This window comes from Copadichromis virginalis, linkage group LG15 (genome assembly GCF_057382275.1).
Source record: "Copadichromis virginalis isolate Kocher_CV1m ecotype Utaka linkage group LG15, C_Virginalis_male_GT1.1, whole genome shotgun sequence".
Classification (NCBI taxonomy): Eukaryota; Metazoa; Chordata; class Actinopteri; order Cichliformes; family Cichlidae; genus Copadichromis; species Copadichromis virginalis.
This window is the reverse complement of record NC_140632.1, coordinates 30,114,166-30,656,839: the sequence shown is the minus strand read 5'-3', so window position 1 is coordinate 30,656,839 and position 542,674 is coordinate 30,114,166. Positions and strand designations below refer to the sequence as shown.

The window sequence follows — 542,674 nt, the reverse complement described above, 5'->3', positions numbered from 1 at the left end:
ATGACAAGGAAGTATTGACCACTTGTCAGTTTCCTGTCTATTATAAATATTTTGCTCATAGTTCTGAGAAGTGGTTTTCCGGAATAGTGAATTGCGTATCCTTTTTGCTGGACAACAGCCTGCAGTTGTTTGTTGTAGTTTTCAACGAGTCATGCGCATGTCTCCTGAGCAATCCCATTCTTTGACAAATCTCTCAGGCTTCTCCATATTTGATGGTCTTCTGGCATGTACCTTGCTCTTTAGTTCAAAAATCCCTGAAAAGTTGATCCAAAATGCTGCAGCAAGAGTACTGACAGGGACTAGAAAGAGAGAGCATACTTCTCCTATATTGGCTTCACTTCATTAGCTCCCACTTAAAATTCTTCTCTTTACATGCAAGGTCTTAAATAATCAGGCCCCATCTTATCTTAATGATCTTATAGTACCATATCACCCCATTAGAGCACTTCGCTCTCAGACTGGGCTCACTTGTAGTTCCTAATATTTAAAAGTAGAATGGGAGGCAGAACCTTCTTATCAGGCCCCTCTTCTGTGGAACCAGCTTCCATTGTGGATTCACGAGGCAGACACCATCTCTACTTTTTAGATTAGGCTTTCTTCCTGTTAAAAGGGAGTTTTTCCTTCCCACTGTTGCCAAAGCACTTGGTCATAGGTGGTCATCTAATTTGGGGGGTTTTCTTTGTATTATTATAAGGTCTTTACCTTCCAGTATAAAGTATCTTGAGCCAACTGTTGTTGTGTTTTGGCGCTATATAAATAAAACTCAATTGAGATCACCTCAAAGATTTTCAAAGGGGTTTAAGTCAGGGGTTGGTGCAGGCTGGTCAGTAATGTGTGACTTGACCTTGACCCAATTTCCATCCAAATTAAATCAGTTCAAGCTGGTTTTTGATATCAACCATCACATAACATTTGAAGTGAAATATTAAAAACTGTGGAAGCTAGCCTGCTAACAAACAGACAAATGGAACCGAGTTGATAACCCCTCCCTTTGGAGGGAGGAAAATTGGTTTGCTACTACATATTTGACACATTCCTCAATTAATCTGAAATCTTGAATCAAGTGTGATGGCCTAGAGCATAGGTGTCAAACTCTGGCCCGCGGGCCAAATTTGGCCCACAGCCTAATTACATTTGGCCCGCGAAGCCATACCAAATTACTATTAGAGCAGGCCTACTGGTATTATACAGCTAATATATATATTGTTTAGTATTAAGCTTTGCTGTTCCATATTCAGTTTTTCAGCTAAACTTGTTTGAGTCCATAAGAAAAGATTCATTCTTATATCTGGAGGAAGATTATTTTTTCAATAAATATTAATGTTAGCCCGTGACTTTGTTCCATTTTGAATTTTGGCCCACTGTGTATTTGAGTTTGACACCCCTGGCCTAGAGAGTTATTTATTCCGTTGGATAGCCAATGGCACTAACAGATTTTTCCCCAAATTCAAAGAGTCAAAGAGATAAATCTTTTCAATATGAACTTTGCTTTGTGAAAATCTTAAAATAGAAATACACTCTTTCTTGAATTATTTTGCTATAATAAAGACGCTCCAATACCAGCGTTATATCATTGTTATTATTATTCCTTTTACAAATCCTGACTATGAAATCCTCGTGCCTTTCTTCAGCGTCACAAATATAGCCCCTAACAGAATCTTATAATCAGTGTTTAGCAGAGCGATTGGTATTAAATTGTCTAAAACTCTTTTATCTTTGGCAGATTTAGTAACTGTTTCAAGCCTAGCATCCATTCCTTTCTTCTCTGCATATTCTTATAAAGTGCCAGATAAGAGGGATCTTAGTTCCTTCCCAAAGATAAGGCCATAATCCTGTCTGTCTCTCGAGAACTGTTTAAAGCCATTTTCGTGTCTGCTGAGCTCAGTTCCTCAATTTCAAGCTCTGACTCACTCAGATGTTTAAAGGAATCCTCAATACACAGGATGATGTTCTGAATCTTATCAAACACAAACTGTTAATAAGAGAATCAGTAGTGTAATCACCTGCAGTCTGCTATATTACAAGTGGTGTGAACGTTCAGGATATTGCCAATGCAATGGTATTTAAGAGAATATTGAGTGAATGGATGTTTTATGGGCACACATTATGAAGTAATGAGAGGTTATGATGTGCTGTTTAGTGCAGCCACGTTGAACTAATTGTAGTCTAGAAAAAATGAATAGAAAAAGCACTCTCGCTTGATTTAAAGTGACTCATCGATACTTTTTCTGCCTGTGCTTTTAAGACAATATGCTAATTTGCAGGAATATCAGCAGGTGTTACATCATATTCCTTGGTAAAGTCATTGTTGTTGTTTGTCATTACATGTTTCCAGTAGTCTGGTGCCTCAAGGTTCATACTCTAGATTATTTGAACCAATCGTTCTCCGCGTTGCATTGTTTAATTCTGTGCTCGCCGTCATTCTCCCTTTCAGACTTTCTTTCATGCCACCTACCTCATCCCCATCTAAATCTCAGACAGCCCAGCCAGAGTGCTATTCAATACTGGACTAGTATTGAAAAGCCTTCAGTTAATCCAAAATGCTGCAGCTAGAATACTGACAGGGACTAGAAAGAGAGAGCATATTTGTCCTGTTTTGGCTTCCCTTCATTGGCTCCCTGTTAAATCCAGAATTGAATTCAAAACCCTGCTCCTCACATACAAGGTCTTAAATAATCAGGCCCCATCTTATCTTAATGACCTTGTAGTACCATATCACCCTATTAGAGCACTTTGCTCTCACACTGCAGGCTTACTTGTTGTTCCTAGAGTATTTAAAAGTAGAATGGGAGGGAGAGCCTTCAGTTTTCAGGCCCCTCTTCTATGGAACCAGCTTCCAGTTTGGATTCGGGAGACAGACACTATCTCTACTTTTAAGATTACGCTTAAAACTTTCCTTTTTGCTAAAGCATATAGTTAGGGCTGGACCAGGTGACCCTGAATTCTCCCTTAGTTATGCTGCAATAGGTGTAGGTTGCTGGGGGATTCCCATGATGCATTGAGTTTTCCCTTTCCAGTCACCTTTCTCACTCAGTATGTGTTAATAGACCTCTTTGCGTTGAATCATACTTGTTATTAACCTCTGTCTCTCTTCCACAGCATGTCTTCTACCCTGTCTTCCTTCTCTCACCCCAACCGGTCGCTGCAGATGGCCGCCTCTCCCTGAGCCTGGTTCTGCCGGAGGTTTCTTCCTGTTAAAATGGAGTTTTTCCTTCCCACTGTCGCCAAAGTGCTTGCTCATAGGGGGTCATATGATTGTTGGATTTTTCTCTGTATGTATTATTGTATACAATATAAAGCGCCTTCAGGCAACTGTTGTTGTGATTTGGCGCTATATAAATAAAATTGAATTGACTTACTAGCGGAGTATCCTTGTCTCTACAGGACCCATACCCTGACATAATCTTTAACAACAAAAAAAACAAGGGAAAGTTTCATGATGATGTCAGATATCTGTAGAGATGTTCTGTTTCAGAGAAATTTCAAACTCGATGTGTGTCTATATATGTTGATTGCTTTTAGTTAACAAGTTTAATTTAGGGTTAACTCCACATCTTATTAAATTTCTTTCCTCTGGACTTTTTTCTTTCAGCATTTATCAGTCATTACACAAACTGCCTTTTCAATCTCTTTTCTATTACTGTCCGATTTCTGCTGCTGCTGTGAGCTGATCAAAAACGGACCTGTCCATTTCACATCAAAGGCACCATCTGAAATTCTTCTTTGTATCTCTCAGTAGGTTCTCAGTTATCCAGGTCATGGTAACCTAAGGAGATTGGAAAAAAAGCCACTGGACTTCTTTTAAGTTTCCAGATAGGAGGCGAAACATCGTCAAGAAACTCAAAGAAGTCCAGTCATATTTTTCCCAAGCTCCTTAGTCCTCTTTGTGTCGTTCAAATAGATAGATATGACTGGTTGTTAGAAGTTTCAACTTTTGAGGAAGATTCATCGCCTACATGAACAGAACTATATTATATTGTGTACTATATACAAAAAAATATATGTGTATTGAAATGCATGTGTGCATATTCAGGTATGTGACCATGGCTGTAGCTCAGGTGGTAGAGCAGGTCAGTTACTAACCGGAAGGTTTGTGGTTCAATCCAAGGCTCCTCCAGTCTGCATGCCAAATATCCTTGGGCAAGATACTAACCCCATGTTGCTCTCCGATGTATGAATAAGCACTTAACAGCTTAGAAAAAGTGCTTGTGTGATTGGGTGAATGAATTAGTTGCTTCGAGTGCTCAGATAGAGTAGAAAAGCACTATATAAGAACCAGTCCATTTACCATTTGTGTGTATTTTGATCTAAATATGTGTACTGAGATCTGTGTGCGTATTCAGCTTAGGGAGTGTGTAAATAAATCTGTAGGCATGCACAGATATCAGTCACAGTTCTCCCAGCCTTACAAGTGGCAATTGTTTTTACACCTGACCTTTGTTATACAGCTGCTGTGGCAGATCCACAAATGCATGTAGTGATCTACAAATGCAGACAGTTATCTGTCAGTTAGGGTTTCATTTACCCTGAGCTCAGGCTCACACACTCAGGTTTCCAGCAATGCTTAGAACGTACCAACATATGTGGCGTATTAACAGCTATATGATTAAGCTCCAACCTTGTTGTGGTTTAGAGAGTTGTTATTTTGTCCAATGATGATAAGGCTAACCACGGTAGCATTCCCATTGAAAGAAAACTGGATTACTGAAAATTACATTTTGTGGATGTGGCCTGTGTCCTCAGTTCAAAGTACATAAGGTATAATAAATGTACTAATATCCATGGATTATATAACACTGCTGTAAAAATTTAATTTGACATTGAAGAATGTGGTTTATTCAAGATTTTGTATTCTAATTAAATCCACAGATGAAGGATCAGTTCAGCCAATAAAGCAAATACCAGTCTGGCAGGGTTTTTTTATTGTTGTATTTTATCAGTAAGTTTTGCATAAATATGTAAATAAAAGTTAAGTTAAGGAGACCTTTCCTTTCGCTTCATTCATGATCTAGTGATGTGTGATTAAGTAAAGGTTTAAATCTCATATAAATATACATTTAGTCCATCATTTGTAAATGATGATAACTGTTCTACTCTGTGTTTCATACAACATGTCTATTTCACACCTGTTCACATAGCCACTGTTCACATAACCATGTATGGAAGTTCAGAAGTCTTGTCGATTCTCTGTGGCTCTTCGTGGTGTTACGGCGGGGTGGCCAGGCTGAGTGAATGGACCCAAATGCAGATACAGACAGAGGCCCAGATTTGAAAGTGATAACCAAGCTTCATTTACAGAAAATGTTTCAGTGCTTAGAATACCACACATAAACTGTGACCTATGATGAACACAGGCTTCAGGGAATGGTGGACTAAAGTGAGAGATAAAGGGGGACTTGGTGGTTCAAATGGTGGTGCTCTGAGTCACTGTAAGAGAGGGATACAGCCACTGTCTTGTCAGAATAGAGAACTTCGTTAATTTTAGCATCTTACTGGTTAGCAGGTAGAGCACAGAACGGGAGAGGCGGTCAGAGAGGCCCAGGTGGGCATCCTGTTGGTGGTGAGTCCTGGCAGAATGATCCAGTGAATCCCGGAGCACGAGCTTGAATCGTGGCTGTGAAGTACCGAGAAGATCTGCATGTCTTCTATCCTCTCTTCCTTCTCTCCCCCAAACGGTCGCTGCAGATGGCTGCACCTTCTTGAATCTGGTTCTGCCGGAGGTTTCTTCCTGTTAAAAGGGAGTTTTTCCTTCCCACTGTCGCCAAAGTGCTTGCTCATAGAGGGTTATATGATTGTTGGGTTTTTCTCTGTATGTATTGTTGTAGGGTCTACCTTACAATATAAAGCGCCTTGAGGCGACTTCTGTTGTGATTTGGCGCTGTATAAATAAAATAAAATTGAATTGAAGATCAGCGTTGAGGTGAGCGTGAGTATTGTTGTGGAGAAACGAGGATCCGAGGGATCACTAAAACACGGGGACAGAAGCAAGGTAAGCGTGATGCGATCACTATGAACACACAAGATTACTTGCCGGGCTTTCACTAATGTAGGTTAGCAGAAGATCTGGAGAAGACTTAAATACTGGTAACCAAATCACCACCAGGTGCGGACAGCAGCCGGTCTGAAGAGACTCCGCCTGTTACCTCTCCCTTTGTTATGTGGTGTCTATGTTGTCTCTGCTTCTGTTCATTATTGTGTTGTCCCTCACATCTGCCTGTATCCCACTTTTGTATATCTGTGCTCTGAGACTGTTTCTCCTAGTGTTTTATTTCTGTTTGTACCTGTACTTTAGATTCATTGACATTAAATGCTCGTTTTCAGTTACTCCTACCCTTTGTGTTTCTCAAACTGGGTCCACAAATCCAGAGCCCACACAGCCAACACTCATTTGTTAGTCTATGTAATGCTGATGGAAATTTGCCCCCTTACATCATACAGAAAAAAAGTTCCTGCTTTGAAAAATGTAATATTGGAGCAAAAACTTCTGGCACAGTGACATATCGTACAAGGCCTCCACCAAGTGGTTTGAGATCTTAAAGGCCAAAAGCAGGTCAGATGAAACAGAAACATGTTACATGTACAATATGACACTGGAATGATGGTAAGCTTCACTTGTTCTGGGGTATAGTTAGGCAGATATCATAGGAAAAACAATGAATATAGTATTTATATGCACCTAAACACACCAAGTTTCAGCTTTTGTCTACAGAAATGGTTTTGCTGTTAGTGACCTAAAAGAAGCAACAGCAGCAAGATGACTTAAATTAATTGTGTTAATTCTTAATATTAAGTTCTAACCATTAAGCATACTTTCGTGTTGTGTACTCCAAATATAGATAATATCATCTTAATGTCCCAAGAAAAACTGACACTGATTAGATCAGGCAACATTTTTATAATCTTCTGGTGTCTAACTTTGATGAGCCCACACAAACCATCAGTTTTACATTCTGATACCTCGAATATCAAAGGAGATGCTCCCCTGCAAGACTTTGGTTGTAACAAGTTGATATTTAAGTTTCTGCTAGCTTTCTACCAGCTCAAAGCGCTCTGACCATTCCTCTGACTGCTGGCATCAACAAGGCATTTTAACCCAGAGTAACATAAGTGTTGCTATTTATGTAGTGCTAGTCCACAACACACATGCCATTTTCTATGTAAGGTAAAGACTCTATAATTAAGACATTCAATAAGCTTTAAAAAAAAAATCTAGATACTACCGCTGCTGCTATCCCAATTGCACATTGTCTATCTAGTAGGATGCAAGGCTGAGGTTAGAGGTCAGATGAAAAACCTGGGACCTGCAGATGGGAATTTGGGAATGATGAAAATGTGACTCTTCCAAGTACAGCACGGTACTGCAGCTGATAAAGAGCTCTAACTCATCCCCCTTTACTGCCTTTTGAATATGGACACCAGCTTATTGGGTTTTCTTTACAGAAAGAATATTTTGTACAAAATGAAATCTATAATACTGACACCGTTTCCTCATTTGTACAAAGTGACAGGAGTGCTCTTATACAGTGGGGCAAAAAAGTATTTAGTCAGCCACCGATTGTGCAAGTTCCCCCACCTAAAATGATGACAGAGGTCAGTAATTTGCACCAGAGGTACACTTCAACTGTGAGAGACAGAATGTGAAAAAAAAAGCCATGAATTCACATGGTAGGATTTGTAAAGAATTTATTCGTAAATCAGGGTGGAAAATAAGTATTTGGTCACCTCAAACAAGGAAGATCTCTGGCTCTCACAGACCTGTAACGTCTTCTGTAAGAAGCTTTTCTGTCCCCCACTCGTTACCTGTATGAATGGCACCTGTTTGAACTCATCATCTGTATAAAAGACACCTGTCCACAGCCTCAAACAGTCAGACTCCAAACTCCGCCATGGCCAAGACCAAAGAGCTTTCGAAGGACACCAGGAAAAGTATTGTAGACCTGCACCAGACTGGGAAGAGTGAATCTACAATAGGCAAGCAGCTTGGTGTGAAAAAATCAACTGTGGGAGCAATCATCAGAAAATGGAAGACATACAAGACCACTGATAATCTCCCTCTATCTGGGGCTCCACGCAAGATCTCATCCCGTGGGGTCAAAATGATCATGAGAACGGTGAGCAAAGATCCCAGAACCACACGGGGGGACCTGGTGAATGACCTGCAGAGAGCTGGGACCAAAGTAACAAAGGTCACCATCAGTAACACACTACAACGGCAGGGAATCAAATCCCGCAGTGCCAGACGTGTTCCGCTGCTGAAGCCAGTGCATGTCCAGGCCCGTCTGAAGTTTGCCAGAGAGCACATGGATGATACAGCAGAGGATTGGGAGAATGTCATGTGGTCAGATGAAACCAAAGTAGAACTTTTTGGTATAAACTCAACTCGTCGTGTTTGGAGGAAGAAGAATACTGAGTTGCATCCCAAGAACACCATACCTACTGTGAAGCATGGGGGTGGAAACATCATGCTATGGGGCTGTTTTTCTGCAAAGGGGACAGGACGACTGATCCGTGTTAAGGACAGAATGAATGGGGCCATGTATCGTGAGATTTTGATCCAAAACCTTCTTCCATCAGTGAGAACTTTGAAGATGAAACGAGGCTGGGTCTTCCAACATGACAATGATCCAAAACACACCGCCCGGGCAACAAAGGAGTGGCTCTGTAAGAAGCATTTGAAAGTCCTGGAGTGGCCTAGCCAGTCTCCAGACCTCAACCCCATAGAAAATCTGTGGCGGGAGTTGAAAGTCCGTGTTGCTCGGCGACAGCCCCAAAACATCACTGCTCTCGAGAAGATCTGCATGGAGGAATGGGCCAAAATACCAGCTACTGTGTGTGCAAACCTGGTAAAGACCTATAGTAAACGTTTGACCTCTGTTATTGCCAACAAAGGTTATGTTACAAAGTATTGAGTTGTATTTTTGTTATTGACCAAATACTTATTTTCCACCCTGATTTACGAATAAATTATTTACAAATCCTTCCATGTGGATTCATGGATTTTTTTTTTTCACATTCTGTCTCTCACAGTTGAAGTGTACCTCTGGTGCAAATTACTGACCTCTGTCATCATTTTAAGTGGGGGAACTTGCACAATCGGTGGCTGACTAAATACTTTTTTGCCCCACTGTAGTTAGTATATGTGGCACCTACACATGTATGATAACAACAACTGTCATTTCCTTTAAGAATTTCTTGGTGGGAAAACTCACCACGGTACTGCAGCTGCTTTTAGTTGGGTTCCTGGAAATGTAATTGTGTGTTTTTGCCACAAGAGGGAAGTGTGGACAAGTTGAAAGGAAAGTTGCTCTTCCTCAAACATGCAATGTAACAAGATGGCAGGCCTTACTGCATATATTTTATATTGTCTCAGATGTAGCTCTTTGACACATCGCTTCTGGTGCAACTGAAGGATATATTATTACTGCTGGGAAGCAGTTTATATATAATAAACTGTGAATCTAGCACTTATTTAGTATTTTTATACAGAGGAAACAAGGAAACCAAGTGAGTTTAAATTATGAACCTGATTTAATACTGTGGTTTTCTTACAAGATAAATGTGGAGAAACGAGGTGTAAGAATGTGCGACTGAACAGAAAAGAAAAATGGGAAATTATGTTTATTATTAAAGTGAATCCTGCAGACTGAGCTTGACTCAAGTCTCCATGCTCAAATGTCTGCATAACCAATGGTTTGTAATGTTAGGAAGACACAGTCGGTCTTTTTAGTGCCATTGTGTAATATGCAAACGCCTGCACAGCAAACTTGTACCACAGAAAATCTCTTCATCAAGAATGTGTTTGTAAATATGATGGTAATCTCAGATAACTGCATATTACTGAACACTGAGAACCATTCTTGTCTGGGCCGTCTCAGACAAGCTGCATGTGACAACAAGCTTAAAAATGTTAAACACAACCTGTTTCAATTAGTTAGTAAGATAACATATATATATTTATTGGGGTTTTTATATTTGGCGTGACTTTCATCTGAGCAACTACATACCATAGGGCTGATGTTTTAGATAGTAACATGAGCAATGTTAAACTTGACAACAATAACATCTAGTTTAAGATGTGACAAAGAACATCATAGAAGCTAAAAAGGATGAGCTTCTCATTCAGTTAGTTTAAATACGTTGCATCTGCTTTGTGTAAAACTTAAAGCTAAAGCAAGACTCGAGCAAATCCTCAAACATTAAAGCCTCCAGCTTTCTGTTGCTGCTGTAGTTTTTATTAGTGAGCTGTTGTGAATGATGTATAAAAAAGTGTACTTGAATATTTTACATCATAATAATCTTTTTTTCCCCAAAGACTTTTCAGCAGTGACTGTAGAAAGACCAGCTTTTTACTAACAGAGAAGAAGGTACACATTATATTTTTGCAGAATTTACAAGATTTTACTCAATAAAAAGCCATTCGAGTCTACACGTACACACCTTTACTTTTCCAATAATGCTCCACAGCGTAGTGCTTTTGACCTCAGTCACAGTGTCTCGCAGTTATCTAAGGCTCGTCTTTGATGCCAACCACTTCCTGTAATTGAAAGGCATATGCCTCTGCTGCTCCCCTAGGGTGTGCTGGGTCAGGCGTAACTCCCTCCAAATGCAGAACCTTCTGTAGTAAAGTTTTTAAAAATTCCCCTTCAGAGGATTTTTGCCAGTTCATCAAAATATCTCAGAAAATGATATTTTGAAGTGGAAAAAATGCATGAATATGGTAGCCAGGAGTGACCGGCGCTGGCCCCTGCTGACTGACAAAGCTGGGAAAGCAGTCTGTCAGTGTAAGGCTGGTGTGGACATGAGTGTTTCTGCAGAGTCTGCTGCCTTACATGTAGACCTTGAAGGACTGTCATACTTTTTCTAGTGATTTCAAAAACTCCGCCCTACTCACACACTGCACATTACCATCCACCTGCTTTATCCCTCTGGTTGAGGCTAGATCAAGTCTTTTATTATTGTTGCAATGAATAGTCTTAAAAAATCCCAGTTAAAGATGTATTATGGTGAACATATTTAATAGATTAAAAATATTCAATGTAATTAGATTTGAGTTTCAAAAAAATAATTCCCCAAAACTATGTAGATGGTGATAATCCTGGTACCAGAGGCAGTTTGACTGATCAACATGTCTAGGAGGAAACAGACATGCATACACTATGATCATTATATTCGGATTAGTGATAGTAGCAGTAGCATTATTATTATCATATTATAATGTAATTCAAATTCTGAATTGTTAGAACTTTATGGCATATAAATGTGATTTTATTACGCTGTGATAAATCAGCAGGTATGAAAACCCCACTCTCTGACCAATCAATTCTCTACAAATAGCGTCACCATTTGTTGGAGATCCCTTGGACCTCTGTGAGGAGAGTAGGAGGGTCTAAAGTTTTTCAGTTGCATCTGAACTCTCAGTGCATCATAGGAAGTCCCCCAGCACCCTAAGGCTATTGCAGGCATGGTTCAGAGTCCCTTGATGCAGCCCTATATGTTTTATCAAAGACTATTGTTTTAAGTGCTAAACATACAAATAGAAAGGGTCCCCCAATCCAAAACTGGCAGCTGCCTCCATAGCAGACGGGCCTGATAGCTGAAAGTTCTTCTCATTCTTCCTTTAGGAACCAAGTGCTCCGCTAGGATAATAAGGTACTATGAGGTCAAATGAGACGTAGAAAGCCATTGTTGCTAGTATCCCTGGGTGCCTCTTTCTTTGCTGTCTCGGCCTTAGCGCGGCAGCTTTTCCTGCCACCTGTACTTAAACTTTGTCTGTGTTGACTATTAGTGTTTCTGATAATCTCAAGAAATGCACAGCTTACATGCTTTTTGGTTCCATGGACATGTTCAGGTGAATAAGATGCCTCTTTGTCAAAACATCCCTGTGTAGGCCCCTCCCTCAAGCTAAAGAAGCAGAAACCATTGTAGTGAAAGCAATGGTTTCAGAATGCAATTCAAACTGATTATTTTGTTTTATAAAAGATGAAGTTATCAGTTATGCTTCAACCTCACAGCCAAACATATGAGGTGCACAGCTTCTTGACTTGATGACCTCAAATCACCCAAAAGCACATGGACCAATTCACAGACCCCTATTGAAGATAATATACTTAATAAAACAACTGAATTGTTAAGCACTGATTATTGTCGTTATTTGGTGAGACCAGCTTCATTCGTCAACACGGTCTGAAGTCTGTTTCTTTGAGTAATACCAGCAAATGCATTTATTTGGTATATGACATCAAATGATGAAGAACTAAGTGATTTCAAGACAATTTTTTTAAGTATTGGAATCAGCTGTCAAAATAAGATTTGGCTTACCTTGAGGTAGAGAACAAAATCTTTCTTTCAAAGAACAAATGATGACAGATGCGGCTGAAATTTTATTCACATTTATTGTTGCTTTTAGTGTGCTCACAGAAAATTAGAACACCTTAAGCAGAGGAGTTTAATAGCAATTGGTTTGTAAGCAAAGTTACATTCCATCTCTAGGTCAAATTGGTCAAAGCTTCTCCGTATTTACAAAAGGAAAAAGAGAGCGAAACAAGATGCTACACAAACATTTGCATCTGATAGATTCCTTAACTCGAGTCAAAGACCACTGGAAAAAAAACTGCCAGCTGGAATTGAAATCCCCCCCCCCCCCCCCCCAAAAAAAAAAAACCCATACAGTATATAAACAGTTTACCATTCCACTTATCACAGCTTGGTTTTTTAGTTCAAAATTCCTTAAGGACCTTTTGTGTGTTTGCATGTCTGTATGTGTGTGTTTGTGTTGGTATCATACAAAAACGAGCGGGTGGAAAAAAGAGCAAACATTATGTGCTTCTTGAGATCAAAATTTCATTTTGTACAATAATCACAGTTAAAAAGACCCCCGCCTATACATACTTACATTTTTATTAAGGTCATAAAACCAGCAATAAACAATAAAGCCTATACAACTTGTATTTCTACGGAATCACTGACAGCTAATGAGAAGCGAAACGCTCCTATGGTTTTATATGACTTCCTAAAAACCTAACTCTGGGACTTGTTGTCTTGTAAAAACGATTTTAGTGTTGTAAACCGTATGGTGGATATAGATTTCGGTCTTGACTGCTCTTGATTATTGCCTGTAGCACATTTCCCAGGACAGCCCCACCCACCCAGATGTCCTTCCTGAACCCTCCCCCCACCTCTTCATTTACAACTGTACCCTGGTCCCCTTCATACCATGGGCATGTCCATACTTTTTGTTTATATTTTGTATAAAAAACGTAATACTGATGTAAAAATATATGGCAGAGTGTGGATGTATTTAATCAGTTGTACATATTGAGGCCAACCCATCTCCACAGCCTGCTGGAATGCTAGTAACAAAGGGCCGAGATGGGTTTTGCGTAAGGGGAGAATGGAAACTAAAAATAAAGAAAAAGCTTTAAAATATCCCTGGTTAAAGAAAAGTTCTTCAAAGCCATGATGTGGCATCTCTCCAAGCAGGGAAATGTTCTTTGATTATCTTTTTTTTCCTCCTTAAAAAAAAAGAAAAAGAAAAGAAAAGAAACTTTCTTCCACTTTCAGCTTTTATTCAGCAGCCTCAGTGGGAGCAGCTGGAGCTTCTGCTGATTCTGCTTCTTGTGAAGCTGAAGGAGCCTCCTCTGTTTTGGGCGCCTCCTCGGCCACAGGTTCAGCCGACTTCTCCTCTGCCTTTGGCTCTTCTGTGGCTGGGGCCTCCTTGGCCTCCTCTGCAGGCTTTTCTGCTGCTGGTGCAGCCACCGCCGCTGCCTCCTCCTCTGGCTTGGCCACTACTTCCTCCTTGGGTTGCTCAGTGGCAGGTGCAGCCTCGCCTTCAGCAGGCTTGGTCTCCTCGTCAGCAGCGGCCGCTGTTGCCTCTGCGGCCTCGGCTTTGGGCTCCTCTGCAGGTGCCGCCGCTGCAGCTGCTTCCTCGTTCTCGGCCCCATCGCCCGTCTCCTTTTTGGACTTCTTGAAGGAAAAGCCACTTAGCTTGAAGGATTTTTTGAAGGAGAATTTCTTCTTCTTCTTCTTCGGGGTCTCGGTGCTGGTAGAAGCTGCGGCACCATCCTCAGCCTTGGCAGCTGCCTCTCCTTCAGCAGGAGACGCTGCCTCTACCTTCTCTGCATCTACAGCCTCCTTCTCAGTGGGGGCGGCCTCGGCTTTCTCTGTCTCCTCCTTGGGGGTGTCCTCGGCTGTTGCGCTACCATTGGCTTGCACCTCCTCTTTGCCGTTCTCGTTTTCGGCTGCAGCAGGAGAGGCATCTCCATTGGCTTTAACATGTCCGTTTTCCTAAAAGGAGAGACAGAAGCTGTTAATGTCATGCACAGAGCTGGTCCGCTGTAAGTACAGTGCCAGTGGTGAGCAGCAGGGGCAGCAGACACCATCCAACTTCAGCCCAGGCTCGGTTTCTCATTTTCACAGCAAAAACAGTGGAACACGTCTAATAACGGCCATCGAGCTATGTGGATACACCACACATAAATATGTTATGAGGTAGCAGCTTCCTGTATTTTTTTTCACCCAGAATTTCATTCACATCCTGAACACGAGAGAGCAAGGACCGCAAGGGGTCGCTAAGTGGCCGTTCCACAGCAAGCCAGCTGCTCATTAAAACAGCAGCTGCTCTTAGTCTCCCACATGACCGCGAGCAGAGTTCAGACACAATTTCTTTTTATATTTAGCAAATCTAAACGAATTTCTGAATTAAGGTCTCACCTAACCTGTGAAATCCATCTAAAAAGAAAAAAGAAAACGTAGGCTGCTTCCTCTCCGGGGCGCACCGCTGGCCCCCTCCCCAAGCCTCTGCCCCCCCCCCCTCCTGTGTGATAGCAGGCTGCCATCTCCACTTTCCAGCCGAGCATCTGTAACAAAAGGCGTGGTGCTCCGAGCGCACGGAGCCTTTGTTGGCCGTCGTGCATCTCGCCTTATTCAGCAACTTCCCAAATAACCTCATCCAAAGCTACAGCACCTCGTCATCGTCTTAAAATGAAGAATTAAAGTCAAAACCGGCGAGAAGAAATTGAACACGACTCCATTCTTGTCTTTTGATTGGCAAAAACCCGAGCAAATAATCTCAATCTATTAAACTGCTTTGTTTTGATTGATGACCTTAAAAGAAGAAATCCGCGCGCATTTCCCCTGATAAACTGCAGGAATCAAATTATCCGTTAAATGAGTTAAATCTTTTCTTTCTACATTTAATACCCGTTCAATTCATCCACAATTACGCGCGGATGGCGCCCCCAGTGCTCAGCTTCCCCCCTCCCTCCCTTTCCACAACAACCAAATTGTCCCCTGACGGATGTTAAAATATCATTTACCTGTCCGTTGGTCTTGGTGGGTGAAGCTGCCGCCTCTCCTGGCTTTTCAGCCGCGGTTTCAGCATTTCCAGCTGTCTTGGACAATTGCGCTCCCATGCTTTTCGCTCCAACAAAGAAACTCGACCGATCCAAAAAAGCGAACAAAGACCCACAAGCCTCTTTGTTGAAACGCAAAGCTCTTCACTGGTAGCCCCCTCTCGCTCTCCCACTGTGTGTGCGTGTGTGTGTGTATGTGTGCGCGCGCGCACAAAGAAAAAGTTCACAGGGAAAATGTAAAGCAAACTCCAGTCAGAGTGTGGAGGATTCTTCAGCAGAGCAGGAGAAAGCTGGCAGGTGAGATGAAGTAATAAAATCCCAGGCTGGTGGCCGTGTCGCTGTAGACAGGCTGCAAAATGGAGAAATTTCCCTTGTTGCTAATAAGACGTGGGGTCCAACGCCCAAGTGCAGGGATGAATGGGCGCTCCGAGCGATGACGGCACCGCTCTTCGGTTCGGCCAATTACAGCTTCCACTCAGGGCTTGGGCGGGGTTTAGGGAGGGAACAATAGACGGCAGCGCTGCACTCAAGGTACAGAGGAGTAACTGGAGTTAGCTACATTTATGTGACGTCTCACTTAACCAAGACATCACTTGTTTGCATTTAAATGGAAAATGTCTTTAAAATAAATATATAAAGTGTGCGTTTGGCAACTAAGATGTGAATATTGTGCCATGAAGGTGCCAAAATTTAGTTTAGCTCAAACAGGTGAAGCAAGTGTTGCTGTTTTACATTTGAGACACAAAAAGTCAGATCACCTAACCAAAACTTTTACTTGGATTGACCATCCAGGCATATTAGCAGCCACCCAAGGATGTGTTTTTTTTTTCTTGTTCTTTGTTTTTATCTGTTGATTGGACAACAGTATCCACCATTGATTTATTAGGTTTTGACCAAACAGAGGTTTTGAATGGATTTAAATCACATCTTGACATTATATATGGATGTAAACACCTACTACCTACAATCTACTAATGGTAGTTGAACTGCACAGAGCAGAGACCATTTCTGTCTGATAGAAAGTCAGAGGTGGAATATTACCAAAACAACACCATGAGACAAAGATGACAATCAGGTTTGGGTGGATTCAGGAACTTTCCCAACAAACAACAAACACCTACTGTACGTGTTTGTGTGTGTGTGTGTGTGTGTTGGGAGGGTGGTAACAAGTGCATGTATATAGAAAGTTGGGGGCTGGGAGAGTACCAGCTGCAGTCTTGTTGACGACCGTGCAGTGTGCCCCATGGGGGAGGTTGAGAGTGTTCAAACAGGTCCCTCAGCACACATTTGCAATGCAAATCCATTACAGAGGCAAAGGCAACTGTCCTCAGCTCACTGAGATAGAAGCAGAGCTGGCAAAGCTAGTTCTGTACAGTAACAGGTGGGCTTCCTGGAGCAGTTTCAGTTTCCCGGTTTTTAAAATGTTATCAAGTGCAATGCAAAGCAGTACTTTCCCCCCCCTTTGGCCAGAAATGCAAACCATAGAGTTAACTCAGGTTTTCAGAAGATCCGTGATCACAATGTTGAGCAGGTACCTAATATTATTCATAACAATATCAGTAATATATCATCATTTACATGTACTTTCAGTAATATTCATACTGATTTAGAAGTGCTCTTCCTGAGTTAACTTCAGTAATCACTTGCCCCAAGCTATCAGTGTGAATGTTAGACCCCATTCCTACAAGACTGCTAAAAGATGTACTACCATTAATTATAGTTATAATTTAATTATAACTTTCATCTTAAATATAAGTAACACTTTGAGGAATCTTGGAGTCAATTTTTGACCTGCAGTTGAAATTAAAATAATTCTTCTCACATGTTGAATAATGAAGTCCAGTGTTATCTTAAAGACCTCATAGTAACATATCACTCCAGTAGAGCACTTCACTCTCAGACAACAGGCTTAGTTGTGGTTACTAGGCTATTTAAAAGTAGACTTGAGAGTTTTTAGCTTTCATGCCCTTCTTCTACAGAACGAGCTCCAAGTTTCCCATCAAAATACCTTTTAATAAAAAAAACCCAAACAAACCCAAACCACTAAATAGCTAGTTGGCTGAAATTCCCAGGTTTCGTTGTTTCAGATAAGAATAGTTCTGTGTCTCATTCTCAGACATCTGACAAAGCATGTGATTAGAAAAAAATCCCCTTGGAATATTCAACATTTTTGTAGAGATCACATATATGATGAATCAGAAACTCTTCATTTACAATTCAATTTGTTGTGGGGAAATCTTTAAAAACCACACGAGGTCTAGTGGCTAAAACACTATCAAATCTTTCTTATGTGGGAACACTAACATTTGTATTTAACAGGGAAAACCCACAAACATTCACAGGTTTCCTTATAATTCCTCATTTCTCATTGAACATGAAAAAAGATTTACAGAAAGAAGAACTAATACTTGTGCAGTCTCAGAGCTGTTGCATTGTTTTTTATAATCCACATTTTAAATTCCCCTTTTGTCCATATAAACTTTTTCATTGCCATAACTGAGCAGCTAGACATGCCCAGTGGCGCCAACTGGTGCAAGCTTTTCCATTTCAAAGCCTCAGCTTCAGTCAGTGGTTGTACCAAGTTGGTGTTTCAGAGCCACAACCAATGTGGACAAGAGTATTAAGTGTTAAGTTAGCACTAGCAGTCTTGGTTAGCAGGTATGTCTATCCACTAAGGAAATGAACTGGTGAGGGTAGCGTATGATGTTATTAGACTAGTTGCTCTGAAGCACTTACAGGAGCTTAGTTGAAAAATTAGCGACAAGTGGCTATCTTATCTATCATGGCCTGTAAAAATAGGTCAGATAATGCTATTTGTTCTAAAGTGACGTCAGCATAGTGAAAGGAATGGAGAGGGCCACGCTGGTGCTTAGTTTTGAAGTATTTGACTATAGGCCATAGGATGCCATGTTCCATAACACTAGATCTATTAATCACATAAAGCTTAGCATCGCCGTCATTTTCAGTGTAACAAATGCAGTTCCAACAAAAATAGCTGAACTACATAAGAAGGTTGTTAATATGGTCAAAATCCATTAACCATTTAGTACAATGTTTTAATTGCACTTTTATGTTACGGTTGTTTACCAAGTTAAACTATTGAGAAAGCAGATCCTTACATTATCAGAGTAAAACAAAGATCCTACAAAAAACAAGGAAACCTCCCCTCCAAAAAAAGATTGGACTTGGACTTGGTTGGATGCCGGGAAGACCAGGCTCATCTTATAACCTTGCTAGCTACCTGAGCACTTTATGCACTCACTGTAGCTCCAAATATGGTGATTCAAACGTGAAAATAGTAAAGTTTATCAACTGCCAACTTTTTATATATATATTTTGGCATTTTTACAGCAAGGAATGACAGGAAAGCAGAGGGAGAGAGGAGAAGACATGCACCAAATGGCCATTGGTCAGATTTGAACCAGTCGACTGCTTTCAGCCATGGCTGAACCATGGCACCTGGTTCCCTGCTAAACCGAGTGAGCTAAACCGGCGCAGAGACATGATGTTATTATATATCCTTGTGGCACTTTAATTACAAATGTTTCATGCAGAATGTCTGTGTGGACCTTGACTTCAGACTGAGCACAATAACACCATTAGCCTGTCCCATTACACAAAGTCTACAGCAGTGGTTTGGATGATTTTTCCACTTACTATTACCTAATGGTGGAAGTATGTGTACGGTTGATGGCTTTCGTCAGAGTAATTCCACTCTCATTCTTCTCCATGTAACACAACTGTTGTGTTTCAGAGTTTCAGAGCAAGTCCAGCTTTTTTTAAAGCTGGACTTGCAGGTGTTGTGGTTTTCAAAAGAGGGGGATAGACAATTATTTATTGTTCTGCTAATTAGAGGATATAGAATTTCAGATAGAAAGGAGCTATGCTGCTGCTGAGCTGCTCAACAAGCTCAGTGATCTGAGACACCTAGATATCCCTGTGCAGTGATTTTCCTAGAATGGTTGGCACTGATCACTGATGCTCTCCAAAATGTACATTATGTGCATTTTCAAGAACTACACAGCAAAGAAACCCTGAAAGTTACTGAAGCAAAAACCTGGTATATGTGAAAAACTAATGTATATAAAAGCATATTTTGACAGAAACTTCCTTAGCTAACATAAGTCAGAAGAAAGAAAGCTTCAGATAAGATTATTTATCCTGGAAAAATATTGAAATAAGAAAAAAGAAAAATAAGAAATGCTGATATTAGCCAAACTGTTAATTTAATATTTATATAATATTTGATATTAGTATCAGCTGAGAAAATTCACAATGTTCTATATGTTCTATAAATAACAGAGTTATATTTATGTAATGATTTTTTACTGTCTCCCATTTTCACAGGAGGTGTATGATAGAAAATGGGCAGGATTCCATTTCACTGTCAGTTTTGAGATCCTAGTGTTGGTAAACTTACACCTGTTTTCTTTTTCCATAAAGGTCATTTTTGGTGTTAGTGCCTTTTACTTGCACTGGGCATCTGATAACCAACAGACAGTCTGTTGTGCAGTTGCATTCATGAGTCAAACAGCGTGTAATGAATTGTGAAGAAAGGTCCAGATGTTTCTCAGAGAAGCTCCATTGATGCAACAAAATCCCAGACTTAAATAAGCAGCCCTGCTGCAATCCCAGAACAGGAGCTGGCAAAGTTAACTCTGCTTACTGGACATTTAGGTTTTATGGCCATTGTTAACCCAAAATGATTAGCTGAACATTCTTGCTACTGACTACATTTAAAGTCCCTCCGAGGACTTTTAGTGATCACAGAGAAGGAACATATAAAACTTATTTGGCCTAGTTCTCTGACAGTAAACATTACTGTTGCCACCATGCAAATTATATACTGAACAAACAAGCCTTCATAACCCATACCCTTCATCCATAGGTGTCAAACACTACACTGATGCTGAGTCTGGATGCTGTTTCGTCATTCACCACCAAAAAAACCCAGTATGCTTGTAGTACAAACTAAAAACATTTAGGCTTTAGATTTTGTTCCCTGAGCCAAATCACCCTGCTGTTCTCTGCAATAACTGCTTTATACCTCTAATATTACACCTGCCATTTCAGTTGTAATTGTACACAAACAGCCTTAGGGTATATTTAAAGTTTGCTTAAATTTGGTCTCATCTACACTTTACAGTATGTAAAGAGGAGTAACATTGTTTAACACATAATAAAGATGACCATATTACCCAAATTCCAATAGATTTTTCAATCAATTCCACTTGCCCTGCCTCCTTTTTTCCTAAAGACCAGAAAGCTTCTCTCTAATTTTTTCTGGAACAATAGGAAGCCAAGACTCAGTCTTTCTCTCCTGTATTTGCCCTATGATAGGGGAGAACTACAATGCTTTGGTTTTCTAAGGAGGTTCTCTTGCCCTGTCCGTGAAAACTTTGACACTGAATAGTTATTTCTATTCAGCATCACTTAAGAATTTAAGGACAAAATACTACCAATCCCTTTGTAAAAAAAAAACTCTATTGTGGTTTGAGACATAGTTCAAAAAATGCTGGACGACCCCATTGGGTTGTCCTGTTTCTGCCTGATCTGGGGTAATGAGCTTTTTACCTCGGCGCACGGGTTTTAAAATAAGGTTGAATAAGGGCATAGTAAAAATACAAGATGTATATGAGGATCATAATCTAATGTCATTCAGTGAGTTGATGGCAAAGTTTGATTTACCACAGAAACACTTCTTCAAATATCTACAACTTAGAAGTTTTAACCTGGCTCAATCAAATAATTCAGTGCAACAGCCTTCATTTTCCATCCTAGAAACACATTACAAAAAACGTTACAAAAAATTGCTTCGGTAGAAGACTGGTCTCTCAGTTTTATAACATGTTGGTTGAGAAGCATAGAGTCACCTCAGACAATAAGTGACAGGAGTGGATACGGGGCAATGGGGACCCATTGAGTGGAGTAAAATATGTTTAAAGACACACATCTGACTGAGAATGATTCAATTTAACTGGATAATGCGAACATATGTCTTACCTGTAAAACTAAATTTGATCCTAATATACTGGACATATGTTATAAGTGTACCAATCACCAAGGTTCATTGTACCCCTGTTTGTGGAAGTGTGAAGAGATTCAAAAGTTTTGGTGCTCAGTGTTAAAATATATTTCTCGGATCACATCTTCCCTGTACCACGAAGTCCTACGGTCTGTATTTTAGGCATTTATTCAGATGACTGTAATTTATCTCATATTGAGAGAAAAATGGTTGACCTTTGCTTACTCCAGGCCAAACGTTGCTGGAAGAATGTTGGTGGCCCCTCTTTTGACCAATGTTTAAACAATGTAACATCAAGTTTAGTTCTTGAGAAACTGACCTATGTGGTTAGAAAAAGATCTTTGGAATTTTTTGACATTTGGAAGGTGTTTCTGGAACTATTAAAAATGGGGAAGTTGAGAGTGAGATAATGAAAAATATGTAACTAAATTTGGGAATGTACGTAGTAACCTGTGCAAAAGTTGTGTTTTTATGATGCATTATGTCTCCCACAATGCATTGTTTCTGATACTAATTAGTTTCGCAAGAATGTAATATTTAGAACAACGGTTGGTAAAGTTTGTGGCATGCTTTAAACACTGTTAACATTTGAGTTTGGGTTTTTCTTTTGTTTGTGTGATTTGCTAAGTACAGCCCAGAAGCTATGCTTGCAAACACCACTTAGGAATGCCAGAGGGCATCTGAACAGCAATGAAAACGAAGGAAAGTTTGAGGTAATGAGTGATGGAGCCCTGTCAATGGCATTGCACAAAACACCAGGGAGGAGCCCACTGACCTGTCTGAATGGGACAAGGGCACAGTGAGAAAGAGGCTCTTAATCGGACCAAGTAAAAACTGCTTTTCTCATACTATTACAAAAATGCTATTATCTATTGTACCTGACTCAACTTGGCTGCTAAGACTGGAGATTTGTCTATGTGCTTCCTATACAAAAGATATAGGAACCGTACACTCGGGCCCACACAAAAGATGCGGATATGTGATCTTTTCATATGGCTGAGTTTTGTGTGAGAGGGGAGAGGTAGCTGTTTCCCTTGGCTTGTATAATTGCAGGTCTCCCCCCCCTCCCCTCCCCACTGTGGATCTGGCGCTGGTTCCTGATCCTGTCGTTTTGTTTCTTCCTCTGTGCAGGTCCCCCGCCCTGGCTGGGAGAGTTCAGGGAATATCTCCTTCTGTTTTGGGTGTGCCTCTGTACTCTCACAGATGGCAATTCAGGCACCCTGCATGTAAAACACCAAGCTGATCTTATCACTAGAGGTGACTTCACTGGCAGTGACTGCTTGTTCCCCGTGGCAGGTTTTATCATTTGCATATATTATGTGTTTGAACAGGGCAGGGGCTGTTTGGTAGGTGGGGGAGATCAGATAATAAACACAAGTGTTCATCTTTTGACACGATCTCACTTCTGTGGCTGTTTACTCAGGATTAACCGGTTAACAAGCAGCTTCTGAATACTCACACAGAGGCATGTTGAAAAACCAAGGCTGCTCTAACCACATCTATCAATGTACACTGTAAAAACTCATGGACAGTTTCATTAAATGACCTCATTCTTAATATTTAACTAATAACAGTGATGTCAGATTGACTCTATTTTTTGTAAGGATTTTTTATGCATTTAATCAGGGGTGTCAAAGTAATTTTACATTGTGGGTGGGGGTATTGATAAGAATTTAGCAATTAATATCACTTACTGATTCTCATTGACTCCACTTTGAGACATGCTTGACATGCTTGTGCATGTTGGAGATATTTCCCCTCTTTGTTATGAACAGTGTTGGGGTCACTATTCAAAAACTAGCAACTACTGCACAGATTATTACACAGAACACTTTTCTTAAAAGTAATGCAGTACTTTACACTGGTTTAGTGTAATAAACAATAAGCATGGCTAAATGTATGCAGCTTAGCTCAGTTGCAGCTAGCTGGCTATCAGTAACTTACTTGCTTGCCAATAATTACTGGTAGCAAAAAAGGTGGAAATGCTTGTTGGTTAGCTTGCCAAAGTACTTAATTGGTTAATGTAATTTATGACATCATGCATAAAGATAGAGAGCTCTTATTTTAATTAAAAACAATTTAACCAACCCTCCAATTACACTGAGAAGGATAAGCGGGAGAGGATGGATGGATGGCATTCTAATACATGAGGGTGGTTAGTCAGTTTTACTATAGTAAAGTAATTTGGATTTTCTATTTTTGTCAAATTCAATCAGTGTTGTTGACATTTTACAGAAAAATCAGGACCAGCTCGTCCTTGATTTTTTTTTCACGGAGTCTTTTTTTTAATTTTTCACAAAAATGCAGTACGTTACACAACAAGTGCATTTTATGTCACTTTTTCATAATGTCTCAGTGTTTAATGGCCTTAACACTTTATACACTGAACTAATAGTTTATACACGAAATGTATTGAATACAGCACTGTATGTTTGGTTAAATCTGGCTAATAATCTAAAGTGCTTTGAATGGTCAGGAAAACTGCAAAATAAAGGGTGTAATAGAGTTTAATAAAGGACAAGCAGCTTCTGAACCTCAAAGAAAACACACTTTACACATGAGTGGGGACATGCAAATCTGGATGAGATGCTACAACCTTCTCTTCCAGAAAGATATTCTAAATCTGTGAAAGTGTCCATTATGGGCAGAAATCTGTGCCATCAGAAACTGAATTTGAATAAGTTAAATTTGAATTTGAATTGCTCAGACTGAATCTGAATTGTAACTTGAATAAATGCTTTTGAAAACCGAATTTGAATTAGTCTCATTTGAAATTGAATTTATGGTTTGAAAATGAATTGATTTGCTTTGAAACTGCATTTTATCCTTTAAAAATTCAGCTCTCGGATAATTTCAGTTTCACTTCTCACCATTCAGTTTCAGTTCTACAATTCAATTTCAGTTCCAAAATTCAGTTTTTTGGAACTTACATCCGGTTCCGGTTCAAGCGCAGATTAATAGAACTACGTTTTACTAGCGGACCGAAAGTGTTACTGACGGGAATCTACAGCGTCTTTAGCTGAATTAAGACTTCAGAAGTCATTCGTCATGTCGAATGACCAGCGGATGAACTCTCAGGTTGGTAATAAATGTATTACATGTATAAGAACAAGCGTCATGTTAACAAATGATAGCCGTACGGTAACTTTTATGCTTATTGTAGCTGCTAGCTAAAAACGCTAATTTAGCATAGTTTGCCCTGAATTCAGCTTTGACAAACAAATATGATCGACTGTTTCTAGTAGAATTCCAAAGTTGTCATCTTGGACCCTCTCAGAGTACCCCCTCTGTATGCTTGCAGAGACCCCTACAGTAGGGAAACATGCAAAACGGTGTCCAAACCTTTGTATTTTAGCTTTATTTATGTCTTACACAGCATCCCAACTCTTTAGCTAACTTAATAACTTTAGCTAAAGTGAATAGTTAGTCTAATTCATTAGTGCAGCATTACTGGGTCACCTCTGTTTGAAGTGATATAATGTGATATACAACTATCACTGTGTTTAACTACCATAATAATTCTACTTAATTAGATTTTTTATTTTTATTTTTAAACATACTGCTCCATTAATATGTTTGACAGGCTGAAGTTGTCGGGTCACCTCCTAAATCGACCATCTGTTACAGGTGTTTTGTGCCAGAAATGGAGTGTCCACTGAAGACTGAAGATACTGAATCTCTACGCCTTGCCATCCATCCCTCTTGTGCCTTCATCTAGACAAGAGACAAACTTAACCACTCTCATATGCTCTGTACCTACATCACCTTCCCTGACAGTCGTAGCTTGGCTCATCTGAGGGTGAAATTCTAAGAATGTGTTATTTTGCAAAGTGCTCTCTAGGGTTCCTAAATAAAATATGGCATTGAGGTCTTTTGAATTAATCCCTTCTTCTGAAATATAAGAACCTCTCCTGGTTTTAATGGCACTTTGGATTTCCTTACTTTCTGTTCCACTCCCAACCCCAAATAGATGCTGACAAGCTGCCACAGAAACATGGAAGAGGGAAAGAAGTTGGAAAGGACTACTACAAATAAACCTAATGCCTAACAATGTAAAATAAGAACAATAATAAAGATAGGATGAAGTAACAAGTTTTTAGTTTTTAGTTTATTCCAAATGATCATCCAGATGTCTGTGACATGTGATGACAAACACCATAATGGAAGGCCTTAGTCATCACATGCTTAAACTCATATATTTTTGCATATGCTGAACAGGCAGTCAGACATGCTGTAACTGTGGGGTAGAAAACAGCATAAACACCATACGGCAGGGGTCTCAAACTCCAGTCCTCGAGGGCATGGAAAAGTTGCATGACACTGGCCCTTGAGGACTGGAGTTTGAGACCCCTGTCATATGGAATATGACAGGTGTGGTTGAACTGCATGAAGACTCTGAAGCTTCTCTTCTCTTCTGGCAGGACAGGAATGTGGCCTTGTCCTGTGAGCCACTGTAAGGATGTACTTAGAGTAGAACTGGACTGTCACCGGCCTCAGGCTCTTCACCCTTTTCAAAGACAAAGCAGTCATTTAGATAAAATATTAGATATTGTTTACCTGTAAATGCACAAAGTAAATTTAGAAATGTAATTATTGTTAAGAGTGAATAAGCACTGATAGTGTAATCTACAGCTGTGGCCAAACGCTTAGAGAATGAGAAGTGTTGTTTGCTTATTTACAAAGTTTGCTGTTTCAGTGATAGTTGTATATCACATTATATCACTTCAAACAGAGGTGACCCAGCAATGCTGCACTAATGAATTAGACTAACTATTCACTTTAGCTAAAGTTATTAAGTTAGCTAAAGAGTTGGGATGCTGTGTAAGACATAAATAAAGCTAAAATACAAAGGTTTGGACACCGTTTTGCATGTTTCCCTACTGTAGGGGTCTCTGCAAGCATACAGAGGGGGTACTCTGAGAGGGTACAAGATGACAACTTTGGAATTCTACTAGAAACAGTCGATCATATTTGTTGTCAAAGCTGAATTCAGGGCAAACTACGCTAAATTAGCGTTTTTAGCTAGCAGCTACAATAAGCATAAAAGTTACCGTACGGCTATCATTTGTTAACATGACGCTTGTTCTTATACATGTAATACATTTATTACCAACCTGAGAGTTCATCCGCTGGTCATTCGACATGACGAATGACTTCTGAAGTCTTAATTCAGCTAAAGATGCTGTAGATTCCCGTCAGTAACACTTTCGGTCCGCTAGTAAAACGTAGTTCTATTAATCTGCGCTTGAACCGGAACCGGATGTAAGTTCCAAAAAACTGAATTTTGGAACTGAAATTGAATTGTAGAACTGAAACTGAATGGTGAGAAGTGAAACTGAAATTATTCGAGAGCTGAATTTTTAAAGGATAAAATGCAGTTTCAAAGCAAATCAATTCATTTTCAAAATATAAAATTCAATTTCAATTTAGTGATGATCATTTTCAAACCATAAATTCAATTTCAAATGAGACTAATTCAAATTCGGTTTTCAAAAGCATTTATTCAAGTTACAATTCAGATTCAGTCTGAGCAATTCAAATTCAAATTTAACTTATTCAAATTCAGTTTCTGATGGCACAGATTTCTGCCCATAGTCCATGTGCTTGAGTATCAGCTGGAAGCAATACTAGCCCACCACATTCCAGTACTGCTGTTGGTGTTTCTCATTAGTGAGAGGAAAAGGCCCTTTCATGTAAAGAGTGGGCATGGCTGCATTCTTTAAGCCTATCCTCAGGCAAAACACCTACAACATTTTTCATTTACATACCTTCCTCTTTCATTGTGATCACCTAAACAGCAGGTCACAGAGTGTGATTTCAATGTTCAATGTTTTCATTTAGTGATTTGAGGGCTTTGAAGCATTGGCAACATCTTTTTTGGGGGGTGCTCAAGCAACCCTAAATTAGGGATTAAGTGTCAGGAGTAATAGTAGTCATAATAAAATATTGTAATATCTGACATCATCTTATTATATTTAGTGAACTTGAGATGAATTAAATGTGTTCTTGACATCATGATGATACAGTACACTCAGAGCAGAGTGATTTGTCATTACAAAATGTTACAAAAGTGCAAATTATTCTGGTCTGCAGGGTCATTGCTCTGGTCTACTGATCAGTATGCTTGTGGCTCAGGGGGAAGAGCATGCTGTGTCCTAAATGGAATACCCTGGTGGTTCAACCCCTGGCTGCTTCAGTCTTCATGGTAAAGTATCTTTTGATAAGGTCCAGAACCCTGTGTTGCTCCTGATGCATTATCAGAGTGTGAATAACTGATGGAAAGAAGTGCTTGTCTGAATGAGATAAAAAAAAAAAAGTGCTTTGAATGCTATATAAGAACCAGGCCATTTGTATTTGTATTTGTATTATTATCTAAATAGCAAAGGCCAGACTGCTAGAGTATTTGTTCATTTTAGCTTCTGCACTCTGCTGCCAAATCACTAGTTGCCAGGCAAGGAAAAACACACTATATCACATTATTTTCTTAAAGTTTTTTTTTTATTTCTATTTCAGTCAAATTGGGCTGCATTGTTTTACAAGAGGAGAGGCAGAAAAAAGAAACAGGTAAGAGTGGACATGTAGTCCAAATTCATTGATGATAATTTCAACATTCTAAACAGAACACCCCCAACCAGTCATGGCAGATCACTGGCACTCCATGAGCCTGGTTCTGCTGGAGGTTTCTTTCTGTTTACAGGGAGTTTTTCCTTCCCACTGTCACCAAAGTGCTCGTTCTAAGGGGGTCCTCTGATTTTTGTTTTGTTTCTTTTTCTATTTTCTTTGTACTATTGTAGGGACTTTATATTATAATATAAAGCACATTGAGGCAACTGTTGTTGTGATTTGGCAGTATATAAATAAGATTTAATTTAATTTAAATGAACATATTGCTGAGCAATAGGTATTAATGACAGCATTTAACAGGATTCATATCACTCAAAACACAGCTCAAACAGGATGGCTGCCACTAGAAAGGACAGACTACATATCTATTCTCCAGTCTTGCATTTGCACCTGACATGCTGTGCTGAATAAAGGCAGGCTTTGTATGAATTGTATGAAAACCCCTCCTTTACCAGTTTGCTTTTGGTCCAGGTGTATGGAGTAACAGCGTGATGTCTACCAGAGATGGGCAGTAACGCGTTACTGTAATCCGATTACTTTTTTCAAGTAACGAGTAAAGTAAGGGATTACTATTGCAAAAACGGTAATTAGATTACTGTTACTTTCCCGTAGGAACGCTGCGTTACTAAAACCGTGATTTTTTTTGCAAGAATGTCTCATGACAGTGACGTAAGCACAGCGAAAAAAACCCCTAAACTTCCAAGCAAGCACCGAGTGCGCTACCACGTAATGGGAAATTCACAGAGAAACTTGCGGATTCTTCCACTGACTGCTGCGGCTCACCTGCACCAGGGCAAACCTCCGCCTACCCCACTCCTGCTTTACAGGTGAAAATAGAGCAACAGGACCGCTAGTCTTTGATTTTATTTATTTTCTGCTGTGTTTTACTTGCATCTATTTGAAAGAGTGAGTGTAAACACAAAAAAATATTTTATTTTATGTGCTGGAATGTGCAGAAAATAGGTTTAAATATTAAACAAATTTCTTCCAGTCAGAGAATGTTGCATATAATTAAAATTTTTAGAAGATTAAAACTAATAAAACAAGTTTTAAAAAGAGACTTTTCCATTTGATTACAGTTTGTATGATGGATTATACAGAAAAAGTAGAATTGGGCTGAAAAATCTATTGCCTTATCACCTATTCAGGTTGTAAATCGTGTTTTTAAAAAGTAACTAAGTAACTAAGTAATTAATTACTTTTGGAAATAAGTAATCAGTAAAGTAATGGGATTACTTTTTGGGGAAGTAATCAGTAATTAGTTACTGATTACTTTTTTCAAGTAACTTGACCAACACTGAAAAGACACCAAAAGAGACTGAAAACAACAGTGTGCATATTATTTGTCTTATCTGCTTTGCTACAGATTGTCTAGACAACACAACTGAGCCTTTGCCTTAGATTTGAGAACTGAACTGTCCACCCTAAAACAAGTGTATTACATTGAAAACTGATTATTCATTATTCATCATTCTTAGACTCTATAGCAGGTCATCCCAGTTAATGAGATTGTTTTTTGAAGCTAACACTGTAAGGTTTACCAAATTGAACTGATGTTTTCAAAGGCCAAAAGGACTGAACATGTTTGCAAACAGTATCTACCATTAACATCAGTTGTGATGCACTATATGCTTTACATTATGATTGGGGGCTGAGCCCCTCCTAAAGATTTGATCCCACAATCACCCCTTCTTTGAAGAAGTTATTTGAAGTGGATAAAGGAAATCCATGGATGTTCTAAAAGATGCTGAAGTCATCACATGCTGTGTTAAGTTTGTATGTTGATTCATCGTTCCCCTTTCTCTGAATTTGATTGAACACAGGTCTGTAGGCAGAAAAAGACTGTGCGTGTCTGTTCTCTGCAGTTTTTAGGGCAATGGGGAGGTCAGACTGTTGTTTGTGGTAGTTGATAAGACTTTTGTTGGCTAGATTGCTGTCTCAGCAGAGGCCGGCTGGAGCCACGTGGATGCCACTGGCTGACAGATTCAGCAGGAGCAGCATGTGTCTCGCAGAGTGGCTCTTTAGTCCCCCAGTGCACCACATGCCGAGCTTGTGCACTGTAAAAATAAACCAGTCTGCATTCCCAATGTTTACATCATCTATTTGCATATTTAGTTTAAGGCAATTAAAATTAGCCCGTTCTGCTTCTTTCAATTTGGCTTATTTTACTAAAAAAAATAATAATAATAAATAAATCACAAAAATAAAATAAAAAACCCACCCATTTTAATCATTATCTAGACAAGTTAATTTTCAGGAATGGTACCAGAGTAATCAATCAGGTTGGCTAATTGACTGGATGTGTTTTTTTTCAGTGACCCATTACATGGGATTACTCAGTATTAACTTTCGTTTACCCAGGAAGTGAAACTCTTGAGATTAAGAAAGTCTTTTTTTTAAATAAAAAAAAAAAGAAAAAAAAAAAAGAGAGATTAAGAAAGTCTTTTGCAAGAGTGTACTGGGCCCAGATTGGCAGCATTAACTATGTTTTTGGATGGAAGAAGAATCTGGAACTTCCCTCTGACCTATCATGCTCCCTAATGATTATATTTGTCAGTTTTTTCCATTGCTGACCAGTTTCTATGAGTTTCACAATTATAGTACAAGTATAAAAATACTTGTGTGTTACCCAGCAGAAACTAATGAAACTGATTAAAATTCAAAGTTTTCTTGACTTCCGAGATTTGATATCTTGCTGCCAGCCAGCAAAAATAGAAGTAAGATCAGTTTTTATTATTTCGTCTATTAGTTTACGTGGCATCTTTGTATCAAGTAGTCAAAGCCAGAGCTTATAAAGACAGACTAAAGTTGGGTATTTTATCTATTTTGACTCACGGTAACTATTCTTTAAAGGTAGTTAGTGTGCAGTACGTAGTGGCATAACCAATTTAGATATCTGTTTATAAGTATTTAATGGGGCTTCTGCCAGAAAAGTGTTAATACTTAGCAACTGGAAGAAGGAGGATTGTTCAGTATTTTAGTACTGAATTTAATTTTAATGATCTAGTGCTAATACAGTGATCTTGAGTTGCTTTGGTTAGGTGGGTGTAGGTAAAATGATATTAAGACATAACAGCTGCATGTTTCTTTAATCTTGAACTTCTTTTTTACATAGTTTAGTGTCTTTGTTAATGGGTAAAACTGGTTAACAAGAACAATAAGTCAATATTATGCATTAGTTGAATGAACTGTTTTACCAAAAGTCTTGAGGATCACAAGTGCAGGGTGCAAAGGACTGGAAACCCCATGTAGACTAACTTTAAGCAATGAAAACACAATAATATGCTGTTACAGGTAGTTATACACCCGAAAGAAATTTATTCTGTGTTCCATTTTTATTCAGAGGTCCCAAGTAAGTCTACACCATGATCTTTTTGTATCCCTGTTGGGTCTTTACCTTACAATATAAACCACCTTTTGGCAACTGTTGTTGTGATTTTGTGCTAAATAAAATTGAATTGATTCTTTTCAATCTTCAAAAAAAGATCCCAAAATTTGCTTTCATGAGATGGCACCTGACATGCTAAAAATCACATTTCTCAGTTTGAATTATCCATGGAGTATTGTCACCTCAGTTTGTGCTTGTCCTCAACTATGATCTTGATATTAAGCTGTTGATTTGATATGAAGTCCTTGAGTATCCAGTGTGCTATTCCAGGCTCATCATTTCTGTCTTCAAAGACTTGGCCAGTGTTTTAATATCTACAGGCATTTCTTTGATAAACCATACGGCCACTTGCTACCAATTAATGACAAATTGCATCGTGGGAATCTCTGATCTCTGGCTTCAGTGAACAGGACTGCTGCTGGGTGTGTTGCATCAGACTAACACCATTTAAAGCAAGTATTTAAGAGCCAATAGGATCTGTACCAACATCAAAACTGTGAAGCTACCATCAGTTAATTTCAACTACAATGTATTCCTACAGTAAAAGCTTTTATGAGATGACTTTAGGGCCTGTTGCCATTCAATCATTTGTTTGATTGATAATTAAATAGGCCTCACCCATTACTTATGTCCAGAAGTTAATAGGAACCACCTCCTGTGCTGACACACACACACACGCACACCCACACACACAGAGAGGAAGAGAGATATTTTTGCTGAATAACATTGTGGTATTAAATGGTAAATGGCCTGTATTTATATAGCGCTTTACTAGTCCCTAAGCACCCCAAAGTGCTTTACATATTCAGTCATCCACCCATTCACACACTGGTGATGGCAAGCTACATTGTAGCCACAGCCACCCTGGGGCGCACTGACAGAGGCGAGGCTGCCGGACACTGGCGCCACCGGGCCCTCTGACCACCAGTAGGCAACGGGTGAAGTGTCTTGCCCAAGGACACAACGACCGAGACTGTCGGAGCCGGGGCTCGAACCGGCAACCTTCCGATTACAAGGCGAACTCCCAACTCTTGAGCCACGATCGCCCCTATATCAATATCAATATCAATACCAACTAATACAATTAGTTGGTATTGATATTAGTATCAACTGATATTAAAATACTGTGTTAAATGCTGTAAAATATTGAACCTGATAATATGCCTTTTGCTCAGCTGTTGTGTTTCGGTTTCTGAAAACTTCTTCCTGTTTTACTGATGAGGTTTATTTACACAGGACACAAAGAATTCAGCAAATATCGTACAGGTGAAGCTGCAATGACCTTATCAGTGCTTTAGAGGAACAAAAATAATATTTGTACTTGAATATTTTAGAAATATCAAATATTTAGCTAGTGGCAGAGGCTTTGTTATTACACAGCTTGTTGTGGCTGGATCAGTGATTTGTTTCCGTGAGATTGCATTAGGTACTTCTCACAAAGGGCAGATCTGTGTTTGTCCATTTCCTATTAATGCCATTGTATAGAACATGATTCCAGTTCAGTTAGAGAAGACTATTGTGTGCAGAGATAGCTTTCAATGAATGAGAAATAATGGACTAAATGGCTACAGTAATTATTTATACATTAAACCACACTGAAACTTTAGGTTTTCTCATGGGGATCAGGTACCCTGCTGGGATAAAAACCTGGCCAAAGGAGGAGTTAGAAGCCACTGACATCAAAACCATGTATGGCGGGCTTCATCCCAAGTCCAGCACTGTGAGACTGTATGCTAAGCGGAAGGAAAGAGACTGGGGGCTAGTGAGCGTCAGTACCACAGTCCAGGATGAGACAACGAACATTCACGAGTAGGAAATTGCCTCCAACCGACTGCATGCTCAGTGAATACCTCAGGCAGCAGAAACCCAAGAAAGATGAGCAAGAGGAGGAATCATAATAAAGGGACATGGCCCTGCACTGTATGCACCACCTGCAGATAGAGGAGCTGACTGACATCCAGAAGTCCTACCAGTGGCTGGACAAAGCTGGACTTGAAAGACAGCACAGCAGCACTAATCATGGCAGCACAGGAGCAAGCTCTGAGCACAAGATCCATAGAGGCTGGGGTCTATCACACCAGGTAAGACCCCAGGTGCAGACTGTATAAAGTTGCCCCTGGGACAATCCTGCACATAACAGCAGGGTGCAAGATGCTAGCAGGGAGGGCATACATGGAACGCCATTAAACCAAGTGGCCAGCGTAGTATACAGAAACATCTGTGCTTTGTATGGCCTGGAAGTCCCGAGGTCAAAATGGGAGACGCCTCCTAGGATGGTAGAGAATGACCAAGCTAAGATCTTCCAGATACCGTTGGACCCCAGTGCAAAGTCCACAATTAAGTGGTTCACTGTCATATATTCACACATTTATTTACAGTCCTCTTTAAATTGTTGGCACAAACAAAACTTTCACCTGTTTAGGTGTTAACGTCGGGTGCATTACCTATCGCTACAGCTGGAGCAAGCAGTGGATCACCTACAAGCTGCAAATACAACTTTAATTATGTACAGAAAGAGTCTATTTCTTGTTGAAATTTGAAGCAGTGGTGCTTGGTTATGTAATTGGAGCTGAAAAACAGTTGTATTTTCCCTCATAGCAGAAAACAGCTAATGATAGTGGTATCACATGGAAGTTTTGATTGTGATGATGGGAAAAATGTTTCTATCAACAACAGTTGTGTAATTGTCATTTCGTCGACACAGCACTACCAAGAACAGAAAGCACATAAAAACTGGCCTCAGCTTTTCATTTCATCCAAAATGAAAATGTTCAATCATATTCATTTCATGTTCTCCAACGCCAAAAAAAAAAAGAAAAAAAAAAGATCTGTTTTTTTCCATTATTAGTGCTGTATGTAGGTGGAAATAAGGAAGTCAGAAGTATATTTAAGTATCCTAAATATAATTAGTACCTTACTTAATATGTTTAGTATCACTTCAAGTTTCTCTGTCAAACAGTCTTAATGCTGTGTTATGGGGACTGCCATTTCTGGAAACACAGACAACAGGGAAACTTTGGCCTTTGAATTATCTGAGACTGAAGAAGTCACTTGGATGAGTGATGAAACGTTTCTCCCACTGAAAACGCTACGTACAGATGAACAGAATCAACTTTTGGAGACCTTTGAATTACCAGTTCATTCTGATGATCAGTTTCATTTCAGTGGCTGTTCTGCAGAGTGACACAATGTCAGTTGCAGCTTTGATTGGCATACAAAATTTTTCATTGGCAATTCATTCAAGTTTTGTTTCATTACCTCTGCCAACACAGGTATATATATATAATTTTTTTTTTTTTTATCATTGTTTGAGTTTCTGTCTGTCTGTTAGCAGGACTGCACAAGAAACTAGCTGGCTGAGTAAATGAAACTAAATTTATTTAGATTTGGAGCTAATGAACAAAATCACTGGTTTGATGTCTATTAGGCTGAACTTGGTTCTCTGGTGGCTGTGCGTTGGCGGACTGTAGTACAACATACAAACAGGTACCGTCTACCTACAGAGAGCATCTATTGCCTGATAAAAGCAATCTCCAATATATGCAGTATAACCAGTCTCTGGACAGCTCTTGCTTGTGTTGCTGTTGGTCTGTCACCCAGACACAGAGAAAAGAAAAATGTTAACATATGAAAAAAAAAATCAGCAGATAACCTGCTCGACCTCCTGTGATACAGTCACCCCTGTCAGCACCTAATGGGTATATTGTCTATCTCCTTTATATCGTTAATTTTTGTATTCAAAGTGCTGGATAAAAGTACCAATAACATTTAAAAAAAAAGTTTAGCACAGCAAAAATGCAGACTGTGCTGCAAATGTTGGTTTATTATTAAAAGCAAAAGGAGCATATTTTTCCCTTCACTGGTACATTGTAGACTACAGTACTTTAAGTCAGCTATGTTTGGTTTTTGGAACTTTGTAATCACAAATCATTTTCCTCTGTAAAAAGCTCCAGGACCATGCTGTCCTGTTAGCTTCCACATCAAATTGATTTTTCTTTTCATTTTGTTTAATTAGCTACAAGCAAAGTATTTCTTTTTTTAATTTTTAAATAATTTTTATTATTATTTATTAGTATTTTGCAGTAAGAGCCAATTTTCAAGCCAACCAAAGGATTTATCATGTGCCTCCTCTGCCCTTGCCCTTCATTAGGCCAGCCTGTCTGTTAGAGTAGACAGCTGAGTGGGTTGATATGATCCAGGTGGGTCAGGGCAGTGGCTGTTAGAGCTCCAAGCAGGTCCTTGAACTCTACTTTTTTTTTTCACCAGTTGTTGATAATCATAGAGAGGCCAGCTTGGGGGATCTGAGAAGGAAGAGAGCACTCTGTGGCTGAAAGCCAGCTGGCAGTGTGCTAACCTTGGAGGGGTTGTTTTGGGTTTTGGAGGCACCAGTTCCTGCTGGGTATCTGCTCCGGGACACAGCAATGCCCTGCTGCATCTGGTATTTTTACACCAACAGTGAATGTGACAGTAATTTAGCTCATATAAAATAAAATAAAATAAAATAACCTCTTAAACTCCACCATTCCATTTATTTTGACATGGACATGACATTTGTTTTTGTTTAAGCTCATCTGTTTTTCGGTAAAAATGAAATGGACAAAAGGTATGAATTTATAAAAAGGGGTGGTTGATAACTTTACCCCAAACTACTACCCTTAACTCTTAGATCTGTGTATATATATGAGAGAAAGAAATATATTTTTCGTGCTCATGGTCTGAGTTGTTACCTATAGACAGTGAAAGACCAGGGCAAATCAGGAAAACTACTCTTTTTGTGTCATTTCCATCTGCTGTATTTCACACACGCCAGAACCAAAAAGATAAGATAACCTTTATTAGAAGTTTGTTAATGAAATTTGAAATGAACCAACAATCCATCTCACATGCCAGCCCATATTTCAAAGCAAATGTGTACACAAGAGAGATAGTGAAGTCAGGAAAGGTATTAAGAAAAAAAAGCCATTGACAAAAAAAGGTTTGGTGAGCCCAGGTGTATTTGTGTTCTAGCTTAGTCATATCCAGAAACAGAAGAACTGTGGGAAAAGGTTTGTTCCATGTGTTATTAATGCCTACAGCCATGGTTATCAAATCCATCAGATCAGATTGTACTTCATATTACGAGATATCTACAGGCCATGACATGTTGTGTTTGTGTGTGTGTGTGGGGGGGGGTAACGCAGTAGTTTCTGTCCTGGAAGAAGTTTGCCACCATTCTCTTGTTCTTTGATGTAATCAAAATATAAGTAATGTCCGTAGTTGTAGTCTGCTGCAGTTTTTTCTCCTTTTAAGTTCTGAAGTCAGATGATTCTGCAACAAGTACACACTGAAGTGAAGTGACTAGCAGCAACATGGTGACCAAAAAGTCACTGAATTTGGCTCTTTGACCAGACCTGTGGGCTGGTCAACTAGTTAAACTTTTATCAGTTTCAAGGCAAGTGATTAAAGAGAAATGAGCACAAAGGATACCACTGTTTGACAAAAGATGGGGTAGTAAATGCATTACAGGGTTACCCAGGCAACCAGAGGCTGCGATGTTTGCTAGTGACCAACTATCAGCTATGAAGAGACAAAAACAAGAAAATCTCTCCTTAGTTACTAGCTTTTGAAACCACAAGATTTTTGGGGTATGTTGTGTTATTCCAAAAGAGCCTCTTTCTCAGCTCTAAAATGGCAGATCTTCTGCTTCATTAAGGAACACCAACCTCCGCTGAATGGTTCAGGTAAATGCTTTTTGCCAGGAGCACTTGGTTGGTGCAGCATAGCCAACGTTTGTGTAATTAGACTGAAGGCATAGACATTGTCACCAATTCTGTTCATAATTTTTATAGACAGAATTTCTAGGTGTAGCCAAGTGGTGGAAGGCTTTCACTTGGGTGGTCTCAGAATTTCGTCTCTGCTTTTTGAGCATGATGTGGTTCTGTTGGCTTCATCGGGTTATGGCCCCCAGCTCGCATTGGAATGGTTCACAGCCGAGTGTGAAGAGGTGTGAATGAGAATCAGCACCTCCAAATCTGAGGCCATAATCCTCAGATGGAAAAGGGTGGATTGCCCATTCCGGGTCAGGGACGAGTTCCTGCCCCAGGAGTATCTTGGGGTCTTGTTCATGAGTGGGTTGGTGAATTCTCTGCTTAAGCTGCTGCCTCCAAGACCCAGTTCCAGATAAGAGGAAGAGGATGGATGGATGGCATCGACACTGATGTCATCTCATACAGTGCATGCTGCCAATTTTCATTGGTGATTCTCCATTTTATTGACACCAAAGCCCATCAAAATTCTTAATTATTTCTACAAATGTTGATTTAGATTTAGTGATGTTGTGAATTATATGTGTCCAGTGGAAACAGTCTCGTTGGACCACAACCATTACTTGTATGAAACCACTGTCTCCCTGTCTAATCCAGCTGTAACTGATCTTGAACTATACTTGAAATCAACATGTGTCAACTTGAGGTTGGTTCACAAAAAGGGTAAGTCCCAAATGGCTCCAGTGCTTAAATTAAAAAGGAGGTACAAAGAAAAATAGTAATGTGATAAAAGCACCAACCTTCCAGTTAGTATGACTCCTCTTCTTCCTCAGGTACAGCTAGCGATTATTAACACTGACTGCCAAGACTGTGGGCATCAATAAAAATTTATCATATTCTCATTCTAATCTTTTAGGGTTAAAGTAATCACAGATGGTGACTTAAACATCAAGAAGTTAACAGAGCATACAAAATATTAACCTTTTCAGTAATTGCCTAAAGCATTTAGGGAATACTTTGGTCATTCCCTATATGCTTTAGGGAACATATTTGTTTAAAATGCCTCTGTGGATTACCTGCTACTGGTATCTTTGCCTCAATCAACTGTTACCACCAACCAGGCGTCACTCTCAACCTGTAAATAGCTGCACCTCACTAAGACCGGTTCTGTCAGGATTTTTCCTGTTAAAAGGAATTTTTCCCTCCCACTTTGATTGTTGGATTTTTCTCCCTATGATTGTCAGTTCTTGTACTTGCAATATAAAGTGCATTGAGGTAACTGTTGTTGTGATTTGCCACTATATAAATGATTTCAAATTGAAATTGAATGAACCCTGCATATAGTAGCAGCCTAAACACTTCTTTGACATTCTTCTTACCAAACATACAAAGTGATGCTTTTGAGTACAATGAGCACACTATATCTCACTTGTAGTTCACGTTGACCAGTGCAGGGACATTCTTGATTATGTGGCACGCAGGCACTGCCTGGACTTAATCGTATCTGTGGCGCTTATGGGAAACAGGCTGAAAATGTGCCCTATGCACTGCACATCATTGCAACTCTTTCAGTTCAGCAGAGTTTAACAGTTAATCTCATTTGAGCTATTTCATCCTCTTCGACCTTCTTGTTCTGCACTCCATCAGTGGCTAATTGTGGGCCCTGTATGTCCGAGAATGTGAGCTCTCCCACTTCTCGCTCTGGGGCATATGTACATATTCTCTGTGGAATGCTGGTCATTTGTGTCATCTTTTCAAAGTTCTTCTGAGGTCTGTTGATGGTATGTTCCCAAGACCTCTACATGCACTTCTACACTAACTGCTGTAATTGAAGTTTTCAAGAAAAGAATGGGGAGGATATGGTCATATTGCCTCATATCAGCCTTGCCATCGGGACACTGACAGATTAAATGCCCCTTATTGTGGCCTTTCTTTGTCCAGTGTGCTATAAATCTTCAAAGATTTATGCTATATTATTTTAAATACTGGTATTGGTGTTCCATCCCTAATTAATATGGTTAAAATCTGGGAATATGGTTTAAATCAGTGTACTTCCTACTTGCCAGCAGGGGATGTTTACAAAGTCAATATAGAAAACAAAGTCAGTACAGAAATCTGTGTTCTTGGTTCTCGATGAGTTTACACTTGTTTCAACCATGACTCCATCAGAGTTAAAAGGATAAGAAAAAGAAAAACTAGCTACCACATGAGTGTTTTCTGTCAGCTCTGTCCCTTGTTGATTCCAAAAGACTAAGATGCTCAGCTCTAGGCTTCAGGATAAGCCTTCATGACCTAATGGGTGACATCAGCTATAATGAAAGAGGATCATGGTGATCTGTGCTGGCAGTCTGCCAGTTTCAGCCTTATTGTTAGTTATTGTTTAAATCTTCTGTGGTTTTAGCGAGCCTATTTCAAGTTCAGACATTCTGTACATTTTTCAATAACAGAGATGCAACAGCCAGATCCTTTTAACACTATGATACCATATTACGTATTTTCATGTATTCTGCAAGTCTTTATTATCCAAGCTCTAGGAGGCTTTCACCCTCAGAGTTTGGATGATACATCACAAAAACGAGTAGTTATCTAGAAAACAAGAAAAGGTCATTTTATTTCCAGGCCATGAGGTAGTCATCCTTTGTGAAGGATGAATAAATGTTTTATCTGAGCTAATTTTGTTTTGATGCTCTTCTCTTGTTTGTATTTAAAAAAAAATCCCTAGGTCTCCCAGTGATACAGCCTTCACTGGCTGCGCAGTCATTATCTGTAAATGGAGAACTCCGTCACAAGTGACAACAGTGTTGGCTGAAAGTCCCTGGTTATGAATCAGCACCATCTTTGAAAGAGACAAGGGAAAATAGCCTGTGGCTGTCACAAGCACTCATCTTTCCCCAGTTAAAAGGAGAACAGGTCCTACATCCTAATCTTGTATATACCGGTAGCTTCTGACTAATTTATGGCATTCAAGGCTGTTACCAGATCGTTTAATGCCATTTGGTTTAGTAGTGTTTGTTGTAACCATGACGACAGCAGTCAGCCTTTCTAAATTTACATAAGTCTGAAAAATTCAAATACTGAACCTCTTCACCTCTTGCTTCATACAACCGTATGCAAACCATTCTCCTGCACTGAGTGATGATATATCTGTGGATTTGCATGTTTAGTCTGTTCACTGCAAATCATATTAGTAATGATCAGTGTTGCTAAGGGTTTGTTAGTTATTTTCACAATCGGCCTAACCATTTCAGCTTCCACAAACAGCCTCTCCTGTTTATATTTAGTGCAGTCAGCTCCATTTAATGCACGATAGTGCAAGTGTGTCTTAATTTAGAAGCTCCTCTGCGTCTCATGTTTGTTTCTGAGTATTTTCATTATTTGCACCACTATTACAGACCGGTTCCTTTTTTATACAGACATGCAGTGATTGAAACATCCCCTTAATCTGAAATCAGTAAACTCATTTGGCCATAAATACAGACAGAGTGATGAAGTTCTTTTTTCATTGAAAACTGATTTGATTCATTGACAAATATTTAAATAAGTCTATTTAACATTAAGGGTTTCCTTTCATGTCTATCCTTTTAAAAAAAAAAAAAGTCTTTCAAGAGAAAAAAAGATTTGAAGCCTTTTGAAATTGAGAGCAGCGTCATTGCTGTCCCTCTCTTAAACTTGCTCACTGACTTAGTTTTACCCCCGCACCCAAGTAAAGGAATTTGTCAATAGTTTCTTCTGTCAAGGCTGTGATTCAATATGACAATAGCAAAACAATGCCAGTGCTACTAGTTCCCCATTTTCTTTCCAGTGGCTCATTAGCATTTTCTGTTAAAAGGGTGATACTCTAAAAGAAAGGATAGCAATCCATCTCTCGTTGGATACTTTTGTATTGTTTCTTTTAGAGTCAGAGATTTTCCATGGTTTTGAAGTGTGCCTTCCCACTGCAGGTGAAGAAGTTCTATGTTACTTCCAAGTAGCTGGGAAGACTTCCCCATTGAAACAGAAACAGAATAATGACCACAGACCTCACTTTACATAAATATTTAGATTTTTTTGGGCTTTGGTTGAAGTGGGAAATTTCCCCTCGTAGTGGATCACACATTTTATTACCTCTGGATGAACTCATGTACATGTAATACATAATGGTTACTAAATTCAGGTTTCTGAATTCAATATTTCTAACCGTGCATAAACGTATCCACCTCAAATATCTAATAATACTGCAGACAAAAGAGCCAGAGTAAAAAAGAAAAAGAAAATCACCACCCCAATAATAATAATAATAATAATAATAATAATCATCATCATCATCATCATCATCATCATCATCATAATAGGATTCTTGTCTTGTAGTAATGGAAATAGTAGGTGAAACTGAAAACTAAAATGATCTGCAAAAAGCTGTCAGTCTTAGACTGTATATCAAAGATGCACGTAGCCCCCCTAATGTCACTCACTGGTTTGTGAAGTCCTGTTGTAATGTTTTAGTTGTGTGCGTAGGCTCTAGGCCATCCAGGTCATTGTAGTCTTGAGAGCTTGAAAAAGAAGCAACTGGACTTCTTTGAGTTTGTGAAGACGTTTCATCTCAGTGAATCATACTGTATGATGGGTTAGGGCAAGGTCTCAGAGTGGTTTCACCTGACCAAAGTCCTTCCTCAAGCAAGTCTTGTCATGTCGCATAATCTAAATTACTTTTAATGTCAGCTGACGTAATGCCTTGCACTTTTTTAAAAAACTGGAAGTACTTCAATAACCATCTTTGATGCTGATTTCAGTTCATGTTTCTTTGTGTGAGAAGCCTCTATCTCAGATCTAAGATCTAACAGACATGCTGTGTTCATATGGAAGTAACTTAGGCCCTAAAGTATAGCTTGCTTTACCTTTTTTGCTCTTCATGGGAAATACCATTTTCAAAATGTGCATCTTGTTGTAATCATCATGTTAGCCATTGCCACATTTGGAGCTTGATTTTGGGGCCAGAAATGTTCATCATTTCACAAAAAAACGGACTGCTATTCTATCAGCTTATCCTACTAAACTTGGCTAACAAGCTGAATACGTACATGTGTACGTTGTTTAATACGCAAACAAATAAATCTGCTAATTAATGGTAATAAATTAGTAGAATTTCACTGGCTAAAACTGAAGCACAAAGCTCTTGAATAACTGGATTCAGTGAGTACAGAGGCAGGAGTTCCTGGAGAGCTAAATAGTAACTAGTGTGGCACAAATGCATGCGTAGCTTTTGGTGGTTATGTCATATTCATGCAACATTAAACCAACCCCAAAGTAAAAAGCTAATCTGACCCTTTCCAAATCCTCACTTCTTTCAAGTAACTGCAGTGGACTGGCTTTTCATTTCTTGCAGCTCTCCATTTAACGTAAGAGCCAGTGTTCCCAGCCCCTCCCTCCCTCCCCTCCGTTGCATTTGCCTCAGCCTGCATCTGCTCTAGAGAATCCTACTGACCTACATTCAGCTGCAGTTTACTGCCGGCTCCAGCCTGTGCTGCATGCAGTCCTCTGCCAAAACCAAATCCATGCTGTTCTTGCACATCAGTGCTCTGACCCACATCTCCATGGCAACAGCTCCATAATGCCACGGCAGTGTAGTGGCGGCTGGTTAGGGCTAGTGAAATAGGGTTCCCTGACCTACGCAGTAGGGAATGTTGGGGTTGCACTCGCCCTCCAAAAAACCACCACCCTTTCACTTTCACTCTGATGAGGGGATTAGCAAATACACGATAAAATACCTCCATGAATTTAGGGACTCCCCAACACTGAGCTGGCCTTTTTCTCATCTGTCATTGCCGTTTAATAATGATAAAATTTTTCTTGCCTCCTTTAAGCCATCCTGATGATTCCTGTTGCTCCTCTCATCCTGTGCCATATGTTCCCACAATTCCCTGCCAGATTTTTCACCTCACATGCTGCATCGCTCTGTCACTGTTCCTTCCTCTATGTTTTCCCGCTGTTACTGCTACTAACATAAATGTGAAATTCCAAAACGGGGCAAAGTGTTTTTGTGTGAGGATTTCAGTGGAATACGCTCATATATTTCTCCACAGGTAGGGACTGAAAGGGACTGAGCAGCAACAGAAAAGGGCTGCTAGCTACAGCAGATTCTCACTGCTCACTCAAAGAGGAAGAGGCAGTTTGGGTTCAGCTCTCATTAGAAAGTTGGCCCCTATCACCGTATCCCTGTCTCTGGCCGGCTGAGCCCCCTGGAATAGGACTGCCCCCTGTTTGATTATTATCACAATAATGCACTGTCACTTCACATTTACACTGGGTGAAACTTACCCCACCAACTGCCACCACTCGGTTCAGATAACACCAGTGACAATTGGCGCTCTGTCTCTCTGTCTTTGGGTACCTGCTGCAGCAGTTTATAACGTGGCTGCCAGACGGCCCCCCAGGACACGCAGATCCCACCCATAGATGTTCCATGTAAAGGTCTGCTGACAATACAAACTGTTAAGCTTACTGATAAAACAGTTTTCTCTGAAAACTACATACGTGCTACAAGAGAAACTCCAGCTATATACTTTAACTGGTCTCATTAGTTGCATCTCTTGCAGAGTAAGCAAGCACTCTATAATCACAAATAATCAGATTCATAGCAGACCTGTAACTAATGTTTGAAGTGGATTCAAATAATTATGTACCTATTTCACCAACAAAGGTGTGTTAGGTATTTAATTCAAGTATATGCTTGAAATAATGCATGCTTCTTTGAAAACAGACCTTTAAAAAATGAAAACAAAACAAAAAAAATAAATCATCTTCCAGCTTTTAAAATATTTTTTTCTTTTCTTTTTTAAACTCTTGTTCTTGTTCATTTATACTCTGTAAAGAAAGTCTTGAAATGATCATTTTCTACCTAGAATCACCTTCTGTGCTAATCTGAGTTTTATATTCAGTATCATTTCAGCTTGTGTTGTCCACTGGTATGAGCAGACTGAATGGTCTCTTCATTTCTTTGGAGGACACAAGTGCACTGCATGTGCAGCTGTTTGCTTTTGTCAGTGTGTGAAATTAGATTCTTCTCACTCTTGTAGTGCTTCGTTCCATCAGCCTTTTACCAGTTCAGACCTGTTTTCTTTTCTTTTTTTCCCATGTATATGCCAAAATGGGAAATCACAATGCGCCAATGTGAAGGTTTCCTTGGGGTTATTTGTCTGATATTCCATCTCTGCCATTTTTCTCTGGCCTAAACAAGCTTTTCCAGTCTGTCAGCTTTATTCTGTGGTAACCAGAGAAAACAAGGTCAGTTAAAGAAAGACACCAGACCACATCATGTGAGCTTGAGCTCAGTACAACTTCTGAAAGTGATATTATAAATGGATTTCAGCCCAAATATAGATTGTTTTCACAATTTTCACATTTTGGTTGTAGTTTCTATCATTGATAGAGGCAACCATGGTAGGTTATTAGCTGTTATTCTAGTCACCTTGTTTCTTCTCAATACAACTGGTTTTATGCAGTTTATATTTAAAAAATTATTTTTAATAAACATATTTAAAGGGGTAATTATTTAGTCATTTTCTGTGCCATAGAGGGACAGTAAATTAACTCTCGAGGAAGCTGGAAAATGTCTAAAACTAAAACTTGCTTTGCAGTGGCGTGCTGTCTGGAACCTGCTAGAGTTTCATGCACTGGTCCTTACAGCACTCAAAGCGCAAACAGCAGTGGCACAATGACATAAAGAACATGTTGGATTGAGTTCATTCAATAGTGGACATTGGTTCCACAGAGATGTTTTGCTTTGGCAGCAACTTAAACAATTGAGTTAAACTGGCACAAGTTATTCGTATTCAATAAACCTGTACATTTTGTGTTGACATTAAACTTGTATGTGGATATTTTTCCCTCCATTTTAATTGAATTAATGACAAAAATCACATAGTTGTCACTCCATCCGTCCGCTTGTCCTTTTCAGGGTTGCAACAGCTGGAACTTGGCAACAGTTGTTTGTTCACATGAACACAACAGAATGCATCATTGGTTATAGTGGAGGAAAAGCTGTGAGAAGGATGTGACTTTCAAATGGCTATAATGCCAAGCATGGACAGTCAATGCATGCCTACTTCCCTCATGCAATACTTTGTACTTTGGGACAACTTGGTGCATTAGTTGATTTTTCAATGCCCAGACAAGCACATAGTGACTTTCGTGCAGCCCCTGGTTCCCAGCACCTCTAAGCCTTATAATAAATCCAGCCTCAGCAGTTGTAGTCCAGCTGTTGCATATGAGTTGGGCTATAATCACAGATTGATGTGTGAGCTGATGTGAGCACAGGCTGGGGGCTTCACACAATGTACCACCCAGAATGTCTTGAATTGCCTAATCCTTTCCCACCATTGTGCACATATCTCTATGGCTACAAGTGACAGCTATCATTCTCATTTTTGTTACTTATGCCTTAGTTGAGAGTTTTGGTTCAGTTGCCCTGGTAATGCTGTTTGTGCCCTAGAAAATGCTGGCCTTCTTCAAACACCGCTTGTCTTTTTTTTTTTCTTCTTCAAACGGTTAGAGTGTTGTCTTAATGTGACTTACAAAAGCGTCTTTGATAGCAGTCCTCTCCTGCCAGACTCTGGTCACTTTTTAATGGGGTTTTGACTAACCTTACTGCCAGTGCTGTAGCAGTAGCTACACATCCAAACAAGCTAAAATGCAGCCTGTAGACTTATTAAACCTACTCAGTAACTCTGAGCTCCCTCAACTAAATCATGCTCTTTTAAAGGAAATGTAATTGATTTGTTGACATGTCACAGCTCAAATTAACCATTGAATGAGTGCATTTTATGGTTTGGTATTAGCGTCACTCATATCTTTTACCACATGGATGATGTCAACCAAACAGACACTTGTCATACTGGAGGACTGATTAGTCACTCCGGTTTTCTTTCTAAAACTGCATCCAAACAGAAAGCAATTCATACTATACTCGAAAGGACCTGGATTGGTGTCGTCATGTAACTATAATAAAAATCAGTGTTTACTTTTAGCATGCTTTTTTCATGCTACAGTTTCAGACAATAAGCTTAGCTTGTGTACAAGTAATCCTTCCATTCCACTAAAACGGCTTGTTTTATTGACAGTGTCTTCCCTGTTAGATAATATTCATTTGGAGTGGCATCTCTGTGCTATGTGGCAGCGATCAAATAAACATAGGCATTACATTTAATAAAGATATATGTAGACTGGAAGTTGGTAATAACCAATGAATTGCAGAGTATGGCAGAAAGCTGCTTTTCAAAGACATGTATTTCCTTGTTGACCTTCTTTGTGAAGTGGATGAATAGTAGCAAATGTTATTTATGAATGCACTTTTTCTTTGTCATAGCTGATGAATAGGTCACATTATATGACCCCCAAAAAGTTGGGATACGGTAAAATGTAAATAAAAAACTGAAAGACGATTTAAAAGTTCCATAAACCCATATTTTATTAACAGTCAAATAAAGAAAATATAGATCTTTAAACTGAGAATGAGTATAGTTCATTTTGAATTTATGGCAGCAACATTCCTAAAATAAGTGGGATGGGGCCGTGTTTACCCCATGTAGCATCTATAAATGTCTGAAAACTCAAAAATTATACTTAAGTACAATAACGAAGGATTTATACTTGTTGCTTCCCACCTGTGCAGTGGAGGTACCAACTTTCATTGCTCTCAGCTTCTTGACTGTTTGAGGCTGACTCATGTCTTGTAACTGCACTGGTCTTCTAATTAGGTCTGACAGAGAGCGATGGGAGCCATAATGTGAGAAAAAGAGCAAACAAGGCCATAGCAAACAGACTCACCTTGACCTACAACACAGCAGTTTGATTTTCCCACATACAGCGCGGCTTTATCAGGATTTACACGGAGCACAGTATAACCTTTAAATCCTCTTCCTGACTTTGTGAAAGCATGCAACTCGGGGAGATGGCCTTGCTAGCAAGGAGTTAATCATTCTAAGAAATGTCTAAGAAAGCGATGGTTCGTTTGAGTCATTAAACACAGCCAGTCACAGTGGTGGTCTGCCAGTATCTGCCAGAGCCTTTGCACATTGTGTTATGGGAGATTGGCATCCAGGGAAAACACAGATTACTGTAACCTAGCCATTAGCGCCTCTCATCTCACATATGTAATACACAACAGCTGTTCTGGTTAAGCAGCAATAGTGTGAACTGGATGAAGTCTCAATGTTGAATATTGTTAACTTTTCAGACCTTGTTTCCACAATTCAGGGCTCTTTTTTTCCTCTTGTTTTTTGTCAGTTTCAAGAAGCTTTTAGAGCTGTTCACATTTCATCATTATCGTGCATGTGAAGCTAAAGAGTAAAAGCAGCTCAATCACCTCCTTGTGAGCTCCTGGAGCAATGTGCCAGGTTAGGGGAGTGTGGTTAAAGTGTTTCTAATTAAGTGGTTATGTGTATATGTTATCATGTGTCGGATTGTGGTTTGATGTTTTGCTTGTGTGGATGATTATTTTTTCATTTGGTTTGCTAACCCCAGACTTGGGATATTCCAGATGTTCACCTGCATCAGGTAGAGTATAAAAGGAAGCCAGCTGCTTTTAGTTGGGTTCTTTGGTGTGTGTTGTGGTGGAAAAAGTCTTCCAGTCTCATGCCCTTTGATTTGAATCGACACATGTCTGCCGGTCAAACTAACACAAACTAATTGATCTCCTGTAAAATGTCTACATTTTTGAACTTGGACTTCAACCCATGAAGCAACAGATGTCCACGCTGCTAGAAAGGCAGCAGTACATGTAGGAGGAGATGTAGCACAAGTCACACATCCACTTTTATTAGCGGCACTTTAAGTTTCTCTCATCACAGAAGATGATCCTGCTCATCGTGCCATTGGAGGTCATTGGTGTTGTCACTGAAGCTGCTGCTGCTCTTTGAGCTGCGTTACCAGAACAACCTGCCCCAGACTAATAGAGCCTGTGTGTGTGTACACTGGCTGGCACACACAGGAGGTCACAATGGTGACGAGTTTTGGGTGTGCTAGCGTGGGATCTAGAGGGAACCAGAAAGTGTTCCTCCAGGGATACACATGCACACATGAGCCAAGGGAGGAGGAGTAGGAAAAACAAGGCCAGCACTACACTACATACAAAACTATTGGTCTGTGTTCTAAGCAGTATACTGTTAATCAGACAAATCCAAATATGACGTTTTCACACTGTTTTATCAGAAACCACTGCATCAGCGACAAATATCAGGCCTCTTGGAATAGTTAATGTTCTGGCCAATAAAAGCGACACAAACTTAATAAATACAAAATCCTAAATAAATACTGTAATAAAGACAAAGATTAAAGAAAATAAACAAGGAAAGCTTATGTATTAAGGGGTTAAAAACAGTCTGACATTAACAGAGCAGAAGTTGTGGGTGACTGAAACAGACGCCAGTTTCATGTAAACTGTGACGGTATCACTTTCACTTCTTCATGGGTCCATTGTTGCTTCACTCAGCAAACCATTTCTCTTTTGCTCGGTGGTTTAAATTTTTCCCTTCCTCATCCATGACAGCGAAGATGAAAGTATTTACACCATCAGTGATGCAGGACGTGCTACCAATGAGGGAAATTGTGTTTGTGCATAACAGCTCCCCGATGCCCCTGAAGCGCAGCAACGCAGCGATTTGACGAAGGAGGGATGTTGCAATCAGCTGACAAAACCATAACTGCTGGTGCTAAGTTGAGTTTATGCTGTATAGAGTTTCATGCTGTGTGTATGGAACTCTATATAGCAGATAAACTAAGTGATGGCATCTTTGGCTGGAGTACCAGGTTCAGCAAACAGTGCATGTCAGCACTGAGTGCTCATGCTCTGCTGCAGTGTTTGAACACAGTGTAGGAAATGTGCGCTGACTCCGAGTACGAAGTGTATACTAACAACAAAATACATTGATTAAAATACCTTAAAGCTGTATGACGTTTGAAGTTATATCTAGTTGTACAATTTGGCAACAAGTAGTACTTGAAATAAATCATTGTGTTTCTAAGTGTATTCAAAATAGTTTCCAAAAAGGGAATTGCTTACTTCAAAGCACCTTTGAGCAGACTTTTCCTTTCTCAGAAAACCAAAGAAAAGGAGAAGTGAGAAAAAGAAGTGAATTAAAGGATCCTGGAAATATATTAAGGGATGTGTGTATGGGTTAAAGATATATAATTGAGTCTTAGGGAGAATAAAGGTATAAATAAATATTAAGAAGAGATTTTAAAACAGTTATGTGGGTCCTACTGGATGGGGCTGGAGCCACTACAGGTGGGAATGACAGTAAGCTAATGTTACCGCCCATAATGTTACTCATAGACCAGTGAAGACCCATTCATGAATCCTCAAACTGATCATTTTTGAGTCTGTAGATTTTGATTTTGATCCCCAAAAAACAAAAAAACCCAAAACAAGACAGCAAGACTGAATACCCAACCACTCGTGCACATTCATACAGTGTTTTCTTAGCACGTTTATCTAACACACTGTAACACTAATCCAGAATGGAAAAATAGCACGTGCTTTTAATCATTGAAACTGTTCATATTTTAGCAGGAATTCCTAAACTGCATCAAATCTTGGTTAAACAGATGGTTGCCAAGGGGTATTAGGCAGGGTTTGTTCACTACGATAGAAAAGTATGGAATTTGCTAAATAACAATGAAACTCCAATCCAAGACTCCAACTCTGACAGAAGAGAAGTGACAAGGCACTTTATGTTAACTTGTCATGCAGAGTAATTTCTGCTCATTACACTGCACACAGCTGGAGAACAGCCTGGCCTGCCCCAGCAGTCTAATTGCTGTTCTTTATCCTACCAACCAGCTAAATGGGTTCGAATAGTCAGCTTGACGGAACAGAGTTTGAGTTGACCTTTTCCTTAGTGATGTGCAGAAAGCAGAAATGAGTGCTTGTGTTTGTCTGTTTGTATGTGACTATATATAGCCAAAAAGGAAGGAGAGCTGAGAGCTGACTAGTTATGTTATTGAAAGTTGTCCTTAGGAGACTGGACTGCTGGTTCGTTTGTACAAAAAAACAGAATTTAAATGCAGTGAAAGCACTTCCTTCACCCAGCGCTACACTTACTTTCAGAACAGATTATAAATGAATGTTACATGGTCACAAATGTAGAGCTACATCTGAATTAGTATGTTTTATCTACATTCGACGTTTAAACCTCTTCTAAAATGCTTGTGACCGAAATGTAACCCATTCCTAATTCTACCCTTAAGTGATTTGCTGGTGACCTGAGTCCACTTGTCCACTCACAGTAAAGAGTCGTTTAATTATCTAGAGGAATATAATAAGTAAGTATGAAAATTATCAGCTAGGATCCTTACGATTATCAGATCTCTCCAGTTTCAGAGACTTGTAGTATGCATGAATGGTACAGTGGAACTGTGCTGGGAGCAATTCAATTCAATTCAGTTTTATTTACATTTGCAGTAAGGAGCTTTATACTGTAATTTAAAGACCCTACAGTAAACCAGAGAAAACACAGCACAGCACAGGGTCCAACCTAACAGGCACTTGTTGTATCTTTTCTGCACCTGCACCACAAAACACAAAATTAGGACTCTTAAATTGCTCAGCTCACTAAGACTTCAATCACACAACCCCCATACTAGGGAAAAATGCTTATTCAACAACCAGCTGGAGACTGGTTGCTGGCTATCGCTAGCAGTGTAATAGTCCAGAATATGCTATTGATACAATGTCAAGTAAATACAGGGCCAGTAGCACTAATACTGCTACTTTATACTTTTAAAGGCAGCTTATGTAGGGGGAGCAGTGTGTCATGACTTATGATGCAGGTGCATCATCAGTATGCTTAATTTAAATACATTTTAATGAGCACTTCATGACTGTGACGTTTTCTTTCCACTCTTAATTAGTTAACACAACAAACACACCTTTTGAAGGTGCTTTGAAAATCCACCCATCCATCTTCTTCCGCTTATCCAGGGCTGGGTCGCTGGGGCAGCAGCATAAGCAGAGAAGCCCAGATCTCCCACTCCCCAGCCACCTCTTCCAGCTTGTCCAGAAGAACACCAAAGAGTTCTTTTGGGGTTTTTTTGAGGTTTTTTAAGGTTTTTCCCTTTAAAGGATCCTTCTGTTGTTTTCAATAACTTTTAAATAAACTGACTTTACTTTTAAAACAAAAAGGTTATTATATTCAGACAATTTCATGCTTCATGTTTGAATTATTTTCCCCCAAAATAATTTATTTAGCACATTTTGATGCCTGACTACATTTAAATGTCTGTATATAGGTAGCCAGTTTGCTAAAGTAACAACTGTGATGACCAATAAAACATTAGTTGATGTAAAAAAACAAACAGCATTTTTATATTAACTAATGCTGAAGAGGCAACTTGAATAATGACTAAAAGGCAATTTTCACCACTATACCTGGATATTCTTTGCCTAAATGCATCACTGTTTGCAATGGTTCCTCTTTGTCGCTCACTGTGTCGGCTCTGCACACCTGAAGCGGAATTTATGGTCCCGGAAATGTGTCCGTCTGCGTACGGAGAGAGGAATTTTCACCCGCTGCAGACATGTTTCCAAAATCCTGACTGCATCGAAGTGATGCATCTGACAAGTGTTGATTGGCTGACAAGTGGGCGTTGTCTGTAACATCTTTTAAAATTATTTCAGAGAAAGCATACGGTTTGATATCTTCAAGATAAAAATACATAAGAAGTAAAAACATTTAAATGAAATCTCTTTTTTGCACGTTAATCAAGAAAATATTTTGGACCTAAGCTTTATTTTTAATGTGTCACATGTCTCCTTTAAAAAACAGATTATCTTTGGAAAATGTACCCTGCACATGATGTTTCTAATTTAAAAAATCTTTTTTGATATTAGTTTAGTATTGGGTTGAGTGTGCTTTTGACAAATTGGCAGCCCTGGTCATGTTTTTCCCAGCATTTCTGTCAAAAGAGTAACAAGGGAGGGAGTACAACATATTACACAATATTTATTTCTCCATGTTTGAGAAAATATGGCCTTGCATATTTATTTGAATGTGTTCCAGATTACATTCACAGCCATATTGATTAATTGAGCTCTAACTGATGAGTTTTGCTTAAGGCTTGCACTCTAGTTGGTAGATAAATTACAATCCCTTACATGATATAATGCTTGAGATTGCAGAAATGGGACTCTCGCTATCCAAGCACACACCATTATTAACTATATGTGGATGTGCACCAGAGGAGGCTAAATTCTTTCATCGAATGGCCCCCCTTCACAAGAAGAGAGACATTTTCTGTGCTGTTTAAATTGTAATGCTTATTTTAAGGTGTCAGTTTGTGCACTTCTGTCTACTCCTCAGAATAAAACGCTTTGCTAATAGCTTTACTCCTTTTTATCTGCAAAAACCTAAATGCCTAATTCACATGCCTTGTGCCAAGTTTTTTCTTTCAGGCTGCCATATCAAGGTGCACTGAAACAAGTCTGCAAATGGGCCCAGTCAGCGAGCCAGCATGCAGCTGAGCTAACAGCTAACACATTTATCACTCTCGGGGCCTCGGCTTTCACAGGAGGTCACAGAGCAGCCAGGCGCCGATGTGCTCAGTGATGTGTTGGCTATAGACGCTCAGCCAGCCATTCTTAATGGCATCTCTCAGTGACAACGGCGCTGATTATGTGGTCCTTCTACCATCAGGCTGGGGAATGAGTGTTGACAGTCACATTGTGCCATGAATGCAGGTTGACCCTTGAGAGGTCATTGGGGACAGTGGGACTATGATGTCACAGGTCAGCACGTGTTGCACTCCCAACTGTGAGAGAAGGCTGGTCCACTGGCCAGAAGAGCAAAAGGAAAGTTTGCTTTTGGACTGAATGGCAATTAACAGCTCAGACTTTTAATTGTGAAGCTGATTACATGTGTAAACACTGGCTGGGATAGCAACACAAGGGATTTAGTTGGGTTTCTTTCAGTGAATAATTTGTCTGTACAGATAAAACTGTTGGCAGTTTCTACTAGCCCTGTGATCAGAATAATGATTGTGTAATTTATTGCTTTGGGACTTTCTTCTTAATTTTGCATCTCACTGGCCCACTAGGGAATTTAAGGTGTGAAAAGCCTACATTTGCATTTGCAATCCCCCCAACACACATACACACAAACACACACAACTCTCATTGAGCTCCATTAATTACACAGTAGCCTTGCCAGATGGACAAATATCTGGCGGCTATGAGGTTTGGCTGGCACTGCTTGAACTTCATCATTATGTTCGACCTTCTTTTGCAGCGGTTTAATGGTGCTCAACTGGAGAATTAGCCTGACCAGTGGTTTATTTATCATGACAAAATCAGCAGTTGGTGAATAATTAGCATTTAGTTTTACTTTGCATAAAGGCCACTAACAGTGTTTTTACTTCATTTGGCTTTTTTATTGTTACTTTTCTTAAGCTCAGGTGAGAAAATTGGGCTACATTTAAAGACTAACTAGGTTTATACAGTCACAATGGCTAACTGCTTATGCTAGCTCAAACAGGAAAATGCTGTTGCATGAATTGTCTTAGATTAATCGAGGTGTTTTAGAACACATGAATTAAAATGTTATTTTGAAAAGACAGAAAAGTATTTATTTTCAGATTATGCCGTATCTGTTTGCCTATATATTTTTACTTTGTTCTTACACTATTTATGTAAGAGCAAGGTAAAAGTACTTAGAAAAACACTATTCTAAATTGCAGTGCTGTGAGTTAAATACTATTTGTGTAGTATATTTGAAGACGCCAGTATAACAATAAAGGTAATATATGTTTTCTGTAACATTTAGATTTAACATTTAGATTTAATATTTAACATTTAAATTTAACATTTAAAATTGTGTTTTAAATATAAAAAGTTATAAGTAAATATTTTACCAAATTTTGTAAAAAAAAAAAAAAAGCGACTTGAAAAAATGTTTTTGTTTGGTTTTGAGCTAAATGTGGAAAAGTGTTGCTGTTAATTTCAGCATGTTTCAGTTTACAAAAGGTGTCGTATAGTAATAGTTTATATTTCTCACACATAACTGCTAGTTGCATTAGCATTAGGAAATCAGCGTAGCAAGTCAGAGAAGCCAGACCACAGAAAAACAAGAAAGTATTTTTGCAGTGGCAGTGCAAACAACATATTGTGTATTTGTAGTGTTATGTATTGACATAACACTATGATGGTGTGAAGTAACTTACTTACAGAGTTGCAAAATATTAAGAATTACAGTCGAACTAAGACATGTTACTGATTTTACATTCATACAAATAAGTACATGCGGGTAGAAACTGAATTAAGTACTAATCTAACATGCTAATATGACTTAGATCATGTATAATTTATTCATACTTCCAAATAAGAGCAGTTTCTGCAGATTAAAGTCAAACAATACTCTGGTAAATTCTATGGCTCTATGCCTCAAATGTCCCACAAGCATTTATTAGTTCCCTATTTCCCACAAAACATCATTACTGAAAGTTACAGGATGGAGTTCCTCGGGGCAAATGCAGTGAAACCCGCTTTAGTGGGAAGAACTGGCAACCAAGCATTTCCATGCTGACACACAGGGGCGGTGGAAAAAACAAAGTGTTGTGCTCCTCTGCTGTTCCCCCGTCCTTTACTCGGTAACCATAATTATGTCCCCACATCCTGATGTGAAGCAGATATTCACCGGGAGCGTTTAATAGGCTGCATGTGCAAAGAGCAGGAGCAACAGCAGTTCATCCAACGTGCTGAGTGTGCAGGAAATGTCTACCGCAGCTTCTCGTACACTTCACACTGCTGAGATGCCTCTCCTATGGCATGCTTCCTCTGGTAACAGAACTCAATATCAACACTTGGCCTTTGTGTTGGCATGATATGTTTTTTAATAATAGTATTTCTGACCCACTTTCTTTGTGCCATATCTTTTCAGCCTAGGAATCCAAAGGAATTTTCAATCATAGTCTAATTGTTTGATGACTTGTAAACTGTACGCCAACTGTGTATGTGGCACAAACACTAGCCAAACACAGTGGTTGGAAAAGAGGATATCATCCTGTGATTAGGCCTACTTTTTCTGTTTGTAGAGGAAAACTTCCTTGGTAATTACAGAGGTAATACAAGTTTCCTCCCACATGTTAGTATATGATTTAAGGCAACATGTGACTGAAATTTCTTCTGTTGAACTATGAATAGAAATCAATTAGACAATTAGATGGGATGATCTCAATTTTGGGGCTGTCAGTATGACCAGATTGGTAAAGCTCCATGTCACTGAACACAGGCCAGAGAGAAGAAGTCTGTTTGTCACTTTATCCGTTATGTTTTCTTGGTATTCACACAAAATGTTGAACACTGCTGATGTTGCCACTTGAAGACTTCCAGGGTAGTATGTGGCATAGGCAGACTAGCACATGTGACTCCTTACAAAACCACAAACAGGCAGATGTGGTTTCATTTTCCCAGGCTACGCAGTGGCCGAGTATACAGAACTTAGCAGCACTCTGACGCCAGTGTTTGACAGTGTTTCCTGTATTTTAACCTCCTGAGATTCAGCAGGTTGCTGGCAAACCACTCAGGGGTAGGGTCAGAGTTTAACCACATCTTAAATGAGTATAATTTAATTAAATGGAAGATGTTAAGTTTCAAATGAGGTCTGATATGCAATTTGACCTTAGAATTCTTCTCTTATGCAAGTTCCACCCAGGAATGCTCCATAAGTAAAGATAAGATAAAGGGGTAGGTGGAAATGTAGCCTTGACCCCAACAGATGAAACAGATGTGTCTTTCACGCCTATTTAAAGGGTAAAAAGACTGAATCTGCTTCAGTCGAAGTTCTTCCCTGTCCACCTACAAAATCTGAAAGATTGTGTCTTCTTCCCTAATTTCCATGCCAGGCATGTCCTCAATTCAGCTTGTGAATAAGGCACATTACTTTCCAGCTGAACAGAGGGTAGTGTTACCCCAAAGATTAGCTCTCTTTCTGTCCACCTCCTAGAAAGTGCTTTTTGACTTTAGTGCTGCTCTTCTGGCGTCCATGCATCCCCACAGGAAACTCTCTCTTCCTGTTGCAGTAGATGGACAAGCAACAAAAGCACAATAAAAACACACACAAGTCTTAAGACAAATCTAAAAACGTTTGATGAAAAAAAAATTGTTAATTAAGCAGCTGGTAAAATGCACTTTACAGTTTGTTTGTTTTTCACACAGTGGCTTGTCCCCAGTGCCTGTCCCCCTTCACTCCATCCACAAACCTTCTCTGTGTTCTTCCTCTGTTCCTTCTACCTGGCAACTCTATATTCAACATCGTTTTCCCCATATAATCACTCTCCCTCTTCTTCTTCCTCAGCCTTGCCTCTCAAACTGTTTAACCTGAGCTGTCCCTCTGATGTACTGATCTCTAATCTCGTCGATTCTGGTCACACCCAATGAAAATCTTAACACCTCCAGTTCGATCTCTCATCTTTTTTGCATAAAATGCAGACGGTATGATCTGTGTGCACCTTTCTCCATTCCTGTACATCACCTTGTCCCTCCCTCTTCTTAAAGTATGTGTTTATCCAAGCTATTTGCAACTTTTTAGCAGAATCCATTACTATCTTTCTGTGTGCATTTCTCTACTTATCACCATATCTACCCACCACGTCCTGAAAATTTCTGTAACCTTCACCTACAAGTCCATTGAAAATGCTTCAAACACTAATTTCTCCCCTCTGGAGCAGCTCTCTGGCACTTCATCTAACTTAAGCAGCTATCAGGGGAGAGTTTGCCTTGCATGGTAGCTCTGATGACCTCTGTGAGTGAGGCTTCTTAAAGACTCAACACTTCTGTGCGATAACATGAAGACAACACATATGAGTAGGGATGGGTATTGATAAAATTTTCACGATTCCGATTCCATTTTCGATTCTGTTTAACGATTCGATTCTTTATCGATTCTCTTATCGATTCTTTTTAAAAAGGAGAACACTAAGGTCGATTAGCTTAGAACTTTGTTTTATATCTTCTCTTTGAACAAGATAGAAATTTAGGAGTAACATGGCCTTACAAACCCAACAGTGAGAGCTTAAGAGATCCACAGCCTATGGCTCTTCAATGAGGTGTCAAAGGGTCCCCAGGAAAAAAAATTGTAAATGTAAAATAATAAAATAAATATTCTTCTGTAGCAATAACAAAGTATAACATAAATTATTCTGTAGCAATTACACAAGAATATCCAGTAATGTCCCTGCCTACAATTAAACACATTCACTTACCAAAAATCGGGGGCATCTGCTGTGGCAAATGGGTGCAAGCCTTTTACCACAAACTCAGTCACTGCTCGGTGACATTCGTCTATCCTGGCCTGAAAGGAGACGCTACCGGTAGACTGCATCGAGAACTGCCAGCATCTGAGCCAGCCAGACTCTGTCTGTCTCTCTCATCATGGTCACCTAAATGCACAGTAATGGCAGGTTTTGTAATAAGGCAGATCGCGCTAACATAATATGCACTGTTAGTTGATTATTTACCTGCGGCATTAACGGGAGAGGACGTACAAACGTTACCGCTGCTGCTGGGTTGAGATTCACGAGTCCGGAGCGGAATTAAAAACACGACATTCATTTAAGGTTATCGTGTGTTTTGTGAGCAAATGCTTTTGCATATTCGTAGTGTTTCCTCCCTTAAATGAAATATCCACTTTGCAAGTATTGCAAGTTGCCCTGTTGTCATCCGTTCTCGTAAAGTATAACCAAACTTTTGAGCGTTTGAGCCGCTTACGCGCTGTGTAAATGACGCTCCGCAATGTGGTGACATCCTTCAGGGCGACTGGAATCGATAAGGGAATCGTTAGCAAAAATGGCAAACAATTCCAAGGAATTGAAACAGTGGGAACCGGTTCTCAACAAGAACCGGTTTTCGATACCCATCTCTACATATGAGGACATTTCATGCTTCACAAACTTAAAGATTACCTTTAAATACTAGAAAGTGCCTACAATGCAGTATGTATTTCATCTGAAATATTTACGGATTAAACATCGACATGGTTTACTCACTGGACTGTCTCGCTGGTAGATAAAGAAGAGATAAAGAAGCCTTAGGACATTCTGCATGCAGAGGCATATCCTTTTCTTTTTTCTGTCCAGCCTTACTTCAGCTGCTAATGGATTTAGCACTTGCAGTCTGTCTGGGGATTTAAAAGCACCTGGAAATGCCATAAAGCAGCTTTTCAATATGGTTGTTCTTTACAGTTCACCAAAGACGTGTCTAAGAGTTCTATTAAGCTCTTCAACATCTAGTGTGTAATTTGACAGTTGTTATCCTGATGTGGGTATGTTATGAATAACCTGTTATTGGTTTCAAATATACACATAAAACATTTTTGACTTCATTTGAAAAACTTATGGACAAAATGCAAAATGTAATTTTATTTCTACAGCACATTCAAAAGCAACAAGGTTAACCAAAGCGCTTCAGGAGTTAGTTTAAGACAAACAGGATAAAATCATAGATCAATAAAATAAATGCAATCAAATTAAACATAAAAACAAATAAATACAATACATTTGAACAAAAACAACCTCAAACGAAAAGACCACAAAAAGCAAAAACGCTGATGGGACTCACGCTGTGTAGATAAAAGACTATATAGACTGCAGTACAATACAAAACAACCAGTTATTCCAATGTCTAGGCTGCAACTGTGAAAGCCTGATCCCCCTCTATGCTTGAAACCAACACTAAGAGCATCTGGCTGGATAATCTAAGTGCTCTTTTGCACTTATAAAAGTCGTGCAGTTTGCTAAAATAGCCACTTTTAAGTAAATTTAAAAAAAAGAGCCAGTGCAAACCTGCTAAAACCAGAGTGATGTGGTCATGCTGGCTAAAAGACATGCAGCGGCATTTTGGATTAACAAGTAATGAGGACATGAGTGTTCAAGACCCAAACACAGAGACCTGCAGTAGTATAATGAAGACATCAGTGAGGTTTTGGAGAAAGACATGACTTTGTTTTTGTAGTTTGATGTAACTAATGTAACTAGCACTTTATATAGCCTCTGTAGAAATTATCCACACCCTCACTTACCTTAACTGCACTACTGTATAGCCCTGTGTAAACAATCATTCTGTACATACGATAATTTTTAACCCTACAACTGTTTACAACTTGCATAGTTCCCATTTCTGTATAGCTGTATATCTCAGATTTCTGTAAAGTTATTTATTTCATATTCTGTATAGTTTTTCATATTTATATCCTGTCCATATCCTGTACATAGCTTGTACTCACTACAGCCTGTACATACTTATAGTTATAGAATATTCACAACATACTTCATACCGTGTACATTATAACATAATAGACCCATTTCTGTAATATAATTACATATCTATATTATTGCTAATATATATTGTAATATATCTATATCACTAAGCACTTCTGGATGGATGCAAACTGCATTTCGTTGCCCTGTACCTGTGCATGTGCAATGACAATAAAGTTGAATTCTATTCTATTCTATTCTATTCTATTCTATAAGCTGGTCAATTCAATTTTCAGTGCAGTTCAATTTATTAGATTATGAAAATTCTGTTTTTATTTCCATTATTTAGACAGTGTCTCAACTTCTATATATATCTGGGTGTCATTTTGTTCTTTTATTTAAATTTGACACTGAATCACTCTGAATATAAATACAGCCCATTGATACTCTTATCTGAGGATCTTGCAGCTAAGAGTATCGACTGAAAGCCTGATGTGAAATGAAATTAATAGGGGCTCTATATTAGTTCTGTATCTGCTTCCACTCATGAAGTGAAATATTAGGAAAGCTGTCAAGACTCGAGTCATTTTCACTGAAATCCTAATTACTGTGATGATAGAGTGGCCTCGTGGATGGCGGAGACACCCCTGTTTGATGGCATCTCTAACTCCTCGGAATGATTTCCCAGAGGAACACTCTGATTAAGTAAGATGTAGTAACAGCCCACCCGTTAAGCAGATGTCCATTCACATTAAGGTAATGATCTTGGTGGGCGAATGCTCGGGGTGTGCCGATGCTCCCCGTTTGACATGATGTCTCTGCTTCTACCTTTGAAAGTGATGCTTGCAATCTTATTGCTGTAAGATTGTTGTTGGCCTCCGTTCGGTGACCTTTTGCCATAAAAGAATCAAAATAAAGTCTAGATTGCACCTCTGATGCTGCAGGGCCTAATAGAGGCATTTAAAGGAGAGATTTTAGATGAGATGGTACTCCCTGTAGACAGCTTACTGTTACTTTTTGCTGACACTTGTGCTGGAGTATTACTTTGGCAAATTATTCTCCATCTTTGTCATTTTTATGATAATTGAAGTGGTTTTCATTGCTATCTGCCTCTATGTTACAAGGACACAAAGACACCATTTAAAATGATTGAATGATAACGTTATTCCTAAATCAGACTTTGCATTAGATTGTGCGAACCTGATACAAAAATATGATTTCAGAGATTGATTCTCCAATCAGTGGCTGCTTTGAAAGAGATTTTTAGTGGTGGTCTAGTGCCTGGGCTCCCAGAGTCTTTTAGGCCATAGATCAGAGTGAGGAGAAAGCTACCTTGCATTTCCCTCTTCAAGAACAAGCTTTCAACAGATTACCACAAAGCTCCTATTTCAGCCACTTAACCTCTAAACTCAAATTAAACTTGGCCTGTCCCGAGGTTAAGCCACTTATACCTCTGCTGGCAGGAGACTTTCTTTTTTAGTGTTACGTAAGAGCAGCGAGTATTAGTGAGCTTGCACACATCTGGAGGAAAATAACAGTATTTCCCTTTCTGGTACACTCATATTAATTGGTATTAGCAAACCTCTCAGTTGTTCTTGTCTAACATGCTGTATTTTTAGCAATTTTTAGTAATTGCCCAAGTGCCCATTAACGCAGAGCATTAGTCACCTCGTTAGAGGTCACTAGGATTGACTTGATTAATAAGGACATGAACATTAACAGAATGATTTGTTGGACTAAATAGATAGCACATAGTTTTAGGATTAAAATCAATTACTTGTCATGGTCCGGAGTCTGTGACTCCGTGTTTATGTTTAGTCTATTAGTATTCTGTGGTTTTGGTTACCTTGGGTGTTTGTATTCTTTTGTTCATGTTCCTATGTTCTGTGTCCCCCAGTCTGTGTTAAGTTGGTGTGTTATGTCATTGCGTGTATGTGTTTCCTGTTTTATTGTGAAGGTCTGCGTCTTATGTGAGTGTTTTCAGTTTGCCTCCCTAGTCTCGTCATGATAATCACTCCCAGCTGTGTTCCCCACCTGCGTGTAATCTCCCTGTGTTCTCTGGGTGTATTTAAGTTGTGTCTTCTGTCATGGTAGTTGCTGGTTCGTCTGCGTTATTTTCCTCGCCGCCATTCTGTGTTTATTCCTCCAGCTTCCTGGTCATTCTCCCTGCAAGGTACCCTCGTTAGTGTTCTGGTTTCGTGTTTAGTTTAGTTTTCCCAGTTTAGAGTTATTACCGTTCTGTTTCTCGCCACCCCTTTTGTTTTTCTTATCCGGTTGTAAATAAAGCTCATCCTCCACTTAAGCAGTCTGCATTTTGGGTCCTATTTCATATTCCACACGGCTTGCCCCGGCAAACCGTGACAGTACTAAAGCAACAAGGTTATCTGGAAATATGTATAAAATGTGCATTCAACATATTTTTAGTGACCAACAATATGGAACCAAGTGTGACACTGAAGCTTCGTTTGAACAAAACTTGTTGTTGGGGTAGATGGTATTTCAAGTAACATGAAACCTACAACGCACCTTTAATCTGTGTGTTTTAAATACTGAGCTGAGAAGTTTTTAGCTTGAAATTTCTTGCCTTCTTAAAGCTTTTATGCTAGCTTAGCACAAGCAACCAGGAGGGACAGCTAGCTCAGCTCCATCGAACATAAAAAGGAAAAAAATGCAATACCATCACATATGAGCATGTTGCTTTAGTTTAATCCTTTCTCAAACAAAACTATTAAATCACTGTTAGTGGTTTTAATAGGCGTTGTATGGTGAAATGTTTTAAACCTAGCTTAAATTTAGCATTAATGTTAATGTGCAAAGTCAAAATATAAAACATATAAGGAAACAAAAATATCTATATGATATGTTTAAAGTGGCATCATTCTCACTCCCAATTTGTCACATAGGGATGCTTGTTCAGGATATGTGTCACATACACCATAATATATTGTAATTGTCGCATTCAGTGTAACCATCATTTTTAGTTATGTCTTCTTCTTTTTTTATGGAAAACTTTTTCCAGTTCCAAAATCATTAAAACACTTTGATGCATAATTGAAACAACATGAATTACGCTATCCAACACCAGTGGAAAAAGGAAAGCATTTTGTTTTCCCGATTAAAATTTCCTCATCCTACCTTTTGTGAACTTGAAGCTGGATAGAAATGAGAACGTGAGAATGAATTTCCACAGGCACAAAGTAGAATGTAAATCAAACACTGTAAATCATGACGGGAGCAAGGAGAACAGTGTATAAAAGTGAGAGGAATGCCAAGATTCCTTCTATCCCTTAGGTCACTTTGGGTTTTTAGATTAGAACTCTTAGCTGTCTTGTATTTCACTGGACTACTGGCAAAAAAATTCCCAAAGCAAGCTCGAGCCACGAGCAATATTCTAGTTTGAAAACCAGAAAGCATGTCACTCAGCACATTATAATTTACAGACAAATGAAGTAACACATTCTCTGTAAGTAAACAGCTTGGATAACTTAAATATGGCTGAAGCGGCATAATATATTTTTGCATTTCCCACTGACTTTATAAAACATAGATGTAGCCACCATGAAAACACCCACTGACTTTTGGCTATTAATGTGTTCGTTTTCTGGAGCCAGAAGTGACGAGAATCTGTACCACATAGCAGGCCATACTATTTGTCAGCTAATTCCAAAACAACACAAACACAGCTGAGAGGTCCAATTCAGTGTGTCCAGTTAATTTCAGTTATAATCAGCTACTTCTCTCACCTACCAAAAGGCCATACTTGATCATTGAGTTTTGTATCTAACCACAACACCACTCTTACCCCTGAGCCTAAACGGGAATTTGGTAACCTCACGAATGTTGAGACTGTTTACAAAGCAGCCATTATTCCATGCCTCTTTAGCTTTTAATTTCTCTCTGCAGTGTTGTAGTTTAGGATTTAAGTCCTGCAATGAGAATTAATGGAGTCAGTTATGGGTGAAGCAGACCTGGTGTTAACTTTCCATTTAAGAAGCCTTAAAAGCATTTAGGGTTTTTCTTCATTATTGTGTTCCTTTGTCATATTTTTATCCCCACTATTGTACATTCTGCAGACTTTCCTCTGTTACTGTGTTTTTATGCTTGCACATTATTTGCTGGTAGATGCAGAGCCAGTTCTAAACACACCAGCACATTGTCTCATCTTATTTGTCCCTCAGCTGGGCTTTTGTTCCAAAATGGTTTTAGCTTTTCACTGTTTGTTACTGGAACCCTTCCTGAACAATTGCACACCTGCAGTCCAGATAAGCGAAGTAGCCATTAGTACAGGCGGTGCTGTCATCAGTGATAATGGTGACTATTTCCACAGACTCTCACAGCCGGAGTTGATGATGAACCAAGCCCATTATAGTGGTCATATGTGACTCTGATGACGCATTCATCCTTTTATTGAGTCTGACATTTATTAATTAGACATTTCAGATAAGTGATTCCTGAAGATTAATGACTGCCTTTAACATCCCAGTGTGAAGTTGTAAGATGGAGCCCTTCAAATAAATCACAGGCATTTAATTCAGTGTCACATTAGATGGATAGTAGCTTTGTGAAGCATGGCAGCCTAAAGACAACAGCCTCCCTAGGCTCAGCAGTGTGCAGACAGCAGGTCACAGGGCTGTGCTCCAACTGATTACCTGAACCACAGGCAGACGACATGATCCCATGCTACTTCTCTTCCCATCTCTCACTTTGACCATGTTTTCCTTCACTCTCTCTCAGAGTATAGATCTGGCTGTACACCCTAGGAGAAGAAGCCAATTAGTTGATAATGATTCTTTGCCTCACCAGCCTGTGAGATGAATAAGGCAAGTGGGCACGGAAAGTGAGTGTGCCCATCTGCCATGGCTTCATCATTCCTAATATGCCATGCGTCTCCCTGGGAGACCAGCAGGGGCTAGTGGAAAGTGAGGAAGCATTTACAACAGTAAACAGGCTGCTGGTTAACTTAAGCATATACTACTGCAGTGAAGCAATTAGATATAAACAAAAAGCACACTTTTACACTTGGCATTAAATACTTCCTGGCTTCTATACAGCAGAAACATACATTCTTGAGTCATTTTCTCCTGCAACAATGATCACCTTAATGATCATCATAAACATACTAAATCTGATTGGACTGCCCTAGCCTTTATTTAAAAATAAATAAATAAATAAAGTGAAAGTTAAGATCACACCTGGTCTTTTGTTTCAAAAACAGGGTGTTTGTCTATTTTTAATATTGCATTTGTTTCCTGGATCCTAAGGGTGCATGGTGGTGCAGTGGAAGGCAATGTCACCTAAAAGCTAGACTTTATGGACAGAAGTACGGTGCCACCCACATATTACATCTTTACTGTACAGGTACTGCTTCACCACAGAAACCCAAATCATGAAGCTCCCAACACCCAATTTTTATGCTGATGTTAATGCCAGGTGAGGTTTAGAATTCTGCAGTAACCGGGTCAGACATTTCACAAGCTGGCTTGTTGCAACACTGCCCTTCCATGAGTTTTTGAGAGTAACCCATTCTCTCTCCAATGTTTGTAAAGGCATATTGCATGCATTTAAATATATCAGTCAAGGTCTTAAATTTTTGTCACTTTTACACTTAACTTTATAAAGTGTTATCTTTTTTGTCTTCTAGACCTGGGCACAAACTTGCATGCTCTCAGCTTGATGCCTGTACAAATGGGATTTTACCAGTGCACAAGAGAGTTGTCTCCCTTTACCTTTGGTGACAGTTCAGAGTACCCAGCCTTCTCAGAGTCACTGGGTTTCACTAAAACCTGAAGGGACACCAATGGCAGGAACAGGCTGATCTTAACCTGACACTCTATGTTGCAGATTGATGATTGATTTTGTGAATGTATCATCTGGGCACAGGTGAAGAAATGATTTGCGCTGTCAACTGATCAGGTGAGAGGGAACAATGCTCGACAGGCCTGCTACACCTGAAAGTATAGCGAAGGTGCACTGAGAGTGCCTGGCACAGGCCCCAAACTCCCACCTCCAGCAGAACTTCAACAGCTTTCCCAGAGAGGCTGGAGATACTGAGTCTGAATGAACCATTTTCCATTCTTCCATTGTATGGTGCTTTCGAAGGCGGTAACCTCCAAACCAGATGAACGGGCCAATTGAAAAGAGCCAGTTGACGTGGTTTAGGCATCTGACAAGGATGCCTAAGGTATTCCAGGTATGTCCGAGGGTAGACCCAGAACATGCTGGAGAGATATCTCTTGGCTGTCAGTTCTAATTTTAATACACTGTAGGTGGCTTGGGCTTAGGCTACTCTGCAATGGACAATTCAAAGTAGAGGAGGATGTATGGATCTGGAAATAACCTTTATCTTCAGAGTGCCATGATATGCAGAAAGAAAGGAATCAAATGCAGGCACCAAAAAATAGACTGACGAAAACATAAAGTGAACCTTTAGTTTTGGTTGAAGGCACGATCCAGAACTCAAAAATCCAAATGAAAGAAACAGCAAATTAGAAGCTTTAATTAAAAGCAAATACAAGAATATGACACAACAACGACAAAGAAAGAGTCAATAAAATCACAAGGGCTGATGAGAGGAATGGGAACAAGTGAATAAATAATCAGGTTCAAACAATCAAGGGATGATGAGACAAAGGAAGTAAAACTTGGAAAAATAATGGGGGCAACTATACTAAGTAAACCGTGGCTAAATTCAAATGAAAATTAATTCAAACCAAGAGCTAAATACTCAAAATTCACTGTGACAATAAATAACCTAAGACTACAAAGAGACATCAAAGTCTAGTAAACTCAAAACTCTGCAGACCCAGGACCATGACACAGAGGTCTTATAGAGCTCTTGCTTTGGTTTATCACAGCCCTTCTGCCAAAATAATGATCAATAAATATTAAAGAGAAGAAATGATCAGATTCATTTTAGTGAACTTTCCCAGTCTGATAAATGCGAAAAGATTATTAAATGATGCTATCAAGATGCATTCATAAAGCAACCACTACAAGCACTTTGAGCTGAAAGAAGATATAATGCTTGTGAAATGTTGGATACCTTTAGGACCTTTGTAATGTGCCTTTATCTAAAACTATTGAGATTTCCTGGAAACCACTGAAGGTATGAAAAGCCTGAATGTAATATTATCTAACTGTAATGACCTCACTCCATCTCGCAGTCAGTTTTTCCTTCCACGCTGTCCCTTGGTCTCTTGTGTGGTTGGTGTGCAGTGTGCCCAGAGGGCCGGGCGGGAGTGATATCAAACCACTTTGGAAGTGTGAGTTTGCATGTGTGTGTGCACCTGGAGCTCCTCTCCCCACAGGGAGAGGGTTTATTTCCACCAGATTAATCTGGGGCAGACTTGGGGAACTGTGTGCTTAAACAGACATCTGGCTACAGTGTCTGGAGTATGTTCGATTTCAGATTACATTCAGTGCTCTTCTTAAAGAGAGCTTATGGTAATTGTGTGGGCATCCACACTATTGAGTTCCTGTTTCTCTCTAAACTTTATTCTTCGTGTTGCTCCGCGTTTTTCGGCACTTAACTACTCCCTCAGTTTTCAGCCGATTTTCTTCGTTCAAACTCTAAACTGTTCTGCTATTTCTCCTAATTCCAGCTATATCTTTTGGTGTTTATTACTATTATACGTTTTAAAATATTACATTTTTTTCCTTTTTTTTGTCCCATTGAAATGAATGGGAAACTTCCACAATTCTGCTAAAACTTGCTTGTTTTTCAAACTTAACTACTTCCTCATACTTTCACCTAGAAACTCCATTCAAACTTTAAAATGTTCTCAAATGATTGGGCTATTCCTGTATGATTCAGCTTTTTCAGATCTTCTACCGTTTTAATCTTATCCCTCTTTAAGTTTTCAGTTGCAAAATTGTGATTTTTCAGAAAATATATGCGTTGCTATGGTTGCTATGCAATTAACTCAGAGTGTGTGCTGGTCCTTTTTCAGTTTTCTCTTCATGTCTGAACAACTTCTTGCTACTCACTCAATTTTCACTCAACCTCCTCAAATTATACATCAAAACGTAGGTATTTCTGCTGGCTTTCAGAAAATGTCACTGTCACTGTTGTGGAAGTTACAGATTTTTATCAAATCGCCTCAGAGCAACACAAAGTTTTAAAACTCTCCATAGAAAGTCAATGGAGAGTTTGTTTAAAACCAGCGCTGGATTTCTATAATGAGAGGCATTTTCAAATCGTCATATCTCCGTAACAAAGCAAAGTTAAGACATGAGGCTTGTGCCAATACATCTTCAGACACTGCTGTATGTATTGGTTTTTACAGCAGTTTTTACAGTCATCTTACCGTTGAGCCATAAATTATGTTTGTTTGAGGGGTGGAAATCTGTCCTCCTCTCAGTTTTCAAACTCCAAAAATGAAGCCGTTTCTTCTCTTGTCATAACTCCGCGACGGAGGTACATAGCGCTATGAAAATCGCAGTGAAAGTTCACCAAAGTCTGCTGATTCACCCAGTGCAAGGATTATGCGTCTATGTCACCTAGTTTTTGAGTTACACGACGTTTTGTAACTCCAAAAAACGGCGTTTTTCGCCTCTTACCGCGATCTAATTCTGACTGCTCATCACCCTGTTTTCCAGGCACCCACTCTCTTTGCCAGTGGCGCAGTTGGTAATGACACGGGTCTGAAGCCCAAAGGTCGTGGGTTCAATTACACCTTGTCCATATGTTTTTTTCACTACAAATTAATACACTATCGCAGACATATTGATCATTTATTACAATTCTGCAAACTTTTATGATTTTACCAGCTTTTCTAATATGGACCTCAGATTCTTGTTAACAGTCCATGGCAGAAATACATACAAGTACACAGCCTGATGAAGCAGACAGAAGCAGTACCTCTGATTGGTGGACTGAAATTGAGCAGAACCAGGTTGTTCTGCCTCTTTTCACCAGAAAGTTCAGTGTTTTCTCAGCCTCTTCTGCTGTTTTTAATAAGACTTTTCAGCTTTTTCACCTTTTTCAGGTATATGAGAACCAGTTTGGCTCAGTGAGATGAGTATGAGATGAAATTCTGCTGATTTACCTCTTTTCTGCCAAATCTTCAACCATTTTACCTCTTATCAGCATAATTCTCAGCAGCTTCTGCTCTTTTCAGCAGAATTCTGCTCATTCACCTCTTTTCAGCAGAAATTCTGCTGATTGAACTCTTTTCAGCAGAAAGAACAGAATTTTCACCTCTTTTCAGCCCAAATTCTGCTTATTCATCTCTGCTGCAAAAATTTTCAGCCTTTTCACCTCTTATCAGCATAAATCTCAGCTGTTTTAAGAAAAAACCTCCTTTGAGCAGAAATTCTGCTGATTCATCTCTTTTCAGCGCAACTTTCTGCTTCTTTACCTCTTTTCAGCAGAAATTCTGCTGATTCACCTCTTCTGCAAAATTTTCAGCCTTTTCACCTCTTATCAGCACAATTCTCAGCAGCTTCTGCTCATTTCAGCAAAATTGTCAGATTCCCCACCAATTCTTTGTGCGAATGAGTTTGGTGCAGTAAGATGAGTAGCTGCCTTGAGACCTGAAAGGCCAGGTCAGGGGCAATGTTTTTTTCAACTTTATACTTTTTCAGCTTTTTTCAGCAGAAATCTTCAGCGTTAAGGCATCCACACAGCATTTTCGCAGGAAATGCAAATTTTTTCTAGTTATAGTACACGTTGTTTTATTGGTGGCCAGCCCTGGGTTGTTGTACTGAGATGAAGAAGGGACAGATGAATTGAAGGTAAAGTAGAAGATATTGTGGGTGAATGGAGGTGGCCAAAAATTTTACAAAATCTCTCCTACCTTTAAGAAGAAGATGTGGAGAGAGATACTCTTACAATTGCTCCAGTTATGCACCAATCAAAGTCACTCACATTCATACAAGTGATTAATGACCCTGAATTGGTTCATCCCTGTCTAAGCCTGGGACGGGCTGAGTCAGTGACGCGTAGTGAGTATTATTTTTCACCAGGATATATTAGCTGTGTTATTACAAGGGCATGCCTTTTTGACTTTCTCTGTTTGACCCGCAGGGGAAATAAGTGAAAAACAACAAATGGGGCAAAAGAAATCCGAACCACCACCACCCTGTTTCCTCCAGCAGCATTACTCCACCCTAAGCACATCCATGCATACTGATTTATCTCTTGTTAAAATGAAGAAGAATTACTTCACATACAGAATGCTGTCATGAGCAGTTAAGCAAATAATTTTTTTTTTTTTTTTTTGCTGTAACAGTAATCAGTAATAACGAGACAGGATTTTTGGCTTCCACCAGGCTGACAATACAATTTGTCAGCATGTTAATGAGGGTGCTGTCAGCGGAAGACAGAGCATGCAAGTCAAATGCAGTGGCAAGTGGCATACAGAGGAACTCTTTGTCTGCTGCATGTACAGTGCATGATACTGTATCAGCCACTGTGTGTTGTTCATTTGACCTCCTGGAATGTCCAGGAAAATCTCCATCTCCTCCATAGCTGCTGTGTTTCTTTCTGATGCATGTACAATCCTGTTCATCTCATATATGCTGTAGGCATGCAGAAATAGGGTTCAGTACAGGTGATACAGAATTCTCCAATGATGCATTTTTACTCTGTAAGATTTGCACATGTAAAAGAGGACTGAAGACATAGAAACAGACTTTCTATTAATTTGCCTTTTTCAGCATTGTTAATGTTTGTGACTCTTATTTGCATTTAACTTGGTACATGTAGTTTGTTAACCTCTTCACACTCACTGTGTCCCTATAGTGAACTAATTAGGGGCAGAAAATTTGGTTAGATTGCATTCAGTCCACACGAAAAAGAATACGTTTGTGAATCAAATCAAGCAATTTCTCTTACATCTATTTCAGACAAATTGTTACAAATTTTGGAAAAAATCAGTTTAATGGAGTATATCGGATTATTTTAGATGTATTTCTCTGTCTTAGAAAATCTAACATTGTCATGTTCACAATAAAGCAATGACTTGGACATTTTCTGACATTTCTTGGATTTATAAAATACCCCATAGTACTATGAAGCATTTTACTGTTACCTTGACTCGCCATCAGGAGTAGGCTGCTCTTTGCCTCACCTGCCTGCCCTTCTGCCATCCTGCAAACTTGGCCAGCCTCTGCTTCTATTCGTTGCAAGTAAGCTCCCACTAATTTTCTTTTCATCCCTGGTCCATCTTCTTCTCCGTTAACCTCTTTTCTTCTGTGTTGCTGACCCATTGCCTCTGTGACTCTCAGCACCAAACCCAGTGTAGCTCCTGATTGTTTTCAACTACAACCAGTTGCCAGTGTTTCCCCCGATTCTCCACGCAACTCCTATTATGCTCCTTGTGGTTGTCCAGGGTTTTCCACAAGACATTTACTATAACCAAACATATTCATTCATTCATTCCACTAGTCTGTCTTGGAATAAGACTTGAAAACACACCCTCTGAGGCATTAAAATGCCTTTCTTACAGATTGTGTAAATCAAGAGAAAAAGTTGTTTTCTGTTGCAACAGTAATTGAGTTCAAATGTTAAAATCATTTTTATGAGCACATTAAGATGTCAGAAAGCACACTTGATCCATTATTTAATGCCTAAATATTTATCTCAGCCCTAGTGTTTACATGTTTGAGTTCCCAGTAACATCACATAAAGTTTTAATCAATGAAATGTGCTTGAGAGAGTCTTAATTGCATCCATAAGCAACACAGGGTTTTGAAATTATTTAAAATGTGGTCACAACAAACATTTCTGGTTACACCCACGTGTAAAACCTTCACATCAGAGCATAAATCCTCAATGGCCACACATTTCTACACAGTCTGAGATCTTCTTGTTGCAGTTTTTCACTTCTGCAGTACAGAGGTGACGAACAGCTTTGTTGCTGTCTGTGCCTTTACAGTAGGTATTCAGGTGCTTCATATAAAAATGTAAATAATTTGAAGTCTGCTTGCAGTCTGAGTCCCATTGACCAATCATCTTTGAGCTTTGGGTAGGTTCCTCTTATTTTATTTCCTCACTTTAGGGATCACCTGCCCTCATCTCACTCTGTCGCTGTGCTGACACATCAACCCAGAGCAGAGACAGCAAGTTGTTTTAAAATGTTTATTAATTAAACTTAAAAGCGTGACAAGGACAAAGGGCAACAAAGCACAGAACTTGAAGTGGTGAGCCCTGGGTAACATGGCTAGGTGGAAGTGGATCTAAAAAAAAGGGGGAATTGGGCCAAAGTTGCAGACTGGAAGGGCCAGTTAAGCAGTCAGACAGAGGAGAGAACACAATGGAGAGGAGCTCTGAAGTTGGCAAGTATATTATATAACACTTCTTACTTGCAGGAGGAGAAAGGGAGCGATGAGAGGGGAGTAACACAAACCCAGAGTGAGCTGTGGAAAGGCTGACCTGAGATCCAGAGGTTCATGATGGTATGTGGCGGCAGGAGGGTAGGCAGGTGATGCACTGAGTGATTTCCAAGATGGAGGCTTGGTATCCTGAGTTCCAGAAAGAAGCTTAAGCTGGAGGTTTATGACAAGGTGAGTTCAGGAACTGTGGCATAAGAAAGCAATGTTAGCATGGCAGTGACAAACTGGCAGTGAATGAATGTCAGCGTGAGGCTTAAATCACTCTGGCTTAACTGCCCAGGGGCGGATACCAGCTAGACTCAGGAAGAACTGATGGAAAATTCCAGCCACACACCCCGGACCATGACAACTAGTGCAAGGCACACGAAGTTCTGGGCAAGAAAAAGGTTACCCTGATAGGTGAAGGTAATACTGAAAGCTACATCATTATAGAATAGCTTATGAATCTGTCATTTTCACTTGTGTGCACTAGACAAAGAAAGAAGGATGTAACCAGGGATTAAAGTGGACCCAGCATCCTTTCAGCACCTTCAGTTAACGAGCAGTTAAATCAGAAAGTTAAATTAATGCATATTACTTTTGAATTGGCACATTTCTTATGTGCTGTCACTTTCAGTGATGCGTGGAGATATTTGGTTTTTAATATGAAAATCACGATATTGCATAGTCTATTTATACTATTAACACATCCTTCTTTTAGGTTCTCCTAAAGAATTCCTGCTGGAGTCCTTTTAAAATATAATTTTGAAAGCCCTGGTAGAACATCCTACATTCTGAAATTCAGGGAATTCTGGGTTTAGCTACCCTGGAAAAAAAATAGCTTCATTTAGCTTCTAATAAGCTTTGATTCTCAATACTTGCAATGAATGAACAATCGCATGCTTATAGTGCATGTCATATCATATGCAGCATGGGAATTCTAAGAAAAAGCCCTTCATCAGTTCCTTCCTTATCAGTTATGAAGGGCTTTTCTTTTTTGTGCATGTACTTTGCCTCTGGGTTGAACGAGTCATTACAGAACTATTTGTATTTCTGAATGGAGGATGCAAAATTAATGTAATGCCTTTTTACCAACCAGTGTGCCTCTCTGTAGCCACAAGCAAAGAACAGTGACACTGTTATATCCTCTGGTTTTAAGATGGGAGACAGGGAGTGGTGTCTGTGAGAGTCAGAGGTTTTGAACTCAGTGAATGTACTTTTGTGACAGCTCTTCACAAAAGAGCCACACATCATGTCAAACAAGTCTGTGTACAATGAAAGAGCATTATGCTGTGATGTATAGAGTTGTACCATCTGGATTCCTGGCAAGTGACAGAAAGACGCTTTGGAAGCAGAGACTTGAGGCTTTGTTTGGATTTTCTGTCACTTGCATTAAGAATGAGGCCTGATTTATGTGGTCCGTACCCACTGGAGATAATGGCACATATGAAAATACAACGACTGCACACACAGTCACAGATATCTAGGCAGCGCCAGATACAGAGATGAATCATCTCCTTCAGTTTGCAGGTGTTGCATTGTGGAGCCAAAATAAAATCAGGTCAGCTTTTAACTTCCCGAACAAAGTAGGAGAGAAGTTTGAGGAAAGTGGCTCTATGGGAGGCAAAAAGTAAACTGCTGGACTGTTTGCAATGTACGACGGGCACGTGAAAAAATTAGCACAGCGCCTCCTAGCCTGATGATAGCTGGTATTTAAGTGCCATTCCACAGTAATGGCATAACAGGAAGACGTGACATCTTAATAGACTAAGCTTTACAGTAGATCCAGGCCGAGTATTGTTGTGGTTCTCATTAGGCTCATGTGTGACAGCTGACAGGTATTCAGAACGTCTTTGGAGCAACGCCAGACAGGAAGTTGGAATAATAGCAATGCCGCAGCTATATGCAACCACTCCAACCAGCAGTGGACTGTCCAAGACGCCCTAGGTCTGTGTGTGCGTCACAGTTGAGCTCTTGCCTGCCAAGTTGGCCAACAAAAGTACATCAATGGGAAGCTTTGTGTGTTAAATTGTTGCCAAGGGATAGAACATCAAACTGGGTGTGCTCCATTCACTTGATTTTATCACCCGTCATCCAAAAAACAAATCTTTCTAGAGCAGATAAGTGTGTTGCTGTTGAAGAAAAATCTGCATCAAATCATGCAGAAGCTTAGCCAAATGCAATCTCTATCTTATATACCACATTAGAGTACAGAGTCCTGTCTCTGTTCTTTCTACAGTCTCAAAGTTGCTGCATATTAAAATATTCTATTTCATTTTGACCATTGACCATTAAAAAAATAGAGGGATAATAGACTCAGACCAGTAAATCATTAGTATTGTGATGAGATAAATTGCTGGTTTACACATCACCTAAACCTAAACCAAGGTGCAAAATAACTGCCCATGAACTGAGAAAAGTCAAGCGTGCAGCTGCCAAGATGCCACTTGCCACCAGTTTGGCCATATTTCAGAGCTGCAACATCACTGGAGTGCCCAAAAGCACAAGGTGTGCAATACTCAGAGACATGGCCAAGGTAAGAAAGGCTGAAAGACGACCACCACTGAACAAGACACACAAGCTGAAATGTCAAGACTGGGCCAAGAAATATCTCAAGACTGATTTTTCTAAGGTTTTATAGACTGATGAAATGAGAGTGAGTCTTGATGGGCCAGATGGATGGGCCCGTGGCTGGATTGGTAAAGGGCAGAGAGCTCCAGTCCGACTCAGACGCCAGCAAGGTGGAGGTGGAGTACTGGTTTGGGCTGGTATCATCAAAGATGAGCTTGTGGGGCCTTTTCGGGTTGAGGATGGAGTCAAGCTCAACTCCCAGTCCTACTGCCAGTTTCTGGAAGACACCTTCTTCAAGCAGTGGTACAGGAAGAAGTCTGCATCCTTCAAGAAAAACATGACTTTCATGCAGGACAATGCTCCATCACACGCGTCCAAGTACTCCACAGCATGGCTGGCAAGAAAGGGTATAAAAGAAGAAAAACTAATGACATGGCCTCCTTGTTCACCTGATCTGAACCCCATTGAGAACCTGTGGTCCATCATCAAATGTGAGATGGTGAACAGATCAAAACACTGACAGAATCCATGGATGGCAGGCTTTTGAATGTCCTTGCAAAGAAAGGTGGCTATATTGGTCACTGATTTGTTTTTGTTTTGTTTTTGAATGTCAGAAATGTATATTTGTGAATGTGGAGATGTTATATTGGTTTCACTGGTAAAAATAAATAATTGAAATGGGTATATATTTGAGGTTTATAAAGAAAGAGAAGTAATATATTAAAATGCCCCCAGCATCGAACATCAGCATGGAAGAGAGGAAGGCACTCACATCACTTAGTAATGACAACACCTTTATCATCCTTCCAAGTGGTCGGGTCTGTCGTGCGTATTTTACAGTGGTGCCGAAACCCAGAATGGGGCACGGCCGACCCAGTACTGGGCAAGCCAGGGGAAGAGCTGGCCCAAATGGTGGTCGAGATGGCGGCCACCATTTAACCCATTGTGAATATTTGTTATGGTTAGGGTTGGGTTTAGTCAGAAGTCACCATCAAATTATAATATGGGTAGGACGATTTGTAGAACGGTTTCTCAGAACACCGGCCTCACCTCCACCAGAGGCTGGTGCGCTGTGTGGTCCTGCGCTCCGGCTGCCTGTCAAGCCACGTGTGAGTCTTGGCTAGGGATCCTCATCCTAAATCCTATCACTATGTCCAAGTTGTCTCTTTTTATTGAATCGATATTATATTGATCAGCTAGACATTATGACCATCCTCTTTAATGTTGGTCCTTTGCATCACCCAGCATGGTCTCTGTGAATAAATGAAAAAGATCCCGTGGTATCTGGTACCAATACGTTCTCAGCAAGTTATGGAAAGTGATTCAGACTTGTTCCACAACTTCTTTCCCTAGTCAGTCCTTGTACTGCTAATGATAGTTAATGGCCGCTGGTGACTTTAGCTTACAATCAGGAAATCAGAATTGGATTCAACTTCCTAAGACCCATTAATTAATTTTTGTCCACTGTTAGGGACAAGGGAGGTTAAGTGGTACGTTTCTGCAGCTATTTATGGTATTATTCTATTGCTGAAACAGTCTTTATCATTTCATTTTCAATCATACTGAAACTGAGTTGAATTTTTATTTATGTACAATGAAACATGAAAACAGCACATTTCTGCCCAGGCCACCAAACCAATGGTGGAGGGTACATTAGAATTTGTTTGATGATCAGAAACATTTAACTGTACCTGAGGTGACTGTGGTTGTGATTTGGTGCTATATAAATAAAATTGTGTGTGACAAATATCTGAAAAACTAAGAAATTGTGAAGGAGAGGTGAAAACTTTTTCATGGCACTGAATGTGTAGCCTCTTTGTTTTGTGGCAGTGAGCATCCTTCTCATGGCCAGTGAACCATGCCAGGGTGCCTGACCTATGACAAAGTCTGTCAGGGGTACTTCAAACAGGACATCCTGCTATTCAGAGCTGCTGTCACAGTTGGGAAGGTGGTACTGCTGCAAAGAACGTCCTGACCAGGGTTATATCTGGGAACAGGAAGAAGGTCATTTCTAACCCTGGACCAGAAATGCATCACACATGTTTTTGAGAAAAAGTAAGAGTTAGTTCCATAAATATCATAACAAGAGAATGTGGACAGCATCAGGTCATCTTTTTCTCTCTTGAAACTTTGACAGTCTGAAAATATTTTCTAAAACTTTTCTAAATAACCTTTTTATTGAGGGGGCCTTGTTTGGTGCATCAAATGTGTAAAAAAAAAATACTTATTTTTCTATTGAGGTTTTGCAAATGTGACCATGTGACTTCGACTTGTATCTCATTTTGGATATGTGACAATCACATTGAATAATTAGTCACACAGACCTAGAGACTGGTGCGTTGATAGTCTAATGTACCAGTCTATAGACCTGTGTGGCTAGTGAAGGAAAAATGAGTATTCTCAAAATAGCTGGGAGCGGTTCTTGGAAGTTGGTGGGAATCACTGAGAAAATGATTGCAAAAGTCCCAGTCTTCTAGGCCAAGAGAGTGGTCCATGACCCAGTGGCTATGATCTGTCACAAGGGCAAATTGTGTATTTTTGCACTAGTTAGATAGGATTTTGCTGCAGTGGTATTTGAATGGAAATGAAGGATTTGTCTATAAACACTTTCCAGCTACTCTAGGTAGTGCAACTGTGAAAAGTGCATTGCAAACCAGAAAAGAAGGTCTGCCATCATACTAAAAGCCGTGCCCTTTGAAACATTTTTGCAGTGGCATAAATTTACTTTGAAGGTGAATCCTCCTTTTATTTCTAGTTTTACTTCTGTTGAGGTGTAGTTAGTAGTATTTGCAGACAAACATTAAAACTAAAAGCTACCATGGCAATCTGCTAGCAACCAAAGCAATCACTAGAAGGCTTTTAGTGGAGCACCCTCTTTGCAGCCAGTCACATGCAGCTAGAACAAGTACCCTCAAGAAACCACAACCAGCCAGTGAGGAACCAGTGGTGGTCTATCATGTCCAATATAAACGTGACGTCACATCAAAAACCTCAGTAGCATCCTGTGGGAAAATGGCCATCTGTGTTCGAGGGTTGAGTCAGACATGGCTCCGTATATGGATCTGAACGTGGCTTAATGATGCAGTGCTCACAGTGCTCGCCGGCTGGTCCAGATGGGCGTAGACACGATTGAGCAGGTAGATGATGGGGCAGGGCTGGTAAGAAAACTGAAAGGGATCCTGATGTGGCCTGACTATAGGTTGGAGCTGGCACAGGATGAGTCTTTCCAGGGTCTTCATGACATAGGATGTCAGTGCCACTGGCCTCTAATCCTGGGGGCCACTGGGACGTAGCGTCTTTGGTGCAGGAACAAGGCATGACATCTTCCACAGCACTGGGACCCTCTGCAGACTCAGACGTATCAATAACAGTTTATGAAAGACTCCACAAAGCTGGGGGGCACAAGCCTTGAGGAAGCGGGGACTCACCCCATCTGGTCCAGCGGACTTGCCTAAGTGGAGTCTCCTCATTTGTCTCTGAACCTGGTCGTGAGTGAAAGCGATGGGTGGGGGAGGGGTGTCAGGACTTCTACAAGAGGCAACGGTGCGATGTGGTGCAAAAGCGCTGTGGCTGTGGGTTGCAGGCTAACTGCAGGTAAGGCTGTAGGGGGGGTGAGCATTCACTGCAGTGTTGAAACTGTTGAAAAACACACCCAACTTATTAGCTCTGTCCTCACCGCAGTTTTAAACTCCAGAACTGACAGACTAGGCAGGTGCACCAGCCAAGCCATCAGTTGAGACCAGTCAAGGAGACACCTTTAGGGAGGTAGGAGAGACAAACAGTTGTGATCTTTATCATTTGATTGAAAATATTCTCATTGTTAACAACCTATTTGAAAGAAAAGTAATCCCATGTACTAGAAGCTTCTGTTTTATTTTCATTATTACTACAGTGGTGTGTCCGTTACTGGTCACGACACAACCACATTGGACTGTGGTTATATTGACTACACATTTTAGGTCCAGACTGAATTCCACCCAAGTCTGCTTTTCTTGTAGGGTGAAATTTGATGGAGAAGGGTAAACAGCACATTATAATATGACTCCTTTGCTTCATATATTTGGTCAATAGATCCTGTACTCCATTGTCCCTGTGTGTGTTTACGTTAGTGTGCCTCCTGGGTAACTATGTGTACACGCTGACAAATGTATGTGTTTCCTTTTAAACCCACTTACTCTCTCTTTCTCTCAAGTAGCCTCTATTCTCATCAAACACCAAAAGGGCTGAACTCATGAGGGAAAATTACTTGTGGGTATCATCATTTTCATGACAACTTGATAGACTGGTGCTACATAATTAGAGGCTCCCATCATCTCATGTCTCTTTCTACACTGCCGGAAGAACTGAAATACCTGTAGGTAGTACATAGCAGCTGTGGCAGAGAGCTACATCATGTATATTTCATTCCTGTTAACACCACCTGTAAGTTAATTATTGCCATTTTTACAAACGGATCATTTTATTATGGTCATATTTTTATTGCCACAGAATTGAAATATATACATGTCATCTATGGTGTTTTGAGATGTTCATGTTCATTTAATGTTATTTATATTGTGTTATTTATATTGTGTAATTTGATAGTATAGCGAAACAATGAACATCAGCATAAAAACAAAAATAGAAGAAAAGCAGACAAAAGTTAATGACACTCCCATTTGCATCTCAGAGGGAAAAGGTAAAGGGAAAATGTAAGCTTTTTCAATATAAAGTTTTAAGTCTAACTTTTAAAGGATGGGGTCCACACAAGAGGAGCCTGATACCTGAAGTCTGTCTACAATTCTACTTTTGGAAACTGTAGGAACCACAAGTCAGCACAGTCTAAAATTCAAGTGCTTATGGTCATAAAATGATCGGTCTTTAAAATATGTTAGGGCCTGATCATCCATAACTTTCTATGTGAGGAGAAGGCTTTAAGTTTAAAACTGGATTTAACAGGGGAGGAGCTAATATAAGAGATATCTCTCTCTAGTCCCTGTTAACTCTGATCAAGGTAATTAGAACAGTACATGGCTTTTGTATTCTATTTTTCTATTCTTCCAGAGCACTCAGTACGACATGCCTTGTTCATCTGTTTACATAAGCACCTTTTTTCACCTATTAGCTTTTTTATCTAATATTCATATTCTGATAAACACATCAGAGACCAACTTGTCACATGTCACATTAATTTGGGAGTGTAGCTCAAGCTGACTGTGTGGTAGACTTCACCTCATATACTGTAAAATTTTCAAACTTTTTATGACCTGTTGAAATTGGCAGTGTTTAAAATAAACTAATAAAAAAATAATAATAATCGATTAACTGAATAAAAAATGACCACCTGTAGCTCAGAGCTTTTCATGTGATTTTCTCATTTGGTTAGGTTTAGGCTAATATTTGAAGATCACCTTATACCTCAAACCACTCTTGCATGATGGGCTGCTAACACTTGTGGTAGTAGATTTTCATGACTGTCTGATCATCTGCACTCTTCTCTCATGACATGCTAGCTTTACCTGGTGGTTTTGACCTGGAACTAATTTTTGTGGTTTTACACAAGACTTAGTTTGGCTTTGCTTTGGCTTTCTCCTACAGGGAGTGCAGAATTATTAGGCAAGTTGTATTTTTGAGGAATAATTTCATTGTTGAACAACAACCATGTTCTCAGTGAACCCAAAAAACTCATTAATATCAAAGCTGAATGTTTTTGGAAGTAGTTTTTAGTTTGTTTTTAGTTTTAGCTATTTTAGGGGGATATCTGTGTGTGCAGGTGACTATAACTGTGCATAATTATTAGGCAACTTAACAAAAAACAAATATATACCCATTTCAATTATTTATTTTTACCAGTGAAACAATATAACATCTCCACATTCACAAATATACATTTCTGACATTCAAAAACAAAACAAAAACAAATCAGCGACCAATATAGCCACCTTTCTTTGCAAGGACACTCAAAAGCCTGCCATCCATGGATTCTGTCAGTGTTTTGATCTGTTCACCATCAACATTGCGTGCAGCAGCAACCACAGCCTCCCAGACACTGTTCAGAGAGGTGTACTGTTTTCCCTCCTTGTAAATCTCACATTTGATGATGGACCACAGGTTCTCAATGGGGTTCAGATCAGGTGAACAAGGTGGCCATGTCATTAGTTTTTCTTCTTTTATACCCTTTCTTGCCAGCCACGCTGTGGAGTACTTGGACGCATGTGATGGAGCATTGTCCTGCATGAAAGTCATGTTTTTCTTGAAGGATGCAGACTTCTTCCTGTACCACTGCTTGAAGAAGGTGTCTTCCAGAAACTGGCAGTAGGACTGGGAGTTGAGCTTGACTCCATCCTCAACCCGAAAAGGCCCCACAAGCTCATCTTTGATGATACCAGCCCAAACCAGTACTCCACCTCCACCTTGCTGGCGTCTGAGTCGGACTGGAGCTCTCTGCCCTTTACCAATCCAGCCACGGGCCCATCCATCTGGCCCATCAAGACTCACTCTCATTTCATCAGTCCATAAAACCTTAGAAAAATCAGTCTTGAGATATTTCTTGGCCCAGTCTTGACGTTTCAGCTTGTGTGTCTTGTTCAGTGGTGGTCGTCTTTCAGCCTTTCTTACCTTGGCCATGTCTCTGAGTATTGCACACCTTGTGCTTTTGGGCACTCCAGTGATGTTGCAACTCTGAAATATGGCCAAACTGGTGGCAAGTGGCATCTTGGCAGCTGCACGCTTGACTTTTCTCAGTTCATGGGCAGTTATTTTGCGCCTTGGTTTTTCCACACGCTTCTTGCGACCCTGTTGACTATTTTGAATGAAACGCTTGATTGTTCGATGATCACGCTTCAGAAGCTTTGCAATTTTGAGACTGCTGCATCCCTCTGCAAGATATCTCACTATTTTTGACTTTTCTGAGCCTGTCAAGTCCTTCTTTTGACCCATTTTGCCAAAGGAAAGGACGTTGCCTAATAATTATGCACACCTGATATAGGGTGTTGATGTCATTAGACCACACCCCTTCTCATTACAGAGATGCACATCACCTAATATGCTTAATTGGTAGTAGGCTTTTGAGCCTATACAGCTTGGAGTAAGACAACATGCATGAAGAGGATGATGTGGACAAAATACTCATTTGCCTAATAATTCTGCACTCCCTGTATTATTATTATTATTATTATTATTATTATTATTACAATGAGGCATTTCTGCTAAGTAGCTGACAAATTCCCAAATGTCTTTCACAGCCCTGCTCAGTCTTTGAGAAACACTTATTGGAGGCTTTGGAAAGTCTCACACTACAAATACACTCCATAACATGGTTTTATGGAGTGTGAGTTGAGGTCTGTCACTGTGAAGGCCTCTGCCACCATGTGTCTCGGGTTGCTACAGGAAGTGTGCAGAACTCATTGGCTTGATTTTCCTGCGCACAAATCATCATCCTGTCTCAGAGGAGTTCTTTCCACTATGCCTATCAGCTCTGGAATAAAACTAGGCTCTTCTTTTCTCCCAGTTTCAGTCAGATTACATACTGATTAGTTTTGTACATGTAAGTTCACATACCATAGTTCTTTTTTTCTTTTAACATGTATGCCATCTACGTTAAATGACACGACTCTTTAGGGCTGGGAGGTGTGAGACAGTGCCCAGGATGACACAATGACTGCATCCCATCAGAATGTAAATGCCCTGGCCCAGCTGAGTCCAGCTTACTTCCTGTGGATCAGAGCTTTCTCTCATACACCTCTGAATGGGCCTGGTGTGACAGCACTGAATTGAGTTCCTGTTTTTGCTCTTCAATCGAAAGCGATCCTCTTGCCAAGGTTCTGCCCACTTTTCAACTTTCTATCTACTAAAACAAACCCAGGACCTCTCAAGAAATGAGAAATGAAAGTTGGCTTCTGGTTTAGAAAAAACCCTGAGCTTAGGGATTTTCCTTACTGAACAGAGAAGGTCTTTTTTTTCTTAACTAAGTCAAGTGTTCTTCTTTCAGTCTCACATTTGGTATTGGCAAAGACAGCTCATAGTTAACATTCTCTTTGCTGATTTGTCAGATTGTACTGAGGGTAACCACCTCCATTCAGATTAACAATTTAACACTAACCGCTTAGGCAAGTAATAAAAGGTGAAATAGTTTGACACCGAGATGTGGGATCTCAGAACGCCTACACTGGAGCAATTTATCATTGTACGTTTTTTTACCTTGTTCATAACTTCCATGTAATCCACATTTCTTTCAGAACACTGTCTGCTAAACATTTTGTGTTCTCAAAGCAATAGCAGATAAGAATTTTCCATTCTGTTAAAGTTTGATGGATATTTACAACACAGTGTTCAGACAGACCTGTATACTCGAAAGAAAATAGATATTTCCATCTGCTGTAATTCATATGTGGTAGTGTAACTCTGTTATGGGACTTTCCTGCCCCTCAATCTCCATACAATAAAAGCAGCAGAAGGGGAGAGCAGCAAAGTCCCTGCACCCATTAGAGCAGACATCAGTAATTACACATACAATCATTTTGAAGTCTGAAATAGAAAGAAACAGGAGCTGAGGTGAAAGTTTGGTTAGTAAGCATCTTTTATGTGAAGCAACTATCAATAGGCTACAGAACTGTAAAAAGCATGCTCTATGTGAACCACTGACATCAACTGACTTACCAGTATTGGAGCTCTAACTTGAGTTTACCTTTTCTTGAATGTGGCCTTTTATTTGATGTTTCATCAGCTAATTTCATTAAAAAACAAACGTATTTTAGTGATTGTCAGAGAGAAAATGTGTTTCAATAAACTGTAGATTCCCTTTTAACTTTTTACTTTTTCCCATATTTCTGCAAGCTCTTTTATCCCCCTATTTAAAACAAAAGGCTGTTGTTACAGTAGCAGTCCCTAAGATGCTCAAAATACACTTTGCCAAAATTGACTTACTCAATGTAAACTTTGCTTGAACTTTGCTTAAACAGAATAAGAATATTAGATGAACTCTTGCCACGACCACAAATCCTCAGGAATGCATGTCTTTAATTAATTGCACATTACAGTGGCTCTGACTCAGATTTTACAGTCAAGGATATAATGTGTTCCATGACATTGAAGAATGCACTGATTGGTTTCTTTCTGGCTAAGATGAGACGATGGTGGAAATATTTGACTACTAGCTTGGATTGCTTTAACATGCTCTCATTCTGCACTTTTACCTGGCTGTCCTTGTCACCAGTGCTGTATAGGAACAGCTGATGTAGTCTTTGGCAGGCCACACTGCTAAAGGAAATATTCAAAGTAACAGAGAAGTAAAAGCCGATTTGGAAAGCTGGTTTTGCCATAAAGCTATTGGAAGGAATTTTATCTCTGTACTTCCCAAGGAAAGACTTGAACTGATGCAGATTTTTATGTATTTTAGGCCCTGTAATGAACTTTTAGAAAACATTTCTCTTTTTTATTGGTTCTCATCTCTCTATATGATCTCAAATGTTAGCTGTAGAGGTATTTACATGTGCTCCTTTGTTGCATGGAATTTGGTCCTTCACTACTATATTTGGTTGGAAGAATGTGTAACAGTTTGTTTCTCCCCCAAGAAATCTCTATCTCACAAAACTATGCCAATGTTGACAGTGTTGCTGAGTAGAGTAGCAGTATCCCAGTAAGAAAACCTCATAGCAACTTATCAAACAGTGGGGTATATAAAGGAAAAAAGGTTTTCTGAGTCACATGATTGCCATGACAACTCCACGTAGAGCTTCTCTTTGATCTGGTAGAGTTCTCTCCATAATCATTTTTATTCTATGAACAAAACACTTAAAATTTGAAGAGTTAATGTCTCAGCATCACACAGCTGAGACATTATGTTATTTAGGCATCAGTCTACATCATCATCAGATATTGCTGTTTTGACATTCTTAATGCAGTACAATTTCAATATGGAGAAATCATTTTGAGAAACTGAGCATGATTCATTGAGATACAAAATTCAGATGAGCTTTTTGGTGATTAGACTCCAATGACCCATCATAAAACAGAATCCCAGCGGTGATATGAATTAACTAAGGCCCCCCTGAAGTCTAGATGCTGGTGGCGAAAATGAAAATGGAGGCTTGGATGGAGCTCTGAGTGACCTGGTTGAGCCGGAGCTAGGGAGGAGGTGGGATCACAAATGAGAGTCCAAAATAACAAAAGAACAGTGAATTCAGAACAGTCTAGTAGCCAAACAGCCAGGAAAGCAGGCCAAAGAAATGTCACACCATGAAACTCATCAAAACCTTCGTGTCTACACATATGCAAATACTTACAGTTTTACTTGGGAACAGCCCTTTAACAAATGAAACACCGGTGTTGTGTTTATACAGTGATGGACAGATCAGAACTTCCACGACTTGTGTTTAGCCTAGTGGCCATTTCTGTTGGAGACCAGAACTTGAGCTACATGTAACAGATATAATCCAAACTGCAAATTGCAAAACATGAAAATAAAAGGTTCAATGAATTACAGGCCTCTTGACAGGGTCTTATATGAATAGGGAGACAGTCATGTGCATAATCTATTCTCTGTCCTGTCATTAGTAACAACACTGAGACCTTGGTGACAGTTGAATGACTGGTGCCAAAGTGTGACTCATTCTCTGGCAGGCACTCTCTGTCCAGAACAGGACTGCTGATGACCAGCCATGATGGCTAAAGCATTGTGGAGAGAATATGTCTGATTGAGGCCTCTGAATTCTCCCAAAGCTCTAGCTCAGTTGCTATAATGACAACAATAATATAATATAGTTGGAATACATGCAACTGTTTTTACAAAAGCAGACATGTGATTGTCTTGGCAGAAGGGAATAGAGGCTGACATTTAAATAACAAAAAAAACCCAACATAAACTAAAAGCAAAATTAGAGTCAGAATGAGCTCAAAATCTTGATGTAAGCTCTTATTCATACATACATTCATGAATGTGTGTACTTATACCTGGCCAAACATTCAGTTTGAGTGTAAACAAAACTATTATCCTTTGCCATCGTCATCGCAGGACACCAACTCTTTATTGCATCTTCTGTTATTGATTCTGACACATGAATTGCTACATTTTATAGTGTTTTCTTTGCAAAAGCTAAATTGCTCCAAACCAATTTAATTTAATAAACTGCTGTTTCTATATCTTTCTCTATCAAGCACATTTAACCACTGTGAGTGCTATCATTGCCTCAACATACAACTGTCAAAAAAAAGTTATCTGAAAAATTCATTCAGAATGCTTAATAGCATTTCTTCTCCCTTTCTGTGGGACCTTCAGAGAGTCTACAAAGCTTAATAATGACTGCCAGAATAATCCCATAGGAACCAGGAATGTCAGTCCCCCAGTTAGATACATATCTAGAATCACAGTTCCAAGTTCTGTTTTCAAAATCTCTAGGAATCATTCCTCCCAAGGATGATCTCAGTGTCCTCAGATGACTTTACGCTTTTTAGTTAATTTAAAATGTCTTAGAACTGCTGTGGTTCAGCGCTCAGCTTGGCAACTATGATTCTCTGGTTTTCCAATTTGGCACGTTGCACGTAGACGTGGCTTCTGAAAACCATGACAGAGGCAGATTTTTATATTCCTGACACAAGAACCCTTCCAGGAGTCCCGTGTGAGGACTTTACACAGCACACAGAAGGCTTTAAAGGCACATTTTGCATGACGTTACTTTGGGCTTTAGTGGTAATGTGATTGACAAATGCGAATTCCACTTGATTCATTGATGTTTTCAGTCTTTTTTAAAGTATGATGCTGTCACAGTTTAACTCTGAGTCGGCTGAGTTACTTTTATACTACATAATCTTTGGGCATGACTGAGTAGAAACATCTGGAAAATGAAAACTGATTTGGGACTTTGTCCATATCCTTGAACTGTCACTAGTCTGTGTATTATATGGCTGGAGTTGGGAAAAGTCCATGTTTTACCTTAAATTAGTGGTCACAGCATTCCTTTTGTTGTTAATTAAACAATAAACACTTGTGACATCACAGATTAAAGGTTTGCTTACTGGCCAACAACGTAATTGACGAACTGGTCATTGCGAAATCAGCCAATTTTTAGACCATTGGAGGTCTGTGTCTATGTGCACACCCAGAAACTTGAAACTGGAGACCCTTTCCACGCACTCCCCGTTGATGCTGACAGGCTGCAGCTCGGACTTCCTCCTTCTGAAGTCAACTACCAGTTCTTTTGTCTTGGTGGTATTGAGGTCCAGGTTGTTATCTACACACCAATCTGACAGCCTCTGAACTTCAGCTCTGTACGCAGTCTCATCTCCCCCTGAGATGAGCCCCACCACGGTGGTATCATCTGCAAAATTGATGACTGTGTTGTCTGGGTGGGAACTAACACAGTCATGTGTGTACAGAGTGTACAGTAGGGGACTCAGTACACAGCCTTGTGGAGAGCCGGTGTTAAGGCTGAGGGCTGAGGAAAGATGATGTCATGGTCCTGGGTCGTGTGACCCAGTGTGTTATGCTTAACCTATTTTGATGTTTATTGTTTGCTTAGGTTCTTTAAGGTAGTCCAGTCCTTTTTGTAATTATGTTACCCTTGCATTACGTCTCCCTTACCCTTCGTGTGGTTATGTCTGTGTGTCTTGTACTGTCAAGTTCATGCTGTCAGTTATGTCACCTCCCCCTGTACTACGTCTCCCCGGTTCATGTCTCATGTTTCCTGTTTTACTTTGAAGGCCTGCATTCACTGTCTGTGTATTCAGCTCACTCCTCCTGTCCTGTCGTTAAGTTCATGTGTGTCAGCTGCGTTCCCATGTGTGGCCACTTCCCCTGATCATCCCTCATGTGTATTTAATCTCTGTGTTTTTTACAATCTGTGTCGCGTCGTCTGTGTTCCCACCCTCCATGTTTCCATGCCCGGTCTGTTGCATTCTAAGTCATAGCCTTACCTTAGTTCATTCCCAGTTTAGGTTTCTGTTTAGTTATTGCTTTCGTGCTGCCCTTATTCTTGTTTGTTTCTCTTGCGTTACCAGCCACAATAAAAGGCTCGCTTTTGTTTAAAGTTCACTCCCGTCTGCTCACTTGTGTTCGCACCTGGGTCCACCACTCACACCACCACACGGTCTGTCACAGCGGACCGCGACAGTACGACGCGACCATGCCGGACCCAGCGACACAAGAGCAGGAGATCATTCGGACAGTGGAGTCGCTATGCGGCAAGTGGCTGCAGTGTTCCGGGGAGGAGGAACGGGATGAGCTACCCGCCAAGTAGGGGTATGCGTGTCCGTATTCCCCTGGTTGTGGGAGGCGCTGCATCCCCTCATCATAGACTTTCTCGCCTCCACTCTCCAACTCCGCCCGCGACAGCAGCTGTCCTGTGTGCGTGAGCCGTCGCCAGAGCCATGCTGTACCTCTGTTTCCCCGCTGCCTCGTGAGCCAGAAGCGGTCAGAATCGGTACGGTGAGGCTCCCCGCCGACACACCCTCGGCTCACGCTCCATCGGCTTCCGCATCCTCGCCATCGCCTGACTGCACTACGCGGCTCAAGGAGATGCCAGCTGCTATTGACTTTGGTGAGGAGGAGCGGCAGCAGGTATTACGGGCGTATCGCGAGGACGAGCTCCGCTGGAAGCCCTGGCTCATCCCCGAGGAGGAGTTTTCGCCAACTGCCCCGCCTCGCACCTGCCGCCCGCCCTCGCCGCCTCGATCGGACTACTCGTCCCCTGCTGCCTTTCTAGCGCGGACGTGGTTGGAGGAGGAGGAGCCGGTCGCCATGGACAGTCAGGTTTTGTCCACAGCCGCTTCAAGGGGAAAGCGGCGTTCTCGCCGCCGTCGCGCAGTGCTTCGTCCTGTGTCGCCCACCCCGAAGCATCCCGCTGTTGGGGTCTTGGATGTCGATCTCAAGGAGCAGCAGCACGCCGCCGGCACACAGCTAGAGAAGGAGTTCGGGAGGGAGCCGTGGCTCGCTCCTGATCATGACGAGCGCTCTTTCCAGGGAACTCGACTGGCTCTTGGGGGTCCCCGGAGCTGCCAGGGACTTCCACCGCTCACCCCGCCCGCTTCCACGGATAGAAAGAAGCGGCACTCTCGCCGCCGGCGCTCTGAGCCTCAGCCCAAGGAGGTCCCTCAGTTATCGCCATCTGAGGCTTTGACTTCCATCAGCCATCCAGTCGTGAGTACCACTGCCTCAGTTTCTGACATTGTATCTAGCCCCATAGCCAAAGACCTCCAGTCAAAGGAGAGTGTTTCAGGGGCTGCTGTGAATAAAGACTTCTTGTCTGACTGTGACCTGGCTGATTCGGCAGGTTACAGCATTCATGAACCAGTTAACAATCCTAACTGCAATAAAGATGACTGTGTCCTCAGCGTCATGACTTCTGAACCTGAATGTTGTTTTGATGCAAACAATAACTGTATTGCTCTTGAGTTGTTTAACCCTGGTACAGAAAGCTTTGAGCAGACTATTCCTGAACCTGGTACTATGAGCAACAGTTCTAATGTTGCCGTTAATGAAAATGTGTCTGTGCCCGCCGGCACTATCCTAGCACCCAGCTCTACACGGGTTTTTAGCGCAGTACAGGACAGATTGTTTGTAAAGTTCAACGCTGTAATAACCAACCCCCCATTGTTTACAGCCACCAACCATTGTACTTCTGTGTTGTGTCTTCCTACCACGTCAAAGGGGTTTACTGAGTTAACCAGTGATGAGGACGTTAAGTCCCACACGGTGAACCTGCAGTCGGTGGATTTCTCTGGAATAACGTCGGATGCTGGGAGTAATGGTTCAGACCCAAAGTATTCTGTATCATGTGACTTTCGAATTAATGTGTTGAAACCATCAGCGAGCAGCCCTAGTTGTGTGGGTGATCGAGAAGTAACTTCTGTTACCTCTGACAATTTAACAAATGCTACGCCACCTCATGCCAGGTTTGAAACGTTGTGTGAACAAGTTACCGGGTCTGAAGAGAGACTGCCTAGCTTTCCTCAGGAAGCGACTAAAGACTGTTTGTACTGCGCTGAGGTCTCTGGAGAGGTGGGGGCAGCAGCTGTCCAGTCCGCACCCGTCCTAGTTCCGTCCCAGACTCCTCCTATAACGGAGGTGAGTGACTGTGCTTTTTCCTCTCATGAGCCTGTCATAGTGGAGTGTACTGGGTTACCCTTTTATGGGCCCCGCTACGAAGAAACTGGTGCCAAAGACCGCTCTACCATTAACCATGATTTCATAGACATCCATGCTGTGGCCGACCTAACTCTGGATAAGACTAAGGGCCAGTCAGAGTCGTGTTGTGATAATGAAAGGATTGTGTGTAACAGTTTTGATGAAGCGCACAATGAAATCACAAACCATGTTTTTGACTCTGTAGAATTCAGGGCTTCTTCTAGTGCTGCTCCCATAGCCGCACTACATGAAGCCCAGGTTCATGAGACAGCGAAAGGAGTTCACACGTCAGCTGTACAGGCTGCTTCTCAGCCTGCTAGGAATGGCGTGAGCTTTCTCTCCGCCTCAGACTGCCTTCTGCTTCAGCCGTCTCTTCCAGCCGGAGGGCCCGAGGAGCCTGTACAGCCTCACGCCATGTCAGCCGGAGGGCCCGAGGAGCCCGTCCAGCTTCACGCCATGTCAGCTGGAGGGCCCGAGGAGCCCGTCCAGCCTCACGCCACGTCAGCTGGAGGGCCCGAGGAGCCCATCCGGCCTCAAGCCACGTCAGCTGGAGGGCCCGAGGAGCCCATCCGGCCTAACGCCACGTCGGCTGGAGGGCCCGAGGAGCCCGTCCAGCAACCTTCCTTGTCAGCTGGGGGTTCAGGAGAACCGCACCAGCCTCATGCCTCGTCAGCTGGAGGGCCCGAGGAGCCCGTCCAGCCTCATGCCACGTCAGCTGGAGGGCCCGAGGAGCCCGTCCAGCACCATGCCACGTCTGCTGGGGGGCCCGAGCCGCCCGTCCAGCACTATGCCACGTCTGCTGGGGGGCCCGAGCCGCCCATCCAGCCATCTTCTGTTTTTGCTACGCCTGGTCCGGCCTCTGCTTCTGCCTGTGCTTCGCCTGGTCCTGCCTCGCCTGGTCCGGCCCCGCCATCGCCTGATCCGGCTTCGGCTTCTGCTTCGCCTGGTCCAGCTTCGGCTTCTGCTCCTGCTTCGCCGTCGCCTGGTCCAACCTCTGCATCAGCTCCTGCTTCGCCGTCGCCTGGTCCAGCCTCTGCCTCAGCTCCTGCTTCGCCGTCGCCTGGTCCGGCCCCCGCATCGCCACCGTCTGGTTCTGCCTCGTCTGGTCCTGCCTCGACAGGTCCTGTGCCCACCGGGCCTCGGCCAGTGCGCCTGACACTGGAGAGCCACCGCTGCCTTCCGCGCGGTCGGCCCCCTGAGCTGCTTCACCGTCCCCTTCGCTGCCGCCGTTGCCTTCCGCACGGCTGGCCTCCTGACCGGCTCTGTCGCCTGTGGCGCCTGCCTGGTCGGTCCCCCGACCGTGTGACCCTTGAACTCTTGTGCCCATGGGCTCCGGGTCGGCCTCCTGAACTGCACCGCCACTGCCTCCCGCATGGACGGCCTCCTGATGGGAGATGGCATGGCCTGTTGGGTTGCCAACCCCCGGGTCGGCTGCCTGAACTCATAAACTATGGGCTGGTGTGTTGCCGCCCTCCAGGCCGACCCCCTGAGCTATGTTTGGACTGTTGTCACGTGCTCCAGTGTTTTTTGTTGGCTGTTTTTTCTTTCTTGTTCTGGTCCCTCCGTCCTGGTCCCCCGCCACCCGCCCGGGCTCGGTGGTCTGTTTCTTTTGGTTTGGGGCTGTCTGGAGCCAGCCCTTGGTGGGGGGGTGGTGTCATGGTCCTGGGTCGTGTGACCCAGTGTGTTATGCTTAACCTATTTTGATGTTTATTGTTTGCTTAGGTTCTTTAAGGTAGTCCAGTCCTTTTTGTAATTATGTTACCCTTGCATTACGTCTCCCTTGCCCTTCGTGTGGTTATGTCTGTGTGTCTTGTACTGTCAAGTTCATGCTGTCAGTTATGTCACCTCCCCCTGTACTACGTCTCCCCGGTTCATGTCTCATGTTTCCTGTTTTACTTTGAAGGCCTGCATTCACTGTCTGTGTATTCAGCTCACTCCTCCTGTCCTGTCGTTAAGTTCATGTGTGTCAGCTGCGTTCCCATGTGTGGCCACTTCCCCTGATCATCCCTCATGTGTATTTAATCTCTGTGTTTTTTACAATCTGTGTCGCGTCGTCTGTGTTCCCACCCTCCATGTTTCCATGCTCGGTCTGTTGCATTCTAAGTCATAGCCTTACCTTAGTTCATTCCCAGTTTAGGTTTCTGTTTAGTTATTGCTTTCGTGCTGCCCTTATTCTTGTTTGTTTCTCTTGCGTTACCAGCCACAATAAAAGGCTCGCTTTTGTTTAAAGTTCACTCCCGTCTGCTCACTTGTGTTCGCACCTGGGTCCACCACTCACACCACCGCACGGTCTGTCACAGCGGACCGCGACAGATGAGGCCCCACTCTAACTCTCTGTACACGAGGAAGTCTCTGATTCAGCGGCAGGTGGTAGAAGGAAGTCCGATTTCCAGCAGTTTAACTATTAGTCTGTCCGGGAGTATCGTATTGAAAGCAGAGCTAAAGTCAACAAAGAGCAGCCTGGCGTAAAGGCCCTGCACTTCCAGGTGAGAGATGGTGGTGTGGAGCGTTGAAGCAATGGCATCTTCAGTTGATCTGTTAGCTCTGTATGCGAACTGGAGCGGGTCGAGTGTGGGTGGCAAGCAGGACATGATGTGACGTCGGACCAGTTTCTCGAAGCACTTCATTATAACAGGTGTTAGAGCAACTGGTCGGTACTCATTGAGGCTGCTAATGTTAGTACGCTTTGGCAATTGTGGCTGACTTTAGGCACGGCGGGATGCAGGACTGGTACAGTGAAGTGTTGAAGATCTTAGTGAAGACCCCAGCCAGCTGGTCTGCACACTCTTTTAGGACCTTTGCGGTTACCCCATCTGGTCCGGCGGCCTTCCTGGGGTCCACTGCCCTCAGTGTGCGCCTCACCTCATATTCCTGCACTATGAGGCTTGGGCTGCTGCTGCTGTCTGATGTTTTTGCTGCTGCTGCCTCCGGTCCCTTCACCTCAAAGCGTGCGAAGTGAAGTGTTGGCTTATTTTCTGTCTGAAACAAGATGTTTTAGCTCCTCACTCATGCGCCCCTTAAACCGACTTTCTTCTGAATGGCTGCTAATTTCTCAAATGTAAGATTTGGACACCGTGTGGGTGGGCCTTCTGTGGACAAAGTCAAACCTGTGTGCCTGAAATGACAACATTTGAAATTATGCAGAGCCAATAGTAGTAAAAGCTGCCTGGAACATGGTGGTTAGAGCGGTCTGAAGCATGAGCTTTTTAATCGCAGGTATTGCTCACATACACACTGTCCTAATTTTTTTTGTGAAACTTTGGCAATATTTATTAAGTACATCATATACTGTATATGACAGAAAATAAGAACAAATATATAACAGGTCCCCTTTAACATGTCTTTAGTGAGTATGGACCATTAAGAATTTCTCCATATGCACTGTTGTAATGACGTCTCACACTTTACTCTGGTACTACCGGATTTGTCAGCAAATTGCTGGGATTGCAGAGATCAAACCACTGACCTTATGATTAGAAGCTAACCATGGCTACATCCTAAGCCACAGCCAGCCCTTAGGCCTCTGTATCATGTTCCTAAAAAAGTCTTTGCTGACTGTGTACATCGAGACATTAAAGGGAAACATGAACATTATTCATTGGAAACTGTGTTTCTAGCATGTTCATGAATGTCCATACTCACAATTGCCTCTCCTGAGAAACCCTGTGGCTTTCTGTCTACTGCCCTTCTGGGTGGATGTGTGATACACTTCTGTTCACTGCACACAGCAGACTTGCAACTGAGTAAGTTGTACATAGTGACACTTATAAGAGCTTTTTCTCAGAAAACACCTGCAGTGGCTGAAAACATTGAGTACGCCATAATTTATATATTTTTTTGAGAAAGCTGACACTATTTTACTTAATGTTAGAAAATCAAATCATTATCAGTAATAATTTTATTATTGTAGGGTCTACCTTACAATATAAAGTGCCATATGTAATTTTAATTCTCTCTTTCTCTATATATATTTTTTTTTCAGTCATTTGAAAAAGATTCTATTCACTGGTCACAGTCATGTGAAAAGCTAAGTACAGTGGGGCAAAAAAGTATTTAGTCAGCCACCGATTGTGCAAGTTCCCCCACTTAAAATGATGCCAGAGGTCAGTAATTTGCACCAGAGGTACACTTCAACTGTGAGAGACAGAATGTGAAAAAAAAATCCATGAATTCACATGGTAGGATTTGTAAAGAATTTATTCGTAAATTAGGGTGGAAAATAAGTATTTGGTCACCTCAAACAAGGAAAATCTCTGGCTCTCACAGACCTGTAACGTCTTCTGTAAGACGCTTTTCTGTCCCCCACTCATTACCTGTATGAATGGCACCTGTTTGAACTCATCATCTGTATAAAAGACACCTGTCCACAGCCTCAAACAGTCAGACTCCAAACTCCGCCATGGCCAAGACCAAAGAGCTTTCGAAGGACACCAGGAAAAGTATTGTAGACCTGCACCAGACTGGGAAGAGTGAATCTACAATAGGCAAGCAGCTTGGTGTGAAAAAATCAACTGTGGGAGTAATCATCAGAAAATGGAAGACATACAAGACCACTGATAATCTCCCTCGATCTGGGGCTCCACGCAAGATCTCATCCCGTGGGGTCAAAATGATCATGAAAACGGTGAGCAAAGATCCCAGAACCACACGGGGGGACCTGGTGAATGACCTGCAGAGAGCTGGGACCAAAGTAACAAAGGTCACCATCAGTAACACACTACAACGGCAGGGAATCAAATCCCGCAGTGCCAGACGTGTTCCGCTGCTGAAGCCAGTGCATGTCCAGGCCCGTCTGAAGTTTGCCAGAGAGCACATGGATGATACAGCAGAGGATTGGGAGAATGTCATGTGGTCAGATGAAACCAAAGTAGAACTTTTTGGTATAAACTCAACTCGTCGTGTTTGGAGGAAGAAGAATACTGAGTTGCATCCCAAGAACACCATACCTACTGTGAAGCATGGGGGTGGAAACATCATGCTATGGGGCTGTTTTTCTGCCAAGGGGACAGGACGACTGATCCGTGTTAAGGACAGAATGAATGGGGCCATGTATCGTGAGATTTTGAGCCAAAACCTCCTTCCATCAGTGAGAACTTTGAAGATGAAACGAGGCTGGGTCTTCCAACATGACAATGATCCAAAACACACCGCCCGGGCAACAAAGGAGTGGCTCCGTAAGAAGCATTTGAAAGTCCTGGAGTGGCCTAGCCAGTCTCCAGACCTCAACCCCATAGAAAATCTGTGGCGGGAGTTGAAAGTCCGTGTTGCTCGGCGACAGCCCCAAAACATCACTGCTCTCGAGAAGATCTGCATGGAGGAATGGGCCAAAATATCAGCTACTGTGTGTGCAAACCTCCTCCCCTTTTGTGAGTGTGGACGCTTCATCTCTTTGCTCTTTAATGCTTTGCTTCTTTTATTGATTTTATTGATTTTTATGCTGATTTTTTCCCTTTTTTTCTTATGAGCTTACCTGCGATAGCTTCTGGACACTCATAGATCATTAGGACTAAAGTGTTCTTAACAGAAACAGCAACATTTTTATAGTTACCTTATCCTCAGCGCTCCATGTGTCACGGTGGTTAGAGAGTAGACTCAGGCGCGGAGCTCAGAAATAATGACAGTGCATTTATTTACAGTGCAGCAAGGTGACAACAGTTCAAATGTGCGACAGTGGTGATAGTGCGTCCCTCCTTCCGTGTAAGCCCGTGCGTAGTAATGAGTGCCCGTCTCTCCTCCAGGTGCTTCCCTTGTGTCCGTGAATCCTCCGTCAATCCCTGGGTGAACACACACACACGACAGCAGAATGAGTATGACGATCGGACAGCACTACAATAACGTTTAGCGACTCAACGACACTACCAGGCTTAATGCAATACTCCAGCGCTGTCTGTCGCTCAGCCACACCATTAAGTAGTCCTGCTGAAGATGGAAGTTGATTGGCAGCAGCTGGTGGCTTGACTGTAGGTGTGGCAGGTCCGGGCGACAGCACCTCCGGGTCGAAGGTAGCCCGTTGCTAGGCTACCCCCCAACACATCACAGCGGAGCCGGAGGGGAAGACAGAGCGACAGGAGAGACACATACACACGCACACAGATATACACATACACACACCGGCAGGTCGACCGGTCAGGGCACCGTCAGATCCTGACACCATGTGTCTGTGGCCTAGACACAGCTGAAGCCTGATTACAGCGTCTGGGCACCGAGCAGCCTCAATAGCCTGGAAAGGGGCTAACCGCTAGGCTAACTAGCAACAAGATGCCTTCCCTCTCCACAGATGAGTACCACAGCCTCCTGCAGAAGATTGCAGTACTGGAGACAAAAATTCATCGCTTAGAAGTAAACGTGGAGGTAAATGGACTGTGTGGAAATGAAACAACCTTGCCTTTGATTCAAAACAATGGCGATGAGCAAGCTAGTACACAGCTAAGGAGCACAGATAACATGACCAAGAAAGTAGACTCTGTGCATTATTATAAATCCTCAAGTGATAATCCCCCCTTGGACTGTCTTGGTGCAAAACCAAGACATAAATCATGTCTCCTGGAAGGGGGAGGACGTACCACAGGCAGGGCACAGCGAGCTGAAATCTCTGAAACCGACTGGCTTTCACTTCCTACGAGACAGAGAAGCTCTTCTACCCCTGTATACGGGAGGAAACAGGACTGGACAACCGTGAATAGGAAGAATAACAACAAACCTCCAAAACAACTGAATGTGAAACTGCAGAACAGATTTGCTCCACTATCAAAGGACCCTGGATCTATATCGGACAACCATCCATCTAAAAGCAGCGAAGTAAGGTCTGAAAATCTGTTGAATAGCAAAAGACCACAGGGAAAGCTAAAGGCTAGGCCTGAAACTCTGATTGTGGGTGACTCTGCCGTAAAGGATGTACAAAGGATGTGCGGTAAGAACACTAAAGTCCTCTGCTTTCCTAAGGATATGGTCAACAACCTGAAGGAGAGAATTCTTCAAATTGCAGATGAATATCCAACTGTGACAAACATTGTTCTGCATACAGGGTCAAACGATGTCTCCAAACAAAAGTCGGAGGTTCTGAAACGGGACTTTACTGGATTATTAAATACTGTAAACTCTCTGAATGCAGCTGTATTCATCAGTGGACCTGTACCGCCGGTCAGAGGAGGAGACGAGAGATTCAGCAGGTTGTTTACACTGAATAAATGGCTTATATCAGCATGTGCTGACCACTCAGTGCATTTTATCGACAACTTTAATATTTTTTGGGAACGCAGGCATCTGTTCAAAGCAAATGGATTTAATTTTAACAAGTCAGGGGTGAAACTGTTCACCTCCAACTTGTTTTATTCCATACGTCATCCATCTGTGCTTGGTGCCAAGGCTGAGATAAACGAGGAGTTATATCATAAAGAGGAACAAACAGTACTCCAAGAACAGACAAAGCCCAGCAGAAACCTTGAGGAGGAGCTCCATCTGCCCCCACCCGGGAAGAGCCTGTAACGTTGGGTTGTGTTGTGTGGTTGAGAAGAGGCGGCAAAACACACTGGTATCAGTAATCCACGGTGGTTCTTTAATACGCATTCTTCAGCAACCGTATAAAAGCCCGGCTGAACGGCTGCGGCTCAACAACAAAATGCCCAGCGTTCATACAACCCAAGCGTTGCAAACAAAACAAAAAAAAAGGGTCTGGAAAAGAAAACATAAGTCCGTCCCTCGTTAAGCACGAGCGTGAAGGCACGTGTCCTCATAATCCCAGAGTGAGAGAGCGAGAGAGCAGTGGCACACACTGATGACACCATCAACCCTCGACTTGGGTGTCTTAAAGGGACACCAAACCATAACGGCTGTTACATATTCCCCCCCGGTTAAACAAAGGCTGTCCCCAGCCGAACACAGCAAAGGTACAGTTCAAACTTAACCAGCCTCCATACATGGTCAGCAGGATAAGACGTCAAAACCAAAATAGGGGAATGTACAGTCCAAAATTGACAAACTGGCATACATGACAGTGTCCCACATGGTGAATGCCCATTCAAATAAATGTCAAAGAAAGAAAATAAGCTTAGGACAGCCAGGACAATGGCAGAATGAAATTCCCTCTTATTGTTACATTGCGTTTCCACCGTTTTCCCAAAAATTACAACAGTAAGCATGAACATATCACCACAACATGAAAACAGTGCCAACATGAATCGTAGAAAACTCAAACAACGGTCCTGTGACAACAGTAGACCACATGAAACACATCAGAAAGCAAACAAGGTCACTTTATGTTAAATCTGTCAGTATGAAAAGGGTTGGTCCACCTATTGACCGACCAGTCAGCGGTGACCCTAGGAACTCGTCTTGGTCTGAGGTCATAAGAACCTCTAACAGCACACCCATCGGCAGCAGGAGGTGAACTGTTAACCTCTGTCTCCAGAGCAACGTCAGCAGTCTCTTGGAAAGAGTTCTGGTCCACGACAAGCGGGGCAGCGTCAGCACAGTCAAAGCCAGTCTCAGCAGGGGCGTTGCTAAAGACTGCGGGACTTGCATCAACCGCGTCACAGTCAATGCGGCCCGGGACTGAAAGAGCAGGAGGCAAACTGCTGTCCGGGACACTGAGATCCAAAGCTGCTGTAGCATTTAGCTTCGCACACTGGCTAGACAAAGCTGAGTCCCAGGTATGGAATGGTTGCATGTTCGCAACATGAAAAACTCCCACTCTCTCCCCAGTGTCCACTGTGGTGAGAGAGTAAGATAAGATAAGATAAGATAAGATAAGATAGAACTTTATTAATCCCTCGGGTGGGTTCCTCTGGGAAATTCGACTTCCAAAAAGCACAGCAACGACCGAAGTTACAGTTACAGAATTGTTATATATATATATATATATATATACACACACACACACACATATATAAATACAGAGACAAATATAAATAAAATATACAAAGGGGATAAATAGAATAAATAGGAATAAAAAATAAAAATACAAGTGAATTGCACATTTCAAGTATTGAGGTCTATTGCACTGTTGACTATTTACAAAAAGTATTGCACAAGGTATTGTACAGTGAGGTGAAGAGGCACTACAGCTTAGTTGTTCCCCCCTCCTTTGTCCTCCTGTTTCCCCTCCCTCTCCCCTCCAGAGAGGAGTTAAACAGTTTGATGGCGTGTGGGACAAAGGAGTTTTTAAGTCTGTTAGTTCTTGTCTTGGGGAGAAGCAACCTGTCACTGAACAGACTCTTCTGATTGTTTATGGCCGTGTGCAGAGGATGCCCAGCATTGTTCATAATGTCCATCAGTTTCTTTAATGTCCTTTTCTCTGCCACTGTCACCAGAGTGTCCAGCTTCATGCCGACCACAGAGCTAGCCTTCCTGATCAGTTTCTCCAGCCTGGATGAGTCCCTCTTTGCTGTGCTGCTCCCCCAGCACACCACAGCATAGAAAAGTACTCCAGCAACCACCGACTGGTAAAACATCCTCAGGAGCTTCCTGCAGATGTTAAAAGACCTCAGCCTCCTGAGGAAGTACAGTCGGCTTTGGGCTTTTTTATACAGGTGCTCTGTGTTGCATGACCAGTCCAGTTTATTGTCCACCCACAGCCCGAGGTACTTGTACTTGTTGACCACCTCCACCTCCTCCCCCTCTATCTGAACCGGCAGTGGACCTTCTCTGGACCTCCCGAAGTCCACAACCAGTTCCTTAGTCTTTGAGGTGTTGAGTTGCAGGTGGTTTGTGTGACTCCATGCGACAAAGATTCTCATTTTGGCAGCAAAGAAGGCCATCACCAAAAACTGGCTTAAGACAGAAACACCAGACTTCTGTACTCCTCTTCCTGATCATCCCAGATACACCCCATGATGGCCGTGTCATCTGCAAACTTCTGAATATGGCATAATTCAGAGTTGTAGCAGAAGTCAGAGGTGTACAGGGTGAAGAGAAGAGGGGACAGCACATCCGACATCCTCTTGGAGATGCGGTAGGGACCCGTGTAAAGCGGGGCCAACTTAGCAGAAAAGTTGGACGATGCGTCTGATTTTGGGTGTGACTTTACCCTGACGAGGTCCCCAACTTCATAAGAAACCGTGCGACGTCTCAGATCATAGTAGCGCTTTTGCCTTTCATGACTCTCTCCGAGCACCAAGCGAGCATGTTCATGAGCATCCCGAAGCGAAGTTCTCAGGTTATCTGAGTGGGGCGTTTACCGGGTCGCTCAGTCCCTCCCAGGAGGGTTGAGTGACAAGGTCCAAGGGCGTGTCCAACTCTCGCCCATACAGCATCATGGACGGGCTCAAGCCTGTGCTCTCATGAGGCGCAGTGCGCAGTGCAAAACAGATCTGGGGAAGATACTTGTCCCAAGAGGTGTGTTTATCCCCAACATAGGCTCGAATGGCCATTTTCAAAGTGCGATTTACACGCTCAGTTGCATTCGTTTGAGGATGGTATGCAGTTGTTAGTCTGTGTTCAGTTCCAAGAGTCAACAAAACATGCTCAAAGAGTTCACTGACGAAAGGCGTTCCCCTATCAGAAATAAGGTGGGAGGGAGAACCATGTCGGGCAAAAATGTCAGTAATGAACTTGAGCAGTGGCTTCTCTCACAGCACTCACCTCGACCCATTTTGAGAAATAGTCCACAAAAACAAGGATATAAGCATTCCCCCTTTGTGTGCGGGGCAGTGGGCCAACATAGTCCACCCCTGCGTACTCCCATGGTCTTTGTGGCTGGATAGGGACCATAAGGCCTGCTGTTTTTCTTCGACTCGGCTTAGTGGTTTGACACGAACAACATGAGACCACATACTTTTTCACGTCAGAGTTCATGTGTGGCCAGAAGAATCTGAGACGCAAGCGTGCCAGCGTTTTTGCAATGCCCAGGTGTCCAGCTGTGGGATGATCGTGGTAATATTTGAGCAGATAACCACGGAGGGCAGTAGGAGCAAACAGTTTAAGCTGCTTGAGTGGGTGGAGACCACACTTTGTCTTTGGGTCGAGGAAATAGAGGAGACTGTCATGGACAACGTACTGTTCCAGATCTTGATTATTCTCCCCCGTTTGTTGGTCAGTTTCCAGTTGATTGAGCAACGGGCCTGTGACTGGGTCCTCAAGCTGCAGCTGACGAACATGCGGGCGGTCCGAAACAATCACAGAAGGTAGAGCACGAAGGTCCATGCTCCCAATCACGGCATAGGGAGGGAGAAGATCAATGGGGGCATCCACATCTGGTAGAGGATTACGGGAAAGGGCATCGGGCACCTTATTACGTTCTCCAGGTTTGTGGATGATGCTGAAGTCAAAGTCTTGAAGGCGCAGAGACCACCGAGCAAGCCTGCCAGAGGGATTCGGTCGAGAAATCAACCACTTGAGGCTGCTGTGGTCGGTGTAAATGGTTACGTGCAAGCCTTCGACATAGGGTCGGAAATGTTCCAAGGCCCAGATCACGGCCAGACACTCCTTCTCTGGAGTTGAGTAGGGCTTTTCCGATTTGTGCATAGCCCGGCTAGCAAACGCTACAGCAACGTCTTTGTCATCCTCATCTTTTTGCATTAATGCTGCCCCAAGACCAGCATCGCATGCATCAGTGTGAATGAAGAATGGACGCGAAAAATCTGGGAACCTGAGGACCGGCGCTGAGGTTATTGAATGTTTCAGAAAGTCCACAGCTGCCTGGCACTTGTCATCCCAGTGAAACTGCACGTCCTTTTTAGTGAGGGCGAAGAGTGGCTCTGCATGGCGGGCATAGTCCTGCACAAAGCGGCAATAGTAGCCAGTCAGGCCAAGGAACTGTCGCACCTGCTTTGTTGTGGTCGGCACTCTGAAGTCAGTCACAGCTCTCACCTTGTCAGGGTCAGGATGAATGCCAGCCGGCGTAACCCGATAACCAAGGAAGGTGAGTTCTGAAAGGCAGAATTGGCATTTGCTCAGCTTTAAAGAGAGGCCAGCAGACTGAAGCCTACCAAGGACCTCTTTTAAGTCAAGCAGGTGTTGCTCAAAGGTCGGTGATGCGACAACAATGTCATCTAGATACACCGCGCAGGACTTATAAATCAGGCCAGCTAGAACATTGTTCATAAGCCGCTGAAAAGTCGCAGGGGCGTTACACAGGCCGAAAGGAAGGACTCTGAACTGAAACAGGCCACAGTGCGTGATAAAAGCAGTCTTTGGTTTAGCTTCTTCAGCAATGGGGACCTGCCAGTAACCTCGAGCGAGGTCTAGTGTTGTGAGAAACTTCCCTCTCGACAGAAAGTCCAGTGATTCATCCACTCGCGGGAGTGGGTAAGAATCCTTCACGGTCAGCTGATTCAGACCACGGAAGTCAACACAGAACCGTGGTTCGCGGGGGGGTTTGTTCACAATGACCACGGGGGCTGCCCATGGTCCTGATGCAGGTTCGATGATGTTATCCTGTAGCATTTTTTTCACTTGCTCTTCTATGATTTGCTTTTTAGCTGGTGAGGTGCGGTATGGTGGCAAGTTAACAGGCTTTGCATCCCCAGTTACAATGACATGTTCTGCCAGAGAAGTGCGACCAAGGTGGCCATCAAACAGGTCATCAAAACTATTTAATAACTCCAACAGTTCTTCCCGTTCCTCAGAATCCAAGTTAGCTTCTCCAGCCTTATCATGGAGCTGCGGGGTGTTCTGCAGGGTCATAGTTCCACACTCAAGATCAGCTTCCACAAAGCCATTTTCACAGAGTTCATCAAGACATGGGGGATTATCATCCATAATTACAGTTCTTGTTGGGACATGTATTGTCAGTGAAGTGCGAGTCATGAAGTCCATCCCAAGAACAAAGGGGGATGACAGGTCCTGCACTATCACAAACCGCTGATAGACTCGCTTGCCCATAAATCCAATGGTCAGCCAGGTTACTCCTAATGGACTGCAGTTGGTGCCATTGGCCAGTCTTATTGGAGGAGAATCCCACGGATTCTCTAATGACTGGTTTCGGTGTCTCTCAGATAATAGGTCTGCATTTACTGCTGAAAGAGATGCCCCTGTATCTAGTGTGGCATCCAGAGCCGCCCCATTAAAGTTCACTTTAACTCTGAGAGGGGTGTTCCACGATGCTTGCGAAGTTCCATCTTCAACGTGATTGAGCACTGGTGGCACACTTTGATTTGACAAAGACGATGAGGGCTGAGTTATTGGTTGGGGGGAGGGTTGCCCCTGTGAAACACTCTCCCCCCCCTGAAGTTTCCCGGCCTCCTGCCCGTTGCTCTCGTCTCCCTGACCCCGCCAGTTTCATCTGGATCCGCAGGCTGAGTTACTGGATGTTGGTCAGGAGACAGCGTTTGGGGAAGCTCCGGAGCCATCCTGGGAGAGTGTGGAGCTCCCTGAAAATCAGTGGAACAGTTAGGGCACGTACGAGAGGTAACACCAGGCATGGCACATTTGAAACAGCGGGGTCCTCCCTCAGTTCTGTTTTTTGGCTGAGCTCGGGAGGGCCGTGAAAGGTTAGTGCCAAGAACAGAATGCAGCTCGTGGGCACGCAGCACTAGATCAATTACTGACTTTACAGGCGTTCCGTACAGTGCTACTCTGTACTTCTCCACTGCGTGGTTACAGATGAGCTCAATTTGCTCCAGTTCAGATGGTGGGTTCCTCAGTCTCCTAAATTCACTGAGCATGTGGGCAACAAACGTTGGCAGAGGTTCTTCGGGGTGCTGGAAACAGTCCAGGATGCCTCTCAAAATCTGCTCCTGGTTGTCAGCAGGCAAGAAGACGGTTCTGAAAAGTTCACAAAACTTAGCCCATGTAGATACGTGAGGAATGAGCACATTAGACCACTTTCTTGGTTCCTTAGCTAGGAAGTGTGGCAGCTCTCTGAGGATTTGGGCGTCTGTTAGGTCTAAGGAGGTTTTATAAGCAGCAACAGACTGCAGCCATTCTTCTGGGTGAAGGCTGCCATCATTAGCGAACACCTTGGGCTCCAATTTGGCTTGGTGCAATGCCGCAGCAAGGACTCTGGTTGTATTAATTAGCTCCAGTGAATCTGAGTGGGATTGGGACAAGGCTCTGGCGGGCTGCGTGGGGCCAGGTGTTGAGATAGATTGTTGCGTTTCCCTGGTTGGCAGGCCTGGCACATATGGGGTAGAGGAGGCCTGAGGAAAAGGGTGAGTAATCTGGGCAGCTGGCACTTTTGGGACTGGTCGTTTTTGTTGAGTCCACTGCTCCAGAATATTCCTCTGGAGGTCCAAAGAGTCATGAAGACACTGCTGAAGCATATCAACCTCTGCTTGCAGACTTTGCACTTTATGCCCAAGGTCAGCAGTACTATGTCTGGCAGTAAGTCGGTTGGGGTGTAACATAAAGTCTATATCATCACACATGTCATTCAAGTCAGGATGAGTAGCCATAATACACACTTATCAAAGACCCAAATCTATACAAGGTAGCAGTTAAGCAGAAATCAACTTCAGTTCTGGTCACACAAAAGTATATGAAACATGTGAATTCTGAAGTTTAGCTACACATGTCTTATCTGACTTTGAAACGTGGAGGTGGAAGGAGCAAACACCCTGGATCAAAAGCATTTAGGTGTAAAATAGATCCAAACTTACGAGTAACTGAGTATGAGCAACACCTTTTCAAGTCAGATGCACTTAAAACAGCATTTCAATAAGGACAGTTAAGCCAGTGAGAATCAATAGCAAATCAGTTTGAAATATAGACAGCGTTCTTTTTTTTTTCTTTTTTTTTTTTTAAAATACACTCACTACATCAGTTCGGCGATTTTCCAGAGGACACCAGACTTGTCCAGTCCTGACGCGGTATAGAGGTTTGTCCCGTGGAAAAGTTCCCACTTGCAGAGACCGTACGAACGAAGCAAAGTCTGCAGCGTGAGCTCAGCTGGCGAGGAAGAAAAAAAATCCGGTGCGCTTTACTCCGCTTACATTTACGTCAGAAACTATGAAGAAACGGCATCCATCTCGCGTCCAAGTAGCGTAAATCCACGTTAATCCAAAAATGTCGCAGTAAAGGCGTTCGGCAGATGACGATAATACATCCCGAAAACAGCGCTGCGGCGGCTCCACTCGTTGCCGTAGAAACACACTTCCGTGATCCGGCGAATCGGACGTCCGCGTCGAGGCCAGCCTGGTCTGTCTCCGCGAAGTATGGCAGGCTACTACTAGCTCTACTTTGCCGCTATGTACCTTTCAGTGTATCAATCATCCGCTGCTCGAAGATACTGCATACTGAGGTCCAAGAGAAGATGTTCGGGCGCCATTTTGTAACGTTGGGTTGTGTTGTGTGGTTGAGAATAGGCGGCAAAACACCTAGCAGGCTAGGCGGAAGGATACACACCCACACTGGTATCAGTAATCCACGGTGGTTCTTTAATACGCATTCTTCAGCAACCGTATAAAAGCCCGGCTGAACGGCTGCGGCTCAACAACAAAATGCCCAGCGTTCATACAACCCAAGCGTTGCAAACAAAACAAAAAAAAGGGTCTGGAAAAGAAAACATAAGTCCGTCCCTCGTTAAGCACGAGCATGAAGGCACGTGTCCTCATAATCCCAGAGCGAGAGAGCGAGAGAGCAGTGGCACACACTGATGACACCATCAACCCTCGACTTGGGTGTCTTAAAGGGACACCAAACCATAACGGCTGTTACAAGCCTCAGAAAGGAGAGACATCTAAGGCATCTGAGGAAGAGCCTCAGAAAGGAGAGACATCTAAGGCAAGAAGAGGGGTCCCTATTTGCCTCCAACTCTCTCAACAACACCAACGACCAGGACAAGGGACCACGACCTTCCCCAGTCCCCCAAACCCCTGACAGGCCATCACCCTCCTCCCCCTCCCTTTCTCCCTCCTCCCCACACCTGAAATTCACTGAGGAGATGATGGAGCGGGTCAATGCTGGGCTCAGATCTACCCCCCGTCCCAATCCCTTTTTGTCCCCCATAAACCCCCCACCAGAGCGGCCAAAGGTTCGCCATCGAGCACCACCCTCAACAGAGCAATCGAAGTCACATTGCCCAGCCTCGCCCCCCTTAGTTCCTCTTCATGCCCTGTCTCCGCAGTCTGATGTGTGATGTGTGAAGGGTCCGGGCTGTGAGGATTATGGCAGTGGTGACGTTTCCCAGGAGAAGCTGGGACCCTGTTTACTAGAAGGTTTTAAAATTTCTGTACTTTTAGGTGACAGGAGACATGTGGCCTGGTCAAAACACAGAGAGCTGCACTCTAAAAGATCTTTAAATATAGTAAACATACCTTGTGTGCCACAGACTGCTCCCAAACACGAGGGACAAGTAATACCTCTAAAACACTTAAGTTGGCTTTATTAAACGTTAGATCTTTAGCTGGGAAAACATTTTTAATTAATGATTTAATCACTGAGCACAGCCTTGATTTTATGTTTTTAACTGAAACTTGGTTGGACCAAAGTAACAGTGGAGCTGTTCTCATCGAGACGACCCCTCCTAACTACAGTTTTATCAGTGAGGTCAGGGCGAGCAGGAGAGGAGGGGGGGTTGCTGTCTTATTTAATGAATCATTTCAATGTAAGCAGCTATCTCCTGGAAGTTTTCAGTCTTTTGAATATGTGTCTTTACAGCTGAAGGCCCCATCCAAAGTTGTGTTTCTTAATGTTTACAGGCCTCCCAAATACTGCACAGACTTTTTTAATGACCTCAGTGAACTGCTGTCTGTGATCTGTGTTGATTTTGACTGTGTAATTATTGTTGGGGATTTTAACATTCATGTGGACAACCCTCAGGACAAAGGGACTAAAGACCTGAGTAACACTCTGGGCAACTTTGGGCTGACTCAGCATGTAACAGAGGCCACACATAATAGAGGACACACTCTTGACCTACTGATCTCCAAAGGCCTGAGCATTTCAACGGTTACTGTGTCTGATGTGGGCCTGTCTGATCATTACTGTGTTTTCTTTGAAAGTAAAATCTCAGCCCACACAAATATATCAACAACAGTGATCACAAAACGGTGTATAACTGAACACAGTAGTGCAATTTTTAACCAGGTCTTCCCATTAACACCTGACCTGTCCAGAGGGTCAGTCAATGAGCTCGTCAATAGCTTTAATGCAAAAATGTTAAATGTAATGGATACTATTGCTCCCATTAAGGTGAAGGTTATCTCTGGAAGGAAAAAGTCTCCATGGAGAAACTCCACACTGGTGAAAAATGAAAAAAGAGAGTGTAGGAAAGCTGAGCGCAGATGGAGAAAAACAAACCTCCAGGTTCATTATGACATTTATAAAGAGAAACTTCACAATTATAATTTACAACTGAGGAATGCAAGGAGGTCCTACTTCTCTGACATCATCACTAAAAACAGCCATAATGCTCGGGTCTTATTTTCTACAGTTGACAGGCTAACAAACCCTCCTGTGTCAGTGGCAGCTGAACTTCATTCGACCATGGCCTGCAATGACTTTGCCAAATTCTTCACTGAAAAAATCCAAAAAAATTAGACAAGCAATTGGTACATCAACAGCAGATCCAGGATATGTACTGTGTCCACCAAAAAACTGTTTAAACACCATGAAACAGTTTCAACCTATTAACAGCAAAGAGCTGGAGGACATCTTAGGTAAACTGAACTCCGCCTCCTGCTGTTTAGATGTCCTGCCAACAAGTTTTTTCAAAAAGGTCTCAAAGACTTTAGAGTCAGACCTGTTACAGATCGTCAACTTTTCGTTATTATCAGGTGTGTTTCCAGAATCACTAAAAACTGCTGTAATCAAACCTATACTGAAAAAGGACAATCTTGACAAGACACAAATGAACAACTACAGGCCGATCTCAAATCTCCCATTTTTAAGTAAGATCATTGAAAAAGCAGTTTCTCAACAGCTCAGTTACTTCTTAAAACAGAATAACTGCTACGATGCCTTCCAGTCAGGTTTTAGACAGAACCACAGCACTGAAACCGCTCTGACAAAAGTGTTTAATGACATATGTCTGAACACAGACAGTGGAAAAATGTCAGTCCTAGTTTTACTGGATCTCAGTGCAGCATTTGATACAGTTGACCACAACATATTACTCAAACGACTGGAGAACTGGACAGGTCTTTCAGGAACTGTACTAAACTGGTTCAAAACATACTTAGAAAACAGGAAATACTTTGTATCAATAGGTAACTTCACATCTGAACAGACAAGTATCACATGTGGAGTTCCCCATGGTTCCATCTTGGGACCCCTTCTGTTTAACATCTACATGCTCCAACTGGCACAGATTATAAACAACAACAAAATAAACTATCACAGCTATGCAGATGACACACAAATATATATCACAATGTCACCAGGAGACCGAGGCCCTGTACAGGCTCTTGGTAAATGCATCGAGGAAATTAATGACTGGTTGTGCCACAATTTTCTCCAGCTAAACAAAAACAAAACTGAGGTAATAGTCTTTGGCGCCAAAGAAAAACGATTACAGGTCACCAGAGAACTTCAATCTATACATCTAAAAACCACAAACCAGGCGAGAAATTTGGGTGTAGTGATGGATGCAGACCTAAACTTAGAAAAACACATTAAGACAATAACAAAGTCAGCTTACTATCACCTCAAGAATATTTCAAGGATAAAAGATCTGATGTCTCAACAGGACCTGGAAAAACTAGTCCATGCATTCATCTTTAGTAGGCTTGATTACTGTAACAGCATCTTTACAGGTCTACCTAAAAAATCAGTCAGACAACTACAGCTCATTCAGAACTCTGCTGCTCGAGTCCTCACTAAGACCAAAAAAGTGGACCACATCAGTCCAGCTCTGAGGTCTTTACACTGGCTGCCTGTCCGTCAGAGGATAGACTTTAAAGTTCTGATGCTGGTCTATAAAGCTCTGAATGGTTTAGGACCAAAATACAACAGTGACCTCCTGACCCAGTATGAACCTTCCAGATCCCTCAGGTCATCTGGATCCGGTCTTTTATCAGTTCCCAGAGTCAGAACCAGACACGGAGAAGCTGCATTCAGCTTTTATGCTCCTTATATCTGGAACAAACTCCCAGAAAGCCTCAGATCACCTGAAACACTCAGTTTATTTAAATCCAGGTTGAAGACTCACCTGTTCTCAGCTGCATTTGAATAAAGCACCAAATCCACACTTTTAAGCTTAAATTTCAAAACTTACATTTAACTACTGATTTTATCTACTGTTCTGATTTTATCTGTTTTGATTTTATATACTGTTTTGTTTGTTTGTTTGTTTGTTAATTAGTTAGTTAGTTTATTTGCTTGTTTTAATCAATTTTAAATCATGCTTTTTATTTGTTCTTGTTTCTAATGTCTCTGTAAAGCACTTTGAATCACCTTGTTGTTGAATTGTGCTATACAAATAAACTTGCCTAAAGACCTATAGTAAACGTTTGACCTCTGTTATTGCCAACAAAGGTTATGTTACAAAGTATTGAGTTGTATTTTTGTTATTGACCAAATACTTATTTTCCACCCTGATTTACGAATAAATTCTTTACAAATCCTACCATGTGGATTCATGGATTTTTTTTTTTCACATTCTGTTGCTCACAGTTGAAGTGTACCTCTGGTGCAAATTACTGACCTCTGTCATCATTTTAGGTGGGGGAACTTGCACAGTCGGTGGCTGACTAAATACTTTTTTGCCCCACTGTACATCCTTACTGCTTATAAGAGCCGGTCATTAGCAAGTGTGACCATATCAGCACAACCACCTCAAACCAAGGATGGTGATGGAGGGGTGATGATTTTGGTTTGTTTTACAGTTTTAACAGCTAAAGCTTGGTCAAAGATGAGTCATGCACAAGGATGATGATACTAAGCACACCACCAAACCTCAGTGAACTGAAGCGTATTAGAAAGAAGTGTCCTCTTCTTCCACAGCAATGTGGAACACTGGTCACAAATACAAGCTACTGAATCACGGGGTGTATTTAGATTTATAGGACTGAATAGAATCGTGGCAAAACGTTTTTCCACATATCTGTATATTCTTCACATATTGCTAATGATAGTTCAACAAGAAGAGCACCCAAACAAAGACAGGACACCAGTCACATAAAAATGTCAAATTAAAATCTATAAAGCTGGACTTGATGTAATACTTTAACGTCAGAGCTCATTCAACAATTAAAAAAAGACTTGGCAAAAATGGCATTCATCCAAAAAGAACACAAAGACTCACATTTACCCATTAAACAGGCTGATGATTCCCAAGACATTTGGGAAAATATTCTGTTGATTAATGAGACAAAAATGTTCTATTTGGTATAAAACTAAAATAGCAATTTCAGTAAAATAACTTCAACAGGATAGATACCTGCTACAGATACTACTGGCTGCCAGCAAGACAGCAATAACACGCAAATGGCTGAATGAGGAACCACCAACTGTTTCGGACTGGATGGAAATAATACACGAAATGGCTAACCTTCTCTTTGAGACCATCTTCAGAAAAATATGGACAATATTGGAAGAAATGGAAATGTTTTCACAGAGAAATGACTGTAGACTCCAGTGTTATTTCTTTGTAACATTTGTATTAATAAGATATCTTTTTGTGTATATATAACTCGACATGACACAACTTTTTTCTTCTTTTTTTGTCTGGGTTTTTTTGTTTGTTTTGGGTTTTTTGTTGTTTTGTTTCAATTTATTTATGTTGATCCTGCTTGTGTTACTTCATGTTTAAATGAAAAAAAAAAACAAAAACAAACCAATAAATATATAGTTTAAAAAAAATAACTTCATACCAAAATTTTGATGGTTTGATCTGGTCATACTGGAAAACCTTCCATGTTGCCGAATTAAAGCAATCTGCAAAGAAGATCGGGACTAAATTCTTCCACGGTGATGTGAAAGGCTCATTGCCACTTATCACAAACACTTGATTGGAGTTCTTGCTCCTCAGGGTGGCGCAAGCAGTTATTAGGTTCAGGAAGCAATTACTTTTTCACAGTACTGTAGTCACTACTAACATAGCAAACCGTGATCTCTGATTGAGCTCTTGATGATCAAGTTTCACTGTGGGCAGTGAAGCTTGATGATTTTGACAAGGAATGAGAAAACAGAACACGTTTTTTTAAACTCTCCTTTATGATAGAGCTCGGTTGGTTGTTGGTTGTGTTAGTGTTGATTTCATGGGAAAGATTTTCATATTGATTATTGTTCCTGTTCTTAAAAGCACTCTGTACACTGAATGCTCTTGGTAATTATTTTAACATTTGCTGCCACATTTTTTAAAGCGGGCTCTACTCTTGAAAGCCTAAGGGTTCATTGAGTTCTGAACAGAACACAAAGCTGCCATTCATTTTGCAGCCCTTTGTATTTCTTTGTCCTCAACAGAGAAATCTTGTTCTCTTATCCCTGGGAGCTTCATTTATTTCCCATTATTTTGCGAGATGGCTATTTGTTCACCAAATATAAGTCCGATGTCCTTGGAGACAAGTGCACAAAAGATCCCTCTTGGTGGTTCGAAGTTAATTCATTACTCTGTAGCCTCCTCCCACCATATGCCTTTAAGCTTTTCATTGCTCACACAAGTAGCAATGAAATTACACAGTGGAGGAGAATAACACCTTCAGTGTCTTGTGAGAAACCCAGTAGGATACTTTCAAATGGATAGAAAAGCTCAGCTAAATATATTACATTGTCTCTTTTTTTTTCTTTTTTTTACCACAGAGGTCAGGTAGGGATGACAACAGTACAAGAGGAAGCACACTACTAATCCATACACTAATATGTAATATCACTGCTATTATCTAATGCTGATATCAGGAAATCTGAGACCGAGGACTTTATTTTGGTGTGGATGCAGCTGGTGCATTGATCACACTGGCACGCAGTGGACAGTGGTTGTGGCTTTTTCTTTTCTTATTGCCAGCCCACATTTCCAATCATCAGCAACATTCATATAATAAAGCATATATATAATGAAGCATCATTGCTTCATTTTCTTTCTTTTTCTTCTTTTTACTGCTGCCTTTTGAAGTTGCCACAGTGGATCATCTGCTTCCATCTCACCCTATCCTTAGCATCCTCTTCTGTCACACCACCCCTGTGCATATCCTCCTTTACTACATCTGTAAATCTTCTGTGTAGCCTTCCTCTTCTTCTCCTGCCTGGCAACTCCATCTTCAACATCCTTTGTCCAGTAAAAACACTATCCCTCCTCTGCACATGTCACGTGTTCAGTCTAACTTTGTCTCCAAACCACTCAACCTCAGCTGTCCTTCTGATATACTCATTCCCGCTCCTAATGAAAATCTTAACATCTTAAATTCTCCCACCGCCAGCTCATCCTCCTGTCTTTTTATTATTGCCAACATCTTCAAACCATACATCAAAGCAGGTCTCACTACCATCTTGTAAGTCTTACTTATGCTGCCACTAATCACCTTTGTCTTCACCCACTCCACTCTGTCTGCACTCTCTTCTTTACTGCTCTTATCCACTCTCTGTCACTTTGGATGGTTGACCCCAAGTATTTAAATTAGTCCATCTTCACTATCTCTACTTCTTGTAGTTTCACTGTTACACCTCCCCCTGCTCCTTACAATGTTGTCTGCTGTCCAGTGCTCCTGGCCTTGCTTTCCTTCCATCTTGTCTCCAGCAGACAATTCACTTCAGTTCATTTTTATGTAACAGCAATCCACAACAAGGCACTTTTTAGTGTTAAGTTCCCTACAACACTGAACAGAGAAAGAAACCCCAGCAATCACACGACTCCCCATGAGCAAGCACTTGGCGAAAAAAGGAAGGAAAAACTCCCTTTTAACAGGAAGAAACCACCTAAAGAATCAGGCTCATGGAGGGGTGGACATTTACCACAACCAGTTGGGGGTGAGGGGAAAAAGAAGAGAGCAGAGTGAGACAGAACAATAGGCAAACTGTGAGAGCGAGAGCCAGAGATTAAAAACTGCTGATGAGTAAGTACAGTCTTCAGCCAACAGTAGTATAGTTCTGTTGTTGGCCAACAGTACCAGAAACAGTTGTTAACCCAAGCCCTGACTGATGAGGTGTGGAAATGTCATAACTGATGTTTTGTTTTATGCTGAATCCCCTTCCTGATGCACCCCTTCAGATTTATCTGGGCTGGCAACTGCATTGCATTGGGAGTACACTGGCATGTGACCCCCAGAGATGACAAGGACTATATTAAATTAACCTTTGTTAGAAGCAAAACCTGCACAACTGAACTGCACAGCATAGTTAAGAGAAGTACTAGAATTAACAGTCAAATATGATAATCTAATACTGTCCATACAACTGAATGTATGCTGAGCTTTAATCATCAGAACATTACTGCCTGTGTGGTGAGAAGTACAGAGAAAGAGTCAGAGAGTAAAAGTACAAACTCAGAAAGCCTGAGAGTTTAAGTTCTTGAATCTTTTGGTAAATGAGATGTGAAGTTGAAATCGTAAATACTGCATAATGATTTTCTAAAAAAAAAAAGAAAAAAAAAAAAGGAAGAGCTATTTGCCAGCTATGGCAGAGCGTCTACTTAAAAGCCCTGGGGCTTTCAAGTGTTGTGTGTGGGTGTTTTAGTGCAGCATAGTTCCTTTACTATAGACTGCTGCTGGTGTCTGTGCCTGTGAAAAGTATGATCAATTTAGGCCATTGGGGGATGATAGAAATCCTCTTAGTTTCCAAATTATTTGGCCATTAATCAAAATAATGAACAAATTAAACTTTTGACCTGCTGGTAGTGTTGGATGAGAAATTTGCACTTCACCCAGTCATTACTACATTCATACAATTTTGAGACAGTTTTAAAGTCAAGGTTGAATTACTGAATTTAATTGTCTTTTTTGACCTCAGTAGGAGAAAAATGAGTGAATCACCAGCCTGCTAAGGATTTATCAGCTCGAGCTAAGGACATTTGAGCCAAACTTCCTTGTAGGCATATGTTTGGAAGTGATGATGGAGCAGTGTTGTTGATAAGGATATGGTTTGCTTTTGTCTGCCATCACTTCCAGCGAGCAACTGTTCTGTTTTTTCTGAGTTATGTTAATGGACCCAGAGCCAGATACATTCTGTAGACAGAAAGCATTGTTATTTTAACCCAGTATTTAACTCGGCATTAGGAAATATCACATTCCAAATGCTACTGTGAAACAAGCTGCAAGCAATGCAAGCTGGTGACACAAACAGCAAACTGCTGATCCAGCCTCAGAATGCCAGTTTCTTGAAATGTGGTTTGATCTCAGCAATCCTGTTAGATGCATCATTTAGCCGCCTGTGTGTACATCCCAGGGTACCTACTTGAGACACATATGTCATTGTTGCCCTGCCTGGGATGTCTCTAATATGCCCTAAAATCATCCAGCTACTGCAGGAATTAGAATAGAATAGAATAGAATAGAATAGAATTCAACTTTATTGTCATTGCACATGCAGGGCAACGAAATGCAGTTTGCATCCATCCAGAAGTGCTTTAGCCATGATATAGATATATTACAATATATATTAGCAATAATATAGATATGCAAGTATATTACAGAAATGGGTCTATTACGGTATGAAATATGTACACGGTATGAAGTATGTTGTGAATATGCTTTAACTACAAGTATGTACAGGCTGTAGTGAGTACAAGCTATGTACAGGCTATATAAAGTGCTAGTGGTTGTGGGTGGTGGTTCAGTCCATGTTATTATTGTGTGTTTGAGGGTACAGTTGTCCATTGTGTGTGTGTGTGTGTGTGTGTGTAGGTGGTTGTGGGTGTGTGTATGTCCAGACCATGTGTTAACGTGTGTCAGATGTCAGGAGGCAGAGTTCAGGAGTCTGACAGCTGTGGGGAAGAAGCTGTTCCGGTACCTGGTGGTCTTAGTCCGGAGGCTCCTGTAGAACTCAGGACCTTCTTGCTGTGAGACAATAGTTCTAACCACCATGCTGGGGTATTTAAAAGCAATGTAGCTGCTAAACACTGCATGTTTTGGGGGGTTTTTTAGCAACAAAAAAAAAGGGGGTTCTTGTATAGGACCTTTCTACTCTACTGGAGCACTCAAAGGTCTTTATACAACTTGTCTCGTTCATCCATTTATACAGGCACTTTTTTTCTATGCCCAATGCTTTCTAAGATTCACACTTTGGCATATAGACTGAAGCACCCAGGGATTGAACCACAAGCCACAAGCTCATTAGTAAATAACCTGCACCGTATCCTGAGCTAGAGTCGGCCCAAACAGTAAATATTAAAATAGCAACAAGTAAATCGTAAAGTGTGTATCATTATTAAATCAGTTTACCCTTGATATAAATACATTCCTCCCTATATTTTGTTTCATAAGAAAGGAACTCCCAGAAATACGTACTGTAAGCATCAGGGTCAGTCACAAAAATCTTTCCACCTCGTGCATGCAGTCTTGTTACTGCAATCTACACCCTGATGCACTGAGATTCTGTGCCCGCTGCAACACCACATTAGCAAATCTAGCCCTTCGAGTAAAAATTTGGGTGTCCTTCAACTTTTCTCAACCTCTACACAGAAATGTATTGAGGTTTGGTCAGTATTATTCTGCTCTTTGGTTTAGTTTAGGTAATAAAACTACTTGGTTAACAAAAGATCACATTTACAACTCCTGTCAACACTACATCTGTTTACCACTGTGAACTGCTGAAAAAGAGCTTTGTTTATTTACTGTAGTGGCAAGTCAGGGGAGCTACTGTTTGGCAATGGATGATGTCAGTTCGATTTAGCACCCAACCACAACAGTTCCCTTAATGCGCTCATGTGCAACACATAGGTATTTAATGCTCTTTTGGGGGCTTTCTAATGCATTTCATCGATTTATGCCAACAATTCTAATCTGTCAAACTCTGTCTATAGAAATATTTCTGCTGATTTCCTCGGTTCTGTGCCCCTACTGGCTATCATGATCAGTGTGTTGAAATCAGTGGCCAAAAGTGTTTGGCTTGTCATGCTGTGAAGGAATTTGGTGCAGCTCTCCAGATGGCAGTGGTCACTCTGTCCCTCTTGACCTGAAATAATGAATTTGAGCTGTATTGTGCAGGCATGTTAGTCTGTATGTGCCTGCCCAGCAAAACACCAGTGCCCTGACCAGCAGACCATAGGAGGGAATGTACTGAGGGTCACAGACAGGCCAGTCGGCAATTTCAGGCCATCTACTGCTGACGCGTTGCTCCCCTCCAGCCTCTCCAGTCAACTGTGTGCACAACCCGTCACACTGACCGACCTGCATATTGATGTAGATACAGAGAGCCTGAAGCTGTACACACTGCAGTCCAAAAAAATAGCAATCAGACCAGTTGAATCGCCCTCAGAGGGTCACGTATTGTTGCTTTTGATGAGTTTTCTGTTGCTTGGTTTCTGGCAGAAATCCAGCCTACATTAAATCACACAAGTCTTTTATTCTTCGAACAATGCGTTTGTGGTTTCAGGTCCAGCATGAAAGTGTGTTTGCTCAGCTGTTCTCCACTATCTCCACTTTGACAGAATTCAGAGCTGTGTCCCAGTGCTGAGGAACCATTCATTCGCTGATCTTATAAACTTTTTGACAGCCAAATGTCAGTATTTGGTTACTAACATGATCTATTTTCCAAATGGATTATTTGTATTTGGAAATGATGGATATACTTGCAGAGAAGAAATCTAGCTGCCACACATGAAAAACTGTTTCCTAGAAAGAGTTGATCATTTGGAATTTGGAAAATCCAAGTAATCCATGCATCATCAGGTAGTGTAAGCACCCTAAGACTGCAAATAAACTCCCATCCCACAAAGATTATTGTACTGTGGAGCTGGAGCCTTAGGGAACACTGGAAAAGAAACAATTTTCATATTTCTTTCAGCAATCCAAAAAACCAGAGAGCCCACAGCCACAGTGATTCTTAGGAAATGTATGCACGCTGGTGGGCTGTGTTTCACATCAAGATCTCCGTTCTTTTATACACATATGTGGTGTGATTGAAAAATAAAATCACAACCAAAATTTCAGAAACTAGTAACTTTATGCAAAGTGCTGTTGCTTTTTGCGTGTATTTTAATTACTTCATCTTCAGTTTTTCAGTTGTTTATTTCAACTAGAGAAATCTATTTGACATGTTCTGTCTAATTGCCAACAATTCTGCCCATGAATGAAGAGAATTTTTTCAGATGCTCTTTATCCCAATGTTCGGTGACTGTACATACAATGGATGCTGAAAGATCAATATGCTTGGCTGAGATTGGTTTGAAATTTGAATGACCAAGGGGGGCAAATAAGGAAGTACAGGCTCTGTGAAATGCCACTATTCAGCTTTTTAATCTGAAAATAAAAAGGACCTCCAACTTTGTCTATTACTTTTCTTTTGCTTATACAGTTATGTGAAAAATAAAAATTTTACAGGACAATATGTAGTAATGTTAGAAACTAAGTAGCGCTAGTAACAGTGGTCCAAAGCTCTTCGACAATGTCGTGAAAGAGAGCTAGAAGAAAACCATTACTTCCAATTTTGCTGCTGCTACAGGTGATTCTCAAAGCTACTGAATTTCAGTGTGTACTTAGTTGTTCACAGGCCTAAAGAGTCCTTTGAAAGCTTTCTATGTTACACTACTGCAGCTGCAATAGCAGTATGTGGTCATACTATTCAGCACAACAAATTGGCTCCTCGTGCTGCAGTAGGGCATTCTGTTAAAGCTGTTTTAGCCTGTATAGTGTTACTGCACAGTGTAAGCTGCTTTACAACCCACTACTATCCCAGTTTTTCATTTGATGTTGTGTCTGAATTAATTAGTTTCATGTAAGTCATTAATGCCTGCACTGTTTTACGCTGGAGGTTTTGCTATACGCTCCTTGTTGCCATCTTATTCCATGTCTTCACAAGGCAGAGCACAGACCACAGAGCAATGCTGGTAAATTTAAATTACAGCAGCTAGAGAGATTTTATTTTACTATGTAGAAGTATCATAGATATTACCATGAGATTTTGTACTAACCCTGTTAGTCTTCTGAGGTTGAATGATGCTGACTTTGCTGTACCCAGAATTCAGTCAACATTTCTGACATATCGTGCCCATCTTAAAATTTAATGTCCTTTGAATCTGAATTTAAATGACTGGGACTAACATCTGTCCTGTGATACACATCAGCTGATATATGTAAAACAGAATTATGTGTAGGCCCCAACCAGGGATACATCTGGCTCTGCGTATGTGCCGCAGTTTATCACTAAGTGTGGTAACACAATCGGAAAAACGCAATGTTTATTTTTTGCTTTATATTTGTTCTTGAACCATTATTTGTTGCAGAAATCACAACATCCTGGAATCCACTGTTTCTTTTTGTCATAAAGTAACCATACCTAATTGTGCTACAGTATGTTTACTGTACAGTAGTTACTGTACAGTAAATAGTGATAAGCAAACATTATCTCTGTGCTAAAAATGTAAGCAGCTATTCTTGAAAGTACACAGACTCCTCGTTGAAACCAAAACAAATCAGACAACATAATCACAGCGTAGAAAAGTTTAAACCAACAAAACAATATTCTGAGGTCATAACTTCAACCTGGTCAGTGCAGCGGACCAGTCTGTTTACACTGGGAAGAGGAAGAAATTGCAAGTGTAGCCACAGTCAGAGAATGTGTGTGATTGCTATCTCACATGTCCTACATACATTTTGAGAGGAGGAATGTCAGTGGTTTTTTCTGCTAAATGGTAACAGCTGTCTCTGAGTGATGTTTCTGATGGAGGTCGAAAGAGGGGTTTGCTTTTATTTACTTTGGCCACAGCCTTGGAAGGGGAGTACATCAAACAGACGCAGACTGCCATCAGACGCCAGGCCCAGCGGTCAAACATTCTTTGGTTTCCTGCAGCAAAACATGGGTGTTTAGTTTCAATGAGAAATATCCAGTTTGTGTTGGGTACCACAAGGCCCACAGCTGGGATTTTACAGGTCAGCACATTTCAGCTGCCAGTTCTGATTATGGGAGAGGAAAAGAAATAGATTTACCTCAGCCTGGGAATGTGTTTACGGGCTGCTGGTTAGTCTCACAATTCACACTCTGGTTTTATCTCTTACTTAATATATGTACATGTAGTGAAATGAAATGATTCGAGATGTATTATGGAAAAAGATGCATTTTGTCTTGTAAATGTGTGAAGAGGAATGTTGTGGGAAATGTCATGGATTATTTCAAGTAAATTTTTGTATTAACTATTTGTATTCTCACAAGTCCAGTAATAGGCTTCACAGTGTGGTTCAGTAGGTAGTCCTTAAAAGTTATTTTTTAATGTGAAGTATAATCCCTCATTGTCTAAAACAGCAGCAGTAACCCTTTATTTATTTTCTAAAATAAAAGGTTTTGAAAGGTATGAATTTTAACCCAAACCACAATTTCTTTTAACTAAACCTTTCTAAGCAGTTTTCAGTGCCTAAAGCTAGCTTGAAAGTAAAGTCAGAAATAAAGGGCGAGGACATGAGCCGGTGTTTTTGGCTGACAAACTTGCATTTTATGATGTAAAAAAGCATCCTAGAACCCAACTTACCTTACCATAATCATTTTTTTTTCTTTTCTCATTTTTTGTCTTACTTTTTTGTCAGGCCAAAAGATAATCAAGTTATAATTAATATTACAGAAAAACAAAACAGTCGTCCATTATCACATTTGACAGATGTATCAAATAGTCAGTATGTTGTGCTTTTGTATTTCTTTCCAGATAAAATGCATTCATTACACCTTTTATGATTGCAAAGTAATGGCACAAACCACTATACGTAAGATATTTCCAATCTGTCAAGTAGTATTTAATAGGGATAGGAATTGATAAATGGCCTGTATTTGTATAGCGCTTTACTTAGTCCCTATGGACCCCAAAGCTGGGTGACATTCAGTCACCCACCTATTCACACACTGGTGATGGCAAGCTACATTGTAGCCACAGCCACCCTGGGGCGCACTGACAGAGGCGAGGGTGCCGGACACTGGCGCCACCGGGCCCTCTGACCACCACCAGTAGGCAACAGGTGAAGTGTCTTGCCCAAGGACACGACGACCAAGACTGTCGGAGCCAGGGCTCGAACTGGCAACCTTCCGATTACAAGAATAACTGATTCTGACTCCATTACTGATATCACTTATCGATTCAATTCCTTATCGATTCTTGTTGGCTTCTCGTTGACTCTGCTTTGCCTTTTTGGTGCCTCTTGAAGTTCAGGGTCTGGCTACTACACTGGGGTCAGCATGTACTCATCTTTAACGTCATTCTGGGTTCTTGTCTAGCTTAGCATTAGCATGCTGTCTGAGAAGGTGCTTGCAAAGAGCCAAAGTTAGCAACATAATGCAGCTGTTTCTGTCCTGGATGCAGTTTCCTCTTTATCATCATGCTCTCGTCCTTTTGTGCTATAAAAAACAAAGTATTGTCCATATCCACAAATTTCCTCCTCCAACACAAACTGAAATCAGCTGATAGTAGCGCAAGTGCAAGAACCGATAAGTGGGAACGATAGGCAGACAGACTGACAATTCCAAGTTAGACTACTGGGAACCGGTTCTCTACAAGAAGTGGTTCTCGATTCCTCCAGTAGTACAATCACATTTATAATATTCTCACGACAGCTATGTCGATCTGTTTGCAATTAAAGCGATCACAATGAAGTTTTCGGTGCAGCATCCTCTTTGTGACCAATTTAACCTGGTGACAGCCAGGAGTCCGCCAAACACCAGTTGCCAACCAGTCAAGAAATACATGTTTCCCTAGTGACCAGAGGTTGCCAGGAGCTTGCCTATCAGTCTAGGCCTGTATGTTGAGTGCTGGATATTAGCCACTTCCTCTTTCTGCCTCTGGTACATACTGTGCAGGGTACATACTGTGTCCTTCCATGATGGTTCCTCCTCTTGCTCCTATTTCTTAGGTTTCTGCTGCCTGAGGTATTTACTGAGCATGCGCTCAGTTGTGACGATCTACCTGACGTACCTGTACAAGTTTGTCGTCTCAGCCTGGACTGTGGTACTGACACTCACTAGTCCTCTGCCCCCTTCTTTCCAATTAGCATACAGCCTAAGGGTGCTTGACTTGGGGTGTAGCTGTCCTTCATTTCTGCAATGTTGCTTTCTGGTAGTTCAAGCCCCTCAGTTCTGACTACTTTCCCTCTCTTCATTACCATCCAGCCACACTTCTTCAATCCGAATGACATTCCGATGTCCTTGCTGTATATCCTGGTGTGTGGATCAGTGAATTGATGTCTTGTTCACTCTAGGCTTGATGTTATCCATATGGAGGAGGTGGCTGACGATTGCTCATTTCCGTAGTCAGTATCCGTAACCAGTCTTGTCTATAATTTCACTGAGTGGGTTCAGGCATATGCAGAACAGCAGTGGTGACAGAGCATCTCCTTGGTAGATCCCGCACATGATGCTGACTTGTGCTATGGGCTTAAAGTTGGCCTCTGGTGTTGTACACCACATCCCCATTGAGTTGCTGAGGAAGGCTCTTAGGGTCCTGTTGATCTTGTACAGTTCTAGGCATTCCAGGATCCAGGTTTGGGGCATCGAGTCATATATATACATATCTACAGTACTGTGCAAAGGTTTAGGCAGGTGAGAAAAAATGCTGTAAGCAAAGAATGCTTTCAAAAATGGAGGTGTTAATCATTTATTTTCGTCAATCAGCAAATACCAGCGAATGAACAAAAGAGAAATCTAAATCAAATCAATATTTGGTGTGACCACCCTTTGCCTTCAAAACAGCATCAATTCTTCTAGGTACACTTGGACACAGTTTTTGAAGGAACTCGGCTGGTAAGTTGTTTCAAACATCTTGGAGAACTAACCACAGATCTTCTGTGGATCTAGCTTCCTCACATCCTTCTGTCTCTTCATGTAATCCCAGACACACTCAGTGATGTTGAGATCAGGACTCTGTGGGGACCATACCATCACTTCTTGTTCTTCTTTACGCTAAAGAAAGTTCTTTAATGACTTTGGCTGTATGTTTGGGGTCGTTGTCCTGCTGCAGAATACATTTGGGGCCAATAAACAATAATTTATATTTCTGAAAGAATCTTTGTTTACAGCATTTTTTCACACCTGCCTACAACTTTTGCACAGTACTGTATATATTATAAATAAAATATCTCAATCCTGCAACTGTCTATGTCATGCTGTGTTTTTGCTTTTTAATATGGACCAAGTTAATGTCACTACTCCAGTGAGTGCACAAAGTCTTGTACAGTTGGATGGTACTTAAATTTGTTTTGGTCTCAAGGTCTTTGCAGCAAATTCAAAATACATTTTCTCAAGTTCTGTTTATATCAGGTGTAGTCAGTGGTTCAATATGGATGAGATGGTGCAGACCCTATAACTGCCAGTGTTGTGCAAGTTACTTTGACGAAATAATTTGTTATAGTTACTAGTTACTTCTTCAAAAAAGTGAGTTACAATATTATAAAAGTAACCGATTACTAGGAAAAGTAACGATTGTGTTACTTTAAAAAAATGTTTAACCCTCTGGGGTCCAGGGTATAACTGGCCATTTTTGACTACTTTTGATTTTATCTCTACATTTCACCTTTAAAACTGTTTACCTTACCTTGTTTGGTATCATTCTTTTCAGCACAACCTCACATGTCTGAATTTATAGTTACAGTATTTTAATTTTGACATACTGTATTAACACGATTAATCCAAAATTAGATTAAAAACACAAAATCCGACAGCCCGACTGATGTAAACTCTTTTTTCATGAACAGTTGAAGATGAACTTAGTCAACCCTGCTAGTAATCTCTATTTCTTACACTGTCTTCACCCCCCTCTATCCCTCCCTCTGAGACACAGAGAAGACAAGAAGAGAAGAAGGGGAGCTGAGGAATGCACTTTAGCACCGGCACAATGGAAGCCTTTTGTGGAAGATGAAAAGAATATTAGTCACCACTAATGAGATTTGATGTTGGACTGCCATTGTCAGTTCAAGCCAGATGGGTAGGGTGCACAGTGGAGCCGCCAGTCACCACACATCAAAGACAAGGGGAACCCTGTATTGCGTACTCTTTCGTTATTTAATTAAGTGACAAAAATGAACAGATTAATTAAAAGCATGGCTTTTGTCAGCCCAGTGCTAATGAGCACACTGCTTTGTGCACAGCCTCAAGCAGCAGCCACCTACAATCCATAGCAGGCTCTGAACTTGACAACAAAACATCCTCTAGTCTGTTTTCTTTTCATCTTCAACACTACACTTCCTCCACCCACTGATTCTTGCCTTACCTTTCTTCACTCTTCCGCCTAAGCTTTGTTTGCTCACTCAAATATTGTATGATGACACACGTCTGAAAATTCTGTAAATCTCTATCATCTAAATGTGTCTCTGTCAAGGCAAACTCAAAGCAATTTTAGTATACTGAAATAGAAGTGATACTGCACCAAAAACATTGCGCCGAGAATATACAGCACACAACCACAGATGTAACTAATGCTTGTTTTCCTATAATCTGCCAAGATTATATGAAATCTGAATCTCCCAGGCAGAAGTATTGTTGGCACAGAAACCCCAGTAAGCTATAAAAGCATTATCTGAGTTAATCTGGAAACAAACTCAAACCTGTTTGTCCAAAGATACGCTCATCATCTGTTGACTGGCAGATACATAGTAAAAAAAGTTGAAGGCTGCATACCTCCACCGAGGTAAAAAAGGAGAAAAATTCCCACCTCACCTATCACTGAATATATTAAGAAGAATATCTGAATATTTTTTTCATATGAAGACAATATTCCCCAGTTTTATTGTGAAAATAAGAGAAAATGCTCAACCCTGCCCTATATTTTTCACACTACCCATAAATGAACATGGAGTCTGAAGAAAGGCAGCTCACAGTTGGTTTGATCCCAAATTTAGAAATAAAGCCGTTAAGCGCAAATGAGAACGTTCTGGGTTGTTTATTTTAACTCATGACCTGGAATTGTCACAATGACCGAAGGCTGGTCCAGAACTGGACTCAAACGCAGAAACCCAAGGCAGAGATGGCAGAATGTTTAACAATGTTTATTAAACTAGCACAGGTTAGATTTAACAGTACTGGGCACAGAGAGACATGGAATGAAACTATGATGTGGCGTGAGTGGTGTGGTGCCGAGGTCGTGGGCCTAGAGAGGGGAATGGGGCTTGGAGAAACGACTGGAAGGTGACAGGTACATCTAGAGGTCGTACTGAGGAGAGAGGAGAATGGCGTTACAATGGTGGATTAGAGAGGAGCGCATGAAGGATCAGGCCTTAAGGGAGAGGCGGTGAGTATCCGAGTGAGGTGATGGTGCGAGCTGGCTGACCTGAGTTCCGTAGGATACAATAGCGTTCGATGGCTGGAGGGCAGCCAGGTGAGGTTCATAGAGATTTTCAGAGTGAGATAATTATCCAAGACAATAAGCTGAAGCCAAAGGCAAGTGTCGTGGAGAGTCCAGGAGAGCTGAGGCACAGGGAAACAAGCTAAGTAAGGCACTTAGTAACAGGAACATGGAGCATGGGAGCCAATTACCAACTTGGAGTAGCTGAAAAACTGGTGATGAAGGAGAGTCCACATAAAGCTTCAATCTCTCATTCTGATTGCCTTGAATCAACTCCAGGTGCGTGGAGCTGCTGGAGAGGTAGCAGCCCTGCCCAGGGGTGGAGACCAGAGAAACTCGGGAACCTGGCGGAAATTTCCAGCTTCTCAGCCAGATCATGACAGGAATGACTATGCAGTTTCTGATTACTGTAGTTTCTTAAATTCAGAATAACAGTAAAAAGTTCACTATTATGTCTGCACTTAGTTGAGTAACTGAACAGTGGCTTGGAACGCCCTCTGGTACCAACACTAACTGTGTCCCTACCTACCTACCGTTAAGATTGTTCTATTTAAAGTCTTCACAGCCATGTAACAATGTAAACCTCTTCTATAAAATGAACATTTGTCATCAATGAATAACTGCCTTGATGACATCACATAATAACATATTCTTACAAAATGTAACTTATTTTTAACATTGGATGTCTTATTTATACTATTATTAGTTAGTCTGCATTTTATATTTTTGCATTATATATTTTTCTTTTTCACATTTCCAACTATTTGCAAGAACAGGATTGTACTTTTGATGTACCATCACTTTCCTTCAAACTTAGTCGCTGAAAATACATTTGACTGAAAATAAAAACATAATAAGTTTTGTTCTGGAGCCCATGTTTCCTTAATGCCAAAGGGACAGTGCAAAACATTTCTCATTTACTGAAGCAACATGTCTGAGTAACAAGCCTGATTTATGCTCTAGGAAATATAGAAACATATGACATGTCCAGCAAAATTACTGAACCACGTATCTGTAGACAAAGTAATATGTGGTCCTAGGCACACCTACTTTGTCTTGAACTACCACTAAGATCCTTTCAAGTGGTCTGACAGATTGTTACAGATGTCTGTCAGTCTAGAGTCAGAATGACAAGCATGAGAGCCACTGACCATGCTCATATAAAGTATGTTTTAGCTGCTGTGTTAGCATACAGTATGATGGGATCACTGAAAAAAAATTAAGCCACAGCGGATGTGCCTGCTTTGAGTTTGACTCAAAGCTGTGGCTGAGGTCTAGCAGACACCAGTTGGCTTTAGGTACCATGGCTAACACCATTCAATCGATTCAGCTAGACACCTAATTTAAATATACAATGAGTTATAAACACATTTAAACCACTGAGCAGTTACAAGGGTGGAAACTATCAGCATTTTATATCAGGCTGTAAATATGCTTCTTTGCTGGCCAAGCTGGCCACAGAATCCGTGGGGATTGGAATAAGCTTCAAGTGCCTGAGGAACTGCAGTTTGCATTTCCGAATTTCTGTCCTGGCTTGATTTATAAGCTCCAGAGGTTGCCCTTTAGTTAAAAATCACTCACCTAAAGGCATTAAAATCATATTTATAGGACTTCAAATACCTCACAGAGTAAAAAAGAATATGAGACATGGGCATAAAGTGTCTCTTCCCCTACCATTTTACAAGTTGGACCACTCCAACCCATTAATACTCAAATGCGCTTAATAGTGTTGTAAATGTACAGACACCTACCCTATGTGTTTATATTATAAACACCTAGAGTATTCACAACTACAGCTCCCACTCCAGTGGGTGTGTCAAGGAAGACATATAATTAACTTAATATATCACTTTATAGTCATGGATTAATTTGGGTTCAGAAAGCTAGAGATCAATTGTGATAAATGGACTGGTTCTTATATTACACTACCTGAGTACTCAAAGTACTTTATACAACTTGCCTTTGCACCCATACATACAAGCACATTTTTCTTTGTAAGTGCTTTCTATGAACAACTTGGTGCTGGCATCTTGCCCAAGGATATTTGGCATGCAGACTGGAGCAGCCAATGATTGAACCATAGTCCTTCTGATTAGTGACACTATACAATACACCTGCAACAGACTAAAGTTTTATCTTGGGAAATACTTGTTATAGGATTTTAGTTTATAATTTAAACATTTTTTTTATGTACAGCCAATTTCATGCCAGAAAGCTTGGCAGTAGAGTGGAAACACAGGGAAACTAGTCTGATTTGCTAAGGACTTATGACTGACAAATGGTAAATAGACTCCCAGTGTCAATGCAATGTTTCAGAGCGCCAGCTACAAAGGACAATTTCACTTTTTTTTTTACTTTCTGTATGAATTGTCTAAAATGTTATATCCCACCACCACCACCTCCCACTTCCCTCAGCACTTCCTCTGCCTGTTAAAATAAGTCATCTTCTCAACTTCCAAAAACGGAAGCTGCTCAATCAGTCTGCAGATTGCACACAGTGTAACCAAATGCTTTAACAGAATGTCATTGTGGCGACAGGAAGAGTGTTTATCCTGAATTATAGCTGAAGCAAATGACACAAATTTTGGCGGTGATTGGGAAAAAAGAATGGCCTTCTACAATTTGATGATGATTTATCACAGTGCTTAATTTGTTCATCACAACACAATTGATCTAAAAGATTTTAGGAACATCTACATTTTCTAAAAAAAATAAAAATAAAAATTAGCAGAGAAGCCCAGGTCTCTCCCTCCCCAAACACTTAGTCCAGCTCATATGGAGTCAAAAGAAACAGTGACAAAGAAAACTATACTAATACTAATGTCAATTTTACATTCATCCTCTGCATCAAACAAAGACCTTGAAGTACACCCTTAGCCACTTCAAAGATAATACATTGAGCAGGCTTCCAAAGGAAGACAAATCCTGAGGCATCAGAGGCTTAAGAAGAAAGGAGTGCACTCAAAGGGGACCATAAGCCGTCTGTCCCTCCCTATCTCCCGTCTGTAGAAGCAGAAGAGGGGGGCTTAGGGGTGCGTGGTGACTTTTGACACTGGGCATCTGTTGCTTAACCAAGGAGTTCCTTCTGGAGTCCATGTGCAAACAAATACTGTACCAAACATCCCCCTTCCCTGCTGGCTTTTGACCCCAGGCACATGGCCCACAGGTCTTGCATTAATGTTACACAAAACCTCAGTGGATCTAATTTCAGTTAAAGGTTTCTTTTGAAATTAGTTTTAGAAACACTTGAGAATTATAAATGTTTTTTGGGTTACTTATTGTAAGTCTCCAGCTTATTTTATTCTGGAAAATTAGTTAAGAAGCCCACGCACCCTTGTGAAGACACAAACTGTTTCCAACTGCTTTCCAAAAACTATCCAGTAAAAGTCTAAAATGAATCCTATTAGTTGCCAATCACTGTCAATCTGTGCATTTTCTCTTAATTAAATAAGAGATGTTTCTTTCTTTTCCTTTTTCTGCTCTACTGACTATGTCTCCTTCATTAATGCTACTGGTGTAATAAATGGCTCCATTTCAAGTAGGCAGTGTCCTGCAACTGTTTTCCTCTCAGTTGGGGGGGCACACATCTTTCTTTTACTTAGAAAAGCAAAGATTTGGCCTTGTGGAAGGTGGTGGAGACTGAAATAATGGTGAGGACTTAAAAAATGAGTTCATTCAGTTGTCACAATGAGCGTGAGCCCACAACCAGCCAAAACACATTGTGGGCCAAGTCCTGTCATCATCCCAGGTTCTTGCTCTGTATTTGTTGAGTTTGTTTTGCTCTTTAGTCATCTTTTTAAATCATATTTCCTGGTGTTCCCAGTGTTTCCCTGTCTTTTCCTCCTGATTACTGAAAACACAGCTTGTGAACTCAAAAATCTGTGTTTACATTTGAATGAGAAAACAGAGGTTTAGTTTATTTTTACTCCAGAGAAACTCTGGATGCTCTTAATATATACCAATTCTAATCTACCTGTTGCCAATTAACCATCTTCTTGTCCTTTTGTCTGCTCACTTTAGGGGTCAACACAGCAGATCATCTGCAGATCATCCCTCCTCTGTCACACCAATCCTCTGGATATCCTCCTTCACTACTTCAGTTAATCGTCTTTGAGAGCTTTCTTTTCTCTTTCATCATCAGCATCCTTTGTCCAGTATATCCATCATCTGCACATGTTCAAACCATGTCAGCCGTGCTCCTCTAACATTGTCTTAAAACTTAACATTTAAACATTTCCCAGCTTCTTGTTGTGTTAACCTAACTCTTTTGTGACATGTTGCTGGCGTCAATTTCAAACTAATCTAATATTTTTCATGAAATAAAAACACTTTTCAGTTTGTTGATACAGTATGTTTTCTGTGTTCTATTGAATTGATGAAATTATGGCTTTATGTGGTTTATGCAATTTGCAAAATGTTGCATTCTGTTTTTATTTACATTTTATACCACATCCCAAGTTTTTTGGAATTGGGGTTGCACTTAATAATTAGCAAGTGACTGCATCTGCATTTCTTAGTTGCATTTGCACAGTTTATGGTTGTGGTTTGCTAAGCTTATTTGCTACTGTTAGCTGAAAACAGAAGCTTCTTGGCCAGATAAACTAACTCAAGGCTTCAAAATGTATCAAATCTACATTTTCCACAAAAAATTCCGATGATGCTACAAAACGCACACAATACTTAAAGTGCATCAAATTTAAAGGTCTGATTTTCTGACATATTACATGCAACAATAGTCAGAAGGGACAGATTTTTCCTGGCTTGTATTTGGGGAAAGTTTGGTTAGTACTGTTGCCTCACAGCAAGAGGGTCCCCCCACCCCCATGACCCTGAGAGGAGCATGGATTATGTCTTCCTAGACATAATTTCTTTTAGAACTTTATATGGTTACACATATTTTTTTTCTTTTTTTCACATTTTCTTTTTCTGTAGTGAACAATGCAACCTCTATTTGTAATTATCAGCAAAGGCAAGTGTGGGCCGCAGGTCCATCCAGTTTGACAGGGTTATACAGTAAGTCACTCTGAAAGAACTAAAGAGGTTTTCTCCAGGAGCTAGTCTGTTCACTGAGCCAAAGAAAGCTGTCAAGTGCACCATTAAGCCAGGCTCAACCACCAATAAATCTGACTGATGTCTCATTCTACACACAAGAAAGACACACTGAGGGAGAGCAAACCATGCATGGAAGAGTTTGAATGGTATATGGCAGGCATTAACATTATTTTAGTGAAAACAGGCTGTGCTTCTTAGCACAGTGTTTATGTTCAATTTCCTTCGTGCACAGCACAGCATTATTGTATTCAACACAGGAATGAACTGCAATATCACATTTTAAGCACTGCTTAGTCAGTAATTTGCACTTATAGAACAGTGAATATTTAATTCTATTGATCATGTCCCAGAGTACTGAACTCAGTATTAAGTGCTTGTGAACAGGAAATTAAATGTCAGCCACAAATGTCTGGCACTGTTCCTTCATATATTACATTCTAGCAAATCTGTGACTCTCAACTAAATCAGCTCGTTAATAATAATATACCCTCTAATTTCCATTCTAGAACGCCTACATTTTCTCTGTTAAAACTTCCTGTACAGAACATCATGAAACAAAAGCTGCACTGAGGGGGCTTTTCCTTGGAGACACTAGAACCTTTTGTCGACTCCATTCCTCTGTTTCATTTACTCTTGAGGAAAAACTGTTTACCCGCTGAAAAGTCCCTTTTCAAGGCATAGTGCTTTGGAAAGATAAGGAACTTTTAGAGTGCAATGCAATCATGTATAACATGAAATGTATAAAAACCAAAAAAGGTTTTTCATTTTAATTTAAAGTGCTCTGGTATATGACAATGTAACAATCTCAGTCTCCTCACCTTGAATGTTTACTGGTGTCACCTTGCGAGGGAGGTCAGTCGTCATTTATTGTTTCTTGCTTTAATTGAAAATGGTTCTCTCAGTGTTCACCATTCAATGAAGTTGGTAATAACCCACCTGTATTGGTGTATTGGGTCGCTCCCCTCAATCAATAATGACTGAGTATTTATAAAACGTTGGAGATGATAAACTGTGAACATGGTGTCTGAAGCCCAATGTGTAGAGAGTGAAAATGAATGGATAGCACGGTACCTTGTGGGGCCACTGTGCTGCAAAATACTACTGGGGCGATCGTGGCTCAAGAGTTGGGCGTTCGCCTTGTAATCGGAAGGTTGCCGGTTCGAGCCCCGGCTTGGACAGTCTCGGTCGTTGTGTCCTTGGGCAAGACACTTCACCCGTTGCCTACTGGTGGTGGTCAGAGGGCCTGGTGGCGCCAGTGTCCGGCAGCCTCGCCTCTGTCAGTGCACCCCAGGGTGGCTGTGGCTACAATGTAGCTTGCCATCACCAGTGTGTGAATGTGTGTGTGAATGGGTGGATGACTGGATATGTAAAGCGCTTTGGGGTCCTTAGGGACTAGTAAAGCGCTATATAAATACAGGCCATTTACCATTACTATAGACACACAGCCATGAAGTCTAATGTACTGCAGTCAGTTAGTATGACAATCAATGATACTTTACAGCAATGGCCGTATTGGATTGAAAGCACAAGAAAAATCGAGGAAAATGGCTCAATGACTCTTCAGTGCTCCCATTGTTATCTAGGTGATAAAGAAATTGATGGAACAGAGACATGATTTCCTTTGGGATTAATAAAGTATTCTGATTCTGATTCTGATGATTGCATTCTCATTTCAGGATTTAGGTTACAATGAAAAATGACCCAAGTTTGGTCTGTGCTGTCCCTGAGAAGTCTGGAGCTGATATCATCCAGGCCCTTTGCTTTCCTTACTTTCATCTCCCTTAACACATTTCTCACCTCGTCTGTCATTATGGAAAGCAGCTGGGGTGGTAACTCCTGAAGGCTGAGGTATAGTCGATTCCTCTGATGTGGAGTGGAGCGGGTGATAGTGTAAAGTGAATGCTACTGGTGTTAGTGGGGCACTGAAGTCTCAGAATCTCATCTCTGCTTTTCGCAGATGACGTGGTTCTGTTGGCTTCATCGGGTGATGCCCTCCAGCTCGCACTGGAATGGTTCAAAGGCGAGTGTGAAATGGTGGGAATGAGAATCAGCGATAGGGTGATAGGGTGATAGGGTGATAGGGACGGGGTCAGAGTAGTTGAGGTGGCTGGGGAGTGGGATGTCTGGGCCCCCCTCCTAAGCTGCTGCCGCCACGACCCGGCTCTGGATAAGGGGATGGCTGGATGGATGGATGGATGGATGGATGGATGGATGGATGCTCCTCCATGCTTTCTCCTGTGGCTGTCCTTTCCCTTTTCAGCTCCTTTTACACTCTCCTTTTTCTTTCCAGATCCAAAAACCCTCTTCTTCAATTTCAGTAGGGTTTAGTTCTGAGGTCAGCTTTGGATTATTGTTTTGAAAAACAGCATCTTCTTGATTGGCAGTGTTGTCTACACAAAAGCTTTAATGATTTTTGTTAGGGCTGATGGTGTCCAGCAAAAGTGGCAGCTGTAAATTTTGACAGATCAGTCGGGTAATTTGCATAATTATCATAGGCTTTTTGCCCACATGACTCACTCACAAAATATTTAAGGGTCATTTCAGTATTTGTGTGAATCCATGTTAAACCTGGCAAAATTATAGATAAAGCAGGAAGATAAAACAGGGAGGTAGCTACAGGCCAGTGAATTATTGACTTTCCCTTTGTCAAGGGCAGACTTATTAGCCTGAAGTCATGACTTCAAAGCTATTTGGTTTCTTTTTTCTTTTCAGATAATCAGGTTATGATTCTCTCACCTGTGCATACTATGATTTCATACCCAACACTTTTAACGAAAAGAATCTTCTTTTTCTTTTTTTCACAGATAACCTACAGAAAAACCAGTGGTAAAGTACGTCTGCACATCCAGTCGAGCTCCTTCACTGAGCATTGCTTCATGCATTAATGAAGATAATGTGACTGTCTGTCCTCTTTCTTGAGCTACTGTTTACTGTCTGCTGCTCTTTGAATGCACCATATTTGTCTTGCTGTTTGCTTGGACCTTACAGAACCAGTTTGGAAGATTAATAGTAGATGGCTCAGTAGATGGCTACTGTTATGGCAAAATGATGGTGTGCTATTATATTATTAAATAAAGCAAATGATTAGAAGTGGAAGGCAATATAAAACATTAAACATCAACAATAAAACTTCCCACAAAAAGGTAGAGCAGATCAGCTACTGATTGGAAGGTTGGTGATTCAATCATTGGCTTCCCCAGTCTGCATGCCAAATATCCTTGGGCAAGATACTAACCGAAGTTGCCCTCCGATGCATTCATTGGAGTGTGAATGTGTGTGAATGTTGGTTAGTTTGCATTTGGGTTTAGAAGTGCTTGCATGAGTGGGTGTGAATGGGTGAATGAGGCATGTTGTATAAAGCGCTTTGAGTACTCCGGGAGAGTAGAAAAGCACTATATAAGAATCGGACCATTTACCATAATGCATTTTCAATTGTTTGTGATGGGTTTTTTCTTTACTTTCGTTTTGCGTTTTATGTATTTTGTTTTTGATTTTTTGGAGGCGGGGGTATTAAGTCTTTAGTTTGTTATGCTCTGTAGACCTTTGTCTTTAAACTGTAGAAATGCACAGGCACAGATACTAAAATCGCCTAGCAAACATGCCGTGTGGGCCTACACCTGGCAGATGTTGGTGAACTGTAGGAAGGGCAAACCCATGCTTATTTCACCTGGGCTCAAGTGGGTGTTTTGTGCCTTTTATGGGTTTCCTGCTAGGTAGAGAGAAGAATGCCCAGTGTCAATTGCCCACACAAAGCAAATGCAGTCCTTATGTGGTAAAAGCATCATCACCTTACAATATAAAGCACCTTAAGGTGACTATTGTTGTGATTTGGCACTGTCAAAATAAAACTGAATTGAATTAAAACTACTGTAGTGTCTGCATAATCTAACCCACCAGGGTGCAAAAAGGACAAAACTGCTTTGAGAGGCCTATTGGTTATACTACATGAGCCCTACATGGTTTTCAGTGAGCGAATCCCCTCTAGGGTGCGCACAGAAATTTTTCTTAGGGGACAAAAAGTGCAAAATTATTATGAGCACCACAAGGGGTTTCTATGGATTGAAAGCCCATATAGGGGCCCCAGTGGAGACTGGGCTTTACCCGGGAGATTGGGGTTCGTACCCTCTGTGTAAACATTATTACATCCCCCAAGGAGGTTATATTTTTGGTAGTGCTTGTGTGCGTGTGTCTGATTCAAACATGATAACTTGAAAAGTTTTGAATGAATTCTTATAAAACTAAGCCTCTGTAGGGTGGGATAATGTTAGCAATCCAATGAAATTTGGCTTACATCCACCAAGGTCTTCAAGGTCAACTAAGTGATTCTTTGGTTGAAAATTGAAAAAAAGGCATTGTAACTTTTATAACCATTTCTCTTAAGTGGGGTAGTGTCAAGATAAAGAATGTACCACAGACAGGATTTAAAATATGTCACATTTCACCTCTGACCTCTCCTTCAAGGACAATAGATTGATCTGAAGGTCAATGTAATAATAATGCTATATAGAGCTGTTAAAAACTGTTTCTTATTGCTAACTTTTAAGAAAAACACTTGACAATTACAGAATGGTGTGTATGTGTAAGTTTGGTGATGGAGTTTTTATTATGAATGAATGATGAATTTTTATGAATTATGTCTAATTTTTATGCTTAAGGACAACAGATGGAAATTAGCCCTTGGCTATAATCTGGTATGTTTACATTCATGTATTTTTTTTTACATTTATGTTCATTAACATGCACTGTCCTAAATAAATAAATGTCACCAGATAAAATGCTTTGAGCTGAAAAAAAAATTAAAGCAGAATGGGAATGAGCATGTGAGGACTCATAGTTGTAGTGAAAGGAGGGTCACCTACCTCCTTACTAGAGGAAGAAATTAGGTAAAGTATTCAGTGGCTACTAAAAACAACCACAGTCCCAGAGTCTCTTTAAAAATGTATTTTTAAGTCTTGTATATTATACAATAAATATTTAATCAGCAGCTCCAGTGCACTTGCTCTCTGCTGCTTTTAAGTTTCTGACTTTTTGCCTGCTACTGTTGTAAAATTGGTACTGATGCTGTGTGAGAGAGCTACCCTCAGCTTTTTAGCTAAGACATTTTAAATGGTATTAATTTCAATATTTGTGGTTTTACAATAGTATCATATATTCAGGATGTCTTTAACATGTGTGGTTTCACAAATGACAGTACTGAGAAAGCTTCACCAACTTGGCAGAGGTTAATCTTAATATTTACTAAACTGAGACTGACTGGAGCAGGTTGCACCATGGAAACAATTCTTTTGGGTAAATTAACTGTTATGGTGCTAAATTATATCAACCAAGTTGCTTCCTGAGTCCCACAAAGTAACCAAGCCCAAACCTGTGCAGCCACCTCAATAATGGAGGTGTTCTGCTCTGGGAGGGATTTAAAGAGGTCTACTAAACAGGGCCTCTGCTAGATCCTCCACAGCATAGCTTTACTATATATTTGGGTATGCTAGTCCTGTCAAGCACCACCTGATCCAACCAATGGATGAGTTGAGAGCTCAGCTCCTTCCTTCACCTGCATGTCCAGAGTGTACTGCCACACATCTAATGATACAAATACAAACTCTATCATCACTGAGTAGTGATCTAAGGTGTCCTGGTGCCATGTGCACTTATGAACACCTTTATGGTCATTATGAACCAACCATCCAAAAATAGAACCCCACTCGTTTTCAGATCAGGCAGGTCATTCTTCCCAATCACATTACTCCAGGTATCACTTTCATTGCCTAGGTCAGTGCTGAATTCTCAGGTAGGGCATTCTCCAGCACCACATCCAGCAACTCAAAGACACCTGGGTATTTTGAACTGTCATTCAGTGCTTAAGCACAAATGATAGTAAGGACCCATTTCCCAGCCCAAAGGCAAAGGGAATAGGTCCTAGGAAATACTCCAATCTACACATAACAAACCAACGGGATACAAGATTACCTACCTCTCTCTCACCTAGGACAATTCCAGATTGGGACAGTCCAGTATAAACTTCAGCTAAAAAACTGAGTTGATGCTTGTCATTGCAGACTTTTGCAACAATAGTAAAGGTACAAGTTCCTTTTAAAATATTCATACAGATGGTCAGGAGCAATTAAGAAGCAGACCACTGTATTGTAGTACAGCTGTCACAAAAAACTAAACTAAACAGGAAAACACACAGAAGAATAAGCTCAACAGAGGAAACAACACAGGAGGTAGAAACAGAAAACACCCACAGATCAAAATAACTCTTAATATGAACAAGGACTGAACTAATAACTAAAGACTCAAAAATATAAAAGACTATACATTATGATGAAAATGTAACAAATAAACCAATTAAAATCCAAATGACAAATATCAAATAAACAATCACATATATGTCCAAACCTCAAAACTCTAGATCCAAGATCCAGGACCATACAGCACACTTTTTAGCTATTTCTGCAGAATATGGCAAATAGGAAAGAAAATACTTGGTGTGCTATATTATCTTCATTAAATATTGATAGAAAAGAAAATACATTCTGTATTCATCCACACCCTCAAAGTCTCTACCATCTTCCAAGGCATGAGCTTCTGAAAGCCTGTGAGATGGTATTCACTGCCAGCCATCTGTATAGGGAAAGAAGTGGGTTATATTTAGATCTGGCTTGGATTCATGTGTAGATGCCCACCGAGGCAATCACAGTTACTATCAATAAACATCCTGTCTGTTTCATTTGCAGGCTGAGTTACAGGCGGCTTCCTTGGGGAGCTAATAATACAAAAAGCCAAGGGGTGAGTTAGTCTTCCAAAGCTATATCAGAGAAACATATTGCAATTTATCTTACTATTTTACATTTTGAAAGATCATAGCTTTAAAGGTGCATGATTGTCGTGCGTGCCTTCAATGTCTATACATTGTTTTAAGGATTTTAAATTTTACAAACCTGTGGTTGTATAATGATAAAAAGTTAAACTTCTTAAATTTGTCCAGTCCTAGGCCCACTGCTTAAGAACATTGTTGAATCAAAGGAGCTTGCAAAGAAAAGCGTCTGGACTTCTTTAAGTTACTTGAAGACGTTTCACCTCTCATCCGAGAAGCTTCTTCAGTTCTAAGGTCAAATGGTGGAGAGTCCCAGATATAAACCTAGTGGGAGTATCCCCCCACAGAGGGACAAAAGGACCCCCTGATGATCCTCTAATAATCGCCTGAGCCAAGGTGTGAAACTGGGTGTGGGTCCCAATCAGCCAGAGTTTCGGGTGAGTTCATTGTGAAACCTGGCCCCACCTTATCATGCGAATTCCTGAGATCAGATGGCCCAGGATGTGAGTGGGCGTTAAGGCGTCTGGGAAGGGATCTCAAAACTGGATTATAGATGGCAGAGAGTTGGTGTCGTAATATATATATATATATATATATATATATATATATATATATATATATATATATATATATAAAAAACACCCAGCACGCCCCTGCGGGCGGTTTATCCTTCAAGCTCGGGTCCTCTACCAGAGGCCTGGGAGCTTGAGGGTCCTGCGCAGTATCTTAGCTGTTCCCAGGACTGCGCTCTTCTGGACAGAGATCTCCGATGTTGTTCCCGGGATCTGCTGGAGCCACTCGCCTAGCTTGGGAGTCACCGCACCTAGTGCTCCGATTACCACGAGGACCACCGTTACCTTCACCCTCCACATCCTCTCGAGCTCTTCTCTGAGCCCTTGGTATTTCTCCAGCTTCTCGTGTTCCTTCTTCCTGATATTGCTGTCATTCGGAACCGCTACATCGATCACTACGGCCGTCTTCTTCTGTTTGTCTACCACCACTATGGTTAGCCACCACCATTTTGTCCGTCTGTATCTGGAAGTCCCACAGGATCTTAGCTCGGTCATTCTCCACCACCCTTGGGGGCATCTCCCATTTTGACCTCGGGACTTCCAGGTTATACTCGGCACAGATGTTCCTGTACACTATGCCGGCCACTTGGTTATGGCGTTCCATGTATGCCTTGCCTGCTAGCATCTTGCACCCTGCTGTTATGTGCTGGATTGTCTCTGGGGCATCTTTACACAGCCTGCACCTGGGGTCTTGCCTGGTGTGATAGACCCCAGCCTCTATGGATCTTGTGCTCAGAGCTTGTTCTTGTGCTGCCATGATTAGTGCTTCTGTGCTGTCTTTCAGTCCAGCTTTGTCCAGCCACTGGTAGGATTTCTGGATATCAGCCACCTCCTCTATCTGCCGGTGGTACATACCGTGCAGGGGCCTGTCCTTCCATGATGGTTCCTCGTCTCCCTCCTCTTTCTTGGGTTTCTGCTGCCTGAGGTATTCACTGAGCACTCGGTCAGTTGGGGCCATCTTCCCAATGTATTCTTGGATGTTCCTTGTCTCATCCTGGACTGTGGTGCTGACACTCACCAGTCCCCGGCCCCCTTCCTTCCGCTTAGCGTACAGCCTCAGGGTGCTGGATTTGGGGTGAAACCCTCCATGCATGGTAAGGAGCTTTCTTGTCTTTATGTCAGTGGCTTCTATCTCCTCCTTTGGCCAGCCTATTACCCCAGCAGGGTACCTGATCACGGGCAGGGCGTACGTGTTGATGGCCCGGATCTTGTTCTTACCATTCAGCTGACTCCTCAGCAGGGGCGGAGCGTGGGGGTGGCTTACGGGGCTTAAGCCCGGGTTGTTTTGTCAGAAGCCCGGGGTATTTTGGAGTGTAATTTTTTCATAGTTAGATGCCTGGCTGACAACTGTATAAAACAAAAAGTACACACAATATTCGAAGCACATAGTGCACACTGTGGGAATTTACGACTGTGCGTGAATCCCCCCTGATATTGGTATGATCCAAGCTCAGGCACTAAGCGACTGAGCGAGGGGGCGGGGGGAGCTGCTGCCCGTGAGTGCGCTGTTGGAGAGACGGAGCCAGCCATACTAAGGAGAGCTTAAGTTTGAGCAGGTACCAAAGCAAATCATTCGTACCGTACAAATAATGTAAATATGACGGTGCATCACGAAAGATTGATATGAAACTGATCACTTGACCAATATTATTTTACTTGCTCTTCAAGTGAATCAACAAATGGCGAAATGAAAAGCCGAACAAATGCTATTTTTTAGAGAGTCTTAGCTTACGTGTGTTTATTTCATATTTTCAGTTCTTACCCTCCCCGACTAATTCGGTTTCAGTTATGTACTGAAATATAAGAATGGACATTAGAGGCTTCTTTCAAAGAAAAAACTCAGGTAAATGTTATTTTATATATTATGCTTTGTATGTTGTTCAGTATATTTCTATGCAAAACAAGAGGGATTTCAGTACACAGCAGGATATTCACATTTGTAACCAGATATTTACACTTTAGGGAGAAAACATAAAACATTTTTACTGTACAACATCAATTTAGAGTAAACTTTTGTTTTAGATAAATATTGAAATATATTTTGAATTAGTTAAATGTCAGAATAAAGAGAGACAGAGCTTTCTATTTATTATCACTTTCATTAAATTTAGGAGTACATGTACACTAAGTTTATTGTTAATTAATAAGAAAACTCCAGACGATTCCATTCTGAGCTGAAGAAGCTTCTGATAGGTTAGTAGAGTCCATGTGAGTAAATTGGTGGCACACCTGTGGATGCATATAAGGCAAAACACAGAGCCTGTTTCTTTGACATGGGAAAATCCAGAGATGTCAACCAAAACACCAGGAAAAGAACTGTGGAGCTCCATAAGTGTGGCTCAATTTGAATACAATTTGGTGCCATTTGCAATTAAAAAACACAGACAGTTTCTCTCTTTACTCTTAAAGTTAACAAATATGTTTTTATATTTATCAATCTAAAAAAATAAACATTTAGTCTGATTTGATGTTACAATTAAAAAAGTGTTTGTGTTTTGATCTGAAGAGTTTGTAAATATCTGGTTTCAACTGTATATTTGATGATTGTCAGCACAAAGAGGGAGAGAGAGGAGCAGAGATTGAGATGGAGAATGAGGACAGAACAGAGATGAACAAGAGCAGGTGAGACACACATGTTAGTCAAATGGTTGCTTACTAAAAGTATCACTGTATCATAGGTACTCATGTATCTCGTACCTAGTGTTTCTTTTTAGGTTTGCTATTTTTCAAATTCTGTATTTATTAAGTTCTGCAGGCTTGTTTGCACAACAAGGCTAAATAATTATATAAACTTTTCTCAATCTAAATATTGTACTTTGGTAGAATTAAATAAATAAGTGTAGTGCAGGTCTATGATGATTTTTAGTGCTACTATCATCTAGTTCTGATTGTGGTTATGTCTTGGTTAAGTCCTCAGTAATCCTGCTTTTGAACTGTTGTAGTCCTGTTTTAATTCTGGATCAGTTCTGGGTCTGGTTGAATTGGGGTTTAGTCCCTGTGTCTTGATACAGCCCCGACTTCGTTCTGTCTTGCTGCTCAATTAAAAAACTAGTTTAAGGTGTCCTGCATGTGTGATATATATATTTCCCTATATGAAGTCATTCTTTTTTGAACAAAACTCAAAACAGAGCCTATTAATCTTTCAGTCATTTCTACACCCCCCCCCCCTCAAAAAAAAAAAAAAAAAAATCCCACATGCATACTACCCTTTAGGGCTAAGCCCCGGGTGTTTCAAATGTCTGGCTCCTCCTCTGCTCCTCAGGACTTGCCTGACCCTCTGCAGGTACTTGGTGGTTGCAGCTTTTCTAGCGGCCTCTTCATGGTTCCCATTCGCCTGTGGGATCCCCAAGTACTTGTAACTGTCCTCTATGTCTGCAATGTTGCCTTCTGGTAGTTCAATCCCCTCAGTTCTGACTACCTTCCCTCTCTTTGTTACCATCCGACTACACTTCTCCAGTCCGAACGACATTCCAATGTCATTGCTGTATAGCCTGGTAGTGTGGATCAGTGAATCGATGTCTCGTTCACTCTTGGCATACAGCTTGATGTCATCCATGTACAGGAGGTGGCTGACAACTGCTCCGTTCCGTAGTCGGTATCCATAGCCAGTCTTGTTAATGATCTCACTGAGGGGGTTCAGGCCTATGCAGAACAGCAGTGGGGACAGAGCATCTCCTTGGTAGATCCCGCACTTGATGGTGACTTGTGCTATGGGCTTGGAGTTGGCCTCTAGTGTTGTACGCCACATCCCCATTGAGTTCCTGATGAAGGCTCTTAGGGTCCCATTGATCTTGTACAATTCTAGGCATTCCAGTATCCAGCTGTGGGGCATTGAGTCATAGGCCTTCTTGTAATCAATCCAGGCAGTGCACAGGTTGGTCAGTCTGGTCTTGCAGTCTCGGCTGATTGTTCTGTCTACCAGTAGCTGGTGTTTTGCGCCTCTGGTATTCTTGCCAATTCCTTTCTGTGTCCCGCTCATGTATTGACCCATGTGCCTGTTCATCTTAGCCGATATGATGCCTGACAGGAGCTTCCATGTAGTACTGAGGCAGGTTATTGGTCGGTAGTTGGAGGGGACCGGTCCCTTCTTGGGGTCCTTGGGGATCAGGACCGTCCGGCCTTCAGTTAGCCATTCCGGGTGTCTCTCGTTAACTAGCAGCTGGTTCATTTGTGCTGCCAGACGCTCGTGGAGTGCAGTCAGCTTCTTCAGCCAGTAGGCGTGAACCATGTCGGGCCCTGGTGCTGTCCAACTCTTCATACTGGAGACCCTTTCTTGGATATCTGCCACTGTGATGGTTACTGGACCCTGTTCAGGGAGGTCGCTGTGGTCTGCCCTCAGATCCTCTAGCCACTGAGCATTGCCGTTATGGGTTGCATCCTTCTCCCATATGCTCTTCCAGTATTGCTCCGTCTCCAGCCTTGGTGGTGCTGTTCTCTTATTGTTCCCTTGCCACTGAGAGTACACCTTTGCTGGTTCTGTGGAGAACAGCTGGTTTATTCTCCTGCCTTCTATCTCTCTGGTGTACCTCCTCAAGCGGCTGGCCAAGGCTGTGAGTCTTTGCTTGGCAGTTTCCAAGGCCTCAGGTATGGACAGCTTGCTGTATTTCTTAGGCACCTTATTTGTCGCACCTTTCTGCAACTCCGTTAGTTGGCTAACCTCCCTCCGTGCTACTTTGATCTTGCCCTCTAGCCTCCTTCTCCATGGAGGGTACTGCCCCTTGTCGCTGTTCAACTTGTAGCCAAGCATCTCACTGATCACTGTTGCCGTATTGTAGATGAGCTTGTTAGTGTCGGTAATCGTGGTTGTAGGTATTGCCCGTAGTGCTGCATTAACATCATCTAGCAGACCTTCTGAGGGTACTTCACGTAATCTTGGTAACCGGCTACGGGGGATCCAGGTTTCAAGCTTGGCCATGATCCTCAATCAGATACAGGGCTTGCAATATCGCTAGCCCGACGTCCCGGAGCTAGCGATTTTTTCAGTCGGGCTACCAAAATCTATCTCTTCCCTGCCTGTCGGGCTATTGTAGGAAAAATATATGTCAATGCTTTTGCATTCTTTCAGAAATGTAGCTGGGTAATTATGTCATTGGCATCGGTGAGCCACTGTCAATATGTGACATATTGAAGTCGCGTTTGAATTTGCGCTTGTTTTTTTGCTTTCACTTTGCAATCGTGCGAACTGTGTATAGAGAGCGACAGCACTGATCTGTGAGTGATGATAATTTGTGCACCAATTCCTCTGACATCGTCTTATTAATCGTTAGCTTACTATGCAAACATGACAAGTGAAATCTCCCGCAGCTTACACATGTGAGAGGTTGATCGCGCAGAGAATCGCTGAGCTTATGTGAGTGCATGTGTAAAAGCATTTCAGTTCTGCTGAGCCAAATAAGACAGGTCAGGGTGAAGAAGTGACAGCCAAAGAAAAGCTTACCACAAAACGGAGAAGTTATGACAAATCAGACTATAAGGTAAAAAGAAAGTGCAGCTTTATGGTTTCATGGACAAAAGAATTTCTGTGGCTGCAATATGATGAGCTAAATAACCAGGGCTGCACATAAGTGGTCCGCAGGTGCGCATTCGCTGTCAAAATAAAAAACACGCACAAGGGTTAGGGTTAAATTTAAAAACTGTACTTTTGAGTTAAAATATATATTTATAATTTTAATAAATGACAAATTAAAAATGCATGAACATTTTTTGTATAGAAAAAATATCGAACCGTGACACCAAAGTATCGAACCGAACCGAACCGTGAATTTTGTGTATCGTTGCACCCCTAATAGATAGATATGTCAAGATGTTTCTGTATTTGTAGTTCATGGACATCAGGACTCAAATCTGTCAAATGAACCACTGGTACATTCTTTAACTATGACCATTATGTTGTAAGGCAATGAATTGCTTTTTACCAGGTGTATCAATGCTGTTGAGCATCAGCATTTTGACAGATATACAATGCACAGGAAGCTTCCATGTTACTCAAATCATATTCTTGTATTGGACTGTTCACTTTTATGTAACCCTGTAGTTACATAAGTAGTGCTTGTCACAGTAATGGCTTTCCAACCAAGCATTTCAAGTTCTGACACTTATGTTTGATCTGTAATATGTTTCTGTATAGTTTGCTGCTCATTTTGGGTTTTGTATTCTAGCATAGTCTCCTGGTTTGATTGCAATTATACCATTCTCAAACTTTCCCTGTCTCAGTGTTTTGATTAGTTTCAGCTGTGTATCCTGGTGTTTCATTTCTTTGAATTGAATTGAATTGAATTGAATTGAATGAATGCTTTATTGGCCATATGCAGGTTGCCCCGCAGAGGAATACATGTGATTACATTGTGTGGAAGCAGCCTGTGTCTCCCCTCAGTTCTGTTGTTATGTACTGTGTGCTTGTTGGTTTCCTGTGGGTTTCCAGGTAGCAAATTTCCATTTATTTAATAATTTTTTAATAATTTTTTCATTGGCATTACTTCACCCTCCATTAAGTTAGTTTTTTACAATGCTGGAAGTCCTTCAACAGTGATGACCAGATGAAGCCTCATGAAGCCTTGAAGCTTTCCATCCAGTTGGTTCAGAGAAGGTTTCATTTGTCTAGACTTCATGTGCACGCAAACCCCCTGCTGGTCAAAACCTGTATTTCCATTTCAACTATTTGTCATTCTTCTTGCTGTCTAACAACAGTGTCAGCATGGGAAACACTACCAAGAAAAACAATAAAAAACACCTTCATCTGATTTTTGTTGCTGTTGTTGTTTGTGTTGAATTAGTGTTAAATTAATGTGTTCGTATTGGGAATAGAAGTCAATATAAAAAAACATGATTTCAGTCAGTCTTTCAATAAATCCAACAGTCTGGTACAAAATGTAGCTAAACAGCCAAAACACTCTAGAAATATTAAATCACTGAAATCCTAAACCTGACCAAGTAGCCAGTGAAATGTAACTAAAGATAATCTAAAATCAACGATCTTGGTATTCCAAGATGGGTGTCGTTTACTGCCATGTGAACAGTGCTTCAAGGACATGATGTGCAGCCGCTGTTAATCATGGACCACAGCTAAACTCTTGGTTGAACTACAGGACAGGTGGACTTTTAAAGTGTCTCTAACTGATTCTCCAGGGTCGAGAATACACTGCTTAAACTCTACACTAGTGCATGCTCAAGCTGCATTGATTTTCTTTTTTGCCCTGTATAAATACAATACCAGAATGAAACATTTATCAAAGTGCTTGTCTTGTAAAACCAAATCAGGAGACCGAATCTGAGTAATGATTTGCAGCTCCTCTCTTTCCAAATTTATTTGTGTAATTTTTCAGATGGATAAACAGTTGTTTAAAGCAGTCTCATTTTGTTATTTGGATTTGTGCTAAACCTACTTGGCAGAATACTGACATGTGTCCCCAGTTCATGAACATCCCCTCTTTTAGTCTATAAGAATTTACGTAGCGGAACATAATAAAACTGAATATTTATTAGGTCTTATAATTAGGTAAATAATCATGCAGTGTACTTAGTTTTTCACAAATCTTTCACACATATTTTATCATTTTTATAATTTTAAAACCAAGTGTTATAAACATTATGTCTAGACATGTCTGGTTAATTTTAGATCTGGAAGACAGTCCATTTTTTTACCCCCACCCAGACAGGTCGCCAGTCTGTCACAGCGCTAACACAGACAATCATTCGAATTCACATTCACACCCATGGGCAATTTAGAGTTACGAATGACCTAACCTAACTACAGTTGGACTGTGGGAGGAAGCCAAATACCCAGAGAGAACTCACGCAGACACTGGGAGAACATACAAACTCCACAGACAAAGGCCCCAGCCAGGTGGTGAAATGTAATTCAGGCCAGAACGGTGGGACTGTGGTTTGCACTGTTGCCTCACAGCAAGAAGGTCCTATTTGTATAAATTTGTCAAAATTTCAGTCTGCACCAAGTTGTTTTAAATCCTCATGTACATGTCACACAGTGGAAATTTGTATTTGTCTTTTATAATCGATTTTATTCTGAGTGGTTTTGTGAGTGTAGATGTTATTTGCATGATTTTATTCTGATGCTTGTAGACTGAAGGTGATTATTTGGTGCTTTGGTGGGACTTGAGTTGGAAGTTGCTCCAGAGAATAATAAATTAATCAGAGCTCCTCATTACTGGTTCCTGAGGAGCAGCTGGTAATATCATCAAAACAGGGCTCAGAGGGGCTCACAATGTTTCTACCTGATCATCAGGAGGGAGAAAATGGAGAGAAAACTGACAAATTGTAACAGCCTTTACTAATGGATGGTTCTGTGAACACCCCACCCCAAATTACTCCTCAGAGGAGTTCATGTGCAATTTGTGAGCATTTTTTAAAAATCCTGCTTAGTGGAGCACTGGTTTCTGCTTGTAATTCGTGTTTGGTCTGAGCATAGACCCACTGATGGGATGGAAACTAATCTTCTGTCAGATATAGCATCTGAGTAGAAATGATGTTTTAATGCCTATATCACTTATAGGAAGATATTACAGAGGCGTTCGAGGGCTGCAGTCTAATAGCAATAAAAATGGGTGTAATTAGAAAAGTAACATATAATGTCCTGTTAGTGTCTCCACAGCTATGACTAGTGTAAACAGAGTAAGGCATATTGTAAACCAATAAAAAGGCTTTTGTTAAATTACATATTCTGATTAAAGTTACTCTAGCTTCTTGCATACTTCTTCTGACACACATTTGGTGATATAAACATTCCATCCTAAGCGCAGAAACACGCATGTTATCTGAACACCAGAATAAACCAAGGTTTATAGCACATCTTGCCAGTTCACATCCTCCATTCTTGGCAGTTAGAATTAAAGAAAGACAAAACTGCATTTTAAACGCACAAAAAATCTCAAAGCATAGGATAAATTATCCTCAGTAATTAGAGATACCGAGTGTATACTCATTTCACTCTGCTCATTATTTATCAGCATCAAATATTGATGTGTGAATCTACTGCCTCCCCATTAGCAACCGTGTGGGATTTGACAGCAGGAGTTTTCCAGTGAGGCTTAAGGAAACAAATACAGCTGATTGATTAGTCTGTGTAACATGTTTATCTTTGCTCCAGGGTAACAATTTAATACTACATGTAATGCTGCCAGCATAATTTACCTTAATCTCCATTTGAACCATTTGTCATAGAGAACAAGATCAGTCAATCATGTGACAGCAGAGCAGTAGTTAAACTCTTGCAAATATCTGTCAAAAGCTTCAGTAAATGTTCAGGCAACATCAGGATGGAAAAAAACATCCCTACTATTGTGGTGATTTAAAAAAAAAAAAAAGCTTGATATTTCCATCTGCAGTAATTTATTATTGGCTCTGTTCTGGAATTTCCGCACACTTCGAAGTGCATATGTGGAATACATACTTCGATGAAATGGAAAGCTAGAGGCATCAGCAGCAATACCTTACCAAAGAAAAGAGCAGGATAGAATGACAACACGGTGTGACTGTCAAGTGCAGACTATGTAGAAAAAATTAATAAACAACAGACAAACCTTCAGCCAGCTGGAGCAGCAGTTTAAATGGCAGCTGAAAACAAAGACCATGGGAATACAAACAGAAGCAGAAGAAATACAGAAGTAAAGCCAGACAGTAATACAGTACAATGAAATGAGAAACAAACAGACTGAGGCATTGAATAGATTGGTAGTCAAAGGAGACGGGAAACACCAGTGTAAAAGAGACCACTAAAACAAATCCATGATGTCAAGACAGGAAATCAAACTAAATACTGGACAAAAAAGACACAAACTAAAACAGTTCTTTAATCAGAAATGTGATAGTGGCATTGATTAAGACCATGAATGATTGATCCTGCCCATCATAAATATCTGCGGTCCAAGCTGCTGGGGGTATAATGTTATAATGCTTCGTCATTGTTCACCATGTCTAGCTCTTTAAGATCACAGCTTACCATCCCCTTATAGTAAAGTAACAGAAAATGAGTCCAATAGATTTCATTCACAAATTCCAATGTGTGAGTCAGTGACTGACATAATGAATGTGCACTTGACAAATTTGCTGAAATTATGTGACATAATCATGTGGATATGCAGTATAGTCTCTGTTGAATGTTTCAAATTGTGTGTGAAATCACGAATACAACAAATGACGACTAACTGAGAGACAAGGGAGGCTTGTTCCAGTACTAGTGGCAGCAGCATATGTTAGTGTGCATTTACACCTAGAAGCATTAGCAATAAACACTCTAAAACTGTAATGCCCACTTGTGTCACCAAAATGGTTTTTGGTGCATCAGTGCACCTACATGGAACTCCTCAGGACATTCAGTGGTGTTTGGAACCAAGATGTGATTTACACTCATCCTGGCACATCGGTTGCTCAGTCAGAAAGGTCGTGGTACTTTGGAAGTGTTGTTAAAGACTTAGGCTCTTTGTCGCATTCCTTGAGCTATTGAAAAAGGCCACTGCTCTTTAAGTGCGATGTATCATGTGTCGAAGTAACATCCGTATAAATGCCAGCACACACGATTTTTCCAGCAGAATATTTTTAGTTAATTGATGCTAGCCATTTCACCTGTTGCTTTTAAAATATAAAAAAAATCAAAATTTAGAAGCATGTGGTCGCCAAGTGGTGGGAGGCTTTTACCTTTGCAGCATCAGAATCTTATCTCTGTTTTTTGCAGATGACATGATTTTGTTGGCTTGGTTAGGCTTACACTGGAGCGGTTGTGAACCAAGAGTCTGAGGCCATGGTTCTCAGCCGGTAAAGCATGTAGTGCAAAATCCTGGTCCAAATGGAAGACTTTAAGTATGTCAGGGTCTTGTTCACAAGTGAGGCAAATTGGATTGGTTCAGCATCTAGCAGTGATGTACTGGTCTGGTGTGATGAAGAGAGAGCTGAACATTAAACCAAAACTGTGAGTTTACCAGTTGATCTATGTCTCTACCCCCTTCTATGGTCATGAGTTCTGGGTAATAGCAACAAGAATGAGGCCACGAATACAAATGGTTGAAATTAGCGTTCCCTAAAATGTGGTTGGGTTCTCCCTTAGAGATAGGGTGAAGTTCCGTTAATCGAGAGGGACTTCATAAGGAGCCAGTTGAGGTGAATCGGGCATTTGATCGGGATGTCTCCTAGGGTCTTCACAGGATCGTAGGTTATATCATACCAGATGTTGTTGTTGATGTGAGTACGGCTGGCAGCGGGATTCACTACAGTCCTAAACTGTGTATATTAAACAAATATATCAGACTGCTTTTTCCATTTTTTTTTTCAAAATCTCTCAAATTAGAAAAGCTGGTTTATGGATTTATTACTTCTGGGTGGCAGAGCCTTCAGTTTTCAGGACCCTTTTCTGTGGAACCAGCTTCCAGTTTGAATTCGAGAGACAGATACCCTGTCTATGTTTAATATTAGGCTTAAAACTTTACTTTTTGACAAAGTATAATGTTAAGGCTGGATCAGGTGACCCTGAATCCTTCTTTGGTTATGTTGCAATAGGTCAAGACTGATGGGGTCTCATCACGATGAGTGCTTTTTCATTCACATTTTTTCACTCAGTATGTGTTCACACACCACTTTGCATTTAAACATCAGTTAATATTAATCTCTGTCTCTCTTCCATAATATGTCTTTTGTTCTGTCTTCCTCCCCTCACCCGACCTCAAACGGCCAGTCAGGGACAACCAATCGTGTTCACATCCAGTCCTCGGGTCTCATTTGTTTCTGTGGAGCCATTAGAGACTCCCCTGAGAGTCTCTCAGGACCATATGGCAGATGACATTAGACCTCTGGGAGTGCGTAGTACACAGCCCTTCTCATTATCTGAAGCCTTGATAAGAATACTTTAATATTCTCCTCCCATACTGGAGATCACGCAGTGCTGAAGCAGAGAATGTGGCTAGGGAATAGTTGTGGTGGAGAATGGGGAAGGAGAGGGTTACCAAGGCAACTGGTTACTCAGCGACAAGCTCACCATAGAAATACGCTCAATATTACATCAGTTTTATTACTTGATCACTCCCCTCCCCCATCATATCAAACTGAGAGCTGTTTTAGAGAGACAGAAAAAAGGTCACTGAATAAAACCGTCAACAAGTCATGACTCCACCATTAAACTTAAAGGATTCCCCTTGTATCCAACCTTTAAATTAGCTGGCAGAATTACGCACACAAAATCATCGAATTCTGATCAGCCCTTGCTCGAGCAAGCGGCATTCTTTGCTTTAAAGAAAAGGCACCTACAAGGACTCTTTTTCTTGCAAGTGCTGAATAGTATTTAGGTTACCATGGAAACATCAGGAGCAAAACTAAAATAAAGGCAGTGAGTGCAGTGGGCCTTTCCTGGGTGACAAGGGAGTGATAGTCTCTTTGTAGTGGAGAGGAATGTGAAAGGCACCCTCATCTGTATGCTGGTGCATGAACCAAGCCAAAGATATCATATGCATAATGGCTGTCACCGAAGGCTACTTCCTTTCCTTCTGATCCATTTAAGATTTCAGAGATGTTATTTTTCCAATAGTGCTTCCTGGACAATTAGCAGATAGATTAACAGCAGCACTCGTGAACCTGAAACTTATCACAGTGAAAAACAGCTTCTCCAGACATCCTGGATTCAAGCTAGTGAGTGGGATAATGAACTGTCTCCGTCCCTGTGCGGCATCTTCTCTACAAAATGTAGTTACCTCTCTGAACTGTGCTAAATGGCACCGGAGTGGCTAATTTGAACAATTTTTGGGCCAGTGCCATTCTAAGTTGGACCTGAGCCACTTTCGTTGGAAGGCTATAGAAACCTGAATCCCTACACAAGTGATCCAATTGGATAATGAATTGGATGACTTGGATTCCACTGTTGGATGATTTGTACAACACTCAAGTGTCAAAACATTTGCCATGCCAAGAAGCCCTGCTTGTGGATGTAATTAACACCACAGCAACAGCAAAAAAAAAAAACAGTGCAGAATATGCAGATGGAAAACGGTAATACTTTTCAGAAGTTTTAATTATTTTAGCAGTATAATAATAAATAATACTCAGTGCATTATAGGTTTTTCTTTTTGTTTATTTGCTTCGTATTACCTAAAAATGCTGTTTCAGAGAAAAAGAAAGTTATTTCACTTACGTCTTATAATTTTGAGTCATCTGTGTGGTTTCTGCTTTTATGAACCTACAATCGATGTGAATGGAATACCACCTATGGTTCAACAGGGCAAGTGGTACTTGTTGGCTGAGGGTTGGTTAACAGGTAATCACGAGGAGTTATTGGCACATGGGAGGGATTCACTGAAAGGCAGGAGAACTGGATTAATCCACTTGTTCTGTATTGGTGAATATGGACGATGTTTTTTGAAGAACGGGAAAGGTTGAATGTCTTTTATGTGGCATCTTTCACCACAGACTGAATAAAAACAATGAACGTAGCCAAAAGGACATTTATGGAAAAAGCCCGATGCTAAAATTTAAGTGTGCTTCAACTTTAGCATTGGACTGTTTCTAAGTTTGCGTTTTTTGGAGCCAGAAGTGACATTTGGATGAGAGGTAGAAGTGCTATTTATTTTTAAGTAACAGAGAAAATATTACAATTTAATTGATCAAAGCTGGAGAAAAGACATCATGGATGGGCTGTTAGTACAATTAACCACACACATTAGTGTGATTCTCTTATGGTATGAGTTATGAACCTGAAATTTTCATTTTCTTTCATTGTATTGGCATTGAAAGCTTAAAAACCAACACTGAAAGCAGTTTATAATGCTAGGTAAATAGACACAGAAAACTTCAACATTTTAATATATCTCAAAAGACAAAAGCATGACAGTATTTTTCTTTCAACAGCTCCTTACAGGTAGAAACATACATCTGTGTTATTTCTGGACCAAGCGTCAGTGAACCAAAAACATGACAAACATGAGTCAATTGTCCGCAGTCTACTGTAGTCATACTGCTGATCTTAACTGATGCTTCTGTGGAAGCTGTTCATTATCATATTTCATTCCTGCACTTATGTCACTTGTCAAACATGAACAAAGTAGGGCATTAACCTTTCTCTGCACATTTGTTAGCTAGTAATAAGCCAAAGTACATGGGCAAGAGCTGGAGCCAGCATGTGTCCAGATGACGAGGTGAGTCATGTGAACTCTGCCTGGCATTTAAGTTGCATGTTGCTGAAAATTCACCAGTGTATAAGGCCTTGAGTTTGCCTTGAATGTTTTATTTTTTTTTAAAAAAACAAACCAGCCATAGGGGGCCGCAAGCCAGTGTCAATCCCACACACTGAAAAATTGTAAAGGTTGTGTGAAAAAGGGGTCCGGCATATGTAGAAAACCAGGTGGAAGGGAATCATGACCAATAGCGCAGGGGGTAGATTCAAGCTATTCTACCATGCTTTAGATTAGAAGAGAAATAGAGTAGGGATAATGTAGAAGGAAGAGCATGTGAACAGTGTTGTGGAGGTGAAGACACTGTCAGGCAGGCTCATGAGTTTGAAGCTGGAAAGTGAAGTTATGTTCCCCTGTCATCCTGCCAGAATCCCATCCCTAAAGACTGTCTGTTCCCAGACCACTAAAAGAAAAACCAGCAAAAAACAAGGATTTTCAGGATATTTTGGCTGAAGGTTAACATTATACTTTTATTAACATCCAACAGGTCACTAGTGAATCAGTTAGTGGTAGGGTTGGGATTCACTTTAAGTACATGCTGAACATGGACAATTTTGAGAACTACAAGATATTAACTTTTAAATCTAGATTTTTGCGTGCTTTTAGTTTTATGTTCTTGTGGTGTAAAGTATAGTTGCAAATTCTGTGTAAAGGTAAAGAAAAGAATAAAAAGCAAGAGGTTAAGAGGCTGTTACGAGGTTTAAATCTAGTAGAAACTGTGCACATATGTAACTTTTATTCATTGGAAACATATGTATCTATTTGGTTCTTGCAAAAGTGATACAAAAAATTATATGGAAACGCAATGCGTGTGCATTCCCCAAGTGCATGCAATGCGACAAGCCCAGGCAGTACCTAAAAAGAGATCTATTTTAACTACCTCAACCTACAGGTTTTTGCAAAGCATGCCATTCCTACTAAAGGGGGAAACAAAAATTTGTTTTGCCACTTACAAAAGAGACACCATTAAGTGCAAACAGGTTAGGAAGGACAGAAAGATAGTGCTAATGTTTGATTTGTGCTGCGTCACTGGATAAAATGCTGTGTCACTAATGTGAGCGCTTTGTGATTGCCTGTCTGCGAAAAGCGCTTAATAAATAAAGTTTACTTACTTACTTACTTATACTGTAGTTCACCTGGCACCTTGTTTCAGTAGCTTCAGCATTCAGCAGATGGGGTGTACTTCAATTCCAAATATTTTGAGTTCTCTACTTTAAATGACTCCACTGACATCAGGGCCACACACAGAAACACTTCTGTACAGATAAATGCCGCATCAGTACAAAGAGCCTCTTCCTCACCACTCTTTCACTTTCCCGTCAGTCCCAGCTCGTGGTTCAACTACAGGGGGTGAACGGGCGACCCTTCCTCTTTCTCAGGTCACAATAGCCTTTGATAGCCAATGGTGGGAAAGACAGCAAAAGGGTCCACATTGCACATTCAGCTGAATCTGGGCAGTTGTGGCCAGAGCAGCCACAGCACTTAAATAGATGCAGCCATTGACGGTTAAATCAATTTGGGATGGTGACGGCGTAGCAAGGCTCCAGACTTTAACAATTGCAGATTACAAGCGTACTACACCCCTCCCCCAACATACCCCACTCCGCCAATCCAATCTCACACTTGCTTCTTGGATAAAGTGTGGGGACTTCAGAAGGGTTTAGAACGGGTGGGGTTTGAGGGTGAAGGGGGACTTAAGAGAGGCGGGGAGGGTTTAGGGTGACAAAAGAGAAAGATCTCTGATGAAAGAGAAAAGGGCGAGAAGAGAAGGCACATTCAGTACAGCTAAATACACAATACTGTTTCACTTGCTTCTGAAAGAGAAAATAAAAAGACAGAGCTAAACAGAGCTGCTTCACTCAGCTGCTCCTCCGTCAGTCTTTCATTCTTCTTCTTGCTGCTAAATATGCATGCATATGAACAGACACACATACAGATAGATAGATAGATAGATAGATAGATAGATAGATAGATAGATAGATAGATAGATAGATAGATAGATAGATAGATAGATAGATAGATAGATAGATAGATAGATACTGCTGAATAGTTTGACACAGTGACACAGCAAGTTTGCATGGATTGTCATAAAAAATTTTAGAATTTTGTTATCTTGCTTTTGGGGTTCTTTTGTTTGTGTGTGTGTGTGTGTGTGTGTGTGTGTGTGTGTGTGTGTGTGTGTGTGTGTGTGTGTGTGTGTGTGTGTGTGTGTGTGTGTGTGTGGTAAGAAAACAGGGCTGCCTGAGAAAAGGATCAAGGGTGCCCTCTTCAGATAGAAACTGTAAAAAAAAAAACAAAAAAACAAAAAACCAAAGGGCAGTTTTGCTTTGCCGTCTCAGCATTCTTGCCTCCACTCTGCTACATGTGCAGGGAATGGCGTCAGAATGGTGGAGTAAAACTCAAAATGCAAGATATGATAATTTTATTGGCGTGTCAATTTGTATTCTTATTAAACATCTCGCATTTCGGTTCATGTTATGAAGGAGCAAGACAGTAGCATGTTTGTGTGTTGGTGGAGGGGAGGAGTGGGGTACTAGCTGACAGATGCACTAGAAGCCAGAGGTGGTCCATGGTCACCATGGCAACGGTGTGGGCTGAAGGAGCTGTGAGCATATTGAGTTTGCAAAAAAAACTGACCCCAGAGATCTCTGAGTGGATTTAAGATGGCTGTCAGAGGGAGATCTGACTGGATTTTCATTTGCTTTGATGGCAGCGTAAGAAGGCACACTACAGAAGAATAATCAATCACTTCATTTAGGCTTCTAGTGCATTCTTTAAACAATGGGCAATAGATGAAGCGCAGTTTCCTTTTTAGAAAAAGATCTATTGATGACTTCAGTCTGAACACGACTTCCTTTAGTCTAGATCCAACTGTTATTTCAGTGCCTCTCAGCTTATGCAGAGCTGAACTCCTGTTGAACGCTGCCTTTGCACAGACCCCTGTTGCCATGGTCACAGCAACTACATGACAAAGCAAAGGAAATGGCTGATGCCTTTTCCAGATGTTGTCTTTCCAGATGTAGTCTTTTTTCTTAACAGGCAGGAAAGAAAAAGAAAATGTGCCAACTTCAAAATATAGCAAAGAAATGTCATAACTCTATAGTTGTGATTCAGAGCTTACAGTTACAAAAACGGGCTGCAAACTCTGACTATTTTTATTGCATGTAATTTAGAAAGAAGCATTTAGCAAAAAGAGCCAATGTAAAATTCTAAAGGATCATTAAAAAAAATAAATGTTAGCGGAGAACCCAGATAATCAGAAACAAAAATAGAGATATGTATGCTAAAACTGAAGTGAATGTGAATTTAATCTGCTTGCCTAATACAAAGTTCTCCAATTCCACCACTTTAAAACCTGCTAAGGTATCTCCAGAGATTAGTCAAAATGGACATAATCCAAAGATAACTGCAAAAACAAAATCATTGCTAACACCTGCTAATGCTAAGTCAAGCGCTATCAGCATGCTGATGCTTGTTTTAACACGTAGCTTGTGCTTGCAAGCTAGTATTGACCAGAGCAGTGAGACATATACTGTCATGCTTTTTCATCACACATATCAGATCACACACTGAGATAGGTTTTAAGTGATCTGCAACATTTTATTAAAAGTAAGTCAATTTCATGAGGTGAGAGTGGAAAAAAGAGATAGATAATACACTACAAAATTAATGAAACCCATCTGGCCCAGTCTGGCTCTATGGATGAGAATCTTAGCATCTAAAGTACTTGAAAGTAATTGTGTGGTTCTGTATATAATTAAATTAATAAGCAAAATTACAAACATCACTGTTTTTATTGGGGGGGGTTTATGTATCACTGATGATTGAGCAGATAAGCATATCTGTTTAGGGGACACAAAGAGCTTTTAAACATTACTGACAATAGATGTAAAAGAAAAATAATAAACAGAAAAAAGTTAAATGAGTTGCAACATGAAAAGGAAGATGTCTGACTATAGTCAAACTATAACATAAAGCCTATATGTGAGCGTGCTTCTCTAACAGCAGCAGCAGCAGCAGCTGCCACAGAAACACCTCCAGCATTCCACCAACCTCTGTGTGGGCAAAGGCCACCTATTACAGTGGCACATCAAACAGCGTCGTCTCCCATTCATCTCACTCCATACTGTTATACTTATGGATTCATTAAGCCTCCTTATAGACTTCCACATGACTTCACATGCTATCCAGAACTGTTTCCATCAGATGCAACCAATAAATGCATGTGTTTGTGTGGGGGTGTGTTCTTTCAGACTGAACAGATGTAGTTTAGATGGATACGTGTGCCAAATAGCACTGATGAATCAACACTGGAGTCCTGCTTTTTTTTTTTTTCTTTGAAAATCTCAGCGGTTGAAATCACGCCTGTTAGGCTTTAGCATGTCATAAACAAGGTCCCTTGTGGCAGTAATGTAAGTCTGGAGCAGAGTTGGAGTCTAGCGCAGTGCTGCTGTCTGACAACAGTGTGCCACCTTCCTGGTGCTGTCCCTTCTTTTATTTTGTTTCAAACACTTGAAACCACGTGAGAAAATATTCCTAATTGAGAAGGGAACATCAAATTCTGCAAGCTCTGCTTGGAGCTTGCTTTCACTTGGGCAGAACTTCTGAGACTTTTAAGCAACTGCAATTAATTTATGAACGTTTCCACTCTTTGTAGCACAAGTCCAGAACACCTAGTTACTCCCTTACATTGTATGCCAACAGAAGCCACCTGGACGTACCTCCCCTGAGTTCCAGTCTACTGCAAGTGGCTACTTTTATTGCTCACAAGGCTCATGAAAAGAACCTTTGATCTGGAGGACCTGTCTTGAACATGAAAAAGTTGCATTCACACTTCTGTACATTGCTGAAACAGCTGTGAAGTTATGCCTTTGTGAGGAGCCTCTTTTTATCGTCTCAAAGCTCCTGGACACAAAACCACATTTCCCTTTTATGGCAGAAAGGAACTTGTTGAGCTGAATCCCTTTCTTCCTCCTGTTTGTTCGTCCTGTGTTCCTGCTTATAGAATACGCTTTAGAAAATAGCTTAAAAGCTTTATGGAAACAGAACATTATCATTCCAGTGTAGGTTCTCGCATTCTTCATCTTTCAATGGACCTTTTGGTGGTTAAATGAGAGATTGCTCCCACTTATGTGTTTTTTCCTCCAGAACAAAGACCCTGCTTCCACTCTTTATCCTAAATGAAGTTAACCCCTGGTTTCCATTCAACTCACCATGGGTTGGAACCACAGGGCATAGCTAACATCACCAAAGTTCTTTTTAAAGATGTATGCATTACATTTACGAAGGCAGTGTTCATGGATTGTATGTCACAGTAAGTGCCATGGGCAATGTCTGACTTCAGTTCAAGTATTGCAATTCAATCTGCCAGATGATGGACACACATCAGCTACACAAACACTAAATCTTTTGTATATCAAGTGACAAAAATATGAAAAAAAGATCTATTGAAAACCGTGTGTTTGAGTTCCAAAGTCTAGGATTGCAAAAGGTACAGTATAAGGTGAAGATGAACATAAATGGACTGGAATGGTTTTCTACTCTGAGTGCACAAAGACTTTTGTAACTGTCACACATGCTGTACTTCACAAAACTGACCAGAAGGAAAAATACTGAGATATTAGCATTACTTTGTGTGTTCAGGTGAGTGCAAAAATATTAAATAAAATAAAGTTATCTGCTATTGACTCAACTCAACATTCTCTAGGATGACAGTCTTTTCAACCTGTCATTAATGGCCACTCAAGGCGGGCCCCAAAAGCAGCAAAGTTAATCCTCATAGTTAAAATGAGCCATGGCAGTGACATGTTCGTAATCTTTACAAAACACTTTTTGTCCATCTTGGTTATTTACATTTTTTTTTTAATAAATTATACATTTGAATAGTGTTAGGGGTTGAAGTTTGGAGGTTGGCCAAAACAGGCCTTTCAAAATTAGTTCAATTTCCACTGATTTAAATGAATAAACTGGAGGAATGCTATAATAAATGTAGTTTTCTCTGGTCCCTTCCCCAATCAGACCAGGAGTGACATGTTTAGCTGCATGTTCTCCTTAAATTGCTGGCTGTCTGAGTGGTGTCCCAGAAACGATGTGGGCTTCATAGATAATTGGCAAACTTTCTGGAGGAAACCTGGTCTTGTTAGGAGAGACGGCATGCATCCCACTTTGGATGGAGCAGCTCTCATTTCTAGAAATATGGACAAATTTATTAAACCCCCCAAAATATGACTATCCAGAGTTGGGACCAGGAAGCAGCTCTGCTTCCTGGTCCCAACTCCGGATCCCCCCCCCCCCCCCCCCCGCCCCCAAATCTCCATTGAGACTGTGTCAGCTCTCAAACAGACAAAAAAACAAACTAAAAACCAGCAACAAACAACTTAAACATAAAAAAATCACAAAGAAAGAACAATACAGTATCCACATTTGAACCAAAGAGTAAAACAGTGAAATGTGCATTATTAAATATTAGGTCTCTCTCCTCCAAGTCTCTGTTAGTACATGACTTAATAATTGATCAACAAATTGATTTACTCTGCCTTACAGAAACCTGGTTGCAGCAGGATGATTCTGTTAGTTTAAATGAATCAACACCCCCGAGTCATTCTAACTACCAGAAACCTCAAAGCACAGCTGTGTGGCTGTGTGGCAGCAATTTTTCACACCAGCCTATTAATCAATGAAAGACGAAGACAGACTTTTAATTCATTTGAAAGCCTGATGCTTAGCCTCGTCCACCCCAGCTGTGAAACTCAGAAACCAGTCTTACCTGCTACCATCTATCGTCCACCTGGGCCTTACGCAGAGTTTCTGTCTGATTTCTCAGACTTTTTATCTGATGTAGTGCTCAGCTCAGATAAAATAATTATTGTGGGTGATTTTAACATTCATGTAGATGCTAAAAATGACAGCCTATAGAAACTGAACATTTAACAGTGTTTCCTGAAAACCCTCTCCTGTCTAATCATTTCCTGATTCCCATTTACATTTACAATAATTGATTACACAGTAGTGGGGAGCGGACTTCATCACAGTAGATGTCTTTCTGAAAGTGCTGTAACTAAGTTTGAGAATATGATCCACCCACTGTTATCATCTTCAATTCCCTGTACCAACACAGAGCAGAGCAGCTACCTGAACGCTACTCAACACTTCAATTTGTTAATAATTTTACCTCCTCACTACGTACAACTCTGGATACTGTAGCTCTGGTGAAAACTAAGGCCTCAAATCAGAAGTACTTGACTCCGTGGTATAATTCTCAAACACGTAGCCTAAAACAGATGACTCATAAGCTGGAGAGGAAATGGCGTGTCACAAATTTAGAAGATCATCATTTAGCCTGGAGAAATAGTTTGTTGCTTTATAAGAAAGCCAGAACATCTTACTACTCATCACTGATTGAAGAATATAAGAACAACCCTAGGTTTCTCTTCAGCACTGTTTGTTTTCCATCTGAAAATATCTCCATGATGAAGAGTATAGAAAGTCACAACGGTCAATCTTCTACACACATTTGCTGATATACAGAAGTAAAGAGCAGTGATAGAAACTACTGTAGTTCAATTTGTTGTGGAAACACTGGTTTGTACGCTGAATGCTGCCCAAATAGTCTCAATTTCTTTGGTATATTAGGCTGAAGAAGACACTGTGATAGATGGAAATTATTATACATATATTACATATATTACATATATATATATGTATAATAATTGTCATTGTTCATTACGTCTAAGTAATGTGAAAATGTGTGAATACTTACAGAAGAAACCATCTAATTCTGTTTTCACCCTGACAAAGAAGCATTTCAATTTAATTTTTCACAAAAGTTAGTGGATCTAAGTCCCACTAACAATTACATGAGGCATTCCCAAATATTCAAGCTGTAAGGTTGGCCAGGATTTAATTAAGCAAAGAAACAGCTCTCTCCTCTGCATTTGGCAGTACTTGATAGTTCACCGATTCAGCTCATTAGCAAAGAAATCTCCATGACAGCAGAGAAAAATGTGCTTTCAAAGGCCAAAGGGCAACGTTCCTTTTGACTGCTCTCACACAGGCAGTTCCTCTGTCAACCCTTTTCAGTTCCTTGCTGCAGACAGCACGAATGGTCATGACAAATATCGCATCTGCATGTCCAAGGTTCCTGGTTGCTGCTTTCATTGTGTGTAAATGAAAATGGTTGCTGGTCCATGACATTTGCAAAATGCACTTTTCCTTAGTAATCAAACCCAAATCCAAGTCTTGGATATTTAGCATTAAAATAAAAAGATACCTCAAATAAGTTTATTAAATCAACCAAGAAGAAGAGAAGAGAAAATAATATATATATATTTTCTTTCGGCACGGTGGTTTGCATTGTTGCTGCACAGCAAGAAGGTCTGGAGTTCAATTCCACCATCAGGCCCGGGTCTTTCTGTGTGGAGTTTGCATGTTCTCCCCATGTTTGCGTGGGTTCTCCCTGGGTACTCCGCCTCCTCCCACAGTCCAAAGACATGCAGTTAGTGGGGATAGCTAACTGGTCAATCTAAATTGCCCATAGGTGTGAATGTGAGTGCTAATGGTTGTCTGTCTCTATATGTTAGCCCTGCGACAGACTGGAGACCTGTCCAGGGTGTACCCCGCCTCTCACCCTATGGGATAGGCTACAGCACCCCACGTGACCCTGAAAAGGAGAAGTGGAAGCAGATGGATGGATGAATATTTTCTTTCAAAAACAGGAATCTGAGGAAGAACTCCAAACTGGCAGAAATGGTCCAGTCCAATCAAAGAGATCAGAGACCCACTACAGTGACATTTGTAGTAGCTACAATGATCTGAAGTGTGGAAAACTGAACTATTCCTTAAATACACAGGAGCTTGAGGGAATGATAAGCAAATGCGTCCAGGTGGAGTGGCCAACAGCTGACTGGAAAGCCCTTACCTGTCAAAAGACAGATTGAGAGAGAGCAAGAAACAAAGGAGGTGGAAGGCGGGCTGTGCCAGGCCATATCAGTGACATAATACTGATATGCACATGTGTCAGTCTATGACTCTCACCAAGCATTAGACATTTGGAGCAGGTTAGTGTACATTTGTTTCATAGAGCAACATCAAACATGTGCCTTGCCTTCTTCAGACATTACATGTATTTATCAAATATTCAAATATGTTGGTCACACCAGAGCCACGCTAGGGAAGATACACCAATTCTTATGAATCTCATTGTACAGAAAAGTGCTGCAATTCAAGCAGGCACACTCCTCAAGGAATGCAGATAAATGACCAAAGTAAATATTTTGTTCTCTTCCTGGCGGATGTTAATTTAAATAATGCTGAATATCTGAAACTTTCAAGATTAATGAACTATAATTAAAGATGATGCTGTTATACAATTAAAGTAACATTAAGGTTTAGCGGGGAGACGTTCTTTTTGTCAAGAAACTCTACAACAAAGATTTCACAGATGTCTTTTTATTTCTCAGACAGAAAGGAAATGAGTGTTTACAATCTCCTTAAAGACTTCTCCAAACATGGTAGAGACACAAATGGTGACCAAGGAACACAGGTCATTGACTTCCTCTTCCCCCACAGCTGTAGCTGAGCTTCTGTAGGCTAGTCAGTCTCAGGGCCTCCCTGCTTCCTGACCCTGGAAGCCAGGGAACTCTGGGCTTCCTTGTCTAAAAGAAAGTAGTCATGAACTGTGAAATATCTGCAAGGTATTAGTATTGCTCAGCCACAATGGCAGAGCCCAGCACACAATGCATGGAAGTTCTGCACAGTAGTGCAGGATGACATATCCGGTGTGGGCCAAAAAGAACACATCATCCTATTGTATACTATCATTGTGTGGATGGGTGGGCGCTCTCATTGGAAGAGAGGCAATGTGTGCTCTTTGGCTTTTTCTCCAACTGTCTTAATCCCTACGTTTTCATAGGGGCACTCTGGTTCAGACTTGGCCCATAGAACAGTTACAAAAAAAAAACATCTGACAAAAGCTGGCAAGAAACTTCCTCCCACTCGAGTCAGGCCATCATGGCAGCAACTTTTATGTATTTGTGTTTTGACAGTGAGCTCACCTGAATTTCATCTTATCTGCTCTTCTTCAAATATACCGTAAAGCAGATTCTTCCTATCTCTAGAGGAATGCTCTAATACAATTTCTTTTCCTTGGCACTGTGACAGTTTGGCCTTGGGTCAGGTGAAGATTCTCCTTAAGCAAATGCATAAGTAAACATTATTATACCACTAATTATTGTACTCTAAAGCTATCATAGCGCATGTTGGTCTGCAAGTCAGGGCCAATAGACAGGAAGCACAAAATTAAGTTATTAATGCTCTCTTTATACCATAAAGCTGTACTCGGGACAAAGGTTTGTAAACAGCTTGGATCTCGTTCAACAGGTACACTGATGTGTCAAATGAAAAGTGTGGGAAAGTCACACAAATGGTTTTCATGAAATGTTAGACATGCAATAACCTGCATGTGTAAACATGCACGCTGGTGTTGTTTTGAGCTTCCTGGATGGTTTTGTTTATGTTGTAATCTCCTTAGTGGAACTGGAAGTACATTATAAACTTCTCTATCTAACAACACAGTAGCTGTCGCCCACATGAAATCAACAACCTTGAGCAAGATGTTAAACAAGCTCAGGCTTGACTGAGGGGTCACTGGAGTTTGTTTTAAGCCAAATCCTGGCAAGAAGAAAAATACACAGTATTGCTTAGTGTGGCCTTTGCAGAATGCCTTCTACCATAATAAATGAGGAAATGCTTGTATTTGAAAGGCACAATGCTACTATTACAGTACTAATGTATGTAGCAGCATTAAAATGTGTTACAATGAAACTGCAACATAGATATATAGATATATAGATATAGATGTTATTGGCCATAGTTCTGACCTTTGTTTTCTGACCTGAGGGGTGGCAGGCTTGTGTTCACAGGGTCAGAACACTGTGCTGCTCCTCTAGTCAGTGTGGACAGACTGAGTGGGAGCCAAGCCAGAAGAGCAGCCGTGGTAGCCGGGACCTAAGCCAAACAACGTGGGCACGTATTTCAGCCGGATGCAGCAGGAAGCTCATTCACACCTTTTGACTCACATCTAAAGTGGGCAAAGTTCCCTTGTTACCTGACAAGTAGTCTGTTCAAAGTCATTGTAATGACACAGATGAATAGTTTTGTTGTCCATAGACAAGCAGTAATACTGTAACCAAAGACTGGACAGAGAGGTTTGATGAGCTGATGAGATTTCACATTTCATTTACTTTTATTTTTCAAAAACATCATTTTATCACTGCTTTAATGAGGTTAAATCTAATAAAGCTTAAGGGGTGCAGTAAGTGTTTTGAAAATAACCTTATTAGTCTTTCTAACAAGATGAAAGTTTATGCAGTTTTACAGGTTTCATCCATACTTACTGTTCATTCTTGACTTTGGAAAAAAGCAAAACCTTTGTCAGCATATTCAATTACTTCTTACAGTCTTTGAGTTTCTGCCTTTATATTCTTCCAACATGTGTAATGAATCTTGGCAATTCATCAATAACAGTATATTGATTTTTTGGCTCATTTTGATCTAACCTGAAGTTCTCTTTCAGGTGGCCTGTGACTGACAGGGACCGGCAAGCCCTGGCTGGGCTAGACCAGCTGTACTAACAGGAGGGATATTGATCCTCTCCCATCCCATGTTTTCCTTCCACTAAGACAATCTTCAAACAATGACCTCACTACTGTGGCAACACAAAAACAATCAAGAAGAGAGTCCAGGCTGAGGTAGGGACAGTGTAAGCTGAAGTCAAGGGCATCACAGAGCAAAGGGAGACTGCCATCACACGGGAAGCAATCATCAAACATTTATTGAAATATTTCAAGAGTTTTATGAAAACAAACTCTGGTTTGTGCTTTGCAAGGAGAGAAGAATCATGAAGCAGCCTCTGGTGACTGCACAATATTAAACAACTGTTTGTCTGTCTTGAAATGTGGCAGCTCATGAAGTGAATTTGAGTTGTGCCACTTCTCACTTTGCCAGATTGACCCCCTGAAAAACTGAGAAGTGAAAGTGCCCTGCTTCTTGTCTTTAACACTTTGGGCACTGTTAGCAGTTCTGATTTTTGTTCTGTTTTTTGGGGTTGTTTTTTAGGTTCTGCTGTTTGCATTTGTGGTCAGTCTTTGGCTTCGAATTGTACTATACTTACTACATATTTAGTCTTTTTCTCTTTTGTTTTGTTTTTTGTGTTTTTAATGCATAACCAAGCAGCTTATTGTAATACACTTTGGTAGGTTCACAGGTACAGCTATTATCATCCACAACATCATCATTATCGCTCACTTCTCTTTCTAGTGTGTTGCTGATGGATAACAGCTGTTGTTGAGATGTATTAATCATTAAAAGCTCACATTCTTTTGGCTGAATGATTTATTGGAGTTGTTATCACCAACACAAGGACATAAAACCATGGAAATTGGGGAAGTTTGTGGAAGGGTAGACAGCAACTGAACATCCATATCTAGCCACTAAAGACATACTGTCAAAAAAACCAAAATCATTTTCCCTCAGTTTCTGCCACCTCCAGCGTGATATATTATAAAACATATTTTCCCTCCCTTCCCTCTCCAGCTGTGAAAATATTTTCCCTGTCAAACATCTGTTGGAGGAATGTGAGGACAGAAAGGGGGCCCACTTCCTGTCAGTAAAGCTACAGAGTGGTAGACTCTCCTAGCCCCCCAGTGCATACACAGTTGCTGCCAACAGCTTCTCACAGTAGTTTCACGACCATCCAACCCCACAGGTGTCCTATCATCCTTATACTCATTTACAAACATAGTTTTCTGTGTGTAATAATACTGTACTGAACAGCAGTTTAAACCAGCTGGACCACAGTATAAGCGATGAAAATGAAGAACTCTTTGACCTGTAGGAGAAGAAGAAAAGTTTCCTAGTTCAGTGAGTTCGATTTTAACTTCTGTCAAAGTTGAACCGATGAACTGTTTTGTGAAAAAAGGTTCCCATAAAAAGTGAGGCAACCCAACTCTTCCCTTTCGTTCTATGGAGCTTGATAGACTTTTTTTAATTAACTGTTTTGATTTCCACAAACTCCTAGATCAATCTTATTTCAAGCTGCAGCTGTTTCGTGGAAGAAAAACGACTCAATGCCAAACTCTGCTCTTTCAGATAGGATGATGATATTTATGATACTTAATGTAAATTCCTGAGTTAAAAATAGTTTACAACTTTCCACAATTAACAAATGCTTTCAACAGTTTGGAGTATTCATTTTTCTTGCATTACATTTCATCAGCGAGTCTGTGGCTCAGGAGGTACAGCAGGTCATGCAGTAATCAGAAGGTTGGTTGTAAATGGCCTGTATTTGTATAGCGCTTTACCTGGTCCATATGTACCCTAAAGCACTTTACACTACATTCAGTCAGCCACCCACAAGTTACATTGTAGCCACAGCTGCCCTGGGGCACACTGACAGAGGCGAGGCTGCTGGACACTGGCACCACTGGGCCCTCTGACCCCACCAGTAGGCAACAGGTGAAGTGTCTTGCCCAAGGACACAACGACCGAGACTGTCCGAGCCGGGGCTCGAACCAGCAACCTTCTGATTACAAGACGAACGGCCAACTTTTGAGCCACGATCACCTACGGTTGCTTGAGTCTGCATGCCAAAGTATCCTTGGGCAAGATATTTAACACTGAGTTGCTTCATGTGTTTACTCGAGTCTGAATGGTAGATAGAAATAGATGTTAGATGAGGTGAAGTGCTTCCTTTCTTCTATATCAATTCTGTATATTGTTGTTGTTATCAGTGATATGGCCTTGTTTTCCAGCTTATACGTATTTAGTTTGCTCCATGCACGTTTTGCATTTATTTTGCCTTTATCTGAGTGCAGTTCAGATAAGGCTCTGCAGAAGTCCATCATTCACTCAGAAGTCTTGCACTCAAGGCTTTTTGACCTTCCATCCGTTGTCTGGGTAACCTCCAAGGTCAGAGAGGCCAGGAAGCAGATGGGCAGCAGACTGAGATATCACCACGGGCTGTGGTTAGTTGTGATTGGCCACGTTCCTGTGTGGCTGGGATGATGAGATTGTGTTAGGAGGACAGAGAGTGAGGGGCCTGCTGTTTGGTTTTGGCTACACCGGGGCCTGACTGGAGCAGCTGGGCTGCTGCACAGCGTTCCCATTATTCATGTGAGGACCTGACTCGCAATCCTACATGGAACTGCCCTGTGTGTGCTGCACCAACTGCTTCTTACTGTTGCCTGTCAAGGGTACAGCAATGAAGAGGGTATGCAGAGTGGATAGGCAGGTTTCATGCTGGGAATCCTGAAAGACAACAGCAACACAGTGTGTATCTCTGAGTGTAGATCTGACACAACAGATACTTTTCATGTCAGGGCATTCAGTATGGAAACTGGCTGTAAAATTTTGTAGCTATGTGCAGGAGCTTCATCAATTACGACATCAGCACCTTAACAATTTCATCCAACGCAAGAAATGTCATTGACTAAGTGTCCAGAGCAACCCTGGCCCTAGCTGTGGATGTTGTTTGATAATCCTGTAACACCTATATTTTTCATCTTTTGTGAATTTGAAGGTTTTTGTCTTTATCAGAGGATCAGCTCTTTTATATTTTCAGACTTTTAAAGTTTTCTATTGTCGTGAGCTATATTAATGAAAAGCATGAAATTAGATCCATGTCCCAAGTATAAATACCAGCGCAGCTATTCACTGCATTTCAGACAATGTAAGTCCTTGCCCTAACCCAGGACATAAAGCAATTACCACGGATTTTAGTTTCTCCTTGGCAGTCACTTCAGTGCATACATACTCTCACAGTTACTTTCTACTTAATTTTGTCAATGAACAATCAAAAGAGCAATGAACTCCTTGACTTACGGCATCAAGTAGCTGTTTTACTGATTTACAACATGTCTATAACCTATTTGTTTCTAGGTATAATTCCATTGATTTGTAAAGTAAGGTATATTTCTGTATTGCCCCTGATACACAACAGTGCAGATCACAAAGCACAGACCCAGCTGCATCATTATATATTCCACAGACACTGATTACAGTTTTTGCCTCCTACACTTCCTTTCTGTGGAGCACCAGGACACTTAAGCCTCATTTGGTTGAAAAGCTTGTCCTGTCTTTGCCTTTCTTTTAATGAGAAAGTACCATTCAAATGTGGACAGTGAGCATATGGCATTAGATCTGGGCTAGTCATCACTGTCTGTTTCCTCTGCCCTCCTCTCAGGGTAATAACCTCCTTCCTTGCACGAGTTATGTGGGGGTGCAGTTTACCAGAGTACAGTTCTAAAATATTGTTATTACAAGACCACTCACTACAAGAACCGCTGGACCAAAAGGCTCGAATCTAATCTTAAGTGCAGTGTGATGATGATCTTCTGCGTTTCATCCATAGACTGCTATCATATTTGGAGGAGAGGAGTTCTAAATGATCAACTATAGCTCACAACTTTGAATGGCAACCTGCATCCGTAAACGTGTAGACACAAATTTAAATTCGATTCACAACAACAGTCGCCTCAAGGCACTTTATATTGTAAGGTAGACTCTACAATAATACATACAGAGAAAAACCCAACAATTATATGACCCCCTATGAGCACTTTGGTCACAGTGGGAAAGAAAAACTCCCTTTTAACAGGAAGAAACCTCCAGCATAACCAGGTTGGGGTGCTACAAACTTTGATCTAATCCAAAGTTTGTAGCACAAACTTCTTTGACAGTATGTAAGATGAAGCAAGTCGTGTTATTCGTCAGAGAATTCTATTAAATGCTTGAAAAGTCCCTACAATTGTCTGAGAGGTTGATTTCACAACTCAAATTAGCAGAAGTAAGTTCTGCCAGAGAACTACCAGCAATAGTGCCATTGTCAACATGCCTGATTTGGCATCCTTAACAAACTCAGGTAGAGGAACCAGCTTAAAGTGGTCAAAAGAGGAACCTCATTTTTTCACCCCAACGTTTGAACATGATGTCTAGCACCTCAAAGATACAGTGGTGTGAATATGTGTTGTCCTCTTCCTGATTTTCTTTATTTTTTGTCTGCTTGTCACACTTAAATGTTTTAGATCATGAAACGACTTTAAATGTTAGACAAAGATAACACAAGTAAAGACAAAATGCAGTTTCTGATCTCTCAGTCTGAAAGGTTATAAAGCAATTTCTAAAGCTGAGGGACTCCAACGAACCACAGTGAGAGCCATTATCCACAAATGGCAAAAACGCAGAACAGTGGTGAAGCTTCCCAGGAGTGGCTGGCCGACCAAAATTACCCCAAGGGCGCAGCGGCAACTCATTCAAGAGGTCACAAAAACAAAACCCAGAAAAACATTGAAAGAACGGCAGGTCTCACTTGTCTCACTAAAGTCATTTTCATAAGTCCACCATAAGAAAGAAATTGGACAAAAATATCTTGCATGAGCAAGTTTCTAGACGAAAACTACTGCTGAGCAAATGGAACATAAAGGCTCATCTCAGTTTCCTAGAAAACATCTTGATGATCTCCAAGACTTTTGGCAAAATTCTCTGTGAACTGAAGAGATAAAACTCTAACTTTTTGGAAGCATTTCAGAAAACATCATACCAACATTAAAATATGGTGTTGGCAGTGTGATGGTCCGGGGTTGCTTTGCTGCCTCAGCACCTGGAAGACTTGCTGTGGTAAATTTGAATTCTGCTGTCTACCAAGATATCCTGAAGGAGAATGTCTGGCCATCTGTTCATGACCTCAAGCTGAAGCCGACTTGGGTTCTGCAGCAAGACAATGAGCCAGTCCACTTCTGATTTGCTTAAGAAGAACAAAATGAAGACTTTGGAGTCGTCCTGACCTGAATCCAATTTAGATGCTGTGGCATGACCTTAAAAAGATAGTTCATGTTCAAAAACCCTCCACTGTGGCTAAATTACTATCCATCCATCCATCCATCCATCCATCTTCATCCGCTTTATCCAAGGCCGGGTCGCGGGGCAGCAGCCTAAGGCCCAGACCTCCCTCTCCCCAGCCACCTCATCCAGCTTATCCGGGGGAATACCAAGGCGTTCCCAGGCCAGCCGAGAGATATAATCTCTCCAGCGTGTCCTGGGTCTGCCCCGGGACCTCCTCCCGGTGGGACATGCCCGGAACACCTCACCCAGGAGGTTTCCAGGAGGCATGCTTGCCAGATGCCCGAACCACCTCAGCTGGCTCCTTTCGATGTGGAGCAGCAGTGGCTCTACTCTGAGCCCCTCTCGGATGGCCGAACTTCTCACCCTATCTCTAAGGGAGAGGCCAGCCACCCTTCGGAGGAAGCTCATTTCTGCTGCTTGTATCCGCGATCTCATTCTTTCGGTCACTACCCACAGCTCGTGGCCATAGGTGAGGGTAGGGACGTAGATCGACCGGTAAATTGAGAGCTTTGCTTTTATACTCAGCTCCCTCTTCACCACGACAGACCGGTGCAGCGTCCGCATTACTGCAGCTGCAGCCCCAATCCGTCTGTCGATCTCCGGCTCCCTTCTTCCATCACTCGCGAACAAGACCCCAACATACTTGAACTCCACTTGGGGCAGGAACTCATCCCCGACCCAGAGTGAGCACTCCACCCTTTTTCGGCTGAGAACCATAGCCTCAGATTTGGAGGTGCTGATCCTCATTCCCGCTGCTTCACACTCGGCTGCGAACCGTTCCAGTGCGAGCTGGAGGCCCTCACCCGATGAAGCCAACAGAACTACATCATCCGCAAAAATCAGAGATGAGATTCTGAGGCCACCAAAGTGAAAGCCCTCCGCCACTTGGCTGCGCCTAGAAATCCTGTCCATAAAAATTATGAATAGAACCAGAGACAAAGGGCAGCCCTGGCGGAGCCCATCACCCACCGGGAACAAGTCCGACTTATTGCCGGCAATGCGAACCAAGCTCTTGCAACGGTTGTATAGGGATTGAATGGCCCGTAGCAATGGGCCAGACACCCCATACTCCCACAACACCTCCCACAGGACACCCCGAGGGACACGGTCGAGTCCACAAAACACATGTAGACTGGTTGGGCAAACTCCCATGCACCCTCAAGTGTCCTTGAGAGGATAAAGAGCTGGTCCAGTGTTCCGCGACCAGGACGAAAACCGCATTGTTCCTCCTGTATCCGAGGTTCGACTAGCGGACGAACTCTCCTTTCCAGCACCCTGGCATAGACTTTCCCAGGGAGGCTGAGGAGTGTGATCCCCCTGTAGTTGGAACACACCCTCCGGTCTCCCTTCTTAAAGATGGGGACCACCACCCTGGTCTGCCAGTCCACAGGTACTGCCCCTGATCTCCACGCAACATTGCAGAGGCGTGTCAACCAGGACAGCCCTACAACGTCCAGAGCCTTCAGGAACTCGGGACGGACCTCATCAACACCAGGGGCTCTGCCACCAAGGAGTTGTTTAACTGCCTCAGTGACCTCGCCCCTGGAAATTGGCGGGTCATTCCCCTCATCCCCAGACTCTGCTTCCTCCTCGGAAGACGTGTCAGTGGGATTAAGGAGGTCCTCGAAGTATTCCTTCCACCGCCTGACAATTTTCTCAGTCGACGTCAGCAAAAGACTTTCAGACTGCCTCGAAGAGATTCTGGCAAACCGTCAGGCTAAATTACTACAATTCTGCAAAGATGAGTAGACCAGAATTCTTCCACGGAGCTGTGAGAGACGCATTGCCAGTTGTTGAAAACATTCGATTGCACTTGTTGCTGCTAAGGGTGGTCCAACCAGTTATTAGGTTTAAGGGGCAATCGTGTTTTCACAAAGCACCATGTAGGTTTGGATTTTTTACTTTTTTCTTTTTTTTTACCTTGAAGATGTTTAATAAACACGTTCATTTAAAAACTGCATTTTGTGTTTACTTGTGTTATCTTTGTCTAATATTTTAATTTGTTTGATAATCTGAAACTTTTAAGTGTGACAAACATACTAAAAAATATAGGAAGTCAGGAAGGGGGCAAACACTTTTTCACACCACTGTAGGTTAATATTCTTGTGCTTCAAAATAACAGAATAGCCTGGGATGGAGTTCATTTCTAGGCCAGAATTAATCTTTCAGTCAATCCATGAAGGGAGAACTTTTCTTTTAACATTAAATAATGATGCAATGTGCTATCAATAGATGTGGTCACTTAAGGATTTAGTTCAGCAGCGACCTCAGCTGAACTAAAAACTTGTTAGTGTGTGAATGCAGGTGGTAGTGTTTTCAAAGCAAGGGTGCCTTACTTTGGAATGAAACTCTTTGCTTCCTTAGTATGAGTCACATTACAATGCAGATTTAATATTTGTTCAGAGACTGAGGGGTTATAACCAGAAACACCTGTGTATATGCTGATCATGTCCCAGTGGATAGAAAACAGCCTGTACATCAGCTACTTTTACAGCACATTGTTTTCCAAAGTGTACAAAGAGAAACATTGGGAAGCTACCAAAAATGTCTTGGATGAATCACATCATTAATAATAGCAAATAAAACCCTTTTTTGTTCCTTAAAGATCTGCTCCATGATCAAACCTTTTACTTTTGAGTTTGCTGGACTGTTTCACTGTTGAGGCTCTTTCTTAACTTCATTTTTTAACATTGAAAAAAATGCAGGAGTACAAAATGTACCCGGTTCACTTAATCATTAAAATGTTAACCCACATTGGAATTTATCACACATGACCTTTTCTGTCAAATGGCTTATTACATGAATATGAATTAAATATATGATGGAGGGATTGATGTGTATGGATTTTCCAATTGGACCAGCAGAAAATGGAAAAATATGTCCAGTTTATGTTGAATTATAGTGTTATTGCAGTACTATTGTTGTACTCTGGTTCAAAATCAGCATTACATAGTTTGTCTAATCCAGCAAGCTTGTTTTTAATACTTCATCGAATAATAATTCCATAAATCCCTTTTCTGTGGGAAATTCTGAAAAGCATGTTACAGCATGTTTCCTCTTGATATCAGCACAGTGAAGTAAACTGTTTTATTCAGTTAGTATGAGTAGTGAAATTTTTTCCTAATTTAATATATGGCAGATATGTAATTTTGTTGCAGGTACTGTAGGCACCCACTGCAACTGCTGTAATTTTGTTAAATACAAATACAGCAAATACATGGATTGGACTCTGTTTTCTTTGTTAACTGCCATGATTTAACCACAGACAAGTGAAGTGATTGTTATCTAACGACAATGGTACATTTCAGCAGTATTTAAGTTGCCGTGTTGAAAGCAGGTAGCATAACAACCAAAGCTCCTTTGCGAAAGGATATGTTTTGATGTATCATAAGCAGATGCCTTCATTGCTGACACCCTGCCCTAACCAAACATCTGAATTACCTCACACCAACTGTACATATGCCACACTGAATTCCACTTAGTTGTATAAGCACAGTTAGAACATATTGCTAAACACAAAAGCAAAGTTTGTTATGTCACAGTTTAATCTAATAGTGTGTTCAAACTTAATGAGCTGTAAATGTTCCATTTGCTAGTATTATTACTAGCACTGATTCAAGTACTCAAAGAAGCTCAACACAGTATAGTAATATCTAGCTTTCAGGGAATGCCAAGCACTGAAAAAGTTGTCGATAAAGTGGAACTTTTCTTTCAGCTGGATTTTATTTGTGCAAAAAAAAAATCAGTGAGACAATATGGAACCTTTTATTTGGAGATTTGTTTAGTAGACACGAAACACTGCCTGTATTAAGGATAACTTACACAATAAAGCCCTGCTTTGAAAAAAACTGTCACAGATTTAACTCTGACAACTGTGAAGCTGGATTTAAAAGATAACAGCTTGTAGTGCAGGTCTTTAGAGCATGTTCAGTGCCATCTTGCACAAGTGCAGAATGTGACATCACTGGGTTGGTTAGTTGGTTAGTGCTACTAGACTTACATTAGTTGATCCTAGCTAACTATTGAAAGAAGCGATAACTCATTGGAAAACAAGAAACCTAATACTGAAAAGCAATCTAAAGGGTCACTTTTGTATTGTCCCTGACTGTAGAAATGAGTTTTATGTTTTAAAAAAAACTGAGGCTATACTGTGCATTTTCACTCTCTTTTTCTTTAGCAGTAAGTGGTTCTTCAATGTTAGCTAACTGTGTGTAAGAAAATTCACTTGTTAGCTGAAATGTTAGGGTCTGTAGCACTTTATAAATGAAGACTGTGTGGAGGAGACCCTTTTTGAGTCAGGTGGTTCACCGGACCAATATGCGCTAGGCGAGTGGCTCCAGCAGATCCCGGGAACAACATCGGAGATCTCTCTCCAGAAGAGTGCAGTCCTGGGAACAGCTAAGATACTGCGCAGGACCCTCAAGCTCCCAGGCCTCTGGTAGAGGACCCGAGCTTGAAGGATAAAACCGCCCGCAGGGGCGTGCTGGGTGTATACACACACACACACACACACACACACACACACACATATATATAAAAAAAAAAAAAACACCCAGCACGCCCCTGCGGGCGGTTTATCCTTCAAGCTCGGGTCCTCTACCAGAGGCCTGGGAGCTTGAGGGTCCTGCGCAGTATCTTAGCTGTTCCCAGGACTGCGCTCTTCTGGACAGAGATCTCCGATGTTGTTCCTGGGATCTGCTGGAGCCACTCGCCTAGCTTGGGAGTCACCGCACCTAGTGCTCCGATTACCACGGGGACCACCGTTACCTTCACCCTCCACATCCTCTCGAGCTCTTCTCTGAGCCCTTGGTATTTCTCCAGCTTCTCGTGTTCCTTCTTCCTGATATTGCTGTCATTCGGAACCGCTACATCGATCACTACGGCCATCTTCTTCTGTTTGTCTACCACCACTATGTCCGGTTGGTTAGCCACCACCATTTTGTCCGTCTGTATCTGGAAGTCCCACAGGATCTTAGCTCGGTCATTCTCCACCACCCTTGGGGGCATCTCCCATTTTGACCTCGGGACTTCCAGGTTATACTCGGCACAGATGTTCCTATACACTATGCCGGCCACTTGGTTATGGCGTTCCATGTATGCCTTGCCTGCTAGCATCTTGCACCCTGCTGTTATGTGCTGGATTGTCTCTGGGGCATCTTTACACAGCCTGCACCTGGGGTCTTGCCTGGTGTGATAGACCCCAGCCTCTATGGATCTTGTGCTCAGAGCTTGTTCTTGTGCTGCCATGATTAGTGCCTCTGTGCTGTCTTTCAGTCCAGCTTTGTCCAGCCACTGGTAGGATTTCTGGATATCAGCCACCTCCTCTATCTGCCGGTGGTACATACCGTGCAGGGGCCTGTCCTTCCATGATGGTTCCTCGTCTCCCTCCTCTTTCTTGGGTTTCTGCTGCCTGAGGTATTCACTGAGCACTCGGTCAGTTGGGGCCATCTTCCTAATGTATTCTTGGATGTTCGTTGTCTCATCCTGGACTGTGGTGCTGACACTCACCAGTCCCCGGCCCCCTTCCTTCCGCTTAGCGTACAGCCTCAGGGTGCTGGATTTGGGGTGAAACCCTCCATGCATGGTAAGGAGCTTTCTTGTCTTTATGTCAGTGGCTTCTATCTCCTCCTTTGGCCAGCCTATTACCCCAACAGGGTACCTGATCACGGGCAGGGCGTACGTGTTGATGGCCCGGATCTTGTTCTTACCATTCAGCTGACTCCTCAGGACTTGCCTGACCCTCTGCAGGTACTTGGTGGTTGCAGCTTGCATGAATAGGATGAGGGACCTATATATATATATATATATATATATATATATATACATATATATATATATATATATATATATATATATACATATATATATATATATATATATATATATATATATATGGCATAGTGGCAGTATGACAGTTATTATTTTACCTCCAGAGAGTAAAGCTGTTTCTCTGGTAGTTATTATAGCAAATATTGAAATATGGTGCTGCTTCAGGCGTAGTTTCAGGGCCTGTGTTTTGCAGTTTTTACACAAATTTGTAATATGTTTTTTAAACTCTGAATGTGGAGAATGAGAGCTGGATAGCTATTATTCATTTTGTATTCTGATCTAGGAATGCGTGTAACAATCAGCCCTCCTCTCCCATGTGAAATGCAGGAAACATAAACATCAGCAGTTTATCAGTTTGTTGCTTTTTGCGCACATAGTCTTTATTTTGCATGACTTATTCACATGTGTGCAGTTATATTGACGCATCTTTAGTTGCAAAGCTGGGGCTCATCATCATGATGTTTTTGGGTCTTTTAAACATCACTCTGTGATGACCTCCAGGCACAAGGTGTCTCTGTTTTGGATTTGGTGTGGTGGTTTGTAATGTGCTTTGTTCTTCAGGAGCTGATTGTGGTAATGGGCTGCATGAGCTTCACCTTGGCGCAGTGAGCCTGGCTATAAAATGTCCCTCTTTTCTGCAGTGGGCCTCTGGCTTCTCTCCGGTTCTCTAATTTGCTCTCCATCCTGATTTGGACACCAGTTTCCCAGACTACACCAACTCAGCTATAATATGTGCTTTTGAGCCATTCTGCTTTCTAAAAACTTTGCCACACACCCATGCATGCTTTGCACTATTGATTTGCTGACAAACATTCACTTTAATTATATCCTGCAAAATAAATCATTCTTTACTCGTTACTACCTCATCCAGTCTCCCTCTGTTTTGTTGCAGCCTATGAGCTGTGTTGTAACACCTCTTTCAGGCAATCCAGATTAGGTTGATCAAAGCTGAGCTTGTGCACTGGTAGCACACTCCCACAGATCTGTTCTCTTTATACAGAGCTACCTGCTGCCTTTATGCTATTAGAGCTGGCCCTTCTTTGCATTTCACCCTGTGGTGCCAAGTGCAGTAACAGTCTCTGCAGCAGCACCTTGCCTTCCAGCCTTCTCTGTAGCAGTCACTGACTAGTTCTTGGTACCTCTCCCTATTCTGCTCAAAGGTCTTCTCCATTCACTCTTCCCACAGCACAGTGAAAACATTCTTTGTTGCCTCTAACACCGTCATCATGTCAAGTGTGAGGGTGGTCTTGATGGCATGCTAGGGAGACTTAGGAATTGTCTGCCAAGGTCCACTGACAGCTGGCAGTCCTGTGCAGTGTTGAGAAACCCCAAAGGTGCCTGAGATGTTATTATTGGCTTCTCTCCTTCTCTGATGAAGCTGGTGGCTTTCTTTTTGTGTTTGACCTTTGGCAGTTGGTTATCATATTACAGATGCTCTCGGTGATGGTCTTAAACCACTGATAGCAGCCTTCTCCCAGGGCAACAGCTCAGAATATGCTTGAGGGTCCCTGTCTTCTGGCAAAGGGACAATGTAAGCCAAGCCTCAGCAGTGCTGGTAAGATGGCCCAGAAAGAGCATCATAGAGAATCTGAACCAAGACCCTGATGCAGTGTGGGTCTGTCTGCCATCAGGACTCCATGGCACAGTAATGCTGTCTCTGCTCTCTGATTCCTGCTGGTCATGACTGGCACTCCTGCCCTAGAAACTTTAGGGTTCAAATGCTTTTACCAGCATATACAGCCAAAGAAAACGGGATGACTAATATAGTGGTACCTGGCATGATTTCGACCTCCAATTTGTGTTGCTCTGATGTTATTGACCCTGCTGAAAGTCTCAATCTGAACTGACTGTAAAAAAAAAAGATGGCTCTTACTGTGTCTGGAACATGGTGCCTCTAACATCAGCTTGTGAGATATGCATTACTTTGCTAAGGTCCTGACCTATTTTGATTCTACAAGCAGTGCATTTGAATACAGATTAGGCAGGAGTGGCATTGAGGGATGTAGTTGTCATTAATCTCAGACAAGAGCTTGACAGGAGCTGAACACTGCAAATGGAAATGTCCATCTCTCTGAGTGAGCACTCCGTTTAAGACAAGCAGGTTAAATCATTCGCTCAGAACTTTGAAATGGACACTTTCTCCTGTGTGGGTTCAGTTTAAGTGGGTGGATATAAATTTACAACACAAGGAATGTTGGAATGCACTGTGATGAATCACATACAGAATTGTACTTGAAGATTGTCCATCTGGTTTCAACAGTCTAAATTTGTATTAAATGGATCCATGATTCTTTTTATACTCTGTCAATATCCAAGCAAGTAAGGATGAAGCAAGCTACTGCCAAAGTTGCAGTTCCCACTTGAGACTGGATCCAAAAGCAACTCTTCCCTATGTTAAAATGCCAAAGTTTACAGCAAAAATGGTATGAAAACTGTCACTGTGGACAATTTCATTCTTCTTGACAGCTGTAGAGGAATAAAAAAGGCACATGATATGTTTGCCAGCACAGTTGGCTACACCTCCTCCATTGTGATTGTGGTGTTGTTGCCATTTTAATTGCTTTTAATACAATTATCTGAAACACCATATGGCCTGCTGTCAGATGCAGACTGTCTTGGACACAAATAATTTTAGTTTGAATAGACTTTTATTCAGCACTCTAATTACTCTAATATACAGTCACGACAAACAGTTTAAGGCCACTTGAGAAATGGCAAAAAATCATATTTTGCATGGTTGGAACTTAACAAGTTACCAAGTAGAGCTTCCACATGCAACAAGAAGAAATGAGCATGAAATTTATTGAAAACAATGCTTAAACTGAAACAGGCTGTTTTAAAGCTGATCAAAAGTTTAGCATCATGTGCCTTTAAAAGGCCAAATCTATGCAAAAATGTGGATTCATTGTCATTTTCTGTCAGGTAGTCACACTAACATTGACGTTCTGATGGCCAAGGAAAAAAAACTTTCCCTTTTTTGCATAAGCAGGGTGTCACGCAATGCGCCATCGCTGCTGAGGTGGGACGCAGTAAGACGGTCATTTGGAATTTCTTAAATGATCCTGAGGATTATGGAACAAAAAAGTCAAGTGGAAGACCAAAAAAAATTTCAAAAAAATTTCACCATCCAATTGGCTGTCCGTCAAGACACTGGATGATCCTTCAATCAAATTAAGACCGTTACTGGTGCCGACTGCAGCATCAGACGGCATCAAAGACTGAAAGGCTTCAAAAACAAAAAATGTCTGCAAAGCTCTTGTCTCCTTGAACGGCACAGAACTGACCATTTGGACTTTGCAAGAGAGCACCAAACATGGGACATTGAAAGTTTTAAGAAAGTTTTGTTCTCTGATGAGAAAAAACTGATTCTTGATGGTCCTGATGGTTTCCAATGTTACTGGTATTTCATGATACTAGACAGAGCACCCAGATATATTAATATACATTATCACAGATAGAAAAAAGGAGATTAATATCTGGATCAATCTGCTTACATATTTTCAAGGATTAAGAAAAATTCCCTTGTGATTTGATCACATGGGAATTTTTGTATTGTTGAATCATCCAAAATCTCATCTAAACACTGATAATTTCTCTTTCTCTGTAGCACACCATCTTTCCAACCTTTCCCCTTTTCTTGAATTGTAAAGAACCCTCCTCCACATATCCAGAGTCGAAGGCCCAGATGAAAGTGTGGAGGAATACATTTGTTGTGAACCGACATAGATAAGGTTATCCATCTTTGTGCTTTAACAAAATCAGGTGTCTTGTAGGGATCAGACATTTGAAAGCAAATACAATACATAGTTCATCACTTTCAGCTGACACTTTTCCTTCTTTTGAGGAAGGTTTTCTTTTTTGTCTAAGGATCTATTTACCCTGTTCGAAACCCTGGGGGAAAATACAGTGCTTCTCTATTGACTGGCCTGGGCCATAATTGCTGTATAGCTACAGCTATAACACTCAATAAGGGAGCTTGGCCAGTACTACTGATTTGTGATCTGCCAGCTCTGCCACACAGGTCTTTCTTCTGTCTTAATTTTTTCAAGGGGAGGTTGGCAGGAGTCCTATCCGAGAGCAACTGGGAAACAAAAGAGGAAGACAGCCTCCTTCCTACATTCCAGGAGCACCCTGAGGACACGCAGCAGCTGGTTCCTGTGCTAAAATCTGAGAGCAACACTGCCCTCTAGAGTGTCTGTTGCTGAACCGGCAGCTTAACAGAAAAGTTCGGGAGACACAGTGGTAAACAAGGGGCCCGCTCTGTGTTGTGAGTTTGGTGATAGTGTTGGGCGATGAGAGCAGTGGGCCTGATGACAAATTAGACTGTTTATCTCAACCAGGGTCTGAGTCAGTGCTTTGTTTTCCCATCCCATCATCCCATTTCCCATGCTGTCAACCAACTGCATCTTTGTGTCTCTCTGTGGGCATAGAGGGCATGTGTATGTGTTTGCATGTCTGGCCAAAATCATTAGCATAGATCTTAGTGCTCTGAGGTTAATGATGACACCCAGGGAAATCATTTCAAACACAGTTCAGGGTTTCAAGCTTAGCTTTTTAGCTGATTATCTCAGACTGGGTGAAACCCAGTCTTCTTCCTGCTCTACATGTGTATTCTTGCTTCATCTTGTTTATCCCAGCTGTCGTAGGGTAGGAGGCAGGGTATACCCTGGACAAGTTCCCAGCCTTTTACATGGCTAACACAGAGAGATACACATAACCTTTCATAACCTATGTAAAATATAGAATCACCAATTAACCTAACTCCACCACCTGCAAGAGTACCACCGCACCGCGATGCTGCCCATGTTCTTGCCATATGACATTTAAGGTTTTATGTCTGGTTCTTGAGTAATGGGTTGCTGTTTTCAGAGCAGAAAGATGACTCTCAGAGCACTCTTGTTTTCTGGTTTTGACATGGACCTAGAGCACCGAGGTATTTTTCCACAGATGTAAGAAAAAAGAAATAAGAAAGCCATGTTGACCAGTCAGAACCAACATTCTGAATAAGACACAGGTTTTGTTTTCAGTGACCAAAAGCTGCATTTTCATGTGGACAAAGACCAATATCCAGTATGTATATACTAAATCCTATTATAGTTAGTGTCCATGCTGATAGCAGTAGATTCAACTCAGAAGTAGCTGTATATGATGCAAAGGGGAAAAAACATCTCAGAAATCATTCTGACTTATGCAGGCATATGTTTGATCAGAGCATCAGTCGTCTTCCATTAGAAAAACAGACTTAACAATTTGAGTTTAAACAGATGTTTATGAAACAGAGTATATGTTTATTTTGAACACACATTACTTTATAAAAGTTACTGTGGTGAACCTGCTAGCAAATAGTTGACAGGTTGCACAACAAGCTAGTACAGAGTTCAGTTGAAGTTTAGCTTCAGCTCTCCTGATGAGTAAAGCTTTTTCAGCATTTCTAACTTACTGCAAATGCTTTACTTTTTTGAAGTCTGGTGTGACCAGGATTACTTGATGAATATGAATATGAAACAAAGTCGCACTTCAGTCTCACATGTTAGCATTTTTTCAAAAACAGAGCTGGCCCACCATACATGCTTTATTGTTCTTTTCAACTCTAATTGAGACCACTAAATACCTTTCATATTCTATTCAATAAGAGTTGAAACCATTAATAGATCTCATAAACTAATGAGGACACTGTTTACTGAGGGAATGGATCAAGACAGCCAAGGGTTACTTTCCTATAGATGTCATGTATCCAGACTTCTGCTGCCATTTCTACACTGGCTTAATGTCCATCTTTTCTATACACTATATCAGTGGTACTGGTATCAGGTACATTGTGCCTGCGAGCACGTGGTAGCCCAACAAGATATCTTCTAAAAATACCACTAGTCACCATGGCGATCCCTCTAAAAATTGTAACTGTGTACAACAGCCATACATCACAGCTGACACTGTTTATCCAGGTAGCGTTTTGATGATTTTGTCCACAAAATAAAAGCTCCTGACACTACTGCCCATGTATACAACAATGAAGGGAGTTGAAATCTATCACATGGTAAAGAAGTTCTTTGTGGAGAAAAAGTGGGTGGGGCTGCTCGAGGATACTGAAATCAAATCACTTCATGCAAGTGGACATGAGAGCGTTGGTGAGAGTGCAACATTCAATTTGCATGCTGGACAGATTAAAATCCTAATGTTGCAAAATGACCTCCACCTCAAAGCCCATCACGGTGTACCACACTTTTGTTGCCTTATGGACACAGAATGAACAAAGGTGTATGCACAGCGGCTATGAATGTTGTCTACGTGTTTTGGTTCAACCTACCTCTGTGTATCATCCTTTTCTGACATAAATTTGATCAAGAGCAAACACAGGATATGCTTGTGAGTTAAAATGAAACCAGCATCTTTCTTTAACCCTACATGTAACCTATCGTGCCATTCAATTGTTTGTCCTACAAATGTAATAAAGTACAAAAGTGACATGAATTTAAGATTTAATAATGTTCTAAGAAATGTTACAGCAGTCATTTCTACAACATTATAATAGGTGTGATATCAAGCACAAGGCTACAAATCAATAACAGAGAGAAAAACACTGAAAAAGATAAAACTACAAAGGTTGAAAGCAATTGGTGTACTTTTTTTAGAACAACACTAAACAGAGAGAAGAAACAACTTGGTAACATGAACAATGACATAACATGGATAACAAATAGAGGGAAACAGGACAGAAGACAGGACAAAGCAAGATTCAGGAAACAGGATATAAGTGGAAATAAAACAACAGAAAAAGTAAAAGGTAAAAAAGTGTAAATAAAAATAATAACAATAAAATCACAATAACAATAAACAAACAAATTACAAAAAGTAAAAACTAGTAAAAACTAGCAGAGACTAACCTTTTTTAAAAACCGGGGAAACTTATGGAATTATGGATTAGACAAAGAGGAAACAGCACACACGGGAGAAATAATTAGACATGAAAACAAAAAACAAGAACAACATGAAAAAAGAAGAAAAGAAGAAAACTTCCGTGACACCACGAATAGAGGTCAAAAGACAAAAAGTAAAGCATAAAACAAACAAAAACTAAAGAGGCAGGATACATACAGAGACAAACCATAATGACCTGGGTAAAAAGATGAGGAAACACGAACTAGACAATGGGAAAACAAAAAAAAAGTGACTGCTTCAGTCTCAGCTGACTACAGGTTTCCCCAGTCTTAGAAATAGTACATTTGCATAATGACTAAAACTAGCTATTAGTACTATTAGCTGGTACTATTAGTACCATTCACAGAGTTGGGGAATGGCTGCTATCACAGGATTGTAAGATGGCGAAAGATGTACCCTTAGGCTCCCTTCCCAATTCAGAGATGTTCTTTCTCTTTTCACATAAAAAGCCTCTTTGACTCCCCACTCAAACCAGCGTTCCTCCCTGTTCAGGATGTGTACATCCTTATCATTGAAAGAGTGTCCACTGGCCTGTAGGTGTAAATAGACTCTAGGGTCCTGGCCTGACAAGGTAGATCTTCAGTGTTGTGCCATCTGCTTAGAGGTTCTTTGGTTTTCCCGATGTATAAATCATGGCAATCCTCCCGGCACATAACGGTGTACGCTATATTACTCTGTTTGTGCCAGGGACCCGATCCTTGTTCACAAAGTGACGACCAACCCATTGTTCATTCACTGGACTAGTTTCAGTCATTGTGCAAATGTACTGTTTCTAAGGTTGGAGAAACCTGCAGTCAGCTGAGACTGAAGAAGTCACTTGGATGAGTGACGAAACGTTTCTCCCACTGAAAACACTAAGTCCAGATGAACAGAATCAACTTTTTGGGATTTGCTGAACTGGATAATTGAGCATGCATCAAGACATATAAAATCACTTGAAAATGTATAGTTATCATTTTCATTTGAAAAAGTTTGAAATATTTAAAGCACTGTCAGATTTTTAAGTTGTGTTAAGAAAAGCACAATAAACAGACAAAGTGTACAAATGTGTTTGCAGTTGATGAAAAGCAGCTGACTCACCTGTGTTTCTTTCAGAAGCTCCAGGATGAAGGATGTTTATCGTCTCATACACCAGGTTCTTTGGAAACTTGTTAAGTGCAGCAGTTTGAGAAAAACTATATAGCAAATATTCAGAAGCTGTCTCAGTGTCACAGATGAGTGTGTAAGTGAAGTGTTTGATGATTCTGCTGTGTTCTGCAAACGTGGAACAGGCTCGACAAACCAAAGCAGCTGAAATCTGAACAGAGTCTGAGAGCAAATGAAACGGGAAAGGTTAAAAAGTTTCATGCGATGGAGTCTATATTTGTTCCCATGGAATAGAGTTTATGTGACACATCGCTTCTGTGCTTCCTTTCCAAGCTGTTAGACTACAATTACCTGGATGATTGAGAACCTACGGGGAAAAAATGAAGAAAAATAAACATGACGTAGATAAAAACATGAGGAAACAGGGTGTGCACAAGGATATTTGGCATGAGGACTGGACTTGGGGATCAAACAACCAAGCTTGGTAGATGACCTGCTCTACCTGCTGAGCTACACCCATCCCCAAGAAGAAAAGTGCATATAAAAAACACTCCATTTTACCTTCCACACCTACTATAACTACAGTAGTTTGTAGTATTATGACAAAGATTACACTGATACGCTTCTTTGGACTGCTACAGAACAGGTAGGTTTTTGTGTTAGGTTACATTAATGGTTAAATCCAGCTAAATCGTTGGCTAAATTCTGGCTGATCGGAGCTGGCTTGGCCCTGACTTATCGAAGAATTAAGAAAGCGGAACTGGCTGTTCAAACGCCCACAAGGCTGCCTGCTGGGATTGAAACGATGGAAAGAGGCGTGAGTTTCTCAAAATGGGCTCATTGAGTCAGCACGGATAAGATCTTGGAAAGGTTTACGGCTGCCGTGAATACGAATAAGATCTCTGAGTGCAGACTTGATTACATCTCGGAATGGCTCGCTCGGAATAACATCTCTGGGTGCAAATTGGATGGCATCTCGGGGAGGCACACTGTCGTGAGTTCTCAGAATCGGCTCTTTGAGCACAAGAATGACAACATCACAGAACGCAAGTATGGCGAAGCTCGCGGCTCTCCAACGGGAGATTGAGAGACCAGTGTTGGACTGTAGAACTGCTTTGAAATTCATATGAGCTGTTCGCACTAAAGTAAAAAGCACCATCACTTCATGCGGATACCCTTTCGGCGCCAGCTGCGGTCGCAAGGCTGGAGCCGAACAAAAACACCCTGATAACGACTGTGTTTAGTCTGTTCCTTCTCATTCCATGCAAGGCCACCTGGGTTGGCTGGAAGACTGTTTACTTAGCCTAGCAGGGCGAAGGACACTGTCTCAGCTGAACGCTGGACACGCACACACATACTTATACACTGATATGCACACACTCATCCCCCCTCCCTTTCCAAACGCCTTCGATGCTTGTTCCCTCCTGGGAACACAGCGGGTCTGAGCCCGCGCTGGAATGGTAGCGCTGGGCAGGATGGCTGTTGTGTTTGCTTCGGATTACTCCTCACCCCCCACCCGACCCTGTGGGTTGTCACGTGTTCCACAATGTTGTACTGTGGACATTTATGTGCTTTTTTGTGCAGAGTTTATTTGTTTCCTGTTCTCATGCTGTCCTCCCAGGAGCCCAGCATGAGTAGAGGTCTTTTTTTTCCCTCTTATACTTTCCCATTGTAGTGTATATTTCAGTTTTTTTGGGGGGAGTTTTCTGTAGCGCTACCGATCTCCAACCTGTATCCCCATGTGATGTCTGTGTTGTGTGTGTAAGGTCGGGGGGGTATTATTTCACTGCAGGGCACCCTGCACGTGGCGAATAAAGCCTTGATTGATTGATTGATTGATTGATTAAATCCACAAACACCAATGAATACAGGAATTATGTGCCTTTTTTCTAAGTGTTTTCCCCATGCTATACTCCTACATCTGATCGCAGGGCTTCCCCACCTGACAATTCTTATATTAATTCATGAGTATACTGTATATACAGTGGGGCAAAAAAGTATTTAGTCAGCCACCGATTGTGCAAGTTCCCCCACCTAAAATGATGACAGAGGTCAGTAATTTGCACCAGAGGTACACTTCAACTGTGAGAGACAGAATGTGAAAAAAAAAATCCATGAATCCACATGGTAGGATTTGTAAAGAATTTATTCGTAAATCAGGGTGGAAAATAAGTATTTGGTCAATAACAAAAATACAACTCAATACTTTGTAACATAACCTTTGTTGGCAATAACAGAGGTCAAACGTTTACTATAGGTCTTTACCAGGTTTGCACACACAGTAGCTGGTATTTTGGCCCATTCCTCCATGCAGATCTTCTCGAGAGCAGTGATGTTTTGGGGCTGTCGCCGAGCAACACGGACTTTCAACTCCCGCCACAGATTTTCTATGGGGTTGAGGTCTGGAGACTGGCTAGGCCACTCCAGGACTTTCAAATGCTTCTTACGGAGCCACTCCTTTGTTGCCCAGGCGGTGTGTTTTGGATCATTGTCATGTTGGAAGACCCAGCCTCGTTTCATCTTCAAAGTTCTCACTGATGGAAGGAGGTTTTGGCTCAAAATCTCACGATACATGGCCCCATTCATTCTGTCCTTAACACAGATCAGTCGTCCTGTCCCCTTGGCAGAAAAACAGCCCCATAGCATGATGTTTCCACCCCCATGCTTCACAGTAGGTATGGTGTTCTTGGGATGCAACTCAGTATTCTTCTTCCTCCAAACACGACGAGTTGAGTTTATACCAAAAAGTTCTACTTTGGTTTCATCTGACCACATGACATTCTCCCAATCCGCTGCTGTATCATCCATGTGCTCTCTGGCAAACTTCAGACGGGCCTGGACATGCACTGGCTTCAGCAGCGGAACACGTCTGGCACTGCGGGATTTGATTCCCTGCCGTTGTAGTGTGTTACTGATGGTGACCTTTGTTACTTTGGTCCCAGCTCTCTGCAGGTCATTCACCAGGTCCCCCCCGTGTGGTTCTGGGATCTTTGCTCACCGTTCTCATGATCATTGTGACCCCACGGGATGAGATCTTGCGTGGAGCCCCAGATCGTGGGAGATTATCAGTGGTCTTGTATGTCTTCCATTTTCTGATGATTGCTCCCACAGTTGATTTTTTCACACCAAGCTGCTTGCCTATTGTAGATTCACTCTTCCCAGTCTGGTGCAGGTCTACAATACTTTTCCTGGTGTCCTTCGAAAGCTCTTTGGTCTTGGCCATGGCGGAGTTTGGAGTCTGACTGTTTGAGGCTGTGGACAGGTGTCTTTTATACAGATGATGAGTTCAAACAGGTGCCATTCATACAGGTAACGAGTGGGGGACAGAAAAGCTTCTTACAGAAGACGTTACAGGTCTGTGAGAGCCAGAGATTTTCCTTGTTTGAGGTGACCAAATACTTATTTTCCACCCTAATTTACGTATAAATTCTTTACAAATCCTACCATGTGAATTCATGGATTTTTTTTTCACATTCTGTCTCTCACAGTTGAAGTGTACCTCTGGTGCAAATTACTGACCTCTGTCATCATTTTAAGTGGGGGAACTTGCACAATCGGTGGCTGACTAAATACTTTTTGCCCCACTGTATTATGGAAAGCAACGGAAAACATAAGTTCCAAGGTAAAGGTAAGACATAAATTCAGGAAGGATTTAATTCAGGAAGTTTGTATCAAAATAGGAGCCCACCTTATTACTCAGTACCCTTAAAGTTGCTCTCAGTTTGTAAAATGTTGGTGACCCCGGCACTAAAGGTTTAGTTATTGTAATTAATGTATTGATTTGGTGATGCTCATGTGATTTGACTGAAGGTGAGAGATGTTAGTCAGGTGAGAATCAGCTGAGAGTCAACATCTCTGTGCTATGTTAAGGAAAGTCTAAGGCACCTCAAAGCAGGCTGTGCAAACATGCATAACACTTGAATGCTTGACTGATCGAATAAGTCTTCTTTACAACATCGGCCACTTTCTTTTTTACTTGACCATATCCAGAGCAGAGGTACAAAGAGAACAACCAACAAGCCTTGGGTCTGTTATTTATGAATGTTAAAACATATAGTGTATTATTTAGTATTGTTATTGGGCTTACTGTATTCTTGGTTATAACTCTTACACGCATTTCAGACAACTAAAATCAGCTTAAGTGAAGTCTGACTGTGTCAAACAGTAATGAAGATGTCAGAGAGACTCAGCTCAGACTGCAGGTGTTTTCACTTGGCAGATCGAGCGGCCGGCTGGACTCACTGTGAGGCTCCCTTCTAAAGATAAATGAAAAGCAATTTGTTACTCCTGCCAGACTAGACACTGACAGCATCTGGTCAGTGTGTGAAACCATTTAGATAAAAATGAATTTGGTGACCCAGAATTTCTGCAGGCCTGGTTTTCCATGACGGGAGAGATGGATTAAGTTTGTGGTGCAGATACGGAGCAGGAAGGTGGAAATAAAATGAAGTCAATTTGAGTTTGTGCAGTGGCAGACAGGTTGATGGAGAGCTCGGTCTGTCTTAGGTGGAGATTGGTTTGTCTTTTAGGGCAATGTGTGATGCTGGACCCACTCAGAGACTGTGTTGTGGACAGTACGTAGATAGACTGAAGTGGAGTCTGCAGCTCTTTGATGTGTGGGGTCAGAGAGGTTAAGATAAAGAGGTTAGTGGAACCAGCTGTGAATGGGTTTTTTGGCCAGTCTTGTCTGAATGCATATAGAGTAAGCCAAACACATTCTACTATGTGATGGAAAAATCAGTATGCACAGGTCATTAGAAAAATATTAAAGAGCAAATCAATTGTCAATTTGTTGAGCAGTAAAAAAAATTTCAGTACAAATTTCAAAGTCACCTGATTGTTAGCTGGACGCACAGTTTTTAAAGAAAATAATGAAATGTGGCCCTTCCATCCATCCATCCATCTTCATCCGCTTTATCCGAGGCCGGGTCGCGGGGGCAGCAGCCTAAGCAAAGAGGCCCAGACCTCCCTCTCCCCAGCCACCTCCTCCAGCTTATCCGGGGGAATACCAAGGCGTTCCCAGGCCAGCCGAGAGATATAATCTCTCCAGCGTGTCCTGGGTCTGCCCCGGGGCCTCCTCCCGGTGGGACATGCCTGGAACACCTCACCCAGGAGGCGCCCAGGGGGCATCCTTGTCAGATGCCCGAACCACCTCAGCTGGCTCCTTTCGATGTGGAGCAGCAGCTGCTCTACTCTGAGCCCCTCCCGGATGGCCGAACTTCTCACCCTATCTCTAAGGGAGAGGCCAGCCACCCTTCGGAGGAAGCTCATTTCTGCCGCTTGTATCCGCGATCTCGTTCTTTCGGTCACTACCCACAGCTCGTGGCCATAGGTGAGGGTAGGGACGTAGATCGACCGGTAAATTGAGAGCTTCGCTTTTACACTCAGCTCCCTCTTCACCACGACGGACCGGTGCAGCGTCCGCATTACTGCAGCTGCAGCCCCAATCCGTCTGTCGATCTCCGGCTCCCTTCTCCCATCACTCGCGAGCAAGACCCCGAGATACTTGAACTCCTCCACTTGGGGCAGGAAATGTGGCCCTGTGCAATTCAAACTTTTATTTCCCTGCTGTGTTTTACACGTTTTATTTATCTGAGTTTATTTGACCAGGTGGCTGTTTTTAGAATAAGTAGACCTGAGCATCTTTGGGCTTGAAACTAAGGGGCTTAAAACTCTTCTTTAAAAGTCCTGTGTTTAAAAAAAGATCAGATTTGTGGTTAAAACAAACAACTATAGTTTTCATAGCTTTAATAATTAATTTGTCAGTTAAAATGATTAAAATGTAATGGCTCAAAGAAACAGTACTTCTGGTAGTCTGATGATAATGTCCTTTGCCATCTCATCAGGTTGTGTGTTTGGTGGTGTTTGGATGTGTGCATTGTTAAGTGAGGATGTATGATTCCTGCTTCTGGGTCTAAACTACTCTGAGTTTATTAAGGCTGTTGTGTTTTTAACATGTTTTGTATCTTGTTCTATTTAATCTGAACAAGCCCCTGTCTCGGTTTTTATTATCACTATTCATTTTAAAGCTCGGTTTTTAAAACCTTAAGATGTAACTACAGCCCACCACGTGTAGCAGTATATTGATGACTAACCTCAAATTGTGGATGGATGATCTTAGTTGTTCTCTTGACTGAAGTTTGGTCCATTTACAGCATTGTGCCATGCGATTGCATTTGTCCCTAACTTTTGGGAACCCTCACATTAACTTTTATTGAGTGGAAAAAAGTTAGCGTTCATCCTCTAGCTTCACTGTTTTTATATTATGCTAACCATAGCTGTGTAACTCTGTTAAACTTCATAAATTCTGTTTTCATGGATGCCTGCATGTTAAACTTTATTGTTACACGTGTAGAGCAGCCACACTGATCATTTTATTAAAGATGAAAGAATTTAGACAGTTTGTAACTCTCGGTGATGCCGCAGTATTCGTTTGACTTTGACTTTTGGGACCAAAGGCGGAGTTTGGCCAGTTGCTTAAAGACTTGAAAAGTTTTGAATGAATTCTCATAAAACTTCATAGGGGTGGAGAGTGCGGACATGTTAGAAATTTACTTACATCCACTAAGGTCTCCAAGGTTAACTTAATGATTTATCAGTTGAAAATTGACAGAAAGCTATATTCAGTTAAATTCAGTTCAATTGTATTTTTATATAGCACCGAATCACAATAACAGTTGCCTCAAGGCACTTTATATTATAAGGTAAAGACTCTACTGTATAAATATTCAAAATATGACACATTTTATTTTTAACATATATCCTAATTTCATGTAGAGCTTTTTGATACTATGTTTCCTACTGCCATTGTTAGTACTGACAACATATAAGCATATAGGAAGTGGTAAATAGGGATTCTAAATATATATATATATAGATATTGTAACTTTATGACTGTTATGTACATTAGAGCAACAGATTATAATTGTTTAAATATATAACTATTTTAATAGATGTACAATTTTTCTGATTTTTTTGTAAACAAAAGAAAAACCCTTCTGATCATAAAACTAACATTTAAATAAATTTACTAAACAGTAAAATGAATGCTTCACATGTACCATTTCCACATAAATACAAAATAATTGTGTTCAAAATTATGTCAAATTATGTACTTAATTAGTTGCCCAAGTGTATTTGTATAAAATAAAGACTTTTGTTCAGTCATGGATAAAAGATTTTAAAGGATAACAAGCACTAATATTACATTCATGATTTCCAAAAAGAATTTCTAATTTGGATTGGTGAGTCCACAGTTTTCCACTTCACAAAAGCGTCTTCGGGATAGTGGAGGCACCTGTGGTTCTGGTTTAGGTATCTTTTAACTTGCAGTGGCATTTTACATGCTAAGAGTTAAGATTTAACTAAGAGTTAAGATAATATATTATACTGGCCTGAGCTTCACTCAGCAAATCACTATGGCACTGCCAGTATTTTCACATGTGGTTTGCAGCAATCTTATCTGTCGGGTAGTTTCAGTTTTACATGAGTGAAGATTAAATCATTCAGTTTTCCCATTAAGTCAGACCTCTGCTCTACATTTTGGAAATCACTCTCTCACACCCCCTCCTCCTTCCATCTGTTTCTAATCAACGCTCTCTGTCAAAACTAAGATACACTTCCCTGAAGAGGCAACTCACACACAGGAAAGTCATGAAAGCAGTCTGCAAGCTAGACCTTGACTGCAGGATCCCACAGGAGTATTCTTTATCATAGTATATCAACACCTAGGTCCAGAATTTCAGAGAAATTAACATCTGTGGTTGTGTTCCAACTGAGTGTTCAAGGGAATCATGTCAGGCTGTTTGGCACTGACAAATACGTAACTAAAGATTTCAGTCATTGGTTGTACACTCAACAAAAATATAAACGCAACACCTTTGTTACTGCTCCCATTCCCCATGGGATGGACGTAGAGACCTAAAATTCATTCCAGATACACAATATAACCATCCCTCCCAAACAGTGGTCACAAATCAGTCCAAATGTGTGGTAGTGGGCACATCTGCTATATTGAGATAATCCATCCCACCTCACAGGTGTGCCACATCAGGATGCTGATCTGACATCATGAGTAGTGCACAGGTGTACCTCAGACTGCCCACAACAAAAGGCCACCCTGGAATGTGCAGTTTTGTCTCACAGCAAAATGCCACAGATGCCACAAGCAATGAGGGAGCGTGAAATTGGCATGCTGACAGCAGGAATGTCAACCAGATCTGTCGCCCGTGCATTGAATGTTCATTTCTCAACCATAAGCCGTCTCCACAGGCGTTTCAGAGAATATGGCAGCACATCCAACCGGCCTCACAACCGCAGACCTCGTGTAACCACACCAGCCCAGGACCTCCACATCCAGCAGGTTCACCTCCAAGATCGTCTGAGACCAGCCACCCAGACAGCTGCTGGAACAATTGGTTTGCACAACCAAACAATTTCTGCACAAACTGTCAGAAACCGTCTCAGGGACGCTCAACTGCATGCCCGTCGTCCTCATCGGGGTCTTGACCTGACTCCAGCTCATCGCCGTAACAGACTTGTGTGGGAAAATGCTCACATTCGATGGCGTCTGGCACGTTGGAGAGGTGTGCGCTTCACAGATGAATCATGGTTCACATTGTTCAGGGCAGATGGCAGCTGGGAATGCCCCAGTTCTTGCATGGCCAGCATACTCACCGGACATGTCACCCATTGAGCATGTTCGGGATGTGCTTGACCGGCGTATACGACAGCGTGTACCAGTTCCCACGAATATCCAACAACCTCGCACAGCCATTGAAGTGGAGTGGACCAACATTCCACAGGCCACAATTGACAATCTGATAGACTCCATGCGACGATGTGTTGCACTGCATGAGGCAAATGGTGGTCACACCAGATACTGACCGGTTCTGGGTCCCCAGACCCCCAATAGCGCAAAAAACTGCACATTCCAGGGTGGCCTTTTGTTGTGGGCAGTCTGAGGTACACCTGTGCACTACTCATGATGTCAGATCAGCATCCTGATGTGGCACACCTGTGAGGTGGGATGGATTATCTCAATATAGCAGATGTGCCCACTACCACACATTTGGACTGATTTGTGACCACTGTTTGGGAGGGATGGTTATATTGTGTATCTGGAATGAATTTTAGGTCTCTACGTCCATCCCATGGGGAATGGGAGCAGTAACAAAAGTGTTGCGTTTATATTTTTGTTGAGTGTAGTTGTGCTTCCATTGAAATGTGTCCAGTTTGATCAAGGACAGTAATATTAAGTACAATTAGGTAGAAAATTCGTTGGGCGGAGACACATCTATGGCTACGTTCACACTGCAGGTCTTAATGCTCAATTCAGATTTTTTTGATCAAATCCGATTTTTTTGTCTGCTTGTTCACACTACAAATAAAATGTGACAGCAAACGCGCTCTAGTGAACGCTCAAAGTGGCCCGCATGCGCAAAAGAAGATGTCACACATAACGCGCTCTGTTTAGACCCAGAGCAAACAATATTGTTTGACTGATGGCCCTTAATGTAAAGACTTCGGACTTTACGTTTCCCAATTTTTGCTTTAAGTTATTTTGTTATTTACATAATAATGTAAATAACCTAATAATTATCCTTATTGCTGTTTTAGAGGAGCGGTGCTTTAAAGGATTTGCAGATTTCTTTCAGATTGGCAGATTATACAGTACAAATAAAATGTTCACGCTTCTCCAACGTTTCTTCCCAACAGTTTCACTAACATCTACACGGGATGGCCAGGAAGCGTCCCAATGTCTTCTCGGGCGCTTCTCCGGCGCTGATAATTGGCGTCTGTCTTGTGTCAGTGACATAAAAGACGGATTTAATGCGACATGACCGTTCAAACAGCAGTCGCTTTCTAAAATGTATCGGATTCAGTACCACATACGAAAGTGACCCAGATCGGATTTGAAAATATCGGATTTGTGCCGTTCACACTGTCATACCATGATCGGATATGGGTCGCAGGGTCAAAAAAATCGGATTTGATGCGCTTTCGCCTGCAGTGTGAACGTAACCTATAGGTTTTCCTCTGTATACCGCCATGTTGCTTTTTGTACAAACTTGCAGCTTTGATTCAGATTTCACACATGCATAGAAGCCCATTTTCAGATACTCAAAATTACCTGGGAAAAACATAACACAACATAATTTTAAATACAAGGATTGTTTTTAATACTTGGATGAAAACCCCAATGACTGCCTGAAGTCTTGAACTCTTGAGATGCACTGCCAGGCCTTTACTGCAGCCAAATGCAGTTAGTCCTAGCTGGTTGGTCTGTTTGCATGTATTTTGTATTTAATAAAGACAAGATTGGGGTGAACACAGGTGACCAACTTGGCCATTAAAGAAGATCTTCTTTGAGAAACTCTTGATTTGCTTCTGGAGTATTTTTGGGTCGTTTGCACTGTGATGATCAATCCAGTCAGTTTTGAATCTGTGCAGAGTTAGCCATGTGCACTTCAGACTTCATCCTTTTTCTGCTATCAGCAGTTACATCATTCAAGCATAATTCCAGTTTAGTTGAATCAATTCAGCAAAATGCTCACAACACTGAGTCTTTCTCACACCGTTTGAATTCCTGGTGTGTAAAATAATGTACTTTTGTCAAAGCCACCAGTGCTTCTCAGTTACACTCGAGGGGTCAGCTGGCAGAGGTGTGCGACATGCCTGGTCATGACCTTAGTAAAATGGAGCTGTCCCTCCCAGCACATGATTTTTGAATGTCTAGAGTTGCTGTTACACAGTCTTGCCTAAACATAAAGGGAGTGCAGAATTATTAGGCAAGTTGTATTTTTGAGGAATAATTTTATTATTGAACAACAACCATGTTCTCAATGAACCCAAAAAACTCATTAATATCAAAGCTGAATGTTTTTGGAAGTAGTTTTTAGTTTGTTTTTAGTTTTAGCTATTTTAGGGGGATATCTGTGTGTGCAGGTGACTATTACTGTGCATAATTATTAGGCAACTTAACAAAAAACAAATATATACCCATTTCAATTATTTATTTTTACCAGTGAAACCAATATAACATCTCCACATTCACAAATATACATTTCTGACATTCAAAAACAAAACAAAAACAAATCAGCGACCAATATAGCCACCTTTCTTTGCAAGGACACTCAAAAGCCTGCCATCCATGGATTCTGTCAGTGTTTTGATCTGTTCACCATCAACATTGCGTGCAGCAGCAACCACAGCCTCCCAGACACTGTTTTCCCTCCTTGTAAATCTCACATTTGATGATGGACCACAGGTTCTCAATGGGGTTCAGATCAGGTGAACAAGGGGGCCATGTCATTAGTTTTTCTTCTTTTATACCCTTTCTTGCCAGCCACGCTGTGGAGTACTTGGACGCGTGTGGTGGAGCATTGTCCTGCATGAAAGTCATGTTTTTCTTGAAGGATGCAGACTTCTTCCTGTACCACTGCTTGAAGAAGGTGTCTTCCAGAAACTGGCAGTAGGACTGGGAGTTGAGCTTGACTCCATCCTCAACCCGAAAAGGCCCCACAAGCTCATCTTTGATGATACCAGCCCAAACCAGTACTCCACCTCCACCTTGCTGGCGTCTGAGTCGGACTGGAGCTCTAAGCCCTTTACCAATCCAGCCACGGGCCCATCCATCTGGCCCATCAAGATTCACTCTCATTTCATCAGTCCATAAAACCTTAAAAAAATCAGTCGTGAGATATTTCTTGGCCCAGTCTTGACGTTTCAGCTTGTGTGTCTTGTTCAGTGGTGGTCGTCTTTCAGCCTTTCTTACCTTGGCCATAGTCTCTGAGTATTGCACACCTTGTGCTTTTGGGCACTCCAGTGATGTTGCAACTCTGAAATATGGCCAAACTGGTGGCAAGTGGCATCTTGGCAGCTGCACGCTTGACTTTTCTCAGTTCATGGGCAGTTATTTTGCAACCCTGTTGACTATTTTGAATGAAACGCTTGATTGGTCGATGATCACGCTTCAGAAGCTTTGCAATTTTGAGACTGCTGCATCCCTCTGCAAGATATCTCACTATTTTTGACTTTTCTGAGCCTGTCAAGTCCTTCTTTTGACCCATTTTGCCAAAGGAAAGGACGTTGCCTAATAATTATGCACACCTGATATAGGGTGTTGATGTCATTAGACCACACCCCTTCTCATTACAGAGATGCACATCACCTAATATGCTTAATTGGTAGTAGGCTTTTGAGCCTATACAGCTTGGAGTAAGACAACATGCATAAAGAGGATGATGTGGACAAAATACTCATTTGCCTAATAATTCTGCACTCCCTGTAGTCAATTAGTTTTAGTACCTAAACCTAATCAGTGGGTAGAAGTCAAAGTACTTACCCAGTGAAAATCAGTAACAGGTTTTTCACTCCAGTGTAACTGCAGCGCTCCCACCATCTTATTCACAGGATCATACTGAGTCTTCAACACTCTGTTAAGCATGGTGTGTTTTTGTATTACAACTGAGATCGGAGGTCTTTGCTCTGATAGAGGTTACAGTTTTCTCTGTGTTCAGAGAGTAAGGAAACACCACAGGCAGGAGGCGCAGGTCTGACCCCTTGGACTTTTTGGCCTCTTAGGTGTCTGAAACTAAAAGCAGTGTGGAGAAGCATGTAGCAGGCTGCTTTCAGAGTCACTGCGAATTAATAATTCATTCTTTGTCTTTCTTTTTTGGGAGGGGAAAGAAGTTACTCAAATGTAACTTTGCAGGAAGTCAGTTAGAGAAATTGTGATGAATGCTCAAACTGCTCAAACATAAGGGTTTGTTTGTAAACCATTTGCAATGGTTTTATGTACAGCCAAAATAGTTCACAAGATCTCATTTGTAATTATTAGAATTGCTGTACTGCAGGACAGACATCAGAAATACATGTGTTTGCTGTCAGTAACTCCCTGTGGTTGTGGCAAAGCTTTACCGATTATATTAAGTCAAAGCAGTGCAGATGGATTTCTCCCTGTTGGTTTTGGCTCAGAGAGCGGTGTTACTCTGTGTTATACACTGTGCCACGCACACTGTATCCCTTGGCTGCCAGACCCAGCAGTGGCCTTTGATTACATGAATAGCCTTAGCTGAATAGGTTGGCAGAGAAGACCACCCAAAGGGACAACCTCGTTGCTTTGTGGAGAAGTTAAGAATGCAGTGCTGCTGCTGTGAAAACCTCCCCTATCACTGCCTATGACCCTGGCCCATGAGTGATCGTTGGTGTTTATACTGTGGCTGTGCTGAGAATACCAATGTGAAGCCGACCAAACATGGAGAGAGAGCCTCCACCCTCTTAGTGAGCTGGTGAAATAAACAGAATGTGGATGAAGTAACATTAACTTCAGCCTCCTGGTTGTTAGTGCAGTTCAAGGCTATTTACTTTTCATAGAAGTTTTATGAAGGCTGAAATTGCATTCAGAAAGTCCTCACTTAAGTACACATTTATTCTTAAGGCAGCAATTAACTCTGATATGGCATCACTGCTTTTTCAGGCAGGTAACACAATGCTAGGCAAAAAAAAGTGATTCAGAACTTCAGCTTTATTGCTGAACTACACAACCCTAGAACAAGATGCAACAATGCAACACAAAACCAAGGCATGACTAGAACTAAGAACTAGACCACACAGCGAGAGGGAAGACATGACAACATGACAAAGAATAGCAAAAGACTCAGTCAACATATACACAAGAGGTAATCAGAGCAGATGACACATCCAGGGAATATGGATAATCTAACTGATGGAACATGACGCATGGGAGGCAAGGGAATGTCAAAATAAAGGGAAAACACACAGAGGGATGAATGTGGGAACAGGAAGGAAACAACACATGGACCAGGACTACAAATGTATCATCTAGACAAGACAGGGAAAGCACACAGACACTAAGGAGAGACGCTGAAGACAGAACACAGAGACAAGACAAAGACAGACTGGATATGGATCATGTGAAATAACTGTAATACTTAAAATACTGTAGGAGTGAAAAGAATTCCGATTTTATGTCATTTTTCTGTTCAAAGGGGTAAACCTAGCCTGGCCTAACAAGCCTCTTAATGCTGTTGTTTTAATGCATCACTGCCAAACATAACTAGTGTTTATTGGTTACTTGAGACATGGTGCATAATGGGACATATTTGGAACTGCCTACAACACGATCTTTGTGGTGTTAAAAAAAAAAGTCTGTCTTGGGACCAGTGTGACTCGCAGAGTCATGAGTTATACCTACCCATCGGTTTGAATCTGAATCTAAAAATACCTTCCTCAGACTCTGACAATGCCTTCTTTGTGCTGGAAGTGTCATGCTAAGTCTCTTCCTGTTAACAGACTCACACTGTGTCTGCAAACTTTGCAGCTTTTGATGATCGAACCTTGCAAAACATAGAGAAGGCTCATGTCTGGGACTGTGAAGAGAAGATGGGCCAGAAAATCAGAGCAGCTTTTTCTTTTCGGCCTGCTGAGCGCAGAGTGAGTGTTGAAGCTTTAGACCCTCTGCCCACCCTGGCTGACCAGAGGGGAAGGGGAAGGGGAGGGGGAAACAACAGAAGGAGGGATCCCGTGTTGAAGGTGAAAAGGGTGCCAAAGTCCTGCAAATGGAGACAAGGGTTTAACACTCAGTCTGACTCTGACGGTTGAGTTGGGGATTGAACAGTTTGGATGGCCTAGCGTGCTCAGCAGACACAAACCCTCTGTGGCTCATTTCCCGCTCCCTCTGCTGTTCTGTCTCTCTCACTGTTTGTCTCGGTTTCCAGTCTTCCCATCTGTATGTGATTTAGGCACAGGCTCAGGGGAGAGGCAGGTCCACTAGGGGAGAGGAATCGGGGCAGAGAGAGAGAGAGAGAGAGAGAGAGAGAGAGAGGGAGGAAGGGAAGCAGTCAACACAAGTTTGTTTTACAGGACTCAGCTAGGGCCGGGATAAGGGGCAGTGGTGGATCTGGACATCGCAAGCTGTGGAAAAGCGAAGCCAGAGGGTGCAGCCGATCATAAGGAGCTGCCCAGGGACTTCCCTACAGCCAGTGGACACTGATTGAGACTTAAACGGAGGATCAGTGGGCAAATACAAATATGGCAGCAAAATCTCTGCCCTTCTGCTTTCTCTGCATCTTCTTATCGATTGCAAGAATAACTTCTGGGGAACAACAGCAGTCAGTTCTCAAAGTAAGACACATTTGGTTTTCCTTCTTTTTGGCTTGTATACTGTGAGTGTTATCAGTTTCTGACTTTCTATGAGTTATGATTGAGTACACAGGCTTTTGGGAAGCTGGAAATGATGTCTTGGGAGTTTGGGTTCTTTGCAAAGCTCTCTGAGGATACAGAAACTTCACAGTGGTCTTGCAGTGGGTTCGCATGTGTGTTTATACCATCAGAGGTACCCCAAGACAACAACTCTGATAGGCTTTGAGTTACTGTATGTGATTCAGGCACAGCCTGCTCCTCCTGCCCCTCCCTGACAGTTCTCTAATGGAAAGCAGCTACAAAATGTTGAGCAACAGCACGGGGAGGGGGCACAATATGCAGTAAGGGCATGGAAGCCATTAATGACTACTGGCACACACTCTACAGTTCCATTGGCAATAGCTTTAATACTTGTAAGCTCACACGCTTAACTTAAAAGTATTGAATTTACGATCATAATAAACTTAGACCGTGGGGAAAGATGCATGGAGATAAATAATGTGATAATGTGAAAGTCTGAGGTTGTTGCATGTGCATTTTCACATAATATAAAAACCCTGGCATGATCATACGGCACAACACTGGTCTTCTTTCTTCTTCTTTATGTTATAATACGACTCAGGCCGGTGTTTGTTTGTGAGTGCAGACAACAGCTGGTCTTCTAGCAAAGCAGTCAAAGATGTGTTTCTTTCCTTCAGTGTTCAAAGAATAACTTGCTATTAGATCCCGAAATCAAAGTTTGCTCCGAACCCACAAGTACTCAAATCTTTGACGGACTTCTAAAAGTCCATTTATGTATCTTCATTATAGGCTGTTCTGTTTATGATGACCCAGTGCCTGATGTAAGTACAATGACTGCATTGTCTTGTGCAGCTACTAGACCTCGAAAGTGGTTATGGTTAAGGGCAGTGTTTACGGACCTTGCTGAGCTTTGCTTTTCTTGTCTAAACAACAGAAAAAAATATAGCAAAGGTCTGACACAGGACAGTAGAGAGGAAACTGGACTTTGCTGGAGTCTCATCAGAGATGGTCTCAGTGAAAGAGTACTTGTCGTGAAGTCATTCTTCAGGAATAGAAACAGGGAGAAAAAGGCTTAAATATGCCAGTGAGAAAAGGCAGTGACAGGTTTTATCTAGTGGTGAATCCAAATGTAAAATTTTATGCTCATATCATCATCAGTATGTACAAAAGATGTGTGTCTTCAGCCATCTTTAAAACACGTTCAAGGCCCTATCATAGTTTGGGGCTGTATTTCAGCCAGTGGTGTTGGAAGACTTGTCAAAATTGATGGAATTATGAAATCAGAAAAGACTGGTAAAAGAAATTACAAGGAAAGAGGTCAAAGAGGGTTCAGACTTTATTTAAGAAAAAAGCTGATTATACCAAATACTGATTTTCAAGCTCGTTGGAATTGGACAAACGCTGTTTTTACATTCTGTACTGTAATTCCAAAAAATATATGCATGTTTTAAAACATCACAAGTATAAAAAAGTGATCGGTGGGTGGTTCAAGACTATTGTATAATACTGCAAATCACTGCAAAAATTAAGTTTTTGTGGTGCCTTGGTAGTGCTTGCAACACATTCTTAACATAATATAAATTTATAGTTAGAGATAAATCTAGCACTTTAAGCAAATAGGGATATTTATTAACTATAACTTAACATTGTGATAATAAATATGAGATCTGTATGAGCAAAGTCACTTATAGTCGGGATGAGATTCTCATGACCCAGGGTATATCCGGATGTTCAGAAGAGTTACAATGACTAAATCCACCGTCTGACCATCCCTTCAAGGTCAGTCTAAGTACAGCAGATAACTCCATTTGGGAGGCAAAGCGGAAATGACATTCAACCCTCAAGCATTAACATTTAATCCACTTATAGTGCCCTTGTGCTAGGAAAATCTCAAAAAGCAGGCAGAAGTACATATATTATAAGCAACACATCCACAATAAGAGCTCCGTGTACACACATGGCTGTACAAATTTCAACCTATATTATGGGACAGGGTGTTGATTTTAGGTGAGCTAATCTGTGGAGCCATAAATTGTTTTTTGCGTGTGATACCTGCCTTATGGTCCATCCTCAGAGCCTAGGTCAACACACAGATACTGATAAATACCTAAATGTCAGAGAGAGTGAATCATTGGAAAAGTTATCTTCAGTTAAAAAACAAATCGAGGTTATATAATATGCTGAATGTAAGCTTTGTCCTGCCCTCCCAGTGTAGGAGGGCCACAGAGATTGTTCACATTACTAAGCGTGCTCACAGCTGGCAGAGAGCTTCAGATGTTTGTGAATGTTATTAATGCTTTCAGGTTTAAGGGGTGTTTTTTTCAGGTTTAAGTTTCTATCAAGGCTATCAAATCTATTTCTATTTGGCATAATCAAAGGGAAATCTAATAACACAAACACTGTGAGGCCGCAGACTTTATTTGAAAGATGTAGTTTCTGAAATTATGCTTGTTTTAAATGTGGCTCATTTACCCTCTTTCATTTTTTTTTTTTTTTTAAAGAAGTGGCTGAGAGGCTATAGATTTCTTTTTAAGTTTGTTTGAGCAACATAAGCTTTCTTACAAATCAAAGTATGTTGAAACTGTAGTCAAAAGCAATATTCACCTAAAATACACCCAAATATTTTGCTGAGAGTAAAGTTGTAAGATTGATCTAAACTGTTTGTCACCAATTCTGTTCGTAATTGTTATGGTCCGAATTTCTACACTTAACCAAGTGGCAGAAATCCCAAAAAGTTTATTTTGTTCATCTGGACGTAGCGTTTTTTAAAGGGAGAAACGTTTCATCCCTCAGTGGCTTCATCTTGGCTTTATGCAGATGATGTTCTTCTATTAGCTTCATCAGGTGGTGCTGAGTGTGAAGCAGCAGGACGGAAAACGGTGGAGGGCCCACCCTGGTCAGGGAGAAGTGGCTATTCAAAGAGTGCCTTGCAGTCTTATTCAGGAACAAGGGGAGATTTGGCCATGTCAGCAGTGATGCAGATGCTGCACAAGTCAGTAATGGTGAAAAGAGAGCTGAGCTGTAAAAGCAAAGCTGTCGATTTACCGGTTGATTTACTTCCCCACCATAACCTATGGTCACAAGCTTTGGGTAGTGACTGGAAGAATAAGGTTGCAGACACAATAGAAATTAGCTTTCTCTGAAGCTTGGCTGGTCTCTGCCTTAGAAATTGGCTGAGTTTGGTGATTCTCAAGATAGACTGACAAGAGTCAGATGAGGTGGTTCAGGCATCAGATTAGGATGCCTCCTGAGTGAGGTATTCCAGGCATGTCCTACCAAAAGGAAGAGCAGACCCATGGCATGCTGGAGAGATCACGTCTATCAGCTACCCTGGGTGTGCTTCAGCATTTCCCCAGACAAGCTGCATGAGGTTGTGCGGAGAGGGAAGTTTGGTTATCAGTTTAATCTACTTCAGTCTTTATGCTGACCTAAGCTATCTGGTTACCACTGTTTTGTACTTCTTGGGGAAATGTCAGATTATCATGGCGAAGAAATTGAACTGACAAAAATCACTTGATATTGATGATTTGTATTCATATCAACTGTAAGAAATCTGTTTTAAGTATGAATGTGATTTGCATTTCTCTTCTGTCTTTCTGTTTATGGCCAGATAAACATAATGTATAATGTAACTGTTTGTTCTTCTGTTTAGGCTCTCTTGTAAAAAGACATAGTCCCTAACATTCAAGTCTAAAGATGTCCAAGTCCTAGCAGTATACCATCTGCTCTTCGGCCCTCAGCCCCCTTCCTCTATTCCCCTGTGTATATGAACTGCAGCTGTTTGACCCATCACAGACTGTCACACAGTTAATAGGTCTGAACTATTTCAGAAGACTTTAATGTGCTTTTACAAATGATAGATAATTGGGATCTTTGTGGTTTTCCCATAAACTTTAGGCTCATTAGTTCTAATAGCTTAAACTAACATTTGGGGCTATTTTTTTTTTTCCTTTGAGCACTGATCCCATTGCCACATTTAATAGGAGTATGTGTATACATGGAAGGTTTACACATAAGTGTTTACGTGATAATAATAGATGTCTCTGTGGATGCTTTTCCTGTAGACTCAGGGAAGCCTACAGGAAATGGATCAGCAAGAATAATAAGAGCTCCTGTTTGCAGGATGTTTCACATCAGCTTGCAACATAATAACGTCTTTGTGTCGCAGCCCATCTGTGAATAAATCAAAGGAGAGTATGAATCACATGTGGGTATACACTACTGTATGTCTTTGGAATGTTCCATCGTCTGGTTATTCTGAATGCAAAGCATCAATGTCCAGCAGAGTGAGTGGAACAAGGAGATCAAACTATGGTGGTCTTGCAGACTACTGCAAACAAAGTGCTACTGTACACCTCACTGAATGGTGCTGCTTCAGAAAATCAAAGATAGTCAGAGGGCCGAGCGTGTGCGTGACGCCTCTGAACTCTTGCATCACATTGTCGTCAGAAAGTCTGGTGAACAAACATCAGACAGGATGTAGTGTTTGGACTGATGTTCTGTAAAATGTCAGGATGCTGTACTTTTATCGTGTTGTGTGTTGAAACTGCTAAATTATCAACCATCGATTCAAATGCCGAGAAAGTGAGAGCCATGACTGAGAACCCTGGGTCAATAGCATTCTTATATGTTGATAGATAGCACAGGATATGTTAGCGATATTTATCTGTATTTGGTTCTATAATATTTTAATGGAACTGAACATCAAGCAGCTTCTTGGTGATTAAAGTTAAGCTGCATTTTAGCCACATGCTAAAGCAGCATAGTTTAAGAAACTGAGAGATGTTACATTTCAAATCAAGTCTCTTATTGTGGTCTATTTGTAAACTTAACTCTAACCCTAATCAGCTTTGTGCAGTCATCATTAGCGATGACATCAGTCCTAGCCCCAACGCTAAATGCTAAGGTCAGAGCTCAGTCCCTGAAGAAAATGCACCCGAACATTCTCCCTCTATCACTACTATCAGTCAACATTTTGCATTTAATGAATGAATATTGCACGTGGCACATGACATATACATCAGTTTACCATATAACTGAGTCCCGGTATAAAACTTAGTTATGTGGCAGATTCACTTGTATTAAGTTTTGCTTTACCCTGACAATAGACTAACAGATGGACTTAACCGCTGATGTTTCACACACTGTTTTTACACTTGGCTTCAATGTTAGTATTTTATTTTCTGTCATGTTATATTTTCGTTTGTTTTTTTGGAGCTGGAGGCGACTATATATATATATTCAAATTTTATTCATCAAAACTGAAGCACAAACTTCCTGTAGCTGCTGTACCACAAACTGTTTGTCAGATAATTCCATTATAAATGCTCCAAGTACAGTGACTCAAGGAGAAGCCTAAAGGGCAGCTCCCAGCCACATTTGCCTTTGCCAAGATCCACCAGTCAAGGAACCACAGTTTTAGCATTGTTATTCCACTTTTCATGGCCTGAGGATGTTGTTTAAACACAAGTTTAAACAACCAATCAACTTAACTTTGAGAGTTCCTCAGCTCTTACCTGCAGTTAGTGTGTCTACTTAACCCAACTAGAGTTTTCTACAAATTTTTACTTTACAGAAAACTGACATTTCTGTTCCCACTGCAGGTGTGTGGCAGGGGATTTTTCCTCAGTGAGCAAAGCGAATGCCTGCCATGTAACTGCAAGGGGCATGCTGACTACTGTGAAGACATCACTGGCATCTGTATAGTAAGTTGACTGCCTTTCACTCAGTAAGGTGCCCGGGTACACAAATGTTGTCGTAAACATAATATTTCCTCTCGCAGAACTGCAAATACCACAGCATGGGTGATTTCTGTGAAATGTGTGAAGATGGCTACATTCTGACTCCTGGCCTGGGTGGACGCCACACCTGCCAACCATGTGCCTGCCCCCTCCCCATCCCATCCAATAAGTAAGCTGCTCTGCTGTTGCTTGTGTTGCCACAAGACTGACAGACATCTCAAAAATATTTTCTTCTGTGTGTCCGCCCAGCTTTGCAGTGCACTGTGACAAAGGAGGTGCCACTCCACGGTGCAAGTGCCAAGAGGGCTACTCTGGAAATTACTGTGAGAGGTCTGTGCTGAGAAGGCCTTGAACAAGCAATCAGTAAATTATGTAAATCAATTATAACATAACTGCATTACCTGCGCATTCAATAAAAAGGTACACGTTACAGACTGAGCAGAGTTTCATGTCAATGAAACACATAAAATATATTTAGGTTCACAACATTCACACTTATTTTATCTTACTTACTTAATATTGGAATGGCCACAATATCTATACAGCATCTAACTCCAACTGCCATATATAGTACAAAACTTTTAAACACCACAACATTTATGAAAACATGAGATCTCTGTAAAGTGCAACATCACATACACTGTCATTTATATGCATAGGACTTATGCTCACACCCAAGATGAATAGATTTTGCTAGTAATTTGCTAAAGCTTACGGATCACTTCTAACTGGTTCATGAGAGCAGCCTTAGCTTTGTTTGTTTTGTTTTTTTTAAACAACGAGGAAGAAAGTCATGAGCTTTTGGATGATCTGATATCCTCGTGTTGGTGTTGTTCCCAGACCATCATGAAAATGTTGTTCCAGGTTCAACATTGCAAGTGACCAATCACATTGTTGTGACGTTATTCCTTTGCGCACCAAGCCATTCGTGCATTTATGAAATTCCAATGTTGCAAGGACAATATCAATTCTGCTTACTGTTTATTAAAGGGTTACTGTTAGTGTTAGGGTTAGGGTCAGGATCCGTTGATCGGCGGACAGAGGCGGTTTCTCGCAGCTTAAGTACAGTTTTTTGTTTTACGCCGGTTTTTCCCGAAGTTGCAAAAGTATGACGTCACAACATTCTGATTGGTCACTTGCAATGTTGATCCTGGAACAACATTTAGTATGATGATCTGGGAACAACACCAACACGAGGATATCAGATCGTGCTGAGCTTTTAGTTATGTGTTAACATTTAAAACTGAATAATGTCCAATTTAGGCATAAAGCTACAACAATCATTAGCTTTGCTTGTCTTGTAACAAAGGTCAAAAAGATTTTCCAAAAGTAGATTTTACTTTACTGTGTTAGACAGTGAGGCTCTCAGTCATCTGCAGTTTCTTCCATCCAGGTGTGCTCCCGGTTACTATGGCAGCCCAATGACGACTGGTAGTTCCTGTAAGAGGTGCGACTGCAATGGTAACACTGACCCCAACCTGATTTTCAACGAGTGTCACAATGTGACGGGCCACTGCCAGCACTGCTGGGGAAACACTGCCGGTGCCAACTGTGAGAGGTGCACCCCAGGGTTCTATGGCGATGCCATCAGTGCCAAGGACTGCAGAGGTGGGGATAATGGGTGAATACCCATACTTTGGGGGGTATTTCCTATGGGATAGCTAATGTTTGATGCATGAAAGCATTGTTCCTCAATGTTTTATGGCAGTTCTCACACGATACCCCAACAATGTAATTTGTGTATCTTAAGCCAGTCGCATAGATGGGTGTGTAATGTAATGATGGGAGATTAATGAAGTTTGTTGATGCAGTTGTTCTGGCTGGCTGTTCAACATTCTTGTCATAAACTCAGTGACAGTAGTCAGGCATTCCAGCAGCTCATTGCAGACTGCACACACTGACCTGCACTATTGTGTCACACTGTCCTGAAGTCGCCATAGAGTACTTCACAGGAGGACTATTTTGTACAACTTATTTACTCAGTTTAACCATAGCTGCTTAAAAGAGATGACAAAAGGTGACAAAAGTGCAGTTTTTAGCCCCACACAACCTTGAAGTTGCTCTGTTGCAAAGACACATGGTCTCAATTCCATATCAAGGATTATCGTATGCCTTTAGAGGCCCTGCAAGTCCAAAAATAACCCTTTCCACCATACTCGTGACATAATTTGACCTCTGGTGTTCTCATCACTCCATACATCCCATGTCTTTTCTAGAGTGCGAGTGTGACAAATGTGGCACCTCTTCATGCGATGACAGGACAGGAGTGTGTCACTGCAAGCCGGGAGTCACTGGACGGCTGTGCGACCAGTGTGAGGTGAGACACAGCACGTGAGCTTCTTTATTGCAACTCTTATTTCTTCTTTATTAATAAAAAATATGTCCCTTTGTGTACAATTAGGCACTGACAACTAGGCTTAGGCAAGTTCCTCGGTTAGGTAAGAATAATAATAAAAGATCGTGGTTTGGCTTGGCTACCATTGTAACACCTTCCAACTTTCTCTGACATCAAACAAACTTTCTGTCAAAATAGACAAGTTATAAATTGATCCTCCCAGACAAACAGAAAGCCTTTTTCCGACTATTCCATATTCTGTTATGAGACTGGGATGGAGTGGCTACAGGGCAGGACCAGCCTTACATCACTCAGCCACTGCCCAGGATAAAACTTCATAGAACATACGAGGAGCAGACTCAAGAAGGCAGTTCAAACATATAATAAATAAGCTAAGATTCTTTAGAAGAAAAAGGCAATATAAAAGCCAAAATAGGTCTAGTTTATTTTTTGTGAATTTATGTATGCGTGTGTCGATGAAAAGATGAAGTCGATGCATGAGTTCAAGCAAAAACACAAAAAGCTGCAGTTACGAAATGTCTGCAAGGGTCATTGTGAGGTTAAGGGAAAAGTACTGAAAACAGGGCAACTGTTACATGAAGCATGAAAGCTGCAGATGAAAGCAGCTGAACTCTCAAGTGAGAACATAAAAAAGATGGAAGCAGTTACAGCTGAATGATTTGCCTACATTTTTTTTCTAAGATCTACAGTAGTTACTGCGAACTGTATTTTGACCCTTACAATGACATCAGAGCACAGCATTTATCTCTTATATTATGCACAGAGCCTGCTTCAAAATGAACTGGAAGAGCCCAATAACTGGAGTCCAACACTGTTTTTCACTCTTGTAATCTAGGAAGGCTACTCGGGTTTCTCCAGCTGTCAGGGCTGCCGGAGGTGCGACTGTGGGCCAGCTTCCCTCCGGTCCACCTGCCATCCTCTCACCCACAGCTGTCCATGTCGCCCGGGGGCTGGAGGACGTTACTGCGAGCGCTGTCTCCCAGGATACTGGAATTATAGCCCCTCTGGCTGCCAGAGTAAGTTATCTGCCTGTACACAGTAGGGCAGATAACTTGACATAATCAGCATTTGTTAAAAACATTCAGTGTAGATTCCCAGAGGAAAAGACTGCACTGAACGCTCATGTTCCCACACCCACTGTTGTTTTAATGTTCATTGGATGTGGTAAAAGTACAAATTCTTCGCTTAAGTAGAAATAAAAATTGTTTTTAAAAACACTCTGGTAAAAATTTGAAATATAATAATATTTTTAAAAAATACCAATTTAACTGAATATAAACTTTTCAGATTTTTTGATATTGCTGAGCTGTTAAGAGCGTTGCGTTTTTCAGTTTTACTTTTCAACAGCCACCTCGACGCTCAAGGAAAAACTCCCTTTTAACAAAAAACCTTCGGTAGAACCAGACCCAACTGCTGTGGCCGGTTTCAATTTTAAAAGGCTAATTAAAAGTCTACACTGGGACCTGATCCCATGTGAGAGGGGACTGACATCATTAATTAGATGTGTTTTTTCTGCCTTTTTAATCTGTTGTGTAGGTGCTGGACATAATAATAGAAATGTCTTTTATGTATTCCCCTCAAATGTCTTAAACCTAATAGTAATTAGGCTTTTCGGAAAAAGTAAGGAATCCAAAGTAAAGTAAAGCACAGACGTCCGAGATTCAATGCAGAGACAGTAACAGTAAGTGTTTTACTTTCTTACTTTTGACCTCGGGTGTTAATGATGTCAGAGGAACATCTGCTGGAAGCTTTGATAGTCTCTGTGGCCAGTGACTATCACTGTGAGAGTTGGATGACATCAACGCCCAATTCCAAATCTATATACATACACAGCTGCTTAAATAAGGAGTCACACACTAAAGAAACCACAAGACAGATGTGCAGGCCTCAAGCCAAGTGAACATCTGCAGATTTTAATGTCTTGTTTCCAGCTGGTGAAAATTTTAAACTGAATGAAGTGTCTGTTTTTGTTGGGGTTTTTTAATAGAGTGTGACTGTGAGAGTGGCTTCTGTGATATGCATACAGGAGGATGCCTGGCAGAGTCTTCAACGGTCAACCTGTGCAACATCAGTAAGTGCAACAAACAACAGCGGCAGAAATTCACTAACTAAAGGAAAATTATGTGAACAGCTCTGATCCAAGTTGGGTTTTTCGTTCTTTTTCCTGACTTTAGCTTGTGATCAGTGTATCTGGCATCTGATTAAAGACATGGAGCACTCCAATAAGACACTGGACCAGCTAAAAGTTGGAGTGTTGAACATTACCACAGGTGCTGCTGCTAACGATAGAGTGAAATACTACAACTATACTGCTCATCAACTGCAGGTACATGCACATTTATATGTATTACTGCTATAAAGGTAAAATGAAACTGCACTAGTAAAACCTTTTTATACATATAATGTGCAAAAGTTTATGTGTGCTGGGAGGTACATTGCTCATACTGATGAATCTAAGAATTGTCATGTAGCTTGACAGTTGCCGCACAAATGTATGAAGCATTTTAGCTTCAGTAGCATCACTGTTTAAGCTCATTGTTTTGGTTTTTGACCTCACAACTTTGATTTGACTTTTCAATATCAATTTCATTTATATATCGCCACATCACAACAATATTGTAAGGTAAAGACCCTACAATAATACAATTTGCATAGCACCAAATTAGCAAGAATTAGCAACTACACCCACAACATTCAGTTTCTGTTCATAGTTTACCTTCCAATTAATTCTGATAGTTCGGCTTTATTTTTGCACAAACATATTACAATGTTAGCTCTATGATAGTTGTAGCTTCCTTTACATTTTTAGCTTTAAACGTGTGGAATGTAAGACATTTCTACAGAGACAGACAGAAATGCTGCTATTTAAATTCTGATGCATGAATTCCTGCAGTGAGTTTTCATTATTTCTACTTCACTCCTGTCTTCCTTTCAGAGTGGGTATCGAGTTTGGAGAAACAAGTCGTCTGTAATGCAGGCCCAGACTGAGGAGCTGAAAGAGGCCACAGATGTTGTGGTACTGGACATCAGAGAGCTAGGGAAATCGGTGAGCACCATCAAACCTTTAGATGTTTAAAGCTAGTGTTTGTGTGTCTGCAGTCTAGCTATTTTTTCACTTACAATAATGTAGAAATTATATTACTCAATATCAACTTGCAGGTCATACTTTCCCGACGCATATTTTTATGCTTTTATAAATAATAACCTGTCACAGCATTTAAGATGCTACATTTATTTACATTTATTAAAATGTTTGATTTTAGGCTTTGACTTATCTCTTTATTTGTGGCTTTTCAGGAAAGTGTGGTGAACATTCTGTGGAACATGTTGGATAATGACACACTGGAGACCTTCACACTCGCTGAACAGCTCAGCATAAATCTGACTGATCTAAACATACGCATTGAAGGTATCAAACAACTCTCAAACGCAAAAGCCTGTTTTGTTGCTGTGTCCGGTGAATTAAATAGTGAAACTGTGTGCTATGTCTAAATGTATTTTACCTAGCTTAACTGGGTTTTGATGTTACACGTTCATACAGAGATGATCCACGATTGGGAGGTGTACAGTATCCAGCAGGAAGTGGATCCTGAGGTGGTGAGAAAGAGCTCAGCGGACGCTGAGGAAATAGTGGCTTTGATGAGGAAAATAGACCTTTCTCCAGGAGAACCAATCGCCACTGGCGAGTCCACAGAGGCCCATGACTGTAAGACACACAACAGTTACACAGCAAACACCTGCGCATGATTACATCACTATATCCCTATTACACTGTAGTGAGCAAGGGTTGGAGATGCAACATTATATGAACATTATTTTGATATTCAAAGCATGCACATTTTTTGTAAACATGCACATGTGCAAAACAGGCTGGTAGCATCAAGTTGAATGGTGGCAACCTTTTAAGGTATCGGGTTGGGTTCATACCTACCCCCTATAGCCCAATGGAATCATACCACAGCAGAACTGTAAGGCCAAACATGCATGTAAAAGACTGGTTCAGTGGTTCAGTCATGACCTGGTAGATGTTAAAAGGTTAAAAGAATACATTTTCTGCATCAGATAATGCATACAAATGTATGTAGCAGGTCGCTTTGAGTGCTCAGAGTAAAAATGAGCTAGATAAGAATCAGTCCATTTACCATTTATAATATAACTGCTGTGGATGAAAAGACTCACAAGTTCTACAAAAACAGCACCCTGAGTCACTCCAATGTGTTAGCAGTGGTGATAAAATTTCAGCTAATGTTTCTGGTCATGTTTGCAGTGCTGGGCCGCATTCGGCAGTTGGAAAAGAAGCTGATGATCACAAACAGCCGCCTCCCGTCTGTCCAAGAGGTCTTGTCCCGCTTTTCCGGCAGACTGTCAGAAGCTCAAGGCTTTCTTGCAAAAGCAGACAGCAATGTGCACGAGGCGGAGAATAAGAACCGAGCTAGTGTCCTCAAATTCCAGAGGCATGAGGTAATTTCCCGTGACCCCCCTCAGCTCTTACAGCGCCCTACTTCCCTCTCCCATCTACACTATGTTTGATTCTCTGTTAGTTTTTACTTCTATAGAATGGCTTATTTCTTCCTTTTTTCAACTCAGAATACTTCAAACAGTGTTGAGTTGTGATTTTTCACACTAGTACCTGGCATTTAAAGACAGAAGTACAGCGTGTTCTTAGTCCGAAATGCACAGTTGCAAAAGAGCAGAGAGAGAAGGAGATCTGGTTGTACTTTGCCGGTCATGTCAGAGAACTCTATTACTGTGGTATTTAGGTGATGAGAACAGAAACTTAAAACCATCTGTGGGAGTTACATTAGAAGGGGGCCTGCACAGGGGAAAAAGCAACATTGCAATGCAAGTGTTTTTCCCACGATAATATTCACAGCCTACCCACACAAACATGACTGACTTTCTCATGATGCACCCAGCCAAGTCTTATCCCAAGAGGGGAAAAAAACAAAACACTTCTCTGCAAAAACACTAAGATGCACATAATGTACATGTTGAATAGACCGAGAGCAGGGGTGTTTTTTTTAAACATCTGGGAAGTTCCTTTTAACTCCCTTTTAACAGGAAGAAACCTCCAGCAGGCTCAGGGAAGGCCAGCCATCTGCCCTGAGAGGTTGGATAGTAGGAGAGGAAAAGGTCATAAAAATAAAAAATATGTACATAATTAACAAAACTATGTTATAGTTATAGTTAAAATACCATTTGGAAATTCCAGAATTTTGTTCTATTCGGATTACACTATCTAGAGATATTTCCACAATACAACTTGTTGTGTTTGTTCAATCCAGCATGAAAGTTGATTTAAAATATAATTTCCTTCCTTTTTGTGACTAAGAATTTCATGTTAAAAAAATATTAAAAGTTTTCTTTTGCATTTTTATGAAATATAACCATATGTATTCAGACATTGTCACTAGTTGCCTTTTGCAATGTGAAGTTAGTTAGCAAGTGTATGCTCAAATTTTTTTTTTAACTAGTGAATACTCCATAAAACTTCTAGGCAATTTAGAGACGGTTGAGCAGAAAATGTAAAGATTTGCTGACTTGAGATGGAATGGCCCAATATCTCTCCTCTTCAGACCAGATACTGAGGGATTTCTATGAGTCCTAAAATTAATTTTAAAGCTTAATTGGTCAGAACAAAGGACATAACCTTTAAACATTTTTTTATCTAGCTATAGCACAGTTTTTGTTTTTATAATAGAGTCAAAATTTTAATTAGTCGACATAAAAACATCTGGTCATAATCGAAATCCAGGGATGCAGCAGAGCAGCTCCTGTTGGACTCTGCATTTGGTTACTTGTGAGCATGCGTGTTATCAGGAGTGGGGATCTCCATGATCAGGGTGTCTGCCATGAATAGCTTCCTAGCCAAACACAGAGCCTCTCCTAATCCAGGGCTCTACCTAGCCTCAGCAGACTGGTCGACACCAGTATGTGGCTGTATGCTGCTGGCTGACCACAGCCAATCAGATGATGTCATCCCTGTACAATACTCAGTCATGCAGTCAAATTAAAAGTGGGGTGTGGATGCTGAATCTATTATCTGTAACATACATGCCTAACATACTGCTTGAATGGAACAGCATAAATATTATGATTCCACTAAATAAGACTATTTATTAAATAGTATAGCTATTAACTATGTGACATTTAAAATTACTTGCAACAAAAATATACGCAAGCACGAATACTTCTACGCTGCATATGAAAGATTAACATTGCTTCCAAAGTAAAGCCAGTGATGAAGTGTTTTAGCCCTTTAGTCTTTTTAAAGCAGTTATTTCAAAAATGCATCAGACTCAAAACTTGACGTAAAGTCTTTGGGAATATCATTGATTTTTGACCTCTATAACCACTTTAACATTTGTTTAGTCTTTAAACAGGACTAAACAGGAAAATCTTTAGAATCCTATTCAATGATAATCACATATTGGCACTTATTAGCAGTGTTTTCTTCAGAATCTGCAGGAAAGCCTAGAACACGGGTCAGCAACCTTTAAGACACAAAGAGCCATTTGGACCCGGTTTCCACGCAAAAGAAAACACCGGGAGCCGCAAATACTTTTTGACATCTAAAATGAAGATAACACTGTATATATTGTTTTTTACCTTGATGCTTTGTGTGAACAACTAAGGTGTGTTGCTTATAAAATCCATGAAGTGCTACAGAGAAAATTACATTTTATTTATGTAATTAACACATTTTGAACTCTTAAAGAAACATAACAAAAGGACAGACACCAACCTGAACTAAAATGATCCATGTAGCAAACAGAAACTGTTGTGAGCCGCCACCCTTATATCGCCTTTGGGCTTTTGAAGCCTTGATCTGTCTTTTAAAGAAATAATTGGAAAAAAATGCACTATGCTGCTAAAAAATGAAAAATAGATCTTTGCAAAATTCTGCCTAAATATGTATTTTACCAGGTTAATGTGTGTGGCGGGGCGTGGTCTGCAGCACTGCTGCAGGGGAGGCAGACGCACCTGAGCAGCACCCGTAATCACGCCTCGCCGCATTAACGTCTGTGCCATCTATGCTGTTGTTGGTATGTGTCGGGCTGTGAGCTGAAAAGCTACAGCCGGCTGTATACGTACAGCAATCGTGTGTGAAAAGCATGTTCATGGAAACATCGTCGGGTCTGCCGTGATATGTTTACAATGGGACTTCTGCTCCTAAGCCTCTGCGCACAGCGTCTGCAACTCGGGGCTGTACGAAGTCACTTTCATCTTTACGCAGGACTGTAAGCTGTCATCTGTGAGGCGCGAGCGGTGTTTGTTTTTAACATAGTTCACGGTGGAGAATAGCTGCTGACATAATGTGGATCCGAAGATCCATAACTGGCCTACCTGGGGTTGAAAGTCTCTATAAATGCATGTCGTTTCAGTGGGTACACCGACTTCTGCGAGTGTGACGCTTATTTTGATCAATGAAAAAATAATAAAATATAATTTTATTTTTATATTTCAATGTCACAATAATCTTCCAATTTAGAACTACAAGTTAAAAAAAAATAACTAACATAAATAAAATACACTTCAGCTAAATGCTTCTAATTTATTTTCCCAAACCGCACGGAGCCGCACTATAAGGACTAAAGAGCCGCATGCGGCTCCGGAGCCGCAGGTTGCCGACCCCTGGCCTAGAATTTTGACATGTTAAGAATATCTAACAAACAAACCCCCCAAGAAGTACTGGACTCTGGTTAAAAAAAAAAAAAAAATGGTGCTCTCTTTCTTTCCCTGCATCCTAGGTGAAGTTGCAGAGGCTAATGGAGAACCATGACACTGTCAACGACACTTTGGAAGCAGCCAGAGACTTTATCGCCCAATCAGAGAGAACTGTGGCTGAGGTGGACACTTTGGGAAAGGTGAGGCAAATTACGGTCTGATGAGACTAAAAATATCTCAGGCCCTACTTTTATAATGATGGTCAGGTTTCTTCATGGCCTACTGAACAAAGGCTATGTATCATACCAAGGTAGCATAATCTAATTATGGGGTTGTAATATCCCAATATCCCAAGGATTAAATTGAATTCATTCCAGAAATGATTGCTAAGACTTGACCTGGTCTGTGTTACATTGCACTGCTGGGCAATTTGATTTGGAAGCAATTTATGGATTGCTGGAAAGAAAATTGAATAAGCAGCATTCTCAAAGTGCTTTCCTGTTTTAGTCAAGTAGCTCTGTATTAAGTTACTCTGGAGGGAATTACAATAATCTGAAAGTAACAATGTTAGCAAGTGTGTGTGCGTGCGTGCGTGCGTGCGTGCGTGCGTGTGTGTGTGTGTGTGTGTGTGTGTGTGCATATTGTAGCTTTTTGGACTTGAAATAATCTCAAGCTAAAAAATCTTTTCTGATATTGTTACCTACAGTAGTTACAAGCTAAACAGAGATTACTGAATGTTACAGGCTGGAACATGAAAGCACGTCTCGAGGTAATTGAGGTGTGTGTGTGTGTCTGTGTGTGTGTGTGTGTGTGTGTGCGTGTGCGTGCGCATCTGTGTGCAGAACGTGACTGAGTACCATGCAGCAATCGATGGTGCCAGCCAAAAGCTGACAGAGAAGACGGAGCGCCTCTCACTGGTTGACAGAGATCTGGTTCAGAAGGCTGACAGACATGCTGAGGGGCTGGAGAGACAAGCCAATGAGCTGGAAGAGTGAGACATCCATCTGAAATAAACCTGTGTAGCACACAGTTGCACATAGTAGCTTTTAGTAGACTTTTGCCCGGATAGGAACCATTTATTAAACTTATTAAACATTTCATGCTTCATATAGTATTTATTTGTGACCTATGAAGTTTTTCCTAATTTCTATCATATATAAAATGTTAGAATAATACAGTTTCTTTGCATGTTTTTGGTAACAATGATAAACATATGGAATACACACTTAGTTGTTAAGTGATGTCATATATGCATTGTGGAGGAGGAATCAGCTGGCTCTCCAGAGAGTGGACAGATTCTGATGCTGCTGTCTTGCAGTGCAACTAGTGACAGCAGTCCGTGTTCTGCTCTGCAGTTTCACTGAGCTTGAGGTCGCAGATTATGAACACTTGAGTTGAATCACACTGTCTCCCCCAGGGACCTGAGAAAGAGTGACGCCAATGGCTTTGTACAGAGGGCTATAACTGCTGCCAACGTCTACAACAACATAGTGAAATACGTTGACGATGCCAACATCACCTCACTCACCACCTTCAACTTATCCGAAAGAGCTGAAGATGTATGTCAGATCATGCAGTTTTAAGGCATTCGTTTACTGCATTCAACTTTCTATCAGTCCTTGTTATTTTTCTTCATACATCTGTCTTTTAGGCCACCAGTGGGATCAATGCGCAGCTTGAATACCTCATAACACAGAGTGACAATGTTTTCAAGGAATCTGTCACACTGCATTCAGAGCAAATTGGTATGGAGCTCAACAGAATTATATATTGCGGACATATTAGTCATATTTCAGCTTTATACTGTTCATAGTATTTTTGTTGTCTAATACATTTTTCTGTAACAGAGCTAAAACATGAGGTGACTGACAAGCTAAAATACATTGAGGAGACCAAAGAGACCATGGAAAACAACGTGAAAAAACTTTCAGAAATTGTGCAGGACATCAGTGAACTCCAAACAGGTAAGAATATACTTTTCTTATACGTTTCAGAAGGAGGCCCGTGGCGTGTTTAAACTATAGTTTATCGCACAGACTGGAACAGTTGGAATAGCTAACAGGGCAGACCTTGCTAGGTTTTCCAATTGAATGTGTGATTAAAAAAAAAAAAAGAAAGAAAGAAAGAAATAACACACACACAAAAAAAATTTTTTTGTTCTTTTACTTGAGTGGTTTGGTCCTAAAGTCAGCCAATGTATAAAGTCAGCCGATGTATAAAGTCAGCCGATGAATAAATCCCCCAGGGGTTTTATATAGTTAAAATTTAAAAAGTAGCTTTCTTTGAAAATCAGAGATGTAGGCCTTACAGAACTACAGGAGCAATAGAGGATATTCACAGTTAGCTTGATCTGCTGAAATTCAGCTAAAATGGTCAGACCTTTTATTCTAAAATCCAGTCTGACTTGAATAAAGTTGCCACTTTGATGAAACTGTGAAATGGTGAAACTCAAGCTTGCATATACACACGGGTGCGGGCTTGACCGATACACTCTGCTACTTAAACAAATAGCACTATACCACTTTCAGGAATGCATACTAGGAACAATATGTGCAGATTTTGATATTAAACTACTTTAACTACAGCCTTCTCAAATAAACTATGACAACATCGTGATCTGTTGTCCGCTAGCATAAAAACCTAGCATATGGCCCACTTTGTCCAAAGGATAATCTTCTCTTCTTCCATCCAAAAATTCTGCATTTAGGTTTGTGCAGTTTCCTAGTCTGTGTGCATGGTTTAGTAACTCATTTACTCAACAATTTCTGTTCCCCTATTTTAAAAATACGTACGGACAGCCTCACTTCACAGATATGTCTTCTCTGTTTTGGCCATAGCAATTTTTTTCCCATAGTTTGGCAATACGGACCCAAATTAGTTCTTTACCTTAAAGTTTCTGCATTATCAGGACTAAGGAGGACATTGGCAGAAATCTCCATCAACTGAATGCTTTAGTTGCTAAACATGCGAATTTGCAGTTTGTTATAAATGTGCACTAATTTTCAGACAGAACACCACAACGTCTGGAGTTTACCTCAGAAGTGGCTTCAGAGACTCTGAATCGCTCAGTGGAAGTTCTTCAATCTATCACCCCCATTAGCAGCAAAGTAGAGGAGTGGAACAACAACATGAAAAATAACGAATACTCCACAGCTGCCTATGAACAGGCTGTTGCCTCTGCAGGGGCAGCAGGTATATATCAAAATTACTACATTTTATGAGATTTGTATTTAATGAGTAGAACACACTATACTGGTTTTCATGTTAGCTATTGTTATTCCTATCGGCTTTTTTGACTTACAGTTCCTTCGCAACCACATTTAAAGTTGATTTTTCTTCATTATTTTTTTGGCAGTGGAGAACCTGAATTTGCTTGTTCCTACCCTGCTGGACAAGCTGAAGGTTGTTGAGGATAAGAAGCCTGTCAACAACGTGACCACCAACATCATGAGGATCAGAGAGCTCATAGCCCAGGCCCGGAGTGTGGCCAAGAAAGTTCGTTCAGTCCTTTTGACACACTTAGTAATGATATCCCAATTTAGTCATTACCACTAGAGCAAAGGATGACTGACTTCCATGTGCAATCATTTTATATTTGATGACATGGCTCTGTTGTTGCACCCCTCCTACCCTTTCATTTTGAGCCATAGAAGAAAAGACAAAAGAGGGAGAACAGCAACATCACACTGATTCAGTTAGGTAAATTATATAAGGATCAGCTGGACTGGAAGTGGATTTCAAAGTGGCTTGCAGCAGCTGTGGCTAGTATAAAGTTGCTTAAAATCATGCCATATGGTGCAGTCAATTGTAAAAAGCTTTCAATTAAAAAAATTGTTTTGCTGGACTAAAAGAAGGGGGGGAGTGAAGTTATTAAATAAAAATGGTAAAATAGTAAATATAGCAATACAACACAAAAGCAGAAAGCAGAACCACAAACTGTACCTACGGACTAAATAAAGCTAACAAAATATTAATAAGAGAATATAAAAGATGATGATATATGATCATGATAATTAAAGAGCATTGAGGTTAGCTTTAGCTAGCCTGTAACTAAGGCCCAATCAAACAAAATGTTGTTATACCACAATATTTAGAGGAATTGATATTAGTTAATAAGAACAACCCAAGTTCCTTGCACCTTAAACATTTGTGTGTGCATAAATTAAAACATTGACAAAACTGGCAAATATTTGACTCTGTAGACTTCCCATGAGAAATTATTTGGGCTTGTTGTACAGCCAGAGGAGCAGGGCACCTTAGTCATCGAGCTGACCATGAGTTGACCACGAGTTGACATCCAGTTGACCATGAACTTTTCTGTATGCCACTGTATTCTGGAGTCAGATGTGAGGCTGCCTGTCCAATAGCTAAAACTTGGCAGAGACTCAGTCATGAAACAGGACAATGATTGCATCACACAACAAATCTACAACAGCTAAAAAAGAAAAGAATCAGTGTTGCAATGACTCAAAGTCCAGACCTCAACCCAGTTGAAATGCTGTGGTCAGACCTTAAGTGAACTGTGTATAGATGCAAACGTCGGTCAACTGAGGGAACATTGTAAAAAGAAAAAAAAGAGTGGGCTTAAATTCTATACGATAATAATCTATTGAATCATTAGGTATACATAGTTTTCACACATGGCCTGCCTGCATTTGTATAGCGCTTTTCTAGTCCATAGGACCCCAAAGCGCTTTACACTACATTCAGTCATTCACCAATTCACACACTGGCGATGGCAAGCTACATTGTAGCCACAGCTGCCCTGGGGCGCACTGACAGAGGCGAGGCTGCCGGACACAGGCGCCACCGGGCCCTCTGACCACCACCAGTAGGCAAACATGGGGTTAGTATCTTGCCCAAGGATATTTGACATGCAGCCCGGAGGCAGCCTGGGATCGAACCACCGACCTTCTGATTAGTGGCTGACCTGCTCTGCCACCTGAGCTACAGCCACCCATGGTTTCTGTATTTCTGCTTATTTTTTTGTTTTTCTTTAAAATTTTAGAAATGAAATTTCTTCTTACCATGTCTACACAGGTGACCCCTACAAAAAGAAAAGAAAAGTAAAAACTGTCCACACACCCGACGTGTTAGCTTTGTTCTCATTTTAAATTCTGAAGTAGTATTTCAGCATCCCCTCTTGACTATCAAAATTCTTCCCTATAATTTTTCTACTTAATAAAACCCTTCTACTCCATTCCACTACTCCAGTTAAAATTTTCACACCAGTCATTATGAAGCTGTAAACCTTTTTAAATTCACGTTCTGCTATCAGATATCAAGATGATAATTGCTAAACAAAGAAAACTCAGTTTCCTTTATTTTCTGCCCCAGGTCCAGGTCTCCATGAAATTTAACGGACAGTCCTCAGTGGAGGTTCATCCTCACAGCAATTTGGAAGAACTGAAGACAATGACATCCATCAGTTTATTCATGAGGGTGGACCCTGACAAGGATCCCATAGAGGACCGAATCATCCTATACTTGGGAGACAGAAATGTGAGGAATCCAGGCAGAATAAATTTTGTTCCTTTCTCTTTCTGGGTCATCAGTTGTGATAAAATAAATGCCAACTTTCAAAGATGAAAAGGAGCTTGTGTGCATGAATAGCATGTTGTGATCATGAGAACAGAAATGACTTTGAATGGCTTTGAAAGCACCCATTTGCCCCCTTCAAAAGATGTCCAAGAGACGCCTGAGACAATGGTGCATCTGTGTGCCTTCAAAGTTCATTTACATAAATACTGTTTTCCCCTGCCTGCCAGGGTATAGAAACAGTACAGCATACCCAATGTGGGGCCTCTTTGTTCTCTTTAACAGCGCTTCACCTTGGTGATTTTACCATCACTGTAATCTATGCAGTGATGTTTTTCACTGTGGAATAATAGGCCCAGCAGTAGTTGGTCACAAATGATGCATAGTTAAGCTTTTGAAACCACTCTACACTGAAATAAAGTAACACCACACAGTTGGAAACTCGTACCACCATTATAACATGCTGAAGTGTTTTAAAATGACACAGTGAAAGCCTTGGTAGTAAAATGAACACTCTGTTTTCTGCTGCTCCTGCTTTCAGGGTGTAAAAGACTACATGGGCTTGGCCACCAAGAATGACATCCTGGTGTTTGTCTATAAACTTGGAGGTGAAGACATTGAGATCCCATTGAGTTCAAAGCCTGTCAGCCAATGGCCGGCAGTCTTCAACTACGTCAAAATAGAGAGGTAAATGAGCTTTAACCTCTTAACATCCATATGATCAGTGGCAGCATATCTATAGTTAAGGTTGGGGTAGGCTGGGTTTTGGGTTATCATTTGCCCCCCTTTTTTTTTTAGAATTTTTATGTCTTTGAAACACTCAAATTTATGTGGCTAAAAGAAAAAAGCAACCCTAATCTTTAACCAAAAGTGATTGCCATTTTAATTGTGCTAGGCATTATTTGAAAATCATACATACAGATTTTTTGTAACACACAAAAGTGACTGAAAACTCTAAAGCCTAAATCGTCATCAGAGGTGACCCTAACCCCAGTACTAGCCCTGATTATAATCCTAGGCAACTGAAGTATGTAATAAAATATAGGGTTAGGATCCAGTTTGGGCTAGATTCAACACCTGAAAGGCCTAACTAAAATTTATATACATATATCACATGAAGTTTCTGAACAGTAGCAGCACTATGGGGCCATTTATATCCAAATATTTAAAGTCCAGGAAAAATGTCCCATATGCTAGAGCACCTTCTGGCTTCACACTCACTCAAGAAGGTGAGCGTGATAGAGTCATAGAATGATACATATTGTTGGGCTATATTTAAAATCTTTGCTATATAAGTTACTAATACGCTGATCTTGACAAGGAACTGAAAATTTGTTCTTGGTCTCAGTGGTTTCCTTTCTCCTCAAAACACAAGGGAAATCCTGCTAACACACATGACAGTTAGTGTGGTTAACTTTTCTTGTGCATTAGCAAATTTTGAGAAAGCTAAGCAGGTAGCATTCATGAAGTTCAAGCTAGGAGGAGGTCACAGTGGTAACTTGCAGATCTTTGCTTGCAGACTGGGCAGGCATGGAAAAGTCTTCCTAACAGTCCCAAGTCAGAGCTCCACTGATGAACAGAAGTTCATCCAGAAAGGTGAAGCTCCAGGCACTGAATCCCTGTTTGACATTGACCCCCAAGATCTAGTGTTTTTTGTTGGGGGTGTCCCTCCAGATGTCAAGGTAATGTAAATTACAACATTTCTTCAATATAAAGAAATCTTTCTTTCTTTTAGAAATCTGACATGTGACTGTTTCTTTGTTACAAACCAGCTTCCACCTCCTTTGATCCTTGCACCTTTCGTGGGATGTATTGAATTGTCATCGATGAACAACGATGTCATCAGTCTTTACAATTTCAAACAGACTCACAAAATAAATGTAACCACATCTCCACCGTGTCCCAGGTAAACTTTTGCATGGCTAAATGTATGTGTCAAAGGGTCTCAATGGCAAAAAAATACAAATTCAACAAGCATTGACCACCCACTGTATAATTTAAACACAACTTACCTGAACATTGCTACAGAAATCTGACATTTTTTTTGACATCTCAAACATTAAGTTCATATTTAGCCTGTCTGATTTTCAAGGGATGTATCTTAACTTAATTTGTCACATAGATGGTTTGAAATTGTCAAAGGTACCAAATCATGTTTCCAACTCTGCTCTCAGGTACAAGTTGGCATTTTCACAGAGTCGCATTGCAAGCTACCTATTTGATGGAAAAGGCTACGCACTCATCAGTAATATTGAGAGGAGGGGGACGTTTAATGCTGTCACAAGATTTGATATTTCAGTACGAACTATTGCAAGTGATGGTGTACTTTTCCTCATGGTCAATGAGGTAAGTCATCTGGAAAACTTACAAGAGTCTCACATCTCGAAAGCTTTTAGTTTTTCTTACCCATGTGCTACCAGTCTGTAAAGCAGCATTTCTATTCTCATAAAAAAAACCCTGTAATAATGATCATCAGTAACTGGTTTATGACAACTGTATAAGGCCAATATAAATATGTTTCATTTCTGTTTTTTCAGGATAAATTCTTTCTTTTGGAATTAAAGAATGGCATCCTGCGTCTAATGTATGACTTTGGCTTCAGCAATGGGCCAAAGCTTTTAGAGAACAACTTAGCAAAGCTGCAAATAAATGATGCAAAATACCACGAGGTAGCTTTTTGTGTCTTTATTAAAACTCTTAAATAATCCCAAGTTAAAAATGCGAATGTCTTACAATAACTGTCTGTGGTGGGACATTTCCTCAGGTGTCAGTGATCTACCATCAGTCAAAAAAGGTTATACTGTTGGTGGATAAGAGTCATGTTAAGTCCATGGAGAACCCAAAAACCACCCTGCCCTTCGCAGATATTTACATAGGTGGAGCTCCCTCCAGCATCCTGAAATCCAGGTGAGCTAAACATACATGCAAACAAACAATAATAGTATTTATCATTTAAGTCCCAAGATATAGCCATCCAGCTAACTATAAATTACTCCAAATGGAAATAGCTCTATTCTTTATAATCTATATTCTTATTGTTAACAACTTTTTGTAGAATATGTAAAGTTAATACATCATTTAAAATTTGAGTTATTTCATCACATGGCCAGAAAGTTGCTTTCCGTCTCCAACAATAACTGCATAATATGTCATTTTAAATAAGTGGTTAGTTTTTCTCAGTTGCTTCTGGAGACTGCACCTTCCTCTCTAACAGCAGAACTTTTGGAGTACGGTAGATAGTTTTCTTTTTTAACTTCCTGACTTTGTTTCTTGCAGCTTTAAATTTGAAATATATGTGTTCCCACAGGCCAGAGCTGTCCTCTGTGGTTGGCCTGAAGGGCTGTGTGAAAGGATTCCAGTTCCAGAGAAAAGACTTCAACCTGCTGGAAGAACCTGGCACCATTGGTATTAGCAGCGGCTGCCCAGAGGAGTCCTTTGTAAGTTGTGCATCTACCACGTCACATCTTAAGTGATAATGCAATGTGTCCCTCTGAAACCAATACCAAATATAGTAAACATCTGCACAGACAAGAGACAGTGTAGTCCAGCAGCTTTAGCCCATATTGCCACTGCTAGGTCACTGAAATGTGTTTTCGTCTTGACAGATGTCGCGCAAAGCTTATTTCTCTGGAAAGAGTTACCTCGGTTCCACAGCAAAGATTTCACCGTTTGACAACTTTGAGGGCGGACTCAACTTCAGAACACTGCAGCCCAGCGGACTCTTGTTCTACCACAATGAAGGGGTAAACACACCTACATGTACATACATGTTTACTGCGTGTTAGGACATGCATTTTCAAATGCAAAACGAATGCTTTTGCAATGTTAAAGCAACGTTGTCTTGCTTAAAAAAAATTTATTTTGCTTCAGTCTGACGAGTTCAGTATCTCCCTGGAGAATGGCGCAGTGGTCCTAAACAACAGAGGCGTAAAGGTCAAATCACACAAGAAACAATACAATGATGGAAGGTCGCACTTCTTACTGGCTTCAGTGAACAATCAGAAGTAAGTATTTAACTTCACTGTTGGCAGCTGCTTCTGGTGCACATCTGTGTTAGTCTTTGAGGCTCCACATCCTGTTTCCTCTCGATTATATACATTTAAATAAAGTCTCAAAAGAAGAATGAATGCACTGGTTGAACCTTCATATAGGAACTTAACCACGTTAATGGTGGGTTTTGTTTGTTTGTTTTTCTACTCAGTAATATTACACAATTACATTTAGATCATAGTTTTTGTCATACAAAAATTATTTTTATCTCAATATTTTAAATTGCTAGGTTCTGAAAGACGTCAGAATGCTTTGGTATCAGATCCATTATGTATGCTTTACAGCATCACTGAGAAATATCTTAGTCACAGCTTGTTGCAGTTTAATCCAAACCACATTTTTTTCCAAACAAATAGCAAATGTGAATGCAAAAACACAACTAACCAGTAAAAGAATGACACCACAGCCACTACATCCACCAGCTAATATGTGCTTTACAATAAGTATTCTAAACATGATCAATGGACATCATCTGGATTACTGTAAAGTTGCAAATGCATTTGTCATTTAGTAAACATTATTAATTATCACATTATATCAATTTACTTGTTTATTGATAGTAGTTAGTCAAAAATGTTAAATATGAGGATATTAGAGCTAAAAAGACCGAAAGCACACATATGTAACATTTCAGCAGACATTATATATCTTCAACAATTACAGCATGTGGTACACTGCATGTGGCATAGACAATATCTTGCAGGAAAATAACAACTTTGGGCAATGCAACAACAAATAAGAACAGCAGCACGAGAATAAGACAACACGTTAGTGCAGTGCATGATGCCTGCATCTCTGATAAGATCTGGTGATCCTTTTATAAACATGGGTCACATACGCCCCTGCACCCAAAGGGGCGCATCAACAACTAAAGAAAATCTTCTGAGGGGCTTCAACTCCTTACTTCAGGTACTCATTGCTGGTGGATGACGAAGACAAGCAGTTCAAGAAGCGGCCGACATCAGCCGCGGGATCGTCATACGATTCTGAGGAGAAGACTTTCTACTATGGAGGATCTCCAAGCAGCACTTCCAAGAATTTCACGGGCTGCATCAGCTATGCCTACATCAACAGGTAAGTCACCCCCTCTCTCCAGTAAAAGAGGGGGTATTATGTTATTTCAAGTTAAACTGTGAGGAGATGGAGATTGCTGCTAAAAAGATGAAAAATTTAGCAAATATAAAAATGCCAAGAAAAATGCATGTTACAATATTTAGCAGCATTAAAAAACATGTTTACAGTTTGGTTAAACCGTATAGCGGGCCCTGTAGGTAATTCTACCATGGTGAAAGCAGTAGTGTTGCAGAGTGTTCATTTAGCTCACTCGGTTGAGTAAGTGACAAATATATTGTGAGGTTAATGCAGACACCTGGTTTGAATCTGCCCTGAGACCAGTCATTGTGTGTCTTCCACTGTCCTAGTGAAGTAAATGTTAAAAAGCCATTTCATAGCTAGATAGATAAATCAGTGTTTCCCAACCTTTTGGAGCCACAACACGTATTTCACATTAGAAAAATCACACGACACACCACCAAACAAAAATGTCACAAAAAGCATAATGATAGTTTTTCCCCACGCACCAGGCATAGCAGAATCGGCTCAGTTTGTCACCAGTATACCTTTTTTTGATTTTCGAACGCTGTGTACCACATAAAATCGTTTCGAGGTCAGTAAACACAACCAGAATTCATACAAAAGGCACACGGGATTATAAAGGGCACTGTCGATTTTCAGAAAACTCAAAGGATTGATTTTAAGTGCACTGTATTTTCCAAAAACACACGGTAATGACAACGGCCTGCTAGCATGCTCTACCAAAAATAGTGCTTTGTTGTGGATCTGACGAACGAAAGCTAAACCAGTTCCACACCACTGAAGTTGCAGCATTTTTACAAACCACTTCTGGTTCATCCGTTTCATTCAACGATCTGCTTTCGCCCTTCTCATTCTCCGTCGCCGCCGCCATTCTTTTTCCGCCATGTGCGTATGAAAACAAAGGCACTGCGCATGCGCGTTTTACCCAAATTCTATCGCAATATTTCACTTTCTTATCGTTGCCCAACATTATACCGGTATAACCGTGAACGGTATGATATGGCCCAGCAAAACATCAATCATATGACCCCATATGTGCAAGCACTTTAGCGACAGTGGGAAGGAAAAAATCTCTTTTAACAGGGAGAAACCTCCAACAGAAACAGGCTCAGGGAGGGGCGGCCATCTGCCGCAGCCAGTTGAGGTGAGAGAAGGAAGACAGGATAAAGACATGAGTGAAAACTGATGTTTCATTTGTTACGTGGCACTAATTGGAAGGTATGTGTATTGGAGAATTGATAGCATTAGCTGGCAACTTAGTAATTCCTCCTGTCATCCATATAAATTATATTCACTTCTGGCTATTCCAAATAATAACAAAAAAACCCAAAAACAACTCACAATATTTTGGGAGCCAAAACACTTGCTGAAACCAAAGGTGACATTATGGTTAGTGCTTTCATCTTTTATATACAGTCTATTCAATGAATAATGTGTTGAGAGTGTTTGACACTTCTGCCGTGTCACTGTAGACTAGACCGGGACATTGAGCCTGAAGACTTTAAGAGATACCCAGAGAAGGTCCAGATTTCCCTGGAGGGCTGTCCTGTACAGCGACCCCCGGCTGCACTGCTGTTAAGGCACAGGGCTAACACTTCTGGAACCAAACAGTCACAAAAGGTGAAGTGAAAATAGCACATACAGCAGACCTTAGTTAAATATGAATGTGTTCTACAAACATTTTTGGGCTGACTGATAACCTGATATTTAATAAATGTTCTCATAGGTCACCAGAGATAAATCTAGCCTCCCCCCAGTGCTGACTGAGCTAGGAAGTGATGACCAGGAATCAGCAGAGCCAAACATCAAGTCCTGCTTTCTTTCCTCAAGTCCCAAATCGATTCACCACGCCTTCCGGTTCAGCAGCATTGCCAACAGCAGGCAGCACTACACAGACTTCCCAGACTCCCTTTCTCAGAGGTAGATCAAGACAAGAACTTTAACCTCAGTGTCATGTCTGCTTAAAGCTGCACATATTCTTGTGTCTCCATGTGTGATTAAATTCATCTTTGTTCTTCCAGGTCCCACTTCTCCTTGTCAATGAAGACCCACTCATCTTTTGGCCTCATCTTTTATGTATCTGATGCCCAAGAGGACAATTTCATGGCACTCTTTCTGGCCCATGGGAAACTTGTGTACACTTTTAGTGTAGGAGACCAAAAAGTTAAAATCAAAAGTGAAGACAAATACAATGATGGTGCCTGGCACAGTGTAAGTTCATGAATTTGTTCCATAACTGAATTTTATATTTATGCCAGCATGAGTGTTTGTTTATGTAAGAGACAACCTTTTCTCATCCCAAAGGTTATTTTTATCCGTGATGGAAATGTGGGGCGGTTAATAGTTGATGGGCTCACAATGCTGGAAGACAGCGTTCAGGGAAACAACGTCTCCTGGCACATCAGCAGCCCCCTCTATGTCGGAGGAGTTCCTGCAGGGAGAGCCCAGAAGAATATTCAGGTACAAGTCAAAATCTGCCATGTGAAAAACATTAAACAGCAGAAAAAAATGGGACAACTGGAATCTTATAGAAGACTTTATTTATAGCCCTATGTTTGTCCGGAAAATGTGTGGACATCCAGCCCTGTCTGTTCCCACAGACAAGAGGAAACCACTATTGTGACCCTAAGAAAGAAGGTTTCCTCTCAGTTTTGAGTATTGGAGCTGATATAGCGGAGCCCTTCTCCTTCCTATTAATCCCACTGTTCAAAAATTGGCTGCTTTTCAGATGTGGGCGGAGCACAAGGCACTCAGAGATCGCTCCTGATGAATAAGAATGACTTTAGCTAACAGTTTAAAATAATAATTGCTGCATTCTTCTGATGTACTAGCTCCATTTCACTGTAAGCTGATAAAATGTAAAAGTGTGAGATGATAATTCTCTATGGGGTGTGACCCTAAAAGCAATGTCTTGTACATTACATGCACTGGGGGCCGGGATAGCTCGGTAGGTAGAGTGGTGGCCCCATGATCAGAAGGTTGGGGGTTCGATTCCCCTGAACAGCTACCCTGAGGTACCCCTGAGCAAGGCATCATCCCTACACACTGCTCCCCGGGCGCCCAATGACTGCCCACTGCTTCTCTGAGTGAATGGGTTAAATGCAGAGAGGAGTTTCCCCACGGAGATCAATAAAATACACTTTCTTCTTTCTTGCATAAAGTCACCAAATGACTCAGTCTTACTATGAAAACATTGCTTAATGCGGCCTTAAAGACAGCTTATATGACAACTACTATGGTCAAATGTGGGGATTACTGTTGAATGCTGAAATTACATAAGATAAGCTTATAAGGGAAGAGTCATAAAGTTATCAAACAGACCACTAAGATTTCACAGCTACATTCACTTAAACTTTGCTTAGCATTAGCCGTCATTAGCCATACAGAGCCACTAGTCATACCAGACCAAATAGGGCTATAGCTGCAGGGTCCTCAAATATTCTGTAGTGATCAGGAGTTTGTTGTGTTGCTTGTAAGTAGAGCTCTACTCTACCATTATAGGTTGTCTACTGAAAGGTCAGTGGCTCGGTCCCCAGCTCCTCCACCCTACATGTTGAAGTATTCCTGAGCAAGACAGAAGAAACTGAACCCAATGCATTCATTGGGGTGTGAAAGTGTGCATGAATGTTAGACAGAGCACTTAGAGTAAAAGTACTGTGTTGATGTGTATGTGACTGAGGCTTGTAGTAGAAAGCACTTTCAGTACTTAGTACATTAGAGTAAAAATCAGTATATGAGAACTACTGTGGATAAGTGAATGTGTTATTTAGTAGTTCTTTAAAATATTCTGTGATGCCTTTTTAGGTTTGTTTCTGTGTGGATTATCGTAATTAATCATTCTTTTTGTTATCTTTCATCTTCAGAGAAACTCTGCATACAGCTTTACTGGCTGTATAAAGAACCTTCAGCTTGATAGAAAGCAGCTCTCCTCTGTGGCAGACACATTTGGGGTCACTCCATGCTTTGATGGAGTCTCTGAGGGAGGAACATACTTCTCAGAAGAAGGAGGATACATTGTCCTGGGTGTGTTTCTAGCAATTTAATATCTGTGTTATTTTTCTGTAACCTAGAAATATGTTGTATGCAGAGTTTTGTGCAATCTTTCTCACAGTGAGTAACACCACATATATTTTTCCACTATCTGCAACTGTTTGCAAACTGAGCATCTGTTAACTTACACAGTTCATTAGCCTCACAAGGCCCACAGTCTCTTTCGTGTTCATGAGGAGAGTGTGGCTGGCTGAGGGAACTCGATAGCCTAAGTGCAGCTGTGGTAAAAATGTGTGAGTGTTAAAGAAGCACGAAAGAGGAAAAGGCAAAGCTGAAAGCCCTAAGAAACTCAGGACTCAAATGATTTCACACTCGCACCCACCTCAGAATAACTGATGAACGTAGCTAAAGGGTTATGGGGCCATAATAAATAAGAATAACTCAGACCTCACGTCATCTTCCTCCTAATTCAGACGATTCTTTCAACCTGGGACCGAGGTTTGAGCTGGTGATGGAGGTGCGCCCTCGTGTGGCATCAGGGGTGCTACTACATGTGCACTCAGCAGATGACTATTTCACTGTGTACATTCATCAAGGAGCGGTACGTTTTTACACAAAATACACACATTCGTGTTGGTTCAAATGAAGTTTTTTCATTCAAAAGAACTGCCGTCTTCTAGACAGATTATAGCATTAGTGTTTTTGCAGGTGGTGGTTCTTGTAAATGATGGGACTCGTGAGTTCTTCACAAAGGTGTCACCAAAACAGGGAGTGTGTTCGGGGAGTTGGCACAAAATTACCGGTAAGAATTCCTTTGTGATCACACTGTAGGTTTATTATTCAGAATTGATGTGTTCTGTGGCAGCACTGTTAATGTCACACTAACATCACTCTCTGAAAAATAATCTGACATTGTATATTGTATGTGCAATGTTACGTCTTCCACGTCTGAAAAAGGAATAAACACACAAATGCCTTAATCCAGCATTCTATTTAAAGACCACCAGGGGGCGAGGCCTGTGGTTTCAAAAAGACTGACTGAAAATAGCTTTCTGTGTCAAGGAATGAGTTAATGGGCTCAGTCACTCTTTTTGTGTCCATCCATCCATTCGCTTCCGCTTATCCTTTTCAGGGTTGTGGGGGGTGAGAGGCAAAACCGCCTTTTTGTGTCATAATAAAAAAAAAAATGTTTTTTTATTTTTTTTATTTTTTTACAGTAGCTAGTCAAGTTTAATGTTTAATGAAAGCGTTCTGTAATGTTTGGTTTCAGTGATACGGGATGCCAACGTTGTCCAGCTGGATGTGGATTCTGAGATCAACCATGTGGTGGGACCTCTGAGCCCCAGCTCCACAGATAGCAGAAAGCCTGTATTTATTGGTGGCACTCCAGGTGAGCTGGTGACAATTGCTCCTCCTGATTTTGTCCTGTCGGTATAAAGCTGTTAATAATGCCTTCTACCTCCTCTCAGATGGTTTCCTTCCAGAAAGTGCTGCTACCAGGAAGGCCTTTGTGGGCTGCATGAGAAACCTGACAATCAACAACAGCCAAGTAAACTTCAGCAAAGCGGTCCTGGTCAGTGGAGCTGTCAGTGTTGGAACCTGTCCAGCAACATAAGATTTCTGTGATCTCTAGCTCAGCAAAGCAATGACCAAATGCATGGTAGAAACCCCATATCATCAGTCTTTTTCCTTTCTGACACGTTTGTGTGTTTTTTGTGTAGAAGTTGTCGGTTTTTGTTTTTCACTCCCACCAAGAGTATGACCAAAACGTCCATTCAATCAAAGCAAACACCCGTTATAAATAAACAAATCAGATTGATTCCTCCAGTCCACAGTGTGAAGCACACAGGCACACTAACATTACTGTGTTACTGTATGTTCCTTTACTCCACTTCATAATCTTGATGGCACATGTTTTTTGTATAAGTTCATTTTCAAAGCTTTCCTTTTGTACTGTTTTATTTCTGATAATAAATAACATTTTACCTCCACTGAAACTTTTTTACATGTGTGTTCTCCTATAGTGCACTTGTTCATTTCACCAAAATCAGCTGAGACTGACTTAACAACCTCGTATATGCATGCAATATTGCACAGATATACTCAGTAAATTAAAAATGGTCAGAACACAGGAGTGTTTTCTTTTGGTTTTTCCCACAGTCCAGTGACATGTACATCCAAAGTGTCCACCCAATGACTCAGATGAAAATTAAACAACTGTCACAATCTTGTTAAAGGTAGTTAACTTGTTTGCAGTCAGTTTAATCATCCACTAGATGGCGACACACACACATACACAACAATCCAAGCGGATCAGCAGTCTAATGGCTGTTTAGTTAGCAGTTGGATGGTGTACCTATCAAAGCGGCCAATAAGTATATGTCCTATGTGGGCGTGGAAATTAGAGCATGCTCGTGATGTAAGATGAAAAGTCATAATAAGTGTTCAGTAACTGTTTTTTGTTTGTTTTTTTCTTTAAAAATGTTTTTATTATGTTTTTACTCAGAAGCACACCATTTTCAGGGGGTAAAATATTTCACGACAGTTAAGACAGAAGGTGAAATAACTGGGAAGCCTAATCACAGACAAGCAATAAATACCAAGGCAAAACACTGGAAAACTGGTTGAAAACTCTTCGTTTTCTAATTGTTTTAATTTTGGAAAAACATATACCTACCTTAATTTGGCACCCACGCTGAGACACAAAATTCAACCATAATGTAACATCACTGACAAAATATAGTTTACAGTCTTAAATGCTTTTATTCTGCTTTTAAAAACCAGTATCTCATACCATCCTTTATTTTAACTTTATTAATGGGAGTTAAACTACAGAAGAGATTTTAATCATTTAATGTGTGGTTTCTACAAAACTGCTATATTATATTACTACAAACCTCCTGTTTTTTCTTTTTAAAAATGTCTTTATTGTTTGTTTTTGTTCGTCACACACACTTTTTTGGGGAGTGGGGGGGGGGTCAGTGGCTGAAACGTACGTTCCGTTTCCATGGAAATGACGTCATCAATGCTCGACCAAACATAGCTAAGGCGCGAGGAAGAAGAGGTGTTCAAAAGTCTTGTGAAGATCTTATTGATGGATAACATAAACGGAACAGTCATTATGGATTAGCTTCGCACTTTTACAACGTGTATGGGGTGTTGTTGACATGACACAGTCCGTTGTGGTCCAAGGTGAGTGAAACTCAGCGCGGTAAATGACAGGTAGGAGGCTAGCTTAGCCCCCAGGTCGGTGTTTATGTCAAGTAGTTCCGTTTTATGTGACGTAGCTACATACCTTTAACAAATGAAATCTGTATTACTACTAATTGTGTTTTTTAAGTTAAACTGAAATTCCGTTCTGCAGTTGGACAGTGCGGCAACCAGGTTGGCTGCAGGTTTTGGGATCTTGCTTTGCGAGAGCATGCCCATGTCAATAAAGTAAGTGCAATTACATACACAGCACAGCACAACGAAGGTATCCGACGAATAATAATGAAGTCTGACTTGTTACGACAGGAAAAGCACATGTTTGTCTTTCTAATGTTCTGGTGACCCAGACTATACAACCAAAAACCCGTAGACACAGCATCTCTGGGTGAAACACAGCCGCTTTTAACGTTTTTATAATTACACCTGTGCTTTTGAGCTGGATAAGACAATACGTTACAGAGCTCAGATCATCTCAAGCTGGTTTCTTGAACACGAAAGGGGGTTACTGTACTCAAATGGCTACCAGAGCCACCATCCCTCAATCCAGTAGAGCACCTTTGGGATCATGTCAAGGCATTGTAGTAAAAGTACAAAATAGCAAAATGTAATTCAAGTACAAGTAACTTTAGTTAGTGTAGGAAAACCTTTAAAGTTGAGCATATTTAATCAACTCAGAGGAGAAACTCATTCAAAAAGCTGGGAGCAACAAACACCTTCAACTGTTAGCATTTCTTAAACTGCAGCAAAAGTGTCATTAACCTCTGGCACATGCACCTCCAACAACCAAGGTGGGAAAACTGTCTGCTTTCCTCAGTCTGTGATGTTTGTCCATGTGTTAAGGGGGGGCTTGGAGGCTTTCCTTAATTTAATAAGGATTTGAGAGGTTGAAAAGGGCCAAATTGTGATGGCTAGACAACTGGTTGAGGTGTGGGTGCATGTGCATCACCTAGTGGGGGAACACATAACACCAGGATGCACTATGAGAAGGTGAGCTGGTGGAGGCGGTGGGATGCTTTGTGCAATCTTCTGCTTGGGAACCTTGAGTCCTGCCATACATATGGATGTTACTTTAACATGTAGCACCTACCCAAGCATTGTTGCAGACCATGTACACCCTTTCATGGAAACAGTACTCCATGATGGTTGTGGCCTCTGTCAGCAGGATAATGCACCCTGTCACAAAGCAAAACTTCAAGAATGGTTTGAGGAGCACAACAATGACTTTGAGGCATTTTTTACCCCTCCAAATTCTCCAGATATCAATCTAGTCGATCATCTGTGGGATGTGCTGGACAAATAAGTCCAATCCACTGGAGGCCCCACCTCTTACAGGACTTAAAGGATCTGTTGCTAACATCTTGGTGCCGATACCACAGCAAACCTTCAGGGGGCTAGTGGAGTCAATGCCTCGATGGGTAAGGTTTGTTTTGGAAGCAAAAATGGGACTGAGACAATATTAGGCAGGTGGTCATAATGTTATGTCTGACTATTATCAGCAAATGTACATTTCTATTAGCATTATTCTAATTATTTTACACTGTATAAATTGGGACTCACCAGCTGTTAGTAGTGAACAGACCCAAACCAACTGTCTCCTCCCTGTCTCGCCACCATTTTCTGTTATACTTGTCATTGCAGAGTGAAAGATTTTGTGTTTGCTTATCTTTAGTTGGTAACTTATAGGGGTGGGGGGGGGAAATCGATACTATGTAGTATCGTGATATTTTGTTTGCTAATAATGTATCGATACAGGGACAGCAGAAATCGATATTTTGTTACCAAAAAAGTTTGTGGACTGGAACTCTGACTTCAGAGCATGTTGATCCTTTTTCTGAGCAAGAATCCTGACATTCCTTCACTGTCCAAATGTGTTTAACTTGTTTTTTGGCAGCAATAAACATGACAGTTTACTTATTTTAATTTAAGACATGTTTTATTTTAATTAAGTTTAAAACTTTTTTATTTAATGTAAAATGTTTTGTTTTAATTTACTTTCAAGTTCTTCAGTTGCTGAATGGGCTGCATAGTTTTCATAAATTGCATAGTTCAGAATAGCTATAATTGTACCAGATGGTTGCATTCAGTTAAGTTGGACTAGACTGTAATACAAACCGTTCAGTTTGTCAACAATAAAACTGACTGAAATGAGAGAAAGACTGAGTGCGAGACTTTGATATTAGATAAAATGAATATTGATAAAGTTTACCTTTATGTACAGAATCTGAATATCGCAAAATATTTTAAAAAATTGCAATAATATCGTATCGTGCGTTAAGTATTTTGATAAGATCGTATCGTGGGATGTATGGTGATTCCCACCTCTAGTAACTTAGTCCACAGTAAGTGTTGATTATGTGCTTGAATCAGAATCAGAATCAGAAAGGGGTTTATTGCCAAATGTTGAGCAGGTTTACAACATTAGGAAATTGCTGCAGTGCTTCAGTGCAAACATAGTGTCATAAATAGCACTTAAGTAGTGTCATAAATAGCACTTAAATAGACATGAAAAAATAAAAGTAGGGATAAGAATTAAAAGTGCTACGTAGAAAGATATGTGCATGAGCTATACATGAGATATATACATGAGAATAAGAATTAAGAGTGCTACGTAGAAAGATATATACATGAGTGCAGGTGGTGATCAGTGCCAAACATGGAATGATGCAGTGACACAGCGTAGGGTCATGTGTTAGTGGTGGGAACAGTCATATGGTTATTGTTCATGTGTCCAACAGCAGAGGGGAAGAAACTGTTCTTATGGCGAGAGGTTCTGGTGCGAATGGACCGGAGCCTCCTGCCTGAGGGGAGCAGGTCAAACAGACTGTGTCCAGGGTGAGAAGGGTCAGCTGAGATCCGAGCTGCACGCCGCAATGTCCTGGAGGTGTACAGGTCCTGCAGAGATGGGAGTCTGCAGCCAATCACCTTCTCAGCAGAGCGCACAACACGCTGCAGTCTCTGTTTGTCCCTGATAGTGGCTCCAGCGTACCACACGGTGATGGAGGAGGTGAGGATGGACTCGATGATTGCAGTGTAGAACTGCATCATCGTCCGTGTTGGCAGGTTGAATTTCTTCAGCTGCCTCGGGAAGTACATCCTCTGCTGGGCTTTCTTGATGACGGAGGTGATGGTGGGCTCCCACTTCAGGTCCTGGGTGATGGTGGTACCCAGGAAGCGGAATGAGTCCACAGAGGTGATGGGGGTGTCAGTCAGGATGATGGGGGGGAGTGGGGCTGTGTGCTTCCTGAAGTCCACAATAATCTCCACTGTCTTCTGGGCATTCAGCACCAGGTTGTTGTGGCTGCACCAGGACACCAGACGTTCAACCTCCCTCCTGTAGGCAGACTCATCCCCGTCCGAGATGAGCCCAATAACGGTGGTGTCATCTGCAAACTTGATTAGCTTGACAGACTGGTGGGTGGAGGTGCAGCAGTTGGTGTACAGGGAGAAGAGCAGAGGAGAAAGAACACAGCCCTGAGGGGAGCCGGTGCTGATGGTCCGGGAGTCCGAGACATTCTTTCCCAGCCTCACATGCTGCTTCCTGTCCGTCAGGAAGTCAGTGATCCACCGGCAGATGGGATCAGGCACATTCATCTGGGAAAGCTTGTCTCGGAGATGGTCTGGAAGGATGGTGTTGAAGGCAGAGCTGAAGTCCACAAACAGGATCCTGGCGTAGGTTCCTGGGGAGTCCAGATGCTGCAGGATGAAGTGTAGGGCCATGTTGATGGCGTCGTCTACAGACCTGTTGGCTCTATATGCAAACTGCAGGGGGTCCAGGAGGGGGGCCGTGAGGGTCCTGAGATGGGAGAGAACTAGGCGCTCAAAAGACTTCATGACCACAGATGTCAGAGCCACGGGTCTGTAGTCATTTAGTCCAGTGATCCTAGGTTTCTTGGGGACAGGGATTATGGTGGAGGACTTGAAGCAGGCAGGCACATGACATGCCTGCAGTGAGGAGTTGAAAATGCCAGAAAACACTGGGGCCAGCTCGAATGTATCTATGTTGAGGAATTATAATGTATAGTGGGGTATTTTGCTTTAATAATCAGTGTGGGTGTTATTTGTTTCTCATCTTGGTGTAAATTTATAATTACCAGACTTTCCAGCCACATTGTCATGTCATTTTTAAATTGCATTCCAAACTGACTGTGACAGAAAAACAGCAGATAAGTGTCAAACACTATTGTATAATACACATTGTAATTTTCTTCTCTGACTTGTGTTGTTGCGTTAAATCAATTCCAGCTCTGTTTGTCTGCTTTGTGCAGTCTGTTTGAGATGATGTGAGAGCTGTCAGTTGACGCCTCAGCAGACACGCCCTAAGTGATTCAGAGAATGCTTCTCTTTTTTTTTTTAATGATTAGAAAACCTCATTTTTCAGCGCTGTATTTCAGCTGGGTAGTTAATAACTCATTTCTTTAGTGTGACAGAGAGATATTTACCTCAGCTTTATCCAAGTTGTAATCATTTTGGTTTCCAGTTTAAATGTTAGCTGCCTTCTGTAGTTCATAAGCTTTAGGGATGTTGGTCTTAAGCACTAGAAACAATTTAATTTAATTTCCAAAAATGAAATCCTGATTTCACATGAATTTTATCATGGTAAAACTGAAAGTGTTCCAGTGATATGTGCAGTAATTCTTAGGGTTTAGGTAAAATGCATCAACTATGTAGAAACTACTGATTCACCATTTCACCAGATACCCAGGCCTAGTCTACTATAATCTTATGTTTAAGTGAATGAAAAATGTAGATGCAGCTGGTATAAACAAAAACAAAGCAAAATCAGGAAGAGTTCAAATACTTGTTCACAGCACTGTAGATTTAAGTGACCAAGAAAAACTTTCAGTAAATTTTTTAACATCTTATCTATGATAATCAGGGAAGTCATTATGTTTTCTCACTAAACCTTTGTTCTAAGGGATGTCTGTTTTCTGTGTGCCCTGTTTTGTCCTGTAAGAAACAGACATGACTCTCACAGCTCCTAAATCTTTTTTTTTTTTCCTTCATCCTCAGAGGGGATTGTACGATGAAGCCCTCAATAGCTTTTTCCGAAATGTGGATTCCAGGTATGTTAAACCTGCTTTCCTCCAGTTGTTCATTGACATATAAGTTTTCCAAATGTATTGCTTTTTTTTTTTTTTTTACCCTTTTTTTTTTAAATCACTGACTGTCCTTTTCCAGGAAAAGTGACGGGGCTGCATTTGCTGTTGGTGGGAGAATCCAACACCTGAAGGCCAGGGTAAGTTCTAGAAGGACTCTCGAGTCCCTAATTTTTAGTTATTGTGTCAAAACTGGATAAAAATTAAGCAAATAAGAAGTTAGAACTTCAGAAATTTCAGAGTTGGTAATAATAAAAATAGATGTTAGCCTATGTGTGCAAACATTTTAACCTATGAAACATTCACAATAGCAGTGCAGGCATAGTCAAGTGTCTTTTACATGCAAAGCATAAGGCTTTGAATGTTGCTAGTATGGACTGATACTGAAGGTAAATTCTTTGTGAACATCTCTTGGTCAACTGTATCAAATGCAAATTAATTCCATATCTGATTCTCTCAGTCATTGAGTTTGGCTGTAGCTTTTGCTGTGCCAGAGGTGCCACGTCTTTCTGTTTCCATTAAATAAGCCTTCTACTAGAAATGAGAAAAGGGCTGCCGCATCTCAAATTTCACCCTTTGGGGTTAACTTTGGCCCAAAGAAAAATGATAAACGGCTTTAACATGGATAATAATAAGCTTAAGACTGATTGATGATGCGTATTCTTTTCACATTTTATTTTGGAGTCGAGCTTACTGAAAGGTTCAGCATTCATTGGGTGAATTATGAAATGACTGGGGTAAAAGGAATGTGCTCAGTATATGATAGCATTGAAATGTATGAGCGGGCCTCATTTTCACATATTTGAATCCACAGGCGGTCCTGGTGGACATGGAAGAGGGTGTGGTCAACCAGATCCTGCAGGGCCCGTTAAGAGAAGTGTTTGATAGCACGCAACTACTCACAGACGTGTCAGGTTCAGGCAACAACTGGTAAGAGACAGACAAGCCTCAGGATGCCACCGAGCTCACGTGGACTTTACCAACTGTTGCACACCATAATTTAAATCCTGCTGGAGTTGTGTTACAGCTCACGTGCTGTTACACTATATGCAGTTCTAGTGGTATTCAGGGAATAGTCTTTGAAGAGATTGCAAAGAAAGTATTTTTTGGTAATTGTCTGAAAGAATTAAACATGTTTTCTTAATAATCCACTATATGTTGAATTTTGTATAATCTGAAAGAGGAACACGGGTGGCTTAACTGTTGTTTTTTCAGTTTTCACATTCTCAATTGTGCAGAGTATAATTTAGGGAAAAGATCAGCCTGATGTGAGTAGTTTCTCTGTATGGTTTCCCTGGTCTACCTACCTGAAATTGTAGGTAGACCAGGTCTCCATGCATTATTGTGAAATACAACTATGTACTATCTTTTTATCTAGTGTGTGCTCCAATGTGGGACTTTACAGGACCTCTTACAATTTTTTTTTCATATGTTAATGAGCCAATAGTCTATATTTTTCAAAAAAGTATATATCTCTTGTAAAGTATTTAATATATGACTCTAAGATTTCACAGATTCACAGATTGGAAATGGTCAAGCAGAAGGCCCACAGTGATATCAGATGCTATGGAATGTTATGGGATGTTAACAGGAAGTCTACTTGACACAGAGTTATATTAGCACACGCTTTTAATTTCTTCAAATAATCTTTATCTTCTGTAAATTTTTCTCAGCTGCCGGTGGCTTATTTTCTGTCTGCACAAAAAAGTGCAACTTGTTTACAGTGTAGCATTGCCTGTGAATGAACCACCAATGGATTATGTAGTCAATCCATGACGCCTGTGGTAAATCCTGTACTTGGCATGCCACAACAATTTGAGACTGTCAGTCTGATTCCCACAGTTTGTTGCTTAGAGGCGAGAAAGCCTTTACACTGCACGGCAATCTTTTTATTGGCCCACATAATTATACCCTATGTTTAAAATTCCAATATTGTTTTTACCATGAATGACTTTTGCACTAAACTCTTTTATATGTCCTACAACACGTATAACGTAGGGAGAGTTGAACTTTGACTCTTTTATCTTGCATAGTTTGTCGTAATGAAAAAAACACAAGAGCAACATGGGATGCTCCAGGACATCCTGACAGCCCCTTCAGTTGCTTTTGTCTGTTACCTTTCCTTTCCATGAACACACTAGCTACTGACAACTTCCTAACACATCATGCATGCTGTGGGAGCAACGGGCAGTCTGTCATGTTGATCACTCAATATAATTGCTTAATCTGACATAGTGATCATCATAAAAGATGAAAGTAATATGAAATCTGTCCTGAGCATTAAAAATTATACTTATCATTAATGTTCAATTTTTGGCATTATCTTATGATTAGGGGGGAAAAACCAAGGTATCGTTTTGTGCTTGTCATTCAGGGCAGTTGGAAACATGACGTACGGCTCGGCCTACAGGGAGAAGATAGTGGATAAGCTCAGGAAGGCAGCAGAGCAATGTGACTGTCTGCAGTGCTTCTTTCTCATTCACTCTATGGGAGGAGGTAAGGCTCTGATTCAAGGGCATCCTTTCATTCATGCTTCACAGTCCAGTACTCCAAGCTTTACTTCAATTAATTCATGTTAGATTTGTAGTGACAAAAAAAATGAATAAAGCCAATAAGAATACATTTGTGCATGATTTCATTTCACTTACTTAATTTTTGTATCTTTGTTGTCACGCACGTCACTTCTTTACTTTTAGACCTGTGTGAAGGCTGTAAGAGTAGTTAGCTGAAATAAAATAGAAACTAGAATTTAGAGAAAAAACTTATTGAAATAATATATTCAAATATTCATCCATCCATTTTATTTGTCTTATCTGTGACTGGGTTATGGGGGCAGCAGACAAACCCAGTCCTCCCACTCCAGCTTATTCAGACCAGCCAACAGATATAATCTCTCTAGTGTCTCCTGGGTCTACCCCAGGGGCCTCGTCCACATTTCTAAGCTGGAGGCCATTCCCTGATGAAGCAACAGGACCATTTTGCAAAATGCAGAGATCAAATTCTGAGGCCGTTTGCTCAAAACCTAGACCCTCCTGGGGAGGCTGAGGAGTGCAATCCCCCTATAGTTGGAGCACACCTTCTGCTCCCCCTTCTTGAATATGGGAAACACCACTGCAGACTGCCAGTCCAGTTGCATTACCTCAATCTCCATGCAGAGGTGTGTTAAGTAGATATCCCCGCAACATGATGATTATGACATTCCTGAGCCTTCAGGAATTTTATCAACATCATCTAGTCCAAGGACTCTGCCACCGATAGTTGTTTAACTACCTCAGTGACCTTGTCCCCAGACTTGCCTCCTCTATAGAAGGCATGCCAGTGGGGTTAAGTGGGTCTTTAAAGTATTCCTTCCACTGCCTGACTATATACTCAGTTGAAGTCCGCAGTACTACACCCGCAGAGTAGAGCACTGCTTTCCTGACGATTTTCCAGAAACACTTTGAGGCAGACCGAAAGTCTTTGTCCAAGGCTTCACTGGACTCCTCCCACAACCTAAGCTTTTGCTTCACCCACCGCCCAAGCTATATTCTGCTTGGCCTGCCAGTACCAATCAGCTGCCTCTGAGGTCCCACAGGCTAACCAAACCCGATAGGTCTCCTCCAGCTTGATCGGTCCCTTCATCTTCAGTGTCCACGATCTGACTCAGGGATTACCAGGGATTGCAGCTCTACTGTTATACGTCAAAGTGTTACCTTAATTTTTCAAGCAGTGTAGAAATAAGATTTCAATTGTCATGTCAGTAAATTAAGGATTTTTCTGTAGACAGCTGATAATTAATTAGTTACTGACTATGGATTTAAGGTACTGGCTCTGGCCTGGGAACCAGAGTGCTCAGCTTGCTGGAGGAGGAGTTCCCTGAGGTGTGTCGCGTTGTCACCTCCATCTATCCATCTGGGGAAGATGACGTAATCACCTCACCATACAACAGTGTCCTTGCCATGAACAAGCTCACAGAGCACGCTGATTGTGTCCTGCTAGTGGAAAACCAGGTTTGTGGATTCAGAAATGCCTCCCCTCTCTCCCTGCAAATGTCTGTGCAACGCACATAAATGAAAACTGTCAAACTGAATGTGATTTCTTCTTTTCCCTCATTTCTCCCCTTCCAGTCATTGGTTGACATTGTGAACAAGATTAAAGTTATGTCCCATGGTACAAAGCCTGGTTTAAATATCAAGAGAAACAGCGCAGTCACCTCTGGACAGGAAGGCCTCAGTGGGGCAGAAAAACCCTTTGATGCTATGAATAACATTGTGGCTAACCTGTTGCTCAATATTACCAGGTATAGTATTACTGTTTGCTCATATACAGTAGAAGCCCGTGTGCTAAGGAAAAACATTAACACCCTTTTGACCATTTTTTCTAGTCCATAAGATTGCCATAATAAATGCATTAGTATCCATTCTCTTCATAATAACAGTCAGTAAAGCCAGTTTGGGCTTTCATCTGCAGTCTCCTGTCTGTTTTAATTTTGGCCCTTTGAGTCAGCCAAAGTTGGAGCATAAGACACTAACCAGAGATGTCAAAGCATTTCAGGTGTTTATCGCGTGATGCTATCTTATCATTAAAAGCTTCTGTGAGAGTCCTGCAAGGGCTTGAGAGTCAACCTGGAGATTTGGTACTGTCACACAAGTCAACTTAGGAAGTTATTTATGAATAAAAGTATTTTGATCTTTTGCACAGTGCTATGTATCAAGAAGATATTCTAGATTTGCTTCTTTTAGTTATCCCTAATTAGTGGAACTTAACGTTATTATGCAGTCAAATTGAGCATGTCATTATAACTTTTTTATTTGCAGCTCAGCCCGGTTTGAGGGCTCCCTCAACATGGATCTGAATGAGATTGCGATGAACCTGGTGCCCTTTCCTCGTTTACACTACCTGGTGCCCAGTCTCACACCCCTCTACACATTAGCAGATATTAATGTGCCCACAAGGAGGTAAGCCTTGTGCCCATCGGTGCAGTTATTTTTACCTGACAGTTGTTGTGTGTCCTGCAGAGCTCCTCCTCACATGAACCCCTCCATTGATGACTTGACCATTTAGAAGTGGTTTCGGTTGGTTTACACCGTAACTTAAACTGTCATTTGTAACATGATGATGAAACAGCACCAGTCAAGCAGGACTGACTCACGATTTCCTACAGATGGGGTGGCTGATATGGTTAGTGGCATAATTTAGATTCAAATATTTTCCTGATATGAATCATGTGAAAGAGTATAGGCTGAAGCTTGCAGCTTACATAACTCCTGTCCCCGACACCATTCTAGACATAAGGAACACAACCACATCCTTAACATCTGGTTTAAACACAAAATCACTATGAAAACAGAGAGAAATGATTGACCGTTTGCCCCAAATTCAGATGAACACTAAACATGACATTTTTAAATGGTTTCAGTGTGCTGCACATTTCAGTTTTGTCAGGACAATAGTTCCAAACTCCTGTAAGAAATACACAATAACATCATTGGTTTTGTGTTCATCCTTCATTCATATCCACACCTTGTGCATATTCGGTGGTAATTGCCTATTATATTCTTTGTACTTAATTGAAATTATGTTATGCTACTAAATTTTTGAATTCAGGGTATTTAATTGAATAAATAATGGATTTTTTTGTTGTTATTTTTTTTATTCATAGAGTTTGCAATATTATGCAAAGTCAAAAAATAGAATATATTTCAACATTTTGGTTTTTATAATTTCTATGCAATTTCCATTTCAGTGGTTTTATCCAAATAAGCCATACTTGGTTAGTCTTTTTTTTTTTGTAATTGTACTGTCATGACCTTTAACATTTACCAGGTAACAGAGGCCTGTAGAATCTCAGTTGTAGCTCTTGGGTCTTTTGGATTTCCTCTGAGCATTGCATGGTGTGACCTTGGGAAGAATTGTGGTGTTCTTTACACACTCCTAAATGCTTCAGTTTACCAATGAGTGGCAAACTGCCCAAATGTCTGCTTTTACAGTGGTAGAGTGAAAAAAGTGAAACTTGCTCATGATCAATTAATTATCTCCTATAAAAGCTTTCTTTTTAAAATGATTCTATGAATGACCTGCTTAGTCTATGATTTTCAACCCAAAGTACAAACACCCCACAGGTTAGTGTCCAAGTGACAGATTAGCTTGTCTGGTCACAAAAAAATTGGAAAAGTAAAGAACCGAATGCCTCAAGTTTGAGCAGAAAAGTTATCAGTTAGGTAAAAGTAATAGATCAGATGTAGAATTAAACTGCCAAATAATAAACATATATTGTCTAATATTTACATTTGTTTGATGGATATTTAATTGTGACAAACATACAAGAAATACAAAATCAGGAAGGAGGCAAACACCTTTTAACACTTCTGTTAATATAAGCAGTGATGCAGAAGTGGGGAAACAGCTGGAAAATAGAGGCGTAGCTAAGAGTTGTGAATGGTTTAAATAATAATCCAGTACTTAATGATTAATAGTTGAGAAATTCTGCTGATCATTACTGAAAAATAGTATTAAAGTAAGATCCAGTTCAAATAGGTTTAACACTTTACATTCGACCTTGAGTTTGTATTAAATATAAAGCTTTTTTTTTTTAATGAACTCACCTGATCTGAATAACCAAGTTACTAAAAACTCAGAATAACACTTTTCTTCCTAGTTAAACAGAAGCGTAAGAGTTTAAAACACCACAAAGCCCCAGCTTTCTTTTTATTATGTGAAAAAGCGGCAAGTTCAATTTTAGCTTTCCAGACGTAGGATTTAAAAAAAAAAAAAAAAAAAAAAAAAAAAACACCAATCTGCCTACCTCCTCCCAGCAACAGCTGCCACAAAAGTGGCCTTGTGTGGGCCACAGAGACCTTCTCTCCTCCTATGAAGATGCTTATTGGTCAAAAAGAGTGGTGGTTTTACTGGATAACTCCCAGCAGTAAATAAATGTGACTGTATGAATGCAGGGCATGGTGTTGCTTAAAAATATCTCGCCTGCTCTTTGGGACTTCCCTACATAAATAAAGGTGCAAACATTCTTCTATGCCAAACACTGCCGTCTTGGTTCCCAGTCTTTTTGAACTTCTGATAAAAATCTTCAAGGCATGTTCAGTTAAAATCGGGTTCATTGAGGCTGGAAGAAAAAGCAATAAAAGGAATATTTAACATGATTTGATGCACATTCATTTCTTGTAAAGTTGATCAACTGATACAAGCATTTCTTTTCTTCTCCTGTCTTCCAACCGTGCGCTCTAGACTGGATCAGATGTTCAGCGATGCCTTCAGTAAAGACCACCAGCTAATACAAGCTGACCCAAAGCACAGCCTGTACCTGGCTTGTGCCCTCATGGTCAGGGGTAACGTGCAGGTTTCTGATGTCCGCAGGAACATCGAGAGGTCAGAGGAAAATCCTTTATTTCTGTATATAATTCTAGACCAAAAGATGTAACGATTTCATGCAACCATTCCAACGTACCCAGTGATCCACACACTCACCTTTTCCCATAGTATACCCATTGAGCACTAGCAGTAAGTCATGATTACTGCATTCAGCCACAAGCTCTTACTATATTCTCCTCTAACCACTGCTCTCACAGAACTCCTTTTCAGTTGGCACACACATTTTGTACTGTGACTGTTGTGTTAAAATTGTTGGCAAAAGAGGTAGGAGGAGGAAGGAAGTACAAATATATATATATATATATATATATATATATATATATATATATATATATATATATATATATATATATATATATATATATATACACTTAATGTACAAACAGGACTAAGTATCTTAACTATAAGGATACTTGTAGATGTTGGTAGTCCTCTAATCTGCAAGTGAAGTTTTTTTTTTTGTTTGTTTTGTTTTTGTTTTTTTTTACCGTTTCATTTCCAGTTGTTTGATTGTTGTTAAAGCTAGTGAAGTAAATGTGCTTGGTTTCTGGATTTAAAGTCATAGCTCCTAGCTAGGGAACTGTTCACATATTGATTTCAGGATAAAGTACAGTTTAAAGTACAGTAAACTGAGACTAAACAAAGTCTTTTGGTTGTCATGTGAAGCTCACATGTTAAACATTACATATACAGTTATTTTCCCCTCTCTCCTGGCTTTAGACTGAGACCATCACTGCCCTTTGTCTCATGGAACCAGGAAGGCTGGAAGACGAGTCTGTGTTCAGTGCCTCCCGTGGGACACTCCCATTCCCTGTTAGCTCTGGCCAACAACACCTGCGTGAAGCCCACGTTCATGGAGCTCAGGGAACGCTTTACCAAGCTCTACAGGAAGAAGGTGCGTCTCAAGCTGTCTTTGTGAGGACATTCTTTGATAGTAATGCATTCCCAGATCTAATAACTTAAATTTTACTATTACAAACCTATAGTCTACTCTTATCCTAAACCTAATTCTAGCTTAAACCCTAAACCTTTTAACCCATCTGTAAAATGTAGCTACAAAAGATAACTTGGCATATAGTCTACCTGCACTGGTTTAAGTTTAGAGGCATACATGGATTTCAAAATGTGTATTTTCTTTTATTTAATTCAATATGTGGTGCAGGTACAGCCACAGAAAACAAAGCAGTTTGTCTTCAGGTGAAATGATATCTCAGGTTTATTCTTCAAGCTTATTGGCAAATGCATATCAGCCTCTAAATCTGACAAACACATCAGTCAGACTCAGTTTAATGTTTTGTTTTTTTCATTTTAGGCTCACTTACACCACTACCTGCATGTAGAAGGGATGGAACAGAGCTTCTTCTCAGAGGCCATTGCCTCTCTCAACTCACTGATTGAAGAATATCATCATCTGGATGCCACCAAGGCCAGACTCACGCCTGATGCACCCAGACTCTCCATCGCCAGATGAAGGTCTGCTGTGCTGTGAATCTGGGAATCAAACTCACAGAACTGAAGCTTTTACATATCAACGTTATCTAATGTATGGCATGGTCAAAGTGTTCCAAACAGCACTTAAAGAGAACATCAGTTTAATCTACTCTAAAGCTTCTATTTGCTTTTCCAAGCTCCCTGATTGTTCTGTTATGAGGTAATGTTAAAGCTAGTACACTGGCCATATTCCTTGTTGTTAGTGCACATACCTGTCCTGAAGAGTGCTCCATAAAACTTTGTTTTGTTTTTTTAATGATCTGTTGTTCTTCTTTCTCAAAATTAGTTTTGTTTTTGTCCTTTTGGAGGTGCAAAACTGTTACTAAGGGAGAATTAAAGTGTATGTGTGTTTCAGTCCTTAGTTTCTCACAGCGGGGCTTGCACCACTCTGCGTCTCTGACGTTTGGGGTCCTTAGAGTAAACGCAGGTCAGAAAACATGTCGCCCGGATCGTTGCACTTCCTCTGACACACACAGGACGTTATCCACTGCATCTTCCACTGTGTGTTGGAGCCTCCTTTGCAGGTGAAGTTGACCTTGATCATGCGTGACTTGTTGGGGACACAGCAGCGCTTGTCTGTACACACACCGCAGTATGTGGGCTTAAACTTCTTGTTGCTGGTACAGCCAGAGAGAGTCAACTTCTCTGCTTTCTTTGCCTGGAATTTGGGTCGGCACGTCTTTCCCTTTGGCACCTAGAAGTGGGAATAGCAATTGGTGTCTTTCTTTTTAAGAGTTTGAGAAAAAAAACTTTAAAAATTAAATGAAAATATTAAAGATTCAGACAGATTAAAGCTAAAGATGCCACCTTGACACTCCTGAGCACGCTTTTCTCACACGGTTGCAGCAAGCACAGGCGGCGGTCTTTCCTCATCTCACACTTGCTGTTATCGTTGTTGACACGTACAGAGATGCCCAGGCCACAGGTCTTGGAGCAGGGACTCCAGTGGGTGGTCTGGATTAGGCAGTTCCTCTTCCAGGCTAAAGGAGGGTCCCTGTAACCTTTCAGTGTTACAGTTAAAGGGTACTGTGTCAAGCAAAGCACAGATCAGAATCATTCCAACAAGCTGCTGTGTCTCCATCAGAGATGGGCAGTAATCTATTAAAAGTAATGCATTTCTGTAATCTGATTACTTTTCAAGTAACAAGTAAAGTAAGGGATTACTGTTACTATACCATAAGCATGCTGCGTTACTGATTTTGTTTGTTAATGTCTCATGACAATAGTGGATAATATCGAGATATTATCCACTGTTGATCTGCGGCAGAGAGTACATCCATGCAGTGTTTAAGGCTTGGAATTACTGACATTACTTCTAGTTTGATTCTGTAAAAAGTGACATAAACATTAGCGTCCGCCGTGCACTCTACGTGGGAAGAAAACTTCTTTCTACAGTGAAAAATTAAACTTCAAATTATTTATTTCTTGCTGTGTTTTTCTTGCATCTATTTGAAAGAGTGAGAGTAAACGCAAAAATTATTTTATTTTAAATGCTGGAATATGCAGAACATAGGTTTAAATGTTAAACAAATTTCTTCAACTCAGAGAATGTTGCATATAATTTAATTTTTGCTTAATGCAATGTGTATAAAGTTAAAAGATTAAAACTAATAAAACAAGTTTGAAAAAGAGACTTTTTGATTTGATTCAATTTTATATGATGGATTATGCAGGAAAAAAAATTTGAATTGGCTGAAAGGTCTATTGCATTATTACATATGTATCATGTTTTTAAAAAGTAAATAATAAAGTAACTAATTACTTTTGAAAATAAGTAATCCGTAAAGTAACAGGATTACTTTGTGGAGAAGTAATCAGTAATTAGTAACAAATTACTATTTTCAAGTAACTTGACTAATACTGGTTGTGATTAGGTGCTATAGAGCCTTATGGGAGCAGTCCCATTAATCAATTTTGAATTCATTATGATATGAAATTGCTACTACATAGAAAAGGACAAAAAAATTAAAAGATCTGCATAGAAATGTAACACAAAAGAATCTGAAACACTGTAAACATACCAGCTCACTACACAAACTCAGGCATTCTTTTACATGTAGCTATCTTTACATATTTTTTTTTTTTTTTTTTTTCATTATTACCGGAGCCGTCCACTAGCACCAACACTTCTCGAACCACAACCAGATCAGACCCACAAACACCAAAATAAAAGCTTCTTTTGTTATTAGATCACCCTCAGAACTTTCCCATCTCGTTAGTGCATTTTTGTGACTATAGCATCATGCTCGTTTGCACCACTTAGTAAGCTTGTCGTGTCTTTTCTTGACATTTTTAATCAAAATTAAAATGTTTCAACCAAATCTCAACAACAGGGACGATGAGTTTTTGCTGGGTGGGAAAGTGCTTTGTTTTTTCACAGTGGCAAATCACTGTATGTGACTCAGATAGATCATGTGATAGATCTGGTTCAGCTACATGCCACGCCAATTAAATAAGCTTTGCCGTACATCAAAGTGACATTTTTATGGCTTTTAATAAAAACCAACTTGTTTCTCTTCCTTTTCCTCCTCTAACTGGAATCATATGTGTCAGACAGTTTAACCTTCCTGCCTTCTTGGGACCTTTTTGTGCCACTGCTATGTGTTAAATGGCTGCCATTTCCACTGTGTTCAGTGGAATATAACCAAACTTGCCACAGGATAGTTTTTACCTGTCAATGTTAATATTCCAGTGTGAATTCCTTAAATCAGCCTAAAATGGCTGAGCAGCAGAAATCCCCACACCCATCACCCTGGGGACCATTTTCTGCCCATTGACTTCCATTATAAACGCTATTTTTCAACCCCAAATTATCATCATATGATTTTATTTTTTCTTCTTTTCTTGGATGTCAATGAAGACTCAGGGCCTTGAAGTTTTAATTTTTAAATTGCAAAAAAAATGCAAAAAAAATAATGGCAGGTCAAAATGTATGTTGGTGCCAATCTTTGGTCCATCTAAAGGCCTACTTATAATGACAATCACATATTACTTCAACTGGTTTTTTGTGGAAATATTTAGTTTCGTTTTTTGGTTTTTGGGGCTTATAACACAGGGCGCTCATGTAATAACACTGGGATTTGAAGGGTTAAAACAACGAAAATATAATTAAAACTTTACATGAATATTTCAGGGAGAAGTAGTTTTACAAGGTTGGCTAATTTAAAGTGGAATAAAATATGGATATATGGTCTTTTTATGGCGTGGCTGAGAATGGTCCCTAGGGTGATGGGTGTGAGTTTTTTAAAGGATGGCAGGAGGGTTAACCACAGGCAGTCACACCTCACACTGACAGTACTGAGTAATGAGGCTCCCCCTTCCCTTCCAGCTACCTAACAGCAATTAGCATTCCAGGCAAGACAGTCTGGCTCTTCTCCATGAATTCATTCTCTAAACACACACCTGACATGTAGGTAGTGTCCTGCTGGTGCTTGTTTGGGCTCTGGCCACTGCGAAGGCCAGCTGGCGTGTTGCTGATCAGTGGTGCAGAGCCTAAGAGACCAGCAGGCTTCTGGATGAAAGCAGGGGTACAGCCGATGGCTCCAGCGATGCATGTACACTTGTAGAGGGGGCTGGACTGGAAGGATTCTCCATTCTCATAGTGGACCCCATTCAGGTCACAGCCTACCGCCATCATGTCTGAAGGAATGAGAAGAAACATGCTGGTGCAAATCTCAAACTCTGATTATGGTGGATCTTAAGACTGTAAGTGCAAATTAGCTTTTTTAAAATGGCATATTCCTTTATGCTGGCATTGATTCCCAGCCTAGCACGCAATTTGCACATTTCGAATGATGACATGGAATGTAAAAACATGTTTTTGCCAGTGGTTTTTGACTCACGTAGGTGGAATTGTTGATTGGAGTTTAAGTTTCCCACTGAGGTTTGTAAAAGCCCCTTCAGGCTTCTTCACACTTGCATATTTTTTTTAAAATGCTTTCCCGTTGAACCGGTTTAGAGCGGCCTCCTCTGAAGCCACTGTGTGGCTTTATGCAAACACTAAAAAAACTAATTTAAACATACAACTTTTATGGTCTTTCCAAATGTTGTTTGGCTCATGGTAGAGTAATTGTGATTTGCACTGCTTTAAAATATGCCATTCACAATATATCCATAATTCTGTTACTGTTGCAACACACGTAACCCTGCGACAGCAGCCCCCTGGGGCTGAATCCTCAAATATCCTCTTGACGCTGAATCCAAAAGTGAGGCGAGCCCCATAGACTACTGTTTAAAACCAAAAAAATAACAAAAACATGTTTATAAGTTGGTACAGAAAGGTGTTTTGGTCTCAGTAGCTAATATTTCCCTTCATAAATTTTCAATAACTAAACTTTTGAGCTGTATTAAAGCTTAAAGTGAGAGGTGAGGTTAGTTTGATCATGATTATTATAGGCTGTTGTGTGCTACAGACCATTCTCTCAGGAAGTCTTTAGTTTTTGGATAATAAAATTCAAATATTTTGTTGGTTTGTCAGCATTAATTAGCAGCTACGGTGCAGCTATATTTATCAGCTGCATTAGTTAAAAATAATCCAGTCTGCACTTGTGCGGTTATGGATGCAGCTTAGCATTAGCTTATAACTTAACCTGTGGTCTAAAAGTATATCCATCCATTACAGTTGCTCTGCAAAGAATGAAGATGGCCATGTCTATGAAGCTAAAGTCAAGGCTTCAAAATACTAAAACGCAAACCAGTGGGTGATGTTACTATAGCCATGTCCAACTTTTACAATGTTTGACCACCTGCCAACAGCCAGCATCACACTGCCATAGTTGTAGGAAGTAAAGCAGCATGTACCCCTGTAATCAGAGCTGGACTGGTAATCTGGCACAATGGCCCTATTCCCGGTGGGCCGAAGCGCCGATCTGAAAGGCTGCTGCACACTGGTCATACAAGCACTGACAGCAGCCCATTCATTCATATTTATTACAAATCTTTTTACGAGCTTGTAAAGGTTTATAATAATAATAATGGATTGCATTGCTGGGCTCGAACCAGCAACCTTCCGATTATAAGACGAACTACCAACTCTTGAGCCACGATCACCCCACGAGGAAGATGAAACAAACGTGGTAAGATGGAGGGACATAATAACGAAGGATCCGAGTAAAATGAGTGGCTGCTTTGACCATGAGTCACTGCTGCAGTGCAACTAAGGAAGCCTGATTAAAACCTGTGTTGGGCCCCTTGACTCTTTATTGCAACCCTGCCTGCAATCAAGTAAAAGACCAGGTCCACTCACATGCACACACTCCAACCTCGTATCTTGGCTTGTCTGCGGAGAAGTCACAGTACATGCCCTTGTGTGGGTCGCACACGTCCCTCTCGTTGCACGGCTCTCCAATTTGTCGGGCGCAGCTCTTACAGCAGCCGCACCCATCCAGGACAGAGCTGACACCAGGGGCACAGTAAGGTCTCTGCCGACACTTGCAGGGCCACTGGCAGAATTGGCGTCTCTCTGTCGTAGCCCGTCCACCCTGAGGAGCTTGCAGCTGCCCATTGTTCTGCGCCCTGCTGAAGCACTGAGGGGAAAACAGCCAGAAAGAGTCAAATTTTTGAATTGGCAGTACTATTTTTATTTTATTATTATGATGGAGATGATAGGGGAAATGTACAGTAAAAAACGCTGCTCCTCGAACCAGTAGCTTTTTTTAAATAAATTGACAGTTCAAATAATAAAATGTTTACATGTACCAGTAACGTCTATCTGCTTCCTGTCTACATTCACACCCATCTTTCTGGACCCTCCTTGTCCAACCAGGTTTAGTTACTCTGGAAAATGTTAAAGTAGAACTCTTTAGTGTTCAGTGCAGACACTCTAATGGGAGACTAAAGGAACAAGATGCCTTTGCATTTTACTGTAGTGCTTTTTACCAGCCAAGGTCAATATTTTGTGTCAGATATCTTTTAGCCCAGCTTGAGGGAGATGAAAGTGAGGAGACAGATGATGCCTCAAAGGTGCTTTTAGTTTTTCCCCTGGACTGGAAAAATGATCTCATTGCCACAGGAGTAGTAACTCCATGATAGGCCCTGGGGCGTTTTTTTTCCTGGGGTCCCTTACTGCCACGTTGTACTAGAGCAGACATAAAATCTCACTCTGTCTTTCGTTCTCTCTCTTATACACACACACCACAGCAGGCCGGTCCACATGTTTGATTTGGCAGTTTTACGCTGGATAATAGTTATTTGAGTTATTTGAATATACTTGTTCTAAAAAGTACATGTTTTCTAAATTTCTCTAAAGCTGCTAACAGGATATGACTTTATGGTGCAGTGAGTGCATGTACCCCTTATTTAGAGTGGTGCACATGTCTTTTGGTCAGTGCCACCATCTCCAAACCATATATCATAGCAGGTCTCCCTGCTGTCTTGTAACCCTTGCCTTTCCCTCTCACTGCTATCTTTAAGTATTAAGTGTGTAACAAATCACACTTAACACCCGTCTCCACCCACCCTACTCCACCCTGCCGGTTTCTCTTCTTCATCTCTCTTGTGTCCATTGCTTTGGATGGTTGACTTCAGGTATTTAAACCTATCTATCTTTATTGTCTGTGTCTAAAAACCACGAGTAAAATCCTAACTGCAGTGGCTTTACTCAGATCCATGTGTTAGCTTTAGCTAAAACACATTTAGCCACTTAATTTCTGATCATCTTTAATAATTATCAGAAAAGATTGAAATTTGTTCTCTCTCTCACACACACACACTTTCAGGTTTGAGGCTTAGACATGTCTAATACCCATCATACTTCTAGTTTAGCATTGTCATTGTAACTGTGCAGGGACAGTCTGGTTAAGGGGAACTCGGCTCCTCCCAGTCTTTCTTGCTTTGTATTTTTCACTGCTAAGTGCAAAACAAAACAAAAATTCAAAATAGAAACAAAAATCTATAAGAAACCTTTCAACAAAGCATGACAGCCAAAAAATTCAACATCTAACATAGTGACACACTGCACAGAGCTCAGAGCAGTGAGAGGCCAAAATGTCTTAGATATTTCAATATATTCCAGTCCTTGAATGTCCATGTTTACCTGATGGTATTTGCTGTGATGAAATCCAGCCATGGCACCACTTGTGCTCCAAATACCCCTGGTCTCTCAGAGCTTCCAAGGGTTACTGAGGGTTATGGCAAAAATCTGAAGCCTGTCTGCCAGGTTTGCTGAATGAGCTCATTTCATGGTGTGAAAATGAGTCCACGGGAGCTTGAACTGCAAAGGCTTCCCAATTTTGTCATCTTTTCTTACTTCACGCTTCTAAAATAAGCCCTACACTAAAGCCAGTAAACTACTAAAGCCTACATACAAATAATACTATCAAACAGTCAATTCTGAACGGGGTGTTTTGGTATTCACTTGCAGTCAGGTATCCCAGCTGACTGCTTTCCTCTGGATTTATATATAGCAGTTTCTGAGTGGCATCGAGTGTTGTCTTATCTGCAGTCTGAGGGAAAAAAAGGTGAAAGGGTAGTGCTCTTCTTACCTGTTGAGCAAAGATGAGCAGGAGGGAATGGCAGAGAAGCAGTAGCATCTCTCAAGTGGTCAAGGTTTGTGTGAGATCCAGGAGAGAGATGGGGTGACGAGGGAGCAGGAAGGTGGGATTGAGGGAGGGAGACTGGGTGCTGGAAGAGGGAGAGGATTGGAATGGGGTGGGGTAGGGAGAGATTGCGAGAGCTGACCTGACTGGGGAAGGCCACAAAGCACCCTTCTGTCCCTCCTCAAACACACCTTTCCCCCCATTTCACTGATCCAGAGGGGAAGTATTTGATGCTGGGTCGCTCCACAGCCTTCAGAACCTGCCTACTTCCATAGTCTTAGCCTTAGCCTTACTCACACCTGAATGAAAATACGGGTTAAATCTTTAAACCGTGTGTGTTATAAGCTACTATTGTACATAACATCTTAACAAACCTACTTTCATGTTTAAAAGTCTTCTCAGTTGACACATTCACTTTGTGCCGTTTATTTAATGCGGTGCTGAAGCTGCGTGCTTCACCTAATGTGGACTGACATCTATTTGAGTTCACATTCCATTATTATTTACACTGAGTATAAAGGCTCCTCTCATAGCTAGCTCTCCACCTACATTCTCTTAAAACCAGCAGTCCTTTGAGATTTCATATGGAAACACTGATAATACTCGTATTGCTGCTACTGCGTGCTGTACTACCAGTACTGCCAACAATGAGAGGCCAGAATGTCATCAGATTGTTATCAACTTTAAAAACTAGTCGCAATGTAACTATATATATTCTATAACTACAAGTAATCAACGTGTTGCTATAAAATCTTGTAGAGATATTAATGGTCTCTTTTACTGATACCGCAGGGGAAATCATTCCTGAATCCTCTGTTGGATTGTCTGAAAGCAATTTATAACTTTTATGTCATTTTCTCTGGATATTCTGTCTCTCTTAATTTAAATGAAACTGCCATAACAATTGGAGACTGCTCATTTCTTTGTAGGTAAATAAACATCAGTTTGGAGGAGGTCTGGACCCAGCAGTGAGATTTTAATCCCCCCCCCCCCCCCCCCCCCCCCCCAATAGCACCTTTACACTCAGTTGTGCACTGTGCACTCAAAGTAATGTTCCGGTCAAAAGTTTTTGAACAGCCCAATTTTTCCAGTGTTTTATTGAAAATGATGGAGTTTGATGTCTAATTGCAGTCTGAAATGACATTAAATAAGCAATTTGAGTAAAGAATAAAAATCGTGAAATTATAGACCAAAATGTATTCTAAACTTGTGACTCATCAAAGTAGCCACCTTTGGCGGGTATGACAGCTGATCACACATGGCATTCTTTCTAGCATTTTTTCAACATGCTAGTTGATGCCACACACTGTGGAACCATCCTTTCACCTACTTGAAAGCGTACAAAGATCCTGCCTGCAAAGATCATTAAAAATCGAAGATTTCCAATTTTGATTCACCAGTCCATAATACCTTCTTCCAGTATTCAGTAGCCCAATGATGGTGTTTCATGCAGTACAATACTGTTCAACCGATTCTAACGAGATTATGGTACCACAATGTCTTCCAACAATGCTTTTATGCAGACAGAGGGGGTTGTAACCAATCCAGGAAAGTTGAAACACCTGTAGGAATTAGTAGAACCAGCTTTCAAGGCTTCATCAACCTCCATTGCTGCAGAACAGCTTTAAATTGGATTTTGTAGTAGTCTGAAGTGAATGAATCTTAATAGTGATGGTGATTCGCTAGTGTTTATGTGTAGCACCATAGTGGGACTGGCATTACTAGGGTTACTGACCAAAACCATGGCTAGAGCCTTTATTCAACTGCATACTTCCATATGCTAATGTTTAGTACATAAGCCTCTTTACAATATCATGCACTCTGTGAGTATCTGGCTATTGTACTTGCAATCATGGGAGGATTATCACGACTACACACTTTGGATACAAACGTTCTACACACCTACGCATTCAAAGTTTTGTAGCACATTACTTTGAGATTATACTTCTTCTGCTATTCTTTTACATTCTGTGCAAGCTTTAAAATCACCTACCTAAAGCAAAGTTCATTCTGGTATTCTTTAAAGCAAAGTCATTAACAGGAGGCCTTAAATTGTCTTAATATTCCTCAACCCTGGACCACAGGTGACATCAGAGGGTTCAGCAAGTGTCTCTCTCTCTGCCGGCTAAGCCACCATCCTGCCTTGAACTTGGACCCACTAATACAATTCAATTTGCCAACCGGCCAAATGTAATCTATGCTGTCTGTGCTTTCCATATGTTGTTAGCCAGATACATGTGATTATATAACCCGGGTCAGTATTAAGTGTAATTTAACTTTGAAAATAAATAAATAAATGAAAATATGAAGGGTAACAGCCCCTACTGGTTCCAAGGGATGTGCCCCCATGGCCTAGTAATTCACCCATGTTCATAACACTCAAAAGGAGTAGAGGAATATGTACAAAACAAGAAAGGCACACACTGGAGAACAAAGTGCTAGGAAGCAGTGAAAAAGGACTTGTCTGGGTATAGAGAGTATAGAGTGCCACTCATGCCACTGTGTGAGTGGCATGAGTGGCAATAGCTTCCAGGGTTGGCAAAGGTCAGCCAATGAGTTTTTGAGCTAATTACCATCTGAGCACCCTTCCTGTTCACAGTTGTGGCCCCTGCAAACACCCAGGCAGTGGTAAAAGGCCAGCAGCAGCTTCTGGCCAAGGTTTATTCTTCCTCAGGACACAGAGGAAGTGCAGCTGTTACTAGGCCTTCTTTACCAGTGTGATGGTGTTGTGGGTCCAGGTGAAATCACCTGAGATTTGGGTGCGCAGAAACCTGAAGGTGGAGACAGATTCCACCAGGCTGATTGAGGTTGGTTGGTTGGTAAGGAAATCTTTGATCCAGGAGCAGGTGGCAGGGGGGATCTGAAGGTGGTCCAGTATGGTGGCCAGGATATCTGGTATTATGATGTTGAAAACTGAGTGTAATCCTCTGATATCTTAAAATATAATTTTAGAGGATCTTAAATTTAGTTGGGGTATTTGGGTCTGGTGGATTTATTTTTGTTGTTGTGGTGTTAATGTGTTGGATCAGCATTGCCGTTCATTCACATTTCTTTAGTTTAGACATGTTCAAGTTGTCATTATCTACCACAGTAATGTAGTTACATTCTTATCAACAGCAAAGGAACACCTTCTCACAGTGGAAAAGTGTGAAAAGCTTTTTGATCCGGCAACGTTTTTTATACACCATAAGAGCACTAAAACATGTTAGTTTCCATCATGATTCAATGATGAATAGTTAACCCTACAGTAATTAGAACATACATATGCATAGATAAAAAAAAATATTTAGTCATAACATTTGTTTTTCTTTTGGGGGTTTTTTTGGTTGTGTTTTTCCCTCCTCATCACAAATGATCTGTCTTTGATTAGTGTTGAGTTTTATTTAAGCCACATGGTAAACAGGCTGATTTTCAAAACCTAAGCATTTCAGTTCTGTCACAGTTTGGCATTACAGTTTTTCCTTTCAGGAGCTTTCCAATTTGGCTTCAAATAAACAGATATTCTATGAAAAAGCTGTAAATTAATTTTAAGTGGGTTGCTACTTGCGTGTTGACCTTTAAAATGTGAAATTATATTTTCATTGGCAATCAACATACTTCAACAACACATCATCCATACACACAAAAAACTGCTTTATACAAAATATACAAATATCCTTTGGCTTCTTTGTGGGGTGCATGGTAGGAGTTACACATGGGTTTAAACTGGGGGTGGGATTACACTCGGGATCAGCTCTGAACTGCTTCTTGTTAAAGATGTTGTTATAGATGTTAAATAATTAGCATCAATGCTTTCTGATTTTACATACATTTTACATAGAAAACAATGAGAAAATGAGAAAAAGGGGAATGCGGATGGAGGAAAGATAGAGAATCAAGACGCCCAGAGGATTAGTAAGAAGGACGTGGGGGCAGCTATGAAAAGGGTGATGAATGAAAAAGGCAGTTAGTCCAGATATACCTGTTGAGATATGGAGACTGGCTAACACAACATTGGAAAATGAGAGGATATCTCAGGAATGGAGAAGACATGTACTGATACATGGAGGTATGCTCTGGCGAGAAGAGGAATGAAACTGTTGAGGGTATGATAGATGTTTAAGAATGAGAGCGAGACAGATGAAAAGGTGAATACTGAAATTGGTAGAGTTTAAATATTTGGGGTCGACCATTCAAAGCAGAAACATTTAATTAGACACACTGCCCACACTGACTACAGAAAAGCTCCAGTATTGAAAATATATTGATTCTTTGCAGCTTTGTACAGTTCCATTTGTTTCCATGTAACCACAAGATGGTGCTGCAATGTGGAATGAGTGGCAGTGCAGGTGGCACAGAAATGAACACTGTTAGAAGCTCTTGAAAAATTAAAGTTGTTTACGCTACTTTTTCCTTCTGTGAAAGTGACGAGTAGCATTTATGTAATAGTGCCGGAGTTGTATTTCCTGCTTAGAATTCAGTAGCAGGGCTTGTACTGAGTTGCCTCTGGTCTTTTTCGATCATTATGTGTAACTACTCCTCTATTCTTCCTGAAGTAATTTCTTGTCCTTCCCACTGACAGTGTCGGGAGCCCCACGCCTAATCAAAGAATGCCAGTCTTCTCAGATTACCCCTGGGAGCTCTGTTCCAGTTTGCATATAAGTTACTATGCATGAGGATTCCTCGGAGAAATAATCGAGGTTCTTTAAACTATATTATCAGCAGCACAAACCAAGAGATGACTGGATGTGTTTGGGAAGTGGTGAGCTAGTGATGGAGTAGCATAAAAAAGCAGCTCTAATTCCTCCTCAATAGTGCTCTGAAATGGGTAATGCTTCTTTGCCTCACCACCAAAGACACCCTCCCCCCCAGTTTCAGTCACACTGACAACAAGTTGAACTAGTCTGACAACTGAAATACAGGAAACTGAGGAGCCATGTGATGCCTTTGGGTTTTCTCATAAACAAACAGAACTTTTTTTGATCCGCATTTATTGCTGCAAGAAATGCTGGGCAAATAATTCAGCTGAATCAAGTTGTTTGTCAACTGGGAGAGACAGCCACAAATTCTTGGTAAAAAGTCAAAACGGGTTACCTAATTTATTCTTATGAAACTTTTTGAGGAGGGGCGGAGAGTCAAAAGGCAAGCAGCCCACTACACAGCAGCTCCTCCCACAGTGAGGAACCTCCTCCCTCCTGTTTTGGTTCACTCCCATCACTCGGAGGTTAGATCACCCTCAGAGAGCTGCACACTTTCCTACAGATAGCCACAGGTTGCTGTTTAGAGTGCGGCGCAGCACAGGTGTGACTGCATATGAATGAGAGTGACTCTGCCTGTTAATCATCAGCCTGGCACAGGCATAAATTCCAGCCTTTTTTTCTTAGACATTTGACTGAAGCTTTGTCTGCTTGTGCATGTATTCCAGCTTCATTTTAGGAGCTCTTTTGGACTTTCTGAATTAGATCCGATTAGTTATAATAAGGCAGATTTTAACTGTGCATTCACCAACAGTCAGCACAATGAATTTTGATGAAATCCTCTCTGTTATCGGAGGCTTTGGGAAGTTCCAGAAGATCTTATATGTGTGGATCTGTCTACCTCAGATCTTTCTGGCATTCCACATGCTGGTTTCAGTCTTCACCGGGGCAGTCCCTCCTCATTTATGCCGCTTTCCCGGGCTCTCAGCGGGGACTCCAGCCTCTTCAAACTTCAGCCTTCTAACCACCCGTGATGGACAACTTGACCTGTCCTGCACCGTCCCTTTAAACCACAGCAGTGCTGAATCTCTTGGCAATGGACATCCTACCCGGAGGAGCTGCCCGGACGGCTGGGAGTACAGCACAGAGACATTTCAAAACACTATAGTAACTGAGGTGAGTGTAAATCCAGCAGCCTCTTGGATAAACCCAGATGTGTTCAGCATGGAGATACGGAATGTGGAGAGACTTAACACTTTTATTACAATGGCCTCTGGTGACATTTGAGACAGGGGTGAATGGGGTTACAGTTGAGAGCTGGACTCATGCAGGGCAGGGCCCTCTAGGCATCCCTACATACTTGGATAATGTTTTTGAAACATACACGTGAGGGGCGGGGAGCAGCAGCAGTTACATGACCAAAATGATGTAACTGGACAGGGCACTGTAACTACATGTAAGACACAATTCATCTCCAGTAAATACAGTAACTAAGGAGAAAATTATGAGTTAAGTGCAGTTGATTTAGGACAATCGACTCATCATTCGATTAGAAGATGTATGTCGGCCTGGAGCATTTTAGCTTTTTATGCTATAAAGGACCTCACTGATCTGTAATGTTAGTTCTAAAACCAAAGAGCACTTTGCTAGAGCGTCCTACAAACGCTCTAGCACCTTTTGTCGAGACAAAGTTAATGAAGTTTATGAAAGGCTGCAGAGTTCTCTCTACCACAGATATCCAGTTGGAGACACTGAACAAGAGAGACACAGAACTTAAAGAATCCACCCATCCATTTTTTCCTGTTACCCAACTCAGAATCACGGTCGGCCTGGAGCCTATCCTACCTGCCATAGAGGGAGCGGAGGGGTACACCCTTGACATATTAACTGCTCGTCGCAGGGCTAACACAGAGAAACAAACAACCACTCACACTTACGTTCACACCTACTGCCAATTTACAATCACGAATTAAGCTAACCCCACTAGCTGCATGTCTTTGGACTCTGTGTGGACAAAACATGCAAACGCGAGGGCGACATCCATACTTCACACTGAAACACTTCAACCAGATGTCAGATTTGAACCTAGGGCTTCTTGCTGTGACCTTTCTGCATCACTGTGCTGCCCAACTTAAAGATTCCTGAATTCAAATTTACGGGAGAGTGCCACAACCAATGGCGTGTCCAGCGGGGTGGCCTGGGGGGGCACAGGCCACCCCCCAAACCAGACTGGCCACCCCAGGTGCCACCCCAAAGGCAAAACAATAAAATTCAATCAAATATCAAATGTCCGATTATGTTTTCACGGTGACGCTCAGATATCCGAGTGTAAGTGAATGCAGCATCGCTTCTGCGCTATGCGCATCACGTTAGCAAAGGTAGGAGAGCCAAGCGCGAAAGATGGCACTGCAGGAAACAATTTTTCGGTGAAAGAAAATGAGGACAGAATAAATGTCCCGGTAAGTAATATCAAGTTTGTTGAGTTTAGTAAACTTCGGTGAAATTAGAATACCAAGGAAAAAAATAACACTTAAAGAATTATTGCAGCTGTGGAATATTTCAGACAGTATGCTACTGAGGGCAGCTAACATAAGAGTTATGCGTTATAAGATATAATCTAAGTCGTAACATTGCTGTATGGAGCTGCAGATTTGGTTGCAGGTTAACATAGCTGGACTGGCCATCGGGCATACCGGGCATATCCCCAGTGACTTATTTTTTTTTTTTTTTTGTAATGGCATGAACAATGAGAGGTGGTGGATTGGCCAGATGCAGGTCGATGTGTAGAAATAACTCCGTTGTTTGGTGGTGGCTATGACGGGGCTTCCACAGAGGCAACAGGTGGATGAGGGAAGGGGAGGCAGGAGGAGAGACCCGAAGCAGCCACCAGTCCGAGTGTCAGGTGAACTGAACTTCAGGTAAGAAGTTATGACCTGCAGTCTATCTGGGTCAGATATAAACCAAGTTTAGGTGGAGTTTATTTTCATGTTGCTGACTTTTTACTGTCAGTTGCAATAACTCATACTGCGTTCTAGCCAGTTTGACGGAGTTTTTATACAGCTGGGTGGGTGCTATGATGTTACTGATAGTGAACTTTATTTTATTCGTAAGGTTAGTAGAGTTGCCAACGGCTCCTTAAAAAAATGGAATGGTCCCTCATTCAGAGAAAATATTACACGTTTCGTATTGAGCTGAGAAGAGACGCAGTTTGTCCCGGACTTTAGCTAGAATGGAAAAAAGACACAAAGCTGGATTTATTCTGTCTTTATGCTGCACAGCTGCCTCTTCTCTCATTCTCTCCCCCTCCCTCTCCTGTTGCTACTTCAATCATGAAACTGATCAATGATCAGCTGATCGGCTTTTCTCTCTTGTTTATCGCCCACTTTGCGCCAGAAAGAGGAAACCAGCAGATGTTGCGCTAAACAACAGCAGCACGTTTAAGCTTGATCGGCTGTTGTTAGAATGTATTTAATATTAATTTCTAGTATCAGCTGATGTTTGCTGGAGCCACAGCTGTAAAGCTGCTGGTCATGATGTCTGTTTAGATATGTGGTGAGAGGGAAACATGAAGATGAAACCAGGAGATGTCCTTACTGAACCATCAGAGCTGAACAGGTGATGGAGAAACAGGTTTACCTTTTAGGTGACATGAACGAGTTGAAGTTATGAACTGTTTCTGAGAGACAAATAACACCAGGATCCTTTTTTATGTAGCAGACAGCTGGTAACTGTGCAGGGGCGGGTCTAGCAAAGTTTTGCCAGGGGGCCAGGTAGGGCATTAACAGGGAAAGGTGGGCACAAAGAAATACTTTTCTTTCTTATTCTCATTTAAAATACCTAGTTTTTATTAAATAATTATCTAAATCTTACAACCAAAGTTTTTATCTGACGTAAAATGTATAGAAATCATACATATACCAACAAGACTGTACATCACTGTCACAACAGGGTTTGTTTTCAGTCAAAGTCTTTATGGCTTTACTACCTGGTGGGTCGGTCTGTAGTAAAAATGCCCAATTTTTTTGTCCCAGTCCAGCCCTGCAGGTTAATACTGGCAGTGTCACCATGCCAGCTGACTGTATTTTATCATCAGCCAGTGCTGTTCTTTATCAATATTACCAAAGTTACGATAAGGCAGCATAGAAAGTATTTACTTGCTTTCAGGTTTCATTCAAATGTTAGTCTTTTCAGTTGTTTCTCCACTTTTTTCCTGTTTCAAAATCAAACACCAGTTTGTGAGAAGATTATCTTCTTTTTTTAACAGGCAGATAAAGTTTTGCATTGGCTAATTTGTCAATTGTTTGTTACAAATGTTCGTATTTTAATTTTCAAAAATGTTTTTGCCCAAAACATATGTGCACTATATGTCAGTAAAAATACTATGCAAATATTGCCGTCCTTGACTGCTGAGTAAACACTGACAAAGCACTGATTGTATCTCTTGTACTTTATCAACGCAGTATCTAAAAACTTTGCACCGTAGTGGTTAAAATCTCATTCTAATAAGAGTTAAAAGTGCATTTGGTTATTAGGTTTATAGGATTATTGAATTATGGTTAAGGGTTGGTAGAATTTTTTTTTAAAACATTATCTGCCAATTAAATCTGCCACCCTTCTCCAAATCTGTGCCCCTACCTGGCCCCCCCAACAAAAATTTTCTAGACACGCCACTGGCCACAACACCAAAGATAGTGATTCTCTACATGAACTGTTTCTCTCTGGGTGACCACTGAAATTATAGTCAGGTGACACAAGGCTTTAACAAAGTGCAGTTTTCCTTACATATCCCTATGTGATCAAGCTCTCTCAAGGTCCAAGAGTAAAAAATAATGTTTTAAATGACTCCCGAGTTCTTAAAAAAATGTGAAAAATTCATGTTAGTGCCAACACTATCATTAGACCTTATTCTGTGAGGGACATAAACGTCTCCTGCTATCTCGCCAAATTTCATGATGATCACATCCAATCTTTCTGAGATATCATGTCCTTGAGTAAAGGGTTTGTCTAGGGTGACTGTGGGGATCAATTTGTATTCTAGCTGTTTAAAATCACAGAATTGTCTCCAATCCCTTTCAAAGTAAAGCATTTGTACCAATGTGCCACTCACTGCGCCTGTTTTCCACTGTTTAAGAGTTTTCATGAAACATCTTGCTTTTCTTCCTCCTAGTGGGACCTGGTGTGCGATAATGCCAGCCTGAACAATGTGGGCTCATCTATCTACATGTTTGGCCTTCTTGTTGGAGCGGTTGTGTTTGGACACTTGGCTGATAAGTAAGTTAAACATAGCATACCCATTTCAGAGCTCTATTGATCTGAATACAAAGTACTTTACTCTTTTAGGAGTTTGTAGTGGTAGAATTTTTTGAGTGTCATTTACTGGAATGACTAACTTCTGAAATCTTTTGTCGCAGATACGGTCGCAGGATAATTATCCTTGTCAACCTAGCTAGCCAGGCTATCTTTGGAGTCGCTGCTGCTTTCGCACCTAATTTCTACATCTACACTGCCCTTCGCTTTATGGTTGGAACATCCATCTCTGGTGTTATCATGAATGCCTTTGTCCTTGGTCAGTGTCCTGCAGTGGTTACACGAAAACAGAAGTTAAACAAGATGCTAAATGTCTTCACTGTTGAAGTGTCAATAGTGCAGATAAAAATTCTGATCAGCACGATATGTGTATTATCCTTTGACCAAGATCATCAACTTATATGAATTGTTGTTGTTCAAAGGAATTAAAAGGAAGTAATTCAAAGAAAAGTTTTCTCACATTACAAAAACATGTTACGTTACCTATACTTGGTTGGATTGGTGTGGTTTTACGTACAGTTTTTGCTTCTCCTTCTTTACTTTGAAGATAAATGAATGTGGTGCACAGTGCTTACAAGATTACAAAGCATGGCATTATAAACCTAAACTAAAACCTGCATTTATACTTACCATTAGATGTTATGAAGGGAGAAAATAGTTTCTTCTCTCATAATTTAACAAGAATGAACACTTGGGCTCAACCACAGTTTTAATGGTGGCACTCCACCATTTTGGCACATGCAGGTTAAATTTGTAAAAAAAAAAAAAGTACTAGAGTATGTGTACAGTGACATTTCTAAAATAGAAAGTAGTTTTAATCAAAGACTTGACTGATGTTTTTACTTATTTATTTTTGGTATATCTTTCATATAGTATTTTGTATTGTGTGTCAAGCTTTGTGTATTAATATGTTCTTACTGCACAGGCACAGAATGGACCGGATCAAAACAGAGGATGTTGGCGGGTATAATCACAGACTACTTCTTTGGCTTTGGCTACATTTTTCTGGCCGGTGTGGCGTATCTCATAAGAGACTGGCGTAAACTGCAGTTGGCTATATCCGCACCTGGCTTCCTCTTTATTTTCTACATCTGGTGAGTGTGGAGCAGCCCAGCCTAGAATTTTGACTAGTTTCCAATAATGATTTGGTAAAAGTATCAGAAAGCAAAGAAAGAAGGGAACTAATCAACAACAGACTGAGTTTTTGAACACTGTGGTTCAGAAAATAAAACTACAGCCAATGCTCACTGTTGTGATTTATATGAAATTCCTCACAAGCCAGTGTGGTCTTACAGAAAAACACGCTGACCTACTTTTGAATTCTTCTTGTTTGTCCCTTACTTTAATACTTTAATACTACAGTCAATAATAGCTGAATTCTACTAAGATGTTTGAGAATTAGGTGATGCGACAAGTCATAGCTTCCAATTAAGGCATCGAGAGTCAAGTATGTGTGTAAAGAACAACTATCTGTAATATATTTTTTAGGGTTTTGCCAAAGTCTGCTCGCTGGTTAATGGCCAATGACAGGACAGAAGAAGCATGGAAACTGATCCAGAAGGCAGCGCAGATAAACGGGAAGCCCCTCATTAAAGACCTGGAGATGTGTCAGGTACAGGTTAATTCTGTCTCTTACACATGAGCTTTTTTTTCTACAGCTGTCATTGTAGAATACAGCAAACACTCGAAACTGACATTGAGTGTTGTGCTGACAGATGTCTGATGGTGGGCCACTAAGCCTACTAATACTAGTCTACTGCTACTACTCATGGTCTTACTGCACACTAAGGTCTCTATGTCAACTCATTGAAAAATTTAAGAGACCATAAAAATTTAGTTTGTTCATCAAAGATCTAAAAAGCTTTTTTTTTCCTATCACCAAATTTTAGGATTAGCCTATGTGACATAGATCTCAGAAGATTTCAAGATTTAAAAAAACAAAACAAAAAACAGTTTGTCACATTCTAAATATTTAGATACGTCTAAAGCTGAGATTATTCTGTTACTGGACTCTTGGTTCTTCATATTGGTTAGACACTGCATTTGTCTTTTTGGTCTCCCTAACATGCACAGTACTGCAAATAAACTGATGATGTCTGGAATCCTATCAAATTTAACAGTACCATCAGGGAGGCATCACTAAAACCTTGAAAGTTCGAAAATGTTGAAAAAACGAATACATAGCAAATTTAGGAACCACCGAAAGGAAGTGAGAAAACATGTTTTTTTCATTTTGGTGATAGACTCTTAAAAAAATAAGTTTCTCTTCCTGTCGTGAGCTGAAATTATGGAACTTGCCATTTCATGTTGCTGACTAAGCAGTTCTTAGTATCCTTAGTAACACATGTAGCACTGGCCTGATTAACAGTCCCATCAAATTAAGTAGCTTCATTAAGTAGCTGTCCTACATGAGTGCTTAGATGATCATTATAGATTTCCAGATATTCATTTCAGCTTTAAGTAAACACCTAACACAAAAATTGCCAAATTCAGTGAGCAACAGCTGCAAAACTGTTTTGCCAAAGCGAACAGTCTTGGGCCTTACAGATGAGAGACACGTGAAAAAATTTCCAAATGCAATTAAATCTGTCTCTCTCTCACTATTCTGGAGTGAGCTTTGGCAAACTACAGCAAATGTTATTTTTTTATATGAGCCTTATGACAACAAAGAAAATGGTATTATTAACTGTCACAGTGTGCGGATGCAGACTGTGTGGAGTGAAGAGGAGGGCCCAAATGCAGACACGCAAAAACAAAACTTGATTCTAACAGAAAACATGCCGTTTATTATGGCATTATTGAGCAGTACAAAAAATAAAAGGGCAAAAATAATTTGAAGCTAAGCAATAACCTAAAACTGGGGAAAACTTGAACGAAAACATGAAGCATCCTAAACATGAAAAAACCTGGCGAGGACAAAATAAACATGCAAAAAACCTTAAACCTGACAACTTGGCATGAATCCACAAAGACCTGGAAATATGGCATAATGCGGCAGGACAGCAGACGATCGGACAACGAATGAATGAAGACTCAAAGATCAAATGAATGAATGAAATGACCTGGGATCATGGCATTAACTTAGTTTTAAAAAACACTTCCCTGGTGGAAGAGATAAAGTCTTTGTGGTTGGTTGCTAGCCGATGTTCAGTTGCTGTTTGCCCCTGTAATGTATTTACTACTCTGTCATTTGTAAGTCACCAGTATCCTGCAAGGAGCCACTGCTGAAAAAGGTTATCTCGCCTACCTGCCCAATTCGCATCAATAAGTGGTTATTTTCCCATCTTCACCGGAAGTTGCTGAAACTCATTGACTCTGTGTGATCTCGTTACTCCCTGTGTGAACAAGACTTAAATGGTGCTCCTCTGATGCTGATAAAAGAGGACGAAGGTGCCAAGTTGTCCCCACTAACTTGTCACTGAATGTGGATGTAGCCACTTTAAAATCACCCACTGCTTTTTGCACTTTGTTTTTTGAAGCCTGAATAATACTGTTTTGGAGGATTAATTGACAAGGGGGTAAAGTGCTCAGCTATCAGTTTGGTTAAACTCTACAGCATTATTTAGTGCTAGGAAGCTTAATAATACTTCCAAGTCTAGAAAAAAAAAGAGGGTTTTTTTGGTTCTGCATAGTACACTGCACAGACATGATGCCCTTAAGGTTCTTTATTAAAGTTGCAGTAGGCTCTTGAAAGTGTACATTTTCCTGGAGTCAGATTAGAAAAAAAATAAAACTACAGATTTTGAAGGTGTTTTGTTTTCATCTTTTTTCCTTAATGGTAGTCTAAAAACTAGCCAGTTTGGCTAGTAAATGTGCTCTTTGGCCCTGAGATTAATGGGGTGTCTATAATGCAGGGCATTTCAAGAGCTTTTAAATTCCCCATTTTGCATGTGTTTGGTCAAACGAATATGGAAGCCCGTTTCCGCCACCAAAAAAAACCCTAAAAACACGTATCCATAACTCGAAATTTCGAGTTATTTTCTTGAAATTTCGACTTACTAATTCGAAATTTTAACTTGTTAACTCTAAATTTCGAGAAAATAACTCTAAATTTCGAGTTATGGATCCTTTGTTTGTTTGTTTTTTGTGGCAGAAATGGGCTTCCATAAACATATATACACTAATATGAACTTTAGAAATATCTGGCTTGTAGAGAGAAGTCTGCCTCTGAAGTTACCCAGTTTAACATCTATGCATCTTGTGGCGCTTTTCTTCATCTTTTGTTAGAACTGAATTTGTCCTATAGAATATGCAAAATATAGTCATTACTTACACCTCACAGGTTTTAAAAGAAAACTTGCAAACAGAATCTCTTTTTTGTTTGCTCACTCTCATCTGCGGTTTCAGCAAAAAACATATGGAAAACTACAAAAACCACAGGCGTCTGGTCCATGAAATATCTCTGACTTTATTGAATGTGCAGTAAATCCTTGTGTCCCGATGGCAGTCTAAGGTTTATGTGAACCAGCTGCTTGGATGGTCATATAACCGCACATTTCCCATTTTTTTCATGTTACAATGCAAGAAATCACTGACTAAAATTTCAAGCCCTGCTCATGGTCTCAGACACTCACAGGTTTTGTCAAAAGTCTGTGTGAATCAATTTCAGACAAGCACACATACAGCGTCATCTGTCAGCAGGAGCCAGCCGTCTTTCACCATTACTGGAAAAGTGCACAGGCTCAGTAAAAATAAAACACAAATCAACTACTGGATTTGCACAGAAGCTCATCTCAATGTATTTTTACACCTTGTGCATTTCTTTTTTTATTCAGTGCTACTAAATATAACTGTTTCCACACACACAGCTCTGCTAACGTGCTGCTCATGCTACGCTCTTTATACAGACGTGGCTTTCCACTCAGCTGTAGTGTTGTAGGTAGGAAGGTAATTAAACACAGCTTAGAGCAGATATCATTAAAGCACTAGAAGCAAAGATAAATAATGTTTCATTACAAATGAATGTCAAGGATAGTTTTTATTAGCAGTGAGAATATTCCCTCTATGACACTGCTATTCTATTTTTATCCTCCTCTGTTATTCAGGAGCCACTACTTATTTTCATGTGTTTTTTGATAAGTGGGTATCATTTAAACATGCAAACTATTCAAACAGAACTACTGAACATATTTTGCACCCTCAACCACAGACACTGATACCTATTGTCTTGCTTGTTTCACAGCAGGTCTGTAAAACCGAAGAGAAAACTGTAGCGAAGAACAAACACTCGTTCCTTGACCTTGTTCGAACACCAAGAATGAGGAAGCACTCTCTGATTGTCTTTTATCTGTGGTGAGTATAAGCACATGTTTTTTTCAGTCAGAGTCAGACTGAGCACAAGACTGCTCCTGAGGGTTCACGCTTATCATCCACATCCCCACCTCTGCATGTCGGCCTTCAGTCCTGTCTAAGGGGACCTTTTAAACTCTCAACAGGGGCTGAAGAGTCTGTCTGAAACATGGATTTGGGAATGCAATAAGGACAAATTAGTGCTATAAGCTCAATCAAATTTCAAACAACAGAAAAAATGACCATGGGAAAAACAAATGAGTAAGCTTGTCTTGCTTCTAAATACTTGAGTCTTATTTATCCAGGAAAAATGTAACATCTGAACAAAATCTCCATGTAAGACCTATTTGAATTTGAACCCAAAACAAACAAATAAATCAAACTTATTTGATATACTTCATAACATGGCTGAATATTAGCACTTAGCTCATGCTAATGCCAGCTAGCTAATTTAGGTAAATCTATTTCTGGGACATAAAATGAAATTTTGGCTAGCAAAAAAATACTGGGCTTAAAATAGACTTACAGTAGAAAGAGAACAGCTGAAGTAGCAGTCAGGCACCTAAATATTTAAGGTCGAACTGTGAGCTTATCAGCTAACAGTAGTGTTGGCTTGCTAATCTATATGTAATGCACTTTGATAGCATCTCTGGCACATCTTTGCTAACTGATGTCACACAGGTTGCGAAAAACAGCAAGCCACAACTAGCTGGGATGTGCAGGCCATGAACCAAGTCACAGAGGGCTTATCTATAATCAGTGAAACACGCATTAGCTCACTGGGTTAAAACAACATTAAAGCTGGAAAAACCCCTCGAGTAATAAAGCCACACCACACTGTGTGCACAGTTTTACTTTTGGCCCTAAAAAGATATAGGAAGCAGTTTGGAGTTTTGTGCCTCTTCAACATTCCCTGCAGTCTAGAATTTTGCTTTTTGACAGTTTGTTTTTCTGCCTCTAATCTGATTATGAAAAGCTACAGTGGAAGCCTGCGGAACTAGTTTGATTCTACTTACAGTTGAGGTGAAGCATTAAGACTTATATCGTTCCTAAGGGCTAAATGTCCTGTTAAAAATATAAAGGATGTCCTGTCATATCACATTTTTCATGGCTAAGGATGAGTGCCTTTGGTTTTTGCACCACGGAATTCTCAAATGTGAATCCATCAGTGCAATAAGGGGTTTATTCACTGCAGCCCTGCTAAAATATCCATGTTTACAGATAGTTCTTACTGACAGTCAGATGAGAAACAGTTAACCCTGTGTTTTTTTATACATATTGCCCTATCGCACAAGCATCACAGTCATCAAATAGCTTTTATTGATGCATTTCCTATTAATTGAAATGCGGATGTTGCTTTAGTCCCTGTTCCTGTCGAAACACGAGATAGTCATCTGTGCCAGAGCAATAAAGTCTTTGTTTTTGTCACTTCAAGCTTTTTCCATTTGCTGTTTTGATGCTATAATCAGGATCAGCTGACCTTACTCTGCATTTCTTTCATACTGGCCACATATCTGGCGTGGATGGTGATTGCTTAATTGTACCAAACAGTGAATTGTACCAAAGTGGATTTGCAGTGTTACTCCAACTATCCTTAAATCTACTGTGAATCAGTGTGTTGTAAAAATAGTCCAGCAGGCTGATTTTTATAGCCAGTAAATGTAAAAACGATGCGGAAACTACAATGTGCAGAAGATGGACTACAAAATGCGCATCTTAATTCACCACAACTTGTTCTACCCCCATTGTTTTATGTGGGGCATTTAGATAAGAACCACGGCTCAAAGTTATGTCAAACCTCTCTGTCTAAAAACTCTTCACTTAGTCCTCCTGCTCAGTGTTTAGAGGCGAACCCCACTTAGTGCTCCTCAGTAACACAGTAAAAATGAACTGAACCGTCACTTATCCCTTGTGATTATCCTAAAGGCTGCAATACAGCAAAGTGCATTACTAATTTAAACCAAATTATACGGAACCTTAAACAGACTTTGATCAGTTAACAGAGTTCATAATCTTTAAAGAGCAATTCTACATTCTTCATGCAGCAACAACCTAATGAGACGTGGTTTTCCTTCCAGTGTTGTGATGTTCAGAGATCAGTCTTGCAGGTTATAAGCAGGTTATGAGAAGGAAAATGCTGTTTACAGTTCCATGAGTTGTTCCACTTTGTTTATGCTTTAGATTCTTTTTCTCGAGTTTTCGAATGGTCAGTAAAGATAAAGCGGTTTAGTTGGCTGTGCTAGGAATTTAGCTGAAGAACTTACATGCTTGCAAGAGAAAAAAACGGGGGTTGAATCAGAATAATACAAAGCGACCAGTGACCTGTCGCCGGTGTCACAAATGACATTTCAGTTTGCTGCCTCTTTCTATTGTCAGATTGTGAGAGGGGAAAAAAGAGAATTCTGGGACTGCATGGCACTTCTTTCCTTAGTATTTAGTAATAATAATAATAATAATGGATTGGATTTATATAGCGCTTTTCTAGGCACCCAAAGCGCTTTACAATACCACTATTCATTCACTCTCACATTCATACACTGGTGGAGGCAAGCTACAGTTGTAGCCACAGCTGCCCTGGGGCAGACTGACAGAAGAGAGGCTGCCATATCGCGCCAGTGAGTTGGATCAGTCACTTCTTGGTCGCTTATCTCACTTAGGAGTCTTCCTAAGCAAAACAGACTACTGGAACACACCCAAAGACTGTGTGCACTCCAGGGAGATGAATCATATGGCATACGTGAACTTGATCAGAGAACAAGAGTGAGAAACAAAGGCGCAAATTGAAAAGTCAAAAATCTCCATAAAGATGTAACTGCAAAATAAAAACTAAAATAAGAAGTAACTGAAGGGGCAAACAACAGCTTAGACAAAAAGGAAAAACAGGAACGCACACTAAGGGGAAAAACACTAATGAACAGAACAAGCTAAACTCTCTGTGAGGCTTTGCTGCTCATTACTTAGAAAACCAAGTGAACCAGCTTTGATTTGGGTTTGTTTTACACTATGTAACTTATTTTGGCATCATCCTGTAGGAACTTCAAAGACTAACAGCAGTGGGAATTATCTCATTTTTCCATGAACAACAAATAATACATTCAAAGGTATCAAAGGAATGACATTTGCCATGACATTTCCCTTCAAGCAGAAGCGTTTCTTTCTTTCTTTGCTCCTACATTCTCAGGTTTGTCAATGTCCTCGTGTACTATGGCCTGTCCCTCAACATTTCTGACTTTGGAATGAATATATACCTGACTCAGATGATTTTTGGTCTGGTTGAGATGCCTGCGCGCACAATCACCCTGTTCACCCTGAACCGCTCCCGTAAGATCTCCCAGCTAGCTTTCTTAGCAGTTGGAGGCACTGCCTGTCTGCTCACCATCTTCATCCCCGATGGTATGAACACACGCTCAGGACAGCTTAGCTGGACTGTGCATGATTAACTCTTTGCCCTACTTGTTCTAAAAATGTAGTTTACAGCTTTTCTCGCCATCCTTTTATCTTCTTTTAGATTTGTCTGTCGTCAGAACGGTCTTGGCCATGATTGGAAAGTTTGGAATCACAGCCTCTCTGTCTATTATTTATGTGTATTCTGCTGAGGTGTTCCCCACTGTTATAAGGTGAGTGTTACCCTCCAAATACCCGGGAGTCTTACAACACAAAGAGTTCCTTCACTATCTAAAGCTAAACATGTTCTGGCTAGCAATTTCACTTAAACAGGCTGTGTTATTATCAGAACTGTGGAGTCTTCTAAAGGCAGCTGCTAATGGTGCCACAAAAGCAGTTTGACGAGGCAGTCAGTGATTGTTACCTAATGGTATTTTTATAGAAACACAAAACATTTTGGCAAGTTGTTTCTGGAATAATTTTCCAATATATATATATATATATATATATATATATATATATATATATTCAAAGAAATCGGAACATGACTTTTGGTGTTTCTTTGTTAGCTCATCCAAAAATCCAGTTATTCGGCCCATGAAGAGTTCTTTCATTAACTACATCACTATATCAAAGCCTGGGCAAAAGGCTTATCAGGCTTATAGAAAAGCTTCATTAGCCCAAATACTTACCAACAGGTTTTAGATGTATGGCACACCGGATTACTGGTCGAACTGTCTGCAGAGCAGTTTTGAGACTTGTCCCATTATGATTAATGTTGAAATTGTTTACATTTATTTTTTTCGGAAGTGCTAGATTAAATTTAATACAGCAAGGTTTAGGAAAACTTAAAAAAAATAACTCATGATACTTAAAGTGTCTCACTCATCTGACTAACTAGTGTTAGTGTTAGAGTTGGTTTTGCTAACGAAGTTTAGAATGTGGTTAAAACGCTGCAACTTTCCTGTTAAAGGCTTTCCTTTACATCAGGCGTATCAAACATAAGCCCCGGACAGACTTCTATTTGGCTGACAGGATGCTGGAAGAGGAGGATGACAGGAAAAATGTGAAGGAGGACATAGATTATGGACTGCATTTGGGTTATGTTTGATAGCTTTTTTATTTGTGCTAACATATTTCTTTCAGCTATTATATCAGCATTTCTTTATAATGTAGAAAAACTGAGACATACTATTATTAAATAGGATTTAATGTATAGTTGAACATATTTACACTGGCAGGAAGAGACTTTAAGGCCAATAAAGAGTTTAACATCCCTACTTTAGATATATGAAAATCCCACAGGACTGAACCTTATTATAACTAGGGCTGCTCAATTAATCGAATTTTAATCACGATTACGATCTGGGCTTTCAACGATCATTAAAAATGACTGAGCCGATTATTAGCCCCTCCCTCGTGCTTTACTCTCGCGCTGCTCCGTGTGGCAAATCGAGCGCACCTCTCTGCATTTCGAACACGTGTCACAACAATTAAGATCAGCGGTCTCCAACCTTTTTTGCGCCACGGACCGGTTTATGCCCGACAATATTTTCATGGACCGGCCTTTAAGGTGTCGCGGATAAATACAACAAAATAAAACTAGTACCGGTACCGAAAAAAAGATTTATTCATAACACACGTGAAAAGACCCAGGAAAACCGAGTAAATGATAAAAACGATAACAAAATAACGCTAAAAACCCTGAAAACCATACATTTCACACCTGAGCCTCAACTCTTGCGGCCCCGGTACCAAACGACTCACGGACCGGTACCGGTCCGAGGCCCGGGGGTTGGGGACCGCTGATTAGGGATGGGTATCGTTTTATCCGATACCGGTGCCAAACCGGTACTTTTGAAACGGTGCCGGTGCTTAAACGGTGCTCAAACCGGTGCTTAAAGAATGGAGAACACAAAATTGGTCCAAAAACCTCTCATGTTCAGCTGTTTTTTTTGTAAAAAGATAACGATGTTAGCCTTTTCTGCAGCTATAGGGCATATATGATATCACTCTTGGCTGGAAGCAGTGCTTAAACAATGGAAAAAACACAAACTTTGTCCAAAAACCTCTCATGTTTAGCTGTTTCCCTCTTTTTCTTTGGTCCTTTTAGCCTTTTTGGCCAGGGTGAAGGGAGTATCTGCCATCAAACAAGAAGACAGCCGCATGTAGCTAAGATGATGTTTGCTAGTTCACCTTACATGCATGAATGTAATAACGTGGTTAGCCTACTCAACGTAAATTACACACGAACAACATTAAGCTACTCGCGCAGAGAAGAACGGCTGCTGCTGCATCATCATCCTCATCATTTCTGCTACACTGGCAAGGCTAGTGGCCAGGACTCTCCTCTTCGGGTTTTTGGGGGATGTTGCTAACTCCGGGTCCGATAACAGGCACCACACCCGCAGTAGATGTGCACGGTGTGAGGTCTCGCAGCAAGCTATCAAATACGGCGCATTTCTCGGCTTTTAAAAAAAACACTATGCGTCGCCAGGTGTTTCATCAGATTTGAGGTGTTACCTCCTTTGACAGTATCACAGTATCAGCTTAAAGCACTTGTTGCAGGCTGCTGAGTTTGCATATTTTGCTGTGAAGTACAGCCAGACTTTGACCGCTTCGCCTTGGGCATTTTTAATCTGTAGCTCTGCTCTAAAAGAACGTACGTACCTGGACCCACCTACTATCCTCGGAAACGTAAAATGATTGGCTAGAATCTAAAGTGTATCACAGCTCAGGGAAAAAAAAGCACCGAAATAAAGCACCGAAATGTGCGCTGCTTTTCGGTCTGGTTACTACCGTTTATGTCAGAACCGGTGCCATAATTGCACCGGATACCGGTACCCATCCCTACCGCTGATTAAGAGGACCCGAGGGAAGCTCGGAAAGCTAAACAGAAGTTATTTGGAGAGGAGAGTGACTGCCGTTGGTTGAAAAGAGAGGTAAAAAAACTTCAGTGGTGTGGAATCATTATGGGTTCGCAGAGTCGAGACGTGGATCAAGTAGACACAGTGTGTAAACTTTGCTACGGTGTCGTAGCTGCACCACAGAGCAACACTGCAAAGTTCACTAAACATAGATGTTTACATTTTTCATTTATTTCTTATATTGCAAACATTTAAACTGTTATCAGTATTTGCACACTATTTTATATTATTTTTTGACAATCTTTAAAGTCATTATTCAACACATTGTTATTGTTAAATAAATATCGTCAAATAATCGAGATCTCAATTTCAGTGAAAATAATCGTGATTATCATTTTTGCCATAATCGAGCAGCCCTAATTATAACCCAAAACCGACCTCCCTAACCCTATATAGGTGTCTGGTGATCTGGTGAATTTAAGCACTTATAGATTTACCTTGTTGCCATAAATACCAACTGGAATTATTGAGATATCATTAAAATAATGTCTTTATGATTATTGCTGGCTGTATCTTAATCCTGAGAATGCTGTTGCCGTGTATTACAAACATGTGTTCATTCTCATGCATAAGCAAATCACTATATCTACATTAAATTGCAAGAATCCAGCTTTGTTCCATTTACTAAGATGGATTCATGCATGATTTACATTACATGTTTGTTATTAAGAGTGTTCACAGATAAGAAAGGTGGAATAGTGTAAGTGAAAATATAAGGTATACATTACTATCTATAAATACAGAGTGAAAGTGAGAGCAAGAAAGCAATAGCTGTAATGGAAATTAAGTGCAGAAACGACCCCCCCACAGAAAAGACAAATGCCATAAAGACATTGTCTGATAAGAAATCATTAACCAACAATGGCACTCAGAGAGTGCAAACCTCTGTCAAGGCAGCTCTCTCTTGGTACAGTACTTACTTTTAAGGGAAATTATTTCTGGATGCAAACTATAATGTGATATTTAGAATCCCCACACACTAGTATTTGTTTCCTAAATGTTACCAATACAAAAAAGGCAGGAGAATTTACATTTTTAAAGATAAAAGATATTTCATCAAAGTTTGACCTAATTTGACCTTGGAGAAGAGGTCAGAGGTCCAAAGTAATGCAATATTTAGTATATATCATCCCTTTATGCTTAACTGTTGTCAGTGCAAACAATGGTGGTAAGAAGCATAGTTTTAAATAGCACTATTATCACTTTGAATTTCAGGTCACTCTATTGACCTTGAAGGATATGCTGACAATACATACATACATACATAGTTTCTAAGGTATGAGTCCTTTTTTCTCTCCAATAAATCATCATGTTGACCTTGAAGACGTCAGTGGATGTAAACCACATCTTGATGGATTATTCACATGACCCAACTCCACACACCCAATAGATTCCATCAGAATTTATTCAAAACTTTATGGCATGTAGACAGAGATCACATTGATATCCATAATAAGCACCTGTAACCAGGCCCTTTTATTCATTGTATTTTTCAGACAAAATGGGATTGGTATAGGCTCTATGTGTGCTCGCACTGGTGGCGTCCTGGCTCCCATGATGTACCTTCTGAGGGGGGTCAGTCCTCACGCTCCCATGGTTCTGTGTGGCCTCTGCCCCCTGCTGGGTTCAGCCCTCACAATGCTACTTCCTGAGACGGCCAACAGGCCGCTGCCTGATAGCATTGAAGACGTTGAGGGATCCAATCACAGGTTTGACTTAACTGTTGACTTAACCTGAGCAAGATCATCATAGGTGCTGATCCTAACCCTATATTTTGAAGAAAGGCAAAATGTTCATTTTTAAATAATGAAAATTGTTGCTGATCTGTGTCACTTTGATTGCCAAAGCTTAGGGGAAGAGTTTGATGAGAAAATGTATATTCACATAGCCTAGGAGTAAGGTTAGGATCATCTCTGAAGCCAGTAACACAAGCAAAATAAAAGAGAACTGAGAATTGGTTGGTCTCAGACAATTTCATCTTGCTTTTGGTTAGAGATGCAAAATAAGAGTGCAATGTAAGTAAATGTAATCAAATACTTGCTGCACCAAGGAGGCCACAGTGTTGCCTGGAGGCACATCAAGAAGCAGCACTTGCATCTTTTTTGTGAGCAATGAAATCATGGGGAAGAAAAAGAGAACTAAATATGATGGTATAGATCTTTCTTTGATCAATAAATGTGCGTAAATGTACATACCAGTACGTACATTTGCTCGGCCACCAGAACTTTTACTTCCAGGAAGTTAGAAAAGAAAAGTGGCTTTATATATATATATATATATATATATATATATATATATTAGGGGTGCAACGATACACAAAATTCACGGTTCGGTTCGATTCTTTGGTGTCACGGTTCGATATTTTTTCGATACAAAAAAAATGTTCATGCCTTTTTAATTTGTCATTTATTAAAATTATAAATATATATTTTAACTCAAAAGTACAGTTTTTAAATTTAATGTTGCTGAAACAAAAGTAATTAAAAAATATATATATATCTCAGGGCTCTCAAAATTTCAAAATCCCTGGTAGCCCTTCGGGCAGGGACTCTTCAGTTTTTGGTAGCCCAAAATAAATGTAAGTAGCCCGAATAAAAAAGAGAGCAATTTTTTGATTGATGTTTTGTTTCCTTTACAATATTATACATTAAAGTATAATATTGTAAAGGAAACAAAACATTAATCAAAAAATAGTTGAAACACAAATTACAACATTGTATAAAAATGACAATCATCAACTCAAACACTTGGTTCTAATTGAACAGAAATTTCTATGAACTTGTAAGAACTGTGTAGAACATGAATCAGTCTGTGTCAGATCCTGAATTTGAAATTTCCACTGAAGTCACAGGTAAGAGACAAGTGGAACCAAGATCTAGGCCATTTGCTTTTTGAAGTTTGCAAAGACTGCTAAATTTTGCCAGTGGTAGTTCACTCTTTGCAACATAGTACGCTGTTCTAAACAGATTTTTCAGGTTTATTTTTAGTATGTTATTTGCAATTGGTGTTTGTTCTGGGAAAGATATTGCAGACTGAGCAATAATGCATTTCTTGCATTTCTCATGGCTTCTAATGGGGGCCTTTTTTAAAATGACTGGTCCCAGTAACAAAGGCGCTTGTCGACTCAGAAATCGAGAGAAAACCAACAACACACCCGGCAGAACATTATGTTATTTACACTGGTGCACATAAGTGGTCCGCATGTGCTCATTCGCTGTCAAAATAAAAGACGCGCACCAGATAAGAAGTTGCAACGCGCGTTTGCGTCCATATAAAAAGCACTGTTTTTGTCCGCTAGAGTGGGATTTTCACGGCACATTCTGCACCACATCTCTGTGCGTTCATCATTTGTTTGAAGCCAGCTCACCTCCTGCAACCACTTTTCCGAGAATACGCGCTTCTTTTGTGGTTCGGACTCCTTCTGACATTTCTTTGGAGGTAGAGGAACACCAAAGTAATTGCTTAAAGGAGCTTCTTCGACATCTTTAAGAGTTTTAAAAAAATGTCTGTCCTCCTCCAGAAAATCTTATGTATGCAAACACGCGTTGCAACTTCATATCCTGTGTGCGTTTATTTATTTATTTTTTTTTCTTTGACAGCGAATGCGCACCTGCAGACCACTTATGTGCAGCCCTGGTTATTTAGCTCGTCATATTGCAGCCACAGAGATTCTTTTGTCCATGAAACCATAAAGCTGCACTTTCTTTTTGCCTTATAGTCTGATTTGTCATAACTTTTCCGTTTTGTGGTAAGCTTTTCTTTGGCTGTCACTTCTTCACCCTGACCTGTCTTATTTGGCTCAGCAGAACTAAAATATATATCCTGCTGCTTTTACACACACACACATAACCGTCAGCGATTCTCTGCGTGATCAACCTCTCATATGTTTAAGCTTGCTGCGGGAAATTTTACTTGTCATGTTTGCATAGTAAGCTAACGATTAATAAGACGATGTCAGAGGAATTGGTGCGCAAATTATCATCACTCAGTGCTGTCGCTCTCTATACACAGTTCGCGCGATTGCAAAGTGAAAGCAAAAAACAAGCGCAAATTCAAACGCGATTTCAATATGTCACATATTGACAGTGGCTCACCGATGCCAATGACATAATTACCCAGCTACATTTCCGAAAGAATGCAAAAGCATTGACATATATTTTTCCTTCCTACAATAGGCCGACGGGCAGGGCAGAGATAGATTTTGGTAGCCCGACTGGAAAAATCGCTAGCCCCCAGGACGTCGGGCTAGCTTATTTTGCAAGCCCTGTATCTGATTGAGGAATCACTCATCTTTGGAAAAGAGAGTTTATTACAGAGAAATGTCTCTTTCCAAAATAAAAGCTATACTATACGCTTCTTCTGGGCTATATTTTCAGCAGCATATTGTAGCGGTCAGGGCTGTTCGGGGTTCTGTTTGTACAGTTATGTTTTGTTTATGTTGCCATAGTGACGGGTGACGCCCTCTCGCTGCCACGGTGTGTCCTTCCGGGGTCAGAGGGCGCCTTGTGTGTTGTTGTTGTTGTTGTTGCTGTGCGGTTGCCGCGCTGAGCAGTTAGCTAGCGGCAGTGTTCTTCTGCAGATGTCAATAAACGGCTGTGCTCCCTGGCTAGCTCACGGGAAGCAAGACCAAACGACACCTCCGTCTCCTCCTTGTCTGAGCTCGCCACATTGGTGTCAGAAGTGGGATGATGGTGGCACCCCATGTTCTGACCCGAATGACTTTTCCCCCGCTGGTCGTGACCGGCCGGTGCGCCAAAAGAAGGCACCTGGACATTTGCAGGACTTTGTGTGGGGCAATGGGGTCGTCGGGGACGACTGACCCCTTAGGTGCGGGGGCTATGTAGCGGGTCAGGGCTGTTCGGGGTTCTGTTTGTACAGTTATGTTTTGTTTATGTTGCCATAGTGACGGGTGATGCCCTCTCGCTGCCACGGTGTGTCCTTCCGGGGTCAGAGGGCGCCTTGTGTGTTGTTGTTGCTGTTGTTGCTGTGCGGTTGCTGCGCTGAGCAGTTAGCTAGCGGCAGTGTTCTTCTGCAGATGTCAATAAACGGCTGTGCTCCCTGGCTAGCTCACGGGAAGCAAGACCAAACGACACCTCAGTCTCCTCCTTGTCTGAGCTCGCCACAATATTAAACATATCAGGTCCCCATAAGGAGAATCATGTGCTAACGGCTGTCTAAATGACTCGGCTAAAGTTAGTAGCATGCTTGTTGTTTTTGTCTGCTTCCACTTGTCTTTGCACTAGGATGATGTCAGCGTAAATGTGCAGTCATATTTGTTGTGTTCCCACTAGTGCTGTCAGCGTTAATCTCGTTGAAATGACGTTAACGCCACAACACGGAAAATCTCAGTTAACGAGCTACCCCTGCGTGGGGCTAGACGGCCAACACATTAACGAGCTAACTGCACTAACACACTAGTTCCCACCCATGTAATTGAGCATTGCGTGGCACATCCAACATACTGTTTTACTTTAGTCCATGACACGCTTACCTTCAGGGTCATACGTCACATGAAAACCAAAATAATTCCAAACGCCAGATTTGAATGAGGGTGGGGGAGGTTCAATTTGCCATGTTGCAAGGAGAGCTTAACTTCTGTCTCGCTAGCTTGCCCTGCGCTCTTCCTTCTGACTATGCTGTCTGTGTTGAATGGATCTGCGCTGGACAGTGCAGCCTAGGCGGAGTAGTCGAACGCAGATTCACTGAGCGCTAAACACAGACAGCATCGTCAGAAGGAAAGTTGATAAAATAAATTACAAATTTTGTATTGTTCATACATATGCGTACCGAACCGAAAGCACTGTATCGAACGGTTCAATATCGATACGAGTATCGTTGCACCCCTAATATATATATTATCCTATCCAAGCTCAGGTCTTCTACCAGAGCCCTGGGAGCTTGTGCCTTTAGATGTTGAAGGAAACTGTACTCAATGACACGTTGACTTTCTTTGTGATTTCTCTGTAGGAAAGTTGGAACGCCTGTAGGAATTAGTAGAATCAATCTCCATTGCTTCAGAACAGTTTTAAATTATTAACCCATGTTGTTTTACCAGAAAACACCCTTTTTGTTTAATTCTGAAATGTCAGGTAATTCTATTAAAATTGTTTTTTTTTAAAAAGCAGCAATACCACCAGCACTATCAAGGAGTCCATTACTTTCTTCCTCTTGCAGGGTCCATATGTGCCTGTAGATCTGAGGGCATCTTCTCCACAATTCCATGAAAACCAGCGATTTTTTTTATGACCTTCTAAAAAGTGCCCTCTTTTTCCTTTATTAGTGAGGAGGACAGCTGTCTTAAGCCAGCCATCTTCAATACTTCTATGAAGAACATCAACATCTGCAACACCAGTATGGACTGAAACACAACCACAGACCACAGACATTCTGTGTGTTTTCTATGACTGGTCTAGTCTATGCTTCCAGTGGAAGTCATGATGAGACTTAGGTCCTGTAAGTCACCCTAACTCTGAAGATTTATATCACAATTTTTATTTCATTTGTTTTCAAATACATTTCTAGGTCAGTGTGTTATATTCGATTTTTTTTGTTGTTGTTTTGATTTGGTCTCATCAAGTGTTATACATTGTAAAGGTTTATTCTGAAATCCATTTGGAGTCCTTAACAAGACACTGGTGCCATGGCAGATGCACTCAATGAAAGATTTGAACAGTCACAGCACCTGTTTGCTACATTAAAGCATACCTGAATATTTCTGCTAAGGTTTTTTGAACATACTTTCATATTACATGAGTGTGACTGTGACCACATACTGCTTGGAACATGCTATTGAGAGATATATGGCTTTGGACTTACAGTCTAGAAACTATTTACACTGCTTCACTTGTTCCACATTTTGTCATGTCACATCCTTATTCCAAAATGGATTAAATTAATTAATCACAAAAGCAAAGGGACAAATTGAAGTTTGCTTCAAATTCTTGCAAATTTATTAAAAGTAAAAAAATAAATAAATAAAACATGTCAATAGGTATCCAGCTTGGTACTTTATTGAAGCACCTTTGGCAGCAGTTACATCCTCAAGTCTTTTTGAGTATGATGCTACAAGCTTGGCGCAGCTTTTTTGAGCAGTTTCTCCAATTCTTCTATGCAGAACCTCCATCTAGTAAACTGGGGAGTTTCTCTGCACAATGTTTTCCTCCGGACATAATGTTTGGCTTTTAGTTCAATCCTTGTTTCAGCAGACCAGAGCATTTTGTTTCCAGTGGTCTGATTTAGCAAACTCAAAGTAGGCTGTCATTTGCATTTTGCTAAGGAGTGGCACAGGTCTTTCAGGTCTCCATAGGTTTAACTTTGTCATTACAGGGTATTGTGTGTAGAAGTCTGAGGTGAAAAACGAGTTTGATCCATTTTGGAATAAAACTTTAAAATTACAAATGTGGAACAAGAGGAGCACAGGAGAACAGGATGCACAGGATGCACAGTAAAACTGCATTAATGTATTATGGTTTTTTGTTTGGTTACGTTGTGGCAGCTCAGCAAGGTGTGAATGCAACGCTAACATGGCATTACCTCCAAAACTGTTAGCAAACAGTTGCTAGTTTATGCTGATATAATGTAATATTGGCATTGTTAGCACATTAACATAAGCAATTAATTACATCGGCTTGATGAATGCCCAATATCCATAAAGAGACTTAAAGACACTGTAGAGCAGGGGTGTCAAACTCAAATACACAGTGGGCCAAAATTCAAAACTGGAACAAAGTTGCGGGCTAACATTAATATTTATTGGAAAAAAAAATCTTCCTCCAGATATAAGAATGAATCTTTTCTTATGGACTCAAACAAGTTTTGATGAAAAACTGAATATGGAACAAGCAAAGCTTAATACTAAACAATATATATATTAGCTGTATAATACCAGTAGGCTAGCTCTGATAGTAATTTGGTATGGCTTCACGGGCCAAATGTAATTAGGGCCAGAGTTTGACACCTATGCTGTAGAGCATGGATGGGCTATGAAATACAATGAATTCATGGGTTTATCTCTATAAGTGGTCTGTTTCTGGTCTGGTGTTTGGTCTACAGTTTTAATTATTGCAGCGTACATACACAGGCACGTACGTAAGCTTACTTTAACATTGTTTTGTCTTAGTGAAGTGAATGCTACAGTATGTGGTGAATTTTTTGAACAGTGTTCTAACAGTCTTTTATAAGCAGTTTGCACAAAGCCAGTTTCATTTAAAAACAAAAATCCTCATTTGCTAAGGAAGAAGTAGTGCTAGTCTATGGTCAGTGTCTTCATAGAATAATGGTGTGGGAAATGTGGGAATGGGTGATGTTAAACTGCACTCATGTTTACAGTAAGAAGCAGCAGCAGCTGTGTTTGAGGAAACGCTGACACTTACTGGTGAACAGTGAGTGTCACATTGGTTCTGACAGCTTAGTGACAAATACTTGAAACACAATATTCAAACATTGAAATCTTTTGTAAGACTCTTACATGCATTTATATACAGTTGCATTGTTTTTGTGTATTTTTGTATTGTTTCGACTTTGCAGAAGAGAAGTCTGAATGAAGCTGTTATGTTTTTTACTGTCTTTCTTTGTACAATAAACGTTTGTTTGGGGAATTTATTCTGTGAAAACTCATCAGTCATTAGTAAGAAGTGGAACAAATCATGTAGGAGAACTAGCAGAAAAGGTTAGAAATGAACCCTTGGCTAATGGTTTGACACATAAGACTTTCAGAGTGTTGCTGGAAGCTGCCATCAAAGAATGATTAAGATTGAAAACAACAGCAACAACAACAATTTTTGCCAAAAAATATGCTCACGTAGAAACCTGTCAAACAGATTCAGTGACTACTCTTGAATGAGAAACAATAAACCAGTAATCAATATTTACATAATATACATTTTCATTCATTGCCAAAGACTACTTATCCTTCTTAGGGTTAAGTTTTGAGTGAGCATGGTGGTTTATAAAGGCAGGAACATAAGAAGAGCCGCAGACACTTAATATCCTAGTTAATTACTAGCACTAATGTACTAATGACTCTAGTTAATTGCATTGCACTGCATTTATTTTGAAGGTAAGGGATAATAAGGGCAGCACGGTGGCACGGTGGTTAGCACTGTTGCCGCACAGCAAGAAGGTCCTGAGTTCAATTCCACCATCAGGCCGGGGTCTTTCTGTGTGGAGTTTGCATGTTCTCCCCGTGTTTGCGTGGGTTCCCTCTGGGTACTCCGGCTTCCTCCCACCGTCCAAAGACATGCAACTTGTGGGGATAGGTTAATTGGATAATCCAAATTGCCACTATGAGTGAAAGTGAGAGTGAATGGTTGTCTGTCTCTGTGTGTTGGCCCTGCGACAGACTGGCGACCTGTCCAGGGTGTACCCCGCCTCTCGCCCCATGACAGCTGGGATAGGCTCCAGCGCCCCCTGCGACCCTGAAAAGGATAAGCGGAAGCGAATGGATGGATGGATGGATGGATGGATGGATAATAAGGGAGACTAAGACTTTAAAATCTATCAATATTTTCTTCTGCTTCTTTCTTGCTATTACTTGGAGGAACATGGGGTTCATTCATGCAACATGTGTATTTTATACAATTTCAAATATCTGCTGTGAAAACCATCTATGAAGTAGATATAAATAGAGATCTATAAAGAACATCCAGAAAATAAGAGTGTTTTTAGGCCTTTTTTTATCACTGGGAGAAAGATTTGACTTCTTGTTTAAAGAGGCCTGCTTTTCCATTGGAAATTAGGAAAAATGACTAAAATAAAAATAAAAACTAGATCAAAAATAAAGGTGCAGCTGTGTGGCTGGTAGGATAGGCTAGAGTCATTAAGAGGCCAGATAACATAAGTATATATCATTGTATTAATATTATATTAATTTTTAAAAAGAAATAAGTGAAAATCTAGAAATAAGAAAAATAATCAACTAAACCCAAATCAAAACCTAATAGCTGGGGTTTAGACCATGGCCATAACTAGCTGAGAAGTCAAATAAGTAATTAAGAAGTAAAATAAAACCAGTTGACAGTAGAAGCCTTGTAGCTTACCTACCACCAGAGGGCGCAGTGATGCAGTCAATTAAGCTGGTGTTTCTTTTACATTAACCAATAAATATTTTTTTAAATAATTACTTAAGGCTTTTTGTGTGTGTGAGAAGCCCAGACCTCCCTCTCCCCAGCCACCTCCTCCAGCTTGTCTGGGGGAACTCCAAGGCGTTCCCATTCTAGCCAAGAGATATAATCTCTCCAGCGTGTCCTGGACCAACCCTCTGATTAGCAGCTTACCTGCTCTACCTTCTAAGATACAGCTACAGGTTCAATTAACCTGTTAACATGAAAGAAAACACATATTGTTATATGTTGCAGTGTACAGCATCATTGTATGAGGTGTGAAGGATTAACTGTATCTATCCTTGTAGGAGCAGAATTAAATGAGTATGTTACATAAAGTGTTCCACAAACGGCCCAGTAAGTGACGTTATAGTTACATTATCCCTGGCCTAAACACATGTGTACAATAATTAGAATACCATAGTCACTACTGCAGATTCTTACATAGTTTACAGAAAAATAAATCTACTTTTGTTTTTAGTACAGAAAACACTTTCACAATTAAAAAATATTCTGACCACTCTGATGAAGCAGCCTCATGTGTAACAAATTATTTAAGAGTAAAGCTCAAACTGTGTTATACATCAGCTGTCTTTAGTCTGTGCAGAACTAACTGATAGTTATGAACAAGTTTTGCGTGTGCACAACCCTTAGTATGTTAGCTGTTTATTGTCCGCTCACCTTTTTTTTTACTATATGTTCATACATCACTCTGCATTTAAACATTAGTTATTATTAATCTCCCTCTCTCACTCGTCCACATGTCTTTGTCCTGTCTTTCGCCCCTCACCCTCACCCAGTTAGGCAGATGGCTGCATCTCACTGAGCCCAGTTCAGCAGGTTTCTTTCTGTTAAAAGGGTGATTTTCCTTCAAATTGAAAAAAAACAAACTTGCTCATAGGGGGTCATCTGCTTGCTAGAGTTTTCTCTGTATTATTGTGGGGTCTTTACCTTTCAATATAAAGCATCTATTGATTTGGCACTATATGAATAAAATTGAATTGAAATTGAATTGATCTGAAATTATTAAATGTTCTTTCCGTGGGAGAGTTGCAGTCACTACATGTGTTTGGTGAGCTTCATATCCACAGTGAGTGATGTTGCAGAAGTTGTGAAAAAAGTTGTTTCCTACTGTATTTAAAGGCTAGACGACATCTATTCAGTGAGAGAGAAAGCACAAAAGCATCCTCCATGCTATAGCTCGTGAAGCACTCCATTGTCTATACCAGGATCCCGTGCCAGTGCTGAGATAGTGAGGCCTGCAGCTGTGCCAGTGTAGCAGAACTCCTCTTTTCCCCAGTAGTATTCCATAACTACTGCGTTTCTATTAGACACATAAATGCTCTTTTCCATAAGTAAAGCATTCATGTTTCTGGGCCTTTGTGAAAGATGAGGACAGAGCAGATGAGGGTTCCAGGAGTGTTTGGGTCAGGACAACACCCAATTAATAATATCAACAAACAAGCAGGCCAAGCCTAACCAGCTAGCTGTAACTTATTTATGATGCTTGAATCTAGCCACGGTTAATCTGCAATGATGCTGGGAAGGGGTGAACTAGGGGTGATTAGTATGTACTAATGTCTACAATACTACACTTGTGTATATTAGCATGAACTGATGCAGCTGGAGCATTATAATGCTAGGGTATTGACAGATAAAGTTGTTGTAATATGACCCGACCATACTGGATTTTGGTGATTGTACATCATGTATAGTCAATGTAGTGTCACAAACATGTTAGGTGTGGTTTATTATCTGAACTAGTGACATTGTAATGCAGTCATAAACAATTGTGACATGACATACTTTTATGATGTTATCAAGACCCCAAAAGTGAGACCGCTGAACTCAACATGCCATTTACTCTAGTCCCCTTGCTAAGATAGGTGACGAGCAGACAGACAAAGGTTCCTTGATGTATGGGATGTCAGGGCTGCTTACATAGAAGCATGTAAGTAAAGCTCAGTGTGTTACTCCATCCTGCCAAACATGAACAGCTGTAGGATATAAGTTGAAAGGAGCTGGCAGAGGGTAGAGTGGCTGTCATCACTGACACATCAGCCTTAAGACATCAGACATCAACTGGAAAGCAGAAACCTAAATAAGCAAAGGGTATAGAGCAAGACTAGACCACTGTCCTGATTCCACAGTTAGCCTGTGTCACTGCATTCCCATTTTTATCCACCCTGTTTGTAGAAAGGTCTACAGAATGTATTTTTTAGTGCAGTTTTCATCCTGGTGTGGAACACTTAACTATTTCTTCATCGTCTTGAGGACATCTAAAGGTGTGTGACTAGTCTAGATATGCTATGTATCCCTTGGTGCAGTTTGGGAGAAGGGTGCTCTGAGATTGTGCATCATCAGGGTTGTTGTTATAGGCAATTTGGTCCCTATATATTCATATCAAGAGCACCACACACGTTCCTAACCGGCACTAGACTATGCCAGAGCTTGCTCTTTGTCACAGTTCTATTAATAACAGATTACCTATACAAAGCAAGTGGAAGGTTTCTGGTTTGGTGGCCTATTGGTCTCATCTTTGCTTTTTGCAGATGATGGGTCCCTGCTGGCTTTGTTTAGCGCTGACCTCCATCTGAAACTGCGACTGGGGCTGTTTGTACCTAGGTGCAAAGCAGCAAGGACAAGCATTAGCACCTCCATGTGTGAGGCCACGGTGCTCAGCAGGGGAAAAAAATGAAATGGCCTCTTTGAGGAGACTCCTTTCTCTGCTGATAAGCACTAGAGGAGGTTTGGCATAGAATAAGTAGTAAAAATTGGAAGGATTCTACCACCTGACAAAAAATTAGGCGTTTTTAAGAACTGGCTATGTATAACATCACTGACTCATGGCGATCTATGAGTATCTGACCTACCCTTTCAACATTTTCAAAGAAGCATGGATGGCAGTGGGTCCGTTTCATTTGTTGTTCCAGTAAGTCAGCCCAGTGAGCTACAATATCAGCAGATATTATAGCATATAGGTTAAATAAAGATAGGGATATTACACAGAATAAAGAACTAATCTCATTAGCTTTTCATGCTAATTTAGTCAAAATATAAGTAAATACAACTGAATAACTGTTTTTAATGTCGCTATACCCATGGAAGATATTTCTACTGTTACATTTTAGCAAATATTTATATTATTTTGTTTTCAAAAGAAGAAGCAACTAAAGGAATAATAATATTACAAAAAAAAACTGTGATAAAAAGTGCTGCTCCATGTGCAGACAAAAGATGGCGCCTCAACAATATAACAAAACAAACAAACCTCCACAGCATCCCAAACAGCTATGTGTCTCTTCTTTTGTAAAGTCAAACACTTCATGGCAGGTCATTCACCTAGCACTTTATTATATAAAAATCGATTTTTATTTTAAATTTTAACAACAAAGGCCCCACATTATTTCACTGTCTCTAACTATTCCCAAATGTATTTTATTTTTGCCTTATTGAGCTTTAACATTCTAATAAAAGACTGTAATTCAATAACTTTGGTGTAAACAAAATTTTTCTCGAAGTGTGTCACGATGAAATGTTCGTCGAAGAAATCTATATACGGACAGTTCCCTGTTCCGCCTCCAAAACCTTTCCTCTCCTCTGATTGGAAGGACGTCCTATCAGTCAAACCGCCGGGTTCGGAATGTGCCCTTCGAAGCTTCTTAAAAAATACGGAATTTTAACGATCGATTATTCAAACGCCACAATAAGAACACCAAGGTATTAAACAAGTACGAAACAAACGTGACAAGCTTCACAAATTAGACCAGCGTTTAGTCAGTGTTTTTTTTTCTTTGAAAAATAACCAACGGTCATCTACTACTCCAGAAACAACATTAAATGAATTTGCAAACACATTCATCACCGTAACTTTTTATGTCTTACGTCCTGTGAGTGTAGCACTAAACAGAAGATATTTAGAATGTCACGGAGTTTCTTTCTTTCTTTCCCCCCCGTTCTACCATACAAATGATCCATGTAGTCTTCTTTCCCCTAGTTGGTCTGTGCCGACAATATCCGACGGCTCGTGAAGGCATCAGCCGTTTCATTGTGGCCCTGCAGAGCCAACGCCATCACACTGAAGCGGCTACGGCGAGCAGGACGGCGACAGCAGGGCCACCATAGCAGTGCAGTCTTTTATTACTGTCATATTATTTTATTATAACGACCATGGAATATAGTGCCGCGGACTATTAGACGTCTCTGAACTGGTAAGTTACACCGTTTTTTCGTTTCGCTCATCATTCTCGCTCTTGCTTCCCAAACCGATTGAATTACTTTGATTTTTTTGCTTTTCCCCAGGTGATATTATTATTGACGTTTTGGAACGTAAACGTGCTTATCCCGTTCGCTAGCTCCACCGCTCAGTTTGTATAGAAAGGCTAAGGTGAGGCTGTTTGAATGTGATAACCGATTTATATATGGTAGAATAAATATACACACATCCAGTATGTACAAGTGGGATGAAGAAACAGCACCCGAAGCTAATTAAACAAGTAGGTTATCCACAGTCACCGATGGAAACCGAGCCTCTGACATGCAGGGGGCTTCAAAGCATCTTGACGCATTCGTTTTTGATTCACTCCAGCTCGCTTGTTTACCATTCCCCCCTCCCCTTTTCTCCCATCCTCAGCAGCAGCAGCCTCTCCTCTCCATTGATGCTCAGTGAAGTCAGATGAAGGACATAACCTCACATGATTCAGTGGCTCTGTTTTCTGCCATGCTTTTTCTGTGTGTGCTTCAGGGAGAAGCCTGGCTGCTCTGTTTACTTTGAGGAGCGGGCTGCATTCGTGCACGCAGTGCCATGCAGCTGTTCGAGTGTATTCGCTTCTTGTTAATGCCGATCCAAGCAATCTCTGTCTCTTTCAGCGGTTGGTTGGAAAGTCTTTTTTTCCTACTTTCCATCGGTGACTACTTTCACTGTACCTGTGGATTTTTATGCTCTGTGCCGATGATGTTGTTTGCATTTCAGGCTGATTTCTCCCTCCTTCACTTCAGTAATTGGGGTTAAACACTCATCACCTCTATTTCCGTTTAAAACAATGATGAGCATCCCTCCATCTATTGACTTCAGACCATAAAACTGCATACCTCTGACCGGCAGCCATACGTTCCCTGTGTTTTGATAGCAAAATGGGTGCAGTATATATATGTGTCATTAGCAATCCTTAATGAATGACCCTCTATTTGCGAGAGTTGTAATCAATGTGTTTTTGGTGGCACTTAAAGGGAAAGTGCAGAAACTAGAGGGCCTTGTAATGTGTGATTTTATTTCGTTTTTTTAGAAGTACTATTATGGCCTGTTTGCAGAAAGGCAGCTTCCTCTGGTTTTGAGCATGCCAGCAGCTGGTGTGCAGCTCCTCCGCCTGCACTGAGTGCAAGATTTCTGCAGTAGGAGGAAGAAGCTGGGATGTGGTCTGCTGAGTTTAGGTTCTGCAGGTGCACTGTGTAAAGGCACAGTATATGCATCTGAGGACGGATGTATCTCTAGGATGATATCAGATATCTGCTCACAGCTAATAGTCTTGGAAACAGAGCGTTGGAACCAGAGTGCTTTCAGGTTTTTTTCTGCTGATCTAAATCATTACTGTAAATCAGCAGAAATATTTGTTTTACCAATTTTAAATTAAAAATTTGTTTAACATGCCAGTCGTTGTAATAAAGTTCTAGATTGCACATGTCGCCGTCTGACTCGTTGCTGAGTTCAGGGGCGCTTTTTTTAATACTCTGTCTTAACCGAATCAGATGAGACATGAGTCCCTGATGGAAGTCACTCATGTTTAGTGAGGCAGCTTTAAACAGCTTGTTTTGCCAGGAGATCTGATCAGGCAGGTTATCACACAGAGGTGATCAGGTCAGGAAAACAGGAGAAGAGGAGTGTTTGCAGTGAATTTTGCCAATAATAAACTGTGGATAACTGCAGTCATAGACTAGTGCTTTCGCCTCAAGCTTCCAAAGATTGAAGATTAAATCCAAACTAGTGCAGAATTTCACACAGAAGTCGATTCTGTCTGCGGCGGACAGGGATGTGCGCAAAAGGAGACACACCCACATTTTGTTAAATGAAAAAAAGGGTAAAGCCCTGTTGTTGTCTTTGCACTGTATTTGGCTGCTTCTTTGGCAATTCAAGCAATTCATATTGTTTGTCCCATCAGCCTACATTAAATAATCTATAATATCAGTATGTTTTAATACCAGCTGTGTGCAGTGGTACAGTACACAGTGTTTCACTGTGTACTGTACCACTTGGAGAAATGCTGTCTTGTTTCAAGACAGCATTTCTCCAAGACCATGGTGCTACATGTAACATACAGTCAGCACGGGACTATATAAAGCGCAAAGCGTGCAAAAATTGCCAAAAAACATGCAACAATGACAGTGGGTTGTGCAAAAAGACTGAGCAACTCTCCAAACTATGTCTGAAAATGCAGTTTATTAAACAGTTGCTTATGCGTGCACCAAATTCCTGTCCAGCAAACTTCTCAGAGGCTGTTTGGGTAAAAACCTGGCTCAGTGAAGCCACACACACTTAGGGGTGCAACATGGCCCAATAGTAGTTTCTGTATTTATGCTGTGGTGATAATGCTGCATGACTGTGATCAGATGACAGTGTCTTGAAAAGCTGGTGGAGTTTTTATCAGAAGTTTAATGTTTGATGAACGTACTGCAAGTGACTATTTGTCTCTTTAATGGTTGTCACTAACCTACAGTAATGCACAGAATGGTCACAGTCTGACATCTTCCAGTCAACAATTCATAGAAAATTTCATGATAATCTAGAAGTTTTTCAATTTTAGGAAATATTTTGGACACTGATTTTGTGTGCTTACAGAAACTGAGTGAAAATACAGGCTTTGATTTTTGCAGCTCTTCGTTGTAAAGTTTGCACTGAACTACGGCTGAACTGAACAGCCTGAGAGACGCAAGAAGCATTCACTGCTGTAGCAGTCTCTAGCCGAACCCTAATGTGCACATTATACTCTCTCCATCTGCAAGTGTGCTGGGATCCGCGTGACGTAAATTTCATCAACAGACAGTAAATGTGACCGCTCCGAAGTGGAATTCCGTGGGGAACTTAGATTACAATGCAGCCCAGGGTGGGGCTGAGTAAAGAAGTATAACAAGAATGACTACCCGGCCATGGGGTCTCCAGCTGTCCGTATCCACAGCAGAGTATAATGTAGGATTGGCCTTTTTGGCATAAATATGATTGAAATTCATAATGAACTACATTATAGCATTTAAGAATATCTGTTCTGAAGGAAACAACGTACTGTAGGACCCACGTACTGTAGGTACTCCTATATACACAGCTGATCCCAGTTGGTAATTTTAAGCTCTTGATTTAACTTAATTGCTGGAGGGTTAATTAACTGTGAGACAGCTCGAGAGCCTAATTGGACTGCTTCTGTGGTGATCTGAATCAAATACACCTATGAATTTAAGATCTCATTTCACACTTGAAGCATATCCACAGACACACCAGGAGACAAAACACAAATATTTATTGATCAGTTTTGTTCATTTTCTTCAGGGTCTAAAAAGTGAAGCCAAAGTAAAAGTTCTTAAACCCATATTTTTTACAACATGTGGGGGGAGACTCCTTTCTGTTCCATTTGTGTGGAGTTCAATAGACTTAAGTAAACACTTTCTCAAAGATTTAATGGGCTCAGTCACTGTTTTCATATCATACTGTGATGATGATGTTTATTTTATGCGTTATGATAGTTATCAGAGTTATAAAGGGGATTATGCTAGGATTGGTCTTGGAATAAGGACTAGATTAGTATGAGGCTGGTCAGTCAGAACTGGCCTCTGCTCATTATATCTAAGGATAGCAGAATCACTGAATCATGATACCATAGTAATTCTGGTGAATGTATCATGAGAGTATTATATGGTAAGTTGCTCTATTATTGCAGATGAAGCTGATAGTATGAAATTAGCCTGGGATTTGACCCACATAGGACCAGATGCGCTCTCATTGTGCTCAGTGTTCCTGCTTGAGGAGGGTGTTCGGGTGTTGTCATTCCCTCTTATCCTTTTGGTTCCTGTCTGTGCACAGTGAATTTGGCTAGATCCATTTTGAGTAGATTTGGGGAGCTGACAGCATCAAGGCTAATGCTAATCCTCATCTTTGTGCAATCTTATGTAATCTTTAATCTCTTACTGCACAATTATACACTTTTCTGACAGAAAATAGACATTCTGGAAGACTTTTACCCTTAGTAGCTAAATTCTGCAGGATGGACCTACAGATAATATTTATTTAGTAAAAAAGAAAACAAGTTGCTTCTTCAGTGAGTGTCTTTCATCCCACAGATTGACTTAAAGTTCAGCTGGCAGTGCTAATACTTGTTCTGGTGAGTTCAGTCAAGTGACACATGAACCAGTTTTCCACCTGCTGGAGATTCTGGTTATAGGGATCCTCCAGGCCCACTTCCACTGCTGCTGTTCAAGACGGTACAGTTTTGAATTTGGGATGCAACAATCCAATTTATTTATGGATGAAACAAGATTAGGATAAATATTTTTTTAACATGTTGACAGAGGAGAAACTCTCGTGGTAGGACAGCTAAATGCTTCCATAATTAAGGGAATATTTTGCCCTCCATTAACAGATGTAGCAGCACAGCTGAGTGGTGTCTGTGTGTAGAAAAACCAATGCAGGACTTCGTGTCATCACATGGAGGTCAGATTGTTCAGGCTCACACAATCTTAGACAGCCGTTCATCTGTTCTCAACCTCACACCAATTAAATGTGCCTTTTTCCTCTTAGTTTCTTATTTGTTTCTTTGCTCTGGTGGTTGGGTTGTGACGTGCTTGCAGGCTGAAATTATTGTCACGCTTGAGTAAATGTTGATCCGTGTATGAATGCAGGCTCTGACTGAGCCAGTGGGGACATACGGTGACACGTGGGAGCCGAGCTGTAGATCACACGATGGCCTTCGCTCCCTCTAGGATAGAGCTGGGCGATAGAACGATAACGATATGTATCGCGATATAACTTTTACTCGATAGAGAAATTAAGCTATCGCGATAGACCTCGCTGCTCTTGTCCTCTTTAAAAAAAAAAAAAAAAAAAAAAAAGGTCAGCCAATCCAAATTAAGTAGCGCAGAGCCGAACCAATCACAGCCGCAGCGTCACGTCGCGTGACTTGTTACGTACAGCACAAGTGCCAAGCCACACGTGTGTTTGTTTGGGAAACAGCCAGCGGGTAATGGAGCCAGCGCGTAATGGAGGAAATGAGTGTGCCAACTAGAAAAATCAACCGAGCGTGACCGAAGAGAAAACAGATGATGGTTGCAATGCCGGAGAGATTGTCGAACGGAAGTGTCACGGCGACGGATGGCCGGTACTGAATAGGACTCAGGTGCAGAAACCCAGAGCGGAGACAGTAGATGATTTAACAGTTTATTACGGTTAAGTGCAAGGGGGAAAAAAAGGGAAACGTGGCAAAGACAGAAAATGACGAGACGTGGAGCCTTGGTGTGGCGTGCCCAGGGGAACGTGGCTAGGGCGAGGGAACGAGGCCTGAGAAGTGGAACGGAGCTGAGTGGGGAACAGTCACACTGAGGGGAGAGGATATAGGAGTTAGGCAGGTAGTGAAGGCAGCTCAGAAGTGGCCAGTATAAGAGCAGCAATTCTTACTTGCAGTTAGGGACCTGGAGTGTTTGAGAGGGGGATGATGAAGATCCAGGGGAGGCTGAGTGGCGTGGAAAGGCTGACCTGAGATCCGGGGCTCCAGATGGAGTGTGATGGCAGGAGGGCAGGCAGGTGAGGCACAGAGGGATTTCCAAAATGATCACTAGGTATCCCGAGTCCGGAGGTGGAGTGAGCCAGGGTGGGTACAGCAACTGTAGTACAAAAGAGTCTTTGTTAGTAAGATAAATCACAGCGAGAATTTGAAACACAAGACCTGTTACCAACATGGGTTGATGACGAACTGGCAGTGAGTGAACATCGATGTGTGGTTTAAATCCCTCTGGCTTGAAAGCCTGCAATAGGCTCCAGGTGTGCAGGAGCTGGAGTTGGCCCTGCCCAGGGGCGGATCCCAGGTCAGTTCAGGAGCCTAATGGAAACTCCAGCCACCCACCGTAGACCATGACAGTAAGAGCCATAGAAGTTCCGTAGTGTGAAGGTATTTCGGCTATTTCAAGTCTGACAAAAAACAGAGTAGCGTGCACTGTAAATTGTGCCGAAAGCAAGTCTGGAAATACAATAAACTGGTGCATGCGTCACACTGTGCGCCACGTTATTGTTTCGGTGAAATGAATTTCTACAATACTGTTAATTCTACTCTCTGCAGTGTTTAAATGCTTACATATACACACAGTTACTGTCCCTCCACACATACGACTCGGTTCTGCTTCTGTGCCCCAGCTTTGTTTACTTTTTCCCACCGAGGCTTCTAGACTTCTGATTGGCCAACATTTCTGCACGGTTAGGAATCTAGCGCCACCTGCTGCTTTGGCATGTTCATAGCAGCGTTTTCCTTCATTTCTGCCTTTATGTGTGGACGGGATTATTTTTAAAACGAAAACGGAAAATCTCAGTTTTCAAAAATACCCGTGTACGTGTGGACGTAGCCTCAGTCTCTGACTGGAAGCGCTAATTCGTCATTCGGCTTTTGTCAGACTAAAGTAACTGTTAAAACTGTTTGAAAAGCTAAGCTATACAACAAGGAGAGATTGAGAATTTCCTTTTAGTTCTCAGTTTATTTGATATTGACAAAAGTTAGTCAGTTTTGTCTGTTCTTCTGTAAAACAAACTAAGATTTATTTTTAGAATTTATATTTTGTTTCTAAGTGGAATTGACAATTTAGTCTGTTTCGTTTGTTCTATTTTGAAACTTAAACGCTTTAGCGGCTGCCTTTTGTGTAGTTTGCAATATTTGCCTTTATCTATCTGAAAAAGTCTCATGTTCCTTAAGTACATCTACCCTGTTGAACTTATTATGGGAAATAAATATTTAAATAAAAACAAGCTGCTGATTATTTCACATTTTACTTGTGAGCAACGGCACATTTAAATCTTACAAATATAGTTATTTGGCTTATATCGTGATAGATATCGTTATCGCCTGAAATGAAAAAAACATATCGTGATATGAAAAAATCTCATATCGCCCAGCTCTACTCTAGGATGTCCCCCATGAATTAAAAACAGAGGCTATTCTGCTTTTGTTGTCTCCCCAATCCATCAGCTTCATTAATGAATTAGGCATGTTTATAAGCCAAACGTATTGCCACTGGGTCATCGTCGTAGCCATGTCAAGGGAGGAAACGATGTGTGAAAGTGATACACTGGCATGAAAAAGCTTGTCAAAACTGGGCCCGTGGAGATGTCCATCTTTGGGGTGTTTCTTCAAAGGAATTCAATTAGTGGGAGTTATTTGTCTTGCTTCAAGGACCCGGGGAATACAGGGATCCTATCATGCCGATCGCATCATGACAGTCCACTTCAACCTGCCACACTCTTTGTGTTTGCTCACAGAGTACTTAAAATGCACAAAGTCGGTCGGCGGTGCTTAAATGTGGCTTCATTTCCTCTGAAAAAAAATCTCACACTCGCTCGTTTACATCTGGAGTGCAGGCAAAGCAAGAGAATTTGAGCAAGCATGGCTGCTTCTCATATCCTGCTCAACATTTTCCATTTTTAATCCCCCCCCCCTTTTTTTTCTTTTAATCTCTCCAATTCCATTTAGCTCTCAAGTCCATTTAGCCTTTATTCATGAGTTCAGCAGTGCACTGGAGCTCCTCGGTCTATATTTAAAAACCTCACCACTGAATAAATCGAGCAGAAATCTTTTAATTCTGCCAGCCATCTCCCCACTCCAGAGTTTTTACAGTGGAGCTGGAGCAGAGGAAAGACAGAGATAGGTTCCTTTACCAGGCTTCAGCCATACGCTAGCCTCTCGGCAGTTACACAGAGATACAATTGACTGAATGAGTTATCCTCAGACTTTGTAACTCTGTAACTATTTTCAAATATTTTGTTGGAAAAAGCCAGTCGATGCTGACTATGTATAAAATTATTATAGATGTCAGCAGTCAAGATTTGTATGTTTGTCATGCCAATTCTATGGTGGCTAATCTCATATCTGACATATAAGTTCTGTTTATAAAGAGTTCTTGGTTTCAAGAAATAACAAAAAACAAGGAAGGATATTAGTATCAGCATCAGCGTGTGCAGATCAGTCGTTACATAAAAGTCAGTTTTAGGCCAGTAAAGAAGTGCCGAAGCAGGTTTGTGCACAAAAAGAACTTAGAGAGAACTCAAGTAACCAAGTGAAGCAATAACATTGGGTTTAACGTATTATTAGATATGTTTATATTTTGGGATCTTAACATTTGTATTGGAATTTGTTTGCTTGCTTGCTCATTTTCTCGGAAATTATTTGTCAGAGAGCCAAAGTTGTATTCAAGACATGTCATCATTTCCTCTGACATCAGTGGAGAAACTTAATTATAAGCAGTGCGGGCTGTTTTCTAATATTAGCTAATTAGCCAGCACCAACCCACATATCAACCTGCTTTCCAAGTCACAAAAATACAAAAACATACAATCTATTAATTGTATGTTTTATAAAATATCACACCTAGTAGTTTTTCTGTGTGTGTAGTTTTGCAGTAACCAAGGGACAGTTACATACACGGGAAAACTGCATATATTCAGCATATTTCTTATGTAATAAAATTCCAGATTTGTTCAAACTCTTAACAGGTTGTGCGGTCTGCAGAGTTTTACAGGCCCCACACATATTTTAACAGGCGTGTCAAGAAACAAGCAAAGAATCAGATAAAATAAAGCTCATTACTGCAGACCATATACTACAGAGAAACTCAATCTGTAATAATGTATCATCAGTAGTTATTAGATTTAGTGGAGTAAATGCTTTGCTACCCGTCAGTTGGGATGGTTGCTGTCATCCTGCACAAAAGTTTGAACATTTTTTATTGAATTTATTTGTACAGCACCAAATTACAACAAAAGCCATCTCGAGGTGCTTGATATTGTAAGGTAAAGACCCTACAATAATACAGAGAAAACCCCAACAATCCAACGACCCCCTATGAGAAAGCACTTGGTGAAAGTGGGAAGGAAAAACTCCCTTTTTAACAGGAAGAAACCTCCAGCAGCAGCAGGCTCAGGGAGGGACAGCTATCTGCTGCACCACTTGGTGGTGATGGAAGAGAGCCTGATTAATAACAACTCATGATTAAATTCAGAGTTTTTTGTAAACACACATCACACAAAGCTAGGAGTTGTCTGCATGCAGACAGCTTGTTCTTAAGTCAGCTGTGCTGATTGTGAGAGGATCGCTTTACTTCATGCTTATGCTTGTTGAATACGATGTTTCATATGACTCTTGTTGGCTTTTCACCTACTAAGGAATAGATTTGATTACAGCAACTGCTGCTGTCAGCTCTACAATAAGACAGACAGAGAAGAAAGGGCTGCAGAGCTAGCATAAACTACACACTGTTGTTTGGTGTGTGAGGTTACTTGATTTGAATCTTCTGTTTTTTATTTGTATATGTGCTTCTCAATATGTTTTATAGTCTGCACGTATCTATTTTAGTCATACGTGCTACACAACCGAGCGCTGTCACTTTTGTACAGTATTTTCCACGTCACAGAATCGTTTTTTCTCTCTTTCCTCTTATACTGTTTTTTATTGCTATAATACTGACTGAAAGAAAAAAGCTAGATGTTAGAGCTCTGTTCAGCGCCTGACAGGTGAGCTGTGATTGGTGGAAAAACCATCAGCTGCCCATCAACTTTCCCAGCATATGTTTTTACTGGTTCAGGGGCACAGGGGCATCTTTCTTGCATGAAATGTGTTAGACATTAAGCAAAGCAAAGAGTCTTGATGTAGTCAGCATAATGTATGCAGCCATTTCGTCACAGGGGCTCCCAAAATGATCCAATGTGTCAGGCCGATTATGTGTAGTGAATGCATTCATTGGATTGGGTCAAGGAATGGCTTGCTGTAAATTCACAAGGACGGTGCTTCTCCAGAGAGCGTTAGCATGAGCATCTCCGAGCTCTTTCTCCGCCAGTCACAAGTAGCAATCATGTGGGCGTTGATCTTCGTTGATCGAAGCGACGATTGAGGCGCGTGATACATCTCGCTGTGCTTTATTATTTATTAATGATATGTTTATGGTGGTGGCGTGAGACTGATAACGAGTGTTTGTGTTTTGACTAAAACAAAAGTGCTTTCTGTACACACGCTAACGGCACTGAGAGTTTTCATGCATTATTAAGTTGCTGTGAATTTTCCCTGCTACGTCCAATGTCACGTGTGGGACAAAGGCTGGATTCTGTCTCAACAAAGCCTTACTGTGCCACATGTTGAAATCTGCATAGCAGAGAAGCAATTATGTTTTATGGTCTCTATGAATTTCAAATGCAGACTTTATGGTTTTGCTTTGTGCCCACAGACTTTCTGTCAGATTGTGGTGCACAAATGAGTGTTTCTGTGTGGAAGCTTTTGTTTCTGAGCCTTTACCTTTGTCTTAGCAACTGTGACAAACTCCTCCATGGATGGAGGTTTCTATTATAGCCAGTTTCCACCACTATATAGAGCCCCCTGATCCGTGTGCTGTCCGTATTACGCTGTGGTCTACGTTTCACTGTGCAGCGTCATTTCCCTGCATTGCTGATGCAGCTGCAAGATGCTGACAAAGGAGATGATTGCTCACCCTGGCAGCAGCAGTGCACTGGCACACCAGGCCAAGCCCTACACCAGGCCCCCATTAAATGGCTGTGATGTTGCCAAGGGATAGAGCTGCTGGCAGAGCAACAGAGCTTTATCTTCAGGACACCCTGGCACATGTTAAATGAGTTCCACAGCTTTGAATCAGCATATGCTGATAGGATTTTTATCATTTCTCAGATTCCCGTAGGAATAATGCACTATATTGCAATCGAAAGGATCTGAATCGTTTGCAATGAGATGTGCATGGTAATGAGTCACATAGCTTAAGAAATGAGTGATTTGTCTATAGAGGCTGCGGCCAGGGTTGAAAAGTTCAATCTAAAGCTGAATCTTCCCTAAGCTGCCATACACTGATGCTCCTCTAAGACCCCGACTGAAAGAGATGTGAAACTGAGCAGCACTCGAGCTGAAACATGAAATGTTCAATTCACATTCAGTTTTGTCACCCAAACATAGGGTCCCATTTGTGTCCTCCAATCACACATCAGACATCCATGGATGTTTTGTATATCCACTCTCTCTCCTCTGCACATGTCCAAACCATCGCAGCTTTACCTTTCTAATCAACCTGACTTGTTCCTCTCAGTCCATTCTGCTCACTTGCACTGAAAAACTTCACATCTTTGACTCTCTCACCTCCAGCTTATCCTCCTGTCTTTTTATCTGTGCCTCTTTCTCCAAACCATACATCATAGCAGGTCTCACTACCTTCTTTTAAACCTTCTCTTTCACTCCTGCTGTGTGTATGCGCAGCTTCATTCGCATATTTAATAAAACCATTAAAAATCTCCTCTCTAACTATTTAAAATAAATAAATAATAATATGTTGATGCCTTTTTGCACTGCAGTTAGCAAGCAGCAGTCTGTTGGTCCTTGTTGAGCTCAGCATGGCAAGAGAATAAGTTCCGGTCAGAGCGATCCTCCAGGTCACAGGAGATCATTTTGGCTTGTTTTAGATACCATATCAGCTTTATCTATACTGTACTAGAGTAGCTTTTCAGTTGAATATAATCTTACACTGGCTCTTATTTTGCCTTTTCAGGCCATTCTCTTACTTAGTGGAATTAGAACTGCAGCATTCCAAACCTCCCCTGGCATTAACATCAACATGAAGCGTCATGGCACACAGCTGGCCGAGCAGCGCCTCTAGGTATACTGTTTAGGCACCTTAGGACTTTTAGCCATATAGCGTATGTCCTGATAACACAAAATACAACATCCTCCATATCACCCACTCTCTGTCTACCAGTCATTCTGGAGTTTCCCTCACTCTGCTGTCAGTGCGGTCTGTGGGAGTAAGATCAGTTGTTAATTCTCTCTTCTTATGAACACCCTCAGTTTTTTTCTCACTTTAATCACCTGGCAAATCCTTCTCTGATGTAAGGATGCGGAAACCCAGAGGAGGAGGCCTAATGTGCTGTTAGGATAATGGTTCATTTTAATCCACTCTTCAACAGCGTATGCCAGTCAGACTCTCACTGGTGGTGCTGGTCAGTCAATAAAATTAAATCTCTGAGGGAAATATTCGGGATGTTGTAACGTGGTACGTCTTTACCATGAGTTGTATCAGAATGTTGGAGGACAAAACACACACAGCTGAATATAAAATCACTGTTGAACTACCACACTGTCTGCAAGATTGCTCCACATCCATGTAAAGGCTACAGCCTGCAGCTGTAAGCTTTGCCAATGCAGCTATTATTGAAATGGCAAAGTGCCCTACTTACCCTTTAGAGACTAGCCCTAGAATGAACCACAAGTGGGTGGCTGACAGCGAGCTATATGTTCAACTATACAAGTCAGAAAGACAAAGTCGCCCACCACAACAGAAACTTCTTGGGTTCACTTACCAGCAGGGGTCCCTCCAGCTTGGCGAGGGTCCCCAAAGAATTGTGGCTTCCTCTATGTTTCCTCTCCTTCTACACTTGCACTTGTCTCCTGCTATAATTTGCTGGAGGAATCAAGGAAATATGGAAGGAAATGAGTCTCCAAAAGGTTACAAACATGTATGGTATGATCCTCAAGCCTATCACTTGGATACAAATACAGATGTAAAGAGCATCTGCTCTATTTTACAAATGCATATGTCTGAATCTGAAAACCTCACTTCAGCACAAATGTCTTTTCACTCACTGATTGCATGAGTTGTGTGCATAGATCATATCACATGTAAATGAGGTTGTGAGACAAATCCACAAATGTGTGCTATATTCAAGTGCGAGATAGAAAACTTGGACATCTGGGCTGTAACTCTTCACTTCTCGACTGTGACGTATACATTTACCAATTGCAGACTCTGTATAGTAGCATATAAAGGTTACTATATAATTGAAAGAAATTCCTGCTATATGGTGGATGCTCTTCTGCTGAGAAGACAGTCGGACAGTGTGAAACAATACAGAACAATAACCCTGTGGCTCATATCTTAGTTATAAATTCAGAGGAAATGTTGGTAGTTAAGGAGTAGTTGGCATGCTCTTAATAAGACTGAAACATTTATTGCTTGGTAATATTTGACAAATAGTTGAACCAACTATATTAGTTATGAAGCTATTATTAATGTTATTGTGCTGTTATCAGAGAATAAGAAGATGAAGATCAAAGGGTCAGGTTTAGCTACACCTCTTTACAATTCTTACTATCTGTTTAAAAATCTGTCTAAAAAAGAAGTATACTAAATTAAGTCTAGTACAGTTACTACACTGCTTATTCCCTAGGTGCACTGCACAGTGCATAAACATGAGTTCATGGTTGTAATTAGGTTATTATCTTATTTGTATCATTGCTAAACCTAGATGCTAAGGGCTAACAACAGAAAGCAACGACCATGGAAGTGAAAACCAGCGTGTGTCAGAGGTGATGGGGTTGCACTGAGGTCCAGCTGAACTGTGAATCACAGAATATACCATGGAGCAGGAAATGAGCAGAATAAGAACACTTTCAGTATTCGGATGCTTTCTAAACAGGCAGCTGTTGTGTTTGGGTGTGTAGCTGTGTGTGGTTGCTGAGTTCGGGTGACGAGGACTGGAAGAATGTGAAAAGTTTTTAAAGGACAATAGAAGACTTGTGACCATTAATAGATGTGCATATGGAGCCGCTGTTGACTGTGCTCACTTGGATGAAGTACAAAAACAAAAGCAGCACAAACCCTGATTTTTGTTCTCGTGCTCAGTACATGCAGCGCATGTATTTCAGCCCCCTGTCCCTGAGTGGCAGCTCAGCACACTGAATCCGGATCCCGCTGCGTGTCCGGCCACTTTAGCGGCCCACTCATGTGTCCCGCTAGCCAAGTGGCAGCGAAGGAGCAGAATGACTGCTGTTGTGCCCCGGCCAGTCATGTGACAGCTTTCGTGTGGCTGAATGACTAACACCCCCCCCCCCTCAGCCGGGTGGGCTGCAGCTGAAGGAAGAGAATCAGCTCGCTTTCTCTGGGGCCTGACATGGTGAAGCATGTCGCTCGTGGGAACACTGCAATTTTGTGCTGGTAAAGAAGACTTAAATCACAGGTTTCAATTACACGCTAAGGTCATCGTGAGTATTTTGAGACTCCCTCGCAGTTTTATGTACAGATCACCCAAACTGGAAAAACATTAGTGCAGACAGTTGTGTTTCTAGGACAAGTGCTGTGTTGCCGTGCTGCTGCTGACTGTGAAAACCTGAGACTTCACAGGAAAGAAAGTGTCAAACCATCATCCTGTTGTCCTCATATCTTTGTTTTCTCTCATTTCCTGTCTCTTCAGCTACTTCTTTTTCTGTTTTTGTATCGGCCAAGAAACAGAGTAGCCAAAGCACCCACCTCCACCCACACCTACACCATTTAGATGTTACACCAGGCTGTCCTCGATAAATATCTACCCTTATACATTTTTGCACTTTATCTAGACAAAGTCAAAAGCTGCGCATTAAGGAATGCATCTTTTTCAGGTCATTTCCCATCATACCTTGCTTCGTGCTTATTGATCTTAAGCAGCTGACTATCACCAGAGAAACCACTCAGACATTCCGTGAAGGCCTAATTCAACCGACGACAGGAAGTGTTCATGTAAGAGACCCCCCAAAAAACCAACAACAGCAGCAGCACCGTTCAGCGTGGGCGTCTGCTGTTGCAGAACAAACAGTTGCATCACATCAGCAAAGCCCGCCTGCACTTGTAGTGTCACCGTTGATCCGCTCCAGCAATCAGCAAAGCCACAGAGGCAGATTAAATTAGATTAGCAGGACTGAGCTTTAAAGTCAGATCAGCAGCTAATGGCTTCTAACATATTTTGGCAGCAGCAACAGTGCGTCTTTTGTAAATAAAGGGCAGTTAGGAGGAGCGCCACGCAGTTAACCCCAGCCCTGCTGCCACACAATCACTCCACTGTGTAATTCCGCTGTCAGTCAGAGATCTGGCAACCACTGCGAAGTTTATTCACGCCCGCGTGGAGATTAACTTGTGGGGGAAAAAAAGAAAAGTAGCGTGTCAGAAATGGTCTGTGTGTGCTTTATTTCTCGCACTTTTGCTCCCTGCACTTTTGAGTTAACAAATGAATGCAAGAAGAGCTTGGTGCTAGCATTGTAGATACAAAAGAGAGCCTCTGTTTTCTTTTATAACCAGTGTGTGTGAGCAAAATACATGGGTTTTTCTTTAACTACAGGTGGTAGGAAAGTACGCTGTGTGGAACTATAATAAACTTCAGCAACCTCAAAAGTATCTAATGTATTAAGACAAGTCAAAGGTAGATCTGAGTATTGGATGTGGACCAGTCTGTGTGAGTGGGCATACATGGTCACGCTCCTCTCCTTATCATACCTGGGGACAATATGTAGCTAAGACCAAAGAAAAAAGAAAATGAGCTGCAAACAGACAGAGGAACAGAATAAAGTGAATTTGAATGATTGAAGGTGACAAGAAAGTCTAAAGCTGTTGTATTACATTTTTCCACTTATTGCTTCCATGGATTTTATTCATTGGTTTCATTTGAATTTGACTTAAAAGATAAAAACTCATTTTAAATACTTTTAGGCTGAGTTTTCACAAAACTTACCAAAACCCATATTATAATACTTATTACTGAGTGGCACTGCCGAGAAGGTCTGGGTTTTGAATCCACCATCTGGCCAGGCCCTTTCTGTGTGGAGTTTGTGTGTTCTCCCTGTCTGCATGTGCTCTCTCTGGCTGCTCTGGCTTCTTCCCACAGTCCAAAGACATGCCTGAGCTTAGGTTAACTGAAGATGCAAAGTTGGCTGTAGCTATGAATGTGAATGGTTTTCTGTCTCTGTTTTGGCCTGTCCAAGGTGTACTCTGGCTCTTGCTTTGTGCCGGCTGGGATTGAGGGGAGCAGCAGCCTAAGCAGAGAAGCCCAGACCTCCCTCTCCCCAGCCACCTCCTCCAGCTTGTCCAGAGGAACACCGAGGCATACCTAGGCCAGCCGAGAGATTTAAGCTCTCCAGCGTGTCCCAGGTCTGCCCCGGGGCCTCCTGCCGATGGGACATGCCTGGAACACCTCACCCAGGAGGCTCCCAGGAGGCATCCTTGTCAAATGCCTGAACCACCTCAACTGGCTCCTTTTGATGTGGAGGAGCAGCTGTTCTACTCTGAACCCCTCGCTCATGGCTGAAATCCTCACCCTATCTCTAAGGGAGAGGCTAGCCACCTATTTCCACCGCTTGTATCCGCGATCTCATTCTTTTTGTCACTACCCACAGCTCGTGACCATAGCTAAGGTGTCTCTGTATTTATATATATGTGTGTGTGTGTGTGTGTATATATATATATATATATATATATATATATACATATATATATATAATATTCTGTAACTCTGTAACTTCTGTCGGTGCTGTGCTTTTTTGGAAATCGAATTTCCCAGAGGAACCCACCCGAGGGATTAATAAAGTTCTATCTAATCTAATCTAATCTAATCTAATCTAAGGGTAGGGAAGTAGATCGACCGGTAAATCAAGAGCCAAGAGCTTCCATTTTACACTCAGCTCTCTCTTCAGTACAATACACACACACACACATATATATACAGTGGGGCAAAAAAGTATTTAGTCAGCCACCGATTGTGCAACTTCCCCCACTTAAAATGATGACAGAGGTCAGTAATGTGCACCAGAGGTACACGTCAACTGTGAGAGACAGAATGTGAAAAAAAAATCCATGAATTCACATGGTAGGATTTGTAAAGAATTTATTTGTAAATTAGGGTGGAAAATAAGTATTTGGTCACCTCAAACAAGGAAAATCTCTGGCCCTCACAGACCTGTAACGTCTTCTGTAAGAAGCTTTTCTGTCCCCCACTCGTTACCTGTATGAATGGCACCTGTTTGAACCCATCATCTGAATAAAAGACACCTGTCCACAGCCTCAAACAGTCAGACTCCAAACTCCGCCATGGCCAAGACCAAAGAGCTTTCGAAGGACACCAGGAAAAGTATTGTAGACCTGCACCAGACTGGGAAGAGTGAATCTACAATAGGCAAGCAGCTTGGTGTGAAAAAATCAACTGTGGGAGCAATCATCAGAAAATGGAAGACATACAAGACCACTGATAATCTCCCTCGATCTGGGGCTCCACGCAAGATCTCATCCCGTGGGGTCAAAATGATCATGAGAACGGTGAGCAAAGATCCCAGAACCACACGGGGGGACCTGGTGAATGACCTGCAGAGAGCTGGGACCAAAGTAACAAAGGTCACCATCAGTAACACACTACAACGGCAGGGAATCAAATCCCGCAGTGCCAGACGTGTTCCGCTGCTGAAGCCAGTGCATGTCCAGGCCCGTCTGAAGTTTGCCAGAGAGCACATGGATGATACAGCAGAGGATTGGGAGAATGTCATGTGGTCAGATGAAACCAAAGTAGAACTTTTTGGTATAAACTCAACTCGTTGTGTTTGGAGGAAGACGAATACTGAGTTGCATCCCAAGAACACCATACCTACTGTGAAGCATGGGGGTGGAAACATCATGCTATGGGGCTGTTTTTCTGCCAAGGGGACAGGACGACTGATCCGTGTTAAGGACAGAATGAATGGGGCCATGTATCGTGAGATTTTGAGCCAAAACCTCCTTCCATCAGTGAGAACTTTGAAGATGAAACGAGGCTGGGTCTTCCAACTAGAGCTGGGCGATAGAACGATAACGATATGTATCGCGATATAACTTTGACTCGATAGAGAAATTAAGCTATCGCGATAGACCTCGCCGTTCTTGTCCTCAAGAAAAAAAAAAAAAAAAAGGTCAGCCAATCCAAATTCAGTAGCGCAGAGCCGAACCAATCACAGCCGCAGCATCACGTCGCGTGACTTGTTACGTACAGCACAAGTGCCAAGCCGCACGTGTGTTTGTTTGGGAAGCAGCCAGCGGGTAATGGAGCCAGCGCGTAATGGAGGAAATGAGTGTGCCGACTAGAAAAATCAACCGAGCGTGACCGAAGAGAAAACAGATGATGGTTCCAATGCCGGAGAGATTGTCGAACGGAAGAGCCATAGAAGTTCCGTAGTGTGACGGTATTTCGGCTATTTCAAGTCTGACAAAAAACAGAGTAGCGTGCACTGTAAATTGTGCCGAAAGCAAGTCTGGAAATACAATAAACTGGTGCATGCGTCACACTGTGCGCCACGTTATTGTTTCGGTGAAATGAATTTCTACAATACTGTTACTGTTAATTCTACTCTCTGCAGTGTTTAAATGCTTACATATACACACAGTTACTGTCCCTCCACACATACGACTCGGTTCTGCTTCTATGCCCCAGCTTTGTTTACTTTTTCCCACCGAGGCTTCTAGACTTCTGATTGGCCAACATTTCGGCACGGTTAGGAATCTAGCGCCACCTGCTGCTTTGGCATGTTCATAGCAGCGTTTTCCTTCATTTCTGCCTTTATGTGTGGACGGGATTATTTTTTAAAACGAAAACGGAAAATCTCCGTTTTCAAAGATACCCGTGTACGTGTGGACGTAGCCTCAGTCTCTGACTGGAAGCGCTAATTCGTCATTCGGCTTTTGTCAGACTGAAGTAACTGTTAAAACTGTTTGAAAAGCTCAGCTATACAACAAGGAGAGATTGAGAATTTCCTTTTAGTTCTCAGTTTATTTGATATTGACAAAAGTTAGTCAGTTTTGTCTGTTCTTCTGTAACACAAACTAAGATTTATTTTTAGAATTAATATTTTGTTTCTAAGTGGAATTGACAATTTAGTCTGTTTTGTTTGTTCTATTTTGAAACTTAAACGCTTTAGTGGCTGCCTTTTGTGTAGTTTGCAATATTTGCCTTTATTTATCTGAAAAAGTCTCATGTTCCTTAAGTACATCTACCCTGTTGAACTTATTATGGGAAATAAATATTTAAATAAAAACAAGCTGCTGATTATTTCACATTTTACTTGTGAGCAACGGCACATTTAAATCTTACAAATATAGTTATTTGGCTTATATCGTGATAGATATCGTTATCGCCTGAAATGAAAAAAACATATCGTGATATGAAAAAATCTCATATCGCCCAGCTCTACTTCCAACATGACAATGATCCAAAACACACCGCCCGGGCAACAAAGGAGTGGCTCCGTAAGAAGCATTTGAAAGTCCTGGAGTGGCCTAGCCAGTCTCCAGACCTCAACCCCATAGAAAATCTGTGGCGGGAGTTGAAAGTCCGTGTTGCTCGGCGACAGCCCCAAAACATCACTGCTCTCGAGAAGATCTGCATGGAGGAATGGGCCAAAATACCAGCTACTGTGTGTGCAAACCTGGTAAAGACCTATAGTAAACGTTTGACCTCTGTTATTGCCAACAAAGGTTATGTTACAAAGTATTGAGTTGTATTTTTGTTATTGACAACTCAATGAACCAGCATCTGGTCAACACATAACAGAAAATCTAGCAAGTTGAATCTATGAAAAATGCAAACAGTAATGCAATTTGACACTGAAATTGTATTTTTTGCACCAACAAAGTGATTCCCTGATAGCTATTAAGAGGGGAAAATTGTACATATGTTCAGTCTAAAGCCATCTGTAAATGACAAGGAGCAGAATTTCCTACTAGGGAAGCCAGGAGAAGTATTCCGTTATAATACAGACTTTAAATATATCAAATATGGACTTTCAAGCTCTTCTGTACAACCTTTTTTTTCTTTTCTGTACAACCTTTATTTTGCCCTATATTATGCATCCTAAATTTAATAAACATGCAAACACGTGGAATGCACCTATATAAAATAACTGCATAAAATTTACCAAATTGAGAGGTGGCTGCACAGTACTGTATGTGTGTTTTACTTTAGGCACTTTAAGTTGCTTTTGTTGCAAAAGCTGTTCAATAGAAAATAATTTCAGTAGCTTAAGCAGTGGCACTCTTTACATAATAACAGGGGACAGGAGCCTGAAAAATCGTAGCCAATCCCAGGACGGCGATGCCCAAAAAGTCAGATCCTCCTCCTGTCTTGCTGGATTCACATGAAGAGTGAAGGTTTATTAGTCTGTGGACGTAAATAGGCATGTAGAAAACTATAAATGTTATGTTTTCTACATAGCATTTATTTCCTCATTTCCTGTGCTCCCCACCCTGTGCTACCCCATTAAAAAAATCCCTCCTCCTCTGAGGCAGTTTGAAGCACAGAACAAAAGTGGAAATCAAGTTGTAACTTTAAAAAATGCAGTGAGAGCTACAAACACTAGTAAAGTTGCATTAGACTGTATTATTATAAGCAACATTTTCTTATTCCAGCATCATTCATGCTTAGAATGCAGTCAAGCCTCATTCAGTGGCAGATGGCAGTGAGGGATGATGTCCTACATTTAGCAGCATCGTCTCATTTGCACCTGGACGAGTGAATGAATAGATTTCCAGAATGCACCTGCTGGAGAGGCTGTCAGAAATGGGGCCACCACACAGGCCTGTGATTAAAGCCAGCAGTTCCTGCACCCTTCACACTAACCTGTTGTTGACTAGTTGAATGTCACAAATACAGTGCCGCCATGCTGCTGTGTAAGGGGGGATTGCAGTTTCTGTTCTGCTAATTGGATCGAGGTCATTCATTCCAGCTGGACACATCTGCTGCTTTGTTTTGTTTTGTGTCTTTTGTGTGTGTGTATGTGTATAAGACCCATTTTCCGCAGACTATCGTGAATGACGAGGTCTGGCACATACGCAGTTGATATTCATGTTTTATTGAATCGCAACAATGAATAATTGAGCCTCTGTGTGTCTCCGCAGGGCCTCTGTTTTGGCGAAGCACAACGCAATGTGGAGGAAATAAAGATCCTGATACGCTGAAAACCCGAGGTATGAGTCTTCACACTCCACTGGACATTTGTAAGCTGACACAAACACACTTGTGGATGAACTCGGCCGTGTTTACTCTCTTGCTCACACACACACACACACACACACACACTGCCATGTGTAAATAACCTCATAGCAGATGGCCCACAAAACCTGCTCATTCTGGAGGATTTTCCTTCAATGGATGTGGGTCATAAGGATACTAGAGCAAGCGCACACACATGCATTAAAGCACATGCGTACACATGAAGCGGAGATAGTTGCCACAAGCTAACCTGCTGTTCCAAATAGGCGCTCATACCTGTGGTGCGTTAGCTTGGGGCGTGCAGCGTAATAGTGGTGCGCCACTGATGTTGTTACAAGTCTGACCTGCAGGTCAACAGCTGCCACCAGCTAAAAGCTAAAGTGTTGGATTCCTTCTTGACTTCCATTTCTGCTGCTGCCATCTTTAATACGCAGTACAGCACTAAGGTCAACCTGAAAAATTCCTGTGGGAGTAAAGGTAAGGTCAGCCGGTGCCCACTGCAACCTCTCCTCAGCTCTGACACATCAGTCCTGTGTGTGTGTGTGTCTGTTCTCTTAGTCCCATGCTGCATATATCCGGGGGTAAAACTGCAGCGGAAAAAAACATGTTCCCATTATTTCCTAATCCGAGTGTGGCTGCTAGGTTAGACTGGAACATGACGGCACTTATGTTAGATTGGTTTTCGACAGCCAGCAGCAGCACTGTGTTCTTTGTTTCCTTCTTGGAGTCCACAGTGCACAAGCACGTGATACGTTTTGTTTTTTTGTTTTTTAAGTGAGCACAATGTTGCATAAAAAATGCACTTTGTTCCTTTGTGTGGGTTTTGTGAAGGAGGGATCTGATAAATGACAATGTGGGAATGGTAGAAAGTGCTGATAAGAGAGCCCCCATCATGTATGACAGAGAGTTAGAAAAGAGCATAACTGACATTAGACTCAGCCTTTGATCATTGTTTAACGTTGTACTGTGGTTGCCTGAGGCTAACAACTACTATAACTGAGCTGAGATGCATGGCGCAATAAAAGTTGTACTCTAGTATCGTTACCGTTGTCGTTATTCGTTCATACACTTGGACCGAACTGGCCGCACTGGACTGATACAGAATTCAAATTGTTTAATTTATTCAATGCTTTTCACTTAACATAAACAGTAAAACTTTGTAAACAGTAAACCTGATATTGCTTCTTGAAATCTAGAAGAAACATTGCAAAGTCCATTGTACTGCGTAGAAACATACGTCTATGTCTACCTTGATGTTCAGGAGTCCAGGATCTGCAGAGACAAAGGACAGGAGTTGACTTTTAAAGCATGTACTTCATTGGGATTCCTACTGTGATCACAAATGTTTAAGTCAAGGGTTGAATGTCACATGTTTATGTCTTGAAGTTGTAGTTCTGGAGGTCCAGAGGTTAAAAAACCCTTTGTATTAGTATTTAAAAGAACTTTGTAGTGGATAGCACCACCAGAGAGGAGCATGAAAATAGGATAAAAACATAAAGATGGAAGGACTGGCGTATATCAAAGGATTTCTGTAGCATTCAGATGGATGTGCCTTACATGATTATTCAGGTTGCTGCATTTCCCATTAATGGTTCTTATGAATGCTTTATCCTTTAACTTTTCACTGTCCACTTAAGATAGACTTGGAAATTTTTCATATATGAATATATGAAGCCCCTTGAGGCGACTTTTGTTGTGAATTGGCGCTATATAAATAAAATTGAATTCAATTCAATTGAAATATATGTTTATATATTTAGCTGTTTCAACTTAATTGAGGATCTCCATACAGGAATTTTTTCACTGTTGACCTTAACATGTCCTATTCATATACTCATGCAAATTTGTTTGTAACTGGCTTTGTAGAAATTCAATATGTAAAAACAGTGGATGACCCTGTAGATCATTAAGAAGACAACGGAAAGTCATTTTATCTTAATGGAAACTTACCTGCAGCCTAAATGAAGCTAAATGAACCACAATGGAAGTCGAAAATTAAGGCTAAATTAATGGTATTTCAGTCTGTGAAATTCTAGTATTTCACAGACTGAAATACTAGAATTACTCTTGAACTTCAGCATTTCCCCAGTTAGCCAGTTGCACTGCTTGATCTTCACTTTGCCAGTCACCGTGTCTTAGTTTAATTTAAATGACATCGGTGGTGGATGTTTGACCTTGCAGAAGTTTTATTCATATATGCACAGAGAACTTTTTTTACATATTCTTCTTTTTCTTGTAGCTTTACTTGCTAATATAAAATGTCTCAATATTTCACTGTGTCCCCTACTTACAAGCCAAGTGTTTCACACCCAGTTTTTCACGGGTGGAAAAAGAAGTCGAGGAGGGGAGATGTCATTGTCTTTTTGCAAACTCACAGTTACATTAAGATCTGGTGTCAAATCAGAACTACAGAAATACTTTATTATGTAACTTTATTATATTAAAAGCTGTTTTTAATGTGTAAAGATGAGTAATGAGAACAGTAGGCTGATATGAGTTGATGTTTCTAGCTTTTGTGTAAAAGCTTGTACCAAATAGGTGATGCTAGTTATGGGATGAGTGGAAAATCAGATTGCACTAGTATTTTTTCATCCTCTGTGGAGGTTGAGACAATGTGTCAAAGGCCTATCTGTGCTAAATGCTAAAAATTATATTCCAGGGCAGTTTCTGTGAAGTCACAGGATGTTCTTGACCTACTATTAGTACCGAAAAGATGTCAATGCCTGGACTCGTCCAGAACATTTGACTTTGTGATTTCTTCCTCGTTGGAGTTTCCAATCCAGAGCCAGCCTTTCACAAAGGAGACACATTGTAATAAAAAGGCAAAAACAAAAAACAAAACAAAACAGAAGAGCAGCAGAAGAGTAGCTATAAATGGAGAGCAAGGTTTTAGGGGTAAATTTCATCAATGGTTGAGTGGAAAAACACTTAACAAGGGCATTCTTCCAGGAAACTGGAGTCAGCTGAGCAAGTGTATTCATTATGCAAGGTTCAGTCATATTTACTCTGATAGCTCCTTTATTTTGTGTACCCCAGTTTCCTGTGACGCTTCGGCATGTTTCGATGGAGCGTACAGCCTGGGCTTGTCGGAGAGCGGAGTCACAGTTTGGCATGTCTTTTTTTTTCATTTTCTGTTTAGAACCTCTGCTGTAGATGTGAGGCGGTGGTTGAAATGTGAGAAAGAGCGATGCAGCGAGCGTCAGAAGAAGCTGTGCAGAGCTTCAACTGTAGCACATCAAGAGCATCCTCGTGGTGGGAGCATGGAGCTCGCGAGTGTGTCTGTGCTTCAGTGTTCTTGCTGAGTGGGTGTGATTGTAGGCTGGTGAGAAACAGCAAATGAGTCACCAATTCCAATCGTGTTTTCAAGCTTCTGCTCTGTCTCTCAGAGAGTTTCTGCACTGTACAGAGAAGCGAGCTACAACAGCATGTTATCGTGACGTCGTCCCCGTCCCAGACATTGATATGCATTTCAGCAATCACTTGCAGCCATGGAACAAATGTACACTTGTGCCTTGAGCCTTTAAATCTCAAGAGCTAACTGTTAAACCGCTCCTCCTCCCAGCTTGTTACTGGCCATGCCAGTGTGGGCTGGGCAGCTATTCACTGAAATGTCGGTGTTGCCCTCAGTCTTCCATTGTGGTTTCCAGTTTTTCTGATGGTAAGGAGATGCAGTTGGGGGTGGAAGTGGTGGCGCTAATGAACAGCATTAAGCTCCACTCTATTATATTGACACATCTGGTGGCATTTTTCATCCGCTTGCTTTCCGTCCTCAGCCTAATTAAGTGATCTGGGCTGCAAACTAAAGCATACCCACTGTAGAACACACAGGAAGCACTCTACACTAGCTCTCTGAGCTTGTTAACCAGCCTTGAAGTGACTTTGTGAAACCTCAGTATAATACGTCAGTAGCAGATTCAGCCTCAGACTTCTTTTGCCCACTCGATGGCTGTCAATTATCCAACTTTACAGAAAGAACTTTCCTCAGGTGCTGTGTCTGAGGAGATGTCAGTGAATTAGCAGCAGCAGCAGTAGTGTTCGACCACACTAAGGCGTCAGCTAGGTGCGCCGGACCCTTGGATCATCAGTCAGTACCAGTCAGGTAATGAGATCTGTCTTAGCTTCTGCTTTGTAGAAACCGTGCTAGCAGAATTCTGCTCATGTGTTTATCAGTTAATGTAATTATCATCAGGGGAATGTGGCTGCCTTTTCAAACTTGTTATGGACTCTCCAGATATGTAGAACACTTTTTTGGTTTTAGAATAGGACTGTTTGCTGGTTTTCGAATTTTGATCAAACTAAAGTTCAAGTTCAAGTTCAAAGTTTATTCGCCACATGCAGTGGCAGGTTGCCCTGCAGTGGAATGAATGAGCAATCTGAGCAAGACCTTAGGGCTTTAACGGAAATGTACCTCTTATTTCTCACATTACATCAGCAGCTTGTATCAGTATCATTCTTGACTGACCAGATTTAACCACATACTTAGATTCTGTTGGTGGAATATGTATGTAGGACCGTGTGACACAAGTTTAAACAGCTGCAAGCCAATTGAGCAAAGTTCACCAAAAAAACACAATTTACTGCTTGTTACAGGCAAAATACGGCATAGCCAAATCACGGATTCCGTCACTAGACCACATTTGAAAACCTGGCTACTATGTTATCCAAATTTCTAGCATTGGGAAATGTACTTTTATGATTAAGGTTAAATACTCTTTCTTTAAAAAGATGTGGGGAATTTTTTTTGTTGTTTTTAAAATGTAAACATACGACTGACGATGAACAAATATAATTGTACTCATTTGATTTAAATGGGAGATGTAATTTTGTTACTTTTTAAAGAAAGCCCAAGGAACCTAGATATACAAGACTGTTCAATAAAAGGGTAAGAAGTGAAGATGTGGATGTCAAACTCAGCTAAAAACAGCTCATTACTGCAGCCACATTATCTGATGCCTTTGGACTAAACTCCAGCCTGCAGCCCTGATGTCACAAACTTTAAACCTGTTGTCTCACTGCGTTGTACCTGTTTTTAATACGTGTGTGTGTGTGTGTGTATATATCTATATATATATATATATATAGATATATACATACAGTTTTTAAATTTAATGTTGCTGAAACAACAAAGGGATAAAATAATAAATCTATCTGATTGAGGAATCACTCATCTTTGGAAAAGAGAGTTTATTACAGAGAAATGGCTCTTTCCAAAATAAAAGCTATACTATACTCTTCTTCTGGGCTATATTCTCAGCAGCATATTAAACATATAAGGAGAGTCATGTGCTAACGGCTGTCTAAATGACTCGGGTAAAGTTTGTAGCATGCGTGCTTTTTGTTTTTGTCTGCTTGTCTTTGCACTATGGTGATGTCGGTGTAAATGTGCAGTCATATTCATTTTGTTCCCACTAGTGCTGTCAGCGTTAATCTGAAATGACGTTAACGCCACAACACGGCAAATCTCCGTTAACGAGCTACCGCCGATCGCCCCGTGCGTGGGGCTGGACGGCGTCAACACGTTAACGAGCTAATTGCGCTAACGCACTAGTTCCCACCAATGTAATTGAGCATTGCGCGGCACATCCAACATACTGTTTTACTTTTGTCCATGACGCGCTTACCTTCAGGGTCATACGTCACATGAAAACCAAAATAGTTCCAAACACCAGATCTGAATGAGGGTGGGGGAGGTTCAATTTGCCATGTTGCAAGGAGAGCTTAACTTCTGTCTGCTAGCTTGCCCTGCGCTCAGTGAATCTGCGTTTGACTACTCTGCCTAGGCTGCACTGTCGAGCGCAGATACACTGAGCTCTCAACACAGACAGCATCGTCAGAAGAAAAGTTGATAAAATAAATTAAAAATTTTGTATTGTTCGATACATATGCGTACCGAACCGAAAGCACTGTATCGAACGGTTCAATATCGATACGAGTATTGTTGGACCCCTCCTATATATATATATATATATATACACACATGCCTATCATGTAGACCTGTAGACCAACCCTGACCCTGGCTACAAAAGGACCTGAAAGGTTCCCAACTTTACATCATTAAAGCATGTTTACAGCCTGGTACAAAAAGGATTTGGGCCTCTATGGATAGTTTCCACTTCAGAACTGCTGTACAAAAAAAAAAAAAAAAAAAAGAACTGCTGTACATGGATGTATTTTTTTCTTATTTTACAACTCATCCACCTGGAGTTAGGTGTGTGTTCCCTGCGGATTGGCAGTCATCTCGAAACTGTCAACCTTAGGCTTTCAGGTGTCGGCTAATTTCAGGCACTGAGTTGAACTTCTCCAGCCCAGTAAATCAATTCCAGATGTATTAAAAAGATAATGTGACTCTCCCTATATGTGTTGTTGTTTATTAATATACCTGGTTGGACTGGCCAAGTAAAGTCTGTGTGTTTCTTACTTACTGCATTTCTTACTTATGAAAATAATTTGTTCTATTGTTCAAGACTCTTTCCTACGTTTCCCAGAGATCACAGGGTGCTTTTACTACGTGTCGGGGAAGGATGATGTGTTTTATTCTGGTCTGTGGAAAAACTGGTGCATTTTATTGCTACTGCAGCATTGCCCCGTACGGTTACAGAACTATGTAACAGGAATATCAAGAGTTATATATATAGAGAGAGATGTACACCCAAACAGTGAAACAGACCAAAAATACAGGTTTGCTTTCCAGTAACTGCCTGCACAGAATTTTATGCATTCTGGTCCATTCTTCATCTGCCTACCCTGAAATGTTTCTTCTTTTTTGTTCTTTTTTCAAACAAAGCAGGAGGAGGTGGAAAATCAAACAACCATAGAAGAGGTGGAATGATTGACCACCTGTTCTGAGTGGTTTTTATCTCGACCTCCTCAGAAAGTTCTTTTGATGCTTCACCCCCTCATTCACTTGAGTGGAACTCAGTGTCGGTTGGAAACACATTTCAGTGATATTACTTAACCCCTCATCTATCCATAGCCAAGCTTGTGATCGAGGTTAGGCATGTGGGCGGGGGCCACAAGCAGAAGGCTGAAATTCGTCTCGGATTAAGATGTTTATGAAGTGCGTCTCCTTAAACTGATCAGTCGTGTTTGTTTGACTGGGAAAGTTTAAAGCTTGTGTATGCATGTTGGCAGCAGTGTGTTGCTGCGCCTACTGTGCAGATGGTATAGCAACATAACCTCATCCTGCTTTACTGACTGGCCAATTTGCTAAAGAGCCCACCAAAAGCACATCTGCTGCAGCATGCTAATGACTTGCCCTGGATCTGTTAAATAATTTATGTCTCGCACCTATTTCCCGCATCTCCTTGTGAAATTAGACGGGTATTTTTCGTGATGACGTAGTCAGCACACCCTCTTTTCTTTCTTGTTAATCTCAACTGCATGTAGTGGCGGATAAGCACAGAAATAAGAGAACTGGGAGAGCTCCTTGTCTGTAGGCATGCAGATTAAGTGACTAGGCCACCATATGGCCAGAAGATGAACACTGATTTTTTTTTTTTATGGGCTAGTTTAAAAATAAGCAGGGTGGGGCAATCACACATCCTAAACAACAGCAGCTGTAGCTCTTTGCTGACAAGCTTTAGACTTATTGCCCAGCCCACTGAGAGCTGTGACAGGTATATTGTGGCTGAAACTGTGGGACGCTCTGGATTTAACAGGGCTTCCTTCCCTCACATTTCGAAGGGCTTATTATGGACCCGTCTTCACGGAGGCCAACAATAGAGTCTTTCAGTCGGCCATGGCAGGGCTGGAAACCTTACACTGGCGGGGCTGGAAACATTTCTGGTTTGCAAATTAGCCTAATCTTAACCCACCCAGGCAAGACGAGCATTGATCCAACAAAGGAAACTTCTGTGGCAGAAACCTCTCAGTCTCCAGGGGTGTAGAGATCACTTTGCAGAGGTTCAGTTATCGACATGTAGCACATGAAATGGGACATCATTCCTTACAGCTTCCCGAGGTCCTCCTTAGCTTTCTCATTATGGGTTATTTAACAGTTTACTGACTTTGGGTCATTGAGTGGTTAGTGGTTGTCAAACACTAAGAAAGGACCAATTTGATATGATGCTATCCAGTGTGGCCTGTCAGTAATCAGCCACAGTTTCCATCAGTGCGGTGATGTAGATTTAATTATAATGGGGGCGGGGATAAAGATGGCTGTTGGTCTCCAGCCATATGCTGGCCTCGGGCCCCCTGGGACTCAGCCCACAGCTTAATAATAAGCAGCCCTGCAGGAATTAGTGCTACTTTAACCACAGTGTTTTGACTGATGGGAGAGGTCAGCTGCTCAATGATTGAGTGCAGAAAGGTGTAATAACATAAAGATAGTGAGAAGTGAAAAAAAATGCTCAGTGCATTGTGGTAAACCCTGACTATGTCTTTTGCACTAAGGGGGAGAGAAAACAACTGAAGGAAAGGGAAGTTGGATGTGAGGCAGAGTTTAACCTCTGAGTTGAAGACAATATCAGTCTTTTGTTCTCAGTTTTCTACTGCATGTGTTTCCAGAATGAATGCATACTGTATATTTAGTGCAGTAAGCTGACTCGCCACTCCAAAGGACTCCCATCTATCAGTTGCTGCTACATCAGCATCTCTTTAGACATTATCAGTGGATTGATCTTAATAGAACTCACCCACTGTGCTGTGTGGTAGCCTCAGTGCAGACATGGAGCAAGCAACAGGGGGCAAATTAGTTGTGGCCTGCTTCTGGCCTCTTTACTTACCGTGGTGACCTAAAGTCTGCCTCAAAAAATGGAAGCTGTGGTTTGGCAGAACTAATGCTTCCACCAGACAGGGTACATTGATTCTGAGGTGAAATGCAGATGGCAGAGAGATGAAACTCATTTTTAAACTGGCACAGTGATCCATAATGTTATAAAGTATCTGTGCTTCATTTACATACCCATTTATAGATGTATTGATTGAGGCTGGCTATGCCCAATGTTGTTCCAACTGAGCTAAGGTTAGGCATCTCCAGAGAGCCAGGTCCACTACACTTCCTGTGTTTGTTTCCATACGGCTTATCAAAGATTGAACAATGATTGAAGATTGAGTGATGTCAGTCGGTCACTCAGCATCACTGCCCTATTGCTTGATGTAGCCTCAAACTGCAAAGAACAGGTCATCGTTGCGACACTCCAGTGCACTATAATTCTGCTAGGTGTTAAATATTAGTATGTACGGTGCTTTGATCTCCGGCTTCTCTACGCTACATGTCCAAGAATCCTTGAGTAAGACATTGAACCCTGTATTCATCAACGTATGCATTTGTGTGAGTGTTGGGTTTTCAGTGCTCTAACAGCATTGCCCTCAAACAATTCAAACATGATACGGCAGTGTTGCCTAAAGAAATAAATGCTGACATGCAGTTTTGTGATTAATACATATGCCATCAGTTTCCACTTGTGCAACCAAGCAATGCTGACAACCTGATCAAGAAGCATTTCAAAGAGCCCGGTTTCCATCCCCAACTAGTCAGATGTATTGTAAGGGCATTAAGTGGTACAACATTAGGCTGGTGGTTTTAATCAGCCTTCTTAGCTCAGGAGGTAGTGCAGGTGTTTGCTGGTTTTCTTCCAGCTTCCAAGCTGATAGATTGGTGGTTCGATCCCTAGCTGCTCTGGTCTGTATACCAAATATCCCTGGGTGCACACTAACCTCAAGGTGCTGCCCCCTGTGTCTGGTTTTGCCAGAGGTTTCTTCCTGTTCTTCACACTGTTCCCAAAGTGCTTGATCACAGGGAGGTCATCTGATTGTTGGGGTTTTCTCTCTGTTATTATAGAGTCTTTACCTTTTACTAAGAAGCGCCTTGTGCTTACTGCTGTTGTGTTTTGACACTATATAAACTGAACTGAACTGACTGGCCTGTTATCATAGGCAAAATGTCTTCTGTTTGCAGAGAGGAATAAATTCAATTGAGCATTTAACATATAGGAGAATAAAGTTTTAATAGAAATGTACTTTTAAAGTTACCCTTTAAGAAATTGTAATTGTAATATTGTAAGATAAAGACCCTACAATAATACGATGAAAACAGAGAAAACCCCACCAATCATATGACCCCCTATGAGCAAGCACTTTGACAACAGTGAGAAGGAAAACCCCTTTTTAACAGGAAGAAACCTCTAGCAAAACCAGGCTGAGGAAGGGCCACGACCAGTTGGGGGTGAGTGGATGGAGACAGGACAAAGACATTCTGTGGAAGAGAGCTGGAAATTAATAATAACAAATAATTAAATGCAGAGAGGTATATAAAGACCTAGTGACCCTAATGACCCCAATTTGTCATTAGGGTCTATACACATAGGTGTGTTGTTTTTGTTGAGTGATCAAAGTGGCTTAAAGGCAAATTGTTTAATCAGAAACTGTCAGCATGTGCTGTAGGCACCCTTGCAGTTTGGTGTGTAACCCTGTTTGTGTGTGCATGTTTGAGCGTGTAGCCACGTACATAAAGCGAGCAAAGACAAAGAATGATGAGCCTCAAAGATTATCCCCAGCCGGAACACAATCCTCTTTGGAGGCGCTGTGCATTGCGGGGCGTATCTGAGTCTGGGTGCTGTCTAGACGCTGCTGCTGCTCAGCTGTGTGTGGAGGAACGTGCTGTACTAAGCCAGACAGCTGCACACACTGGCGCAAAAAGTCACAGCTGGATCACAGCATCTCATGTCAGAAGTCGCCCAGCCACAGTGACAAACAAACTCACTCGGATAGAAACGCTTGCGTGCAGTTTTCTATACACTCTCTCCCAAAAAATATCCCTTTGTGGGTCGGCTTCTTTCACAGGCTCCTAAAGCATCGCGGTTGCTGTGTCATTTGCAGTCCCAGACTCTTCCGACCCAACTCTGGCGGCAGAGCAAGGACACACAGTACTGAGTGTGCTCTGGAATGCGGTAACCTAGCAACAGGGCCGGAGAGACAGATCAGGTTGGCGATGGGCGACTGTGGCTCGTCTGCTTAAAGGAAAACCCTGCCTCTAAATAGGAAGTCACCCTCAGCTGTCATTCATACGTCTGGAATTTTTTATTGGTTTCTCTTTGCTGTCAAGTCTGATACCACAGATTGAAAAGCAATCCATGCATGTCTGTTCTGTACTTAGATCATAAAGGCTTATGATGCCACCCAAATGGACATAATCGTTTGGGTCTAATGTTTTCGGCTTCTGGCACTTGAGGCTCTCACAAGTGTCGTCTGCGCCAAATGTAGTCCAGGCATCAAGTTCTTTGTGGGCTAGATGTGGCACAAATACCACCACATATCTGCTCGTCCGTGTAAGGTGGACTTGTGGCTGCACTGAGACAGCCACACTCACCCTGAAAGCAGCATCAGTCTAGGCAAAATGCCACAACGAACACTGCAAATATACAACCAAATATATCTTGCGGTAGCTGAAAAAAATCTGACAAAGAGAGCGAAAAATGAGGCCTGAACGCCAGCTTGTTTGCTGTTTATGATGTAAGCCTCAGCCATTAAGTGAGCTAAAGTATCTGATACGTATAAATAATACGAAGAAGTTATATACAGCAATTAAATTAGGCTAAATCATTTGCATTTCAATGAGAATGCGTTTTACTCAGTGCACTCTTACGGTTGTATGTACGTATTTTTTATATGATCTGTTACTTTTTTCAAACTCATGTGTCCTCTGTGTACAACATGATGCATGCATGTTGCTGTTTTGTACTAAAACATATGATGCATATGATATGGAGAAGGAATACCATACAAGCTTTGGACAGAAACGTCAGTCAGCTGCCTGAAACACCTTACGAGCTACAAGAGCCACAGTCAAACCCCTGTTCAGCTAAGGTAAAATGCAGAGATTCAGAGCAGGGCACGTAGGCCTCTGTGGCCTATTTTTAGAATGACGGGTAAGACATTTCCTCAGCAAAACTGCCTTCCTCCAAATGGAAGAACTGAATAGTTATTTTCAGTATATTTTTTCATGCCTAAGCCATTATTACGTAGCTCCCCTACAACCTTATTGTCAGTGACATGAATGGAAACTTACAAGCTTACATGCTTTAAGGTATATTTGGGGCTTTAACCACATCCTGCTAGCAGTCATAATGTGATGATGCTCAGCTAGCTGTCAATGTGTTATAGCGCTCTGCCAGGAGGATTCAGCAGACTGTTGCACCTTCTTCACATTTTTACATTTACAGGAAGGTGCATCACCCACTAGTTACAGTAAACATGGTTGTTTTTGTGAGTTTTGACCTTTTGTTAAATTTTCTTCTATCAAAATATTTCCTCTTGGTATTAAAGTGAATATCAGCTGTTAAAATACAGTGGTTTCTGTTTCTCAAAGTATTATGTAGACACAAAACTATTGACATCTCGCATAGATTTTAAAAAACATGTATTAGCTGGTGACAACAGCATGCTATGGTGTGATATAGTGAACTGCTATAAATGGGCCTTAGTGATTATAACAAGAATCAAACCATTATTGCCTGTCACCATCAGCCAAATTTGAATATTTGTTGTGTTGTTATGGTCAAAGTATTCATGAGCTAATTTGAGCAGACTGTTTCTTTTAAGGGACTTGTTTGGGATTCTCCAGAGGACTAGAACTGCTTCTGCTGTCTGATTTGTGATATCGTGGTAGCGTAGCAGGATATGGGTTTTGAATGTAAAGGAAGGTTTGAATCTGGCTTATCTCCTAAATGTACACCTCTGATGGTATGCATTACTTGAATAGGCATCTTCTAGGCAGCAGAAAGTCTTGAGTGCAAGCCTCCCAACGGAGAAATGCATTGTTGATCTGCAGCAGAGGGCGCTGTATGGAGCAGCTCTTTAGTTTTAGAGCAGGTTTTAGAACAGACTTTTTACCTATTGCCCCAAATGTGTCACAACACAGTAGGGCTGCCACGATTTGTCGACTAGTCACGATTACGTCGACTATGAAAATCGTCGACGACTGATTTAATAGTCGACGCGTCGTTTGAAGCTTTGTAAGATCCCAAAAGACGCAGGAATAAGTAGCAGGATTTAAGAGTGTAATAACGGACTGAAACAGAAGATGGCAGCACCATGTACAAGGATGCCAGCTGCCGTTAAACCCCGAAGAAGAAGAAGAAGAAGAAGCAGCTGTGTCCCAGAATTCATAGCGCGGCCCAGCTCAGTTTCCAACAATGGCGGCAGCTAGTTAGTTTTAATATTACTCTTATTATTCTTTCTGGGTCACAAAATAAACGTTTAACATACTTTCAGCCGAGAATGTAGCTGTGTAAACCTCAAATATCAGCTCAGTTTATCAGGACACCACATATTTTCAAAAGCGCTCCGACGTTTTCGGAGACGTCTGTTACCCACTAGCTCGATAGCTAGCCGGGGGCTAGGTCACTAGCGCGGTGAGAACACCGGACTCCCGGCAAATTGTTTTCAAACCCACCGCCGTCTTTCGCTACTCAGGTTAAATATATATGAGTCACTTAGATAAATTAAAAATGTTGTTGTTTGGCTTTTTTTTTTTTTTTTTTTTTAGTATTTTATTTGTTCCTGAGTAAATCTGTTTGTCTGAGATTAAAGTTATAGTTTTTACACAGCTGAATAAACGTCAAGCAGACAGCTGATTATCAGAAGTGTGAGATGCTGGAGAATATACTCCGTTGTCCTGTTATATTTTAGATAGCAAGGAGTTTATTAAACTTCACCGAAACAATCTGCAAATTTCATTAAAATTGAATAAACTATCATCTTGTCTTTATTTTCAGTTAGCACCTTAAAAGCTTAAAGCTGTAAGCTAATGATAGTTATATAAGAGCAGATGCTGCTGGTGCAATAAGCTGTAGTTTTACGTCCAGTGGATGATGATCTGATTAGTCGACTAATCACATAAATAATCGGTGACTAGTCGACTATCAAAATAATCGTTTGTGGCAGCCCTACAACACAGCATCTAGCTTATTAAACGAGATCAAATAAAGAGCAAGGAAACTGTTAAACTTACCTTCAGACGTCTGTGTTTTTATACCGCCCAATGGTCAAATGTTGAAGAGTTTGTTTTTAATTGCCGCTCAAGAAAAGTTCTTTGTTTCAGTTTATCTAATTTGTGTTTTTACTGGTGACATCTTTGTACCATAAACCAGGAAACCTTCAGAAGTCTGTAGATCCTTTTGACCTGAATCATTCTTTACTCACGCTGTAATAGGCCCAGGATGCTTGAGGATTTCCATGATGCACTGAGCATATCTGTTTATACACTACTCTGCATTTAATCATTAGTGATTATTAATATCTGGATCGCTCTCACATCTTGTGTCATGTCTTCCTCTCCTCACTGCCTTCACCAGACGGCTCTGCTCTCAGAGCCTGGTTCTGCCGGAGGTTTATTTTTGTCAAAAGGGAGTTCTTCCTTCCCACTGTCACCAAGTGCTTGCTCAAAGGAGGTTGTCTCATTGTGGGGGTTTTCTTTGTATTATTGTAGGGTCTTTACCTTACAATATGAAGCACCTCGAGGCAACTGTTGTTGTGATTTGCACTAAATAAATAAATTTGAATTGAACTAAACTGCATTGAATTAAATTGAATACAGCATTCCTCAGTGTGCTCAGATGTGTTGGTTGCCCATGAAGGACGAGCAGCCAGGTTTTATCACAGTGAATGTGTTCCATATCAGGCAAAAGCCCTTATATTGCTTCCCTGTAGTCTAAGTAAAAGCCCCTACCTCATCATCGTCCATACAGCTGTTTTTCTATTAATAGCATTTGAATAGAGAGCATGACCCTGACACTGCTAGCATTTGTCGTGCTGTCTTGGATGCTGAGCACTTGGGGAAGTTGCAGCATTACGCTCTAACAATGTTTTATTTCCTCCTGTTTCCTGTTGAGAATGCAGTCAGCGCAGCAGCAGCAGCAGCTTCAGGCTGTGCTCGCTAATGCGAGGATGTCTTGACAGCAGGGCTTTCCTGTGCAGGGCACTAGAAGTGTTGATCTGCAGAATTTCTTTCTCTGGTGCAGAGCATTGAGAGAACACTTTGATCACACAGAACACATTCATCTGTACATGACAGACAGTCACGGCCTGTAGACAGTCTTTTTCAAATCCTCTCTTTGGGATGTCATTGTAATAGGGTCAGGTTAGGTGGAGTGTTTGTTTCTACTTCCTATGTGTCCAATTTATCATCATTACTGCAAAAATAACCTCTTAACCTCCAGCAGGTCACCAGAAAGCCACTTACAAGGGAGATTTAGGGTTGTTAGAAGTTTAGCAGTCATGTAGATATGGTGACAGAACATTTATTTAAAATATGAACATTGTATTTTATTTACAGGACACAGACTCAAATGTTAGGATGGTTGCAGAATATCCTACTGTTTTAATTACATTATGTTAGCATAATTATGTTATGTTAGCTATTGCAAACATTGCAGCCTGGTGTACAAAACGTGACCTGACAATGGCAGTGCTAGATGTATCAAACAAAAAGGTAGCATGCAGTTTAGGATGATGTAAGAAGGATGATATTTTGGATGTTTTTACTGTCAACTGAAGTCTTCGGACAGATCTGGAGATTAGGTGATTTGCTAAATTGGAAGCATTTCCTTCCTTATTCCAAAAGACCCCATAATGCCTTTTGAGAATCATTTGTCATCCCTGGGTCCCCCTTAAACACAAAGTACTTCCATACGCTGCCATTCCTATCAATGAGTCAGAGCAGCACTATCGTAGCAGCTGCATGAGTAGCCATCTTCCTCGTGTAGTTGTTACTATGCCATCTGTAGTTTTTTGTGCTTGTGGGCTTCCCTCTTCTTCTTCTTCTTCTTCTTCTTCTCCTTCTTCTTCTTCTTCTTCTTCTTCAGTATGTAAAGCAAGAGTAGAACACTTGTACATGCTGTACACTAGCAATGGTATCTACAGTACCAAAGAAAAAGTGCCTTTGCTTTTTACATTTTCTAAAGTATCAGTTTTCGTGATGTAGGAGTAAAGTTAGGCTGCATTGTGACTTTGATTAGTAGTAAGCTATCAACTTTTTTTTTTTCTTAATTTGTATTTTACAGGACGGGTTACGATTGGACTCACATACTTTGAATGTATTTTCTACTTTCCTTCTCTATATTTTTATTGTTAGACTCTACTTTGCATAATTCACAGTTAAAAAGTGTAGTTATTTCATACTGGGGATTGATATAGCCCCTCTCTTCATCACTGGCCTCAAACTACTTAGACCACTTATGATACACAACCACTGCCAAAAATAAAAAGTTTGCACTCATGGGTTTATTTTAATAATGAACCTCAAGTGTGTGTTCTAAGGATATCGCTGACATGCTGACCAACTACCCCGACCTGCAATTACTGTTACTGAAAAATGATCCTTTAGCCAAGATGGACATTTTAATGCCCCATGAGAGAGTTGGTATTAGCACTCAATGTTGTGTTCCACGTTCCACCTCATGTAAACATGTGATGCGAATGACAATAAAGCTCCTTGAATACTTGAATATATATATATATATATTAGGGGTGCAACAATACACAAAATTCACGGTTCGGTTTGGTTCGATACTTTGGTGTCACGGTTCGATATTTTTTCGATACAAAAAAATGTTCATGCCTTTTTAATTTGTCATTTATTAAAATTATAAATATATATTTTAACTCAAAAGTACAGTTTTTAAATTTAACCCTAACCCTTGTGCGTGTTTTTTATTTTGACAGCGAATGCGCACCTGCGGACCACTTATGTGCAGCCCTGGTTATTTAGCTCATCATATCGCAGCCACAGAAATTATTTTGTCCATGAAACCATAAAGCTGCACTTTCTTTTTGCCTTATAGTCTGATTTGTCATAACTTTTCCGTTTTGCGGTAAGCTTTTCTTTGGCTGTCACTTCTTCACCCTGACCTGTCTTATTTGGCTCAGCAGAACTGAAATATATATCCTGCTGCTTTTACACACGCACTCACATAAGCTCAGCGATTCTCTGCGCGATCAACCTCTCACATGTTTAAGCTGCGGGAGATTTCACTTGTCATGTTTGCATAGTAAGCTAACGATTAATAAGACGATGTCAGAGGAATTGGTGCGCAAATTATCATCACTCACAGATCAGTGCTGTCACTCTCTATACACAGTTCACGCGATTGCAAAGTGAAAGCAAAAAACAAGCGCAAATTCAAACGCGATTTCAATATGTCACATATTGACAGTGGCTCATCGATGCCAATGACATAATTACCCAGCTACATTTCCAAAAGAATGCAAAAGCATTGACATATATTTTTCCTTCCTACAATAGGCCGACGGGCAGGGCAGAGATAGATTTTGGTAGCCCGACTGGAAAAATCTCTAGCCCCAGGACCTCGGGCTAGCGATTTTGCGAGCCCTGTATCTGATTGAGGAATCACTCATCTTTGGAAAAGAGAGTTTATTACAGAGAAATGTCTCTTTCCAAAATCAAAGCTATACTATCCGCTTCTTCTGGGCTATATTCTCAGCAGCATATTAAACAGCTGTCTAAATGACTCGGCTAAAGTTAGTAGCATGCTTGTTGTTTTGGTCTTTGCACTAGGATGATGTCGGCGTAAATGTGCAGTCATATTCGTTGTGTTCCCACTAGTGCTTTCATGTTAATCTCGTTGAAATGACCTTAACGCCACAACACGGCAAATCTCCGTTAACGAGCTACCGCCGATCGCCCTGTGCATGGGGCTAGACGGCCAACACGTTAACGAGCTAACTGCGCTAACATACTAGTTCCCACCCATGTAATTGAGCATTGCATGGCACATCCAACATACTGTTTTACTTTAGTCCATGACTCGCTTACCTTCAGGGTCATACGTCACATGAAAACCAAAATAATTCCAAACACCAGATCTGAATGAGGGTGGGGGAGGTCCATGTTGCAAGGAGAGCTTAACTTCTGTCTTGCTAGCTTGCCCTGCGCTCTTCCTTCTGACTATGCTGTCTGTGTTGAGCGCTCAGTGGATCTGCGCTCGACAGTGCAGCCTAGGCGGAGTAGTCGAACGCAGATTCACTGAGCGCTCAACACAGACAGCATCGTCAGAAGGAAAGTTGATAAAATAAATTAAAAATTTTGTATTGTTCAATACATATGCGTACCGAACCGAAAGCACTGTATCGAACGGTTCAATATCGATACGAATATCGTTGCACCCCTAATATATATATATATATATATATATATATACACACATATATCCTATTCATTCCAACAACGCCCTGTTTTCGTCTCTTGCCCACCGATGCCTTCTTGTTCCAGTAGCCCACTTGTCGCCAGGGTGCCGTCAGTGGTCCCCGTGGTAATCGGAGCACTAGGTGCGGTGACTCCCAAGCTAGGCGAGTGGCTCCAGCAGATCCCGGGAACAACATCGGAGATCTCTGTCCAGAAGAGCGCAGTCCTGGGAACAGCTAAGATACTGCGCAGGACCCTCAAGCTCCCAGGCCTCTGGTAGAGGACCCGAGCTTGAAGGATAAACCGCCTGCAGGGGCGTGCTGGGTGTTATATATATATATATATATATATATATATATATATATATATATATATACATACATATACATGGCTCAGTCCTATCACATGATCACAAAAATATGTCTGAGGTGACAAAATCACAGTGACATTTGTGAAGTGAATGAGGAACTGTGACTTATTAAGGAGTCAGGATTTTTGGATGTTTTTCATTTTCACAGTTGTTTTCTTTACCAGATGAACTCTTATGGGAGGAAAGTAAAGCTGAAACACATATTTACATCTTGCTGCATTTTGTATAAGTTCATATCAATCAATCAATCTTTATTTATAAAGCACTTTTCATACAGAAAAAATGTAGCACAAAGTGCTTTACATAGTTAAAAGCAGCCCACCCCACCCTCCAACTCACTTCCCACACTCTCAATACACATATATCCCCCCACCCACACCCACACACACATATACACACGCGCACACTTAAAGAGTAAAAATTGGGCTGGGCTCGCATGAGCCAAGTGAGGAAACATTATAACAGAGAGCCGTCTGCACCGGGAGCCGGTCACAGACCGCAGCCTCCGGGCTGGGCACACAGCCGGAGGGAGGCAAAGGAGCCCCCCAACCAGGCTGAGAGGACCCCAGAGACCCAGCAGCCACGGTCAATAACAGCCCCGGTGCAGAGAGCGCCCTCCGAGGAAACACTGGAGATATGACGCAATACGATGTATACAGGGTAAAATGATAAAATAAATAAGAACAGGATACAATATAAATATAAATATAAATAGAGTAAGAAGATTAAAAAATGAATAAGAATAAAATCAAGAAATATTAGGTAAATCCTAAATTAATAATAGAATAACAGGATAGAATAAATAAGCATAAAAAATAAATAAACGCTAAGTAAAAGCTAAATTAAAAAGGTGGGTCTTGAGCCTGTTCTTAAAAACATGTACGTTCTCTGCGGCCCTGAGCTCCTCCGGCAGGCTGTTCCACAGACGAGGACCATACCACTGAAAAGCTGCCTCTCCGTGAGTATGTGTCCTGACTTTAGGGACAATCAAAAGGCCAGTACCAGAGGACCTCAGGGTCCGCGAGGGTTCGTATGGTAAAAGCAGATCTGAGAGATAAGAAGGCCCAAGACCATTAAGACATTTAAAAACCAATAAAAGAACTTTAAGTTTAAGTTTAAGTTTACTCAAGTTTAAAACAACAACTACACTAAAGCTATTCTGTTATACCTGTATGCAAAAAATAAATAAATTCATAGTTCAGCAATACTGATCAATCTAATAAACTTAAACCTACACCATCCTCCCTATTCTGGTATTTTAAAGAGTACTTAGCATAAATATTAAGCAACCTAACTAATAGGGTTCCAACTCCCAGCAACAACAAAAATAAATAAATAAAAAATAGGGAACCACCCCTCACGCTCCACCTCATGATGCTTAATCGACGTAATCAACCTTAATTTGATGCAGTGTGAAAAAAAATGCACAGAAATCAATTATTTTTCAAGAAATATTAAATAGATTCAACATCTTTCTTCAACAAAATTGCAGACTGCACAGATGGTACCTTCCCAAAGGAAAAAGTACTATAGCTTACTAGGGTATATATATTAGACTTAATAGTCACTATATACAGTAATTGACTTCTATTCATTTTACATCAAATTAAAACTTTGGGTGTCAGATAATTATTTATTAAAAGCTAGACATTTTAAATGAGAATAAGAAAGAAAAGTATGTCTTTGTGCCCCCTTTTCCCTGTTCATGCCCTATCGGCCCCCCTGGCTAAACTTTGCTAGATCCGCCCCTGCACAGTTACCAGTGTCAGCTACGTAGAAAAAGATCCTGGAGTAGAAAGTAATAATAAATACATTCTAACAACAGCTGATCAAGCTTAAACGTGCTGCTGTTGTTCAGCCGCTGGTTTCCTCTTTCTGGTGCAAAGTGGGCCAAAAACAAACAAGAGAGACGGACTCGCGACAGAAAAGCCGATCAGCTGATCGTTAAGCAGTTTCATGATTGAAGTAGCAGCAGGAGAGGCAGTCGCTTGTTAAGCTTAACGCAGGAATGCTTTACAAACATTCAGAGATGGACTTACACACTTGCTTTACTTCTCTCGGGGATAACTTTGTCGGAGATGAAATGCCAGGTTGCTAGCGAAGCTCCAAATGCAAAACCACCGACAGGTCCCGCATGCCACAGCCGCTCTATCACGTGATGCATACTGCTCCGACGTGCTAACGTTCTGAGGCGAGTTATGGCGTGTTGCAAGTTTTGTGAGGTGCTTTCGTGATATTTAATGGATCGGATTACATTTTTTATTTTTCTCCGATATCCGATCCAGTAATTAAGGTCAGTATCGGACCGATACCGATACGTAATATCGGATCGGTCCATCTCTAATTTACATGTTAGGTTTTCTACCTTGCTCAGTTGAAGCAAAGCACTTGAATAAAACCGAAAGCTAATTGACAGTTTCCTCCAAGCAGCCGAGGAATATTTCAATGAGGAGAGCAGACGTAGCATCTCGTGTTGGTGTTGATTCATTCAGGGCTCAGGGGAAGAGTGGGGGGGCTGCCAGGTCAAGTCCTGGACACAGCTGCATTATTAACAGAAGGTCAGCTGTCAGCACGTCTGCAGGGTTCACATCAAGCAGCTCCCTGTGTTTCTGAGCCTGCGGCTGGGATGTTTGTAACCTTGTATGCCATTTAATGAAGGTTCATGAACTTTTTCTTTCTTGTTCAATAAAGCAGAGGCAGACCACAAGGAGCACATAACACAGAGCATCTGGAACAGATTTTATTACTGAACCATAAAAACACATATAAGATGCAGTGTCGTGAATGAGCACCTACGACTATTGAGATGAATAAATTATAGGGTTGTAATTAAATAAGGGATTTTACACATTCATATTCTCTAAAATACATAAATTACACACCTATATACCTGGTTAATAGGAACAAAAACCCAAGATTTTTCTTGCGATCCACAGATCAGTGGATGAATCACTTGCTGTTAAAGTTGCTGTTCAGGGTTTGTAGGTTCAGCTCCTACCTGAAGACACAGTATGTCTGGAGCAAAATAATCGTTTTCTAACAAAGTCTAAGAGTTCTGTCTCCACCCTGGAGGATCACAAGGTGTCGACTGTCATCTTCTCCCAGCTCTTCATCACTGTCGGTGCTTCTGACGCTGAGCCGCCCTGACACAATGGTGTCACGGCGTGCTCCACCCAGCCTGGGTTATGCTGACAGGAGTAGGGAGGACAGAGACATGTACCTTTTTCCACAATGTGGAGAGTGCTGGGAGAGATGCAGTTGAGACCTGTGTTGTTGTGATCTACGCTCACCCACCAGGAAGGGATGCAGACAAACATGTTGCGTCTCAGCTCTCTCCCAGCAGAGGCAGGAGGAAGGCTTATTCTTGCTTTGACAGCTCACAGCTCATAATCCCAACCAGAGCGGAGATACTGCACCCTGAAATGAACCACGAAGCAGTGCATTTTATCCTCTATGGCGTTATCCTGTTCAGGCTGAGGAGCTCACAAGATAGTCAGATTTTTAATGAAGGGGGGTTGGGGCATCCTCTGGAAGACCTCCTGCAGAGACAAAGTGCTGCTGAGCACACGATTATGAAGCCCTTTGCTTTCCAGACTCTGCTCCACCCAACCTCTTTAAAATAAACTGAAGCCAAACCGCTGCATGACTACTTACTTAAGGGCAAAATGGAGAGTTTACCTCTTTAAATGGGGAAGCTAGTAGCAGCTGCACATGCCAAGTGAAAATATATTTTCACATATCCTGCCTTGCTTTGTTCCTGGGTCGTTAATCAGGGCCTGTAGTCATAACCGAGTCATTGCCAGCTAAAAGTAGCTTTCTCCACGTGTTCCTTTTGAAACCCGACCAGCTGAAGTGTCTTTGGTCACTTGTGTGTATTTTTCCTTTGCTACCCTGGTTCCTTAGAAAACGGAGCCTGCTCTGTGTGAAATGGTTTGGTCAGCCTGGCAGAGGCCACCCTCTAAGCAGCTGGGGGAGGAAAGGACCGCAGATGCTGCAGCAGTGCTGTTGTGTCAGCATTGATTCCTCTGTGATGTGGCAGGTGACCTCAGTGAACCCACAGCTGAATAAGGACTACCAAGCTCCAAGCCACACAGACATGGTGATTTTTAAGTCCATCATATTGATTGTCAAATTAGAATGGGATTAATTCCATTTTTTTTACTCCTATTAAACAAATGTTCTTTAGCAAGGTTAGATTATTATTTTACTGACGATCCAGATCAAATAAAAGCAAATATAAAGACTAGAATGCAAAGTTGACATAATTTTAAAAAAAAAACAAAAGCCATAAGTAAATTATGGAATAAATACACAATTTAAAAAAAAAAACAACTCAATTATTCATAATTTAATGTATATACATACAGGATAATTAATATATAGGTAAGTTAATACAGAAGCAAATTAAATTGAAATAATTAGTGTGAGGTTTTCAGGAATGAAATCATTACCAACTGAAAGAATATCAACTAAAAAATGATTTTTGGTGCAATACATTTAAAAAAACAAATACTGATTGAGTTTTCCTTCACTGATTTATTTTGATTCTGGCAATTTTGGGGTCGCTGCATTTACAAGAGCAAATTCTTGCTATGCAATGGCTAATTTATTTTTCTTAACCGGACCTTTTCAGTAACCCCACACAGTATTGCGGCTGTTAAATAACTGATAAACTCTCTAAGGTTGCCGAGCATTCAGCCGGGCTATTCTTAGATCCTCGTCAGTGAACAGTGTTTCACAGCTTCACACAGTCTTGTGCAGAGTAAAAGCAGAGTGACTGGACACTAAGGCTGCGTAAATATTATGGTTGAACTGTTGATTCAAGTGTAGTGACCTGGCTTCTTAAATCGGGAGGCTGCTCACATGTTTATGCCCGATAGGTTGCATTTGGTAATCTGCAGCTTTAGTGAGAAGCAGGTTTAGGGGTGTACTCTTATAGTTGGTGTACATATCAATAAATCAGACAGGAAGCGATGGAGTGAGGCCTGGGAGTACATCCTTCCATCTGTCTGTGTGTGAGCGACTGACCTTGACCAGCACAGACATCCTCCCTCCACAGGGCGCTGCATGACAGCGGTGGGACGGCACGCTGCGAGGGCAGAGACAAGGCTTTCCCCCAGCAGAGACGGGCGCAGCATGTGACAGCCCGAGCCCATCATTAGCCTGCTCCTTTGTCAAGCCCCTGCACCCACGTATATTTTCCTCTCTTTCTGTCTATTCATTTCAGCACTCACCACCTTCTTTTCCACCCCCCTGTCGACTCACTCCTTCACTTCAGCTCCGTCTCACACTTGCCTCCCCCATCTTCCTCCAGTGGTTGAGCCACCGTTCTTCCTCCTTTGCTTCATGCCCTCCTTCCAGGCCCCGTAATCCTTTTCTTCTGCATTATTACTCCATGCCCACCTCTGATTCTATGTCTCTCTGATTCAGGGCACAGATGATGTGAAGTGGACAGTTATTTTGTGATGTGTCGTCTGTTCTACAACAGTGAGAAACTAAACATTTGGTTGAATGATCAGTGACCAACCTGTGCAAGCTGCAGAAAAAGGTGGTGCAAGCAGCTTCGTGTTGGGACTTCATATTACTTGTGGGCGGTGTCAGATAGCTGTCACGGACACCTCCTACATTTTAGACTTTCTGGGTCTCTGTGTTCCCTCAAAGGTCAGCATTGTCAAGGGAGCTTAAAAATGAATTTGCATGAAATTGCACGCTGTATTAATGCGCATGAACTGATGTTTTTAACAGGGGGCAGAAAAATAGCTCATGCAAACGCACTTTAATTTGACTTTTATTGTTGCTGGCTGTGCAATTTCTATATAAACTGTAGGTCAGATTAGAGAGTTTACACTAACTCTCCTGAGCATCTTTTTGCCTTTATTTAACCACAGCAGGCAGGAAATATTAGGGTGCGATTGCAGTCAGAGTCAGCTTTAAGTATGAGCTTATATTATGTTAAATATGTACACCGTATATAAATGACAATTATTTTATAGCCTGATATTTCTAATTAGGCCGTTGCCATCTTCATGTTTTGATGCTAGAAGTAACGAGTGAGAGATCAATGGGAAAGTGCTGTGCACTCCTCTACAGTTTGACAATAGCAAAGTTGCCACACACTAAATCATACCCTGCTTTATCATGATTATCCAGCTGACTCTAAATCGTATTATAAAATCCATAATGACCTTCAGTAGTATTAAAGAAGAGTATAAAAGTAGCGATTGAGATCCTAATTCATTAGTAAAATGGGAATAGTGAGGTTATAAATTAAATGAGACTGACTTTTATTCAAGAATGACTTCTTTTTTGTAACTAGTTGCCCCTTATTGGCTAATAGAAAGAACACAAGGTTTGGCTCTACTTATTGAATGCTTACATCCCCGTCCTATATAAATTATGTGTGGAATATGAAATAAGAGAAATAAAAGTAATAGTTCAGTCATTCTTGGAGGTAACTCCAGTTCCTTGAGTGTTGTGTCGTGGGCACTTTTACCTTTATCAACTCCTTCATAAGTCATCATTAAAAGAGAGTGACTACTCCTTGTTGTTCTCCCTTAAACTGAGTAAGTACAGGAGCTCGCATTCTTGCTCTGGAGAAGTCACCACTTTCCTTTCTTCTCAATCATTAGTCTAGACAGTTTCACTAGGATCTGACCTAAGCCCTTCAGTATTCAAGGGGAAGGAAAAAGCCTTCCCTCAGGGGTTAATGTAACATTGTGTCCTCCAGCTCCATCTACTTCAACCACTCAGAGCCTTCTCCCTCCTCTCCTGATTTTAATGAACCTCAATCCATCACCTCCCCATCAAATATGAATGCAGTCAGGGAGCGCTGCCTTCAATGGATGCCTCCAAACACAGTGACATACCTTCAGGCCTGCACAGCCATCCAATGAATTATTTACCCAAGTGCACGGTTGGTTGTGCCTCTGGTCAAAGCCCCCAGTGCCCTCCTTTATCCCCCCATCTTTTCTTTAACAGGAATCATATTTCACACCGAGTTAATCTATATTCATTCCTTTAACTCCTTTAATGATGCTCTTCACATCTTTAGGTGCTTTAGGTCTTTGGCTCCAATTAAAGAGCCTAATGAATTTTGACCATCCAATGAATAGCCTTTTGCGTTAACTAATTATAGATCCAACTCCACTACTGGTCATGTTCTGCTCTGTAATTGGATTTTCACCAAGAGTTTATTGATTTCATGTTGAATAAGGATGAAATATAGAAGGGGTGCTTAGTCTGATGTGTAGCATGCAAGGACGTGGAGAACTGTATTGCTTTCTTGTAAAGATTCATTTTAAAGGCAAATAATTTGCGTTGAATAAACAAATTTTAGAGACATTTTGCAGAAGTGCCTTGTGTTGGTGGTGGGCAGTGATTAGGCACCTCTATAGCAGCTCCTGCTTCACTCTGGGTGAGGAGAAGAGAGACTGCAGGGAATAAACAGCAAAACAGCCCCTATGGCAAGCAGGTGACTTTTTTTTTTTCTGTGGAGGAGGAATAATTAATCAGTGGAGAGGGCAGTGTGAAAAGGAGGGAAGGAAGTGGAAAAGAAAGAGATGAAAGGGGCTTCAGTTCAAAGACAGCAGTCAGTGATGAGCCTGGCCCACTGCAGCAGGCTATGGAGGAAGGCCCCAGACAAACAGGGCTGTCTTTGGAGGAACGCAGAGTACATTCAGCATGGAACCAGCAATCCGATTGCATCAGTGATTGGTCTAATTGATTTGAGTTTTAAGAAAAGCAGAATAATTGCATTGTGGCCTAAAAATATTTTTAACATAAACAAAGTTTCATGGCTGCTCGATAACAATAAAATACCTAATGAGGGAATATCGTTCAAAGAAGTGAAGGTACTCTCGGAATAGGATAAAAAAAAGTAATCATAACAAGGAGAACTGAAGATCTTGTTGAAGCTCATTTTTAACTGACACGTTACAAAGACTTTTTTTTTCTTTCATTTGTCACCACGAGCCTTGTTATGTCTGTCTGGAGCATCAAAAACTGTCAGCTACCAAACGTCTGGCATCAAACGTCTGGCCAGAGGCAGCGTGCCTGCATGAAAATAATTGGCAGTTTTTTTGAACAGCTGGTAAATGAGACATTGATCGTTAAACCTGAATGAAATTAACAGCTGTTCAACCACCAACCTTTCACCCATCCACTTTCTATGGCTTATTTCAGGTTTGGTCACAGGTGCAGCAGTCCAAACCACCCTGTCGCTGGCCAGAGCTTATAGCTCTTGTGGGAGGGATACCTAGGCATTCCCAAGTCATCACAGGGACAGTGTGTCCTCTGTCTGCCCGGGGGTTCCTAAATGGTTGATAATCCCAAACACCTCAGCGAGGAGGTTTCTAGGAGGCCTTCTATCCAAATACCCAACCAACCTAGACTTTCCTTTCAACGGAGAGGAACAGCAACTTGTCTCTGAGCATTCAGATAAAACTGAGGTTACTGTACTCGGCCCCGAAAATCTTAGAAATATGGTATCTAACCAGATTCTTACTCTGTATGGCATTACCTTGGCCTCCAGTAACACTGTAAGGAACCTTGGAGTGATTTTTGTCCAGGATATGTCCTTCAATGCACATATTAAACAAATATGTAAGACTGCTTTCTTCCATTTGCGCAACATCTCTAGAATTAGAAATAAAAATCTCTCTCAGAGTGACGCTGAAAAGCTAGTTCATGCATTTATTACTTCTAGGCTGGACGACTGTAATTCATTATATTCAGGAAGTCCTAAAAACTCCCTGAAAAGCCTTCAGCTAATCCAAAATGCTGCAGCAAGAGTACTGACAGGGACCAGAAAGAGAGAGCATAGTTCTCCTGTTTTGGCTTCCCTTCATTGGCTCCCTGTTAAATCCAGAATTGAATTCAAAATCCTGCTCCTCACATACAAGGTCTTAAATAATCAGGCTCCATCTTATCTCAATGACCTTGTAGTACCATATCATAATACATTTCTCTGTATGTATTATTGTAGGGTCTACCTTACAATATAAAGCGCCTTGAGGCGACTGTTGTTGTGATTTGGCGTTATATAAATAAAATTGAAATTGAATCCCTTGAGTGACTGAGCTCCTCACCCTGTTTCCGAGTTCCTTCGAGGAAAACCCATTTCTGACATTTGCACCTGATATACTATCGGATATATTACCAGCTGACTGCAATAAACATCCAATAGATTAAAAAGTTACTGCATAAAAAAGTACCCAGTGGAAATAGACAACCATTTTCTTCTGCTCAGTAGGAATCCCATAGTTTGCTATTTCAGCTACACGGGGAAAGCAACATATAGCTAAAAAGGCCCAATGTAAGTGCCTTTTTCTTCATGTTGGTGTTGGGCAATATACCATTTTTCCACGAGATACTTATACCTGGTGGCAGATTCAGTTTTGTAAAGTTTTTCATTGCTGTTGCTAGCTGGCTAACACATAAGCTATGGTTATCCATTATTTATAAAAGTTATTTTTCTCATTTTTTTAATGACTACAACAATAAACATGTGTTTATCTTAAAACAGTGATGTGATTTCTATGATTAAAATTGCTTTAATTTAATAAATTAACGTTATTTCACCCACTCGGCCTGCAAAGTTCAAATGTAAAGGATCTTTTAACATATTTAACATAAAGGTAACCTAAACAATTAAGAGGTGCCAGGGCTGCTTCTATCCCAGCAGAGTGAAGTAGAATAGAAGAACAATCCTCTGACTTTACACTGTCTGTATCTTCTGCTACCACTCTGAGTGACAGCAGGGCCTTCATAGTGCTTTCATATTGCATATTAATGTTGAGAGATGCTCTGTGTGTGCATCATTGGGTGCATTTACAAGTCTATTTTTCTCTGTGTCATCGCTCTTTATCTGCCTTTAATCAGAAGCAAAAATGTGTCAAAAGCATCGAGCTCTGTGTGACCAGCTGTAATGCTAAGCCATCCATTCTGGAATATAGACCTGATCTGTCATCATCCTTCCTCCATAGATTAGCGTTTAACAGCAGGAACAGCTTTCCATCCAGCTCAGAGGGATCAATACATCGGTTTCCCTTCTATAAAATCTGATTCTGCCTCTGCCAAGTGTGGGTTATGTAGAGGGTCGGAATACACAGCAGTTGATGTTGGCTTCTGCTGGGAGCGTACGATTAGAGATGCTCTACAGGCTCGCACTGAGCGTAGTGTTGCTGCTGTTGTCGCCTAGCCTTCCCTGCCTTCCCTGCGTCCTGTCACTGATCATTACAGCGTCCCCTGACAGAGTGTGCTGGTGCACTGCTTCTTCATGCATAGCCTTCTATTCACTCTGTCTGCTGGTTTCATAGCTTTAGCATAGGTCAGCTCAAGTTCAGCCAGAGGATGAAAAGGGTATTGTCCACTCCTGATTTTCATCCTTACATAACGAAGATGTCCACACTTCGTGTTTTGTATAATATCTGGCATTATACAGCATAAAATTTCCTTTGGAATTAATAATGTATTTCTGATTCTGATTAATATGAATAATACACAATACAATACAATACAATACAGAAAGAACAAAGAGTAAAACAGAACACTTTGTTTGAAAGGCATATCTTTGCCGAAGATGTTAAACGCAAACCAATATTACAGTAAGACTGGTCTCTGTTCTACACCTCCACTTGCTGTGACAACCTCTGATTGTCTTGACAGGCATTTCGGCCTCTGTCTGCACTTTGGTGCCATCTGAGGGACTGGTCTATAATTATGTTGAAAGAGAATAGTCACAGTGTGTCAGTCAGCATGAGGCACCTGTTCTAAATGGTTAGTCACTGTTCTGGCATCAACAAAGAGTCAAGCCCAGGAGAGGGTAGCACTTGGAAGCTCTCTCCTTATAACGGTGGACCGATGTAGCATCCACATGATTGCGAAAGCATAGATTGAATATTCCATTTTATTTATAAAACAACTGTTTACAACAGTCTTCTTAAGGCACTTTCTATTGTAAGGTAAAGGCCCAGCAATATTAGGGTGAAATTAATGATATGATCCCCTGTGAGGAAGCCCGTGTGACAGTAGAGAGGAAGAAATCCCCTTTAACAGTAAAAAAAAAAGCTTAGGAAGGTGCAACTATCTTTATCACAGGAATATCTTCCCAAATTGATTTGATGTCATTAGCGAGGTACAGTTTTTGGATTTTAAAACAGTCAAGACTTAATTTAGATGCAGACTTGCAGCCGTAGTTAAAAAGATATAATAAAAGTATTTAACTGTTTGGGGGACTACAGGTATTTTATACATAAGGTCTAAAGAGATGTTGATGCAAATGAAGGAGGTCATACTCTGAAAAACCAACATCAACCCACATAGCAAAATTGGTATGGCCCGGATCTGGCCCACACAATGTGCTTACACATGGCACACATACCACAAAGAATGACGGCCCTGTGCTGGCACAGAACAGTTTCAGCTCTGGCCCCAGATGTCAGCCTAATGTGTGTCAAGCAATGTAATAACAACATGTGCCGGAACATAATAGTACAAAAGTAACATGACAAAACTCTGTTTAGACACTGAATTAACTGATTCTTAGGTCTTTCCTACTCTCCCGGATTACTCAAAGTGCTCTATACAACATGCCAAATTCACACACTTTCTCTAAACTGGGCGCTTCCTAACTACATTCATACTCTTGACATGCAGACTGGAGGAGCCAGGAATCGAACCACTAACCTTCCAATCAGTAGATGACCTGCTCTACCTCCTGAGTTACAGCCACCCGGTGGTACACATGAGTAAACCCTCACTACGTTTTGGAAAAAGTGTACACTCACAAACCTGTCAAACCTGCGTTTGAAATGTTGGCCCATAGCAGTATAGTATTGCAACATGGTATTTGGGTCTTTTAACTGAAATAGGAAAATCGGAACATAAACAGTGTCATCATTGCCAGACCTGGCCCACATCTGGTTGACATACACCCTGCCATGACACCAGTCAGTCAGAAGGCTTAATGCCGGATCTGGGCCAGACCTGTTTTCTATGAGCCTGGGCCACATAAACCAAACTACAATCGGGCCAGCTGTGGCATGCCATCACATAAACAGTGCCATCTATGCCAGGCCTGGCCCCTATTTGGATGACATAACACACGTACCATGCCAGAAGTCAGCCAGCAGTGCTGGCTTGACACTACATCCGGGCCAGACCTGTCTGCTATGTGGGAACGCAACACCAACAACAACCGTCAGACCAATAGTAGAAATTTTTGACTGGGAATATCAACCATCTAATACATTCTCAAAAGTACTGGCAAGAGCGCCAAAAGGCCTGAAAGACCACAATAGACAGTTTTCTTCTTTGGTTTTGAAGGAGAAGTTAAGGAGATGTTAAAGGAGGTGTGTCATTGTTAAGGGCTACTGACAAAGAAATGGGATATACTTCAATGACCAACTCATTGACCTGATCTCATCCCAAAAGAGCATGATTTTTGCTTACTGAAGGCAGAACTGAAGGAAGAGAGACCAGCAAACAAGCTGCAACTGAACACGGACACAGTACGTGCCTGGTAGAGCATCTTAAGCAGAGGTTGTCCAACTGCAGGCTTCAAGGGCCCGTCTCCTGCAAGTTTTAGATGTGTTCTTGATCCAACACAGCTGATTTAAATAGCTAAATTACCTCCTTAACATGTCTTGAAGTTTTCTAGAGGCCTGGTAATGAACTAATCATTTGATTCAGGTGTGTTGACCCAGGGTGGTATCTAAAACCTGCAGGACACCAGTCCTTAAGGCCTCGAGTTGGGCATCCCTGATCTTAAGGAAAGAAAGTGAATTTTGTAATGTCCATTGTTCTAGAGCTCAGACAGTCACTTCACTGTCACTTTCAAGTCTCACGGATCAGTTTGGTCAGTTTTAACTTTTCATATCCATGAACAGTGATAGGTATAAACCTAACAGTAATCTGTCAGAATCCAACCCTCAGTGAGATACAAGACAGGCAGTATCAAAGCACCCTGGTATCTGAACAGCAGAAACAACAAAAGCATGAAAATAAGACTGACAGTGTAAACTTGTCCTGGGGTAGAATACCAGTGGAAAGGTCATTATCAGTTCAAAGTGAAAATGGTTCTTCCCCTAGGCAACATGAATGTGCTCAACAAGTTTTTTGACACTCTGTCTAAGCAGATGAGGAAAATTCACATCAAATCGGGTGTGAAGGTGATGCTGGGAGACACGTTGAAACTGCAAGAGATTATTCTCCTAGAAAAGTTAAATATCCTCAGCAGTTTTTCTTAGTCGTTGGCTATAATGGTTCATGATGTGGTTCTGTCTATCTGTGTCACAGTATCCTGTTTATCAGGGACATTATCGATTGATAGAAGACTCATATTCCTTCCTATGATCTGTGATCCACTTGCTGCTGTAGATCAGGGGTGGGGAACTCTAGAGCTCAAGGGCCCGGTGTCCTGCAGGTTTTAGATATCACCCTGGGTCAAATGATTAGTTCATTACCAGGCCTCTGGAGAACTTCAAGCCATGTTGAGGAGGCAATTTAGTCATTTGAATCAGCTGTGTTGGATCAAGGACACATCGAAAACCTGCAGGACACCGGCTCTCGAGGCCTGGAGTTCCCCACCCCTGCTGTAGATCATGGATCATGGGAAGAAGGAGGGGAATCCTACACTCCTTATTTAATATTCTCTTTTCACAAGTGAATAAATTAAATTCTTTTCTGCAGTCACTGGAGGCAAAAGACAGAAGGAAACTAGGGTTTAAAAAGAAACAGGAAGTGAATATATATTTTCATGTAACAGGCCAGAGCTTAAGGCCTGATCAGGATTTTGTTTTCCAAGGAGAGACAAGATTTATTGCTCATTCTTTCTTATGTTCCATTCCAATAGTCTTATATTTATAGATTTTTTCCTTTAAGGAAACAATTAGATGTTTTTTATTTATTTATTTAGGAATATACTAAATTGGGTAAGAAGAGTGAGCTGCTTTCAATACTGACCAATCTTACTTGTAAGCTAGAGGCAGGGATGCATGAACTGAGATTTATAGGTACAGAAATCTTCGAGCACATGAAAGACAGGTGAAGATTGTTACTGACTTTGATTAGGAGGCTCTGTGATAAAACTAGCGTCCAATCGCCGACTCTCCATCCTCCTACAGCTATCCATTAAGATTGACGAGGTGACATTGACAGCATGGCTCTGTGCCTCCGCACCGTCAATGTGATAGGAGCTGTTTTTCTTCCTGGCCATAAAAGAGAAACACTGTTTGTGTGACTCATCCAGAGACCAAGCTGTATGTCAGGCTATGTAAAAAAAGGTCCCCGTGTCTCAGACCAGAGTGCTAATCAGTGGAAGGATCTCAGCTGTAGAGAAAATGGTGTGAACTAAAACCTTTTAACAGAGCGATGGCTTCAGTTCTGTTTGTTGTGGAGTGTGGCTAAGCTCTGTTCTCCAGCTCATCCTATCGATCCACCCATCAGGTTGAAAGTATATAATTTTTATTTATTGCCTGAATTAAGGCTCTTGTAGCGTGTTTATTTCCCTTGCTCATTATTACATTTCATTCCTTATTACTTATATAATCAGTTGGATGGGTTTCTTTTGGTTAGCTGCAGTCATTTTGTTTTTAATGACCTGTCACTCCAGTCAACAGTTATTATCCAAACTCAAAAAATGCCTCTTGTTTCTGTGTCGTGAACAGATTATAGATAATGGGCTGTGTGCAATGCAAGGATAAGGAGGCAACCAAACTCACAGATGACCGAGACAACAGCATCTCCCAGGGAGCGGGCTACCGCTATGGGGCCGACCCCACGCCACAGCACTACCCCAACTTCGGGGTCACCGCCATCCCCAACTACAACAACTTCCATGCTCCTGTAGGACAGGGGATGACCGTCTTCGGGGGAGTCAGCACTTCCTCACACACGGGAACGCTGAGGACCCGGGGTGGAACAGGTAAAGGAATCACAATTTTTATTTCTGAATGTGAAAGTAATGAAAAGCGATTCAATATATATATATTAATTGCACAGTAATATACAGTATGCTTAGCATTTGCTGTAAGACCTGTCCTGATTAGGGTTTTTTTCCCTGAGCTATAAACCCTGAGCACGTGCATGTTAGCTTCAGAAACGTAGATCCATTTGTTGAAGATCCCAGTGTAGGGAGACTAAGCAGTGCTGTCAAAATTCCCTTCTTTATACCTAATTTATATTGCCATCCTCATCTTGATGGGTTTTCCACTTTGTCACAGTACTAATGAATGTACCTGCACAGGCAGGCCAGCAGGGTACCTCGCATGTCTAAACAACTTTGACATGAAAGAGCGTTGGTACTTAAGGTTGATTTATCAATATCCAGAGCTTTACCAATTCAATTTAGTTCAATTCAATGTGATTATATTTACAAAGGGCTAAATCATAGCAACAGTCATTTCAAGGAGCTTTATATTGTAAGGTAAAGACTTTACAGTAATACAGAGAAAATTAGACGGCCCTCTTTGTCCAAGCACTGGCAACAGTGGGAAGGAAAAACTCCTTTTTAACAGGAAGAAACCTCCTGTAGAACCAGGCTCAGGAAGGGACATCAATCAGCCGTAACCTGCTGGTGGTTGGGGTCGGGAGGCTGGGAAAAAAATAACAATAAGTGATGATTAAATGCAAGTGGTGTACAAGTGAGTGGCAAGTGCTGTGGCAAGTACACAGATGTATACATCTCCTGTTGCGCCTTGACTGTTTTTATCTGTGCTGTACCTACACCTTACCTTACCTACATTGTACCAGTGCCGTCCTTACACTACACCTGTGCTTTACCTATGCACAAAAGGTTTAGGTTCAGTTTTAAATTATAAATGAAGCCTTAGTTATTTCCTTTCATCTCCGTACAGTCATAAACCCTCCATTAATTACCAAATCTTATATTAAAACATTTTTTCATGTGCTCTAAAACTTTGCCCTAAATTTGTGATTAAACACAGTGCTGGTATGCCAATTTACCCTGCAAAGGAAACTGACTGAAGTTTCTAGTATGTCTGTCGACAGGTATTAGTGTTGTTGTTGGATGCTGTAGTGTTCCAGCTAAGATCGTGGCAGAACATGACGGTGTTGTCGTAGGCTTCTGAGGACTCAAACACAGAGACAATAACCTTTTCATCTATCACAAGTTTATCACGGGTTACATCGTGGACAGCTGTGATCTTATTAGTTGCGAATTGGAAGGTCAACGCCAAACAAAGTCAGAGTTGAAGCTAATTGAACTTTTACAACAGTGAAGTATAAAATCCAACGGTGCTTCAGACTTTAGGATCCCAACAAATATGACTGCAATGTCTCTCTTCAGTTTTAAAAAGCATTTAGTTATATTTTATAAGTTATATTTTCTAAATTCTAAAAGCACATTAACAGGGAAGACAAAAAGTCGTCCCTTTCACTGTGGGTTGAAAACGCCTCCCTTGGCCACCATTATCTCCATGAATTGTGTCTTTTGAACTTCTTTGTATCATTAACATTAACAAGTGGGACAAAGAATACCACTTTCCCACTGCAATTCTGCCATGAGGATGCCAGACAATTCAAGTTCATTTGAAGCGTATCAAGACTTTGATGACTCTGCTCACAACAGCCAGTTTTGATCCCTGGACTTGGATGATAACAGAATGGGAAAACAAAGAGCAGAGCTTGCCTGTCACCACTGCTGTGATATAGGGCAAAAAAACCTTTATATTCAGCTTCTTTTGCAGATCTGCTCAGTGGCAAACAGATTAGACTGTGTTTGTAGTTGTTAGTTACCATTTGGGAATAGTGTGACATATAAAAAGAGCAACTCTCCCTTAGAAAATCACTGCAGAAGAGAAGCAGAAAACTGATCATATCCTTGTTCCATCTTTGCTTTCGCATCTGAGCAGTCCTGTCATGTGAAGTGTGAGGACAATGCTGCTGAGAGACAAATGGTATTTTGCAAACAAGCAACATAGAGGGAGTAAATAACAAATTTCTTGGAGAAAATACTCTTTATTGCTTGACAGAAGACGGGAAGGATTTCCATCACAGCCTGAAGTGTGAGTGTTAGTTCTTTTTGTTTCAGTCCCACACAATTAAGGTGCTGACTGGGCCTAGTAATAGTGTTGTGCTCACAGCCACCCACAGGCATACGCCTCCATATGCAAAAGCAAACTAAGAGGGGTTTCTCTTGCTGTTAAAGACTTCCCATAACATCCCAAAAACCTCGACAGTCCGACCCCAGCCCGGCCATGTCAGGAATGTCCGACTGGCATTAGCACCGGCCTTTGTGTGCCGGTTTCATTGTTTAGGTAGGGAATATTCCTACTCAGGATATCCTTTGTGTTTGATTGAGTCCAGGCTGCTATGCAGAGGAACTCTGCATTTCCACTCAACTTAGCAGAACACTCCCTGAAAGTGTGGATTATTTTTCTGCTCTGTATAATCCAAATCCACACGGTGGTAGAGAAGCAGAGAGGGGTTTAGCTCTTTAATTTTCTCCTGGTGGGAGAAATTTGGATGTAAGCCGGCCTTCCCTTTAAAGCCTTGTTATAACGCAGCTGCCTAGCTCATTCTCCTCAGCCCCAGTCAGCCCCTTCAGTGGAGCTGGTATCTGAAATCTTATTGATCAGTTGATCTTTTGCTGATGTCATTTTCCCCAAATGGAAACTTTCGGCTAGTACCATGGTCTTATGTAACTAATTGAGTGGCATCGCAACAGACAACTCTGATCGATAAACTAGTTTATAGTTGGCGCTCACCTCTGCTGACCTAATCGAACATTCAAACACCACAAACAGCTGTTCTGGCTTGAAGGTTTTGTTGATGTTGTTCGGTTGGAGAACTCGAGTGTTTCAATCAAACACTCTTTTTAAAGGTCTCCTCTCACATCTGTGTTGGTTTTTCACATAAGTAACAGCAGGTCCTCTTTATCTGCAGTTCCATCACCCAGAGCGCCACAACAAGCCTCTTCATATCACTGCTGCCTCCTGACAAAGAATCCGTTTGATGAGACTCTGATGAGAAATTACTTGAATTATCAAGCCGGTGTAAGTGGACTCTAAAGAATTGCCTGTTCAGCTTTCATATGTCAAACACTCCACAGCATCAAACAGCTGCTGTCGTCTCAGACCTGAGACCTGTTACGAGGCGAGACAAATGGAGCGAAACTAAAATTGGATTTCCGAGCTGTTAAAAGATAATATTTGATTTGGGGTCTTATTTTCATAACTGGAGCCATTATTTGTTATTGATAATATCATTACAGTTACAGTTGATGAAATGGTGGAAGAAAGATGAGCATCCAGATAATCAGAGAAGTTTTTGTCTGTCGTTAAGATAAATTCCAGTTCAAAGACCAACTTTCTTGTTCAACTTTCAGGAGCTTTGCGTGCATGCGTATGGTAACGTATGGCTGTTTACATGTTCTTGTCTGTACTTTAACCTCCCATAAGAGGTATCTCCGTCATCGCAGTAGTTTTTTAATTGGCGAAAGACAATCATTCAAATAGCATTGAAAAATGGTCTGTTTGATATTATCTGTTTGTCAGTCTATCAGTATCAGTAATAGCCATTAAATTAAAAAAAAGAAGAAATAAGAAACACCCTTCAACTATGTTATGTGTGTTGACGTTGTATAGCTTGTCCACCAGAGGGCTTCCTTGTTGGTGGCATATGTGTTTGGAACAATAAAGAACTACACTTACCTTTATGTTTTATGTGTTTCAAGAAAAAAGAACATCCGCCAATATGTTGAAATTAATAAAATATCACGCTCTGTAAGTGACATTATATATATCCACTAAAAAGTCAGCAGAAAACAATTTTCTTTCTATAACTTACCAGAACTAGATTTTTGCTTTTTCTCTGCATATCTACGTGAAGTATGTTCACCTAATATTGAAAGAGGAAAACTTTCCATCAATGTATTTCACAAAGTAGTTACCAACTTGCCATATTATGCCACTCGCATGTGTGTTCAACTGTGCTCCAGATGGTGCAATCGAGCTACAGCTACTTTTCTGTACAAATTATGGGGTTGTTTGTAAATTACCTCAAGTATCATTTTCTGCTTTATGTAATGTTAACCAAAAAATGGGTAAACTCAGCAAATATCAAAGCATTATATACCCACATTAATAGATGCAGAATGGGCTAATAGCAGCTAATGATATCAGCAGGTTAGGAGGAGGTAACTGTTTAATCTGTTTTATTTGTGGTAAAATGTTATAGAAAATACAAACACAGCTAGATTACAGATTCTGCCATGTAAAGCCTGTTATAAAAATGATGTTTCAACCTTTCAGATGTTACTGTTAACAACTTTAGATTTCGAAGTTGTATCTGTTATAAGTAACATTAGAAATACAGTGTAAAGACAGAGTAAGGGTTTCACACTGTATTAATAAGTACTCATATTGTATAAGCAGGTTGTTTTGCTCTCACTTATCCAAGTCGTTGCATTCATTTGACTCAGTCCCAGTCAGTAGAATCGTTATTTGGACATTGAAAGCATTACATAACTGCTTTCGTTTCACACATTGCGAGGTTTTCCAGTTGAACTTTCCACAACACCTGCCTTGTTGTCAGGATTATTGCAGTTTGGTGTGACAAACAGAGAAGCAGAAAGGCATTCGAGATTTGTTCATAAAAGTCACTTTGTAATGGCTTTTGAAAGGGAAAACAACAACTTCTGCTCTATTTCAGCCAGCTTGATGTTTTCAGTCTTGTCTGTGTGGAGTCGTTGAGATAATGCTGGCATGGCTGAAAAGGTTTTGCAGGCCACTGGTCTTTATCTCGAGTTTTAGCCAGTCTGATGGGAGTCAGGCTGGATTGAAGTAAGTCCATATTCAAGCTTCTGTCACTGGACAATTCAATGTCAGACCTTTGGCTGCCCTGCTGCTACATTCACATTACTGTCAGCTTTATCTAATTGAAGTGGTGGATTTGCTTTAGGCAAGCAGGAGCTCTGGCTTGTAAGGTCAATTTTGAACTTTTGCCAACACTTTGAAACTATCTTGTAGCAGTTTTAGCAGTTCTGTGTGGGTTTTAGCTTCAATTAAAGGTAAGCAAAGATCACTCCATGTCACAATGTTGCCAGAATTTGACTGAGCCAGTGTCTAGACAAAATGCCTTTTTGATTGTTTCTTCTATTGCTTTTTTATTACTGTACCAGTTTGAATTTCTTTCTTCCTTAGTCTCTTTTTATTGTTGACCTCCTGTTATCCAATAACATATTCTATAAAAGGTGTGTAAGGGTCAGAAAACAGTGCTGAGATAGATATTTAAAGGATACTGTTCTTTCTTACATCTGTGATAAGAGGTAAATTAACAAAACTGGTGGAGGAGAATATTGATTCTGCAAAAGTTAGTCTACAAATATAAAGCATATAGTGTCATAGAGTAAACGTGATCTGTATGATTAAGACTCGCTGGTTCTTTTAGACTAAAAGCCTTCCCGAATCCTTAAAAAGATGAAGACAATAATCTAAAAATAAGGACTTAACTGGTAAATCAGGTCTTCAAATATTCAGAATGCTAAGACCTGAGAAGCAGGAATCAACATACAGCTTTTTCTTCTAACATTACAATTTAAAATTAATCTCAAAATATTGCTCAAGGGTTTCGATCCTGGCACAGAAGGAATCAAATCAGTGAAAAGCAGCAATTCCAGGTCAAGCAGCTCTAACATATTAGCCTAAATTGATAGCCTACATACAAGATTTCCACGGTGACAAGGACATGGGCAAGCCTGCAATGAACTACATGAACCAAATATTATTGCTTTGTCAAATTGCTTAACCATAGTGGCATTAACAAAGGTATTAGAAGGTCATAAATATAACTTGTGGTAAACTGCAGGAAGCTGGTGGATTTAGTTTGTGTCTGACGTGTCGGTTTGATGGTTTGAAACCATTATAAAACAAGGTTTCTATCTGATATTTCAATGTTTATGTTTTATCTTTCAGATGATCCAGTATTCACATCCACCACACACCATGATTGTACAGAAACTGAACTTGTATCTTTTTAGCTCGTTTTTGTCTGTTTCTGATTTAGTCATTGGACTTCAACCCAGTGCAATCGATCAATGTCTCTCTGGAAAGATGGACGGTGCTGTTGTCCATCGCTCTTTCCAATTTAGCCATGGTTGGCAGCATCGTATCTCCTCCTTGATCTTCTTTCAAGAATCTTCAGCATTTTGTGGTTATCGGTGAAATTAATGCTGCGAAGGGAGTTAAGGGCTAAACATTCTAACAGTCTATCCTCAAAGAGCACTTGATTATATACACAGAAAGTGACGGCAGTACTTGTGTGTAGAAGGAGTCTCATCAACACTGAACATGTTAAAGAGGATTTGGATCGTGACTATGTTAGAAAAAGCTTTGAACGGACATTACGGAGCTACAGCAGAACCTATCCTAGTGTATGTACAGTCAGTCTCTACTACCTCAGGCTAAACAGTTCCAACTGCCAACCAAAAAATAGTTTTAATATATTTTAAGAACCTCCTTAGTACCATACAATAGTATACAATCAATCAAATAGTTCCATTTTTTCTGCTTTTGTCTTCACCCATTCGGCTGAAGTTCTTGTACAAGATCTTTAATTTTTACCTTCTAGGAGTTGCATCTAAAAAGTCATGTTGTTCTGATTTTAAAAGTTTAAAAAGATCTGCTACCATACAATGTACTTCACACAGTTGTTCCTTTATCCTCATTGTGAAGGAGCTGTTGTTGCAGCTCATTTCAGTTCAGAGTGTAATTTTAAACTTGATTTTCTTGCTAATCCTCCTAGCGCTGACACTATGGTTTGGTCCCTCCTGCAGGAGTCACCCTCTTTGTGGCACTTTATGACTACGAGGCACGGACAGAAGATGACCTCAGCTTCAAGAAGGGAGAGAGGTTCCAGATTATCAACAGCACGTAAGTTGCAGCTGCTTATCAGTCTGTCCACACTCAGGAGAAATGCAAGTCTACGAGAAGATGGCGCTAGCTACTTGGAGAGGTGCAGACAAGTTTTCAGATGAGTCGAAAGTGGCAGCTTGTACACGAAAAAGAAATGTTTTGGTTTCATAATGTAGAGCAGGAAAGAGCCCAAAATAAGCCTGCTTTACTGCTTCAGTTTGTGAAACATAAAAGCTGTGTTCTGCTCTGGCAACCTCAGCGTTGAAAACTCAATTATTCAAACCATGAAATAAGACCTAAGACCACAGTAGCTGGTTGAGAAAGCCAGAATTGGCAGCAGCTTTTCATAGGGTATGGCATTAAAGGGTGCAGAGCCTTTCACATGAGGTAAAAGTGGTGGCTTGAACAAGCAATATGACAGTCATGATTTTACAGAGGGTGGAGCAGGATCTCCAACCAGCAGTGATGAGTGTAGTGTAACTTCAAGACTTCCTTCTGAACAGGAAGTTCCTAGGTTACACCCACAGTCATGTTGGCTTGCCTTTCTGCTAGTCAGCAGAACTGCAGCAAAGTGTGTGTGTGTGTGTGTGTGTGTGTGTGTGTGTGTGTGTGTGTGTGTGTGTGTGAAACTGAACAAGAAAAGAGCCACAATCATCTGCCAGCTCTTTAACTATCCTTGATGGTTTTCATTGTCTTTGTGTCTGCATCCGGCTGCATCTCAGCCTGCCTCTGTTTGTTTGGGTTCCTGCGGCAGTGCGCTGACATTTGAGGAGAGCATGAACACTGCTGGGACTGCGCTGTGACCCTGTTCTCCTTCACATTTCATTGTAATAAGGTTGCTCAGTACATGTGCAGAATAGCACTGCAGAGGGGACCCATATAGTTTCAGAATTAAACAGTAGGCTGTGAGTGTTGCTGTTAGTTTTGTGATTTCTAAGCACATGAACACAGTGGAGTGACAGTATTATGTTGCTGGTATATTGCTGCTGGATTTCAAAATTGAATATTTATTTTTCAGAGAAAAGTTGGGTTTATTACTTGTAAGAAGAATGCAACCATGAAAACAAAGTTTCTATCAATCTAGTATATAACACTGTATAGTGTATAACACTGATATTGACTTCAGTTTTCCTTATAAGGCTAATAAGATCAAACTTATATGCAAAGATGAGAAATCACAGAAGCTTGTTTACTTGCTAACAGTAGGTGCAGATGGTAACTGATCTCAGAGCAGTGAAAGCAGAGCCAGCAGCAGCTTGTCTACCTCGCTAGTCTCTTGTCTCTTATCAGTTTCTTGTCAAATACGAGAGGTTTATCCACAATGCTCACACATAGACACCAGAAAAAGCTGCTGACTTTACATTGTGACAAGCTTAAATCAGGACAGATACACCAGCAGAAATGAGACACACTTCAGATTTCACTGGACTCATAGTCATTCAGAGTTAAGGCTGCTTCCAGCGACAACAATATGGCAGTAATTTTTAAGAGACGGAGAGAGATGAGACAGGCTATGATGAAGAGCGCTGTTTGAGATGCAAAGGGAAAGAAATCTTTTGCTTTGAAATTGATGTTTATTTTTTGATTTCACTGGGCAAGTAGTGCTACCTTGCTTTCCCTGACTGAGATCAATGTATATAAATGGTAATTGTCACCCACTGGTTTTGGAGTGACCATATTGAGTTAAGAGGGTGGACCGCTAAGTTTTCAGCTTTTGGCTTTTACAATCTTGATTTCCATTGTCCTTGATAAATATAAATAAATCAACATGCTAATATGGGTTGTCAAATTAATCGGGCAGCAGCTTGAAGTAGTTTGTTAGAAATAATGTGGAAATTGCACAAATTTATCTTTTTGGTTTCAGAGAAAATTCTAAGTAAATTCTAATGGTGGAGCAATCTATATAAACCTTAGAGACTAAATTTAGGTCAAAAATGGGAAAGAAGTTCACAAATTCCCCGTGATTCCTTGTAGAAGTGAGTTAGTGCTGCTAATTTTAGTAACATGGATGTTTGTATTGGTGGTCTTACTGATACTATATTATAAACAAGCACAAGCCTCTATTGTTAAAAGGTAATGCAGTTCCCATGTGAGTTTTCTTCTGATTCATTTTCATTTTCAGCCTCTTGTCCATACATGAGTGCCTTATGGCACAACAAGGTTAGCCTTCCTTCTCGCCACACCCACTTAGCCGCTGTCTTGCACATTCCACAACACACCTCGGCCTTTCCAGGGCTCCAGCCAGAGCAGGAAAAAAGTGTCATTAAAGCCCCAACCTCCCTCCTCTTCCTCCTTTCTGTATGTTTTTCTCCCCAGCATAAAACATAGATTGCTATATCTTTACTCCCTTACTTCTCTCCTTTCCACCTCTCTCCATCCACCCACGCCTCAAGTATGGTCAGGGCTCCTTTCAGCTGCCCACACTGACCCCTGGTGGAGAAAGGCAGTAAAATTGCCTAAAGCCTTCGTCTGCTCTAGCCTGTCAGAGCTGGCAGTGACTAACAGATGCCCCCGCCTGCCTGGGCAACAAACTAGTTCTGGGAGAGTCTCAGCTGACAGAAGGCAATGTGTCTCCTTTGTGTTACATGATGGCATCCTAAAGGAAACATCTCTGAATGTTTAGAAGCCACTCCCTTCAGCTCAGGTTTTTTGTAAGCCACCATTGAGCGTGTTATTGTGTAGCTTCATCAGACATAATAAAGAAAAAGAATCCTACACTACACGATTACACTATTAGTAAATTCAACTTGAATTGTTCTGATCCGACCACAGGCTATGAATAAACGTGCTGTGGTGTGAATGGCCGTCTGTACCACTCGTCTCAGTCGACACAGTGCTGTATTTAATTATACTCTCATCAGCAGTCACCACAGGGAAAGAGGATTTGAATCCATTTGGAGACAGGAGGGAGGTTCCTTGTTTACTCTCGTTGTTGTTTTCAGTCTTTTTGTGGTGGTACAGAGTTGGTTTAAAGGGTTTGTTTCAGGAGACAAAAGAGGCAGCGGGACAGACTGGGGCCCACCCCACCCCGTCTGTTTATGCCTCCCCGGTTCCATGCAAACACACATATCGACATTACACAGAAAAACACATCCTCTTACTGCTGCATACTTTTTACCCTCAGAAGGTTTATTGTTGAGACTTCATGTGTGCCTCTCTCCCTCCCTTCCCAAGGGATCCCCTCTGAACAAAGGGAAGCGTGTCTGTTTCTGCCTGGGATGTCGTCCCCAGGCAATCCTCATCATGGCTTTATTCAGAATAAATGAAGGCTCAGCAACGCCTCTGCGCTCCTCCCCTTTCCTCCACTCCCCTCTCTCTGTCTCTTTCTCTGTCTTATAACCGTCTCTCTCATGCATAGATAAACTCACACACATCTAAAGCCATTCCTTCCCAGTGTGTAAGGGACATGATAGTAATAAGTGCAGAGTGGTACAGCATGTCAGTGAGGCACGGTTTTAGCACAGAGATGGAGAGACGAAGGGTACATTGTTAGATACTACAGCAGCGGTCTCCAACCTTTTTTGCGCCACGGACCGGTTTATGCCCGACAATATTTTCACGGACCGGCCTTTAAGGTGTCGCGGATAAAACTAGTACTGGTACGGAAAAAAGAAGATTTATTCATAACACACGTGAAAAGACCCAGGAAAACCGAGTTAATGATAAAAACGATAACAAAATAACGCTGAAAACCGATAAAAACCCTGAAAACCATACAGTTCACACCTGAGCCTCAACTCTCGCGGCCCGGTACCAAACGACTCATGGACCGGTACCGGTCCGAGGCTGGGGGGTTGGGGACCGCTGTACTACAGTACATTTTTACTTTTGTTGGCAAATCCAATCTGAAACTCTAAACTACTGGTGTGATTCCACCTCTCAGTGTTTTGTGATCTCCATACTTTGTCTTTATATTTTTAATATGGGTCAAAATTATTGATTTAGCTACTTATGAAACTATAGTGCAGGACGTTATTAATGTCAAATTCCTTTTTGACATTATAGTCTTCATATCAAGACGTCTGTTTTAGAACTTTAATTATTATTTGATTACAATTGATTGCTTATTATTAATTAAGAACTTGGAGGCCAGCAGTAGTTTTTCAACAAACATTTCAGAGGACTGGGGGATATAGTGCTTGTCCTTGGAGATTATTTCTAGTAGAACATTATAGAACACTTCATTTTTTGAGCCAAGCCAAGCTCAAGTTTTCAGATTTTTTAGGTCTAAATAAACAGAACTGACCAATCAGATGACTGCATTTGGCAACGAGTGTACTTGTAGCTCAAAATGCAGCCTGGTTGAATTATTATAATATATTATAATTATTAGTATAGTACTATTTCACCTCAGCCTCTGTGAATTTTTTTCCAGATGTGGTGCTTTAACTCGAACTCCTGGTTTAAACCATGAAAGTCTCCTTGCTGCTGCCTTCTCATGAGGATTGGATGAACCCAGAATCTCAGTTTCTTCCTCGTCTCGTTAGGAAACATCAGGACCAGCTTCAGCTTTTTATAACGTGTTTTCTGATGATGAGGAAATAATAATATACACCTTCAAAAAAATACATCTTTATTATATCGTCATTATGTTCTTACTTCAGCGGCTAAAATATGCTCTCCTGAACTCATTGAGCTGTTCTTTGATAACGTGCATTTCTTTTAGCTGTTTCTTAATTTTAAACTTATATAGGGATTATAGAGTTCTATATATGTTGCACAAGTGAGTGGACCAGAGCATGTCAGCTCATATAAAATGAAGTTGTATAAATGTTCTCCTTTCCTCACCCTATTCCTCTTTTTGTCTTTCAGTGAAGGGGACTGGTGGGATGCTCGCTCCCTCACTACCGGTGGCAGCGGCTACATTCCCAGTAATTATGTGGCTCCAGTGGACTCTATCCAGGCTGAAGAGTAAGTAGCATATGTGTGTGAGCGTGCACTTGTTCATACCCGCTGACTTTCATAGAGAATGTGCTCTGAAGTACTTTGAGATTAGTGGATGTGAAGCTTCAGACTGACAGCTGCACGTTAACCTTCTGAGAAAGGAAGTTCAGGAGAGAGGAACAGTTTATACTTTATACTCAAGGCAAGCTTTTCTACTGGCCTTATAAAATGGCATTTATGTGACACTATAAAGAGTATTATGTTTGATTCAGACATCAAACGGCTGGATTATTGTAATCTTCCACACAGATGTTTTTCTGAATCAAGATTCAGTCAATTCACTGTGAAGAATTATATTATTCTTGTGCATTTAGCTTTGTAGAGAAGCATTTTCATACAGTGGTAAGCTAACAAGCTCACATAGGACAAGAGAATGAAGCACCAGTGGCAGACCTGCCAGTTCTGGTGTTCTCTGGCGAATGCCATTCAAACTATATGGTGTTGGTCTGTCAGCACAGGGCCTGATAAAGGGCACTAATGTCAACCTTATAGCATCTGATTCTGACATGTTGTTGGGAAACATGCACAAGTAGATCACTGGAGGTCATTTTGGAGGGCTCTGGTAATGATGCCCTGCTCACACAAAGAAGTACATACTGGTCCAGCTTCAGGGTTAATGCATGTATATATCCCTGCCCAGCTCTTCTCATGTCTCTTGCTACTCCTGAACACTTGTGAGACTGTATTAGGAGATGCAGAAAACCCTATGTGCCTTTCTAAAAGAGCCAGACTACTTCTTCAACTTGAATGGACTACAGGTACTGTTTCATGCTACCAGTAGTGACAAGGATCCTATTGAAAACAAAAAACGAAAGAAAATTGAGTCAGGGGGACAAGGAGAGAACGACGATCTCTTGTTGGAGGTTGTCTTTGTCACGTCTGCCGGGGCAGTTGGCATGGAAGGAATGAGGCTGAGGACCCAAGTGGAGGCAAACTGAGACGAAGGTGGATGATAACAAAAGCCTTTATTGATGGTTGAACAAAAGTACAAACAGGTGGCACAGAGAAAACTAACCAAAACTAAGCATTAAGATAACGCAAACCTGAAACTAGAAAACTTGGAAACACGAGGACAGAGGTAATCCAAAGGAACCACAGAGGATGATAACATGCAGGAGGAAACGCAGACGATCAAACTGAACAAAGGAAAGCACACACTATATACACACCAGGTAACGAGGCAGGAATGCATAACAGGAGGAACACACGGCTGGGATTAATCTGACATAACGAGACACAGGAAGTAAATCAGACTACACTGACAAAGGACCAGGACCATCAAAGTAAAACAGGAAACACACAGGCTGAACTCAAGACATGTAAGCTTAACACAATGAACCTGAAATGTGGGACAGGAAGGCACAGACTAGACACAACACGGAACACAGGGAAGGCACATAACAAAACCTGAAATCAGCAAATACTAAAAAACTAGGGAGCTAGAAATACTGAGACAAAAACTAGGAGACTAGCAGGGACAAATCATGAACTCAGAAACTATATAATAATTCAAAAATACAAAACCACTGAGTCACCGACCCAGGACCGTGACAGTCTTGTTGATGATTTTATACTGTACCTGTTGTTATTTTCATTTACACCAAAGCATTTAGAATCCACTCACAATAGTTTATGCATCCTTGCTGGACAGATTGATATCCCTAAAGTTTAACTGACTAACTTATACTGTGATGATCAGGTGTTCCCTTAAGATTTTTGAGCAGTGTATTTTTTTCTATAAAAAATGTAGTTAAATGTAGCTAACAAAGCAGTAATTGATGCTCTTGTTGATGGAGCTTAGGGTTGTAGTACATCCATCAGTTGAAAGGGCACTCAGAAATCTGTGAGGGGAGCAGAGACAGCTGCTGGGTAGTGTTGAGCACGAATCGTTTTCCAAATTATTGCTCTCACGTTGCCATTAGGGGTGGGGGGGAAAAATCAATACTGTGTAGTATCGTGATATTTTGTTTGCTAATAATGTATCGATACAGGGACAGCAGAAATCGATATTTTGTTACAAAAAAAGTTTTTGTGGACTGGAACTCTGACTTCAGAGCATGTTGATCCTTTTTCTGAGCAAGAATCCTGACATTCCTTCACTGTCCAAATGTGTTTAACTTGTTTTTTGGCAGCAATAAACATGATAGTTTACTTATTTTAATTTAAGACATGTTTTATTTTAATTAAGTTTAAAACTTTTTTATTTAATGTAAAATTATATTTTGTTTTAATTAACTTTCAAATTCTTCAGTTGCTGAATGGGCTGCATAGTTTTCATAAATTGCATAGTTCAGAATAGCTATAATTGTACCAGATGGTTGCATTCAGTTAAGTTGGACTAGACTGTAATACAAACCGTTCAGTTTGTCAACAATAAAACTGACTGAAATGAGAGAAAGACTGAGTGCGAGACTTTGATATTAGATAAAATGAATATTGATAAAGTTTACCTTTATGTACAGAATCTGAATATCGCAAAATATTTTAAAAAATTGCAATAATATCGTATCGTGCGTTAAGTATTGTGATAAGATCGTATCGTGGGATGTATGGTGATTCCCACCTCTAGTTGCCATGTTGTGATACTCGAAACAAATATGTAATGTAGGAATGTAGATTGTCAGTGTTACTCTCCATCCATAATATCAGTGTTGACCGTCTCATCATCACTTGATTTCATCATGTGTTACATAATGTTAAAAGGTCAGCTGGCAGCAGGGCTCTCAGTGATGACATCGCAAACCCCGTGTTCCAGTGCTATCATACACATTTTGGCCTCATTCATTTGTCCAACAGTGTTGGACAAATGTTGGACAAATGAATGGCCTCTTGAGAATTACGCTTATCTTAACAGTCTTTTAGCATCATCAGACTAAAAAGCTCCACGATACTGTCCGGGATTTTCTGATTCCTTGTCAGAACCATTTTTGGCAATACCCCTGGAAATAGTAGTACTATGATGTGACCTTATGCATGACTTGAACACAGTGACTGCAGTGTGTCTGTGTTTGACTTCTTTTCCTATATTTGCAGCTGGTACTTTGGTAAACTGGGCCGTAAGGATGCAGAGAGGCAGCTACTGTCTACTGGCAACCCTCGAGGCACCTATCTCATCCGAGAAAGTGAAACCACAAAGGGTAAAAAAAACCACAAAACAGACACACTGACACACATCGACCTGTAAGTGTGTGTGTTTATGCCATGACAGATTTACTACTTAGGAGTAAGAAGTGTTCACAGCTGCCTGATGGTGTAATCACAAGTAGAACGCATGGAGTATTTTCTAAGCTCTCATATTTCTCATAAGACTTTTGTAGTAAAAGTGTAGTGTGATAGCCTCTGCTTTTTGAATAGCAGCAGAACTGGATGGGTAGAAGTGAGTACTGAAGTGTTGAATGGGAACTTGGTGTTCAGTGATTCGAACCTCCTGGTCTGTCTTCCTCAGGTGCCTTTTCCTTATCCATACGGGACTGGGATGATCTCAAGGGCGACCACGTCAAGCATTATAAGATCCGCAAGCTAGACAGCGGCGGCTACTACATCACTACCAGGGCTCAGTTTGAAACACTGCAGCAGCTGGTTCAGCACTATTCAGGTAAAATACAAAGATTCTATAATTTGTCATGTTGTGTAAACTTGTAACTATTTTTGTTTGTTGTGTATTTAAGGTCGACTTAAAAAAAGGTAGCTTTGCAGTTTGTTCTTGTAAATGTGCGACTGTTCAGTTTGAATGATTTTAGATTGTAATTGCTTCTTCCACATGAGCCACAACAGTGTTCAGTGCCGTTTTGGTTGAATGTCATTAAAGCTGATGGAGAGGTGGAGAATGGCTAAAGGAAGAGTCTGTGCAGGTGTAGAGCTCTTTGTTTCAGAAAACGCTGAATATGAGCCATTGTCATTATTTATTCAAGTAAATTTGAAGAATTTCAAAATATTCTCATTCTGGTCTGTTTGGATTTTCTCCTCTTTGTTAGGACAAAATATACTGTGAGATAATACAATATGGTTTTATATGTTTGTAGAGGTATAGGGCTACGTTTGTGTGTTAATCCTTATATATTTATATATTTAAAGTATATATACTTATATATTTAGTATTTAAAAGTAGAATGGGAGGCAGAGCGTTTAGTTTTCCGGCCCCTCTTCTGTGGAACCAGCTTAATTCAGGAGATAGACACTATCTGTCTCCCGCTTCAAAGTTTCCTTTTTGCTAAAGCATATAGTTAGGGCTGGATCAGGTGACCCTGAATCCTCCCTTAATTATGCTGCAGTAGATGTAGGCTGCTGGATGATTCCCATGATCTTCAGTCACCTTTCTGACTCACTATGTGTTAAATAATGTTCATAATATTCTAATATTATCTAATATATCTAATAATCTAAACTCTATGCTTACAGTACAATGCTTCCACTAAAGCTATTAGTTTTCCCTTTTTTCATATAGATATATATATGTTGTTAAAAGCTTATGTTTAAGATGGACAACCAGTCAGTCTAAATGGAGAGGGAACAGAGCTAAAACAGCCTCACTAATGCCGAGTGTAAGATAATAAGAATCAATTTGAACCTAGAAAAAAACAAATAAAATAGGTTGATCTTAACAAAAATCGTCCAGTTTTAAATGTGTTTATCCTTTTTACATGCTCCACTTCTCCACCAGGTCTTAGGAAATTCAGCTTGGTACTTTCTGCTTCAGTCCAGGTAGACAGGAATGATCACATAAATTTAAGTTCAGATAATAATCTGGTAATATTTAATGCTGTACTGGGAAATGCTGAATGTATGATGCAGATGTCAAGAAAGTGCATCGCTGGCCTGAAAACAAGCAGATCAAACGGGAGAAATGCCTTTTCTTTTTTTAAAAGCCTTCCAGACAGACGTTGCCGTAGACAGATTTGTCGGTGGATGCAGAGCACTGACACTGCGACCCCATTTTCACAAGCCCAAATAGGAAAGTGTTTTGTGTGGTGTCCATTTCCGTGAATTGATCAAACATGCATTAAGCAAACACTGTTACGCTGTTATTGCATTTTCACATACAGGAATAGAAGATGACTCGTACTGTGAGACACAAAGACATGGCCTGTGTTGGAATACCTGCTAGTTTGTGTCTCACGTGCAACTGGATTCACATTAATTTTTAATGCAGAAAACAAGAGGCCACAGAGAGAGCACTCTGACACCCTGAAGAGCCACTGTGAGCCCATCCTGCTGTTCATATTGAGCTTATTGGAAACGGACACCCCACTGGTGCACTGACACATATATGTTTTACTTATTACTTGTTAACACGGATTCTGTTTTTCAGCATTTTCTCACTGTCTCGCTTCTACTTGTGCTTCTTTGAAAGCGTGCTCATTTGTTGTGTTTGATCTCTCTCATTCTGCGTCCCTTTGACTAAGAACGGTGCTTTTCCAGTCACGCTCCAGTTGTCATTGACATATTGATCTCTTGAAGTCCTAAAATCAGTGCCATGGATTTTCTGTATGCGTTAGCGTCATGGCACATTAATCAGAATCAGAATCAGAATACTTTATTGATCCCTGGGGGAAATTATTTTTTGTTACAGTGCTCCATTTTAAACCAACATTAAGACAAGACAGACAATACGCTAACTAAGAATAGTACAATATATACATATATATACATACATACATACATACATACATACATACATAAGTCACTTATAAATAAATAGTTGGAAAAGAAACATGTGTAGCTGTAGCAGCAAACAGTGTGTTAAGTGGATGCGTTGTACAGGGAGATGGCCACAGGCAGGAAAGATTTCCTGTGTCGTTCAGTGGTGCTTTTCGGTAATCTCAGTCTCTCACTGAACGAGCTCCTGTGGCTGACCAACATGTCATGGAGTGGGTGGGAGGTGTTATCCAACATTGTCTTTATCTTGGACAGCATCCGCCTCTCCGACACCACCTTGAGGGAGTCCAGCTCCATCCCCACAACATTGCTGGCCTTACGGATCAGTTTATTAAGTCTGTTGGCATCTGCGACCCTCAGCCTGCTCCCCCAGCATGCAACAGCATAGAGGATCGCACTGGCCACAACAGACTCATAGAAAATCCTCAGCATTTTCTGGCATATGTTGAAGGACCTCAGTCGCCTCAAAAAATAGAGACGACTCTGGCCCTTCCTGTAAAGTGCTGTGGTGTTTTTAGCCCAGTCCAGTTTATTGTCAATGTGTACTCCAAGGTATTTATAGTCCTCCACAATGTCAACATTGAGCCCCTGGATTGAAACAGGGGTCAAGTGTTTCCTGGTCTTCCTGAAGTCCACGATCAGTTCCTTGGTCTTTGCCACGTTGAGCTGCAGATGATTCTGCTCACACCACGTGACAAAGGAGTCGACCACAGCCCGGTACTCTGTCTCATCATCCCTGCTGATGCATCCAACCACCGCAGAGTCATCAGAAAACTTCTGAAGATGGCAGGTCTCTGTGCAGTGGCTGAAGTCTGTGGTGTAGAGGGTGAAGAGGAAGGGGGAGAGGACAGTCCCCTGTGGTGCCCCTGTGTTGCTGATCACCTTGTCAGACACACACTGTGGGAGACGTACATATTGTGGTCTTCCTGTCAGGTAATCAACAATCCAGGACACCAGAGAAGCATCCACCTGCATCGCTGCTAACTTATCACCCAGGAGGGTCGGCCTGATGGTGTTGAAAGCACTGGAAAAGTCAAAAAACATGACCCTCACAGTGCTCGCCGGCTGGTCCAGATGGGTGTAGACACGATTGAGCAGGTAGATGATGGCGTCCTCTGTTCCGAGACGAGGCTGATAAGCGAACTGAAGGGGATCCAGATGTGGTCTTACTATGGGTCGCAGCTGGTCCAGGATGAGCTTTTCCAGGGTCTTCATGATGTGGGAGGTCAGTGCCACGGGCCTGTAATCCTGGGGGCCACTGGGACGTGGTGTCTTTGGTACAGGGACGAGGCATGATGTCTTCCACATCACCGGGACCCTCTGCAGACTCAGACTCAGCATAAACAGTTTATGAAAGACTCCACACAGCTGGGGGGCACAGGTCTTGAGGACAAGGGGACTCACTCCGTCTGGTCCAGCAGACTTGCCTGAGTGAAGTCTCCTCATTTGCATCTCAACCTGGTATTGAGTGAAGGTGATGGGTGGGGGAGGGGTGTCAGGAATCTCACAGGAGGCAACATGTGAAGAGAGGCTGTCCGTCCTGCACTTTATCGCCACTCTAAATGGCATATGGAGCACACCTTTGCAAATAACCTTGACTCTTTGCAGGGCTTATGCTTTTATTGCTTTCTGCTTTGCGCTATTTTCTATTTTACATGTTGCTGAAGAGCCGAGGAGCATATCGGGCATCGTAGAGCGTTGTTCTGTTCTTCGCATCACCTGCAGGGGTCAGAAAGCAATAACTCTTGGCTGCTAATCTGGCCAAATTCACTAACAGGCTGAGAATCAAACCTAGCTTTACTCTGTTCAAACGACATTTCTGCTAGTCACGAGAGAGAAAATTAAAAGCTGCACGTGATGAAATAAAATAGTCAGTTTCAAGGAGTACTGAGTTTTGTTTGTTGTTTTGTTTTTAATTTTTATCGTTTTGCATTTTTTAGTTGTAGAAATCCGATTCCTTAAGTGTGTTTTTACAAATAAATGGCTGCAGTTCATGATGATGCTTTTGCTTTTTGCATCCCACTGATGTCAAGATCACTCTCTGGTCTTTACCTTATAAGCTCAAATGCCTTCTTGTGAATTGGTACCATTTAAATAACATTTTATTAAAATGCATTGATAGAATCAGTGGCTTCAGGGGAACAAATTACAGTAGGAGTGTTGTTACCTGCTCTCACTCATTCACATTCTGGTTGCGTAATAATGTCTTTAAAGGCAACTGACCCAAGAGAAGACCAGGAAACAATCCTCTGAAATGATTTATTGCGATTATAAAACGGTTAACAAGCTAGCCCTGTCTACTTTTATATTCTGTTTATTTATTTTTTTCGTGATAAATTGATGTGATAAGGCACTGAATGGATTTGTGTATGATCCTACCATCATTCTACCAAAACCAGGTGTTGGGAATTGCTCAGGTTTGTAATTGATTAGAGAGCAGAACATAAACTTTAATAACTGTCAGCAATAACACATTTATGAGCAGGCAAAATGGAGTTCAGCAGCATCACAAAGACTAACTTGGTCTTCAAAATAAAATGAGCTTTCCACACTTTAAGCCGCCACCTCTTTCTGTGAAACACCCTCTGCTTCTGTGTTTTCTCCGTGGAGACGGTGCACATATTGACAGCTTTTATGACAGCCAGTGGAGAATACACAGAGCCGTATTGATGTTTGAGCGGAGCAGCTGTGGCAGCAGGCAGGTGGCCCAGATGGGCTTTGATGGCCGTGTTCCAGGTTTAACACTTCTGTGGGTGAGACGCGGGCCTTTATCTCATCTTTACTGCCCTGTGCAAACACCCTGGGGTCTTACCAGTGACCGTGAGGATAAAAACCAAGGGTCACTTTATCATTGCTGTCAAGGCAATATCTAAATATCAGCGTGAGGATGCCTGCGGAAACTCTGACCTAATCCACTGGCTTAATCAGTCGGGGGCAAACATGAGACTTCCTTCAGAGTATAAGAAAGAATGATTTGAACGAGCACATAGATGTCGTGGTGTTATCAGCTAAAGTGACAGCAAACAGGCCTAATCTAAATGGAAAGGGCACTCATCGTCCTAAACAAGTATGGTCGATAATGCTTTTCATAGTACACAAAGTACCTATGATTTAACGTTACATAACTATAAATATATACATTTTACCGTGCAGCTATCTCTTTACGTAAATGGCCATTGTTATCGTAAACCGTGTGCACGTCGCCATGCCCTTAGCCACAGGAAGCCTTTAGAGTCTTTAGTTCTGCTTGTTGCTATTGAGTGTTGAAGACTTTTACTGTTATACTGTGATACTCTACCAACCCAGGCCAGAAATAACCATTAAAGTCATTTAAATTTCAGCTGTAACTGCAGAGCTAGGTACTGTTTTATTTTAGCTTTCCAGCAACAGATGATGCTTGTGAACTTATAGCACACTCAGAGGTAGACTGCCAACAATTTGAAATGACAACCAACCCCCAGTTTGGCTGTTTGGCTACATGTCAGAGCTGGCGTTTGTATCTCTGGCTGCTGTTTTAACCCCTTCACCACCCAACACCCAACAGTCTATACATCATTACTCGCTTGTTTTACAGATTGTTGGGAGTTCAGAGGGTAGACTTCCAACTCTAACTATGCTCTGAAATCATATTATAGAAAATGAGAACATTTTAATAGATTTCTATTCGTTTTGGCTATTAGGAAGAATATACTTAACAAGTTATTACATAAAAAGCCAGTTGTGAAAAGTTCATCCGCCAGTGCTACATCACAACGCTCTAATTTTATAAGTATGAGACGCGTGTGACTTGTAAGCAAACCGATTAATCTGATGATCAAGATGGATGAAAGAGGCCACATCCTGAATCTTTTCACCTGTAATCAGCTCATGTGCCCACCAGAAAGTGAAAACAGAGGCGCTGGTTCTCAGCTTTGATGTTTACTATGCTTCCAGTTGTTGTGCCACTCTGAAGCTTGTCTTTGTCTCCTGCAGGGTGCTGCGCTAACCCTCTGTACATCTCCCTCTCTCTGTCTCTGCTCTTTTTTGCGCGTTGCCGTGTGCTGTGTGCAGATCGAGCCGCGGGGCTCTGCTGTCGCTTGGTGGTTCCCTGCCACAAAGGCATGCCCCGCCTCGCTGACCTGTCCGTCAAAACCAAAGACGTGTGGGAGATCCCACGGGAGTCGCTGCAGCTGATCAAGCGTCTCGGGAATGGGCAGTTTGGGGAGGTTTGGATGGGTACGGATCGAGTCGCCTCCTAGTAAGGGGGCCACTCGGAAGGAGCCACACAGAGCTGACGGAGACACCAGACACGGTCCAAAACACAGGCCAATAATCTGATGGGTTCGATCAAATGAGAACATGGGGCAAAAATGTTGGTAATTCTTAGATTGAGGGTGTTGCCAGTCAAATTGTCCTTGTTTTCCAAACTTTTCTGCCAAAATAATCTGGAAAAATCATCCAGTGTGTCAGGAAACTCTCACAGCCTAAAGATGGCCTCCTTCCATGTGTACCTCACTGCATGTTCCTTTCCCCTAACCCTGTTTGCCTTACCTCCCCCCCTCCCCTGTAGAGAGTGCGGATGGTTTGTGCTTTAATTTAACGGGCGTGTGTGTGAACTACATCCCTGACACTGTGGGCTTGAGTCATGATGCCTGGGAGATCAGCAGAGACGCACTTGAGTTGGAAGTAAAGCTGGGAACAGGATGTTTTGCCGATGTGTTTTATGGTAAGAAAATTCAAAACCAAACTTTGAAATTTTCACTCTGGCCCATCCCACAAGTACACGTGGAGTCTCCTTTATGCTCATCTATGTATTCATAATTGTGCCAAGAAGCTATTTTGCCATTTCACATGCAAGCTGGAGCTTTCTTATCCCTCTCCAGCACTCCCACAGGATTTTTGTTTTAGTTTCTTAAGACATAAACTATAAAGTCTCTTTGAAAATCAGCTGATACCTATAAGAATAGTTTTCCACCCCACAGTGTATGTTTGCATTCTTATAATATTCCAGTTGAACACTGAGGTGGCCCTGAAAGGTGAAATGCATTGCAGCTTAAGAAAACACCAGCAAACAGAAAATACTCAGCAAAAGTACACACAAACACACACAACAATACTTTTTGTGTGCTTTTGCAGTATTTCTCTATTTGCTGATGGTTTCTCAGTTGCAGTATGTTTGACCTCTCTGGGCCACTGTAGCAGCAGGTTACCAGTCCTGACTTCCAAAATTGAAAGCACAGTCACGATGCTACAGAAGCCCACTCTGATATATGAGCTTAATCTTAAATTAAGCCCCTTAAAATAAACAAGTAGGTCAAATTTGTCTTTCCTAAGATTCTTGTATGTTTACTGTAAAAAATAATATAAAAAAGGTACTGCTTCAATAAAATAATTGAAGTCATCCATACCTTTACCTACATTCACACAGTATTTTGATAGAGTGCATATTGGAGGCATAGCCGTGCTGTGTTACAGTCACTGACATGTAACCAGTGAGGAGCTTACAGGCTTGCCTTTGTTGATCATCCTACAAAGGATTATCCGCTCCCATGTTGGCGTATTGTGACTCTTAAAGCCCTGCTGAATCTCTCTCCAAGCCTTTAAAAGCCATTTCAAATCAATGTCCGCTCCAAATCCCGTACACATTTAATTATCCTTCAGCCCAACCACTGTGCATGAAAGATTATTCCCTCAGTCTCTCGATCGCTTCCTGTCTTGCATGTTTATCTCGTTGTCATTTCAAAGCAAGACTTTCCCCATGTTTTTAAACTACAGTTGCCTCACACCTGCCAATCATGTCTTCGGGTTAGAGCACAGGGTTGTCAAGCTTGACTTTGAAATGACACGAATGCATTTTCCCACTGTACTGATGCCAGCTTCTGTGTACCAGGAACGTGGAATGGCACCACTAAGGTGGCAGTGAAGACTCTGAAGCCTGGCACGATGTCCCCAGAGTCCTTCCTGGAGGAGGCTCAGATCATGAAGAAACTCCGTCATGATAAGCTGGTGCAGCTTTACGCTGTCGTGTCTGAGGAGCCCATTTACATCGTCACAGAGTACATGGGCAAAGGTAGATGGAACACACCCACAATCCACAGCTGCTTACTTGCGTTTTTCATTGCACCCCAAAAGTGCTAGTTATTCACTTGTTAAAAAATAATTATTTTTATAAAATAAGAGTTGATGCAACAGTTTCCTGTTTCAAAATATGCAGTTTCTCTCGCTTTTACAAGCATCTTATACTATGTAGAGTGATTTTATTGAAGAAGAATAGAAGAATTTTGTCATCACCATTCAATTACGAAAAAGATGAATTTTTACAGAATTTCTGTTGAAAGAGAAAACTAATAATGGAGACACAAGCCTAAAGCTCTGTGTTACAAAAATGGGTTGTAAAGCAGTTGACCTTGCGTTGCTTTTGGTTGCATGTCAGCGAGTTTGCCTCTCTCACCCTTGTGCAGAAACAAAGTGTGAGAGAGGAAAGGACTAACACCAAACAAGAGAAATAGCTCTTGGTATGGTTTTGTGCGTAAGCTGCAGACTCAGAAAACGTAACACAGCCAAGTTTTGCAAAGCAAAGCAAAGTTAATTTCCATTAGTAGAAGAGTTTAAAGTTCTATGTTATGTTGTATGTTGGTTGTGTGACCAGCTCAGTCCAAGCCCCTGTATGTGTCTTCACTGACCACTATCTCAGTAAAAAGTAACCCCGGCGGAAGGGGCTACATGAATAGGATGAGGGACCTATGGATTCTTCGATACCCAAAATCCACAATGACGGCGAAACAACTAGTAGCTCAGTGTTCCAATATTCGAAAGAAGGGACTGCTCTCACAGCTAGAGATTGACGAGGTACAACACAAATGCTACGGCAAGGAGGAGTCAGGACGCCAGGTCAGGGGGGCGATATCATCACCCCCACCCGAGATTGGGTACATAGCCCCAAGTGCGATAGGAGAAGGATCGTTGAGTGCGAGAGGAACTGACCTGAAAAATAGGATCATGGCCAAGCTTGAAACCTGGATCCCCCGTAGCCGGTTACCAAGATTACGTGAAGTACCCTCAGAAGGTCTGCTAGATGATGTTAATGCAGCACTACGGGCAATACCTACAACCACTAACAAGCTGATCTACAATACGGCAGCAGTGATCAGTGAGATGCTTGGCTACAAGTTGAACAGCGACAAGGGGCAGTACCCTCCATGGAGAAGGAGGCTAGAGGGCAAGATCAAAGTAGCACGGAGGGAGGTTAGCCAACTAACGGAGTTGCAGAAAGGTGCGACAAATAAGGTGCCTAAGAAATACAGCAAGCTGTCCATACCTGAGGCCTTGGAAACTGCCAAGCAAAGACTCACAGCCTTGGCCAGCCGCTTGAGGAGGTACACCAGAGAGATAGAAGGCATGAGAATAAACCAGCTGTTCTCCACAGAACCAGCAAAGGTGTACTCTCAGTGGCAAGGGAACAATAAGAGAACAGCACCACCAAGGCTGGAGACGGAGCAATACTGGAAGAGCATATGGGAGAAGGATGCAACCCATAACGGCAATGCTCAGTGGCTAGTGGATCTGAGGGCAGACCACAGCGACCTCCCTGAACAGGGTCCAGTAACCATCACAGTGGCAGATATCCAAGAAAGGGTCTCCAGTATGAAGAGTTGGACAGCACCAGGGCCCGACATGGTTCACGCCTACTGGCTGAAGAAGCTGACTGCACTCCACGAGCGTCTGGCAGCACAAATGAACCAGCTGCTAGTTAACGAGAGACACCCGGAATGGCTAACTGAAGGCCGGACGGTCCTGATCCCCAAGGACCCCAAGAAGCGACCGGTCCCCTCCAACTACCGACCAATAACCTGCCTCAGTACTACATGGAAGCTCCTGTCAGGCATCATATCGGCTAAGATGAACAGGCACATGGGTCAATACATGAGCGGGACGCAGAAAGGAATTGGCAAGAATACCAGAGGCGCAAAACACCAGCTACTGGTAGACAGAACAATCAGCCGAGACTGCAAGACCAGACTGACCAACCTGTGCACTGCCTGGATTGATTACAAGAAGGCCTATGACTCAATGCCCCACAGCTGGATACTGGAATGCCTAGAATTGTACAAGATCAATGGGACCCTAAGAGCCTTCATCAGGAACTCAATGGGGATGTGGCGTACAACACTAGAGGCCAACTCCAAGTCCATAGCACAAGTCACCATCAAGTGCGGGATCTACCAAGGAGATGCTCTGTCCCCACTGCTGTTCTGCATAGGCCTGAACCCCCTCAGTGAGATCATTAACAAGACTGGCTACGGATACCGACTACGGAACGGAGCAGTTGTCAGCCACCTCCTGTACATGGATGACATCAAGCTGTATGCCAAGAGTGAACGAGACATCGATTCACTGATCCACACTACCAGGCTATACAGCAATGACATTGGAATGTCGTTCGGACTGGAGAAGTGTAGTCGGATGGTAACAAAGAGAGGGAAGGTAGTCAGAACTGAGGGAATGAACTACCAGAAGGCAACATTGCAGACATAGAGGACAGTTACAAGTACTTGGGGATCCCGCAGGCGAATGGGAACCATGAAGAGGCCGCTAGAAAAGCTGCAACCACCAAGTACCTGCAGAGGGTCAGGCAAGTCCTGAGGAGTCAGCTGAATGGTAAGAACAAGATCCGGGCCATCAACACGTACGCCCTGCCCGTGATCAGGTACCCTGCTGGGGTAATAGGCTGGCCAAAGGAGGAGATAGAAGCCACTGACATAAAGACAAGAAAGCTCCTTACCATGCATGGAGGGTTTCACCCCAAGTCCAGCACCCTGAGGCTGTACGCTAAGCGGAAGGAAGGGGGCCGGTGACTGGTGAGTGTCAGCACCACAGTCCAGGATGAGACAAGGAACATCCAAGAATACATTGGGAAGATGGCCCCAACTGACCGAGTGCTCAGTGAATACCTCAGGCAGTAGAAACCCAAGAAAGAGGAGGGAGACGAGGAACCATCATGGAAGGACAGGCCCCTGCACGGTATGTACCACCGGCAGATAGAGGAGGTGGCTGATATCCAGAAATCCTACCAGTGGCTGGACAAAGCTGGACTGAAAGACAGCACAGAGGCACTAATCATGGCAGCACAAGAACAAGCTCTGAGCACAAGATCCATAGAGGCTGGGGTCTATCACACCAGGCAAGACCCCAGGTGCAGGCTGTGTAAAGATGCCCCAGAGACAATCCAGCACATAACAGCAGGGTGCAAGATGCTAGCAGGCAAGGCATACATGGAACGCCATAACCAAGTGGCCGGCATAGTGTACAGGAACATCTGTGCCGAGTATAACCTGGAAGTCCCGAGGTCAAAATGGGAGATGCCCCCAAGGGTGGTGGAGAATGACCGAGCTAAGATCCTGTGGGACTTCCAGATACAGACGGACAAAATGGTGGTGGCTAACCAACCGGACATAGTGGTGGTAGACAAACAGAAGAAGACGGCCGTAGTGATCGATGTAGCGGTTCCGAATGACAGCAATATCAGGAAGAAGGAACACGAGAAGCTGGAGAAATACCAAGGGCTCAGAGAAGAGCTCGAGAGGATGTGGAGGGTGAAGGTAACGGTGGTCCCCGTGGTAATCGGAGCACTAGGTGCGGTGACTCCCAAGCTAGGCAAGTGGCTCCAGCAGATCCCGGGAACAACATCGGAGATCTCTGTCCAGAAGAGCGCAGTCCTGGGAACAGCTAAGATACTGCGCAGGACCCTCAAGCTCCCAGGCCTCTGGTAGAGGACCCGAGCTTGAAGGATAAACCGCCCGCAGGGGCGTGCTGGGTGTTTTTTTTTTGTTTTTTAAAGCCATAAAAAGCATATATTGTGGCCTAAAAGTGAAACTTGTGGCCAGTTAAAAAAATGTCTGTCAAAGCACTTTGTTTCATTCCAGTCTGAAGAGTGAGCGCTCTGGAATGGCAAACCCTGCCTTTCAAAGAGAGTGGAGATGATTAAGGCCTGCAAAACAGTCCTTCAAAACACGGGTTCAGAGATGCCACAAGAAAGCGTTGTGGACGCGCATTAATCACCAGAGAATGCAAGAATGGAAACTTTGATGTACGTTGCTGTGTCTGCTGCGTGCAGAGCCTGCCATATCTAGGTCAGCCAATTAAGCTGGAGAGGAGTGCCTTTAAAAGAGCCGATCCACTGTGGAATTGTATGAATGTAGAAGTTTATGTGGGGATCTTTTTAGGTCCACCAATCCAATATTTATTTTTGTAGCTGGCGAGCTTTTTGTGGCTTATTTCTAAGAGATATTCACCTGATTTTTCTTCAAGGTTATTTTACTTCAGATTTACAAACACTTCCTGTGTTCCTGTATTGCACAGGGCACGGAAACCAAAACTGATTTAATAAAGTTGTGTTTTATTTATTTTATTGTGCACATGTGTGCAACATAACATGTTTTTATGCCTACTCCAGGAAGCTTACTGGACTTTTTAAAGGATGGAGAAGGACGAGGGTTAAAACTGCCTAACCTGGTGGACATGGCTGCACAGGTATGCCACAGACTTCAGGTTATGGTCCTGAAAATGGTCCTGCTATGGCAGCAAAATCTGTTTGTGCAACCATAAATTCCAAAACATCCCAAAACCGTTAGGACACTGAATAAAATGTAAATATGCAATTCAATTCAGTTTGATTTATATAAATGTACACCCTACAATATGTGGTACTATGAAGTCTTTTAAGCTAAGATAGGGCCTGATTATTCAATATAATCACATATATTCTAATATGTGATTAGAATATGGTCTGACATTGGTTAGATTAGAATATATGTGATATATTTGAATAAATTTTAAATAGATTCTGGATTTAAAAGGGATCCAATGAAGAGAAGCCAGTACAGGAGAAATACGCTCTCTCTAGTATTCTCTGTTAGGATTCTTGCTCCAGCATTTTAGAACAACTAAAGGCTAAAGTCCGCCTCTAGTGGCCACTCCAGAAACTGCACTTCTGCATTGGCTTACTTTTTCAACCCCAGAACTTGTGCCAGTAATTCTACAGCTTTGTTCTTTATAAAATATGATTCTACACTGGTTTCAGTGTACCCTTCTTGTTGTCCTCTTTTCAAAACTGCAACTTTATGATTGCTCTAATCATGTGATTAGAGGACTTCATTAAGAGATAACTTGAGGGCTTCTATTGTCAATTTCTTTTTATTTGACCCAAATCTTTAGCAAATAGAGAGTCATTGAGAGAGAAGTTGAATCAAACCAATCCAAACTACAACGACATATCTTACTGAGGGCTGTCCTATCAAAAAACAAGCTTTACCTACCATTAGATATAGATATAGATAAATAGATATAGATGCTATTAAATGTATTCTCGTGAAGTGAGAGCAACTCACAGTTGAGACAGAAATTTCTTTAGCTATTGTTGCCTTCTGTGCTGTTCTCAAGGTGGCAGCAGGTATGGCCTACATTGAGAGGATGAACTACATCCACAGAGACCTACGCTCTGCTAACATCCTGGTTGGCGACAACCTGGTGTGCAAGATCGCCGACTTTGGCCTGGCAAGGCTCATCGAAGACAACGAATACACGGCTCGACAAGGTAGGGCTTCTAACTCCTTTCCAACTCGCTCAGAAACGATGTTAAATGCACATACTTAATGCTCCCACTCACACAAGCTCACATGCTGCCTGACTGCATTAGATCATGGAGGAAATTCGCTCTGGGAGTTGCAAGCTTTGCATTACACCCACAAGAAAATGACTAGCCAGCACAGCCAGTCAGCTCCAAATATTTTTCTCAATAACACAGACATTGAGGGAAGACACTCCCTGCCCCAGAGACACAGAGAGATTTTAAACTGGACATCATGTTACTTCACTATTGACCCTTGAAGCCTTTGAGATATTCAGATATCAGGTTGTGCTAGCTGTTCCCTGATTTGGAGAAAACATATTTGTACATTCTGCATTCTGGAAGTATAAATAAATATCCACAGACCTTTTTCTGATCTAATTGCCATTTCATCCATCAATCCATTTTCATCCGCTTACCCAATTCGGGGTCATGGACAAAGTGGAGCCTATTCCAGCTACCGTAGGTGAGAGATGGGGTACAGCCTGGACAGATCACCAGTCTGTCTCAGAGACACCAAAACGTTGCTGTGCCCTCATAAAATAATTCTTGGGTTTAATCCTTTTAATTCAACAAAGGAACATTTTCTTCCACATTTGAACTTTAAATGTGCAGAAAGACAGTTTCATGCAGAATTATGGGTCATGTTAGATTAACGTTTATAACAAATGTACGTGTCAGCACTCAGAATACTGTAAATATCGTCATTTCCCAGCTGGTTAGTTGAAGCTCATAGCAGCTGTTCATGCCATTTCTATGTGCTCAGCAGATACTGTCATTATGTTGTAATTTCTTTCCTCCCTTTGACAAATGAAGTCATTTTGTTGCACACATGTTCTTTGCTCTCTGCTAGATGCTTCACTTCACTTTTAAAAGTCAGACCTCTGATGTTTAATCTCTGGTCTCTAATTTCCTTCCTGACTTTTCCCAGGAAGTACTTTAAAAGTTTAATCAGTTACAATCAATGACAGCGTGTGAAGGGGAACCTAAGAGAAAACGTGAATGTTCCTTTTTATCCTGTAAATTTTTTTACAGGCTGTATTGCTGGTATCAAATTTGTACATGTTAGCATTGTTCACTTAAAAGAGAAAGGCCACCACATATACAATAATATGCATTTACACACACACACACACACACACACACACACACACATGTATATATATGTATATGTGTATATGTGTATATGTGTGTACTTTAAAGATAAATTCATCAAGCTAGTTTAAAATGATAAGGGACTGTGAAGGCCCAGTATAACAGAAAAAAGGATCATGTTAAACTGAATAAACCTGAAGTGTAGACATGCTCTCCTCGTTAATACTAATGTGGTCTCACTGCTCTCCTTCAGGTGCAAAGTTTCCCATCAAGTGGACCGCCCCAGAGGCCGCGTTGTACGGGAAGTTTACCATCAAGTCAGACGTGTGGTCGTTCGGCATCCTGCTGACGGAGTTGGTCACCAAGGGTCGGGTGCCTTACCCAGGTAAGGAAGGGGAAGGATCAAACGGTGCAGTAGAAGCTAAGGTCTGCTCGCTCAGCTGCTTTCACCTTGAGCCGGTCAGTCTACACTGATTAAGGGGCTCAATAAAGGGGAACTGCGAAACACTGAGCAGTTACCAAAGTACACACAGCTATCACAACAGGCAGCTCCTGCTGCTGTTTATGGGATTAAAATGTTCCTTTACGCTTGGGTAACCTTCGTTTCCCTGCCAGAATATGAGCTAACCCTTAATTACTTCTGCTGCCCTGTGGGACAAGATACATTTTACACAGAAACAAAAAGAAAGAGAGTGGGAGAGGCTGGGGCGTACTCTGTATACAGCTCCATGCAGGGAGGGGGAACATGTTTGACCAGATGGTGCTGGTGGGCTGGTTCTGCTGTAGAGAGCAGGTGAGGATGGTTAGCTTGCAAGTGAGCTGAGGGAAAAGCAGCACCTTAACAGCTTTATAAGGTAGTGGACAAAATAGCAGAAAAATGGACTCAAGAAAGAGAACTATCCTACCCAGGAGACACTTGAGATGAAGATTATTGCCAGATTCAGTTAAAAACTGGAAGGTTTCTCAGATCATCTGGAAAGAGACCCCGTAGAATTCAGCTGTTTTTAAAAAGGGAAAAGACATCATTTGAATTTATATTGAATTTTATCTGATCTCAGGGTCAAAATTATACAACATCAGTAAAATTTGGTTAAATGTCTCGTGGCAAGTTTCACTTCAACACTTTTGGGAGCCAACAACAAGCTTCTAGCATACTTCAGACTGGATATTTGACTGTTCATTGAAGTAGGTTGGCATGAAGCATAGTCCACAAATTTTAATAGGCATGAGGTTGGTGTGTTGGGAAGGCCTCTGTGTTAGAACACAGTTTCAACTGTCTGGCTGTCTGGTTGGAGAATTTGGAGGTAGTCCATTATTCCGTTCACTTTGTGCAATGTACCACGAGCCTCTAGCAGCACAACATCCCAAGAGCATGACGCTACCACCACCATGCTTGACACTGTTACAGAGTTCAGCTTTGCCTCATCTTTACTACTACAATAATATCTCTCGTCATTGTGGCCAACTAGTTCAATTCTTTGTCCCATTTGACCATAAAGCTTTTCTCCAGAAGGCATTTGGCTTCAAATTTTAGTCAAGCACTGAGGACAATGACTGTGTGTTTGAGCAGATTCCAGTTTTTGGCAGGTTTCGAGCCACAGTGGATCGTGAGTTGTTCCTAAACAACCTAACCAATGTTAGACCATCAGAATAACTTTTACTTGAGTACAGTTGTTTCAACTGATGATCTGAATCAGCACTTGTCTAGAAATGGCTCCAGAAGACCTTCCCAACTTGTATAAATCTACAATTCTTCGTCGATGTTCACTGAGTTCCTTGTCCTTTCCCATTGTTCTGTATTGGTCAATATAAGGCTGCAACAATGCATTGAGTAACTCAAATAACTTGATTACAAAATGAGGGATTACAAAGAGCGAAGAGATGGGATTAAAGAGATTAAAAAGATGGTGAGCTCAGGTGGAGTCAAAAAAGGGGTTTTCTAGCATCCAGAACAACCAGCTGTAATCAACATTCAAATCTTTACTGAGAAAAAGCCGACAGGAATCCTTCATCAAAGCACCTGATTAACAACCTCCAACGTGAAGAAAAGCAAACTTTGTAGCTGCTTCCATCCACTGCTGTGTGTCTGTTTGATCACCTACTGAAAAGAAAATAAGCAAAAAGAGAAGAACACAGTAGGGAGACCACAGCAGCAACCAACATAAGCATAAGTGCCAGTAAATAGTGAATATTGAATGTTACTGAGGAGCACTTAAGACCGACAACGCACGACATGTTCAGACTAGGCCATGTTTTTCAAAACTTTAGTAACATTATTTTGTAGATTTTGCTTTCTTCAGTTAGAGGTTTTAATTAAACAGATCTTCATTAAACAACCCTTTGCAGATTCAGCACGTTAAGAACTGATTTTTTGAATTTGATCACTGCGTGATCCCAGGCAGAGCTCCCGAGCGCTCTTTCTCACCTGCTTCCTGCATTTAATTTTCAGGTATGAACAACCGAGAGGTGCTGGAGCAGGTGGAGCGGGGCTACAGGATGCCGTGCCCACAGGACTGCCCCATTTCGCTGCACGAGCTGATGCTACAGTGCTGGAAGAAGGACGCAGAGGAGCGGCCCACCTTTGAGTACTTGCAAGCCTTCTTGGAAGACTACTTCACAGCCACCGAACCTCAGTACCAGCCCGGGGACAACCTCTAACCCACCGCTACCACCCCCCACACCCTGTTCTTGCTTTCTCTCTCTGTCTCTCTCTCTCTCTCGGGGTCAGCTCGAGGCCTGGACACGATTAGCTACAGCAGTGCTATATAAAAAACAAAAACAAAAAAACTATGGATCCTTTTCAGCCTGGCCTTTTTATGTTAGGGATGTGTACAGCTTCCTCAGCTCAACTTGAGTTCCAATACAAACCCCCTGACGACACCGCCCTCAGTCTCCGACACGCCCCCCTAGTGTCTGAACTCTGTAAATGCCATAGTTAACAAGGCTGATGGAACTGGGGTTAACTGGGGGTTGTGCTAATGCAGTTCCTTGTATTCAATGTAAATAAGAAAAGCTTGTTTTAGTTTGTCTGCTTCCGTTTCAGATTTTATTTTCTTCTGCACAAAAGTAATAATAATGATAAAAGGAAGTCAAGTACCTGAGGAGGCACAGTTAATCTGTATGTGTATTATACTGTAGCTTCTCTATTATTTTCTAGAGATTGAATTGGAAGGCTCTATATTTTTTTCTCATTTCCTATAAAAGAGAATTCATCGCTTTATTCTCTACTTTTCAGTTACACGTGTTATTGCATAAAGTTTCTCCTGGTGAGCATGACACAGTCCACTTTTTTTTTCTTTTTTTTTGCCTTCCCGTCACAAAAGCTTCTAGTTAGGCTGCTGCTGCTGCAGGTTCTTTTACAAACGATCTGCCACATTTTTGTAAATCACAGCAACGTACAAGGATTTTGACATATCCCTCATTGCTATTTGGGTGAAAATGTTTCTGTCTTTATACCACTGGTGTGTTATTTTGTAGCTGGGAGACAAGAAAGATTTTCATTTAAGAGTATAAATGTCTTTGATTGAGAATCTTCATTTGGAAACAGATCGTGGGGTTTTTCCTCCTGCACGTCCTCCACCCGAGCCTGCAGGATCAACAGGCTGCACCTGAACCAGGACCATCTTACCTCCTGAGCTGCTTCTTCTTTTATGTTTAAGTGACACGATTATATTGAGTCTTTGATTTTATTTAACCCTTTTAGGTGATCCTTCGAGAGACATTTGGAGTATATGATCAGGGGAGCTCTGGACCAGTTCATGTGACAGGAGTCTGAATGTGAAACGCATTGAAAATAAATGGAAACCAGCTCTGGTCTGGTCTGGTCTTAATGCAGATGGTATCAAAGCCTTTGGTAAATCCTCATTTTTCAGTTGTACAGCTAAATGGGTTTTAAGTGTCGCTAACTTCTCTCCTTTGTATCTTTCATTTCCATTTTTTATTAACATGACTCGTTTTGTTAATTCAGTGATTTGGCATTTGGAACTCAGAAAAGACCAATAAACATTTTACACTCTTTCCAAGACACTTATTATGACCAATGCCAGTGTTTTACATGTGTGTGTGCACCTGCCTGAGAAACCAAGAGAAACTGCATGCTTACAGAGCAAGAGAGCCAGTGGCAGCCAGGCCCTACTTTCCCTGTGCCCTCACACAACTTGAAGTGGTCAAAAGGTGGAGCTGAAAAGAGAGAAAAAGAAACTAAAAATAGATGCAGCAAAATGTGACAAATTAACTGCCATGTTAGTACCAGCACAACTGGTAACAAGCCCTCACAGTCACAGGAGGCTGCTGTTGCTAGCAGCAGAGCAGGAGGAGGAATCTTATTCTGGATCTTGTTGTGACATATACTCTAAAAACTAAAGATTTTACAGTATTCCCTGAAAACCTTCATTTGTCTGATAATTTCTTAAAAACATGGATTACACAGCAGTAGCAAATACATTACATTACTGTAGATGTCTTTCTGAAATTGCTGTAGCTAAGTCAAGGATATAATCCGCCTGCTGTTATCCTCTTGAATGAAATGTGCCAACACCGTGGGAGTTTAGTTTAGGTAGCTGCTCTGCTCTATGCCTGATTATCATGTTAATAGTGTGACATTCTCACTGCGTACGATTCTGCCTGGTATGCAGTGAATAACTTCAGTAATCCAACCAGGCTGTCTGTCAGATTCCATTCCTACAAGACTGCTCAAAGAAGTCCTACCATTAAATAATGTGTCAATCTTAAATATGATAAGTCTGTGGGCTATGTACCATTAATATGTACCCCTACAGGCCTTTAAGCTGGCAGTAATTAAACCATTACTCAAAAAGATTTGATCCAGCTGTCTTAGCCAATTGTAGGCCAGTCTCCAACCTTCCTTTTATCTCAATAGTTCTTTAAAGAATTGTTGTAAAGCAGCAACAGAGGAATGGTTTATTTAAAGAGTTTCAGTCAGGTTTAGGACCTCATCACTCAGAAGGTTAAAAATTATCTTCTTATGACCTGTGACAAATAGACCTATCTCTTTGCTTGTCCTGCTAGACTTCGGTGTAGCGTTCGATACTGTTGACCGTATTTTATTACAGAGATTAGAGCAGGCCGCAGGTATTAAAGGTCCTGTGCCGCACTGATTTGAATCATATCTCTCTCCAATAGACTCCAGTTTGTTCATGTAAATGGGGAGTTTTATTCACACACTAAGGTTAATATTGGAGTTCCACAGGGTTCCATGTAGGACCAGTTCTGTTTGCATTATACATGCTTCCCCTAGGTCACAGGTGTCAAACTCCAGTCGTTGAGGGATGGGGTCCTTAAACTTTTGAATGTGTCCCTGCTGCAACACACCTGAATAAACACCTGAGGTGGTAATTCAGCCATTTAATTGATGTTACAGCAGCTCATGAGTGAATAAACATGGTGCAATAAAAGTACTTTTAGAAGTAGATTTTTTTCAAAAACTTACATATATAAGTAGGATTAAAGCAGGGGTCGGCAACCCTAGGCACGCATGCCCGAAGGGTTAACTGATGGCACGACCATAGTTGGACAGGCCATCGGGCATACCAGGCATTTGCTCGGTGGGCCGATGATTTTTTTTTTTTTTTGGAACGGTATAAACAATGAAAGGTGGTGGATTGGCCAGACGCTGGCCGGTGTGTAAAAATAACTCAGTTGTTTGGTGGTGGCTATGGCGGAGCTTCCACAGATTCAGTAACATTAACAAGTGGTGGAGGCCAGCAGGTGGCTGGGGGAGAGGGGAGGCAGGAGGAGGAGAGACCCAAGGCAGCCGACGGTCCGAGTGTCAGGTGAACTGAACTTCAGGTAAGAAGTTATGACCTGCAGTCTATCTGGGTCAGATATAAACCAGGTGTATATCTGAGTGAATCATAATGCAATCATATGGCACACTTACTTCTGAGGAAATTTTAAATGGCACTCATCATCAGAAAGGTTGCCTACCCCTGGATTAAAGTCACTGAAAGTGCAGGTCTCTGGCTCACCAACTGGTAACACTACCATTAATGGCCATTAATGATTATTGCGCCTATGTTTGACAAATCAATGTCTTCTATGTGAAAGGTATCACTTCTTTTCCATGACAACAAATTTTCCAAACTCAGCTAAAGCATTCTGTTTGTACACTGCTGTTTGATTTATTGATCAGTAGGATTTGAAGGCAGAAAAGAGGACAGCTAGTATGAGTACAGTAAAGAGATTTGCTAACTTTTTGGAAAAAAATCAATAAATAAATCAGCCATACAGCTTGTGAAACATCTGTTTAAATCTTGTTGAATTTAATTGGCTAAATTCACAAAAAAGCAGTTTTAGAGTAGCACCACATCTCACCTGATCACAGCCTTATAAAACAAGTTATGTTACTTATTTCTAATTACTTTAATCACACTGTACAGCTTGTCATGGCTAACAGATGGATTCAAGCGCAGACAGCGTTCTGGCAAGCAATAAAGGTGACAAATTATTGACACAAGAGTGAAACCACAGTGATTTATATATACAGTGAGTGGGGCAGGGGTCCAGGGCTCCAGGGGATAGAGGGGAGGAAATCCATGCTCGCTCTTCACTCAGTCCAAACGCCGCCACTCCTTTTCTCACGCACACTCACTTCTCCTCAGCCACTCTCGCTCCAATTTCCACTTATGCCGACACGCTCAGGGATCACAGGTAATGGTGAGTTGAATATATGATTGTTTGTGAGTGGAATTAAAGTTGAGCAGCACCACCATCCAAAATAATTTGCTAATTTTACTTTGGGAGAGTTTAGAGCTTAAAAAGTCAATGCTGCCAGTGAGGAATGGGAGCAGCTTTGATGTTCCATCAATGTGCAACCTACCATTTTAGACGGACACCAGCTGCAGAATCAGTACTACATTCAAAAGGAGGGAGGCACATCTTTTTAAAAAGAAAAATCTGCCTTGAAATTTTGCAATTTAGTTGAGCTCAGCACTGCAATGGTAATATGCAAAGCACACAATAATGTCCTAAAGTGTATTCTCAAGTTTTCAAAATTAGAGAGACAACATACTCAGAGGAAGTCAAAGGAAAAGTTATGTTCCAAAAAGCAAGGATTAGGACAAAAAAGGAGATGTAAATGTGCCTGTGTCATCCAGGTCATCGTAGTCTAAGGAGCTTGGAAACGTTTCACCTCTCATCTGAGAATCTTCTTCAGTTCTAAGACTATAATGGTGGAGAGTCCCAGATTTAAGATGTAAATGTGTTAGAGGATAAACTTGTAGAGTAATTGTGATGAGCAATTCACTGTAAATTTACAAATATTATCAGAAATCTCAGAGTTTCATTTCAAATTCATATGACTTTCTATTTCAGTGGAGCTGTCCAATGAAAAGGTTTCACAAACCTGCATAGTGAGGAAGAAATAAATTCTGTCTATTTTTCTTGCTTGAAGTTTTTTCATTCAAAACACACGAGTGGGAGGGGGGTCATTTCAGTAACTTAATTTGGTTTGTAAAGGCGTGTGTTATAAGTGCTGCCAGAAATGAGCTTCCACTGTGTAGGAAAATTCCCTTCAACCGTATGTCAGGTGGTGTGACTCCCCCCTCCCAAAGCCTTATTGGAGCAGCAGGTGGAGCTCCCTCAGCATCTCTCCTTCATATTATCAATACCATTGTCTTTGTGGACTCATAACCAGCTGGGATGCATCTCTGTGGAAAAACTCCCCTTTATGTGGCAACTTTATAGCTAAAAGGAGCACAGCAATCACATCCTGCAGAAACTAGGTAAGTCTAATTTAGTTCACTTTAATAGTAAAGACTGCTATATTCATACAGAGTTTTGAAGCTTCTAAAAGGTAAAAAAGGATGAAAGAATAAAGCTATATGTATGGTTCTGTATGTCATCAAGATTACAGTGGATCCCTAACTTCTCTCAAGTAACACAGGGCCGCAGACAAGCAATTTCCAAGTGACAGAGATTTGAAGAAAACATAACTTTCTTCAGAAACCATTAATGCTTTGTTTTAGTTACACCCAGATGAAACCCACCTTACACAGTAGGCCAGCTTTCATGTAGAGTTATTTTGAGTTTACAACAAAGTAGCCTACAAAATGTAAATCTATTTTTAGCAGCTTAAACTCAACAGTTGTCATCATGTACAATATGTTATCCTAACAGTTACACCTAAAACTTTCCAAGTAGGTCTTAAAAAGCTGCACAATGTGACGCCCTGAACATTATTTGTCTTACTGTACATCCAGTGGTTTTATTGCAGGTATTAGCATGTGAGCAAACAATGGAGGGAGCCACTTTATCCATCTTTGTTACTATCCAGAAGATCTACTACCCTTTACTTTGTGTCATCGGCATTCCAGGTTTGTATTGCGTTTGGCTTTCCACGATCTATCAAGAATAATGGACATCAAAATATAACAATGCACAAGACAAGTAGAAATAGAAATATGACATTGCGTATTTAGCTGCGGACGAGGATTAGGGCCACTGGAAAAAAGAAAAAGTGGGCACATCTTTTTTTTCTTCTTCTCCAGAATTCTGAGAAAAGTTAGAATTCTGACTTTAATCTCAGAATTCTGAGAAAAAAGTCATCTGAATTATTTTTTCTCAGTCTTCAAGCCTTTGTCGCGTCGTTGTGATGTAATCGGCCTACAAATGCGGCCTCAGGAGGATGTAGCCTCTGAATTTGGACACAGCTACTCTGTAACCAACAACATTAGCTAACTGATGTATGCTAGCTACCAAATCCTTGATGGAATCCATGAGATGAAGTTTCCTAAATAGTTCCTGAATAGTTAAAAATGTGTGAAAACTGGACATCAGATTAATTTTGCTACTTACTGTATCTTGTGGATGTGTACAATATCATATGCATCCTTAGTTTTAGCTTTTATCTTTGACCAAATGATCAATAAACGAGTGTGGGCCTGTGTTCCTACTCTTTGTTCTAGGAAACCTCTTCACATTCTACATGATCTGTTTCCGTAATTGTGGGATGTCCAGCACAGCCATCATCTACCTCAGCTGTCTAGCTATTGCTGACATTTTCTACTTGGTGTGGGTAATTCTTATTGACCTAACTCTCGCCTTCTGGACCCTGCAGCCCTTCTGGCACTCTTACCCCTGGTGTAGCATTCTGGGATTTTTGCAGTATGGGTCACTCTACAGCTCCTCTTGGATTGTGGTGGTGTTCACCATCGAGCGTTACTTGGTCCTCCGCAGCACGGCTGTCAAACAGCATTTGTCACAAACTAGGGTCACTAAGCTTACCTGCATAGCTATTGTGCTGGTATCCCACCTGGTCTCTGTGCCTCTGGCTTGGATCAATATTGTCACACCTGTGAACCTCACAGTGGATGGAGAGAACATCACATTGCCCAGATGTCTATACCGCAATGAGACCTACACTACTGTTATAGTGTGGATAACTACATTCCTCTCAGGAGGAATTCCAATCGTGTTGGTTATCATTTTCAATTACCTCATTGGGTACCATTTGTGCAACGCCAGTAAGCTCTTCACTAAAGAGGAGTATCGTGTCATGCAGGGTAAAAGCACGAGGGACATGTTGAGGAGGACCATTCTCCTGCTGGGAACCGTCTCTGTGGCTTTTGTTGTGCTTAGCCTTCCTCGTTTTGTCACGTATTGCATCTTGAGGACCAACTACAATAATGAGAATTTTAATAGAAATGACTACAGCATTCCAATCAACGTTGCCGGAGACATTGCCAACATGCTGCAGAACCTGAACTCCACCACAAACTTCCTACTCTACTGTATGGTCAGTCGCCGCTTCCGGCAAGAGCTGGTCCAGGTACTGACTTGTAATGAGAAGGCACTTGAACTGGGCTCTGTCCTCACAAATACTACCATGAAAGTTTTTTCAGTGGTGGATCATAAGGCTTCATATTCCAGCAACCCTGTGTCTGTGGTGCTAACCAGTTTAAAACCTACAGAATAGAACGAACCGTGAATCAAGCCGTGAATCAAGGTACACTTACCTACTTTTATAGGCTGTATCCCCGGAAACTCATCAACTTCGATATTAACCTAAAGCCAGAATGATGTGTTTGGTTGGTTTACACAGGTAGAACAGTATCAGCATATACGCAGAAGAAAGAAAGATTGAAATACCTATGTTGGTGTCATGGCTCTCAATACATACAACAATATTAGATTGCAGCAAAAGCCCAAATTGGACAGATGGATGACCTGCTCTGAAACACCTCAACAATTTCTTGATTGCTATGAAGTTATACATATGTCCCAAAAAGCTGAATCCAACAGATAAACAGATATTTTGTGAATTAATGCCACAGATAAGCCTCTATTTCTTAAAAAAAAATTATGACTGAGATTTAAAATTTTATTTTGTATTCAATATGACCCAAAATGAGTGACTGAGCCCATAAACTTAACCTCTCAAAACGTTTTCCTTCTAAGTCAGAAAGCCATTTTTTCATGGACTTCTATGGGACTGGGAGTACTTTTGCATTCACAGCTATCGTCATCAGGTGGACTTGAGACAGAAGGCAGGTTTAAGGAACTGCATATTGGCTGAATTTTTCCAACCGGGGTCCTACGTCTATGTTTTTACTGTATGTGATGCCAACATATAAAGTACATCTACTGACATCGTCACCAACAGTCACTGGTTACTAAAGTTACATTATTAACCCAGAAGGTTGATTTTGGGCACTCTTGTTGTTTTAAAATCAACCTTCTGTACTACTGAAGGGTGTACTACCAAGGAAATAAGTCAGGCTTTCTTTGTATAAGCTGACTTGACAAAACCTAAAACCCCAGTCAGAGATGAGAGATATCACGCTATAATTTCTGCAACTTTCTCTGTTGAGGCGGCCTTTCTTTGCTGTGTCATATGATCTTTTTCCATACAAAATTATCCCTATGAATTCTGCCTATCATTCACAGTAGAGCTCTGGAACTTTAAAACTGGCCTGTACCTTAATAAAGGCGATGTGGAAATTTAGTTTGTTGGCAGAAGTTAAATCAATTTTATTGATTGACAGGTGCTCTTTGTGTGTGTTCTGCATTCTACTAACTGCGCTGTAAAAGAGCAGCAGATCAGAATCAAGTATATGAACATTTACACATTTTCTGCATCATCAGATGAATATTCCAGCAACATTGTGACGTTTGTACAGCTGCGCTTCATTTGCAATATCAGTGAGGTACAAAAGCCATGATACAGAGATACAATTTAAATTCTAATATGCAAAGAAAAAAAATCATATGCAAGTCCAGCCGTTTGTAAAAAGAAATCCTGAACATAACCCACTCCTGTTCAGGTTAAATTACCACAATTTTTTAGTCAGGTAGAAAGAAAGCCACTTTCATGACAAACAACTTAAAACAAGACTTTCTTGCTAACCTAGTAATCTAGCTTAATGACACACCCCTCTTGGTTTCTTCTTCCAAGCACAGGAATGACCAGTGTTGAACATCAGAAAGAATGCAAGTTTAAGATATTAAACTAGTTCTCTTTTCAGACCCAGAAGTTACTGCATTTTTTCCCATCCACACAAAAACATGGTATGCATTTTGCTCAAAGAACCATTATATACAACCTTTTGCCCGACTGTGGGCCTTTGTCAATACAGTTTATTTATAAAACAAAAAAGGAAAATCAGACTTGGGTGTGATATGGATCATGTCTAGTTATGAAACAAAAACATGTTCTTGTTTGATGGCCTTGAAAATGCGTCACTGTACCGTTTTATACATGCTGTAGTATATGTTCTTTACCTGTCAAGTCCTGTGTATCCTTTTCCCCCCTGCTGCTTCAATTTCATTGCTTCACAATGTGTGATGAAAACAAAACATGACACCTTTCCAACAAAACAGTTGAATGTGGCTAGCTGCAGCCTGCCTACCTGGTTGAAGAAGCAACCTGATTGGCAGCCCTGGAGTTCACGCTCCACACCTTTTGCATAAATGGGTCACGAGACTTCCAGGATTTGCATAAGACAGGAAGGAACAAGCAGCGGGAATGTTTCCTGTTTGCCACAAAACAGGTTTGTGCTGAGGCTGAGCAGCTTTAAGCGAAGGTAGGTGTGAAAACACATTGGCTTTGTTCTTTAACTTGTAATGTCAAACACCATGTTAACTTTTGACTCTTTTTTTTTAGTTATTGTTTAAAAAGAAATACCTGGCATTGCTTTTGATGAATGATTCTGACCTTTGTACTTGTTTGTCACGATCAGGTTACGCTTCAACCCACCTGTAGAGATCCTCCGTTTTCACTTGTTTCAGTGTGAAAAATAAAAGAACACATGAATACTTCTACCGAGAAGCGTTTGCCATATTAAGGGTAATGCTTTTCCCTGTGGTTCTAGTCTCAGTTTGTAACCGCCATGTTGATTTTATGTAGGGCGTTTTGCTGTGTGTGTGTGTATGTGCGTGCGTGTGTTTTTGTGTGTGTCTGTCTTTAAGGTGCCATGTTGCAACAGATTATTTTAACACTGCTTTCATTTTCACCACAGAGGCCAAAGACACTTTTAATTGGTAAAATAAAATTAAAAAATGGACCCTTATAAAGGTAGGAAGGCACAGACACAGAGCTATCAGCTTGCCAAAAATGCCATTTTAAGTGAAGTGAGTAAAAACCTGTTGATCTTTTCCTTCTTGCTTTCAGGGCCTTGTCCCCATCATAGCATTCCTGTTGAAATGGGTGAGACTCTGGACTTGGAACGGCTCCCCCCATGTGAACAGTGTAACGCACACACAGAGACCGTCAAAAGGCTAGAGGCCCGTGAATTTGAGCCTCCACAGCGGGCAGCACAACAAGTGGGCTTGAGTAAATTCCCTGAGAACCAGTATAAGCACCAGTTTCGCATTAACTCCCCAGCAGCACCACTCTCGGGACACGTGAATGCCCCATTCATGGAAGATTTTTGGCATGTTAGCCTAAGACAGAAAGTGCAGTATAAGCAAGACCCCATAGGCCCTTCAAGCCAGCACCGGAGCCACTCTGTGGACGATGCAGAGTACTTGGAGCCCCCCCAACCGCTCAAATCGGACTTCAACAGCATCAACTATGTTAAAATGCCAATTCCACATATGCCATGTGAGTATGTCAGTGAATTACCACTGGATTGTTTCATTTAAGTAGATCTGAAAAATTATCCAATATTTACACAGAACACCGTAAAAGAGGTCACAAATTAAAGGAAAAATAATCTGCACCTTAATCCCTTACAATGTCTCAGTTTTTGCTGACATGTTTGGAGTCCACAGATTTACGTGGAAAACAAAAAAATACGTAATCCATAGGTTTCTCTACTGTTTACTGAAACCTTTCAGCATAAACAATCACACCCACAACTTTAGGCCTGTGAAGAAAAAAAAAATAATCCAACCAGGTGAGCAGGAAAACAAATTCACACAGAAGTCAGCGCTGTTGTGCCACATTGTAACAGGCTGTAAAAATGTTAAGCATTTTAAAATGGGATTCTATAGGGACTGACAAGCTGGTGAACTGTAGCTTTTAGCTTCCTTTTTCAGCCCTGTTTGTTGATACTGTGTCATAGGACACTAAAACACCAAACTCATGCCCACTTTAAGACATCTTTACTTTGCGGCTGGCGCTCAATAACATGGAAACATCGAGTGTCCCATAACAAATGATAACTATAATTGGTCATATTGTGACTATGAATTTGACATATGATATTGAATGTCACTGAAAAAAATTGGTTGTAGGCAGCAATCATTTAAAACCATAATTTTAGCACTCAAGAACAAACAGTAAATGTGCTATTGCATTCCAGAAGCAGGACAATCTGCATCTCATTTCTGCTAAACCATCTGAAAGAGGAACTTATGTCTGCTCCTCTGTGTCTGTCTGCAGGCCACATGCCAATGCAGGGAAGCTGTCTGAAACAGCGCGCGTGCTGGCCTCCAGCAAACCTGCGCGGACGCGATAATTATTGTCATCAAGACCCGGGTTACCCAGCAGCCCGACACCAGGAGCCTCAACCTCACCAGAAAATGTTTGTCATTATGATCTACTAATTCCAGCATTGGTTCACTGGTGGAATACTTTCCCCAATACCGTATGTTGTGAGTCACTCTGTGGTCATTTCTCATCATTTCCCTCCACAGGAATCTCTCTCAAAATGGGCAGCAACTTAAAGGTGCTCTTAATGGTCACTGTGGTTCTGCGCCTCCCTATGCAACACCTCCTCTAGACGTGATGCATGAGGTCAGCGTGGGTTGCTCCGACCTTGCAGGCGCAGGATCAGGCACGAAGGAGATCAGGAGGACCATCAGTCTTCCTGAGGAGTGCAGTAAGTCCCACCATGTGCCAAAGCATGCATCATTCCCTTCTGTTTCATGTTTCCCTTCTGTTCAGGATAATGACTGATGGGTTTTTTGTTTTCTGTTTTTCCCCTCCCTCATTGACAGGAAGAGTTTTTATCACATATTCAGTGGACATAGCCAAGGAAATGTTCATGTTTGTTAAATTTCTCGTGGACCAAGGTTTTAGACCCTCAGTAAGTCCATCAGCCTTTGATTTCCCGCAGATGCTCACTCCACTTCAAATGTTCTCACTCGCTCTGCCTTTCCTCAGCTCGACATGTTTGACAGTTCAATCCGAAGCATGGGTATCAACCAATGGATGGACCGTTTTCTGAATGATGTAAGTGTGACGGCTGAGTTTGATTAGGCAATTCTTCAACTCTTATCACAGCTGTGCTGAAAAATTGACAGTGAGGATTGTTTTGACAGAAATCAGTGCTGATCATTGTGGCCATCAGCCCCAAGTACAAAGCGGATGTGGAAGGAGATGGAGTCGATGAGCATGGCCTGCACACAAAGTACATCCACAACCAGGTAAATGGCCTCTTAGGAACTGAGAAGCAAATATTTTCTCACAATGTCTCCCTCTTGTGGCTTTTCTGTATCATTATAGTACCTCCTCTCACATTTCAATTGCATGGAAGAATGAGGAAATACCTCCCAGGAACTGAAAACAGCCGTTCCTCCCAGATTCCTCACTGTGTTAGTGTGCCAGAGCAGAGTGCAGTCAAATTCTTCTGCTTTCTGTCAGAGCATCAATCACAATGTGTAATTGTGTCAATGTTAGGTGACAAGGAAAATACATTTTGGTTGAACTCATGAGTGAAGCCTTTGTTTAGTTCTATCACTGACTATCCTTTCACAATGGCACAGATTCAAAATGAGTACATCCAGCAAGGCTGCCTGAACTTCAGACTGGTTCCTGTGATGTTTCCCAATGCAGCCAAGGTAAGACTGATCAACACATGATTGGGGGGACGGACGGGCATGTCTTTGTGATTTGTGTGAACTGACCCTTTAATAAACCACTCACCATCACCCCGCATTGGAAGCATAAGTAAAACCTATGTGAGGAAATAAAACCCTCCAAAAAAACTGATTGAAAAGAAAAGGACAAATAAAGTTTACAGCTTTGCGTAGACTATAAACAGGAAAGAGATGAGGGCAGTTAGGTTCCAGGTAAAAGGCCCATGAATCCAGAGGATTACGTACATTGACTGTGCATGTTAACCCACGGCTACCCCTCGTATCCTCTTACAGGCTCATGTACCCAGCTGGCTTCAGAGTACCAGAATCTACCGTTGGCCCCAGGACACCCAGGATTTGCTTCTGCGTCTCTTGAGGGAGGAGCGCTACATCATCCCACACCGGAGTGCTGACCTCACCCTCACGTTCCGTCCTGTCTGAGAGCAGTAAAAAGAGGACTGGGGACAAAATATGTGGCATAGTTAAAATTGTTTACTTTACCCCAGATTTACTGATCTTTTACAGTGTTCAGTTATAAACAATCAATGAAGTGGCACGTTTAACCTTTACAGGTAGATTAAACGTACTTGTTTATTTCTGACAAATCTGCTTTTACACTGGCCAATCAGAGCTTTTGCTGCTACTTTGTAGGTTTCATTTTGGTTTCTTATTCTTTCCTTAATATACACTTCAAATGAATTTAACCAATATTTGTCTACAAGAAGGCAGAAAGGCTTTTTTCTAGCTTATTATATTAGAAACATTAGTACATATCTGAAGTTGTGATTTTGTGCATGTGAAAGATCTGGCTTAGTCTTCACCAACACTTACAAATATCTGGATATTCAGCCACATAATTATTTATCTAATCTATTTTTTTCCTAACAGTGTACAGTTAAGTGCTGGGCAGGTACAGTGCTTTAAGAGTAATCTCAAAACTGAGAAGCATTAGTATATTTTGAGAAGTGTGTTTATTTTAAATATCTTTCAGCTCACAAGGCAACGCAGGCCACTACTACTACTAATGATAAAAAAACCTATATAGAGATAGAGAGATATAGAAAATCAACCAAAAAAGGAGTGCTAAGTAGGACTGTTAAAAAAAAAAAAAAAAAAAAAATTCTGGATGTAAAATTGCAAAGCATTTAGAGAATTCATGATCTAGAGTAAATAAGTATCACTAACATATTTCTGTACATAATAGAAAAAGCTGAAAATTGATATTGAGCGGCTATGATTTTCAAGACTTGATTCAGCGGTAGACTGCATGGGCTAAGGATTTGTTCTGAAAGAGTCCGTGGATGTGATATCTGACTGCATTTACAAATGCACGTTCAAAAACCACGCAAACGCACAGACCACCACTATGATCCAGGAATACTTCTACCCTCTGGAGTAAAGATGAGAGTGAACATCCTGCTTGTTATCAGCATGCAGTTCAAATGCCAGCACGTATGATGGTATGGAGGGCATTGGTCCGCATAGCACCAATGCCTGAACTGTTGAGCAGTTGAAATCCTTCATTAAGCAAAGATTGTAAAATATTTTGCTTTCACAGCAACATGTACTCCTGGGTCTCCCCCAGTAAACACAGTGTGTTGTTTTTAGAAATGTACAGTAAAAAAATTCTGTTTCAGTATTTGATGTTGTCTTGTCTTCATTCATTACCACCAAACCATGCAGTTTTTAATATATATTTTACATGGCACAGCTTTCAAGGAAATAATGTAGAAAATTAGAGAAGGAGTGTGGATTGAGGAAAGAGAATCAAGGAAGTGCAGAGAATTAGTAAGGAGGAAATAAGGGCGATGAATAAAAATGCATTTGGTCCAAATACCTGTAGAAGTGCTGAGATGTCTACAAGAGATGGAAAGTGATTTAAACAAGACTACTTAACACAATCTGTGTTCAGCATGAGAGCATGTCTGAGGAATGGGGAAGAACTGGTACTGATTTTCAAGCTATGCAGGGATAAAGTTGTTGAGCCCTGCCATGAAGCTATGTGAAAGCGTTGTTGAAACTAAGTTAAGAAGAGAGGGGATCATCAACAAGCCTGAGTGTGGTTTCCTGCCAAGAAAGTGCATTACACACATAACATTTACTTTCAGTCAGGAGGTCAGGAGTGACAGAAGTATGTAAAGATGGCGCACAACATTTATGAAGACGGTAAAACAATGGTAAGGTGTGCGGTATGAGTGCCAGATGGGTTCGAGTTGGGGGTGGAATTACATCAGGGATCAGCTCTGAACCCTCCTTGTTTGCAGTGGTGATGGACAGGCTGATAGATGAGGTCAGACAGGAGTCTCCGTGGACTATGATGTTTGTAGGCAATGTCTGGGAGAGGTGGAGGTATGCACTAGAGAAAAGCAATTAAACTGAATAAAAGCAAGACAGAAATCATGCAGCTGAGAGGGAGAGAAGTGTAACAGTGAAGCTACACGGAGCGGAGGTGTCACAGTTCTGGGCGTTTTGACCCAGTATTTTGAGTTTTCATGTTTTAGTTTGATTTTGTATTTTTGGTTATTTTCTTGATATATTTGATGATGATGTTCTATGTTCCGGCTTATTCTGGTTTATGTTTAGGTCTGCCTGTGTTAAGTCTGTGTTTCTTAGTCTGCGTCCTTGTGTATTGTTTCCTGTTTTATTTTGAAAGATTGTGTCTTATGTCAGTATGTCCAGCTTTGCTCCTCCTGTCTTGTTAGCCCCAATTTCTCCCAGCTGTGTCTCCCTCCTGTTTCACATTGCCTAATCACCTCAGTATGTATTTTAGCTCTGTGTTTTTCCCTGCCAGTTGTTGCATCCTCCATGTTTGTTGTGTGCGTGTTCATCGTTGTCTGCCTTCAGGTTAGAGTCATTTGCGTCTCCAGTCTAGTTAGTTTAAGTTGTTGTTTATGTATCGCCAAGTTTGTCTCACCAGCAAATAAAGCTGCCGTTTAAGTTAATGTTTTGTCTCCGAGTCCTGCACGTGGGTCCAGCCACTAACAGCCACACAACTCATCGTGACAGGAGGTAGTGAAGGTGGATACATTTAAGTTTGAGAGCCAAAGCAAGGGGTGTCAGGGTGGGATCGGTGACAGAGGGATAGCAGCGAGACTGAAAAATGTTTACATGATAATAATGAGACCTGTTAAAATGTATGGTTTGGACGTGTTTGCACTAACATAAAGACAGGGGATGGAGGTGGTACTGAGTTGACTATACTAAGATTTTCATTGGGAGTGACAAGAATCAATGGGATTAGAAATGAGTATATGAGAGGGACGGATCAGGTTGAGTAGGTTGGAGACAAAGTTGGAGAGGTAAAGCGGAGATGCTCGCAGATGCACTGAAACAATGTTAATTACAGGATAATTGTCTTCTCAATTCAACACAAATTTGCTATAAATATATAATGCAGGTTTTTGAAAAGTATTATTTAAAATGTTGCAATTCTGAAATAGAAAATGAGATTATGAACACAGGACAATTTGAATCTGTTGTTCTTATTTATTTGCGCTTATTTAAAGTAAACAGCACATTTCCAGATAGCCACATGCTCGCAGAGGTCGAGTCTGCAGTACCGCAAAGTCTACGGTGACCCTGGATGGTTATGTAGACGGTCCAAGTACTTTGGTGTAATGCAAAGGCTAACTGGAAGAACCAGAAGATGGCAGCATGTACCAAACAATAACACCCAGCATCAGTCATCTGTTCATGGTGAAAGCGCCAATGTCTTCTCCAATTATACATTGTTTTATTATTTTTTTTATTTAAAAAATACATGTAAAAATGTATATTTATTTATTTTTAAACTGGGGTCACCTTTCACTTTGAACAGATTACAAAAAAGAAAAAAAATGTCGGTCATAAAGCATCAGTGTGATAAAACATGTAGACAGGGGCCCAGGAAGTCTGGTAAAAACATCCGGTCCATATGTTCCACCACTGACTCCCTGATAAGCCAGCATTGTGTGGGGCACCTTTAACTGCCAGATTTTCACTCTGAACTTCATTTTACTCTGTCAGTGTGCACAGCCTGTTTACCAAACCTGACAGAAAAGGAAAAAAAAAATGTTGCTCACATATGTGTGCGTCTCTGTGGGGAACTCTGCTGATGTCCAAGCTTTTATCAGCTCCTGCATGAGGTGCCTGCGTGTAAACAGAGCTGCAGCCAGAACCAATAAATCCACTGTTTGTTATTGTTTCAGGACCTGCACACCACTCCACTCAGTCTTATCTGGTGGATCCAAAGCAGCCAAACGCACGTATTCTTCCTAAACGGCATGAAGTTACATCTAATACATGAGAATCTTACAGAAAAGCACTATGGGGAATCAAAATGACATTAATATGTTCAATGAGAGGTCTGTCAGTCTTTTGCCTGCATTGCCTGCTTTTTGCAAATTTTACAGAATTCTTAGAAGAGACTGTTCATGAAAAATGCTTTTCCTCAAGTGTTACCATTATTGGGAATGCTGTAAAACCCAAGATCCAAACCCTTCCCAGGATAATGTGGGCAAAACACTAATGTGTATTTGCCCACGTTAGGTGAAATGGCAAGAACATGACCTGTGCAACAATTAAAAATAAAAACAATTTCATCAACAAAACTTTGACCATTAAGCTACCCTTCCAATATATATCCATCTCTCTCTCTCTCTCTCTCTCTCTCTCTCTATATATATATATATATATATATATATATATATATATATATATATATATATATATATATATATATATACACATCTATCTATTGATTTTTTCCCCCCTAAAACATTACATTAAAGAATGAGCTCATGCAACCAGTGAATGTTTCACAGTAATCTCAGTAACCTCCACACATACTCAATATTGTTATCTCAGTTCCAGGAAGCACTGAAACACACAGTCCAAATGCAGGACAAAGAGGCTGATTAAAATCCAGACACACATAGCCTAAAGGAAAACAGCAATCCCAGACTAAATGCATGACAAATGCTACAAGAACACATGGCGCACAAACAGATGCACTGACAAAGGGAAAGGCAGGACTATATAGCATTAGACAGAGGTGAAGCCCATCAAACACAAGTGGAACTAATGATAGCGGGGCAGACAAAGACAAAAGTGGGCATGCAAGGTAAGCAGGAAGTAAAACTACAAGGAGACACATTAGAACTAATCTTCAAAGCAAAACATGGACATAACCAAACAGAGAACCCTGGCACATAAAGAATAACCCTAATAAACACAGAAGGCACAGAGAAAACATCAGAAACAAATAAAACCTGACATGATTCTTCAGACTCATCGCCTAACAGAGAAATGTGCAACACATTTTGAACACACACCAAATCTGAACATATCCACAAATGTTGCTAGATTTGAACAAATCGGAGATGGTAAATTCCACTGATTATTCACTTACATGAGAACAGGTGGGACATGCGCATGTAAGAAGGTGACATCGCCAAACAGGAGACGCAAAGCAGGCTGATATCAGAAGGACCTGAACCAACTTGTCTCACACTAACACATCTAAAACCAGGTGAGAAATAAAGGTCTTCCTGTGTTCTACTTGAGATGGCTCTACCTTAGACTGATGTTGAAAGGGTAGAGATTGGTGCAAAAGAACTGACAGTAATGGAAGAAATAAAGTCTGTGATAGTGAGAATTGTTTAACATCAAGTTTTGGAGATACAAGGCAAAAGAACCAAATTTATGATCTATGTACAAACCCACTTCCATTAAAGCACGTTCAAAGTTATAACTGTTACACGTCGATTTGACAGAAGAATACGTAAGAGCTCAAGGTCCTTGATGGCAGACATATGAAACTGCTCAAGGATGTCACTCGTTTCCCTCCTCTCCTTCACTGAGGAGAACAAATCCTTAAGAACAGATTGCCTATGAAGCAGGAAGTTTTAGGCTCTGCTCCCACTGGGCTCATCCATACTAAAAATGTATGCACTTAGCACTGTAAAGCACTTTAGCTAAAAGCTCCCACCAAACACTACATTAAATATGGCATCCATAATATTTTTGGATTTGTTTGATAAGTGCTCTCAGACCTCGGGCATGCTGCTGGCAAATGCAAGCATACGACTGCCGATTGGTTCATTAAGAGGGCCAGGCTCTTACTCAAGGTCAGCGCACACTCCAGCAGACAGAGGCTCCCTTTGTCTGCTGGAGCGTGTGCTGATGAAAATGCTAATGAAACATTTTTATCATCGGGGAGTCGTTGACTGCCGTGTCCCCAGCATGAACTGGACCGAACCAGCTGTTTGTAGAGGGTTATGGCTCTGTCACTGGAGAGGAGAAAGCAGTGAGCTCAGCACATCCAGCACTGCTGCCTGCCATGTACTGGCTGTTCGAGGAATCTGAGCAGAATGATGAAGAGCTTGGAGATTTGTTATAGGCATCCATAAAAAGCACCCGTGAGTGCTGGTCACACTAAATCATAGAAAGTGCATTAAAAGTTAAAAAAAACCCCAAAAAAACAACTTGTTTCGAGGTGTTGCAACAACAGGATGCTGTTGATACCATAAGGAACAAGGACAAGCCTAATAGGCAATAAAGCAGAGAAGCATCCGCTGATCCTGAGATCTGCTGTAATTCTGAAACATTTCCCAAGAATTGAAGGTATTTGATCAATGCGCTATTTCCAGACCATTATAAAGAACATGTGAACACCAACATTGGTTTCTTATTTCACAGCCATAAGCTACATTCATAGTTTTAAAATACTACTGTATAAACAAATATTTTGACATGAAATGAATCAGCTTTAAGCAAGACGTCTTCTTCTTCTTCTTTTCTGTTTGGAACAAAAGAAAAGAAGAGACATTTCATAAGCTATAACTTCATATGCTCATTGTTCTCGTGTGACTCAGAAATATACTTCCTCCTACCCCTTATAACTTAAAGTCAAGTCAAGTCAATTGGACTTGTACAGGTCAATGTACCATGTAAAGTCTCAAAAATGCTTCACAGACAGGACATGTAATCATCATCCTCGTCTTATTAGGATAATTTTCCTTCCTCACAATAAGATAAATAGGATATTACCCTTTCCCCTAATTCACACATACCTACACAGTGTAATGATATAACACCTATAATAACAATGCTCTTGCCAATGTTTGTTTGTGGTGCTAAGTACTCTGCAGTGTTAGGTGAAAGGTTTCACCTAACAATGCGAGCTCAAAAAAATTAATTCCTGTCACTTATATTGTAAAAACAAATATTGAATCTTGGATCTGTATTAGCAAAAATTGCGTCTATTTTCATATTTATATTATTTAAAAAAAATGCCAATCGGGATGTAACAGGATAGAACCGGTGACTTCGTGCATTTGATTTGTGACATGCTTATTTCGGGTATTTAGGGTATTTTTAGGACAACTCGCCACATAAAACGTTCTAACCTGAAGGTTTCTGCAACCATTACACACTAAGAAGCTGAGGGATAGCACATTCTGTCTCCTGCTGGCGGAATAATCTTATTTGAATGATGGGAATTTCCAAACAGATGCAGCTTTGTGGCCTAATGCGCTTAGCCGGAGAGATGGTCCAAAAAACCAAGTATATATGCCTCCCAGTTACGTAGCCCATAAACAACGTATGCCATGGCTGAGCCTTTCAAAATAAAATGGTCGTTCTCACTCCAGTGTCTTGTATCACTGCGCTGGACTAGTCAAAAATCATTTTATTCTGAAGTGTGCACACGGAAGTACAACTCTTTGGATTTTGAGTAGCTTTGTGAAAGGTTAGCTAACGCGGGCTAGCCTGATATGGAAGAAGAGGGAGCAAGAGGAAGACTGAGGGTCTACCTGAGAAAAGCGGACTGGCTGGGACTAGTTCTGAGGGGTGATTTCGAGAGATAACGTTACATACTGGAAGGAATGTCCTCCTGGCTTACAACACCACAGAGATAGCTAAAATCACGGGACAGCCGCAATCACTACTAAAAACATGAAGCTGACAGCTGCGGAGCGCCTGTTAACAACCCGCCACCGTCGAGTTTAGCTCCCCGTGGCTGCAGCTGGACATTAACGGCGACGGCACCTCGGGAAGCGTTGTAGCCAACGGGAATCTTTGTTCGCGTTTTTTCCCGTTCTTCTTTTTTCCCCTTCTTCCATGGGACACAACTGGGCTTTACCTCCGCTCTGCCGTTGTGTTACCGCCGTGACAGCAGCAGTCTTCGGCTGGTATCGACTGGCCACCGTGGTCCCTGCATCTTGTGGACTCCTAGCAGCTAAAGTTTTTTGGCTTATTTGACGGACGCGGCAGTCATGTTTGCTGTACGAATCGTCACCGCAGACTACTACCTGACAAGTCCCATTAAAGACCTGGACGTCTGCTATTCTGAATTCAGGGAGAGCGATGTGAAGAAAGTGCCGGTGGTGCGGATATTTGGAGCAACACCAGCAGGTTAGCCTTGTCCTGTGTTTTATTCTCGTTGACTCTTCAGTAAGCTAAAGCTTGCTGCACGCGGCGTGTCACAGGTTTGTTGCCTTCGCTGCTGCTGCTGTTTGGACACGCGCGCACAAACACATCCGCGCTGTATTGTTCCGAGGAAACCTAACGGGTGTTTTATGTATGTGACAGGAAGATGTTGTAGGGTGTTGACACGTTTTACCAACGCGGCATGCAGCCCTGTTGCAGCAGTGGGAGCCCTCCGCTGTGCTTTGTTTTCGCTCCATCGTGGTGCGGTGGCGGACACCTTGTGTCTGTCTGCCACATGTGGCATTCAGGGAAACTGGTACCTTTCCCCTGCGATGCTTTTATTGTATTTATGGCAACCTGTGGAGTGTGGCTGGCATGCAGATATATATATTTATTTATTTTATTGGGGGGGGTTGAAAGGATAACACCATTTTGTTGCCTAACTGTAAAATGGGTGACAGTATTATATGGTGGAAGAAAAATGTATAGAATAATTACTGTATCATGTGTTGATAAAGCAGGGCAGTCGTGACTTTACATTGATAGCCTTGACAACAGAGGTTGTCATTGTATACAAAACGGAACATGCATTGTGTGAGTGTGTAATGTTCAGCGCTACAAGCCTGGACAAGACCCCTACAGTATGTGGAGTAACTATCGTGGCTTGCAGGTGCTGCTTTAGATAAAATATACAGGACAAATGTGTTGCAGATATTTATTGTAGATGTGTGTTTTTTCTGAACTGTGCCACATGCCCTGCTCTTCGGTAAAGCCATTACAGCCAGGCATTCTGGCCACTTTAATCCCCACAAAACAAAAGAATGGCTTTCCTGTACAATGGCATAGCATTAGCAACCTGTGCCAAATCCTCCGGCAATCACTGTGCCCTCTTTTCAACCTTGTTTGATGGGTGAAGACACATTGCAGTGTAGTGACTATAGATATTCTTAGCAAGGTTTGTCCCCAGTGGGGGGGAAATGGTGAGTTACACTTGCCCCCTCGCCCAATCAGTGCTCCTGGGTCGCAGGATGACCTGGAGCAGCGTCCAGCAGGATGTGCCCTCAGTGAGGATTAAAGGCTTTACAACGGGGGGGGACAGCGGGTCATGGTGAGGAAGGTGTCTGCTGTGGTTTGGCCCTGTTTGTGTTCAGGTCTGCACGTTCACATGCATTGCTTCTCATGCAAATTGAGTATACAGACCCAGAAACTGCAGTGATGGCTTGTTAGGTGAATTTTAGTGTGAATGATAAGGTCCAATATTAAAACCTGAAGTGACTGGTGGTGTGGATAACATTCATTGTTTTGCTGGGAAACCCTGCATCCTGCCAGTCATGTGGACGGTAGTTTGATTTTTACCACCCAACTTGCCTCAGATAATGTGACTTCTATCCACCAGTGGTATCCTCCAGCAGGACAGTTATCTGCACAACAAACATGAAGAGACCAGTGTGTTGACCCGGCCCCTGAACTCCCCAAATCCTTATCCAAATCAACTTCCACCAGAGAACAAGCCCGTTCCATGGATGTTCTACGCGTAGCAAACCACAGAATCCAGAAAATTTGCTTCCAATGTTTCAGTGCCTGACACCCAGACGTCTTGTGTACGTTATGGAGGGAAGAGCTATTTTAGTGGCACAAAGTCAAAGCAGTTGTTGTGGCTGTTCTCTGTATGTTATTAATTAATACCTTTTTCTCGTCTCAAAGTGTAGTAGTAGTAATGATAGTGATAAGCAGATCCATTGTTTGAACGTTAATGGTTCATTTAAGTAATTTTTAAACATTTTTTTGTCAAACAATTTTATTTCCCCTTTCTGTTTGATATGAACTGTGATAGTGAACCGCATAATCTAGGCTTCCTGTCAGATAAGTCTTTGTTACCTTGGGCTGTAAGAAGTCATCATAATTTGATGGCCTCTTAATAAAATGTGGTTGACAGTAACTAATATATTAATGTTTTTGGTGTTGGAAGATTTAGGAGGCTACACACGTGTGCAAAAGTATGCATCTGAAGGGAGGTGTACACTAAAACAACTAAATGGTACAGTTTTTTTTTTCTTTTTTTCTTATTTGCCAAAAAACCTGTAGCAAACACAAGTGCACTGGTGCAGGTCACTCAGCTGAATAATATCCAGCCACATTCCACTTGTGTTTTTCCTGCTCTGACATGCACAAATGTCTGCAGTGAAAAAGAGCCAGCTACATAATTGTCATAACAATGATGGTTTGTCGATACGGTTGGTTTGACCCACGTGTGTTTGCCAACACACTTGTCTAAATGCCTATGCCTCTGATCCTATCTGATTGGTTAACATTCTTGAGTATGCAGCAGTGAAACAAAAGCGAGGATCCCAGTGGAGCATTAAGAGCTTTCATTGATTGAGTCCTTACAGGTTCAGCAGCACACGAACAAGCCTCGTTTCTCTGCTGTGCGTGTTGTATCTGCAGTTTGAATATCGGGCTCTGTGTTGTTTCCACTTGCAGTAATGACAGAGTATCTTGTCTGCAGTCTGTGCATTGCGGTCGATGCCCTGCAGATTCTCATAGTCGGATCCCTCTCTCGTTCAGTTTATGTATCAGTTGTGTGGCCACATTTTCAGATTTAAAATTACATCACCATCTGGAAAGCATTGAAGTGGAGAGGGATCTCTTTCTTTCTTCCTTTCCTGCAGCTTAGAAACAAGCCACACCTACTAGAAAGTTTTTTTTTTTTCTTCTTCAGATTTCACTTTGCCTTTTATGGTTTCATTGCGTTGACTCCTCAGACTGTTCATGTGCCTTTATCATTAGCGTGTTTACTCTGGTGTAAGCGGTCAACAGCGCATCCACACCACGTGGCTCTTTCCACAACCCCAGGCCTCATATTTCCTGTCCTTCCCTGACCTAAGCAACGCACACTCCCACTGTGTAATTTGATGCCAAGTTTCCTGCTTTTTTCCCCCTCCCCACTCTTTGTTAGCATTCAGAGACTGTCCTGCCTCTGCAGCACACATACTGTACATGCATGCCCATCTTTGGTTTAGCTCAAGAGGAAGACAATACAAGGAATCCTTTCGTTATAAAAGTTATTGGTGCTGTTGAGGTGCCGGAAACCTTTTAAGGGCATGCATCTCCAGGCTTGAAGCTGACAAGCTAGATCTAGATACGCTGACGGGGCCTGGTCCTCGTGGCAACAGGAGGCACGCTGTTTTGGTTCATCGCTTGGATGTGTACACTAGAGTGTTTGTTGGGTACGCATGAGAGCGGAGAGGGGGAGAAAGTGCATGACCAATTGACCTGAATGAGAGGGCCAAGCATTGAAGCCCAGAGGGTGGTAAAAATGAGGGCCTCTTTTTCTACTCTGGCCCTTTCCTTCCCAGGTTTAGCACTCTCCAGGGGAACCCTTAATACCATCTGAAGGAATTCCTCCTGATCCATTAATAGGATAATAGGCAGACTAGAAAGGAGACTGGCTCATTAAACAGAAGGTCATTGTTCCCTTTACTGTTTACTCTCCTGTCTTTCTGTCGAACCAGGGTTCACTTATCGTATGATTAAGATGTTTAGTTGTTGACAGGTTTTCTCTGGAGTTGCCTTTCGTTCTTTTCCCCCACTGATTTTACACTTTTGTTTAAGTTTAAGTGCAGGTTTACCATAGTGATAGAGTAGAAACACAAAAGAAGACCGAAGGCTGCTCTGCACTAATCCTCCTCCTGTGATGTTTTTTTTTTTTCTTCCTTCCCTTCAGATGAGGCCCGGCTTCTTGTCAGGGTTTTTTTGAATCTTCAATAGAGGAAGAAACATTTTAGAGTATTTTCGATGTGGGGACACAGAGTTACTGTTCATTTGAAAATCAATTAAATACTTGATGTTCTACATGCAGAGGACAAAGGAGGTGTTTGGGTTTTTTGGTTTTTTTTTTTTTTTTAGCAGTACTGGCAGTTACTTTTTACCAGTATGTTTGGAGAGCATGTACAGTGACTTAATGTTTTAAGAAAAAGGTATGTTATTATTTTTAATCTATAAATCCTGTATGACTAATAGAGGTGGGAATCACCATACATCCCACGATACGATATTATTGCAATTTTTTAAATATTTTGCGATATTCAGATTCTGTACATAAAGGTAAACTTTATCAATATTCATTTTATCTAATATCAAAGTCTCGCACTCAGTCTTTCTCTCATTTCAATCAGTTTTATTGTTGACAAACTGAACGGTTTGTATTACAGTCTAGTCCAACTTAACTGAATGCAACCATCTGGTACAATTATAGCTATTCTGAACTATGCAATTTATGAAAACTATGCAGCCCATTCAGCAACTGAAGAACTTGAAAGTAAATTAAAATAAAATATAATTTTACATTAAATAAAAAAGTTTTAAACTTAATTAAAATAAAACATGTCTTAAATTAAAATAAGTAAACTGTCATGTTTATTGCTGCCAAAAAACAAGTTAAACACATTTGGACAGTGAAGGAATGTCAGGATTCTTGCTCAGAAAAAGGATCAACATGCTCTGAAGTCAGAGTTCCAGTCCACAAAAACTTTTTTTGTAACAAAATATCGATTTCTGCTGTCCCTGTATCGATACATTATTAGCAAACAAAATATCACGATACTACACAGTATCGATTTTTTCCCCCACCCCTAATGACTAATGCTTTTAGAAGTTATATATTTTGGTTTGACTTATTGACTCTTCTGATCGCGTATCTGACGTCAAATGTTTCCACAACATTGACTTCATAATCACAATACTCAGGACTCTCCCCCCCCCCCCCTGTCATTCTTTATTGAAGTGAATGTGACTGTTTCCAAAGATTTGCTCCATGCCTGCCCTTGATATGAAGTGACAAAGCCCAGCCTCCTGTGTTTGTTTCATTGGCTTTCACTCTTAACTCACTGCTAGGGCTGTAACCAGGACTAACTTCTCTGAGGACAGATTTGCATTTATAATTGTTCCATATCTGTCCATCTATGGTTGTAGATGATTTAACAGTTGTTGGAAAATGTCTCTCGCATACTAACGAATGTGTGTGTTTGTTTGTGTGCACATTAGGGCTGCCACAAACGATTATTTTGATAGTCGACTAGTCACCGATTATTTTTGCGATTAGTCGACTAATCAGATCATCATCCATTAGACGTAAAACTACAGCTTATTGCACCAGCAGCATCTGCTCTTATATAACTATCATTAGCTTACAGCTTTAAGTGTTTAAGGTCTGTGCTAACTAAAAATAAAGACAAGATGATAGTTTATTCAATTTTAATGAAATTTGCAGATTGTTTCGGTGAAGTTTAATAAACTCCTTGCTATCTAAAATATAACAGGACACTGGAGTATATTCTGGAGCATCTCACACTTCTGATAATCAGCTGTCTGCTTGACGTTTATTCAGCTGTGTAAAAACTATAACTTTAATCTCAGACAAACTGATTTACTCAGGAACAAATAAAATACTAAAAAAAAAAAGCCAAACAATAACATTTTAAGTTATCTAAGTGACTCATATATATTTAACCTGAGTAGCGAAAGACGGCGGTGGGTTTGAAAACGATTTGCGGGGAGTCCGGTGTTCTCACGGCGCTAGTGAGCCTAGCCCCTGGCTCGCTAACGAGCTAGTGGGTAACAGACGTCTCCGAAAACGTCGGAGCGCTTTTGAAAATATGTGGTGTCCTGATAAACTGAGCCGATATTTGAGGTTTACACAGCTACATTCTCGGCTGAAAATATGTTAAACGTTTATTTTGTGACCCAGAAAGAATAATAAGAGTAACATTAAAACTAACTAGCTGCCGCCATTGTTGGAAACTGCGCTGGGCCGCGCTATGAATTCTGGGACACAGCTGCTTCTTCTTCTTCTTCTTCTTCGGGGTTTAACGGTAGCTGACATCCTTGTACATGCAATGCTGCCATCTTCTGTTTCAGTCCGTTATTACACTCTTAAATCCTGCCACTTATTCCTGCGTCTTTTGTGATCGTACAAAGTTTCAAACGACGCGTCGACTATTAAATCAGTCGTCGACGATTTTGATAGTCGACGTAATCGTGACTAGTCGACAAATCGTGGCAGCCCTAGTGCACATGCACATTAGTTGTAGCACATTTCCAGTTCACTCCAGAGGCAAGTCACCACACTAGCAGTCGCTCTGTACTCATGGTCTGCTGGTAGTACTACCATTTTTGTAACATCTCCATTGAAGCGGCCTACTGACATCCTCTCTGGGGTGTGCTGTCTGGTTTCAGAGCGACTTAACCAGCAGCCAGGGGAGCCACGATGAAGAGCTTTAATAAGTAAACAGGCAAAGTTAAGGCTGTTCGATATAACAATATATATCTGATGACGATATAAAAACATCTATCGTTTAATTCGTGGTGTCGCAAAATAAACTGTTTACGGCAATATTTTTTTTTTCATCGTTTTGATGGTCACTGTAGTGGCTATATTAATTTCTTAAAGTTCTCTCTTTCTCTTGTATTTAATATAACCAAAATATGGACGGGCAGGCGGTTGTTTTTATGCGTTGTCATTAGCAACAACGACGGTAAAACCATCGCGTGTCCGCTTGTTTATTTTCCACATAAACCTTTCACAATAAAGCTCAAGATCCTGTTGGGACTTTTCAAAATAAACTGAATCACGTGAAAGAGTATGCGGAGTATTTATGGATGAGAAGCAAAAAAGAGCCGTCATGTGCTAAAAAATAAACCTTAGACTCAAACATTAGAACAGGCTTTTCCCTGCATCACGCCGTGTTATAAATACTCACAAAGAAAACGGCGGCTGTTACAACTTATGTCTAAAAATGTATAGTTTCATGCATTGGTTAAAACACTCGACTCCAGGTACACGACGCCCAGCTGGAAACGCTTCACGCAAGACGAGGTGCCTGAGATTCACAGATTTTACAGAAAATGTTAAATTTTTGTTATTTATATCGTTATCGGGATATAAGATTTTCGTCATATCGCACAGCCCTAGGCAAAGTCCTCTGACTCCAGTTCACATAGGCCTGTGAGCGTCACATATGGATACGGAGGAGAGTTTGTCTCTGTCTGAATGCCAGAGTACCACAGCTGGTCTTTGTGGTGGAATACAGACAGAAAGGCTGGATAGATGCAGCTAATGAGGAACATCTAGCCAGAGGTGATGAAGTCATTCAACTTTGTGATGTGTTACTGCTCGAGTGTAATTCACATTTGGCAATTTTCCAGATCCTTTTAATTTTTTTTAAAATGCTCAATAAGTGGAAGGCACCGCATCTAATCCAGCATATGGCTCACACATTAAATTGACCAAAATAACTGTTTTATGGTTATGAATGTAACACGACCACGATGCTGTGTCAGCCTTTAATTTCTATGTGATTCCAGAAAACACTAAACAAATACAATTCATGCAACTTAATTAACCAAAGAAAGTTCCAAGCATTCACTTCAGAGTAGTAAACATCTGAAATGCCCCTGGGGTTGAAATTCTTTGCAGTGTACTTGGAACTCGACAAAGATTATCAGAGTAGTTGTAGTAACCAGCCGCAGTCAGTCGTGACTACACGGTGACAGGCGGTGGTTTTTGTGCCTTGATTGGCAGGACAGTAGAGCAACAAGACAGGGAATATGGAGAAGAGAAAGTCGAGGTGTGACTTGCAGTGAGTGGTTCAGTTGGTGAGGATCTGGATGAGGGGTTTCCTCAGCTTGGTCTGCTTTTGTCTTGAAGGAGCTGTGAGTGTACAGAGGCTCCCTCAGTGTCCTTGCTGCTGTTGCTGCTGCTGCGACAACCTGATTGATGGCTGTAATAGCTCCCTCCGGCTTCTCTGTGGGTAACCGAACTCATCACTGTCGAGGGCACAAGCCTGACACTGCAGCATACTTTGTCCCCAACACATTCTGTTCCCTTTCACCTCGATTCATGCTGAGGTAGTAGAGGTGACTTTACATTAACACCCAGAGCTGCTGGATATCTCTTTTTCGCCCCACAGGTTAGATCAGTACTGTAGTTCCTATTGTTCAAGTCTGACCCTGCCACCCCTCCCCCTAGTATTCTTTTCACAATGCTGCATCGATCCACTGAAAAGAATCTATCTTCAGCATGTGCTCCTTCACGGTGAGTTTAAAGCACCTGCTCGGCTGCCACTGTAACTCAGTGTCATTCCCACAGACATGTATGCAGCAGTACAGTAAGCACTTGGAAAGCTTTGTTTTGCTGTCTCCTCTCATTCTCTAACCAGTGAAGCCAGCAGCACTGCCAAAGTTAACACAGATGGAATACACACATGTTGACTGCCTTCTAACATTCCTGACAAGGGCTGTACCATTACAGCATGCATTATTTGAGCAACGTTTTAAGGAGGTTCTCTGTAATTCAACTAAAAGAGAGATATGGAAAGATAATGTGCTTCTAAATTGCAGGAAGCTTGCTGTTATGTCGGGGGAGACCCATGTATGATTTATACAAGCCAAAAAGATGGCTTCTTAGCAATAAGGAAAGCTAAGAAGTAATCACTTTATTCCAATTGTCTCATGTTTGATTTTTGTAAGTTATAGAATATTAGCACATCTGCAGCACAGATTGTTAAAATTGTAAAGGCAAGCAGTCAGCACCAAGTAAAAATGTCTTTCTGTGCATTTCCCTGTTTGTTGTGCTCTCTGTAAAGGTGTTTTAGCAATTTTTTTCTTCAATCTGATTTCTTATCAGAACACTCGGCCTGTCTGTTTTCCAAGTCAGTAGGGCACGCAGGCTGTGACAGTGCGAGGCCTTGGTGGTGCTGCTGTTGTTGTTTTTCTGTAGCTGCACAAGCTGCCAGATGGCTTTGCCAGCGAGGTAATGTGATTTAGCTCTGTGACGAGATGGATACCTACTAGAGAGGCAGGAGAGGTAGGCTCACAGGCAGTCGTCGCCTCTCAGTTTGGCTCTATGGAGAAAGAAAAAACAACATTTAATGTAAAGTGCAAAAGAAGGGCAAGTTCTTCAGTATGGCACCATGTCTTCTTTTTCAAAGCAGGTCGTTTCTTTAATGTGGTTCTGTGTGGTCTGAAAAGGGACCACGTTGGCACGTGTTGTTGGGTCATTTTAGGCCCTCGGTTCAGCGTCGGTCTCTTCCTCTTTCCCTGCACCATTGTCCCCTCAAAGGAGGGGAGGGAGAGAGAGGGTGGGCCCTGCTTTGTGCACCCAGCCTGTGAGAGTGGGAGACTTCCCACTCTGTGTTCCCTCAGGGCCACTGGCACTACTGCAAGAGAACTCTGCAGCATTTCAAGGCAGATTAAGACCTTGTTGAAAAAGAGTGAAAGAATTTGGCAGGCCGAAGAAAGCTTGAATCACTGCTGGTGGGGGGAGGGAGGAATGCTTTGAACCTACCATGCTATGCCATTCAGCATTGATATTAATGAGGCGTGCGTATGTGTGTGTTGGTTGGGTGTACGCACGTGCACTTACAAAGTCAAATAAAGCAGATAAGTTTGTACCAGTAGCGATGGGTATATCTGCAGCTCGGGGTGGAGTAGCCTCCTGTTGCTTCAGCGTGTAAGCTTTCTTATTACACCTTCTGTTCAGTGATAGAATTTACAGGATTTTTTTTTTTGTCTGTTTGTCTGTAGTAATTGAATTATAGTTTGGCTTTGGGATCACGTAATGCAGTATACTTCTCTGCCAAGAGTCCTAGATCAGGTCCAGTGAGATGGGATGGAAGGATATAAACAACTAAATTCTTCTGCAATGTCAGTAAGCCAATTGTGTTGTTTTGGTTGATGCTAGTTTTTATACAACTCAGACTGGATTCAATTCAGTGTTTCCAACAGATTTAGAGTTTGTACATTTGGGCTTTTTTGTTTGTTTGTTTTTTACAGCCACTCTTATGTGCCGACAGACAAGACCAAGTTTACCCTGATCTTAAACACCAGGAAATTTTAAGGCAAAACCTTGAGCCATTCAGTTAGCTAATGTGAATTAATTCTTGTGTTTACATATATAAAAACGGTTCTGTGAAATGTGCAAATGCTACGACTTAATGCAGCTTTATCTATTCAGCTGATATCCATCCACTGGTGGCCACTCACTGAACAAACAACACTGAGCAAACAAAAACAAAAACCAGTCTTGCAGTCTTTTTCATACACAACTGCACAGCTCCAACTGAAAGGGTTCTTTTTGATCAATTTTTAATTCCATAGCACTGTACAGTCATTTTGAGGGCAGGCTTATTAAAAAGGGGAGGGGGGAGGGACGTTTTGCAAGCCAAGCTCTAAAAATAGCCTAGCTTGTATTAGAGCTGGGCGATATGAGATTTTTTCATATCACGATATGTTTTTTTCATTTCAGGCGATAACGATATCTATCACGATATAAGCCAAATAACTATATTTGTAAGATTTAAATGTGCCGTTGCTCACAAGTAAAATGTGAAATAATCAGCAGCTTGTTTTTATTTAAATATTTATTTCCCATAATAAGTTCAACAGGGTAGATGTACTTAAGGAACATGAGACTTTTTCAGATAAATAAAGGCAAATATTGCAAACTACACAAAAGGCAGCCGCTAAAGCGTTTAAGTTTCAAAATAGAACAAACAAAACAGACTAAATTGTCAATTCCACTTAGAAACAAAATATTAATTCTAAAAATAAATCTTAGTTTGTTTTACAGAAGAACAGACAAAACTGACTAACTTTTGTCAATATCAAATAAACTGAGAACTAAAAGGAAATTCTCAATCTCTCCTTGTTGTATAGCTTAGCTTTTCAAACAGTTTTAACAGTTACTTTAGTCTGACAAAAGCCGAATGACGAATTAGCGCTTCCAGTCAGAGACTGAGGCTACGTCCACACGTACACGGGTATTTTTGAAAACGGAGATTTTCCGTTTTTGTTTTAAAAAATAATCCCGTCCACACATAAAGGCAGAAATGAAGGAAAACGCTGCTATGAACATGCCAAAGCAGCAGGTGGCGCTAGATTCCTAACCGTGCAGAAATGTTGGCCAATCAGAAGTCTAGAAGCCTCGGTGGGAAAAAGTAAACAAAGCTGGGGCACAGAAGCAGAACCGAGTCGTATGTGTGGAGGGACAGTAACTTTGTGTATATGTAAGCATTTAAACACTGCAGAGAGTAGAATTAACAGTAACAGTATTGTAGAAATTCATTTCACCGAAACAATAACGTGGCGCACAGTGTGACGCATGCACCAGTTTATTGTATTTCCAGACTTGCTTTCGGCACAATTTACAGTGCACGCTACTCTGTTTTTTGTCAGACTTGAAATAGCCGAAATACCTTCACACTACGGAACTTCTTTGGCTCTTCCGTTCGACAATCTCTCCGGCATTGGAACCATCATCTGTTTTCTCTTCGGTCACGCTCGGTTGATTTTTCTAGTCGGCACACTCATTTCCTCCATTACGCGCTGGCTCCATTACCCGCTGGCTGCTTCCCAAACAAACACACGTGCGGCTTGGCACTTGTGCTGTACGTAACAAGTCACGCGACGTGATGCTGCGGCTGTGATTGGTTCGGCTCTGCGCTACTTAATTTGGATTGGCTGACCTTCTTTTTTTTTTTTTTTCTTTTTTCTTGAGGACAAGAGCGGCGAGGTCTATCGCGATAGCTTAATTTCTCTATCGAGTCAAAGTTATATCGCGATACATATCGTTATCGTTCTATCGCCCAGCTCTAGCTTGTATGTACATATGTAAGGGCATGTGTGTTTGCAATGTGACTGAGCCCTGTCTCTGTGTGACTAGACAACATTCTGGTTGCTGTTGTTTAACTGGTCATCAACTCTTTCTAAGTGCATGCTGAGTGTCTCCAGTTTGTGAGGTGGTTCTGCATTTGTGGCAGACACACACAGCCTCCCATCTGAGAACTTAAAACCTTTTGTTCCTCGAGGAACTGTGTCTAGACCTGCTCTCTGTTCTCTGACTGTAATCTGTTGCCATCATAGCAATAGCTCAGCTGCAATTTGGTGTGTTTGCATGTGTCGTTATGGCTGTCCCTGTGTATGTCGAGCGAGTGGGAGGAGAGGGGGATGGCGCTGAGAGGAAGAGAGGGGAGGAAAGAGAGAGAATAGGCATTTATGAGCCTTGCTCGCCCAATGCAGCAGCTGAGCTGCCGTCCCTGCTTCTCGTGATGTGTGGCAAGAGCAAGACATGCTGTGAATATCAAATTTCGTCAGAGCTGAGAAAAGGAGGGCAAGCAGCGCTTGGAAATCACTCCAGTTGTCTGGCGAGAGATTGCTGCCCTCTGATAACCGAGCTGCTCTGGACACACGCAAACAGCATCCTCTAGCACCGTGGCAACCACTGGGCTCTAGCCAGTTCTCCCCAGACTCATTATGAAATCTGTAGCATCTCTCTGCAGTTCTCGCTGTAATCCGACTGTTTATAGGATTTCTCCCATTTCCCTGAAATGGAGTCTCATTTTGATTTCTTTTCATATTTTATTGTTTTGTTAAACTCGTCATATCCAGCTGCAACATTTTTATTATTAGTCTATTAAAGTAGCTTTGCATGTTTAAAACCATTCAAAATAGTCAAAATTGATCATATACTACGACTTGGTGCAGCCCTCAATTCATCCGCTGTCTGAATTTTTCTTTTTCTTCAGTAATCAATACATTTTTCACCCTATTCATTACACTGGATATAAATGAGTGAGGTTTAAGGGCAGGCAGTGCTTGGAAATCATTTCAGTTGTCTGGTTTGAGATTGCTGCCCTTTGATAAGTGAGCCTCTCTGGACACACACAGGGGTTGTGCAGCTGCAGTGTTCAGCTGCATAAGCTGACCACAGCCCAAATAAGATTAACAGCAAGAATGTTAGAAGAGAGACACGGCATTTTAAGAAACCTGCACTGAAGTCTTTGGTCGAACTCCACAACAGCAAAGATGGTGAAAGGCATATAATTTAAACGGGGAAAAAAGCCTGCATGAGTCAGCAGATGTTTCTGAAACTGTTGGTTTTTATTTTTAAATGAGATTTGACCTGCAGTTCTGTGCATGAGTTTTGGTAATGGACGTTTCGAAACGATTGTCCAAATAAGGCTATGTTCACACTGCAGGTTTTAATGCTCAATTCCGATTTTTTTGATCAAATCCGATTTTTTTTTTTTTTTTTTTTTTTTTTTTTTTGTCTGGTTTTTCACACTACAAATAAAATGTGACAGCAAACGCCCGTGCTTTAACAATGGCCACCATGCTTTCTCGTTTGTCTTCTCCGGCGCAGATAATTGGCGTCTGTCTTGTGTCAGTGACGTAAAAGACTGATTCAATGACCATTCTAACAGCAGTCGCTTTCTAAAACATCAGATATGTATCGGATTCAGCACCACATATGAAAGTGACTTAGGTCGGATTTGAAAATATCAAACTGTCATACCATGATTGGATATGGGTCGCATAGGGTCAAAAAAGTCGGATTTAATGCGCTTTCGCCTGCAGTGTGAACGTAGCCAAAGTGCCTGACATGACTTCTGCTGAATAACAAGACTTGTTTCTAGAACAACACTTTGCCGTTTTACGTTTACGTGTTTAGAAGGTAGGTGGCGATGTAGTCTAAAGTCCCAAAATATACTGAATGAGATCTCTAAATGTTCTCGATCCTAATTAGTTCAACCTTTTGTGGAAAGCAAAAAGTGACACACTGGTTTAGGAGGAATCACATTCTTTTGGGCTGTCAGTAGGAAGAGAGACTGCTGTGCAGCGTTCAGAAGCCTTCTTGTCACCATAAAGCCATTTCCTCACAGTTACTACAGGTCTGAACTTTTCTAAACGTCACCTGGTGGAGTTCTATGTGAGAATGCACATAGAACTCCAGTGAGTGAGTGAGTGAAAGAGTGAAAGAGTGAAAGAAAGAAAGAAAGAAAGAAAAAAAAAAAAAATCTTTCCATGTGTGTCCTGATAGCTGCAGGCGCTCTGAGGATTTCCCCTCCACTTGTCATGGTTCCTGACTCTCTGTCGTCCTCTTGCTCTCCTCCTCCTCCCTCTACTGCTGCCCCTTACATTCTTTTGTTTTCCTCGATGTGCTCTCCTAATTTCGAGGGTTTTCACTCTCTGCCTGAATCACATCAGCGTTTCCTCTCATTTCTGCCCGCTGTCCTTCCCACCTCCTCTCTCTCTGCTCTCAGATTGTCCTGGAGTGGCGCTGAGGGAGAGCCGCTTCACCTCACACACGGAGGCAGTGTTTACAACCAGAGCAAGTTTGGCCTTTTCTCTCACCCTGTCAACTCTCCCATCCCCTTTCCATTGTCCTCCGGAACTCAAACCTTCACACACACAACTTTAAATCTCACTCTCCCTTCAACAGCCACCTCCTCTTTTCATCTCGTTGCCTCACACGCTTGCTTGAGCATAAAGTGGTGGAGATCTAAATTGGCAGGAGCTAATTGAGAGGGGTCAGTGGGCTTTACTTGGACTTCATGCTTTACGTAAAGAAACCCAAAACAAAAAGCAAGAGTCAAATACAAAATATGTATCAGTAATCAACATCACATGTCTAGTTAAGACTACAGAACAGACGAATAAAAGTTTTTCTTGTAGTTTTTGCACCTCTCATTGTGGAAGTGGGGTGTGGGGTAGCTGCTTTGACAGGGAACATGAGTGGAAAAATAAATATAAATTCTCTGCTCTATGATTGATTGTGTGCAGTGAAGCCAGGTTTTAATTGGATTTCAATTCTCCTCTGTTGCATAACTTTTTTTTCTTTATTAAGCATTGCATGCTGGTGCAGCCTAATTGCACTATACTGCTCCTACATTTTCACCCCCTCCTCCTCTTCCTCCTCTTGTTTTGCTCCAGGAGTCAGGGCTCCCTGATCCCAGCACAGCCCTCCCCCAGGGCTGTGCTTTCTCCTACATGGCCTACGCTCATGCTCCCCATATTTATGCACAGTGCTCTCGCCAAAGAGATCTGCTTTTTCCCCTCCTCCCTTTCTCTCTGTTTTGAGGAGGAGTTCAGCTGAGGATATGTGGGAATAAAGTGTCCTAGTTCACAGGGTTCTTCCTGTAAACTCTCAGCCTGCTAATTACTCTCCCACTGGATGGACTGCTCTTTTCTCTTTGCACCCCCCTTTCTGATTACTCTTTTTTTTTTTTTTTTTTTTTTTTTTTTTCTTCTTCTGACTCTCACTTTTACTCTCTTTGCACTGTTTTTCTCTCTGTCTCTTGTCTGTTTCTGTCCACACTCTAGTTTTTCTTTGGCCTCTCTCGGCCCTCCGGCTGTATCCATATTAGTTCTAAAAGTTTCAAGTGGTTTTCTAAAATGTTTGTAAATTTTTGTATCAGACATTTCACCTGCTCATGGCAGTTTCTGATAATTTATGACATGCTTGTTGTTTATTTTGTTGGTATTATTTGCTTTAATTTCTTAATAACAGTGGATCCTTACCAGATGTATGTCAGCTGTCATAAATGGAATTGATTTTTATCAATTGCTCTGACAGTAAGCTCCATAAGAGCCACAAGAAAAGCATCTCTCTGCACATTGTTCTCTGCGATGGACCTCCTCTCTACATTGATTGTTACTGATTCATGTCTTCGCTGCCCTTCCTCTGACTCAGGTGACTAGAGACATGCAGGCTGTGAACTCTTTGACGTGAACTGATCCCCCCCCCCCCCCCCCCCCCCCGTCTTTTTCTTTTATCCCAGGAAAGTTGACTGAGCACTAGGGCTGTGTTACGGCTCTAGCCGCCTAGACCCCTCAGGGGAACGTAACAAGCTGCCACAAACGATTATTTTGATAGTCGACTAGTCATCGATTATTTTTGCGATTAGTCGACTATTCAGATCATGCATCCATTGGATGTAAAATGTACAGCTTATTGCACCAGCATGCATCTGCTCTTATATAACTATCATTAGCTTACAGCTTTAAGTGTTCACGGTATGTGCTAACTAAAAATAAAGCCAAGATGGTGAAGTTTAATAAACTCCTTGATATCTAAAATATAACGGGACACCGGAGTATATTCTCGAGCATCTCACACTTCTGATAATGACTTGTCTGCTTGATGTTTATTCAGCTGTGTAAAAACTAGAGATGGCACGATTCCACTTTTTTATGTCCGATACCGATATCATAAATCTGGATATCTGCCGATACAAATCCGATATAGTGTGTTTCTTAATTAATAAAACTGTTTTTTTAATGTCTTGCTGCATTTTGTATAAGTTCATACTCAAGTTTAAATAAACAACAACACTAAAGCTATTCTGTTTTAAAAAAATAAATAAAAATACACTGCACCCAAAATATTTCATAGTTCAGCAACACTGATCAATCTAATAAACTTAAACCTACACCATCCTCCCTATTCTGGTATTTTAAAGAGTACTTAGCAGAAATATTAAGCAACCTAACTAATAGGGTTGCAAACTCCCAGCAAAAAAAAAAATAAAAAAAAAAAATAGGGAACCACCCTCCACCTCATGATGCTTGATCAACGTAATCAACTTTAATTTGATGCAGTGTGAAAAAAACACACAGAAAAAAAATATTTTTCTACAATAATTAAATAGATTCAACATCTTTCTTCAACAGAATTGCAGACTGCACAGATGGTATCTTTCCAAAGGAAAAAGTACTATAGCTTACTAGGGTATATTGGACTTAATAGTTACTATATACAGTAATGGAATTCTATACATTTTACATCAGATTAAAACTTTGGGTGTAAGATTCAGATAATTATTTATTAAAAGCTTTTATTTATTAGACATTTTAAATGAGAATAAGAAAGAAAAGTATGTCTTTGTGCCCCCTTTTCCCTGTTAATGCCCTATTGGCCCCCCTGGCTAAACTTTGCTAGATCCGCCCCTGCACAGTTACCAGCCGTCAGCTACGTAGAAAAGGATCCTGGTGTAGAAAGTAATATTAAATAAATTCTAACAACAGCTTATCAAGCCTAAACGTGCTGCTGTTGTTCAGCTGCTGGTTTCCTCTTTCTGGCGCGAAGTGGGCAAAAAACAAAGAAGAGAGACGGACTCGCGACAGAAAAGCCGATCAGCTGATCATTAAGCATTTTCACGACTGAAGTACCAGCACGAGAGAGAGGGAGAGAGAGAGAAGAGGCAGTCGCTCCATATATCGATTGTTAAGCTTAACATGGGAATGCTTTACAAACATTCAGAGATGAACTTACACACTTGCTTTACTTCTCTCTGGGATAACTTCCTCGAAGATGAAATGCCGGATTGGTAGCGAGGCTACAAATGCACACAGCCGCTCTATCACGTGAGGCATACTGCTCCGAGTGCTACGGTTATGAGCCGAGTTACGCCGTGTCGCAAGTTTTGTGAGGTGCTTTTTTTTTTATATTTAATGGATCGATTACATTTTTTATTTCTCTCCGATATCCGATCCAGTAATTTACGCCAGTATCGGACCGATACCGATACGTAATATCGGATCAGTCCATCTCTAGTAAAAACTATAACTTTAATCTCAGCCAAACCGATTTACTCAGGAACAAATAAAATACTAAAAAAGCCAAACAATAACATTTGTAAGTTATCTAAGTGACTTATATATGTTTAACCTGAGCAGTGACAGACAGCGGTGGGTTTGAAAATGATTTGCCGGGAGTCCGATGTTCTCACGGGCTCTAGTGAACCTTGCCCCTGGCTAGCTATCGAGCTAGTGGGTAACAGACGTCTCTGAAAACGTCGGAGCGCTTTTGAAAATATGTGGTGTCTTGATAAACTGAGCAGATATTTCAGGTTTATACAGTTACGTTCTCGCCTGAAAATATGTTAAACGTTTATTTTGTGACCCAGAAAGAATAATAAGAGTAATATTAAAACTAACTAGCTGCCGCCATTGTTGTAAACTGAGCTGGGCTGCGCTAAGAATTCTGGGACACAGCTTCTTCTTCTTCGGGGTTTAACGGCAGCTGGCATCCTTGTACTTGCAGTGCTGCCATCTTCTGTTTCAGTCCGTTATTACACTCTTAAATCCTACTACTTATTCCTGCGTCTTTTGTGATCTTACAAAGCTTCAAACGACGCGTCGACTATTAAATCAGTCGTCAACGATTTTGATAGTTGACATAATCGTGACTAGTCGACTAATCGTGGCATCCCTACTGAGCACACACGCTCTTTCTTAGGACTGAACTTCATTACTCGTTTTGCTTGTACTTTGCTGGTACCAGACTGAGTGCTGCAAAGCCACAGATTTTTTTTTTTTTGTTAGATTTTGTGACAGCAAAACATAAGTGCACTGCTATTAGTGTAAGAGCCTGTGGAATATTTCTGTGAAACATAATTCCAGGAAGTTAAGGATTTTCAGATGGCACAGATAGAGATTGTGGCAACATTTGGAAAGTTCATCTGAAAACCTGATCTGAGATGATATTTTTCTTTTTTAGCATCAACATGTATCAGCTGTGAACTGCAGTGAGTCAAGGTAGCCTCAAGCACGGGAGGAATGGCTAGTGTGCTGACCCATAGCCACAGTTTCAAACTGTCATGTCTGTTTTGATATCAGCCTGCGTCCTTTTATTAGACCGCGCTGTGCTTCTCATGCAGGTCATGTCTCACTCGCCGCATACATACTCTTCCCATAGATTAATGTGAATGATGCACTTTGGCTGTCAAAGATCGCTGTCACAGAGTAAAAACCCATCTCAATGCACCAAACACATTTTCATGTATCTGTCCCAGTCCCATGCCTCAGCCAAGCCACGGCATGTGTCGGTTTGTGTACTGACCTCACAGGTAGTACACAATAAATACACACACTCACACACTATGCCCTCACCGGGACAGAAAGTGGGACGGCTTCTGTCAACCTTCAGCAAGCTGACCAATTTAAACATGTCACACTGATGGTGTATCCCACAAGTTTACTGTATCCGGCCTTTAAGTGATGACGTGATAAATCCTGCTTCCGGGCCCAAACTACTCGTTTAATAAGGCTTTTTTGTTTTTTGTATCTTACATGCTTTGTATCTTGTTCTATTTAATCTCAACAAGCCCCTAAAAACAGTCAGTGATCACTGTCGGCCTCTCTCGGTTTTTATTACCGCTAATCATTTTAAAGCTCAGTTTTTAAAACCTTACGATGTAATTCCAGCCCAGGCCATGCAGCAGTATATTAATAACTAACCTCGTATTGTGGATGGATTATCTCAGTTATTCTCCCGACTGAAGTTTGGTCTGTTTACAGTATCCTGCCATACGATTGGATTTGTCCCGAACCTTCGGGAACCCTTGCGTTAACTTTTATTGAATGGAAAAAAAGTTAGCGTTCATCCAGCTTCACTGTTAATATTATGCTAACATAGCTGTGTCGCTAGTGATCACGTAGCACATCATTACATAACAGTTAGCCAAACTTCAGTAACCCTACAAATGTCACTGCTGTTTACTTTCCTGTCTTCATTTATGGAAATGGCAGTAGAGCTGTACGTCTTAATTTGTTTTGGAAATCTCTGTCAGAACATGCTATATTATATTTAGATGGAATCTAGCGAGCTAACTTCCTGCTAACGTCTAACTCCGTTAAATTTCATAAATTCGTTTTTCATAGATGCCTGGGTGGTAAACTTAATTGTTACACCTGGTAGAGCAGCAACGCTGATCATTTTATTACAGGTGAAAGGATTTAGACAGTTTTTAACTCTCAGTGATGCCGCAGTGATTGTGTGACTTGGGGACCTGCAGCGGAGTTTGGGCCCAGTCACGGCTAATGATGTCAGACTTAAAGACCGGATTGAACTACAGCTGGGCAACTCTGCAATCAAGTGAACTAGTTCCTTTTTATACATATAAAAAACAGATTTGAACACATACAGGCATAGAGGAGAAAAGTAGTAATCACCTAATTAGACTTCACTTCACCTTCAGGATTGTGGGGTAGGCGTTCAGTACTGTTATGCACACTTGTTTAGAGCTTGACATAAATTGGGCATTCAGTCTTTGTCTACTTTGATGGGGATTTCATTCACAGTCCCTGTATGCTACACATTATGGCTGTTTAAAGATTGCACATTTTGACTTTATTGCCAGAAGAGAAGCCCATCATTCTCCTGTTTTTTGTGGCATTGTTCAAGTTGTCCATCCTGCTTTTGATCCATCTGTTACCCAGTCCAAATCTGTGGAGTCTGCTGCCTCCATCTGCTCTGTTTTCACCAGCCAGGCCAGGCACACAGGAATCATATCATAAATGAATGACAGGAAGGCCGGTCTGGGCAATCTGATCATATGTGGGCCAACAATTTCCTTGTTCATATTTGTAAAGATCAGTGTAGCCTTGTTTTGTCTGCTTCACGAAGGTCTTGCATGAAGCACCTTCCAAGTCACCATCTGGTAAGACTCAACCTGTCTGCTCAGATGACCAGCTCTGGTGTGCCGTCTGTCTGCTCGGCTTGGCTCAAATTGAGGCATCTGCATCCGTCTTCCAGCAGAGTGATGGGGACATGCTGCTTACAAAGTGGTCATTAAAGAGAAATACAAAGCCGAATCTGCTTTCAGTCACGAAACTGGGATCCAGGAATAATGGATTGGATGGTGTTCACCTGCTTCACCGTCATAAATACATTTGACTACATTTGGGAAATGAGATGCACTAAAATTGGGGTTAAGTTTAAAATGACACTGATTTTACTCAGGTTTTTCTGCAGTTTCAGGTCCAAACTAAGATGGGCAGTGAGTCATGAATAGTTCACAGCATAAATCCTATTGCCACTTTTTCAGCTCTGTAAGCAGGCCTTACACAGCTTGTTCGGGACTAACCAGGCCAGCAAGTCCTCTCTCCTCTAACCCTGGCTTGTTGCTCAGGCATACAGCCATGACAGTCCTGGCTGTACAGCAGCGGGGGAGGGCCTGCTTATTTGTCCCGTTAATAAAGCCCAGACACAGCCAAAGAGGGAGCCTCACCCAGCCAGCTGGACGATCTCTTAGCAGCACTCCAGACTACAACATAAATTGTTTGAGAGATACTTTGTTAGTAAGTTATAATTGTGCAGCTGTAGTATAAGGAAATTACTCTTATTTGCGCCAACATAAAAAAAATGTCCATTGTTCTTTTTTTTTTTTTTTTTTTTTTTTTTTTTTAATCCACTAAATATTGACTTGATAAAAACACTAAAGTGGCCAGTTGAAGCCTTCAATGTGAACCTGGAATAGAGAGTGCGTGGATCTTTACAGACTGGTGTTTTTGCATTCTCCCAGAGAACAATGCAGTGAGATGTCATTGTTTTATCAGGCTCTGTTAAGTCTGAGTGGATTCAGAGTCAGTAGAGTTTGTTCTGACTGAATAGTGATACAGAATGAAGGAGTGATTGATACTCCCCCCTCAAAGGTTCATGTGCAAAATTGATGAGTTACAGATGAAGAAAAGTAAGGGGCCCGGCTTTTGTGCCTGGTCTGTTCTGATGTATATTCTGATCTGCAATGTCAATGAAAACTTGATGTTTAGCTTTTAATTGATGTACAGCAAACATCAGTTCAGTGTGTAAAGAGAGAGAAAGTGCGAGGGAGTTGTTAAGTCTTACCACCAACAGGTAACTGCCATTGCATTTTTAAAATCAGAATAATTATATAGAATAATAGGTAGATGGTGCTCATCAGCCTGAAAGTCCAAGGGAAGTATCTGGAACTGGAGTCCCAAACACTTAGTCTCATCTGGTACCAGACTATACTGGTCAGTGCTGTAATGTTGGGTCCACTTGGGCTACAGTTGTTTGTCCATATGAGCTCACCCTTATTCACTTCCTAGAGAGGACAATCCAGCTAACCCAATAAGGATGTCGGCCTTCCTCACTGACTTAACACCAAACACACTGTAGCCATCGCACCAGGCAAAATGGTTGATGCTGTTACAGCCTCATCTCAGCTCCAAATGACAATTTTAGTTGCCGTGTAGCATGCAGCATCAGTTGCTGCAGTTATAATAACAGATGCACATCATCTTCAAAAGTCACCACACACAGGTTAAAGATGATGGATTTGCTGTGTTCACTATTTGTATAGCTACTCGTTTCCTGTCAACGCTACCATTTTGGATTCCTCCTGTTTGTGTTTTAACCAGTGTTTTCACGATAGCAGTTGACTGATCTCTTTTTGCCACAAAAGCAGAACATCTACACTGTGAAGAGCATCATTTCATCTCCTCCTTGGAATAATCCTGCCAAGTTTTTTAGAATTTGCCCCTTGGCTACATGATGCTTTTCACTCCCACTTTGGCAATTCCACAACCATAATTAGTAGTGAAATTAGAGTAGCGTGTACTTTCTTCCGACCACTTGAATTAAGTACGTGAATGGCCACCCACTGGGCACCTCATTTGGTTTTAGAGGAGTAACTGTAAAGTATTGAGCTTGCGTGGGACTACACATTTTTTTTGTATGCATGATTTTAAAGTATCCCTTATGCATTATCTGTTTGCTGTTAAACTCTGTAATTCATCAAGCATGTGGGAAATGTCCTTCTTCAGTCCTGCACCAAATTCTTGTATTTACTATCCAACACTGTATCACTGCTGCAGCCCAAGCTTGCCATTGTACAGCATTTTTTTTTCTACATTATTTCTTGTCTTTAAAAAAACAACAATGGCTCTTGCCTCATTTGTGGTATTTTTCGTAATGAAGAAGATTGTGGGGTAGGGCTGGGCGATATATCAAAAATTTACCGTTACCGAAATTTATGACTCTCATCGACGTCATTTTGCCCATGTCGGTAAATTCGGTATTTTAAAAAAAAGAAAAGGCATGTGCAGGTTGGCGATGTTCATGTCCCTTTAAGACGCTGTGCTACGTTACAGACTTGACGGGGTGGAGTCACATGACTCTACTACCTGTTAAGCTGGGCAGACACTGTGCGATTTTTTTCAGTCGCGCGATTCAGCTCCTGCTCAAACTGTACGGTTGACTCGCAGGGGTTAGAAGTTCATAGGTCACGATGCAGGGTCTCACACTATACGGCCCGATGCTCTGATACGACCTGAGTGCTCACACTGTGCGTCCATAAAATGAAGGTTATAACAGAAATTCTGTCGCTCGCTCTCCCTCTCTGTCTTTCACTCACACAGACACGCACACCACCACCATCAACTTTGCTAAATTGCTAATGAAAAACATTGATCAGGCAGCTGTGATGGAGCAGCAGTGTAGATCCAACTATTTTCACGGTTGTTGTGGTCATGATCATTTTGTTAGGCCACATCGAAAAGGCTCGGATGAGCTTTCCAAAGTTCTACAAGTTGTGCCTCCGTCGCTTGTGTCCAGATCACACGCTGCACTGTCGTGCTGCGCCGTCTTTTTCGCTGACATTTGTGTTTGCGCGTGCGCAGTGTGACAAACTGCGGTGACACCCTCACGACGGTCGTGAATCCTCGCGACCAAGCGATTGATGATCGGGAGCTCGTCGTGAGGTGTCAATCGCTTCTCGTTACCCCACGTATACTATACGATGCATGACGCACGATGAAGGCCAAAATCGGGCCGATCGCCAAAACGGTCGCACGACTCAAAAATCTGCTCAAAATGGGCCAAAAATCGCACAGTGTAAGCCCAGCATAACAAGACGAGACACGGGTGAACAAATGGAGGACGATTTAAATGTTGAAGCAGCAGCGACGGAGGTAGAGCTGGTGGAGGAGGAAACGTTTTTTTTTTTTTTTTTGGCACTTGGGGTGGTTATCGTCCATTTATCGTTATCGAGGTTAACTGCTCAATTTATCGTGATATTGATTTTAGGCCATATCGCCCAGCCCTATTGTGGGGTGTTTTTTGTGTGTGTCCCGTTTGGATCTTTAGCCATCAGAATTGTTGTCTTAAGGCCAAGAAAGATGCCAAGCGGATTTATTTTACCAAGTGGATCATCATGGCCTTGGTCCATTTGATTGACCTTTATTATAATTATGAATTTAGTTTATTTTCGGTTGCTGCAAACGGGACAGACATGACTGGGGGATAGGACAGGGAGAAAGAAAGAGAGGGAGAGAAAGAAAACCAAAGGGGAGAAGAGACGGTGAGAAAGGGGAAAGAAAGAAAAACAAACAAAACACCTGGATCACCTGTATGGAGAAAAAAAAACAGAAGAGAAAGCAAAAAAAAAAAAAAAAAAAAGAGCAATATAATAAAAAACAGCACCATCACAATAAACTAGCTAGCAGTAGATAACAGTAAGAGGAAGATTGTGTTAACATAATGTGTCTAAGTGGGAATGAATCTCTGACATTGATTACTTGTGGGTTTTTTTGTTCTTTTAAGCATTATTGTGTTTGTGCAAGTGCATTGTTGAGCCAGCACTCTTTGATGTTCAGCTTTTAATTGATGTTGCATGTGGCACAAGTACCATTCAAAAGTCTGTATTGTGCACTTATAGCATTTCCTCTAAAAGTCTTGTAATGAAAACTGGATGTGGAGAGTTTAAAAGCCTCCAGTGTTCATCTTTACTTCCGTTAATTGCAAACACTAACACAGTTGCTGAAGAGACTATGAAGAAAAACTTTTAAAAATAGAGTCACTTATGTGTATTCTTAATACCGCATCTGTTTTATTATACCCAACTAATTTATCGACTGGCCAATATTATAGTCTGATATTGGCTATTTGCTAATGTTTAGGCATTTGTAATTTCGGAGGTTGCATCTTCAACATCAATGAGATGGAAAAAAAAGTAGTCGAAATTAGGGCTGGGTGATATGAGGAATATCTAATGTCGCAATATGTTTTTGCTATATTGCGATACAATATATATCACAAAATGTCTTGAGCCTTAGCATCTCCGGTACTGGGGGCAAACGGGGTGAGCTGCAGTTTAAGCCTCTGTGAGTTTATGTAAATATCGGCATGTGTGGTATCCACAGAAACCTCAGCTAAAAGCACATATAAACCATTTCTACAACCACCAAACAGCAAAAACGACAAACAATTAAATAGCAGTTACATAATTTTGCCAAATGTGCCTAAACACAACCAACGAAGCCACAAACTCACTCAACTTCATGGAACCAAGCAAACGGCTAAAACTGCAAGTGTTGTCACGCTCTGACCGAAGTTTACTGAACCAGCTGCAAAGAAACCATAAATGTGCTTCACGTTCAATAAACAATAACATGGAATTACTGTGCCGTTTTTCTGTTTCTCTCGCCAGTAGGCGTTGTAGCTCGTATCACAGCTGGTTTATTTAACGTTTTTTTGTGTGTGTGTGTGTGGGAAGATGTTGACATGTGGAGTTTAAGAAAGTCTTTATTTTGCAGTGGATGACTTTTAAGCTGATGGACTAATTTCGTGGTACTGCTACCTTTAGTGGCAATAGTTTTATGGCATGTTTTGCAAATTACCAGATTTTGTTCAACATCCTCCTTGTGAAATCCAAACGATGGCGCCATATTTTTCCTTATCTGGTAGCAGATAAACACGCGTGATCAGCGCAGAAGGTTTTCTGGTTCAGAGGGTGGATTAATTATGCATTCGCAAAATACCAAAACCACTCAGAGTGAATCACATGCAGACAGCTTAATATTTCCATGGCAGCCTCAGTGGTTAGCCATTTTAACAATCGTATGTGGGGAAAAAAAACTTAGCCGATTTATGGGAGTAGTGACATTTTTTTAATCACCAAATATCGGTATCAGTCTTAGAAATCCTATATCCAGTATGTCTGAACCATACTGGATATGAAATGTGTCACTTCAAATGTAGGCAGAACTAATGTTATATCTTATTCCAAAACATACAAAATACCATCAGTACGAATACAAAAAGTCTTGGTATCAGTACGCAACATCAGCCGTGGTCGCAGTGCAGATAAAATCCCAACATTTCCGATCCTTGCTGTACTATAAGTATTTGTTTAGTATGTGGCAAACTGTTTTGACTCAGCATCGACTCCTGTGTTAAATTTCTTGATATGTGTGTCTCTTTGTTACTTAATGAAGATAAGATAAAAAGGAAACATTGTAATCGATAAACCACATCCCTTTGACAGATCTTTTCAGTGTGCGGCCGTTCTTTGTTCTTGGCAGTTGTCTTCATTTACCTTTCCAGTGTGTTTCTAGAAAGAGCCTACATTAAACTATAGAAAGAGTTTGAAACACATCAACATGTTTGCATATTTTGCCAAGTACTGTGTTGCTTTGGAGGTTTTTGAAGTTTTTTTGTTTGTTTGCTTTTAGATACTAAATAATGATCAGAGGCTTACAAGCAAATCTTGTTTTCAGACATGCCTGGCCTTATTTGTGTACTCAGGAGTTTTAACACACAGTTTTAACACAAAAAATATGACATTTTTTATATCATGTGAAAGTTTATATTGGGGAATTATCGGGGACATGGCGCTGCTGCTCATCTGTGTAATACATCCCCTCTGTTCTCTCCAGGAGTTAATTTAAGGAGCACAAGATTGCGAATGAATCTATTAGAAAGGCTGTGATTTAGCAGGTCGTCACCCTCCTCTGTTCACTCCCCTTCCTCTTATTGCTCTCCTCCTACACACACACCCCTAGCATCAAGCTACACTGTGTGGCTGTGTGCATATTTGACTGATATTTCACTATTCCTCAGTGAATTTACACAAAGGCTTATTTAAAGCATCGCAGTATAGGTGCTGTGCTCCACTAATGTTTCCTGGAATCAATTCAGAATGACCCCCAACATCATACAGGGGCATAACTACACTTAATGACAGCTGTTAATTGATTAGAACAATGGCAGTGACCATGAAAGTTGGTGTCAGGGCTAGGGATGGGTATCGTTTAGGTTTTATCCGATACCGGTGCCAAACTCGTACTTTTGAAACGGTGCCGGTGCTTAAATGGTGTTTAAGCGGTGCTTGAACCGGCGCTTAAAGAATGGAAAACACAAACTTTGTCCTAAAACCTCTCATGTTTGGCTGTTTTTCTTGTAAAAAGATAACAATGTTAGCCTTTTTTGCAGCTATAGGGCATATATGGTATCACTCTATCACACAAGAAGACAGCCGCATGTAACTACGACGGTGTTTGCTAGTTCACCTTACATGCATTAATGTAATAACGTGGTTAGCCTACTCAACATAAATTACACACGAACAACATTAAGCTACTCACGCAGAGAAGAACAGCTGCTGCTGCCGTCATCATGCGTCATCATTTCTGCTGCACTGGCAGGGCTAGGGGCCAGGACTCTACTCTCCGAGTTCTTGGGGGATGTTGCTAACTCTGGGTCCGATAACAGGCACCACACCCGCAGTAGATGTGCTCGGTGCTTGGTCTTGCAGCAAGCTATAAAATACGGTGCATTTCTCGGCTTAAAAAAGCGCTATGCGTTGCCAGGTGTTTCATCAGATTCGAGGTGTTACCTCCTTTGCACAGTATCACCTTAAAGCACTTGTTGCAGGCTGCTGAGTTTGCATCTTTTGCTGTGAAGTACAGCCAGACTTTTGAGCGCTCCGTCTTGGGCGTTTTTAATCTGTAGCTCTGCTCTAAAAGAATGTACGTACCTGGGTGGGTCCGCCTACTATCCTTGGAAAGGTAAAATAATTGGCTAGAATCCAAAGTGTATGACATCTCAAGAAAAAAAATGTGCGCTGCTTTTCGGTCTGGTTACTACCGTTTATGTCAGAACCGGTACCAGTACCCATCCCTAGTCAGGGCTGCTATGCTGACTAAGAAGTCATTGTTTGGCTATGTTTGTCATGCATAGTGGCTATTTCTGTGTTGAACTAAATATATTTATTCATTTTGTGGGGGTAAGGCACAAACAATCTAATATTGTAGAAGAATTTATGTGTGGGTGTAGAGGCTGTTTGTGTTTTTCTGATATTTCCAGCATATGAGAAAGGAAAGTTCCTGGAAAAAAAACATATTGGGTTGACAAATATATGTTTTGATGTAGCTATGGTATAGGTAGTCACTGTAGTTACAGGTACAGGCAGTCTGTCTTTCTTACTGTTATGTCTATATGTATTGCAACCTATACTGTTTTTGTTTTTATTTTAAACATTGCAAATGGACCCCAATTGACAATAAAATGTACAATTAAGTGGAAAAACCTGAATGTACAAGAGATATTAAAACACAAACAAAAGTACCTTTTTGGGGTAGATGCCAATACATGCATTTTTGCTTGATAAGGAATCTCTAGATTTAGCATGTCTGACATAATTTGAAAAGTTTTCCAATATTGTTGAAATAGTGCTGTTTCCCCTCCAAACACTTGATACATGTGTCACAAATATCAGGAGACCATCAGTTAAACTTGGTTGGGGTGATATAGGTCCTCATCACCGTTTGTATTTTAACATCTTCATTATTGTATGGATTGATTGTTTTTGTTTTGGGACTTTTAGGCATGCCTTTCCTCACTTCTTTTCATCTGTATTTGCTTGAACATCCTTTCTCTGTGCTTCTAACATGTCAATAGTGGATTTGCTCTCATGCAACAGCAATGCTGTATAAACTAAAGAAATCTAAATTTCCTTATCAACAATAAGGTTTTCAAGGTGGGATAGTGATAGCTCAGATATTAGATGCTATACGTCTGTATTTTAAGAATTTGACATTTTTAATTGCAGATACTTGAGAAAATGTTTGTCACCCAATGCCACCCAGATTTTGAAGCCACAATCTGTCCTTCCAGCCCTAAAGGATTCATTACAGCATATAGGGTAGTAAGATGATATGGAGGAAGTAGCTTTAATATGCCACTTTGTACCATATGTCGAAAGTATTTTCTAAGGACAAGGTTTCCCATTTTTCCTTTGAGTGTATAATATAGGGCTGCTCGATTATGGCAAAAATGATAATCACGATTATTTTCACTGAAATTGAGATCACGATTATTTGACGATATTTATTTAACCCTTTAAGACCTACTATAGAACCAAGTCCACCAGAGCTTATATTATTTTTATTTATTTTTTTTACATGCTGTAGTGCCATTTGTGGGAGCATTTCAAGTTGCTATACATCAATACAACTGTTATAGCCCATATTTTAATAATATGTATGCATTAAGTGCATAGTAATTACATAAATTGCAAAAAAGTGCAATAAACTACAAAAAAAAATTGAAAATCGCTTTTGTTTTGTTTACATATATTTCTACTTGGAGAAGTTTAAGAGGTTTATCCCTCAAAACTTTAAATACAATAAAGTTGCAAAAAATTGTTTCCCACCACAGGAAATTTATTTTGAGTGTCTTCATAGTTTTATTTTGGAGATACAGCAATTTTTATATACTGCAGGAAAAACAAAAAACAATCCTATGATGCAAATTTGCAAAGAAAACAGCATGTGCATCATTTCACTGTGGGAAGTGTTACGAACAGCTGATAGGAACGGCAAAGCGTGTTTCTGGAATATTATGTTTTTGTTCCTGCAAGCGCTTTTTATGCAGTTTTTGCAAAGCTATATGTGGAACGAAACCGTGACCGAGGACAAGCTGATGGCATGAGATGTAAGTACATCTCCTCCGGTTTCATATGCAAAACAAATTATTGCGCTAGCTTACACGGTTCAGATTCTACAGGGATTTAAAAATAGTTACGCAAAACGGAGCGTGCTGCTCTGACCGGCTTTAAAGGGTTAACAATGACTTTAAAAAAATAATATAAAATAGTGTGCAACACCACTGAAGTTTTTTTTTTTTTAACTCTTTTCAACCAACGGCAGTCACTCTCCTCTCCAAATAACTTCTGCTTAGCTTTCCGAGCTTCCCTCGGGTCCTCTTAATCAGCGGTCTCCACCCTTTTTTGCGCCACGGACTGGTTTATGCCCGACAATATTTTCACGGACCGGCCTTTAAGGTGTCGCGGATAAATGAGGGAGGGGCTAATAATCGGCTCAGTCATTTTTAATGATCGTTGAAAGCCCAGATCGTAATCGTGATTAAAATTCGATTAATTGAGCAGCCCTAGTATAATATAAAGAATATAAAAACAGAATATAAGAACAGTTTTACTGGAAGATTTGTAGTAGCTCTGACCCACATGATTATACATTGATGTAGGCAGTCATCTGTCTGATGTCTCCCTGACCTCACAAATCAATGCTCCTAGGTCCCTGGGATAAATATTTTACTATCAAGGGTAATTTTAAGACTTTAAATTTTAAGTTTGTTAGGAAAAACTGTCGCCGGCGTACAGGGGTATTCTATGCTCTTGGTCACTAAGTTGTATAGCCACTAGACCCACCTCTATCACCACAGTCAAGGCCTCATGACAAGCATTATTAGCATCCCATGTTGCCAGATCACTCTAGAAAAATAGTTATTGTATGTTGCAATTTACTCAGTCATCTCTTCTGTCAAATAGCTGTTTTTAACATAGGTTTTAAGCAGGAAGCTATTTTAATCTCTAAAATTACTTCATTTTAGCTTGTGATTTATATGTTAACCATATTTAATAAATTTGTTAGTTCCATATGTCATTTGTATCAGATCAGTACAAAAAGTAAGAGGGAGTTTGCTGTACTGAGCCCATGGCAACCACTAATAGGGCAAAACAAAGAAACATTAACACATGAAAACATTTAAACCCACAAGTCACCACTCCCTTACTCAAAACAATGAACTAGCTGGGCATATGATTATCCTTTTTAAGAAGGAGCAGCTGAAAACTTCAAAACCAACCCGTGGTCTCTACCAACCATGAACCTTATTAAACATTTAGTCTTATATAACAGGCCCTGTTCAAGATCAAACTGTTCCATCTGAGTATAAATGGTTTTAAGATGTCAATTTCAGTCACAACAGAAAGAATGAATTGAAAAAATATTCAGGCAACACAAATTCTGTAAACCATGCCACAATGAACAATGCCAGATACAAAACCTCTTGGATGTAAAATCAACTGTAAGAGGGCATCCTCAATAGATGAAACTCCATATAATAAATCCTATTGAGTTTTTAATTTGAACGGCAACTACTCACGAACTAGTCGTGGAATACACTGTTTTCCCTAGCAACCACAGTGTCCCAGCAGGTTGTCGATCATCTATGTCTGTGTGACTCTGTTCATGTGCAGCTGATTCTGCATCATTGTTGTCCTCCAGAAATATTAAAATTGGATTGCTTAAGCCATTTCTGCAGTTTGATGGAGATGTGTGAGTGCATTCATGTCTGCAACTCATGAAATCTTACAAAGTGGAGCTATATCAGGAAGTGCTCTTTGGAAGCAGCCATTTACAGGAAATCAAAGTTATTATAACAGCAGCTACTTTTTGTCAGAAAGTGAAATTGACTTTCTGTCAGAGAATGGGGGTTCAGTAACTTGAACGCATACGACGTGGTGATTCCCTGATTGGTGGAACCATTTAATCTTCTATAGTAGGAATTCTAGTGGTAGCATGATTAGTATGAGTCTGTGTAAAACAAAGTGTGATGGATGGAGCAGCTACGAAGTTTGCTTTTCTTCCCATGCTTTGATGTAAAAATCCTCCTAGCTTTTTCCCAATAAATGTTTTAATGGAACAGTGTTGCTGTTTTGAACCCTAATAGTTTCTTTCACTCAACCTGAGCTCACAGTTTCAGTAACAGTAACGGCTCCGACTCCACATTAAACTGTGCCAGCGTCATCACCGCTGCTGTGTTATCATTGTTTTTGTTTAAAACTGGGGGCTGAGAATGAACACTTGCAGCACGAGCGCATTGGCTTCATCTTTCTGACAAGGAATCTACATTCCTCTTTGTTGGTCTTTCTTTTACAAGACACCTGCGTAGCAAAGAGTAAACTGGTCATACTTGTCTTCACAATCTTTCTCAGTCTTCTTTTTGGACTCTTGTTATGATCGGTCTCTTTCTCAAAATGTCCTTCTTCCAAATAAAAACAAAGCCATTCACAGCACATTTTTAGACCCAGCATTAAGCAGTAAGTGTCCTTTGTACCACAGACTTGCTTTGCTTGGTTCTGTCCTTTCCTTCCACACACCTCCTCTACCTCTGTCTCATTTGTTTGGCACTCTGCCAGGCTGCTCAGTGAGCCAGAGGGTGACTCTGCCAACATGTTTGTGTGCATCAGATTAACTTGCGTTTTATTCTGTTTATTTTTAATTCTCTCAAGACTGCGTGTGTGCTTTGCCCTCACGTACCCTGTTGTCAGGTTTAGGTAAAAACCGTTGCACAGATGCACCTCGATTAAAGTTCCTAAAGGCGTGGGAATTATCATCACTATTTTGTCTGTCATAATCTTCTTCCTCCATCGTATTCTGCTGTTCTGACATTTTCTATGCAGGCAGTGGGAGTGGCTACTCAGTCCTAGATTTCACACAGTTCTCATTGGGCCTTTTTAATTAATACTAGCAGTGCTTTTATTAACGTCTTCTTCCACTCCTCCCGGTGGCAGCTGACTGTTTAATTACAGCAGGAGGCTAGCTGTACCCGCAAACTGGGTAGGAGAGGGAAGGGGGGGAAAGGATTGACATTCTCGTGACATAACTTAGAGCAATGTTTTGAATATGACTATTTTATTTTTTTTATGGATTTAAACATAACTGGGTTGTAGAGAGCTTTCAGGTGTATAAATGTATATGTGTGTGACGACCCGGCTCAAAGCCGCAACATAAAAAAGGAGACGAATACCAGAGTATGGGTGAGAAGAGGTTTTATCTTAAAATGGAAAACCAGGTTTGCTAAAATGGCTGATGCCACCAAGGCAAAGACAAGTGAGCTCCCCGGGGAGTTCCTGGAAAATGGGACCTGTACTCAGCAAAGCTCACCTTTCATAGAGGATGATGATATTATTATTATTATTATTATTATTATTAGTATTAAGTGTCTTTTTGCTTCTCTGCTGCAGCAGACACTGTGTATTTGGAGCTTAAAGATATGATGGTTGTAACAAGGGAGGGAAATTTGATGCTTTAAAACGCCATAACAAGCATTGTTTGTTGTTTTAAGCCAGGGGTAGGCAACCTTTCTGATGGCAAGTGCCATCTAAAATTTCCTCAGAAGTCAGTTTGCCATATGATTGCATTAGCAATAAATTTAATAACGCTCTATATGAAGAGTTACACACTATATAGAACGACTTTATAGAATTATATTTGTTTGCAGATGTTGGCAGCTATCAGCGAATAGTTATCAGCTATTTTGAAACAAAAAAAATACACTTTTTATCCATAACAAGAACTCCATAACAGCAAATGAACTGTACAACAGAAAATGCAAATGCTATTTATGGTCTCCTCACAACAATGATAAGAAAAATAAACTGAGCCAATATGGCATGTTTGTTAATACACATGTTAATCTGATCTCTGGTCCAGCATTCAGACGGCTACCTGAGGAAACTCTTCATGTGAGAGAAAATCTGCTCACACAGATGTGTAGAGCCAAATACTGTCAATAAGGCCTCTGCAATGTTCTGAAGACAGTCAAACTTGTCAGGTAGTGATGTGAAAATGCAAGCTCCATGAACACGCACAGCTATGGATTCCAGCTGCTTCAATGTTGCATTAACTTAAAATGTCTGGCTTTTGTTAAATAATTTTCTGAAGCTTACAAACAAAGTTTTTATCTGACATAAAATGTATAGAAATCATACATATACCAACAAGATTGTACATCACTGTCACAACAGTGTTTGTTTTCATTCAAAGGCTTTATGGCTTTAATACCTGGTGGGCCGGTCTTTAGCCAAAATGCCCTGAGCACGACACGCAGTGAATTAATCTGAGACGGTGCATTAAAAAAAAAAAAGGCCACGCCAGCAGTGTACATCGCAAATCAGCTCGCATAGACATATTAGTTGTGCCGCTTCTTAATGATGGTATCTTAGCTAACAACCCCAACTACCAGATTCAACTTGTAATTGGCTAAAAATAATTTAGTCTACTGGTGAGGGGGACGTTGTTAGCTTTCCACATTCCGACACTTCAAAAGCTTCAGGAGCTTTCCGCTTAGCACAGCATCAGCACCGTGGAAATACACGGATACATCCGAAGAGTCGAGACAGAATTCACAATGCATTTTTGGGACTTTCAGGTGTGTGGACCAATGTTTTCTTTTCTAACCAAACCAGAAATCTTTAATGAGCAGGTGGATAATTAAATGAAAATAAAGTATTTTTTGTGCCCCCCCCCCCCCCCCCTTTTCCCCCTGGCAAAACTTTGCTAGACCCGCCCCTGCACAAGTTACCAGCTGTCAGCTACATAGAAAAGGATCCTGGTGTTATTTGTCTCTCAGAAACAGTTCATAACTTCCCTTCAACTCATTCATGTCACCTAAAAGGTAAACCTGTTTCTCCATCACCTGTTCAGCTCTGATGATCCAGTAAGGACATCTCCTGGTTTCATCTTCATGTTTCCCTCTCACCAGATAACCAAACCATATCATGACCAGCAGCTTTTTTGCAGCTGTGGCTCCAGCAAACATCAGCTGATAGTAGAAATTAATATTAAATAAATTCTAACAACAGCTGATCAAGCTTAAACGTGCTGCTGTTGTTTAGCGCGACATCCGCTGGTTTCCGCTTTCTGGCGCAAAGTGAGCGATAAACAAACGAGAGAAAAGCCGATCAGCTGATCATTGATCAGTTTCATGATTGAAGTTGCAACAGGAGAGAGAGGGGGAGAATGAGAGAAGAAGAGGCAGCTGCAGCGTAACGACAGAATAAGTCCAGCTTTGTCTTTTTTTTTTTTTTTTTTTCTATTTTAGCTGAAGTACGGGACAAATCGTGTTTCTTTTCAGCTCAATACGAAACGTGTAATATTTTCTCTGAATACGGGACGATTCCGTTTTTACGGGACGGTTGGCAACTCTAATAATTAACCTTATGAATAAAATAAAGTTCACTATCAGTAAAATCATAGCACCCACCCAGCTGTATAGAAACTCCGTCATGCTATCTAGTACGCAGTACGAGTTATTGTAACTGACTATAAAAAGTTAGCACAACGAAAATAAACTCCACCTAAACTTGGTTAGTTTAGACTGCAGGTCATAAATTCTTACCTGAAGTTCAGTTCACCTGACACTCGGACCGGTCCCGCCTCGGGTCTTTCCTCCTCCTGCCTCCCCTTTCCCTCATCCACCTGCTGGCCTCCACCACTTACTAATGTTACTGAATCTGTGGAAGCTCCGCCATAACCACCACCAAACAACTGAGTTATTTTTAGACATCAGCCAGCATCTGGCCAATCCACCACCTTTCATTGTTTATACCGTTACAAAAAAAAAACAAAAAACATTGGCCCATAAAAATGAAAATTCACCATCGGCCCACCGAGCAAATGCCCGGTATGCCCGATGGCCAGTCCAGCTATGGTCGTGCCATCAGTTAACCCTGTTAGAGCTAGAGCTGTGGGCTCTAGATATGAGATCCATGTAACTGATCATTAAATGTTCTTTAACCAGCAAGTCGGGCTGCTCGATTATGGCAAAAATTATAATCACGATTATTTTCACTGAAATTGAGATCTCGATTATTTGACGATATTTATTTAACCCTTTAAGACCTACCATAGAACCAAGTCCGCCAGAGCTTATATTATTTTTTTACATGTTGTAGTGCAATTTGTGGGAGCATTTCAAGTTGCTATACATCAATACAACTATTATAGCCCATATTTTAATATGTATGCATTAAGTCCATAGTAACTACATTAATTGCAAAAAAAAGTGCAATAAACTACAAAAAAATTGAAAATCGTTTTTGGTTTTGTTACATATACTTCTACTTGGAGAAATTTTAAGAGGTTTATCCCTCAAAACTTTAAATACAAAAAAGTTGCAAAAAATAGTTTACAACAACAGGAAATTTATTTTGAGTGTCTTCATAGTTTTATTTTGGAGATGCAGCAATTTTTATATACTGCAGGAAAAAAAAAACAATCCTATGATGCAAATTTGCAAAGAAAACAGCATGTGCATCAAAATAAACTATTTCCAGCAGTGCATTTCGAGTTCTAAGCATCCCAGAAACTATTCAGAAAAGTCAAACATGACTTATAAAAACTATTTTCCGCGAAAATGGCGGACATGCGATAGTTCGCTCTGACGTCTGTTTCAGTGTGGGAAGTGTTACAAACAGCTGATCGGATCGGCAAAGCGTGTTTCTGGAATATTATGTTTTTGTTCCTGCAAGCGCTTTTTATGCAATTTTTGCAAAGCTTTATGTGGAAGGAAACCGTGACCGAGGACAAGCTGATGGCATGAGATGCAAGTACAACTCCTCTGGTTTCATATGCAAAAAAAATTATTGCGCTAGCTTACGCGGTTCCGGTTCTATAGGGATTTAAAAATAGTTACACAAAACGGAGCGTGCAGCTCTGACCGGCTTTAAAGGGTTAACAATAACAATGTATTGGATAATGACTTTAAAAAATAATATAAAATAGTGTGCAAATACTGATAGCAGTGCAAATGTTTGCAATATAATAAATAAATAAAAAATGTAAACATCTATGTTTAGTGAACTTTGCAGTGTTGCTCTGGTGCAGCTACACCGTAGCAAAGTTTACACACTGTGTCTACTTGATCCACGTCTGACTCCGCGAACCCATAATGTTTCCACACCACCAACGGCAGTCACTCTCCTCTCCACATAACTTCTGCTTAGCTTTCCGAGCTTCCCTCGGGTCCTCTTCTTAATTGTTGTGACGCTGTTCGAAATGCAGAGAGGTGCGCTCGATTTGCCACACGGAGCAGCGCGAGAGTAAAGCACGAGGGAGGGGCTAATAATCGGCTCAGTCATTTTTAATGATCATTGAAAGCCCAGATCGTAATCGTGATTCAAATTCGATTAATTGAGCAGCCCTACCAGCAAGTTCCTATATACAGCAACAAGCATTAGTACTTCAAACCCCCCATTTCACTGCTAATGTCAATGACATTACAGGACCTGTTTTCATTTATTTATTTATTTTTTTACCAGGCTATAAACACAGCATTTTAAAATGAATGTCTAGGGGCACTTACTCTTTTGGAGCCAGTCTCTAGTGGCCACACAAGGAACTGCAGGTTTTGGCACGTCGTTTTTCTTTTTTAACCCTGGAGGTTGCTCTCTGTCGTCCTGACATTTTCTGGAGTTCATGTGTGGAAACGTTTAAATGGTATTGTGAACAAAGCCTTAAACCAGTTTTTGTCACAACTTATAAATTATCTACTTTAACTTCTCCATAGGGAGCTTGTTGCTTGAATCCTTTATAAACAATAAACCAAAATAGTAAAAAAAAAAAAAAAAAATTAATAGCACATAGCGCTGTCTTTTTATTTGTTAGAATATCTGTCTGTCTTTGTCCCAGGGTGGTTAACAACACTTGGCTGCTCCGCTGTCTCAGACTCACTTACTGGCTGGTTTTTATAGCTGAACTGCTTGGTAGTCATTTTACTGTCCCAGCAGTAGTCTGGGGCTTCTGTGCCAGTGCTGAGTCATAGAGCTTCAGTTACCACAAGGAGGTTGGAGGAGGGGGAGAAGAGCTCGAGTGGAGGAAGGCCATTGGCAGAGTGCTGTCTCACTGTCTCAGCACTCCTGCCCCAAAGATAACACCCAAGAGCTGTCACAGCCCCTCCCTCCCTACTGTTCTCATTCACAATTCCTCAGCAGGAAGGGAGATGGGAAACGGCACATTTGGCTGGGAACAGCTGAGATGTGTGGGAGCTGTCACTTCACCAGTAATGAAAACAAACTTCATCATTTTTCTATCTTTTCAGTATATCAGGTTGTATACCTTTGGGGTTTGGTCACGTCAGGCTCTTTCATCTTGAGGTTAACACAAATATTTTTCTGACATTTCAAAGCTAACAAGCCTAGACGAGCTCTTCTTCACAGGCTGGCCTGAGTGGGAGGAATCAGGTGTCCATTAAAAACAGCCGCTGTGTTTATCGGGAGAAAAATGAATAAGTCAGATATGACAGAAAGACGGACTGTTTGTCTCTGTAATGTGGGAAGTGTAATGAAAGATGTTCAGGCACCTGGAAAACTACAAACTCTTCCTTCTTCTCTTGTTCTCTTCGTGGCTTGCCTTTGCAGATAGAAGCAATGTCAGAAAGAACAATTTACATTGGAATTAAGCCAGAGCACTTTCTTATTTTATGGAAATCAGAGAAAAAGTGTGGTGAATCCTGAGGATGAAGTGATTTTTGTGATGCCTGATTGACAGATGTAGATTAGCCGTGCGCAGGTTTTGTTCTTTCTGATGCCTTAATTGGATGAGCACTTCAATGTACCGACAGTATGTCTGCAGAAATTTACCTCAGCTTAACAGGATGGATCGAGGAAGAAAAAGTTCTTAGTTAAATGCACAAAGGAGTCAGATGTTTTTCCTCTTTGAAACCCTGCTCAGTCCCCACTCCCTCTACTTCCTGTTGTTCTTATTTTTCTTCAGCTCCTGAAAACCTGCACTTCTAATTAGGGCTGGGCCGTATCATACCGTTCACGGTAATACCGGTATAATGTTGGGCAACAATACGAAAATGAAATATCGCGATAGAATATGGGTAAAACGCGCATGCGCAGTGCCTTTGTTTTCATACGCACATGGCGGGAAAAGCACGGTGGCGACGAAGAATTAGAAGGGCGAAAGCGGATCGTTGAATGAAACCGATGAACCAGAATTGGTTTGTAAAAATGCGAAAACTTCAGTGGTGTGGAACTGGTTTGGCTTTCGTCCGTCAGATACATAACAAAGCACTATTTTTGGTTGAGCATGCTAGCGGGCCGTCGTTATTACCGTGTTTTTTGGAAAATGCAGTGCACCTAAAATCAATCCTTTGATTTTTCTGAAAATCGACAGTGCCCTTTATAATCCCGTGTGCCTTATGTAGGAATTCTGGTTGTTTACTGACCTTGAAACTATTTTATGGGGTACATGGCACTCGAAAATCTGGCAAATGTTGTAGTACGACTTTGCTAAGCTACAAACCCGCACCGCTTGATGGATTGTCAGAGCATTACGGCTATCATAAGGAGGAGCCTTGCGGAGTGATACATACTGTGCTTCAACATAATATTACCGTATTGTGTGTATAACCTCTTTTTAAGTTTTGTGGATATTATACATGGTTATGCTGAAGATATGTCGGCCAATTTCCACTGGAAATGCCTTTTGGTTAAACTGTCAGCAAGAATTTTGCATTTGCACTGTTACATTTTTATATAACTTTAATGCACATAAAAAACAGCTGCTTGTTTAAGTGAAAATACATTGATGGGTTTTTTGCACTAATAAAGTTGTGGAGTTGTAAAGTATTTTGTCTAGTGTCAATTATATCGTCAGTTATATCGTTATCGTAAATTCGTACAATTTTCCATTGACAAATACATTTTTTGTTTCTCATCTTAGTTTCTGTCCTTCTGTTTCATTTTATTCTTTTTTGTTTTGTTTTTTATTTTCCTGGTGTTTGTCCCCCCCCTCTTTCCTCTCATGCAGACACACACCTCATGCCTGTCAGCTCTTCTCTTTCTGCTTTTTTAGACACACTCTCACTCCTTCTCCTTCTGTCTCTTTCTGTGGCCTGACCAGCTGGGTGGAAAGAATCACTTGTTTATCTCCCCTGCTGCCCGTCAGGGGCTTTTGCTTTGCTGCCACCGTTGCCTAGCAACTGCAGCAAAAGTCGGCATTGGCTGCTTATACAGAGACTGTGTGTGTGTGTGTGTGTGTGTGTGTGTGTGTGAGAGAGAGACTCCATGTTGACTCGGCAGGCTGAGGACAGACACGCCGCTCTCTTCACTCCCTCGGCGCAGAAGTGGTCGCCAGCCTTTGTGACTCCAGAGTAGGCACACTTACACAAACCTTAGCAGTGTTTAGTGTAGACACACAAACACATGGTACAAACAAGACTGGGACTTCCCGATCTCACAGTCTGTCTGCATGCCACGAGCCACCAATCCACATTTTCACTAGTGATCAGCTGATTGTCTTATTCAGTGAAATTTTCATTCCTTGGATGAAAATATAATTTTGCTTCTCCTTTTTTTTTTTTTTTTCTTTTCCCTTTTTATTTTGAGTTTCAAGATCACAAAAATTTGTTATTACGATTCTAACCGTGATCATGGTGATCTGTGGAATCAGTGACTTCTTTATGTCTTCCTGTGTTATGCTCACGTCTCATATATACAAATATTTGCTCCATGTCCTTTTCACTTCTACTTAAGGTAGCTGACAGAATCACCTGAATATAAATACAGAGTTAGCGCCGAGCATATACTTCATATAAAAGATGGACTTAATGGCATTTAATATGGGAGTCTTTGATCGATTCTCAAACAGCCATGACACAAACTGCAGTTCTAGCACTTGGATTATTACAGGGTAATCCCAAAAGTAAGCTCTAGATTTAAAACACGTGGGGATCGAGCTTTTCAGGCACTGGCACCTAGGCTGTGGAACTCTCTACCGTTGTCTTTACGCTGTCTAGACTCTACTGACTCCTTTAAAAAGCAGCTGAAGACATTTTTATACAAACGGGCTTTTAATTAATTTAATTAATTTTTACTTGTATGTCTGATCTTACTGTAAAGCACTTTGTGATTTTTATCTGTGAAATGTGCTATATAAATAAATTTTACTTACTTACTTACTTACTCTCCTTAAAAAAAAAAAAAAAAAGAAGAAAGAAATACAAACAACCGTTTATTTTTTATAATATTGACATCATTTCAAATGTTGAAGAATTATTTATTTTTCTACATTATTGCCATTTCGGCCGATGCATTATTTGTAGACAGTGTTCCAGTTTGACAATGCCCATGTCATACCAGCTCACCGCCATGTCCTTCAAACAAACGTTTTTCAAATTTTTTGCTTTGCCTAATAAAGAGCAGTAATGTACAGTCCAAAATCAGCTGTTTGACTTTCTGCTTACGAAAAGACTTTGACAATCAGTGCCTCACAGGCACAGTTTTGTTTAAGTATTTCTAGCAATCAAGTAATTGATAAATCCAATAATTGTTGCGTATCTAATCATTGTTAATGGGAAACAGTGCGGGCTTACAAGCATCATTGTAAACACATCCATATCTCCTGTCACTATGAGTAGCTCTGCTTGTATGAGCTCCAGCACAGTAGATGCCTGATTCTGGCATGTTCTGAGGATCTCATTGTCTTTCAGCACCACGTTCCATCTTGCATCACCCTCCCTTTCCTGTTCAGATGCCCTGACATGTATCTTGGTGAAGAAAATGCTGGGAATATTTCTTTTGCTTTTTTTTTTTTTTTTTTTTTTGAGGTGCCATCTTGGGGGGTCTCGACAATGGTGCCCCGAGGACTGCGGCACTGCATCATACACAGCATCTGTCAAACACAGAATGAGGATGGAGACTTGGCAAGCTGTGGGTATATGTGTGTGGGGTAGAGGAAGAATGCCAGAAGCTCCCCTTTTCACTCTCCTCTGTTCTCCCTGTGATGATTGTGAGGAAGTCTCTGGGCATGTGCAGACACGTCTGGGCAAGAGTCAAGCTCTTGCTCAATGCTGCCTCCTCCTGTCCAACTGCCTGTCAGCCTGTCAGTGATGCAAGATAAGCAGACAGAAAGAGGCTTGGCATGGATGAGCCTTACCACCCTCTGCCTTCGTTGTAAGTTAATTTTCACACTGCTGTTCTTATTCTCTACGTGAGGCTTAAGACAGCAGATAAAAGCTCTGGCCCAGGCTGATAATCGCAGCGAGAGAATGAATCGGAGCATCTGCAGTACAGATCACCTCTGATAACTTCAGTGTGCTTGTCAATGATGGAGCAGCGTTTTGTCACACCGTTGGGTCAGCCGGCGCAGAGCTGCAGTATTCCTAACTTCACATCGACCTCTGTGCTGCACTCCTCCCACACTTTTCCTGTCTTTTTCTGTGGAGTTTTTCAGCTAATTAGCTGGATTTAATAAACTGACAAGGAAAATGTTTACATATGTCAGTACTGAAAGCTGTTTTCCCTTAGACTCCAATATTACTGGAAGTGTTTTTACAACCACAGCTCTCACTGTCTGGTGGCCTTCAGATAGGAGATTTAAGGCAATTCCACATTGGCTTAATTTTTTTTTTTTGCTAGAAGCTTTGTCCAAGTTTTATACTGTCTTTGGTTTTATCCCAACATTTTCTTAAATGATACAATTATCAGCTGTAATGAAGCAGTGCAACTGCTAAGAATAAGAGCTTGCATAAACACCATCACCACAATTGAGCGCTGGCACTGATTGGACACTGATCTTCGGATTCCCAGAAGAGATATGAGCTGTACAGAACGTATTTCTAATGATCAGCAGCTTACATTATAGTCTGATGTGCATTTCGATGTAAGAGACTTGGAAAACATGATAATTAATTGTAATCCTGCTTTAATAATTCAATTCAATTCAATTCAATTCAATTTTATTTATATAGCGCCAAATCACAACAAAAGTCGCCTCAAGGCGCTTCATAGATACAGAGAAAAACCCAACAATCATATGACCCCCTATGAGCAAGCACTTTGGCGACAGTGGGAAGGAAAAACTCCCTTTTAACAGGAAGAAACCTCCGGCAGAACCAGGCTCAGGGAGGGGCGGCCATCTGCTGCGACCGGTTGGGGTGAGAGAAGGAAGACAGGATAAAGACATGCTGTGGAAGAGAGACAGAGGTTAATAACAGATATGATTCAATGCAGAGAGGTCTATTAATACATAGTGAGTGAGAAAGGTGACTGGAAAGGAAAAACTCAATGCATCATGGGAATCCCCCGGCAGCCTACATCTATTGCAGCATAACAAAGGGAGGATTCAGGGTCACCTGGTCCAGCCCTAACTATATGCTTTAGAAAAAAGGAAAGTTTTAAGCCTAATCTTAAAAGTAGAGATAGTGTCTGTCTCCCGAATCCAAACTGGAAGCTGGTTCCACAGAAGAGGGGCCTGAAAACTGAAGGCTCTCCCTCCCATTCTACTTTTAAATACACTAGGAACAACAAGTAGGCCTGCAGAGCAAGAGCGGAGCGCTCTAATAGGGTGATATGGTACTACAAGGTCATTAAGATAAGATGGGGCCTGATTATTTAAGACCTTGTATGTGAGGAGCAGGATTTTGAATTCAATTCTGGATTTAACAGGAAGCCAATGAAGGGAAGCCAAAACAGGAGAAATATGCTCTCTCTTTCTAGTCCCTGTCAGGACTCTTGCTGCAGCATTTTGGATTAGCTGAAGGCTTTTCAGTGAGTTTTTTGGACATCCTGATAATAATGAATTACAGTAGTCCAGCCTGGAAGTAATAAATGCATGAACTAGTTTTTCAGCGTCACTCTGAGACAGGATATTTCTAATTTTAGAGATGTTGCGCAAATGGAAGAAAGCAGTCTTACATATTTGTTTAATATGTGCGTTGAAGGACATGTCCTGGTCAAAAATGACTCCAAGGTTCCTCACAGCGTTACTGGAGGCCAAGGTAATGCCATCCAGAGTAAGAATCTGGTTAGATACCATATTTCTAAGATTTTCAGGGCCGAGTACAATAACCTCAGTTTTATCTGAATTAAGAAGCAGAAAGTTAGCGGCCATCCAGGTCTTTATGTCTTTAAGACATTCCTGCAGTTTAACTAATTGGTGTGTGTTATCTGGCTTCATGGACAGATAGAGCTGGGTGTCATCTGCATAGCAGTGAAAATGTATGCTATGTCTTCTAATGATGCTGCCTAAGGGAAGCATGTATAATGTAAACAGAATTGGTCCTAGCACTGAACCCTGTGGAACTCCATAATTAACCTCAGTGTGTGAAGAGGACTCTCCATTTACATGCACGAATTGGAGTCTATTAGATAGATATGATACAAACCACTGCAGTGCAGTACCTGTAATACCTACAGCATGTTCTAATCGCTCTAATAGGATATTATGATCAACAGTATCGAACGCTGCACTGAGGTCTAGCAGGACAAGCACAGAGATGAGTCCACTGTCAGAGGCCATAAGAAGATCATTTGTAACCTTCACTAAAGCTGTTTCTGTGCTGTGCTGAGCTCTGAAACCTGACTGAAACTCTTCAAATAAACCATTCCTCTGCAGATGATCTGTTAGCTGTTTGACAACTACTCTTTCAAGGATTTTTGATATGAAAGGAAGGTTGGAGATTGGCCTATAATTAGCTAAGACTGCTGGGTCTAGAGATGGCTTTTTGAGTAAAGGTTTAACTACAGCCAGCTTGAAGGCCTGTGGTACATAGCCGATTATTAGAGATAGGTTGATCATATTTAAGATCGAAGAATTAATTAATGGCAGGACTTCTTTGAGCAGTTTTGTAGGAATGGGGTCTAAAAGACAGGTTGATGGTTTGGAGGAAGTAATTATTGAAGTTAACTCAGAAAGATCAATTGGAGAAAAAGAGTCTAACTTAATATCAATGGTACTAAGAGTAGCTGTAGATAATATTACATCTGTGGGATGATTATTGGTAATTTTTTCTCTAATGATAAAAATTTTATTTGTGAAGAAGTTCATGAAGTCATTACTAGTTAACGTTAAAGGGATGGTTGGCTCAAAAGAGCTCTGACTTTTTGTCAGCCTGGCTACAGTGCTGAAGAGAAACCTAGGGTTGTTCTTATTTTCTTCAATCAGTGATGAATAGTAAGATGTTCTGGCTTTGCGGAGGGCTTTCTTATAAAGCAGCAAACTATTTCTCCAGGCTAAATGATGATCCTCTAGATTTGTGACACGCCATTTCCTCTCCAGATTACGAGTCATCTGCTTTAGGGTACGTGTTTCAGAATTATACCACGGAGTCAGGTACTTCTGATTTGAGGCCTTAGTTTTCACAGGAGCTACAGTATCCAGAGTCGTACGTAGTGAGGAGGTGAAATTATTAACAAGATAATCGACCTCTGTTGGGGTAGCGTTCAGATAGCTACTCTGCTCTCTGTTGGTACAGGGCATTGAAGATGATAACAGTGGGTGGATTATATTCTTAAACTTAGTTACAGTGCTTTCAGAAAGACATCTACTTTGATAAAGTCTACTCTTCACCGCTGTGTAATCAATTATTGTAAAAGTAAATGTTATCAGGAAATGATCAGACAGGAGAGGGTTTTCAGGAAACACTGTTAAATGTTCAGGTTCGATGCCATATGTTAAAACAAGATCTAGAGTGTGATTAAAGTGGTGGGTGGGTTCTTTTACATTTTGAGAGAAACCAATTGAGTCTAATAACAGATTAAATGCCATGTTGAGGCTGTCATTTTTAGCATCTACATGGATGTTAAAATCACCCACAATAATTATTTTATCTGAGCTCAGAACTAAATTAGATATAAAGTCTGAGAAATCAGACAGAAACTCTGTGTAAGGCCCAGGTGGACGATAGATGATAACAAGTAAGACTGGTTTCTGAGTTTCACAGCTGGGGTGGACAATGTTAAGCATCAGGCTTTCAAATGAATTAAAAGTCTGTCTTGGTCTTTCATTAATTAATAGGCTGGTGTGAAAAATTGCTGCCACACCGCCCCCTCGGCCTGTGCTTCGAGATTTCTGGTAGTTAGAATGGCTCGGGGGTGTTGATTCATTTAAACTAACATAATCATCCTGCTGCAACCAGGTTTCTGTAAGGCAGAGTAAATCAATTTGTTGATCAATTATTAAGTCATGTACTAACAGAGACTTGGAGGAGAGAGACCTAATATTTAATAATCCACATTTCACTGTTTTACTCTTTGGTTCAGATGTGGATACTGTATTGTTCTTTCTTTGTGATTGTTTATGTTTAAGTTGTTTGTTGCTGGTTTTTAGTTTGTTTTTTGTCTTTTTGGAAGCTGACACAGTCTCTATGGAGATGGGTTTTTGGGTAATAGAGTTTCTTATTGCGTTGCAGGCCAGAAGACGTGTCTCCACCTCCACGGTGTGTTCCCCTACATCTACGTGCCGTACGACAACTATGGGCAGCAGCCAGAGCGCTACCTGCGGCAAGTGGCCTTCAGCATCGACAGGGCCCTCAACGTCGCCATGGGAAACCCCACCTCCAACAACCAACATGTCTTCAAGGTGGTGCTGGTCTCCGGCATGTAAGTAACTTGTGTTTGCTGTGTTGTACCGACACAACTGAGCTGAGATTTGCTTCAGAAAGCAGCTTGACTGCACACTTTGGTAAAGGTTGTTGTTAAACACAGCCTTTCTGAAACAACAAAGGGTGTGTGAGCCAACAATTGTGACTTAAGACTTCTCTAAACACTCAGTTTCAGATATACGTATTCTAAGTTTTCATGTCACATTATTGCTAATTCAGTTACTCAGACTCTCGTCAGGTTCAGAGTCCACTTTAAGATTGTGGTTTTAGCTTTTAGAGCTCTGCATGGACAAGCACCACTGTGCACCAGAGAACCTTTACTTTCTGTGACCTGTCTATATGTGTATGTATACATTACTTTAACATGTGTATGTGATGCAGGTTTACATATTGAATGCCTTTTTTTTTTTTTTCTTCTTTTCTTTCAGGCCTTACTATGGTTATCACGCCAAGGAGAAGCTCTTTATGAAGATCTATTTATACAATCCTCAGATGGTCAAGAGGTAAGGATCGAAGCAGTTTAATGTGAGCAGAGATCATCCCAGCCTCCTGTTGTTTGAATGCCACACTGTGCGCACGAGTCTGCCAGCTTACTAAACTGAAATCGATCGCTGCGTATTCAGCTGTACTCATTGATTGGCTGAGTGTGTGTCCATGCATGAAAGCACACGGGAAGACTGTGAATTATTTGCCAGAGTGATCAGTGTTGGTGTTGAAAGTGTGAGTGGAGCTACTGATTTGAGGCTTGGCAGAGAGCGAGTAACTCTGTTAGAGAGAGAGGGACAGGCTGGAGGAACGAATGATGTATCGCTGGGAGGGGAGGGGTGGGGTGAAGGAAGGAAGGTGGAAAAGTAGACTGGCCTTGTATGTGTGTAAGTATGTTTAAGGTTTGGTTGCATTTTTGCCAGGTGTCAAAATAAAAATTTTTTAAGGTGAAACTGCAAATTTTATTTGTAATTACATGTATAATTGGATGTGAATATATATATTTAGGCTATACCAGACCTTCCCAAAGTGTGGGGCCGGCGCGGTATGAAAGGGGGGAAAAAAACAACGACAAAAAACAACGCTTGGACGCTGCTAGCATGGGGCACCTCCACAAACGCAAAGCAGGAGATGAAGCATTGCTGAATATGTTTCCAAACCAACTTCATTCTAAGCCAAAGACTAGAAAATATGGTGAAGCATATCTGCCCTTTGGCTTCACCTGCACAAGTGCCAAGGTAGGTCTCCCCTGCAGAATTGGTTTTCCCTTCGTCGAGAGCACGCACTGGGCTCTCCAAATCAGGGACAAACAGTGTCCCACATTCTTGATTTTTAGTTCACAAACACTTGTTGTAATGACTAACTACTCCTGACATTTTGGAGATGTTAGCTCTTTATACAGTAAAGTTACAGTGGGATACAAATAATATCAGGCTGATCCTGCCATGATTTGTTCCCCCGGTTCAAATCGCGGACAAACAGGATCCCACAGCTGTTTATGTTTTTGTTTTTAAACCCATTTTGCACAGAGAGACATTTTTTGAAAAATGTATTGATAGCAATGTTGAATATTATTACACAGGAAAAAAAACAAATTACACCATGACGCCTCTGCCTTTCTAAATGGAGGGACAGTAACTGCATGTGTAAGCGTGTAAAACCTGAAGATAGTCAGATTAACAGTATTTTGTCTCTATCTGCCATTCTGCAATTCATGTCATGTAAACAATAACGTGGCGCACAGCGTGATGTGAAAAAAGGCACATACCTTTAACGTTGCGTGACGAACTCTGTATTCCTCGTCCACACGTAAAGGCAAAAAAAGGAGTTTTAAAAAATCTCAGTTTTTGGTGATTCGAAACGCCGTTTACGTGTGGACGAAAGGTCCAAACGCATAGAAACGGCTGCGTTTTCAAAAATACCCGTGTAGGTGCGGACGTAGCGTAAAAGAGTTAGTAGTTTATTTTCTTACTACCTGTAATTTATTGCAGTTTACTTGTATTTGCTTAATTGTTTACTAAATGTTTGAGGTGTGAAATAAACCGCAATGGAGCAAAATATGGGCGTGTGTGGTTGGAGGATGTGTTTGTGCGTGCGTGTGCGCTCACGCGCGGGGGGGCGAGCATTTTTCTTGTAAAACAAAGAGGGGCCTAGCGAAAAAAGTTTGGGAACCACTGGCTTAGCGTTCATCCTGGGTTCAAACCCACTTGGGGTCTTTGTACAGGGAGTGCAGAATTATTAGGCAAGTTGTATTTTTGAGGAATAATTTTATTATTGAACAACAACCATGTTCTCAATGAACCCAAAAAACTCATTAATATCAAAGCTGAATGTTTTTGGAAGTAGTTTTTAGTTTGTTTTTAGTTTTAGCTATTTTAGGGGGATATCTGTGTGTGCAGGTGACTATTACTGTGCATAATTATTAGGCAACTTAACAAAAAACAAATATATACCCATTTCAATTATTTATTTTTACCAGTGAAACAATATAACATCTCCACATTCACAAATATACATTTCTGACATTCAAAAACAAAACAAAAACAAATCAGCGACCAATATAGCCACCTTTCTTTGCAAGGACACTCAAAAGCCTGCCATCCATGGATTCTGTCAGTGTTTTGATCTGTTCACCATCAACATTGCGTGCAGCAGCAACCACAGCCTCCCAGACACTGTTCAGAGAGGTGTACTGTTTTCCCTCCTTGTAAATCTCACATTTGATGATGGACCACAGGTTCTCAATGGGGTTCAGATCAGGTGAACAAGGTGGCCATGTCATTAGTTTTTCTTCTTTTATACCCTTTCTTGCCAGCCACGCTGTGGAGTACTTGGACGCGTGTGATGGAGCATTGTCCTGCATGAAAATCATGTTTTTCTTGAAGGATGCAGACTTCTTCCTGTACCACTGCTTGAAGAAGGTGTCTTCCAGACAGTAGGCAGTAGGACTGGGAGTTGAGCTTGACTCCATCCTCAACCCGAAAAGGCCCCACAAGCTCATCTTTGATGATACCAGCCCAAACCAGTACTCCACCTCCACCTTGCTGGCGTCTGAGTCGGACTGGAGCTCTCTGCCCTTTACCAATCCAGCCACGGGCCCATCCATCTGGCCCATCAAGACTCACTGTCATGTCATCAGTCCATAAAACCTTAGAAAAATCAGTCTTGAGATATTTGTTGGCCCAGTCTTGACGTTTCAGCTTGTGTGTCTTGTTCAGTGGTGGTCGTCTTTCAGCCTTTCTTACCTTGGCCATGTCTCTGAGTATTGCACACCTTGTGCTTTTGGGCACTCCAGTGATGTTGCAGCTCTGAAATATGGCCAAACTGGTGGCAAGTGCCATCTTGGCAGCTGCACGCTTGACTTTTCTCAGTTCATGGTCAGTTATTTTGCGCCTTGGTTTTTCCACACGTTTCTTGCGACCCTGTTGACTATTTTGAATGAAACGCTTGATTGTTCGATGATCACGCTTCAGAAGCTTTGCAATTTTGAGACTGCTGCATCCCTCTGCAAGATATCTCACTATTTTTGACTTTTCTGAGCCTGTCAAGTCCTTCTTTTGACCCATTTTGCCAAAGGAAAGAACGTTGCCTAATAATTATGCACACCTGATATAGGGTGTTGATGTCATTAGACCACACCCCTTCTCATTACAGAGATGCACATCACCTAATATGCTTAATTGGTAGTAGGCTTTCGAGCCTATACAGCTTGGAGTAAGACAACATGCATGAAGAGGATGATGTGGACAAAATACTCATTTGCCTAATAATTCTGCACTCCCTGTATGTGGAGTCTGCATGTTCCCCCATTTTCTCTAAGAACTGTTGTTTCTCCTGCCTTTGGAAAACATGCAAGGTTAATGCTGCCGATGTTAGCCCCGGACACTCTTGGAAAAGAGATTGTAAATCTCAAGAGTTTCACTCACTGATTAAGTAAAGTTTGATTAGATTAACTACCCAGTATTTCCAGTAGTTGTCATATTCAGACTATGTAAGAGGGGCCTGTATGGAAGCCTTTGTATAGACAAATCAGTAATTCTCTGTCTTCGTATGACTGAATGGTAAAACTTCTAAACATTTAAACTTTTCTTGGGGCTGTATGTGGACTAAAGTGTATATGAAGATGTAGACATTTTATATTAAATTAAAGCATGCCAATAAACTAAAATTCTGGGCCTAAGTGAAACTGAATTTACTAGCCCCACTTTACATGTACTTGGAGCCTGTCTCAAACATCAATGTGCTTGATTTTCTGAAGCTTGTGTAGTTAAACATTCCTAATTTCACAGTGGGGTAATGTAGATATGAGCCAGTCCTTGACATTTTGGCCTCTGCTGTGCAGCTTGATAAAAATGTGGTATGACATCTCTGTGATCTCTCTCTCATCCTCAGAGCATGCCCTCAGAGCAAAAAGGAACAAAATGATTAAGCTTTGCTGAGAAAACTTTATCAGATACAACTTGTAGCAATCCTTGATTTCAAGGCAGACCGCAGTTGTGTCTGGTCTCCACCAAAAACGCTTTCTCTCGAGCTGGGGGAGCATTTGTTCAGTTGTGTGTAAGCGGTTGAATGTTTTTTCTTTAAACACCAAGTGGCACATGTATCTTTTTATTTTAAATGGAGCAATCTGTGTTTGCTGCAGAGTGTGCGAGCTGCTGCAAAGCGGAGCCGTGATGAACAAGAGTTACCAGCCTCATGAGGGCCACATCCCCTACCTGCTGCAGCTTTTCATAGACTACAACCTGTACGGCATGAACCTGGTTAACCTGGCAGCTGTCAAGTTTCGAAGCAGCCAGAAAAAAGGTAAGGGATTTGGACAGGGAGAGCACAGATTTCCGATCTTGTCTTCTTCTCTTTTTTTGTTTGAGTTTTCTGTCAGTTTTTTCTTCGTACCTTGTCATCAAAATCTAATTTTAGCATCTGATTGTAGTACTGACCGATAAACATTTTCCTCATACTTGGAAAAACCCATAGATTTAATCTGACACTTACCCTCGTGTACTTTAGGATGCAGGACAGGCTGCTCTTTTTTTTTTTTTTATCAGTTGGCAGTGCCTTTTTTTTTTAACTCATTACTTGATTGTTCCCTGATTGCTCGGCAGGGATGAGAGCAGGCCAGGGAAGGGTTGCCATGCCTTATGTCATATTGAATTAGTCTTGATCTCCCCTCAGCCTCAGGATGCCTCTGTTGTCTTTTTCTCTGTTTTCATCCCTAATGTTGTCCTCACGTTTCCCTTCACGTTTTGTCTTGTGGTCTTTGCTCTTTTCTCTCTCTTTCTCTCTGAACTTTCTTTTTCTGACCTCTTTGTCTTTCTTTCTGACTTGTTCCTTTCGTTAATGGCCAAAGGTGAAATACAGAGGACGCATACCTCCATATGAAAGTAACAAGTGGAAAAGTATGAGGACAGGAATGGCAAGCAGATACTGGGGATCAGTAGCCCGCAGTCTCAGACTCTTCATTTTATTTGTCTGAGCTCCCTGTAGCCTGTGGAGCCGTGTCACATCTACAGAGTAACAGATTAGACACCTGCTGCAGCTGCTCTAGGTTTTGGCTCCTGTTTGATTTATAAGGTGAATACATAGCAGAAGTTGGATGTGACAGTCTGTGAACAAGCAAAACATGGGAGACACTTTTCATGCTGTCTTTATCTAATATTAGCCACACTGCAAGCAGCTCTATAAAAATAAACCATTTACCCTGTAGAATTACAACAGGTTTGAATGATGTTCATTGCTTCTGTCTTTCTTTGTGTCTTCTTACACATGAAGTGGTGTTTGACCAATGTGAAAAACAGTATTTCCTCCTTTTTCTTCACCGGCTACCATCAAGTTTGTAGTTTACTTTTGCCATTATCCGCTTAGCAGAGAAGTACACAGCTGACTGATGTGGCTGTTTAATTTAGATAACATAAGAACCAGTTTCCTGTTGGGTTCTGCAGTCTGCATCGGACGACTCGGGGTGAGCATTTTCACTGCCACCATGATTTTGGTTTTTTTAACATAAATCTTTTTATTTATATATTTTGGGAGCCAGAAGTGACTATTTGGACGACAAGGTGGTGACCTACGTCTTCAGCTACTGCTAGTTATCTTATCAAGCTACATCCATAAAATGTACAGGTGCATCACAGAGACACACATACGTGCTAATTATTGCTAACTAACAGACTAATGAAATAGAATTTCACATATTAAAAATGAAGCACAGAGGGCTGCTAGCTACAGCTTTCACCCAGATTATAAAATATTATACTGGCTTCTCAAAAGCTTTTAATGCTGTAAAGTTTGATAACTTTACATGGGTGTCTATGGGGATTGACTCAGTCTCTAGTGGTCATTAGAAGAACTGCAAGCTTTAGAAATTTCATTAGCTTAATTTTTATAGCCCTCTATTTGTGTTGGCAGCAAGGGAAGGAAAAATTCCCTTTTAACAAAAAGAAACCTGTGGTGTGACCAGGCTTGCAAAACAGCGGTCATCTGCTGCAACAGGTTCGGGGTGAGAGGAGGGAGACGGGACAGAAGAGACACTGTGGAAGAGAGCAGGAGCTGAATAATATCTAGTCATCAAATACAAAGCGGTATATAAACAAATAAAGTCTGAAGAACCAAAAAAATGTGTCATTCTCCAAAGCTTGTGGACCTACATGTATCTATGATTTGTGCTACAGTGAGCTGAACTCTTGATATCTCTGTATTGATCTGCTTCACGTAACCCCTGGAGAGAGGTGGTAGTGTGTGGGCTTGAAGCTCAGCAGTGTCTTGGACCTCACAGTGGTAGTGTCACGCTGGGGGTTTCTCTTCAGATCTTTGGTGAATCTTACCCAACTCCTCTCGCCCCTCGTAGGCACTAAAACCCCTGATTGCCAACTCTGTTTGATCTGAGTTTAGGCCTAAACTCAGCCTTCTGGTCGTCGTGCCCAATCAGACCTCTCTCCACACTCCCAGAGAGCATCCCGCCCAGCAGGACCACCTTCACTTGTGAGGCCATTAAAGACTCCAGACAGGAAATTCCACACTTGTTCTTTTAATAAAGTTCTTTTATAGAAGTCCTCACGCCTGACTGTCCTCCAACAAAAGCACAGTTCCCGTGTTTGATCCACCTCTACACTGATGCAATCAATGGAAAAGGGCTCCAGTGTTCCCCTTACAACAAAGAAACCAAAATGCTCCAATAATGGGTACACCAGTTTACATTTTCTGCTCCCCTCAATGTCCAACTTGAAAGGAAGTTCCTAATCTGGGATCAAGCAGCAGAATAATAATAGACTGAGCTGGTAAAATGGGCCAATTCAAGATAAATGAAACCCTTAATGTGTTTTGAAGTCCATTCAACAACTTGAACACTCTGGCCTCCTAAATACTGAGATTAAAAAGTGTCACAGGTACCAAAAGAACTCTCCATGTAACAAAACAATGTTTTATTGTGCTTACCTTTGCTGCATTAAAGAAAGGAGGATAATCATGATTCATTATACCTCAGATTCTCTAACAGTGTGGATCGCAGTTTAATTGCTAAGAAATGGCAGCACTGAGCAGTTAATCAATCTGCATGAAATGAAAACCCTGTGGTTATCCAAATACCGTTACTGTGATCCTCTCATGTGCCTCTTATGTATATCTCTGTATATGGTTAACAGATGAAGCAAAGGCAGACCCAGAAGGATCGGCGTTCAGGAGCATCAGCCCCTGGAAGGCTCCCTGTACGTCCAAGCTCAACGACAGCACCATAGGAGGCACATTCGTCCGCTGGGAGGAGAACGCCATACCCAGGCGAGTCTCGCCACATCTTAGTCTAAGCAGAATCTGAATGCACTGTTTTTGGCTTATGTCCGAGCTGCAGTGGATATTAGTTCTCCGTAAAGATAATTGAAAACCAAAATGGTAGCTTGTTTTTATTCATTTATTCCCCCCCCCCCCCTTTTTTTTTTTTTTTTTTTTTCTAATGTTCACTGACTGTAGCTCTTTAGTCCTGGATGAGGTGGAGAGGCAGAGCACCTGTGAGCTGGAGGTTGATGCTGTTGCTGTGGATGTTCTCAACCGCCTCGAAATCGAAAGTAAGTTCACTCAGTATTGCAGCCACAAACTTAAGAAAGCAACGGGTGGGGGAATGTGAAATTCAAGTTAAAGCACAGAAGAGTGATGGACTGCTCTGACGGCTGCGACACATCGAATCTGTTATCAGCCCCAAATACAAACATCGTGGATCTGACCTAATCCGTCCAATCACAGAGGATGGGATAGAGGGTTAAAACGAACCAGGGACAATAAAGACAGATGCTGTCATCTGGCAAAGTAATGTAGTGCCAGAGCAGATGCAGCTTTTGTTCCTGAAAGATTTGTTTTAATCGCACACATCTGGATCTGTTGTTTTAGCGTGTGAAAGAAAGAAAGAGAGGTCATTCTTGCACTTACAATCTGAGCGGTGCCAGTTTTGCTGAACGTTGTGTTGTCTTAAAAGCAGTCCTTCCATCTGGGCTGTAAAGATGCTTTGAGTTTTATCATTGAAATCAGATGGGACCTAACAAGCTTAAACCACACAAAGAATCTGTCTTAAAGTGAAAAGAGAGGCCGTGATAGACAACAAGTGCGTGTGTTCTGCACTTATGAACTATTACAGTTTGTAAAGCCAGGGCTTTTTCTCAGGAACTTTATTTTCCTGGGAGCTAGAAGATTCCTTCTAAGCTTTGCTTGTGTCTTAAAAACAGCAAAGATTAGGCAGATTAGGACTAGAAGATTTCAGAAAGTTCTGTGGAAAGTCCTAACAATGTGACTGAATGAGAACTGATAAGTTTAGATGTAAGGGTTAAAGAGAGAGTGGGGCTTGGAGGTGAGGTTAACCATTCTCTGGAAAAATTATCCAGAGAATCACTGCTTCACCCTATTAACATAATATTGGTATATAATAACTGGTCTGTGGGATGTGTAGGATGTGTATTGTCAGGTGCAAGTTATCTGTGTGTTGATAAAGCTGTTATTGTGATATGTGTGTGTAAAGATGCCCACTGCTTTTGTTCTTCCTGCTTCCTATTTTAAGGCTGCAGATTTTGGATGAAATAATGACTCTGCACCTCATCTTCTTTCCACATTATTTCTTTAATTGCGGTGTTGGAGCTGCATGACTGTGTAATGACTGCTATACAGACAGAGCAGAAGTCCTGCTGTGGAAACATGTGCAAAAAACTATGCAGTAGTTCTTGCAGTTAAAAACAACTTTATGAGTTGATGTTGTTAAGCACAGCTTTATATAAACACCGTGTTTGAGGGTACAGAGTTTGAGTATTTTTGTGCTTAATTCTCCATTTTTTTCCAGATCAAATTGGCAGGAATCCTGGCCTGCAGGCCATCTGGGAGGATGAGAAGCAGAGGAGGAGAGAGAAGAACCAGCCCTCCCAGATTGAAACCCCCGAGTCACAAGGTACAGGCATTCACCATGGAAAATCTTAGCTTTGTCTAAGTCAGTCTATGGTTTTCTGTTTAATTTCTCTGCGATCTGGGAATAATGGAAAATGTATGAGTATGGTTAACTGTATATAAAAGATGGTCATAGTCACTATGCTGTCACCCATTCATTTCTTAACTCTTCAGTTTCACCATTTGGGTCATTCCCATTGGTTGTTTGGAGCCAGAAGTGACTGTTTTTGGAGCTAGCAGGCTTGGTTATCAAGCGAGGCTCATAAACTGAACGCGTGCAATGCACAGGGACACAAATCTGCTCATTAGTGCAAAGTAAAACATATTTTCATGAAACAAAGCAGGCTGTGTTGTTTGTCAGGTGATTCCATTATCAGGCATCGAAAGAACAAATGTGATGTAGAGGTCCAGCAAATGGAATTGGCAGAGAGCTTTTGGCTAGACAGACTTCTGTTGGCACACTTGTCAATAACAACAGCCACACCTTATCAGTATTCAGTTGGATTAGTTTTAAAAAGAAAATCACCCATGCTGCACCCAGCATCTGATCTACTTCTTGAGGAATTGCCCTTTTTTGGCGATTCTTCCATCCCCCAGAATTGCTAGTGCTGAAAGCGTAAACAGTGCCTATGCTGGAACAGTGTAAGAACACAGCGTATCACAGCTTAATGTTTATGGAGCTGCATAGCCACAGACTTTGGCCATGTGACACAGTACCCATGCTGGCTACTGCCCTCAGCAGCTGCAAAGCGAGCGTCAGAAGTGACCCACGAAGCAGCAGGAGAATGCAGCCTGGTCTGGTGAATCACATTTTCTTCGACGTTATGCCAAAGGCCGGGCGCACGTCTCATTTATCTGGAAAGAAGAGCTGGCCTGCATGATTCGCTTTTAAAGAAGGCCAGTATGATGCTCTGCAGCGTAATACTTACTAAACATAGTTACAGGCCACCTACATCATTTCACCGACGCTAATCTAATTGATGCAGAGGTTTCAGCAGGATAATGTGCTTTGTTCATACTGCTCAGGAATGGTTTGACCAACATGACAAATTGTAAATTAACTTTTGAATTTCTCAATTCAGAGGAGAGGAGATGTTTTGAAACGTTGATTTGGATGCAAAATTCTTCGGTTCTAATGTGCGGGGAGTCTCATTTCAGTGGCGCCAGTGTTTCTGGTTACTGTGAAAGAGTTTTGAGAATGTCTGGAGGCAGTGTAGACTGTGGCTCACTGTGTTCTTCTATCATGTTATGCTTCTCTTTGTCCAACTGTGGCATCTGTCTTAGTTTTGTTAGAATTTTCCATTACCTCCACAAGTCAGAGTTATAATTCAAAGAGCTGTCCATATGATCGGTGGGAAAGCACTGTCTTTAAACTGCAAACCCTTTGAATCTTGCCAAAGTCTGATTCTCCCCGAACACACACACACACACACACACACACACACACACACACACACACACACACAGAGCTGTCATGGAAATAGGCTGCCAAATAATCAGAGCACGGCTGCACTGTGACAAAAAGTTTCTCAGGCCTACACCCAAGCACATAAGCACACGGGGTTCCCAAGCTTGAAAAGTGAAGAGAGAAGAACTGAGATAATGTCCATGAATTATAGCTCCTACAAAACAATTTACAATGTGCAAAGACAAAAGACTATGGTATGCAGAATTAAGGTCACAGTTTATTACAGACTGACAGTAAAATTACCCAGCCAAACAGCAGCATGCTTAACAGCTATTACTGACCACAATGTTTTAATTGTAGCGAAGAATTCTATGTCTGAAGAATGTTTCTAAGCGCCAGAAAGTGCAGTGTTGAAATTGCTTGTCTGATGTGTTCCAGATCGTGGGTTTGTCACCTCATCAGAGAGTGAGAAAATCTTCATGAAGAGAGTCGAGGAGATCCTCAAGGAGAACGAGTTTGATGTGTAAGTTCATTCTCCTTCCTTTGATTTATCTTGGTAGTGCCAGGGTACATGATATCTGAAAGACTGCACGAATCTTGATCCTTAAGATTGTTCACGAAGAAAATTCATAATCACATCACATATTAACCGTTTATTAACGCTTCCACTTCGCTTAGAAGTGCTGTAGCACTTTGTGTATATTTTGTACCGGTGTTAGGTACACCTGTACAGCTCATATGGCCAATCACATGGCAGCCTTTTGTCACGTCTCACTCCTCTCACTCCCCTCACTCACAACCGGGCATGGCACATGGCTGCCCCTCCCTGAGCCTGGTTCTGCCAGAGGTTTCTTCCTGCTAAAAGGGAGGTTTTTTTTCTTCCCACTATCACAAAGGACTTGTGCCTAGAGGGTTGTCTGATTAATGGGGTTTCTCTGTATTATTGTAGCATTTTTACCGTACAATATAAAGCGCCTTGTTGCATGCAGGCATAGCTGAACTGCTGAAATTCAAACTGGGCATCAGAACAAGGAAGATGGGCTTTTAAGTGATGTGGTTGCTCTTGGCAGCCAGGCTGGTCTAAGTATTTCAGAAACTCTCTAGGGTTTACAGAGAATGATCTGAAAACAAGAAACTGTCCAATGAGTGGCAGTTCTCTGGTTGCCTTGTTGAGGTCAACAGTCTGTTACTACTGTAGAAACAAGCAGTGGTGTTTTCATGATGCACAACCCTGTTAATATCCAATATGTGCCTTTCTCCACTAACACCTACTAGGCTCAACTTGGTTTTTCTGTTTTCCAATAGGTAGATGTACATTTTTATTTTATTTTTTTAGTACCAGTTTGGCCGGGGTTCCAAGTGAGCTCAGCCGAGCCACAAATGTGATATCACTGGATAAATTATGAAAGCAACTCTTTCACGAGAATCAAGTCAACCATTTTTGAATCCTGGAAAAGGCGACACACAAAACCAACACCATGTTCTAACAATGAGGTGCAGACTTTTTTGTGCCTGATGACAGTCCAAGAGGGAGTTAGACTATTGTTGTGTTATTTGTGTCAAAAGCAAATGACATCACTGGACTTTGAGGCCACCTTGCCCACCCATGTTGAGATGGTATTGAATTGTAATGAAAAACAACCGAAACGGAGTTGTGGCGAAACGATTAGGTGCTAGAGGAAAAAAGGCATTGTGTCCCTTCTCACGTGATGCGCTGCCTTCAGGCTTGGAAACGGGACTCTTGGTAATTTGCATCACTTGTGTTATGACCCCCTTTACACAAAACCTGCATTTAAAGTTTGGAACAGAAATTGGTATTCACTGTCTGCAAGTTTGAGGTCTATGGTGAAATGGCCGAGATCACATCTGATCTGTATGATGCATTACTCGCTCTTTGCCAGATTCAACACAGATGTCCTAATTTTGTTGTGGCATGACAGTTCTAAAGGGCCTTTGAAGTCAGTGTGGGCATGCACAGTGTTCCAACATGATTTTCTCTTGCACAACTATTTTGTTTGCCTTTCTTTTATTTGTTTATCTCATTTTCCTAGTGTGAGAGTGCTTATTTTGACTTTATTCTTTTCATGTTAGATTATGGTTTGTTGTTTGTTTGTCTTATTGTCATTATTAAAAATTTAATAACTGAAAGTCAATGTCCCATATCCGTCATGAAATTTGGAGTAACTGTCACAGAGTTGGAGTTTATGCAAGAGAGTAACAGTGTTTGAAAATGGGGACAAAATGCTCCCAGCCTTAGAGAGCAAAGTCTCCCATAGTCTGGCAGCCCACATCAATAACAAGTTGTTCTTGTTTTTTAATTCAATTCAATTCAATTCAATTCAATTTTATTTATATAGCGCCAAATCACAACAAAAGTCGCCTCAAGGCGCTTCATAGATACAGAGAAAAACCCAACAATCATATGACCCCCTATGAGCAAGCACTTTGGCGACAGTGGGAAGGAAAAACTCCCTTTTAACAGGAAGAAACCTCCGGCAGAACCAGGCTCAGGGAGGGGCGGCCATCTGCTGCGACCGGTTGGGGTGAGAGAAGGAAGACAGGATAAAGACATGCTGTGGAAGAGAGACAGAGATTAATAACAGATATGATTCAATGCAGAGAGGTCTATTAATACATAGTGAGTGAGAAAGGTGACTGGAAAGGAAAAACTCAATGCATCATGGGAATCCCCCGGCAGCCTACGTCTATTGCAGCATAACAAAGGGAGGATTCAGGGTCACCTGGTCCAGCCCTAACTATATGCTTTAGAAAAAAGGAAAGTTTTAAGCCTAATCTTAAAAGTAGAGATAGTGTCCGTCTCCCGAATCCAAACTGGAAGCTGGTTCCACAGAAGAGGGGCCTGAAAACTGAAGGCTCTCCCTCCCATTCTACTTTTAAATACTCTAGGAACAACAAGTAGGCCTGCAGAGCGAGAGCGGAGCGCTCTAATAGGGTGATATGGTACTACAAGGTCATTAAGATAAGATGGGGCCTGATTATTTAAGACCTTGTATGTGAGGAGCAGGATTTTGAATTCAATTCTGGATTTAACAGGAAGCCAATGAAGGGAAGCCAAAACAGGAGAAATATGCTCTCTCTTTCTAGTCCCTGTCAGGACTCTTGCTGCAGCATTTTGGATTAGCTGAAGGCTTTTCAGTGAGTTTTTTGGACATCCTGATAATAATGAATTACAGTAGTCCAGCCTGGAAGTAATAAATGCATGAACTAGTTTTTCAGCGTCACTCTGAGACAGGATATTTCTAATTTTAGAGATGTTGCGCAAATGGAAGAAAGCAGTCTTACATATTTGTTTAATATGTGCGTTGAAGGACATGTCCTGGTCAAAAATTACTCCAAGGTTCCTCACCGCGTTACTGGAGGCCAAGGTAATGCCATCCAGAGTAAGAATCTGGTTAGATACCATATTTCTAAGATTTTCAGGGCCGAGTACAATAACCTCAGTTTTATCTGAATTAAGCAGAAAGTTAGCGGCCATCCAGGTCTTTATGTCTTTAAGACATTCCTGCAGTTTAACTAATTGGTGTGTGTTATCTGGCTTCATGGACAGATAGAGCTGGGTGTCATCTGCATAGCAGTGAAAATGTATGCTATGTCTTCTAATGATACTGCCTAAGGGAAGCATGTATAATGTAAACAGAATTGGTCCTAGCACTGAACCCTGTGGAACTCCATAATTAACCTCAGTGTGTGAAGAGGACTCTCCATTTACATGCACGAATTGGAGTCTATTAGATAGATATGATACAAACCACTGCAGTGCAGTACCTGTAATACCTACAGCATGTTCTAATCGCTCTAATAGGATATTATGATCAACAGTATCGAACGCTGCACTGAGGTCTAGCAGGACAAGCACAGAGATGAGTCCACTGTCAGAGGCCATAAGAAGATCATTTGTAACCTTCACTAAAGCTGTTTCTGTGCTGTGCTGAGCTCTGAAACCTGACTGAAACTCTTCAAATAAACCATTCCTCTGCAGATGATCTGTTAGCTGTTTGACAGCTACTCTTTCAAGGATTTTTGATATGAAAGGAAGGTTGGAGATTGGCCTATAATTAGCTAAGACTGCTGGGTCTAGAGATGGCTTTTTGAGTAAAGGTTTAACTACAGCCAGCTTAAAGGCCTGTGGTACATAGCCGATTATTAGAGATAGGTTGATCATATTTAAGATCGAAGAATTAATTAATGGCAGGACTTCTTTGAGCAGTTTTGTAGGAATGGGGTCTAAAAGACACGTTGATGGTTTGGAGGAAGTAATTATTGAAGTTAACTCAGAAAGATCAATTGGAGAAAAAGAGTCTAACTTAATATCAATGGTACTAAGAGTAGCTGTAGATAATATTACATCTGTGGGATGATTATTGGTAATTTTTTCTCTAATGATAAAAATTTTATTTGTGAAGAAGTTCATGAAGTCATTACTAGTTAACGTTAAAGGGATGGTTGGCTCAAAAGAGCTCTGACTTTTTGTCAGCCTGGCTACAGTGCTGAAGAGAAACCTGGGGTTGTTCTTATTTTCTTCAATCAGTGATGAATAGTAAGATGTTCTGGCTTTGCGGAGGGCTTTCTTATAAAGCAGCAAACTATTTCTCCAGGCTAAATGATGATCCTCTAGATTTGTGACACGCCATTTCCTCTCCAGATTACGAGTCATCTGCTTTAGGGTACGTGTTTCAGAATTATACCACGGAGTCAGGTACTTCTGATTTGAGGCCTTAGTTTTCACAGGAGCTACAGTATCCAGAGTCGTACGTAGTGAGGAGGTGAAATTATTAACAAGATAATCGACCTCTGTTGGGGTAGCGTTCAGATAGCTGCTTTGCTCTGTGTTGGTACAGGGCATTGGAGATGATAACAGTGGGTGGATTATATTCTTAAACTTAGTTACAGTGCTTTCAGAAAGACATCTACTTTGATAAAGTCTACTCTTCACCGCTGTGTAATCAATTATTGTAAAAGTAAATGTTATCAGGAAATGATCAGACAGGAGAGGGTTTTCAGGAAACACTGTTAAATGTTCAGGTTCGATGCCATATGTTAAAACAAGATCTAGAGTGTGATTAAAGTGGTGGGTGGGTTCTTTTACATTTTTAGTTCTTTGTATTGAGCTGTAATGAAGTTGTTGTGTGTCCTCATTTTCTTTCTGCCTCAGTGTTTTTCTTCTCAGGGCAGAGAGCGAAGCAGTAAAATCAGAGATTGGATAAAATGGGGAAAGTGAAATTGCAACAGATGTAGTGGAGAAAAAAAGGGAGGGGGATGGTGAAACAATCGCCAGATGTACAGCTAGAAAGTATTTCCTGTTATAAATAAAGTACAGTTGACTCGACTGTGTGTGTGTGTGTGTTGCTGCATCACATCCAGATGGCTTCCATTCACCAACCCCTGATATCAGACAGGAACAAAAGGGAGGGGGGAGCAGCGCAGACCTTCGGTGTAGAGTCGGCCTCGTCTTAAGTGATGGAGCGCACACACACAGAGTTGCCTGGCTTCTTTCCCAACACCTGGCTGTCTCAGTCACCCTTTCTGTTAATACTCTCACGCAGCCTATCACTTCCTGTCTGTTGGCTCTCCTTTACTCTACTATGTACTGCTAATATTGCTGCTTTTTGGAAACATCTTATTTCCCTTTACTCATGGTTTTCTTTTAATTCAGGGATTTTGTCCAATTCTTCAGCTGTGAACCTTTGTTTTGGCAGTTTCTACAGCCTCAGTTATGGACACATTTTTGTACATCTTATTCATCCAGAACCAGTCTCTCATGACACTCTCTGGTAGGCAAGTGACCTTCTGGGCTTCCCTGATTTTGGATTCCAGCCTTCTCCTCCATGGGAGGGCTTTTATCTCCGATTCTATATATAGCTCTTTAAACCTCATTTTGGTTGGAAATGTCCTCCCACTCGATTAACCTTTACCCTGTTCTGCCACGCTCTTCATACAAGGTCATGTGAGAATAGGTCAGTGTAATGAAGGTCATCTTCATTACTTAACTGTATAAACATGAGTAATTTTAATATTTATATTACAGGAAAGGGCACTCATACAAAAGTTTGTTTTTATTGGTTTTCCTTGTGGGCAGTCTTCCAGCTGGTACCGTTTAATGTCTGCCTAGGAAAAGAGATTTCAATTAGTATAGAATGTTTGGTTAAGCTGGTGGAAACCAGTACTTTAACACTTACATTTTGGATGAGATTGTCTTACCTTTGTTTTCTTTTGATGGTGTGCCAGCCACAAGAGTCCTCAGGCATCTCGAGTGCCGTTTTAAAGGTTCCTGGTGCTACCCATAGCTATATTAGTTTATTGTAGATTGTAGTCGTTAGGCCAAGTGGGAAATATTTTATTTACTAATTGCAATTATGTTAATTATGTCTACAATATTGATTTGATATCAATAAAGGTTATTACGTAAGACAGTTAGCACTGTTGCCTCACAGCAAGAAGCTCCTGAGTTCAATTCCACCACCTGGCCGGGGTCTTTCGGTGTGGTGTTTGCATGTTTTCCCCGTGTTTGGATGGGTTCTTTCCAGGTACTCAGGCTTCCTCACACAGTCCAAAGACATGCAGTTAGCGCAGTTAGGTTAACTGGTAACTCTAAATTACCCATAGGCGTGACTGTGAGAGTAACTGTTGTCTGTGTCTGTGTGTTAGTCCTGCGACATACTGGTGACCTGTCCAGGGTATACCTTGCCTCTCGGCCTAAGACAGCTGGGATAGACTCCAGTCCACCTGCAACCCTGAAAAATGATAAGTGGAAGAGAATGGATGGATGGAACCCCAGATCATTGTATGACTTGAGGACCAATTAGCCGCAGTCTATAAAAGGCTGCTAGTTAACATCAGAGGCTGTTACAGGAACCATGTCCCACCCCTGGCCTACACTCTTTTTTTTTGGAATTTTAATGTTGGTGAATAAACACCAACAGGTTTGTCTGCACTTCATCTCTGCCTCAATCCTCCTCTTTGAACCCAGCTCCTATAGGCCATCCTAACAGTCAGGTATTGGTATGGGGAATTTACTCCAAGTCAATTGGATGTCTTATTTCTAGCCTCCTGTCTATGCTGGTGCCATATTGTTATCTGGGGCGATCGTGGCTCAAGAGTTGGGAGTTCGCCTTGTAACCGGAAGGCTGCCGGTTCGAGCCCCAGCTTGGACAGTCTTGGTCGTTGTGTCCTTGGGCAAGACACTTCACCTGTTGCCTACTGGTGGTGGTCAGAGGGCCCGGTGGCGCCAGTGTCCGGCAGCCTCGCCTCTGTCAGTGCGCCCCAGGGTGGCTGTGGCTACGATGTAGCTTGCCATCACCAGTGTGTGAATGGGTGTGTGACTGGGTGGATGACTGGTTGTGTAAAGCGCTTTGGGGTCCTTAGGGACTAGTAAAGCGCTATACAAATACAGGCCATTTACCATTTGTTATCTAAACCCACTGAAGAATTTGGAGCATTTTCTGCTGTGTGCCACGTGACAGGAAGAGAACCTTTGGACAGTGCTCAGACTTGATTACCCCACACGGCCTGGGGTTAATGCATAAAGATGTGGGGACATTAACTGTCAGTTAGATAAAGTGTTAAACAAAGCCATCTGAAGCAAATCTGTTTGTTCAAATTAGCATCAGCAGATGTAGTTCTACATTTTTTTTATTTTTCTGACTCCCGTGTATTAATCGCAGTGTCAGCCTCAGAGCCTCTGTGTCATTTGAACTTCACAACACAGCTCTTACTTGTGATGCCTCATCGGTGTATCTGTGGCCAGTTGTGGCTCTTCATCACTCAGCATGGTATTATCTTAACAATTAGTGTAACTGCACACTTTTGTCTTGAGGCAGCAGATAGAAAATTACAGTCAAAGGTGCAAATCATATGTGCATCTACATATTACACCTAGAGGAGCTGCTTTGCCATGGAAACCCACACTGGAGCTCCCAGTGCAGTGTTTGTGCTAATGTTGATGGAAGAGGTTTGGAACTCTGCCGTTATTAAGTTTCAGAGGGATGGCGATTTGTAGTCCTTATTGCTTCAGGGCTTGGCATCCCCATTCTTTACTTATATGGTCTGCAACTGGAGTTGCTGTGGTTCCACTTTGCTATAATACCACTTCCAGCTGGTCATGGAGTAATGACGAGAGAAGATGTTTCAAAAACTATTACAGTATCGCACCTGAATTCAGTCTTTAGAACAATCACAGATGTGGTGCTTGATTTTATACACTTGTAAGATGAAGAACATCTGAATCAGAGATTAAGCTGTGTGGTCTGGTAGTTTTAATGTAACAAGTAGTCTTAAGTTAAATCTTGTTAACGGCTCATCAAATGGCTCAGAGTCTGTATTTCAGTATATACTTACAAAGGCACATATCTGCTAACAAGACTTTCTAGTTATCGTTCCTTTCTCTTTCTCATCATTCAAACTCTGAGAGGGCGTGGCTTGGTGGCAAAATGTGTTCATCATTGCAGAAATCTCCTGACGCTTGCCAGGCTCCCTCCCTGGCTCCCTCTAAAGTCGTTAGCTGGCAGACTAATTAAGAACAACCAGACAGTAGCACATGCACGCTGACTCTCGGGAGGCTCTTCATCATACAGCACCAGCAGAACGAAGTCTCTGTCATGAAACCTCCCTCAATCTCAACCTAAACTCTGAGTCTGGAGTAGATTTCATTTTACAGCCATGTTGTCTGAAAACCATTCATCATTTATCAGCCTCCTGCCTGCCGCTGCTGCTCATTCATCATTTAAAGTGAGTTAGAGGGTGTCCACAAGGCTGTGATTCATAGTCTACTATTCTGTCTGATGTGTTTGCTGTTTATTTGTCTCTGTCTGGCCATCTTCCCACACGAGTGTTTGTGTTCTTCCCTGAGCCGTGACTGGGCTCAGTCATGGTGTTCTCCAGCTTCACCTGTCAGTCCCGTGCTTTTCTACATATTGCATCAGAAGGTTTAAAGAAGCTTGAACTTGTGCTACAGAAGTCATCCGTGCAGTCACAGGAGCAACAGTTTAGTATCCTGAGGGCTTTTTACATGGTCAGACTCGTGGCCAGGCTTCAGACTCTAGTCTACCATCTTCACCAGATCTGAAAGACCTCCTCCAGAGCAGTGCCTAAAATGGAATTCGTTTTTTTTCTTCCTCAAAACCACTCCTGTGAAATCTGTTCCACGTGCGAGTGGCGGCCGCCCGCCTCGTCTTTGTTTCAATATTTCAGAGTCACTAAGTGGTGAGTTGCCAGGCGATGCAGCAGGGGCAGCACGATTAAGGGGGCGTGATAGGCAGCTTGTGGCTGAGGGCGATCCGGAGGGATACAAAGCCCAGTTGGCTGCCTGCCCGTTTTCCATTCATATTCCCTCTGCCAACACACAGACACACACACCACTTAGCTGTACACACCCATATACTTCCTCACACAGTTGCCAGACAAGAGACACTCTGCACACTTGTGCAGTCCCACACACAGCTTTCACCCACTAAACCGAGCACTTTCTCTGATTAAGACCCGCTGTAAAGAGATGCTAATAAAACATGGCTGCTGCACAAGGTGCTCAGCTTTCTAATTCAGCTAACAGCCATGCAGTCAACACTGTTAAATGTTTTGGTAAAAAGTAAAACTTGATGTCTGTTTATCTCCTCAGGACACAAGATCTGTGTGCTTGTGATGAAGAGAACCAAGAAGATTTCCCCGGTGAACTAACACTTCATTTTGACCCCCTGACCCCAGACGGGCTGCCGTGTACCCCTGCTAACGCTGTGGAGGTGCACAGGGGTTCACAGCCAGGTGAGGACAGTTGCAGTAGATGTTTCACAGACCGGCAACAGCAGATTTTGCTTTGAGTTATATCATATAGAGTTATCACGATGGGATAGTTTGAACTGCTATGAAACCAATAAAGACCAAAGCTATGTTCTGATTTGGTGTTTTACACTTTTTATTTGGTGGCTCATCAGTAATTTGGTGGCATGAAGTGGGTTAAACCAGATACTGTTGTATCTTTGATAATGGAAGTCATTTCTTTGTACAGGCTGTAGTGAGAACATAGCTTATACTCACTACAGCCTGTACATACTTATAGTTACAGAATATTCACAACATACTTCATACCGTGTACATTATAACATACCATAATAGACCCATTTCTGTAATATACTCACATATCTATATTATTGCTAATATATATTGTAATATATCTATATCACTAAAGCACTTCTGGATGGATGCAAACTGCATTTCGTTGCCCTGTACCTGTGCATGTGCAATGACAATAAAGTTGAATTCTATTCTATTCTTTCTTGGGTAGTTATCAAGGGTTATATAATTGAATAAACTGACTTTTTAGGAAGTTGAATAAGTTTTTGTGCACATAAAACAATGTACAGCGACATTTCTTTCTTACATTTGTTTTGTCTGGCTTTAAAGCCAATATCAGAAATGAAAGTTGTTATAATTGTAAAGCGCTTTGAGGGCCCCGAAAAGCGCTATATAAATGCAATCCATTATTATTATTATTATTATTATTATTATTATTATTATTATTATAAGCTTATTAAATCTGAGAACAAAACAGAAGAGAAATCCCCTTTTAAAGTCATCTTGTAAGTAGTCTGATTCACTATAGGAGATGAAGAAGTTCTGGATTTTACGTACTAGCATCCTACACTTCCTTTTCCTTCATAGAATTTAAGCCCTAGTTGGACTAGGTTTCCCTTGTGACATGCATTTGTTTCTTCTCTCATTCTGCCTGTGTGTTTGGCAGGAGAAGTACTTGTTTCATCACCCTGTCGCTCCTTCCCAAGTCCGGGAGTTGAAGGAGTGACGATGTGAGACTGACATTGGGCTAATGTGCAGGAAATCTCTGTGCTTGTGTGTCCAAACGTTTCACTGGTACTCTAGAAACTGCCAAAGATGGTAGTCACCGAGCTAATGCTGAACTGTGCTGCTTTAATATGGTATCTCGGTGAAACTGTTGTTAGCAAAGTGTGACATCGAAGTATGGCTAACGGTAGTTTCCATCTTCTCTGCTGCTGCCCACAGACTATGTGAGGAGCAGTGGGAAAGTCCCAGAGGAGGCTGTCGTTGATGAGGAGGCCATCCTGACTCTCCTGGAGAACAGTCAGTCTTTCCTCCCACTCTCCCAGACATCCAACCACTCGACCCTGTTAGGTAACACAGCCTCTTTCATTCGTGCACGTTTTTAATTTTCTATGCTCGATTTTGCTTCCCATGATTAAACTGTGATTTTTAGGTGATAATTTTAAGGCCGTCTTCCGCAAACAGCATTTCAAAGATGCCGATTCAGTGGTCGGGTCATGTGACTTTGACTCCAGAAGCTTCTGAGATGGATTTTTATGGCTGTTTTGGATTGTTGTCCTGTTGTAAAAGCCACTTTTTTCCCCTTTCCATCCATATTTTCTGATATTTAGTGGATTCTTTCCTCCATATACATCTGGTTCTTGTCCACTTGGCTGCCACTACACCCTGAAAGGAGAAAATATTGACCTCAATGCTTAACAGCTGTCCAAGTGTTGTTTTCTTTAGTAAAAAGCATCTTTAGTTTCTTCTTGTTCTCTTCTACATTTTAAATTCTTCTAAGTTGGTGGCCAAAAACTTGTGAATAAAAGTCTGTAAGCAGACGACATTTCTAGCTTTGATTAACTGGCTGATCTGGAGAGAAAGTTATTGCGTACAGCTGTCTGATATTGTCTGTGTGCTTTATTTTGTCCTCCATGCAGACAGCAGCCGGGACCAAGCCATCATTGACTTGCTGGCAGGCCTGGAGGACGATGGTTTCTGCAGGACACCCGCTAGGCAGAATTCCCAGTCCCGCTCACTCCCCGGTGTCACGAACTACAACTGCAACAGTGATGAAGAGGAAGCAGGCCCAGAACTGGACAAGGAAGAGGCAGAACTCAGTGTTATAATGTCACAGCGTTGGGACAGTGCTTCCTCTCAGAGGCATGTTTATCTCTGCATGGTTGAAGGCAAAAGTATAACCATCAGTTTTAGAGTATGTTGTGCATCAAAATGTTTTCATTTTTTAGTAATAAGTACAAGTGTAAGCTACACCTTTTTTGTTTCTGGTTGTATCTTAAATAAATAGGTGAGCGATCGCTGTACACGATCTGTGAGTCATCCCCAGTGAGCTCTGCCTGGGCATTTTTCTTTAATAATACGGTTCCTGTCGTTGGTGTGTGTGTGCACAGACCCTGCATGAAGGAGACAGAAAACAGCTTCAGTGATGCCCAGCAGGAGTCCTCTGACGAAGACATGGAGTGGAGTGGAAACAACTCTATGTTCGCTAACCTGTCCATCCCGCAGCTCGATGGCGCCGCAGACGAGAGCAGCGGTGAGTTGTCCTATGATGAGATGTACTGATAAAGCATGAAGTGTCAGCTTGCTTTGATGCCCATCTGACACCCCCCACTGATTCACGCTCTGTCAAGTATGTCAGGAGACGGGATCTGATAGCTGCTACAGAAGACAAAGTTAGTATGATTTTTAGTTTTGGCTCTATGACCTGACAGGCTACAATTTGATGCCAGACTCGGGGGTAAAAACTGACTCTCTGGGGTTAATTAACTGTTCCGTTTTTAGAGCGCGCATGTGTGTTTGGAAAGATGACTACAACTTCATAGACTGGTAATAGACTCATTGTACATGGACAACAAAATATGGGTACTTCACGCCAGCTGTGCAGGAATAAATAACAAACAGGAGAAATGTATACCGTCGAGAAGAATATCATATGCTTTATACTTATTATGAATTGTTTTTATATATTTAATAACTCATTATAGATATAAGATCTGTCTGCATATATTCACATAGAAGTATTATCAGTCCATAGCATGACCATATTTGAGCTGTTATTTATCACCCCACCTGCATTAGATGACTTTATCAGTAGCTCAACTGGGCCAAAAGCAGAACAACTACATTATCAGAAGAGCCAGAGCAGAGAATGAGGGACAAGCTTCCTGCTGATGCACATGTTAGTGATGTTCTAGTTGCCCTGTGTCTTATGTAGAGCGATGGTCACTTTCTTATTGAGCTTAAATTATGAATTTTGGCATTCAACATGTTATAATGGCATAGAAATATTGTAGTAGTTTGACTTTTTAAAATTTAAATTAGTGCTGTCAGCGTTAATAGCATTAAAATGACGTTAACGCCATTAACGCGGCAAATCTCGGTTAGCAGGTTAACACGTGTGCAGGGCTGCATGGTGCTAATGCGTTGATGCCGCATTAGTGAAACGTTTGGGGTGATCCACGTTAACTCGTTAACGGAGAATTGCCGTGTCAATGCGGTTATGGCGTTAACGTCCTTTTAACGAGATTAACGCTGACAGCACTAATTTAAATATATCAAAATAGTGATCGATCTCACCCTGGGGTTTTGGGCTAAGATTCATGGGTGATTGCGCTGTCTGATCAGATGAATTTCAGGTTAATTTCTTGCAGCTGTGGATACTAACTGATATGCCTCTTCTTCTCACATGCTGTATCCATAGATTCCTCCTTAACAGATAGTGGCTCAATGACGCAGTCTTCGCTTACGGCCACTGAAAAGATGTTGGGCAAAAGAAATCCCATCCCAGGGGAGACGGTCCACCTTGAGCCACCATCTACAGCTAAGATCCTTTTGGAGTGCAAGCATCCCGAGCACATACCAGTTCACGTGTTGGACACGGAGCAGCCGCTTGACAAGCACTTTCAGTTAAAAAGCAGTCAGGACAGCAGTAGTGAATGTTTGACAGGGTTCAAGGTGAATAAAGAAATCCCCTACATCCAGCCAGTCAAGCACCCTATTCCCTGCATATTAGCCAATCACCCTGAGGTGTCTCCCATCTGCATGGACAAAGAAGAACTACGACCTTTGTACACCTACGATAAGAAAGCTTCGATAGCTTTGGATAAGACGGATATTGAAAGTTTCCCATTTGGTAATGGAAAGGTCGCCAAGGACAGGAAGAAGTACAGCAGTATAAAGAATGTAGAAACAAACCGTCTGTCCATTCTTCAGAACCACAGGGGCTTTTCTCTCTGTTATTCTGAGCTGAGAAACTGCTCAGCTAAGACTGACCTGGAACTGAACACAAAAGACAATAAAAGCCCCCTTCTGAGGAGCATCACATCAGCCCCATCGACCTTGAAGGAGGACGAGTTTCTTGATCCTCATGAGGACGAAATTGGTAAAGACGGCGAGGAAGGAGATGTCGGTGAGCTGAAAATCAGGTACGAGGACTATCAGGAAAATAAGACTGAGAGGACTATTGTTGCCCAGCAGGAGGCACACTACAAGTTTTTCCCCAGTGTCATTCTCTCCAACTGCCTCAGCAGAAAGAAACCTGGGAACAAGAAAATGGCTGACACCTGCAGTAAAGTAGAACAGGCCCAACCTCGCAGGTCTAAGCTAAAGATGAACAAAAAAAGGCTAGGTATGACAGGACCTAGGAACAAATTAAAGATGGTCCAAAGCTCTACCTCTGATGGCCAGATTAGCACCGGCATCACCTCAGTAACACCTGCTAGTCCTGTGACTACGGACACTGAAATGCTGATTTCTGAGGATCATAAGGATTTACAAGAGGCCGAGTTGATCAAAGAGGAAACGATTGTGAAAAATGAGTCTGAAAGTGAGGAGCGGTCCATAGGTGAACAAGCAGAACCACAGCCAGAGCCCCTTGTCTCCAGCTCTGCTACCAATTCCTATTTTTCTGAGGAAACTAAAGACTCTACTGAGGATGTGGTAAGCCCACTGCAAGATTTGTCTGCCAAAGTCACCTGTACTAAACCGTCAGCACTGCCAGGTAGTAAATACACCCTGAGGACCAAACGGAAGATGAAATATGATTCAGAGGATGGGGAACACTCAAGTGCTACTCGTTCTAAAAACCTAGCTTCTGTCAAAGAACGACTTAAGGACAATGATGTCTCAGGTGGGCAAGAAGTAAAGTATCAGAGAAGACGCAAGAAGGAACCTCCTATTATTATAAAGTACATTATTATTAACAGGTTCAAGGGAGAGAAAAACATGCTGGTGAAGATGTCCAAAGTGAATGCAGCTGAGCAGTTGGTGGTGTTGACGCCAGACAAGCTAGAGCACTATAAAAAACTGGCTCCTCTCAAGGATTTCTGGCCCAAGGTACCAGAATCCACTGCTGTTAAGTTTCCCGTGACTGAACCAAAAGCCAAAAAACATCCCAAAAGAAAGGCAAAGGTTAACTCCACAAATAAAAAGACTATCAACAACTCCTCCAAACCTCTGATCAGACAGGGTGAAAGGGTTCAGAGGCCAAAAGGCCGCAAAAAAGCCCCAGTCCTGCCATCTCTGCCACCCCCTAGACCATGTTACTGTGAGTTGGCACATGACTATGATGTTGACTATTCAGATGTCATGGTAGAGTTGGGCTACCTCTCAGATAGATCCCAAAGCCCGAGAGACTCAACGCCTCCACGCTGTTGGTCCCCAAGTGACCCCCTCATGAATACCAGGAGTTCAAAAGAGCTGATAAATCCACACATTGACCCATGTCTTAGTTCTGCTTTCCAAAAGCCACATAGATCGTCTACAGCCAAAGGAGCATGTAGTAAGTGTCAAACTGCCAAACCCAAGAGACTGTCAGATGCTAAAAGGAAAACAAGTAAGTCTGCAGAAAAGCCTAAAACTGAGAAGGCAAAACAAGGTAATCCTGCTATTTCGAGGCAGAGGATCAAAGCTGGAGGGGCTGTCAACAGTTCTACAAGCACTACAAGACCTAGAAGGTCTCGTAAAAAGAAAACAGAGGAACCCAAAAGCCATGACTTAAGTAAAGAGAGCTCCCAACTCCTTTTCCCAGAGGATGAGTTGCCTCCTTCTGAGAACTCTTCACAAGAGGTTCCTCCATTTCAACAGCAGGTGGGCAAAGACAGCCAGAGCACGTCCCAGACTCCATCTACACCAGAAAGGAACTCAGTAACCAAGTTTATCAAGCCAAAGGTTGAAGACTGTGAGACTTCCATCATGGAGGTCAACCAAAGCATTTCGGCACCTGCTCAGACGAAGCAGCAAGCTTGTCAGACCACCGTGGTAAAGGCAGAGGATTCACAGGATTATTGCACAGACTTTCTGCCTCCAGTACAGGAACACAATAAAGATGCCCAGCTAAAAGAAGGTCTCCCACACTCAGGCCCCAAGAACGGGGAGATCCCCCCTCTCTCTGAGACCCCATCTGGCTTGGCTGTCCTCAAGAAGCTTCTTCAGACGAGGCAGAAGGGACAGCCCCTTCCCATACAAGTGGTTGGTACAGCAAGCCACTCTACAGCCATAGCCCAGGCGGCAGCACTTCTAATTCCCACCACTAAACCCACTAAATCCAGAAAAGCCCCCACCCTCACTTCTCGGAAACCCAGGGCCCCAAAATCTACCACAGCAAAAGAAAAGGGGCCGAGAAACAGGAAAGGCAAGACAAGCAGTACTCAGCCAAAACTGTCAGTAAAGCAGGAGGGAAGCATGTCAGATGAATGTCCCCTCTTCCTGTCAGACCCGGGACTGGACAGATGCAATTTCATAGAGGACAGCTTGTCACCAGAGCTCCCGCACAACTACACATTTGATATAAATGCTATCGATCAAACAGAGTTCTCCAGTCCGTACAGTGGCAGTCAGTTTGTCGTGACTGATAAAAATTTACCGGTCAAATTCCTGAGTGACATCAGCCAGGATTCTGTATCTGCTCAGGCGCCGGACTCCGAAAAGAAACTTGACAGGCTGCTTTGTTCTGGGGAGGATCTTCAAAGGGGCTCTGACTGCAACAGAGCAAGGCCGGACAGCCCCGACCTTTTAGATGGGCATACGAACCGCGAGCCTACATCAAGCCTCACGTCCCTCAAGAGCAGAGAGTGGGATTTCTCTTTAGGTAAAGCCCACACGCTCAGCCCCTTTCAAGACTTTCACTGTGAGAGGAAAGAGCTGCTCTTTTCAGTTTTCGACTCACTGCCTTTAAGCTCCGCTTCATTCGTCGACCACGAGGGCTCACCAACAGGTGAGCTGCCGGAGGGCATTGACGGACTAACATCCACCACCCCCAGCAGCTCTCCACGCTCCATCAGCTCGCTATCACAGGTGAGGGCAAGCCAGCTGCAGCGAGGGACAGCGGCCGGAGGAGCCCACATTCTCAAGCCCCTCATGTCCCCTCCCAGCCGAGAGGAGATCCTCAGCACTCTTCTGGACCTGGAGATGTCAGAGGCCACCTTCCTGGAGCCTTTCTGCAGTGACCCCTCTGATGCCCCAGGGAAGCCAATGTAAGAGTAACAGCAACAGTAACCATCATCTAGCATGCATTATTTACTAAATATAACAAAATAAATGTATTAGTAAAGTTTTCACATAAGAGCCAGAATCTAACTCAGGGGTGTCAAACTCAAATGCACAGTGGGCCAAAATTTAAAACTGTCGCAGGCTAACATTAATATTTATTGAAAAAAAATCTTCCTCCAGATATAAGAATTAAACTTTTCTTATGGACTTAAACAAGTTTTGCTGAAAAGCTGAATATGGAACAAGCAAAGCTTAATACTAAACAATATATATTAGGGGTGCAACGATACACAAAATTCACGGTTCGGTTCGATACTTTGGTGTCACGGTTCGATATTTTTTCGATCCAAAAAAAAGTTCATGCCTTTTTAATTTGTCATTTATTAAAATTATAAATATATATTTTAACTCAAAAGTACAGTTTTTAAATTTAATGTTGCTGAAACAAAGTAATAAAAAAAAAAAAATCTGATTGAGGAATCACTCATCTTTGGAAAAGAGAGTTTATTACAGAGAAATGTCTCTTTCCAAAATGAAAGCTATACTATGCGCTTCTTCTGGGCTATATTCTCAGCAGCATATTAAACATATCAGGTCCCCATAAGGAGAATCATGTGCTAACGGCTGTCTAAATGACTCGGGTAAAGTTAGTAGCATGCTTGCTTGTTGTTTTTGTCTGCTTCCACTTGTCTTTGCACTAGGATGATGTCGGCGTAAATGTGCAGTCATATTCGTTGTGTTCCCACTAGTGCTGTCAGCGTTAATCTCGTTGAAATGACGTTAACGGCACAACACGGAAAATCTCCGTTAACGAGCTACCCCTGATCGCCCTGTGCGTGGGGCTGGACGGCGTCAACACGTTAACGAGCTAACTGCGCTAACACACTAGTTCCCACCCATGTAATTGAGCATTGCATGGCACATCCAACATACTGTTTTACTTTTGTCCATGACGCGCTTACCTTCGGGGTCATACGTCACATGAAAACCAAAATAGTTCCAAACACCAGATCTGAATGAGGGTGGGGGAGGTTCAATTTGCCATGTTGCAAGGAGAGCTTAACTTCTGTCTGCTAGCTTGCCCTGCGCTCAGTGAATCTGCGTTCGACTACTCCGCCTAGGCTGCACTGTCGAGCGCAGATCCACTGAGCGCTCAACACAGACAGCATCGACAGAAGGAAAGTTGATAAAATAAATTAAAAATTTTGTATTGTTCGATACAAATGCGTACCGAACCGAAAGCACTGTATCGAACGGTTCAATATCGAGTATCGTTGCACCCCTAATATATATATTAGCTGTATAATACCAGTAGGCCAGCTCTAATAGTAATTTGGTATGGCTTTGTGGGCCAAATGTAATTAGGCTGCGGGCCAGAGTTTGACACCTATGATCTAACTGATTGTGATGGTTGGTAAGGTTTTATATTTGTTTGTGGGATTTTTTTAGCTTCCCTCACAGGCTTTTTAATTGGGTTGTAAAACATCTTAATCGACAAAGTACTGCAATAAATAAAAGGAAGGTTGTCAGATAAGAGAATAGAAGTCCAGTGAGGAAAGAGTTTTAGCATTTGTTTTAGACTACAGCAAACTCAATCCTTTATCATTAAATGTCTGAAATTTCCATATGTTCAAAAAGAAATCCACTGATCTGGCTCTGTTTTATACTGTCTACATGATGATTTATTGTAATTCAAATGGAAATGAGTGTACTGATCCTTTCCTCGTCTTTTCTCCAGGGAGGTCGGTGGCCGTAAGCTAACAGTGGGCACTCGGCTAGCTCGGGAACTTGCAGAGTTTGGTGGAGACCTGTCCCTGGAAGGCCTCCATTTCTGGAAGACGGCCTTCTCGGCCATGACGCACCCCGCCACCACCGTTATCTCATCTTGTCAAGGAGCAGAGGCTTCAGAGACAAATAAACAAAAGGCAGAGGGTGACCTATCCTCATCCAGCGATAAGAAGGTGGTGCTTTTGCCCTGCAAAAACCCACCAAGCCGCAAGCGTGTGCAGGTGTGGCTAAAAGCTAGAAAGCAGTATGAGAGTCTACAAAAAGGCAGGAGAGAGTGTGAGGTGCTGAAGACAGAAAGGGCTGGTCTGGAGGTGGAGGAACATGGGAGCTCAGAGAGAAGCGAATTGCCAGCTGCTGACAGAAGCTTGAAGGTTGAGCTCTGTGGTAACTTTTCCTGTACCAGAACTCAAAGGAGAAAGAAACAGAGCCTGTCTTTAATCCTGTCTCCGCTGGAGAATACAAGATTGAGGTGTAAATCCACAGAAGCAAGTCCAGTTTCAGATAAAGGCAGTGTCTGTCTTGAACAGGAGGACAAAAATAAAGAGGATGATGATGATAAAACCACCTGTCCAGAGTCCCCAGAGCTGCCTACATGGCAGCAGTCCCATCAACCAAGCCCCTCTGGCCAAGGACAGCTCAGTGAGAACAAGCCAGGTGAAGACTCTCCAGAACCGCTATCACCTATGCGCTGTAATTCCCCAGAGCTGCTAAGAGGGAACCACAGTCCCTCACCTCTCGCTGTCAGTGACAGGGATGAGAGGAGAACCAGTCCCCAGCTCATTCACAGCACCCCTTTCTTGAGGAGGCGATGGAGAAGCAAAGAAGATCTGGATCCAGTGTGCAGCACACCCATATCTCAGGGTAAGGAATGTGCATCTGTCTCCTTTGATGTTGTGACACCATCAACTGTTAGAAAGAATTGCGGTAAATCCTAACTTTGGAAAATTCAGCATGGAGTTTCTGTTATTAATATTCACTGTTATTCACTCCTTCTCTGGTCTAATTCCCGCTGCAGAGGATCCTGTTTCTCAGAGACTTCAGCAGAGGAGGCGGAGCCAGGCAGACCCCCTGAGAAGAGTGTTACTGACCACGCAGATGAAGGTCAAAAACTGATTGTGATTTTTCTTTTTAGACTTTTAAAACAAAAACTACAAGCCGCACGGGTCAGAAAGTCAACTATTTAGTATCACTCCAGAACATTGCATGTAGCAGTCCTGTCTCTCAGGTCGCTGATCGTTTGATGTGCCTGTGATTTCCTCCTGATTCCAACTTTTCTTGTCATGTTTTTTTTATCCTCCACAGAATCAGTTTGCTGCTTTGAATGTGCCAAAGAAAGATAACTCTCAGATCGAAGGGCCAAGTATAGCCAACTCCTACGGCTTTAAAGTCAGCATGCAGAACCTACAGGATGCCAAAGCTCTGCATGAGGTAAGTCTAGGGCAACTAACCTGTAGCTCTTTTCCAAGTCGATGAATAAATGGCTTTGTTCTGGTTAGATGTTGGTTTTGCTTTGTTTTGTTTTTAAGAGAAAGTGTCCACCTGATTGGGAAGAAGGATTTATTTCCCCAAGTATCATCACAACATCCTGCTTTCGACTTTGACTGTCCTATCGCCAAATCGATATGCTTTACACAAAACAACTAAATAAAACCAAGACACACCCAGCTTTGAATGTAGGCCTGAGTACAGGTGTTTTGAATGTATGCACAGATTTGATTAAGTTCAAGCTTTTTCCAAAAAGGCCTGAACGTAACTGAGATCACTGCCAGCACACGTAGATCTCATTAAATTCAAAGAGAGGTTTGTCACGTTTTCATGGTTTCAGGCCTCTTTAATATCTCTTGAATACTGTAATTTCTGTTAGAGTGGATGGTTTATTTATTTATATTAATGATTGAGCTAAATACGAAATAAAAGACTGTGGTTTAACAGGCAGAGGGTGACAGGATGTGCTGCTTTTAGTCTATTAAACCTCAAATGTATTTGTTTCCGCCTCCATCTTCAGGTCCAGCACCTGACACTGATGACCATGGAGCTTCATGCAAGAACCCGCCGTGACCTCGAACCTGACCCCGAGTTTGACCCCATATGTGCCTTATTCTACTGCTTCAGTTCAGATACCCCCCTGCCTGATGTAGACAACACCCAGCTCACAGGGGCCATCGTGGTAGATAAAGACCATCCAGGTTCCGGCCAAGGTGAAGCACGCGAGCGGTGTTTTCCTCCGAGAACATAAGGTTCGATCACTAGTTTTAAAGCCACTAGATAATTGGCTGGTTTTTTTTTTTCTGTTTCTAATCGCTCCCGCAGGATCCAGAGGAAGAACGCCGTTGCTGGTCAGATCAGGTGTTTCTGGGCTGCAAGTGACATACGCTGCTGATGAGAAGATGCTGTTTGACGTGTTGGTCACCATCATGAGGAGGTGTGTGCAACTGTTTTATGAAAGGGAACCAAGGGCAGAGTTGCTGCAACTGTAGTGCATCATTACTATCATTTCAATTTGCCTTCATTGTAGATTTTACACCTCCTACAGGGGTGGGGGTGGGATTTGTTTTGAGAAATGATCTCCATCTGCTAACACGGTCTGTTCTGTCAGATTTGACCCGGACATCTTGGTGGGCTACGAGGTGCAGTTGCATTCTTGGGGCTACCTCCTTCAGCGGTCCTCAGCACTTGGAGTGGATCTGTGCCAGCAGCTGTCACGAGTGCCAGGTACAGCCAGGAGCCACTGAAAAGTAGTCCCTGCTGTGGTACCCAGTACGGCAGTTCAGGGGACGCAGAAGTAAAGATTTGGGGGTTTTGAGAGGAAGCTACTTTCAGCCGCTGGTAGCTTTCAGCAGGTAGCTCTGCATTTAGACACAAACAGTGACGACTTAACCTCTACACCCTCAGGCACACTGAAGAAGTGAGTCTGAAAGTAGGTGAATAAAATCAAAAACCATACCTGATTGTAATTTAAGATTGTCTTCTCATGCAGCTCTGATCCATACTTTTGGCCAAAGATGTTTCTTTCTTCAATTTGATTACTTTTTTTAAGGAAGTGGATGAAGTCATAGGGAGCTAGATCAGATAATTCAGTACAGGTGGTTAGCCGGGGTTACACAGTAGTGCACAGTTATGGTCACTTCTGCCGAAAGGTCTCCCCCCTCCATGTGGGCAGCCAGACCCTGGCAGACAAATGTGCACAACCTATGAAGAGAGTAAGCAAAGACACTTCTGAGGCTTTTGACTCCAGTGAAAGGCGGTGTCCATGGGACACGACAGTGAGACTCACTTGCCTCAAAAACTGTCAGTTTAGTGTTCATGACTCAATAATAAAGGGAGAGATCCATCTGCTGACCAAAAAGAACATAAACACTAGTCTCATTTTGCAAAAAAACATCTCAATGATTCCAAAATTCTCCGCAAAATATTCTGTGGATTGAAGGAAGAAGAGTTGAACTTGTTGAGTCCTGTTACATCTGGAGTTGGCTGTTACGAGAACATCATGTCATCAGTTAAACACGGTGGTGGTAGTGTGATGGTCTTGAGCTGCTTTGCTGAGACTTTCTGTAATCGATGGAACCATGAGCTCTGCTCTCAACAGAATATCCTAAAGGAGAATGTCCAACCATCAATTCATTGCACGAAGCTCCAGTGATGTTACATATGAGGAGAATGATCTGAAATGCCTCTGAAGAAAAACGTGTAGTGGAAGTTTTGGCGTGGCATAGTCACAGTTCAGATTTCTATTCAAATTCAGATGCTTTGCCGTGGCTTTAAACGGGCCATTCATTTTCCAAAACCCTCAAATGAGGCTGAATTAAAGGTTTATTTTTGGCATGGGGGCAGGTAGGCTTCGAGAACATTTTCCCTTAATGCATGACACTATCATTTAAAAACTGCATTTTGGATTTAGTCAGGTTGTCTTTGTCAGATTTTAATGTTAGACAGTCCGGAACGTGACAAATATGGAAAAAACTAAAGTGACAAAGGGGGCGAATACATCTTCCCATCTTCCTGTCTCACTAGGTGTGAAATTCCCTCTTAAAATGTGCTTGTGACTCATCAGGGTTGATCCACAATTAGCAGCTGGCACTAAATGTGCAGCCACATATTAAACACGCGCAGTACTTTACTGTGCATCCCTGTTATTGAATCTGACAGTGTGAGTTTGGCTAATGAAAGCCAGTACATGGTGTGTGTGCTGGATCTGGTGCATAATGTAGGTACACATTGTAGATAATATAAGTGCAAACGTGTAGCCCCATTTTTGTGGTGTGCCTGTGACTGAGTCTTGATACAGCATGTATGTGTATGTGTTTGCCTGTATAAGTGTGTGAATGTGTGATTCCCTTTGAGTGTGTGTGTGTGTTTGTGTACTCGAGCTGAATGGAGAGCCTCTGGCGGCTTCCCTCCTCTGTAATCGGCTGCCTGTCTGGCTCTGTGCGTGTCCTCAGGTGACTCCAAAGAGAACCGCTTTGCTGCAGAGAGGGATGAGTACGGAGCCGACACCATGACAGAGATCAACATCATCGGGCGCATCACCCTTAACCTGTGGAGGGTGATGAAAACTGAGGCAGGTGTCCTGGCATGACCTCCTCACAGCTTTGTAGCTCGTGACCTACTTTCTGTCTTTCCACTTGTTTTTCCAGCACGGCTCTCCCCACTTTACTTTTTCTGCTGCTGCTTTTTCTGTGACTCTTATTTTTTTCATAGTTTCATATAAAGTGAAGCTCTCGTATTAACAAATAAAAAATGTTATCATCAAGTAGTTATTATTGTCTTTACATTCCCTCAACCCCTGTGACTCCAGTTTTCTCTGTCCTGTTGTTTGATTCTGTTTACTGTGAGCTGCTGCTGTCTGAACTGGTCCAGTTGTTTTGCAGCTTTATGCTGTGTGCTCTGCTGCTTTTGGATTAAAACTACTTTTTTTTCTCTCACCAAGAATACACGGGGATTCCCTCAGTCAGCTAGGATATATAGATATAGATATAGATAGATATAGATATATCTATATCTATAGATATATCTATATATCGAGAGAGAGAGAAAGAGAGAGAGAGAGAGATCTCTACAGCTCATCCACAAAAAGACTACAATGTGTGATTAGTGGTCACATGTAGACACTTGTATACATTTAAGTAAGCTAACACATCTCTTGTAAAAGATTCAGAGTTTTAGTTGAAGCGAGGAAACGTTAACCCTTTGTGCTACTCTTTTCCTTGCGTTCTGTTATTGCTATTATTTGATTCTGATCCATAAATTGTGTAAACGTCAGAGAGAGGCAGTTTTGAAAAATAGAACTAGAAAATGTTTTTTCTTTCCTCCTCCAGGTGACGTTAAACAACTACACTTTTGAAAACGTGGCCTTCCATGTGCTCCACCAGCGCTTCCCTCTCTACAGTCCCCGCACTCTCTCTGACTGGTTTGACCACAACACAGACTTGTACAGGTTTGTGCCGGGGTCAAACACAACCAGCTTTTTGGACATTACCTTACATGAAATTAAAAGATGTAGTACAAAGAGATGGTTGTAAATTTCTCATAATTGACTCTTCCCTTGAAGCCAGCTCTGTAACTCTGGCTTATATGATTATCCTGTTTGTGTTGCTCTAGGTGGAAGATGGTGGATCACTACGTGAGCCGTGTGCGTGGCTGCATGCAGCTCCTGCAGCAACATGACATCATTGGCAGAACCAGCGAGCTGGCCAGGCTGTTTGGAATTCAGTTTTTCCACGTTCTGACCCGAGGATCACAGGCATGCACACACACACACTCACAAACAATTCCCAATAATTTTTAGTTCAGTCCTCAAATAGCTTGGTAGGAGACACAGGCAGGGCATTTCTATGGAAAATCCAAGTTTGTGGTTCAGTTCGACCGGCTCAAATCGACCGAGGTCAGTCTATCCTTCCTGGTTAGTTAATAGTTGACTGTTCAGGTAGATGAAGTCCCTTTGATGTTCTCTGTGTGAGATAACTGCAGTTTTTTTTTTTTGTTTTGAAACCTCAGGTTCAGTCATGGGGTGAGAAAAGTTTAGAGCATGCTTCTGTCTCAGTGCCGTGTGAGCAGGGTTTTAACCATGTTGGTGAAAATGTATGAGAACATTTTAAAAACCCAGTTCTGTGTGGTGCAGCCTGAAATCTGTCAGTGGGTAACAAAGTGGGTCGTACAGCTGATGACCGTCTTCACATCGAAAAATGCTGACGAGTGTGCGGTAAGAAAGTGGGATGAAATCATGTTGCAGTGAGCTAGAGTTACACTCATCAGCATTTGGATGTTAACAATGGATCGCGTGTGTGTGTGTGTGTGTGTGTGTGTAATTTTAAAATTGTCCAGTAATTCTCATCCAGTTTTGGAGGTGTTTTTCTGCTCTGCTGGTTTAGCGTTGAGCTCACTGTAGACGAGCCCCGCCTGTGCTGGTTTGATCACTGCTTACTGCTGCACAGATTTCTGTGCACACTGATGCTGACGTGCGCTAACATCATGCAGTCACAGCCTCAGAGCACAATGGGAAACTGTCTAGACTCTCAACTGGTGTCACAGCTGTTTGCCTCAGAGGTTGACTAAACAGTATGACATTTAATCTGTTAACACAGTAAATGTGTGGCTGATGTTGATGTTTTCTAGTTGAAGAGATCACTGCCTACACATGATTTCAAAGCCCTATAATCTTGGACTGTTTTGATTTAAATGAAATGAAGCATCCTCTTGGATGAAGGGTGAAACATCCAACTGCCGCCTCCTCGATTTCTCAAGGTGACCATGACGGATGACTGAGAAGTTACACAGACAATTTGATTTAAATATTAACTAACACAAAAATATTACTTATTAGAGAGACAGATACATCTGCTCTGCAAACAGGGATGATGCTGCGCCCGTAAAACATTTTAACAACTGCGGATTGAATACAACCTGATACTGGGGTCTGATAACACCTTCCTAAATCTGAATCAGCTCCAGCAGGGTATGAGTGATTCTCTGACTTCCTGTACAGACTGAATGCAGCTGAAATCTGTTTGACTTGATTGCAGCTTTTTGTATGTTTCCCAATGCTGCTGCTTCCACCTGCCAAATATGAACTAAAAAGTAAAAAAACCCTAAAAACTCTGAGTTACTTAAACACACCGAGCGTGCTCCAGATGAGATTGTCATTAAGACATCATTAAGAGTTTTGTTTGCAGGTGGTAAAAATTCCAGTTGGATGTGTGAAGGAACAAAAGGAATAATAAGTCAAACTTTGTTTCCTCCTCTTGTCTTTAGTACCGTGTGGAGTCCATGATGCTGCGTGTGGCCAAGCCCCTAAACTACGTCCCAGTGACGCCTAGCATACAGCAGCGTGCCCAGCAGAGGGCTCCACAGTGCATCCCTCTGGTGATGGAGCCCGAGTCCCGTTTTTACAGCAACTCGGTGGTTGTGCTGGACTTCCAGTCGCTCTACCCTTCCATTGTCATCGCATACAACTACTGTTTCTCCACCTGCCTCGGCCATGTGGACAACCTGGGAACGTAAGGACATGACAGGCCCACACAGCTACAGCATGTAGAGAACTCGCTCAGACTGCACGCCTGCCAGGAAAATCTCCCTCTGGCAGCGGCTTCCTCCCCTCATTATTTTTAATGGAACAGGCACGCTGAGAGCTCGGCATGTTGTTCACAGCTCAGGGCGGCGAGCAGCGCAACTTAATACTGAGTTCAGGTTTTCAGTGAGATTTGTGTGGTTGCATAGCAACAGCAAGGAGCCATGAACACTTCTTTCCACATGCATATGTCTGCTACATTGAAGTAACACAAAAAGAGTGGTTTGTGGCAGGCGTGCACAGGCTTCATCCTCAGCAGAGACAGCTCAGTGGGGTGCAGTTCAGATTTCTACACGGGCATTTTTCTCACTTATACCTGACGCTGTCTTTCCAGACAGTAATATTCACATTGCAAGAATAATGTTAAGTGATTGAACTGGTGTTCTTGTTCACATTCTGTCTCAGGCCTGATGAGTTTAAGTTTGGCTGCACCTCCCTGCGAGTCCCTCCCGAGCTCCTCTACCAGCTCCGCAACGACATCACCGTGTCGCCTGGTGGCATCGCCTTCGTTAAGGTACAGCAACCTCATCATCATGACCGTTGTCTCTGACGAGACCTCACCAGGCTCTTAGTGTTGGCGTTGTGATGGATTGTCTCATTAGTTGCTGTGAAGGGCCAGTGCCTCCTAAGAAAACCCACTTTGTGATCTCTGTGCTTCCATTCATTCACTGCCTGATTGCTCCACATTGCCCGTTTTTACCCTGTTGTGCTACTTAAGCAGCTCTCACAGTAGATCAGGAACATCTTTATTTTTGTTATTTACACTGACAGATATTGTGGGCCTAAAGCTAAACTTCTAAATTGCTTTTTACGTTCTAAGTTACAGCGCTTCCCCATGCTGCAGATCAGGCCCATTTTAGGTCCTTCTTAGAGTTTTGGTGCAACCCTACTTTATGTTTCTTCATTGTAAAAAAAAAAATCTGTGTTTTAAATGATCTGTGTTTTATTTGTTCTAGTCTTCAGTGCGTAAAGGTGTCCTGCCCATGATGCTGGAGGAAATCCTCAACACAAGGATCATGGTGAAGCAGTCCATGAAAACCTACAAGCAGGACAAATCCCTGACGAAGCTGCTGGACGCACGGCAGCTCGGACTCAAGCTCATCGCCAACGTCACCTTTGGATACACCGCTGCTAACTACTCTGGGCGCATGCCCAGTGTGGAGGTAGGCTCAGCAGCAGCTGCTATATGGTCTCTGCACTGTGCACTCCCAGTACGATACCACTATAATCCATGAAAATAGTTGTTGTTGCTTTGTCAATCAAACTATTTTCTCTGTATTATTGTAGGGCCTTTACCTTGAGTCAGTGTTGCTGTGAATGTAGTCGTAACCCCTTTGCTCCAATATTTATTAAATCTGCTGTGTCCAGGTTGGAGACAGCATTGTCCACAAAGCCAGAGAGACCCTGGAGAGAGCCATCAGGATGGTCAATGACACGAAGAAATGGGGAGCGCGTGTTGTGTACGGAGACACTGACAGGTAAGCAATTTTACAAGACTTTTTGACTTTTTCTCAGAAGTAAATACTAGGGGTGCAACGATACACAAAATTCACGGTTTGGTTCGATACTTTGGTGTCACGGTTTGATATTTTTTCGATCCAAAAAAATGTTCATGCCTTTTTAATTTGTCATTTATTAAAATTATAAATATATATTTTAACTCAAAAGTACAGTTTTTAAATTTAACCCTAACCCTTGTGCGTGTTTTTTATTTTGACAGCGAATGCGCACCTGCGGACCACTTATGTGCAGCCCTGGTTATTTAGCTCATCATATTGCAGCCACAGAAATTCTTTTGTCCATGAAACCATAAAGCTGCACTTTCTTTTTGCCTTATAGTCTGATTTGTCATAACTTCTCCGTTTTGTGGTAAGCTTTTCTTTGGCTGTCACTTCTTCACCCTGACCTGTCTTATTTGGCTCAGCAGAACTGAAATGCTTTTACACACGCACTCACATAAGCTCAGCAATTCTCTGCACGATCAACCTCTCACATGTTTAAGCTTGCTGCGGGAGATTTCACTTGTCATGTTTGCATAGTAAGCTAACGATTAATAAGACGATGTCAGAGGAATTGGTGCACAAATTATCATCACTCACAGATCAGTGCTGTCGCTCTCTATACACAGTTCGCACGATTGCAAAGTGAAAGCAAAAAAACAAGCGCAAATTCAAACGCGATTTCAATATGTCACATATTGACAGTGGCTCACCGATGCCAATGACATAATTACCCAGCTACATTTCCGAAAGAATGCAAAAGCATTGACATATATTTTTCCTTCCTACAAAAGCCCGACGGGCAGGGAAGAGATAGATTTTGGTAGCCCGACTGAAAAAATCGCTAGCCCCGGGACGTTGGGCTAGCGATATTGCGAGCCCTGTATCTGATTGAGGAATCACTCATCTTTGGAAAAGAGAGTTTATTACAGAGAAATGTCTCTTTCCAAAATAAAACCTATACTATCCGCTTCTTCTGGGCTATATTCTCAGCAGCATATTAAACATATCAGGTCTCCATAAGGAGAATCATGTGCTAACAGCTGTCTAAATGACTCGGGTAAAGTTAGTAGCATGCTTGTTGTTTTTTTTTTCTGCTTCCACTTGTCTTTGTACTAGGATGATGTCGGCGTAAATGTGCAGTCATATTCGTTGTGTTCCCACTAGTGCTTTCAGGTTAATCTCGTTGAAATGACCATAACGCCACAACACGGCAAATCTCCGTTAACGAGCTACCCCTGATCGCCCCGTGCATGGGGCTAGACGGCCAACACGTTAACGAGCTAACTGCGCTAACACACTAGTTCCCACCCATGTAATTGAGCACTGCATGGCACATCCAACATACTGTTTTACTTTAGTCCATGACTCACTTACCTTCAGGGTCATACGTCACACGAAAACCAAAATAATTCCAAACGCCAGATCTGAATGAGGGTGGGGGAGGTTCAATTTGCCATGTTGCAAGGAGAGCTTAACTTCTGTCTGCTAGCTTGCCCTGCGCTCTTCCTTCTGACGATGCTGTCTGTGTTGAGCGCTCAGTGGATCTGCGCTCCACAGGGCAGCCTAGGTGGAGTAGTCGAACACAGATCCACTAAGCGCTCAACACAGACAGCATCGTCAGAAGGAAAGTTGATAAAATAAATTAAAAATTTTGTATTGTTCGATACATATGCGTACCGAACCGAAAGCACTGTATCGAACGGTTCAATATCGATACGAGTATCGTTGCACCCCTAGTAAATAAATAGTACGCATGCCCTTGGTAAGACCTGTACAAAGTGTTATTCACTGTCAGTGGTAATCATGTTAGGCCTGATCAGTGTTTGTGTCCTCACATGGGAAACCTGCAGTCACTGTTCCATTATCTGCACAACAGGCAGGTTTACAGGTTGCACAACTTTACTGACAAATTCATAACTTCACTCGAGTGTGAACATGACCAGCAGCTTTGTTGTGTGTCACTACGCTGTGATGATGTGTAAGTCTGAGTCTACTTGGGCCGTGTTCTCATGAACACTTGCACCAATTAGCTAACAGCTTTCATTTCTGACAGTCCGTTAAAGAAGAGCTGCCGCTGTGTTTGGCAGACAGGGAATTGGATTGTTTCTGACCTGCAGAGTCTCAAATAGAAGAAGAAGCATAAAGTTTTAAACTGCAGCATGCTTTGCATATATGGGACACACTTTCCTCCAGACTCGCTCGTCCACATGGGATGTGTTCAAGCACAGAGCCAAACGCGAAGCCTCTGAGAGCGTATCGTTTACCACTGTAGTATGTAGTGTGGGTTGTTTGATAAGAATTAGTAATGAGCCTTGTGTGTTTTTGTGTGTTTGGCAGCATGTTTGTTTTACTGAAAGGAGCCACCAAAGAGCAGGCTTTCAAGATCGGCAAAGAGATTGCAGAAGCAGTGACTGCAACCAACCCCAAGCCGATCAAGCTCAAGTTTGAGAAGGTAGATACACACACACACACACACACACACACACACACACACACACACACACACACACACACACACACACACACACACACACACACACACACAAAGGGAGCGAATAAGACAAGGTAGCGGCTTCTCTCTAACATCTGTTCACTGTGATTTTTCCATCTCCACACATTAGATGTAGTTATTTATCTGTGTGTGTGTGTGTGTGTCTGTGTGTGTCTGTGTCTCAGGTGTACTTGCCCTGCGTTCTGCAGACAAAGAAGCGTTACGTGGGCTACATGTATGAGAGCCTTGACCAAAAGGAGCCAGTGTTTGATGCCAAAGGGATTGAGACGGTGCGCCGCGACGGCTGCCCTGCTGTTTCCAAGGTAACAGGCAAACCATGTTTTCCCCTCATTTTCACTGTGTTGTGCACCAATCGCAGGCATGCCACTCTTGTTCCTGCTCCTGTTTACTCAGACCGCTTTGCATGTGTCAGTCAGGGAAAAGGTCGTCTCCTTCCGCTTGCACATTAAACGGCATCAACACCTCTCTTAGATTACCAGTAAATCATTTTATCTTCATCCTCTTATACCTGTGTTCTTTTACTCATGTGCTCCTTAGATTCTGGAGCGTTCCATCAAGCTGCTGTTTGAGACACGTGACATTAGCCAGGTGAAGCAGTTTGTGCAGCGTCAGTGTATGAAGATTCTGGATGGCCGGGCAAGCATGCAGGATCTGACCTTCGCCAAGGAGTACCGGGGCAGCGGCTCGTACAGACCTGGAGCTTGCATCCCTGCGCTGGAACTCACCAGGTGTGTGTGTGTGTGTGTGTGTGTGTGTGGTCACAGTACAGGAGAAGTCAGGAGTGTGGCTTGGATAAATGTTTGCTGGTTGGCTCTGTGTGTGCGTGCAGCAGAGAACAGGATGGTGAGTAAGAGCTTGCTGTCAGCTACAGTTACAGTACCCAGCGTGAATCCAATTAGTCCTCCCTCACTGTGTTCATTGTCTGGCTGCACTAGCCTGTACAGTACCTGAGTGTTGCTAGGCAACCTGTTTTTTAACGAGTGGAGGACAAAAAAAAGTGATTTTTAGATGCACAAGGAAGAAGCATTTATGAGCCCTGCTTCAGTTCATCTGCTTTATTTTGTGTTTTCTCTCTCAGAGCACCAGCACACGTTCTCGCTGCTAATGTGAACATGTTGGCTGTGTGATGTAAACAATAACTGCATCATCTGCTGTCACTTCATTTTTGTTCTGCTTCGCCTCAGACGGATGATGGCCTATGACCGAAGGCTGGAGCCACGCGTGAGTGAGCGGGTGCCCTATGTCATTGTGTACGGCACACCCGGCGTGCCCCTCATCCAGCTGGTCCGCCGGCCCACCGAGGTGCTGCAGGACCCCACCCTGCGCCTCAATGCCACCTACTACATCACTAAGCAGATCTTGCCGCCACTGGCCCGTATGTTCCAGCTGATCGGAGTCGACGTGTTCAGCTGGTACCAGGAGCTCCCCAGGGTGAGGACAACTTGCAGACATACGGGCCATTGTGATGTTTTTGTCTCACCGCTGCCATTTAGAAGCAGAGCAGCAGCAGTGGAGATAAGAAACCCTTCAAAACAAAAAAAAGAACCAGGAACATCATAAAGACACACAATCAACTTAATACTGAGTTTGGAGGATGAATTAGATTAATTGGTATCTTCCTTTGACTGACTGTGGCAAGTCAAAGAGGTCACCCTCTGCTTCCACTCTTGTCAAAATAAAAGCAGTCTGTCATTTAGAGAGAACAAAGGATGAAGAGAGATCTCTTCTGCTTCCTGCTGATGACTAAATGAGTCAAGCTGCAGCGCTGCTGCCGCCTCAGTCTTTGTTTCTTTCCTGAAGTCTGACAGAGTGCATACGCCATCTGCTGGCATAGCTACTAATCACAGTCAGATACATAAATGGTTGCTGCTCCAGTGCCACTGACTCCTTTTATGTCTTTGTTTTTTCCCAGTGAAAACAGAGTCACACACAAAATCCTGAATGTGTGTATTTGTATTAAAAAAATTGAATCTTTGATCTCTGATCCTTCAGCATCTAATGATATTCGGTAGGATTCTTAACAAACCTGAAAAGTATCATGATCACGTAGTTCACACTGTTTTATGTCCATGAAGATGCTGTGCATGTTAACTCCATGTGTCTGCATATAGTCCAGCAGCAGTGATCAATCAAACGTGTGTTTTCAGCTACATCGCTCTTTTCTCTCCAGATCCAGAAGGCATCCTGCTCCTCCGTGGTGGGTGGGGAGGAAGCGGGGAGGAAGGGGACAATTTCCCAGTACTTCACCACGCTTCACTGCCCTGTGTGTGATGAGCTGACCCAGCTGGGTGTGTGCTCACGGTGTCGTGCTGAACCTCAGCGAGTCGCTGTTACACTCTACCAGGACATGAGGCAGTGGGAGAGTCAGCAAGAGCAGTTGCTGAAGGTGAGAAGTTGAGGACGCACAGAATATGAGCTCCTGTTAAGGTTTTGAATAATAATTGGACCATTAACTTCTGTGATTACAGGTATTTATTTCTTCCTGCTTTTGTCGCACTGTCTTTAAACATTTACCCAATTGATACGACTCAAAGCAGGCGACACTGAAGGAACACGGAAACTGCTTTCTGGCGATAAATCTAGATTTATTAAGACAGCAATTGACGTCAGCAGTTATGATGCCTGGTGGCAGCAATCACTCGGGTTGAGTTGGTGTGCAGTTTTGCTTAAACAATGTCGGACTCCACAGTTTTTCTCTGGTCAGACTAGTAGTGACATGTTTGTGAGTGGTGTCCATACCAGAGCTCATCCTTGTGTGATCACTGTGTGCTTGTGTTTCTGTTTGCATACAGATCTGTAGGAACTGCAGTGGCAGTGCTGAGCGGCAGGTTCCCTGCGTGTCCCTCGACTGTCTCGTCCTCTACAAGCTGTCCCGGGTAAACAGACAACTTTCCAAGGCCCCCTACCTCCGTCAGCTGCTGGAGCAGTTCTGATTGGCTCCCGAGTCCCGGAGCCACCCACTGATTTGGTGCTAATTCCTGGCCTTCCATCTTAGTGTTTGTCCATTTGGTTGTAAGAGTTTAAATGGTGCTTTGATTGAGCCCTGACGGGTTTTCTCATTTTGTCTCAAAGTATTTCTCTGAGTATGGAGACTGTTTACTTCATGCCTCCAGTGGAAGAGGCCGTGTGTTCGTTTGCTGCCATCTCCATTAGCTGCTATGGGCCGAATGAAGCTGATCTTTTTGATGACACGGCAACAGACGGCCTGTTGCGGGACTGAGTGCAGTCCAATCATGGAACATGTGTCGTATTGTGTATTCACTGTAACTGGTTTTTAAAGATCTTATAAATTCAGAGACGAACTACACCCAAACCACTAATTGACTTTTTCTCCTTTTTATACTGACTGCAGTCTTTTTGTAAATAGTTCCTGTACAGATCCATCTCCAATCTCACTGTGCATTAACCAACTACAGCTCCAACCATGAACACAATCAAAGCAGTTTGATGCGTTCTTTTTGAAGGTGCCATTTTTCTGTTTCTTTAACCTTGTCTGTTTTGGCAGATTTGACAGTTCATACTACAGAGTATGGGAACTGGAAAGCTCTCCATTTTTTTAGTTTTAAATGTGGGACTGCTGCAATACTGTATTTGGTAATTTATGCCATGAAGAGTCTATTATTTCCTTGTGGATATATGGTTTTGTATACGTTTCCAATTTTACTGTGCGAACCGTCTTCAAACTACATTAAAATTTGATCTTTAACCCTCCCACTCCATGCAGCCGTACACAGGATCTGTGGATTTGTAAAAATGTAAAAACTTATAATGAAGGAGATCCTTTTTGTTTGTTTTTAATGGACATTGCTGTGGGTGAAGGTTTGAGATTGATATAATAAAATAAAAAAATCAATGTATGAAGATGCCTTCTTTCTTTCACTAAATCAGGAGCTTAAAAAGAAAAAATCAGAGGAATCACAGTGACATGACCCATTACAGCACAAGACCAAAAAGAAGAAAAAAAAATCCAGTTTTCACAAAAGTGCAACAGAAAACAGCTGCATACACTGTACAGCTCAGCTCATCACACACACACACTAGATTGCCAAAAGTCTTTACTCGTCTGCCTTCACACACACATATGAGCTTGAGTGACATTCCATGTTTAGCTATAACAGCTTCAACTTTTCTGGAAGGCTTTCTACGAGGTTTAGAAGTGTTCTTCCAGAAGTGCATTTGTGAGGTCAGACACCAATGTTGGGATGCTCTAATTCATCCCAAAGGTGTTCTGTCAGGCTGAGGTGTAGGACTCTGTGCAGGCCAGTCCAGTTTTTCCACACCAAACTTCCTCGTCCATGTCTTTAGAAACAGTTGTGCTGGAATAGGAAAGGGCCATCCCCAAATTGCTCCCACAAAGTTGGAAGCATGAAATTGTCTCGGTGTGCTGAATTATCAAGAGTCCCTTTCTCTGGAACTAAGGGAGCAAGCCCAAGCCCATTAAAAAAAATTTACACTTAGTGCAATGCAGTCAAACAAGTACTGTTCTAGCAGCTGCCAACTCGAACTCCTCCATCAGATTGCCAGATGTAGACATGATTCGTCATTGCAGAGAACACCTCTCCACTTCTCTAGAGTTCAGTGGCATCATATGCAGTTTGCACCACTGCATATGATGCTTTGCATTGCACTTTGCAATTCTGTAACCTTCTGTACTCTGTTCTTGAGCTAATCTGAAGGCCACATGAAGTTTAGAAGTCTGCAGTGATTGACTGTGCACAAAGTTGCTGACCCCAGTCTGTTATTTTATGTGGCTGAGCTGCTGTCAATCGCAATCACTTTCATTTTGTGGAACATTTAATGGTGACAGAATTTCCTGACTGGACTTTGCACAGGTGGCATCTTATCACAGTACCATATTCGAAGTCACTGAGCTCCTGAGAGCAAGCCATTCTCTCACAAATGTTTATAAAAGCAGTCTGCATGCCTAGGAGCTTGATTTTATATACCTGTGCTCATGAAAGTGATTGGAACACCTGAATGTAATGATTTAGAAGGGTGAGTGAATACTTTTGGCAATATAGTGTATTTGCAGTGCAAGATTTTATTTTAAGGGGGTGGCTAGCTGTCTGTCCCTGGTTCAGCTCATCCACTCTCCTCACGTCCTCAAACAAGGCACTGAATTCTAGCGATGCATCAATCCATGTTTGTCTAGCTCCAATGTGATACCAGTAACTCAAAGAAAGAAGCTGACAGAGAAGTCTTAGCTGTAGTCAAAAAACACTGCAAACATAAAAACATTCAAAATGTAAGAAGTATAACAACTTGTTGTCCCTTGGCTTTTGGCTTCATGTTATGTTACCAAAATGTTAGCTCTCCCGTTTGTAATCAGTGCTCTACTGCTGATGGAAGGCATAGTAAACACAGAACATAGAATTGAACTGAATAGATTGACCTGTTGCCAACGATCCCAGTGAAGTTCGTTGAGTCAGGATCAGGCTGATATCTGATCTATTTCTTACTTTCATTCTAGCCTTACCTTTTACCTAACTACAGAGGGGATAAGGACACAACAATATTGAACACAGTGTCAAATGATTTATAAGAAAATAGCAATACTTCAACATCTGATCCTTCACTGTCCAGCAGATGTCCAAAAGCTTTAAAAGATGCACTGAGTTGAGCTGCGGAAGCGTGTGTATGATTTATAAGCTGCACTGCTTAGTCAGTGCTTCCTTTACTAGAGTACAAACAGTAACTATGTTGGAGTTTCCAGGTCTTGGACAGCAAATGGACAGTTGAGGCGTGTCACTGAGCCGACATTCTCAGTCTCCCTTCTCTTGGTCCAAAGAGAGCAGCAGGTTCTGTCTTGGTGAGTGTCCTACCAAAGAGATGCTCTCTGAGAAAGTGGCGCCTGCAGGCTCTGACACCAGTGTGGTTTGGGCAGTGGGGCTGTCTGTTAGAGCCATGACATCAGGGGGAGAGGACATCTTGCTTGGTGAATTCATAAAATTTGATGTATCGTCCATTTCAATGACCTCAAAGTCTGCGTCGTTCAACTGATCGGCCTCATTATCCTGCTCTTCCTCATCCTCATCTTCATCAGCTCCTGAGTCCAGCAGTGCCCGTTGGGATTCACTGCTTTCAATTTCATCATTCACCGAGGCCAGCTTGTACATGACTGGAAAGAGGATGGAGGTGAAGATGGCAGTGACGAGTGACAGGTACATGAGCAGCGGGTGCTTTGGAAACCTCTCGAGCAGGAAGCCTATGAGTGCTGGCAGCACCATCTCGCCCAGCGCTGCACCCACCACGAAAACTGCCGCTGTGCGCCCCGTTACTGTGGTGTACTGCTCCACCCACGAGATGCCGCTTGGGAAAATGGCAGCCATGGAAGCCCCATAGATAGCAGTGCACACCCACAGGACCTCCTCTTTCTTGTTGAAGAAGCAGAGCAGAAGAGAGGAGATAGCGGTGCCCAACAGGCTGAGCAGGATCATGTTTCCCGGGTACATGCAGGCTGCAAAGAAGATGGCTAACCCACGGCACGCTGCAAATGACCCCCAGAACAGGGAGTTTAGCCCAGCTGCCTTCGCCTCAGCCATGTGGATGTACTCCTTAGCAAAGGTAAAGATGAAGGAGCCATATGCTACTTCAGCACCGACGTAGGCAAAGAAGAAGAGGAAAAGGAGGGCTGTAAGAGCCACATGATATTTGGCCACCAGGGGCTTTCCTGAGGCCGAGCGGGGTTTTGCACGTGACACGCTGCAGCGAGAATAAAGGATGAAGAAGAGGAAGGACATGAGAAAGACAAAAGCACCGATCACGATGTAGGCCCAGGTGGAGTTGAGGGTACTGTGCGAGACTCCCTGAGTGTTGACGGTTTTGGTCACCTGGGGCTCTGTGGAAGGCGTACTCTTGGTTGGTGCTATGGCCTCAGTGCCCTTCCAGTCAGTCCCAAACACCAGCTTGGCTATGATAGGAGACACAAAGGCCCCAGCGGCAAAACTGAAGTGCAGCGCTTGCAAGTGAGGCCCCGACTGCTCACCCCACGTGTCCAGTATGAGCACGTTACCACCTGACACACAGGAGAAACACATAGTTAAGAATGGAGACACAAGCATCACTTTGCTTTGGCTAAACTAGAAAAAAAAGATTAACAGAAGAATCACAATCAGACAAAACAAGGAATGACTCCAAATAACTCCATCGGCAAGTTTCCATTCTTATGATGTTAAGAATAAGCTACCACTGTTAGCAAAAGCAGATGAAGGATTATTCTACAGGCCTAATACCACGTGGTGCACTAACTACATGCAAGATTTACAAGATTTCAAAACAGTTTGTAAATGTCTTTGTAAGGTCTTTATAGGTCAATTTGCAGGAAGGAAACATAATTCACTATGAATTCATTTCACTTCTTCTGGTGCACATCAAAGTGAAAAGAGGTGCACTGAAGAAGCAACAACCAGACAACACCCCGAAAAGGAAAAGTTTGCTGTGTGTGCCAGCACAGTGTCAAGAGTATAGAGGAGAGGAGACGTTACACAAGCAGAGTTGAAAGGGGCCTTCGAAGAGCATTAACCCAACAGCAGGACAAGTATCTGTTCGTTTTTTGAGAGGAGGATCAGGAGAAGCACTGCCAGAGTGCTACAAATTACCTTCGGCATGCTACTTGTGCATGTTTCTGAACAACCTTTTGGAAACAAACTCTATGAGGGCCCACTGTCCCTCAGTGAGACCTTTGTTCTTACAGCTGAACCACAGAACACCAGAACTAGCAGGTCTGTCACTGGTGCCCTGTTCTCTCCACGGTTTCACTTTCATTCAATTTTATTTACGTATGCACCAATACACAGCAACAGTCAACTCAAAGCACATTGTATTTTAGGGTAAAGAGCCTACAACGTTAGAGATAAAACCTCACAATGAGACAACATTAATGACAAAGCACTTGAGAACAGTCGGAAGGAAAAACTGGCCACCAGTTAGGGATGAACAGAGGGAGACAGGAAAGGCACGCTGTGGACGAGTTGGTAATGTGGTTTGAAGCTTTAAATCTAAAGTGGTGGATAAACACATGTAGAGGGAAAAGAATCAAGTTGAGAATAAATGCTCAGTATATGAGATGAGATGAGATAGCCTTTATTTGGTCTTTTGCCCACAACCGAGATGACAGACCTTGCCGACCGTACATACAATACACAAACATCACATTGGGGAGACAGGTCAGGCTAGGTAGCGAGGAAAAAAAACATCGAAATGTGTAACACAAAAGGATAATACAGGAATGCACAGATATCAACACACCATAGCACAATAAACACAGAAAAGCAACAAGGGTGTCAATAGCATTCAGAGACCAGTTGATCAAATCCATAATTCTCTTTAGGTTTTAGAAACAGACTGTGAGAGAGTGTTCCAGGGAAAGTAATACAAAAAACACGAGACTGGACAAGGACATAAGAACTAAGCAGGGAAGATAAGGGAGATAAGGGAGAGGAGAAAAAGTGTGTCCGCCTCCTCCGAGAGCCAAAAGGAATGTCATATCATATCATGGGAAGTTCCCAGCAGCCCATGTCTATTGCACTGAATTACTCATACCATCTCCCTCAATGTTACAAACAGGACTCCACTACTGTTTATTCACTCTGCTGCAGCTAAGCCATGCCCTCATTTAAACATGCATCACCACAGCAGGCGAGAGAATGATGAGAAAAAGAGGTAAAAACAGCCACTTGTGGCTCTGAGCCCTGCACAAACTCATCAGCTGAGGCTGACCGTTAAAATCATTGAACTTTCACTGATACAGTGAATATCAATAGTTTACTTACCTGTATCTATAACACCCATGGATATCCCAATGCTGGACATGAACACAGTGAGGAGCAGAGCCTGCTTACAGTAAGGGATGGCACACATTCCAGAAGCCGTGAGCAGCATGGACAAACCTAGAAGATTACCACAGGAGGCAAAATCAATCTCATAAAATGACTGTAAAGGCCGGCCGGCAAGAACAACAAGCTAGAAAGGTACCTAGCAGGAGATGGGGGTTCATGTAGTCAAACAGAATGCCTCCTAATAGGGATCCGCCGGCGTAGCCTGCAGAGCGGCCAACAAAGATGTAGGAGATGTTGCCGATATCCTGGTTCACATTTGCAGCCAAGTCTTCCAGTGTGGGGCCAAGAACTGAGATACACATCCCCTAAGAAAATAAGACAAAGCTTAGAGCAAGCCACGACTGTTGTTGTTGGACCCACTCCTCTCCCTCCATTGTCCTACTTGTCTCATCTCCTTGAGAGATCAATGACAAATGATCGCATCAGGATCTAGGAGAACTAAACTAACATTTCCAACCCTGTGCATTCTGCTCACCCCCAATGAAAACTTTACCTCCTCCTCCTGTGTTTTTGTCAGCAACAAGACACGAGGTGAAGACAGAGGTGGCAACGTATCAACACATACTGCACAAATGTTTATTTTAGGATTTCTGTTGAGAAAAATTAAGACTGAAAAATTTTTACAAATTTAAACGAATCTAAACTTTTTTTTGATCCCTGCTAATTTGCATATAATTGTTTAACTACTATAACTAATATAATATAAACATTTAGAGAATAGTTAAGCTTATGCACAATTACTGTTTGTGGACCTCAGCTCATGATTTAAGACTACACTCCCTCACATACTGTTAAACACCATGCTATAGATGAAGGTGAACTCCTGTATAACTAGACAGCACCTGGCTTTTCTAATGAAAACACAAAAACAGTTAAATGTCAGTTCTACTCGTTCACGCACCTTGACTCTCATGTATACTAGATTCATTAGTGCCAGAACTAGTCTTCCAGAGTTTACACTTTCTAAACTCCCTGGGGTGGATGAAAGCTTTACTTATTTTATATGCTAACTACTGAATCTGCTATCTGTTCTGGCAATACTACACAGTTTAGTAACCTGTCTGTCAGCTAGATCAAAGGTTCAAAATTTGATGCAAAGGACTGGAAAGACCACTGGCATGCTCCCTCCATTTTCCCCCAGGTGCTATCAGAGGAAACTGCAATAAAGTGTGGCCTGTAAAATTCCTAGAGATATAAATCACACGGTTTACACAAAAACCTAGAGAATATAAAGCTAATACTATCAGGTAAAAGGTACAGGGTACCAAATTGTGAGTTGTTCAAATTATATTTATATTTTCTTTAGTGCTCCAATTTGTCAAACCATTGAATTGCTACTACTGCACATTCACCCAATGTATATATATATCTATATATATATATATATATATATATATATATATATATATATATATATGTGTTCTTCCTCTACACCCCCCCACCCCCCAATTTTTTTGCACATGTCGAGGAGCGTGTCAGGCTACATTTCACTGTGTGTTATACTTGTATAACTATGCATGTGACAAATAAAGAACCTTGAACCTTGAATAGTAATAAGTAAACTGTAAGTGTGTGCATGTGAAATGGTATGACGATTAATTTATGTGATGGTTTTTCTTGAATGACAAAGCAAAATTTCTTCGAAGGGAGACAACAAAGGCTAATCTAATCTAAACTGAACATTGGAATCATAATCCTCAGAGTTTATCCGTTCCTTTTACCAGTGCCAGCATGCTTATCTAACTGCTTCGCATCACACAAAAAAGTGAAGTGGAGCTTTTGCTCACAGAGCCTCCAAGTTTTTTGTTCTCTACACTGAGTTCACACTCAGTGACAACAAAAACTGCAGAGCTGACACTGGCATCAATCAGAGCTGATTGATATCAATCCTTAAATAACTGTAATAAAAGTTTCCATTTCCCCACTTTTTTAACAGGATAATCTGATGCTGAAACAACAAAACTTGAATGTTCTTCCCCAGGCCCAATGGGGGGAGAAAAGGTTAACAATGCAGGAGAAAGTCGTCCAGTGTGTGCAGGTGGATTTCACTAATCTGATGCGGAATAAATGGTTGAAGAGCGAGATTTACAACTATGAAAATCCGGTTGTGCAGGATACTGCTGCATACAACCGTAATATTGCTTACTATTCAATAGTTACAAGCACATGTGACCACCTTGTGTACGTAGATTCACATTCTGTTGCACCTTTATAACAACTATAAAGGCAACCGACATGTGGGGCCAGTCAAAAACAACCTAAGGACACAAAGTACGACTTAAATTGAAAGGTCTCCTTCGTTTACAACGCTCGACAGAACCATAACAGGCCAAAAATCTACTATATTATGGCACTATATAAGTAACTGCAGATCTTCTGACATTTCAAATTCATTTCCTGGAGTAGACTTAATTTTTGGGAGTTATAATTGATAACAAAATTTCATGGAAACCCCACGTCAGACACATAAAAACCAAAATTTCCAGAAGCCTCGCAGTTTTGAACAAAGTGAAACAATTCCTTGATAAAGATGCACTTCGTACTCTGTACTGTACCCTGGTTCTTCCATATCTTACATATTGTGTAGAAGTGTGGGGAAATACATATAAAAATACAACTAATCCATTAGTCACAGTACAGAAACGAGCACTGCGTATTATTCACAAGGCTGGTTATCTAGAACATACTCACAAATTCTTTCTTCAGGCAAAGTTACTTAAATTCCAGGATCTGGTTAATTACAATACATCCATAATTTTGTATAAAGCTTTTACTAAACTTTTACCGGCAAATTTACAAACTAGATTTGAAATTCGAGAAAAGGTTTATAATGTGAGAGGCTTTGGAGAATTCAAATTACCCAGAACTCGAACAACCCGTAAAGGCTTTTGTGTGTCTGTATGTGGTGTGAAAATCTGGAACAGTCTGAGTTTACAATTGAAACAATGCAAAAATATTCATAGATTTAAATTTCTCTACAAACAGTTGGTCTGGTCACAGTATACTCAATGATGGGTTTTAGTGTGCTCTGTAATGTCTGTCCTCTTACCATTGCTGGTATGGATTCCAAAATAAAAAATAAATAAATAAAGTGTGCGTATGTATGTACATATATGTACTTGTGTGTGTAGATATATATGTATGTATATGTATGTGTGTCTGTTACTTGTAGTTATTACTGCCTGTTACCTGTGGTAATGCAATTTATAATTTATATATTCTGTATTCAGTTATGAAGGCTCTAATTGTTGGTTGCGAGCTGCCGCTTAGATGCTTGTATCTGCCCGGGGCTGTTGATGGGTCTGTATGCAATGATGGGCGTAGCTGCGGGAAGTTTATTGTTTTTTTTTGTTGATGAGTGAGTATAGGGGTGGGATTTAATAAGTTTTCTTCGTCCCACTCCTTTTTCAGGCAAGTTTTGTTTTTTGTTTTGTGTATTTTATGTTCAATATAGGTATTTGTTGTGCCTGAAAATGAATAAATAAATGAAATGAAATGAATGAAATGACTTCAGTAGAAATTCCAAAGAACGCAAATGAATATTGGACAGCCGTGATAAGCTAGCGGTTTATGGCTATATGCTAACGGATAACATTAATACAACCCTAGCTAGCCAACTAGTTAACTGTTGTAGATATCCCAACCAACTTAATAAATCTATTCAGTTACCACATTATATTTATTTATTTAAAATTTTCCAATTCATTTCCTTTTTAAAGGAATGAGAAAAGTCAGAGAATTGTTTAATGAACCGGCAGGTTTAAGCTAACTTCCCACTCCTAACTATTTACCAAGCCCAGGCAAGATGCACAGAGCGCGAGCGTAACCATCCAGCGGCCGCCTGCTCCTTGGCCGCCCCTTCCTCCGCCAACCACCTCCACCCGGTCGTCGCTGTTTTGTGTGGTCTTTCTCTTCGCCCCCTTTAATGCGTTCTTCATTTCTCGCCCAGTGTCCTTCCTCTTGTCAAACAGGGTGTCCTCCTCCTTGTCGTCGTTGTCGTCCTCCTCCATACTGGCGAAATGGACGTGCTTCTTTTTAATATCGGTGTCACGCGTGACGGACGTAGACATAGCTGTCGGTCTAGCACCGAGAGAGAGAGAGTGTGTTGCTGGGAGTGATGGTGAGCTGTCACAACGCCGCACAACTGCTGACTGACTACAGATAATAAAGCGAGTCTTTTATCTCCTCCCGTTCTGGCGCCTCGTGTTTGAAGGCCGCAGTTGGTTATTAAATACACGGATTTTTTGAGTCGGACATCTTTAATGCGACGGTGACCGCAGGGTACCACCGCTGCAGCTGTGGAATCCCTCCATATGTCAACAGCTGCTGCCTGTATGGCTGCTGAAGGTTTGCAAAGATCATCTATTGGGATTGTTGCTCACTCCGTGTGTAAAGAGACACCTTCCTTTTGAATAACCTGAATATTTTTTTTACTTTAATTATATTAATCAGCAAGCACTGTTTTGTAATGTTATCACTTTCACCTGTGCGTTTTCGTATTATTGCAAATCAATGGACCTGGGACCGATGCAAAACCCAGAATGCCATGTGCCAAAACAGGCGATCGCTTCGCTTTGTTTATGAGCTTTTCAGTACCCTGAAATCATGGCAGAGTAAGACCTCTGTTTCTACTGGCTGTTCACAGCTCAAGAGCACCAAATGATCCAGGGCTGCCGGTGTCCTGTCATAGTCGTAGTTAGAAGCCTTTTCTGCCTGGCTGTAGTGAAAGCACATGGCGCCATCTAGAGTTTGTACCAAGTAAACTGGCTGAGCACAAATAAAAACCAAAGCGTGTAAGAACTTTAATTACTTGGCAGCAAAGTTGCAATAGGTCCAGGCTGCTGGGGGCATCCCACGATGCACTGTGTGTTTCTTCTTCACTCAATCCTCCCTCAGCCTAGTTCTGCTGGAGGGTTTTTCCTGTTAAAATTGAGTTTTTCCTTCCCACTGTCCCTAAAGCGCTTGCTCATAGGGGGTCATATGATTGTTGAGATTTTCTGTGTATTACTGTATGGTGTTTCCTTTACTATATAAAGCTCCTTGAGGCAAATGTTGTTGTGATTTGGTGCTATATAAATAAAACTGAACTGACTTCAAAGACCTGAATTTTAAAAATCCCCTTTTCTCCCTTAAACATTTCAAGTCCAATATTCTTTCGTAAATTCTCAGCTATGTAGAATAACTGCTAATGCCAATGCATTAGTGCATATAAATATTATATTTGACCTTATTTATGAACTACAATTTATACAATCTTATATTTCCTTAAGAACGAGAAGAAGAATGTCTTTTAATTTCAAAGGTATTGGTAACAATAGCTCTCAGATAAATGTCAAAGCTATTACAGATACTTGTGAAATTGTAGTTATTTAGTAAAATACTCCACTTTAAATTAACTTCTTCTAATTAAAATACCTCACGTAGCACTCTCACTGTGGTATGTTGGAGCCTGAACACCTATAAGAGAGGTTCTAATAAGAAATTGCAGTAGTTTGGCCTTGACGTAACAAGGAAGCATAGAAGAAAACATACAGGGGTCAATCTTAAATGTAAATCTTAAAGGTTTTGCGGTGTACTTCATGTGGCAGCATGGTGTGGTTTTGTGGGAGCAGGTCTGGAACACTTGTCACATATTTTCTGATCAGTTCCGCCCATTCATGCAGAAGCATGCTGGGCCCATTCAGAGAGGAGCTTGCAACAAGAAGGAGAGCAGCTGCAAAAACACACTGGACACACACGATGCACAACAAGGACTAAGCACTGTAGGAAAAAATAAAGAGCACCGCAAGCACTGTCTGCTGTGCTAGCTGTTGGGAACCTACGGTGGTTCTTACTTGCTGTGATATGAATTTTCAGTCTCCTTTTATGGCTTTGTTTTTTTATAGAATAGCAAAGTGATTGGTATCAAATCCTCTATCAGAGTTGCCCATATGCTCCGATGCTGACCCTGCATAGAATGCTGCACAGAGTCCACCGTCAGAGGCCATAAAAAGATTATGAGTAACCTACACTGGTGCTGTTCCTGTGCTGTGATGAACTCTAAATCCTGACTGAATCAGGTGAACACTGTTGGGATAATATGTTACTGTGATGCCTATATGATATGAAGGGACATGATCATTCATGACTTTGTAAAGTAGAATGAGGATTTTAAATTCAATTCTAGGTTTAACATGGACTCAATAAGGAGAAGTCGATATGGCAAATGTGATATTTCTACCTGGTCTCATGCTGCGGTATTTTAGATCATTTGAAGGCTTTTCAGGGAGCCTGATACTAAATAATAACAGTCCAGACAAATATTTACATTTGTTTCATGTGTCCTAACCTGGGCAACAATGACGCCAGGGTTCCTACATATAGGACATTCATTAGCTCCACATCAGTACGTGTTCCCCACCCCCAGGCAGTGCTTTCTGACTGTTAAGAAATCCTGGTTCCTTTACTGAGATCCATAACCTAATAAAAGTGCAGAAGGACTAAATCTAGACAAATCATCTAATCACACACGCTCACACATGGGTCAAAAGAAGATAAAGATTATTAGAGAAAAACTGTGAAGGAGTGGCATGTCAGTGTCTCACAGGTTCAAAGGTATAAAGTGTTTTTGTTCATGTTCAGTTTTACTGCACTTGATTTTACATCTTGATTAAATGAACTTCAGTGTTTTCTATGATCTATAGGCATAAATTAAAAAAAAACCCAGATAACTTAAAAGTAAATATTTTTACTGTTTTTAAAATGATTAAAATTAATTGTGTTTACATACATTGCATATACTGTTGTTCACAACACATTCTGCAACAGAGGAAATGTAGACACATTCATATTTAAGAACACTTTTTGGGGAGAATACATGGAAAAGGACGGAAGCAGTAAAGATGCAGCAAATAAAGCCAGTGGCTGGATTAGATGGCAAAATAACAGCAACTAAATACTGTTAGGCTTTGGTGTGTTAACTTCAGCAGATTGTCTCAACGATTTTGGTCTATAGTAATCACCAAGTAAAAATAAATCATGCAATTTAAAACAAAGCATCTCTTTGGTTGGCACATATCATTTCTAGAGGCACATATGACCGAACAGCTACAAAAAACAAGTAAAAGCGCGAATAGAGTGCAATGAATACATACAACAAAGCATTCATATTCATATATGGCAATGAGAAATTACTCGAGGCTCTCACAAATGAATAGCACTATGATGGCACTCCACCATAAAGAGTCATGCACATCATAAGGATAAGACATGGGATTTAAGCATAGTATTGGAAATGCTGAAGATTTCAGTCACTTTGTGCATTAAAATAAAATAAAATAATGGCAACATGTTTTTCATTAAAGAGCAAAGTTAAGACGTATTCACGGTGACAGGACAGTACAGACAAGGAGCAGAGCTCTGCTATCATCTGAGGTAGCGGGTCACAGGTCTGCAGAGGAAAAAAAAAACACTGACCCACAGCATTTCTATGATGGAGATTCATTTCCCCGGCAGCGTGAGTTTTCCAAATATGCAGTCCACCACAGTCAGTGATGGGTGACATCACTTGGTTCACTGGCACTACATAGGGGGCTTTGGGGAGGCGAATGAGGGCAAGCAAACACACTTTCAGACATTTGCATTTGTGCACAGTTTGGTCTTCAGTCAGTTCATTTAAGGCTTTTAACAACATGAAAGTCTCCAGAAGTGAAAAATAAATAAAACACAAAACAGATACCTTTCTACTGAATGTCATTGAACTGGACAGAGTTAATAATTAATGGGACTGATGGTCACATAGTCAATTATTAGTTAGACTCACGTCCACAGTTCAAACAGAGGCGTCTCTGAAATGATTCAGTAGAGTGAGTAAATCATACAGAGGTGAAGGAAAATGCACAATGTTTTGTGGGGTTTTGGGCCATTTAAGAGATCATCTGACATGAACCAGGTCAACTGTTAATGAATGCTGCACAATTTAAGTATGAACTCAAATGTGAGAGAAAATTACAAGAAAATGAACAAAAACGGTCCCCATCTGGCAGTAGGCTTTAACAAAGGGGTGAGGATTCAATTAAAAGGTAACATCTTCCAATTTCTTTGAATGTGCTCACTCAGCATGTTGCTAAAACAAAACCCACTCATGCCCTAACTTGGCCAGTGACCTAGAGTTCAGTTCAGCTCTTCATCCCGCTGTCTTTGAAAGAGCAAAGTAATCAACAAACTGATGCAGTACATCAGATACGCATGGCTAATGTAAGTGGTGAATGTCTTCTTATGTGCTGATAGGCTGAAAGCAGTCAACAAAGTTTTAAACAGATATGACTTGATGATAAGTGAACTTTCACAGTGGCTAGAAGTCCTATTTTTCCTACTCCAGACTAATATTTTCTGCTTGCTTCCAGTCTCTGTGCCTTTTTTAGGATAACCAGTTGCCACATATTTACTTTCTAAAACTATTTCTTTAAATATAACATCTAAAACACTGAGGAGGTTTGATTTAAAGCAGCCTCTTTGAATGAATCAGTCACAGTACCAGATTAACTGATGACACAGTTGCAGGGGGCTTTATAGAACCCTCTCTATGCTTTCATGTTTGTATAATGTGATCATTAATAATTCAATAGTGGTAATTTTGGAAACACAGGCAGCATAAATTCTGGGATGCTCCACAGCATGGGATCAAGAGTGGATAATAACCTTAACCCCTTAAAGCCTGAAATATAAAATAATTGCAGAAAATTCTTGTTTACTGAACCATCAGACAAATTTGTTTAAAAATTAAGTACATTTTAATTATCTTATATGACTTTTAATTTGTACCATATATTTGCTACCTCTGGTATTTAAAAAATGTATTGTGCAGTTTATTTTGAATTTTTCAAGGGAAAGAATTACGGGCTCAGTGAGGTGAACTTAGAGCTTTTGGGTGCCAAGCTCTGCTTGGTGAGTTAAACAGCCTTTAAATGATCAGATTTCCTAGATCCAACCTCGGAAGGGAAGCTGGGTCAGCATCTCTGACAGGACATATTTTATTGTGCTTCCCAAAGCTGCATCCTTACAAGCACCTTTACAGCTCAGATTCCAGAGTCAGACAGAAAAACCTAGACTTTTTAGAGCACTTCTCTGAGCCGATAGTTACTGTGTGTCTTTTTAAACACCAATCATTGATTAGGGATGCACTGACTGTCAAAAGGACCAATACCAGTACAAATATCAACGGTAATACAGATACTGGTACTGATACAGATATTGATGTCTTAAAGAGCATCTGGAAGCCTGCAGATAACAGTATTTGTATTAGTTTTTGTTGTTATCTAGTTCCCGGTTTGGTCCAGGAAAACAAATATAGCATATTATTTCATTTGTGTCAGGGTTTTTTTTTTTTCAGCTTTTGTTAACTTTTAGGCAGGACATCAGTATATGCCAATTTATTTGCAGAAATGCTGGTATCAACCAACCCCGACCACTGTATCAGTGCACCCCTAAAACAGATTACATAGCATACTGGAGGACATAAAGATGGCAGGGTTAAATATAAATCTTTGGCAGACTGGTTCACTATGAACTTATACAAAAATTTAAATTAACACCATAAATTGTTTCCTATGTTTTTCTGTATGTTATACTATACAACATGTTTTAACTGTATGTCTAAAACTGTATGATAGTGATGAAAAGTCAATGTTAAGATTAGAGTAAGCCCAGTGAGAATGGCTGCTGACGGAGTTGATCTTGGACACAGTACTGCATGCCTAACTCTTATTGTGACAAAAAAATAAATGTCCAGTTTTCCCCATTTTCAGCTACAATTTCAAGCTTGTCTGATGTAAGATTAGTTCAGTCTGATGCATAGTTCTTCAGGATCACATTTACGTTCAGCTTCAACATATGACTCTGATATGTTTGAACACTTTGGCATTTTTTCCTACTTAAAACAGTCTTCACATAAACACAGATATGCACAGAGTATCTTAATACTATCAATGAGCAGCAGCAGCCTCAGTCTGACCCCCTGCACCTCTCTGTCAGTCTCTCTCTAGGGGTATTTAGAGGACAGACTCTCCTGCTTTGTGTTGCACAACTTCTTGAGCCTTTTCATGATTCATCAACTTCTGGTCAGCGTCCTGCTCCCCTTTCACGGCCTGCTTTTTCTCTCTTCTCTTGTGCTTGGCTTCCACCCAGGGTATCAGACACAGCAAGGCCCCGCCAATGATCGGTGGGACTCCTGCTAGGTAGAAGGCCATGTCGTAATATCCCATTTTGTCCCTCAGATAGCCTGCAACCAGATAAAGGGGGGTGGGGGGGTAACGGTCAAATAAACACAGCTAAAGGTCAATGTTTACGATCACATCCAAATACAAAGAGAAACACAAGTGTCAGAACTCCTAAACATCGCAAGATTAACAGCTGGTGCTGACCAAGATGTCATTGACTTTTGTCACCTGTATGGCTTCTTTACATATGTAAACTCTCCTAATAAAGATGGCTTCCAGCTCTACCACACACACACACACACACACACACACACACACACACACACACACACACACACAGAAGCTGCTCTGCCAGCAGCCGTAAATCACTGCAGAGGGTGGTGAAGGCAGCAGAGCACATCACTGGCACGAGGCTTCCTGCCATTCAGGACATTTATCTCCAGCGATGCTTCCGTAAAGCACACAGCATCATCAAGGACCACAGCCACCCAGCACATCAGCTGTTCTCCTTGTTACCATCTGGCAGACGTTACAGGAGCCTGTCTGCTCGGACTACAAGACTCAAAAACAGTTTTTACCACCAAGCCATACGACACCTCAACCACAACACTTAAACACACACAACACAGCACTCAGAAGCTACCCTGCAGCTTCATGAGTACTCTGTTTAATCTGTACTGGTCACTCCACTTTATTGTTATTGATATTTATATTTAAAAGTGCAATACTGTAATTTTCTGCTGCTCATTCCTGTGCAATATCCCATCTGCCCTCCCGTCATATTTCTTTTCAAGATTTTCTTATTTAGTCACTAGTGTACATATATTTATATTTATAGATACATATATATTTAGTCATCTTTTCTCTTTTACCATGTCTCTCTAATATTTTGCTCCTTACTATTTTTCTATTTTCTTTATTATTTTATTTTATTATATTTTCTCCTACTGTATCATGCTGCTGAGTGACTGCTGCTCGTCAAACACATTTCATTGCAATGTTGACCTTGTGCTAACTTGCATATGACAAATAAAACTGAAAACTGAAAACAACTGATTGTCTTCCAGGAAGCCCTCTGCACATGAAGCTCACATGAGTAAATGCACATGCTAGCAGTAAACCTTTAGTGAACCTTTGGCATTCAGCACTGAAGAAGTCTCGCATTTTTTAAAAATCCACATGTAAACAGCGCCAGCTAGAAACATACACACACACACTGATTAGCCACAATACTGAAACCACCTGCCTAGCAGTGTGCATGTCTCACACCTTTCAAAGCATAGCTATCGGGCATGGCCTGCATTTGTATAGCGCTTTTCTAGTCCATAGGACCCCAAAGGGCTTTACACTACATTCAGTCATTCACCCATTCACACACAGGCGATAGCAAGCTACATTGTAGCCACAGCTGCCCTGGGGCGCACTGACAGAGGCGAGGCTGCCGGACACAGGCGCCACAGGGCCCTCTGACCACCACCAGTAGGCAAACATGGGGTTAGTATCTTGCCCAAGGATATTTGGCATGCAGCCAGGGTGCAGCCTGGGATCGAACCGCCGACCTTCTGATTAGTGGCTGACCTGCTCTGCCACCTGAGCTACAGCCACATGAAGCTATCGGGCATCCTACAGATGCTCAATCGTGCTCATGATTGAGCATCTGGGGAATCTGAAGATTAACTGAACACTATGAACTCTTAGCAATGTTCCCAATGGTGGAATGCATTATCCTCCTTAAGGGGTCAGTGATATTAGGAGATGCTCTTGGGAATGCAACTCCCACATAACTGTTTCCAGCAGAAAATTGGCCCAGGAGTCCCATGTCCTCTGTTGGCTTGTCTGATAATGCATCCTGCTGCCACCTCTTCCCTGTGTAGATAAGTGCACACGCTGGTGTTCAGTCTGTGTTTCCACAAACCCCGCTAATTCTAGAGACTTATTCATCATGAAGAAAACAAGACAGTCGATCGATCGATTATTTGCGCAAGGGAGGCCTCGTCTGTGTCCACCACGAAAATGACCCCCAGATCTGACCTCCTCCTGCTACCTTTTATTGAGAGACAGTTCACACAAAACACGTCAGAACAAAGCCACGCCCCCTTGGTTCTAAGACCAATGTGTGAACTTCTGTAAGAGTGTGTGTGTGTGTGTGTGTGTGTGTTATGTGAGAATGTGTGTGTGTGTGTGTGTTATGTGAGAATGTGTGTGTGTTAGACCTCCTGCTGACCAAAGGGTCATAAACCCAGGAAGCTTACATCAAAAGAAACAGATCTTTCCGATAGGATGTATCTACAATAAAACCTCCCCCAGCACAGAGTGATTGGAGAGGTGGTCAGGATCAAAGGAAGGGCTTTGATCCTACTGCTTGAACTAAGACTGTACAAATTTAAGAAACACAATGGCAACATTCAACAATTAGACTTAACAGCTGGCTCACATGATTCATCAGACCAAGCCATCCTCTTGATCCATGATCCAGTTCAGAAACTCACATGCTCAGTGTAAGATCTTCAGCTTTAGTACAGGGCTCAGCATGAGCACTCTGACCAGTATTGCAGCTACAATCTCATGCACAGCAAGCTGTGATGCCCTGTGTTCAGACACCTTCGTATCACAGAAAGACAGCATTAAGGCTTTAACCAGATTGTGCTGCATTAGCTCTTTGTACAAGACAAGGTAAAATGCGGAAATGCGTCAGTGATCCTTGTGCACTCACCAGCTCACTGAATGTCCTTTTTGTAGGTACACATCACTACACAGTTGGAATTACCCCAAAGAGGCTTATATATAAAAGTATGCATGTGCTAGATTTTTGAAGCTAGTTGAGGCCAAGGATCCAAAATGACTAAACTGCCATATTATTAGATCATCAGTTTAGTGTGGGCATGTGTCATATGTTCAGGGGTTACCTGAGCATGATCACGAATTTCAGTTAACTCCTGCTTTACCTGCAATAGGGGGCCCCACAGTCATGGGCACAGACATCAGGCCTAGCAGGAAGCCAATGGCCTGGGACACATCTTTGGCTCCAACCAACTCAAAGGCGATAGGTGCCATGATGCAGATGAAGCAGCCGTCAAACAGTCCCATCAGCAGACACACTGCGATAAGCCCGCCAAACACATTGCACAGGGGGATCATCATGGACATGAGACCGATGACGAAGAAGGACGCCACCTAAGTAGAGAGATTATTTTGTTAATTGTTATGGTTTAGTACACTCTATATATTCAGATTGGATGCAAAACCAAAAGAAACCCCTCATTTTACTTTAACGTTACACGAGAAGGCTCATGTAATGTTAAATCTTCACCCCCTATTGTAAGACCTTTAACTGGCTTAAAGGTCTCACTGTGCTATGATCCTCACATGATCCCTAAAATGCTATTTCAGAGAATTTTTAATGGTCAGAACTTCTGCATTCAGACAATGTAAATCTGCTTACACGACTGTTTAGGCCACACACTCACTTGCAGGAACACTTTGTTGACTCCGCTAATGTAATCCGCCACTATGCCGAAGATCAGTCGGCCAATGCCAGATGTTATACCAATGCACATGAGCAAAACTTCCTTATTGGTGTCTTTTCCAAAACGCTCCTCCACGTGTTTCATCTGTGGACAGTAAATGAAAGATGAACACAGCTGTTTCATTTCTTTAGTTTACTGCAGTTATATGATGCACAGTACAGCACAAAGAATTACAATAAAAACTGTGAAACTGCAACCACTGACTAAAACCTCATTGGACAGTGCTCTTTGCTTAGTCATTGTGGATTTGTGTGTTAACTACATAAAGATATTTGCCTGAGATCTAACCTCACTGGACACTTAACTAGGTACACCTTTCTGGTACCGGGTTGTACCTCCTTTTGCCTTAGGATTACTTAAATTCTTCATGGCAAAGGTTTACCAAGGTGCTGCAAATATTCCTCAGAGATTTTGGTCCTTGTTGCCTCGACAGCATCGCACAGTTGCTGCAGATTTGTTGGCTGTACATCCATAATGCAAATCCCCTGTGCTACCTCATCCTAAAGGTGCTCTATTGGATTAGGAGGAGGTGGCTGAGGAAGCCATTTGAGTACAGTGAACTCATTGGCATGTTTGAGAAACCAGTTTGATGATAAAAGGTGACTCTGCCAACCTGTAGCATCAGTTTTCTGTTCTTGGTTGACATGAGTGACACCTGGTGTGGTCTTTGTTTTTTATAAGTCTGTCAGCACTGCGCTGCACTCCTGTGGATGCATATAGTTGAATGAAGAGAGGGAAAATTCACTAAATTTTTCACTCAATGTATCTTTTACTTCACATTCTGCATGCGTTTTTCAGAAATCTGGGGTTGAATGGTTTTGCAGAACTGGGTTCAAAAAAATGTCCGGTTTTACAAATCCTTTTATTTATATGACAGCAGCCATATTTCAGGCAACAGGTCAGTTTGTTGTTATCATATCATCAGATCCTTTTATCTAGCTTGTCCATATTTCAGTGCTCATTTGTATTTCAGCTTCCAGCGAATGCCGTTTTCTAGTTTACACTGTCCAGATGTTGGCTTTCCACATTATCTCCTGTAGCCACGTCATTCCTACTGCTAAGCATTAATCTGTGAGGACCGAGAAGAGAAAGAGGGGCCTGCTGTGTTTCTACCTCCAGGCAATGTGCAGCAGACCTCTTCAAAGGACCTGCAGTCTGCTGATGTATAGACCCATCACCATCACCCCCTACACTTTCTGGGAGACTTACATTCTTTGCCAATGTACAACAACATGCTCTGTCTTTAGGAAGTCTTACATCCAAGAAGCAATGCTACACACATCTTTGTTTGTTTGTATAAGTGTCAGGAGATTAACTTATGATACACACACTCAGTTGAGGCTGACCAGAGGGAGGATAGTTTTAAAGTGAAGTTAGATGTATCTTGAACTTTGCCACCTAGAATTCTGCTTGGAAGGTTCACGTGACAAACGTGCTGCTCCCTCAATCACACGATCACATTATCAGACATAAACCAGTGGACAGTTGATAATTGTTGAAATTTATTGCTTCAGCCTAGCCTTCTGAAGGTGATTGATATTCCTCATGTGTCATACAGTAGTGAATACCTTATGGAGAATGTGGTTCAGTCAGGAAAAGCAGACCAAGAGAGTCATATAGCAAATATGTAAGATAATATGGAAGTGTATGAGTTACAACCTAGCATCACCTACTCACTGCCATGATGAGATCTATGATACCAGCGAACTATCAGTCAAACAAAGATCCTTTGTTCACAGCTATATGGCTGGTAAATGATCGTGGATCTTTTTTTAGATATTCCCTATCTGACTCATTCCCACATTATCAGGTTAGGTTACATTTTCAAAGCTTCCTGCTCCAACCGATATATAAATGTAAAGAAAAATAAAGTGGTTCATCTCATAAATTCTCACCCAGCATGCATAGCTGATGACATTATATTAAGCATAACAATCACTGAAGTTCTCAATAACCTGAGCTGCTACTTATGACTAGTTCAGATGTCTAACAAAGAAATCTATAGTTGGTGGATTTAGCAAGGTAACAAACTAGAGCACCTTAACACAAAATACATTTCAATTATAGGGAGAGTTTTCCCCTTTAGAGCCCCAGTGCACCAACCCAACCTTCCCAAGTGCTGTCGTTCTCCTACTCTCTCGCAGATGTGTAATGATCATCAAACATCCAGCCCACACACTGCAGCCCTGCAGGCGCTCCTCATTAAAAAAATGAAACAAGCTTATTTTAAAAGTAGACACAGCTATCTGAAGAAAAGTACGGCTCTGAATGGTCCTTTATGGTGTTCCATGATTCAATTATGTTGATTCAGGAAAGGGAGGACATGGATTATCTGTCTTGATGATAAGATCAAACTTTCTAACATATTGGCCTTCAGCAAGTTGCATAATTTTCACAAATTCCTTTCCCACTTTGCACTTGGCAAAGCAATAGCATACCTTTTATCAAGCCATTTACAGAGCAAACACAAAGGCAACTTCTTTTTTCTCTAATCAGCAATAAGTTGAGAACTGGACTTTACTCTTTAAGTAAAGAGGTAAGCAAGATGAAAAACATACGTGGTACTAGGGCAAGGCTATTTCAAAAGGCCGCGCTCAGCACTTTGCTCAAGGAAATAGACACTATAAAAAAATAAAAAGTATACAGCTGTTTGGAGGATCTGACAGGACTCCGTTCCAACAAGCCGAACAATATGCTGCTGGACACATGTTTTTCTGCTTTTCCATCCCACAGGGCTGGGGCTTTAGGTGCAGGTAGGGGGGAAGAATCGCTGCCGAGGCTGTTAGTCCAGTGCTGGTGCTGAGGCTTCAGCCAGATCCAAGTGTTATCCCAGTCTGTGTAGCAGACATGAGAAGGGTTGGGAAAACACAGGCATTGATCCACAGGACACTCTGATCTCCCTCCAATAACAAAGTCACCATCTCCAAATAAACAGGCATCTCCTGAGTCTTTCCAGTACATACAGGCTCCCCTTCTGCAGCCCTCCCAAGACGTTGTCTCTAAGCTCAAAGTTTCCTATCTTAAAGCAGAAATAAACACTGATTTAGGGAAAGCGACACATGTTTACGGAACTGCAGATTAAATCCTCCTTCCATATTATGCCACATTCACCAGGACCACACAGCTAAATAATGAACACATGAGGAACTAGGAAGTTGTTGTGGTGAAAAAAGAGCCAGGCAACCCACACTACAAAATCAGCTGACATCTACCTGCCGAGACTGATTTTCTTTAATCATTTTTGTTTTGTTTTTAATATGTCTGTCTTTGAGAGTCAGGGCTCTTTGCCAATGCTGTAGAGTCACACTATATTGTATTTATGTTGTTGAAAGCACTGAATAGTTATATTTCAAAATGGCTCTAGAAAAGTATCATTGTATTAAGAAAGGTGAACTAAATATCTAGTAAAATATAATATGTAAAAGTAGCCCAAAATTGACCATAAGTGGACCATGTCACAATTACACACAGAGACCTTTATTACAAATAAATTCCAATTTATATTTCAGGATTGTGCACAAATACATTAGCAAACTGTGTTTGTTGAGCTATTCTTTAAATGCGCCATCTTAAGTAATTTGGCCTTGTGTTCATTTTAATTGCATACATCAATGTAATTGCATTGCGCTGATGGACCCATGGCTCTGCAGGCAGTGCATTTAAATATTTTTTAAAAAACATTATAATGCAGGGAGACCTCACCACCGTTTAGGCGTCCACCAAAGCTCAGCCCTGCTGTTCATCCTCTGCATGAACACAGCATTACAATAACCAATACCTTGGACCCTCCTTTACGCAGACGATGTGGCACTCGTAAACCCAGACCGCCTGCCTCTACAAGAGCAGTCGCAGGAATGGAAGGATCAGCTGAAAGAAAGTGGAATGCACCTGAACACCAAGAAAACGGAATACCTAGAATGTGGCCCTCAGATCCTGGGATTGATCCAGATCGACGGCCAGGAGTTAAAGAAGACGGCCCAATTCAAATATCTCAGGTCCCTGGTCTCGGCGGACGGCGAGACTCTCCCGGATGTGTGCTCACGAGTCAACACAGCATGGCTTAAATGGCGTAAATCCACCGGCATCCTGTGCAATAAGAGGATGCCTGAACACCTTGGACCATAGGACTGTCTTGTAGAACATCTACAAGACAGTCCTATGGCCGGTGGCCCTATATGGAGCGGAATGCTGGCGAGCCACCAAGAAACACGAGCAGATCCTCCATGGAGATGAAGATGCTCAGGTGGATGTCTGGGCTTAACCCGCCCGGATTGTGTGACAAATGAAGATGTTCGAAAATGACTCAGAGTTGCCCCAATCGAAAAGATGATGAGGGAAGCACGCCAACGATGGTATGGACACGTCATGCACAGCAAGGATAATTCGGTGTCAAGAAAAGCCTGCAATAGTAAAACTGTAATCTTTGTGCCACTTTTGTGCATTTGTATCGTGCCAAATAAGCCGTGCGCAAAGCACCAACATTTCTACTGGAATCCCCATCATTTCAAATCATTAAGGGTCTCACGAGGCAAGGTGTGAACTCTTTGTGCGACACTGCTCCACCCTGCCATCATGTGAATTATTACAGCCACATATTACACACACACATATTAGAATGACTGATAGTCTAATGATGACTCTTCTCTCAAACCATGTTTCCAAACTGTGAACATTAGAATTCTCAAAGGAGTGCCCTCTCTCTGTTTGGGTGCAGATGTTCAGCTGAGTCTTGTCTTGAAGAGCTGGCTCTCCTATCCTGTCCCATGCATCTTCAGCATGCACTTAGCTGTCTAGCTTGCGTTTAGATGTTTTGTCCTTGGGATTATAGTGATATTGAAGTGCACACTTGGAGAAAATTCGTCTGATATAACACTGGTGCACGTGATGGAACTCTGGAAACGTTCTCAAATGATGTGTTTTTCTGTCTCCTTTTGCATCCTCCCTTAAATAAAATTTTTAATTTATCACAGTTGCCAAAAAGCAAAATATTAAAAGACAGTAACACTCTGTGCCACCGCTGAATGTCTGGAAGATCCTGCCATGGTTTCAACTTCCCTTCCTCTCCCCTTTCACAGTTCTGTTATTCACATAGCTGTTATGAGTTTTGATGACTGTGCTGTTGAAGCTAGCTAACCTCTCACCCTTATTCCTTGTTAACCATGCCAATAATGAGATCCAGAAGGAGTAGGATAGTTGCAAAATCACACTGTGGAATCTTGGAATTGGCATGCTCCCATATGTCAAATGGATCATTACCAACCCCTTGTTTGGAGGGGAGTGAACGGCACATACACAAACAGTAAGTATGAATGCCAGCATAAATATTATTAGCACAGCAGATGAAAGAAGTGATAAGTACTTACCAGATGAACATAAGGCACAAAGTAGCCATAGAGGGCAGCGGGAATGCCGAAGGCCCAGATGCGATATCCCCACGACTTCCAGATATTGACGTTGAAAATCTGTTTTAGGTGTGAGCTGCCTGTTTGGGAGTCTTTCGGTTTGACCGGCAGCAGGGGCTTGTAAGTGAAGCCAGCCAGCATCAGCACAAGCATGAGGATGCAGAGGACACGCAGGGTGGAGTATAGGCCTATGTTTTTCAGTAAGGCTGACAGCACAAAGGGCATAGCGATCGTGAAGACGCTGCTGCCGGCTGTTACAATACCATTTACGAGGCCAAGGCGCTTCTTAAAGTAATGGCCAAGGATGACCAGGCTTGGCTGGTAGGCGAAAGAGCAGCCGCAGGAGAACACAATGCCGTATGTGAAGTACATGAGGTCCAGGGACCTAGGAGCAAATAAATAACATCAGTGAACAGTCGATTCATTCAGAGTTGCCAATTCATCTGCAAGATATTTCCCAGAAAAGAATCAGTTCTTAGCAGCAGCAACTATAAAATAAGATGTCAAATGTCTTTAAAGGTCCAAAAAAACGTTGTTTAAATTACGATACAGATTTTTGTTTCAAGAAGCTTTATCACGTATTAGGTTAAATCAAATGCAACGCAGTAACACAATTCTCATTCACATAAATCAAATACAGAGTAAGTCTCCTAACTCGTTCTCACATTAAGTTAATTTGCTATAACTTCAGTGACAACAAATAATTAGTTTAAATATTTTTAACACATTATGACACATTCTAACCGATGGTGCATATTGGTTTACATTGTCAGTGACTCATAACTATAAAAGTTATCAATTGTTTAAACTAAGTTATTTTACTATTTCATGAAAACTGACAGACAGCATGTTGCTGCCACCAAATTCAAAATGACCACATGCCTTTTCCTTAAAATAGTACATGTTCTTAGTTCCACTGTTAATAAAATATTTTATAGGTTTATGAGCTTTGCCAATCACTGCATTCTCTTTTTACTTACATTTTATACAGGGGCCTAGCGTTTTTGGAAATGGTTTTGCACACAGTGAGTTTCAAAGTTCTGTTTGGCTTAAATAAATATCTAAGTGCCAATAGCAGTCACATAGTAAGTCTGCACCCTGAGAACTTAGCTTCCTGACCACAGTTTCTGTCATTTGACCACCTGTAATTCAGCAGTTTTATTGCTTACTCTAGTGATAAAGTGTGTGCGTTGCACTTGTTGCGTTGCTTGAACCACATATGACTGTGTGAGTGTTTCCTCACTTGTAGGCCACAATGAGATTCTAGGTCATTTTTACCATGAAGTCATCATTTTATATAAAATGTTTTGTTTTGGGAGATCAAACTGACTCATCGAATTGATCAAATAAAATCAGGCAGACCACACAGTTACACTGATTTTTATTTTTATTTTTACCATTCAATTAACCAACAGGACTACAGTACAGTCCCCTTGCTCTCATTCTGAAAGTTTCGCCAAGTGAACAGAGTCACTGAGTTTGACCTCTTCACTATGTTTGTGATATTGGTATTTGATATTTAGGGTAAATGTGTTGTGCTGCAAGATACAGTGCATCCAAGACATTTGCGTTTGACTTTAGATGAGTGAATGTCCTGTATTTCATTTGTTACTTAGTACTAGTTAGCATGTGTCTATGCATTTTGCCCTCACAACATGCAGCCCAAAATGTTAACTTAGAAGTTTCTAAAAAGCATGATATATTATAGTTGTGGAAACCATATAAGAAATCATGGGTGCCTTGTTACTGCCCCAAATACAATCTTTTTCAGTGGAAAACACTGTATGCATATTTTGTCATGTGACAAAAAAGTGAAGCGAGACAGGCCTGATATCCTATAATACTAAGGTTTTGCCTGTACGTGCAAAGTTAAATAACAGTTAAAAGGTGCTACAAAAGAATTATACATGAAGCAAAAGCATGCTATCTTAAGAAATTTAAAAAAAATTCTTATGCAGTTGTGAGTTGGAAAACTTCCTTACGTGACATAGGAGCTACCCAGTAGGCCGACCAGACCCACAGCAGCACCACCCACTGCAACAATTCTGCAGCCGAGCATGTCGGTGAATATGCTGACGATGGGAGAGCAGAAGAAAATCATGCCCATGGAGAGGGAGCCCACCCATGCTGCAGGAGACACACAGTGGGAAGACAGAATGAATGTCATGATTCTATTATATTTCAATTCAATTCAGTTGAATTCAATTCAATTCAATATTATTTATATAGCGGCAAATTACAACAACAGTTGCCTCAAGGTGCTTTATATTGTAAGGTAGACCCCACAATAGTAGATACAGGGAAGGAAAAAAACACCTTGCACAACTGTCTCCAGGAAAATACTTTACACTACAGACACTAACCGCTAAACAAAGGGTCATGTTGCAATAACAGAACACTATTGTTTCTGTATCGATGCACACATTTACTCAAGGATACACACAGACTGTACAGCTTACTAGGCAACCAGTCATCACATGCCTTACCAACGTCATGAGTTCCCTTTTTTACATCTTGGCCATTTTACTCCTGCTGTACTTTGTATTTGAATCTACTGAACTCGGGCTTTACAAATGCTTCTTACGTACATAGTCTATACATTTACACATTCCTCGTATGATTTCCTTCGTAGATGGAAAAGAAGCAAATAAACCATTTGGTGACAGAACACACAAGATACAAAATACATTATTATTAATTTTCAAATACTGAGGTCGTTAGTAAGTCATACCTGTGAGCCAAAGGTTCAAGTTTACTCTAACTGGCATCAGTGAGGGGGGACAATCATAACATGGTCATCTCAGATTAACAGCTCCGGCTGTGCAAGACCTACTCACCTGCTGTTCAAACTGTTTCTTTGCAAAAGCCAGCCAATGAGAAGAAAGTTCATTTTAATGCAGGGGGAAAGCCAAAAAAATTTGTTTTAGACAATGAATGGACTATACCAAGGCCCCTTAAAAGGTAAATAAGAATTGCTGTGAACAAAGCTATTCTGTTAGTGTGTTTGTCATGACTATAGGGAAAAAGGCGAGAGTGACATGTTTTTGTACAAAAGACTGCTGGGAACTGGGAACTTTCTCTTTAAGACATCACACATCCAATACCAGATAACAATAGAGACCAGAAATGCCTTCAGGTGAACAACAGGTCAGCACATGTGACACAAGCCATATAAAAAGTTGTTGACTCTGAAGCTAAGTCAGGTGAAACTTGTGGGAAAGACCAACTGGAGCTGGAATGCTTTTGTTGTCTGTTTTTTTACACGACTAACAGGAAACCCTTGTGTCAAGTTTCAGGGTTGTTGCTGGGATTTTATTCTCCTCACCTCACCCCATGCTGGCAGAGTATTAAGCAATCTCAGGTTTCCAAATGAAACAGATGCTATGAAGTTCCAAAGAAAAACACCAGTGTGGTTGTGATTTTAGGATTAATCTGGACAACACTGTCACCAGCTTCTCCCTTTTTAAAGAAACACTTGAGGAGACATGTTTATTTCAGTGTGCCAAGAGTTTACAGTCAGCCAGCAACTGAGAGGCTTTATTGCTCATTGTTTAAATCAAACTGTCCACAGTTGTTTATTACCTAGTGGTCCCTGCGAAATGTGGAAACAGTTATTTTCATTTTATTTCTTATCACAGTCACTTTTTTACACAACAGTAATTCACCATGATAGTTTAGATATTTGTCATGTAAGGATTAATGTTGTAAACACTAAACGCACTTATGTTGTTAGGTTCTATATCAGTTTTACAGCCATTCCGTCATAAACCAAAGTACAAATTAAAACTCTGATAACAAGGATGGAGCGAAAGTCAGAGGAACACATAGTCTTTATCATTCGGGGGAACTCCCAAAGCTTCTTTAGAGTTATTCCAGACAACACAGTAAGTCAGAAAATGTTCACTCTAATAAATGCCAGTGAACGAGAAGAAGCAAGAATCCTTCAAAAGCAACAGGAAATTGCTGTTGTGCTCTTCTGGCTATCTTGATTTAAAAGCATTTATGCTTCAGACAAGAGAAATTCTAGATTAAAAACGATGTAAAATCAGGATTCTCTGTGTCCCAGTGACATCCACCTCTAGCTACGGGCACTGCTTTAAATACTAGCAGACGAGTTTCCCTAAGTCATCCGTCTGCTTCGCTGGAACCCCCCCCAACTCTGAACCCAGTCACCCCACAACAACTGAACCTTGAGACCTAGGAAACTGCATAATACACCTGTTATCCACAGAAAACTGCATATTTTAAAACTCAGAAAGCCTGTGTATCATTTGAGGTAACTACTTTGGGCATTCTTGCCTGATTTTCCCTAACGACCCCAAGAACTTCAGTAATGACACCATGCATCACGTGTTGTTTTGAAAGAGGGTTTTGAAAGACAATTCAGTTGGACCTGTCAATAATAACATTGAACAATAACTGAAATGTCAGTGTTTTTTTGTTATGTTCAATTATGCATTTGTGCAGTTTTAACTCTAATTTCTAATATTTCAAGCTAACTATTAACTGACTAGCTTAACGGCTCAATAAATGTAATAATTTCGAATATTTTGGCCGTTTAGTCATTACTTTAAAATTATTTTTAAAAAGTTTCTTAACTTTGTTTCAAGTACTGACAAATAATTACCACTGTTTACCCATTAATTATAATTAAACATCCCCTGTGCTATGTGCTGACAAGTTTAGCTATAGCATGTACGTTTATAAGTTCATGTCATTTTTCTTTATTTTCCTTCCTTAAAACAAATATATTTATCTATCTCTTTAATCCTAATTTCTATGAAACATCAAGTGAGATCACTGCACTGAATGCCACAAACGGAGCACTGAAGACTTTACTTAAATGTATGAATAAATTCAAAGGGTTTGCATTTAAAAAAGCTATCTGAAGAGTTATCTTATAACCAAAATTAACAAAAGCATCTAATGGATGAGGCATTTTGCAGTATTGAGGTAGCACAAGACTTGCTCAGGTAATTAAACAAACAGAACATCTCTATGGCACGTTCTAGGAATCTGTTGACCAAAGATGCTCAGATGTTACCAATGTCTAGTTGAAGCATGGAGAATGAAGACAGGCTTCATTTAACACTATAGACCACTTACAACTTACCACGAAGTCCCAGGCTGTTCCACTATAATGAACACAAAGTGAGGAGGAAAAAGGTTTTAGCGACTAAAATGCTCTCACGGCCAACAAACCAAAAACAAGACCAGATGTCCCCCTGTATCAACACAGCACCAATGCAAAAGTGTTTGTTACCATGACGTAGTATTGACTTTAATGGCTTTAAATATATATATATATATATATATATATATATATATATATAAAAACACCCAGCACGCCCCAACATTGTGATCAGGCCATCATCATTATTTCACTTCACTTTCCAAGAGCATGAAAGTACACCCAAACCCAGGTTTAACTTTAGAGATCACACTATGTAAAAGTTTTGGAGACAAAATAATAGTAGCTGTTTTTTCAGATTCAGTTGGCAGTTCAGTGAACGGTGGAAAATATTAAAAAGGTAACCACCGGGAATCAAGATTTTATGATAACCTGATACAGTGACCATGTTAGTTAGAGCTATTACTGGACAGTGTTTCCATTCATCCATTTTCTTCCACTTGTCCAGGGCAACACCAAGGCGTTCACAAACCAGACAAGAGATTTCTCTAGCGTGTTTTGGTTCTACCCCAGGGCCTCCTCCCGTTGGAACATGCCTGGAACACCTCACCCAGGAGGCGTCAAGGAGCCATCCTTGTCAGATGCCTGAACCACCTCACCTAGTTCCTTTTCATGTGGAGGAGCAGCGGCTGTGGAGGAGAGAGCCCCTCCTGAATCCAATTTAAGACTCTGTAGGTGGTGCTCTGTTTTTTCTTCAAATGCAATAACCATCGGCAGTTATGCTAAATAAACCACTGTTAGAAATATTTAACATTTCACTTCTTCACCATGTGCAACTATTAATTACTGTACTTAATTACAAAGTAGAATACTAGAATAGCTCAGTTCTTCTGAGAGACAACATACAGACCACAAGTTGTTCTGTTTAAATTCCAAAGGACTAAATGATATGCAAAAACAATTCAGTTGGACCTGTCGATAATTGTGTGGTCTAACATCCACACAGCCACTTCAATCTGATAAGCTATTAGCTGGCTAGAAACACCTAGCCTTTCATGTACTGTAGTTACATCCAGGCTCCTTAATCTCCCAGACAGAAGAAACTAAGCAGAGCAGTGGCCTTAAATCCTGCAGCTGTCTATACCCAGCAGCCTCACAGCCAGCTCACTATCAGACATTTGGACTCGCTGACCAGGGCTCAGGAAGTGGACCCTGCTGCACTGAACGCACAGTTGCCTCCCACAAGGCAGAGCACATTCTTCTCTGACGACAGCATTGAGAGCCGGGGGAAGAAAAAGGAAAAGGGAAGTTAAGAAATGCCAACTAAGTGCAGTGAATATGTTTTAGTGACCCACATACTTCCCAGCTAACTGCACTCGATTCACATCCTCCCAGCTTTGCTTCCTAATGCTAATCTCAAATAATTATATCTAAAAGGAAAAAAAAAGAAAAGTCTGTGTAGGTTCTCAGTCATCCAGGTCATAGTAATCAAAGGAGCTTTCTTGAAACTTTTTTAGGCCCCTTGAAGGTTTTCTTTTCAAGCTCCTTAAAAAGAAAAGGAAAAACAACAACATGCAAATAAAGCATGTTGTTTGCATCTCTTGAAACAGAGAGACAGACAGCCATACACACTAACAGTCATTCGGAACTAACAGTTAACCTAACCCCACTAACTGCATGTCTTGGGCTGTGGGAGAAAGCTGGAGTACCTGGACAGAACCCATGCATATACAGAGAGACTATCCAAACTCCACAATGAAAGGCCCCGATGGTGGATTCGAACCCAGGACCTTCTTGAGGCAACATACTGCCCATTTAAATAGTTTTCAATATTTTAAATGATTTTGAATACTTTTGGATCTCTATGACATCGTCAAGAGGGGATATCCTCAAGATGGTTCATGGGCATCCAATCAGAAGGCTGGCCTCAAAAGAAGAAACCTATAAAAACCTTTTTGAGACGGTGGATGAACTTGGGATTGTAGAGCATGCAAGAGTTCTCAAATTAAAATTTAGTGTACCAAAGACGTGCTGAAGTTAGTGTTGGTGTTTATTCTGTTTCCATGACACAATTTCTCACTTCTCTGATTATTTGGTCTGGAGTAGGCATTTTATTTGAATTAAAAGGAAGCAACAGAAATCTTTTTTAAGAGGAACTGTAATCGACATGTATAAATTCTGTGGAGTTACCCTAAGAGACTAATTATGACACTTTATTTCTTTTACAGTGGGGCAAAAAAGTATTTAGTCAGCCACCGATTGTGCAAGTTCCCCCACTTAAAATGATGACAGAGGTCAGTAATTTGCACCAGAGGTACACTTCAACTGTGAGAGACAGAATGTGAAAAAAAATCCATGAATTCACATGGTAGGATTTGTAAAGAATTTATTCGTAAATCACGGTGGAAAATAAGTATTTGGTCACCTCAAACAAGGAAAATCTCTGGCTCTCACAGACCTGTAACGTCTTCTGTAAGAAGCTTTTCTGTCCCCCACTCGTTACCTGTATGAATGGCACCTGTTTGAACTCATCATCTGTATAAAAGACACCTGTCCACAGCCTCAAACAGTCAGACTCCAAACTCCGCCATGGCCAAGACCAAAGAGCTTTCGAAGGACACCAGGAAAAGTATTGTAGACCTGCACCAGACTGGGAAGAGTGAATCTACAATAGGCAAGCAGCTTGGTGTGAAAAAATCAACTGTGGGAGCAATCATCAGAAAATGGAAGACATACAAGACCACTGATAATCTCCCTCGATCTGGGGCTCCACGCAAGATCTCATCCCGTGGGGTCAAAATGATCATGAGAACGGTGAGCAAAGATCCCAGAACCACACGGGGGGACCTGGTGAATGACCTGCAGAGAGCTGGGACCAAAGTAACAAAGGTCACCATCAGTAACACACTACAACGGCAGGGAATCAAATCCCGCAGTGCCAGACGTGTTCCGCTGCTGAAGCCAGTGCATGTCCAGGCCCGTCTGAAGTTTGCCAGAGAGCACATGGATGATACAGCAGAGGATTGGGAGAATGTCATGTGGTCAGATGAAACCAAAGTAGAACTTTTTGGTATAAACTCAACTCGTCGTGTTTGGAGGAAGAAGAATACTGAGTTGCATCCCAAGAGCACCATACCTACTGTGAAGCATGGGGGTGGAAACATCATGCTATGGGGCTGTTTTTCTGCCAAGGGGACAGGACGACTGATCCGTGTTAAGGACAGAATGAATGGGGCCATGTATCGTGAGATTTTGAGCCAAAACCTCCTTCCATCAGTGAGAACTTTGAAGATGAAACGAGGCTGGGTCTTCCAACATGACAATGATCCAAAACACACCGCCCGGGCAACAAAGGAGTGGCTCCGTAAGAAGTATTTGAAAGTCCTGGAGTGGCCTAGCCAGTCTCCAGACCTCAACCCCATAGAAAATCTGTGGCGGGAGTTGAAAGTCCGTGTTGCTCAGCGACAGCCCCAAAACATCACTGCTCTCGAGAAGATCTGCATGGAGGAATGGGCCAAAATACCAGCTACTGTGTGTGCAAACCTGGTAAAGACCTATAGTAAACGTTTGACCTCTGTTATTGCCAACAAATGTTATGTTACAAAGTATTGAGTTGTATTTTTGTTATTGACCAAATACTTATTTTCCACCCTAATTTACGTATAAATTCTTTACAAATCCTACCATGTGGATTCATGGATTTTTTTTCACATTCTGTCTCTCACAGTTGAAGTGTATCTCTGGTGCAAATTACTGACCTCTGTCATCATTTTAGGTGGGGGAACTTGCACAATCGGTGGCTGACTAACTACTTTTTTGCCCCACTGTATTACAATGGAGGATACACTGGATAGTATCCTCCATTGGTTTGGTTGGTTGGTTTTAATCACTGCTACATCTGTTAAATAAAGTCTAGACACAACAACAGGTTCACATACCTAGATTGCATCAGAATCAGAGGAGCTTGGCCCACAAATGTATAACAGCTGCTTAAGACTGTGTTATCTTTTTAAATTAATTTAAAAAATTGTAAAATGTATAAATTAAGTTTCAGCAAAAAAGAATAGAAATTAGAGGACAGGATAGCTGGAAAAGAGATGAGGGAGACTCCTTACAACTCCTGCTGAATTAAAGGGGTCTTACTGTGTAATACTGTTACAGTATGACTTTTCAACTGGTGCCGATCAGTCACAAAGACCCCAGTCATAACCCTAATCAGGGCCTCTTAGTGCCGCAGTCAAACATCTGGGTCTGCAACAAGGATATAGCAATTCCAGTTTACAGCAGCTGGAAGCCATTTGTATTGGGCAGTTCCACTGGAAACTGTGGAGAAGGGGGAAGTGTTTTTTGTGTGTTTGCAACCCACTCAAATCATTTGTGTGTTTTCTGGCCTCTCACACTGCAGGAAGTGAAAAGGTCTGTCTGATGACACAGGAAAAACTTGGGGAGCAGCTGCAGAGCGATTTATGGCTGTGCATAAAAAAGCACATCATATGCATGCTTGGAATGACTTCCCTCTGCAGCAGATACTAGAAGTCCATATGAAAAATGTTAAATGGGAGTTGTGTTTCATGTTAGAGGGAAGCAAAAAGGGGTGGTGTGTCAGAACAAGCTGGTGATTGGGGGAGCTTTTTGTCCACCCCCTTTTTTAAGCTCACTGTATAGTGTTGCAAACAACAGCTTGAATACATACACTCCTCCCCAAGTCCCCTTATCTCCAGCTTCTTGTTTCACAGAAAGGCCAACATTTAACCTAGAACTGCCATTATCTGTACCTTCAAAATGTATCCATCGGAAGGTGTTTTTGACTAACATGTTATGTATCTTGTGGTAAATCAGAGGATTTGTTGTACTTAAATATGTGTTTGTTGAGAATTTGAATAAAATACTTATTGTTCCATGCACTCTGCAGTTGCTCCATCAGTACTTTTTTTGTAAAGGGCTACGGCTAAATTACCCCACAAGGTTTCTTTTCATTGGCCTTGAGCAAGACAATGACAGATACAGCTATCATCTGTGTCAAGCTATTGTGATTTTATGTTTGTTTACTAAAAAGTTTCCTCCAAAACCATGCTAGCTAAGCTAGCTATGTGTTACTAACAAAAAAAGTAAACTGAAAACAGCAGAGAAACCTACTTTGCCTTTAAAAATATGAGATTTTTTGTAGTAACTAACAATAGTGTTAGTATTAAGAAAGAAACAAAAAGTAACCACAAAACTATAGATACTTTATTTTAAGTCAGTCCCAAGTTTAAACATTTGTTGATGCCATATAAACTTGATCTAAAATAAATATTTATTTCAATAATAATTTATTTTATTGTAAAATAATAAAAATTACATGTATGTACATAATAAAAACCCACATCAATCCATAATATCTGTAATGATAAAAGAGGCAACAGAGAAACGTATTAAAATCTTGTCCTGAGAAATATATGAGCACTGTGATATAATGGCCATGCTGTTTTCTATGGTTACCATGGCTGCTTAGAGACACATGGAGACCAGACCGATCATGTACCTGTGAATCTTATTATAGTGGCAGTGTGGTTTTTGCCGGTGCTGCCTGTGATGTTCGATGTTCCTAATTAGTTCACAGTGGTCTTTGTGCAAAGTTAATTTTATCCATGGTCGATGAAATGAACGGATGCAGGAGACAGTAAACAAATCAAAGAGTACCCCATGCCATGCTTAGGCTAGAGGGCTACTGAGAGCTTCAGTAGCTTTTTGGGGATATTAGTCACCATAGGATAGTACTATAGGATACTATACCATTATCCCAACTCTGTTTTTCCTTCAAAACAGGAAGGTGCCACTTAGAATTTTGTTTCTGATATTTATTCCCTCTTATTCCCTCTTTTGCCCTGTAAAAATAACGCATTTTCATACTTGTCATGCACTGTAACACCTCCACATTGTGTCAATTAGACGTGGTTGAGTGAGACCATAAAGACTGACTGTTTCAAGACCTAATCTTGGTGCAGTGACACAGGGATTGCCTGCTGTTAATCAGTCTGACATTGCCCAAGAGCAAGGACATCACAGCCATTAGTTCACATCCAGCCCCTCAGGCTGTGGTCTGAGGGGCTGGTCCCCTGCGTGTCATGTGCAGGGGGCCAAACAATTTGTCCTGGTGCCACTGAAGTGGGCTCTGCCTCCAGCATGTTTATCTTCTCGAGACTTTATCTCTTGACAACCTTCACCTACTCAGACCCAAGCTTACACACGCCTGAAATCAAACGGCCTGTCAAATATTAACCAGTCTATGATTAAAACTTGTCAAGGTTTTGTGGAGCCATTCCATCGGAGTCATTTTGTTTTATTTTGAACCAAGTTACCCATGAAGATCAATCAATTATGCTTTTTAAAAGTGCTTGTAAACTTGGTTGGGCATGTTACATTCATGTGAGCCTGTAGTTGTAGATAAATATTTAACTGACAATTGTCTCATCTCCTTCAGGAGCCATCTGAGCATATTATTCAATCGGAAATCCATTATCCATAACCTTTTAGGTATTTGAATTAAAAAAATAAACTTAAAACAGTTCATTTTCAACTAGTGAAACGTGTCTACTTCACAAAACAAACCCTTGCATAAAACATCATGTGACAGTAAATTACTGCTAAAGCAGCAATATAGTAAGCCTGACTGCTGACAGAATAAACTCAACATCAACTGAACACTTTGCCCTCAGTACAAGGCAGACAGCAGCCAAGCAGTGAAAAGTCCTAATATAGTCTTTCCCCCGTGTTCTGATCCCTCTTCAGTCAGTTCTGCTGCCCTATAACTGAGGGAAACCAAATTCCTGTTAATGTACAAGGGAGTCATAGTTACTGTTAACTGATCTAACACACTCAAAAAACACTTGATCTAATGTTGGTGAAAGCACTGACATTGCTTTACTCTCCCACGCACTGATACTAAAACAATATTTTATCCTTTACTGCACCATCAATCTCTTTATTTTTTCCTTTCATACACAGTCAAAACAATATTCAGCCAAAATATGCTCACATAATGTCTTGTTATTGACATTTTAATGTCAATTAAATACATGTTGTTTTGATTACTTCAGAGTCATCAAAACAACACAATCAAGGTATCAAAAAACTCTGTGTTTAGTCCAAAGTTCTTTGGCAGGTCTGACAGTAGACAACAACCAAGTGGCTTTTGGCACGAGGCTCAAGAATAACCCCATCTGGCATTTTCACAGGGAGGGAACCAGCATAGAGCCTTGACCTTCCCACCCCAACATAATGCATTGTGATTGGTTGACTGTGACAATTTCCGAGCTTTGCAGCGCGTTATCTTTGGCACCAACAAACAGCTACTAGCTGAAGATTTCAGCTATTGGAAACTTGCTCTTTATGGAATATATATCCCTATTTAAGAAATTCATGAATGCCCAGCAGATAATTTCTGGTAAATTGGTAGTAGATCAGACCATAGGAACTACAGCTACAAATTCAAATTAATATGTTAGCACGCATGATAAACACATTATGCGACCTGAAATCATACACATTACCCTGCATCACAGAAAAGAATATAGTTTTACTCATAGGCAGTAATGTTTGATCATTCTTCTCAGAAAGGAAAGAGAGAAATGCGCAGTATTTTCAGTTATTCCAAGCAGGGATTGTTATTGTTATTATAATAATAATTATTATTATTATTAATGTAGACCCTAGAAGAATTAAAACTTACAAGTTAAAGACCTTACAATATAAACTGTTGTGATTTGGCACTATATAAATATAACTAAACTAAGTTGAACTGAATTTAATTATTCCAACAAGAGCAACCCGTTTACAGCAATCAGGCCATCATGGTCCTTAAAGTGAACAGACAAATACTGGCCCTAATAATTGCTTTAAGTTGCAGACCTTAACTGAACATTTATTTTCATCTTAGGTGCAGTTTCAAGGCATATGCAGTTTTAGCCGCATCGGAGCTTGAATGTGAGACAAAGAAACACGTTCAAACATGTGCGTTGGTATGTCTTTGCACTCAAATCACCAAGCACAGGGCACATGAGGGGTTTTCAATGTGGAACTGCCTACATTTCAACTCCCCAGTCAACTTAGAGGATTAAAAACTTACTGTTTGTACTGCATTCTCCATAAAGAACAGGAGTAAAACTACCTATCAGAAGGCTTTAATAGGCAAGGTTAAAACAGTAAATCAGCAACAATCTCTCCCTATTATGTTATCTTTACTTCGGGTCTTATTGACTGTAATTATGCCCATTCAAAATGTACCGAAGTGGGATAAATCAGAGATAAGATAAAGGAGAGCCATGGCACTCAAACAGTAAATGGCCTGTATTTGTATAGCGCTTTACTTAGTCCCTGTGGACCCCAAAGCGCTTTACACTACATTCAGTCATCCACCCATTCACACATTGGTGATGGAAATATACATTGTAGCCACAGCTGCCCTGGGGCGCACTGACAGAGGCGAGGATGCTGGACACTGGCGCCACCGGGCCCTCTGGCCACCACCAGTAGGCAATGGGTGAAGTGTCTTGCCCAAGGACACAACTATCAGAGCCAGGGCTCGAACTGGCAACCTTCCACGATCGCCCCTTGGAAACAGAATTTTTAAAAAAGCTTTTTAAAGCCTTATTTTTGGTTCAAAGTCAAACATTTTCAGGATTTTTTTATTTTTATTTGACTTCATTGGTGAATCAATACCTGCAGTTTTTATATCCTGGTGATCATCAAAATAAAAGTTCATTAAAGTATTTCTTCTGAACTGTCCCATCAAAAAGTGTCTTACTCACAGGAAAATGAAAATAACTAATAAGTATCCAGTAACACAATAAAACTGTAACATGAGAAACAATGTTAATGTCTTAACAGAAAGGAGGTCTAACCCATTCGGCTTTTTAAACCCACCAATCTACATCAGATACTGACTAATACTGACTCAATATCTTTGAGTATTCGTGCTTATAAGTTAATATATTCATTTCAGTTACATCGTATTCGTGTTCTGTGTATGACATGCACCACAGGCCATGATATAGATGGTCTTATCTGCTCCACTCCATGTGTACAGCGAAACAGATAAGCACACACGGTGAAACAGACAGCAGAGGAGAGAATATTACTGCAAAACGTACAAGCCTTAAATGCTGATCTGAAATGAACCTACGTAAATAGCAACGTGTTGCCATCTCTCATTGCAACAATAAAAACCAATTAACTCACAGCAGGCAATCATTTTTTATTCATGTACATATTTTGGGTTGAGTAATTTATTACATGTTCTATGTCTCCCTCCAAGACAAGACTGCATATCAGTATCTTGTCGCAACTTTCACTTGTGCTAAAATGAAGCTCTCTATATGACTTGCACTCTTTTTTCTTTTCTGTTTTTTGGGGCAGTGACTTGCACTCTTAATGTGTGCTATGCAATGCTTGAAAAGCTTGCTAAAAATACACATATGTGTGATTACAGCCAGTGATAAACAGAAAATAGATCCAAGGGACTGTGCTGGGAAGTAAAACTGTTGTCTAAAGTTGAGTAAAGTAAAGTCTATGTCAGCAGTGTCCGTGTAAACAAGTGATGCAAATTTCCATGGAAAATCCTGACCAGGGAGATGAAAAGTGTATCTGCAGTAAAGTGTCTACACAGCCAGAGAAGACGACTTGTTATGTTGCCAACAAGCAACACTCATACAATGGCTGATGGGTGTTTCTTCCATCTCATCTTTACTTTTTACATTTTCATTATGAGATATTAGAAATACCATTATTAATATATCTGATAAAATTCGTTGCCCAGCTACAGTTCTTCCCCCAAAATGACTCAGAAACTAGACTAAGACGATCAAATCACGCTACACTCAGTAGCCATTACAGAGCCAGCTATCCAACGGAATTCATTTTAGTATTCTATTTTCCTCCATGTCAATTAAATTCCATCATTTCCTCTAACGCTCAGTCAGATAAAAATATTCATGTGGGAAAGAAGGGGATCTCATTCAAGGATTTGTGATGTTTATGAAGACTTGTATCCTGACTGTTATAGATGCGTTCTCTTAGCATTCTGGCACTTCCTCTATGACAATGTCCAACTTCAAAACCACTCAACTGCCTCATTAATTCTCATTAGTTCTGTTCTCACGACAGGAAGGCAAGCTGAAGAGTGAACATCTAGTTTGAAGCAGTACTTTGTGTTCTTTCTGAGAAACAGGATCAGGGAATTAAAATGGAAAGAATGGATGCTGTCCATCTCATGAAGCGAAAATAAGCAGGAAAGACCTCACTAAAACTTCTAACTCAAGAATTTACATCCTGGCAGTCAGGCACTGTAATCTCAAATGGATAGAAAAATGAAGTAATTATTAGTGCTGTCTGAATGTTAAGTTATATATATATATATAGGGGATAAAGTAGTTGTTACTTGTTAGTATACTTGTTAGTGTTATTAATTTTCCAGAGTTCATTAGAGATTTAGCTAACAAATTCAGTGTGTGAACTGTGTGCATAGTAAAAGACAAAATATACATAAAACTTTAAGAAATGCATTACTCAATTAATACTTAACCAACATTGTTTTTCATACATTGCTAACTCTCATTCAATGTGAACACATGCTATTACGTTGAATCATTATGCTGTCAGCTGACATCATTGATGGTCACCTCTCCTTCTGTCCTATGTATGGACGTGCTGTTTAGTCTGTTGATGGTAGATGGTGGACTCAGGTGCAGACCAAAACAACCACCAGGGGTGGTCTCAGCCTGGTTCCAAACAAGCTGAAGAGCGATTTATTACAAGAATACGATCTAACCTCGATGTAGTCCAATTATCCAATGTACAGTGCATGTTTTAGCTTAGCACTTTCATATAACCAAGGTTATAAGACACTTTAAAAGAAAGTACACAGGAGAGTACACAAACCGTAGTAACAGCCTGCTACATACCATTTATCCTGAAATATCTATCAAATAAACATAAATATTTGCAGTAAATTCTCCATGTTTTTTTTTCCATTAGTCCAGAATACAGCACATTTTCCCTGTATTTACTTTTGTTGATACTACCCCAAACACATTTGGCCAATAAGTAGATTGAACGTTGCCAAATAATTTGTAGTGATGCACTTTGGTTGGCTAGGAGTTTTCTGTGTGGAAAGAAAAACCATACCACAGGAAAAAGCAACTAATTTACAAAAGTATCATCTGATTTAGAACAGAGTAAATAGGTCTAGGTATAGACACAGGAAATTTAAGGATGTCCTATGGTGGCATCGGGAATCAACACACACTGCGAGCATAATTTTGGCTTCTGTGGATCAGGCTTGTTGGAGCACATCCCAAGGATGCTTAATTGCAATGGGATCTGTGGAGTTTGAAGGCAAATCTTTGTGCTCATTACCAACTGTCCTACTGGGGGAAGATGCTACCACTGCGGAGTGCTGTTGCCATGCTTGCTGTGCAACCACCTTTAGGTGGGTGATATAAGTCAAAATAGCATCCCCATGTTGGGCTGGGGCCCAGAACACTGCACTGGACTAAAAAAAGCCCTGGCGGTTTACAATTTTTCTGGCACAAACCCTGTAATGGTGCTATGACTGGTGCATATGAAAAATCTAATTAAATGTTTCAGATCATTTAAAAAAAAGAAAAAAAAAACACACCAAGCAAGCAATGGGTTAGAGCCATAGTACAAACCACCTTGGCTGCAACTAACACAAAATCCAATGCAATAATCACAGAGATCAGCAGAAGAAGCTATTGAGTCGGTGAACAGCTAGGCCCCAGACTACCAACAAACATGGGTCCCCCATGCAGTACTACTCTTACATGCTCATTTGCCAAACAGCAATACCAACAACAGGTGGTTACAATCAGCACAGGGCCATTATTCATGTGGTAAGCCGTCCCTCTGTCTGTCTCTCTCTCTCTCTCACACACACACACACACACAAACCGCAAAAAAAATTCTCTATGTGATTATGCCATGACTGTGTGGCACACCGCTATGTGTAATATTCAATGTTTTTAAGGTGTTCTTTTAGTTTAATGCAGAAAAACATGTAAGGCTTTACATAATTCGTACGATAATGCCGACTGCTGACTAGACTGAACGACAAGAAGAGAATTCGTGTGAGAAAAAAAAGAGTATTTGTACACGCTATGGTATAAGAAATTACTACTTTGATTTGTGTTTCCCCTTCAGTGACTTTTCAAATAATTAACTATACTCCGTCCCCCGCTGGGAGCAAGCTGTATCAAGCTATATTTCATTCGCGGTTTAAAGCGACTCTCTGCCGTACTTTCACACCGAGAGCACGCTGAGAGCTTTCCAGGACTCCTCGGGATTAGACACAAACCATAACAAACACTTAACCCAGTTTTTTTTTTTTTTAATTATCACCACACTGAGTGCCAGGTCACAACTTTGACGCCAGGCTCGCAACGTTATCCCCACAACCGTGCTATATAACCGCACTGTCTTTTGTCTGCATGCGTTTCCTTCTCTCACACCAGGAAACGACACATTACTTGCTAGCTGAACTTAGCTAACGTTTTTATAGTGGGCTAAATGTTAAACATATGATGCTATAGAATTATTATGTCTTTACGAAGAAATTGTTCTCGAGAAGACCTTCGTTGGTGGTTTGAAAGTTGTCGGTTCAATTCCCCGCCATTACTAAAACTGTCCCATGAGCAAGACATCACTTACTTTAAGACCGTTACTCATCCTGCGGGGTTACATCACGCCTTTCTTCTATAATAATACACACTCATGACATAAAAATGACATTTAAACATATATATAATTCTTTACTAATGTGGTACTTTTACTCATACAGCCAGGTTAGCCTATACTCACATGTTCTGAATTGGAGGTCTTTATCGTCCGGGCTACCAAATTCCTGCAGGAGGTAGATATACATTACACCGAAGGCGTTCTGGATCCCAAACACCGAGCCGTTGCACCACATGGAAGCCAGCATGACCATCCATCCCCAGCCGCCCTCGGGGTGCACAAACTCAACCTCCTCCTTGGCTCCCGGACCCTCGCTTTTCTCTGGGATATCCACTTTGCTGTCCCCGTTCTCCTTATTCTCCGTCTTCTCCTTCTCCCCATCCTGCTCCTCTACTGGACGCTTCTCCTTTGCGGGTTCGCTGCCGGCTGGTGTCTCGGCGGCTGCATCGTTTTCTGGCATATTGTTCCCTTCTGTCATTTTTTTTTTTAAATAATGTGTCAAAAAGGCACTGCGGATTTTGAAGTATGGAGGTATTGCGCGTAGGCTGGCAGGGGGAGGTCAATAAATTCAGACACAGGATATGACAGAGATTTGGGGGCACGGTAAAGTTTTATCCATTGACGGGGGCTGTAGCTTTAGTAATGCTGGTACTGCAGCATGTGCAACTGTCAAACATCTGCCGTTGCACTTTTATAAATAGACAACGCAGAGGGGCGGGGCTGCGGGTATCCTTACACTGCAGCTGCTGAGGCGTTTCCAGGATATCTTCAGTGGGGTGGCACAAGTCTAAGAGAGTGTGTGTGCGTGTGGGGGGGTGTCCAGCAGAGAACAATGTAAGCATATGGAAGAATATTTGACCATTTGACCTTATACAAATACAGTATAGAGAACTAGTACAGCAAACATTTGAGGCTAGTAAGTGGAACGGTGAGAGTTTAAAGGTACTTTTTGTTTACCCTTGTTTACCCTACTTTTTATTACCCTCTGCAAACTTTAAACAAGAATTTAACCACCAGGGGCCAGCATTTAATCAGTGGATGTGTTGTAAAAAAAAAAACGCACGCAAAGACAATGTTCCGTCCTCTCTTTTGACTTTTAATGTATGCTTTTATTCCTACCTAATAGACTAGGGCTGGGTAACTCAACACTTCAAAGACCAAGGAACTGGTTGTGGATTTCGGGAGGTCCAGACCAGCTCCACTGCCAGTTCAGATAGAGGGAGAGGAGGTGGAGGTGGTCAACACATACAAGTACCTCGGCTGTGGGTGGACAACAAACTGGACTGGACATGCAACACACAGAACCTGTATAAAAAAGGCCAAAGCCGACTGTACTTCCTCAGGAGGCTGAGGTCTTTTAGCATCTGCAGGAAGCTCCTGAGAATGTTTTACCAGTCAGTGGTCGCAGGAGTCCTTTTCTATGGCGTGGTGTGCTGGGGGAGCAGCACAGCAAAGAGGGACTCATCCAGACTGGAAAACCTAATCAGGAAGGCTGGCTCTGTGGTCGGCATGAAGCTGGACACTCTGGTGACAGTGGCAGAGAAGAGGACCTTAAAGAAACTGATGGACATTATGAACAATGCCGGGCATCCTCTGCACACGGTCGTAAACAATCAGAGGAGCCTATTCAGCGACAGGCTGCTTCTCCCAAAGTCAAAAACCAACAGACTTAAAAACTCCTTTGTCCCACACGCCATCAGACTGTTTAACTCCTCACTGGAGGGGAGAGGGAGGAGAAACAGGGGGACAAGGGAGGGCGGGAACAACTGAGTTGTAGGGACTTTTCTACACGGTGCAATATTTGCAATATTTGTTTTTTGTTTTTTGTCTCTTTCTTATATTTGACTGTGCAATAATCACTGTGCAATATACTCACTCAAATGAGCAATCCTATTTATCCATATTGTATATTCTGTATCTATATATTCAGATCAGTACATTCACATATTTTTGTATCTATAAAAAGGAAGCTGACACATGCAAGACTTTATCAAAGGTGTGAGCATCACAGCAGATGCCTTTGTGTCAAAGTAGCAGAAGATAAAACAGAAAAACATGAAGGTGATTTTCCTGGCCTGGGATTTTATAAAAATATTCTGCAGTACATCAAAAACGAAAGAAAACCATCAATCAACAAATGAACATCACCTCTGAAGTTACAACGGTTTTATTAGAGACACGGCTAAGCGTTTTGCATTTTGCATAATTTAAAAAAGTTTAAATTTGTTCAGTATTGAACGGCAGAAATTAGGTTTTCTTTTCGGAAGTATATAAAACGGGGGAAAAAAAACCTCGGCCGACAGCCTGTAAACAATGGTAGACTTGTGCGTAACAAGCAAGCGAATAATGAAGTACAGAGAGAGAGAGAGAGAGAGAGCTGTGTATCGTGGTGGAAGCAAAACAGTAAAAGTGAAAAGTGAATACATGACGATGTTTATGTGAAGCGTAGTTTGGATCTTATTTTGCTGCTGGTTCGGTCAATATTGTTTGGAGAGAGATCAAACTAACAGCTTTAGAAAGGGCGTGAACACAAAGCACGGACCCGCCAACACATCAGGATCAGCGAGCTGTCGGCTTTCAGCCACGACCGTGAGAAGGGCGACATCTAACTGATTCTGATCCGCTGGTTGCGCTGTGTGTTTAAGTCTTTGTGCAGAATCTGTGTTCCTGCTCTCATTTACTGTCTTAGCTGTTTGGTGGTTGTTGAAATTTTGTGAGATTTCACCAGAGATTCTGGCATTTCGGGCAAAATAAATTTATATTAAAAAATCGATTCAGGATTTTAATGAATCGATTTTACGTTATCCAAGCCAGAATCGATTTTAATCGATAAATCGATTATAAAAACCCACCCCTTTAATAGACCCTGTGCACGAGAAAATGCTAACTTCCTGGTTTGAGACCGGATGTAGGGTTGTACATTTCCAGTAGCTTTACTTTGTGGTCAGTCGCTACTGCGAAGATATACTCCAAAATCATGTCCAAAACTCGAAAACATAAAGATCGCGTTAAGTTACAAAGAGCAGAAGGTGGGAACACTCACCACTGTTGTGTCACAAAAAAATCTAATGATCAATTTTGACGTTTAAAGAGTTTAGATCGATCAGTTGTTTACATCACTCAACACAAGCAGAACTGCATTACAAAATCAGAAGACACATCATCCACATTCAGAAGCACATCTCTGTATAGTGACTGGTCTTATGATTTAAACAGGCAAAAATTCAAACTACAGGTGAAGAATAGTCAAACCAGATGTTTCCCCCGTCATGTCGATATCAGCTAGTCAAGTACACACCTACACAGCATGTTAACAAACCGTGAAAAAAAGCCACACAAAAAATGAGTGTTTGCTGGTAAGGGTTTCTATACTAGAGATGGCACGATACCACTTTTTTATATCCGATACCGATATCATAAATTTGGATATCTGCCGATACCGATATGAATCCGATATAGTGTGTTTTTTAATCAATAAAACTGTTTTTTTTTTTTTAATCTTGCTGCTTTTTGTGTAAGTTCATACTTAAGTTAAAAAAAACAAACACTAAAGCTATTCTGTTATACCTGTATGCAAAAAATACACTGCACCCAAAATATTTCATAGTTCAGCAATACTGATCAATCTAATAAACTTAAAACTGCTCCATCCTCCCTATTCTGGTATTTTAAAGAGTAAGCAACCTAACTAATAGGGTTCTAAAACTCCCAGCAAAAAATAAAAAAATAAGGAACCACCCTCCACCTCATGATGCTTAATTGACGTAATCAACTTTGATTTGATGCAGTGTGGAAAAAAAATGCCCAGAAATAAATTATTTTTCAAGAATGATTAAATAGATTAAATATTTTCAACAGAATTGCAGACTGCACAGATCATACCTTCCCAAAGGAAAAAGTACTATAGCTTACTAGGATATATTAGACTTAATAGTTACTATATACAGTCAGTGTTGGGAAGGTTACTTTTAAAATGTATTCCACTACAGATTACAGAATACATGCCTCAAAATGTATTTTGTAACGTATTCCATTACGTTACTCAATGAAGCAGTAAGGAAGCTGACTAAATATTAACTGATAATTTATGGCAAAGGGGTGGGATTAAATAAGTGTATACTTCTTCCCACTCCCTTTCAACATGTAAATTAATCACAACTTTTTTTTGTATGTAATTTGTATAGTATTTTTTTTCTCTCTTATTTTCTTTTCTAAATGTACTTGTATATTGTTCACATGTTGAAATAAATTACCAATCAATCAATCAATCAATGAGAGTAACGTATTCTGAATACTTTGGATTATTTAATATATTATCATGCTTTTTACAACTGCATGAATGTACTATTGCTGTGTGATTTATTACTATTACTGAAGGTCCGCGGCTCCGAACCGTAGTAAAGGGACCTCTGGCTAATACGTCGGGTTCCGTGTCGGGCTCGTAGCCGAAAAATAGCTTTACTTTGTTGTTGTATGGCGGTCCATTCTCCCTGCAGCACGGACTACACTGCCAATGAGGCTACATTCTTTAGGGCTATGCCTGTAGCATTCTGCCTATTAGCTTAGCACAACAACAACAACAACAGCAAAAAGGCACTCTCTCTCACCCAGGAAACACACAGTTGCAGAGAGAGCGCGTCACCATGGCAACCGTAACGCTGCCGCCTGGAACAACAGAACATAGCTATCAAACAAAATCCAAACAGTCCTGACCCGCCACAATATGAAACAGGAAAATACCGCCGTGTAATCCATTTATTTCAACAAAGTAACTGTATTCTAAATACCACCTTTTTAAACGGTAACTGTAACGGAATTCAGTTACTCATATTTTGTATTTTAAATACGTAACGGCGGTACATGTATTCCGTTACTCCCCAACACTGTATACAGTAATGGATTTCTATACATTTTACATCAGATTAAAACTTTGGGTGTAAGATACGGATAATTATTTATTAAAAGCTAGACATTTTAAATGAGAATAAGAAAGAAAAGCATGTCTTTGTGCCCCCTTTTCCCTGTTAATGCCCTATCGGCCCCCCTGGCTAAACTTTGCTAGATCCGCCCCTGCACAGTTACCAGCGTCAGCTGCTTAGAAAAGGATCCTGGTGTAGAAAGTAATATTAAATAAATTCTAACAGCAGCTTATCAAGCTTAAATGTGCTGCTGTTGTTCAGCCGCTGGTTTCCTCTTTCTGGTGCAAAGTGGGCCAAAAACAAACAAGAGACGGACAGGCGACAGAAAAGCCGATCAGCTGATCATTAAGCAGTTTCATGATTGAAGTAGCAACAGGAGAGGGAGGGAGAGAGAAGAGGCAGTCGCTCCATATATTGGTTGTTAAGCTTAACACGGCAATGCTTTACAAACATTCAGAGATGAACTTACACACTTGCTTTACTTCTCTCTGGGATCACTTCCTCAGAGATGAAATGCCGGATTGGTAGTGAGGCTACAAATACACACAGCCGCTCTATCACGTGAGGCATACTGCTGCAAGGTGCTACAGTTATGAGCCGAGTTATGCCATGTCGCAAGTTTTGTGAGGTGCTTTTTTGATATTTAACGGATCGATTACATTTTTTATTTCTCTCCGATATCCAGTCCAGTAATTTACGTCACTATCGGACCGATACGTAATATTGGATCGGTCCATCTCTATTCTATACATTAGTATTTACGAAGGATATGTTGTGACTTACCTTCAAAATTACAGTGGTCCCTCGCTATAACGCGGTTCACCTTTCACCGCGCTGTTTCGTGTATTTTTTAGTGCAAGTTTGCATGCTTTTTTTTTACATCACATTGTGTCCTGCGTCCTGATCGCTGCAGACGATCTCCTCCGTGACGTCTCTCCTGTACAGTACAGAATCGCTGCATTGATGCTAGCAGTGTGACTCTGAAGTGCAGTACTGTATGTCGACGAAACGTTTTGCACCATCAAAAAAAAATTGGCTACTTGATTTCACCTATCGCTGGTTGTTTTTAGAACATAACACCCACGATAAACAAGGGACCGCTGTTTACAGATACTGAGAAATATAACATTTGAATCCCTTTTCTCTTTTGCTCTGAGGCACGGGGGGAAATATCGACAAGTCGATGAACATCATTTACAGATATATTGGGTAAATGCCCAAGACATCTATAGAAATGTAAATCGCCGCTTGATTCATTCATTTGCTTAACTTTTTTTGGACCATAAACAAGGCGCGAATAGGACACCGGAAACAAAGCTCCCCACAGGAGTTTCCGCACCGGAAGTAGCATATGCTAACGTGCACATAGTCTATTACTTAAGAAAGCACATAAAATATGCTGCAAAGGCACATAAAACACAAAGGAAGTAGAAAAAACAAAAATCAAATCAAATCAAATCAAATCAAATCAAATCACTTTTTATTGTCACATCACATGTGCAGGCACACTGGCACAGCACATGCGAGTGAAATTCTTGTGTGCGAGCCCCACAAGCAACAGAGATGTGCAAACACAACAACACAAACGAGCAAAATACAAGAATGGCCAACCTGAAACTAATAAATATATGTACAATATATAATAGTGTATGCATTTCTGGATGTGTATACTAAATATTTTCCTACGTGTGTGTGTGTGTGTGTGTGTCTCACAAATCTCACAAAACGCAACCAAAGCGTTTGTAAGAAGACATTAAAGTGGCGGAACAAAAGAAGAATTGTACTGAGACACACTTGTGTGTTTTAATCGCATGTTACTGTAGCTTCGTGTTTGCTATTGTCAAGGCATGCAGGATGTAAGACCCAAAATGCAGCACACTCAGACGGAAGAGTAAACTCAAAGAGGCTGCTTTTATTGCAAGAGTAGAAAAAACTCCATAAACAATAGACTTGCAAAAACCAAAACTAAACTAGAAAATGCATTTTCTGAAGAAACTGCTGTGTGAATGCTGATAGCTGAATGTTTTGAGCTGAAATGAAATATTTGCTGAATTTTAAGTTAAAAATGTTGAATGAGCTGAAATATACAGAATTTTTCACCTGAAAACAAAAGTGCAGAACTGTTGAAAGCTGACATTCACACAGAAGAAGTTGAAAAGTAGCTGAACATGTTTAAAATGTACATTCGAAAAAGCTGACTAATGACTAAAGAAAATTCAGAGTCAGAAAACATCTGAATGAATATTAAAAATTCATATTATATTAATCACTGAAAAGTGGGGTCCTTTCTGCTGTTGAGATAAACTCCTGACTGAAAATACCATGTATTTCAATGGGTCAGCTAGAAGGTTATCCCTCTACTTGGATCCACACAGTTTAAAAAGTTTAGATCTCTGAGCTTTGGAAGACACACTGTTGGAAAGAGAACAACGATGGCAACGTTTTGAGCGTTTAATGATAGCTGTAGAGCAAACACTGTGCACACAGCAGCAGTTGAAACAGAAGTTTTTAAGATTAATCTTGGCAGAGTGACAGAGAGCTCATTAAGCAGGCGGTGTGAGCCTGGATGCTATAGCAACTCCAGCCAGTGGCACCACACACACACACACACACACACACACACACACACACACACACACACACACAAACATGTGGCTCTCTTCTGCTGCTTCAAATAAACAGAAACAGTTTTTCAACTCGGAGCTTATAGTTGCAAATCTCACACGTCTTGACAAAAGGTATTTAAAAGTCCCTGAAGTCATTGCTGTGATATCATGCTTGGGTTATCAAAGAAATACTCTTCATCTTGGATGAAGACCATCATTAGAATGATGAAGGCTTTGAGCCTAAAAGATGATCCAACCCAACAGCCAGTGTCTACAAACCAAGTACGGAGCAGTTTCTCCACTGGAGTGCAAAGTCCACCCAGTGTGATGAAACTATCATTGGTTGATCAATCTGCTTTAACTAGCAACAAACTTGCATCAAAAAGAAAGCGATCTGAAGTTGAGGATCGACTTGATGACAAAAGAAGCTTCTCCACAGCAAAGAAGCAACGGCGTTTCTCTAAAGAGAGACCCCGCAGTCACACTGAAATGAGCAAGACACAGAAGAGGGTACCTAACATATGGATCATCGGCTCAAGTTACATAAAGCGAGGAGAATGGGCAGCACGCCACGTGTTTGGAGAAAACTTTGGACTTGATGCCAATGTTCATTGGTTTGGAAAAACAGGGATGCGCTGGGATGGCGTCCTTCTTCGTTTTGATGCAGAGTTGATGTCCAGAAAGAGTCCACCTGATATTTTGGTCATTCATGCAGGCGGGAACGACTTGGGACTCGTATCCGCCCAGGAACTTTCCTCTGCAATGACTAAAGACTTGACTGAACTGCATGCAAGGATCCCCTCCATGACAATCCTATATTCCTGCATCAACGAACGCCAAGTGTGGAGGTACAGAAATCCAAAGTACATGATGGACATGGGCGAAAAAACTGTAAACTCAATCATGAGAAAGGCAGTTCATTCCTTTGGAGGCTTCATCATTGAACATCCCTCCCTGAGATATTATGACGAAACCCTATTCGGACAGGACGGAATTCACTTCAACAAGAAGGGAAATGAAGTGTTTCTGACCAACATCCGCTGTGCCATCGAGAAGATCCTTTAGAACCTGTCTCACAGAAAATAGACTTGAGAAAACGCACGACCTCTGGCAAGCCCAACCTACCATCTGACATCAGGAGCTCTATCAAAACTGTCTTTATTTGATTACTTTAATGTAGTCAAATAAAAATGAGTACAAATCTGAACACTTAAAGTAAACTTCATTAAAATAAAATGATAAATAGATAAATACAAGCTGAATAGTTCAATGTCTTGGCTTCGTTTTAAAGTTTTAATGGTGTCTCTATGCAATAGCATAGCAGAACTTAGCAGAAATATTGTAACTTACCAGAAACATGATAACTTCTCAGAAATACAAGAATTTAGGAGAAATAGTATAAGATAACAGAAAGAATATATTTAGCCAAAAATACTTAAACATTACAGAAACACTATGATTTAGAAAAATAGTACAACATAGCAGAAATACTGTGATTTACCAGAGACACTGTGATGAACTATGAATATTGTAATTTTAAATTAATACTATGTTTTAGCACAAATACTCTGGTTTAGCACAAATATTATAACATAGCAGAAATACAATTATATAGCAGAAATGCTATATTTAGAAAGAAAAATATAATATAGTAGAAATACTATGATTTAGCAGAAATACTGTAATCAGCACATATACTGTAACATGACAGAAATTCCTTCACTTAGTAGTAATACTATAACATAACACAAATGTTATGATTTGGCACAAAAACCATGATTTGGCAAAAATACTATGATTTAGCAGAAATACTATGATTGAGCAGAAATACTATGATTGAGCAGAAATAATAAATTGTAGTAAAAGTACTTTGATTTAACAGGAATACAATTATGGAGGAGTAATACTTTAAAATGGGAGAAATATTGATACACACACACATACACAGATCCTAAAGGGAACAGTATTTGTGCCATGGAGTGTTAACAAGAATGTGAGGTCCATATTAGAAAAGATGGTAAAATCATAAAAGTTTTCAGAATTGTAATAAATGATCAATATGAATTACTGGTCTGTGATAGTGTACTAATTTGTAGTGAAAAAAAAAAAGCTGAACAAGGTGGAATCGAACCCACGACCTTTGGATTGCAGACCCGTGTCATTACCAACTGCACCACTGGGAAAGAGAGCGAACGCCTGGAAAACAGGGTGATGAGCAGTCAGAATGAGATCGCAGTGAGAGGCGAAAAACGCTGTTTTTTGGAGTTACAAAACGTTGTGTAACTCAAAAACTAGGTGGATTAGAAGCATGATTCTTGTACTGGGTGAATCAGCGGACTTTGGTGTACTTTGACCGCGATTTCCATTGCTCTTTGTACAACCGTCGCTGAGATATAGGGCAGGGATAGCTCAGTAGGTAAAGTGGTTGCCCCATGATCGGAAGGTCGGCGGTTCGAATCCACTTAACAGCTACCCTGAGGTACCCCTGAGCAAGGTACCGTCCCTACACACTGCTCCCCGGGCGCCTGCTTAGTGGGCTGCCCACTGCTTCACTGAGTGAATGGGTCAAATGCAGAGAAAAACAAGTAATTTCCCCATGGGGATCAATAAAGTATCCATTATTATTATATGACGAGAGAAGAAACGGCTGGCTGGGAAGCCGTGCAGGCCCTGATACGTAAATTTGAATGTCTGAGTCCTCACAGAGGATTGGCTGCCTGGGGACTTGGCAGAAATATATAGAAATAGTATGATTAAGCATAAATACTACATTTAGTAGAAATACTATATTTTAGCACAAATCCTATAAAAAGCAGAAATACTATATTAAGCACAAATCCTATAAAAAGCAGAAATACTATCCATCCATTCGCTTCCGCTTATCCTTTTTCAGAGTCGCGGGGGGCGCTGGAGCCTATCCCAGCTGTCATAGGGCGAGAGGCGGGGTACACCCTGGACAGGTCGCCAGTCTGTCGCAGGGCCAACATACAGGGACAGACAACCATTCGCATTCACTTTCATTCGCACATTCACACCTAGTGACAATTTGGGTTATCCAATTAACCTATCCCCACTAAGTGCGTGTCTTTGGACGGTGGGAGGAAGCCGGAGTACCCGGAGGGAACCCACGCAAACACGGGGAGGACATGCAAACTCCACACAGAAAGACCCCGGCCTGATGGCGGAATTGAACTCAGGACCTTCTTGCTGTGCGGCAACAGTGCTAACCACCGTGCCACCGTGCTGCCCAGAAATACTATATTAAGCACAAATACTATAAAAAGCAAAAATACTGTAATATGATTTGGTAGAAAAACTATAATTAATCAGAAATACTATATTTGGCAGAAATACTGTATTTAGCACAAATCTTATAAAATAGCAGAAATAGTATGATTTAGCACAATAGTAATAAGTTAAACAGAAAAATTGGAAAAGCAAAATGGACAGCTGAAAAAATGCTAAACATGCTGAGGGTCCCTCAAATATACTTAAATGAAAAAAATCAGCAAAAAAATATATAACAGCCACACAATCACAAATATGGACACATAAGGAAACACACATGCACAGAGAGACACACACACAAGGGTCGTGTCCAAATTCATGGGCTGCATCCTCCTGAGGCCGCATTTGTAGACCGATTACGTCACAGCGACGTGCCGAAGGCTGTCCAAATTCATAGACTCCTCCGAATGCAGCCGACAAATGCGTCCTCCTTTTCCCCGAATTTGAAGGATGGGTCGGGTGTGTCCTTCGTGGCCCACCATATCCCAGAATTCATAGCGCGGCCCAGCCAAGCTCCAGTTTCCGGCTAATGGCGGCCGCTACTAAGTTTTAAAATTACTCTTATTAATCTTTCTGGGTCACAAAATAAACTTTTAACATATTTTCAGGCGAGAATGTGGGTGTGTAAACTTCAAATATCTGCTTTGTTTGTCAAGATATCGCATATTTGCAAAAGTGCTTCGACGTTTTCGGTGACGTCTGTCACCCACCAGCTCGATAGCTTGCCAGCCCAGAATTCATTGCACAGAACTTCATTCACGTAACGATGGCGGCACAAGAAGATAAACCGGGAGACGAATACACTTTTAAATGTAAGTATGTGAAAATCTGGTGGTACAAAAGTTAAGTTTTTATAGCGGTTATGTTGTTAGGGTTGTGAATTTGCATAGACTTGTAATATTTATTTAAACAATCTTCATAAAAAGTGTCCGTAAACTAGCTTGTATGGTGGGTCCCGCGGTTTTTCATTGGCGCTTACATTTTTCCCAATCAACTTTTTTGTGATAATTTTATAGGGACCAAAGAGCAAACGGCAGACTTCATTAAAACTAGAGGAGAAAATGATCACCTCTTCACCGGGGTAAAAAATTCAGCAACTGTGGGATGGAGGTACACGAATAAATCAATTTACACATCATATTCATCTGAGTACGGTTTCAATAACCCTCATTCTGTACAGAACCTGTGATGTCCAGACGATATTCCTCGTGTTCTGCTGTGAAAACTTTTGGATTTAGGGATTATCATAGTTGTCATGGTTTTCTCTCTTCTCTTATTTTTTTGTGTGCGATCAGGACTATTCTTGAGATGATGGGCCTGCAAGGGAAAGTCACCCCTTGCAGGCCAAAAAGAAGTGGGACAACTTAAAGAAAAGATACAAAGTATGTGTGCTGTCAAGAAGATAATTTTTAAGAATGAAATTTAATAAATGTACATTTACTAAAAGTTGTATTGTTTACATTTGTCTGTCATTTCTGATTTCCTCTGCCTTTAGGATTGCAAGTGTCCAGGGTCAGGTGAGGGAGTCAGTGGGAAGCCCACTGCTGCTACTTGGCCCTGGTTTGGCCTCATGGATGAGGTGATGGGACAGAGGCCTACCATTAGGCCCCCTGTCCTTATTTCCTCTCTCTCTGAGGACACTCCAGGGCCAAGTACAGCAGTGGGTGACCAAAGCGAGATGGAAGAGGAGACAGATGAGGAAGGAGGTCAGCCAGCAGCAACGGGAAGGAAGAGGAGAAGGGAAAGACAGGATGAGCTCCTTGAGCTCATCAAAGAGGACATGCAGTACCAAAGGGAGGCTGAGGAGAGGAGAGAACAGGAGAGCAGGGACAGGATGGACAGACTTTTTTCCATACTAGAAAGATTAGTTCCTAAATAAGTTAAAAATATATTCAGATATGTTCTTACTTTGTTCTATTTGTTATTTCATACTAAAAGTTTTTGATTAATGAAAATTAGTTCCCAAATTGGTTGTGCCTTCAGATATTCTTTTTTTTGAATACATTTCTTACCTTTTTCTACGTGTTATTTTAAGTTTTTCATTATGAATAAATTGATGAAAACAGATTTCACTGAACTCATTTTATTTAGTTGTTTTTAACATGTATGAACATAAACTTTAAATGTCAATTTAAAACTCTTCAAAGGTAAATAATAATAAAACAAGAATATTTCTAAAACATGAATTTTAGTCAGAGAAGGAAAAATATATACAAATATTTACAAATTTTCACACAGGATTAACCAAAGTGACCTGTTCCTGGACCGTTTTTTTTTTGTTTTTTTTTCCAATATACTTTGAAAGATCACACAAACAGAAAATCTCTGGCAGTGTTGCTGGATTTGCCGAAAGAAGATCAGACATGGTTGGGGTGCTGCGACTGTGACCCGTGGTTTGTCTTTTCTGGTCAGAAAGTGGAGAATCGCACAGGGTGGTCTGCAAAGAGTTTTAGGATGCTTCCTCCCTCTGTCCACTGCATCGTCAATCCACGGGTTTGCAGGGCTGACTCAATCGACGGCTGCCACACCACTAAGAGGTTTTTCAGAAATATGCAAACCAGAGAAAGTGGATTCACTACTAGTATAATACTTGTGACTCTGTAGCAGACAACAGTTTGAAAAAGTGGTATTAAAAAAGATGCTTAGATAAATGTTTACTTGCCTGTTAACAGTAGTCATGGTCTGGTGGTACCTCCTCCAGGGCAGACACCTCGGCAGACAGCTGGTCCCGCCACAGAGCACCACTGACTGCCTCCAATCCAGCCTCCCCCTCATCATCCTCTGCTCCATCTTCCTCAGGTTCATCCTCAGGAGCCACAATGTCGCCAGCACTGAGGCAAATGTTGTGGAGGATGGCACATGCTGTTACTACCTGTAGTGATATACATATACACATTATTCTTTTATACACACACACACACACACACACACACATACATACATATATATATGTATACACACACACAATTAATTTGACATTGGGTGGTCACTTACATGAGGTACAAAGGTGTGGTGCACCTCCAGCGCTTGCAGGAAGATGGCCCTGAACCTGTTCTTCATCATCCCAAAAGCACACTCTATTATGGAGCGTGCCCTGGAATGATGGCTGTTAAAGTGCTGGGCTCCCACACCTTGGACTGGCCTCTTGTAGGGTGTGATGAGGGGGAGTGGACGCTGGAGGCATGGGTACCCTCCATCTGCGAGGATGAAATGCCCTGGAGGAGGGTAGACTGACTGTCTGTACAGTGGGCTGTGGCGGAGCACCCTGGAATCATGCACCGACCCAGGCCAGCCCACGTATGTGTCGATGAAGCGGCCCCCGATGGTCACAAACCGCCTGCAAGGTGATTGATGGAAACAGTTTTCTGTTCCTATAGCACTGACCATCAGGGCCACTTGGACACTTGATGCGTATGTGGCAGCCGTCGATTGCACCCACCGCTTTCATAAA

The 542,674-nt window shown here is 41.2% G+C and overlaps 12 protein-coding genes, 2 long non-coding RNA genes and 1 pseudogene across 22 annotated transcripts; 10 read left to right on the top strand and 5 right to left on the bottom strand.

Annotated features, from left to right (window-relative positions):
• Positions 1–12,373: 12,373 nt before the first annotated feature.
• marcksa (myristoylated alanine-rich protein kinase C substrate a) lies at positions 12,374–15,784 on the bottom strand. Its single transcript, XM_085432902.1, has 2 exons — positions 15,315–15,784; positions 12,374–14,283 (listed from the first exon to the last, which is right to left on the bottom strand). Exons 1-2 carry the CDS (start codon positions 15,408–15,410, stop codon positions 13,564–13,566), a joined length of 816 nt encoding a protein of 271 aa, XP_085289028.1. The 5' UTR covers positions 15,411–15,784; the 3' UTR covers positions 12,374–13,563.
• A 9,898-nt stretch (positions 15,785–25,682) lies between these two features.
• On the top strand, positions 25,683–127,889 carry LOC146692723 (uncharacterized). Its single transcript, XR_014915274.1, has 4 exons — positions 25,683–25,828; positions 27,469–27,580; positions 27,889–27,939; positions 127,566–127,889. It is a non-coding gene; the product is annotated as an uncharacterized LOC146692723 (long non-coding RNA).
• A 67,751-nt stretch (positions 127,890–195,640) lies between these two features.
• On the top strand, positions 195,641–228,510 carry lama4 (laminin, alpha 4). Its single transcript, XM_085432901.1, has 40 exons — positions 195,641–196,042; positions 201,685–201,786; positions 201,864–201,991; positions 202,072–202,152; positions 203,216–203,430; positions 204,039–204,139; positions 205,014–205,194; positions 206,166–206,249; positions 206,353–206,504; positions 207,114–207,224; positions 207,476–207,587; positions 207,720–207,884; positions 208,446–208,639; positions 211,930–212,046; positions 212,689–212,837; positions 213,264–213,405; positions 213,498–213,591; positions 213,694–213,810; positions 214,853–215,038; positions 215,202–215,341; positions 217,184–217,348; positions 217,926–218,071; positions 218,904–219,066; positions 219,157–219,290; positions 219,559–219,730; positions 219,922–220,053; positions 220,149–220,291; positions 220,692–220,821; positions 220,990–221,127; positions 221,255–221,388; positions 222,344–222,508; positions 224,002–224,149; positions 224,256–224,449; positions 224,551–224,740; positions 224,834–224,989; positions 226,393–226,552; positions 226,993–227,120; positions 227,228–227,321; positions 227,790–227,909; positions 227,989–228,510. Exons 1-40 carry the CDS (start codon positions 195,950–195,952, stop codon positions 228,132–228,134), a joined length of 5,622 nt encoding a protein of 1,873 aa, XP_085289027.1. The 5' UTR covers positions 195,641–195,949; the 3' UTR covers positions 228,135–228,510.
• A 1,023-nt stretch (positions 228,511–229,533) lies between these two features.
• tube1 (tubulin, epsilon 1) lies at positions 229,534–244,035 on the top strand. 3 transcript variants are annotated; one of them, XM_085432895.1, is made up of 12 exons: positions 229,534–229,711; positions 230,986–231,144; positions 234,740–234,792; positions 234,908–234,965; positions 235,640–235,755; positions 237,200–237,321; positions 238,627–238,814; positions 238,932–239,104; positions 239,622–239,762; positions 242,047–242,187; positions 242,911–243,085; positions 243,503–244,035. In XM_085432895.1, exons 2-12 carry the CDS (start codon positions 231,013–231,015, stop codon positions 243,659–243,661), a joined length of 1,458 nt encoding a protein of 485 aa, XP_085289021.1. In that variant the 5' UTR covers positions 229,534–229,711; positions 230,986–231,012; the 3' UTR covers positions 243,662–244,035. The 3 variants fall into 3 exon arrangements, with proteins under 3 accessions (XP_085289021.1, XP_085289022.1, XP_085289020.1); XM_085432896.1 differs by lacking the exon at positions 230,986–231,144 and adding an exon at positions 229,884–229,957; XM_085432894.1 differs by lacking the exon at positions 229,534–229,711 and adding an exon at positions 229,893–229,957.
• Positions 244,036–244,081: 46 nt separating this feature from the next.
• Positions 244,082–251,210, bottom strand: ccn6 (cellular communication network factor 6). Of its 3 annotated transcripts, none has more exons than XM_085432897.1 (5): positions 251,163–251,210; positions 248,927–249,206; positions 247,084–247,320; positions 244,489–244,682; positions 244,082–244,375 (listed from the first exon to the last, which is right to left on the bottom strand). In XM_085432897.1, the coding sequence occupies exons 1-5, from the start codon at positions 251,208–251,210 to the stop codon at positions 244,094–244,096; spliced, it is 1,041 nt and encodes a 346-aa protein (XP_085289023.1). In that variant the 3' UTR covers positions 244,082–244,093. The 3 variants fall into 3 exon arrangements, with proteins under 3 accessions (XP_085289023.1, XP_085289025.1, XP_085289024.1); XM_085432899.1 differs by having other exon boundaries at positions 244,489–244,661; XM_085432898.1 differs by having other exon boundaries at positions 248,927–249,188.
• A 5,425-nt stretch (positions 251,211–256,635) lies between these two features.
• LOC146692719 (solute carrier family 22 member 6) lies at positions 256,636–281,400 on the top strand. The gene is made up of 10 exons (XM_085432893.1): positions 256,636–257,068; positions 261,060–261,163; positions 261,304–261,458; positions 262,125–262,293; positions 262,688–262,811; positions 266,382–266,491; positions 269,670–269,881; positions 269,997–270,105; positions 274,296–274,508; positions 279,080–281,400. The coding sequence occupies exons 1-10, from the start codon at positions 256,715–256,717 to the stop codon at positions 279,159–279,161; spliced, it is 1,632 nt and encodes a 543-aa protein (XP_085289019.1). The 5' UTR covers positions 256,636–256,714; the 3' UTR covers positions 279,162–281,400.
• Positions 281,401–286,901: 5,501 nt separating this feature from the next.
• fynb (FYN proto-oncogene, Src family tyrosine kinase b) lies at positions 286,902–375,626 on the top strand. Of its 4 annotated transcripts, XM_085432892.1 has the most exons (14): positions 286,902–287,110; positions 307,833–307,901; positions 341,105–341,361; positions 348,232–348,328; positions 353,123–353,221; positions 356,288–356,391; positions 356,700–356,849; positions 362,960–363,124; positions 363,459–363,614; positions 364,779–364,958; positions 369,342–369,418; positions 370,328–370,481; positions 371,863–371,994; positions 374,059–375,626. In XM_085432892.1, the coding sequence occupies exons 3-14, from the start codon at positions 341,115–341,117 to the stop codon at positions 374,265–374,267; spliced, it is 1,770 nt and encodes a 589-aa protein (XP_085289018.1). In that variant the 5' UTR covers positions 286,902–287,110; positions 307,833–307,901; positions 341,105–341,114; the 3' UTR covers positions 374,268–375,626. The 4 variants fall into 4 exon arrangements, with proteins under 4 accessions (XP_085289018.1, XP_085289016.1, XP_085289015.1 ...); XM_085432890.1 differs by lacking the exon at positions 362,960–363,124 and having other exon boundaries at positions 286,903–287,110; XM_085432889.1 differs by lacking the exon at positions 363,459–363,614 and having other exon boundaries at positions 286,903–287,110; positions 307,833–307,931.
• LOC146692718 (uncharacterized) lies at positions 292,301–293,003 on the bottom strand. The gene is made up of 3 exons (XR_014915273.1): positions 292,831–293,003; positions 292,552–292,757; positions 292,301–292,472 (listed from the first exon to the last, which is right to left on the bottom strand). It is a non-coding gene; the product is annotated as an uncharacterized LOC146692718 (long non-coding RNA).
• A 4,237-nt stretch (positions 375,627–379,863) lies between the features above and the next one.
• LOC146692716 (putative G protein-coupled receptor 139) lies at positions 379,864–381,543 on the top strand. Its single transcript, XM_085433480.1, has 2 exons — positions 379,864–379,942; positions 380,534–381,543. Exons 1-2 carry the CDS (start codon positions 379,864–379,866, stop codon positions 381,541–381,543), a joined length of 1,089 nt encoding a protein of 362 aa, XP_085289606.1.
• Positions 381,544–383,580: 2,037 nt separating this feature from the next.
• Positions 383,581–388,509, top strand: traf3ip2a (TRAF3 interacting protein 2a). Its single transcript, XM_085432887.1, has 11 exons — positions 383,581–383,650; positions 383,807–383,913; positions 384,086–384,141; positions 384,238–384,669; positions 385,453–385,594; positions 385,707–385,891; positions 386,010–386,098; positions 386,176–386,244; positions 386,334–386,438; positions 386,778–386,852; positions 387,165–388,509. The coding sequence occupies exons 3-11, from the start codon at positions 384,126–384,128 to the stop codon at positions 387,309–387,311; spliced, it is 1,260 nt and encodes a 419-aa protein (XP_085289013.1). The 5' UTR covers positions 383,581–383,650; positions 383,807–383,913; positions 384,086–384,125; the 3' UTR covers positions 387,312–388,509.
• A 6,614-nt stretch (positions 388,510–395,123) lies between these two features.
• rev3l (REV3 like, DNA directed polymerase zeta catalytic subunit) lies at positions 395,124–486,446 on the top strand. Its single transcript, XM_085432885.1, has 32 exons — positions 395,124–395,264; positions 440,929–441,118; positions 441,549–441,623; positions 445,748–445,908; positions 448,743–448,875; positions 449,065–449,159; positions 450,416–450,520; positions 452,363–452,447; positions 461,556–461,698; positions 462,953–463,081; positions 463,651–463,873; positions 464,122–464,264; positions 465,432–469,203; positions 470,958–471,868; positions 472,023–472,108; positions 472,310–472,435; positions 473,013–473,205; positions 473,318–473,429; positions 473,604–473,719; positions 475,447–475,565; positions 476,323–476,441; positions 476,606–476,747; positions 478,256–478,500; positions 478,977–479,085; positions 479,528–479,734; positions 479,940–480,049; positions 482,411–482,525; positions 482,750–482,887; positions 483,123–483,313; positions 483,770–484,016; positions 484,756–484,971; positions 485,378–486,446. The coding sequence occupies exons 1-32, from the start codon at positions 395,126–395,128 to the stop codon at positions 485,516–485,518; spliced, it is 9,036 nt and encodes a 3,011-aa protein (XP_085289011.1). The 5' UTR covers positions 395,124–395,125; the 3' UTR covers positions 485,519–486,446.
• slc60a2b (solute carrier family 60 member 2b) lies at positions 485,780–495,773 on the bottom strand. The gene is made up of 4 exons (XM_085432886.1): positions 495,214–495,773; positions 491,559–491,727; positions 491,357–491,473; positions 485,780–489,600 (listed from the first exon to the last, which is right to left on the bottom strand). The coding sequence occupies exons 1-4, from the start codon at positions 495,490–495,492 to the stop codon at positions 488,348–488,350; spliced, it is 1,818 nt and encodes a 605-aa protein (XP_085289012.1). The 5' UTR covers positions 495,493–495,773; the 3' UTR covers positions 485,780–488,347.
• A 2,360-nt stretch (positions 495,774–498,133) lies between these two features.
• slc16a10 (solute carrier family 16 member 10) lies at positions 498,134–529,096 on the bottom strand. The gene is made up of 6 exons (XM_085432884.1): positions 528,534–529,096; positions 512,530–512,674; positions 510,509–510,932; positions 505,086–505,229; positions 504,564–504,792; positions 498,134–501,680 (listed from the first exon to the last, which is right to left on the bottom strand). Exons 1-6 carry the CDS (start codon positions 528,886–528,888, stop codon positions 501,451–501,453), a joined length of 1,527 nt encoding a protein of 508 aa, XP_085289010.1. The 5' UTR covers positions 528,889–529,096; the 3' UTR covers positions 498,134–501,450.
• Positions 529,097–536,160: 7,064 nt separating this feature from the next.
• Positions 536,161–537,000, top strand: LOC146692711 (uncharacterized). The gene has a single exon (XM_085433504.1). It carries the CDS (start codon positions 536,161–536,163, stop codon positions 536,998–537,000), a length of 840 nt encoding a protein of 279 aa, XP_085289630.1.
• Positions 537,001–539,666: 2,666 nt separating this feature from the next.
• On the top strand, positions 539,667–541,102 carry LOC146692710 (uncharacterized; annotated as a pseudogene). Its single transcript, XR_014915025.1, has 4 exons — positions 539,667–540,035; positions 540,240–540,333; positions 540,519–540,605; positions 540,719–541,102. The product of XR_014915025.1 is annotated as an uncharacterized LOC146692710 (transcript).
• The last annotated feature ends 1,572 nt before the right edge of the window (positions 541,103–542,674 follow it).

What these genes read in the sequence shown, in the direction of transcription:
- marcksa (XM_085432902.1), bottom strand. Translation starts at nt 15,410, where the DNA reads ATGGGAGCGCAATTGTCCAAGACAGCTGGAAATGCTGAAACCGCGGCT. An exon ending in CCACCAAGACCAACGGACAG is followed by an intron (nt 14,284 to 15,314) that starts GTAAATGATATT and finishes CTCTCCTTTTAG; the next exon opens with GAAAACGGACATGTTAAAGC.
- lama4 (XM_085432901.1), top strand. Translation starts at nt 195,950, where the DNA reads ATGGCAGCAAAATCTCTGCCCTTCTGCTTTCTCTGCATCTTCTTATCG. An exon ending in GTCCACAGAGGCCCATGACT is followed by an intron (nt 207,885 to 208,445) that starts GTAAGACACACA and finishes TCATGTTTGCAG; the next exon opens with TGCTGGGCCGCATTCGGCAG. An exon ending in CATCAGTGAACTCCAAACAG is followed by an intron (nt 213,811 to 214,852) that starts GTAAGAATATAC and finishes ACTAATTTTCAG; the next exon opens with ACAGAACACCACAACGTCTG.
- tube1 (XM_085432895.1), top strand. Translation starts at nt 231,013, where the DNA reads ATGTGCTGGACAAATAAGTCCAATCCACTGGAGGCCCCACCTCTTACA. An exon ending in TGGAGTCAATGCCTCGATGG is followed by an intron (nt 231,145 to 234,739) that starts GTAAGGTTTGTT and finishes CTTCATCCTCAG; the next exon opens with AGGGGATTGTACGATGAAGC. An exon ending in CCAAGCTCTACAGGAAGAAG is followed by an intron (nt 243,086 to 243,502) that starts GTGCGTCTCAAG and finishes TTTTCATTTTAG; the next exon opens with GCTCACTTACACCACTACCT.
- ccn6 (XM_085432897.1), bottom strand. Translation starts at nt 251,210, where the DNA reads ATGCTACTGCTTCTCTGCCATTCCCTCCTGCTCATCTTTGCTCAACAG. An exon ending in GGACACTACCTACATGTCAG is followed by an intron (nt 244,683 to 247,083) that starts GTGTGTGTTTAG and finishes TAACACTGAAAG; the next exon opens with GTTACAGGGACCCTCCTTTA. An exon ending in GCGTGCTCAGGAGTGTCAAG is followed by an intron (nt 244,376 to 244,488) that starts GTGGCATCTTTA and finishes TCCCACTTCTAG; the next exon opens with GTGCCAAAGGGAAAGACGTG.
- LOC146692719 (XM_085432893.1), top strand. Translation starts at nt 256,715, where the DNA reads ATGAATTTTGATGAAATCCTCTCTGTTATCGGAGGCTTTGGGAAGTTC. An exon ending in TTTGGACACTTGGCTGATAA is followed by an intron (nt 261,164 to 261,303) that starts GTAAGTTAAACA and finishes CTTTTGTCGCAG; the next exon opens with ATACGGTCGCAGGATAATTA. An exon ending in GTGTTCCCCACTGTTATAAG is followed by an intron (nt 270,106 to 274,295) that starts GTGAGTGTTACC and finishes TGTATTTTTCAG; the next exon opens with ACAAAATGGGATTGGTATAG.
- fynb (XM_085432892.1), top strand. Translation starts at nt 341,115, where the DNA reads ATGGGCTGTGTGCAATGCAAGGATAAGGAGGCAACCAAACTCACAGAT. An exon ending in TTTTGCCGATGTGTTTTATG is followed by an intron (nt 363,615 to 364,778) that starts GTAAGAAAATTC and finishes TCTGTGTACCAG; the next exon opens with GAACGTGGAATGGCACCACT. An exon ending in CACAGAGTACATGGGCAAAG is followed by an intron (nt 364,959 to 369,341) that starts GTAGATGGAACA and finishes TGCCTACTCCAG; the next exon opens with GAAGCTTACTGGACTTTTTA.
- LOC146692716 (XM_085433480.1), top strand. Translation starts at nt 379,864, where the DNA reads ATGGAGGGAGCCACTTTATCCATCTTTGTTACTATCCAGAAGATCTAC. An exon ending in TTGTGTCATCGGCATTCCAG is followed by an intron (nt 379,943 to 380,533) that starts GTTTGTATTGCG and finishes TCTTTGTTCTAG; the next exon opens with GAAACCTCTTCACATTCTAC.
- traf3ip2a (XM_085432887.1), top strand. An exon ending in TGGACCGTTTTCTGAATGAT is followed by an intron (nt 386,245 to 386,333) that starts GTAAGTGTGACG and finishes TTGTTTTGACAG; the next exon opens with AAATCAGTGCTGATCATTGT. An exon ending in CAAAGTACATCCACAACCAG is followed by an intron (nt 386,439 to 386,777) that starts GTAAATGGCCTC and finishes ACAATGGCACAG; the next exon opens with ATTCAAAATGAGTACATCCA.
- rev3l (XM_085432885.1), top strand. Translation starts at nt 395,126, where the DNA reads ATGTTTGCTGTACGAATCGTCACCGCAGACTACTACCTGACAAGTCCC. An exon ending in AAGGAGAACGAGTTTGATGT is followed by an intron (nt 452,448 to 461,555) that starts GTAAGTTCATTC and finishes TTATCTCCTCAG; the next exon opens with GACACAAGATCTGTGTGCTT. An exon ending in TTCTGACCCGAGGATCACAG is followed by an intron (nt 476,748 to 478,255) that starts GCATGCACACAC and finishes TCTTGTCTTTAG; the next exon opens with TACCGTGTGGAGTCCATGAT.
- slc60a2b (XM_085432886.1), bottom strand. Translation starts at nt 495,492, where the DNA reads ATGTCTACGTCCGTCACGCGTGACACCGATATTAAAAAGAAGCACGTC. An exon ending in GTGCATCTTGCCTGGGCTTG is followed by an intron (nt 491,728 to 495,213) that starts GTAAATAGTTAG and finishes TTATTTTCTTAG; the next exon opens with GGGATGTGTATCTCAGTTCT. An exon ending in CATGGGTGTTATAGATACAG is followed by an intron (nt 489,601 to 491,356) that starts GTAAGTAAACTA and finishes CCTGTGTGTCAG; the next exon opens with GTGGTAACGTGCTCATACTG.
- slc16a10 (XM_085432884.1), bottom strand. Translation starts at nt 528,888, where the DNA reads ATGACAGAAGGGAACAATATGCCAGAAAACGATGCAGCCGCCGAGACA. An exon ending in CTGGGTAGCTCCTATGTCAC is followed by an intron (nt 510,933 to 512,529) that starts GTAAGGAAGTTT and finishes ATTTGCTCCTAG; the next exon opens with GTCCCTGGACCTCATGTACT. An exon ending in TGTGGGGCCCCCTATTGCAG is followed by an intron (nt 501,681 to 504,563) that starts GTAAAGCAGGAG and finishes ATCTGGTTGCAG; the next exon opens with GCTATCTGAGGGACAAAATG.
- LOC146692711 (XM_085433504.1), top strand. Translation starts at nt 536,161, where the DNA reads ATGAAGGCTTTGAGCCTAAAAGATGATCCAACCCAACAGCCAGTGTCT.